Source organism: Gasterosteus aculeatus, chromosome 12 (genome assembly GCF_964276395.1).
Source record: "Gasterosteus aculeatus chromosome 12, fGasAcu3.hap1.1, whole genome shotgun sequence".
In the NCBI taxonomy this organism is placed as follows: Eukaryota; Metazoa; Chordata; class Actinopteri; order Perciformes; family Gasterosteidae; genus Gasterosteus; species Gasterosteus aculeatus.
Genome location: NC_135700.1, coordinates 6,744,364 through 7,244,787, shown reverse-complemented (window position 1 = coordinate 7,244,787; position 500,424 = coordinate 6,744,364). Strand labels below are relative to the sequence as shown.

Sequence of the window (500,424 nt, the reverse complement as noted above, 5' to 3'; positions counted from 1 at the left end):
ACCCTCGGCCATCTTCCTTCTGTTAAGGCTTTTTGCCTTGTTAAAACATCCCTTGCTTTTGTGGAAAACATTTAAATTAATTTGGAAAACATATCTATGATTGTCAGACAATATTCCTTTTCTTTACATTGATTTAGTTCAATGAAGTCCATAATAATGTTTTCTCGTATATTAAAACTTGGATTTGTGTTCTTCACAATCAATTCATGCAAAAAACATTTTTTAGTAATTTGTACAGCTAAACGCTGCTCAGCCTTTCCATCCCTCCTGTTGAGCATGTGTTAATTTAACACATAGCTCAAAATGGCCTAATCTCTATATAAGGTCTTCACCTTCTTCCGCATTATCTCAGTTGTGTTTTTGCCAAAATGTTTTCCCTTAGGAAAGTTGATCAAGTATTTTGTGGTTTCCTGTTGAAACGTTCACCACCAATTGTGTGCAGTGTATTTTACTTTATTTAGTTGTTGTAATACCAAGTATCTGTTTTTTTAAATATTTTTTTATAGATCTGTTGGTTGATGTCATCAAATTTCCTCTACAATCCACTTGTTTGTGTAAAGGTTTCGTTTTAAATCTTTACATCCCAGAAATTATGAGCTTATTCTCAATGGCCAATCCTTACGCCCTTGTATTTAAGTAAAGTGCATAATCCAATTATATCAAGATAAATATTTGCAATCCGCATTCATTTCACTTAACACTGTGTTTCTTGAATTTGCTTGAGTTACTCCAAAAGAGGAGAAATAATCTTTTTTGGGCTGCCTGTTGGCCCCCACTGTCTCCCCCGCACTCATACAGCATCTCCCCCACATCTGCCCATCGTTCAGTGACACGTCAGTTTCTCAGAACCCTTTGTTGTTTCAAAGATTTGTTTAGTCTTTTCTTGTCTTTGTTTTAGAGAATGCCTGTGCATCTCTCATCTCTGACCTTGAGTCTCTCTGTAGAAACATTTCAGTGCTTGTCACCGATTCTTGTTCTCTTAGACAGATTTAGAAGTTACTTCATGAATTTCCTTTAGCTCTTGTGTAATTGATTTATTACCTCTTATAGTTAAACCAAAATTGTAGTAACACCTTGTTGAGTTAAACTCTTTCACATCAGTCACTCATGCTTCATTCCAATAAGCTTTCATTCATTTTGACCAAACAATTCTTTGTGATACCAATCGTTTTCTCTCTCGTTTGTAAACCTGTTTTTGGATCTATGATTATTAATTGCACCAACAGATATTCTTTGTGCTGGCGTTCGTTTGTAGTCTCACCATAATAGTGACGTTTTATTAATTAATAAACACATTTATTAACTTATTTTCTTTATGCGATCATTTTGAGGTTAAAATAACAGATAAATATTGCCTCTCATCCTCGTCCATCAAAGTTAATTTATTACTTGCTACTTCTCTCCTGTTCCCCATCAGCCTATGTGTTTGTTTGCATATGACCTGTTGTCCGAAAAGGATCCTTCATCCTCCGCTTGTCCTTGGCCCACGGCTCAGAGCCCACCGATCTCACTTTTAGCCTTACTGACACGGGACCCCGGAACAACCGATTCCTGTTTTTTAGACCTGTCAAGGTTATCAGAAACAACCCCGGGCTCCAGGCCCCCGCACCAATTCGTGCCGGGCTAAAAGGTAAAAACACTATAGAAGATTCCAAGAAAACCCCCTGAAGATTGCACCACAGTATCTCTGTCCTGCGCCAACTCGCGCCAGGTTATGGGAAATTATATCACCATAGAACATTTCCAAAAGAACCCCCTGTATAGACAAAACTACTCCTCCCAAATGCCCAAAGAGAGTCCTAAAGAAAACCTTCCCCCGAAACCCAGAGACTGCCTCGAAAGCTTTACCTGTAATGAAGAAAAAACACCGTTCGCTAGTTAACGGATCTCGTCACTCCCATCCACCTCAAGTAGACCCTGGCCTCTCACCTATCCAAACCAATCCTGTAACAGACTTGGGGCGGAGGACTTATTGGAAAAGACTCCCAGACTCCCCAGTACGGTTTCAGGTCCAAACTTGAGAGGAAAAAAGAGTTGTTGAGATCTGGCTCGAAGGACCAAATATGTCAGAAATTTTTTTACTCGACACTGACGTAAAATCATCAAAACAGGTTATTTAATGTTCGCAAACAGGAGACACAGTTGACACACAAACAAGTCATGCGCCAAGCCTGCTCAAAGGTTTTCATCTTTGGAGCAGGAATATATACTGCAGGTATGGCATCAAAACACAGGGATGGTTACGTACAGAGGATTGTTTACCCTCACGGGACAGAACGTCCGTCCCGAGGCCAGCGTCCTCCTTGTGTAGTCTAGCCTTATTGATCTCATGACACACACACAATCTTTGCAGTTTTTCCAACAAGGTTATTTCATGATCAGTTTGCTGCTTTAGATGGAAAACATGTCGACATTCACATGAAGTCAATCTTCTTTCAATTTGATTACTTGTTGAAGGTCAATGAATTTTATTTTTTCTCTTGTTTTTACTGTTGCTGCCTTGGTGACATAATATTAGGCGGGTTTATGTGCAAAATGATTCTTTCTTAATGATGAGAGACCTTTCTTTGCGTCATGTGGTCAGCTACAGGCCTTGTGTGTGGCAATGAGTCCATATAAACTGTAGCGTTGATTATTTTTTACCTTTGGGTTTTTTATTCTGAAAATCTCACCAAAGGTAGCATGCGTATTATGGCTGGTGCAAAATGTGATATTTTAGTGGTCTCGCATTGGGTATAAAAATAGCTCCACGATGCCCCCTAGAGTTGATTTTAAGTCCCAAAGGCCACTCCGCTCACCCATAGGTCCTGAACCAGTTTCAACAGGACAATTGGACCAAACATGATAATGTCTCATCTCAGCGGGCACCAGCATTTCAGTAACCCCAGGACACCGTACTGAGACAAGAGCACATTCTGTCTGTGAATACGCACGTACATGTGCTTTAGCTCAGACTATACTTCCAGATAGGAAAGTTGCACTACTCTGGATACTCAGCTCCAGACTTGCAGAGCGGAGAAAACAAGCTGTAGAAGAATGTGCAGCTGTGGCCTAATGCCCTGAGCCCTTCGGCACTGCTCACGTCCCCCTTTAAATGGTTGAGGGTGAGAGGCTGTGAGGGCGTCACATGGTGTCAACATGAATGGGACAGCACTTTGCTGCAATATATCACATTACCATGACAAAGTCAACAAAGATTGTCCCTGATGAAAGGTCACTTCAAAAATGTATTCACTACTTTTTTATAAAAACAGCTTCAACAAAAAATATATATATATATATTTGATTGATGAAAGAATAAATATATATCATCCGATTTGATGTGTCCATCAGTTTTATCTTTAATCGTGATTGTTTCTGTGTAAATGTATGTTCAGCCTTCCAGCTGTGGCCCCACGTTGAACGTCCATCGCAAGGAATCGTGGGTGCTTTTGGAAAAAGTGCATCTAACTACAGTCAAAAGCAGCGCTCGGATCTCCGTCGTCACCTCAGCCGCCCTTTAGATGAGTTCATCGTAGGTCAGAGAGTTTGGAATTATTTTGAGAACTATTGGACTATTGCACCTCGAGGTAAGGTATTAACGTCTTGGGCTAGTTATTGTCTGCAATTATTGATTACATAGCTTTTATCAAACTTGCAATACTTTCTCTTTTCTCCGAGATTGAAAAGCGTGTTTTTCCCCCCGTGGGGATGAACCGTGGACCCTCCTCCTCATGCGCGTGCCAACTCCACGTAGAAGAGGATGTGTCGGACAATATAGTAGTATTAGTCGTATTCAAAACACACGTTTCAATAAGATCAAGAGGGAAAATAGTCCGCTATGGATTTCTACTCATGTGTGTATGGAATTGTGACGCATTAAACTGTATGTCTGTATTGAGGGGGAGTTTCCGTCAAAGTGCAAGAGGCGTTCACTGAATTGGTTTCATAAGGCTTCGGGGTGCGTCGTAAAGTTGAACCTTCCAGCATTGATCCCGGACTGACACGTATCTTCAGATCAACAATGATTGCATACACGCTATATAGCGCTCTAACGGGTTTGGCCATTTTACCATTTATTCTTTACCTGAGAAACCCATACTTTTTGCAAGATTTACGCTACGCGATCTCCTCCATTAAAGTAGCCCTTTGTTTGAGAAAATTTAAAAAGCGGAAACCGTTTTACAGCATCTTGGATCGTTTTCTGGACCATGCAGCGAGGCAGCCGCATAAGCCTTTCATCCTGTTCGAGGAAAGCTCTTACACGTACAGCCAGGCGGACAAGGTGAGCAACAAAGTGGCCAGAGCTCTGGCCGCGCATGCGCACCTGGAGGAGGGGGACACCGTGGCGCTCTTCCTGGGCAACGAGCCCCAGTTTGTGTGGGTCTGGCTCGCTCTGGCCAAGCTGGGATGCATCGCTTCCCTGCTGAACCACAACATCAGATCCAAATCTTTGCTGCACTGCTTCTCCTGCTGTGAAGCCAAGGTGGTGGTCGTTGGTGCTGGTAAGCGGGGCAAAGGGGACTTTTTGCGAATAGGTTTTCTACACTTTTCATTTTTATGCATATTGTCCATTTTCATTTTTTTTTAAATTGGCAGTCTCATGAGTAAATTACATGAGAGCTACACTGGGGTTTCAAGTTCTATTGTTTTCATTTATTCTGGAAACACGGGAAAACAATCTGGAACCCTGACATCTAAAAATGTACAATTTTAAAAATAACCATGGAATGGACACACTATTTCTGAATGGCATCAAACGGCCGGGGTTTGGGCTTTGCACATTTTTATTGCCGCTGCACTGACCTACGCGAGGACTTCACTTGCTCTCTTTTATCTCTCAGACCTGCGAGGGGCCGTTGAGGAAGTGTTGCCCACCTTGAGCCAGCAGGGCGTCCGCGTGTTCATCCTCAGTGAGGACTCGGACGTGGAGGGCATAGAAAGCCTCTCCGATAAAATCCGGCATGCCTCGGAGCAGCCTCTGTCCCCTCAGCTCAGGGCCAGCGTTACTATGAAGAGTCCCGCGCTGTACATCTACACCTCAGGAACCACGGGTAACGTGACCTTCGCATCTAATCTGCACTGGTGTTTACAGCATGACGGCCTTGACCTGCAGAGCCGGTGGCAGTAAAAGCTACGCTTACGCCTGTTTCCTTATAGGGCTTCCGAAGGCCGCTGTTATCAACCACGAGAAATTATGGAAGTCAAGTTTTTTACAGGCCATTGCTGGCATACGGTCAGATGATATCATCTACGTGTACCTGCCTCTTTACCACAGCGCTGGCTTTCAGGTGGGACTATGTGGAGCCATAGAGAAAGGTATCGTAATACTACAAAGGTTAAACTAACGGGTACAAGACACGTATATCGCAGTGTTTATGTTTCAAAGTGCTGACAATCCCTGGGCTCTCTGAGGGACATTTTGTGTTTCTGAAATATGCGCTTCTTCATTTCAGGTATCACTGTTGTTTTAAAGCGTAAATTCTCTGCCTCCCAGTTCTGGAATGACTGTAGAAAGTACAACGTGACTGTTTTTCAGTACATAGGAGAGATTATGCGCTACCTCTGCAACACGCCAAAGGTAAACCTCAGTGTTAAAGCTTTACCATCAATAAATGCACAGTTCTAATGAAATGCAGCATTTAGACCCACTGCTTTGAAATCAAAAGCCAAAATTCACATGACGTGATGTTTGATGTCCTTCGCTTTCCTCCAGAGAGACAATGACAGAGATCACAGGCTTCGGTTGGCTTTAGGGTTAGGGATAAGGCCCGACGTCTGGGTGGATTTCCTGCAACGTTTTGGGGACATTTTCATCTGTGAATGCTACGGAGCGACAGAAGGAAATGTCGGCTTTGTCAACTACTGCGGCAAAGTTGGAGCTGTTGGCAAAGAAAATTTTCTCCACAAAGTAAGAATTTTTTTGTGAATAAGTTGTTTTTTTTTGTACATGAACATATAACACCCTTGCAGTGTTGCCGGGACTATTTTGCCCAACCAAGACAAGTAACTTTGTTACAATTGATACTGTAGCTACTCGACGTATAACAAAACAAGATTATTTATATGAAAAACTATTATCTAAACTGTATCCTCAAACTGTGTTTCAGATGGGCGGTCGGTATGCCCTCATACGGTACGACACAGAGAAAGAGGAGCCCGTCAAAGACTCCGGGGGGTTTTGTATTAAAGTCCCCAGAGGTGAGCCCACCTCCTCCCACAGTGAAACCACCTCTCGCCCCTCCAGCTCTTCCTAACACACATGTCACGTGCTCACGGCTTTTACCCGCAGGAGAGACCGGTTTGTTGGTGGCAAAAATTGGAGAAAGGGCACCGTTCAGCGGCTACGCCAGGAACAATCAGCAGACAGAGAAAAAGAAGTTGAAGGATGTGTTTGTTAAGGGAGACCTCTACTTTAACAGTGGGGACCTTCTGAAGATAGACAGCGAGGGATTTGTCTTCTTTCAGGACCGCATTGGAGACACTTTCAGGTGAGTGGATGAAACACAGTCAGTTAATTGCAAAATCCCAGGTGTAGTAGCACACAACTTTATTGAATGCCTTTAAATTACCATTTTGAAATATTCCTTTAGCTATTATTTTAGCATTTTCTGCAAATAAAAACAAGGTTTTGCCTGACTGTTTAGTTGTACATTTAAAGGCACTGTTCCCAAATTTCCAAGGCTTGAAATTTAAAAGCTTGCAGCTCAGTTGGGCCTGTCTTTTTTTTGTCATCCAATACAAGGTGGAAAGGAGAAAATGTGGCAACCACGGAGGTGGCTGATCATCTACTTACGGTGGACTGGGTTGAGGAGGCAAACGTCTACGGTGTGAAGGTCCCAGGTAATGGTTACATAGTTGGCAACAATAAAAGATACACAAAAGATGTACTCATTAAATAGTATCTGAAAAAGTGTAAAAACGAAATGAAGAAATAACTTTGTGAGAACCCTTTGGTAAAAGCCTCTCATTGGACCACTGTAATTGTTGGAGACTTTCTCCTACCCATTAATAAAACGCACATAAACGTCTGTATATACACGCATCGTGAAATAAGTCGTCTTTGTACTTTAACCACGGCGGATTAGGTCACGAGGGAAGAATCGGAATGGCCGCACTGAAGCTCAAAGAAGGCATGGACTTTGAAGGCAAAGTTCTGTATCAGCATGTGAAGAACTTCCTCCCGAGCTACGCACGGCCACGCTTCATTCGCATACAGGTGAACAAATCACACCCAATAACATTTAACCGGAAATATCATATAATGATTTAACCACTTATCTTGCTCCTCCAGGAAGAACTGGCAGTAACTGGGACCTTTAAGCAAATGAAGGTGAAGCTTGCAGAGGAGGGCTTCAACCCCGGCAACATCAGGGACCATCTGTTCTACCTGGAGGACGGCAAGGGCTACGTACCCATGACTCAGGAGATATTCAGCTCCATCGCAGAGGGGACAATCAGACTTTGAATGAGTTCGGTGTTTATTATTGGATTGCCACTTTCCAAATGGTACATTTGATTTAAATGAGAGAGGCTGCAAAATGAATATATTACCTGCAGAATGAGCATTTATGTATAGCACGCTTCACAAACTACTAATATAAGCTACGGAATATTGTGTACTGAAATATTTCACAGGATAAAAAACATGATTGTAAATCAGTTAAGCGATCCCAAGTCACGGACACAGAATGATCAGAACATTTCCAAGAGGCCCGGCACCAACACAGCTGTTGAAGTAAATTATCGTACTGTGCGAGTATCAACTACTCTTCACTGCTTCAAGGTCATTCCTGAAGCTTTGGGGCAGAGGCAGTTTCCAGTGGAGTAGGAGAGGGAGCTGCGGAACACATGCAGTTTGTTCGTCTGCAGGTGGAGGACGAGTGTTTTTGAGTGGCCTGTGAAACCTTCGCAGGGCAGCAGGGCTGGTGCCGGGCACACTGCACCCACTGGTTGCAGAAACTAGGAACGCTGTAGAACTTTGTCAGCTTTTTCAGGTCCTGTTTAACAAGACGATTTGAAGGCATCTCCCTGATCTTATACACGGGACCGGATCCGGCCGTTGACGATCCATTTGGGGGTCCGCCTGTTGCATCTTTCAGACTAGGCCTCCTTTCAAAGTCATAGCCGGACAGCGGACCGAGGCAAGTGTAAGGCAGAGGCTCGCTGCTGCAGCTGAGAGATCGCATCGGTCTCCGAGGTCGAATCCAAGCCTTGTCAATCCACAGCTCCACCTCGGCCTTGTCCAGCCTGGAGACGGCATCCTCTCTCTCCTCAGACCTGGTGCCTGAGTCACCGTGGTGGTTTTCTTGTATCACGTCATCGTTCTGCGATTTTGGTTGGTCTGCGTTGCTCACAGCCTGTGTCTCAGCTAGAAGAGCGGAAGCCGTTTTGGAGATGACGCTCCAGTCCTTGAGGATGTCCTCCGCGGTGCTGAACTGCGAGGTCACCGTGAACCGGATGATGCGCTTTGTGTGAATGTCTGCAGGGATGAGGTACATGGTGCCCGACCGGGTCAGTCTCCTCAGCAGCTCCTGGGTCAAAGCGTTTCCTGCCTGGAATAAAACAAAATATGACAATCATGATAAATGTCGCTGAGCCTCCAAAAAGTGTTTTCAGCAACTTTGAGTCTATCTTTAAGCTCTTCTCATTGATCTCTTGCTTTCCTCTGATATTTACTTACTTACTATTCAGTAATTCACCTTTGGCAATAATTAGTCAGTAAAAGATTGTGTTCCTGTGCAGTCGAGTTTGTACCTTCAGACAGAAAACCACCAAGCCGAGGTGCCTCTTAGCCGGAACCTCAAAATGTGGCTCTCTCTTTATGTGAGACTCCAAGAGCTTTGCCATCTCAATCCCCTGGAGAGACCAAATAAACATACAATTGTGAAACATAAAACGAGTCTCTGACAAATTCCTTACATTCTTTGCATGAAGGGAACTGATAGCCACTTACATGCCTGATATGAGCCTGGAGGTTTTTCAGCCCGAAAGAACGCATCACAAACCAGAGCTTGAGGGAACGGAAGCGCCGGCTGAGGGGAATTTGCCAATGCTGAACCACAGAAAAAAGCTATTTCAATGCCGTAAATGATTTACTACCACAATTCATTCTTTGATTGGTTTCAAAAGGGACATGATCATACCATGAAGTCTGTGGCTGCATGGGAGTTTTCATGTCTAAGGTAAACTGGATCAACAGTGAACGTCTGTTGGAGCTTGTATTTATCCTTGACCCTGAGAAAACCAAATAAAATCATGTTTACAACCACAAAACTTCATTGATCAAATCTGGTTCAGTCTTCTCACTCACCAGAAAGCTGTGCAGTCAAAATGGACCATCATCCACTTTGACGGGTTGAAAACAAAAGAGTCAGCGAACTCAATTCCCTCCAGGGACCAACGGAGCTCCGGACAGAAGTAGGCTGATCCAGCGTACGCGGCATCGACATGGAGCCACAGTCCCTCTTCTGCACCTGAAAACAAGTACGATAATCCTCTGAATGCATCTCAATGCAGCGACACAACGTTCCACTTTACGGCCAGTGTATTAACAGATGTTGTTGGGAGGGAATTTGAAGACGTACAGACGGGTCCCAGCTCAGGCAGGTTGTCAAAGGCACACACTCCTGTAGTTCCCAGAGTGACGCACAGCTGGACAAGGGAGAAAAGAATTACGACATGTGAGTTTTGACATTTAATTTAGGTATTTTAGTAGAGGTCAATTTCTTTAAAAAAAAAAATCCCTTTGTGCCATATTGTACAATTGAATCTTATTAATAACACTGATTATTTATATCATTATATATTCAGGCAAAATCATATTTAAATTACCACATTAAAAAAAAAACGACAAAAAAAAAAAAAAGCTACAAAAAAAAAAGAATACAACGTTCTTGTAACCAAACAATTTAGAACTTTTTCTGGCAGTTGTCTAATTTGATCTTTTCAGGGTTAAATATTAGACCCCCCAAAATAAATATATATGGTCTGTATGTTTTCCACCTAAACACGTGTCAGATACCTACCATGAAAGGGACCAGTCCCCTCCGCCTGTCTTCTTGTATGGCTTGTTTTAAAGTGTCTCCTCTCAGAGACAACTGCTCATCAGTGGGCAGAAACCTGATCTTCACCAGAGATATCAGACCCGCCTTCTCTACCGAGGAGTGAGCCTGTGTAAGCGCATCAGGTGCAATCCTCAGTTTCATTCATCCGATTGACAGGAAGTCGCTGTAGAAGAACCGTCAACACCGACCTGATCTGAAGCGTACGCCACCAGTCTTGAATTCAGGACCGAGTCGTCCACGTCCTGCTCCAGCTCAGGCCGCAGCTGCAACATTTTGTCTTTCCTGGCAGCGAGCAGAGCCACCAGCGTACTCTCACTGACCGTGCTCTAACACGAGCGCAAGCGAGAAAAGAGCAATGATCACAGACGATTACGGTTTGAGTTCTAAGACAAACAGATCGAGGATGATGCAAACCTGCAGGATGCCTCCGCCTCTGCTGTCTGGATGGTAATGCAGGAAGAAGGACGGGAGCCCCAGGGCTTTACACAACCAGTCCATCACATTCATTTCCAGTTCTGTACATGCTGGGCTGGAGGCCTGTTCAATACCAGCACAAACACATCATCTATCAGGAAACGACCTCATTGTTGTGATGTGTGTTTTTTTAGGACATGCAATAGCGAAGACGAAGTGTACCCAGGTGAATCCAACACAGTTGATGGCGTCGGCCAGCATGTCCCCGAGCATAGAGGGCCATGAAGTCAGACTGGGGTAGTAGGCGTGCATGTGAGGGCTCTGCCAGTGAACCACCTGCGGCATAACAAGAGGAAATACTTGCTTCCTCTACGTAGTTTCAAATTGTTGATGAGATAGCGGGCGACACGAGGAACTCACCCCTGGCATTATGACTCTCTCTATGTCCTTAAAGATACTCTCCCAGTCCTCCGGCTCCGTAGGCGCGGTGTCAGGGAGAAGCTCCTTCATGTAACCTGGCTTCACGTCTGGAATCACCCTCCTCTCCCTGATGGAGCCCAGGTACTGTGTGATGTAGTCCACCAGCTCCTTACCTAAAGCAGTAACAGACACAGCTGGAAAACAGCAGGCAAAATAATTCAATGCGGCAAAAGGGAAGCTACCATTACCTCTGCGATTGTATTCCTCAGCCTGCATTTTTTTTCCTTCAGATGAGAGCTCTTTGGGTAACTTTTGGCTGGAATGATGCTTTGGCTATTCTGTAGCAGAGCTCAGGACTATAAGGACCCTATTGTGAAGAACACGCCCAACATTGGTGACGCATTTCAGGCACTAAGCAAATGGCCATCACATTTTCTTTCTATCATTGGAGTCAATGACTCCACATTTCCACTAAATATTTACCCACCACTGCATGTAATGATTCATTCACATCAAAGTCACACAATGCTCTGTATAACGTGATGGACAATACCAGCAATGGTAAAATTGATTGTTAAGATAACATTTTGCAACACACATCAATCCGTCTTCACCTGGAATAAATCTTTACACCAAAAAAATGTCACAGTGTAATTATTTAAATGCTATAACAAATTCTATATAGATATAAACTTCTCGTGTATCTTAAAAAATAAATATGTATATACTGTACATATACATACATTTTACCGATTTCTTTCAGTTAATTACGATATCTTGACCATAAAAACCTGAATCAAAGACAAATGCCCAGTTATCAAGTATTTTGTAATATAGTAAAAAATCATTATGTTTTGCAAAGAAAAAGTCTCACCAATGCATCATATGCATGTATTAATTTACTGAGGTTGAGGTGGAGCTGGTTTCATACACCGTTTGGATGTTTTACAACCTGGAGTAACGGCCCCCTGCAAGATGTTAAGCGCTAAATCTTAGACTTCTCATCCTCCTTATCCCTAAAGAAGTAATACATCCATTCATAATGTGACCTCACGGGGCCTAAAACAGGTGTGTATAATAAATAGTTGGAAAAGGTCAGAAGTGATATCGGTCTAGAGCTATCAATCAAATATTTAGGGAAATACAACTACGTTGTTTTCTTTTCCTCAAGAGATTTATTGTATTTACTGTACACACAACATACATTACAACAGGGCCCTTTTCACTCATCCGCCTTGAACGCATTAGAGAAGAGTTTAAAAGCAAATCAATATTTGTATTGAGTGATGATTGTTCATGGGCAAACAGAAAGGTAAATAAGGACATTTAGCGAACGCACAAAGAAATGGACAATGAATGAACACGCAGAAAAAGAAGAGATGGGAGGATAAGAAGTCCCCCCGGTTAACGTCGTGCTGCACCTGGACTGTTCACACACTGTGCTGTTGACTGTACATTGTGGTCACATGTGGAAGCCTTCACGCGGTTCTCCACGGATTGAAAAGAGTAAAATCCTGCTGGATTCAAATGTGGATCGGGCACCTCCGTTGTCACCATCAAAATCTGTAAATACATATTGTTTAATATTTGTTTAATGTCATATGTCCATTTTTTTATTTAGCATTTCACTATTTTCACCAGACACTTTTCACCACGGAACTTTGTTTGTTCATACAGGTTGTCTGAATGACCAACGTGTTCTTTGAATATGAGAAATAGCTGCTCCACAGACTTTTGATCCGACTGAAGGCACTGAGTCCGGTAGCAGGCAATAAGAATAATTAATGCATAGTGTGTGTGTGGTGCAATCCACGCACATAAGTGATAAGGGATATAGAGCGGAACACACTGGGACCATTGTGCTCTTTATGTTCCTCCGTCTGGGAGTCTGACCCTGATGAAAGCAGGCTTAACCATAATTGCGTAATTGGTGTCATGACATCAAAGTCAAAGTGCATCCTAATGGACCATATTGTCTGTTTTTATTAAAATAGAAATAAAAACCATGGACTTGACATTTCAAACCCAAAGTCAGACACAATTCATATAGATTGGATTTGGCCACTTTGTTTGGTTTGACATTAGTAGGGGCAGAAACTACACAGGCCAATAATGAGACTTTCTGTGAATAGAGGGGAAAAAACTAAGCGTGGGTTTGAAAATATTTCTTTACAGGGACTGCAATTTTGCTGTGTTATGACTCACCTCAGGTTTCAGACTTTGTATTAAGACCAGCAGTATAAACCTGAGGGTGGATATTTACGGGGCAAACATTTGCTCGTCCCTTATTACTGAGTTGCCTTTGGCCTTTGGCCTGTGGCCGGCAGATCAGACAGGTCGTAAACCTTCTGGAAAGCTGACCTGCGGATGTGTGTGATCGTTCAATATAATAAAAAATAACCGGTTGATTTCTGCTTTAAAAAACAAATAAACAAACTCAAGCAAACAAATACCAAAACTCTGTTGGTGTATATGCAATGGACCAGGAAACATTTATGACTCTTTTTATGCTACGATGTTCCACGAACAGGACCAGAAGTGTCTTTTTTATGAACATTCACACTTGCTTGTATCCTTGCATTGATGGCCCTAAAGTATACGTCACTTCATAGTACTCCACTGTGTGGACCACATAAGACTGACCAAACAACACAAAACTCAGCTCTGACTTGTGTTGGTTAATATGTTTAACTTTGTTTTGGTCTACTCTGCAAATACCAAAGGTCATGCTTAGGCAGTGCGACTGGAGTTGCTCAATAGCACTTTAGATTGGTAATGTGGTAAAGGGAAGTGTGTGTGTAGAAGACGGGAAAGAAATCATAACTGAGCTTGGAACCGATTCAGAGGAAGCAAGAGAATACAAAAGTATACACATTCGGTTATTAGTCGGTAGAGCTCAGCTTGACTGTAGACTTTAGGTCAAAGTAAGATACGATATGATTAACACAAGGACAAAGCACACTGATCACAACACACAGACACACCAGACCGGTTTTGAGAACAATGTAAGGAATCTGAAAAATTCCTGTGACGACATTGACACACAGGGCATGTTCACTGACAAAACCACGGCTATTATACACGAATAAAAAGGATCCTGGAGATTGTGATAGTTGGAAGTACTGAGCCGGCGGTGAAGGACGAGAAAAAGTGGACAGTGAAGCAGAAGGATTCGCTCCGGGAGGTGGCAGCACGGCAACATTAAGGACACCAGCTGCCGCAGAACGACAGAGAAGAAGAAGAACGAGAAGAAGAAGAAGAAGAAGAAGAAGAAGAAGAAGAGACGAGGAGGAGGCGGAACAAGAAATCAGCTGTCAAAGAAGTTAGCCAAAGTGTAAGCAAACGAAGAGGTACTTTTAAAATGACCAGTGTCATCTATATCCAACCGTCAGCCAGAACGTCTGTATTGTCATTATTACCAGAGTGTGTCTCTTTACTGCCCAATGTGGTTGTAGCTGTGGCTGCCTGCGTTGCCGACGTTAGCTTCTTTCTTAGCCGACAACTTTAGCTGAGCTAACTGCGCGAGCTGTGAGCGCAGCTCGCTAACTGACGTCACCGCTAGCTAACGTTAGCTGACTTTAGCGCGGAGGGCAACAAAGCTAGGACTACGTTTAACTAGCGAGCTAACTTGTGTGTATATAAAAGCAATGGTTGACGTTGGATCTACGTAAACAACAGCATTAGTGGTTTCCGTCGGCTGACCAACAGGCATCCGGTGTTGTTATTGTTGTTGTTGTTGTCGTCGTCAATGTTGACACATCACGTGCCGCCACAAGAAGTCAGCTAATGCGAACAGTGAGAGCTATAACATGGGAGAGCTGGTGTAAAGGATCGGCAACAACTCGTCTTTCCGACCTGACTAATTGTGGCCATTTTTAAATGCTTCATGACAGATAAACGACAACAACAAGTGAGCACTCCGTGTGTTTACCCGACTGCAACCCCGCTCATATTATTGCAATGAAACGGCAATTGTGATACTAAATCCACGCTTTCTATTCTCCGTATTGAAAAAAAAAAAACACTTTTGGGAAGAGACGAGCTCGTTGGGTGTTGCGACGACCGCGTGTGTTTAATGTGTGTCCCGTTTGTGTCCCGCAGGGATGTCCGCGTCGTGTCTGCAGCGCTGACCGAGCACCGCCGCAGAGATGCCCGCCGTGTCCACCGGGGTCAAAGAGCTCTACCTGTCCTCGTCTCTGAGTGAACTCAACAGAAAGGCTGAGATCAAGCCGGACAAGACCAACACCAGAAGGTGACGTCACGTGTGTGTTTGTTTACTGCCCTAAACCCAATAAGTCATACAGTGAAACCACACAGACTGTCCTTAGGTGAAGGAGAAGAGATGCTGTCAGCATACCAAAAAAAGCCCCCCAGGTCAAATTAAGGGTTTTACAATAATAGCAATGAAATTGTTAATTGTTTTTTTTTATTGCTGTTGCAGCTATGTTCAGAGTTCCTGCAAAATCTTCAAGGCGGCAGAGGAGTGTCGTCTGGACAGAGATGAGGAGAAAGCTTATGTGCTGTACATGAAGTATTTAACAGTTTATGAAATTATCAAGGAAAGACCAGACTTCAAGCAACAACTGGTATACCCGATAGTTATCAAATTGTGTATTTCTTCTGTATTCTTTCTGTAGCGTCTTGCTGTGGAAATGTATTAAGAATTGTTTAATGCTATATGATTCTTCTCTATTCCTTTTTATCAAAGGAGTATTACATGACCATACTTGGGCCAAACAGCTTTAAGAAAGCCATTGAAGAAGCCGAGAGGCTCTCTAAAAGCCTTAAACTCAGGTTGGATTCGTCTTACATCGTTGCAATGTTAATAACCCATAAGCAGTAAGGTGGGAGTTCTTTCTAACTTAGTGTTTATGTTTACATTTGAACAGGTATGAGGAAGTTGAGGTTAGAAAAAAACTCGAGGAAATGGAGAGACAAGAGGAGAAGAAAAGGAGGGAGCAAATAACAGAGAAAGATGGTGGTCGAAGCTCTCCCAAAGTGTCCTCAGTAAGCAAGAAGGACAGCAAGAAGGTAGTGATGGTTTCTGCGTTTTCAAACAAACTCACTCATACACTGCCTGAATTCACAGTTTTCTAACCTAAGTTCACGTTATAACAGCAACACTACTATACAAGACCTATATAAGTGTAATTGTAAGTAATCATGTTTTATAATTGGCTTATTTTATATTAGAAACAAATTAACATTTTAACAACATAATTTTGGTGTGTGTATTTCAGGTGAAAGGACAACAAAATGAACTCAAGAATGCACCTTCAAAAGGTAAGTAGAATAACACAAAGAACTGTGATGACCCTATGAAGTTCCGAGGGTAAAATCATTCAAGGAACTACGAAATTCTATAGTTTTGTGTGATGATTGCATGACTTTATCTGGTAGCTGCAGTGCCAGCTGGCGGGATTTCAGCTGAGCGGCTTTTCCACATGATGAAGGACCAGACGATCACAATAATCGTCATGGATGCCCGCAGCCACAAGGACTTTGAGGAGTCTCACATTCAGGTCCCAGGGCAGACCTGTTTCAGCGTGCCTGAGGAGGCCATCAGCCCAGGGTGAGAGGAAATTACATGTGTAATCTGGTTTTAGAGGGATAATATGATCTATTATCTTGTTGTCAAGTTCATATTTCATTAACTCTTATTTCTTTTGTCTTTAACCGTCAAACAATGAGGTAACAAAAGTCAAATTTCTTGCCCTTTTAGAATAATTGTGAATCAGATTGAGGCGAAGCTGCCTGAAGTGTCAAAAGAGCATTGGAAGAGGCGGGCGTTCATGGATTACGTAGTCCTTCTGGACTGGTTCAGTTCTGTCACTGACCTCACACTTGGCACCACCTTGCAGAGCCTCAAAGATGCCCTCTACAAGGTAACTGAAGTGTGTGTACGTTTCAGTTGTTGTGGCAATCTTTTGTACATGCTTTATGTGGGACTCCGGAAGAACTTTCCTGTGAAGCACAACATTGTTTTTGCCCAGTGGGACAACATCACCATCCTGCGTAGTGAGCCGCTGGTGCTGGAGGGAGGCTACGAGAACTGGCTGTTGTTTTACCCAATGTACACAACCAACGCTAAAGTCCGGCCCCCCAGACAGAATGTCATCAGCTCCATCCCTCATTGTGAGTATTACCAGCACAGCATGTTGTTTTATAAACGCGGCTTATTTTTTACGAAACGATAACAGCAAGTTAGGTTAGTAAGAAGAAATGGTAAATAATTTTGTTTAGAACTTGTCTCTCGTCATAGTGAAGACTGAGGTCATGTTCACCGCAAAGTCTGTTTCTGAGCCTTGTGTTCCACACTGTGCTTGGTGTTTCTTGATGAACAGTGAACTTTAGCTACCCATCCCTTGAGGAACCAAAGCCACCAGCTCCACCTCAACCAGAGCCTGAGGTGATACTCAAGCCACAAGAACCCTCAGCTCCTGCGCCGGTGAACGGAGTTCAACCAGCAGAATCCCCCACATCGTACACCTCCACGGTTACCGACAGGCTGCCAGATGCTGTGGACTCCACCGTGCCAGGCGCCATACATCCTGGGCAAGATCTCAGTCAGAAGGGCACCGCAGCAGGCACGTCCACTCAATCACCTGCCACGTCCAAGGCCTTCCCCCAGGTACTTTATTCACCCCGATCACTCACACTCAGGACTCCGGTGTGCTGAACATCACTCATGATTTGTTTCATCCTCTTATTCTCTTGTCCCAGTTTGACCGCACCAAGAAACCCTCTGTCCTCGTGTCGAACGATCCCAAACCCTGCCAGAACGGGTCGGCAAAGGACTCCTCGCCGAACGGCCCGCTGGCCCCCGACCGCTCGGTGAAACCATCGCTCATCCCAAACGCTTCTCTGTCTAAAGAAGAACAAAGCCAGATACACTCCGAGGCGGTGGCAGTGATGGAGAAGGCGAAGCAGGAGCAGGAGAAACGCAAGCAGGAGCGCCGCGTAGAGGAAGAGCGACGGGAGAAGGAAAGGCTGGAAAGGGAGCAAAGTGAAAAGAGGAGGAAGGAAGATGAGGAGACAGGACCTCAGGAGAAAAAGAAACTGGAAAGGCAGAAGGCCGAAGAAGAGGAAGATAAAGAGAACAGGGTGTGGGACGGGAAAGAGAGGAGGGGCAAGGAGCAGAACTCAGACACTCCCTCCAAGAGTATGTCCCTGGACTGTCCTCCTCCCAACCACATTGTTAATGACATTAAGGTGAGTTTTCTTTAAAGGATTTTTTTTTTTAATTGAAATGTTTTTTTGTAACTCAGACTGGACATTGGGACACTAAGTGTTTGGTTGCTCAAAATGACAATTGCAGTTAAGTTTCTCTCTCTGAGGCTCACCCATTGGCTCGTGCTGTCCCCCTCTTTCCAATCAGACGGGCCGCCGTCGTTTCGCTGTCTGTCTGAGCTTAGTTCATGACGTCATGAACAATTTTATATTCGGTAGATGAAAACAACAAATGGGCAATTGGGTCTGCTGAGGACTGCTGTACACAAATGGGCAATTGGGTCTGCTGAGGACTGCTGTACACACAAGTTACTGGTGGCGATGTTTGAAAACTTGTTTTGTTTCAAATGTTTTTTTTCGTTCGGTGATGATGATGATGTGTTTATGTGTCCATCCCACAGAGGGAGCCTCTGACCCGAGCAAGGAGCGAGGAGATGGGCAGGAGCGTACCAGGCCTTCCAGTCGGTTGGATGAAGGTACCAGATGTTTAACTCTGTAATATTTAGAGCTATTTGGAGTAGTTTGAGATGAGTTAAATACAATGTTTTTAAAGTGTATGTTTGAAGTGAGAAATACTCATTTCTGCATGCCTTCTCCCTAAAAGACTCTTCTTTCTTTTCATGTCCACCCCTCCATTTTGGGTTAGTTCCTTGACACGGTGACCGGGACCTACCGGTACTACCATTCCCCAACCAACCGCGTCCACCTGTACCCTCCTGAGGTCACTGTTCCCCAGACGCCGCCCTCCACGCCACCCACAGTCAAACAAAGACCGACGCGACCGGCTGAGCCGGACACCAGCCAAGAACAAGAGCGGGAACAGTCTAAGCTGAAACGATCCTACTCCTCCCCTGATATCAGCCAGGACTTGAGAGAAGAGGCCCAGATGAAGGCTGCCACGCCGACCACTGCCGCTGTCATACCCACCATCAACAGGGAGACTAAGTGAGGCACACGGATGTTTAACTTCAGTCCCCGCAACCGTGATACATGGACAATGTCCTGCATCTAGGATCTGTTCTCATAATCAAAGTTCAGTGTGTCCTGTTGGACTCACTGTGAAATGCATTTCCTTTAGTCTGGTATGTTCTCATTGTGCCCCTTTGCCTTTCAGACCGCCTAATAAAGTCTACTCTAAAGTGGAGATTGTGCGGCCATCAGCTGCTAAAATTCGCAACCTGAATCCTTCATTTGGAGGTCTTGGTGCATCACTGACTGGCCTTCGTAACTTGGGCAACACCTGCTACATGAACTCCATCCTGCAGAGTCTATGCAACACTCCGGGCATGGCTGAGTACTTCAACAACAATTACTACCTGGAGGACATCAACAGGTCAGTGTCGGGATATGAAATGACTCACCATAAAGATTCCTGCAAAAGCAGACGTTTGACATCTGTACCTTTGCTCTGTTCCTCTGCCAGACACAACATCCTGGGCCATAAAGGGGAGGTGGCGGAGGAGTTTGGGGTGATCATGAAGGCCCTGTGGGCTGGCCTGTACAAGTGCATCAGTCCGCGGGACTTTAAGATCACCATAGGCAAGATCAACGACCAGTTTGCTGGTTGTGACCAGCAAGACTCCCAGGAGCTGCTGCTGTTCCTTATGGATGGGCTCCACGAGGACCTCAACAAGGTAGCACACACGCATCAGTGTGGCATCGTCGCATGAATCAAATATAGAGTGAATAATTAATATATTCCTTTTAACCGTGGCTTTGTATGGCTTGTCTTTACAATCCTTGTATGTTGCTGCCTGCTAACAATTAAATTGTAGTATTTTGTCATTTTCCTTCTTTTCGTTTATTTTCTTTTTGTTTAATTTTGAGAGCAGATTAGAGATACCTTTTCCCATGCTGTTTGAGGTGGTTCTTAGAAAAACGGGCAGCTTTGAGATACTTTGACAACTGTCTCCACCTGGGGTTGAATTCAAGTAACGCATTCACCGCAGTTTAATATTGAGATATTCACTATTCACAATTTTGTTGTCATTCAGGTTGTGAAGGCCGACTTAACAAAAACACACTGCGTTTCATTGGATTTCATCAACTTAGTGTGACGTTCAGACCGCTCAGCCCCGTCTTTGTCCACTGTTTCTCTCCAAACTAGATGATGGATCAGTCAATCTAACTAATGATATTTATTAGAAAGGGTTTACCTGCCTGTCATATCTTCATACATGTCATAATTTCTATTTGGGCTGAAATGCAAGCTAAGATGAAAAAGATCAGATAGATGTTGAATATGAAGTTTTTATCATTTTGAGATTTAGTCTGCGGTTCTTAATGCTAACTGCAATATTGTAATCATCACAAGTATGTTTATGCATCTGCCATGAGTCCTAAAGCAGCGTCCGTTCTTGTGTACCAACATTTCTCCCTCTGTGGTGTCAGGCGGATAACAGGAAGCGGTACAAGGAGGAGGAAAACGACCACCTGGATGATCAGACAGCAGCCGACCTGGCCTGGAGCAAACACAAGCTGCTGAACGAGTCCATCATCGTTGCCCTGTTCCAGGGGCAGTTCAAATCCACCGTGCAGTGTCTGACCTGCCACCGCAAGTCTCGGACATTTGAGACCTTTATGTACCTGTCGCTGCCGCTGGCCTCCACCAGCAAGTGTTCCCTGCAGGTCGGTCAGACATGAAACGTGGGCATCAAAGCCAGTTTTTCACCAGTTTATAATAAAGTCTAAGCGTGTCCTTTTAATTGAGGCAGGTAGCCACTCCAAGTAAAACAAATTTCGTTAACTGGTTTAAGGCTGTACTGAGTTTTTCTTGAAAAACACATAATGTTCCTGGGTATGAATCCTAAAAAGTAGCTACGCTGTAGTTGACTGATTTGTTCTGTTTCTTGGCAGGATTGTCTGAGGCTGTTCTCCAAAGAAGAGAAGCTGACCGACAACAACAAGGTGTTCTGCAGACACTGCAAAGCCCACAGAGATTCCACCAAGAAACTGGAGATCTGGAAGGTTCCACCCATTGTCCTGGTGCACTTAAAACGGTCTGTACTCGTGTTGGAGGAAGAGAAATGTTGTCTCTGCCTACTGATGAGCAGACGACTTCTAGCTTTTTTACTCGCTGCAGCTAAATACACACTTTCAATGTTTAGAAAATCAGTTTAGCATTTTTCTTACTGCGTGCTGACACTTTTTTTAATGAGCGTCATTTCTGCAGGTTTTCCTACGAGGGCAGATGGAAGCAGAAGCTGCAGACCCACGTGGACTTCCCTCTAGACACCCTGGACCTGGGCCAGTACGTCATTGGACCAAAGCAGACCCTGAAGAAATACTGCCTCTATGGAGTGTCTGTAAGTAAAAACTAAATTGGTTCTGAAGTATAATTCTAGAAAGAAATTTTAAAAAATGTATTTGTTTTATTTATATGGATGTATCCAAAAAAAATGAAAATGATAAATGAATACATTGTGTGTGTGGCTTTGACACAATTTGTCAGCATTTCATTTATCGGTTAATATCAGGGTGTCAAGAGGATTTTCACAGAGAAAGGATGAAATCCTTGTAATGATGTTCTGTTCAGACGAGCTTAACGCTCCTCTCTTCCCCTCCCAGAACCACTACGGGGGTCTAGACGGGGGCCACTACACCGCCTTCTGTAAGAATGCCCTCAAACAGCGCTGGTACAAGTTCGATGACCACGAGGTGACCGAGATCTCCACCCCCACCGTCAAGTCCTCCGCTGCCTACATCCTGTTTTACTCGGCGCTGTGACGGAGCCGTCGGACACCAAGAGAGAATGACACACCAGAGCAGTGACACAAGCCTCGAGGTTGATTCCCTTTTTCTCTCCGTAAAATCACAGCTGAGGACCCGCTGCAGGTAGTTGCAGGTCGACCAGTCGCGTACGAGGGCGCGTCACATCGGCGAGATGTGCGGACGCACAATGCTTCAGCTACTAGAGGACCTTATACCTGTTTAAAACATGCCGCCTGCTCATATTACTGATCATCTAGTGACTAAACAGATGCGCCAGTTACTCCGATTCTCGACGGTGTAGTTGTAGGGCTGACAGGCGGCTGGTGCTGTTGCACTGGACGTGGACGGCTGTGTCGCAGAACTGATCCGCTGTGTCTGCGCCGGGGTTAACAGTTAGACGCCATTTTCATACTTACCAATGCTGATGTTGCACATTCAAAAATGTAAATACTGGAGGGTGAGGTGTTAATCTGTTGAGTGACCAAATTAGGTCGTTTCTTTTTCTTCATAGTAGCATCCGCCACAGCATCACGTATTCTTAATGACAAACTGTTTTAGGGGTTTAACTCTATAGCCTTTTGATGTTTAACTTGATCTGAAAGGGGAGAGGAGCCTTCTGCATTATTCCTTAAGAGAGGAGGGACTTTGTTGCGTGTTCATATTAGCCATATTGTTGCACTTACACATTATGCAATCAGTTTATGTCGTCTATGCGGAACACTTATTTGGCAGCAGACATTAATACTCGCTTTAAAACACCGATGCCGAGTCGGTTTTTCGCTTAGTTCAGGCAGTGTGGGAAAAACCTCTGCTTCTATAAACTGTTGTAGAATGTGTTCTTTGTTAAACATACGTAACTTTTTACATTATTATATTCAAAAACAAACATTTAGAGGACAAATTACTGTGATAACACCCTTCTTAGCTGACAGGTTCTGAAAGTTTCCGGGCTGCTGTCATTTAGATTCATCTGATTTCTTTCTTCAGTTCTCACCTGGTAGAATATGAAGACTTGACCTTAATCACTTCCACAAAGGCGTTAGCGGCTGCATTTGCTGTCTGACTTCTGAATGGACCTGAGATCTGAGGCGACCGGTTTGACTGCCGGAGAAGTAGAAGTTTTATAGCCAAGCATGAGATCATATCCTGTTTTCTTTTTACTTGTGCGTGTTGATTTTATTTCTTTATGCTCTAAAACAACTTCAGATATAACAATTATATAACCTCAAACAACTCGTGAATATTTATTAAAACTGCTTCAAATGACTGTGCCTGAGTGACTTTCTTCTGTAAAGGCTGTAAAACAATACCGTCTATGAACATTGCAACGACAAAACCAAAAACCTTTGATAAAACCAGATCAAAGACGTTGAACCCGAGTCCCCTGATGGATCCGTCTGTGGCTGCAGAGCTCAGAGTCCGTGGATCTTTGGCTTTTGGAACGGCGTGCGGCTGTAGAGCAGCACGTAGGCATTGGGGGATTGGACGAGGCTGTCCCGTACCTCTCTGACCGCCGAGTCATCAAAACAGTGCCAGCATCTAGTGCAGGCGTTGTGACACAGAGCTGTGTAGTGGCCCATGTTCAGATGGCCTGTGTGGTTCTAGAAAAGGACGAATAACAATAGTTTTTGGTTTTAAAGAGAAATTGTGGAGAAAGTCATTGGCCCATAAAGGATCATTTCACACAAATATGCTGATTACTTCATCATTTTAGCAAGTGCTTCACGCAGTTGGAATTTTTCTTTCATCAAATGAATCTAAACACCACCATCCTCATCACTCTGCAAACCGTTGCCGTCCTGTGACAAACCATCTTAAAAGATAGATGAAACTAAGGGAATGAACTCCATAACGTCCTGTTCTAAAGGAATGCAGTAACCTTCAAGCCAAACGGCAGATTTGTGCATATTACATAAAGTCTTTAAAGTTATATTATGTTAAATTGAGCTTCGGTACTTAAAGAATCACTTCTTATTGTAGCACAATGTATATCACATGTATGTTTACTTACCACGACAGCGTACAGGCGGTATGAAGAATAAACGGTGCTCTGCACTGAGCTGGATAGAAACGGGGAGAGATTGAGTCTGGAGGAGAAGAACACATTAGTCCTCAGTTTCACCTGGTTCCTCCCCTTACAACTAAACCTGCAGGAGAGAAGAAGATCACATTGATTTAAGAAGATCATGTTGTGCCAAATGAACTTCCAGGGTATTAAAAGATAGTTTAATTAAATGCACTTCACTTATTCACTGAATGAAAATTACATGAGAAAGTGTCATCAAAGCTCACGAATAAAAGTCGAAACTGAACTTGGACGAAAAGTCCTTAAACATTTGCTTACGAAGATCCTTCAGACCTTTAAGGTCATTTTTATCAGTGATTATTTATGTTTCAATTCTCACGCGTTTGCTCCCAACAACTGAAGATGAATGTTATCAACCGGCTTCTCATGACGTGTTTCCTTTTAACAAACTGCTTCGGTGTCGACCCACCGTTTCAGGTGCAGCATGAGGATTTCCGGCGGTTTGTCCAGAGAAGTGTGGACCGCTGTTTCTCTCTTCAGGCCGCACGCCGAACACAGCACCTGCTCTGCCGCGGTCAGGACGGTCTGCCCGAAGAACAGCGACAGGCAGTCCTGCACAACCCAGTGAGGAAGCACACGGCAATAAATCCCCCCCAGAAAGGTGACGTGCGCACAGTGCAGAGGTGCGGAGCGGCGTTGGCGTACCTGGATGGAGCACTTGATGGTGTCTTTGGGGATCGGCAGTGACAGCACGGTGAAGCTCTGCGTGCTGCGCGTCTGGTGCTCGCAGTGCGTGCACAGGGTCGTGTAGCCCAGCTGGCCCTCGAACAAACGTGACACCATGGTGGTGGACTCCGTCGCCGCGGCCCCACAGCTCCGGTCTCGGCCTCGTCTCGTCCGCCGCGCCGAGGAGAGCACCTGGCGCCTGGCGACCTTGTGGACAGACACACACACGCAGACGGGTCCACTCACTCTGTGCCAGCGAGAGGCGGATGCGCGTCGCGTTTCGTGCTGCCGCACCTTTTTCAGCTCGTCGTTGAGTGCGTTGAGCAGAAAGAGCATCAGTTCCTGTGCGTCTTGCTGGGAGTAGTTGTCGAACTGGGGGAGCACGGAGCACATGACGGACCGAGCCTCCACGGGGGCACAGCTGGTGCCGCTTCCCAGCCACATCTCCTCCAGCAGGCGGACAAACATCTGGGCCACTTGGCACTGGGACCTGCTCCGACAAAGAGGTTAAGCAGCTGGGGAAGCACTTCAGTTAACAAGGGCCAGAAAAGGTGTGTGTGGGGGGGGGGGGGGGGCGGGGCGGGGGGGGTTACCTTCCCAGCTCCTTGCGAGTGTCCCGATGAAGGAGGTGCTCCACGAGGGGCACAGTGGAACACAAGCACTGTAACACGGCGTTTAAGTAGCACGAGTTGCCCGAGTTGTCCAACCCGCACACTCCTGCTCTGCCCCAGCCGAGCGCTGCAGAGCTGCAGCCCGGCTGCTCCGTTTCCACCGCCTGACCGGGACTGATGGTGCTGGTTCTGCAAGACCAGGGATCAGAAAGTGAACCCTTGTTCTTAATGTTGCACATTGCATCGCAATTAAATGGAGCAGCAATAGCTGTGAATTGAGTATATTTTCATTTTGGATGGAATTGAATCATAATTTAAAAAGTTTTTTGAAAGACAAAAACAATAACCAGCATATAAATTATAAAAGTCACAGAGTCACAGACCTTCTGTAACAATGATGATAATTATCACTACATCTTACACACAACTGTGCAAGATAATTACATCAACTGTGACTTAAGTAACAGACCCAAATCGTGCTTTTGTCCTAGGAAAATCTATTTTTGCGTCTGTTAATGCCACATTGAGTCACTCCAAAATGGTTTCAGCTGAACTCAATTGAATTGAATCCACAGTTGGCTTTGATGCAAATATATTTTTTGACATCAAACTCTTTCAAAAATAGAAGTTATCACTATCTAATACTGTGCCGGCCACCAACAGCTTGAATAGAAACACTAACAGAATAGAGAGAACAAACCTTTGCTTGGAATGATTTGCGAAACCCGTCTCTTGGCACGAGCGGCTGTTTAGTTGCGGCAGGACGGGCACTGTGACGCTGCTGTCCTCGGCCAGCCTGCAGGCCAGAGTTCTGGTGAACTCGGTCAACTGGACCTGGTTGGCTGAGCCCCCCCTCTGCAGAGAGTGCAGCGTGAACGTGTTGATGCAGATGACGTGTAGCGTCACCCAGAGGCCTGGCAGAAACACGTCCGCCGCTGACCCCTTCGGGTCTGAAGAGGGAAACAGAGCAGGTCCGGTCCAGCCCTGCAGGTGGGCCTCTCCTGGAGACGGCGAGTCCTCCGCTGGGCATGGGAGCAGATGGTCCACGCCTGGTGGGGACGAAGGTGTTCTTTCAGCAGTTGGGGCGAAATGAATATCCGCCCCTAAGCCAGAGAAGACGCCTGTGAGCCCCGACGCAGAGGCGTCCAGCTGAACCCGGTGCCTGTGGCCGCAGAACGGTCTCAGCAGGTATCCCACCACCTGCTCCACTACGGTTGTCCTCGTCTGCCTCTGGAGTCGCTGCGGGCAATACAGATACATGTTACAGATGAACCCGGAGCTCGTGTCGCAGAGGAGGGCGAGGTGCAGAGCGCAGGGATCCTGCTGGTAGGAGAGCCTGTACTTCTTCACCACCAGGTCGTGACCGGGCGTGTACAAGGCCCGGTAGCGCCCGGTCAAGTGGCTGCAGAACGCAGAGAGGGCGTCCAGCTTGTCTCCGTCCTCCAGTCTGGTCAGGGACAGGAGGTCGTTCTGGAAGCTGTTTCTCTTCAGGACCCCCTGCCACCCGTCCAGTTTCAGGGTCAGCTCGGAGCCGCAGCCACGGCCCCCCCCCACGGACAGGCCGCCCTGGAGCACTATAGAGAACCAGGTCAGCGCCTCGGCGTACTCCCCCTCGGAGAGGTCCGCGCTCTGCTCCCTGCTGCTGCTGCTGCTGCTGTGGTGGGACGGACGGCTCGGCCCTCTCCTCCGGACCAGCTGCCGGACGGCTCCTCGGTCCAGAGCTTCCAGCAGCAGCTCTCTGGCCGTGTGGTACACCTGGTAGGTGGGGCCGGTCCGACTGCTCGCCAGCGGCTTCACTTTTTTGGACCTGAATATGTTCGGTAGACAGAAGCTGTCCTTCGGGGGGTCTCCGTGCAGCTCAGCGACTGGGCGGCACTCCTCCGACGTCCAGGTGCACTCCGTCACTGACAGAGCCTTGACCTTCATCTTCTCGCCTCGCCGCTTGGCCTAAGGGAAAGACATCCGAAAGCATGAAGACCACAAAAAAAGCTTGTCGTGGTGGTGCGGCTCCTAACCTGATGAGATCGATGATGGAACGAGAAGATATCCAGTGGTGCTCTAGTCCCACTGGCTGCGGGATTCTGTGCGAGCTATACGTGTGCTGTATGTGCGTCTGTGTGGATCTGCTCTCGGGTGAAAAACACTGCTGTCGAGTTGAATCTCCAGAGATCCACTGTAGCCAGACAACAGTGTCGTGGCCAACTATAAACACAACACTTGAAGCACAGTGGGTCTTTTATTCTTTTACGTGTTTGTCTGGACGAAGAGAAACCGACCAAGACGTTCATTGAAAGTGGTGTTTTTTTTATCAGTTAGCTTCATAATGTAACTAATCATTTTAAGTCTTACCAAACTTTCAGACACTCCTTCAGATGGCACTTAGAATATTTAGTTTTAGTGTAAGAAATGCAGCAGCTTGTCTCCCAGATCCCGCCCCACTCCACGCAGCAGCCAATAGGATACGAAGTACCCGCAGGTATCAGGGGCTTCCTGTGGCTCTGCAATGGAGTCATTGAGTTCCAGCCCTCACATGCATTTTTATTTTGCAGGTGCGCTGAATTGGCCGTTTCTTTGCTGGAATGTTTTGCTGTTTGAGTGACCTGCCACTTTTATCCGTTAACTCTTTTTGATCTACATCTAAATAGAAATTGGAGCATTAAAGCAAATTGTATTTTAAACAATAGGTCAGTACCCTTGTTGTGAATTTGTTCGCTTTTAACTGTCTTAAAACTGCTGTTAAATCACATAATCATGTTGTGGTTAGTGTTTTGTTCTCCCTCTCTCCATGCAATCCCTTGCTGGCTCGACCACCAGTCTCTCCTGTGACGGTCTTCATTGGACGCCATCTTCCTGTCACAGCAGCCCATCAATCTTACGTGTTTGTTTACGCATTGCTCCGTTTCACCCGGCACGCATTGAAGTTTTGTATTATTAGCCATGTACAATAATCTTTATTTGGGAGCTGGTAGTTAATCTTCCTCCCCCTCCTTCTCTCCCTTTCTCGCTCGCTTGTTGAGCCCAGAAAAAGGGGCGAACTATAAAAGCTAAACAAGGCTACAAGTATACCTTCCAATAAAACATGACAAAAAAAAACAACCGAATCTTGTTGCTTTTAGCCAGTGCTGTCATACAGGGAGGCCTTTCTTTCTCGACTGCCCATAACATCTCTACACATTGTGGCCTTGGGACCGGCCAGTACGACGCATGGAGACCAGTGTCGGGTTTGATGGTTTGATGCAATCTGCCGGTTTCCCACCAGATATCAATGTAAATCACACAGTGCTCCTTTTAAATGTAATAAATCAATCCTCAAACAGCAGCTAGAGAAAGGAAAGCATTGCTCATTTTGACATGAGTGTAACATTTTTAGAAGCCATCACTAAGCCTCAATGCTGATGGCAGACACCAGAATGTCCACCGTTATAAAATAATTTTAAAATGATCCTGCGCATCAATTTTTACCTGGAAGATAATGACAATACATAACATTAACACGGTTTGAATGTATTGTGCAGCACTGGGGCGTCGTGACTGTCAGCGGGGGTAGAAGAATCACGCCATTACTACAAAGGTTCCGTAAGCTCTTTTGCATAAATCGGATCCACTTCTCAAAATATGTTAATCCATCAATATGAAAGGACATCTTCTTTCCTTCAGTGCAACCCTTGAGCTTCACTGCCTTCTAATTTAAGACCCATTCATTTACTGTGCCGTGTTCTTATCGCCCACACATTGGATAAGAAAACACACGGGAGGATTTTATTTCATGTAGGAGTCTCGAGAAATAAATATCTGGGCAATATTTTGCAGTGAAACACCACTCAGATAATCTTGTGGAAAACAAGAATTCCAGCACCGGACTCACTGTTTCTTGCGGTTTCCCTTCCAGCTCTTTAGCGCTGCGCGTCCCTCTGATTCACGTCCAATGAGCTGGGTGGGCGCGAATGTTCAGGGAACATTACTGCGAAAGCCAAGCGACATATTCATTGAAAAACTATATTTTACACAAAATCGGTAAAAGGTAGAGACCAAATAGATTTTAAACATACACACATTCTTTTGCAAAGGTAATGAATCTAGAATCATTTAGTACAGAGCCAAAGACATTGTAGGATAAGCTGAACTTTTTAAAAAGTCATTATATAGTATCATATGTTGATCAAGTCAAAGAAAAAATGAGAAAAAACGTCATAGTAAAAAAAGTTATAGTATGTCCAAAAACGTATAGTATAGTTAATCCGTTTAAGTGAATGATATTAGTAAAATAAAAGTCTAGTATAGCAAGTTTGCACAGAAAGTAATTTCATTGTAGGACTTAGTAAAGTGGAAATGTATCTCTCTCCGTTTGGAGGTTGCATCATGCGTTCTGTTGCACTAAATTAAAAACAACACCCTATTACATGCAGGTCTTGAATACTTGAACAAGCCTTCAGAATGACGCGTCTGTGAGGCCACTAGTTCACTCATCTTAACGTGTCATGTGTGCACTGAAGGATCGGTCTGTGACTGGATCACATTTAATTTGTCCTTCAACTGCCATAACCTATTTGACCATTTGAGGGCAGTGCAAACAAGTTAGAAAAAAACTGAATTGGTAAATCATCATGTTGTTTAGCAGAACATAACCTCATTGACTTGCCCAGCAGTCATGAAGCAACATTATTATTCATCTCTTTTGGTTTCCATCAACTCCCGAGGGACTTATCCATCATCTTCATGCTCAACTGTTTGTCCCGAGCACAGAAGAATCTAATGAGGCCAAAGAAATCGAATGCCAAAAACTGCATGAGCCTATAAAATACCACGTTGATGGCCTGGACTGTCTGTGACTTCGGCGCTAAACAAAGCTTTGAAAGTGCGTCTATTTATAAAAAGGTACTTTGCGTTCTAACTGCAGTACACAGCTCTGGATATGGACACACATCCTGACGCACAATGAGCAGCCTCAGGTTGCAGCAGATAAACGTTGGAGGTTTTACTCTACGCATGAATGTCAACCTGCCCGACGGACGCCAAGTGGCTCAACGCCACCACAGGTCGCTTCAGTCCTCCATTATGTAGCAGCTCCATCAGTCCCAACATCGGCTTTTAATTGGCCTACCGGGAGAAGGGAAATCCGGCGGCAAGGGGCGGCGCACCTTGCATCAGAGCGGGAGGATGGAGCGGCCTGTCGGAGGGGAGGATGAAGCCTGCGTAACGGTGATGCCAGTGTCGACATATGAGCAGAACAGCCGACAATTACATCAGAAGCATCGCAGCATTCTGTGGGAGAGCGAAGTTTAAAGGAGGACACGGGCGGCGGCGGCGGGAGTGAAACTAGCACGCGGCGCTGTGATGTTGACCTACATTTAGTCCTGAGACGCTCCTTTGATTCCGTCACTTGGCACAAATCGAGCACCTCGGCTTCCTTCGGGGTTTAATCTCGTCACAGGATTCCATTGTTAAGAGGAAAGCAGAGAACAATATAACATTCCTCCGAGCAGGGAGAAAAAGCCGAGACTCGCTGTGGATGATTACGGTCCGACCTTCCCCCTCGTTGGCTGCTGAACGGTCACATGTTGAGGCCTCAATAGCAACATTTCAATATGCTCTTCATAAAGATGGTTTTGCTCAATACCTAGTTTAGATTGAAGCATATTTGACTTCTACTTGAGAATGTTAACTGCTTAGAATGAGTTATTGCGCTTGGTTGGTTTTGGTCCGATCGGCATCTGCTCCAGTTCCCTCTCAGGCTCGTAGCGCTTTACGTTCCCAGTGAGGGAACATTTAGTGGCGTCACACCGGGTTACATATTCTGTTGACAATGAAAGGACCCGTTGCCATGTAATCCTGCTGGTTTCTCTACATTTAGCTGCGGACTCAGTTTGTGTAATTTAGTCGGCCTACTTTGACACTAAAAGTCGAGTCGGGCGGCGTCAGCGTTACCTCGCCACGAACAAAATTAACTTAAGCGGGTGCGGGAGGTCAGACATTCGTCCCTGACCGGAGACAAAGGAGACACACAAGCTAATCTCTTTGCCAGTCATTTTATTTTGAGATATTTTGTAGAACAGGGGAACCAATGATTACAAAAGAAGTCCGTAAGTGTTCTACATGCTACACCGTAAACCTAATTTATCATGCCTGCCTGGAAAAGTACATAGAAATAGAACAAAAAAAAAGTACAATTAAAACTGACATACTTTATACTCACCATTAACTTTAAATGTACCTTTCTCTTGCCTCCATGCACGCACTTCTTTTTTTAAACATTAAGATAAAAAATTAAGACTTTTAGGCGCTTCTTTAAACCATAAAGCAGTTTTTCCGTTGAAGACAGAACGCACCTATAAATAAAAAATAAAAATGAACAAAAAGAATGATATCCATCTGGATAATATTGGTGGAAAATGGAAAGCCTCAACTTCGTTTAGAACATAACCGATGAAATGTGCATCCTACCGTAGAACAAAAGAACACTTGATGAAACGCCCATATAGTGCCGAAATGAAAATGGAAGTCTGTCCAACTCAATCTTCAATAATCACATTGAAAGAACACATTTTGATAAAATAAATATCGCACATCTGCTGGAAATAAATAATGATTACTGAAACACCTGACTATGTTAAATGCTAAAGTGAGACAGAGTTCATCTACGCGACCCGGCGGTCATGTGTGTAAAGCACTAGTGCGGCTTCGAGTGTCTCTCGCGGCTGTTACCTTGAGGTAGATAACACATTTACATTAACGCCTTCGATAATGGTTGCTGCTGGCATCATGTGTCAGATTTACAGTATGATAGGGTTATTTTGGAAGCTTTCTTCAGGGAAACAAAAAAGAAAGAAAGTTCAAAGTCAAATGAGAAATGTAAAAACAAAAACACATCCAATCCCCTTTTCTTCGTTTGTATCCCTCCCCAGGAAAGGCAATGTTAGTGTGGAGCCTCTTTCCTTCTGTCAGACCCTGACAACGCCTCTCCTAACGTCCACCCTTATTCTGGTTCCTTCTCCTCTGCTTTCCGTTCTTCTACAGTACGTAAGTGTGCAAGTGACATGCCAGTTAAGCAATGAGGACGTGGACATTGACCCATGAAGGCCCGGTGACCAAGGCTCAGAGTGATGACCAAAGCTCTTTAAATATAATAAATCAACCCCCTCAATTCTTAAAAATAAAATAGAAAACCATAATAAAAAAAGGTATGAAATGATTCAAGTTCAATAATATACCGTATAATTAAAAATAAAAAAAAGAAACTGCCTCGATTTTGCACTGTGTCTGAGGATATATACATTTCTTTAATTAAGATGCTTGAAGATGCTTGACGATGCCCACGTTTTGTGGGCAACCTGCGGGGAGCATTTGACGGCGCAGGGGGTGAAAGACGCCTGGATGGATTTCAGAGGCAAGTCGTCGGTGCTGTCAAAGACGGGCAGGGCCAGAGAGTCCAGCTGAACGTTAAGGACAATCTCTGAGGTCCTGCCAAGGAAGCTCTCGTCCAGCTCTCTCACCTCCGAGGGCTCCGTCTCGGCGCCGGCCACGGTGTCTGCGGCGCCTTCTTCCTTCCTGCTGAACAGGTGGTCCAGGTAGCTGGTGTACGTGCTCTCCTTCTGGAGCTGGTCCTCTTTGCGAATGTCCCAACATGCCTCGTCGATCAAGCAGCCGTTCTCGCCGACTCGCTCCCCGGAGCCGAAGCTCTCCCAGGGGCAAGCGGGCCAGGCCCCGTCCCCGACGCTGCAGCCCAACCCGCCTCCGCCCAACTGGGCGAGGTTCACCAGGCACTTCTCCTCCTTCTCCTGACTTATGGACTTGGACATGGACAACGAGCATGAGCGGGCGGCTTCCAGCTGGGAAACGGAAGAGTTGAGTTCGTTGAGGAAGCCCACCTCGTGCAGGAGCACCACCTCCTGACAGGGCTCGGGCTGCAGGCTGAGTTTGATGGTGCTGGCGATGAAGGAGTCAAAGTCAAAGCCTTGGCTCTGCTGGCCTTGGGGCTTCTCCGTCAGGTGTTTCTCCTGCTCGCGGTCCTTCTCCACCGGGCTCTGGGTCTTCTCGGCCCCCTGCATGGCGATCTGGGCCTTCACCAGCCCGTTCTTCTCGCACTTGCTCTTGGCCTTGCCCTTCTCCTTGCTCTGCTGCTCCTTCCAGTTGGAGAGGTCGATGATGAGCTTGGGTTCGTAGTAGTGGTTGACTTCACTCTCCCTCCAGACGAGGTTGTCCAGGTAGGAGGGAGACACGGCCTTGTAGTTACAGGTGTGGCTACACTGTAAGTCACAGTATTTGTTTTCATGGTGGTCTTCCTGCCAGGATTGCTCTGGCTCGAACAGGGTGGAGTAGTCAAAGGACGGCTCGTCCAAGAACTTCTCCCGATCTCCATCAGCATATTTACGAGGATCCACCTGGAAACAGAAACAATTGCATACAACCATTAACTAGAGCATCTAGTATTTAGTAGTAGGTCTGCATATAAACAAACGTATAAAATGCCAATCAACAGAAGAGTGTGGCGATTCAAACACACCTGAACCTCCTCCTCGTCCGTCACATCAGAGAGAGCCCTCGGGTCAACCTGAACTTCATCTGGGTCGTGGGTGCTGTGCAGGTGCCAGTCTGCCTCTGACAGTTGGCTCTCATGATACCTGATACGAGTATAAAAGAGACTTCAGTAAACAGACCCAGACCGCATTTGGGAGTGCGGTCACAAAGCGCATACCTGTCCCAGGTGTGGCTGTGGCTCTGGTCCATGAGCACGATATCATCTACTTCGTCCTCAATGTGGAAGGGGTGCAGAGAGACAGGTTCATCGAGGGGGAAGGAGTAGTCAGCCATATAGGGGTGGGCCAAGGCTTCCTCCGCAGTCAGACGATCCATGGGGTTAAAGGTCAGGATCTTTTCCATGAAATCCAGGGCTGAACAGAGGGAGGCCATCGAGATTATCCAGCGAGAAATGATAACCATCCTCTGGTCCGTGTTCATGGCGGTGTGTTGATCATGTGATCAACTTAAAATCAATGAGGAAGTGGTGCTTACCCTGGGGACTGACGTCAGGCAGCAGCTTGGCCAGCGGTGTGTGAGGCTTGGACATGTCCTTGCGGCTGAAGACGGGGATGACGCTGTGGAGCTCCTGTCGGTCTTCCTCGCGCAGTACGGGGATGGACTCCAGGATGAGCTGCATCTGCTCCAATTCGTGGGCTCCTGAAAACACCGGACAGACAAACAAGAGTGACTGTCGTTGCAAGGGTTACTCAACATTTAACGCCATGACGGAGTTTATTTTGGATGAGGCTGAGCGCAGCACATCATGACAAACAGGGACGTTGTTCGTCTTGTGTTCCTCTCAAGGCAATTTCAACAGAGCAGTCACACGCACAGCTCCAGCTGTATATGCAAATGGGAGCAATAGGGATATTTGACGCAGACACACTTTGGGCCGAGCTCTGAGCAGAGATATTTAACTAGCAGGATGAACATATGACTCAGACCTGTGCGCCATATTTACCGACTGAGTCACCCAGTCTGGTTCAGAAGACGTACGTTTGTATGAGGTGTCACAGTGAGTCAGACAAGAAACCAAGTCAACATTTACCTGCAAAGAGGGTTTTCCCTGTGAGCATCTCCGCAAAGATGCAGCCTGCGGCCCACATGTCGATGGCTTTGGTGTAGTTGTTAGGAGACAGCAGCAGGCGAGGAGACCTGTACCACTTTGTGACCAGACCTTCAGAGAGATGGCCCTGTGTTTAGAAGGGGACATGGCCTATTTAGTTGGACTCCCTTTTTTTCCATTTTTAGTTACAAAGCATAACGGACATCTTTTTAAATCCAGTGGTTCGCTAAAGGCTATCAGTCTCTGAAACTAATTTCCCTCAGTAGTGGATAAAATGATCAGGACTTCCCTGTGCATCCGTGTGCCACATAGCACTGCTGCCAACTCAAGTTCAGAGAAGCACCCGCGCCTGCTGCTCCGCGCCAAACTTATTAACCTCTTCTGCAGTTTAAGGCGGACCTGCTCGGTGCTTTTCACGCACGCAACACAGCGTGCAGACAAAGAACCCGGAGAGAAGAGATGGATGAAAGGGAGGGAGGAGGGGAGGGGGGGTCAGACACACGTGCAGGACCTGTCAGCAGTCTGAGAGCAGCATAATCCCCCCTGCCACACTCTCCACAGACCAGTGACACCAATCTGCACTGCACTCAAACAGAGCCTGACTACTCAGATAGCAGGTCACAACACACACACACACACACACACACACACACACACACACACACACACACACACACACACACACACAGTGGAAACTGACCTGCACACGTACACGGATATTGGGGAATGGGTAGGAGGTAAAACAACACCCGCTCTGCCCTCTCTCTCTCTCCCCCCCACACGCAGCGGTAGTCCGCCGTGAGACCAAAAAGGTCGGCTCACCAACAAGCTAGGCTTTAGTTTCTGCCCCAAGTTAGCTGCAAATACTTCACACTATCCTTGTGTATCACTACGGTGCACACTCCGGTGCCATAAATGACTCGCCGTGTAGGCAGCATATGAGACTTCTTCTTTTGAGTAACTCAGTATGAGCAGTGGCTTTAACAATAAAGCTAATCAGGAGAGACAGGAATTACAGAGCAGGTCACATCACGGACTGAAACTCACTAAGCAGTTCAGCATTCATTCTGAGAAACAGCCATACGCTTCTAGACATGCTTGATTGTTCTCACAGTGGAACATATATAGTGGAAAACTAGTTTAACAGAATTGCAACATATTCAGATTAGGTTGAAAGGGTGCCGGGTCATGGCATGAAGACAATTCTGTGTCGGATGGACTCTGACCTACTAAAAGGAGCAGATTAGTTAGCCTGCCAGCTGAGGGCATTAAAGTGCATTAGCTGAACAATCCGGGTCGCCGCTTACTTTTACGGATCTCTGAGGGAGCCACGAACCACAACAGAGAAGCAGGAATTAAGCCACAAGTCGTCTCAATACCTCCGGCAACAGGTGAATAGCTTCGGCTGATCTAGATCAAGCAGAGCAGACATTTAGTGGTTTATCACAGTGACCTTTACCACGGCAGGCCAAATGTCAGCAAAGTGGCAGTGAGATCATCGCCGACACAGCCTCCAATGTCAGGGTGAAGCCGCGCCGCGTCGCAGAGGCAAGTGACTGAGGACGCGTGATAGCCTTGACCCGTGCAGCGACACACGTGAAGAATTTCAAACGCGAAAACACTATAAATAGCAGGCGATGGCGCTTCACAGCAGCGTCACCACACATAGGAAGACATTGTTCATCAATTAACCCAGTCACTAGAATTCCTGCGATGTTTGCGTCAATGATAACTTCCCCCATTAGTTGCAAGAGACTGAAAGTATTCTTACGCCTGCGTAAATAAGTGAAACCACGTCTCTGAAATTCATTACGCCGTTAGTCGACTCCCCAGCCCGTTTCCAGTTAGATCACGACATGTCTGGTGCCGGGAAGGCCCGGTGCTGGCTGAATATTTATGTTGTGTGGAGAGTTTGTGTGGAATAAAAAGACCTCTGTGAACCTTCCACCCGCTTCTTCTTAAAACATTACAGAGTGCACGCGCGTTATCGTCGCTTTGCAATGGATCGAATTGAGACATTCTGGTGTAACCTGTAAAAAACAGAACTAATTCCCGCTCGAAAACACATAGCAAAGACAATTTTACTAAGACGCATGTTAAATAGGTTACACCATCCTGGAGTAGTTAAAGGCCTGAGTTAACCTGGTTAAGACCAAACTACCGTGCCTGAATACAACCGATACCAATCCTAAGTGGGTGGGTACTCCCTTTCTCTTGTTAAAAAGCTTCAAATGAAGCCTCCCACAATAAGAAAAGGCGCTGGGTGGGAAACAGGGAACCGGGGTTGGAAAGTTGGATGAGGGCACGTGAATTCTTGCCATTCTTGATTCTGGGCCACCACGAGGCCCGGCCTCAAGGTTCACATAGACCTGCTTGCTCAAAACAATGGCCATGTACAGTGTACAGTGTGCTTGAAACAATCGTTTGGGATTAATAAAATCTGTTTTTGAATAAACCCAAAATGAGTGAGAAAAAGGCAGAACAAATGTGCCTAAAACACTGGTGCTTAAATCCAGACAACGCATTACAAATACCAGCGCACACAGTGAGGTCCACTGGCAAAGAGCCCTTCTTTATTTAGAAACAACCTTATTCAAATAACATGCACTGGGCCACCCAGCTGCCTCAACTCACCCCTTCTACTAGAAGGAGAGGGGGGGGGGGGGGGCTGTGAAAGCAAATTTGCTCCCCCTGATTTTGCTGTGATGTCTGGCCAACGCTGAAACCATCGCCTGCGCACTCCACTGTGCACCAGTGTCATTTAGGAGAGATAGTTTAGGCCTGAAACACCAGACGTACGTACAGTCAACCACATGAATACAGGCGCCCTGAAAAGGTGTCCGGGACACCGGGGTCAAAGCCTATCAAAGTCAGTCTGACTACAGCAGTTTTATTCTTGACAAAAACGGAGCAGCAGTAGTGTGACGCAGTGCTACAGTACACAATAGCCAAACGCAGCAGCGCTGACCCCTGCGAAGCAGCTTTTCAATACCCACTTGCCTGCATGTATTGCATCAGGAAAAACTGCCTATGCAGAGGGAAAACAGCCCACATGGCAAGCGCCGCTGAAAGGGAGGAGTGCAGCAATGACGGGCGGTTGGGTTTTGTGACTTAACTGTGACAAACTCACTTCTTCCCGGCAGCTACAAGGCCTCGCCTTCTTCTTTCTATTGCAGAGATAGTCTCAGGAAAAACATGTGACTCATGTGGAAATATAAAGCGCTGCGCTTGAAATGTGACGCCACAGAAACGTTTGGTGGTGTGCTGGAAATCAGCAGTTTTGGTATAGGTGTGTGTAGGTTTGTCTCAGAGCGAACCCAGGCAGTGTGCGGGAGCAGAACGAGGCTTAGCTGGCCCCAGGGATTGGATCATGTGACCCCCCCTTATGAACTCTCCAATGACTAATCTGAGACATAGATAAGTATCTCACTGTCTTTGTGCTCCAAAAGAGATCCAGCAGTTTAAAAAAAAGAGACCCTTCACAATCTACATCACACAACATGGCCGTCGACTAGAATTTCCCGATCTCTTTATAAGGGGACAGAAACACGAGAGGGAAAGATGCGCCTTCCACCAGGCTCCAATTAAGACAGGACCATCCATACTCCTCTCACCCTAAAGACAAACGTAACCTCACTTTACTGCTACGATTACACAGCACGACAAAATACATTATGGGTTTAGGGAGCGCGTTCAAATATTTACATCGGGTGTGTCAGCAGCTGGCTTTTAATGCACTCATTGGCCGAGTTTGCATCATGTTAGCATCTGATGAGACATAGAAATGGTCTGTAACACAAATAAAACAGCCCAACACCAAATATGCTTCAATCTCACAGGCGTGAAAATTAAGCCAGCCACACACACACACACACACACACACACACACACACACACACACACACACACACACACACACACACACACACACACACACACACACACACACACACACACACACACACACACACACACACGAAAGTTCACGGCTGAACCTGCCGGTTTTGCAAAGTTCTACATTTGAATATTTTCAACAAGGATTATCTTAATCTTTGTTAACTAAAATATCATGAACTCACTCGTGTGTATATTTAGACTTGTAATGGAGCCCCTTTTCAGTTCAAACTTTATTCCACCCAAAAAGTTCCCACGGCTGTTCTTTCTTCAGCCTCACTTCTCCTGACAAAGGAAATACAGGCGGTAACCTCGAGCAACACTTCCCGTCTTGTTCACTTCCTGCTGTGCAACTGTCTGGTTGGTGGGAACCACGTCACTGGGCAGAAACCAACAGCATGCTTCAAAGCAACAAAGCACTCGACTTTGGGAAGAAAATGTGCAAACATTTGCTCCATCTGCTCTTAAAGCTTTTGTCTGAACAGTATTCCAAATCCAAAGTCTTGAGAAAACTCCCTAAAACAAATAAATTGCATTCTCAAACAACACTGAGACAGCCATCCAGGCACTGGCCTACCTTATGAGAATAGTGTGGATCCATAATGCGGGCCAGACCAAAGTCCCCGATCTTCAGGACCAGGTCCTCCGTGTTGACAAACAGGTTGGCAGGCTTGAGATCGCGGTGCAGCACGTTGGCAGAGTGGATGTACTTGAGGCCCCTGAGGAACTGGTACATGAACAGCCTGGCATGGTCCTCAGACAGAAGGCCCCTCTCCAGCAGCTGACACAGGTCTGTCTCCATGTACTCCTGCACAATGTAGACCGAGTTGACCTCTGTCAGAGACACCACATCCTCCGTCAGCCTCCGTCCGTTGGGGCCCAACGTCTCAAACACCTGGAGAGACAAGTGGTTTCAGTGTCACGGCAGTTTATCCCAAAATTGGAAATACACTTTTTTTACCTGACTCCAGAATCTCAATATAAAGGATCTCCTCCCTCTGGGTCTTACCTTCACGATGTTGTCGTGGTCGAGGCGTCTAATGATCTTGATTTCGCGCAGGGCATGCTTCACACTCTGGGGGTCCGTCAAGACAATTTTCTTCACAGCGACACGCTTGTCACAGTCCGTGTCGACCGCGGAGAACACCAGGCCGTTCCCCCCGTAGCCCAGAGGCTTCAAGTCCATGTAGCGAGAACCCAGGTCAAAGCCGTGGATGTTCATCAGCGACTCAAACTTCTCCGCCATGGCGACTGCTTCCGGCTATCACACCAAGATTGTGCAAACTCTGAAGGGTTGGTCTTTGGCCCCTTTCTAGTTCAAGATTAACACCGACGGGGTAATTAACATGTAAATCCCTCCACTGCTTCAGCGGCTGAGCTATCTGACCCCTGTATGGATGACTACTGAGTCCCCCTCCCTACCTGTCACTGTCGGATTTGGGGGAAAGATGTGTGGGCAAACTTTTGTTCCATCTTGAGTAATGGGAGAAAAATAATAATAATAATAATAATAATAATAATAATAATACAAAACTAGTTTGGGTATCTTAAACAGAATGGTTTCAATAAACAAATGAGCATATACTGCAATGGAATGATTTTTAAGGCCAATTAAAAAGCACTCAGACTATAGTAAACTATAAAAGCATGTAGTTGCATCCTTACAGTGCCGGTGCATTCAGTGTTTGACTGGCCCTGAGCAGCTACATGCGTTTGTTGTTGATTATAATTATGTATCTGTCTGTAATTCAAACGTAAGTCAAGTCACCTGTAAAACTGAAAAGGATTCTGGCCTGTGAGTCTTCAAAGTAATGTTTCCCCCTCAATGATCAGGTGGCTCAAGCTCGCCACAGTCGCAATCAAAACCGTCCTCCATTTTACCAGGGTACAACCTAAGAGACGAGAGACACAAACAAAACAAATCAGGGGAGCGACTCTGCGTGGTGACACAACGGAAGGGTAGTTGTCCAACATCGCTTACTGAATATGTCGGGGATTTCACAGGATCACAAACACTCACACTCATCCACCGGCTTTGGGTTAAACGTGGTGTCATTAACGGAACCAAACTCTCCCTCGCCCGGTTCAGACGCCTGCTAATCAGCTTTAAGGGTATCGATAAAATAACAATACGATATGACAGACTTAGTTCAGGTCAACAGTGAGCAGGCTGCTTATAACATCACACGTTGAAGGAAAAACCCGCTTCTCCTCAGAGCTTTCAGACGGAGTCCGGAACGGAAACATCGCGGCGAACTGACAAGCTAGCTGCCGAGAGACAGTCCGTCTATTCGGCGTTATATCACAGAACATGTCCCGCTGCTAGCGCACACACCAGCCTCAATACGGGGGAACTGTGATTCCAACAAACCCTGTTCGTTTCATTCGCTTTTAAACGCGAGGTTAAACAGAAACCACGCGATAAGGCGAACAAAGGAGCCGTTGTTGGCGGAGGCTTCTGAATACGTGGAGCAGATCTCCTCGCGCTACGCGGCACAAAGCCGACCTCGGTTAAATCGTTAAAAACGACCCCGGCCCTACGGGGAAATTACAGTTCGTGTAACGTACAGGGACGGAAAACGACATACATTACACTACTTACAGTTCGTATTCGTAGCATTAGATTGGCTGTGTGCTTAATCAAACCCGGACGAGGTTTGACCGAGCTCCGCAGTCTAGCTCCGCGGATCTGCAGCGACCGCCATTGAGGCTGGGCGAAGCTAAGAGAGGAAGCCTGACGTCACGGCGCTGCCTTCGTGACAGTCGGATATAACTCCACTATTGTGAGAATTTTCTCGTTATGCTAATAAAAGTGGTATTGTGCTGCAATGTTAAATCATTTTAGTATATGTGAAATGCAGGGCTATATAAGATACTATGGACCTTAGTAAGGAGCAGTGCATATCTGTGGAAGTAATCGATTATGTAATATTAGATGGTATTCGCTTTTTCAGTAACATAGTGCGTTTTTACATTACACGTTGAAGTTATGAGCAGTACTTGAATGCAGCAGCAGTCATTAACAACATTTGTTCGTGTGAGATCACGTGACAGCGGCGGATTCAAAATCCAACTCAGTATTTACAGGTTTGTGAATGACATGATAACAGCATAGATAACAATAATACTTTACAGTAAACAAGACTGCCATGAAACCTATAATCACAGTATACTGAAAACAAAGTTCAGCCCAGCCACAAAAACATATAGGCCTATCATTATCCTGTTTATAATAGGATTCCAGTAGAAACAAACATATAAAGAAAGACAGAAATATGCTTGCCTGGACTCATGCGTACTCATTAAAATATGTCGAATATTTGGGGCTGACAATAAAAAAATATATTTCTGTAACCGTTTTTGCTAGCTACAAAGAGAGATTAAAACATCCCAAAACAGAGGATGCTCGCAACCCATACAGACTGCGGGCTTTGTTTCTGTTTATGGTTTCACATAATAATCACGAATTGCAAACCAATTCATATATAGACCTGGCCTAGTTTAGAGAACATTCTCTTCAGAAATAAACTCTGGTCGTTGTAATCCCTACGTGTTTACCGCAGTTTAAATCCATGAAAAAATGGTGCTGTTTTCGAGATTGATCCACCGATGTTTTTCCTCCTTGTTTTTGCCTCTGGTGGGTATTAACGCTGTTTTCGGATTACGGCGCGTATTGCATTAATGTTGTTAGTGAGAAAAACCAACGGCTCACTCACTGCGGTTTGCGGCTTTAAAAAGTCCATCTGGCACGGAGTGTTCCCTCGGTTCCCTCGCAACTGATCTCCACGAGCTTCACGCATCTCGAGCGCAAAAGCGTGACGAGATCCAGCTAATGTTCTCGCTTCGATCCCTCATTTACGCTGCGGTTGGTGTCCGGTCTTCTCTCGCTGTGGATGGTGCGAATGGCTGACGGTGTATAAGGGTGGGCGTGCGGCATCACAGCCGCAGCATCAGCATCCGCAGGCAGACCATGTGGGGAGCCATGTGCCTCCTCACGGGCCGGGATGGGCTCTGCGATGCGGAACATGCGCGCACCGAGCGGGATGCGACAGACTCGGGCAGCGGCTGCTCGCAGCAGGACACGTTGAGACAAGACGCGAGATCGTGGTTTATAAAGATGCGTTGTCGCAGATATCAATTATTCGGTTAGATATATAGATATATATTTGTGTCCGTCTGTCTGATAGGCAACCCTGACTGCTCTAAAGCACAGAGCACAGAGGTCAAAGTTCAGCTGTATCCCACTCTTCTGTTGGGGTGAAAAGATAATTCAATCTTCTTGATTGTTTGAGCGAAAACTGAATCAAAAACGAATCTTCCACTTTTGTTATGTGGGTTGTAGTCAGTGCAAAGTCCACTGCAGGACTCCCGTCCCATGAGACAAACAGTTGACATCAAGTCCTTGACTGTGTACGTGTGTTGGGATGAAGTTACTGCTGGTGCCGCGAAAACACACACTGTTGCAAAGCTGTTTGTTTGAGTATCGCTGGCGTGACGTACAAAGTTGTTGTCTAGGTTAATCTGATGGTGGTATGACTCTTACTCCCTCACACAGAAACACACTTTCACCAGCGTCTGAATGTGTCTACGCCCAACTGCCGCATAACTAGGTCACTTTAACACAGCATCCGCTTTTTGTCCCGCCTGTTCTCTTTGTCAGATAGTTTTGGCCTAGAATCCCCATCACTAAATTATACTTTTATGTGTGTACACGTTTAGTTTGTAAATCTTCAAGCCACTTACCAGAGCTGACATTCTCCTGAGACCACCGGAGCAACATGGCACAGAAGTTAGTAGTCCATCCAGGGGAGTTTACACTGTATATCCAACGCTGCTGGCTCGAGCAGCAGACAGGTGCAGAGTGCCGTCCAGTGCCTCCCTGTGTGTGTGTGTGTGTGTGTGTGTGTGTGTGTGTGTGTGTGTGTGTGTGACGTTTTTGTCAGAGCTTTGCCGATGTGTTATCCTACTCCACGGGCCTTTGGTTGTGAGGTGGAACTCCATGGAGAGTTAATATAGGCCGGGCCGGAGAGGGGAGGAGACTGCTCTGTGTATGGCTTGGCCTGTCAGTGTGTCAGATTCACCAACGTGAGAGTCTGTTGCCACCACCTCTCTCTGGTTTGTTCCTGCTACTTTATTGCTCTTCTCTCTTCTCTCTTTCCTTTTTTTATTTTTCAGATCTGCTCCTGAATTTCAGATCTTCATGTTCTGGTCCACTCTAAGCAGAAAGCCACATAGTCTTTTGTGGCCTGCACTGAAATTATTCCTCTTTCTGGGTGTGACTTTGCTAATCCAGTTTTGGCAATTCGTGATTTCTATCTGTCAGCTTAAATCAAAGGATTACACGCGGTGAGTTGATAATGTTCTGCATTTCTTTGAATTAGGAAAAAGCCTCAAAAATACATTTGAATGAAATGGAAACATGACGGAGCCTGCGATATACAGTATGTCTGCACCAGAAGGCTCTTTCATTTTCACGTGTTTTTCTTGCACTTTTTACTCACAACATCACACGGCGTCTGCCACTCTCCATCTGTGGAACTGGTCCTGCCGGCGAGCTCTCCCTCCTTCCGTCTGGATCTGCATGTCATATGGCTGCGTGTGTCTCAGCAAACTGGCAATGTTTGGACTGTGGAAGGAAATGTGTGTATGTGTTTGGTATTTAAACCAGACTGCTGCGGGGTCTGGACCAGCTCTGTGTGTGTTATCAAAATATCAGAATAGACGTGTGAGGAAATGAAGGCGACGCTGCGCTTTTGGCAGTTTGCATATATTTACCCATTCATGTCTTTCACTTCTAACAGTCTAATTCACAATCTGGGACGCCTGAAGCATAAACCTGTGTTTTGTGTGAATCTACTGTAACACAAAGACTCAATGAGGTTGTTAATTAATCACAACGAATCACTGATTACCCTGAATGAGTTTAGGTAGATACCATTACACAACACAGTCTACAGAAGCACCATTTCCCGCTCCCTAAGACACAAGCTCCCAGAATGATTGATGACCATCAACGCTGTTGTCCATGCGGCGGCCGTCTGCGGTTGCATAAGCGGCTGGCTCACTACACCTGAAGCGAAGGTGCAGAACAGATCACTAGTGGCCACGAGTTTTTGCACCCAGGGTAACTCGAATGGCCGTCTGACCCTCACGGGAGATTGTTATCCACACACACACGCCGCTCATGTCAGCTATCGTGCCACTCGGGTATTTCACAGCGCTGTGAAAGAGGCCTACACAGAGTAAGCGCTGGTGCACATTCCCCGCTGTGATCGGGTCTCCGGTGTTATTGGCAACGTTTCGGGGGTTTTGTGTCAACGTTAAATGCTCATACACTTATTTTTCCCTATACTCGTGTACGATTGCTTCATTTCAGAAACTCCCCGGTGTATTTTGCAGAAAGCTTCCTCCTTGTACCCATTAAGTCGGAGAGAACTGGTTGTTCCATCTGTCCGTTCTTTGTTCAGGACTTTTCTCTCTTCCTGCGTCAGCATCAAGGGCGTCCACACAAGGTAAGTACAAAGAATCTACACACACACACACCTGCACGACAATAACGTCCCCGGTAGAATTTCACTATGTTGTGTGGATGATTTACTCTGCGCGTGGAGGGTCAAAGGAATATTTTTATGTAACACCGGGATTGGCCTTTTTTCCTTCTTTACAGGGGGACACGACAGACTTGATCTCAGTTCTGAACTGAATTAAATGTTGACAGTAGAGGAGAGGATCCTCAGACATACAGGGCTCTGTTGATGTACGTGTTTGTGTTTTTGGACGTGTGCTGGGTGTACGAACCAGCGCCTCTATGATGTGATTTAAGTGGTTTTGCTCGTTTCTCGCCCACAGACAAATGATAAAACCCACCATCAATTTCCGGGATATTCTGGAATGATTTGGCAATCTGGCAGGGACAATTTGTGTGTTGTGTGTGTGGTGAGTTTCATGTGATTTAATTCGTTTGTATGGGGTCAGAGATAAAACTGGGTGTTTGGTGGTGATGTAAGAGGATCAAAGGCTTTGGATCTGGCGGCTTCTCAACAGGCCTCATACAGAAACCTTTCACCTGCAGGGCCTCATGCGCGTGAAACAGGTTCAGATATCAAATATGTTATCAAAGTCACCGCCCGTGTCTCGATTGCAGAGCCCCTGATCGACCTGGTAGAAATCCAGATGTAGCCCCAATTAGGTGTAGGTGCTTCTGTAGCACCACTCTTTAAATGCAACACTGTTATGCATCATCTCCATGGCAGGTATTACCAAGACAAAATAACAAACTTTATTGTTTTGAGCAGGAGTTCAAAAGTAATTGAAATACAACCTGGCAATAAAACCATAAAACAAGGTTAAAGTCAGAAGTTGCCTTGAGTGATTTCTTCGGAAGTAGTTACGGAAAAATCCCAGAAAAGATCAATGCCTGGAAGAGACCATAAACTGATGAATGCAGAGAGAACAAGCTGTCCAAAGCATCAGAACGCAGCGAGAAAGGTAGACAGATAACAGCAGCTATTTAAAATGCTGTGTATAAAGTCTACCATAGATGTGTGGTTGATGTGATTGCAGCACCTCTGCCCTCTCATGTCTTCATACCGTCCACAAGGTCTGATTACTCATAATATTTGGGTTTCAAATAAGATCAAGGATCTGTGTCATCATTATCAGCGCTCAGCTGTCTGAACATATTTTGCAACTTCTGGTGCATGCTGCTGCAGCAATGATGTGTTGTGTCAGTGTCAGATGTGTTTGGCTGCAGATGTGCTGTTTTTTAAAATAGAGTTCTTACATCTGTATGGGCCCGTGTTTATGCATATTCAAGTCGAGGCCATGACGCTGTTAAACATCTAGCCGACCTGTGACTGGATTTTCAACAGTTGCATAACCTTCCTGTTATCTCTCCCCGCAGACAAATTTCCATTTGACTCTCCAGCAGTCCTCCCTCCCTCCCTCCCTCCCTCCCTCCCGTCTCCAAAGGCCGCTCGTCCCACGTCGGGGGCACGCCAGCGGTAGGTATGGGATTGATTAGCCTCGTCTCTCAGTGTGTGTCACAGGCCCTCAAACAGCGGAGCCTGATATGATCAGCGTCTCGGCCTCCGTCTCTCTTCAGTTTCCCTTCAGCTAAACTCAGGAGTTTACACGGTTGTTGGTGCATTGATGCGTAGCGACGAGGAGACACAGGCAGCCCGCGGCATTAAGGTTACCGGCACGGCTGTCAGGCCTGTCTTTTAAATGTGGCAGCAGTCAGTGAATAGTGCGGCGGCTGCCTCCTCGGCCTCCCCCGCGTTGCCTCTGTGTGTCTGGATCAATGCAGCACTAGAGCGGCCACAAAGCACACAACGTTCAGTTGTGTCTACAGAGTGGCAGGTCTAATGGGGGGAGCCCGTCTGGCCCATCTCGCCCTGACCCCGAGCTGTCACTGCGTTCTGCCCACCCCTGCGCTCAAATCACAGGACAGGAGGGATTCACAATGCTCTGCTTGGATCGGCTATGCACACATTTCTGGGCTGATATCACTGGCCACCTGCCGAGACAAATCCTTGAAAGACACGCCAGGTTTTGAAAGTCAATATGGCTTCCTCTCCAGGGACCATATGACACATGTCTTGGAATGGGATTTTTCCAGTCACGAGACAAGCAGGCCTGCGTCGGACTATTGATCGACCTGTCCAAAGCATCAATCATTAACCTGTGCTACTATGGTATGGTGTGATGGTGTGGTGTGATAGGACTCAAGTGGAAAAACACATTGCTGTTATTGCAGGTTGGCTGCACTGCATCCGTCCTCACACTGAACTCGGGTTTGTTTTGCAACAACATGTAATCCTGTACCACGGAACGCTACAGCCATCGGACCAACTGAGGAGTGTGTTCATTGGGTCATCTGGAGAAGTGTGTGTGTGTGTGTGTGTGTGCTAATGTGCGTATGTGTTTTCCCAGCTGCACTAGATGCTCCGGAGTACACCCTAGTGTGGGATGATGATTTCATGGATGGGTCACTGCAGTTCAGTTTATCTCTGCTCCTCTGCACTCATGAGGAATGTTTTGCATAATAATGCTTTGCATGATTTAGGAAACAAAATGCAAATAGAATTGGGTTTCTCCTTCGCAACTGTTGGCAAGACTTCTTTGGCGCCCGCCTCTTATTGTGAAGGATTAGATGGAGGTGGAGCAGAGTTCACCCAAATATGTCATTAAAAATGCACCACAATTTAGGACGGAGGGATTGCGTCCTACGCCCATCATTTGATGACAGAGGAGCATCAACCTCTGCTCGGCCCTCCACTTCCCACTGAACCAGATCTCGTTTTGCCTGAATGAACACGCCTCCTGTGATCTCGTAGCCTAAATGCTCCAGTCACTAATTATATATAATAATAAATGGATGGGCGTGTGTTTTTTGATAAATCCAATGCTACAGACAGGTCAAGGGAAAACAAGCCAGGATTGATTTTCGGACACCTTTGTTAAATCCCCACTCAGACACTCAGGAATGTCATGAAAGATCTCATCTAAGTTAAAAAGAAGGCAAATATTTGGCCTCTTCTTCAGTTAAGGATTTGTCTTTTTGATCAAAGCTCCATTAACTCTGTTGAGCAAAGCTATAGTGCTCAGCTGAGGTGATTTAAAGAGAATTAGATATCACTGTTCTTCTCATACGAGGTTGGATCCAGAAGCACGTCAGGTTAGCTTTGCATACACATAGAAACCAGAGCAGAAAGCTAGCTGTGTCCAAACAAATCCCAACTACATCCTCTGTGGCAGACTAACTGTTGAACTGGCACAGGGACTTTTGGGATTTCAGTCCTCAGCAGAGAATACAGATTTCTTGTGTTGATGAAAAACCATAATCCACCTGGCATTATGTTTCCATCAAAGTGTATTTACAGTTGCAAATTAGCACTACATAAACTTAATTTTCAGGATAAATACAATTGTAATTTGAAAGAGAGTTGATTAACTAATCGCAATCCAATTAAAGAAGATAATGGCGAAATAATGTCTGGTTTTGTTAAATGCACAACTGGTCTTGGTCATGATTGCGCAGCTGAATTCAGTGCTCCTCTTCAACTTCAGAGGGGAGCACACGCAGGCGTTGGGTGATGAGTGGCTGTTTAATGTACAAGTAAGAGTAAGATGATATTCAAAGTCTCAGATGAAGATTACTTGCCACACTTTGAGGTGGGGATGCAAATAGCATAAGATGATGCCTTGAGATGCAGTGTTTCATCACCGTCTCTCTCTCTCTGTCTTCTCGTTTCTATTTGTTTCTGAGACCGATGATGTCTCAAGATAACAGGTACATATTCTCTTAATATAATTATGCCATCAAGTTTAAAGGCAGCAATAACTCCCTTTGTGTCTGTTTCAGGCTCGGAGGCTTCGTCGGCAGGCCTGTACTGCTCCTGTGCGCCTTCACTGTTCTCACTGACTGCGCATGAGCAAAGATTACCTCGCTCTAATCCCTTTTGTGAGGGAACATTCAATGAACCGGACAGGCTCATTCATGGGTGCAGCTTTCAGGCAGTAATGTGTCCCATACAAACACATACAATTTGGGGGGCACTCTATTTCATATTGATCTATGCCCATTGAACTGATGTTTCCGTGGCATATTGTGAACAGGAGCCTCGAGAACATCGATGGCCCGAGGGCCCTGAAGTCATACGTGTGCAAAGGCAATCGTTAGCTGACATATTTGCCTTACCAGCTCGAATAAAAAAGCTTGGAAGACACATCTCAATATGCTCCTCATCCGTGACAACACATTTGCAAAAGAAGTGTTTACTTGCACAAAAGTTAAAGCTATTAGTTAATGTTACAGTGTCTTAACCTCACCTTAACGCCATGTGTCTGTGTATGACGCTGGCGCTTTAACCATTTATAATAAAATGTACATATGAATATAACACAAATACGGAGTAAGCAATGTTACAACATGGATCAACGTGCATTAATGTGTGGTCTCCTGATCGTGTGCGTTGTGTAATGAGGCCTCAAGGGCCCAACGGACGAAACGCTGCGAGACAACAGAGACCGAGATGAGCACAGAGGGTCCAAGAGCTCCGCTTTTCCTTCTCCTTCTTCCTCCCTCTAGGTGTGTTGATTTGCTTTCCTCTGGGGGGCTTTACCCGTAGACACACCAGGAGCACCCAGCAGGTCTGTCTGTGCAACCAGGCAGAGCATCTCGCCCATGTAGAGACGGAACAGCCTCCACAATGCTCTCCGGTAGGTCAGCAGCATCTTACTGCATAACACAGGCACACTTCCCAGGCCCTGGTGTGCCAACTATCCCACATGTACAGTGTAGATATGGAGATATGGCTTGATGAGTTTAAAAACTGAACTTAATGCAAGGAAGCTGTTGATGTTGGCGTTTTCAGCAGCCGTAACCGCCATAAAAAAGAATATTACGCACCGGCAGCCGTGAGCTGACAGGTGGAGCAGCATTGCATGCGTCAGCACGCACTGAAAGCATACGGTGCCGCAGGCGCTGTGTCAGAAAATCAAGGAGAAGCTAATTCATACTTAAATCTCACCGACTTACTGACTTAACTCGAGCCAGCCAACCTCTTTTTGTGTGGCGTGTGGACGCGGGGATGGAAGCGGCCGTGGGCGATCACACCCATGCACGTAGTACCTGTGACTTCACCCGTAGGTGTGCTGGCCGTCTCCACCTCGGCCTGCCTGGCTTCTGGCCAGTCTCAATATGGGCACGGGAGGATGGTGGATGGAGCGGATGCAGGGTCAGGTGACGCAGCAGAAGAGGAAACTAGCGGCCTAAACATGTGTGCTTCTGCTGTAAAATTAGGCATTTATAACATTTGAACATGGGGGTCTGTGGAATACTTCGGTTTTGGAACAAGCTTCAATTGTCCACGTTACAAAGTTACGACTCGGTTAAAACAAAGTGACATTTACAACCGGAATGTGAATTTCAAAGGGGAACATACTGGATGTGGTGTTGAATTTAGCGTGGTTCCTTTATCTCTGCTGACATTTCTAAGAATCATTTTATGATCAAATGCAGGAAACTAATGACTCACTGTCTTATTTTTAGAACAAGATTGAATCTCTTTTCGACCGTATTTGCACTGTAGTAACAAAACATTTCTAAGAATCGTCAACGTCATTGACTTCCACAAAAAGAGTTTCCATTTTGACAGGAAGAATTATTGTTTTATTGGTATAACAACACATTGTACGTCCTGTGATCTTGTTGAATTGAGCAAAACAACAGATATGGTGACTTGGAGCGAGGCACATTTTAAAATTGGCTCATCTGATGTTTTGCATCGAGGAGCCTACAGGTATATGAAAGTATACTGAAATCAATATAAAGGAGAAACACAAATCATTTAGAACAGCGCCAATGAGTGTTTTTTTCATTTCCTGATTTCACTTCATTTGATTTCTTAAACTCCAAGGCAGACAATTTGCTTTCAGTGGTTATTACAGTTTGGTTTGGATGTTGATCCTGTTTAAAGAAGTTATAAACCAAAAATACGTCTCCAGAACTTTATTCTATTGTATATTATAGAATTAAATAAAAGGCTGAAATGAACAAACCACAGAACCTGGTAGAATCTAAATGACAACATTTAACATTGTGATGTTAGATTACAGTTACAGATTAATTTCACACATAGTTTTACATAAATGAGGGCATGTTTTATGCTTTTCATAAACTCAACAATTAAGGTCTGCTTCATGAATTTAGAAAAATCCCTTTTCTTTAAATGATCTAAAACGTCATGGCGGTTTCCCTCACCTAATGAAAGCGTAACCGTTTGGAGATACGTGTTTGTCACGGGACACAGACAACCACAAACACAGGACGTTCACCATGTGTCCAACAGACACTGTCCTTGACATGTGGTAACCTGTATATGTTTTACTGGAGACCTGCTGTAATTCTCCCAGCTTCATCAGACCAACAATAAAAGAACGAGACAAGTGTGACACTGGCCATGAAATATAGAGTAAATCTTTGAGAGTAATTTGCTTTTGGTCGATGCTTACACAGCACGCACTTCCAGCCCCTTTCTCCAACAGCTCCTACGGAGTCCACCACTGCTTTACTTGACTCTGTGCATGAGAACCTTACACCAAATACCATAGAGATTAATTGTGGCAGAATTAATTCCTGCTTGGAAGACCGATCCTCTTATGTAAACATAAGAAATACAGATAGTGAGGTGGGGACAAGATGGAGAGAGAGGCTTGGGGAAACTAATGAGGGGTTTTCTTGGGAGAGAAGCCAAGGGGACACGTGATCTGATTCATCGGGTAACGGGACCAGGAGAGGAGGGGTTGGGTTTCAAGGTTTGCTAGTTGCAAACTCAGGGTGACGTGAATAATAATAATACAACATAAATATACTTCCAAGAGGTGAGCGAGAATCTGTCACGCAGAGGAGCAGATGATAGATGGGAAAAGAAAAAAGAAAAAGAAAAACTCTATGTTGGGCGCAGCTGTGTATTTCATAGCATCTCTTCTAGGAAGAAGGAGCCGCCTGCTTTTAACGCCTTTGTATCACACTGGGAGGGGAGGGGTCACGTGGTGCATTATCATAAAGAGGAAATATAGAATCTTGCATCTTCCTAAAAGCTTTAAAGGGACGTTAAAGTGAACCCACTAATACTAAATCCTAATACCAGACAGCAGAGAGCTGGTGTGTAAAGCTGTCAGATAACCGACGTAGAGTGAAGTCAAATTCCGGTAATGAGAAAAAGAAAATAAGAAAGCAATAAATAAAGCAAGCCTTCAGTTTAGGCCTGAAGAAAGAAATATTCAATCTTAACAAATGAAAAGTTATACTAGCAACAAAGTGCATCCAAACAATATTATAGCAACATTTTATTCATTTTTGTTTGTTTTTTTGACATCAACAGGAAACCAAACCATGTCCATTTCAATCAATTTGTCTCAAATTGTCCTCGTCATATTCCCAATTTAGAAACTAGGAGAAGTGGTTTTTATTGTTGAAAGTCTTTGTCTGTTGTCCAATTCTTGCATGTTGCTGATTTGCACTGAAGATTCATCTTCGTTAAGTCTTTTCGGGAATCAGGAACATTTATTACCAAAATATGTCAAACATACAAGGAATTTGACTTAGTGCGGTTGGTGCTAACTTAATATCTAGAAGGGGATTTCTCCTTTCTTATGTGCCACATATATATTTCTTCCCAGTGGAATGTCTGCACTTTAGCCTGTGTGTGTGTGTGTGTGTGTGTGTGTGTGTGTGTGTGTGTGTGTGTGTGTGTGTGTGTGTGTGTGTGTGTGTGTGTGTGCGTGCGCACTGAGCTGCGCTTGCTAATATGATGTTGAAAGAGAAAATCCCTGCACTAAGGTATGTAACCTCACAGATCAATCCTCTTAGCTGAGCTTTAGTCTTACCAGAGCTGCCCTCACAGGTCAGCTGCCTGTCGTTATGGAACAAGCTGGGGTTCAACCCTGATTAGGGCCGTTTCGCCTGATGCTATCAATAGCATGTCAATGCTAGCAAACATAACCCTTAACCCTTAACACATTAAGCTCCATCCGAACAGTAGATTGGTTTGAGCACATCACAAATAAAACTGATTCTTGTATCGTTTCCCACAAATTGTACTTAAGTCTTGGACGAATTTGGACGCCTTATTCATCCAAATGCTCTCCTCAGAAAAGAGGCTCACCAGAAAGCTGGAACGGTGTCCCCTCACTCCAGGTATGAAGTGTTTGTCTGTGTGTGCTTTGGGCCTCTCCCTAATGGCTGGCTGTCCTCGTTCACAAGATGCTCTATTTGTGGAAGTATCCATGGTGATAATGATTTGCAGTCATGGGAAAGAGGCGGATGGACGAGTGCATGCGTCTTTTTGGCACACATGGGTTTGTTTACCTATTCAAACAGGAGTCGGGCTGTGGGGGTGGGTTAAACAGTGACAAGGGCCAGAGGGGAAGCATGGGTGAAAAAACACAGAAAACGAAGGAAGGACTGAAGGAAGCGAGAGGCGCGGGGAAGGGGCCGACACAGAGCTCTAACGAGGGCCGAGGGGCAATTCATATTTGCACTGAGAGATGTTGCACGTCCCCCAACGTGACTAATGCTGCTGCTTCCTGTCGGACAGGCCGTTACACACCCAGCTGACAGCTGCAGCAACCAGGCTGTTTATGACTCATTAACCGTGAAGAAAACAGTACCTGCTCACGATAGACACACAGGCGAGGGGGTGTAACGTATAGAAAGGGTCTGCACTGGTCTGATGGATGTGCACTGCGGCAGCAGACACACGGGGACTTCTGAAAGTGAGGGCGGGAGGGAGAGGTGGTGACGGGGGGGAAATGAAAAAATGAACTGAAAGCAGCTGCTGGAGAGCACAGAAAGCAATCAGCAGAGGTGGGGGACACATGCAGACACACTTTAAAACTAGAAAGGCGTTAGCTTCAGCAGGAACTAGCCCCCCGGGCTCTCTGCAGCAGCAGCGCTCTCCGCTGCAGGGTGATTTCATAACCAGAGACAACAGACACCCCAGCAATCATCAACCCATCAAAGCCGCCATCTAGATGAAAGAGCGCCAAAAGGGATTAGCATGTTACCTCAGTGCTGCCGCGTGACCAGAGACGGGGAATAAAAATCAGACGTCATTGTTTGCTATGCTGCTCCGGTGTTGCAGATTTTGTTCAGGGCGACATTGGGCCAGCGTGGCGTCAAACGCTGCATCGAATCCACGCTGTCACATGAAATGCAACCAACGTCTTGCCTTGTGTGTGTAACAGAGTGACTCTTTGATAGGTCTTCCAATTTGTGTGAGTCTTTCTGTGACATCAGTTATGAGTTGTAGTGGGACACCAGGTCAGATTAATCAAACCTTCCGTTTGCCTGCCTGACGTGCATCGTCTGTTATCCTCATCTGAGTGCGTGGGGGGGAGGGGAGGGGGGGGGGACCAGGTTGTAGATGTCAGAGAATTAAGATGTAAGAGAGAGAGAAAGGATTGGTTTTGGTGCTGGCAGGCCGGTTAGATAACTGAAGGTCAGGAGGGTGTAATGTACTGCGAGTCGCACCGGGCTCTGAAATATCACATGCACGAGGAGGCTGGCCGAGGCTCTCGGCCCACACCTACCCTCAGCGCCTCCACCCCATCCTCCATTTCCCACCACAGCGCTCTTCTCTTTGCATTTCATAACCCGATTACTTCTCCCCTTTCTCGCTTTACCGTGGTAGAGAGACTTCAACAGATTCAACTTATGCACGTACGAGACACCTATAATATTCCCACTTCATGGAACAGAGCAGCGCTAATGAGGAACTTTCTGACCTACACTCGGGGGAAATGCTGTCAACACGACTGTCCCACGTGGGGCCCGAGATGTCCTCCATGTCAAGCTGTTGACACAAGAAGCGGGCGCAGCCCCGGGCCTCCATGTCTGTGGGAACTCACACGGCCCGGGTGAACCCTCTGTGGACGTACTCAGAGCTGGTTCTGTCATTGTAAATCAAATTATTATATTGTTATAACGGACTGACTTTATTCAATAGTTATGGTTGGGCTCATTTAAGTTTCTTGGCCCTTATGAGGTTTATCTCGAGATGGAACTTCTGAGGTAAAGGAGTAACACCAAAACGCTTTGGAGTTTAATCTTTGACAAAGTGTTTACAAAGTGATCTGTGTTAGTTTAAATTAAATTGGCTTTCCATGTCGTGTGCGTGGGTGAACTGGAACTGGATCCGTTGAACAAAGGCCAAACCTTTTAAAAGGAAACCAAACCTGTAATCAGCATCCTTTACCATCCTTTGCAATAGAAGGATATCAGATGGGTAGATAAATAAATGCAGCCAATAATGATGCAGTTATTAATGATGCATTTGAGGAACAAATTACTTCTCGTGTGATTATTGAGGTGGACAAGCTGTACCACAGAGGGTCACCTTCCTTGTTTTTTTGTTTTTTTGTGTCTATATTGAACAAAGCTTGAGTGTAATCTGTGTGCAGCGCAGCTCACGGCTGAAGGTAACCCGTTGTTTACAGATTAAGCCCGTTCCTACGGAAGAACAAGCTGACCCAAATTGTTAAGGTCAGGGGAAGAAAAAAAACACATCATACTGAATTGTCGCATTCATGTTTATGTGGATGTGCGTGTGAATAATGCACACCTGCTTGTGTGTGAGGGGAAAGGCTCCTGCTGAGGCCCTCGCTGCAGTCATGTGTGCGTGTTGGAAGAGCCTGCGGAGAGAGTAAAGTATTGTGTTTCTATTTTATTTATTAGACTTTTATATAAGCAGCAGCGGGGGGGGAGGGACCCACTGAGACAGGGTAAAGGGCGCCGAGCGATGAAATACGGTAAGAGTGCACGGGGCTGGACCGGTAAGTTAAGGGAACAAAAGAGATTTAACAGAGAGAAAAAATCTGTGAATAAAAATGGAACCACACATATGCACCTGAAGAAGAAATATATATATATCTGGAATTGTAGTGAAAGAATATGCAATTTGAAAACAAAGTATCTAACATGCATTTGAGACTGGACAAACTAGAAAGAAAGATTCCACGAATCTTCCTCACCTTTTGACTAAAAAAGCAACGTTTAACAGCTGATAAATCCCCAGATGGAGGATATCGTTCCCTGAGGATCTAATCCCAGCAGGTATTTACACGTGTGGTGTGTGAGTGTAACAGTGCATGCAAACAGAAAGGGACACTGAGACCCTTCACTTTGTCAAGCACCCGGCCTGAAGACGAGCCAGCTCGTCTCCCCCCGGGCATAATTGGCAGAACACTGTGGCCGAGCGAACAACACCAGAGTCCATCCAAGGGCCTCAGCTGCGTCTCGGGCCGCGTGGTTCTAGGAATAGAAAACGTAAGAGCTCTGCTTTGCTTCCTTCGCAGAAAACGTGATGCCGCTGGACTGTCGGGAGAGAAAAAAAGTGAGAAAGCCTCCATGAAGGGGCAGGAGAAAGCAAAAAGAAAAAGGGGGTGAAATACTGCAGCCCTCCCCAGTCAGTCAGTGCTGACGGTGTGTAGCGGCGCCTCCCTCCCCCTCTCCTTGCTGCGTGGGGTTGGGTTTACATAACCCACTGCAGCACACCCGTCTCCTCTCCCAGGCAGCAGAGACACGGCAACACTTGCATTAAGGTTTACAGTATGCGCTTCATGTAGTTTACAGTGCGCTGGGCTCCTCTCACGGCTGCATGCATGCATGCATGCATGTACGAGCATGTGCACGCACACACCTGTCCCGGGGACATCGGTGCAACGCCCGTCCTGAGCTCAGGTCGCACAGCGGCCTCCTCCGGGACAAGCAGCTTCATCATGACTTTTCTCTCACTGCGCTGCCCTAACAGAAGCTGCTTCATAAGCAGCATCTACTGCGTCCCACAGTATCGAGGGAGGCCTCCATTTTCTCCACTGTACTCACAGCGGTCTTTGTCAAGAGAGAGAATTGATGTGCTTTATAACTCTTAATCACTAACTCAGTGTTTTATGTCCTGGGCAGCTACAGCTAGCTCAGTCTGCACGGGGCTGAGAGAGAGAGAGAGAAAGGTCGGGCACTAGGGTTGTTAAAGTGATCCGCTGTGTGTGTGTGTGTGTGTTTCTGTGCGTGTGTGGGTGAGAGACATTGTGTGCGTCATTCTGGTTGATGAACGTGAATCAGTAACCTGTTGTTCTCCACATTCCCCTTTCACTGTGTGACTGAAACGGGATCAAGTCTCAATACCTCACCTGACCTCGCTAGACTGGAACACCGACACACCTAGACATTTCTCCAACTTTCACATACTTCAAATCACACATGATGTTTTACATTATTACATTCTTTTTTTTTTAGAAGCAAGTTTAGGCTGAAAGGCAAAACGGCCACAATGGCAGCATTTATTTCTTAAATATGATTTTTGTAAATAATTAATAAAGTAGAAAAAGTGCACGTCACTCAGTAGAGCTACTGTTGTATTGTGTGTTGAATGGACACAACCCAGAATAAGCTACGCACCCGCATAAACACCAATGAGATATAAAGCTTTGCAGAACCCACTTCATTCAAAGTCAAAAACGATGCATCAGTTATGTGTGTACAATCTTACCCAAACCAAAATGAACACCCTTTCTGGACTACCGGTCCTATTCGCTCTTAGCTAAACACCTGCAAACTCTACATCATCGGAGTGATGACACAACCGTCCACACTGATACTTCTGGTCCCCAAACAACCACAAAGTGCTGATGAGCTCAATAGCTGAACCAAGAAAGTGAACATAGTGAACATTATACCTGCTTAACCTCAACAACGTCAGCGTGCTAACATCAGCACCACAGGGCCTGTAAAGATCCTCTGCGGGGATTTTGTTTCAGTTCCTTTTGCATTTCACGTACAGACTTAATGTCACGAACACGCAATCAGTGCTGCGTCAATTCTACAGGAATTGACGATGCAGAATGTAAAAATGTCCTAAAATATTTCTAGTTATTTTGAATTGCGGCTGTTGGAAAGCCATCAAATAAAGGATCTTTGTGACAACTGACCAGTAATATCAGCTATGTCTTCTAGTTGAGGCTATTTGTAGAGACAGGGTGATGAGTTCGGAGAGGAGTTAAAGAATGGCGCGGACACCAACGCCAAGTTGTATTTATAATACCCATAACGCCTTGCTCGGCCTCTCCTTCTGTGCCCTGCCTGGCCTGGAGGACGGTCGCCTCTCAGCATTACTGCCTCAGATCTCCGCTTCTCCCGTCGAGTCAGTTTAGCTTAACGGAGGAGATTTGGTTCCACTCTGCATTGGTTTCCAATTCTCATCCCCATCAACTGCAGAACTGGCAAAGGGTCAAATGCCAGTTAAGGGTTTTGTTATGCAAGTAAACAATTGGTTGACATTTGGTCCCAATTTGTTTTCAGGAACAACTCTGCACTTATTCTATTAACCTCCGTTTTGTGTGTAAATTGGACTAAGCAGTATAGTTCATGGACAGCAGCGTGAGTCATGCACATGAATCACGCTGCTGGCAAACATATTAACAAAAGGCGCCGCAGGAAACTTTCATTACATAAGACAATCGATTTTTTATTTCTCACCTTTTCTGTACACAACATAAACAAGCAAATACACGATCACACTCACCCGGGTCTTAAGAAAATATACAAAACTAAATATGGCTTGTTTATATGCCATGTGGGCTGAGCACTGATAATAAAGTTGAATGAAAAGGTAACAAAAAGTTTATTATTCATCATCATCATCATCATCTTCCACCTCCTCCCCTTCCCCTTCCTCCTTTCCGCCCTCCTCCTCCTCCACCTCTTCCTCCTCCTCTTCTTCGTCACTGATGACATATTTCTTGGCCTTCTTGGTGGCTACTTCCTGCTCCTCCTCGTCGTCGTCATCCTCTGCCTTTCTCTTGCTTGATCCTTCGCCCTCCTGCACAGAACAGAACAGAACACAACAGACGGCGCTCAGTTGCAGACGTTCTGTACAGCTTTTCACTACGTTCCTTTCATCTAGAGTTACGGATACATTGTGTTTTCTGCCAGGGCAGGATTAAGTGCATGCTCATTAAAAAGTACTAGTAATTCTTGTCCTGTTCACACGAACAAGGTTACATATCTAGTATTTCAGCTCCTCGATGAACTGCGTCACACTGCCCCCTGTGTGGTCAACAGCTTACTGCACCCACCTCATCGCTGTCTAGCTTCTTGGCCTTCATCAGCCTCTGGGCCTTGTCATCATCGGAGCCTTCATCACTGTCGGACGAGTAGATCCTTGCTCGCTCCTCTGTGTGAGGGGGGGATGCTCATTAGAGATCATTGACTTCACAAAAACCCTCGGGAGAAATAAGATAAGAGAGAATGTGAGCATCCATTCCTCCTCACCTCTCAGGCCTCCTCCCCCCTTGTATTTGCTCTTGATGGCCGCCAGGCTGACTGCTTCCTCGCCATCCTCCTCGTCATCGTAGCGGTCGGGCTCCAGGTAACCGCTGCTCAGGCCTCTCTGGTGCTGCTTCTCCCTCATCCTCCTCTGCTGGGACTCTCTGCGGATGGAAGCTCGCAGCCGCTCCTCCTCTTTCTGCCAGCATAGACACCCGACAGGGTTTATGTGTTAATGGTTATATGATGTTAATGTGAGGAGGTTTTCAGCCACAGTTGAAATATCAGTTTCAGGTATTTTTCACTTAATTATGAACCTATGTTAGCTACATACTCTGCAGCATCATTGTACATCCAGAATATATTTTAAATGTACCTCCATGAGTACCCATGTATCTTACAAGGAAGGAAAACGTATGGGGGGGGGGTTACAATTAACGGTGCTGCTACACTGAAACTGTGCAACCTGCTCTGAAAATACAACACAAATATCTCAGCAAAATGCACGAGAAGAGAACACTTTGTGTCGTAGTTGTGTTTTTAAAGTTAAAACCATACTGCTACCTGACAGTAAATACATAACCAGCCGCCCCCCTGATTCACTGACACTTTCTATTTCAGGGACCACAGAGTAACCCCATTATGGAAGCACATCACATTATGTCTTCTTCACCTTGAAATTTCCCCCACTGTGCGAGTAATGAAGGATTGCGGATGCACTGCGCTCGCTACCTTGATCATTTCATTGCGATGCGACTCCGGGTCTCGTCCCGCCATGGGAAGGATTCGGATCTTCTGTGTCTTGGAGCAGCGGTCGGCCAGAGATAGGGTCATCTTCCTGTGGGTGGCGCTGTCTGTGGAGTGCGGCCTAGAAATACAGAGGAAACATAATGTCACATCTCAGGTGTATATTTCCCGGTGTCTTAAAAGAAATTCCAAAATAGCATTAAAGAAATTGGTGAAACTGCACTCATTTTTAAACAGTGGATGGCAGTTAATGCGCCAACTTCTACGAGCAGGAAAAGGTGACAAATAAGAAGAGTGCTAGCAAGTAAACATGGATGTGACCAATGTAGGTTCATTAGTAAGAACTTTCAGCACATTTCTTCGCGGAATGATAAAACATTGTGCTGGGAAATACTGAAATGAAACCCAAACTGTTCCAGCACCTCTTCACATCGTACACGTCAGGCTCAATTGCACCCAAGAAGAAAGAACCCAAAACCTAAATGTTCAGCTCTTATGTCACATTAGAGAGATAAAGTCTGTTAATTGGCGATATTTTTTGCTTCAAGATCCACAGGTCCATCTTTGGCACATCAAGCTCATTAGTTAACTAGCTGTAAAATAAAATATCAACCCACACTGCATCAATCCTGCTAAAATAAAACAATTGGTACCACAAGCAGCTTTGGCTCTATTCAAAATCAAAGCTCCGATGATATTACACAAGCAGAACAAATGTTAATATCCTGTCTGGCAGCGTGGAGGCTTGTTGTGAATGAAAGCAGCTTTGGCCTGTGTCCTATTTGTCCCATGTGGTCTGAGGAGACAGAACGTCCAGGTGGACCTGGGGGCCACTAAGAGGCTTACACACTTCTTATTGGGAGAAACCTGGGCAGCCTGCGCGAGGTGACCCGGGACTTACAGCATGAAGTGCATGACTGAATGAAACAACTCTGCTATTGTTGTTGTTGTTTGCAATCATGGGGCCCGTTTGGCGCATGCCAGGGATCCAGGCCGAGGAGAGTCCCGAGCAACCAGCGTTTGCCTCGAGTGATAACGCGCGTGTCCTAGTAGCGGCTGTCACCGACAACAACAAGGGCTCGTCACTGCGTTACCTGAAGGTGAGCTTGGTTTTGAACACAGCCTGTCCCTGCAGTCCGGTGCCCTGTCGGATGAACAGGTGGTTGTGGTCTCCCTGGAGAGGAGCTTTGTAAACATCAAACACCTCATTCCCTAGGTGGAGGGACATGCTGTGGGGCGAAAAAAACAAACAATTAAAACCACCGATTGTGTAACCAGAGCACCCCCCCTACACACACATCAACATGAATACACACCTGCCGTCGGACCATTTGACGATGCGTGCATTGCTTTCCCGTGATTCGTTTCCCTCCTCGTCTCTCTTGGCTCGCCAACGAATAGTATTCTCGACCTGTGAGGGACATAGAGGACACACTGGTCCCTCTCTTGATCACAGCATCGATCCATAGATACGACAACAAACCTGTGTGTACACACACACACACACACACACACACAAAGCAGACTACACACCTTCAGCTTGAGCCTGGTCCGTCCCTCTTCGTCCAGCATCTCTTCATCCTCAAATTCGTCCTCATAGTACTGAGGATCAAAGGGCCTGTAAAAGGGTGAAGAACATCTAAATGAGTATAAATGAGTTACACGTGGGATTTAACGCTCATTTAGGACTTAACGGCCTACTTCAAAATAAACTATTTTATTTTAAACTACTAAGTATAAAGATTGGCAGCCAAAACGTGCCGATCTGCATCCCTTCGTTCTTTCTTTCTATGTGCTTGTATTGCATTTGTTGAACAGGCCCCAGTTCTGACCTGGGCTCCACAGACAAGAAGTTTGGCAGCTTGACAAAATAAAGGTCAGATCCCAAGTCCGTGCTGACTTTCGGGATCTCGACTTCGATTCGGGTTTCAGGGGCGTGCTCCTCTTCTGCATGATCGCCCTCCATCCCATCCTCTGCATCCTGGACACAGACGCACGACAGAGAGAACATTGTGATATTCAATAACCCGGGATCGTGGGGATCAGCTCAGAGAGGCTTAGCAAGAGGCTCTGAGGAAAAAGAGATTTGGGAACTCGTATGATATAATAATGAAAAGGTTTTAAAAAAGGATTGGGCACAATTAAAGAGGCTTGATGATCAGTACAGGGGGACGGACAGTACCAGGGGCTGTCCCGGGGTGGGAGGCTTCTCCGCGTCGCTGTCTGAGGAGATGTCGTCGGCCTCTCCAAACAGGTCGTCTGCCGCCGTCTTCTTTACTGTGAACAGAAGGACTGCTTGAAAGAACACGGGCAGTAAAACAGCAGATTTAAATTGCAGACCAGAGAACCAAAACGTTCAGGTTGGCCGTAAAAAAGAAAAATCCAAACCGTTTCTTACCTTTCTTTGACCCGACATCGCTGTCTGAATCTGAATCGTATGCGGCTTTCGTTTTAGTTTTCTGTCTTAAGAAATCATCTTCACTATCGCTGCCCTTTGCCGATTCTGAAATGAGAAATCACAACAGTCGATGAAGCAGTGCAATTTTTACACGGCCAAATGCTACAAACTAAAACAAGGCAGAGGACACATGCGCACTTCTTCCACAAAATCCAACGTCTGAGGATTTTCATTGATGATCCGGTTTGAGGCCGATCCCTCCACCGTTTACACAGAAACCACAGTAGTACCTGACTTCCTGTTCCTCGGCCCCTCGTCGTCAGAGTTCTCTCTTTCTTCGTCGGAGTAACGGCGTTTCTCCTCCTCATCCTCCGACTGGTCGCTCTTGGCCCCTCCTTCCCACTTCTCATCATCAGACTGGTTCTCCCTGCCGGAGGCCTCTCCGTCGGACAGAGGGGTGGCGGCCCCCGACTGCGGCGTCCCGGGCTCACTGTGCACGCTGGATTCAAACAAACGCATCCAAGGAAACAAAGAATAGAAATCTGGTCAATAAAAGGTAAGTGCCCCATTGTGATATTACAAGTTACAACATCTGTCTCATGTCAAAGTAACGACTGAAGCGCATCGTCTTTCTGTTGTTCGGTTTAACAATGCCGGCGTACCTTCTTTCCGAACGCGCGCTGCCCATCTCGGAGTGAGGGCTCCCCTCTGCCGACATCCCGCTGCCGGCCGGGCTTCCTGCACCCGACCGGCGCGCCTCGTCCTCTTCATCCTCGTCTTCGTCCCGGCGGCCGCGCTCCGAGCCGCTGTGCTGCTCGCCGTCGGAGTGGTCGCGGTCCGCCGGCTCCGAGTGCATGCTGGCCTCAGACTGGTTCGCCGACCTTTCCGACTGGTTGTCGCTGCCACTGTGTTGACTGTGTTGCTCGTCCTCACTGTCGTCTCCAAACAGCTCCTGTTGGGTGGGAGGAAAGGGGAGTAAGTGTGGGAGGGGAGTGGGGCGTGACCCATGGGCCGCGTTTTGGGGATTTAGGAGAACATGGCAAAATTTACTAGTTTCATGTCATTTGAATTTTCTCTTAAAACTATTTAGGGGCGGCCCAGACTCGTCTCAGGAGGCTGGTGCTGTTATCCATGCCTTCATTATTTATATCGCTTTACTTTTAAGCAATCGAGTTTAAAAAAAACTTTCAATTTTAGTAATGTGGACATTATCTTGAATGTGATTTTAACGATAGCTTTTTCATACAGTCTAACAACATCACCAATCCTTTAGATTTACTATAGATGCTATTATAAACAGTTGAATCATAAATAACAACTCAAATGGCAAAATGATCAATTATTTGGTCCTTTCTTGTTGTGGTCAAAGATCACTCTGCTACAGCAGAACGTTTTTCAAATGGAACCTTTTCTTCTTTATTCCCGGGACGGTACGACGCGGCATTAACCACACTCCTTAAGTCTTTCCCCATTCCATGCATTCTTTGGGCTGGTGACAGTTATCGATCTCCAAATGCAGGACTTCGGTATAGGTCACATGTAGGAGGACACGTAGCCGTAAATGAAAATACGGTGGCGTATTCATAGTAACCATGAACACACGCTCGTTGAGGCACAAGTAACATTCATCACGTTTATGTTGGTTGACATTCACCTGGAGTTGGAAGCGTTTCCTGAATGAGACGTGACACACTTGTTGGAACCCATCGTACAAAAGACGTACGAGAAAGTTAAGTTCAAATGGAAGGGACATACCAAACTTTGATTTCTTTTAAAGAAAGAAAAAAATAAGACAAAGATTATAAATTGTATTTGTGGATTCGCGCATATCCAATCGGATCAGAATCAGATAAAATCTCTGTTTGTCTGCTGTTAAAACCTTTTCCAGTTTTTCCTAGATTTCCCTAATGGTTTTGCAATATATTGCAACATGTAAAAAGATGTATAAACTAATAGTTCCTCACGTACACACTGTACAGAGTGAAATCTAAGCTCAGAATGATGCTTTTTCTTCTTGGGGGAAGTTCAGTCAAACACACCTTATTGATGCTGGGTTTTCCTTCCTCCTGGCCTTCCTCTTCTTCCTCATCATTCTGTTCCCGCTCGCTGTCGCTGCCGCTCCCCGAGGCGTTGCTGGCAGATCGGGGTCTCTCCTGCTCAGAGTCTGAGCCGGAGCCAGAACCGGACTCTAAACAAAGAAAAGCACACGGTTTCATCCAGCGAGAAACACAGTTCATCGTCTTGCAGAGGGCCGGATTGCTCTGTGACGCAGTTCAGAGCATTTCAGACGTGTGTAGTTCTACATTATGTCTGTGTTCTGCATGACATATTGTAAATGGATGGGTCATTTAATTCATACATGAAGCAGGATTTTAATGGGTAGGAAGATGTTGTTGGTTCTGATTTTATTTGTTGACCTGGACTGCGTTATATTGACAACATCACTTCAAAGCACAAGCTTAACCGGAAACACGAAATTTAAGTCAATTCAAACGTAAAAGTTAAGTTAAAAGGTTACATTATTAAAATGTATAATCTGGGAAATGAGAACATCTTAACGTCCCTGATATTACACTCGTCGTTAAGTGAAGCGACTTCTAGCTCCACTAACAGATAGCTAGCCATGTAACGCTACGTTAGTTAACGTTAGCTATTTAACACTAGTTAGCACACGTTAGTTAACGCTAGTTGGGAAACACAAAGGTCGACCTATCGTTGAATGGATACTCGTGCACCTGTTTATAACAAAGCCGTTTTCTTATATTGGGTGGTAACGTTAATGATAAATATCGGTGTGGCGTTCAGGTTACACTTCTTTCAATGATTTGTGCATCAGAGCTAACGTTAGTTTCTGCTTTAGCAACTGGAGAAACACTTGAGAACTGCTGTAACTTCATCTACAACTAATTTCCACGGTCGAGCGACGTCTTTACCTCGCTGCTCATTGTCGCTGTCCCCATCACTCCCGAACAACTCGTCCATGTCCGCCATTTCTTCCGAACTGTGTAGTGGAAATGTGACCTGCAGGAAATGATCACCGGACTCAGGTTGTGCTTCCGGGTTCAGACGGACGGCGGTTCCGGTGTAGTGATCGTCCGCGGCCACAAGGCGGCAGTAGAGACCCGAGTTAATTATCAATGTCAGCCGTTTAAAAAAATAACAATGCATAAAATACTTTTTTATACTCTTTTAGAATTTAAATATATATCTTGTATGCATTGTAAAAAAAAAAGCACGCAAGAAAATACTAATATAAACATGTTTGTGTTGTATTGTGTTGATTGAGTATGAATTAATTTATTATCAATCTGTATTTAAAAGTACATAATGAAGTGCATCTCAAAATGTTGCATTGTGCCCAGATTAATTGTATTGCTCATTTGTTTTTTATTGTAATCAACTCTTGATTAGTTTGCCACTCTACAAAGTGATTGCACCTGAAGTTTCACGCAGAATGCGTTGATGCTAAGGGGCTGAGATAACTAAACCTATTTTTAACACAAAAGGAAGGATATCTAATTTTGGAACTTTAGTTTGTCTGCAATGCTTGGCTCAGTGTACACCTTCAAATTCACCGTCACCTTTTATTCAGAGACATGTCTGCTTTCCCTAATAATTAGACTCATTTGGCCAAACAGCTGCAAATGTTCAGGATTAGAAGAATTGGATCAAACACACGCTCACAGATGTTGCTTACTTCTTCTCCAGGTTTTTTCAGTAACTGCGTTGTGTATGAGGACACCGTCACCACCACCTCATCACACAGCGGGTCAGGTCAGCTGTCACCTCGAGGGACTGAAATCAGATCGCAGATGGAGTATTTTCTCTAAAATGAGTCCAGTTTGCTTCCCGTTCAAAATAAACGTATCTCCAGTGGTGCAGCGGTTAAAGCTATTGACTCTCACCTTGACTCCCACACAATGCGAGGGGCCGTCCCGTTCCCTCGTAGCCTCTAATGTGTGAGTGCAAACCCTTATGGGACAAAGACAAATCCAGATTCATACCTGGATTTGTACAGCGTCTGCAAGTCGCCTCTGGAGTGGGAGTCAGTCCAGTGAAGTTTAATCCTCGTCAGCATCACTGCCCGGGCCTCACCTAATCCACCCTCCTGACCAGCAGCTGCCATAATGTCACATCTCGGCAGACCGCCCGCGGCAAAGTGCCGAGGAGAATACCGTCAACTTCACACTCACTTAGGGACACTTGACAGTTTGTTTCATCATGAGCTGGTGCTCCGTTGTTTGAGGATTAACACAACTATCGAGCTTGGTTTTAGGGGGTCGTCGATGCCCCCGTAAAGGCTTCATCCCCGTGGACGGCCACAGATGGCACTCTTTCACTTTAGACTCAACATGGCCTCCTTTTTCATGGCAGTTCTCTTTGGACAGCAACCTCCAATGGGGCAATGGAGTAGAAGCTCTCTCCCCCACAAAAGTCTCTTTTTTCCAAATGCGGAGGAGCAGTGCTTATTATTAGTTGTGGTCTGAGGGAACAGTTGTACTGTAGTTACATAAGCACTAACTGTATATTTCACTGTGAGAGGTTTTTTTTTCTCCCTTCTGGTGTGATTAACAGACCCGACATAAACCTGCTGTTCCTCGTCCTCCTCTATGCACAGAGTGGAAACACTGGAGTCGTTCCCTCCGGCCACGGCTCAGCGTTTCTCCCTCACAGCAGCTCACAGGCACAGGAAACCCGGAGAGGGATGGAGTCATACGCATGACATCATCTCTGAGGTATGTGCAAACAATCGGAAAAACTGGATCTGATTAAAGGGTGCAGCCCCACACCACCAAGAGTCCCTCCCAAACTAAGAGAGAGCCTTCTGAATGTGCAGTGGTTACACTACTAGAAAGAACGGCAGATTTTTTAGTAACATTCAGAGGCCTTGATGAATGAATGAATGGAGTCCACACAAGAACTAAGCATCTCCATGACAACTGAGTAGACGCCATGAAATCCATGGACATTTTCCAAAGATGGACTGTGTGGCAATATTTATTTTTTAACATAATAATTTATCTTAACTATAGGTCATAAGACATTTGTACCACTTTAAACAAGATTATATATATAATATATATATATATATATTATATATATATAATTATATATATATGAGTCAAGAAATGCAAAAAGGGCACATAGAGCATGTAAAAACATTTATTGTTGAGCATATCTTATATTCACCAGTGCGTTTTACCAGTCCTGTGGTTTTATAACAGCACAAATTCCTTATGTTGAGTCTAGACCTGGGTTTTTATTTAAGGTGGAAAAAAATGTGTTTGTCTCTGTGTGTTCACTTTGAGATGACATTTTATAATCAATATACATATTATGAATCAAAGAATACTTGTGTTGAGCCCAGGCAAAGAAGCACTTTTACACTTTAGCTGACTGTCCACCGGCAAAGCAGTAATGTGAAAACAAGACGAAATACTAGCAGATATGACCATGCACCGAGTACACAGATGTATATAAAAAAAAAAAACACATATTGAACTCAGCAGTATAACTCTTGTCCACGGGATGTGATCCTGTTAATATGAAATAACGTTTTTGGTCGATAGAAACACGATGTTCACAGGTGATGATCATGCCAGCATATTGTTCCTATTACACATAAAACCGTGTGTATATACAAGTTTCAAGTAATCCTGAATTAGTCCTGTTAAAGCCATCGCAAGCAGCGCAGTGTATCTCAGGAGGTTCGGTTAGAGGCACGCATAGCATGTTGTCATCGGTTACATATTGAACGACAGGCTCCTGCTGAGATGCTGCTGTGAGGGAATGAGTGGACAGAGGCAGAGAAAGGAGAAATTTAAGCCGATTGTCTATCGGGGGGGGGAAACATTTTACAAGTTGTTCGGGGAAGAAAAACAGAAAAGCTTTGCAAGTAGTAAACGTCTACTTGCTGAACAACATACTTTATAACAAATGACCCCGAAGAACGGGAATAAGACAAAATGTAATGGCATAATGTGATCTAAAAATTGCTGTTGATTGCGGTTGGTGTGAATACTGCCAGGAAATGACTGAAGCTGACGAAGCCAGAACCTGAACCGATAACCACATGGTTACACACTAGCGTGTGTTTGGCGTGGTCAAGCAGCAGAGAAACCCTGCGTGTTGTATGGACATTTAACAACAGGCTTCCTCTGCTCTACAGCTAATATCCGGTTACTTTAAAAGCATAGTCCCAATTTTACTTCATCCAAAATATACACACCTAGTTATGGTTTCCTGTTAAAGGGACAAAAGCCATCAGAATAACCGGCCCAGGAATTTGAAAAAGACCTTAAGTTAGAATAAAAGTTTCATTATATAAAACCGTATGTGCCGATGCGTACGGTGTTAAAAGTCAGTAACTGATTAGAGGCCAACACACACAGACGTAACTGTTAGATACACCAGTCAAGCTGGCTTTACAAGGCAACAACAATAAATGGTGATCTGATCACGTGGTTATTTATGTCGCCTAATGACTGCCTGCATTCTGCCAGTGAGCTGTGGTTTTAACAGACTGGTGGGACTTTGCTTCACGTCACTCCCTGGTGCTGAAGTCAACTGCGTCTCTAATGTTCTAATGTCCAATTCTGCTGGTTGAACAGAGGAACTCCACTGGGAGCGAAGGCCTCACACTAGCACTGCGTACACGGCTGAATCGATGTTAGTTATCGTTTATACTGAGCAGTTGTTGTTACTTGGTAATGTGCATGTTTATTCCACACGATTACAGTTTAATAGAAAAGGAAAACAAAAAGAGAAAAGTCCGGACAGATTACATAAAGGCGCCAAAAAAACATGACTAAAAGCTAATCCGATTTACACCGTCAATAACAATAAACATAAGCATGGACATATAAATGGGGGAGGGCAATTCCAGTTATTTCCCTTCTTCTCAGATGTATGTTCTGGTTGAGCGCGCCTTGCCCCACAGTTTGGCACAAGACTTAAGTTTCCACACAGTGAGATGAGACCAGGGCATCGACTGAAATTATTCCACGTGGTGAGATGAAACGAGAGGATTGGCTGGGAGGCGGCGTGGGCTCCGTCCCTACTGGTCCGCTTCCACTCGCCTCTTGCGTACTGAAGAGGAAAAGTAGAATTAAAAAAATGGCGAAAATGGCATGATTTGTTTTTATTTTTCCCCTGAAGTCAATAGCTTTAAGTAAAAAACTGCAAACATGCTGGACAACCTACAGAGGGCCTGTTAGTTAGTCAGGAAAGTACCAAGTGAGTCCTAATGAGCTAAGCGATCATGGTTTTAGATCCATTTCAACAGCGTGCGTCAGCAGTGTGCGGAAAAACAGGTGTGGGATGTGGTCACTCTCAAAGCTGTGAGATCACACCGTGTCCATCTCCGTAATGTTAATTCATTCAAACACTTCAATGCACTGGCACACTTGGGAGTCACACCCATGCATCAGACCTTTGCTACCTCGACTCTGACAGGATGGGGAACTAAAAGAGAGCAAAGGTCTTCACTGACGACCGACGTCTTGTGGAAAACACAACGATGTAGAAACAGATAAAACGCAGAGACGATGGAATGACTCATTCATCCAGGTAAAAGGTAATTTAATCGCAACCAGTCACCCAGTTTTTGCGTGTTTAAACGAATCTGGAACGATGTGTGTGTGTTTGCGTGCGTATCGTACCCAGGTCGTTGTTCTTGGTGATAGCTTGCCCAGCTCTGGAGCGAGGTCCTTGTTGGGTAAAATGGTAGCCAAACTTCACGATGCTGTTGTTCTCTTCCAACATTTTAGCAATCTCCATCTCTACAGTAGTACCCAGCTGCTGCCTCTGAAAGAAACACACACACATCAGAACCTCACTCTGGGTTAAACACTATGAAAGTTAGTCAGAGGTTAGACTGAATAATAAACTCATGGAGGAGGTTGGACTATTGTGATGAATTCTGCAATGAGACTTAAAAATAGGAACTTACTTTACGTTTATGTTTCTTTTGAACCAGTCTGACCATAAAGCACCAAAAGTAGCCCACAAAACCTTTTATGTTCTGTTTTGAAGAACTTATATATTATGTGTATTTGGTTTTCGATGCATGTTGTTTATAATACCAAGCTGCATGTTACTAATGAAAAGTTCTAATGTCTGAGACTTGACCACGGGGAAGTAGTAGAACTTCTTCTCTACTCGTGGAAACTCTTGACCCGTGTTTTTTTCCGGAAGTGGTTTGTGCATTTGTACTACATTGGACTCTGTGAAACCACTTCATTCAAAAGAGTTTTCCCTGTGATCAGCTACACTGACCCTTGATGAAACATAAATAAATACAAAAGACACCGTATCATAATCCTTCATTTCACAGGAATTCAGTAAACTTCATGAATATCTTCATAAGTGCAACTGGTACCTGGTTGTCTATCTTGATCTCTGTGAGGGTGTCGTTGTCTCGCAATGCATCCACCAAAGCCTGCACCCCCGCCCCGGTGATAAAGTTGGTCTCCAGGTTCAAACTCTGCAACGTCTTGTTCTCTCGTAGCATGTCGCCGAACACCTGAGAGGAGGAAATGAAGCCGTAAGACGTAAACATGGAGTTGGCACGTGTCAGCGAAGCCAAACGAAGCCCGCAGGCCACTCCCTCTCACCACAGCGATCGGGTCGTTACTCCGTGTTGCTGCCAGGCTGAACTTTTTGACGTGCGTGTTTTTTTCCAAGGCTTTAGCGAAGTCCTTCAGCGTGGGGATTGGAATGTTCTGGAATACAAATGACAAAGACACACTGCCATCAGCCCAGGGAAAGACAAGCAGGTTCACCCGCAGCTGCTCTGAAGCTTGTGTTTGTGTTCCTGCGTACCTTGATGTTGTTCAGGTTGACCTCCGTTAGGGAGCTGTCGTTGTTTTTTATCCGCTGCAGAGTCTCTTCCACATTGGTGGGATTGGGGGGCTCGTCAAACACCGGGGTCATCTTCTCCCCTTTGATCACATCTAGGAAAGACAGGCAGAGAAATTGATCCTCATCCGAATCCAGAGTGATTGTACTTCCTCCGCTCATGTCAGAGAGTCCATGGATGTGGACGATTGATGGAGGATTTGGTTAATTTCACCTAAATTGTATACTTTGAAGTCAATTATCTACTAGTTAGCCAACATAGCTACACAGCAACAGAAAAGGCCAGGTTGGTGGCCAGCGGCAGCTCACCACCCAGCGGCCCGGCTCTGGAGCGAAGTCTTATTTACACGGAGCGGACGTATTTAGTCACCAGCACAAAAAAACCCAACAATTGTGATTTTTGGTACTGGTCGAATGAACAGGGGGGAACAGGTGAAGGTTCTATTTCAGTTATATGGTTGACTTGTAGGATTGTACTTACTGTTGTAACCGTCTTTCGATGCATCGTATGACTGGCTACTGGTGACCAGCGTGTGAACACCGAGGATCGCTGCAAAAAGAAGCAAACCATAGACTCAGCAGCTGTAGTGAGGAGTCGGTGTGAGCGCAGGTGTTATTAAGGGATCAGTGAATAAAAGGTAACCAAATCTAGACGCCTTAGCTGACAGGCTAGTTTGCTCAGTAAGCCCTTTTATCCCCCCGTCAGCCCCGCGAGGCACAGTGAAAGGAGCTTGCGGTGGCGTGTCCCATTAGACCAGGCAAAAGCAGACAACAACATCCTCCTCTGCACAGGAGTCTTCACACAGAGTAATGTTTTGCAGGCCTTTTAAACATGACTTCTTAGCTTTCTCAAAGCGGACCTACCTGCTAGGTCACACAGTTCTGTGTCTGTGGCGCTGGATAGGGCTTCCTCCAATTCCGGATCAAGGGTTGTGATTTCTTCCTGGCGTGTTTCTATTGGTTTCTGCTTTGGAACAAACGCTTTACCTTCGGAGAAATGAGAAACGAAACATTTTTTGTAGCCGAAGAAGAAATATGGACAGGCAACAAATCACTTGACTGTTAGCACAGGAAGATTTTATGAGACGTTACACAACCTCCAATTCCAATAAAATCACCACCGATTCAGTTCTATGTATTATATTATATATATATATATATATATATATATATATATATATATATATATATATGTAGTATTATATATACATGCATACGTTCACTGTGCTATACTATCTGTTAGTAAATATTACAAAATATACAAATAAAATGATATATATTACATGTATATCAGGCCAAATTGTAATACTTGTAATGTGTCTGAAGTCAAGTCAGAAGAATATATACTGGGTAATAAGTCCAGGCCTCCTGCTATTTTACACAGCATTTGCCAACCATCAGTCTGACAACTTTGGTATTGCCATAGTAACCAAACAGAGGGAAGAAACAGTGAGAGAATGAAGGAAGTTATGGAACAATGACTGGAGTCTAAACTAAACTGCGCCGCCGGAGCAACACACACTTGCACTCGGCGGAAAGACCAGTCCAATGGGTGCCATTCGCTTCTATGTGGCTGTCTCCTTAAACAAAAACACCCCGAGAACCGCCCCTCCCTCTTTCCCCTCCTTCCAAGTCAGTCATGCCAGTCAAATTGTTCAAACTGGTCCAGAGTGGGCGCCTTCGGCACTTCCTGAAAGCCAGTAAACAGTAAAACACACTCATCAGGCAGCATCCTGCGCCAGCCCCTCTGGAGCAACATTTTTCGGCAGAAGCTGAGCCAAAAAGGTCGACGTCCCTGAAGTCTTCTCATCTGATCTCATAAATCATGACATAAATGAGGAGATGACATAGAGGTAACAATGCCGTACAGTTAAGAAAATAGGCACATGTCAAGAACGCAGTGTCTTCATGGAGTACAAAGATTCTTTACGGTCAAGGGAGATTTTCTCATTCATGCAAAAGTTGAATAGAAAAGCAGTTTATCCATATTAGACTATTTGTACGGTAAAACTGAAACTGAGTGCATCCCCGATTGCGCAGAAAAGCTGTTCAGACTACAGCAAGAGAGATGTGTCAGTGGACCCCAAACAATGGGACAAAACTCTCCTTGTTGTTTTCTCTTTAAATCAACCGCTCGCTTCCATCTTCTCTTCCACATCAGTTTTTCAAACTCGTGGCTTCGTCAACCGCATAGAAATTATGTAAAAATGAACGTAATGTAACCGGAATGATCCTCTAAACTATTTGTACATCTTGAGCAGTACTTTTTCAGTAACAGATTTGTTGCCTTTGCTGTTACACATGACTCCCTTATGGCAACGACAACCGCATCAACAAACACAACGTTCATCAAACAGCATGGCAAGAACGCCCCGATTAGTGTGTCGAGCAATAAATACTCAACTGACCTCCAAGGAAAAATATTATTCATACATCTTCAACAACTTGAACCGCCTCTCCAGCCAGAACTTCTTAATGTGAATGATGTTCCCAAAACCTCGAAGGAAATCCAGGACAAAGAAGGAATGAACGATGGATTACAGACTAACGGGCCCATTTGACAACAGCCAAGTGGTTAAAAGGCTGCGATGGGATTCATGGAAGCTGTTCTCCCGTGAAATATGTGGGTTTTTGAAAGTGCATGCACACACACACACACACACACACACACACACACACACACACACACTGTGTGTGTGTTGTGTGTTGTGTGTTGTGTGTGTGTGTGTGTGTGTGTGTGTGTGTGTGTGTATCAGCAGGGGGCGAGTTTAACAAGAGGAAGAGAATCAGCTTCATAGAACCAACACAGTGATATGAGTTTTCCATTTGGTCATAGGGTAAAAAACACATGCACGGGCCCACATACGCACACGCACGCAGACACTAATTCCTAACAGGCCAGAGGGAGCATTTCAGCTCCAGATTTCCTCTCCAGCGAGGGAGTAACCTTCAGATCTCTCAAGACAATAATTTAGTCAGTGATGTTTCTAATTGCCTTACTTTCTTACTGGCACACTGTTAAACATTTTCCTTTTTCTCTTTTAAAGTAAGTAACAGGGCTGCACAATTAATCAAATTTTAATCGCAATCACGATTTTGTGCTCTGCTACATATCAAATCGAGCGCTTCCTCAACTCAGCCAACCACCAGGAGGAGAACGAGGGGGGAGGAGTCACGCGTGCAGCCTGCAGCCTCAGAGAAGGTTCTGCCTGCAGTGGACTCCGGTATCAGTAGAAGAGTAGAGACGGTCAACAGAAGCGACTACACGGGTGTGAAAGGTAAATCAAATGTCAGGACAGAAGGCGAGGAGCTAGTCCCGAGAAAAGGATCACATTGTCTGCAGAAGTTTTCCGGATTTAGGGCAAGAGTTAACCAAGAACCAGATATGCATAGAGTGCTTTAGAATTGGGTCTTTGCCGCACAGCCATACAAACTAACTTGTTCATCTGCCTGACAAATCTTGGAATGTAGCACAACATGGAAGTGAAAGCAGCGTTCTGTTGATTTAATGTTGGATAAAACCTGTTTCATTTATACTTTACTTCTACAAGGAGCAGTCTGATCAGGAATCAGGAAACATTTATTGCCAAGATATGTGAAACATACAAGGAATTTGTCTTGGCGGTTGGTGCGTGACAGTAGACAGTGTAACAATAGACAACAAGACAGCAGTGCACAAGTAATAAAATAAAATAAAATGAAATGCTAATGCAATGGGTTAGTAGAATAAGGCTATGGGTTAGTATGAAATGCAATGTTGCTTACTTAGACAGAAGGGAGCATAACAATGGAAGCGGAAGCAGTGTTCTTGTTCATTTTAACAAGAGTAATTTAGTAAGTAAACTATGTGATCACAAGTGCGTCTTACAACCTGTTTGAGCACAACTGCTTTCTTAGGAGAAGATCAGGCTATTTTGGTTGCAGCAACATCGACGGCAGCCGGATAAGCAGTGGGTTTATTTCCTCTTTTTTTGTTGTTGAGAAATCTACTAACGAGTTGTGACTGAAGACAGTTTCATTCCCCTCCGTGACATCGCAGATTGTCCTTTCACTACTCACTAAAAAGGGCAGCGTGTATGCGTTCCACATACAACCACACATTCAACTGCTGTTATAGAAAAGATGATGTAATTTGCATTAGAACTTCATTTTTGTAGTTCCGATCATTAGATAAAGTTCCATGCTGGACACTGTGGACTTGTGCACGCACCCCCCAGCTTTGTCCGAGCAAAACCTCAGCCCGAGCGCAAAAAAACAACAATCTGAACTGGGCTGGACTAACACCAATAAACAGATGGACTCATTCCTTTGACACTCTACCCCCAGTCCCCTGGTACAAACACACCTCCCCCACACGGCTGACTGTTGCATAAGAGCACACATGCATTAATAATACCTGCATAAGACAGCTGAGCAGTAATAACTGTAGACACACACCTTTTCTCTCCCCTGTGAAGGGCAGTATATCCTCTCTGTCCTTGTACTCCATGGCTTCCTTCTCCAGGTACTTCAGAAGGCTTTCCCGGTTAAATGACCCTGTAGCTTGCTTGCCCGTCTGGTCCTTCTGACGTAAGCCGGCTGGGAGAAGAGCGTTCTGAGGAGACGAAGAGACACGTTAGACCCGTCAATTAATGAGGTGTAAACTATAAATGTGGATAAGGTGTGTATGGGGTGGAGGTTGAGCTGTTAAAATGTTTGTATTCTTCCTCGCCTTCTATATGATGAACAAAAATATCTCTTCACCCAATTACTTCAAAGTTTCTATGCAACAATAAATACATGCCGATCAGGGACCATGTCATTATCTATTTGAAGGTACATGTACTATGACATCATCATAGCTAAATGTCTTTAAACAGGCAGCATTTTTCCTAATTACGTAGTTGGAGACCTGCAAATGTCGTTTGCTTCAATGACAGATGTAGGAGTTTGGAAGTAACGTGGGAAAAGGACATGAGTTATGAGTTCTTTGAAACAGGAAGTAAATATACGATAAACTTGTTGAACTTGATGCATGTGAACCAGAACAACAAAGCTTCAAACTCCTCCAACCATCACTGAAATGCCACTAATTGTGGACCATTTCTTGTAAGTGAGCAAACAACGAGTGTTAACAAAAAGGTGTGAACATTCTGCAACACTCGTCTAGCCAGCGTGTGTTTGATCTAATCTAAATGCCTTATTATACTCCTTCTGTTAAATTACGTGAGACTCAAAAATGATTCATTCCCCCCTTGCTGACCATTTCCTGTGGGCCCCCAGTGAGAGGATTTATCGCACTTGGTTTAGATGGAACTTAAATAAAACGCCCAAGCGCCAGGGAGGGATGTCATTATACTCTCTCCCGAGCTCGGCTCTAAAATAAACACACAAACACTTGGCAGCCTGAGGCCACTGCTGCTGCTGCTCAGACTCCCACTTTAAACTATGTTCCCAGCCGCGGAGGCTGGTGGACCAGGACGTGTTGTTGGTAGGTGTAAAGGAAAAATCCCCCCTTGATGTTCAACGCATCCCAGGAAATAAATGAATTATTATGTGGTATAATATATATTTTTGTGTAAAAAACTGGAGCATGTGGTTGATTGTGGATTGTAGTTCTGGCCTAAATGAATTATGGTTGCAAAGATTTTATTTAAGTGGAAAAAATACTTTTACTAGCATTACTATTTAATACTCTTAAATCGGTCCCAGCCAAACTCCCTCCCTCACGGAGTACTGACCTCAGGGTCCATCTCTTCCAGTGCCGTCTCCAGCTGCTTGAGCTCCTCCGCCGACAACTTGTTGAGAATTTCATCTTCGTCGAGGTCCTTGTACTTCTCCAGGTCCTTCTTGAATGACAACGCCATGGTGCCAGCTATGACTTGCTAAGCAACACTGAACAGCAGATCACAGCCGCAATGTTCCCTCTCAAGCTCACCGCTCCGGACCGGGAAGAGGCTTCCTGAGGAACAACACACACACAAGTACAACATTCACGATGATGGGGAACAGATGCATTTTAATTGACCTGCCTAAACCAATGTAATGTCAATATGTCTAAAATGAACTATATATTGTTTATGTTGTTATCTATGTGAAACAATAGTTGAGCCTAGCTGGGTTTGCTTTGTAATGATGCAACACCCATTGACACACACACACACACACAGCTGGAGTAAATAGAGAACTTTCCCAGGCTCATACAAATCCTTTGACCATACCCACGCGGACCAACTCATTTGTTAACCCTGACTTTTGTGCTACTTTGTCAAACACTTAACTTAAAAAATGTAAACAGCTCATTCTCCTTGTGATGAAAATGCACATTAGCATTTTCCTTCTATTGACTAAGAGACAGAAAATAGAGGGAAATTGTTACGGTGGCTAGAAAATACTGGAGTAAGTAGATTCACCACTCCGATAAGTGAATGAGTGAGTGTGTGCCCTGTCAAACAAAACCAAGAGCCTATGGTTCCCTCTCCCACGCCACGAATGACCACTACATGACCTCACGACTTCCAGATTCCCTGCAGGACTCTGCAGATGGCCTTTGTCCTAATCACTCACACACGCTGAAACTGTAAACACACTTAAACTTACTTGTGCTCTACTTTCCCAAATGGTTTGCTCGAGCTATTAAAAAAAAAGTTAAACAAACTTTTGTATAAATAAAAGGATTAGTTACTGGCAGGAATATTACACCGGTGTCACTAATTCATGTCGATTGTGAAATACAGCAACATCTCTAAACTCATTACAGCAGAGAGAAGAAAAAAAATTGTACAACTCTGGTTGCACCGAGGATTCTTTAAACTTTAGTGCCATTTCCCCGGAGCTGCCTCGGTGATTTCTCCACTTCAGAGGAATTCCCTCAGAGTCTGACACTCTCTGTGTCTCTCCCACTGCTCAGTTCTCCACAATCCATGTTCTGTCCTGGACTAACTCTTTCCCTCACCTCCTCCATTACACCCACTATGGCTACTCACATTTATTCCTGATTATTATTAGAGTCAGAACAGGGACATTTGCGAGCCCGAGAGCCAGGAGACGAAGCAGGGCTCAAATGTCAGCACCGACGACTTTAATAAAAGCATATGAATGTAATTGGCTATAGAAATAACAGCATCCTAATGCTCCGCTATGCATGGTTAAATCCGGACCTGTAAAACTGAGTGAGTACAGTTATAACGGCTCTTGCATGGCTACTCCGGGATTGTTTCACACTTAGAGGAGCGTGATGAGCCCTTCAAACTGCAACGAAGCTAAGCTGAAGTCGTAGTAATATAAATGGAAATTAAGATATGGCCCGCATAAAAACAATGCCAGGCTGCAGCAGGATTTCAATCGCATGACGTCTGGTTGCAGCAGGCCTTTGGCTCGGTGCTTTTAGAAAGAGGGAGTTTTGGTCGTCTTTCATAATAAACACGGAGACGTCCAGAGGCAGGAAAAACACATGGGAACCTTTACTGTGATTATGTGAAAATGAAGACTTTGATGTATTCTGCCAAAAAGCCCTCACATCGAGAGGCCGACGCCTGCCATTTACATGCACACCAGTCAAATACTTACTGAACACAGCACGTATGAAAAGATTTGTGTTGCATTATAAGGAGTATTATTATATTATTATACGTATTTTGGATGAATTGCTTAGACTGGTTATAGTAATGGCTGTGACGAGATGACATATCTGGCCAGGATCTGGAAAAATTACTGACAGCGTAAAATACATAAGCGTTAGGTAGGTCGGGCACACACGCACACACACACACACACACACTTAATGCTCTTATGACAAGATCAGCTCAGAATAACACCATTTACCATGTCACCCTTCTTCTTATTTATTTTCTCAAAAACACATTTAAAACAACAGCCACTGTTTACAGTGAGGTCCGGTATGTTTGGGTATGCGGACAGGAGAGTAGTGGAGCCTGAAGACACGGGTAATGACGGCAATGGGTGGGCTCAGGCAGAAGTAGAGACACTGAGAGGATCCATTAGTCCAATCTGATTGATTCCTTTCTCCCTCTCCTCGCTTCTAATCCTTCAAGACAACAACAGATGGCTGGGAGCCAATAATACACCTTACACTCCCTCACAATCACTAGTACATAATCATATAACGCAGGACTGCTCAAAGGACGAAGCCACAGATCTCATGATCCAAGATCACATAACTGACTTGATGTTTAGTGGTATATAGATATAAGTGATGAAAACCTGGTGGGTTTAAACAAGGCCAAAAGATGTATCGTCCCATTAAAAAGGTTCAACCAATCCCTAAAAATTTAAAAAATACTATGTATGCATAAATCCACTTTATGTGTGAAGGAAATAACAACGACCCTTCAATTTGATAATTGATCGTGTGCATAATCTTTATGTTGTATACTTGTAGTTGCTTTGTGAGTAGAGCGAACAATAACTGATGGAACAACAATGTTCCTCCTGGTTTCTTTCACGGGAAAAAAAATACTGACCACATTCTGTAAGAGATATTATAGGAGAGATAAGTCAAATGTAGAACATCTGTTTCTAATCCCGTTCATCCCCCTCAGCACCACAACACAAACTGGCATGCTTTCAAGTGAAATGCCTGCTCATGATAACGCTGAAGCTCAACTGTTAAATTCCATATCCAGGTCAATATTTTAGATCCAAGGGGGTTGATCCTGGAGGAAAAGTAACTTGCAGCTCAGAGCCGAACACAGGAAGCAGTGACTGGTTATTACATTATTAAAAGAGAACTGCCCAATAAAAGCAGAAAGACTATAGTTAGAATGACCCAGCTCGGCAACTCATGGGACGAGAGTGTGCATGTCCTCCCACATTCTCTCTACCGGCTTATTCTCTGCCCTTTTGTCCCTCCAAACTGTAGTTACTCAGTTTTCCTTTTTATCTTACGCCTCCCGAGGTGCCTGGGAGTGTCGCAAATGATAGAAAACAGATGGAAGCAATGGAGGGTCTGATCCGTCTGTCCCTCGGGTATGTTCAGTGCATTACATTAACAAGTACAAATAATACGAAGATCTGAGAGTCAGGACGACAAAAACGTTTTGTGTATGGCCGTACAATTATTGTGCAGATTTGGCAAGGGCCGTACAGGAAGTGGTGTGTTTCTCAAACAAACGCACATGATGTCTTTCCTCCCCCGTTTTCCCCACACACCTTTCAGGCACGCTGATTAAAATAGGATTTCAGATCACGTCCTGCCTTTCAACTTGCGGGGGCTGGAGTATGAATGACGCAGGAACGTGTTGTCATTGCCACGCCTTCAAAATAAATAAAAAGAGAGTAATGACAGTGGCTATTTCCTGCTGTGGCTGCATGACACCAAGGGAAACCAGAAGCCCACAGCCAAGTTTCACTGCGGATCCAACAAATCCTATCTTGTTTATCTGCAATACGCCACTGCAGAGGCCGGTACGGTCAGCGGTATCACCCAAAAATGCCATGTCAGCAGCTGCCACCATGACTGTCCACTCTGTTACCTGCCGCACACCTTCAGGACACACAGCTGCCTTCAGGCTTTGAGGGTCCCTAAGCAGACTTGGACCACACCCTTTATTCACCATTCAGCCCTGCAAGTGAAACTGGCTTAGGGAAAGCAAGCAAACACACACACACACACACACACACACACACACACACACACTTCTGTGGCCTGAGTGAAACAGGTACAATGACCTTGCACCTATCAAACAAGTAGAGCCTTTCTTTAGCTCAACGCTTCACGCTCGTGTGAGTCATCGCACTAAAGGTATGTCCTTAAACACACTGAAGCTCTTGTCTTAGTCAGACAGACAATCTCGGTGTTGTTCATTACGTGTGTCTAATGTAACAATAAATACACACGGTTAAAATATAAACTATGAAGCGAACAGATATCAGAATTACTTGCGGGTGCTCAATATTGCCATAAAATGACATATTCTAAAACTTAACACGGTAATGTTCCTTTGTGGTAATTTAGCTTCCGCTAGCATGAGTCGTCCCCATCTGGGAATAGCGGGCTGCAGACCGACGTTCACGAACTCCATCCTGACGTGTTTATGATTATTACACTGACAGTAAGCGTTGGTGATGTTGGTTATTAGTAAAAGATTAGGCACCTCGCATTGTATGACAAAAACAGCCAAACCAAGTGCTTCATGCGATACTCACTTTGGTAACTTAGCTAGCGTTACATTTGTCTGATGCAGCAACACAACGCGACAACATGTAACATTAGTGTTAACAGTTAACGTTAGCGGCTAACGGCTAACGCTAACAGTTGACTCAAGTTGCGAGCCGTTTAACGTTCCCACGCTGTTCAACACTGCGGCTACAACGTTTCCTTAGATCTCACAGTCCTAACTAACGTTATCTATTTCCTTACCTGCTAATTGGACCTAAATAAGGAGTCTCCAAATAACGCCTGTCTTTCCAGTGAATGCGATGTCTTCAGAGCTTGATGTCTCACTCAGCCCAAGGGCGGTAACACAGGAAGAGCGAGCGAGCGCATTCTCTGAGTGACGTGGGATTGAACCAATAGGGAGAGTGTCTGCCATAGATGAGCTAATGGTGTATATTGGCCCGCCTTTAATCTAGAAGAACCAATAATATGATAGATTGGAAAATAAAACTAAAATAACCAGTTTAACTACAATACAGTTTCACTGTCTTAGACAAATCCATGTGTGTAGTAAAAGCCCCTGAAAACGCTCGTAGCACATTTTTTCAAACTACTCACAATTGCACTATTGTGATCTGAGAGATCTGAGATGGGTTCTACCTGAATTATGGATACTTTTGATTCAATGATAAGTACAGTCCAGACACGTGATTTGTATAAAGTGCCATAAAGTTTATAGGTCATTCCAATCCGCACTACATAGGACACCATCTATAGACTACACACACATACACATTTCAACAGATCAATAATTTCTTTTCAGGATGGAAAAAGTTCCGGTACATGTTATACATATCGAGTAGGCAGACATAAAAGGAGATAAAACTAAAATAGCAAAAATAAGGATACATAATACATAAGAAATATAATTTTATTAATTAAGTAAATACTGTGATACAAGTATTTTGGGCTTATGACTCATGTGTTGGGAGTGAAAAGCAACTTTTAGGTGCCGGCAAAAAAACTACAGACTACAAATTATTGCAGGGACCTTGAAAGACAGACTACATGCAGTACAGACATACAAACATGTGGACCTTAATTCTTTCTATCACGCTAGAGCTGCCTGTCTCTCCTTCTCTAACACAAATACCCAGAATACTCACCCAAATCCTTACCTAGCCGTGATAGTAAAATTCAAGGTGAGCTCTTTCTATCTGCACTACATTCTGTTGCACAATAGCGGAGATAGAATTTCATGTACCTTCTGAGTTCACTCAAAGTGTGGACTGTAACAAGATGCCTTGTAGGTAACACAGAAACTCTGGGAGAAGATGTTGCTGAAATCAGATGAACGAAAATATCCTACTCGGCTAAACGGGAATGTACTGAGAGGGAGAGTTCTTCAGTGCCCTTTTAAACCTGGGGAAATGTTCATCTCTGTGAATACATATTTGCTAAAGTTAAGGACAGAGTTTATTGCCAGATGATGGAGCACCTGGCAGTGAGCATGATTTCTGTAGTGTCCGAAATTATCTTTTGATAGACAATGTTCAACCTCATTCAACCTTCCTCAGCCATTATTAAGACTCAATCTATTAATTAATTATCTAACTAATTATTATCTACTTTTTGAAATGCGGAAAGTATACATGCATATTACATGTAATAATGCATGTTCCACTTCATTTATTCGTTGTGGAGGTGGCAGGTGATTAAATGACACCATCTGGTGGTTGATCATTTGAAGTACTTGACACAGATGCAACACCAGAGTGATTCCAGTAGGGGTCAGAACATGACTGACTGATGCGTCATTGGGGTCAAATTGGACTTAAGATGTTGATTATGATTTATATAACAGGTTCTGACCAGTTGACCTCTTTCCAACTCATCATCATCTCGACAATACATTGTATTGCATTGCATCCATTGGCAGCACTTTTAAACCACCTGTGAACATTTGGAAGAAAATTGCTTCCATCTGATTCACTCGATGAACCTACTTTATTTTCCTCCAACAACTTTGGACCAAAGTAACTTGTGACCCGACAACACCATGAAAACAGAGACTAGTCCTAGAGGCTTACTCAGGTGTGGCTTATCGCGTCCACAGTGATGTGGCACTGATAGCAAAAGGGATATTGCACTGATTGCTGCAGTGCCGGTGCAGTTGGATCAGGGGGCGGCTTGACAGATTGTCTTCATGGTTACGTTGAGAAACTTCCTCTTGTAATATTACCGTTGCTTCAGTCGTTTGTTTTTCCCTCTGAGCGCAAAGAGAGTGTTGATTGGAGAGTGATCCGATTACTGTCTGCCAGGAAAATCACCTGTTGTTTTTGAGTAAATCTTACATGAGCGCAGAAATAGATTTTACTCATAAATATTGGATCCTTTTTGTTTTTTGGTCCCTGTATTTTCACAAAAACACTTCTCATCAAAGAAAAGTACAACATGAATAATGAGCTGATTTGCTGTTCAATCTGAAAAGTGGCATCTCACATGGAGAACAGCGGGCATCATGAATACATTGAGCTCCCTCCTCTGGGTCTCTCTTTGTACTCTTACATAAGCCTAGTGACCTGATTTCCATTAGAAAATGCCAGACAGCGAGATCGTCTTTATCCAGGAGGGGCTAATTAAATAAATTAATCATTTAGAAATCATGAATCCACATGTGGCTTCCCAGTATTTGTGAGTCAGCGAGTTCGATTTTACTGAGATACATCCTGTGCCTCCCAAAGTAGCATCTGCAGTCTTTGTCCCCTCATTACATCACTAATAGTAATATCTTCACAGACATTAAAATAACTTGGTTATAACAATTGAACAATCATTGCTTTTCCTTTCCAGCTGCTAGGGGGAAGTAATCCCAAGGCTCCCACTTTCTAACACAGTGATTGGAAAAAGGAGAAAACAACTCGGGGGATCTGATTAATTATTTACTAAAGTGAGAGTTAGAGACAACAGGGACGGGCAGTGAAAATCTAAGCAGCTAACATCCAGTAATGAATACTAAAGTGTTTTTCGTGTTCGCATATCAGCTGTCATATGAATTGGTTATTGAATTAAGGTTGCTCTTGTTCATTTATGGACTTTCATTTGCCATCTAATGATCAGGCACAGGTTGATATCCTGATAAAAACACACCTAAATTCTCATCTATGTTTATCTATGGAAAATTACTTTAAACATCTTGAAACACACATATAAAGATAAATATGGACTTTAATGATTCCCTTCAAACTAAAAATAAAGATGAATAAATTAAATATGATATCAATGAATACAGGAAAATTATGTTTCATGTAAGTGTTTATTTGGAAGACTTTTTGCACACTATTGTGCCAGCTTGGGAAAATCCCATTGCGATCATTTTAAAGGTTCTTCTGTGGTCTACTCCTCTATTTTTGTGCACGGTTGGTCATGGGACTATACACCAGGTTCACAGAGACCTGCTGAATGTTCCAACCCAATGTGAAAGCATCTCTCAATTCCTACTTAATTACTCTTCTCAGTCTCTTCTTGAAAGATGTTAAAAGATACCCATCTAAGGAGGGACTATTTTGCTGCTGTTTTACAAAGATAATGCTATTAACACAGAGTATAGCTTTCTGATGGAGGGGATAACCAGCATACCCCTTATGTCTATCTATCTATCTATCTATCTATCTATATATGCATTGATATATGTAAGCACCTATCATTCTATTTGTTCTTTTATCTATCTATTGCCTTTCAACAAACATCTTTAATCATCATATTGGCCGATGATATAATGCAATTATTTTCTCAGAAAATTGACCTTAATCATCAGGAATTATTTTGAAGTGTAACCGGAAGTTGTTAATTGTTCTTCCGCCCTGACGTCCACGACGTCTTTACGTCAACGTACGGATCCATGACAAAAGCTTCCCGTGAGGCGGTGGTAGCGGTTCCCCAAACATGTCTGTTATTCCCCGGGTTGACACGCCGAGTATGACCGAGGATGGGAATCTCCCCGCCGCCTGAACCAGCGATTTATCCCCCGACCACGGAGCTTTAAACCGCGCGGAGGCCTCCGGGCTCCTCGTCTGACGTTACCCGAGAGAAGATGGCGGACTTCTCGCCCGTCCTGCCGATGCGGGATGGAGGAGGACGTTTCGCGCAGCCCATCTTCCCTCGGTCCAGGTCCGGTTCCGAGTCAGAGAGCGAGCTGTCGCAGAGCCTGGCCCGGACCAAGATCCGCTCGTACGGAAGCACCGCCAGCGTCACGGCCTCCCTGGGGGAGAAGTACATAGAGCATCGGGTTACCGACAGCGACACGCTGCAGGGCATCGCTCTCAAGTACGGCGTCACGGTAAGGTTTCCACGCCATGTTCGCCTGTGTTTCACCTTGACAAGAATACGGAAAGAGTGCTGAGTGCACGCCCGATAAATGACGCCTGGATCCGTCGGTTCAATGCACACACTCTGTTATTGGAGCTTAAAAATGAATAGATCCAACACACACGTACATCTCGGTGCCCTCGTGGGTTCAGGAGTTCCCTCATCGATCTACTGTAGCCAGCGCTTTATTGAGAGTGCCCAATACATACAACAGGACATTTTAACCATGTGGACAGATGGACAGCAAAAGCTTCATCAAGTTTTCTTTCCCGTCGTTGTTAACGTTGAATGTGTGTAACCAAACTAAACAACATGCTGCTGAGATGTTTGCTGCCTGTTGGATCAGAGTCCAAAGAGGTCTTCCCCTGTTGACCGTAAACAAAGGACACTTTGAGCTGCAATGTGCACGGCGTTCCAAGCAGACTTGGAGGAGTGGTGCTGTTGTAACCGTGCCGTCTGTTTGCTGTCGCCCTGATGTGCCAGATGGAGCAGATCAAGAGAGCCAACAAGCTGTTCAGCAACGACTGCATCTTTCTGAAGAACAGCCTCAACATCCCCGTGGCGTCGGAGAAGCGCTACATATTTAACGGACTGTCTCTGGAGTCCCCCGACGGGGACGCGGCGTGCCAGGGAGCCGACCCGCCCTGCGTGGTGCTGCGTGACATCGAGGGGCCCTCGCCGGCCCCGTCCCCGCCCCCCGAGGACCCCAGACCCCCCCAGCCAGAGGAGCTGTCGGCCAAAGACTTCTTACACAGACTGGACTTGCAAATCAAACAATCGAAGCAAGCGGCACGCAGACTGAAGGATGAGCAAGTAAGGTGAGGTGTTGCAAACCCCCATCCACCCCTCCCCCTCCCCCATCCTGTGTGGTTAACTTACTGGCGCTGTCGGCCCGGCCCGGGAACGCTCGTTTCCTGCGTCTCTCTAGGGCGGTTAAAGATCAAGGTTAATTTTGTTCCCAGCTTTACATTGAAGGGCCTGTAAGAAACGCTGTGTGGGGAGTTGACAGAAATCCCGCTCGTGCAAGAAGAGAAATGGGAAAGCGCAAAGAAGGATCGAAGGGGGGAATCCGGGGTTTTGCTGACCTGCTGAACAATTGAGATGCCAAGTTCTGCAACAATGAGATGTTTGGATGGATGCCCGTGTAGACACACCGTTGTTGGCACTATCAGTTTAGTCAGTACTGAGTCACTCCTCTGCAGACGTGGAGGGGAAATAGTTTTTTTGGCCCCACATCAGGTTCTCTAAAAGTGTTTTGCTCGTACTGCAGTGGATCCTGCAACACACTTTATATCGCTATTCTATTGCCATTTATTTGGTTATTTAAAAGCGACCATGTACAGTTTGAACATAAATGTCACCGTTTGATGCACTGTACCAAATTGTAGCTTCAAGCTAGTTTGCATCTGTAACACAGTAAAAGGAAATAACAAAAAGCATAATACAAAGATATACCATATAGCAAGACCAATAGCACATCAGCAATGTAATGTTTGTCAAATCAAATCAGTCTGAGACCACGAAACACAGCTCTAACCAATTTCTGATTTCCCCTGAAAGAATCGGGAGGGTCTCACCCAGTAACATCGTTATAGTTCGCCCACACAACAATAGCAGAGGATGTCAACGTTTCCCTCTATCCCGTCCATTCTGATTTTGGTGTTCTACTATGATGTAAGATGGAGCAGTAACTGCTAGGAGCCAGAAGCTATTTACAGAGGGATTAGTCAGTTATTACGTGGTCCATTTTACTTTCTCTGCTCAGTGTTTACCCACCAGTTCTCCTGTGAGCGTTTACCTGGTTTCAGCCGAGCTTTGTGTTGAGCCTCGTCTCCACATGGATCTGCTGTGTGGCCTCGTTTCCGGAGTAAACGATGTCCGTTCGGGTTCCTCCCTCCAGTGGAACAAACCACAAACTATGATTTGAGTCAATGGATTTACATTATGAAGATTTATTATTTTAAGAGTATTGACACCTAAAATTAGATGAGTCAGAACAACTTATAGTAAAGTGTGGCTTATAATGTTATGTTGTTCTCTGTATATACACCTGTATGCATATCCCCAGAATAGCTGCAGTATAATAAATGACAGACAGATCCTTTTTAAACGGCTGAGCTCTTTTACAAAAAAATCTATATGTCCAATGAAACATTATTTTGCCATCCTACCTTATCTCCTATCTTTCCTATTGATTTTGATCATTCTATACTTCCTCCCCTAATAACTTGAATTTAATGGCACCCTCTCCGTTAAGGAGTGTGTTGAGGTATAAAAAAAGAGATTTGAACTTTAAGATTGAGGTCAAGAAATGTATGCATTGTAATGTGAGTCCAGATGAACAATTAGCCCAGACGCAGAACAATACAGCTGTTTTGTTAACCTCATCCATTATGAAAACCCAGTGCGCTCCCCCCGTCTCTCTGGCACAGGTCAGCAGAGAGAAAAAAGAAAATGTGAGATGTAAAAGGACTTTCCACTGTGAGAAACGTGCCAAAAAATGTCTCATTTTTCTCCTTCGCAGGAACGACGAGGACTACACGGCCCCCACAACATCATATCAGGAGATATGAGGGACCCGTACTGCAACCACATCGCTTTTGTTTTACTTTTCCCTTTACTGCTTTGCTTTTACCAAACCATGTTTAAGAAAAGTGTCCTGTTTGCCTTTTATTTATTGGTATGCAACTGTTGCGATATGCGTGATGGTTCTTGTTGTGTACAGCTCGGAGGAGCGCCCATGCACTCATCATGTGCTTCTGAAGCTACTGTAAGGAACACACCTGCTGCTCACACACACACACACAGCGCTAAGCAAGTCCAGAGGGATTAGCTTGTTCAAGTTGCTAACCGCTTCTGATGTGCTAAATCCCCTCCTATAATAGTATCACTGGAAAGTATATTCAGGCCTTCCTCATCAATGTTTACCCCGTACGAGCTCACCCCGAACAGGAAGCGGATGGACTCGAGCCTTTGAACACGTTCAGTTTTGCCTCATTCAAGCTTTGTTTTTTGGGGCGGGAGGAAACCGAAGGGACTGCTCTATTTTTTGAGGTGTGAATGCAATTATTTATGTGTGGAGAACTGGCTGTTCCAGCAGTTCATAATGTACCTTTTTAAAGTTCTGTTGGTTTTATTTAGAATAAATGTGTTATCAAACCAAACATGATGCTCTTGTGTGTTTGAATGAAAATGCAGGTTTGTGTTGGGACATGGATGTCGCTTACTGATGAACGGGCAACGTTTTAATTGCTTTTATATCAGGAAAAAAATCACATATTTACATTGAAAAATATTTATCTTGAGTCTCTACAGAGATGGAAATGTTGAACTCGCAGACATGCAGATTACATTGATGGTACAACGGGGCCCTCTAGTGGCCCCCAGAAGGATTACAGCAGAACATAACTGTAGTACGTCGCTCATCACTTAACATGATGCACAACAAACATATTTTTGGTAGAATAAAAAGCAAGATTACATAGGGACCTTACACGTACACTGGAAAAGGTAAATAAAATAGGCTAAAACAGGTTTTACACTGAATGAGTACACTTTGATATATTTGCATTCTGTTGCAAAAATTATATTGGAAATGGTTGACAGCTTTGACATCCTACTCTCATAACAATAATTTCCCACAGGAGTCTGGTTAGATGCCAGCGTTTAGTTGTGTGAAATGGTTACTCTGCGATCTTGGCGTGCAAATACAATCGGTTAGGTAGCTGTGAAGAATCAGTACTGTTATGTTGATAGTTTATTAAATTCTTTCTCCTGATACATTTCGGGAAGGTTAACAAGTTCCACGGAGCAGGTAGTTTTGAATACACAGTACATACGTTACCATGCCATGGGAAATTACTGTAGTCAGAGTGTTTGAGATGTTAATGTGAGATTCAGTCCTGTGTTGTAGGCCGGAGGGAGGATGGGCGATGGGGGGGTTACAGGCTGCTGTAGATCCTCTTGATGGTTTCACCCTCGTCCTTGGCCATGATGCCCTTCTGAATGTAGGCGTCAACCTGCTGGTCCATGAAGTCCTTCAGCTTGGACAGGTCATAATCTGGACACAGAAGCAGGAGTAAAGGATGGGTTGATCATCTGAGATTCAAAGAGGAAGATCACAAAGCCAGGAAAGGCTGGCAGGAAAGATCAGACATTAACGTCTTAAGACCGCACAACCAAACAAGCCATAATCTGGTACGGTGCTTCATTATCAAGGGGGATTAAGGTCGGAGTAAGCAAATTTGTCTGGCGTTGAGAAGACGGCGCACACAACAAGTAGGTCGGAAGTACCCGCGTGGACTGTGTACGTCCAACGATGAAATCATTTGTTGTTTTCCTTTCAAATTCAATGTGCTCAAACCAACTCGCTCAAATACTGAAAGAGACGTAGCTTCTCTTTGACGCACCATTTGCAATCACCTGCTCTGGATAGGTCGTCGCCATTGCACCATAAGGCCGCAGCAGGGTGGGGCTATATTTAGAGAAGAACCCCACCTACCTCTGTATGATGCATCACGGTAACAAACGAGTCTCAGAGAGCAGGCAAACCGCTGCTGCCCCACTTCTATCTGCTCTAACTGATGAGCAGAAGGTAAGAGGACGGACAGCCATGGAGTCACACAACATCCTCTTAAGGACATTCCTAACAGCAGCAGTGTCTCGCGGTGGCTCGAGTCATAGTCGCCTTCCCGATGACAAACTTGACGCGTGCGAGAGGATTAACTGTGAATGTGATTATACGGGTGCCGCTTCTCTCCATCTTGGCTGCAGGGAGCCGAGAGCCGAAGCCAGGCTGTTGACTCCGTGTCCGTCTGCTCCTCTGGCTAATCTGTGTGGTGTGTGGGCGAAAAACACACACACACACACACGATACTGATACTAGTGCGTGCTTCTGCGATAAAGTGTGCACAGTAAATGGCCCGTCGCCCACTCTGTTACTATGACACTGCTATTTGGTTGAAGCGGCTTTTGTTGTCCTCCAGCTGTCCTTTCTGCGTAGAGAGGGAGCGAGAGAATAAGGATGAGGTTCAACGCGGTGAAGCATTTTGGCTGCTGAGTGCCACCACGGAAAAACACGTAGGGGGTCTTGGGGTCCCCAGTTTCACTCCGTTTGTGTGTGTGTGTGTTCTGTGAGAGCTTGTCTGCTATGTGTCCGTCTCCTCTTCCCAGATCACTGAGGGGCAGGCGGGGACGCCGCTGTTGTCCCCGACAACCACGGCACGCAGCAGAATGCTAATGAGGTGTCCTATATAGAGCCCGGCTGGAGATGAGCACTGAACAAAACTTCCCTGCTGCTCTGCTCCGGACTCTGGCTCTATAACCTTTTTTTCCCTTCTTCTTCTGTGTGAGATGCACACAAGAATCTAGGTCAAACTTTGTTAGCATCTCTGGCTTCGGATTGTTTTTCTGGCTCACCAGTGGCTGAGTTACTTATTGATCGACTCAGATTAGGGCAGAGCACTGATTGTAGAAGAACAACTGAGGGAGAAATTAGTTTTTATTTGTCAGAAATGTCCTGAGATAATCAACAGCGTAATAATAAGTATTTCACACTTGATTTACAGAATCGAGAGCCAAACAGCAGACGAATGCACAGTTTTCACAGATCTGCAGGCCGGTAGTTTTCTGGGTCAGATGCCGCGCCTCTGTGCATGCTAACAGTTACAGGACTGGGGGGGAGGCACACGTCCCAACACTATAAATGGACATGGGCATTGATTACAAAGAGGTGGTGGTCTCTTTGGGGGTTGTTCATCATATTGCTAACCTTGAACCACGTTCATAATCTACACCTACATCTCATTTCCACACACAAACATTGAGGAACAGAAAAAAAGGGGAGAAAATGAATAGATGTTTATCTCTGAAAAATGAAGATGCATCGCATGTAATTAGGACGGACTCATCAACAAATATCCATATTCATGGCATCTGGAGTGAGGCGTCATTCCTGGTTTCCCAGTCTCATTTTACTTGCAAATTTTTGGAAAACAAAAGAGACTTCAAATTATCTGTACTTCAATGCGTCGCCTCGGACCTTTTTGTGACACAGAACAGTTTCGGGGGGGGACGAGTGTTTGCCAATCAGGAGGTTTTCTGGGTTTAATGCAGAAACTCAGCAAAGATCGGAGTGTGTGTCTCACCCTCTTTGCCCTCGTCTTTGTTGTGTTTCTTTAACCACTCGATGTTCTTCCTGATGGCCTCCAGGTAAGTCTCTGACTTGCCAGGGTGATCTGGTGGCAGACAGAGAAAAATGACGAACATGAGACGTGAAGATCTGCTCTGTCTGGTAAATAGTAAATAAGTGGCTTCCACTTCTGCAACACATTCACTCAGAAGAGGAGGAAGACAGTTTTGTCCTTGTCTATTTTCATCACGCACTTTAACGTTCACATGTCTCTAGCAATTGGAGCACATAGACAGCCAGGATTTTACTTTCATGTTAAACTAGCAGTATAGTAAGACAAATTGTTCATGACAAAGGTCCAAAAAAGACTCAAAGATTTAGATGCATATATAGCACCATCAGACTAATGCTTCAGATTTTGGTTTTATCATAAAGACTAATTTTTCCATCACATTATGCAAACTCAATCCAGCACAGACACCACAGCGTTCACATTGCGCAGGAATGATGTAATTTGCTGCTGAAACAAATGTCCTGATGCTAATCCTGCTCTAATTTACGTTTTTGATTTTCTTCTTAAGCACGTTGCATGTGTGTGTGTGTGTGTGTGTGTGTGTGTGAGAGTGTGTGTGTGTGTGTGTGGGGATTAGACTGATGAGTATGCGCAGTACGGTGGACAGGGACAGATAATAATGGCAGCTGTGACAAGCTTTCGTGTGAATGTTATTGGACTGGCCTAGTTCAGGGACTTAACTATGATTGGCCTGGACTACACAGTGCAGCGTACTTCCTGTCAGCCCTGCTGGGTCAAAACAAAAGCTCTGCAATGCTCTCGGGCCGTTACTTCATCACTGATTCGGTTCTTCACTCAGTTGATGGAGGAATCTGTTATATTTGAGAATTATGCATTTTCTTGCATGCATAGTTGACACAAAAGAAACGCTAACATCTTAATGCAAAAAGAAAGGAAAGGGTTATGCAATTTACAAAGCTCATGGTTTGTAATGTAATGTAATGTAATGTAATGTAATGACATGTAATGTAATGTAATATGTAACATTTAATGTAAAGTAATGGGTAGTGGACTGACTGGTCTCAGTTGTTGGCTGCTGCTCCTCCTTGGTTGAGTCTTTCAGGTTCTCATACTCCTTCTGCATCTTGGCAGCCTCCGCCTTGGTGTTGTCTTCCTCATCCAAATCTTTTTCTGCAGCAGACAAACCGTACATGGAGAATTAAATTGTGTTGCCCGGTTGCTGCTAGAGGTACTTATTGCAATAGTTTTTGGGACGCTGTTCCTTTGAAAGTCCCTTGAACCTCCCAAAGCCCGCTTGTGAGTATTGTCCCACATCTTGCTTGGAGAATTTGAGATGCTTAAAAGTTTTTAAAAAGTGTTTTTGCTAATTCAATTAATCTATATTATAAACCATATGTAACAAAAACAAAATGTGACTGTTTTTAGCCTCCGTAGCTTCACATTCAGACTGGAGGATCACTAGCGAGGATATTTACCGTTGGGTCCAGTGAAGTCAGGAAGCCCGAGAGCTTTGCCCAGCTTGTTCTTGGTCTGCATGGCTATCATAGCATCCAGGTTCTCTGCAGGTGGATGAAACGGGTCAAACATTTACTCAAGGTTTGATTAGCATCGTGACGTCAGTTCCCTTTACCGGCAATGAATGAAAACCTCCTATTCAACCTCTGAATGCCGTCCATGTGTGACTGAGATTATGATTAACATTAGAAAGGGGTTTGTTCAGTTATTGAAATGAAGGTTCAACAGTACGACGATAGTCATAATAGAACATCTTGTTCTCTTGAAAACCATTTTTCAATCATTTTGTATGCATTGTAGAATAAATATTGGAAAACAAAACAGAGCAATAATGTAGCCACAATTTATTCCAACGAGCACACATATTTTTGGAATCAGTTCATTTGTCGCGAGTGCGCATGGCTTAAGCTTTCCCAACAAGATTAGACAGTACAAAAGACCCTTAATTAGCCTGGGAAAAACCAAAACAGATCGTATGGCTGACAGACACTGAAGTTAAATGTCATCTGATCCTCTCTGGATTAACAAAGCGGTAAACATTGCGCTCAATAACCGAGGAAGCAGATGTTCTGGGGATATACACATCCCAGAGATCAGCTGGAAGTTCTGCTACAACACTTTTCTTTGTTTCCCCGTTTAGCATTTAGACGCACCATTCAAACACAAACAGGCTTTACCGAACAGGTAAAGAAGCAACAACGTTATGTCTCCTATAAAGACCTAGTTTGCACAAAGACAACTGTGTTCCACCATATCATCAGTCATGATCTCTGTATGCCCTAGACTCACGTGGCCCTTACATATAGATTATTGTGTGGTAAAAGTCGATTATTACATTTTTTTATATGCCAGGGCTTACGAAATGGTTAACAATGGGAAGTAAAAGTAATACAAGACCCAAGTTCCTAAAAAGCAGCTCTCCTCTTTCTGGACATTCATAAAAAGAATAGGATATTACGGATGTGGATATTACGACACAAGGACAATAAAGAGACAGGAGAGAACAGGGAGGCTTGATTTTAAGTCCCCCTCTCATCTGCCTCTTTTTTGTTCTCATTATCTAAGCATTCACTGTTTGTGCATTTGAGCCGCCTCCTCCCACCTGTAGCGCAGTGGAAGTCATTTCATTCTTTCCCTCTGCCCACACACACGCCATCCTTCTCCCTCCCCCACTCTCTCCCTATCTCTCCATCTGTCCTGAGGCCTGTTCCGCCCGATTAGCATTGATCAACAGGCCCGTGTGTATTCAGTTGTGTACCTGGGAACGTCACAGCCGGTAAGGGTAGACGTAGGGAGGAGAGCAATTACTCGTTGCTATGGCAATATTCCATCCTATTATATGCCCACAACCTATATGACATAAAACCAGAAAGGTTGCCTAGGAAACCGGTGTTTGATACCGGTGTTCAACATCAGCAGGGGTAATTTGTTCCGCTGTAAAAGACAACATGCTGCTAAGTGTTTTCTGAAAGGGTATCGATTGACCCTCATAACGTCCGGTTTAGTTGTAACAGTCGATCCTATAGTGGCCTACATACACAACGTAGACTACTTCTCATTTGGCTTAAGACGAATGATCAAACCATGAGTTAACAAATGCATTGGCCAAGAGTTTCTGATTAACTATTGAAGTCATTGATCAAAAAATAACTATTCTTTGTCTTTTAGGTTTTTCAAATATGTTTTAAATAACTGTTGATTGAAAAAGAAGCAATTTGGAGACATCTTCAAACTTCCGTTGGCAATTTTCCACAATTTCAATATCAAATGGTTGTGGACACTGAATGAGAAAACTATTGACACATGCCATTGATCTTTCTGCCCTAGATGAGTCGACGTATGCCGAGGTGATTTTAAACCTCTCCTGTGTATAATGTTTTCTTTACGTACGACTGAGAGCGTTATATTGGATCTTTGGTCTCCAGAGGCTCCCTCAGAAAGATGACAGCTGTCCCTTGCTGACCTTACCAATAGCCACTGATGTAAAGCGCAGCCATAAAAACATGCATGGTCGTAAACGGCGCCCCTGACACTAATCCGTCAGCACAGGCTTAACACTCCACGGCACCGGCTGATGAGGAACAACCCACTTGGAGGAAGAGGAAAAAGCACATGCTGTATATAAACACGCAGACTGAGAGTCGGCTAATGCAATGGACGGAACAAGGCTTAGATTTAAGATCTTTCATGTGAGCCTACACATATGGCTGCTCAACATGATTGGAATCAACGTCGCATCACAGTATATGAATGAATGTATAATGTGATACGTCAAATTACTGCAAAATACCAGGAAATCAGATTATTGAAAGTAATTAACTGAGGTCCACTGAAAAGCATTTTATAGACTGAACTTGCAAATGTAAAACTAGTTGGTATAGTTAACATTTGAATAATGAATATCCCTTTAGACAACATCATGTTGTAAAACAATATATAATGTGTTTATAACTACATACTGATAAATCAGCTTTTATGGAACTTTGTCAACGACCTTTCAACCATGTCATGACTACAAAAGGCAAATAAATTTAAATCATTTTCATCTCCAAGATCAAGAATGAACTGTCACACAAATGTTATATGCTCAACCCATTTTTGCGCTGCCCAACGTGGAAATAATATTATTTACCACGCGGGGGTCTCCAAAGATTGTTGCGTTCCGTCACTGAACGGCACCAGACTATGGATGAACAGTGGTGGTGGTGTGTCTCGTCTTACCCAGATAGGACACGCCCTCCTCCGGGGTGATGGTGCCGTACTTCACCATCATCTTCACGAAGTCAATCAGCGTCTTCATGATGGTGATCAATGTCTCCCTCTCCTGAGCGTCTTGATCTGCAACAGCAAACCACAGAACAGTGTTCCGTTGGTGCTAATTGGCTACCGCGGTGTTAATGTTACCACATGGCGTTTGACTGTGGGGGTCATGAGGACGGAATTATAAATAATTAGTCAGTTAGGAAGAGAAACAAGCATGCAGTGGTCCTTTACGAACAATATCGCCATGACAACCCGTGTCTTTGGCTGCTGTGAAAAGATGATTTCTAAACTGTCGAAGCCTTCTCGTCTTTACCTGAGTCGAGGCTCCTGAGCAGACGGTAGAAGTTGGGGAAGTACTGCAGATCCTGGAGCCCGTCTTCGGGGCTCACCTCGTTGCCGTCCTGTGTGTCTTTGTCCCAGGTTTTGGCGGCCGTGTCGCCCCCTTCTTCTTCTGCGTCCCTGTCCACCTCCTCCACCTCGTCCTCGTCTTCATCGTTGTTTTCGTCCTCGTCCTCCTCGTCCTTGATGTAGCTGCGCCTGGGCGGCTTCCAGGTGTCCTGTGGGTGACCGAAGTTTCCTTTGCTATTGTCCTTATCCTGATTGTCGTCACTGGTCATCAATAACACTTGTCACTGGGGTTTTACCTTGTCGGCGTCCGAGCCTCGATCTTCCTCTCCGTTGGTTTCTTGGCCATTACTGTCAACATCCTCAATCTCGTTGTCCCTGGCGTTTTTGGTGATGAGGTCCTGGAGCGCCTCGGCCACCTGGTACTCCAAAGTATCTGCCTGACTGTCTGTGATCTACAGGGGGGGAGAAACAAAAGAGATGGACAGAGAACATTTGTGAAATCATTTCATAAATCTCAGGGAGCGAAACTGGACAAAGCGTGAGCACACATGGCGATTTCCTGTTGAGTAAATGCCACACGACACATTGTGTTAAAACGAACAGCGCAAAAAGCCCGCAGCCTACCAGGCCCAGTTTGAGCAGTTTCAAGACGATCCTGTCGAACACCCCTCTGTCGTCCTCCTCGTAGATCTTGTTGGCGATCTTCTGGACAATGTCTTCCGCTGTCAGCGGAGTGCCGTCGATTTGGCGGAAACTTTCTGGGTCATCTGAGAGACAAGACGACAAACCCGTTGTCATTTGTTACTTTCCGATAAAAGAAAGGTTCTTGAATATCTTTCCTAGCTTTCCCCCAATGGCAGATTTCATGACGACTGCTTTCTCTCTTCTCTAATCTCTTTTGTACCCTATAAATGAACAGGAGCTGCCAGTAATAATGATTCGCCCTCTGCTCTCCCAGTATGTAACTTCTCTATATCTGCACTACTGAAAAAGAAATGTGCAATTGTTACAGCTTGACTCTTACATAACCGTCCCTGCTGCTTCCCGACGTCCACGCACAACAAAAATAAGCAGTGCCGGAATACTCTTTGCTCGTATTGGCAAGTTGAATCATGAGTGTAGGATTTTACCCATTTCTGTCTCACTACAGGAAATAAGAAATTAAATCCTGCCTTCACTTGCCAAATTTAGATGTAGCGTAACCGGACGAGCAGCCTGTTATTGCCGGGCCGTCCGCATGGATCAATGAAGTGTAGCACTCAGCACTTTGTGGCTGAGTCACCTCGCCTCTGAGACTCTCCTTTATACTGATGATTGAATCGAATTACATGCAAACACAGTGAAATGTGTGCTGATCCCATGAAATCTACAGGCCCCAGATCTATGAACGTATTGGAATATGATTGGATTTCGAGTGAACTCCCAAATGAGTTCAAAGGGAATGGTTGGTGTCTGCGTGTATACAAGAGTCCACCGTGAGGAGAAGAAGCTGGTACAGTAGCACGGCCTAAGCTTTCACCCCTGCAGTGCCTGACGGGGGGGGGGGGTCACATCTCTCTCTTACATGGACCTTTTCCGTCTTTCAAGCGTACAGGTGTGCGTACCCTGGTACTTGCCGTCGTCCATCCCGTTCTTGGTGGAGTCGTAGTCCTCAGCCAGACGGCGGCTCTTGGTTGAGTCCGATTCGTCTGGAACGTACTGGTCCTCCTTCTCGGGTGGCCCCTCAGAGGTCCCCTTTGATTTCTGGCCGTCCGCCAGCGACTTCAGCACAGTCAAGTCATGGAGGTCCTGCTCTGACTCTGTGTCCTTGGAGGCCGCAAGACGCTTGCTCTCTGAAATACAGTAGGGACGGAATGATCAGACTGTAGACATACAAGAGGTAAAGATGAACTCCTCTCACATAAGTGTTAGGCGCTGCAACATGAACCGGGTGTTAATTGATTAGTCAGTAAGGTTTCTTCTTACCCGCTGACTGTACTGCAGCCTTCACACTGTCCGCCTCAGCAATCTGGGGAAATGACGGAACATTACACAAATGATCTCTACTCAGGATATAAGCTCTGATAAATAATGTTTGCCGGGCTAATACATTGGTTGTTTGACAAGTGACCATAAAGCCCATTTGGCCGGATATTGGATGATAAAAATAGCTGTGAGACAGAAAGAGATCTTACCTGGTCTTGTAGTGGCCTTTCTTCTGTCAACTCTCTGTTGTACACAGTTTTATCTGCAACAAAAATGTAATAATGTAACACTTTTAAGCAGTCTTTGATTTCTTGGGTCAGTAATTGGAATTTCTCACACATAAATATGCTTCTAAACAAGACTCTACTATTGAGTTATTAGCTCATTATGCATACGATTAACAAAACCATTTTTTTCTTGTTGTCATTAATATACATTTGTGTCTTTTAGATTTATGTGATCGTTTATTTGGTCCAGACTCGCCATGTACCGCAGGGGCAGATCTTAATCGGATTATCAAACAAAAGATTAAACCGCGGCGAAAATAGACAAGCGGCCATAACATGCGAGCAGGCGTCATTGAACGCACCGCCGGTCACTGCTGAGCTGCAGCTGAACTTTACAGGCTCTGCTGTTTGCTATATTGCGTTAGTCAACGTGTTCATATGAACCTATAAAGCGCAACTATATTTGTATTTTCCTCTTGGATGAGAATATGTTGCTGTTGCATTACTCTTTTTTCACAGTTAAGTGAATATATGTACAACAAGACACTGATCGACATGTTTCACCGTGTTCGGATGGATCAAACGATTTTGATTTATTTGGTTGGCTCATCAATAAACAGAGTAACGTATCGTTAGTTGCGACAGTTTTACAGTAAAACTCTGTATAAAACCTCCATGTAGGAGTAATGGTAACAAAATACAAATAATACCGACAAGATAGTATCTCTTTAAAACCCGCGTACAGCACAATGTGTAAAAGGTGAACTTGACTAATTTGTTTTTTTCTGCAGATATTCCTGTATTTGTAAGACTTTCCAATGAAAGGCTCCGTACATAAGTTTAAGAAAACCACGTAGTTTTTTCTATTTTAATTTCAATTGTCCTCAAGAGTAGGGATCGTATTGCACCTCGTGGCATTTTTAAAAATCTTCGTTTGTAATCCATGACTTCCACGTGAACATTTCTTAATAGCGTATCTACACATCAACAACACATCAGCCTAATGCAACAATGCTTTACATTACGAGCGGACTAAAATGTCTCTCGCGCGGTCAGAAGCGATGGCCAACTCACCATCCGAGGAGGCTGTAGGTGTGGGGAAGGCAGATATCTCGCTCACTACGTTCAGGGATAGAAGCTGGAGAAGGACAAAAAGGCCGACGTATTTAGACGCCATCCTGAAATAAGCTGTCTCCGTGTCCCGGAGGAAGATGTACCCTGGCCGTCGGGTGCTGAATGTGTGGACAGCTCCGCTCCGCTTCGCCCGGTCGCTGGTGCTGAAACTGCCGCTGACGCTGCGCCCTGGACTCGTGTGTCGCCAGCCCTGCTTCCCCTGCGCTGAAGGACGGAGCCCGTAAGCCAATCAGAATGGGCTTTGTCCACAGCTGTAACGCGATTGGTTGTAGCCAGAATACAGGGCGGAAGCAAAGGTTGAAGTCCCGCCTTCGCCCTGTGGACTCTTGAGCTGGTTTGCAGGTAGATTCTATGCTAGTAGTATACCTGCTGAAGTGTACACCTCACCCAACACGACCCTAGAAGGCGCTGTTTCTACAGTGACGGTAACCCAAATGTGTACTCCTGCACATAATACAAGAAAGCTCACACCAACTCTCTCCTGCAACAAAACAAAACGTATGAAACATTTAAATACTTAGGACTTTATAATAATGTAAAGCAGTGGTTCTCAACTGGTCTGGCTCCGGGACACACCATCACCCCTTAATGACAAGCCGCGACCCAAATCGAGGAACATTCTCAACTTCTCAAATGTATTTAATGAAAATATGGTTCATTTTGAACCTGAGATAGTATGGAGACAGAATACGTATGCCAACACAAAAACAAGTTTAATGAAAAAACAAAACAGCCAGCTGGTAGCGATGCTTGAGAGGGAACTATTCCCCTTTACACTAAATTAGCTAAAAACCCAAAGTGTATCTTAAGGACAGAAGGTATTACAACATACATAACATTTAAGAATCTTCAGCCATTTCAAACAAACTCAACAGCTTTCATGCGCAAACAAAAAAGTCGAAAAAAGACACAAATGACCTAACTTTAACAGATCTATGACAAACACTATGGCTTGAGGAGCAGCTTTTGCACAAATTCAAAATAAATTAAATAAAATGCAATTCAAAAGGATTCAGATATACAAAATGAACGTGTGATGTGATTACCTCATCAGGAGGTAAATCCTGAAAAACATTGTGCTTTACAGAAAATTAAGCAGCACTCACTTCAACCTGAGGTGAAAACTGGCAAACTTGGAGGAATTTCTAATGGGAGAACTGGGGATGTTTTTTTTATCTTGGCAAGAGGTCATGCTCAATGTCCAGTCTATTCCTGTGTTTAGTCTTCAGCTGATCCAGAGCTGAGAAGCCCCACTCACAGAGACAGGTAGTGCTGAAGGGTTGCAGGACTTTTACTGCTCGAGTGGCGAGGGAAGGATACTCGCTGATCATGCTGCTGCACCAGAACTGGGAGAGGCTTACCTTCGCGTACGGTCACATGACAGCTCCATCAGCTGACTCTCCGTTGCTTGGCAATGTGACACTTTCTGTCGATTCCAAACAGGTCACGTATCCAGTCGTCATCCCTCTGTTTCTCGGGAAAGTAGTCATTAAACCGCTCCAGAAGATTATTCAGATGATTGTTTTCTCCATTACATTCTTGTCTGCTGTGCCAGAATGGTTTGACCCAATCTGGCACACGCTTATTAAAAAAGTCCCTTCAAAATAAAATCACAGGATGATTCTTTTTTTTAATTATTTCTAATTTTTATTTTCCCAGGCAAAGGCCCGCGACCCATTAAAAACGGACCCACTAGTGGGTCGCGACCCACCAGTTGAGAATCACTGATGTAAAGAGTGTAATAAATACGATGACAATGAATTTGACTGAGAAATGTAAGTGCATGTACAACACAGTTGAATAATTGGTTTATTAATGCAGTTTTGAATGTACGTGAAGTTTGGATGAATTATTGTTGAAGATATATTCCCTCAATAAGACCGAACTTTGAGAAAGGCTAAAAGGAGTGTTTGTTGTGTAAATTGAAGGATGATTTGGATAGGTCTCATGCTAATCTCAGGTATACTGTCACCGTGTGGTTTTATTTCCTGTCTTATTTTGTAGTTTTCTGCTTCTTGTCTCCCCGGGTAACTTCACTTCCTGCCTTGTCCTGTCATCGTCTGTGATTGTCTGATCGTTTCCACCTGTGTCCAATCACCTGCACCTCCCTAGTGTATTTAAGCCGTGTGTCTCTTGTGTCACTTGTCGCGTCATTGTCAATCGTCCTGGATGTCTCTCGTTCCTGCCTGCCTTTTTGCCCGTTGGCGTTTTGCCTTTTGCGTTTTGCTGAACGTAGTGAGCGAGATATCTGCCTTCCCCACACTTACAGCCTCCTCGAAGTCTGCGTTTGAGTCTTGCCTTCCCATTTAGTGCATTTGACCCAAAGACCAGACTCAATGATACAGTTACATTTGTCACTATAAGATATTAAATGGGTACAAAGCATACAATCTAAAGGGTCGGAAAAAATATATAAGTGAAAGCATCATATCTATGAACAGAAGTACAGATGACATCCATGCCCAATAATCTACAGTACAATATAATTAAAAATATAAAACAATTCTACATTGTATGAGAAGGTTATACAAATGTATGTTTGTAATGTAATCACATTAGGCTTTGATAATTTTATTAAGAACAGTATTAATGACCAAATCAGTATAATTTGGTCATCAAGACTTTCCGGACAACACGTCTGCGCCTCTCATTAAAAACAGGATAAATACCCTACAAATATTCCAAAGAAAGAAATCAGAAACAAGTTTTCCATTTTAACTTCTTCCCCAACTTAATTTCACATGTTTTGATGTACAAAAGACTACATTTAAAGCACTGCTCAGGTTTCAAATAGACAATTCTTCAACAAACTGCTCTACCCGGTTGGTTGTTAGATTGTCACAGGTTGCGGATCAATTTCCAAACGTGAATGTGTAGGATTTCAGAATGTGCAGTATGACTTGTTGTTGACAGGCTGCAGTTTGTTCTGCAGCTTTATATTGAACTTTTCAAGAAGAATTTGCTCTATCTCATCGTCCATTATGTTTCTAATGTCAAAGACGTCCACTCCTTCGTCGGCTTTGTAGGTGACCTCCCCGTAGGTCCAACCAATCAGGGCTCTGAATCCTGTTGGTGCTTGCAAAGAGCAGATGGACTTATTGGTGAAGAGTGACGTCTCGTTCTGAAGTTTGTGGTTTATCTCAAGGAAATGTTCGGCCTCCCGAGGCACCAAGGTGAAGCAGTAGATCCGATTGGTTTCGTTCCTCTTCACCAGACTTGATTTGGCAAACTCTGGATTGAGAACCTCCGGCTTTCTACCAGTTTTCTCCAGCACCCACATTTCCCCCTGGTCAAGGAGGCGAAAGACACCCGCTGCCTGAGGTTGGTCCATTCCAGAGACGAGCTCCAGGGGCTCCCACAATTGAAAAGACGTGCCGAAGCTGACATCTGTTATGTAAGCCTTTCCATCAATGACAACCTTGTTGATGAAATGAGAATCAAGGGGGCCAAAATCATTGAGGGAATGGTCGAAAACTCTGGAGCCCAGCGACGTGGTGTCGTACCCCATTTCTCTCAGCACCCAGCCAAACAGGAAGTTGTTCTCAAGGCACCAACCTCCACGGCCGCGCCTCACGATCTTGTTGAAAGCGGCATCGAGGTCCATGACGTTCTTTTCGCCACAGTGGATGCTGAGGTTTTCAAAAGGGAGGGACATTGATGATGAGTTCATCAAAAGATCCGTGGAAACCAATTCTTTCAAAGTATTCCTCCAAATTCATCTTGCCTGTAAAATAGAAAGACAGGAAATTACTTTCTAAAAAGCCCTTAAACCTAAATAAAACCAGTAGTTGAAGCCTGATATCTGTGCAATAGATGATGCTGACTGATTTAGAGGTCCCATCCACCAGTTACTGTTACAGAGCAAAAAATGGCACCAGTGATTCATTTTGAAAGAGTTTTATCAAACTAAATATCAACTGTAGGAAACATCTCTCAAAAATACTTTATTTAACTAATATCTGCCTAATGGCAGCAGACAAAGGTGCTAAGGCAAACAAAACCAACTCTCCAACAAAACAAACAAGTGAAGTTGACCCACAGACACAAGAGGCAGAAAGCTACAAAATAAAACAGCGCTTTTTGTTAAAATGTCACAAAACACATCTAAAATCAAGGTAAAACACAAGATGATCTGAAAATGAGTAGCACTATGGCCATTCTTACCTAAACAATCGGTGGAGGCTTTCAGTAGTTGCTGACAGGTCATTGCAGTTATTTGGAATGGCCTATCGGGACTCCACAGGACCTACCAAAATGAGATTGGTTTTTGCCGTTCTGAAAACAGAATGTTCTGTTCTGAAATTTAGTTAAAGGCAATTCACAGTCCTCTCTTCTTCCCCTGTAGCAAGTTAGCATTTAAAGGAATCAGACAGATGCATAACCTTGGGGGATAATTGATCTCATGCAGACTGTGAGTCTCTCGGGAACTCTACGACCTAAACTAGTCTGCGGTGTTCCAATGTGTTCTTTTACTGATCCAGTAAAAGAACACATGTGTGTTTTCCTTCAATACCTGATTATTCCTCCACACTGGCCTGGGAACGCTTTGGGATCCCCCAGTCAGAGGTGGCACATGTGGCCCCGGGGAAAGGGAAGTTTGGGGGCCCCTGCCGGAACTGTTGCTGCTACCCGACCCGGATAAGCAGTTGAAGATGAGATGAGATCTGTTTTCCTGCTCGTGTTTCTTTGTGCAGGGGCGTCCTTCTGATTGGACGACACAAACCTCTCTTAAACCTCTCCCACGGGAGCAGGATCCCGTGGCCCTTTTCAGCTGAATCGACTCATTGAACTCCTGTCTGTACTTATGGCTTGTGTTTGATGATTGGTGTATACCTTATGATTTTTCCCTATGTTAGTCTGTAATAAATACTTAATCACAAGCAATCTTAAGATACTTTTGATTCCTCACGAGGATATTATGCACTAATTTCCACCCCACTTAACTTTACAATGGACGTTGAGTGGTTGCTGTAAAATTATCTCACTCAAGCCATTCAACTTCATGTCTGAGCATATCTGCTGCAGACAGATGAGTGCATGAACATGAATATATCAGGAACTGAATGTTTGCAGCAAATTAAAGGATAAGGATCAAAATTGCATTGCAAAAAAACAAACCACTTAGAAAATACATTCATACATGTATAATTACTTCTCTTCTCTCCAATTTGCAATTAATTGGAAAAAGAATTAAGGAGGTCACAGGAAACTTGGTGCTACCATCCATCCATCGTCAAACCGCTTATCCTGCACACAGGGTCGCGGGGGGGCTGGAGTCCATCCCAGCCAACTTCGGGCGATAGACAGGGTACACCCTGGATTGGTCGCCAGCCAATCGCAGGGCTACACAGAGACACACAACCATTCACACTCACACATCTACAGGCAATTTAAAGTCCCCAATTAACCTGATCCCCAGAGCATGTCTTTGGACTGTGGGAGGAAGCCGGAGAACCCGGAGAGAACCCACGCAGACACGGGGAGAACATGCAGACTCCACACAGAAAGGCCACTGGGCGGAATCGAACCCAGGACCTTCTTGCTGTGAGACGACAGTGCTAACCACCACGCCACCGTGCCGCCACTTGGTGCTACTTTAGAATATATTAAAATTCATACAACATGGCGAGGGGTAACACTGAATCAACCAATTTCATGCAATATAAAAAGGAGCATGTGAGCATATTACAGACAACGAACCTCGTCTATTAGCTGTCTGAGCTCATCAGTCACACCTTTGGAGATCGCCTCCTTGTCAATTCCCCCGGCGGAGATGTAGCCATGGCAACACTCCAGGAGAAAGTTTGGTGGAGGAGCCGCTTGCGCAATCGGCCCGCCAGCCGTCCTGTAGTAAACGGTGTAATTCATGAGCAGACAATAACAAACAAATGTCACGTGGCATTACACAATTCGACATGCTTGAAATTGTCGTTCTGGTGGTCTATGAGTACTTCAAGGTTTTCCTTAGAGTTCGTCCCTCAAAGAAACACCTGCATTCATCTCTATGAGTGAAAGAAGAACAGTTCAAACCACTGTATTGTTTAAAATGTACAGCCCACATCATGTAAAACTCTTAACATACCGGTGCAGCACTCTGTCCTGAGAGCCCCATCATCAAAACAATAAAGAATCGTATTGACAAGTTAAAAAAAAACTTTCAGTTCACGGTTTACTCCACCTCAAGTGATGATCTGGAGTTTCCTAGGAACTCAAGTAGTGAAGTATTGTCTAGGTGTAAACAAAGGCTTCTCTCTAATCTCTCCTGGACATGACTAGATGCAGACTTAGATGCAGACAAGGTGACCAGTCAGGAGCTGGTGAATTTAAGGACTTGGGAGTCAACGTTTTGGAATTTCACTTCAATTATGAAACTATTGATTTTGTACTGTTGTGTTTATGAACTGTGACCTGACAGTTCATATTCATGAATGCAAGTGTATAACCCAGGCACCCGGATTTGAACTATATTTACTACTGAATGCAGACCAGCCTATAGTTCTTTATACTAAGGTCTCCATAGTGAGATACCAAATGCATTTTGCATTTATGAAATCGTACGTGTGCAATTGAGTAATACGGAAAATTACTTTTTTGTATCCACAGTCTTTTTAATAACAGGCTCCATGAAGCCAAACTCAAAAAAATGGTTCATACAAAGAACATAAAGTACAAAACTTGGTTGAGCTATTACTTAGGGAAACAGTTACATTTTTCACTTAAGATTAGTCCATTTTACAGCAGATTTATAAACACAGATGGTGAGCAGCGCACACAATTGTAGTCCAGTCTGAAAGGAATTCACTCGTCGAACTCAGGAGCCTCACTGGACTTTAAGAGTAAAAGGGAACGTCGTATAAAATCCATCGAAAGTCTCTTTATGGAGTAATTCGAATGTCTTGCCTCACTTTAAAACCTGGCAAGAAGTAGGTCAGCCACTGAGCCTGAACAGGGAGTAAGCAAAGGAAAAGAACAAGCCCCTCGGATATGTCCATGAGGGGGAAAAAAAGAAAAGAAAAAGGATCAGGACATTTTAGTGCTTGACAGTCTTCAGATATGGTGGTGGCCACGGGGGCAGTCTTTCAGTCCTCATTTGGGGACTTACAATACTAATCAGATTACACAGATTTGTGAATTTCACAAATCTACCGTTGAGGAATAAAGATACCCAATAAAGCAGTGTCCGGAAGTGGAATATGTAACATGGTTCGTTAAGGAATGACCTAAATATGATGGCTCCATTTTGCAAGATGCTTGAGCTACTACAACAGAAGTAACGTTACTAAAACTAAAGTCAGAAATAACACGTGGACATTTCTCTCGATCGATCTCGAGGAGCGCATCTTTGAAATAGAGCCAGCCAGGTGATGATCGTGAACCGGGGGGGGGGGGTTACTCGTTAGCGCTGTAGCTGTCGTAGCCCTCGCGGTAGGATCCCCCCTGGCTCCGGTTGTCGCGGTAGCTCGAGTATCCGCCGCCGCTGCCGCCGCCACCTCCGCTGCCGCCGCTACTCCTGTACTGGTTGCCGCCGGAGAACCTGCCCTCGGAACCGTAGCTTCTATCGCCGTAGCTTCTGTCTCCGTAGCTGCGGTCTCCGCCGTATCCGCCGCCACCTCTTCCACGCCCGCCGAATCCGCCCCCTCCGCGGCCTCCTCCGCCTCCTCGTGGTCCACTGAAACCTCCCCTGGCACGGCCCCCTTTTCCGGCTTCATCCACACGGATTGATCGACCCTCCAGCGTTTTGCCGTTCATGCCGTTTAGTGCGTCGAGGGCATCTTCTGCGTTGTCGAATTTTACGAAGCCAAAACCGCGGGACTTGCCCGTCTCTTTGTCTCGGATCACATCTAATTTTTCGATGGTTCCATATTTGCTGAAGGCCGCAGCCAGAGAGTCCTCGTTGGTCTCAAAGCTCAGTCCTCCGACGAACAGTTTACCTTCGTCCGACATGTTGGTCCAAACGACGACGAGTGAGAACGTGGGTCGAATAACGTCAAACGAGATGTTTAGAGAACCCGACTACTTGTCCACCGTGCTACGTAGTTGGGGAGCAATGGCGGCCGTTGTCGTCTTTTTATTTTGGGCTTCTTCTTCTTCTTCTTCTTCTTCTTCTTCTTCTTCTTCTTCTTCTTCTTCTCTTGATTTCCATGGCGGTTGGTGAACATATTTTGGGCGCACTACCGCCCCCACTCGTCTGAAGTGGGTGTCACGGTTACCGTCTCAGAACTTTTTGCTGCTTTATCTGCCTTCTGAATCCCGTAATCTCCAACACGGGATGGTTCACACTCAAAATGAATAAAATCCACATTTGATGGATTCTGAATCGTGATTGTCGTATTATATACAATAAATCCGCCCCTGGAGTCTCACGTTTTTAAACAAGATTCTGATGCTATTCCTATTTAAATTGCTATTTAAAACCTTCTTGAATTTATTTACTATTCTATCAATATGTACATTCCAGGTGAGCCTATTAAACCAGGCCATCAAAAAAATTGAACGTGTCTATTATTTTCAACTGCTTTTCAACACACAAAAAAGTATATTTTTATTCCCTCAACGGAAATGTCAAAATTCACATTCTAATGACCATTGTTTCTCTTTTAATTGATTCCTGCATCTGTTTCCCGACATATTCCACGTTCCTACCTCATCTCCACATCATCTGCGGACATAAATCTCCCTACATTTTCTTCAACATCATCACACATACATCATCAAGCCTCGTTGCGAACAACAAAGGACTAATTTCCCTTTAATTTTGCGTTCAACTGTCCACAAAATGGCTGGGGGAGTAACGCCATCAACTGTTCCCCTTCACTTTCTAAATCCATTGATTTTATGACCTAAGATGTCTTATTTACACAAAATATACCTTTCTGTGATACCATGCTCCATAATCAAGAAGAGGTGTGTGAGGTCAATGGGCTGTAGATGGATTGCTGGGCTCTTTACCTGGTTGCCTGACTGCATGTTTCCAAATTCCTGGTAATTTTCCTGCCTCCCAAACCGTGTTGTATAAATGCAAAACCACCTGTAATGCTATGCATCTGGCAGTTGGTTCAACATGTGGTAGCAAATCTGATCTTTACCTGTAGCAGTTAGTCCTGATTTACACATAGACCGTGAAGGGAGCATTAATTGCATCTTCCCTCTCTTCATCTGTTTCCAACAATTCTATATTTGCTTCACTTCTTTTGTTCGTTCTTTGCCTTCCACTTAAACCCTCGTCTGACACATTTCGAGTTATGTAACTGAACCAATGCTTTATGATAGAACTGTTTATTTGGTGTTAGTATTTTTGGGGGTTGTTTATGAGTTGGTTAAATCTGTGGTCTCCTGGTGGTTATTTATGGAAGTAGGTAGTGCAGGACCAGCATGTGCGGAGGCGGGCCTTTTGGCTTTTAGCAGTGCAAAGAGTTCCTGCATGGACAATTTACTTCTTTGCCTGCCAAAAGTACAAGCCTACGGTGGTTCAGAGGCCCTGTGATTTATGCTTTTTTATGATTTATTAAACAACTGGCCACATGAAGTAGAAATCTCTCTCTTGGACTAAAATGGCAAATCCCTCATTTAAGATGGATTTAGGATGGATGATCAGCACGGATTGTTTAATTTTGGATTCATTTTGGATTCATCATCAGGGGGCAAAGCGATGCATCAAACGCAGAAACTTCTAAGAAGAAACTGGTATGCGATTTGACTGCAGCAGGAAAATGGGAAAACAAGTGGATTTAAACATCTGTATCCACAGTGATGTATACGTGCTTCTTGAAGTTGAGAAGTCGTGGGCGTGGAGTAGCCGAATCACTGATTAACTGATTAACAACCCGACTTCAGTGTGCGTCTTTGTCTGATGAAATGTACCTCATCGGACAGGCAATACCATTGCTGTTTTTTGCAGCATATGCAAGAATTAAAATCCAATCTCATATTTGGATTTATGTGCCAGTAATTTCAGAGGAAACGTTCAAAAGGTCTGACTTTCAGGTGAATGATGTTCAGTGCCGTTGATTAACTTCTAAAGCCTCTCCCTTGCTAAGGCATTGAAGCACCTTTTGCATGTAGGAATTCAAACAGCTCTCGTCACGGCGGCCTATTGGATACTTACTTATTTTCCAAAAAGCACCATTCAACTTCAGCCAGCTTTTCTTTTTTTTGACAAAATGGGATTAAAATGACTATTTGGGAATAAATTAGTAAATCAGCAACACAAACCCGATGCAAGAACGAGTTGTACACTGTTTAATTCAAGCTTTAACCCATTGTTACTGGGCTCTTTGCAGCTGAAATGTGCAAATGATGGAATTTTCATGACATATTTGTATCTAATTTGTCATATATTTTGGCTTTGTTGCATAAATAACAGTTGACTGCTTTTCTACATTTTTTAAATTATATTTGCGTTTATTCTGAAGGCACAGAATACCAGACATTGCTCTAATGCTCCTGAGATATGACATTTAAAATAAAAGCCTATCGGCGAATGAGAGCAATGAACGTTTCAAACCCATGTGTATGAAATCATACATAACTTTTGACAATTCTACGGTTACATTTTATCATAAATGTGATAACCCTGGGTTGAATATGTAAAAAAGCATAGATGTACTATAAACACTCGTTATTGAAATATTTATGTAGGTTAGAAATGCATGAATTTGTTATCAAACACTCAAAATGAAAGATTTCAGAATCAGAATCAGCTTTATTGGCCATGAATGTTTACACATACATGCTCCCAGTCGTACATAGATGTGCAGATAAACAACAGAAATATAAAAATATGAAAAAAGACATTAAAGAAAACAAAAACTAAGCATAAACATTTACTAGCATGTACAATATAAATATGCAGTGCAAGTAGTGTTAGTGTGCTCGTTGAAGTTGTTAGAGAGATCATCCGTAGCCATATCGAGAGGAGCAGGTGACAGTATTCCACCTGGTCGGACGCCACTGGTCACCAGGAAGGGCGCAGACACATTCTTATTCCATGCATGGCTGGATGCAAATACCAAAAATGCAGAAACCTTATGATGTATGGAGGGACCACTCGCTCATGTAGTTTGATTATTTTTATACACACATTTATCGTTGGTGGTTATTACGCATTCTGGAAGCCTTTTAAACGAGCTTTTGACACCATGAACGGTGACATAGCAACTCCTGAACAAAATGCTTACAAAGGCACCATTCTGCAAAGTTGGTTAAAAGTGGCTAATTTATGAGTTTTATCAAATTTTGAAAAGTAAATCCTGGTCATATTCTCTACCTCTACCAGATGAACCGTATTTGAACCAGTCCTGAACTTAGTCTTATATTGATCCTATATTGAATCACACTTGCGCAGACCTAAAAACCACCCAAACCTAAAATATTAGCGGAGGGTTGCAGTTATTGCTGTTATTTGGAATGCATTATTGCCGCTAGAGGCACCATCGACAAACATTTTTAATCTATAAATTAATTCGCAAAAGAAAATTAATCGGGGTATTTAAGGAAGACATATTTTCAATAATATCTCAGATTTTCCTTGATCTTTACAAAGCTCGACACTTGTTTTTTATAGCCATAAGAGACTGATTTAGAGAAATGGTGATGAGATTTGGTGTCAGTTTACGCTACAACATAAAAGGCTTTGATGTTGCAGGTAGGCATTTTATATTCAGCTGACTGGCATGACAAATGTCCAAGTGAAACCTCCAAACTGCCATTTCAAAAGCTCCAGTCTGATTTGAATAAAATTATTGGCTGTGAAGGTCAATATAAAAATATGTTCTTACAATTTTCTGAAAGTGTTTGGAATATTTGATAAGTCAGCTTATTAACCCATGTTTTCTTGTCCTGTATGGAAATGTGAACCCTTTTTCTTTTTGAAGTTTTTATTTTCTCTGCAGTGAAATTGTACATGAGCAATTGAAGAAGGAGTGGATTTTTTGTTTCTGTCCACAGTCTGTTTAATAGGCTCCGTGAAGCCAAAAAGAAACTTAATCATACAAAGAACACAAAGAGTACAAAACTTCCAGGCTGAAATAATACTTTGGGGAAAACGAAGTTACATTTTTCTGTCACTTAAACACAATTAGTCCATTTCACAGCACATTTCAAACGCAGATGGTGAGCCTAGCACAAAAGAGAACCTGGACAGACTTCGCTATTCCAGTCCAAAAGGAATTCACTCTGGACAGCTGGACTAAGTTTAATAGTAAAAGGAACTTAGTATAAAATTCACCAAAAGTCTCTTTATGAGCAATTCGGATTTCTCACTTTAAAACCAGGCAAGAAGTAGGTCAGCCACTGAGAATAAGCGTAGGGAGAAACAAAAAATGACATTACAATAAAAAAGTGAAACAAAAATAACTCCGGAATCCAAATCAGGAAACTTTACGTGTTCGATAAAGTCTTCAGCGATGGTAGTGGCCACGTGGAGAGCAGTCTTTCGGTCCTCGTTGGGGGACTTACAGTACTAATCAGATTACACAAGATGCCTTTTAGTTAACAAACGACCGTTGAGGAATAAAGAGCCCAATGAAGCAAAGTAAGAGTCCGGAATTGGAATTTGTAACGTGGGTTTGTTAACTCGTGGCTAGCTACACTTTGTGAGACGCTTTTACTACAACAGAACTACAAAAAATAACTAAGGTCAGCAATAAAACGTGGACATTTTTCTCGAGGAGCGCATCTTAGAAATAGAGCCAGCCAGGTGATGATCTTGAATCGGGGTGAGGGTTACTCGTTAGCGCCATAGCTGTCGTAGCTATCGCGGTAGGAATTGCCGCGGTCGTATCCCCCCTGGCCCCGGTTATCGCGGTAGCTCGAGTATCCGCCGCCGCTGCCGCCGCCTCCGCTGCCGCCGCTACTCCTGTACTGGTTGCCGCCGGAGAACCTGCCCTCGGAACCGAAGCTCCTATCGCCGTAGCTTCTGTCTCCGTAGCTGCGGTCTCCGCCGTATCCGCCGCCGCCACCTCTTCCACGCCCGCCAAATCCGCCTCCGCCGCGGCCTCCTCCGCCTCCTCGTGGTCCACTGAAACCTCCCCTGGAGCGGCCCCCTTTTCCGGCCTCATCCACACGAATCGACCGACCATCCAGCGTTTTGCCGTTCATGCCGTTTAGTGCGTCGAGGGCGTCTTCTGCATTGTCGAATTTCACGAAGCCAAAACCGCGGGACTTGCCCGTCTCTTTGTCTCGGATCACATCTGCCTTTTCGATGGTTCCATATTTGCTGAAGGCCGCACTCAGAGAGTCCTCGTTGGTCTCAAAGCTCAGTCCTCCGACGAACAGTTTACCTTCGTCCGACATGTTGGCGCTTCAACGAACAGGAGTCCAAACGACGACGAGTGAGAACGTGGGTCGAATAAAGTCGAACGAGATGTTTGGAGAAGCCGACCACTCGCTCAAAAAGCAACGTCGTTGTGCGACAAAGCGGATGTCGTCGTCCTTCTTCTTCGTGTGCTCCTTTATCTCATTGTCTTCTTCTTCTTCTTCTTCTTTGATTTTAGTGGCGGGTGACAATTGTTTTTCGGACTTAATACTGCCCCTACCGGAGTGTGGAATATAGATACCATTTCGGATATGACAGTCAAAGTGAGAAAATAAATAATCAAATAATTAACTGAACTAACGAAAACGAAAAGTCTATATAATGTATAAAAACATACATTTTATATATAGAATATTTTTCCAATTATTTTCACTAGTTTTGTTTATCTTCCTAGTATTCCGCCAGAAGTATCCAAAATTCGCCACTGCAGCTTTTCTTTTATACGATGATTATATTTTCCCTCTCCAATTTATACATTTTTGAAAAGTGGTCTTGTTGAATCTAATGATTAGTTTTATCTGCCTTTGAGAAGTCCTGTATAAAAAATAAACCCTTTTGTCAGCGTAAACCATAAGCCTACAGTGCATTAGTGGGACTTTAAATGTATGTTTGTCATTGACAAATGTGTGTGTGTGTGTATATATATATATACATACATATATACATACATATATATATATATATGTATGTATGTATATGTATATATGTATATATATATCCATCCATCCATCTTCAACCGCTTATCCGGGGTCGGGTCGCGGGTGTATATATATATGTATGTATGTATATGTATATATATATACATACATACATACATACATATATATGTATATATATATATATATATATATATATATATATAATATAAGTTATTCTCCCTATAGTGCAGTGCTACATATATATGTATATGTATATATGTATATATATATATATATGTATGTATGTATGTATATGTATATATATACATACATACATACATATAAATGTATATATATATATATATATATATATCCACAGTCATATATATATATATATATATAATATAAGTTATTCTCCCTATAGTGCAGTGCTTCTCAACTTTTTCTGTTGGGCCCCACCTTGGAGGAAGAAAAATGTTTGGGCCCCAACAAAGATGTAACAAAATGGTCCATGCGGAATTTTTATTGAAATAACAACTTCAACCTGACTATGGTTTAAATACAAACAAGACTGAAGCCTGCGTTTTCAGAGCGACGTAGACGCAAGCCCCCCTTGCGTGTCCCTTGCGTCGCTTTTCACACCTCCTTGCGTCCTTGCGTGTGTCGAGCCATTTTTAGCGCACAAGGCTGCGATTGGTCCGTTAACTACGTCCTTTACGGAGTCTCACATTTCCGCTTTCATAGCCCGATACCCTCATTATTAAAACGAAGAATGTTGACGAGAGAGCGGATCAGATTTAAGAACTTTTGTCGGAAGAAATGCGTAAATATGACCGCTTATACACGCCGTCATTGGCGGGTTGTAGAAGCGGGTTGGATTCACGGAGGGAGATCGCCGCAAACGCCGGTTTGCCGGTCGAGAGGTGCACAAAGTTGTGGAGGAAAATACGGGACAAATGTGTCCGCGATGAAAATCAGCAGTGGCGATGCACGGGGCAATAACGTCTATGATAAATAAATAAACAAATAAATAAATAAATAGACGTGACTCTCTAGGTCGTCTTCAACAAAACACGTTACTCCACCTGTTGTTCTGGCGGTGAATTGCTCTGCAACACACGCAAGACTTTTAGAAGCATGAATTGAAACGAGTGCGTCGACGCAACGACGCAGACGCAAACGCAGAAGCATGCGCCGGCCTTAACTGTTTTTGAGCAGCAGCACACTGCTCCTTAATTACTAAGGGTGGGTAGAATGCAGAGAATAATTTCCCCATGTGGGATTAATAAATGATTATGAATAAAATAATATTAATTTAAAAAAATTTAATTTAATTTTTTTTAATTTCCATTTCTCCCAGCCCTGTAATACCTGTAGTGCCTGTAATACCTTTGCGCCCCACCAGAGGGTTGCGTCCCACAGTTTGAGAACCCCTCCTATAGTGTAAGATAATGAACTCCAATACTTCGTTTTCGCATCTTTGATTTATTTAAAACCTTAGAAGCCTTATTCTTCTTTACTCCTGCACTGTACTCATCACTCCACCGTATAATTTCCGCCTCATTCTACCAGCTTCCCATATAATTGTCTGATTGTCAACCCAAAGCATCTCTCTCATTGCGATTAAATATATGTTATCTACACTGTAACAAATTCATTCTTTGCTGGATGTGTACAATACAAGAGTTATTCATACAAACTGTAACATACAGTTAAATATTCATCCCTCTTATGTTATTTAACATTAATGCCACCATTTAACCACAACAGCAGACTACTGTGACCTGTAAGTATGATATATTTTCTGTGAAGCAATGGATATATGCTACTCTACATTACATTACATGTCATTTAGCCGACGCTTTTATCCAAAGCGACTTGCAATAAGTGCATTTCAACCACAGGGATACAAACTCACAGGAACAAGAAACAAGAAAGTGCAATTTCATGGAATAAGCCAGTTTACAATTTGCTTTAGACAAATGCCATTATAAGTTCAATTTAAGTGCTACAATTCGTTAGTCTTTTAGTCGAGGTAGAAGAAGGTCTGAAGTCTCTACAGTTCAGTAAGTCAAAATCCATCCACATCATACAGTTTATTTTACAAATGTTACAATAGTATATGTTTGTTATTCAAACTTCCATTGCCTACAAGTCATTTTTGTTTGAAATGCAGTGACAGAGTGAGGGTGACTTGAGTTCATCCTTCTGAGCTCAGTCATGTGATCAAGCAAGAAGCAGAGATAAAGTAACTTTTATCAACAAAACATTCTTCAGTATTGTTTTTTCTTTATGATTATTTAACTGCTAACATCTAAGGTAATGTTTAATGTGGTGTGTGTTATTACATCCGGTTGCTAATAGTGGAGGAAACTGTACAATGTTATCTTGCCAGAGTTCAACTATAGAACGGCACAGCAGAGACCGCAAAGGTAACGTAAATAAAGGTAATCCCCAATTACAGTAATAAATTAAATGAAATGTTAGTAACCAACTTCGTGATTACTTGTGTGATTACTGAATTTACACCATAGGCCTAACCCAAATGAAGGTATCCAACAGTGACATTATTTTGGGGTCATCTCTTTGCACATACATGTTATTATGCGTGAGGCTCGTTTTTACTGTGTTGGTTCACTCGCCACCAGAGAAGGAGGATACCAGCCAGACGCTGCCGTCCTTTTCCAAGGGGGTCTCTCGTCATTGTTTTTATTCGTGGTGAGTTCATGCAGTTTAGATCAACTATACATATGTATAGTATGTATATAGGACTCGTTAACAAGCGAGACTGTGGTGCGGTTTTCATTGTTTCGCTGTTGATACTATTTTCATTCAGTGTTGGAGATTATGCTCATGAGTTCAGTTAAGCTTGTCATCAGTGGTTTTAGGATTTTCTTTGTATGCATCTAAACATGCAGTACATTGTGAGTTTTGTGATGTAGTACAAAATAAGAATGTTATTTTTTTACGTACGTATTGAACAGATATGAAGACATGAATTCATTTTTATTCTCGTTGGTATTTGTTGGGAATTAAATGCAAAAGTATGGCAGATTGTATAACCCTTTGTAAATATAAGGTAACATTCTTATATGTACCTCAAAATTAACTCAAAACCCAGTTATCCTAGTATCAAACACCTACAATAAATCCCTACTGCCAGTAATTTACTGTTATTTTACAGGGGAAATTATTTGGAGAATCTCCTGTTTTCTATCCACATCTTTAAACCACGATTCAATAATCTTTTTTTATTCATCCAACAGCAGAGATCTATCTGTCTATCTGCTCAATCTTATGAACCCTCCCTGCTTCCACCACCTACTCCACAGAGGATGAGGTGATGATCACGTCCGACAGTAAAATGATCCCATACCTCCCACATACAAACAACCCAGGACCAAGATGCTGATCTCCGGTCCAAACTTGACTCATTATCTGAATTGCAATACACTCTTGTGCATCATTTAAACACACTAGTCCCAAGGAGTCCATTGCATCCTCTACTATCAATCGGTTTCTATCAGCCCTTTCCCCTCTGCAGAGATGGGCATTAACATTACCACCAGATGACCCTTCTTCTGTTTAATCCTTGTATTGTTTCTAATTGAAATCTTTGACATGGTTTATAGAAATTCTGCCTAACCACAATTACAATTACTCTTATATATAAGAAATGCCAAGCCTCACAGCCTCTGCATTAGCCTCTTCTCTATCCTTTTTATATCTTTGCATCACAAAATGTATTTTTGGTTTAAGTCACGTCTCTTCAAATTGATTTTCAGTTTCAGAAATCTTTTCCATTATTTTCCATTTGACAACAATCTCTTTGCAATCCACATTAGAATTGTCATGATAACTCATCCTGTGAACATGATTCTCTAAATCCCAGTCGTTCCATCAATAGATAAATACATTGCTTCAGTCTTTACTATTGTTTCAACCTTCTCAGATCTCCCGTTTGCGTGGAATGAGCAATTAACTATTACAGCCATGACATACAAATCTCTGAAGGTCAATATAAAAATATGTTCTTACAATTTTCTGAAAATGTGTTTTGAATTTTTGATAAGTCGGCTTATTAACCCACACTGTTTTCTTGTCCTGTATGGAAATGTGAACCCTTTTTCTTTTTGAAGTTTTTATTTTCTCTGCAGTTAAATTGTACATGAGAAATTGAAGAAAATAAGTGTTTTTTTTCTGTCCACAGTCTGTTTATTAGGCTCAATGAAGCAAAAAAGAAAAATGTAATCATACAAAGAACCCAAAGAGTGAACATGATTCTCTACATTCCATGATTCCATCAATAGATAAATACATTGCTTCAGTCTTTACTATTGTTTCAATCTTCTCAGGTCTCACGTTTGCGTGGAATGTGCAATTAACTATTACAGCCATGACATACAAATCTCTCTAAATTCAAATTCCATCTCCCATCTGACTCACAAGATGTTCAGTTGCCTGCTGAGATGGATGTTCCCTTCCTCATGTCTCCCAGACTCATGCTCCCCTCCACATCTTCCACAATGTAGTTGCCCTTTGAAGCCTGCAACAATATGGCCATATTTTTGGCCTCTGTAACACTCCGAAGGTGGTGGTACATACGGTGTTACAGTGCACCTCATATATATGTCACTTCATCAGGCAACACAGACAAACCATTAACCGTCTTTCCCCTTCTTCTTGCTTTCAGACGTTTAATTACAATTACTTCACCATCTTTTATAGTTAAGCTTTTTCTCCACTGGGATACCATGTACAACACTGCTCACATATGGCCTGTCTTCTTTGCTTTATCAGCCACTATTATGCACAATTATTTTGTCAACTTTATCCTTCAACCCGCGACTCAAGAGGCCCCGTCCTCTTTTCCTTTGTTTAATTTCCCATTGAATTACTTTGAAACCCTGTGAAGGCACATTTCCATTGCGACCTCCTAGTGTTTAAACAATACAATCTCTACTGCCTTGAGATAAGAATTGAAAGGTTTCAGGACTCTGCATTTTAAACTTGATGAATAAAAGTCAGACATGGGCGGGGGGCTCCTCTCAAGTTGATTAGCACATCTGTGTTGGTTGATCTGCTCATCTTTGACTACAGGAAGGAGATGAATGGGGGAGCAGATGTTTGACTATTCTATTGTTAACCAGATGTCTTAGTGACGACTCACCCAACACCTACTGGGCTCCTGCTCTTCATGAGCTAAACAGATGCTGCAGTCTGGGCTCATCCTCCCGCAGACTGCATGGCACTCTGGAAATGAGGCTCTCTGAGCAGAAAATGAGCTGGAAAATTAACCTCTTTCCTCAGGTTTCTTTGCTTCATAGGACTTTCTTTGTTATAATGCAAGCCTCATTCTGAAGGATGCTGCTCCTCATTACCCTTCCTCCCGCTCTCCCTTCCAAATAACCACCAGAAACACTACTCTGCTCCCTTGTTTCTTTTTCCGTACTTCAGTCCAGTCATTGAAATCCGTATCATCACTTTCAGCATATATATGCGCACTAGAGAAATAACCGAGTAGAACACATCAAATATAACAATGCACTATACGTATATACACGATAATAGAAATATTAAATTCAATTAACTAACTAAACAATAGTGCAAACAGCTAATCAAACCAATCAACACATCGTACTTATGGTTTCACACATTTTATTTGTTTATGTGTACCTACATTCTTGTACACAGTGTCGATATTGGTCTTCCAGTTCAGGCTTCCAGAAACTTAAACTCCTTCCCCGTGTCCTAAAACTCTCAGTGGTTGTTGAGATGTTGTCTGTCTCCTGTGGGTGACCACCATTTCTCCAGGCATAGTGCCCTGTACTCATCCTCCCTTCCATCCCACATACCACTGCACAGCCATCAGAAAACTCCTGCTGATGGCATCACTCCGAGTTGTACTGGAAGTCAGTCAAGTCCTTGTTTTCTACCCAGCATAGTTTGCCGTTTGTCGCACCAAGAAGCACCAGCTCTTTCAGTGAGAACAGATCCATCCAACGTCCATGTCGCACAAGCTCGGCGCCGACCTCAGGGAAGCAGCACCGGGCCCGAATAATCTCAGACAATGATGGCAGGTGTGATATGCCGAGACACCGGTAACATATGAAAATATTTGCGTGATCGCTGTACCCGGCAATATCACACCTCCTTCAGTTTTCAACTCCGGGGACCAGGATCGGTAATGAGCAAACAGAGACATGTTCTAAAGGGAATTGTAATTGTAGAGAAATGCTGTTCTGAAAACGGCAATGAATACATTTTTTTCCATGGCAAGTGCGGTTTGTAACTATGGCCTCAATTTGTGGTCCTAACAGACACATTTTTTTCTTTCCATATTTTTTTATACATTTTTCTTTTTTAGGTTACTCATAAAATTGGCATGCAGTTCAGTTTTTCTGCAGTCTACGGGTGCTGCTATGATTCAATGAAGGGGGGGCTTAGCCCCATTGGGAGGGCTATGTTCTAATAGGCAATTTCTTTGGGGCTCCGTTCGGCCATCCATTATTTCAGACAGTCCGTAGATTTCATAGGTTCAAACAGAAAGACTGTGGCTTTGCCCTGTAGTTTTGCTTGCATTGTGATGGTGGCCAACCTCCATCAGATGGTTTCTAACCATGGTGGTTAGAAAAGATGGTGGTTCTATCTAATGGTGGTTGTTCCTCCAGTGGTCCTGCCTTTCACCTACTCTCAACATTTAAATCATTTTTGTCATATGAATTGAACGTATTGCACGTCTTTTACGTTGTTCATTCCATACACATGGCATCTATTGTGGTCTGCCATCCTGGTGTGCTGATGTGAGGGTTCTGGGACAGAGGATGTCTCATGTGTTCAAACTGTAAACAAGTCAAATTTGTATTTTTTGATTTTGGGGTTTACAAAATAAAATTATTGAATAGAAGAAAAACACAAAACGAGCATACAGTCCCACCACTGAAAAAAATATACAAAAGTTATACTCACCGGTACTAAACTTATCGACTGTTATTATATTTTTATGTTTGTTAAATCACACTGATTTAACAAAGACCCTTCCCTAAACTATCAGTGGAGGGTTGCAATTGCAGTTACAAGTTTCTTATCTCCATTAAAAGCACCATCAACCCTTTGAAAAGTACATTTTGTTAAATGTACAATTGGCTGCATTTGAATCGTCCAAAAATGACCATATTCATATTCAAAACCAATTTTCCTTGACCCCTGTGGAAACCTTCAACGGGGAGGCGTTGTCAGCTTTTTCTAAATACTTGGAGAGGGTATACTGAATAAGCCGTGAGGTAAAGTTCATCTGTGATTCACAAACCACTTAATGTAATAATAATTTCAAGTTTTCATGAATCATCTAAAAAAAAGAATAAGTGACCAGGGACGGATGGAATCACCTGAAATCAATCTGAGTTGCTGGCACTATTCTTTTAAAATTATTTTCAGAGAGCATTGTAAGATCTACATGGTCTACGTAGCCTACTGGTTTTACGTATGTGTCATTGATCTTAATACCTCAACCAAAAAGAAATATTTGCACAATCGAGGCAAATAATGATTATCTCAATGATTTAAAATGGTTTATTACACCTGCCAAGATATTTGTTCTACACTGTTCTAAACTCAATTGTAGATGGAGATTAATATGGGTTTATGAGATAAATAATATATGATTCGTTCATCTTGATTATTCTGAACTAATCAGAGTTTTATCTTACCCTTTATTTTGTTTCATTCATTTACTTTGTTCACTTTAAGTTTGTAACTTGGAGAAGTAGCTCTGTGGAATGAAGTGATGGTCTGAGATTGTGTCTGCACTTTGTGAACTCATATCCTTGATTCCAAAATGAATTTGAAATCCATTTGGAGGAATCTTTCCTTTTGGTTCCCAACTACACAATTAAAATACCTGACCCGGTTTATAGAGTATTTTATTTTATTTCAGTATCTTGGGAGTAATGGTCAAGAAGTGATTCCCCCGTACGTTTACCAGTAAGACTAGCAGGTCTTTCAGTATTACCTTCTGCACAACTTGAATTGAGACACTGCTGCTCAGTCAAAAGACATGAGATGTTAATTACTCTGCAAACATGCAGTTCCAACTAAAACCATAGGAACAGTAATGATCTGAATAGCACGTGTTAGTTTGTGCATCTGTTCCCTTTCAGTTCTACTTGTGTGTTACTACAAACTTAAGTATTCGTTTTTTGTTAAATCAAATTGTACATGTGCAATTAGTGAATAATGACTTTTATTTTCTCAAAGAAGCAAAGGAAAATACATCCATTTTTCACAATCTGTTTAATAGGCTCCATGAAGCCAAACTGACAAAGGAAAAAAAAATCATAGAAAGAACAAAGTACAAAACTGTTCCAGGTTGAGAGATTACTTTGGGAAAACATTACATTTTTTTCGGTCACCTAAGCAAGATTAGTCCATTTTACAGATTTAAAACAGATGGAGAGAAAAGCACAAAAGAGAACTTGGACAGACATCGATTTTGTATTTCAGTCCGAAAGGAATTCACTCTGAACCGCTGGACTAAGTTTATTAGTAAAAGAAACTTAATAAAAAATCCACCAAAAGTCTCTTAGTGATTAACTCAGTTGTCGTGCCTCACTTTAAAGCGTGCCAAGTAGGTCAGCCACGGAGAGGGAATAAGCAAAGGAAAAAACAAGCCCGTTGGATATTTCAATTAAAAAAAAAAAAAAGAACAAAAAAAGAACTCAGGAATCAAAATCAGGAAACTTTACGTGCTTGACAAAGTCTTCAGCGATGGTAGTGGCCACGTGGAGAGCAGTCTTTCGGTCCTCGATTGGGGGACTTGCAGTACTAATCAGATTACACAGATGCCTTTTTAGTTAACAGACTTTGAGGAATAAAGAAGCCCAATCAAGCAAAGTAAGAGTCCAGAACTGGAATTTGTAACGTGGGTTGGTTAGCTCGTGGCTAGCAACATTTTGTAAGACGCTTGAGCTACTTAACAGATCTACAAAAAACTAAATTCAGCAATAACACGTGGAAATTTTTCTCGAGGAGCGCATCTTAGAAATGGAGCCAGCCAGGTGATGATCTTGAATCGGGGTGAGGGTTACTCGTTAGCGCTGTAGCTATCGTAGCTATCGCGGTAGGAATTGCCGCGGTCGTATCCGCCCTGGCCCCGGTTGTCGCGATAGCTCGAGTATCCGCCGCCGCTGCCGCCGCCTCCGCTGCCGCCGCTACTCCTGTACTGGTTGCCGCCGGAGAACCTGCCCTCGGAACCGTAGCTTCTATCGCCGTAGCTTCTGTCGCCGTAGCTGCGGTCTCCGCCGCCGCCTCTCCCACGCCCGCCAAATCCTCCGCCGCCTCGTGGTCCGCCGAAGCCTCCCCTGGCGCGGCCGCTCTTTCCGGCTTCATCGACGCGAATAGATCGGCCATCCAGGGTTTTGCCGTCCATGCCGCGTTGCGCTTCGGCGGCATCATCGGCGCTGTCGAATTTCACGAAGCCAAAACCGCGGGATTTGCCCGTCTCTTTGTCTCGGATCACATCTACTTTTTCGATGGTTCCATATTTGCCGAAGGCCTCAGCCAGGGAGTCCTCTTCGGTCTCGTAGCTCAGCCCTCCGATGAACAGTTTACCTTCGTCAGACATGTTGCAGCTTCAACGAACAGGAGTCCAAACGACGATGAGTGGGAATTCGAGTCGAATAAAGACAAACGTGCTCTTTTGTAGAACCCGACTACTCGTTCACGAAGCAACGTGGTTCTGATGCGACGGCGGATATAACTGACGTAGGTCTATCGTGGCGGAAATGACGCAGGCGTTTTTTGGCGGTTTGCAGACAATTAATCGACGCACTATCGCCACCAGCTGGTATGGAGGCCGAAGCACGCTGCTGACTACTATGCATGAATAGTATGAATAGAAACAAATATAACAGCCGTCTTCCGATTTATTCTTCACCCTTTGCTTCCGTGTAGTGTTGCTTGTAGTTTCTGATTTGCTGTAATTGACAGTAGCAGTGGTGGAGATGTTTTTTGTGGCCTTTTTAGTAGCTCTACCTGCAGCCTCATTCCCTTTCACTCGGATATGACTGCTAGTCCCATCATTTTCCTTTGATACAGTATTTGTTGAACTTCAATAAGGGTATCGGGTCTACTGTCGGAATAGCTGTTCTCCAAACTTGCTAATGGCCAACGAGTCTGAACTTATTGCCCTTAATGGTTTTCCTGCCATCAATTTGTCTGTGTGTACTTATATTCCATTAGTGATCTCCCTTCCCATTTGGGTATTAAAATCTGGGACAATATGTTACTCATACCTTGTTTACAAGACTCTGATGATTCTGTGAAAACCTGATCTAACTGCGGTGTCTGTCGACGTGTGCATGTGTATTGATGCCAATTTGAACAACCCCCCTATCTCCTTGTTTTTCAGTGATACTGTTAAACAGTTTAATTAATATATGTTATTTTGCTCTATATGCTTCCTGTCTCCTTCTCCCTTTCCCAGCACCTTTACTATGACCGATTAGCCCACTAACTCAATGTTAACTGTGTTTAGCTCAAGTGGCCTATCCAGCTTTTTGAGAGATGTGCTTGCTGCTGATCCATATACACCACACCAACAAAATGATCTAATATGGATCTAATTAATCCACTGTAAATGGTTTTAAGTTATGCCCCCAATTGTTTCTCAAATACTGCATTACATTTAATAGTCGAATAGTCAACATTTTCAACATGCACAGCCCATGTGGCCATCAAACCACATATCTAAAAATGTTTTACTTTTTCCAGTTCATGATTATTATGTCTTAGTTTTTCTGTACCAATTTGTTTCTTTTTAAAGAAAAGTGTTTTATCTATTAGAATTTTAAACAATGCACATGTATGTTAACTTTTATCATTTTCTGCAGTTTTTTTCACATTCTGCTGCATTTCATCCGTGTCACAGTAAAACATGGGACTCTAGTCAGAGGTTCTCAGAGGTTTCTGTTCTTTAGTATTTTAAGAAATTCCTTGCATTCAGTGAAGTTATTTAATTAATCACTATGACGTCAAAAATGTGATTTACAATCTAGTGTATTCATTCCATACTTTTGACTGATTTGAATGTCATCCAGGCTCTTTCCTCATGAAATGAAAGATCACTTAATTCAAATGTTACTTGTTTGTCAATATTGCGTCGATGATTTAATATTTTATCAAGAATTTTGTGAACATCTGATTTCATGTGGGGTTTTTTTCCCCATCTTAAATTGTATACATTTTAATAGGACAGTCTGAACACCTTTTTACATCTCCAATACGCTTTTTTTGTGTGGATAATTTACAAAATGTCTGCCAGAGAGCCTTGATTACTCCCAACCTATATTCCTTGACCTGTGTGGAAAACTAAAGATGGTTAAGAGAAATCACAGGGAGATAGAAGAAAACCAGTGTTTAGCAAATCAAACTCTCGTCACTAAGCTACGTAGTTATGACGCAACCGGAAGACACGCGTTAGTGACGTCAGTTTGCAGCGGCCAAACTACAATTTTTCAAAGAAGCATAGATTCCTTCTTAGATGCCGTCATGCGTTAGAGTGGTGAATCATGCAGACAAAAAAACAACCAGGTTCAAAGTATTACTTTATTAACAAGGGCGCAGTAGAAAATGAGTTATGCGAATGGTTAAATCACATGATCCATTTAGGTTTCTCGGTCATGGTCATTCATTCTCGTTAGGAATCCTTCCTAAACAAACTGTGACCGTATGAAACTAACCTGTGTAAGGAAAGCATATCGTCAGTGATGGTGAGAGCAGAATATTGAGTCATGTCGCAGCATACAAAACGTAATTAATCAACGACAAATCATGCCATCATACAACATACCTCTACAGGGGAGGACCAAAAGGGAGTGAGGCCGACAGCAGGTGCTTTTAAAGTGACTAATTGAAAAGTGATTGGTTGTTTGGTGGGGAGGCGCCGGGCAGAAGGCTGCTTCAGAACCCCACCACAGAAAGGCAGATCAGGGGTCCGTTTCAAGTATAGGAGGTTTAACAAACTCTGTGTAAAACCCTAAACTCTGAGTGGATTTACCCTGAGATGGGAAACTGAGTTTTAGGTTTCAGAACAGCTGTTTAGAGTTGGTTCAATCAACTCGGAGTAGGTTGGCTCAGACTTGAGCGCGTGCACCACCACAGTATGAAGGCAGCATGAATGGAGCAATGATACTACGAGTTACCATGGCAACCACCACAAATAATATATTCACCCCTATTGAGCTGGTAATATTAATGCAACCGTACGGCGAGTGTGAACCCGTAATTAGAAAGAAAAGTAACGCCGCTACTGCAGCAAAAGACAGAAAATTGCTGTAAGTTCCGAAATAGTGTTGTCAGTTAATTCATGTACACACTCATCATAATCTATACGTTTTACTAATTCCCAGCTTTTACACCAAAATGCACTACACACAGGCTTGAAATAGACACCCATGCTCATATTTAATCACAAGAACAATATTGCTGGTAAAAACTGGTACAATGTATTTTATTGAGGTGCATCCTGTGGATCTCCTCTTTAATGTCTTCACTGGTTTGTGTCCCGGGAACAAAAACGTTTAAAAGACGTTTCAGAGCGAGGCACACGTTTCTCACGGCTCTGCATACATATATATATATATATATATATGTTCTTTACTAATATTATAATGTTGTAAAGGAAACTGCCATTTGCAAAAAAAAGTAATACACTACACAAAGAATGTGCTCATACGTGAGAGCATGTCCACGATGAGTGACGTTAGTTAGGACAGATGAGGTCATGTACATATTTCGCTTCTTGAAACGGACCACTGGTGTTGATCTAACTAAAGAATCAGGAATCACAAAACATTTATTACCACAATATGTCAGACATAGAAGGAATTTGACTTGGCGGTTGGTGCTTGACAGCACAGTACTACAATGGACAACAAAACAAACATAGTGCAAGAGAATCAAATCAAATATAATAAAAATATAATGCTATGGGTTAGTAATGTGAGACTATGGGTTAGTTTAAAAATGAAGGAATACAACTTAAAAAGTAAAGTAAAAAAAATTAAAGAAATTAAAGTTTAAAAAAAAGTGCACCAGCGAACAGAAAGTGAAAAATGACGAGTGCAGTGTGAAGAAAGTGACCGGTGGAATGTCAGAGTCAGTCAGTGGGGGACCGGACAATCTTTTTAGCTCGCTTCAGGGTCCTGGAAGCGAACAAGTCCTGCAGGGACGGCAGATTGCAGAGCGGATGACGCGCTGCAGCCTGCCCTTGTCCTTGGCTGTGGCTGCAGCGTACCAGACGGTGATGGAGCAGAGGATGGACTCGATGATGGCCGTGTAGAAGTGGACCATCATCGTCTTTGGCAGGTTGAATTTCTTCAGCTGCCTCAGGAAGAACAACCTCTGCTGAGCCTTCATGGTGATTGAGCTGATGTTCAGCTCCCACTTGAGGTCCTGGGTGATGATGGAGCCCAGGAAACGGAAGGAATCCACAGTGGTGACTGGGGAAGTCACACAGGGTAATGGGGGAAGGTGGGACTCTGTTCTTTCTGAAATCCACAACCATCTCCAGGTTGTTCTGGCTGCACCACGACACCGGGTGGGTGGTGTCATCCGCAAACTTCAGGGGCTTGACGGACTGGTGACTGGAGGTGCAGCTGTTGGTGTACAGGGAGAAGAGCAGAGGGGAAAGAACGCAGCTTTGGGGGGATCCGGTGCTGATGGTCCGAGAGGCTGAGACATGTTTTCCCAGCTTCAGGCGAAGGGTATTTGTATGTGTGTATGGATAGGATTAGTTAAGAGTTATTTATTCAGTTTATTTAGATTTAGAAAGAATCGTACTAAAGACGCTAAATAAAGGACGCGGAAGCCCCCTTTCCTTGGCATTTAGACTGGATTCGAATTGTCACGCTTAGGAGGGAACTGCGTGAAATGACCCGGATGTAGTGTATGTGGCCGCCATGATAAGAGCGGTTTCCACTTTTCTGAATGCTAAGAAAAGAAGCTTCAATGCTTCCCTACTTAGCTATTTTAGCATAGGAACCACTGGGCCATCCGTTATAAAAGGAAAATAGATAATTTCGTCCCATAACTCCTTGCGGCGGCATTATTTAAATAGTGACGTAACATTCGGCCGTTCGTGAGAATTAACGGTCATGACCGAGAAACGTAAATAGATCGTGTGAGTAACCGTTAGCATAAGTCCTTTATGTTGCAAACCTTGTTGCAATACTTTGAACTTGGGTGTTTTTGTCGTCACGGCACTGTAACAACGCATAAATGAAGGCGTCTTAAGACGCCTCTTTGTAGTCGATCTTCGGAGAAGTTTTCGCCGCTGCGGACTGACGTCACTAACATGCGTCTCCCGTCGCATCATATCTACGTGGCTTAAAGCGAGTTGGTGAAAGTGGATGTCGGATTCCCTAAAGACAGTTTACATCGCTGGACGACATGCAGTCAGATGAACGACATATGGGTCTTTCTCTACAACACTACACTGTCAATGCTAAAAACTGACTCTGTGGCTGGAAATACTCTCAATACGAAAAAACACACATCCAGCATTCAAACAAAACCACAAGCTCATTTGTTTTCAAAAATATATATCCAAGTATATTGTTTAATAATAAAATAATACACATGACATCCCAGCAAATCAGTCCTAGGTATCATGAAGAACGTTTTAAAAAGTTATGTTTTTGCCAGACAACACGTACAAAAATGTGTTAAAATTTGTATTTGGTCATTAAAACTCTACTTAAGAACAACCTGTCTGCTCGTAGCATTAACAAGAGAAAAAAACTGATTACATTTTTGATGTACACACGATTAAATTTAAAGCACTGCTCATGATTCAAAATTTTTTCAACAAGCTGCTCTACCTGGTTGGTTGTTAGATTGTCACAGGTTGAGGGATCTTTCAGATCAATTTCCAAACAGCACATGTGTAGGATTTCAGAATGTGTAGTGTGACTTGTTGTTGACAGGCTGCAGTTTGTTCTGCAGCTTTATATTGAACTTTTCAAGAAGAATTTGCTCTATCTCATCGTCCATTATGTTTCTTATGTCCATGACGTCCACTCCTTCGTCGGGTTTGTAGGTGACCTCGCCGTAGGTCCAACCAATCAGGGCTCTGAATCCTGTTGGTGCTTGCAAAGAGCAGATGGACTTATTGGTGAAGAGTGACGTCTCGTTCTGGAGTTTGTGGTTTATCTCAAGGAAATGTTCGGCCTCCCGAGGCACCAAGGTAAAGCAGTAGATCTGATTGGTTTCGTTCCTCTTCACCAGACTTGATTTGGCAAACTCTGGATTGAGAACCTCCGGCTTTCTACCAGTTTTCTCCAGCACCCACATTTCCCCCTGGTCAAGGAGGCGAAAGACACCCGCTGCCTGAGGTTGGTCCATTCCAGAGACGAGCTCCAGGGGCTCCCACAATTGAAAAGACGTGCCGAAGCTGACATCTGTTATGTAAGCCTTTCCATCAATGACAACCTTGTTGATGAAATGAGAATCAAGGGGGCCAAAATCATTGAGGGGATGGTTGAAAACTCTGGAGCCCAGCGACGTGGTGTCGTACCCCATTTCTCTCAGCACCCAGCCAAACAGGAAGTTGTTCTCAAGGCACCAACCTCCACGGCCGCGCCTCACGATCTTGTTGAAAGCGGCATCGAGGTCCATGACGTTCTTTTCGCCACAGTGGATGCTGAGGTTTTCAAAAGGGACGGACATGACGTGCTGTTTGTGGATCAACTTCAGTGTTGCAAGATCCGGTTTATCAAAAGATCCGTGGAAACCAATTCTTTCAAAGTATTCCTCCAAATTCATCTTGCCTGTAAAATAGAAAAGACAATATAGAATATCACTTTCTAAAAAAACCTTGTACCTAAATGAAACCAGTAGTTGAAGCCTGATATCTGTACAATAGATGATGCTGACTGATTTAGAGGTCCCATCTTTTGGTTACAAAGTTGCACTACATTTTGCAATGTCATCTTTATTTGTTTAAAGCATTTAAAACATTGCAACAAGTCAAAACTTATTGAAGATGTCCCCAATATTTGGAAGGACTATATATGGGTAATGTGGTGAGGTTGGTGTGTGTAAAAAAGCTTTCGACACCATGGATCATGACAGAGCATCTTCTGAACAAACTTTTAACATTAGAAGCAGAACATTATGTAAACGTCATAAAAGATGTATCAAGTGTCATCTTTTTTTGAAAGAAACTAATGTGGGAAACATTTCACCACAGGTTTTGTTATGTCACCAAAATGCATCCGAGCCGAATCAGCAAATACAAACTGCAGGTCGGCAAATCGCAAAACTCAAGATGATCTGAAGACGTTAAACTGTCCGTGTGTGTTTATTGTTGGTTTGGGTATTTTCGCCAGGAGGTGAAACGCCTCGAGGAAGTGAAACCAAGAGCTGTACGACAAATGTAATAAAGCTTACAATAACCAGTACTAAACTTACCGACTATTCTTATATTGATCCTATTCAATCACAGTGTGACACAGTGTGATTGAATAGGATCACTTTTTCAAAAATCACTCTTACCTAAAGTATCGGCGCAGAGTTTCAGTAACGGTCGTTGTCGACTCGTCGTCGCGGTGATTCGGAATGACTGATCGCCGCTAGAGGCACCAACACTTTCCTGCCTGTGCCAGAATGTGTGCTGCAGTATGTTATGTGAGCACTAACGCACTCTGGCTGGGTTGTTGAAATAACGCATATCATGTTCATGATTTTTCTATATATATTTTTTTATTAGTTTTCGTTTGACAAGAAGTGTATTACATGAATACGTTTTAAAAATATCTCCAACCATGAATAGTGACACATAGTGTACAAGAGATCATTGCCAGCAGACTTCTGGTTACGTCTTTCAAGATAAAACAGTTGTTTACTTCAGAACGGACGCAAATAGAGTTCCAGAACCACGCGCATTAAATCATACATGCATTGGATACTTATGCAGTTTTCACATGTTTTATCATCATTTAGATAACTGTGGATTGAATAATACACTAAACTGCAGATCGCTACATTGTCCTACTTCCTGCTTTATTCTGACGCTTTACAAACACTTTGCCACGTTTGCCCTTTAGAGACGTTTTATGCTTAAATGACGTAACCCGCACGTCGGTGTCGCAAACTACGGAAGTGCGCGTGAGTGCGCGCCGTCGCCGGTTCCGTGTTCGAGTTCTGAGTGTTTCACAACAACGGACATCCCCGCGTTTTCTACCACGAGCACCGTCAGCGAAACGGCTTTGTGTCGTGAAATAAACGCACGTGGTGGGAGCTCGTCGGCTGGAGACCGATCCCGAACACCAACGATATCCTCTTCTTATCGAACCCTGCAATCCGTCCACCTGCAATGGAACGTGCACGCGCGGACACGTGTGTGATAACTGGTGGATGTGGTTATTTGGGCTATCGGTAAGGACAATGCCATGTTGTTTATTACTAAAGGAAACGAAGTGACGTTTCACAGTGGTCGCAGAGCGCTTCTGTGCTGTAACGCCGCCCGGATGCATCAAGGTGGCGCTGCAGCACCGGCGGTGTCAGGGAGAACGGATCTGTGACTCCCCACAGATCCAGCATCAGAAACACACGCACAGCGGTCCTTTTTCTCGTCTTGGTCTGTTAATGTGTTGGAAAGAGTTTCATGCAGAAATTGGTTGGTAATCAATAACTTGTTTTCCCGCTGCAGCCTGGCTTGTTCCCTCCACGCAACAGGAGCCAAGATCATTCTTTTTGACACAGTTCCTCCAAATGAAGAGATGCCGGAGGACTTTACCTTTGTCAAAGGGGACATACGTGAGTACACACAAGTCCAGGAGGCCGTCGCTGGCGCCGACTGTGTGTTCCACATCGCCTCCTACGGCATGTCCGGCAGAGAGCAGCTGAACCGCCGTCTGATTGAAGCGGTGAACGTCCACGGCACAGAGAACGTCCTGAGGGCTTGCGTCGAGCACGGCGTGTCCCGGCTGGTTTACACCAGCACCTTCAACGTGGTGTTTGGAGGCCAAGAGATCAAGAACGGGGATGAAAGGCTCCCATATCTACCTCTCCACCTTCATCCGGACCACTACTCCAGAACCAAGTCGCTGGCGGAGATGGCAGTGCTGAAAGCCGACGGCACGGCGCTGAAGGGCGGCGCCGGGGCGCTGAGATGCTGTGCGCTGCGTCCAGCGGGAATCTACGGTCCCGGCGAGCAGAGGCACCTGCCCAGGATAGTCGGCTACATAGAGAAGGGCATCTTCCGATTTGTTTACGGTGACCCCGGCAGCCTGGTGGAGTTCGTCCACGTGGACAACCTGGTCTCGGCACACAAGCTGGCCGCTGAGGCGCTGACCTCAGAGAAGCGGCACCGCTCCGCTGGCCAGGCCTACTTCATCTCAGACGGAAGGCCTGTCAATAATTTTGAATTCTTCCGACCTCTGGTAGAGGGCTTGGGCTATCCTTTCCCCACGCTGCGCCTCCCCGTCTCTCTCATCTACTTTGTGGCCTTTCTCACCGAGATGATCCACCACCTCATCGGGCCCTTCTATAACTTCCAGCCGCTGCTGACGCGCACAGAGGTGTATAAGACTGGCGTGACGCACTACTTCAGCATGGCGAAGGCCGCGGCGGAGCTCGGTTATGAGCCCCAGGAGTACGACCTGGATGAGGTTGTTCGATGGTTCAGAAGCAGAGGCCATGGGAGAAAGTCTCACAGCTCCGCCCTCAGTCGATGGCTTTTAGACATCCTGTTTGTTTCTGTCTTTGTTGCCGTGGCTCTCTCTTTTCTGCCATTTGTTGGAAGTTGAGAGGCAGCTGAAGCAAAAATGACAAAAAAACATTATAAAACCTACTTTAAAAAAAAAGTGTTTTTATATTGCAATACCCATAACATAGGAAAATATCAAAAAATCAAATGACCTTAATGTTTTAATTTCATATTCGTATGTGTCAAATGCTACCTCTTTTTTACAACTCTAATCCCCAAACGCATTTTTTTGGAATTGTGATATGCTGAGAAAACTGCAATGAATAAACTATTCTCCATGGCAAATGTGGTTTGTATTTCTATGACTGGATTCAAAGGTTAGTCTTGTTTATTTTAATTAATTAAGGCAAGCATGTTGGAAGCCTATGCAAAGATGTAGTGGCCTTCTCAACATTCCTACATATAAATGACATCTCTGCACTAATAATTCAACAAATAAGATTAACCAAAATGACACCAAGCCCCCATTTAAGGCGATGGTTCCATTTTTACTCATGATTAACTTTGAAAAATTTGAATTTCACGTATTCATTCAATGCACGCAATTTATGTTTTAGATACTTTGAGGTGTATTTTATATTTTTTGTATTTTTGTTGCACAGATAATATCCCTATCAGCTATGATAACTGGACATAGTCCAAATATGGATTTGAGGTTAAACTTCAACGGGGTTAGCTGAGAATGTCCTCATCTTAGCATCTCAAATAAAAGCAGGACAAACATGCGTTTTAAATGTTATTGCCCTCTAAAGTACCAGCTCGCTGCAGCTTATTCCGGGCGTTAAAGGAGTCGGACCAGGTGAGGCGTGCTTTGTGTGGTATTTCAGTCCGCCCGCGATGAATGCAGACGTCCCCTTCTCTCTAAACTATTCTCTTTTCAGAGCCGGCAGCCCCTTGCTGAGTTGGTCGCAATCATTGTTTCTCTGCAGCATTAACCACATTCCAGAGGGGCGCAGCGCATCCTGTCTACATCCCCGCATTCCTTTTACGCGAACGAGTCCCTCGTGTAAAACGGCCTTTTAATCAGAATCCCGCCCGCTTACTAAACTCACGTCGACATACGACGGGTGTTTGTGGCGTATCCGATTATTCTGCCGACTTTAACTTCCAGCACGTTGACCGCGGGCGAAACTAGAGGAAAAAACCAACACGGCGAAATTCCTCCGCGCAGCGCGCCATTGACTGTAAAGACCTTTCAACTTAACAAAAACTGAAGTTGACAAACGTATCCCTGTCGCCACAAACTGTGAGAAAGAGTTTGTTTTTTCTCGGCGAGGGAGGCCGAGGCGGGAGAAGACGATGCGGCGCGCGGCGGAAAGCCTCTGAGCGGGTTTTGTCCGTAAATGAGCGAAGGCTGCGTTCCGCCGCGTTTTGTTTTGATTTCCATGAGAAATGCAATTAGCGCTCCGCGCTGCTCGCTAGTTTTGGCTCGCCGAGCGCAGCGCGCTCTCAACTTGTCCCTCGCCTCCGGAGCGCAACATGGAGCATTACCAGGGGGATTTGGGACTCCGGGCCAGTCAAATGATGGAGGACCTCTCCTTGTACGGCGCGTTTAACGACGGGATGTACAACGCGAGGAGAGACCTGGTGATTAACCCCGATTTGGACTTTTCGGCCCCGCCAGTCGCGGAGCACAAGAGCCACCCGATGAACGGCGCGTCCGCGCTCCACCAGCAGCATCACACGGTGGAGAACTTCACCCCGGGGACCAAAGTGTACAACGCGGCTCCGGTGCGTCCCGTGAACTGCAACCGGACCGTGCCCGTGGATTTCTGCGCCCCGCAAAGAGACGCGGTTTACGCCGAGGGGGGCTGCTGCACCAAATCCGAGGTGGCTCTCCCGTGCTACACGGGCGCCTCCGAGAGGCACCGCCGGTACTCCCTGGAGGCGCAGGGCCACAGGTACAGCACCGGCTGCGCCTTCGACGGCGTGCCCCTCAACAAGCCGGCGGCGTCGGCGGCGGCGCCGCCCGGCAACAGGTGCAACAGCGTCTGCATCAGCAGCAGCAGCCACGACGGCAGGTACAGCGCCACCAGCCCCCGGTCCAGCTTAGCGTCGTCCCTGTCCCCCCAGGAGCAGGGCAAGCACGCCAGCCCGAGGTCCAGCGTCCGGTACTCGAGCCCCAGGTCCAGTTTGGCGCACTGCGAGGGCAACAGCGCGCTCAGCCCCAGGTCCAGCTATGCGAGCACCGCCAGCGACACGAGCAAGCACTCCAGCCCGCGGGCCAGCCTCAACAGCTGCGACTGCTGCAGCAAGCCCAGCAGCAACCGCACCAGCGGCATCAGCATGGGCTACGACCAGAGGCACGCGAGCCCCAGGTCGAGCACGGCGAGCCAGTACTCCTTCACCACCAGCCCGAGGTCCAGTTACTCCGATTCCCGCTACGGGCCCGTGGTCCACCACGACCTGGAGGGGGCGATTCTGCACGCAGCGCCGGCGGCGAGCCCTCGCTCGAGCGTCTGCAGCCAGGACGGGAGCGCGAGGCCGGGCGCGACGGCCAACTGCGTGGTCAGCCCGCGCTCCAGCATCTCCAGCCACAGCTCCAGGAGTTCCCGCAGCTCCAGGGGGTCTATGAGCACCTACCCGGACCTGCAGCTGCCCTCGCCGAGGTCGTCGATGCTGGGCGGCAGTTCGCAGGAGGACACGCTGCTCCAGGAGTTCGGAGATGCCAACGGGCTCCAGAATCGCGTCCACCTCCAGGGGCCGGAGCCCCAGCAGCAGTCGGCCCACACGGGGGGGACGCTGGAGATGGCCGCGGGGTTGGTCGCATCGTTTAGTTACGGGGTGTGCTCAAAAACGGCGTCTTCGAGCCAGAGGTTTAAGGTCCCTTACCAGGTGACCCCCAGCCGGGAGAGTGGACCGAGCCAGGCGGAGAGGCGGCTGGAGGCGCTGACCTTGGAGCTGGAAAAGGAGTTAGAGATGCACATGAAAAAGGAATACTTTGGTGGGTATAATTAATTGCAAACATCAGCATTTCAATTCATGTGATCTTGAAATGTGTTCTTCTCTTTCATGATATGTTCTTTGGTTTATTTGGTTCTAGCCTGGAAGTTAAGAGCATCAAAGGTGCATTTTATGTACAATGTGTTTGCACACGTGTAGGCTGCCGAGGTCTCAAATCAACCCAAGTTAATCCTGGAAGACGCATATCGAAAGTTGTCATTTGATTGACAGTGCTTGGTAGATATAGAAGGAACTCATCTGGTCCCAACAGCTCAGCCCTGAGTCTCGCCTCAGGCGCTGATGCTCCTGGCCACTCTGTCCTTGTCACACTTTAGCACAAGAAATATCCGTCAGACGGCCATAATGTAACTTTCCAAGCAAAACCTGCTGTGGGTTTTTGTTCCTGCACAGACAGACTTGAGTCTAGAATTCTCCATGGCAACCAATGAACAAATACTAGGACAAACAGCGTAAAACGTTGGCACGCGGTTAAGTGCTCACCTAAATTGGAATTCAGAGAAATTGATGAAAGATAGTTTTTTCGCTGGTCTGTGTTTTTCTTTGGGACATGGGAGGGGGGGGGGGGGGTTCTTCAAGGACCATTTGCAACCTGCTACAGATACATTACCACTAACAGCTCCCTCTGTTGCAGATAAGAGTGGCATTGCAGGGCAATACTGATTTCTGTCTTGGCAGAGCAAACATTTGCACTGCGCTGCTCCACTGAATGGAACCTTGTGTTCGGCAAGAGCAGACACCCTTCGGTCATTCGGAGCGGTGGGCTCCGGAGGGTTTGGAAATGCCTCATAATGTCCTCCGATATTAGACAAAAGACAGCTTGTGGCCAGTGATTTCTCTTTTGATCCGCTTTAACGAATTGAACATTGCGGTACATGTTTGTGAGCAACGGCACGGTGGAGCCATATATATATTTAGTCGGCCTGCAATAACACAGGCATTGAAAGCCTGCTGAGGAAGTTGCTGTCTCCCTTTGAATTAGCAGCCAGACAAATGGCTGCAGACAGAGAACAGTGGTGTGTTTTATAGCCAGTGCACTTGCTCAGAGTGAGGCTGAGACAGCTGCTGATTTGTTCCAGACAGGCAGGTGAGAGCGGGAGGAAGAAATGAGGAAGACTGCAAAGGGAGGGGGCTGGAGAGATAATGGAGAGAGACGGAAAAAGGAGGGAGATAGAGAGAAGAATGCAGTCAGACACTCCTAGCCCAATAGAGACAGCTCTGTTTCCGTAGCGACAGAGGAGAAATTGACTGCCGGGGCCTTCTTTTTATGGAATGGGGGGCCCGGGGCGGGGAGGAGGGGGCCGGCGGCGTACTTCTCCGCCGGGCCGGCCCCTCTGTGGCCTTGTGTTTGTTGTGGTGGAGAAGGAGCTGTGAATCAACAGCTGGCCCGATACAGGCCTGCAATTGAAGCAGAGGAGGGAGGCCCACCCTTCCTCTCCACCAGCGACACCACCCCGCCCAGACTCCCCCGCGAAGCCCTTCATTAACCAGCCGGTGGGGAGTCGGGCAACACCAGACACTTGGCACACGATCTTGGCAGGCGGGCCAGACATAGTTGGTGGGGGTCAAGTCTGATCACCTGCCCAGAATTATAATGGCAGTAGTCATGCACAGGCCCGACAAACAGCCCCGACAGCACACAGCCCTCTGTATTTACTGTTCAAGCACGCATGGCAGCCCACATGAGATTAGATTTGTGGTTTTTATTTTTTAAAGTCTCGCTGTACGATTTAAGGTTACATTGTTTGACCGCTGAGCTGAAATGTTGGCGTGTCTCCGTGCTGTCCCCTTCCCCTTTTCCTCCCCTTTGTTCCCTTGGTGTAAATTTGTAAATGCGGCAAGCGTTCACATTGCATATCAGTGGGAGTCCAGTAAACAGCTAACATGTCAAATCAAACACTAGCTCCAGAGTTTCTCAAGGACCAAAACAAAACCGTTTTTAATGTCTGCAACTGTGATTGTTTGCTTTCAATACACACAGTACACACACATTGTACACTTTGGGTTGGTGTTGCTGCCACATTATTGATTTATCTTACAGGATTGTGAGTGTTTTGTGCTGGTCAGACACACAAAGACGCCGTGTGCAGAAACTGAATCAGCCCAATAAGACATGCAGTGGTGTTGCGCTGTAAGACGTAAAAGTCACACTGGGCGTTCGTTAGATTTTCACGAGTCAGGCCGAGCAAACCTTATTACAACTCGCTGCACGTTCAATGTGGTTTTCAGTGATGGCAGATCGCTTTATCACTTTATTTTAATTTCATTGCAGAGTCACCGATATGTCACTATTCTATCTTTGATCCAGCACATCTCAGAAACAGCATAACATAGTCTCTCTTTGATACACATGTTTTCACTTCATCTTTAGACTCATCCAGTCTGAGTTTGATGTTAAAAAGCCTTCTCACAGGCATAATAACACAGCCACATATTGAGCAGCGGCGCCACTGAAAAGATTAGGGCCTGATCTTAACAACAGTGCTCCGTTCAAAGGTGCAGGAATGTACATGTGCATCCAGTGATGCCGTTTTATTTTTAACCCCAGTGAAGGCACAACATCCTGTCCTTGCCACATGAACATGTTATGAAATGGGCACATGGGGGCTTCGGCATCCTGTTTTTAATGAATGTGAAGAGTGTTTCGTTCCTGTACTGTCCTGTGAACCGCAGCCTCACTCGTAACAATCTCGCCAACACACGGTGCATAGATTAAGAGAACCTTCAATATAGTTGCAACTACAGGGAATAAAGTAATGTAGGTGAATCCACATGGCTTTAATAATACATTTTTTTTTAGTTGAGCTGTTGGGTTGAAAAGCAAAGCGAAAGAGCCCCCGTCTTTAAATGCGTGGCCTTAGATTCATTCTGTGGGAAATAGATGGAAATGGTCTCTCTCTCTCTGTCTGTCATGCAGGCAGATAACTGTGTGCAAGAGTAGAGACATGGTGACATGAGATAAAGGAGCAGCAACACACACACGCGCCTGCTATCTGGGTCCAGATAGATTTGTGTCGTTGTGCTCGTCCACTCGACGTGTAGTGAGCCAGTTGTTCCTGGTCGCTCTGTGCAAGTGTGTCGAGGCTGCAGTGCAACACGCGCAGTCGAGAAATATATACACAAAGAACAAAGCATCAAACAGCGCTCGCGCTGCACGCTGTAATCAGAGTTTGCCTTATTCACATAGAGGCCGTATCTCAAAACCGCCATATCGCAATCACCGGTAACATTCATAACCGGTGGAGTAGGATTACTGCAAACAGAGAAGCTGCTCCATTGAGTTCAGCGCAAATGAGCATTGAAGGAAGTCTGCTGACCCGATGCAATAACGGAGAAGGTCCAAAGGCGTGATGGGCCGGCGCCTCCTGACGTAACACTTGCACAAATGACGTAGAACCCTCGAAATGACAAAACGATCACATGCACAAATACTGTAACATTTGATTTCATTTTGTACTGAGATGAGGCAAAATGAGGTTTGTACAGTGGTCAGTTTAAGGTTAATAGAATGCCATATTTATTTATAAATATGATACTACAATAGCATATTTATAGTCTCTGCATCAGTCTGAATGGGCTGTTTCATCAACATTGGCGTGAGCGCGTGGTACGAGTGGATGTTTTAAATGAAACAGATCATTTTGAGAGGAATGTAATCGACCGGGAGCAAATGTTCTGCGTATGAATGATTTCCTGGTAAAACAGCTAAAAGAGGGAGTTTTTACTTCCAGTCAAGTTCTCTTTGAGTCTATACAATGTTTCCTGTTCACAAAGTGGCCTTATGTCCCGCCGCAGTGACGGATGAGAAGCCTTCGCTGAACCAGCGACAGCCAGGAGGCGAATCAGGAGTGACAGAATTTCAAATAAAGGATGTGCAACAGTAAACGCTATTCATTATCAACGACTGGGGGAGCCGGCTTGCTGCTCCGCCGGCAGATTGGGAGAATGCTTCTGCTTCAACCGCCTTTGGCCGCGGGTGGATAAATCCGATGTGTTGGTCAGGAGGAATGCTTACTTTTACTGCCTGTGAGATTTCCCCGAAGTGGTCTCGTCTTTGAATAAGGAATCCATGGAGGTAAAAATAGAAATGTTTTCTTCTTCTTCCCATCGAGGACTTTCATGCTGGAGAAATGACGCACTCCAGGTTTACTCGTTTGTTCTTGTCGTTGCTTGTGAGGTGATGAGTTCAGGTTCCACCAGGAAGTGCCAATATTTGACTTTGATTAAGATGAATTTATTTGTGCAAACGCTTTGTTGTGAGGTTCAAAGGGACGGAAGGCATGTAACATTTGCTTGTCCTTTTTTTGTTCACTATAATGCCACTGTTGCTGTTACGAGGGGGAAATAATTGCGTCAGATAGCCGGGAAATTCTACGATTTGCGTCCCCCAAAGCGTGTCCTTGCTCCGAATCCTTCCTGAGTTCTGTATTTATTTCAAAAGATAAAGGGGGGAGTGGGAAGGGGGGGGGTTCAGCTCCCTGTTGGGATCTTGTGTCCTGTAGGCCCTGTGACCCTGGACTCACCCCACCCAGGCTTTGACCCTGCCCTCCCTGAGGAATGTGACCCCGGTGGAGGTTGTCTTGTGCGCGAGAGTTTGGAGATCGTTAGTCTGCTGCGTCCAAATGGTTTAATGCGTCTTTTTTGTAATGCCCCTCATTTCATTTCTCCACTAAAGGTAATAACACTCTTTGTGTTCAGGTTTAATGTGTAGTAGTTGTGTACCCGTGGGCTAGTTGGGCATTTCCTCCAAGAGTTGGTCATTGGTCAAACTGGCCGTTTGTACAGCATAGTTATTCACTTTGTAAAGGTCCTTCTTTTGTCCTACAGAGAGGGGGACGTCCCCTTCCAATCACATTTAGTAACATTTGAATCAAAGTCTGATTTCAGCCGGTGGGCTTTCTTGTATCAGCACTTCCTGTCAAATCTCATCAAACAAACCCTGACGGAGCTGGTGAGATTTTAATTCATAATGACTTATAAATAATAACGCTATTTTTAGATATTTAAAGACAATTTCTGGAAAGTGTCTGACAGTGAGGACGTTTAGACTCAAGTCTTTCTAAAATCCTGTTAACGACCTAAAATACAGTAGAGGAGTCAGTGGGGAGACGACACCGTCCTCATACGTAAAGCATCTCAAACAGAATCCAGTTGTGCACGTTCAGTGTTCATTTATAGACAGCAAAGTGTTTCACACCATGTTCAAAAGCTGTGGCCTCTCCGCAATGACCGCTATACTTAAAAAATCCACTCAGAGCTGTTTTTAGTTTCTTCAGCAGTCACTGACCTCTTGGCAAAGTAGAAAAGCACAATCCTGTTTCTGGTGCGCCCTTCCTGACCTCACATCCTCTCTAACACAACCGCCAGCTCCTCTGAAGTGGTGTTTCTATGTAGTGTACATAGAAATGACACCGGGAAATGAATCATTTTGAGAAATGTTACTTGGGAGTTGATTATCCCCACCCGGAAACCGATGAGCACCGGTTTAATGTTTGGTTTTGGCAGCGTGGTGTCGTAGGCTAGCAGACTAGAGGAGGACCTACAGTAGCTGTGCCATCTGTAGCATGTTTATCCTTTTCCTGCATTATTACTTTAATGCATGCATTATTTGGCAGCAGCACTTTGTTTTATCAGCTTTGCAGCAAAGCTCCAGCAAAGCTGTCACCAATGTTTGGAAACGGTTTGTTTCCAGTGATGCTACAGCAGCAGACAGTGTGCTGAATGGACAGTACAAGCGAGTACAAAATCCCCTCAGTTTCAAAATGTTTAGCATCACATTAGCCATTAAGCCGTTGATATTAAAATCTCATGACGGCAAAGTGCTTTTGAATAATTCACCAGGAGACTTTCTTTCATCTCGGAAGCTCCCTCACAAAGTACTCAGCTCAGGATTATCATCGGCTAACTGCCCGCTTGTCTCTTAACAGGTATCTGTGTCAAATGTGGGAAAGGTGTGTACGGAGCCAGCCAAGCCTGCCAGGCCATGGGGAACCTGTACCACACAAACTGCTTCACCTGCTGCTCCTGTGGTGAGTAATACATACCAGCTGAAGCTGGTGCATCGTGGGGCCCGCGGTTAAAATGTTGATGAGGCATGTGCTATGGAATGCTATTGTGGCCGTGGAGTGTGTTATCCTGACGGCCGACCCCTTCAGCCTCTTTCCTCCTTCTAGCGTGCATCAGTTTACGTTGAAAATGGGTGCCATTATAAGTATGCATCGAATGCATGAAATGATGCGCGATGAGGTTTGACTGTGATATGAAGCGGAGAAAGAGGTGTGGGGAGTTTTGTTGTGCAAAACAAGCCGCCAAGTAGCTTAATTGCTTCAATGCGCTTTTGTGGCGTGGCAGCTGCAGCAACTTCTGCGAAAGCGGGTGCATTTTGGGACAAACTACAATAATTAGCTTGTTGCATCTCCCTCCCTGCTTTCATCCCCTCAATATCCTTGACTCACATCTCTCCCTCCGTACAACCCCCCCATGCAACACTCCTGCTGCAACAAAGTGCAAAAAAAGTGCATAAATATGAGGATTGAAGAGTTGTTCTTTCTTGTGAAAAGCACGCACAGCTTCCTGGGTAGTTCAGTCTGTCTCATCGCACCCGTTTGCAACGCTTCTTCTGGCGCTGTCCCAGGAAAATGTCCACATCCTTAATTTCCCCTACAGAGCTGATGATTTCCAGATGATTTCTGCATATTTGAATCAGAGATGCGGACGCTGACTTTGAGGTCTGACTGCCTGACTGAGGGATGATGCCAAAGAAACATCCCACATCCTACAGGCAACAACAGGTTTCAGTAACCACAGACAACAGGTTCGGCTTCGGCTTCACGGATCCCCAACTTTTCTCTCCCTCGCAGCTAATAATGCTGCAAAGTAATAAAAAGCCGACATTATTTGGTCTTTAACTCTGTAATTAAATCTCTTGTCGCGCTCACAGTATAGATTATGTGTGTGTGTGTGTCTTTGGACGCCCCTGACACCTGACTCCAGCCCTCCTCTCCTGTTTCCCGGGGAAACAAGAGGAAGATGTTGGGAGAAAGCTTTTTAGCCAGGTTGCTTCCATTCACATGTGTACTATACGTGGACACTGATCCTCTGCCCCACCCCCTGCGGCTCTGGAAGAACTGCCTATAATTTACATGTAACCAAAGCCACATACTTTCCGATTTATTGTGTGTCGAAAGAAAGAGGGGCCAGATGCCAAGTGTCCAGTTGCTGAAGTTGTGCGCTTTTGCTGCGGAAGAGTGGCCTCCGAGCTCGATGACTTCTGTCCTGATTGTGTGTTTTAAAGGATTCTTTTAGGATTTCTGGTAGCTGCTGTCCGTGATCTAATGAAACAAAGACACGGGTCTTTCAACCCAACATATTTGTGAGATAACCAGATGTTTCCGTGTGCCTAAGCCTAAAAATGGTCTCAGAGGATGACTGGAGAACCTTAGAGGGGGTGATTGCTTTGTAAAATATGTTTGTGGGACTTTACCAGGGAGATCACGTCCAGGGTGAGATAAGTCGTTGTTTTGTGCGCTCGGCACAGGTCGTCCCTGGTGGCTCCGCCGCCCGCCCCGCCTCTGGAGACGGTTCATCGGCAAACGCAAACTCTGTGGCAATTGTCTTCTTTCAAGCAATGTTGTGAAGGTCTCTGACAAGTTTAGTTCCAAAGTGCCTGCACATAACACAAGCCCGTGATTTAACTGGAGCTGCATTCTTACGTCCCTGTTTGTTTTTTGGTTTCCTTTTGTTGCTTTTTTTTCTCCTTCTTGAGTAGGATCCTCATGCAGCCCGGAGCTCCAGAGTGAGGCCGGGTTTGCTGAGACATTGCTCGCTGGTAGCCTTGGGCTTTGTTTAACCATGCATAATTGAGCCCTCCTCTTGGCTTACTCCCATGGTTGCACCCTTTTTTCATGAAATGGCCAAGAATGCAAACTACCCCCCTCCACTTCAGCCGGCCTTCCCTGGAGGACCTCAGACAGTCACAAAGTGTACCAGACCTGCTTATCAGAGGGCGCAGGCCCGCTCAAGTTAAACTGCACATGCACGGAGAAGCGCGTGCACACACGTGCAGACAAGTGGATGTGTTTGAGGGTTCTAGGGTCAATTCAGTTTGGGATTTTCTCCCTTAAGAATGACATTAAATCAGTGTTTTTTTTCTTTTGTGCACTTGTACTTGCACATGGTCACCAAAAAAGGGCACCTGGCACTCTGTATGCATAATGTTCTCAATGTTATTAATGTGCCATCTAAACAGGCATTTTGTAGCAGGACGAGTTGCCCTCCCCAATTTGCCACTGAATATATTTCCCCACAGAAATACAAATACATTTTCTTCAAGCAGCGTGTCATCTCCCGATACAACGGGGGGGGGCTGGATGAGCAGACTGTCGGCCGCGGGGCTGGTGACTCATCCCTGTGGTACAGTAATCCAACCGGCCTCTGAAAGAACAGGCAGGAGAAGAGAGAAGAGAGGGTTTGGATTTCTTAAAAACATTCACCGCCCCTAGTTGCACCTGCCGGGCAGCGGAAATCAGAAAGCAGAAGAAGAAATGAGGAAGCGACTATTTCTTTTGTCGTTCATTCCATGATTAATACGGCGTGTTTGTACACTTGTCAAAGTGTGTGTGTATATATTTACATCAGAGACTCTGAGGTTATGTGTACATGTATTTTGATGTATGATATAGCAGATTATCGTTGAAGTCAGCTTGTTACTTTCGATGTGTATCACCAGCTTGTTAGATAACAACAGGCGTTCTCATTAGCAGGAGGCTGGTGAGGCGACAGCTAACAGGCCTGCAGCTGCATTTCAATTGTAACGCCCCCGATTTAACCTTTGTGCTCGCGTTGGACTCGTGGCAGCATTTGAATGAATATCAGGCAAACTGGAGGCTGCGAGACACAAGTCATAACATGTTAAAATATGGCCCTGGATTTTAGCTGCAGTCCCACATTTTCCCTAAACGTAAAATATTTATTTTAATATCCATCTCTTAAAAGAGGCGGAAAAAAATAAATAAAAGTGTTGTTGTGCGTTGCCATAGATGCGTGGGCCGTGTCAGCAGCAGGGCCCTCAGGTTTGGTAATTTAACACACAGTTCGCTCTGTGTTTACCTCGTTGTGTTCGATTCTGTAAAATCTGCCACTGTCATTACATCGTTCAGCATCATGTGGACGTTACTGTGCATAAAGGGTTTACAAAAGGAGTTTAAAGTTTAAAACGCACAAAGAGTAAGTGATTTGACAGCTGAATTTGCTTCCAAATCCCAAAAGCACTTGTGATGAGAATATAATAGGCTAGAGGGGTTATTATTGTTTGTCCAGTTGAGCCACACACACACACACACACACCTCTTCTCCGCATCTCTTCTCCATTCGCCACAGTTGTAGACATGTCTGCAGTTTGCACAAGCTTTTCCTCGACAGCTGTATTTTCCAGAGACGCTTTGGTCAACTCTGAGAAGAGGTGACGCTTACCTCGAGTATCAAACAGAGTTGAAAATGTCGTCATGTGTTGAAATTGTATCTGTGAAAGCTTCCTTTACCAAACGTTTGGTACGGACCAAGAAGCCACAGCGCACGTGTTTCCTCTCTGCTGGAGCCAATTGGACATTACTATTCCTGTAATCAGAGCCTGACGTAAGGCGGTGATGCAGTGCTTTTCGGTTCCAGCATTACCTCGCGTGGCTCAAGGGGTGCGGCAGCAGGTCCCTGGTCATACGTCTTGATTCTGGTGGAGAGCTGTATCATTTCGACTTGCCTTCAACGACTCTGTTATCAGCTAAAATAGTTGCACATCTTGTTGAGGTTGCAGGCGTGCAGAGGCTCGCCGCGTCATGGTCCGCAAAGACCAATTCAGTTTGAGGCTCCGTTTGAGAGCAAATCCCCATTTGTATTGTACCCCTAGAACGAGCAGGGCACTAGTTTCTCTGCCCGAGACAGAGAACAGAGAGACTGAGTGATGCATGCCGCCAACTAGAGCAGGAGAAACTCCTCGTTAGGATTGTTGTAGGTGACAAAGTGACGCAGGCATGGATGGCCTATTTCGCCATTGGAGCGGCCACGTCCTCGTGCTATGAGCTCTTTCAGCGCGAACGCACTCAGCGGCCGGCTGTTAAACATTCTGACTAATAGATCGGATTGAAGAGACCAAAACTCCACTAACCACTTGTTGTCCAGTCCAAGTGATTTCGCTGGCAAAAATCAGGCAGTGAACCCTTGAAAAAAATAAAAGCCTACCATGCATTTCACATAGAGGAACAGTTCCGTCATGTTGAAACACAACGACGGCCAGATGACCAAGAGGAAGTTGCCACATACTTCTACACAGAACGGGACCGGATACGCCGTACTTTGTGCAGCAGCATTTGCACATTTTTATGTTTCAAAAGAAACAGCTGCTCTATTAGAACTCCGTCTGAAGGCCGCGGGGGCTTCGTTGGCGTCTGTAAGTTATTTTGGTTGCACTCGGGTGGCACACCATCTCTTAGGTCACCAGCCTACAGGTCCTGCTAGGACCATAACCATTTCTACGTTGCATGAAACACTCAACTGAGAGAAGTTGTTGGTGGCAGTTTGAGACAAAGTGGTGCAGTGGGGCCTGTTGGTCCGGGCATCCCGTATCTAGGGGGGGGGGCACATTCCCCAGTCCAAACAAGACCTGAGGGGGATAAAAGAAAACAACTTACAACTCTCTGTGGACGCCCGCAAATGTTGCTGTAGATAACATTTAGTAGACCTCCTTCACCAGACCACCGCTGTTTTCCATGGCAACTCCATTAATCATAATGGGTGCATTAACAAAATGAGCTCTCATTACAAGCAACTGCTTCAAGGAGCGCAGAGGTCATAATTATGTCATTATTAATCGTTTATGGGCTTAATTTGTTTTTCCACATTGTTTCTCCGCAGCTCATTTAACTTCTATTAGCTGCTAAATGGGAACGTGTGTCTTTACAACATGTTGAAGTAGTACGACTATAATAACGCTTTATATTCATCAGAATAATTCCTTCTTTTGTGTTTTCTTTTAACCATTTATAATTCAAAAATATGCATTATCTTGATGAGGCCATGATGTAATGTCCCTCGGGGTCACATTTTGACCTCACATTGTGCAGTTATGCTTGTAATGCATCCATTTGCATTTAATGTCCAAGAGCTCTTAGATCAAGTAGTAACTTCATTTGTAGCGCTGCGAGGAGGCTCTGCTGTCTGGTGACAAAAGGCCGGAGAGGGGGAGAGAGGCATGGAGCCCTCCCCCCCCTCCTCTTCTCACCGGCAAGGGGAGCGGGCAGAGAGCGGGTGTTGGAGAGGTGTGGGGGGTTGAATGGGACCAGCTAGTGACCTCAGTCAGAAAGAATGTCCCCGTTTGCTCAGTCGGCCCGCTCTCCCCTCGCAGCGCTCCACACAGCCATCAGCGCCGGGGCCCTTTGTGTGTCCACCTTCCAGACCCCAGAGCAGAGGCCACGGACGAGCACACAGCAACGTCTCACCCCCCCCCCCCCCCCCCCCCCCTCCACCTCGCTGCAGCCGCGGTCGCCATAATCTCATACCGCTCCTGCAGGTTTAGCCTCTCCGACGTCTCTGCTTTGAAGAAAGCGTCTCTCAAGAGTTGCTTCACACAGGAGTTCTTCCTCAGTCCCGCTTCTCTCTTTGCCTCCATGCTAGCAAAATGCTAATTGCTCCTCCGTCTCAAAGTCTTAAAAGTCTCACCTATTGTGTGGACGGCATTCCTCGGCCGCTGCAGCCGTTTATGTGGGTGTTAATGTATTGCCGTCTCCCAGCGTTTGTGACACGGGGTTTGTGTGTGAAATATATTTCCAATGTTAAAAAAGAGACTGCTGGGACACCCATAAAACCAGTAGTGGCTCGGGACGACAATTAAATCTTGACTAATCCAGCAGATTTATGAGATCCATGCGCTGCGTCTGCCCGGCCCGGGTGAAGTCATCATGCTGCCAGAGAGACACCGCTGCTGTTAAATGAATTTGAATGGACGAGCTGTGAGGGGTGCGTGGGGGGGGGGGGGGGGGGGCTGCAGCACCACAGCAGAATTCCTTTTTAGATTGGATTCCAACTCGGATTCTGGTGAATGAAGACTCACACTCCGAGCTGGGCCGCGTTTCCCTGCTGGTGTTTGCGAGATGTAGGACTGCAACTTTTGGCGGGATTGATGATAAGTTTCATCAGCCTTAACATGCCGCCAAGCCAGAAGTGGCAGCTTCAACAGTTTGGGGTTGTATCTCGATGAATGTTGAAATTGATCAATTAAAAAAACAAAAAACGTTCGCTTAATCGCGTCGGCTCGATGCGTCTGTCAACGTTGGGCACATCCTCCCTCCGGCCTGCTATGGTTGATCTGTCTGTGAACGGTGCACAATGGGGGGTTGGAAGCAGTCTGCTGTATTGATTGTGCATGGATTGTGAATGGGATCCCTTTTGTGATCAATGCTCAAAGTAATGAAACGGAGGCACGATGTTGATGACCCCCAGGCCGGCCATCTGCTCCACACCCACGTTCTTTTGAGGTTGTAAAGTGCAGAGATGAAGGCACACCGGCCAATGATTGCATCGCATTAGATGAATATCATTTGGAAAGCTGTGTCGGCCATAATGTTTTCATCCGGTGAGTTTTCCTTTTTAACATGCAGCCAAACCAGAAGCTCACTCTCTCCTGGGACTGCTTTCCGCAACACCTTTGGGACCTGGCTTGCAGCATTGTTTTTTGGCCTTGTCACTGCAGAACGTGGTTCAGCAAAATGAATCTGCATGTTATTTATAACTGCAAAATATTTGGGGTGAGAGACTTGGTGTTTTAGCGGCTGTACTTTTGTTTACTCCTGTCAGGGCGTTCAACGAATCATTTCGTTCAGTTAAAGGTTGTTGGAGAAAGCTGAGGTAAAGCTATGATCAATAAAGCTGGTTAGCTTAGCCCGGTTGTTATCAGACAATATTTTCCCTTTGACTTGTCGTGGAACTTTGGTTGCAACACACCTCATTCAGCTACCACATCTTTTTCTCAACCCCAAGTGATCCAAAGGCCTCTCCGCACACGAGTCACACATCTACGGCAGCACATTTCATGCTGTTTTTCTTTGTTTTCAGGACGGCGGCTGCGAGGGAAAGCCTTCTACAACGTCAACGGGAAGGTCTACTGCGAGGAGGACTTCCTGGTGAGTCACCTGTGTGTTGGCGATCAGTGATGTGCTTCTGTGATGGTCAGCTGGCAGCGGCGTGCCGAGTGGCCTCGCGCTGGACAGGCGGCTGGGCGGAGAGTGAGTGGATTAAGATCTCAGGCTACATTTCTACAGATCTCCAGAGGAGAAAGATCTGGCCGCTGTAATTAGGAGTTCAGCACCGCCCCTCCGATTCACACTAATTTCCCCCCTATTTCCCCAAGGAGCTCAATTACCCCACGGGCTGCTCCTCAGCGCCTACAATTAAGCGAGGAGGACGACAGCTGTAGCTCTCCGGCCCCTGGTCCATCTGCTTCAGGTTAACTGTCACACACGTGGCCTCTTTCGAGGAAACGTAATTATAAGTTTAATGTTGGCGGACGGATGAAATCTCTGGTTGTTTTAATAACTGTATGCAAGACCAAGCTCTGTGTTTGCCGACAGGAAGGAGCTTGCGAAAGGTTCCTGTAACACAAACCGTTTTTTCATAACACAGTCGTACTTCCTGTTTATAGGCAGCTTCCCCTCAGAGTCCAACCTGCTTATCTGTCGGGGAAATGCTAAAATTCCTGTTTTGCATGTGACAGTCACCGCCCGTCCGCGATAAACTGATGCTGGTGGTCAGATGACTGGATGAGACTAATCTTCTTTTGCCGCAACCCCCCCCCCTCCCGCACCCCACCGCTACAGCTAAGACTTTACTGGTCTGGCTCGCCACGCCGGGTGTGGGGGGTTGTGGGGGGGGGTGGTCTCGGGGGTGGGAGGGGGGTGGTAGCAGATGGCAGATCTGGAGTGGAGATGTCAGGGCAGGGGGCAGCCTGCCCCTTACCACCTCCCACCTTCACCTGGTAGCCTCATCTCCCCACACCCACACGAGTCAACAGGTCACCACCCCGGGGCGGTTGTGGGATGCAGATGGTCTCCGTAATGATCCGCTTCTGATCCGGGTTTAAGGGAAAGGAGCTGCCGATGTGGCGCTGGGTGTTACACACAGGAGGCCCTTCAAACGCACGTAGTCCAGTGGAGATGCTCTCTGGCCGATAAACACGTGGCGCTTTCCAAAATGTGGATGGATTCAACAGTAGCAATTTAGTGGAGGGCCTTGAGCAAAAACCAAAGCCAGCTACGGAGAGGTAGAGAACAAACATCTGGTGAGACGCCGCCGGTCACAGCTTCAGCTGGGAGACAAAAGGATTGTGGAAGAAAGCCTTTTGATGTTCTCTTAAAGAGAGCAGCAGCTCCCTCTATAGCCGGGCTGGGCTGCAGGACGCTCGTGCATCAGGGGTGAAGCCGTCCGACTGAGTGCACGGCAAAAGAAGATCCCCTAAAGTGTACTGCTGAAGCTGATGAGCCCGTTGTCTTGTCTTCCAGTACTCTGGTTTCCAGCAGACGGCAGAGAAGTGTTTCGTGTGTGGTCACCTCATCATGGAGATGGTAGGAGCTTCATCCAACAGAGCATAATATTTTAAATGTACTGTGATATGTGGGATTTATAAAATCTCAGCAAAATCTCACCCCTGGCCTCCCAAAGTCTTACCGTTATCTCCCCTGTGTGTATTTTGTGTGTGTGTGTTTCTGTGGGCGTCTAGATCCTCCAGGCTCTGGGCAAGTCCTACCATCCCGGCTGTTTCCGCTGCGTGGTGTGTAAGGAGGGTCTAGATGGAGTCCCTTTCACCGTGGACGTTGAGAACAACATCTACTGCGTCAAAGACTATCACACGTGAGCTCCCTCCTCTGCACGCTGATAATAAATAACTCATGGATGTGAACGGTGAAGCAAACCCTGGCACACTGCGGGTGGTCGGCCCCGGTTTAGTCCAGGGGCCCCCATCCATCCCGGCACGGGCAGCAAACACCAAGTCCACGGCTTGTTGTTGTGCTGTAAAGCTGTGAGCCGAAACCTGAAGGTTCCCACTTCGCTCAGATTGTGGGTCATCAAAGGGGAACACTGAGTCTGTTAGGAGAAAATTAGAACTGTGCTAGTTTTCCTTTTGTGAAATAATTATAGTTGCATGAAGTGCAATTGGGATGTCAACTGATTTGCACTTTCACGTTGGTAATGTTCTCTTTTGTTGACAGGGTGTTTGCTCCCAAGTGTGCCTCCTGCAACCAGCCGATCCTCCCAGCCCAGGTAACACAAATCGTAAATATCTGTTGGGTTTCTCGTCTCGTAGTGACCGACCAAACACACAACGGCGTCTGTGGTGCTTTAATGAGTCTGACCGTGTGCTTGTCCATGCAGGGCTCTGAGGAAACCATCCGGGTGGTTTCGATGGACAAGGACTACCATGTGGAGTGTTACCACTGTGAGGTGAGATGCTCCTCCAGCCTGCACTCCTCTCTCTCACACACACACACACACACACACACACACACACACATACACACAGACACACTGGACCTGGGTAACAGCTGCAAATCCTGGGACTGTATATAAACTGTAGCCCCTCCTTTAATTCTATAATCCTAAATGCAGATAGGCTTATAATTCTGACTCTTCACCCCAAATACTCTTAGTCAAACGTCAGCACTTTAGCCTTCTCTAAAAATACGGTGTAGACCCGAGAATGAAACGCACAGACTGGTTTGCTGCCGGCGAGCATGAGTCACCGCTGCAGTCGTTGTGAATGAATGAGACACACACACACACACACACACAGAAAAACACACAGACGGATACCGACCCAAGGTTACGGCTCACCGTTGTCACTCATTGACGAAGCACATTCCAGCGCTGAGCCCTGAACTCAGCTGGGGACATGTTGCTCAAGCCTGACTTGTGAAATCCCAGTCATCCCAGTCTGAACTCTTTGTTCAAGTGTGACAGAATGGTTTAGTGGATCAAACAAATACTTGAATGCTCCACCGCGCAGTGATTCAGTATTTCTCTCGTTAGCTGTTGATACCGTATTTATAAGGACGGAAAAGGCCGACGTCGGCGACTGGCTTGACATCCCGCTTCAATCGAATCGTTGTGTAAGCGGCGGGTAATAATTGGACAGTTGTGGAGAGGGAGACTCGTGGACACAGGAAGGGCAAAGTCCACAGCCGAAGCATCCTGATAGTAAATTTATTACATATCGGAAAGAAAAGTCTCACTGGAGGTGCCGGGAACTATTGAGTTTGCCAGCAATTTATTTGGCCTAGAGTTTTAAAGGAGACGCGGCAGTACTGATCCACACACTCATTTAAACTCATTTATAATACATGTATTTTCAGCTGTTTATCCAGAGGCTGGAAAGCAGCAGAGAGAGTGAGGGCAGGATTATGTAATTCTCTCCTGCATGCTCAGGAGCAAACACTCATTTATTTCTGATGTGTGCAGAATTGAGGTGTATGTGCTCCTAAAACGTATGGAATCTGCTCTGCTTCTAAACATGTGTGTCAGCAAAGACATTAAAGGGAGACGGGAGCCCGTATGGGAGGAGCACTACACCGAATCAGAATATGAATACGAGCTGACGGGAGCTGCCTCTCATGCTACGGTCCAGTAGAACAGCTCTCTGACCGACGTCACGACGGCGATGCGTCACTGCGTCACTGCGTCCCCGCACCGCATTAGATCCTCACGACAGCAATTGAACAGACGTTTTGGTGCGAATGTTAATTTACTCTCTCTGGCGGGAGAGCTCAGGACTGGAAAGGGAGAGAGAGCGACGGCGACCCATCTCGCCTCGCTAGAAGCGTATTTTTCAGAAAGCAAACGTATTCCATGAAGTTTTTGCACACGTTCAGCTACCGACGGTCTTCTCCCTGTTGACGGTGTTTCTCCGGCTCTCTTTAGGACTGCGGCCTCCAGCTGAACGACGAAGAGGGCCACCGCTGTTACCCACTGGAGAGCCACCTGCTGTGCCATGGCTGCCACATCCACCGGCTGCAGTCGCAGGGCCCCGCCCACCTGCCCCCCAGCTACCCTCTCCATGTCACCGAGCTGTGAAGGGGGAGATGGGGGGGGGGGGGGGGGGGGGCATCCGTAGCCCCGCCTCCCAGGTGATCTGAGACATCCAGCAGTGAGGAATGAATGGTCCGTACCCCCCCAACGCCCCCCTTCTGCAGCAGCTCCAGGGACGTGTCTCCCCCCCCCCCCCCCCCCCCCCCCCCCAGGGTGTGTGCGGCTCCCACTACCAGCGCTGCTGTCACATGATGGAGTTATGGAGCCCAAGAGTTGGGGGGGGGGGGGGGTCCCTCTCCTCCACCTACTCCATCAGCGGTCCTTTCCTCTCCCTTTCCCATGGGTGCCCTAACCCTGAAGACCAACCCAGAGGCCCCCGCTGACGTCACACACCCTGACCCCTACGCATTCATCAAAGCGGGGGGGGGGGGGGCGGTGGGGTTTGGGCCAGGAGGACACAGACTCATCCATCGCTGGGCTTTTCTCTCTCTCCTCCTCTCCTTGTTTTTCATTCCTGCGCTCTGACTGACGCAGGTCACCGCCGCGAATCCAGCAGCGCTGACACGAGCCAGGACCCGGGGGGGGGGGGGGCAACTGACTACATTCCTAGTGCTAGCTGGACGGGACAGGAGGGGCAGGGTGTCTCTGTGCAGCTTCTAACACTGAATTGGAGTCCTGCTAAAGGCTACGCAAAGGACTCTGCAAACCCCCCTTGACTCCCACCGAAATACCAGATGCACCGTAGCACCACCAGAGAGACCCGACTGACATTCCACTGGGGAGTCTTAAACGAGACCTCGAGAGATTCACGAGCAGTGTCTTAATCAATGATTATGTTATGACGGAAAAAGACAATTTTAGATGCACATAGAATGTCTTTTTATATATGAAAATATATTTTGCAACGGTTTTCCACATAAGATCATAGATGTAGAATCTCTTCTTTTCAGAGAGGGTCTGAAGTCTGAAGCCTCTCTGTTGTCTCATTTCTGCTCGATGACACGGAGCCGCTTCGTGTCCGTCGCTGGGTCACAGATCCACTCGCTTTGGAAGATCAAACAGTATTCACTTTCAATTATTTATTTCGACTTTGAGTACCAAATGTGTGGTTCCTCTATCAGGTTTTTTGGCAACAGAAGTATTTGTTTAGAACGTTGCCTCTTTCGACTGACTGTAGAGAGCTGTGGCACAATGAGACGTTTGTGCAAATTCCACCGACTTTAGTTATACATCAGGTCAAACAGTGAATTTATTGTGAGTATCTGGCCAAACATCTGTATGTTCAAAATATAATACAGAGAGTTGTATGGCTTTAGGACAAATAGAAAACACCTTGTGTTAACCAAGCACCTATTTAACTTATTTTCAAATTGATCTGACAACCGACACCGTCTGCATGCGGGCCATCTGGTACTCAAAGAGGAATAAAACTAATTGAACAGTTTATTTGAGAATTCCTTTTGCTCGACACTGTTACCCTGAAAGCTTTACAGATGCTGTTTATTGTCCTGCGAGCACTGAGAGCACCGCTCCTTAAGACGGAACGGGCATGTTTGTGTGTCTCGCTCCGGTTCGCCGTACGTCTGCTGCTCTGTCGTGGGAGGACGTCCCTGAAAACCCGGAGCTGCAGGTCCCGCCCGCATTTTTAGGGAGTCCGCCCCATGTTTCCCTTGGTGTGTGCGTGCGTGTGTGTGTTGATGGCAGGGCCACGGGCACATGCACGTCACTGTGTTTGCAGGGCAGCGCAGCAACCAACAGAAATACCTGCTCTATTCTGTTAGTGATGACCACCTCCCTCCAGATGTTTGCGTCTAGTTCTTGGTGTTTGTTTCAACATCTGCCCAGCATCATGGCGGCGGCGTGTTCCAGTTGATGATGTGTCATCCTTTGCACCCATAAAGGTGTTCACACGGGAATAAAGCAAACACCAAGTATTGTATGCAAAACCCTTGTTGTGCATCATACTGCATTACTGTTCAAGCAGTTCTGAATAAATACTACTGAATGTGTCAAAAGCAGAGACGGAAGGGGGGTCACCACAAGCAGGAAGTGCTTTTAAATGAAACCTGATGTAATGAGATTCATTCCATGTGATAATGATTAGTGTTGTATATTTGTAAAAGCAGAAACAAAAGGACTGAGTATTTGAGACATTCCCCGTTTCGTTTGAATAACCTCAATTCCGTATGAGGGTTCTCATCAAGTAATGTGTGCTGTACTTGAAGAATTAGGTTTTTATTTTTATTTTGACTTGTCTGCACATTATCAAACTCCAAGAAAAACTTAACAAGATCAGAGTGTATCCCCTTTTAAATATAATTAATTCACCCTGTTAAAATGTACTACTTGAGTTTCTTTTGCATAGCACACAGCTAGTTACCCTGTACATAAAGAGGCTGGTTTTGTATTTTATTTTTCTGTCAAATGTCACTTGGAAAGAGAAGACTTCTTCTCCTACTGGTAGTTCCAACACGCACATCTGTCACACATCTTTTGTATCTCTAAGTGTTTTGATTACCTAGATGGTTCATAAAAAAGGAAACTAGATCTATTTATCTAAACATGAAAAAGTCTAAAGTTATTTAATGTATTAAAAATTGGGACGTATCATTTAACTGTAGATGACCTAATCTGCTTTTTCAATAAAGTGGTTTTGTAGCTAACTGCAAAAAATGTTTGTTTTTATCACCTTTATTTTGCTGTTAGTAGTTTTGTTGTTTTGTCTAGTTTTTCTTATTCAGTACGAAATCCGTCACTGCAAAATCACACCCAGCTATAAAATACTGCTGTCAAGATAAATCCTTTATGACCGGTTTCATACTTGACATATTTGAGGTGTGCAGCGGTAGTAAAGGGTTTAGGAGCGCTGCAGTTATTCAGTGATCTGTGCAGTAGCAGCAATAAGCAAAAGACAAAGCGATGGTAGAGTCCCGGGGTGCAGCAGGGACAACATGTGGACATGAGTCAACCACGGTTTGACCACATGTACTGCGGGTGGTTTTCCCACGGCCGGCTGGTTTTTATGTCTTGTTGTTAAAGTCACATCCCATCTCCTCTACTCACTCTAATATTTCTCTGCAGCTCCTAACGTCTTCACGCGGGTCACTAATATGATCCTCCGGGGGTCACTGGGTTGTGGTTGGATCACTGTGGCCGCCCTCACGCTCATCCCTTAATGTGCCTCCAATTCTAATTAGACCAGGCGAGTCAAATGTGTTTATAAAGCGCTTAATGTCTCAAAAGGCTTCACAACACCCACATTACCAAACAATAAGACCATCGGAAACCTCTTTATCATAGAAAGTTTAGAGATCGCAAATACCGAGTGAATCACTTTTTTTGTACCCATTTAGTAAATTGTTTCAGCATATAAACATTCCTGTTAATACCACACATGAAAAGCTGATGTCTGTGTGTCTAGTTACAAAAGCACAAAACAAGCCCAGATTTTAACCATGAAATATACTTTATAAGTTACTGATCACAGGAAATGTCAAATATGACAGTGACGAGTCCAAAAGTCGTTGTCATTAGCTCCGCTTTAAGTCTCCACTAACTCCCACCAAGCCTCCCTACATGTAGCTGCATGCAGAGTGCTGTTGTCTGCCGTCAGTTAAATACTGCTGCATGTTGACATGCACTCAGCCTGCGATGTGGTGGGAACTCTCCCTCCCGCCTGACACGGATGGTTGCATATTAATAATAGCATCTTCTAAAGTTATAAACGGTGCCCGTCCTGCAGGTGAGTGGATCGGGTTCAAGAAGAAAGAAGAAAGTCCTGATTTTACTGCTCGCTTGCCAAATTACCGCTGCCTGGCTCAATTTCTAAATATCCCGAAATTGAGTCATCCTCTCCTTTCATTTCTAGGAAATACTTTGAGACAGGCTCACAGACGACTGCAGGCAATGTCTTTAAAAGTGAAGGGGAGATGAGGGAAGGAGAGATGAGGCGAGGGAACCTTCCCGCACTGAGGAGAAAACTTGAAAAAGAATTCAAAAATACATCCCCCCCCCTCCCCTCCTCCCTTCACCCTTTGAATGTGACTTTTCCATTTCAGTTTAGAAGCCACTGATACACAGATAGCTGGAGATGCCGCACATAGGAGCGGTCTGTCCTCTGACTGGGCTCCTGTTAGCTAAACACTGGCGTTCAGTGTGAGGGGCTCGCTGGTGTTGGTTGTCAGCTCCATGAGTTGGGGCACAAAGCGCCCTTTATGTGTGTGAGGGTTCGCCCCTGTGACTCAGGGAGGTGTGTGTGTGTGTGTGTGTGTGTGTGCAGAGGTAGCAGAGCCCCAGGGGAGCCGCTGTGAGGTGAGCTCTGTTACCACGGCACAAAAGAACACCTTCCCTCTGGAGCACGCGGGTCCCTCTGCTGCCAGGAAGTGGAGGGAAAAAATGCTCGCCGCAGGATTACCGCATACACTCCACCATCTTCGGTTACTGACATTTTGTCCCCTTTCCTGTAACCAAAAAAATCGAGCCTCCGGTTTTCCACCCCGGTCTGTTTCATCGCTCATTAAAAGGAGCGAAGTTATTTCAATTGAAAGTTTGCGCTCATGCATAGAAATATGTACGTAGTAAGTGTGACATCACACAGAATCACACTTAAGGCCCTGAACATGTTCTGCTAGCCAGAGCATAACATACTGAAAACAATCGCTTATTTTTAAATATTGTGTTTAAGATGCATACTTCAGTCAATTAAAATGGAGCAGCTCAACTCTGCAAATGATTTCACTTCACCCCACTAAATATGAGTCAAACGAGTGTGAGTGTAGGCTGCTCGCAAACACGTGAAAACACACACGTGATGTAATCAGTGTGGTTCCTGGTGATGTCGTCCGGTTTCGTTTGCAGACCTTTCACATTGGTTCATCAGAAACTTTAACATTATTGGGGATGTGCAGTTTGAAAGGCATTTACCAGCAGTTGAGGGCCTAACAAAGTATGCTATTGAGTTTAAATGTAGGATCAATCATTTTTCAAAAACCTTTTTACCGAATGCATTTTGATTGCATCATGCCAGCTCACTCTCACGGGAGCACTTGAAAGGAACAGAGCCAGTGTGATTGATAAGTCATCAAGTCTGTTTGAAAGAAAGGCCTTATAGAGCTTATGTTTGGATAAACATGGTACCTTTTTATCTAAAGCAACAGTGCATATGTGATTCAGAAGACTGAATAATGTGTTCTATCTTTCATTTTGGATGTGCTGAATCACTTCTACAAAACAGCCCTGCAGACACAAATACTCATGCTTGCGTGGCAAAAAATGTGTCATTTTAACCGAAAACAGCCTTGATCGAAAAAATGTGAGATACCAACTGCCACTTTGAACATATCGTATCAAACTAGCAGCAGCCGAAATCAGCGTGGGAGTATTTGTATTTTTATCTTTCACATTGCGAAGCCAAATAAGAGCCAGATGTTGGACTGTATATCTGTATTTCTGAGGATTCGGGAGAGGCAGTGAAGACAAAAACTCTTACAAGGAGTGCACAGTATTCCAGGAGGATAACTGATCTAGAGGCGTCTCATGAGGATGAACTCGCCCAGCTGTCTGGTAGTTTGGCAGAGATGAATTGCTGAAATAAACGTCTGACTGTTCCTTGAGGTCAGAGAAATCTCAATGGAATTATTCAGATATGGAGCATGCAAATATTTTCATGTGATATTTTTTACCAAAACATTAATTCAATATAGTTTTTGTTGCTTAAGAATATTTTTCAAGCCATTTCACAGGGAGGTGAGGGATGCACGGCTTCATTTTTCTCTTCATCAGATGGTTTATTGTATTTCTCACTGTAAGGGAAATCAACGTATCATGTTTGCAAGGTGGACCTCAACAGCAATGCATTGGAAGATGGATGCAGCTAAAAGGAGATCTTAAAAAAATGTGTTGCTGGAGGAGTTGGGGAATTTGAGGGGGGGCATGAAGCCAGAGCAACAAGGGGTCAGCTGGAGCCCCCTGCAGCCACATGGGACTGCTACAGGCTTCTTATGCTGCAGCACTACGAGCCCTGCCCACGTACTTCAGTTAATCTTTATATAACTCCAGTGGTCGTGGGAAAAATGAAGCTGGCCTTCTTTTTCTTCTCTTTTTTTTGCAGAGCTTTCAATGACAGCCTTAAACTACTCGGACTGGGGACTAGATGGGGACCATCTGCATCATGCACTGGGTTTATGTGGTCTCCAAAGGTCCCTCGGTGGGGGCGGACGGCCGTGCACATTAAGTTGAGGCGAGCAATAAGACTAGCTATACGGACCTGCAGGCTGCTCTTCTGTACTGAAGCTGAGCTTCCGAACTTGTTCACATGCAAGGATGCTGACCCTGAAACGGCTTCCAGTGCTCTGGCACTTGATGAATGCAAATTATCTGAATGCCTCTCGGAGCGAGCTGGAAAAGCTCCCTGGTATAGTCAGTCCGTTGAGAAGAATCTCTAACTCTGCTCCTACCCTTCGTCAGACAGCACCATGAACTTGGGGCGGCACAACCACAGTACTGAGGAGGGTTGGGACCCTGCCAGGGGGAGTGGGGGGGGGGCGGCAGCTCTTAAACGGGCTGGAGAGAAAAAAAATGACTGACAGGGCCAACCAATAAAGCATGAAGAGGAATGTGAGAGTGTGCAGGGCCATTGTTGAACAAACATCTCAGGAACGCGCACACAACCCTTTTCATGCTTTCATGCTCTCTGATGAACTAAGCTTGGGCCTGGTGCCTTATTTCCTCATGTTGCCTTGCTTGTTTATTTTAACCTACTGCACCTGACTTGATTAACCTGGAGGAAAGTTTAAGTTTAAGAAAGTCAGCTGTGGGTTGAAGTTAATGTATGCATGTTTCAGATGACCGTTTCAATTAGTTATGTGACACTAATTGTTTTGTGGTACCTGAGACTGAATAACATTACACTAAAAAAGCTCTGTGTCCTCAGTCAAACTCACTTCTTCTGTATCCTGTTTCAGAGCCAGAGATTTAAAAAAAGTAGATTTGAAGTATTGTTGCCTGGCAACAGCATAGAAGTGTCTGACGGTCTAGGATTTTTTTCTTTTTTTAACTTTCTGTTTGTCTTCATAGCGCAAACACTGTGAGTGTGAGTAGAACAAAACATAGTGGAGTGTATTTCCTCTTAGAGCCTCGTCTTTGGTAGCCTCTCACGATGTATTGTGAACCGTGAATTGTATGTTTGTAATTTTATGTTTTTTAGAGACATTTACTGACAAATATTGAGCAAATGAAGTTGATGGACCGTCTTTTAGTCACATGCTGTTTGTTTTTCTCTCTAAATGGATGCTGTAGTGTCTGGGGATTTGTGGGATTGAACTCTTGTTCCACTGAATAAATGGTGGATTACTGGGTGGCAGATTTGGTCCCGGCGATATAATCCGGCACTCTAATGCCATCTAGTGGCGTTTTTCACACACACAGTGATGGGGTTGAGAGAATACATGCGTTTCCTTTTTTTGCAGCACATTATAACAGTGCAGATACATTTATTCCAGAAACTACATTTTGTGTGACAAAGCGACAGTGAAAGCATGTATCACAACTTAAATACTAAAAGATTTTTGCCCTTCACGTTTGTGAACGAACTAACGTAGAAAAATCGGACCGTAGAAACCGTCTCCACAATAAGAGTAAAAACATACAGAATGCTTCAGCTCGACTGCGTGGGAGTGACCAGCGGCCTCGAGAGCCGATTTGCCGGATAATGATGTGGAGGTTGGCGGCTGGGGGGCCTCAACTCAGGCAAAGTTATTCTTGAGGAAGTTGATGAGTCCGTTGGTGGAGGAGTCGTGGGAGTGGACCTCTGCGGTGTCCTGGAGATCGGCCTCAATCTTCTTGGCGAGCTGTTTGCCCAGTTCGACCCTAATAATACGGCGGGGAAGGAGAGAGGCGACGGGTTCAGGGATCAAACACAAACAACTCCCTGATACACAGTCACTCATTTACTCATGATTATCCATGTTACTCCTGCTACAACTGTAAAGTGAGCATGTTGTCACGTCTCATATATATATATATATTATATTATTATATGCATATTCTGTTTGAACTCGACATTGGTCTCACCCCCACTGGTCAAAGCTGTTGATCTCCCACATGACACCCTGAATGAAGATCTTGTGCTCATACATTGCTGCAAAACAAGACAGAATAATCATAACCACATGAACAAAAAATGACTGCAGACATAATGCAATGGGATTATAAAAGAAGAAAATAGTATCATTAATGAGGATGAATAGTAAGCCTAACAGTGGCTGTCAATGAACATTGTCTGGTTATTTTCAGTATGTGTTAGCCTCATGCCTGTGACCTGTGATTTGATTCATGGTTTCCTAATGTTATCATCAGTGTCTCTCAGTCACCAGAAACATTGTTTGCTCTCACCTATAAGAGCTCCAAGCGTGTACGGGCTCAGTTTCTTGAAGATAATTGAGTTGGTTGGCCTGTTTCCTTGGAACACCTTTATTAAACAAGGACAGAAATGACAACAAATGTCCTTAATTTGTGTTTCGGTAGCTGTTTTCACTCATGCTCACTGGGGGGGGGGGGGGGGGGGGGGCACTACCTCCTCTGTCTCCTCACTCTGCTGGCACTTCCCAACCAGTGGGATTTCTTGGGTTTGAGTAAATGATTTTCAAACGTAGGCCTACGTTTGTTGCCGTTGGTCTCACTTGTCGGTGCGTTTCCTTTCTTGATGTGACTCACTTTGTGTGGCAGTATTTTCTCCAGGGCGTCTCCACTCAGGCCGCCGGCCTCCAGCTCCTTCTTGGCCTCCTCTGTGGTCTTACCCTTCATCAGAGCTTCTGTCTGGGCCAGGAAGTTAGCCAGCAGGATCTACAGCCGCACATCACACCCGTTCAGACACAGTGCAGTGCAGTCAGCGTATGTTCACATGGTGCCTCTCAGAGCTGTAACAAATTGATTGCTACAATACTGGCGATTAACACAGCTGCACACCACTGGACCGCAGACATATACTCCTGAGCACACTACCGCTCTCTACCTTGTTGCTTTAGATGAAAAAGTCTTCAAACACAGGGGGTACCTTATGGTGCAGGTTGTCTCTGATGGGATGCTGTGACTGAGCTGGGATCAGGAAGTCACAAGGCACCATGCGTGTTCCTGAGACACAACACAGTTGGACTGCATTGGTGACACATGACATGAGGCTAACCAACTAGCGTTATCGCCAGCAACAGACACAACACCTGGTCTGTGAAACTTCTGACTGAAACCTCGAAGCGGATCTTTGGGGACGTTACCTTGATGGATGAGCTGGTAGAAGGCATGCTGTCCATTGGTTCCTGGTTCTCCCCAGACTATCGGCCCAGTGTGGTAGTTCACACGTGCTCCATCTTTAGTGATGTACTTTCCGTTTGACTCCATGTCACCCTACAGATAACCGATATCCATCAAAACGGTAACACGTCCTAAACTCACATGGCGTTGTCCTGTCGGCCTGTGCTGACATCGGCAAGTAGTTTCACCTTTTGGAAAACGTATTTAGCATTGTGAAATAGTACTTGAGCTTCCTGCGGCATTGTGGGTGCGGACCTGTTGGAAGTAGGCGGTGAAGCGGTGCATGTACTGGTCGTAGGGCAGCATGGCGTGGGTCTCAGCGTGGAAGAAGTTGATGTACCAGATGCCCAGCAGAGCCAGCAGGACGGGAGCGTTCTTCTCCAGAGGAGCGGTGCGGAAGTGGTTGTCCTGCAGGAGAGGAAGGGAGGCGAATGCACATCTGTGTGTTCTTCATGTTTCTGCTCCAGGAAAGCTGGTGTGGATTGTTTTTCTACACTCGGGAGTCCGACTGAAGGTGTTGGAGAAGCACTTACCATCCAATGAGCTCCTGAAAGAAGCTTTTCATAGTTGTCGTAGCCTGATAAGGAGAAGAGACGTGACAGAATTGTTCACCAAATGCACAATCAATTCAACAGTTGGGCTTAAAATATCACAAGAGCAATTAGAGGGCGATCTTTGTCTCCCCCATAATCCAACTCGGAGGTGCCAAAGTCAGACAACTTTTATGATGTAACAAAACACAAAAATAATAGTTTTCCCTGTTCATACCGATGTGCAGGGCGATGGCCATTCCAATTGCAGACCACAAGGAGAAACGACCACCAACCCACTGAAAGAAAAAAGAAAAATCTGAATAGACTTCGTATGAAATAGCTTGTTTGGCTTTTTAATGAAAGAGAAGCCAGCGTTGCACACAACAGAAGGAACTGGTAACATCAATGGAATTATTCAAAAGCTACCCGTTTTTGTTAATACGCACTGACATGAGCAGCACAGTTCACGATGCACTTCATCAGGTTGCCTTTGATCATCTGCTAAAATCCTGTGGCTAGTTCTCTTTGTCTCTCCTAGGGACAGATCACTCACACTTTCTAAATTCTAAAAAACGTGCAGCTATTTTGTCTGCTGTATTGTAGCTGGAACAAAATGCAGCCCTCTGACCTTTGGTACAACTCAGCCTTTACAGTGACCTCTGCAAGAGAAAAGGTCGCTACCAATAATAACTGCGTCTGAAGAGAGGGGCTTCTGATTACCCAGCAGCTGCCGGACAGAGCGTCCGCCCGCCTACTTCACAGGTCAAAATCTATTTATAGCTGCGGCCCTGGTCCCGGCCTGTGGATAAAGGGGCACTCACATCCCAGAACTCAAACATGTTCTCAGTGTCGATGCCGAAGTCCTTGACTTTGGGCTGAGGGGGAGACACAGATATAGCAGGACAGTTAGGGTTCAATGTCTGGACAGAGACAGAAGGTTTCATCTGTTTTAATGATGTTTTGTGACTTACTCCGTTTGTTGAAAGGGCCACAAAGTGCTTGGCAACGGCAGATTTCTGTCAAAACACAGAGATTGATTGAGGGATATCAGTGGGCCAACTAACAAAAGGCTGCTGCAGTCCGAGGCCGCTGCACACTCACATCTTTGGCTTGCTCAAGGAACCATGCTTTCGCTGACTCGGCGTTGGTTATGGTCTCTTGTGTGGTGAAAGTCTATGAATGCAGAATTAGATTGACAAAACACAAAGAAAATCATGCATTACTATATAATGGTACTGAACTAACGGCACAGATCTGCTTGAGGAACTTTTTCATCTGCTGCAATCTGTGTAAACCGGATACCTTGGATGCGACGATGAAGAGGGTTGTCTCAGCGTTCAGCTGTGCCAGGGTTTTGGCAATGTGCGTTCCATCAATATTTGACACAAACCACATACGAGGGCCACCCTTCGAGTAAGGTTTCAGGGCCTCAGTCACCATCAGGGGGCCCTGCAAGCCAAACCAATTCAAGTACAAATTCAGGTCAGGTAGGACTGCGGCTGCACAGGGAAGCTCAGATGAGACAACGCATGGGACCGGAAAAGCGTGAAGTGGTAAAAGCTGTCGATCGCGATATGGCTCATAGATGTTTTCATCAAAATGCATTAATATCTCTCCAGAAGTAGCACTCACAAGGTCAGATCCTCCGATGCCGACATTGACTACATCTGTGATGGCCTTTCCGGTGAAGCCCTTCCACTCACCGCTGCGAACTCTCTGCAACGGAACAATCGCAGTGGGCAAGCTGTAAACTCCAGTGCATCAAAGCTGCTGCAGAGCGTGACGTTGCATTTCCCTCACATGACAGAAGCCCTTCATCTTCTCAAGGACTCTGTTGACGTCTGGCATCACGTCCTTGCCGTCCACCACAACGGGAGTGTTGGAGCGGTTCCTCAGGGCCACGTGGAGCACGGAGCGGCCCTTCACACCCACAGCACCCGGACAAAAGACGCACACAGACACACATAGCACTCAGTACTGATAAAGTAGTTAAAGTATAACAAGCTGCTGCATTCGTTGTAATCGGTTGTTCATCCTTCAATGAGTTAAAAAAAACACAACGAAGGAGTTAATCTGTCACGTCAAACGTCAAGAGGTGAACACTGCTTTGAGTCAAGTCACAGCTGACATGAATGACGACAACGTGCACCTCAGTGAAGTTGATCTTCTCTCCAGCGAACATCTTCTCTCTGGCAGCTTCAATGCCTCGGGACTTGGCCTGAAAAAGACAATAAATGTCAGACAAGTGTCCAAAATGTAATGAAATAGTTGGAATTGGGAGTAAGATTCAAATGAATGATCACATCTTTAGTCAATGCATTCAATATTGCACATATAAAGACACATTTTGTCTATTACGATTTAAATCCTAATAGGATTTGACTCCTCAAAGCTGCCCGGATCAGCTATTGAGACATTTGGCATTTCTAAAGCAGCAGGTGAGAAAGATGGATTTACCAGATCAAACAACATCTTCATGACTTCATCGGTGATGAGATTCTTGGAGTAATCCAGAAGAACGTCTCCATCCTCAGTTTTCATGCGGAGGCTGTCCAAACACAGAGACATGTGCAAAAAATGTTTTCTGACAAATACAATCCAAACAAAGTCATTTGTGAAGCTGCACAGTTGCAGAGCAAGAAGAGTGGGCCACAACATTATCATGTGAACCTGACTACCAACAGACAACAGACTAATAACAAAGCTCATTGACGTACCAAAGGAAATATCTACTTCCTGCAGTGATGCGGTGCATTCTGCATTTCACGGAATAAAACACAATAAGATACTTTGCATACCTGAGCTTGTTGAATCTCTCCTTGTCAGCCTCAAACATGTGCCTGATGTTGAGGTTCAGCGCGTGAGCTGTGTACCAGTCCTGCAGCTTTTGGAAGTTGGGGTCCTGTGTGAGTCCCATTATGTCCAGAGAGGCTTCGTGCAGTGCGCCGTGTCCGACTGGCCTGGCTGAGTGGGGCCGAGCAGGTCACAGGGAGAGCTTTTTCAAGGGCGTCCAGGCCCCATCTACTCATGCTCCTCCTACAAGAGACACACCATATGCGGGGCTTGTGCAGGTCACACCTCCACACTGCGCTGCACGGTTACAGTGTTGATAGGGGAGCGTCATTGGTGCAGCAGCTCAGTGGCACGTAGTTCAGCAGACGCTGCAGACGGTGCTACTGTTCATTCTACAATTTCGCTCATTTTAAATCCCTGTGAAATACACACAGTAGCTGTACAAATTGAAGGCAGCAATGGGACAGGACACTCACTGCAGTTCAGATGACATGAATGTGAATAAAGGTCAACTCTAATACCCCAAAGGGGAGGTCTTCAACGTTTTTCAAGCCAAGGTCCCCCAAACTGATTGCGAGGTGGAGCAGGGACCCCCTACGGAGTTTGGTCCGCCATCTTTTATTTTTGAGCTTCACGCTCTTTAGACGTGAGCATAAACGCGATCTGATTGGCTGGTGCCTGCGCTGTCGTATTTGCATGAAAGGAGCAGTGAGTGAATCGGTGCCCAGCTTGAGAGCTGCTGAGTGTAGCTGAATGTGTGTAGCTGAATGTGTGCGTTGCGCACTGACAGATAACGTCTTCTCCATCAATTTATCCGTTCGCTTCAATATGTTGGATTCATGTTAATGTGTATTTAAATACCATAAATAAAATTCTGATTCTGAAGACATTTACATTTGTGGGGGAAAAAAATGTTTTAAAAAATTGTCTTATCAACCAAAAATGTCGCGACCCCCCGCAGTACCTTCGCGGACCCCTTGGGGGTCGCGGACCCCCTGTTGAAGACCTCTGCCCTAAAGATTAAGGTGCAAGAGTGAACAAGCAGTAATAAATCATTGCATATTAAATACACATACTCTTCAAATGTATTTTTATTTATTTTCTGGCACTTCTTGAAGTAAAAAACTAACCAACATTGGTACGTTTGCAGTAATCTATTGATTATAGTTACATATTGATGACACAAGGGAAATTAAGTTGAAGCTTTTCATTCATCTATTTAAATCATATTTATTTATTATGTGAGCATACATTTCTTTATTATTTATTAGGTTGCACTTTTTAAATTGTAATGATCTACCATTTAGTTGTTGTCATGACAGCCAACACATAAATGGAAGGAAGAAAAATATGCATTAGATATCCACATCAGCCTACATAAGCTTTTATACCATAGAAATGAACCCCAGACAAGAATAATTATTGTATGCAATTTGCGGATCTCAACGCCTCCAAGCGACCGTTTAATAAAAACACGGGGTCAGGGTGTAATGCTCTTCATCTAACATTGGAGGGCGGGAAAAGCTGTCTAACAAGAACCAATCATTCTGTTTTAGGCTTATCCACAGGGGTTAATAAACAAAATAAAAACCGCAAATAGTTTAAGTGATTTCACCAGAGGAAGAAAATAAGAAAATATATATATATATATATTTTTTTTTAAGCTATGTTGATAATGTATGTGTCTGATGTATTTCAAAACAGAACGAGAAATATAATTACAATTTTAAATTAGGCTAAATGTAGCAGTTAGAGAAAACTTATCGGTTGGCAGACGACCAGTTGGGTGACCAATGACCCAATACGACTTTATGCAACTAAAGCCTTTCATGTTATTATGTGAGTCACTGCGTCATAGCTCAAAAATGACGAATAATGACTAAATTATTGTTAAAGACTAAAATGATGTACAGAGAAACATTGAAGGCATTGTTTAGCTGTTTAGCATCCTGCTTTTCTAGATGGCTACAGCTGCTTGTGTACCAAATAACAAAATAAAGAATATTATTATTAAATAAATAAATGAAATAAAATACCACGTTTGATATACATATAGTATCATTTCCCGTATCGCGTGTTGTCCTATCATGTAAATCCGGATACAAAGCTTTCCTTATGTTATAGCTGAAAGGGACAGCCACCTATAACAATCTTTTCATTTATTACGAGCCTATCCAATTGTTAATTATTTGAAATGGTATAGAACATGATATTTTGAAAGTATATTAGTCAATATACAAGTGAATTTAAACCAAGTTCCCAATCCAACCAAATTTAGACTGGGAAATAGAGACATAGCTGTCGGTTTTATTGCGAAGGTTTCGCCGGAAGTTTGAGTTTTTATCGACGCCGTCTTGACGCTGTTCACACAGGCAGGGGATTCGCTGTCAAGAGGGTGGATGCCCAGAGATGGTAAGCGATGTGGGGATTAACTTAACGTGTATTGACATTTCTTTCGTGTTTTGCGGGAGCTTTTTGGTTTTGTTTTGGTTGCGGCGGTGTTGACTGCCGTTGACCTTTATGATTTGTACCATTTGGCCGCTTACGTTGGCTGTTGCCTTCCACCAGCGCTCACAATCGTGTCGCAGAGAGCTAGCAGGTTAGCTAACCTTAGCTCGCTTAGCTTTGTGGCTAGCCTGCGAATAACCGAGGAAACCGATGCATCCTTTATCGGACTTACCTCACTTACACACAATTCAATGTTCATTTCTGTTTTAAATCCCACCCCCCTTAAAGAGTGCAATATATGTTTTGACCGAGGGCTGCAAATACATGTGACGTTTTGTTATTCCGCATCTAACGTTACATACATGTATTTTGGTAAATCTAATTCCATGTCTGCTAATGAAGCGCATCCGCCTCGGCTAGCGAAGGAGGAGCGATTGGCGGAGTCGGTTGTTTTCTGTTTTCATTGCCACTCGATCGCATCCGTCGGCGATGCTGCAGCTTTGATTCCCGTCTCGACCAGGGGTCACCGCGGCGATGCAGGTGAGGCTGGTCGAGCCGGTCAACGAGCCTCGGCGCCAGCGGCGACCCGGTTTAATCAAGCGGCGTGTCCGATAACGGACTCGCGCGTCCTCTGCTGCAACCGCATACCGCACAATGAGGAATGCAGGTTAACGTCAGACAAGCGGACGACAAGGGCGTGATTTGCAGCTCGTATGGCGACGTAGCGTGTGTGTGTGTGTGTGTGTGTGTGGTGGCCGTGGCTCCAGGAGAAGTGACCTAGCTTGCTAGCCAACGAGCGTCCATACGCTTCTATGTGGCCGGTGGGCGAGTGTCAAAGCCGCGGGTGCAGCAGAACCGGGCTGCCGCCTACCGGGGGGTCGCCCGTCTTTGTGCGTTGCGACGGTTTTCGTGTCAGTCGCTTTACCGACCGTGTGTTGTGTTGACGCACGGGAGCCTTTTCCGGCGACCGGGCATTTAGGGCGTTGAGAAAGAGGCCGTATTTACAGCTGCGACATAGTGTTCCCACGACACGGGCCGTGCCGGCCGGAGAGTTTCGGCGAAACCGGCAAAGTGCGCTCGCGGGGATTCCGCCGCACCTTCCTGCTAAATAGTGATCGGGGGTTTAAAGCGTCCCCCCCCCCCTGCGGGAGCAGCCGACCTGTCTGCAAAGCCGGTGCGCCGTAAAGTAACGGAGGTGTGCGTCAACGTGTCGTTGTCCCACGTCTGTGGAGGTCTCCTACCTGTAAAGGTTCCGGGGTTTGGGGGGACGGAGGGAGGTCGAGGGAGACATCTAGCTGTTTCTGCAGCTTCGCTCCTGATCACCGTCAGTATTTAAGCGTTTCCCCCTCTTGGATGTCCGAAGGAAACATTATCCATGTTTTATAATCAACAAATCTCTTTGCGATTGAAATTGGAATCTGAAATCCAGCTTCTGTTGTCATCAAATCAACCGTATTTACTTGGGAATATATGAACATAAATGGGGGTTTCAGTTTTGGGAATTGCCTGATGGCCCTAATATTTGTTTTCCAACGTGGTTTTAGTGATGTATTTGTTTATTCCACCCTGCACAGCACATTTTTAACACTGATGATAAATATGACAATCTGAACCATGACTCATTTAAAGTGTTTTGAGTTGTTTTCAGATTTATGATCCTATCGAGGTCAATGATGATGAAAAGAATTTGACTGACATTAGCCTCTTCAAAAAATGTGTAATTTCAGACTTTGACAAAGGCAATCATGTTACCTTCCCTTTTGAGTTTTGCGGCTGGTGCAGTTTTTATGGAAGCAACCTTGAATCAAGGTGCTGATTCTATGTCACCATAGATCGACGTGCTTCGCTCTGCAGAGTCCCCCTGTGCGTGTTTTCAACTCTTTCAGTAGCTCATTCAGACGGCGTGACTGAACGATAGGTCAGTTTGTGAACCGCTACAAAGGTTCCACTTATTTTTTTAAATCTTTTTTTCTTGACATCACTTGTCAACGTGCGATTGTGTGCCGGGGTGAGAAGAGCCACCTTTTGCTTCTTCCAAGCCGGATGCATGTGTGAGGAAGTCAACATACAGTCACAAGATCACTGTTTGCGCTTCGCCTCGGGTGGAGCACAGTCCTCGCTTGTGCTCTTCTGACACCGTCTCCACAGAGCTGAATGCTGTTTCCTTCAACAAAGGAGCTTTCTGACGTTTCTCTTGCTGCACAGTTTCAGTTACGGGTGAGTGGTACGGAGGAGTTTCTGCTGGGGCGATGGGTGAGGTGACCCATACTGGCGTCAGGGCGGAATAATGACTTTTCTGTTTCTGTTCTATTTCATGTGTTCGTCTCCGGTCGCTTGTGGTTTTTAATCTGAGTTTAGATATCTTGATGGAGCGTCCTCCCTTAAGACGATATCAAAGGAGCAACAGGTGTAAAGCGCAGGAAGCTAAATGTTACCTCTGGTGGATAGCTTCCACTAAGCTCCCCCATACAGGAATATTCATAGTTATTTATGGCTTGGTTATACTTACATAAGCATATGTCAGGAATATTTCAACATCTTGGTTCACTTTAGTGACTCGGAGAACAAGTCCTTTTATATCGTACCATAAACGGGTTATACTTCTATGGAATGTTTCAATGCTTTGACGGGGCGGTTTTTATTTTATTGGAGTGATCGTAAGGCCTCGCCGTCGTCCCCCCGTGGCCATAGAGTTGAAAGCAGCGGCAGGTTTATGCCAGGTTCCCTCGTCGCGTCCCATCGTCGAGAGCGACGGCTTGTTTGAGTTTGTATTGTGTGACAGGATTTCCATTTGGATGCACAAAGCTAACAGCGCTATTTGCACTGGTGGGCGTCGGGGCGGCGGAGGTCCGTTTCTTCTGGCACAGGGGACGTTTGAGCGCTGCGTCTATTCTCGCCCGCTGCCGCTTCATCTGCTGCTTGCTCAGCCCAGCTCTTTTTTTTTTCTCGCACACTTGAACCAACGAGTCCATTTCCGTGGATTACTTGAAGGCGATGTTAGTCCTCGAGCAAAGCGCAGCAGCTAGTGGATTGTCGAATCGGCGGACACACTTTTAGCATGGGCACCCCCTCGTCCCCATGGAAACCAATTTTTGACTTATTCTGTGGTCAGCTATTTGCCCCTCAGGCAAATGTTCCCAGTGAGATGCATGATCGCTCCCGCAAGGTGATGAGAAAATAAAACAAGAATCTGGGCTCTCCAGTAATGTGATACAGGTCTTTATTAATCCCTGTTGGACATATTTTTCTAGTGGTTTTCCACGATGACGTTGGAAACCAAACCGTGAGTAATAGAACGGATAGAGATGCGATGTGTTGTTCAAGGGCACCTCAGCAGTGGCCTAAACCAGCGTCCCCCGTTCAAATGGTTTAATCTATTAAATTCTCTTTGTAGTCATGGATACCTTTTTGTGCCCGAGCGTTGCTTGTTTTGGCTTTTTGTGTGAGCCAGGCCTGACTTTCAGGCTTCTGTGGCACCTCCATATCCCGTCTCATTGTGCCTAAATTGGAAGAGTGTTTTCTCACTCTTGTCCTGGCTAAAAATACGGCGCCCTGGTGGCTGGCATGCTGCACAAGCTGCAACCTCAGTATGTAGCCGACTCGATATAGGCTGAGGGCAGCGTTTTCATCCCCACAGGTTGCCCCCAGTCTCTCGTGAATGGAGCGCAGCCTTTCATCGCAGGTCTCGCTCGTTGAGACCCAGCGATGGGCTCGCTGAACGCACGCTATTGTACGCCGCTATTCTGAAAGCAAATTATTTTAGCCGTGAGTCAAAACAGTGAAAGGGATGCATTCTTTGTGTAAAACGCTCTGGTTAGGTTAAACGTTGGCTCTCTCAGGCCCGTGTTGGGGTGTATGCTTGCTATGCGACGGGCCTGTTGGCCCCTCAAGTATGTTCTTTGGTAGACGGGTTCGTCTGCTTTTGTTATTGGCGCCATAAGCTGCTTATGACCGTACAGGTGAGCCCTACATCATGCAGCTGTACCAGCCTCCTGGCTGATACGAGTATCGGGTTTTGTCCCAAGTTACTCAACAGTGGTTTTCTGCGGTTTCACTACCGCTTTACAAAGTTCACCTAAAAGTTCAATGTAACTGTTTGCTCTTTCACAGGAAACTGTATATAACTTGTCAGGATATTTGAGTATTAAAGAAAAATGTATCTTTAGTTCCGAAGCCTCAGAACAAAATTAGCCCCAACATGGGATCAACACCAAACTTTACCCTCAAACCACAGAAAACCTTCGGCTGCCTACAAAATAATTCCAGGAGACACTGATGGCTCAAAATCTATTCCTGCAGTTAATATTAAGCCACAGCCATGGCCTTTTTTTATTTTTCTCTCACAAAGTGCAGATGCAGCTGCACGTGCAAGTGTGTGTGTGTGTGTGTGTGTGTGTGTCTTTTCTCTGCGTGCTGGTATGAGGAGACCACGGCCTGCTACAATACTCCCCTTGTGTTCTGCGGGCAAGAGGAGCCTCGCTCGGCTCCTGTCACACAGTTGCTCACAGCACTTGTCCCGTCATTCGGACCGACCCCCGGGAACCGTCTGCTGATCAGCTCTCGGGTTCCGCTGTAGCTTATCTGCTCCGTGGAAAGTCCTCAAGTCAAGCTTCCTTTTCACATCGCTCCAAACTCAATTTGTTCCTTTTTTGAAATATATTTTTTCGTACACACCAAACACAATATTCTAAAGGGGCTGCTTAGAAATGTGGCTTTGCTTTTTGCCTGACCTGCTTCTTTGTGTTCGTTTGAACCCTCATTAAGAGCGTTCTTGGGGAAATGCATTCCTCTGCCTCATTGGCAACAGATGTAGGGGAGAGCATATTTTCTTCTTCTCCCAGCCAAACCTTTTGGAGTTTCTAAAAACAGTGCGGAGTGGACCGTAGGGCAGCTGTTTGGCCCGTGCAGGCTGAAATAGACCCCTTGAGAGTTGATGTCGGGCCTGCGGCCCGAGCGTCAGAGGGCCCGCTTTTGCCTCACGGTGGAAGATGGATAAGTAGCTGTCAGTGTGTTTAACAGCTGCCCCAAACTATTAAAGTACCTACTTGGGATTTGAACATTTGCAGCAATATGGCTGAAGTTTCAAAAGTTATTGCAAGGAAGGTGCCTTTGAGCACCGGCCACTTCTACCTGTGTGCGGCTGCTCGGGGGCCAAGAGCCGACAGTTGTTGATTTAGAGTTCCTGAAATAAAAACAAGATAAAACATCTTTGGTCTTGCGGCCACTGAAAATGCCCTCTTTACATTTTTGCCCGGGGAGCAATTAGGGGTTAGGTGTCTTGCTCAGGGACACTTCGACTTGAGACATGGGGCAGCCGGGACTCGAACCACCAACCTTGCGGTTACAACGCGCCCCCCACCGAGCAGTGTGTTTAATTTGACGTTCCTGTCCCTGGCGTCAGGGCGCTCGCTCCAGGAAACCTTAACCCCCGTCCTGCTGAAGCAGAGCAGCTGACATGTACAGTGAGTGGAAGTAGAGCTAACATTAGCAGCCGCCGCTGGAGGAGGGACGTTAAAGCGTGCTGGTACTACTCCAGTAGCATCCGGGGGGGGCGGGGGGGGGGCTCTCCTATCACATGTGTTTGTTTGGGTGCAACTTTGATACAGCGCGCCCTGCAACAGGAAGCTGGCAGCCCACCGAGGCGCAGCGAGAAGCCAGCGGGCCTGATTAATATTGATCCCGTGTCCGCCGCGCCTCTTGGGACGACCTCCACGTCCAAGATAATGTTGTGGCTAAGAAGGAAGTGCCGACCACTAACACACTCTACTAACATATCCTGTATCTGCCTGGAGCAACCACCAACAAAGCAAATACCCCCCCCCCGAAAAAAAAAAGAATCTGGCTTCGTTGTAATCTGGCTCTGTTGTTCAGGCTGAATGGATCGTGACTCACTGCACTTAATCAGTTCCTGCTTTTGTGTGTGGAGCAGAAATCTACATCAAACCAAAAGTTTTCCCTCTGAGAAAAGTCAAAATCCACAAGACCATTTGAAGCCATGAGATGGTTTGAATCCAGCGACGTCAAATTGTGTCTTTATAATTTCCCCGCTAACCAAAACACAAAAGCTACTTACTCAACCTTTTGGTCTTGCTGATTTCAATTAGTTTGAATTGTTTCAGGCTGTGAGTCTGTTCAATATATTTGTCAATGCATTAAACTGCATATTCTAAAATAGGTGGTTTAATAAATGTGCAAAAATGACACAGACACAATATGATATCCCATGAATTAAACGCACTGAATGCAAGTTTGGATCCCTGTGGTTGGCTCTGCAGTCTTCTTCCAAACAACTTGACTGGCATTGTTTTGGTCCCACAGTCTTTCTGTGCTCTTCCTTGTTAATTGTCCCGGCAGTATGAAAGTGTGAGAAGTAGAGTGGCGTTCCTCAGGCCAGCTCCACTCAGGTTTCCTGTTTACCTCGCAGGAGCACATATCCTATTATCTGTGTCAACCAGCAGACAGTGTGGGGCACCGGGCAGGTTCTCGCTGTGCCTGTAATCCCTGGGATTTAGAGGACTGCACCGTTGCACTAGTTCAGCTGCCCTCCCAAACGGCCACCGATTACCCAGTAGGCACAGCAGCAGACCTCGAGGGTAAAATGGGCACAGTGACGAGCGCAGCGTCGCACCCAAAGACGAACATTGATCAACTGTCGGAAAACGCTAAATATGCCAAACGTGCAGCTCTGGGAGCAGAATAGATCTGGTCCGATGGATGCATTCTTAGCAAATATTTTAAAGCGTACCAATATAAGCAGACAGCAGTGTACGAATGCAACCTGTTAACAGCTCCTACTGACACTCCGGGGCTCCCTGTCGTGCCCTGGAATGTGTAAAAAAAATTTACTTGCAGAAAAAGAATTGCGGCAGTGCCCATGAGCCTCAGAGCGACTGATACGGCCCGAGCGTGTAACGTAAGGGTTAAATAAAACGGGAAGCACATCCCTGCTGTCCCTACACTAGTAGGTCACTAGTTTCCATCGGCGCCGTCTCTGCACAGTCAGGGGCAGATAAGGGCGGTTCTAGCGTCGGGCGCCCCCCTCTCTGTTGGTGAAAGGAAGTGAGGTTCGGCGGTCGGTGCCGCGTCGTGGGAGCCGCGGGTGTTGGGCCACAAGGGTCAGGCGGGGATGAGGATTTCTCCCTCACTCAGCCGCTGGCGCGGCATGGCGCTCCCTGATAACGGTCTGCTGCGTAGGGAGGAGCTTTGCACCGCGCAGATTAGTCCGCCGTGTTGATGTTTGGTGTCTCATCGGCAGCGCGTCTGGTAGCCAACTGCCACAGGAACCGGTTCAGTGCTTCTATCTTTTCTTTGGAAAATACACCTACTGGCCCACAGTGAACGCCGAATCTTCATATATTTCCTGTGGCCGAATAGAAAATGAATGAAAAATTGACAAATATATTTGAGGCTTTTATAGGTAGTTTTTTAAATTTTTTTAAATCAAGTTTCTGTCAGCTGTGTTGACAAAAGTTTTTTTTACTGTTTACTTTGCATGCTACAGGAGTTTTTTCTGACATTATGCTGCCTTTGACTGAGAGAACTCGTAGGAAGAGACGTGAGCAGATTATAATGAAGCGAAAAGGCCGAATGGCAAAATGCACTTGACATAATTGAATGAGAGTATTGTGATTCCTACTAAGCTCCACAGGCCCCGCAGTGTCTTCTGACAATGGCTTCTAGCATGAATCTCTCTCTGCAGCTGTGATCTGCCTAACCAGACACTGCCACCGATTCTTTTCAGAGACGCTCTCCGAGGACCAGCGTTAGTAATCGTCTAGAAATGTCCAACTTTAAACCACAGCTCTTTACAAAACAGTGATATAATATTACCACCAAGTTTCAAGACTGAATGTCATCCGTTTCCAACCGAAGCAGGAAAGCGACTGTTTGAGTTAATACTTCCCAAAAATACAATGAACGTCGTCATCATTACTCTGGGTTCAATGTCATCAGTGTCTTGATCTTAAACTGAACACAACTACCACAAACTGTCATTGTGTAGCTCATTTTACAACTTCAGTTTGATCAGGTAATTTTTTTATACTACAATATTCATTTATTACTTTTTAGTGTAGCTCTGTGTCTTGTGGGTCAAGTTGTGAGTAGTAAATGGCATCCACCTGGTTTTTGGGTGTAACAATAACACAGTTGGAATGGAGCTCATCCTTCCTCTTTGACGTCACATTAACCCTTCCTTCTGTGTCTCTCTGCCCTTTCCTTCCTTAGGAAATGACCTAGAGGCCTTACAGATACATTTGTGCTTTTGTCGCTCTGATCTGCATCCGCGGAGAGCAGCGAGATCTGGAAGCACACTTGTTTCCCCGGTGAGTAATATCTACCTCAGCCAGTGTTGTTGGGTTGGGGGGAAGGAAGCTGCTGGAGACTTCAGACGGAGCTGTCAGCAGACCCCTCGCTCGCCGCCCGCAGAGTCCTGCTTAGCGAAGAGGCTGTGAGACGGACTGGATCAGTGTACAAGAAGCCACATCCTCCCATTCCAGCATTTACTTGTTATTGAAAAAACATTATTATTATTAGTTATTTTCCCACATGCTGTTGACCAGTGTCTGAATTTCCTAACCATCAGTGCAGGGCGATAAAAGTTTATATATGTATGCATGCATATGTGTATATACTCTATATACTGTATAAAGAAGGATTTTATTTACCACATCATGTGGAAGGAAAGTTGAAAAATTGACTGCAGTGTCCCTATAAGTAAATTACGCACTGTTTTTGACTTTTCCGCCCTCTTTGTGATCCTTTAGTCTGAAGCTGGAAACGGAGACTCTGAAGGTGTGACTGTGCTGCGTCTGAGCTGGACCTGACGTATCTGCAGCAGGGCTGCATGTAGGCATTTCACTTAGCCTGCCAGTCTTTTTGACGCCTTCCCATCTCTGACCTCGCCCAATTCTGTGCTGCCTCTCTGCAAGGCGCACTGAGATGAGCCTCTGGCAGGTGGAGGCGGAGTAACTTTGAACAGTTTCAGGTCCTCGTTTTTGTAAAAGAGGACACTTTTGCGGGTTGGAAACAAAAAAAACCGTAAAAACAGCGGCTCCCGGTGCTGTTGCACCACATATGTATTGTTGTAGTGCGCTGGAAAGTAAAATGGACTACAAGCGTCGCTTTTTGCTCGGCGGGTCCAAGCAGAAAGTGCAACAGCACCAGCAGTACCAGATGCCTGAGTTGAGCCGGACCCTGAGCGCCTCCCTGGCCTCCTCTTGCTCGGCCTCTGTGCCCATGGGCACCGGGGTGGGCATGCCCGGCAGCTGCCACGCACCACCCTCCGGCGCCGCCACCACCGCCGTCGCAGACATCCAGCAAGGCATCTCCAAGTATTTGGACGCCCTCAACGTGTTCTGCCGGGCCAGCGCCTTCCTCACAGACCTGTTCAGCAGTGTGTTCAGGAACTCTCACTATTCCAAAGCAGCTATGCAACTGAAGGACGTGCAGGAACACGTCATGGAGGCGGCCAGCAGGCTGACTGCAGCAATAAAGCCTGAAATCGCCAAGATGCTGATGGAGCTGAGCGCCGGGGCCGCCAACTTCAAAGACCAGAACGACTTCAGCCTGCAGGATGTCGAGGTGGGTGATCACACTGGACCTCGTTGATGTCATTCTAAGTGACATCAACGATCGTTGACTTAAGTAAAGTGACTCTGTTCAATGGTTCAAGTCCATTGTCTCCGCCGCCGGAGTGAATTAATTAAGCGGCACAACCGTAGCCCGTGCAAGTTGAGCAGCAAATACGTTTTCATATTCCATTATCCGTGAGTGGTCGTCCAGCGGTGGTGCTCAGGTGTCAGGAGGCCCTGTGAATCAGTGTTTCCTGGCTCAAATAAGCTTGTCATACCCAGTGTTAAGCCTGTGTCAGCATCTGAAGGTGAAGTGTGAAAATCACTGAGGATGTGAGAAGAAAAGTCCTCGTTTGTCACAGCGAACTCCCCGCCGCCTTTCCACAGCACTGAATCTGCTGACGTGGAGAAGGTGAGACGTCGTAGCTGAGGTGTTATTTATTTAATTTTGTGAGGATATGGAGACAGATGCACTGAATAACCAAAAGGCTCAGCTGTGATCTGGATATATATTTCTTTTCCTGCCTCAAATTCCGTTTCTCTCCCTTTTCTCTGTCAGTTTGTTTTTGTTTAATTTGCCTTTTGTGGCAACTGATTAATCAAGAGTGTTTTATCTTTCTCACACACACACACACACACACACACACCTCTGTCCCCCCGTTAATTACAGACTAATCTGCTCTTGTTGCCGTTTACACATGATCTGGGTCTGTATCTGCTCTGTTACATCTTGCATAAATACATTTGCTCAACTGAGTTAATCTTGATCATTATTAAGGAGAGCAGACCTTTATCGCCGAGGGAACTAGAAGGCCTTAACGATAATGGCAGGGTAGTAATCCTTCAGTTGCTACAGAATTCCTGCCTAAATCTAGGCATGTGTCAAACGCACTTTAAACCCCGGTCAGGAGACTCATGAGGCCAGGTTGGAAGATTCGGGTTGATGAAGTCAGAAGTCTTGACATTGGTTCATTTCAGGTCACGCCATCAGTCTGAAATCTGCACCTGCAAAAGATTCTGACAGAATGATTTAAAAAAAAAAAAAAAAAAGAGAAGACATGCTGTTTTACGGCGGTTGCTTTTGAGAAAGCATTATCGCGAATTAATGAGACAATCTCTCATGTGGCTCCATCAGTATCAAGTAGCTGTATTTTCAGCTGTACGCCACACCCCAGCCTGAACGCCATCCGTCCTCATGATCTGCATCATGCATCTGCTCATTTATCTTCCTTTTAATGAACCGGTGTGAGCCCGCGCAGCTCGCCCCTCATCCTCAACCGTTTACTTTTAGCAGCAGAGACGTTTCCAACCAATCGAGTGGCATCACAATGTGACTTGAGTTTCCGGGATAATCTAATTAATTAATGACTAATAGGAGAGAGTCTCAAAAGCACAGATACAAATTCACAGATGACAACTAGGCCTCTTTGCTGCATATTATACATAAAACTATTTCACTCCACAGGAGATTTGTTCAATAAGTATTACCATTTACATGTGTCACCTGAACCAAGGCTACACACACATTTTAACATCAAACTTCTCCTTCTTTGGCATGAAATCTTAACCATAATCTCACCTCAAAGTTGCTTGATTGCTTCTATTCAGACCTCTCGATTTCACTCACCTCGTGACATTCCAAATAGTTTTCCACAAGCATTTTTTTTATTCCTTTCACATGTTGATCTTTGCATTTCCCACTTGAGTTGTAAAAGCAATTTAAGACTCAAGACAAAGAACAAATCCCGCAGGATATCTGATCCGGTGTCACCTGTGACGACGCGTCAACGTTCTGCAACGGGAGTTATGTGTGTTTCCGTAATCTGCGTCAGCAGGAGGCGGGTTCATGGCCGTGACCAGCGGAGGGGCTGCAGGAGCTCAGTGGATGTGACTGAGCCCAAAACAGGAAACCCCTTTTCCACCGCAGTCAGTAAACCTGTCTCTCTGTGGTCTCGGTCAAGCACAAATGAATATTAGAGGAAGCCCAAGTCTGTAAAAGTTTAAACCTCACGGATTGGCCGCCACACCGGCCGTCCTGCCCCGGGCATGAAGGGTACGTTTGTTAAAGCAGAGAAGGAAACGTTTTCAAACTTTCCAGTGGGCTTCTTGAGTTGGTTGGTTGTGTTAACCTCTGAGAAAACACGGCAGGTACACAATAATATCATAGTGAAATTGGATGAGCCATGTGAACAACAATGAGGTTAAATCGCACAGTGTTTGCGTTCGGCTGCGTCTACAGTTTTTGACAAGTGAAGAGTAAAATAAGGTGGCGGAGGAATCAAAAATAGAATTTGGAAAACTGTTGGTTGAAGCTATGAAACTTGTGTTCACGCTCACCTGTGGTTGCATCCGACACTGAATCTGAATCTCCGCGGTTTGTTTGAGCTTATGGCTAAATATCGGCACTATTCGCTTTTGTTCTGGTAGAGGTTATTCATGTGTACGTACAGATTAAACTGCTCACCTATCTTATCAGAATATGTGCAGCGTCTTCATCCAGTTCTTCACAATGTGGCGCATCTGTGCCTGTAAACGGGCTTTTCTTTTGTCTGCGTGAGTCGAGGAATGCTGTTTGGCAGCTGGACGTATTATGAGGTCTTCAGAAAGGGCCAAATGCGTTTCGGTGTTCGGGGAGTTGTGGTATGCGACCCCCCCCCCCTCCAGCTCACATCTCCATCTCCTCTTTCTTTCTTTTACCCCCCCATCCCCCCTCCCTTTTTTTTCCTTTTTAACAAAGAGCCCCCAAAAGTTAAGGTCAGTGCAGACTGCAAAACAGACCGCCTCTTTTTTTTCCCCCCAAATCCGGCTCGGAGTGACTCCACTGCCAAATGTGCAGGAAAATGTCACGGTTTGTTTGGAGGCCGCTTGCCGCGCTTGTAAGTTGAAACCACAGAGCGAAGACCAGAGGCAGACAGCGAGGTCCCCACAGCCAGAGACACCTTCCAGCCAACCGCAGTGAACGCTGGGAAAACAAGGCCCTGCGCCGCAGCTGTTAAGAAGCGCTTTGCAGGATTACGTACATCTTGTGTGTTGTTCAAACACAAAGCTAGAGAGGAAAGGACTCAAAGCGTCAGCCAACACCAGTTATATTTTAACTTCTCGACGTGTCAACTAAAGACCGACGACACAAACGCCTGTTTCAAAAATTGCACATGTTGCTTTTTAAAGTGACTTCTCACGTGTGAACTTTAAATGAAATGTAGCCGCTGCTCACAGGTTGGTTCAACAATACAATACTTACCGACCGGGTTTGAAAGAACTAACCTCAGCAAAACTAGCTGAGGTTAAATCTAGAAATACTTTGAAGCACACATTGGAGAGAACCATTATATGGAAGTGATTAGCTGTAAGACATTCAGAGGTCATGACATTGTGACCTTTCCTCTGGATCTTTCCTTTTACACAAAGATTACCATTGCCATCAATCAACGAAGGTATGCTCCTTGTTTATTTCCACGTATCAGTGGAACAGCTTGACCATCTGGTTATTATAACAACATCCCACTCCCTTTCTCTCAGAGGTCTAGGTCTCAGGAACACCACGCTCCTGCATTCACTGCATTTTTATCGAACGTCTTCTCAGAAAATAGAAGTGTAAATGTTGATTGATTCACGATTCGCCTTGTTTGGGCCTAAAAGGGGCCCAACGTCTGCTTGGCTCGGCTCTACAGTTTCTTCTCATATTTTCCATGACTGTGTGCAGCGTAGCCGATCGCATGTGTTCTCCATTATCTCGTGCTGCAGCCATGGCCTTTATTTCTTTCCCCTCGCTTGTTGTTGACGACCTTTTAACGGTCATTGATCTCAATGTAAGCTTGGGCTCTGATCCGTAGGAAACTCTGCAGACGATAGAAGTTTGCTTTATTTGGCTCTATGTGTTGTGTCCCTGCATCATTATCATGCTGTGTGTCCGCGGTTGTTTGTCCGCTTGGCGTGCACACCAAATCCCCGTTGAGTTGTGATTCGTCGCGTCGGCGTCAACAGCGGGGGGCAGGAATTTCCCATCTTGTGCCCCCTGGATCTGAGCCTGTGTTTATCAGGCCTCCCAGGGTCCCCGCCGTGAGGGCGAAGCATCACATGGTCCTGACTCTACACACGCTACCGTGGGCCTGAGCTTCAGGGACAAAGACTTGCAGTTTACAAACGTTGTTTTCATTGCTTAGCAGCTCATCGCTAGTTGCGTCCATGTGGTTGGTGTCAGTTCCCCTCTGTGGTCCCGTCTAAAATCTCTCAAACTATTACCTGGTTTGCAATTTTGTACCGACATCCATTGTCTCTAGAGGACGGATCCTGCTGACATTGTGATCCACTTACGCTTGGTGTGCACAACCAGCAAGGTGACTCTTTTTTTTTTTTTTTAAATGTGTCTTACCGTATCTTACTTGTGGATTGATGGAAGTGTCATTTGGTCCGGACATTGGTGGTCTCAGGAGGACCTCTTAAAACGTAACCCCTTGGCCCCGTCTTTAGCGCAACGTTTATCTTTGTCCAATATGTGGTTTATTTAATATGTGTAAATTACATTAAGCAGCCTCAGCATCACGCTGTTATTTCAGTATTCCATTGTTTTGCCAAACCCCTTGTTTGCTAAAACAGTGAATAGACCGAACAGCCACATAATTCCATGAGTACAGCAACGTTGGTGATGATGATACACAACAAGTGGACAATAATGCACCTGTTTTGGGCCCGTTTCTGGTGTTTTGGATCCCTCAGAGTGCATTGTTCTAATGATACAATGACAATTAAACCAAATAAATAAGACAAGGGAGAGCGTTGGAAACAGTTGAGCATGTTATCCGAATAACCTCCTATAATAAGGCCACTGACTCCACAGCTCCGAGGACTGGTTATCTTATTCCAAAAAGGACGATGAATTCTTTTCTTTTGAAAACAATTGTTTAGCTTTTCAGGCATTTAAGCAGTTAAGTTTTGGTTTCTGTGCAGGAGAACGAGAGCGTCCTGTTGATCCTGTCTGCCAGCAGCATATTTCTGTCTTTACAACTCAGCCTCCCCCTTGAGATATTTTCAGCCGGTACCTGAAAAAGGAAACGCTGTGACCGCTGAGGACCGCGCGGTGTCCCGTTTCTCTTATTTTGTGAGCTGAACAACAAACCGCCTCTAAGCTTGAGATATTCTCTCCCCAAACAAAGGCACGCACACGTCGTGTGGAGTGATGTATGACGCCCTGAAACATGTGATGTTACTAAACGGGAGTAGACCTTTGCTTTCAGATGCAGACACATTGCACCGGCCAGATGTTTGGTGTCTGTTTTTAGCATACTCATCGTTGCCTGAAAGCTGCCCTGGCAAGAAGTTTTATTTAGGAAGGTGTTGTGGTAGCTGTGGTAAAGAGCATGGTGGACAAATGTTCTAGGACTAGGATTAGGTGGAGGCATCCCCCAGTCAGAGCTGGTACATGTGGGAGGGGGAAAAGGGACGTTTGGGGTCCCCTGCTGGCCCCCGCAACCCGACCCGGATAGGAGGTTGAAGATGAGACGAGATGCTGTTGGATAAACTAACATTTTGCGTTGATTGCCACAATCTTATTTTGAAAATGTGTTTTGTCATCGTTTTAAGGAGTAGCCTGAAGACGAGCTGCTGATATCGTTCATGTGATCTGGTGGTAAACACAAAATGTCAAACCTTTTAGTTTTATGAAAATGTACTGTTGTAAAAAGTAGTAATATGCTGCGCATGACTCCAAGGGAAAGGCCAAACTTAAACCACATTGTGTTAACATAAAGCAGTCTTTAATGTTTGTTCTTACACGTGTGCAGAACTAAGCATAAACGGCTGCACTTTTCCTGCCAAGCTCAATGTCCTCTGCTCGCAAGGCGTGGAAATAATAACAAGCTCCAAGTAGGGTTGGAGTGTTGTCTTCTTCTTGGTTTCGTAGACCGTGAGTCCCTTTGGTGGTTCTGCAAAGATACAGAATGTCGTAGCCGCGGGTTAATTGGCTGGTGAGGCAGCCAGTCATTATTTTGAGGAATTAGGACGCCGTATTGTGTTGGTGTTAACTAACCACACCGGTATGTAGACTCACACGTCAGTTTCTGAGCCTGCAGGCATTCTTCAACATTCTGACTTGGTTACGCCAGCATGTTAATGATGGATGCTGTGACCTTAAATCTCCCTCGTCCGTTTGCAGGTGCTGGGTCGGTGCTTCCTCACGGTGATGCAGGTCCATTTCCAGTTTCTGTCGCAGGCTCTGCAGAAGGTCCAGCCCGTGGCCCAGTCCTGCCTGGCCGAGGCTCTTGCCCAGGCCCAGGAGCGCTGCGCCAACGCCCGCTCCCAGAGCTCTGACCTCGGCTGCCTCACTGAGCTGGAGGAAGCCTCCCGCTCATGGAAAGGTGCAGCTCAGGTATGCAGCCACAGGGCGCCTCTTCGTTGGGGCCTTGGAGATACGGGGTTTGTCTTTTTGTGAGGTGAAACATTCCTGAGAAATGCGAGCCGTTAATGATTTCCAGGCTAAATTTACTTGATTTACAGTTTGTCTGTGACCCTGCTATGTTATGTTCTGAACCCTTCCACACAACCCAACCCATGTGAGAAAGGCTATTTTGTAACAGGACCCAACTAATCCTCAGCCTAATCACTCCCTCTGGCCCATTTTGAGCTTTGTTGTATAAAGTGAGGCAGAGAGGAGAATAGTGCGTTGATTGATCTGTTAAGCCCTGGCGTGCAGATTGTAAGCCCTGGAGGGGGCCGGGCCCGGATAGTCCCGAGTAGAATGTGCTGGTTGGGCGTTTCGGCAGAGAAGGGTGGCTGGGGCTCTTTTTCAGAAGCTGCACACATGCTTTTTATCATCCAGAAATGGGTAGCTCAATTATTTATGCGAGAAATTCCCAAAACATGTACCTTTTTCATTGTTCTTTCAAAAATGCTGGCCACCAGACTTTCGCAGCGCATCATCGTCAAGTACGTCTTGCATTTCTCTGTGAAATGGTGCTGCATTAGTGTACCGGCTTCCATTCTGCTCTCTGCTGTGCCCTCAGGCCATGGCGAGGCTGAGAGAGAGGGGCCGGGACGGCTGCCTGGCAGGCATCCAGGTTCAGCAGCTCTTCTGCTCCAACAACCCCACCATCCCTGACCACCAGCTGAAGGAGCTCAACATGAAGATAGACAATTCTTTACAGGTGCGTATGGGCCCAGAGACCAGAGCGGGAACGGCCGTTACTGTTGTTCTAGTGGTTTGTAGATTGATATTTTAAGAATAAAGTAGACATACGCTTCTGCTTTTATTTATTGTTTATGTATCTGGTGAAAGTATCATTTTGATTTAATAAACAGGGTGAAACTACATGGATTCATTAATAAAAAAGTGCATTAACATTACATTATTTGTATTATATATTCAATAGTGTTTTCTCTTAATCTCTAGGCATACAAAGCAGCACTAGAGAGCCTCGGCCACAGTGAGTACGCACTGAAGGCCGGCTTTCATCTTAACCCCAAAGCTGTGGAGGCCGCCTTGCAGGTGGGTTCACTCTCAGAAAGTCAGCAAAAATGCTGTTTGGAATTAGGGAAGGATACTTAAATTATGCAATGTAACATTTATTGCTTCTTAAAAATGTGACATCTGTGTGTGTGTAGAGCTGCTGCAGTGAGGCGGAGGCCCAGCAGGCGGGCAGGATGCAGACCACCTCCCAGCCCATCCAGTGCGAGCTGCCCACCATCCCTGTCCAGATCGGCTCACATTTCCTCAAAGGAGTGTCCTTCAACGAGTCAGCGGCTGAAAACCTCAAACTGAAAACGGTAAAGTTTCCATAGCAGTTAAAAAAAGAAGTCTTCCTTGCTCCCAAAAGCATTACTGTGATTAAAGAAATTACCTCAGCAGATTTGTGATGTAGCCCCCCCCTTTTTTTTTTTTTTTTTTTTTAGTAACATCATTACACAGTGATGGCGTACTGCTTTGCTGATGGCCCAGTGTGTTTTGTCTCCTCAGCACACCATGCTGCAGCTCATTAAGGAGGCGCTGGGCCAGAACGGAGTGACCCCCAGAGACGATTCTCCCGTCACTGAGGTCCTCAACCAAGTCTGCCCGTCCAGCTGGAGAGGAGCCTGCAAGACCGCGGTCCAGCTGCTGTTTGCCCAGGCTGGTCTGGTGAGTAGAGATGGAAAACAACTCTGGTCACCTTAATTGTTCCTTAATTATTCCGTAAATGGATCCCAACACCTTGTAAAGTAGCAGTGGGCAAACAGTAATTGTCTTTTCATCTTCTCGTCTCGCAAAAGAGCAGTTTTGTGTTGAAGTAAGTCGTACTTAAATAACCATCTGTGAAGAAAGATCCCTATTGGATCCTCACTTAGTATTTTGCTCGATCACAAGAGTGTAGCTGTTACTATACGGTGACTCAAACAGGCCTGTTGTACTTGGTGCGTCCGCGGGTTTTGGCCGCCTGCATCTCATTGTTTGTCGGAGTGGTAATGGAGATGAGGAGACCTGTCTGCTTGCTCGGAGGCAGCAGCGAAGTGTAAACAAACACCAGAGACACACAAAGAGAAGAAACATTCCTGCAGCATCTGGGTGAATCTGGATGGGCTCCCCCGGGCCGGTTTGCAAACTGAGTCCTCCCCCTCCTGAAGGAAAGGCGTGTCCCGGGGAGGGAGGGTCAGTAGCAGGACTCCCCTCCGAGTAACACCCGTGTGTTTATGCTGCGGTATTTATTTCCTCTGTGTGGTCTGCCCTGTTTTCGTGTGCCGGGCTGAGGGAGTGGCCCATCCAGCCCCGTCAGCCCCGTGCTAACTGGAAAACAAACCCCGCGTGGTGGATGAGGGTTTTGCATTATTTCTTTATCTGATCCTGCAGCCACTAAGCACAAAGTAGTTCACACAGCACCGTAAAAGGACACACCCGCTCGCACATAGGCCCCTTTTCCCATTTCAAGACGGACCGCTGCACCGTTTGTTCCACTTTGCCGTTCTGTATGAAAGGTGACCGAGATGCAGCACAGAGCTGAGTCAACTGTGTGAAGGGCACAGCCGGCCAAAGTGTAACGGGTGTGGCGTTTTGATGAGCTATGCTGCTGACCTTCGGCCCTGTGAATGGCAGCGAGTTGAGGCGGGGACCGGGAGCAGAAGCACCTCAGCGCCGCTCCCCCAGCATTCCTGCTTGGGATGCAAGTTGCTGGCGAGCAGCATCTCGCTGTCCATGCACATTCTCGTCGTAGTCATACCTCCCCACACTTGGTCTTTCTCCTCCGTGTTTTCTCCTTTTACAGTCACAGTAATAATAAGAATGACCGTATATATCTGCTGTTGTTTCTGGCAGCTTTATTCACTAGCGACTCCCTTTTTCCTACTAGTCATTGAGCCAAACGCAGTAGCTGACCTCCTCTGTTTGTCTGCATGCTTCCTCCTCCCTCTTGCCCCCAATGACCGTGTCATTTTGTGTTGGGCATGGCTGACACACTGTTTGTGTGTGTCTGTGTGTGTGTGTGTGTACACTCGGCCCTCTCACTCGGCCGGGGTTTCCAAGGATACACCTGCTTTTTTTCAAAACAGAAGGTTGACTTCCTGCAATACAGGAAATGGACCCCTCCCTCTTTGCGACCCAGCTTAGTAGCTATCGAGGAGCCACTTTGTCGTTACTGGGAGACTAAAGACATGGGCCCTGTTCCTCGTACGTGGTTCAACTAAGTTGATCAAATGTCCGATTATCCAGCTCAAATTACCGAGATGATTGACATCCGGTGATCTCGGTTCCTTGAAGGTGGATCGGCGCTCAAATAGTCTCGTTAGTTTGAACCAGATGTCAATCATCAGGATAATCGTCTTACGTCAGAAGGCGGAAGAGTCGATCGCCGAAACCAGGATTTTTTAACAGCCGTATAATTGCAAATAAACTTTTGAGCGGCTTTTTTCTCCGCTGACGAGCAGGAGGTGATCATGAACACACCCTCTCATGTGTACAGACTGTAAAGACCATTGAGGCGAATTTGCGATATAAAATTAAATTAATCATATAATTAATTAATATAATTAATAATGATCTCAACTCTTTCAGAGTATGTATATGAAAACAAGCCCAAAGAATCTAATTGATACAAATGAATAGGATTTATGTACTGTATCAGGTTATGTACCCTAAAAAATGTGGAACATTCAGAAGTTTATTAAGCGACAAATAAACCAACAGAACTTTACCAAGAGCACGACATGCAGCGGCTTTCCAGATGTTCTCTGCATCGCAACACCGTACAGACAGGGAGTCCGTGGGACAGTATGTAAGACAGTCTGCGGGACAGTGGAGGTTCGGCTGCAGCGTTTGGTGTTCATCATGCAACGTAAAGTGAAAATCTTGTAAATAAATGATTCCTTGTCCTCAGCATCTCGCGCTCGTACAGGACGTCGTCGCGGCTAAACAGGTCTTTGTGATCTCTGAGTCTCTCCCTATTCAACGTTAATCTAACTGATATCGCTCCTTCATCAATGAGGAGGTGAGCTGCCTTTTTTTTCCCGGGGGAGTGATGAACTAATCCAGCAGCTCAAATGAACATGCGCCGGAGCAGGTTCAAGTTTTTCGATGTGTTGCTATGGTGATTTAGACAAACCTGCTTCGTGGAACCAAAAAGCCTGATCTACGTCCTCTCATCCTGAAAATTATCCGGCTAACTCAGTTAGCCACGTACGCGGAACAGGGCCCAGATCTGTCCCTCTGCTTGGTGGAAAATGTGTGATGCTCCAATAGTTTTAGTTGTTTTTATTATTAGTCGGCACACAGTATTGCTTGCACAAGCAGGACTCACAACAAGGTTACAGATGCCAATGAATAAAGCTTTTCTATCAGGAGATGCTGATGCTGGTGCGTTTTGTGTGTGTGTGTGTGTGTATGTGCCAACAGGTTGTTGTTGATACTGCTCAGATTGAGAACAAGGAGGCCTATGCTCCCCAGATCACTCTTGACGGTTCCAAAGTGGTGGTGCAGGTTCCCTCTACATGGTAAGTTCATTAAACCACTTACTGTGAAACTCCTTTGTGTGGACCTTTCTTCCAAATAATCAGCTCATTCTAAATGTATGAACACAAATTGTGTTTTGATGCAGGTACAGTTGCATCACGAGGTAGTTGATGAGACGTAGCAAAGTGAACTGACAAGTTACATATGTAAAGCATATGCATGCAGACAGAGATGGGAGGTGAGCGCGAACACTGCCAAGATCTACAGAGGAATGGAGAATGTTTGATAAGCTGGACTTAATACGCAGAGTACACAACCCTTTTTGTAATACCTGTGTCAACACATTGGGATTAACCCTACTTCAGCAGTATATCATTAGGCTGCTGTACTGTGGAATTGTCCCGTCTTTAAGCAGAAGATTTGAATGTGGACTCCTTGGTTCACTGGCCAGCATGAATACAATAAACCAGTCTGCAAGCTGAAAGAGGCTCTTTTCTTGTTTATGAATGTCAAGTTTTCATCTTTTTAGCAAATGCACCTGGGCTTTTGTATGACATCGTGTGGATTTTTAGTTCCTGTCTCATCATGTTGTGTGTGTGTGTGTGTGTGTGTGTGTGTGTGTGTGTGTGTACACACATGTTCAGGTGTCTGAAGGAGGACCCAGCCACTATGTCCTTGCTCCAGCGGAGCTTAGATCCGGAGAAGACACTCGGCCTGGTGGACGTGCTGTACACTGCAGTGTTTGACATCAACAAGTGGAAGGAGAGAAAGTGAGTCAACGTTAGGTGCTGTAATTACAAATGACCTGTTCGATTACCAACGTGTAGCTTTACCATGTGGATTTCTGTTCAAGTGAAATCTCAACAGATGATACGGATTAGGGGGATTCCCCTCTTAACCTGTTTGGTTCAGTTAAAAGGAGACCTGGTGCCCGGTTGCATATCTCATATTACTGTAGTGCTTTTAATACTGAATAACAAAGTACTTGTTTTTCCTCTTCCCTCCAAAAGAGAACAAGCCCTGCCCACGATTCAGATGCAGCTGCAGCGGGAAATCCCTGATTATGGCGGCCGGGCCGACCTGCCTCCAGGCGCCGGCTCAAAGACCTCCAGCGGTTTGCCCAAAACAATATCCAAGCTGACTTCCAAGTTCGCAAAGAAGGTCTCATCCAGCTCCAATAGCGGGGGCAGCTACTCCATCCCGAGCACCCCGTCTCGCAGCAGGCTGTCAACCGGTAGCTCCGAGGAGAAGACCAAGAGCCTGGGCCACAGTGACGGGAGGCTACAGAGCCTCCTGCAGATGAGCAGCCTGTCCGACTCCTCCCCGCAAAGCCAGCTGGCCAACGGTTTAGTGTCCGACGACCAGGGGATGAACTTGCCAACTGACCAGGAGATGCAGGACGTCATCGACTTTCTCTCAGGATTCAACATGGGGAAATCCCAGCAGGCCTCGCCTCTGGTCAAAAGGAGGAACTCTGTGGCGTCTGCGAACCCCGCTGAGCTGAAGCCGCCGAGTGGGCCGCCGCCAACTTCCCAATCTGTCTCACACAGCGCCCTGCAGCCCCAAGCTCAGACCCTGTCCCAGCCTCCGTCATCAGTGCAGAAACAGCAGCCTCAACCACAGCCACCTCCGCAGCAGCAGCAACAACAACAACAACAGCAGCAGCAGCCTGCTCCTCCACCTCAACAGCCCTCCCCCCAGGCCCTGCAGTACTACCAGCACCTCCTGCAGCCCATCAGTCAGCAGCAGCCTCCTCCTCAACTTCCTCCTCAGCAGACCCCACCGCAGGTCCTGTCACAGCAAAGAGTGGCAAGCAAGTGGCTTGTCAGCTCCGGGCAACAGTCCGCACCGCAAGGTCCCCCAGCAGGGCTGTCCCCCCTGGGCCCAATCGGTCAGTGGGGCTCTCCTGGACTGCCGGATCTGAGCTCAGATCTGTACAGTCTGGGCCTGGTCAGCACCTACATGGACAGTGTCATGTCAGAGATGCTGGGTCAGAAGCCACAGGGGCCCCGTAACAACACTTGGCCCAACAGGGACCAGAGTGAAGGAGGTTTTGGAGTCCTGGGAGACACGCTGCCCTTTGACCCTGCAGGTGAGGTCCCTTTTTCTATGCCAATCTACCTTTTCAGGCCCAAATCGGAGTGTTTATTTGTATCTATTTCAACTGCTGGATGAAGAAGAAGCAAAAATCAGGAAAGCAGAAAGATGAAATCATTAAAAGTCAGTTTTAATAACTATGTTATTGTGTGTATTTCTCAGTGAAAGGTGCAGAAAACTTAAACATAGTCAGTAAATTAAGAAATATTTAAAGCCTTCCAGCACTATATTATAACATTTTGGCCCGTCACCTCTCTGCAAATAGAAGTGTTGGTCTCAACCTTCCATGCTTCTCATGTCAGCAGTGTGAGGGGAGGCAGCTGACAAAGTATCTTCATTATTTAAAAATAAATAACCAGAGAAGCAGCGCAGCAATGTCCTTTATGGCTTATTTACTTATTTCTGCAGTAATCCAAGAGACTACGGTTCACAACGCGGTCTGATGCGTTACCCCGAGTGTCCAGACTATCTAGTTGAAACCGTTAAGATCGCTGAAGTTTTGTATGCATATCAATTCAAAATGCATTTGTCTGCAGGCAACAGATGACTACAGATTATTATCGTAGACAAAAAGCAAAATAATTCTATTAAGGGAAAGCAGTGAAATGAAGACGACATTGAGGGGAAATAATCAATTTACACAAGTTTGTCAAGTCCAGGCCGTGTGGAAATACCGTTTGTTTATTTTGGCTTCATTCAGTGCACTAAGTACGGCAGACATCTTGTAAAAAGGTATGTTCACTCACTACGCAGCAACTGTCATGTGGCAAATGAGAAGTAATATATTTGATTCTATTTAAATAGTATCTTGTAACAATTCCCCAGATCACAGACCACGTTGGACCCTGATTTGAGTAACATAATCAATGTTGGTCAGATAGTGTGAGCAGCTGTTTTCCACTACAAGTTGACCATTAACGCGGAGTTTAGCCCGTGTCAGTTGCTATTTCTTACAGTGCAGCAGACTCTTTTGACTGCCACCGAGGCCCATTGTGCACAGTTGACTTACGGCTATTGTGATTTTCTGCTACGGTCGACAGTCTGGCTAATCGGAATGAGCTCCGGGCAGCGAAAAAGGAAAGCCTCATAGCTGTGTTTATCCTTTCCATACGCAGTCGGCTCCGACCCGGAGTTTGCGCGCTACGTCGCCGGCGTCAGCCAGGCCATGCAGCAGAAACGGCAGGTGCAGCACATCCGTCGCCCTAGCAACACACGCAGCAACTGGCCAATGCCTGAAGAGCAGCACAGGACCTGGTCCCACCCAGAGTACTACAGTGAGGGGTAGGTATCCGCACTCGTCTAATCACTGATTCAATGCTTTACAGAGCAACAACAACAAATGTTCAGTGTAGATTTAAAGCCAGATCGGATTTAGTCAAAGTGACTTTGCCCAAAGACGCCGATGAGAATGTTTAACTGGACCGCCGACGCGATTCGGCAACTACTGTTTCGGTGGGGTCTGGCTTCGAAATGGTTAAGCTGATCAATTTAAAGGCAAGACCTTTGATGACCCAAAGACTTGGTCTATATGACTCCTCCCCTTGCGTGCTATACCCAGACGCCACGTCTCGCCTTTGACTAACAGAGGTAAACGTGTCGGACAGAATTCTCCTGTTGGATGCTAAATGTGTGAAAGGGCAACGTGGGAGCAGTCTGAACATTGTCCGGAGGTCATGTCAGTAAATAGCATCAGACATAGCAGTGCCCAGTGGGGGATGTGTGCAGCAATCTTACTTTTACAAATCTGACGTCAAAATACGATAAACAAGCGGGACACGGAGACTTGAACCGATGTTTACACATTTGTTTTTGGCTGCAGTGTTAGTTATTTAAAGCGTAGTTTCATCAAGTGCACAAAGGTCTTGAGCAATGTCCTGATTAAAGTATTGATGTGGCAGACATCATCACTATGTGAGGCATTTACCATGTTGCGGTGTTAGCAGCAGCCTGATTAGATATTCATCTCAGTAAGTAGGAAGATTTAATCAGGGAGCCAATACTGCAGTGGCATCCTGCTCGTCAACCCAATGCATGAGTGATGCAGTTATGAAAATGATTTCCACTTCAATACAGTGAGGAACGAGAGCTGCTGTAGAACCTGCTTTATGATATGTAGCGACGGGGTGATGTCTCCCAACCCTACAAATCACCAAGATGCAAAGACGTCCCAATTTCTGTCTAATCGAGGAGTGAAGACATCGAGAAATACATCTGAACTGTTGCATGCCTTCTGATAGCACATTGTTGGCGGTAACACCTCGCCTGGTTTTGTCCTCAGTGAGGCCGTGAACAGCAGCTGGACAGCGAATCAGGGGGACTCGGCCAGCTCCAGCGATGAGACGTCTTCAGCCAACGGTGACAGCCTGTTCTCCATGTTTTCGGGTCCGGATCTTGTAGCAGCGGTTAAACAAAGGAGGTAAATCCCCAACTCATCATCATCATCATCATCCCCGGAATTAGTTCTGTCTTGTCAGTTTTGATAAATATGACACAATGGGGTGAACTGAATTTTCTTGGGTTGATATTTCACTTCTATAAAAAAAAAAAATTAAATGACTTGCAGCTCCAACAAATACTGTGTAGCACGTGAGGCTCAGTCTGAATGTCTGTTCTCAGAAAACACAGCTGTGGCGAGCCGGAGGTGTGCACCCTGCCCTCACCACCACTCCATCACATCATCGATGATAACCAGGTAAAGTGTGAGCCCCCCCCCCCAATGTGTGTGGAGCGCCAGTGGTCCAGTTTGCAAACTACTCACAGGAAAACGCATTTTTTAATATATGTTTTTCTGTAGAGGGAACATCAGAAATAGTTGTACATTCGAAAGCACCAGTGAGACAGCAAATGTGGATAACTGTTTTAACAAACTCCGATGGATTGATAAAACCTTGTTGATTGCTTGTGATCAGTAATCAACCTTCTGATCTTTGCTGATTGCCGTGTGCTGCAATCAACAGGACAGCAAGACTAAAACCTGGCCTCCCAAAGCGCCGTGGCAGCACTCCACCCACCACAACACCATGCCCAATCCCAGCTCTTCCTTGTACCAGATGAACATCCCTCCATCCTCTCAGTGGAGCGACTCCATGCAGATGCTGCAGTCTCCCGTGTGGTCCACTGCCAGCGACTGCTCCCCCTCTGCCGGCATCTCCTCTGGTTTTCCTTTCACCCAGCAGCAGCAACAACAACAACAACAACAACAACAGCAGCAGCAGCAACACAAACCCATGACCAAGGGCTTTAAATCGTTCCCCCTTAAACATGAGCACAGGCCCTCCTACCTTCACCAGTACTGATGAGTCTAGTCTACCGAGTCGGCGGCGAAGTGCCACCGAGGGGCGTGTAGCTGTCAGATCAGCCACTGAGTGGGCCAAGCTGCAGCCATTTACAGTCCACACCCAGTGAATTGGAAGATTTCAAAGCCTTAGAGGCAAGTATACACACTGGCGCAACATTTTTGTATCTATATTTTTCCATGTCAAACATCCCCATTTGGAAGAAAAAAAAGCAGACGTATTTTGAAGTTTTTCAAACTGCCGTGTTTTAACTGCGACAGGTGCATGCGTCACGCTGGCAGCAGTTAGTCTAGTGGTCGTCTCCTCAGACGAGAACCGGGGACGCGCACGGCCGCCTCCCACTTGCTTCTGCAGCTAAACGCGTGTGTGTGAGTGTGAGTGAGTGGAGTACAAGGGCGAAATGCTCTCATTGTGCCCATAATAAACATACTGTGTCTACATAGCTGTGACTGCCAAATCTCACCCAGGATGAATCAGAGTACAGCTACCATCTACTGTTTCATAGCTTGTAAAATACTGAAGTTGAAATATAAATATTTAGTTCTTTTTATTAAGAGGCTTTGAGCAGGCTCAGCATAAATATAGTAAGTCACTGCAAAGGTGTAATTTGAGAGAAATACACTACTTTTTCAACAACTGACCAGAGTTCTGAATTATAGCAGTAACTATGTGCCATGTTGGTATCGATAGCACTTGCAGAATATTCCCACCAAAGCGTTGTTCAGAAGATGAATGGTGCAGAAGAGATAAGAGGTCATGTGAGACTATTGATAGACGGTGAAGTTACACACCCCATTGAAAGAATTCGGGAACGTCTTCACATCCAGAAGCGCAATCATTTCCTCCTCTCTGATTGGCAGTTGTTTGCTCCAGATTGACACTAACTCCCGTAAACCTTTTTTTGTTTTGTTTAATAATACAATATTTTTCTTGTACAATTGACAGTATTAATCTTATTTTTGTATTTTCTTACATGTTATACCATTACTGTATGTTAGTATTCTACTAGGCATATTACATAAAACATTATTTTCCACCTCCCAATATGTGAAAAAGCACATTTCTTTCCTACAGAGCCGAACGACACCATCTAAAGGTTACCAAATATGCCATGCTAAACACTAAAACATTGTGTGATCAGGGTGTTTTCGAGCCCTTGTTTCTTCGGTTTCTATGGCAATGGGCTGTATTTAAAAGCTCAGAATGTTATCTTTTTGTGATGTTTGCGGATGCCAATGTTGCCTGTATTTATGAAATGACACCACGTTTTCAGAAAACTAACATACTTAACATGTTTACAGAGAATTGTTTGCTGTATATACATATAAATATATATCTTTTTATAGTTAATGTGCTTTGCACAATCAAGGTATAGGGTTTGTTGCTTTTTGTCTGTGTTATCTCCCTAACTGTTGCAGCCTTTTTTAAAGACATCATTACAGACCGTGGACTGTAACTGTTTCTTCTCGGCTGTGTCAAATGGTTTACTAGTGGCTTCTTTAAAATAAAAAAATAACACGTTGCCCTGATAGAAGATATGAAGGGGGACTGCTTGGCTTATGTTGCTTATTGTTCTCTTGAGCTGGCAACTGAAACTTTCCAAGTGTACCAGCAATGCAAAAAACGAATAAAAATAACTAGCAATTTGAAATGCTGTTGTATTTTTGGGGGGGAGTTTGATTGAGTTGCTACTGACTGATTTCAGAAACGCACACCAGGCACAAAACAGAACACGTGTTTAATGTAAACGTTCGATTTTGAATTCAGACATGTGCGTTATATAAATAGTACAGATATGATGCGGCATTGAACTGGGACACCAGTAATACTTATGATACATTTTGCGCGACGTGAACACGGGCGGACGCTGCGGTCACGTGGCTGCCGGCGCGCTCGCGGCTGTTGGAGCGGAGGTCTCGTGTGATGCGGCCTGGAAACAGAAACATAACACGTGATCATTAGGAACGAGCCGGTGAGTCGGCGGAGGACTTCCAGTCCCATGCCTGCCGCAGTGTTCATCCGCGCGGCTGGTCCTTACGTCCGTGGCGGGGGCCCCGCTGTCCGGGCTGGCGTCCGCTATGGTGGCCAAATACACGATGTTCCGGTGCAGGATCTGCTGGTATCTGATGGAGGGCAGAGAGCGCACAGAGGCTCGGCTTATACCGCGGTACAAAATAACTAATAACTAGTTACACATTAGCGGTGACTCACTGGACGCACTCCACTGCTCGTCCTTTCTGCATGTATTCAGTGATGCACCGAACTAACTGGTCGTTTTCATCGAGCAACTGGGACAGACAGAAGAACAGCGACGAGTTAATGCACAGCAGTTAACCTTAAGATAACTTATTGTGTGGATTCTAAAGTTGGCTAATTACGCTCTGAAGACACAAACAGTGACTGAGGTCAACACCAACAATCTTCACAAAGAACAGCCCCAAACTCAGTGTAAACAAACACGTAATAAATATAAATTAACCTTAGAGGAGTAGCTAACAGTAGCTAGCGGCTAACTACCACAGCTGGCATCATAGTTCAATGTACGGGGAGAATAAGCTAACAGCTAACTGCTAGTTAGCCGTTTCTTTAAACACTCTAGCGGCGTCTTACCCTCTGTATTGTTTCTTGGTTAATTTTCGCCTTTCCTCGCAGTTTCTTTGGCACAAAGACAATCGACATATTTGTTAAGCCCAAGTTGTGTTGCGCTTGTTTATGTTTGCAAATCGAAGCTTCTTCTTCTCTGTTTCCCTCTACGAGTCTTCTTCCCCCTCTTCATTCTTGTTACGCTACCGCCATCTCCTGGACATCTCATGGACATCTCCTGGACATCTTATGGACTTCTCCTGGACATCTCCTGGACATCTCCTGGACATCTCCTGGAGTTCTCCTGGACGTCTAACAGGCCTGTCTGGTGACGTAATACAAAAATTAGTTTGAGCTATATTTTGAATATTTAGCACACATGTATCTCCTTTCCTCATAGTGGGAGATTGTAGAGAGAGAGATGAATGTAAAATGAGAATAATGGGGGTTGGAAAGGTAATGGGGATCAGTTGGTGGTCTCAGGCAGAGTTGACATTATCTTGTCCTATTAGATGAGGTGAACTATGATCTATGGGTGAAACCCGCTGGATGGATGCAAAACAAATATGGCAGGTGTTCAGGCAGCACTCTGTCCTTATCAATAAGTTACCAACCTAAACTAACGTTAACTAACTTTATTTGGATGATTCACTTCATAAAAACATGTTTTGGTCAATATTTGAGTGAGCTCTCCAGTGAGTAAAGGGCCTCATATTTATCAGTGGTTGTCAAAATGGCGGCTCACCTGTGAGAGAAGTTGATGTCAGTTAAATCATGTTTATCTTACCGTTTCCCTCAGACAACCGAGTGATGTATCTATTTTTAGTGTGTGTGTGTGTGCAGTAAAGTAGAGCGATATGTTGCAACGTCAACACGGGATGAGTTGGAAAGAAGAACGGATTGATGACTTGGATCAATGTTGGCAAACTAAAGTACCTCATTGAAGAAGCCCTGGCGTGTCACAGTTCAACAATGGCCATGGTGAACTTGATTGTATTGTACTCTAAATGTACTGAGTTGGGTGAGTTCTACGGATCACATCCTCTGCATGGCTGAAGGACACAAGAGTATCCACAAGACAAAATGTACGTCTGATGCCCTCAGGCGGCTCTTTACAGCTTCACTGGGTCATTATCTGCTCCATTAGCAGCTTGTTTTCTGTAGGCCCCTTGGGCCGTCCATCACTCGGCCTAATGGGACTCGTTTGGTATCCTTGAACCCAGAGGCATGTCAAATAATACACAAAGGAAGTTCCGTTCTTTCTTTTTACTCCAGCCATGGGGACGATTGTTCTGTACACTTGTAAACGATATCTACAGAGAGAGCGGAGCATTCAAAGGTCATTCTTTTTTGCATAAACATTTGGTACTATATATTGAATTTACTCCCCTGTGGTGTTACGACACCACTGGGCAGGTTTCCCTTTAAAAGTTTGGCTAGCAAGTACACATCAGTAACTGAACTTCCATAAGAGAAAAGGTGTTGATAATGGAACAGTCTTTTGTAAAGAAGCCTTATGCAGCTAGTTAGATTTCTATTCAGTATTAGTTTTCGTACTCAAAGACGTCAGTTTGCTGTAGCCCTCTTTGCAGCACTTCAGGCCTGTTAGGGTCCACAAAATGTTACTGCATCTTGAATTGATCATCTCCTAGATTTTACTAATTATTTCGGCCTATTGGACAGATGATGTCCATGCTGGTGAACCTGCGGCCCTCCTTCATCCTCGTGTAGTGGACTACCTTCTGACAGACGGCCCGGAAGGCCTCACGATAGGGCTTCAAAACCAATTTTTAAATAATACATTTTAATGCATCTTTTTCATCCTTATGTTTCCATCGTTCACCTTTAGATTTGTTTTCAATGCATTTACCAACATTTGTTCGGTTTTATTTTTGTTGTGTCTAGAATTTTTTAAAATTCAAATTAAATCATGGTGTATTTTCATTGCAAAGCAGAGTCAAATGCACCCGTGTAATGTTTTAATGTTCCTATTCGGTCACAGGAGGGCAGTGTAGTTCCCTTGTGCTTGGGTGGTGTTTTGACAAAACAATCTTATCAACATTTGTTTAGAATGAAAATTCTGACTTTTTGAAGTCGGCATTTTTCGATCAAGCGTATGACAAATAGGAACTACTAACTTCTACATTTTTTACTTTTAAGGTTAGATGATTTAATAGATTTTTTTTCTTTTAGTAAATTAACCAATACCACACATTTTTAAAATAAACGTTCAATTTATTGATAAATGAGCATTTGATGTGATCATTCCATAAACTCAGGAAGGAATAAAGGCTTTTTACATACTTGCTGTTAAATCCACTCAAAGGGAGTTAATTACATTGATTTTGCTTCTTAACGGGCAATGGTGAAGTGTGAAATACAACCCCACCTCCCAAAGCGCCTTAAGTGCCTTAAGCGCCTGACAATTTCTTTCTGTCCAGGTTTTGTCTGTCAAAAAGCAGCCTGAGGATTTTTACCGGAACGTTTTAATTTGTCACAATCACACTAGAATATTCTGGAATCCAGATATCGTTGTGACTGACAGAATAGAAGAGCAGAACCCAGCGGGCACATCAGGGAGGAGCTCAGTCAGAGATCGTCTCCGTATCATGTGTTCAGACAGGAGACGCAGACGCACGTTACTCTTCAAGGGCTCGGAAGTTGCAAGAACTAGACTCAACAACATGTCGCTTAGAGACAAACAGGTGAGAGAGAGACACGAAGAGTCGGGATCCTACTGTGAACGTTGAAATGTGTCACGTCTACTCTTCGGCTCCTTTTTTTTGTGATGAAGTTCACGCAGTTTTTGGCTAAGCAAGCTTTTGTTCAGCAAACTGTAACCTAGAAACAGCAGAGTCAACAGTACTGAATAAGTATAAATAAGTACTGATTCGTTTGCTCTAATAAACGCCAGGAAAGCTGTAAGATCAGACAGAGGAAGATAAAGAAACAGAGTCAGCTGAAGGGCCTCCACGTTCCTGTGAGAGCGTACCGGCGCTCAACTGGAGGCCTTGTGAGCGAGCTGGTTTGATCAATAACTCAATTGGTTTCAGACACTCGAAATGCTGAAATAAACTTGATCTTAACCAAAAAGGTACCGTTGTGTGGGAGCAACAGACCTGGAACAATGAGTATATAAAATACTCAAGTATCAGTAATGTACTTGGAGATCATTGGTTGCAGAATTTTTCTTATCGTTTTCATGCCTCATTTAAATGATCTGGAAATCTTGATACCCGTCCAAAAGTTTTCTTTCACATTCTGTGCGTTTCTCCTACACACGTCCGAGATCGTTGCACCGCGTAGTTCGGTTCTGCACAGTCAGCTCAGGGACCTGCAGAACGTCACCGGCACCTTCAGCAAAGTCGGCAAATGCAAAGCCGTCGCCACCAAAGACCTCGTGCGTTAAGATCTTGAAGAAGATGGCCGCCGGTTCCCGTGGGCCCAACGGAGAGGTACGTCGTTGAATATCATTTACTAAACTGAATCAACCGCCTGTTTTCGGGTATTTTCTCTCCAGCTGGCCATGCTGAAAAAGATCCGTGGTCTCAATCCATCAAATGGATCCTTTGTTTTCTCTTCCAAGTGGCGCAAACAGGCTTCCACATTGTGAGACAGCCGTCCATCCACCCGAAAGGAGAGAATGGTCACATCTGCACAGGACGAGGGGGCTTTGGCCGCCTGTCCCTGCACCAGCGTAACAACCAAGACCACTTTGCCTTTTAACAGGCGGCCTGCGGAGCGTCCGTATGATCCCACATTCCGGCCGTCTGGCACGTCTTAAACCCAGATAACTGCAAGGGATTATGCGCCCAGATTACGGCCTCAGCTGTCCTGCTGTATTTTAGCACGAGACGTTACAGAGATGCATACCGAGTCATTGTTTATCTTCAAAGAGAAATGTGTGGTGGCGGAAAAAAAGAAAGAAAGAACTGCTTTCCCACATTTGCACTTACTTTACCCATCAACATAACATTTCAATCCAAGTCTTATTGCCCTTGCTAGAGGCCAAAGCAAACTTCGCTTTTCTTCTCCATCCATTCCATTGAAGGATTTAGATCCCAAAATCAAATCAAATCGGTGCTGATTTAATTTCCATATTCCTGGCAGAGAACATGGGAGGCCTTTGAGGCCCCTGATCTTTGTGTCCCTCCTTGTTGCTCTTTTCTGCCAAACAGCTGGGCTTCTTGCCAATTCTCACCTGTTTTTTTTCCCCAATTGTCCAGACAAACCCTCACCTAGCGCCCTTTAGTCAGAGAACCACTCCGCCATGTGAGGCTATTGATTATGGGCAAAACAAAGAAAGGGTTATTTCTGTAAGGAGTCATCCATTCATCGACGACAGTAGAACTGTAGCTGCATCGTGGCAAACAGAATGCAGGCTTCTGAGCATTTCTGCTATTGTTTGAAGAATTGGGAAATTGACATATCTAATTGTAGATTGTCGTCCATTTTACAAAATGATCCAATTCAACCCCCATTGAGCCCCATTAAAGGGGCAAAGTATTTAAAACTTGTAGTTTTGCATTCATCCGGGGATGGAGGACAATTGAGCAAAAACAAATGATTTCCTAAATTGAAGCAGCAATATGTGCTGGCTGTGGTTAAAGGCTTATTCAAACCCATTAAAAAGAATAATTTATTCTACATCAACAAAGGACAGTTAATTATCAACAAATATTGGCTACGAAAGTAGATTTCAAACATGATAACTGCCCTTTTGTCGTAGCCATAGCAACTAGAAGCTGCATTGTCCTCACAGTTTCATCTTTTTGACAACGTCTATATTATCCATGTAGCAATTGTTAATGCCTCTCATTGAAACAAAACTATATAAAGGATGCAGGTTCACAAGGAACCGCTTAGCTCGTAATCCAGCTTCTGCTGGAGGTCCAAGCCGTATTGCTCGGGGGGGGGGCAGGAGAACAAAGAGGATGCACAAATTAGGGCTTTCTAAAGGGGACTCGTGAGTGGAAACTACCACCAAAATGAACACATATTAATTTTCTCAGTAGCTTGAACTTCTAAACCTTTCTTTCTTGCTGAAGAAGACTTATTTCAGCAACACAGGCCAGATCTCACTGGCATGCACGTTGGTTTGAATGCATTGGGAGTGAGGCAGAGCTCATTTATCGTCTCATCGGAGTCTCAACCCCCCCCCTGCCAGTCAGCTAGTCAGTGTTGCAGACAGCACACGCAGCCTCAGCGGTGACATGCAGATTGATAAGGGGGTCCGGGCAACATAAGTGGGTGTAACTGGTAGGATCTGATTTCGATGCCAACACACCACTCATGGCCGTAGTCACGCTCCATTTCTGCTGCTTTTTCGGTCAAGGAAGAAGATTTCTTTGCTTCATGTCAAGCAATTATATGCCTGTATTCTATATTCTCAGGGGAGATGTTCCAGAGGAAGATGCATAAGCCACATAATGCTTTTGCACATTCACAAACAACATTTATAGCAGAGATTGTAAATAGTTTCCAGGATAACTTTATTCTTTGAAACGACAGTATTGAATTAAAAATACACACAAACACAGTGAGAAGGTAGGTGGTGATGCTATTTAGAGACGGCACGCTTTAAAATAAGAAATCTAATATCATTTCTGCCTAAAGATGACAGCAGTGTTTCAAAAGACATTCACTACAGGGTCCTCAGTCTCAGGACTACAGATGAGCACCAGTCATAGTCACGCAGAGCCCAGTTGTATAAAATAAACTCCTTTTAGCATTCAGAGAAACCGTCACGATGTTTATGGCAAACAGTACCTGTGGTCATGCTGCAGACTCTGCATGCATAGAGCTAAGAAGACACAGTGATCCAAAAGGAAACTCAACATTACACCGGTAATTCACTAGAAAATCTAAATACCACTATGGTTCTCAAAACGTATGATGCCAAAGATTGTGTAGAGGAGGGCAATCATTTGAACATTTATGCATTCTTGATGATAGCTCTTGTGTGGAATAATGCCAGAGTTCTTTTTACGAGCCGTGGGAGCCAAATGCCTAATTCATTTGAGAACCAAACCTCTCAATATACGACGGGACCTTTTAGTGTGTAACTGCTGAAAGTTATTGCTGGAGAGGTGTTAATTATGGCATTAAATACCTTATGATCAAAATACAAAATAATTTCAGAGCAAAACCAAAAATAGAAGAAATAGTTGGTCACTTCCGAAAATATGCAAATAAATTTCATTACAGAGAATGGGAGGAGGTTGATCTCGTGTTCTGTGGCTAAATATGTATCTTTCAGTTTTAATGCTAAGCTACAACAGAATATTTCCTTCATTTAGTTTTATTTTGATGGTTTTAGCAAAAGTAACTTATTGGAAAAATGGTAAAAGTAACAGGTAACCGTAGACCGGTGGGTATGTGCCCTTTTGACATAAATAGCGAGCCACTTGTTGTCATCTAAAACACTATTAAAATCTTCATTTGAATCCATAAAACAGCTGGGCGACTGAGTTCCAGCAACAAATAGAAGCGTTACGGTTAAGCAGCAGCCTGGGTGCTACTGATCACAGCTGTTGAACAAAGTGCAGATATACTAACCTACGGCATCCAGGTAAAGGGTAAGAACAGCGAGGGAGTTGGAGTTGGCAGTTTCTCCCCAAGTATCAACCTTTGTTTTGATGGTATTCTGGACCGTTGGATGTGTGTTACCCGCTGGAGCAAACTGCAGACGTGCAAACTGATGCCAGCCGAGGCTTCCGCCGTCAGCTTTTATTGCTGTTGAGGAAAAAGTCCACGAAAGATGTAGCATGCAGGAGAGGACAGGGGAGGATAGCAGAGGTTAGAGGTCATCCCCTATTGACACGACACCGTCTGATGGTCGAAGCATCGTGGATCTAGCTAACAGAGCACGGGTCGTCCTTGCAGGGCTTGAAATCCCCTTGTAGCAACAGGATCATAACTGCCTTGGTCAGGTAGCTGGAGGTGCCTCTCTTTCCCACCGCTGGTGTGTTGTAAAAGTCCTCCATGTCACTCTGATGGGGGCAAAGAGGAAACGTGCTTTCAACAAAGTACTCATGAAAGTTATTTATTTAATGACATGCTTTGAGTAAAGAAAGAACTTCCTGACAGGATCATCACAAATAAAAAAATAACACTATTTAATCAATCTATGACTTATCTGCGCCAAGGTGGTGAGATGACTCGTGCTTGACAAGCCGGTCTCATTAAAGTGAGAAGATCAGTTGGCCACTACCTGCTTCTCTGTGCCTTCCAAGCTTCCACGGTCCTTCTGGAAATCCTTAAAGGCTGCCTTCATCAGGCCGTCCAGATCCACCTCGTCATCGAACTCCAGCTCCGGGTTTCTCTCCAACACTACGGACACCACCATCAGCAACTGCTCACACAGTGGAAACAGGACACGTGAGAAACGGAGTTTCCCTTTTGTAACGGCTGTTGGAATAAAGGTCTAGACCTCAAATCGTAATCACAAAGAATTTACCTCTACTATGATTTGTCTGTACTCGGGCAGGACGATGTTCTTCAGCGTGTCCTCCACCAGCAGGGAGAAGTTCATCTCATACATGGTCATGTCCGACAGCGTCGGTTGCTGCAAAGAGAGACGGCTTGGACGCTGTAACTGCTGCTGATTGTGGATACACTGTGTGTGTTTATGAGCAGGTCACCGTCACCACACCGCTGTTTTAAGTAATCTCTTTAATCGTTTTGTCCAGATCAAAGCGTCACAGTAAACTATTTGACGCCCATCGCTGCCTGAGAGAGAACATTATGACATGCCATAGGATCACCATCAGCATCTGGTCCATATTTGTCCATTGCAGTCATTTCTGCAGACGCTGTCACCAGTACTTAAACCAACCAATACATGTGAGCAGGAACAGAAATGGTTTTATGTTCTTTAAAAGACACCAAAACATAGAGATCGATGACTGTGAGCTTTACACCTGCCTGTTAACACATCGCGGCAGGTACCTGTGGGAGGTGAGTCCCAGCCACCATGAAGCCGTTGGGGGTCCTCTCCAGGATCTGCCACACGCGATCGTAAAAGCCCAGCGGGGTCCTGTTCAGAGAGCCGTCTATCTGACGCTTGTTCAGCCAAGACCTGCGATCAAAGCAGGGGGGGGGTGTTGAACCGGATTATAGAGGCTCAGGAAGTATAATGTCCAAAGCTGTTGTTCTAGAGGAAATTGTTTTAGATTAGATTCAATGAGATAAAGATGTAATAATTCCATTTGGAAATTGGGTTGCCGTAGCAGCAGATAGTAAGATGTGAATGTAGACAAGACGGGAGATTACAAAATGCAACCTGAAAAGATTAAATAAGGGAATGCATTAAGATCACAACGTTGGCCCTCCGAAGGCGGTTTTGTGAGTAGGACGGAATGAGAGAGCGTAGGCTGCGTGGGGAGGGGGGGGTATGACCAGTACCTGCCGGTGTGTTGTGGCTGCAGGACGTCCAGCAGGAGCTGCTTGATGTCGCTGGGGGACAGCTGGTAGATGTCCTGGGCTGGCATGTCTCCTCCCCTGATCTTCAGCTCGTGTTTCATGGCCTGAACAATCCATCTGCAAGATGAACGATGAAGAAGAGCTCGGTGACCGACGCTGGCATGACGAGGCAGATGGAACAGAGCCCACATGGCTTTGGAGTATCTTTTGGACCACACATGTATTGACACAGATATTTTAAAGCAAGGCGTTCCTGATGTTTCGCTAATAACTTATTCTGCTGAATTTGTCCTACCCGACTCTGATCTTGAGCATGCCGCTGAACAGCTCTGGGTTGTTGGAGATAATCCATCCGATGTGAATGACCAACTCCTGCTGCAGCACGGCCTCCCGCTCTCCACCTCGAGGGGCGCACCTGCTGTAGATGATGCCCTGGATCACCCCGGGCGACAGCGGGTTGGAGATCACCTCTTCCTCTTGCCCGAATAAGCCGAGGGTCACCTAGCAGTCATCGGCGATAACACACGCGCGCGCACAACCAGGGAAGAGGAGCAAACACCGAAAAACCACAGTTAGGAGGTTCTGTGCATTGGCGAAGAACTGCTGTGTGCAAAATATTGCACGATTGTGTGTTCATGCGTAGAACATCATGAGCACCCACAGCACTCGCACAGGCAGTACTTCCTCCAAGGTGCATTTCCCACTATTATCTCTGCTGCATCTCGCTCAAATTGGCCTCCTCTCCGAGAGCCACAGAAAAATGTGTGTGGGGAAAAAAAAAAGATTACTCTTCTGCTTTTTGTTTCGTCTGAGGCGTTTCATGAAAATTACACCTAACCACCATCCGGATGGGAGGAAACACTTTTATCCTTCCCTGTAGCTGATGAAGCCCAGCGCTTTGAAGCGGTACCGTTCAAAGAATGGCCTGGAAATGACGTTTCGAAATGACCAGGGGGAAATACATCTGTTTAATTTGACTATTGACAAGAAATAGTCAGAACAGACCTCGATGGGATGCTGCCTCTTATTTCTTACAAAGGAGCTGTTATTGTAACCAGAGGAACACAGCCGTCTCAAATCTTAAATCAGCTTTTCCAATCATGTTGAGAGGAGCGATCCCTCCGGTAAGCAATCTATATGCAGATTCACACCGCCAGCTACTTCAGTATAATGAAATGCTTAAAACTGTTCGGAAGGGTAAAAAAGAGATAACAGACTCTCTGGAGAGGAGACTAATCTCTGAGTAACACTTGACAGGAATGCACTGAGCCTCAACCAGAGCGAGGGAGTGGCACCAGACACGTCTGAAGGGTCACAGTACATCAGTCGGCACATGGCGTACGTCTAGACCAGCGGACTCGGTCAGATTAGGGCTCTACGCCGGTCACACTGGACGCACACACAGAGGAGGCGAGCTGTGATGGGGAGTGTGAGCATGCATCTGGCCCACTACCACAGGATTACAGCAGGAGAAGCTCGTGGTCACGTATTACCAATTTATTTTAATCAGTGAACATTAAAATCATTGTCCAGACATGCCATTTTCGCCAAATCATTTGTACAGAAGGGATAGTTACGGTAAACTATAGAGGCCTGCGATCTGTGTGTCCACTTACCTGCTTGCCATGCACTAAAACACTAGTAATACTGGGGGCAAGGCTGTCCACTAGCTTAGTTAAGAGACTGGCAGCAAGACGGACAACAGACCTAGTGGGTGAAAAGACACAAGAACATTCTTGAGATCATGAACAATATCTAACATGGACACTTTAGAAGACGTGTTTAGAATGCGGATTTCTATTCATTTTTACAAAGCTGAGGAGAACATATTCTCTCTGTATAGTTTGTGAATTTCAACATTGGGCATAATCAAAAATACGTATTTCACTAACGAGATGAAAAGGGATCTTGTCCCCCGGTGCTGGATGCTTCATGTTTTTTATTATAATGGTAAAATGCCCCCAATTTGAAATCCAAATCGGATTACTATCAAAACTACAGCAATTAAAATGAATAAATCTTAAATATGGCACCAAAATGTTCTTATTTAAAACGGACTGAGGCCTGGTATGTATAATTAATGTAAAAATCCCCCGCCCTATTAATAAATGAGTATTTTTTATAAATATTTTAATGTTCACTAATTTCACAGTTTTTTAATGGCAAGAGTCGCCACAGCCTTCAAACTGCCCCCCTTTGCCTGCGGAATCCTATGAGGGGAAAAGGCAACACAGACAGACAGACAGACAGACACACACAGTTGAAGCCATTCTCACAGAAGCAATGATGAAATTAAATTATTTCATTAAGGAAGTCTTGAATACAAATCGACAATATTATTATATTATATTTTAATCTCCTACACAACTGTTTTCGGTGTGTGTTTATGGAGTTATTTAGTTGCTGCACCTCTGCAGCACGATGAATAAAAATGCAACAAAGCCTTGATGTTTAGACAGCATGATGTGATGTCGATTCTCCGACGCTTTGTTGGGGAACCTATTTCAAGCTTCGCTTCCTGGCCCATGTTAGGTAAATGAGAAAGTAAATTAAACTCATTATTGATTGAATTTGCCGGCAAGTTGGAATCCAGCCCTCAGGCTTTTCTTTTTGGATGTACGGCATAATCCAATTTCTCTATGCTAACTTCCTATTCATTCATAAAGCAGCAACTAATGAAAGCTGTTGCTGTCGGTCAGGTTGAATACACTTATCGTAAGTTCCTTTGGATAAAAGCCTCAGCTAAATCAACGTGAGGCAGTGGAATGTTACCGTGGCACAAATTCAAATCAAACCACGGACACAGAAATAACTGACGCACATTAGAAGTATGTGGTCAGTTCTAGGTGAGGTCGGGACAGTCTTGTAAACACAAATTCACAAATATACCGTCTTTAAGCAACCTTAATATACACGCTGGCTAAATCCAAGAGTATGTGGTTTAGTCAAAGCATCACTGCGGTCTGTGTAGGAACACTTTTACCAGCCAGCGAAACCTTTGCCTCCATGAATGTGTGAGAGGTTTTTGAGCTCCTCCATCTAGCATGGATGCCCATAGTGAGAGAAGTGTAGGGGCATTCACAGGGCCATAACAAATGGGCTAACTCTTTTCCATTTGACGTATGCAGCAAGCCGCATGAAGCGTATGAGGCCGCCGGAGAACAAACGAGGGCTCGGCCTCTGTGGCGGTTAATGGAAAGGAAGCAAACACCAACGACAAGATCCTCAACTCGTCGCGGTCAACGTGCCGGCTAGCTCGGCCAAACTCACTACTGTGTGAAGCCACCGTATCATGCTAAATATATTTTTATTGTTTAATTCAGTCCTGCAAGGAAAAGTAAGTTATACGCCCAAAGCAGCTTACCCCAAAATTTGTGCTGATTTACATAATAAAAGAGGGGAAATGGAAGACTTTGTGAAATATGTCAAAAATCCACATCTTGACGTTTGGAAGTCCTTCTTCGCGTCTTACTAAAGTGCTGTTATTTGTTAATTTAGGATTAGCTGACCATCACACAGCTCTCAAGTTGGGCAGCTAGCCAGCCTGCTGACTGGGAGAAAACATGCCGAGTCGTCAGTCCATCTCCGCCTGGACAGTACCTGTTTCCCATGCACCAGTATTGTGGTGATATGAGGAGCTATAGAGCTGGCAAACTTCTTGATAATGGCAGCAGCATGACGTACTGCCAGCCTACAGTTCAGCCAGATTAAATGTGTTAACATGAGACAAGATTGTGTGGGTGCCACCCGTGTATGTGTGTGGGAATATCAGACCAAAGCTTTCTGCTGCCGGCTCTTCTGTAGATTCTCTCCAGTTCATCCATCAGGTTCTCTGTAATTACAAATATGTTTGGACATTTGGCCATAAAGACGTACAGTCAAATCCTCCATTCTTTGCATATTAGAACAGATGTTACCACACAATAAACAGCACCATTAAGACAAGTAGGATGATTACATGCTGTTAAATAACTAGGTTTATTGAAAATAATAAGAAAACATAACCCAGTTCACAGGAAGAAGCTTATGGATAGAACCATCTCAAGCATTTAGCACAGGCTGTTTGTAGAAGGAAGCATAACAACTTTGTGTATGCTAATAGATTCAAAAACACTTCGGTGCACAGGTATCTCTTCACACTGGGGAGCAAATATTCATCATTATATGAACGGAATTAATATAATTCCTTTAAGAGGAGAGTGCTGAATAACTAGGTATTGTGAAGAAAACTTAACATGGTTCCCATGGTTCTATCTAGCCTCATCTCCAAGAGATGAAATCGAGCATTAGACCTATTTATCTGCAGAAATGGAGTATAAGACATTGTTTCAGTACGTGGCATATCACAAATGAAGAAAAAAATATGAAAAGTGTATAATGGGATTTTGTGAAGCAGCATCATTTTGTATTGTTGCCTTTTTTCTACAAAATGAAAACACCTCTGAGCGCCTCCCTTGTGACTGCAGCCAGAGACCCCATCCAGAAGACCCTCCCGAGGTAAACACGTCACTCTGGGGGGGTGACGGGGCCTCACCGCACTCCCCGGGTAGACATGGAGACTCACACGCTCGCATACATGTCACCGTGAAATCCACAGTAATAGAGAAACCGGCCGGAGGCGTCTATAGGGGAGGCGAGAGGCCGACCATTCGGACGGGGCGCGACAGACACGCGACGAAGTACAAAAAGAGGCTTTACAAGAATAAAATAAACAGACTTCTGAATCAATTGCCTTTATGGAGGAAAATGTTCTGTTGCAGCACGACGTGTGACCAGTTCTTTAAGATGCCCACCAAGTCAGTGTGCGTATGTGTGTCTTACCATCTTTAGCGAGGAAGTCTGGTCCTTCTCTCCTCAGCAGGATGACTGCAAGTTGAGCCTGACTGGCCAAGCAGTTGCAGTCCTGGGTAATGACACACACACACACACACACACACACACACACACACACACACACACACACACACACACACACACACACACACACACACACACAGAAGCAACAGGGTAGATGAGGCTCGTTACGCACACAAACACAACCGATCTAAAGCAGCTTCGGGGCCTTTATGACACACGGTTGCAATATTCTCTGCTTTCGCCAACAAGCCATTTTTTTACTTTTATTGATAGTTCAAATTATGCAATCGTGGTAATGATGAGTTGGTTTTCTATACACTGCCTCATTTAAATTTGAAAGCAGCCTTAACATGCCAAAAATATGGAAGCGAGAGGAGGAATATTTTTGGCTAGCTGGACATACTAAGTGGTTATCAGATTTAGTGGCTTTAACGTGGCCACATGTTGAAATGAAGTAATGAGCGAATTTGGTTTTTGGACTTTCGTTGCGTCGTCTATCATGAATTCCCCACAGACAAGACATGTGACAATTGCAGAAGGGCGTGGGCTGAAGTCTGTATGAAACATTTAAGTCCAGAGGCAGATTGACAAGCTGTTAATAGTGAGCAGACTTGAACCGATGGTATAAAGAACACGGCTGTGAGGAGGTTCTAACACATTTAACAAGTGACATGTGTGGTGCGTCAACAGGGGTAAAATAACAGGTTGTTTTCCACACTGATGGATAACCAGCTTTGAAGACGAATGGATGGATAAAAGTATTTTCCTCCATTGCCGATAATGGAGATTGTTCTAACCACATCAGCTCCCACTGTTCACCTGGTGATGTATGATCACTTTTCTCCTTCATTTACTCAAAAAAAAGGAAACAATAAAACAACTTTAGGAAATAAACCAGGACCGCCATCTTAAGGTCGCCACTCACGAATACTCTAGTTCCTGGTCACTCACGTGGAACTTGTGGATGATCTCGTGGGTGGGCTTCAGCTGCCACTCGTCCACGTCGATCTCTGGCTGCTGCTCAAGGTCGGAGACGTTGGGCGTGCTCATCTGTCTCTTCACCTTGGAGTGCTTCGGCAGCTCCAGCTCTTCAAAGCTCTTAAACTCTGGGATCCTATGCACACGCACACACACGACAATTGTTTGTGCAAGGTGGATCCACAGGTAGATGCTTTGAATTTGATTTGAAACATTTCACAATTAATTCAACAACGAAAACGCCGCTGGCATCATTCCTTTGGCACGTTGTGAATTATACACTTAACTGATTCCTTGATCCTGAAAAACATTTTAAATCAAGTCCACATGTCTACACTCTGAACAAGTAATCCTCACACTGTATGCGTGTCAGATTTGAATTGTATTTGTCATGGAAAGCCTGAATGAGCTTTTTCAACCGACCTCTGACTGATGAAGTATTGAAAGACTAGAGGGAACTCTTACTCTTCCTCGTTGACACGCAGGAAGTCCAGCTGCTCCACCACGGCTCCAGATATCAGAGTCTGACAGGTCGATGAGGAAAGAAATGACACCTCTATGATTTGCAAAATGAGTATTCTATTTATATACAAGCCTTAGCACATTTACACAGGACATCGTAGTCCTGAACGCACAAATTCAGGTTTGTCGGAGGACTCGGTATACGAAACAGCTGTTTGAGCAATGCACTTCATAACAAACAGCACACGGAGTGGCAAGTTGGAAACTTAGTTCAATCTTTCAAATGTTACCAATGTGTGTGGGAGCGGTAACAAGTTTGAAAGCAAAGCAGTGTGAGAGCAGCGAGCGTAGCTCAACGCGACCCGCCCCTGTGGTATAAATGTGGTGTTAGCCATTCCAACTGATGTCAGCTCCAAAACAAAAATAAGAAGCAAAGCAATCCCCAGAACAATGAAAGGATGAAGAGGGGAAGCGCTTCAAAGTTTGCTGTAAAGTGAATAGCAAATAGGCAGGAGGAGGAAGAACTAAAATCAGATCATAAGAGGAAGTCTCGGCTGAACACCGCAGACACACTCAGACAGCGTTGGAAAGGTTTCTTTAATATAATCCTGGAGCTACCACAGCCTTATTTCTTTATTCTGTGATAGTGTTCCGCATCCTGCATCATGGACCAATAGCATCTGCCATGAGAAATAAGGACTAGCTGGAGTCAAATGTTTACGGCTGATTGAAATGAATGCCGCAAACATTTCACCGAGTTAAATCAAATTGTGTATTTAAGTACAATATATGCTCACTAACAATACGTGTGTGAAAGTTTTACTTCGATTAAGCCCGAACTAACAGATTTAATGCTTCTCGCTGAACACTGTGCTGATGGAAATAAGGCTAAAAGAGGCATAAATACTTCAGCAAGGAGATAACTATCAGTGGTTTGAGCGCAATAAACCTTTCGCATTACATGAAGTCATGTGATCCATTGTCATATCAAAGTGTGTCTTCATAGCGTCTGTGGCACATTCGCCCTGTGATGTAGATTCATTTCTCTACATTCAGGTTTCTCTTCTCTCTGAAATAAATACTGAGGATCAACCTCCAATCTGTCGACTCACCATTTCATTTCATTCTGCCTCCCTAAGGTCATTCCATTTTATTCCCTGCCAGCCACAAAAGCTTCACCCCTTAAACCGTCCGAGCTCAATTCCATTTCTCTTGTCTCACCCTCCCAGAATGAAGGTCCCGTCACGGATAAACATAGGTAATGCTATTGAAAGAAGAAGGGACTTTAGATTAAATGCTGGGACGCCCTGTATCAGCAATGTCAAGCCATTGTGTATTTGAGAGGATGCAGTGATATTGGTGGTACAGGTTGGGTGGATAATCATTTCTTTAAAAAGTGCTGTAAAATTGTAATGATTAAAATCCAATTCACTGGTCGGCCAAACATATTTACTGAGCTTTTAAGGTTAAATGACCACAATAATTGGTCCTCCCGAGTCCATGTTTGAATAATAAACCTTCTAACTGGTTGTTTCGAGTTCCATGGCAACAAAAAAATAAAATCAGTCAAATTGAAGTTTGTTTTGAGAACATTGTAACCTTCAAACGCGCATCACCGAGACAAAGAGTGATGACCGAATGAAATAATCAATACCGTAATAAACAAGTCTACTTCAAACCTGAAGCCTGTCAACGTGAACTTTGACCCCTCCGATGTTGCCCTTCTTGAACGAGGCCAGCATGTCGAGGACCGGGTTGAAGCGGCTCCCCCTGGTGACACAGAGGTTGGAAGGATGAAGTGTGGCTTTTTCTACAGCGGACAGCAGCGTGAATCTGTGTCACTCGAAGCCTAAACGTCCGTGTTAACCAGTGGATCACAAACAGAACACGCGTGTTAAACATCTCCGTATTCACACCAGACCTTCACTGCTTTATCCAGTGTGCGTTTACCCTCCATACGGGTCCTCATCCCAATCAATAGCAAACTAATGACTATTGACTTTCTTCTTTGAGAACCCACTGAATCCTTTTCAGATACTGCAGTGTGGCTGTTTAAACGCTCCTAGCTAATTTTAAATACACAGCTTTCTGGAAAATTGTCAATACCGCTTCAATCAACCCACCAGTCACCCTACAGTGATACAAATGAGAAACATTATCACCCAATCAGCAAGCAAATTCAGTTGCACCTTGCCGCTATGAAGATAAATAGCAGTGCATGTGGGAGGGAAGAGAGCTAAAGTGGGAGGGAGGGAGATATGAGTGATTTAAAAAAGGAACCAAACCGCATTGTGCCTGTCGCAGAATTTTGTGGCGACCTCGATCAATTATCAGAGAGAAAAAGAGAGATAGAGTGTGATGACGGGGCCGATAAGTGGAGGAAGAGTGCTGTAAGAAAGCCATCGGAGGACAGGAGGACATTAAAAGGGGGATAAAAGAGCCAACGTGGAGTGTGTTTATTACTTGATGTTATCCTCCCGGATGAGAACCAGGAAGAGCGGCCGTCCCTGCATCTTCCAGCACTGTTTGATGAACTGCAGGGCGTTCTGCACACACACACACACAATCAGATTTTCACTGGCATGAGCAGAAACTGAATCAGTGGCAAGTTCAACCTCATCATCCATCACCATCTGATCAAAGTTATTGATAAGGAAGATTAATTGAAGTACCAAATATACTAGAGTTTAGTAGGTGTTCCCATGCAGTCGTAAGAGGTAAACATCACATATACGTCAGTGGCAACACTCAACATACACTATTTTTCTACAGTTGTGTTCAATTCTGTGTTTAGTTTCGGTTTCCCCTTCGTATTCTATTCGTAAAAGGCCCGTGGCAGGATTTGAATGGGAAGTCAGAGGATTACATGGCCCCCAACACAACTAGGTCACCAGGCTCAGCAAGTTTAAGTTTAAGTTTTTAGAACAATAAGCCGGCCAGCCACCATCTACACACTGTTTCACTGCTCTATGGCAACAATTAAAAGAGATTTAGTCAAACTCAATAAGCTTAAATAAGGCCAGTGTCCAGGAGAATATTGCCTGCTACGACGCTTAGCAGGTGCTCTTTTCTGTTGCGTTGCGCCAAACGAGCATGCGACCCAAACCAGCTGATTCGTTGTCTAGAAAGTCCTTTGAGCGCGTAACAAGTCGTCGGCTGTGGAGCCGTAACAGCGTCAGTGAGCTCAAAGACTGTGACCCCGACTTACCTTAATGTCATCGATCAGCAGCATAACATCCTGGGACAAGTAGAAGTCACTCAGATCAAACACTATCGGGTGGCACACCACCGTCTTGCCAAGGATCCGATAAATCTGGAGGGAGGTGAACACACACATACACACAACGTTGCATAAGAAGACGGATGGCTCCCAAGTAGTCACATATACCTTATTCTGGGCCGCGTATAAAACACGCCATCAATCCTAAGACGGGGGGGGGGGGGGGGGGGGGGGGGCAAACAGAAGCAACACACACACTCCAGACAACACAATCACACACAAGTAATATAAAGCCCCCCCTCTGTCACATACAGATTGCCACAGGGGCTCACCCATACACACACTCCCTTATAGACACACACTGGTGATGGTAATGCCCTCTGGCAGTCTGCCATCTCCCCTATAAATGTCCCATTATAACTCGGCCTTAGCAATTCATTGGAAGCCATGATTCATTTGTTGGGTAATGCCTTTGTTTGACCAAGCTGCTCTGCCTCTACTTATTTGATGACCTTGACTTGGAAGAAGCTGTAAACAACATCCTGCACGCACACACACACACACGCACACACACACACACACACACACACACACGCGCATGCCCGACAGCTTAGCATATGCAAAGAACCTATTCTGCATTCACTGATGCATACTGTACATTTGGCAGGGGGAAATACTCGGATCTCAATATTTTGTCTCAGAGCTCTGGGGGCCGTATGCAGATCAACACGTGGGAGGCGTGTTAGTGGTCCCCCATGAGTCCCATCTGTCCCGGTATGCGATCCATATACCTTGCAGGTCCCAATGCAGCCCACTGGCCTCTCTGGACGGCCACTCAGCCCCAGCTTCTTGTTTGCGGCGAGGAAACGGTACGCCTGCAGAAGCAAACACATGTAAAACCCACTGCTAACCTCTCTGATCTCAGAGAGATACGGAGTCTACAAATGATTTTTCCCGTACATTTCCCAGTGAGATATTTACTACTTGTCACGATTAAATGTCATGCCGTGCAGCGCCAGTCCTTATCGCATTGAAAGTGCGTTGCCATTATCCGTCAGTTCAGTGGAGATACCTCTATTGTTGCAACCCGAAAGCTGAAATTACCACCATGTGGCAGAACCACCTTCTGATATTTAGCTCCGTGTGAAGTTATGAGACGTGGCGATAGCAAACTGTCCCTGTGATGCAACAGGCAGCGTGCTTAGTGGAGCCGGCGCTGCAGACAGTTCGCAGCCAGAGAGGAAACGGAGTCCTGGCTGAAGCCTCATTAGAATAAATAAAAGGCTGTGTGCTGTTTGATTCCACTTGAGCCACTTATGCACAGCTAAACATGCCAAATCCGTCTTAAATAATGTAATATTACTCATATTATAATAATGCACGAGGCATCAACCCTGTTAGCTCTCATACTTTCCATTCTGGATCCGCACATGTGCAGTTTGTAGTGAAAACGGTGGTAGATTTAACACTCAACTTTTACATTTTTGATACTATAGGTCTCAAATTCCACATTGAGTTCTGAATAAAGAAATACGACTGTTTTTTTTTACTTATGGAAAGACGGGCTGACAGGTTCGGTTTGTGCTTCATTGTTTTTGTTCTGCTTGAGGATGAGGGGGATGAAGAGTTTGGGAACCGCAATGTCGTCGGATGTAAATTTCCCACACCAAATAGAGTTGCTATGGTTACTCTAACCTCTGATGCATTAGCGTGATATCCATGCAGAGGATGTGCCAGTCACAACAAGTATTTTTGTCGTCTGGTCTCTTTGCTCTGCTGCAATAAATCACTAGAGCCCCTTTTGACAGGTTAAAATATCTCCCAGCTCACAGACTTTTTTAGCATATAACCTTGTTTCTGGACAAAACCCCCCCTTTCGAAACCTCAAAAACATCTCAAATTTACGTTCGATTCCTTTTTTCAAATTTCAGGTAACGCACCCCTCTTATTAAAACACTTATCCCACTTTCGGCACGAGGGTTTCAGACGTACTGTAATTTAATAAAGTCAGAAGTCACGTCTCAGTCGAGTCAGCTCCCAAATATAAAGCCAACTTTATGGGCTGAGAAGAGTTCACGTGGGCACAGGCCAAGACCGAGCGTGACATTAACGCTCAACTCCAGCAGGGCTTGGATGAGGTCGATGGGCTCCGAGAAGCTGAGGTCAAGTTTCACTCCTAATTAGTGGACTGAAAAGTACAGCCGGAGAAACGGTGGAAAACCCCCACGGGATCAATTTAGATTTAGGAAGCCTGAATCAGTTCAAACCTGTAACACCCGTATTTACATTTTGCTGGGGTAGTGGTACCCCGGGTACAGTTACCAGGGAATAAAGAGCAAGATGAATAGAAATCCTTCACGCACTTGTTTCATCAGCGCAGAGGAAAAGGTGAAATGTGTTTAGACATGGCAGCAGGGAGGACACACGAGCCGCAGTATCAGCTCTTCCACAGCTTTTCTTTGGTGTTTCGGATAAAAGCGTCTCTCCGTTGTGACGCCTGCTGTGAAATGCACTGATTCGAAGACGCAGAAAGAGAAAGAGGATGGACATTGATTCCTCGTCTCGGCTTGCTCGGCGCGCAGTGGTGTGACACGCTCGCCACCAGTTACAGATTAAGTGTGTGTGTGTGAGAGAGAGCCGGGGTTGTGTACGTGTGTGAATCACAATCGTGCGTCTGGCTGAATTGTTCTCTTTTTGACATCCTACGAATGCTAAATTGAAATGCCTCCCAATCTTGGCTGTCGACAAGTTGCATTGCAGGGAAATCGCCCCTGAGTGCCGCATTCTCTCCGCCTGAAACCGGCTGCAGTTTGGGACGTCGGCCAAAAGGTGGTGCTCTGCTACTCCAGAGTGCCGCCGCGCCGGCTTGAGCTGAGGAGGCGAGAATTGGGCAAATTGGAAGAAATCACTCTTAAAGATGCAAAAGTCTGGCGTTTATATAAAAGAAAGAGATAGTTAATTGAGGATTACGTGGCATTGCAAATCAGTGCTTTAACAGGAACAGGGCGAGACCTGGAGGAGAAAAGCCACGGGAGGTTGGAGGAACCTCTGCACCCAACACTTCCTGCGTGCAGAATACCAATGAAGAAAGACAACACACAGGAAGCCTTTCAAAGCATCCTTTCATTCCCTCAGATTCCCACTGAGCCCGGCACAAGCAGAACGCCCGACAGGTGGGAGATATAATGAAAGGCTGCATCTGAAAGCCGCGTTTTACACTTCGGCAGTGGCCACTGTGAGAATGCGTGACTATTTACAGACAAACTCTGTAAAGCTCAGACACACAGGAGCAGGTTCCTGCACATGTTTATCGCTGTTGGGTTGGTGCCCCGAATAGAGGAGGATGTACTGTTGGTGTCACAGAATGTGCATTACAGATTTACTTCTCCAGCAGGTTCTGTCATCCTGAGGGACTCGGTGTGCAGGCGGGGGTTCAGCAGCTCGCCACACGACTTAAAGTGATACAGCAGGTGCCTCGAATCTGGGATTAAACCGTCGGCTTCTGAACGGGTTTCTTGAACCACAGACGGACCCACAACATTTCCTTAAAGGACAGGGACGTATTTTCACATGTTTCTCCTAAAACATGAATCTAATTCTCATATGTACATTAACAGTACTGTTGGTCACTACAACTGTTCTCGCTTTGAAGTGATCCCTTACTGGAGAGACCTCTTCAAAGGCAACAGGGTCCAAAATCCACAGCCGAATCAAATGACTTCTGGAAGTCCCTACGAGTCAAATAAAAATGTATAGCTTAGTTAGAATATTTTCAGTAGAAAGGTCCAGTGGATATACTTTCCTTGCCGAGCTGTGGTGGAGCAGTTGTGCTAACGGGACTGTACCTGCAACTAAGTACGAGCTCATGTGGAACAAGGGCCGCAGATCGTCACCCTGATCTTTGCACTCACATTGAGGAGCGTTCTCCTCCCAGCAGGGATGAAGAGGAGAAACTGTAAACGTATTTGGGGAATGCAAGAACAGCAGCCATTACAATGTAGAGGGAGGTCACAACTACGGGAATGAGTTCACTATTGGGAGTGTGATGTTCGGCCCGGGGTCATGGGACTACTTACGTTTTTTGTGATCTGCTGCCTCACATTTTCCTAATCTCTCGTTGTAATTATTATCAATAGTCTGACGGACAGAACTATTAGAACGAGTACCAGGTGGAAAAATAACACCATTTCCTTTTAAATTCCTCCTCAGGGCTTTATTGACGTAACTCCAGCTGTTGTTTGCAATAGTCGTCCACAAAGATGTCCACACTCCCCATCAGATATGAAACCGGGAGACATCTGCTATTCAGTGTGGACATTTTGTCTGTTGAAGACGCTATTACCAAAAGGGAGGCTATTCTTGGGGTAAAAGCAGGGTCTTGCTGGGGAACACGCTTCAGGTTGTACGTGTGGCAATAACACGTTGTAATTGCCACTTTGCCACCGTCGGGCAGCTGTTGTCAACACAATGAAAGGGCTGCGAGGGACGAGGTGAGCTGAGCAGCACTGGGGACGGTGGAGAATCACAGATAAACAGATTCTGTCGAGGTAGAAGCTTCGGTCTGGGCTCGGGATTTAAAATTCCGCACAGCGCTTGCAGTGACTCACAGCTCCGCATCCAGTGGAGAGGCTGAGCACCGCGCAGAAGAAAAGAGACAGAGGCGAGAGGAGGGGAAAAATACCAGGTATGGCCGTTCAAAGGGAGCGGACGCACCTGCAGGGAGCGCCGCTCGGAGGACCGGACATAATTGGGGGCGGGACAGGATGCGGGGCTTGGAGGGGAGAGCGGGGTTGGGGAAGCGGATGGGACGCATATAACAGGAGAGGGTAGAAGGTAGAAAGGGCCTGGTGGAAAGAACACAGATCGGGGGAGATGACAGGAAAGCAGGAACTGTTTGTTCGGAGACAGTAAGGTGGAGAATAGATGCTGCATAACAGACATGACAGATGAGGGACAGAGACGAGGCAGGACACAAGGGTGAGAGTGACAGGTACGACAGAGGAGAGACAGAAGATGGGCAGATACTTGTAGACTTCAAGCAGCACACATGCAGACGAGGGACAGAATCAGGGGGGGAAGGAGGGGGTGAGTGATGGGTGGGATGGGGGCTGAAGCAGAAGCAGTGGGTGGTGTCACCGATATGACAATACAAATGGTGTAATCTGCTGTGGATGAGAGGAGCAGAGCGGGCAGGATGGAAGTAGCCGCTGGAGAGATCTTCGAGTTTGCTGCTTGACAAAGGACGCGCGTACTGGAACCACTCCTTCCGTTCAGAACTTTCACAATAAAAGCACGAGACATTTAATATTTATATTATTTGCCCCTTATTCATCGCGCCCATGTGGTGTAAAGGCCTTGAAAGTGGCGTGCATACTCGTTGGTGGATTCAGTTTTGATTAAATTCTATTTAATCCCATTTCTTTTGTTCAGAACACTGCATTAAAAAGGAACTGTCATGAGGGATTGCTATGAATCATGGGTTCGGGGTAGTGAAGCTCTGTTTCATAACGCTACTGTGCTGCTTTTTGTTCCATTTCTCACAAACAGAAATAGTCTGAAACATTTCACTGCAGCAGAATATAACTCGACACGGCGCTGATGTTTGTAGTTTACGTAAGAAAGCCACAAGGTGAATTGGACAAAAGATTAAAGCTTAAATGACTGACATGCATCAAGGAGATAAAAAATCTGGTAAGAACTATTTGTTGAAGTATAATGATAGTTGTTTTTCTTTCATAGGTTGAGTAACCCAGTGACAAAGACTCCTACTAGGCTCATTCATATAGCAAGAAAAGGCTGTTTTGAATTCCATTCTCTTCAGAAGCCCTTCATTTCACGTCTCTTCTTGTTTTTACTCTGGGTTTACAAATGGAAGACCCGTTAACAGCAATGGAAACAATGGAAGTGATTCAGATGAACCGTTCGTCTCTCACAGCCTTGTGATGACAAATAAGCAAACCTCTCATCTCCTTGCGGCTCCACTTTTTGCACAATGACAGCTCCACCATTGTGCTGATCAATCAATATGAAACAATCCCGCCTCATCTGATCCATCACATCAGCCAACCCGTGGCCTTGCTGCACACTCAAGAGGCAAACTGATGGAAGGAAATCTTGGACTAACAAGCAGATGCACCGACAGTTCTGCTGTGATATTGACCACTAAATGCTGAATGTAATCCGGCAGACTGGAAGATAGATTTGTGTAGTTGTGTTTTTGAATTGTTCACAGTGAACAAAAATCAATTCAAAATTGATTAGTTTTTTTTACTTTAGTTTCATTGCACGCTGTGCTTGCTCTGCAGGTTTATAGTTTATGTACAGTACGGTCACTGTAAAAGTTTATTTATCACATCTGTTTTTGGTAAAAACGTAAGCGGGGATTAATAACGCTATTTATTGTGTAAACCTTTTCATCTGTAAAGTAATTGTGCTTATGCTTCAGAAATGCCATAGTAACAACCAATAATATCACAACATAAATCCATCAATCTGCAACTTTAAGCCACATGGGAGGTGTATCCATCACCCTCCGCTACGTTTTGTACCGCCGCACCGCTCAAATATTCGATTTCACTGTGAAACACCTCACATTATATCACAGGAAACTCGACAGCAGGAGTAATGTGTGAACAACACGCGTTACCTTGACCAGTTCCTTCTGAGGCCAGATCTGGATGGGCTCCACCTGCTGGGGCGTCTGGGTCTGAATGCCGTAGGTGTTCAGAAACACCTGAAGTCTACACACACACACACACACACACACACACGCACACACACACACACACACACACACACACACACACACAAAATCACATAGAATAATTTAGTTGTTGGCCTTTCTCAGTACTGGATCCCTGGAGCTTATATGCAATGCAAATATCATTGTTTCTTATGTATGCATGTAAAAGAAATGCTACAATGAATTATTAATCCTCCTGTAACTCTTTTCTCTGTGCTAGAGCAGCTTCCGACCTTTCAAATATCTCTCTCCACAAGTCCTTTAACTACAGCCGTGTCAGCAGCAGGTTGATTAATCTATTGGTCTCCTGTTGTCATCATCAAACGCATGTAAACTGGGTCTGTAGTAAACCTTTAATCATTAGGAACCTTTGCTGCTGAACCACCACCCTGTGTAATAGAGAGCGTTAGAATGCATAAGTGGATTGCAATGAGAAAGATGATTCATGAGTCCTCCTTATGGAGATTCTCCAGGCGCTGTAATTGAAGCTACAGGTTAACAAGCTTCACAGAGTCCTTTAACCTTGCATGACACACACACACACACACACACACACACACACACACACACACACACACACACACACACACACACACACACACACACACACACACACACACACACACACGCTCACAGTTGTAACCAAGCGTGCACCCCCCCACACACACACACACACACACACATGCACGTACGTACGCACGCACGCACGCACGTTCACAGGAAATCAAACGTGCACAACAAGAAGAGGGATGCATGATGGCAGAGGTCAGACTGGGGTCAAACTTTATGAGCTCACCATGATTATGGCACTGATAGACCTGGCCTTCAACGTGTTTCAAGACCCCCCCACACACACACACACACACACACATATATATATATATATACATATATATATATATATATATATATATATACATTAATACGAATACTTTACCTCTGGCTCTCTGCTATCAGGGCCACGTGAATCACCACATCGTTCTCTATGGGACCCTGTGGAAGAGACAGAGGTTAACATGTGGACTAAAGCTCTGCTACATCTCGCATCATATGGTACATTACAAAGTATGTGATGCTTTCGTGAGAACATTTCTCCTCCGTCAACACTGCAAATGTACACTGCTACAAATGTGAACCGGCTGAATCTGTACAGTAGGGTTACAAACGTTTACACCCTGGTGCCCGTTCTGTTATTTCTTAATCCAATGAATTTGTTTAGCGGGTTGAAGGTTCATATTCTTGCATTAATAATAAATAAATCAAGCACTTGGCCTTGGAAATGTGGATCCGACACATTTGCCAATAATGCAAACTAGAAAATAATTGATTTGAATGAGAAAGTCACTCTTGTGTAAAATAACAGTATCCTGTGTTATTGCCAACTCCTTTCTCACACAAGTGAAATGAAAGGAAAACTTGATGAGAGATGTAGAAGCGCTCAGCTGGGAAATAAGGACGAGAAAATGAAGGGAGAGGAAGATGAGAATGGTACACTGAAGTTCTCCCCCTTGATGCCCATTCAATGAGCCGAATACAGACACACGAGATGGAAAAGTTTGACATTTCTTATTAACTTTTTCTGGATTCGTTGAATATGAGGATTTCCAATTTTCACATTATACTGGCCGACGAGAAGCGACTGTGACCAGTACTCAGAAATCTGAATAAGTCACTGGGCAATGGTAAATTGTGACGGGCATTTGGCCCTCATTCTGGCATGGTACAGATTAAACTATTAATAGAATTATCAATAAAAATAATGAGCCATCATCAGATTTCCACACCGCCGAGCAGTCAAGGTTTCGTGTCTCAGGGAAATCCAAACTTCCCAACTAAAGAGCGGCTGCCTGCTGTTGCCGGCCAACAGCAGAAAAAGAAATTCAGCGCTGGGACTTGATGGCGAGGCCTTTACGCCAGCGCCTGTCAGCCGCAAGCCAAAGCTTATTTTTTGGCAGTAATTTTAACACTTTTATGGTTGAAGCTTTTCTTTTTCTTAGTTCTTTTATTAAACCCTTTGTTTTGTTTGCCTTGAAAATATGTAACAAGAAGCAATATGTTACTTTTGGATATAGTAATTTTACCTGTAATTCAAAATTCCAGCTGTTTAGGAAATTGTATTGGCTTTCTATGTGTATATGTAGCTATACAACTGCAAAAAACATGAAATTTTCTGTGCTCCTGTGATAAATAATGCTTTCTAGCAAGCTATGCCTCCTCAAAACAAGGTACCGTCAGGGGAGACGCAGCCAAAGACATAGAAACACGTGGTTTTTCATTGCTTTCATAACTGCGGCCTCAGAGGGAGCCTGTCAATGCAGCACAACAACAGCATACAGACACTATTTACCAGAATGAAGCAACACATCACTCATGTCGCCTGCAGTGAGAATCCAGGGTGTGAAACAACAAAAAAGAAAGGGAGGAAATACAGAGAAGAGACAAAAGTGGCAACAAGCAGTCATTCCAGAGGTTCTCTTCTTGGACCTTTTAGGCGTGTGGACAATCAGGGAAAACACGTAAACAAGAGACATTGCAGTTGTTTGTCTTGTGGTGCAGCACCTGGACACAGAATAAATCCCATCCAGAAGAAGCAAACCAATTTTTCTTATTTCTCTTACAGAAATCTGTACCCGATCAGTCATATCAGCAAGGAAATAGACCTTTATTTAAATACATTCAAATCCATGTGTCTTATCACAACTGGTTTTATTTATAGGTCAGGATATGAAAGATATGTTTTCTAATAAGGCTGCATTTATATCTTTCTCTTCATTTGTACCTCTTTCCTTTTCATGAGTTGTGTTTATTGTTTTATTTATGCGCATGTAAACCTCTCTCTGTAGCAATAGTGCCTTTCATCTTCCCATGCTTTATTTGTAGATGGACCATTTATATGTGTAATTTGTATCTCGGTGTGTTTGTGTGTGAATGAATTGTAAACAGAGACTGGGACACACACACACACACACACACACACACACACACACACACACACACACACACACACACACACACACACACACACACACACACACACACACACACACACACACACACACACACACACACACACACACACACACACACACACACACACACACACACACACACACACACACAGAGAAATCTGGGGAGCCATTTTGTTTGTGGATAAGAGCCAGTTTTAGCCAACAACCTCGTTATCATCAATCAGAGAGTAGAGAGAGAGCGGAGAAAAAAACCCAACAGGGCTCAACACAAATCTCTCCTGATGAATGGGGACGGCTTCTAAAATGCTGCAATGCAACTCCCTCATTAGCGCTTGGTCCCAGAGCAGACAAAGCACTCATTTGGCGAAGGAGAAAATATGGAAATGCATAACGGGGACACGGGAGAAATGTCCTCCCTCTCACTCTCGTCTTCTCCTCCGTGCAACGCAGTCGAACCTCAGCGACACTGAGGAAAACGAGATGAAATGTTTCTTTTAACTTAAGTCTTTTCAGCAGCTCCTTGAACACATCAACGCAGCGTGACTGAAACCGCGTGAAGGTGGGGAAATGACAGACGTGACGCCTCCCCAACGGAGCCTAAGGGTAGAAAGCAAATCATAGTGGGCCTTTGGATCATAGTGGGCCTCTGGTGCGTCTGCTGTTTGAGGAAACGAGGAGCAACTGAACACAGGTCATTTAAGTTATGAAACTTCTGCACTACTGCCTCAAAATACGTGGAACAAAGGCCCAACGAGCTGATAAGGGGGATGCTGTCACAATAGTGAAGCCCATCTGATAGAAACCGACATGTTGTTATGACCCTGCCTTACCATTCACGTTGCTCTCGGAGCGCAGGAACATGTGAATAGAAAAAACACTCTATCCGGGTCTCCGCCTACACATTCAACCTACACGCTGACCTTCGAACACAACAGTTCAATTCAGCTTGTCCTCAGGGATTCCCCTAGAAACGGCTAACTGCAGTACAGGGAGAGCAAGCAGTGGATCACTTCAACATGAAATAACCACCGGGATGCACTGAACATCACAGGGTTGATGTTCTCCAACAGAGTACAATGTGTATCCAAGAGGGAACTCGGCTTTTTGCCGGGGTTGCAGGCCGAAGGTCAGCATATCATTAATCTGACGGAGGAGATCCATTTGCTGTGAGACGGTCAACCGCAAGAACACTGAACATACGCTCCACAGAGCCGCAATTAATTTGCTTTAGGCTCGAGTAAATAGTCAAAAATATTTGGGGACTTCTTTGCTTTTCAGTACAGAGTTTGAAGAAAAGATTTATATATATAAAAAAAAAGTCCCTACATAAAACCACCCAATTGTGTGTCGTGCCTCGTTGATTTTGTTACACTTGCACAAAGCCAGGCTAACCGCTAAGATGAGCTTTTGACTCCTACCACTCTCATCAGGACCGTTTGAGATGCAAATCTCAGTATATGCTATTGCCAGCTGCCTGAGCAGACAACAGGTTGGTCGGTGGAGTTCACTATATTTGTTGCAACAAACTTCAATTAAGAATGAATCCTAAAGCTGCTCTTTAAGTGCTGGATGCGTGAAAAAGCTTTTCTTTAACAACCTCACTACATCCACTTATAAGGTGATGAAATTCTTGTGTTAACAGCTTTTTCCACTGCTCTGCGTCGAAATAAAAAAGTAACAGTTTTCAAGACTTGTTTTACGGATCAGCAGGACCTGCACCTACGCTCAGAGCCGTAGTGCAAAATATGTTTTTGCCTGCAGTTTCGAGTGCTCCCCTCAACCATTCTTGCAAATATGCAGAATATTAAAGATGTGTGTGCTAGTGGGAAACCCAGCACAGAATATTGAATATCCAAGCCGTGTACACAAGAGGGCACGGGCAGAGAGGAGAGACGTCCAGGCCGAGCTTGTGCCCTGTTAGCCGGAGGTTGAGGGGGGAAGTAGAGAAAAAGATCACATCATCAGCGCAGGCGACTCGCTACCAGCCGGTTCATTAATTAAATTACTCAATACAGTTTTACTTTCACGCTTCTCTGCTGACTCGCTATGGAAATAAGATGCATTTATCCATGAATTAAGCATAACAAAGCTTAAGCAAAGGAAGTATGCTTTATTGAGTTGAGAACCTTCGAAGGAGAAGCGTTTGAAGTAGCACACGCAGCTCGGACCCTCGGTGAAGGAAGCGGAGTTGGCAGGTGGCCGGACGAACGATCATCGAAAACAATTCACACTCAGCCAGATATGTATGAAAGGATGTATGTATGTATGTGTGAAAGGATGTAACGCAGAGACGGGCTTAATCACAACTCGGCTACCTGCATGCTCCTTTGCCAAAAGGCATATAAGGAATATATTTGTGCAGGCAACAGGAAGAGCGGCAGCAGCAAAAGGACATTTGTCTGCACCGGGAAAACAACAACTCAGCACTGCTGCAGTTCCAGCACGGTGCTGAGCCAAGCTTGTCCGGACTAGTCTGAAAAATGTTGATTATCAGAGGATAAATCTATGTGGTCACCTACCATAGGCTAAGGACGAGGGCTGTGAGATAGTAGATACTTACAGATCTGACTGCTAAAACGTCATTTACTCAAGATGACATTAAGTCCTGCGTAGAAAGTAACCACAGCTTGTAATTTACCATCGATCTCTCCTCTCGTGACCGCCTGTCAATGAAGCTGACTGCACGCGGCCCACTGGTAAGCACCCACAGTTTTACACTTTACGCTTTGTACGGAGTAAATAAATAAAGAATGGCGTGTTCATTATTGAAATTAGAAGTTCTGCAATATGCATTTTCATAACCTTTGAACGGAGGGAGAGGGAACTTTTCCAGATGTTCCCAGTATTTATGCTATGCTATGCTATGCTAACCATTTCCTATATCAATCAGGTATTGATCTTCTCGTCTAAGTCTCAACAAGAAAGCAAACAAAAACGGTTCACTGTCCCCATAAATGTCTCAATGCACAGGCGTTCAATGGCAAATAGTGTTACATTGAAACACTGATTAGAAAGGTGGATGCTTGTGTGTGAGCGGGGGGAATTCTGTGTGTGTGCGTGTGTGTGTGTGTGTGAGAGAGGAAGGGGGAGACACTCGAAATGATGATGAAAACGACTTGCAGAGGGCAGAGACGGGGGCAGGGAGCGGTGTTATTATTGCTTTCGTCTAATATTGCTGTTGTCTTCAGCGTGTGGATGCATGTGCGCATCAAGCACAGTCACTTCTCTGTGACAGTGAGAACAAACTCAAAAAGGTTTACCTACGTGTGCATGAACAAATACGCGGATTGACTAATGACGAGGGCGCATTGACAAATGGAGACGGATGGCACACATCTGTCTGCCAAACAAATGAGAATAAATAACACCTTGACTTCATCTCTGCCCGAGGAGATGAAGTATTTCAATCAAAATTAACTTGACGACAGCTGTTGCCTTTGTTGTTTTAGAAGAACTTTGTATTGTTCCAGAGAGTAAATATTAAAAGCTCCTCCATCGGTGCTACAAAGTCAAATGCTACATTGTAAATAAGTGTTCCAGATCACATCATTGGAACACGTGGTGGGGGGTGTTATGTAAAAGCACAACAATTAAAAAAAAAAAAGCAGGAAACCCCCATCAACACAGACAAGAAGGTAGAGGAAGGGACATAAAGGGGTAGTGTTGAAATGGGACGAAATAAGACACGCTGTTGACAAGTGAGTCCAGCGGCAGGACAGCTGGGGGGGGGGGGGGGGGGGGCAGGCGGGCCAGCCATCAACCAGCCGCCCCTCAGAGAAACGCCCCCGCTTCATTTGAAAAAGTGGTAAAAGCATTTGCCGGGAAACGTTTCTGCAGAACAGAAATGAATTTCAGCTCCGCCTCATTTGACTTTCTCCCCCAAATTAAAAGCACTGAGTTGTGACACAAGATAAGAAGTGTCTTTCAATCCACATTTAAACTCTTTCCTTTCTTCCTCTTGTCCCTTATTTCCATCTATGCTTCTTCATTTTTTTTCTCTTCATCTTTTTATGTAATTTCTTCCATCCTTAAGTCAACCCTCCCTTCTTTCCCATCCCTGCATCCTGTGATCCTTATTTTTGTTCTTTCTACCCCACCTTCTTTTTTACATGTCCTTCCCTCCTCCCCTGTTCTTCTCTTTCCCCCTCCCTGATTCCTTCTTTGCTTCATCTTTGGTTTCCATGCAGCACCGTCCTGTCTTAGTTTTCCTGTATTTACTTCGTACCCTCCGATCCTTCCTTGTTTCCACCGTGTCACTGCCGGTCTTCATTCACTCTCAGTCTCACATCCACGTGCGTTTCACAGGTCAGAAGTTAATCGCCTTAAAAACATCATTTCTCACAGTAAAATCTCGGACTTTTCTGTCAAAACAACTCCGCCAGAAATACAATCAGAATTCCACAGCCTGGCTGGAGGGCCGTGAACCAGCAGGAGATTGATGTGCACACCTGTGAGTCAGCAAATCGGAGAGCCGACAAAGCCCCATAATGTTATGTATGAAATAGAGACTTTGAGAATGGATTTTCCTCAGCAAATAAATAACTTTTCAGGAGTTTCTTTCCTTCTTACGGATTTTGTGTTAGTTATGAGGGTTTATTCACGACTTAACTCAATTTAATAACTCAATACAAATATAAATACACATATTTAAAGGGAAATGGGGGAAATGTTGCTCCGGATGAGCAGCAGAGATACACTCAACTTTTTCTCTTCTAACTAAATTCACGACCATATAAATCAAACTTTGGTAAAAAAACAACTTCAGCTCAACTGAATGAGACTCAATTTGAAGGTCAGATCCCTCCCAGTGTGTCGGCTGGCGAAGCGCGGCACAAGGGAGGCAGCCTCCAGCAAGCATCCCAGCACAACAGAATAAAACACTCAAAAGACTTTACCAAAGTTAGGAAGCAAGTGAGGGAATTTACCCACCAACCAAAAAAAACTACTTGAATGAAACATAATCCCTTCTTTTCATGCCCCTACGCAGACGAATGACTGCGGGCGCTGCCTCGCTGCCTGTGCAGCTCAGAGATTCGTATTTTGATGAGGGTATTTCAAAGTGTCAGGGGTTTAACAGGAAAACGTTGAGAGGGGGGCCGAAAAAAACATGAAAGAGATGCTAAGTCATTTTCAATCTGGGGCTGAGGGAGCGGAGAATGTCTCCTGTGTACATCTTTAAAGCCGGATCTTTTCTAAAGGTCATCCGGTGGTGATAACCACGAGGCCGTGAAAAGAACCCGTCGCACTTATGAGTTAAGCACAATTGGAAGAGGGTGGGAGGGGGAGGACGGGAGGGGGGGGGTGATGAGGCGTGAGTCTGATTTAAGGAAAACGACCACATGGAGGCGAAAAGGAACCCGTTGGAGCTGCAGCCGGATAAAACCAGCGGCGGGACATGCAGACAGATGGATGGGGGAGGACGGGGGAATCACCTCGGCAGAGACCAGTGAAGAATCGGATCGCACGCTGCTGACCGGCGTGAAGTCGCCCTGACTGAGAAAGCGACTCAGATTCAGGAAATATTATCCTCCAAAAAAAACCAACAACCCCAAACCAATAAAATGAAGTGATATTAAAGGGAAGCGGCGGTGTGAGGCACAGGAGCGCCAGGAAGGCGGGCTGAAGATAAGTGGCCCGAGTGTCACGTGGTGTCGGCACAATGATCCAAGAGAAAGATACCAGCAGCCACGTATAAAAAAAAATTTAGTTGCAAAAAAAAAAAAAAAGTTGCACACGCGATGTGTCCGTGCGCGGTTTGAGCGCTTGTAATTCTGGCCAAAGCCATTTGAAGGCCACAAACGCCTCCTGGCAACTTGCGTCAAGCGTCAACTGTGTGCGTGAGAGTTACTGAACACGAGCAGCCTGAAGCAGGAGCGTCTCTCTGCCAGGCTCCAGTCACACGCACCCAGACGTACACAAAAGACACAACACCACTACACACGTAATTAAAAACTTTGAGAACAGATGGGCATTATGGATCAAATGGGATCAGCCTCCACACACACACACACACACACACACACACACACACACACACACACACACACACACACACACACACACACACACACACACACACACACACACACACACACACACACACACACACACACACACACACACACACACACACACAAACGCTCGACAAATAAACAGACTGCACCGTCGCTGCCGGAGGAAGAGTTGTGAACCGGTCCCCACACTTCCCTTCAGACGTGCAGCACACACGCTGAGAGCAAAGGTGCACTCGGCTGTGTGTTTTTAAAAAGGTTAAAAACAAAGCTCAGTTTTTATTACACGGCGTGTTCTCACTCTCGATGCGAGCCTGGTCGGCGCCCCACGGCGTCCGACGCCTTTAGCTTGTGTAGCGGTCGCACCACGTTTTCGGCTGACTGCAATGTAAACCCCTCCAATGGCAGATAGGTGGGTCAAGCAAACACGCTCACCTGCCGTGAGATTGACCTCTTTTTCTGTTTTTTTGGGACTGTTCTTTATTACTTGGCGTGACATTTCATAGTACTTCCTGCAGTAAGTTGGCAGGAGGAGAAACATTTCTTTGTCCCACACAAGCCTCCTCTTGGCAGACACTTTACTCCCTTTTGCGAGAGCGGCGTATTTGGATATTACTGGATGATGGGGTCTCTAAAAGGGCCAGAATTGCATACATTTTGTATGGGAATGGGAAACGAAGATGTTTGGATCAAATCAGCCCAGAATTAAATCGTGTTAGTCCCAATGAGACCATTTTGTCAAACTAGATAACTGTACAACCTGATATCCGGAGACCCTGAGCATTCCGATGACGTATAACCTTCCTAGGTACAGTATACTGACAACAAGGGGCTTTCAAATACCCATGGCAGAACACACTGGAAGTAAACACCGTACAATAAACAAAGAACACATTTCAAACTGACTCAACACTTGGCCTCTATATTTGTTTGTAAGAAGCAAACAACTCAGCTCCCCCGTCTATTGACAAGTCGGTCTTGTACACTGTCAGCACTCACCGAGAACAAGCAGCTAGTAGGAGCCTCCTGTCGGCCCACCTGGCTCCAAACACAAATCCCACACTCATCCGACGCTCCGAACACAAACATTTGATCAAATAGCAAAGAACATGAGGGGCGAGACCCATCATACCCCGTTAGATGGGGCCCCTGGCACGCAAAACAGCTCCTAATAGAGAAGAAGAAGAAGAAGAAGTGTATCCCAAGTGCGCACGCACACAAACACACACAACTCCTAAAAGCCCAGAAAAGCAGCGTGTGTGTGTGTGTGTGACTGGTCATGGGTTAATGCAGGCAAAGTGTGAGTGTGTCTGCTGAGTGATGTCCATTTCCCTGCAGGTTAAGGTCAGGAACCATCTCTCCAAGGCTTTTACTGTCACAGGCCGCTGGGCTCCTCACTTCCTGCGCGACACCAGGCCATTTGGCAAACAGCAGGGTTTAGCACGCTCTCAATCTGTGTGTCAGTGTGTGTGTGTGTGTGTGTGTGTATGTGACGCAAAGGATACAGGGGGGAGAGACACTGCGGGCTGGTGTGAATATGTGTTTGGGTCGTAGGGTTTGTGGAGGACGCTGCTTGTACGTTCTTTGCTCCGCAGTGAGGGACGGTCTGAAGAAAAGTCATTGGCTTTTTCGGCAATGACCTCTAATCTTTGCTCTGCCGGACAATCCAGAGTGGCGTTAACATCTAACCGATCATTACATCTGTCTGTGCCGTATGATCTCGCCACACGGCTGCTTGACGTGGCTTCTGCTGCAATACGTGTATCATCCATTATTGACACAGAACAGAGATTCACAGTGGAAACGTACGTCGCTCTGCATTAACAACTGGCCGGACATGTCGCTCAATAAACACATCAGCTTTAAAGCAAAGCGACTAGAAAACACCTCAGCCAGGTTCCCTCTCCATCCCCGGCTGATAATCGACCAATAACCATCCAGAGAGCAAACCAGACCATCAATGATACATACATCAAGATGTATTGTGTGCGCTCATTTTTGACATTTAATCCTCTACTAATTAGAATATGTAATTATTCAGCTGATAGACATCTAAGAGAACTATTCTCATCTATGTTTCATATAAAATATAAAAAAGGGTGTCTAATAAGAATTTCAGTGCTTTATATTTCTAGTAAATTTGTTGTAAAAATAACTGTGTCAAAAAAGATTTCCACCTACAGAGTCTTTCTATTTTCAATAATCTGTGTGTCAGTCTAAACATTTGTTCATCTTTAACCAGGCAGTTGTGTAAAATTATTCTTTGCAAAAAAATTGCATAGAAAATGAGATTAGATTCTATAAATGTATACACTTAAGATATAGGAGAGAAAAGTACCCAACGGCGTCAACCACTAATTCACTATAAATTACCACCAGAGACCAGGCGGGTGACTGAAAACAAGATTGTTCTTGAACAATTGGAGTTCAATTATTTTCTGTATTCTAATACATATATTACATACTCTATTAAAAGAAATGTCATACTTGATAAAAAGTGGCAAAACATCAAATGCAATGTTTCAGAAAAACCTCCTCGTCCATCGCTCTCCTCCCTCCTGTATACCTCGGCCTTACATACCTCGCTGATGTTCTCCTCTTTACCCTTCCATCCCTGAATGTTTGTTCCCCCTCTTGACCCGCACCTTATCTGATCTATGAATGACGCCTGCAGCAGTGTGGACCCGACGCAACTTTTCCATTAACCTTCAACATAGAGCGAGATGCTTGTGAATGAAAAAGAAATCTGACCGAAGCCAAGTGTTCCTTCGGAGTTGAGCGATACGTGTTTTCCTTCTTGTGTGCTGCGTCGCTGCATGTGTGTTGCTGAATTCACACACAAGTAGAAAGCAAATGGGGAAGAAAGAGGAGACAGACCGCGAGAACGGGGCCCTGCGAGCATGGCTCAACAGCACGCACAGTAGATTAAGGGTATATTACTAAAATAAAGTGTGTGACAAATGCAACATAAGCAACTAATTCACTATCACAGCCGTTCATGACTCCTCTGATCCCCCGCTTGCTGCGCCCGCTGCGTATTATTGCATGTTTGTCAGTGGGATCTCACGCCGCGCTCCCCGGGGTGCATTTGATCTGACACACTCTCACAGCACCGGGTCTCTCATGCAGACCAAAAAAAGATAGTCGACCACTTAATATCATCAAAAGCTGCGCTTATCCACAGGGTCAAGCTCCAAAAAACATTTATCCCTATTATAAGAGCACAGCAGCACTGTGGAAACACACTTTTTCTGATTTTTCACAGTTTGCCACATGGCTTCCATGCATATTTAATTGTATAGCTTCATAATATATTTAACAGGCTTGCAGTTCATTACTTGTAGTAAAAGCTTCCTGAACATCAAGCTCAAAGACGCATTAAAGTTGCATTAACGCCCCATTCACCAACCAAATCCCACCTCTCCCATCCTCCAAATGATGTTTCAGGCAAGACTACATTCCCTTCCCGCTGAGATGCACACATGATGCACATTTAATTCCTGGTGCCCTACCAATGTACTATATATATGCGCTATGAAAAAAAAAAGAAAAAGAGACTGCGCCGTGCACATCTTTAATACATGCTTCTCAGGCTAGTGCAAGAAATGTGTTGCCAGGTGAGCTGAACACATCGGAGGCCCTTTATCCGCAGGGCGTTGGAGCCACAGGCTGAATGGGGGACTGGGATCAAGATGCAAGCAGTGCTAGTCAGGAAATAAAAGGGGTGATTTGTATTCACAAACATGTCCTTCTCTTTGCAGCTTCCACTCAATTCTTAATGTAGTGGCGAAACTGCTGATTGAAAAGGAATCTGTTGAAACGGAGTATTATAGATATTGTCAAACATCCTGCAATAACTATTTATCATCTCCGAGCTGAATGACAGCGCTGAGGTCAAAGTACCCAGAAATGACCTCACATAAGCCTACAGGTGGAAGAAGACAGCACAATAATTCAAGCTGTTCATGGGTTTAATATTGGAGAGCATTTCTTTGTCTCCAGCTGTATGAATTGATGCCTGGACACCAAGTTGTAGCATAAAAATAACGTCAACTTCAGAAAGCCAAACCTGCATCTTCAACACATAAAGACAGAGAGTTACAAGCCAAGATGGCAAGCAGGCTCATAACAACACATACCTTTTTCATGTTTTTCTCATTTGGATCCACAAAAAGCAAGTAAGCAAATTATACACTCGTGCAAAGGAGGAAAGGGGAGCGCACAAATCAAGCCTTAACTACATGTGAAGGCCCAGCGTGGCCGTGTGCCTTTCCTGCCCGCAGACCAAACACTGGACGTCAATGATGCAGAGGCAACAAGACAGCTGGTGTACACACACACACACACACACACTCACGCACACGCAACAACATCTACAAAGCATTCATTCACAGTAAACTAAAGCGAACACAAATCCTCCTCTTTCACTTTCCTTTCTTCCAGCCAATCTCAAGTACGGAAAAGGGATAAGAAGAGAAAAGACAAAAACACAAAGAGAAATGGTGGTGCATAAAAAAAAGGAGAAATAATAATAACGGGGTGGAGGAGGTGAAAGAAACAGCACAGGATAGCAAGAATTAAGAATTGCATTTGCAATTTATGTGACTGTTTGACCCTGTAGGGCACTCAGCTTGGCAACAGCCACATAAATAAGTTCTGCTGGGGTCACGCTACACGTACGCTCTGAGACTGAAAGTCTGTTTGTTCACAGCATTCACGTGTTGTGGGGGAAAAAATCATGCCCCACTTCAGCATTCAGGCTCTACTGCTTAAAAACCCAAAGGTGATTTTTCAAATTGTCAGATTTTTCTCTCAAACACGGCCCACCTGTGTTTGACACAAAGCCTTTCTTTCTAATCATGGTGCCCGTGAATGACTTCCATCTCAACTCGTTTCCTCATCATGTCTTTAAAAGGGTCATGCACAGCACTCCAGCACTACAAATCTGTATTTTCTCCGTGGTTATCACACGCAATTCTTGGCTGTAATTGATACATTCTTATATCAACAGCACGCAGCTGTTTTCAGCTAAACTAAAAGCCCGGTGTACAAACTGCAGATGGATAAACACTAAGTAACATCATAGAGGATGATGGTTTTGTTCACAACTTATTTTCACAGTGTTTAGGCAATACTAGTGTTTGATAGTCGTCATTGACTAATCACCATGCTCCTTATGGCTTAGTTTTGACTTGATCGGGCGGATTCAGCAGCAGAAGTGAGCTGCAGTCGACTGTTACATCGCTGCCTCGACCGAATGGCACCTACACATCCACCTAATGTCGCTGCATTAGCACAAAGCATTCATCCTTCCCTTTTTTATTATTTAAATCCTGCCCAGGGCAGGAATCTGTGTGGAATATCACATTTAGATTTGAATTTACATTTTTTCTGGCACAACCCAGAGATTTTATTTTCCAAATTTGGTGATAATTTGTAAAAATATCTAATTACGCTGAAAAAATTTATTGCTTTCCTCGTGGGTTCTGGACATGCAGGAAATGAAACCATTTCTTTTGGACTATTTTACAATAAGTCAGCACAGCAAAAGCCAGGATGAAAATGTCTTTGCACAAAGGATAAATGTCAAAACACTGAAGTGAAAAAACCCACTACTCTAGCCTTGTACAGAGTTGTGTGACCTTCCTGTATTAAAGAATGTTAGTATACCCGACCTTAGAGAGTTAAATAATGACAATCGTACCTCTTTTAGACAAATCGCTGACATGCTCTGTTCCATCTCTGGCTGGTTATGTTTGTTTCTCTCTGTCTTTGTTCTTTCATGCTGCTCCGTCTTGCTGTAACCTATTTGATTCAGTCTGGCATTGGTAATACCTCCCTGGACCTCCCGTCCCTTATTGGCCTTGTTCTAGCACTGAGAACTAAATTCCACATACGGGGGCCGATTGGGACTTATCAATCCTCACTGTATCTCTACCCTTTGTCTGTGGCATCCGCTGAGCTGCCGGCGGTCTCAGCATTGGGAGACACCTCAGACATGATCGCCACGCAGAGAGGCAGCTCAGAGCACACAAACCGGCTCCATCGCTGTCTGCAAGACTGACCCCTGGCAAGGTAAAAAAAAGGAGTGTTTCTGCTGTTTAGGATGAATTATTGAAATAAAGGAACGATAAAGGGGGTTCTATTGGAAGAAATGCAATATGGTATTAAAAAGAATGAATTGAAGTCGTCGCGTATTCAGTAACCTTACAAAGGAGAAGAGAAGGTATCTTGATATGATTTGTGTAGCGTCACACTACACGCAGTCACAGTGGGGAATCACACTGAAGCAAGAGTGAGATATTTCATACATATTATTTTATCGATTTTCATTGAGGTTTAGTTTTCTGGAGACAAACTAGAATGTTTGTATTCCCGGAGGAATCACCACTCACTCACGTATCGAACGTGTATGAAAGTGAGCTCGTTGCATTGTTCTCATCCGCCTTCATCCACCTTCTATAACCTGGAGTCGATCCCGGTAAATTCAGAACAACAAACAGACATCTGCATCACAGGTGCAGGAATTAAGGAACATCTGGCAGCAGATTGGAATCATGACAGAGAACTCGGCGATACACATTAGGAGAGGCTGATTGTGTTCAGATTGTTAAAGCAATCAGTGATATTTCTCTTTGTGAGAGTGAAGTACAAGTGAAAAAAAGATGGAGTTGGATTAAAGAAAAAACTCTCAACTCAGACTTCACAACTTATCATATATGTTATTATCCCTGCAAGTTGTCTTCCTCGGATAGACCGTTTAAATGACATAGAATGTTTTTCACACTGTGAGTGGGCAGTCTGCCCACTCAACCTGAAGCACTAAGTGCTACTTGACTTCTAAAATTGATCAAACTCGCAAGTTGATTTTTTTTTATTTTTTTAATGAGTGTATTTCATTGTTATTGTACGCTGGAAGCGCTTAACTTCCCCTATAAGTCACATCGACAAGAAAGAGTGCAGCAACAACGAGCAGTTTCCCTATAAATGACTGTCCACGATGAAAAATGGTGAAGTAAGTGTTAAGCGAGTGACAATCAGAGTCACATCCCAGCTTACCTGGTTGGAGTATCGCATGGTGACGTTGCGCTGGTCCTGGCGGGGGACGTAGCGGTGGATGGGGTCGATATCTTTAGGGCTGATCAGCTCATCCACTGCACAAACCCACACACCAAGGCAGACACATTAGTACACACACCTACATAGACGCAGGGGTGAAAAAAGGACAAAAAATATAAAGAAATATATTTTCCTTAATTTACACTCACAATGTAGTCAAACTGCATCTTTGGAACAATGTCAGTAAAGATTCAAGCAACACATAAAAACATCAGGCAATCGATAATAATGGTTAAATAGTTAATACATCTCATCAAATATGGCTTGATGTGTTAGTATTTCTGGACCGGTTGACCGATATTGGAATGAACAGAATCGGCACGCGTGTCATGTGAGCGTCGTACCCAGCAGCTTGGCGATGTTGTAGAGCGCCTGACCACACAGGAAGACCATCCCATCGCGGCCAGAGTTGCTAGGGAAACGCTTCTGGCTTCCATGCTTGTTCTGCTCTGCCTCCACAAAGTCAGCCGGTACGTAGTAGTATTTGGGGATCACAGCATGGCCTGGCATGGGAGAGGAGGACTGTGAGCGCTTATGTGCGCTTTCTCCGGACGAGTGTTGCGTGAGTGTTTGAATGAAATACGATCAGCACAATAATAATGCATTGTATTTATTTGTAACTCAATTTTCAACTGATGAGGAACCCGTTCACGTGCTGCGCGCAAACACTCTCACACACACACACACACACACACACACGAGTAAACCACTTGGCGCTCTGTTCAATAGAGGCTTTTATGCCTCCAATCTTCTTTTATTTTCTGAGTTTTTTAATTTAAACTTAAACGGGCTATTTAACCCGGGGCGGCACGGTGGCGTGGTGGTGAGCACTGTCGCCTCACAGCAAGAAGGTCCTGGGTTCGATTCCGCCCAGTGGCCTTTCTGTGTGGAGTCTGCATGTTCTCCCCGTGTCTGCGTGGGTTCTCTCCGGGTTCTCCGGCTTTCTCCCTCAGTCCAAAGACATGCTCTGGGGATCAGGTTAACTGGGGACTCTAAATTGCCGGTAGGTGTGTGAATGGTTGTGTGTCTCTGTGTAGCCCTGCGATTGGCTGGCGAGCAGTCCAGGATGTACCCAGTCTCTCAGCTGGGATAGACTCCAGCCTCCCCTGTGTTCAGGATAAGCGGTTTGCCGACAGATGGACGGACGGGCTATTAAACCAGCTCTGATTTTCATTATTTACCTACTACATAAAAATAATCCACACAGAGGTAGAAGAACAGTGTGTGTAACATATATGTACCTAATGTGCGTTTTCACAGGTGTGTAATGGGGCCAGCTGCTGAACAACTGGAGCGGAACAAAGGCGAACCTGATTGCTTGGAATAAAACAAATGTGCCATTCAACAGCATTCACTTGCCCACCACTGCAGAGACACAGGTTCAACATTGTGGCCAACGCACCCGGCAGGGAGGGTGGAAAGCCAATGAGGGATTATGTCCTAGTTGGTCCGTGTACATCGTCTCCATCTTCTACAACGCTGCTCTTAATGGTTTATGTGAAGCACTTTGAATTGCCTTGTTGTTGAAATGCGCCCGACAAATAAACTTGCCTTTCAACGTGCACAGAGCACAGAGAAAAGTTATCAACCACGAGGACTGCAGGAAGCGGGGGTCGTTCTTTGGACGAACAGGAAAAACTAAACAAAAATGTGCCAATTATTTAATCCAACTGATGGGAATGTATCTGTTCTTTGGACACACTATATCATTTGTTCTTGATGGTGGCACAAGAAAAGAGGAATTATAATTATCCCCATGTTAGGCTGAATAATGAAGTAAAATGTAGTGAAAGTTCCACCTGAGAAATCCTGAAGTACATTTAGTTTCTTCAAGTCTATAATCATACACCTGAGGGTACAAGCAGTAAGTGCAGCAACATGCTAAATGTACAGAACCTAAGCTGCTCTTTGTCCTCCAAAACATATGTGTGGCCGATATGAATCCAAACCACTTCAGAGAAATCAAGTCAAAGGACGGCACAACTGGTGCAAATGCTGCCCGATTGCCGCAGTGCAGCGGCAGGTCTCCCAGAGCTGCACACGTCTGTGCATCATTGGAACCATGGGAGACCGTGACTGCCGGGAGGTCCAGCGTACTGACAGCAGAGCACAACGGCAGCTTCTGACAGCCGCGGGTGCATTTTGTGGGTTTAGACTTCTTAATGGTGGAGGAGGAAAATAAAGGACCCTCGTGTTATCCATTAAAATCCAGCCAATTAACTAGAGGAGTTCTGTTAACCCATAAATAACCAGCACAAAGGCTCTGTGGAGATGTCCGCTGCAACATAAGTCTGCTCTGTCTCACATCATTATCCTTTTTGTCCAATTATTCCTTTGCTATTAACAACGGACCAATGGAGACTCTTGAGATCACTATTATTCGACTGTCTCCCACAAAACAGTGGGACAAGTGAATATAAAAGCCCCTGTGAGCCTCGTTCATGGTATCTGGGATTTGAAGATGGACGATGTGATTTAATTTTAAAAGAAAATTCTTCACTGCAGGAGGGAGAGAGCAGAAGCTCGAAAACAAACCACATAGATGTGGAAAAACACTTGTGTCTGTGGGTTTGAGCATTCTTAGTTCACCATGATCCATCGCTCGCTGCATTTCTGTATGTGCGTCTGTTAATGTGACGGCTCACCCTCATAAGACTGGAAGATGATGGGTTGAAGGAGGTCTTGGTATTCTTTGACCTGAGCACTATTTCCTCTGAACACCCCTGCAAGACAAACAAATACACAAAGGCACACAAAATGATAGTAATTGAAAATGTATTATTACACTTTTTGTATTGTCTGGATACGTCAGATAAGACAGTACACTGAAAGATGCTAAATAAATCTGAATGTAAAATGTATCTGAGATCTGTCCTACAGACGTCAGTGGAGACTAAACCGACAGGAGGGTTGTTTAATAATGACAAAATGCACATTACTGGGAGAAAATCTACTTAATTTCTGACCATTCCCTTTGGTTTATTGACAGATTTAACAAATCACATATTTCTTTTAAGTGTTTCGAAGTCCTCTAAAAGTCGGCAAACACCAAAAATATTTCCTGTCATATGCTTCTGTCTTCCATCGTCCCAATGACCCACTCCAGGCATCATAACATCGCCTATGGATAGAACAAGGCTTACCGTCAATCATCATGTAGATGAAAAATATGGGAAACTCGCACTCGATCCCATCAAAGAGCTGGAGGGAGACAGAGAGCGGGAATCGTTACTTTTCCACATCGGAAAGAGGAGACGGGCACAGCGACTTTAAAGCAGCGGATGGCTCAACTTTAGTAGCGCCGAGTGTGGAACAGAAGGGAAAATAAACACTCACACAACACAAATAATCTAGCTTCCCACCACGGCCCTTTTATTTCATTTGAAGCCGTGAACGTTTTTTTTTAGGGTGTTAGGAAAGTTCATAATACTGTGACAAAGAGCACTGAGAGAAGAGCTTGATCTGGAGGTTTATAGGTAACAGGTTTAATTATTAATTAGGGTTAGGATTAATTAATTAATTAATCAAGACTGCAACTGGTCCAATCTTTTCATAAAGAATTAGTAGAAACAGGAGAGGAACATTGGAATTGTGTAGTTAGACACAACTCCCCATAACAGTACAGAAAATGTAATACTTTGTTATTTAAATAAACACATTTCGCATTTTTTTTAGGTTGTGCAAAATGCTCCCAAATCTCCAAATGAGCACTTGGGCGGCGCTGAATACAAAGACTTCAGTTTACGACTTGCATCGTTTCGATAGTCACCAAACCATTCGCCGTGTAGACATGTGTATTTGTTACGTCTCCCCATTCATTCATTCAGGCTTTTAATTTGATGAAAACCTCTGACTAATAAACTCTGCAAGTCCCGGCTGACCGATTGATTGACTGCCTGATCGATATGGGCGAGTGTTAGCCTGACTGGGCGACCGTCGGGATGTTTTTAGTCAACAGAACAAAGCGAAGTAAAAGCCAGCGTGCGGCAGCAGCTAAAGGAAATCTTCCGGAACAAACACTTGGATTAACGCGAAGCACATCATTAGTTGGTTCATTCTCGGGAATCTCACTCCCTAATCCCGTTGTGCACCTCACATGACTTGTGTGTGTAGTGTCACTCAATTACACAAAAACCAGCACCGGGTAACGACACACGTGCAGCCGAAACATTTAAGTGAACTGCAGCCTCATTGGTTGCAATAAGGCTGCGGTTCACCAATGGGGTCCTGCTACGTGTGGGCTTAGAACGTGCTTCTTTAATGTCTGCACCCGCTGATGATGCAGGAATGTGGGGCTTCGAACTGTGTATTTGTCAAGAGATGAGACGCAATTAAAAGCTATCGGTGTCTGAGAGCGATGAGGAAAAGAAAAGAAGGTGCATGAAGAGAAACAGGAGCAGAGGAGGCTTCGTTCGGAGGGAGGGGGAGAGCCAAGGCAGTCGCCCAGAGAGGCCTGTGCTTTTCGGCCCGTTGAGGCTGTAAACAAGCAGGGATCCCTGGGGTTTTGTGCTTGAGCAGCTCGACTGATTGTCGAAACTGTCTATCACACAGGCTGCTGCTCTCCGTCAATGGTAAACAGACAGGGAGCGCAGACGCCTGCCCTGCTGTGAATTCCCTCTTAAACACCAACAACAACAACAACAACACCTTCACTCCGTGTCCTCTGCTGGTCTACCTGTGAGCCACAGAGCGCACACACCGGCTTCATGTCATGAATCTGTGGGTTTATACTCATCATTCAGAGGAGGTCCCGTGTGTCCCATTGTGTTTCTAATGTCGATACACCTCTTGAACTGATAAGTGCGCGTGAAGGGACGTAGGAGGTTTGCCTCATTGTTTGTCACTGTGAAAATGGTAATCTGCGTCGTGTAATCTCACCGCCGGGCACGCTTCCTCTCATGCAACTTTATTAGTAATACCTGCACTGTCTGCTGATGTGGCGGAAAATAAATGACAGCAGGAGCGATGAGGAGTTTATAATACGTAACTCAACTGGCATTATCTGCCACAGTAAATGTGCAGCGTGCCTGCTGGAAGAACTGCGGGCAGCAACAAGCCTGAAGGAACCAAGGCATAAATACGGTTTGAACATCCTCAGCCAGGCAACCTGAGGGGTTAAAAGTAAACATGCAGGGTGACCAAGTGAAAAGAAGTCCCAGAAATGACTTTTCACTTGGTTTATTTCCTCAGTAGACATTGTAAACAAGAGTTTGTGATCTCAATCACAGGTTTCAATTCTTGTTCAACAAAGCATGGTGTTTGTTTTTTTTGTAAATTCTAGATTTAGAGTGAAACTGAATATAAAGCAGCACATGTTTCAGTACTTTGTGATCAAAAGGTTGCTAATAGGGAATTATCTGTGTTTTTGTCTCAAAACTTGAACCCGTTCACGATGTGAACAGCCAAAAGTAATGTAATTTTCCACAGAGCAGAAGAGCAGCTGCGAGAGCCACGAGCAGCAATCTGGTGTCCCGCAGTACATCACGAGCCACAAGGCCGAAGATCACGGCTGAACTGGGATTCATGTGTAAAGCTACTTTGTAAACGATTTACCAGCCTTTTTCTTTGTCATGGAAACAATAACATGTTACCTGAAAGGTAACACGTTATTGTTTCAACACGTTCTCGCTGGACTTATTCTGTAACTCTCTCGCTGGATTTATTCACTCTGGGAGGTTCGTTCTGCAGCCAGTGCCCTTAGCTGCTGATTCACTCATTGTACACGGCGCTGATTCTAAAGTGAATCGGCCACCATTTCGACGGGGATCACGGGGGAGTCAGAGGAGCACAATGAACTCACTGTCGCTCACATACATATATATATGCATGAGCACAGCCACGGTCACCCGCACCCACATGCACAAACACACCGAGAATGGGGGTTGAAACACCTGGAGGATTAAAACACTCGAAACGGTAGCGGCTGAGTCACAGGCAGATTTCTGAGCGTTAGCAGAAAAGGGTAAAACCTTTAGAGGCTTAAACACTTCAAAAACTTTTCAAATGTCACACTCGGCCGCTTTCAAGTTGAACTTTTTCAGTCGTCAGGCGCTGGAAGCCATTCGCACTCTGCCTTTCTGGCTGCATTAACGTCTGGTTGGCTGAAATGACCTCACTTAAACATTATATTGCTCATTATCTGGTTGACAAACCCTGGAATATCAGTTTGCTTGCAATGTTTCTGAAGTCAAGCTTTTGTTGTAGTGAACAACAGAATATTAATTTCAACTGCTATGCTGATGACAGTCAGCTGTACGTGGAGCTAGAAGAGAGTGAATAATATTTGTGTCTTTTTTGATATGATACGATAAAATGTTGGACGTGTAAGAATTGCTTCTCAACAATCCAGGTCTGGCAGGCAAAGTATCTAAAATTAAAAATTGGAGGAATTTGCAAGGAAATATGGAAAAATCTGTGAAATTAAAAAAACATGGATAAACAAATAATTTCGCACCACCACCACGGACCTTCATCTCAGCAGGTTTGTAGAAGCGCCGGTCCTTGTCTTCGTTGGCGGTGCGGTAGCCATCGCGGAGGAAACGCTTGAAGCCGTATTTGCCCCGCAGTTTGCGAACAATCTTGTCCAGTGTCTGACTGTAGAGGGCATCGTCATCTACTGCAAAGGCAGGATAGCTGATGGTTGGAAGCAAGGCTGCATCGGTGTTCTGCCAGGGTTAGAAGATTTACCACAACACCTTCAATATACGTTTTTATTTATATTTCCAGGGAGAATTACAAGAAAATTGTTTCCATATGTCAAATGTCATTTACCATTATCTACATTTTAATTATAGACACCAGTCATAACATCTATTTATTTTTTTAATTGGCCATTAGAATTAAATCCTATCAGCAAATACTATTTAACCAGCACGTTTTGTGTCCTATACTAGAAAGCTGTATATGTCATTTACCAGGTCAGGAGACAATTGTCCGAGTTATGAATAAACTCCACTGCAGGCTTGTTTTCCATCAAGGACCGTCTAGACTACAACAATTATTATGGATGAATATTGTTATTAGGCTTCGCAAACCATGATTACTGGTTATCTAACTTCAATTTTGTTTTTGCTTGGTTTACTCTATTTTTCTGTAAAAATGAAAGCTATTAGACTTCAGCCTTGCATGCAAACCGCTAGGAATATTTTAGGTTCATTAATAGATCAAAGAGCTTCCAGAAGTAAAAGATTTGTTTTCTACATTCTGTGCATACTCAACCAGCTCCGTGAATAGATTAAAGTACAAAATGTAGTCGACTGTTTGATGTCCATGTTACGTTTTGCGTTGTAATTCTCTCTCTCTTTACCTCTCCGACTTCTTGTTAAAACTCCAGTTTACACGTTGACATCCTCAGCAGCTGCAGCTGAAATGCGGGCATCAGCTTGCAGAGCACAGTGCAGGTATTGAATTTTATATCGAATTCCAATCTTTTTCCATAGTGCACGCTGTACTCATATGATATTTATAGTTTGGTTAGCTTGACATTATCCTCTCGGTCTCTCGCTTTTTACTGCACTCCGTCTTTCTCTACTCAACGTTAATCCCATGCAGCTAAAAGGCCTCTCGTTGTCTAATTGCACTCATTAACTCGCGAGCTGACTGACGGCACAGTGTCGCGCGCGACACATTCAGCACACAAAGGGAGAGATGTGATCATGTAAGTGTCTGCAAGCAGTGGAGTGTAGAGAAGGAAATGGCTTTGCTCTTCCTCTTTTCTCTATTTACCTCCCCTTGCTTTTTCAACTGTACCTCCCTCGAGCTCTGCAGCCACCTTTACCTTTACCAATCTCTTATCAAGATTGAACCATCAATAGCACATTTAGAGTCAGCGTAATGACTGCACCAAGAGGGGAACTAGAAGAGTATGTGAGCAGAGTACAGCTCCACCTCTGAGACAAAAGAGGAGGACAAAGAAGTAACAGGTGGCGACAATACGCGCAACTGTGCAGGTCAACTAAGTAAATTCACACGTTTTTTTTTAACCTTGTCATATGCTTGTGTTTTCAGTCGTTTGTTAAGTAGTTGCATAAACGGACTCACATGTGAGCGAGACTCTCGGGGCAGTAAGGAGGAGAGGGTCTGCCGGTTCCTGTTGTGGGCGTCCAGATCCACAAATATCACCGACCACGAGCAGCCCTGCAGAGCAAAAGTTATCGGCAGAGAGCGTCACAGCTATTCAACCATAAAGCGGGGCACCAACGGGACACTTACCAATACGGAAACATAGATAACAAGCCCTCTACCGTTTACCCCCCCCCCAAAAAAGGCTGCAATAACCGAAGGGGCCCCCCTCAATCGCACCTACGCACATAAAAACACACTCTTTTGCTGTAGAACCAGGCGGATATATTTGGGTTGTACATGCTTTTTGAAGTGCGGTGTGGGAGTGCTTGAACAACAGTGAGTCAAGAGTTACCCTATCACTTCAAAAGTACCAGAGTACCAAACAGAAGTGCTGCTACTCCAATGCAGTCTGTCCAGGCGGTGCACTTAAACACCTCTGGGCTGGAGAGGACGGTCCGTTTGTATGTTTTTACTTAAGGAAGGAAAGCGATCAAACCGTACTGGTTCTAAAAAGGGCCGGTCCAGTTCACTTCATCCATCCATCAGCAGCGCTTACGTAAAACAACCTCAGCCACTCTCGCAACCTGCTAAGCAGTTTCTAATGCAAGTCAAATGCATTATGTATGAATATTGCCAGTCTACTTTTCATTCCTCTAAAAAAAAAATAAAAAAAAAACAGATCCAGAAAAGCCTTTTAGTCAAATCAGCAAGCTTTCCTGTCAAAATTTGCATCGTGCAGTGGATTGCTGGCCACCGATGTAGGCAGCTGTGTGACACGTTTGGTGGAATGTAACCTCGTCTGGCGATGAAGCAGCTGAGTGTATAAGAAAACCATGCGTGAGAGATGACTGATTTTGCCTTTGACAGGGAAACGTACAGACCCAAGAGGATATTCTCATTTGCTGGGCTAACACATTTACTTTTTAATAAAACTGAGCAGTTTAAAGCGCCACATATAAGAAAAAAATCATATATATTCATATAAATATATGTGATTTGTTTCACTTTGGGCGTTACAGCAGACAACAAAATACATTTTTCCACAGAGTTATTAAATAATCAGCCTTGACCAAATGATTGACATAAATGTGGTACACATGAAACGGACCATTTAAAGAGAATAAAAAATGTGTATATGAAATATAAAAGGCAATGGTGTTTTTCTTCAAACCTTTGCAGACTAATAATCACATAATAAGTGAGTACTTCTTGTTTACTTCAAGAAGTACTCACTTACTGGACACTTAGCCCCAAACCCACAGCGATGAGATAAGAGGTCAATGTCCACAGCTGTTAGTGAATGGTTTTGAATGATTATTACATGTATCAGCGCCTCACATCTATAATAAATTGCCTTAAAAATATACCTTGGATTAAGAGGAAATATCTAACACTAATAAACGGATAAAATCTTGCGAAAAAAACAAACCAATTTTATTCAATATTCTACTTTTATTCCTATAACATGCCACAATTCCTCTTAAATTCTGGAACTTCTCTGTGTAATTAACCAACATTCCTCTATAATAGAAAAAACTGACTGCAAAATACAAGTTGATTAAAGGCCAGTTCAAGCAAAACCATCCAAGTCGCTGCTATAAGCACCGGTTACAAATAAATGTAGTATGTAGTTTTTATAATAACCCTTTCAAAGGCCATGATTTGACTTGACTTTCTATGCATTGATGTACGTGATTTAAGTTCCAAGATGTATGTCAGCAGAGAAAAAAAAGCTCTCTCCCAGATACGAAGAGAGAAACCCCCCCGAAAGAAAGGACGGCTGGATTGATTTAGGTGTGTGTTCCCTCCATCACATTCTGCTCTTGACTGGGTGTGAATTAGGTGACAATCCCAAGATAGAAAGTGGAAGCGGTTAGGATTTGATTGTCCAGCCTGTACACAGCGCTGTGGATTAGATGACTGGCTTTAAAGAGAAAGGATCCTGCTCTTGGCGAGAGTTCCATCCGTCAGACCGAGGGAGAAGCTGCTATCTTTGCATCAGTTTGTGTAACTCGGGGGGGGGGAGGCGTTAAAAAAGGAGAGAAAGAAAGAAAAGAACAGTAGGCTAAATGCGACACACAAACACTAGAGTCTGCAGCCGGTGTAAAATGTGGTAGCGGCGTCCAGGCCGTACCGGATGTTCCGGTTAACGGGGTCGGGGGGAGTTACATCTGGCTGGACGGATTAGAGCCAGCTGGGAAATCAAGATCGATAGAGATCATTAATAAGCAACTAGCTGGCTTGTAGCACTTTCATTCCCATAGAGGGTCAACAGACTGGATGATACACTTACAAAGGCACCACACAGCACGGGCCATCCATCAGCTACCTCTATAAAATGTTTTTTTTTTTTTTCAAAAGGCCGAGCTTGATGACAAAATCAATTTCCAGGCACAATTAACCCCCTTCATTTTGTTGCTGATCAGAAGAGAAAAACTGATGTATTGATGAGAAGAATAGTCCAATGCAGTGGACGGCTGGAGAATCCGCCTATGGCTTCGTAGGATGCAAACATCTAGCATTTCTCACAGAGGACCTTCAGAGAATACACTGTCCATCTATAATGCCATCTTGTGCCAAGGGACACGGTGAGCAAAGACTCAAATACATGTCTCTTCAAATACCTGGTTTCCAAACAGGTTGAATCCATTGATGGCCTCCAGAGCCGCTTTAGCCAAACCCACGGAGCTGCAGAGAAAAGAAACACAGCAAATCACTTGACATGATGAGCTAGTTTCACTGACATTGATTTACTATTTCGTCTTCTATTCCGGCAACGATATTCATCACTACATTGCACTTTTTCTGATAATCCAATAATCAAATTGTCTAAATAAAATAAGCACATGGTTTTGTGTGGATTATACTCAGGTATTCCCAAACGTTTTAAATTATAGATATGGGTTACAATTATCCCTTTTGAGGACATCATTGTGAATGATTCTCATATTGATACGATTCCAGTGACATGTGATCATTTATCGCTCGGCAAACAGTAGTTCCCTTTTCTTTTTTTAATCATAGTGACAAAAAATGCAGTTCTGTAATAGGAACCATAAGTGTCCTTCAATCATCAAAAGGCCAAAAGAAAGCATTCAGAATTGTACTTAAACCTCAAACTGCTATCTGTTAGGGCTCAATAGAGCTTAAGGGTCCGGAGATTATGGTCCACTGTAATAAAACCTTGTCCTGTATTTCACACTGCCGGGCTGCTGTGATTGCGATGCAGACTAAACGTGAATCAATTTCGCTGTCGTTCCGTTCCGTTCCCTTTCTGCCCTGCCAAGGTTTCCCTAGAACAGAGGAGGAGGAGGGAAAGAATTGCAACGCGAACTGGCCGACAACTGGCGGTGGCTCTGCTGACGTGACAAAACACGTTGGTGAGGTGGAGGTGCTAGTATTCGTTTCGGGTGGAGGAACATTGAAGGACCAACCCCAATGGGTCGTACCTTCTTTGTTTGGATTTAATTGTACATACATGTTGCCTCACCGTTTCACTTTTTGTTTTTTTCAATAGTGTTATAACGCTGTTATTACACATCTGTCCATGCTGGCATAACACAATCTCATTCATCTCTAATCACTTTCTCTTTTTTGCGGCTACTCGTCCATTGACAGAATCACGTCATTTCCGCTTGACTTATTTTTCTTTAAAACCTGTTTGCGATTGTATTTGTTATGGTTTTATTATATAGTGTGTGTGTGTGTGTGTGTGTGTGATCCTGTGTGTCTATCGGTTGGTGCGCCCCCCCCCTTCTATTACAGCCCCCGGAATGGGAACAAACAAAAATAAAGGTGTTTACACACGGCAGCTCAGACCTCAGTGGAGGTCACATGGGGTTAATTGGTTCAGTCAGTGGTCAGCCACTCACATCAATATAAGACCACAGAGTTAAACTCGTAGGTCACGTGACCACTGACTCATCGTCATGACAACTGAACTCCAGCAAATAACAAGCATCAGAAGAAAAAGCTAGTGAAAGGATTTTGTAGTTGTGGTTTTCTAATCCATTCGTCAAACATAATTAATTCAATCTGCATGAATTGTACCAGTTGACGGTTGGCACAACAAACAGATACAAAGATTTTTGCTGGTGTTAAAGGCAGCCTGCCTTCTTTTCGCAGCTTCCTTAAAATACTGTTATCGTGGAGGAATGCGAGAAAAGTGTTCTTCAAGAATTCAAGGTAGCGCAGCGTATTTAGTTTTAATACAAATGCTAATTTTGTCACAATTTTCTGAAACAAGGCCCCCTTAAAAGACAAGGCCAAAATATCTCTAATGCAGTAATAGCTGAATATCTGAATCCATGCTTAAGCTGTTCAAACCAGTCAGCATTGACCATTGGAGCCCCTTGACATCTGTATAATAACATTCAGAATTGCACCATATAGATGAGTCAAATGCATTCATGGAAAAAGTCACTATCCCAAACGATAAATAATGATTAAACATTTGTGAACTCCTGAGAACAGTCCTGTCCGTTTTATACATCTAATAAAATGACATTTTAACTCATCAGAAGTGGAGAGGTTGCAAAAACCCAGCTGCTTCCAATATTAGACACGCCACTTTAAATAAAACACTCGGGCCGTTTGACTGGCTGTGATGTTAAACACGCGGCGGAGGCAATCATTTGATTTGATGTGGACAAACGAACACATCCTTTCCTCTTCTCTGCCCACGGGCACCGCGGGACGAGGAACGACTGCTCAATTTGATCGTTTACACAGATCTTGTTTACGCGGAAGCATTTTGAATCTGCCCCTGCATACGGCTCACGCATGCGGCTCGGTAATTGGTGTCGCGCGACTACATGTATTACAGCCGGCTCGCTAATTGTGGAAATCCCAAGCATGACCTGGAGGGGAGGAGACGCAAGAAGCGCGAGACACGGCGCTTCTTCGCTCCATCGGACTTGTTATGTTTCCTTGGCTGCTGCCGGTAGACATGTTACAGACAGTAGACAACCAAAAACAAGAGACTTCTCAGTGATACGATGGCAGAATTTGTGGGAGACTGCAGGGAGGTGGGTATGCTTCAAGACTCAAACACTGACCCCAAACGCCCCGCGTCAGATGACGTGGGCTTTTAACTCCTTTTTTTAAAGAAATTTCCCATAAATTGTGGTGTAAAGAGGCTGTTTTAACCCCCTACCTGTCAGTCTGTGGAGGTTGAGGAAGAAGGATATATTCTTCTTTTCTTAACAGTTAACTCAGGTTAAACGTGAACACAGCCTGCTGAATTTCCCTAAATTGGCCCCAAAAATCCTATTTGCCATTATGTTAAAGATTTAGATTTCCACTTTAACTGTAAACGTTTGTTTGTTAAAATCGGATTCCTAACTTTCTGTATACTTTGCTCCATCCCTTGTTTAGTAGAATTAAATGTATCTTTATAACTCGGATCGAGAAGATGTGTTTTGCTCCAGCAGTAGATACTGTGTAGTAATAATAATAATAATACCAAAATAATTCTAATGATTCTGTTCATTCCTTCATAATTCTATCTCACAATTCCTTTGTTTCCCGCCCGGCGTTTCATTACGTCCTTCTTCCTACTCTCCCTCTTTGTTGAAGGCACTACAATATCATTTCACTGGCAACAGCATTCACACACACACAGAAAGACCCGCGCGCCCCCCCCCACCGCCCTCAGAATTCAACAAACACCTTATCGCATCACAGAGACTCGGGGCACAGTGTAATCTATTCTGGGAATCCATTTCTCAAAGGTAATGGGGAGGAAATAAAACCGTGGGTCACTTAAACACCTTTTGATATTTACTTTGACGTCAGTTTACATTGATCTCAAACTCTGCCCATGCTTACGGCCCAAAATAGGACCAAAGAACGTTCTGTAAAAACCCAGTAGTGTCTCACTTTGTAACACGCTCACAGTGGAACACTACTAAGTGCGTTTGTTGCGCGTGTTCTTGTTGTGTTGTCCGGCCTCCGACTGACCTGGAATGCAGCTCAGTGCTGCCGTTGTTGTATTTGCTGCCTCTCTCCCACATGCCGAAGTCAGGCACCCTGTAAGCTCTTTCCACACAGAACACCAGGTTCTGGATGAAGGAGACCTGGACACGCAAAACACATCAAACAGAGGAAGACACGGGTTGAAATGCATCTTACACATACAGACACACCCGCTAGGACAGGATCCACGGCAGCAGAAAGAAGAGACACGTGTCCATGTTGAGAGACGCAATAGTTTCAGCTCCAGCTACACATGCACTAACATCCTATCTCACACCTCTGTACACATTCACTAGTAATGGCCGACCTTCGGTATTGATCTGGGGAAAGGTGAGAATCTCTCCCGCTTAGTTTAAGTGTTAGAAAAGTGGACAAGAAAGCCGATTCCTCACTGACGTTTCAAAGTGAAAGTGTCCCCGTGACTGAAGACGAGGTGCACTGCGAGCGTGGAAGGTCACGGCTTCACCGGCTCTTCTCCCGCCCGTGACGCAACATTGAAATGGACACATATAAATTTATAGCTCAATTTGAATTATTGGCGCATCGCCCTTTCAGGCAGGCTCTAAAAACTCATTCTGCAGCGCCCTTGATTCAATCACAGACACAAAACGGTGGCCTCGCGGTTTTAAAGACGTGATCAGGAGCGCCGCGTGTTTGGAAGGACCTGGTGTCCACGAGGGACATGTCAAAATCAATGGGCAAGTCTACAAATAACCTAAAAGGGAGAGACATGCAACGTGCAATGACTTAAAGGCACTGAATCGTTAAAAAGAGTGCACGTGCATGTGTGTGTATGTGTGTGTATGTCTGTGTGTGTGTGTGCTTGACTGAAGGGAGATTTAATCTAAGAGGACAAATTTGGGGGAGGGAGGGGGGAGCATGCAAGAGAGAGAGAGAGAGAGAAGAGAGAGAGAGAGAGAGAGAGAGAGAGAGAGAGGGGAGGAGACACAACCTGTGTAGGACTTAACTAGGCCAGTCTGTGAAGGAGGCCAGGGAACAAGGGAGCAAAGCAGACAAGGAGAGAGAGGAGGGTTTGCTGCTTCTCTTCTCGGCCGTTCATGAGCGGAGTGATTAACGAGGGGGACTTTTCCGTATCTTAATGGTATCTTAATGAATGTTACTGCCCGCCGGCTAAACAAGCCTCTCCCGTCTCTCTAATGCAGAAGCACACTACTTGTGCTGCTGCTGCTTTTGCCCGCTGAACTCCCACAGTGGGGAACAAAATAATGCATGCACCTGTATTATGGGGGGGGGGGCATAATACAGACTGGGGTGCACAGTAGGCTAGTGAGACACTCCATTTCATTCTGCACCGAAAAAGGCTGGTGGAAGGTGAGAAGGTGAGAAGATGGAGCATCTTCTCGGAGGACGAGCAGCAGCCTTTTCTCTACCACCTACATCGAGGAAGTTAAATAAAATACTGCAATGCAGCTTCCAGCTCAGTCCGGTAAACGCCGCTGGACTTCACAAGTTGTGCCAGCAAACAACAAGCTGATAAACAACGCCGCAACGGTTCGGTTAGTCCACAGGGAAACCTTTTTCAAACAGCGTTGACAACACAAGGTCCTTTTGCTCACTCCATCTAATGTCGGATAATAAAAGGGAGGCGGGGTGCAGTCTAACTCAGTTTAAATTATTCAACCTAATAAGCCGTGTTCAAACATGCACATTGAGAGATAGTACTCTTAATAAGAGTAGCATTGCAATTAGCAGTGAGACACGGGCAAAGAAGGAAGAGTATTTCTGTAAACAAAGTGAAGAATGCCCGCACTAATTGCTCAGTGGAAACATAGTTACCATGTCCTTACTTCCTCAAGATAAACCCAATTTAGTAAACAAACGGATTCCTTTACCGGTGGCAAAACATTTCCCCGCTCTGTGGCGGTAAGTAAAAGCTGCAAATGAGCAGACTATAAGAACTAACAGAATTAATGAAGTTCCAACCGGTCCTCGGGGCCGCACAAAGAAACAGCCCGGCGTGTAAACGTAACGACCACGTCACCCTACTGTTTTATTAAGAGTCAAACATAAAGAAGACAAAAAACTGCCACCGGAACAGATACATCAAACTCCATTCAGCGCTTTCCAGTAATAGCCGGGATTGGTGCGCAGCCAAAGAGGACGCTACCGGTTCGATTCCCAGGGGGGCGTTTAAGCCTCCACGCTGAAACCATGTAAACGTTTCCCTGCTGAAAGTCAATTGAGCGGCTCAGCAGAAAACATAAATGTGAGCGGAGCTATAAAAGTGAGATACTGTCCCCTGATCCTGCATTTGCGCCGGCTGCAGGATATCGTGGGGATTCAGGGTACATCGAGCTGCTTTCAGAAATCCCTTGCACTAACTTTAAAGCAGCAAGGGAAGCATCACACAATGTAATACTCATAAACCTTATTAGGTCCCAGAATTTATGTTAGAGGGCATTTTTGTGTGAACCTGTAAGAATTTCATCACCAAAATGCAAATGAATGGTTCTCCCAAAACAAAACTCCCAAAAATGAAGTAATGTAAATGTTAAATTGTAAAACAATGTTAGTGGTTATTTTATGTGCAGTTTAACCTGTTTTGCATAAAATAATGAAAGACTCAAAGTTAATATCAGCAGAAGCTCTCTGCCCAATGCGGGATTGTCGCGAGAAGAAGAGAAGTTAACTATTTGGCACTCAAGATGAACACTGATGGCTGCTGGCGGAGTGGCCAGGGAACGTCAAAGCGATGGCCAGGACTGGGCGTAAAGCCACAGGGTCCAGCATTGATTTCCTCACCAGTCCTTTTTAGCTCCTTGTTTACCTCATCGGTGTTGAAAATGATTTGCAGACCGGAGCAGATCATCTCCACCAGGTACAGCAGAAACAGCGACACAGCATCGATCTGCAGCAACGACAGAGAGGAGGACAGAGTGGATGACTATTAAAAAAGAATCACTGTCATTTGTGTGCTGTCTAATATTTCGGGACTTATCAATACAGGTGTCGTGAGTTTCCTATGCAGCGTAGTCTGAGGCGTGAGCTTCATAATAGCCATTAAGCCTTTGGCGTTATGCCGTTATCATCAATCACGCAATTTACTTCAGTGCAAAGTTTTTGGACAATAAATCACAACCCAGGACGAAATATGTATACAGGGAGCGTTAAACAAATATGCAGCTTTGTTTGTTTAGGTAGATTACCTTGTCCCTACATCCTATTTCAGATTCTCAATTGAGCTCACTTGATGTAGGAGCCGCCCCTCCACGAGGCAGGAAGGCTCCATGCAAATCTTACATCAATTAGACCTCGCTCAATACCATGGACAGAAGAATAAGCTGTTTTAGTGCCCATTTAATCCCCTTCCTCCTCTGAGGACAGCAGAATATACGGCTGAGTCTGAAATATCCCATCTGGACATGTCGTTGAATTGGACAGACAGTCCGGCATGAATCCCGAACGTACATAATGTGCACATGCATATTGTGCAAAAAAACAAAACAACATTTCAATTTCAGCCTTTCAACGGCGGGTTCGACTCATCCCTGCATCTGCGTGCTCGCTGGCTGACCTGCAGGTGGTGGTAGTCGCTGTAGGAGTGCACCTCGTCACCGGTGACCACGTGGAACACTGAGTGCAGGCACTTGGAGGGGCTGGGATCCTGTTTGAACTGCTCCACCTGGTAGAGAGACGCACAGGCGGCAGAGGGGAGGTAAGAGAGGGCTGCAGCGCACCACAATAGCAGCCTGGTGCACGTTCAAAAACACGGAATTAGGAAGCAGGCGCGTGGAGTTAATGCATGGTAATGGACGGTCATGCTAATGTCTTGTGCGCCTCAATGAGTGTTTTGTTCATTTATTTAATACCGAGTCGAGCTCCTCAACCACGTTTTTACCACTATTACGCCTCAATTGGCAATTTAACTCCTTTCAACAGACTTCCTCAGTCATTTACTGACAATGGATTCATCATGTATTTCTTCTTATCTTAAATAGGAGACTAGCAGTAGAGAGTGCATGAGGAGCTATTCCGTATTGCGGTTGGCAGTCAGTGTTTTTAATGGTATGTTTACAAATGACAACCAACAATAGCACTACATGCAGAGCTTTTAATGCCAATGTGACATTGCAGTGTGTGCAGTGACACATACAGTGTGTAAAATAAACAGTCAATACATATTATATATATATGTATATATAAAGTCTTAAAAAACAGAACCAGGTGTTGTCTGTGCTTTGTATTCAGGGAATACTTTCAGGCTCCGTGTGTTTGTTGCATCTACGCGACCGGCCCCTGAAATTACAGCGGCGCCACCGTTTGTTGCGCAGCTATATTTATCACCCCCCAGCTGTCTCCATTTCTTTCTTTCCACCTCCGTTCCACCTGTCTCCTCCCAGCATTTTCTTTTGCTTACTCTCCTTTTTTCTTAGTTGCCCCTCTTGTTCTCTGTGTATCTTTTCTCGCCGCTGGCCACCTCTTTCTCTCTCTCACGTCGTGCGGTCAGAGCGGAGACCCTCCGTCCCACTTTTGCTGGTGATAGTGAGGTGATAGTGAGGGAGGAGCTACCTGTGTGAGCTAATGCAAAACAAAAAACTTGCATCTCATCAAACCAATGACCAGGCATCTCAGGATGCAACATTTGTCCCTAAACAACACCCACGATGCCACAGCCGGGCAGCCGGGCCCAGCTGCTGCTCTGCCGTGTGGTATTTGCCCAGCAGTGGCCCCTGTGTCACGCCTCCATTAAAGTGCCATGTTCTTGGTAAGTGTTGGAGACGGGGCCGCAACGAACGCTGTGTAATTAACCGTGTAAACACAGCTTTGTAATTAAGACAGTAGAAAGCTCTCTCCTAAATTAGGTCGTCAAGGTCGAGGCGGGGTGAAGCGTGTACACGCGTGTACAGCGGCACGGCCAGCTGCTCGGTTACAAAATGTTGTTGGTGAAGAAAAGAAAACCGCATTGGTTCCCTAAAAAGGCCGTTTCCTATTGACAGACAGCGGCGTGCCAGGAAGTTCCCCAAAAACGTCTTTGGTGATCAACAGGACGCCGGTTATTGAGCCCACAGGAGAAAAAGCAACCGGCTCCAGTTGTCATTTGCTATGACATGAAAGAGGAACCGGATGCTGAATACCAGCTCAGAAATGCACCTCTGGACGCTGTGTAATTGCGGTGTGCTTTCACGCAAACGACTCAGCCTAAAAGCAGGAGCTGAGTGTGTGTGGGGGGGGGGGGCTCAGCGCTCACCTTATCAGCCTGTCTCATGTAGCAGTAGAGGATCCCTCTCATGCACTTGACAGCGGAATGCTCCAGTTCATGCGTTCGCCCCATATCGTCGTCGATGCGTCTGCATAGCGGGGAGAACACACATGAGGGGCACAGGGAGAAAACACATTCTGCTTCATTCAGCTTCTCTGGTGTTATTGATGCTGTTCAACTTTATATTTTAGTCACCGATGTAATCACTGGGATTTGGCGACATTACATCACCGGCTCAACAAAGTCAGACGGGGCAAAAAAAAAACGCAAGAAATCCCACGATTACTCTTTTCATGTCCATCATTATTCATGACATTCAAGCTCCAGTGGAAGTCTCAAATAATAATACTGTATTTTTTTCATTAGAGGATAAACAAAGGAGCAATGCGGCGCTGTGATGATGTATGACGGTTGCCAGAACGAGCTGTCGTTGGATGTCGACTCGTCTTATTCATTTAAAAAAAGTAGTTGTGGGCTCATATCAGAAGAGCACCACAAAGCAATCATTTACTACAAGTGTAAAAGCAACCCTGGTGACTGTCAAAAGGAAACGAACTAGCAACTCTTTTGTTACAACGTGGCCTGAACAGTTCATCCGGAGCATTGACCAGTTGGTTAAAATTCAATGTGCTTTTTGGTTTTGTTTTTCCTCGCACGAGTATCATCCTAAATTGTGAGCATGGTCGCTCTAAATAAATGTGCTTTCCAGACAGTAATATTGCCCGGATGCCGCCCAGAGGTCAAATCGATTGTGGTTGCGGCGAGCACAGCGCCAGTCAGCATATTCTTAGTGGGGCGGGCAGATCGCCGATGCACATTGCAAAGGTCATGGTAACATTGACTTTGAGCATCGACAGAGAGACTTACAGTGGTAAGCGCAGCGTTAATCACATGTGTCTTTTAGATGTGACCCCCCCCCCCCCCCCACAACTCAAAAGTGATAGCAAAGGATACAGCGGGCAGCTTTGTTACCGGACTAGAAGTATCCAACGTTGTGATGAGCATGAGGTGACCCAACACTTGCTCAGGCGTTACAGTAGCACACCCAGCTCTTCAAACTTAATTAAGATTAATCAGGAATGCACGGCAGGTCAGAAAGGTCACAAGAAAATATTATCACCCACTCAATCACCCCCAATAAAGGGGCGCAGCTACGGGTGAATAGGAAAAAAATGTCAACTAACAAATATCACCGTGGAACTTCCACAGGGGATTACTACACATTTACCAGAAAAGCATGTTTAAATACGCAAATAAGGCTTTATCTCAGGACATTTTCAGGACAGAAAACTGAACATTGGATAAAGTTAAATTCCTTATTTAATTTTGTTGAAATTTTCAGGATTTTACAACAAAGAATTTACAACAAAAATATCCGTAATAAACTTATTCATCATGGTTTAAGTAGATTAACATTATGTTTTTTTCAATCAGCCAATGAGTAATGCCTGGACCAACTGCTGTAAAAACATTCAGAATATAGATGTAGCAATAGCAATAGCAATGTAACTGGAAAGGTTGGTGGATGTAAGCGCTTCTGAAATGAGGATTTGTACTTCAGACAAGATACTAAGCCATAAAACCTCCCTAGTGCATACTTACATTAAGTCTATTTTTTGCTCTGTGAATAAATACCTAAACGTTTAGAATGTTTTATTTCCACACATCTGAAAGAAGACGATATGGAAGCAAAATAGTCCAAAATGTAAAATTGATCAGTCAAGAATTATTAAATATTATTATTGAACATTACATAAAAAAAATGGTTACATAAAATGTAACAAAATCAAAAAGTAATAATTCTTCAAAACACAATAAAAATGTGACTGTGCAAGGTAGTGGTGGCAACTTATCATGATTAATTAGAGTAGGAGTTTCTGACAAATTTAGGTGCCACACACACACACACACACACACACACACACACACACACACACACACACACACACACACACACACACACACACACACACACAGCAGCTGGGCGTGAAGTAAGTAATGGCACTAGCCAAGCCTGTCAGATGAGAATCATCTTAATTAAATCTCAGTGACAATTCTAATAGGAGGGAGCCATGACTGATGACTGAGATCTGCCGCTGGTCCCATCACTGCAGTACTCTCTATTTTTACCCCTCTCCCTCTGTCTTCACCTCCATCTCATCACTTCTCTCTCTCTCGCTCTCTCTCGCTCCTTCTCCCCCCTCTCTCTCTGCTCGTTCCCCCACTAATCAAGGATGAAATGCACACATAGAGTGCATGTGCGGTTAATAAAGGAGTTTGTGTTCTTCTTGAACAAACAATTTCAAAAGTGTTTAAAGAGCAAAGCCTTCAAATGGCAGAGGCAGATTAGAGATCAGGGTCAATGAGCAGAGGAGACAGAAGGAGAAGCAAACCATGTAACTAAGGACTCTGCTCTAGAAAAACACCAGAAGTGATCTATCAATCCATTATAATGTCACTTTTACACAATGTATACATCCATATATATATATTTATATATATATATATATATATACACATATATATATATATATATATATATAATATATGCAATATATATATATATATATATATATATATACACACATATACACACACAGACATATATATATACACATATATATCTATATATACACACACATACGTATACATATCTATATATAGATCTATTTTTTTCGGGTCTTTTCAGCCTTACACTTTTAATAATTTGGTCAACATTTGAAAGTGTGATCACTTGGTTTTTTTGTACTTCTTGTAGGATATTATGTGTACCAATTAGTGCATGGCTTCAAAGACCTAGAGACCAGTAAGGCAGTCCAAAATCCCTAATCCCAAATCGTTAACGCAGATTGGTTTGGCGATGCAGCTTGATTTGCTGTACATTCAACTCTGCCCAATCGCCATGGATGATATGTGAGAGTGTAAATTGTGCTTTGTGTACTAACCGGTAAGCCATAGACAGCGCCCAGGCACTGGCAGCACAGTACAGGGAGTCCCGGACCTTGGCCTCCTTGCAGGTGGAGCATGTTTTGACCGGAAAAAGTCCGGTGGTTGGACTCTGGTAGTTGAGAATGGTCGTCTTGACTGGATAGAAAGAGACAAAGAGGAAGAAAAAGAAGACGTGTTGGTGAGGCGATAACTCTTGCAACGCTAGTATTATCCAATCACACCCACACACAGTGAAGGAAACACGCCTAACGCGCAACATGCTAGCTACAACTGCTCCACTCGCCCACACATTGGGTAAGACCCTGGTTTGTTTTGCCTCCTATACCCTCTGTAGCAGCATCACTCCCATCAAACACACGCAAACCTCTACTTTGGATCCAGGTTTAAGATGATCATGTGTCAGAGCAGACGTGTGCTTTGCTGCATGAGTCGGACCAGAAGTCGTCCCAGGCAGTGGATGACATGCGTCTATGTATTCTACTTACGGGAGAGTGTGTGTTTGTGGAGGGCGGAAATAGAATTATTATCCAGCTCCTCCAGGAGGGTCACAGCTTATTCCCGACCTGCGACCTTCCTCAGGCGGTGCAGCTGTTGCCTCTACTTCAACCTCCTCTCTGAATACATTCTGTCCATATTGAAGCTCGAATCAATCTAACTATGTTCAGGTCGGGCCACGATGGTTGGCAGACAATTTATCTTCTTCGATATGGGAAAACAAACGTTCAAGGATGTTGGGAAACAAACGTGAAGCCACTTAGAGAGGAGCTTTGTTTGTCTTATTTTGTCATATACGAGTGTGATAACAGATGGATGCCTAGTCAAGTCCACCAAGTGTGAACGGGGAAATGGAAAGTGTGAACCTCTGTGGGCGTGAAGAAAAGTAACAATTCCTGTAGTATATTCACTTGGTCTCGGGGTGCCATTGTTACTTAGATTGTGCAGCTGAGAGGAATAAGGAATCAGGAAACATTTATTGCCATAATATGTCAGACATACAAGGAATTTGACTTGGCGGTTGGAGCGTAACAGCAGACAGTACGACAATAAAACATGCATGAGGAATAAAATACAATATAATGCTATGGGTTAGTAGTATGAGTTTGTTTAAAATAAAAGAATAAAAGTTAAAAAATAAAAAAATAAAGTGCACCAGCGAACAGGAAGTGACGAGTGAAAAGTGACAAGTTAAAGTGACGTGTGCAGTATGAGGGGGAGTGACCGGAGGAGTGTTATAGTCAGTCAGTGGGGGACCGGCTCTGTTCATGAGCCCGACTGCCGACGGGAAGAAACTGTTGTGTGGCGGGAGGTCTTAGTCCTGATGGACCTCAGCCTCCTGCCAGATGGAAGGGAAACAAACAGGTTTTGTCCGGGGTGAAAGGGGTCGGCTACCATCTTTTTAGCTCGCTTCAGGGACCTGGAAGCGAACAAGTCCAGGAGGGACGGCAGATTGCAGAGCGGATGACACGCTGCAGCCTGCCCTTGTCCTTGGCTGTGGCTGCAGCGTACCAGACGGTGATGGAGGAGCAGAGGATGGACTCGATGATGGCCATGTAGAAGTGGACCATCATCGTCTTTGGCAGGTTGAGTTTCTTCAGCTGCCTCAGGAAGAACAACCTCTGCTGAGCCTTCTTTGTGATGGAGCCGATGCTCAGCTCCCACTTGAGGTCCTGGGTGATGATGGAGCCCAGGAAACGGAAGGAGTCCACAATAGTGATGGGGGAGTCACACAGGGTGATGGGGGAGGGTGGGGCTCCGTTCCTCCGGAAATCCACAACCATCTCCACTGTCTTCAGAGTGTTGAGCTCCAGGTTGTTCTGACTGCACCACGACACCAAATGGTCAGACTCCCACATGTAGGCGGACTTGTCCCCACCAGAGATTAGTCCACTGAGGGTGGTGTCATCCGCAAACTTCAGGGGCTTGACGGACTGGTGGCTGGAGGTGCAGCTGTTGGTGTACAGGGGGAAGAGCAGAGGGGAGAGAACGCGGCCTTGAGGGGAACCGGTGCTGATGGTCCGTGAGGCTGAGACATGTTTCCCCAGCTTCACGTGCTGCTTCCTGTCGGACAGGAAGTCTGTGATCCACTTGTCTGCAGGGGGAGTCGGGCACGTGCAGACGAGTGACTTTAAGACATGGAGTTGTTTAAGCTCCCTTGCTTTGTGGCGTGTGATCAGGAGATACAGGCCTCTTTTTCATTTGGGTATCAACTAGGATTAGCGTTAGCATGTTAATGTAACTTTGGACAAAACCCTGCATTCTCTCCAGTTCTTATCGGGGCTGACCTCGACCTCTGATCGCTCTCTGGCAAACTATTCGTACTAAAATTCAAAAAGTGGTTGGAATGACACGAGGCGCTATTGAAACATAGATGGTCGGTGTCAATCCTCATATACTTGCATCCTGGTCCTGTTCCTTTCAGACAGATATCCAACAAAGACATCATCTTGTTAGACATCTCCCGGTGCCATTCAATGAGCTGCGACAACGAGAGCTCGAGCAACACAGCGACAACGAAGCCTGGAAGTTTTGACGCTTTGTCACTCGTGCGGTGAACATAGCGGCGCTTTGAGCTGGAGGCTGATGCCATTGTGATAACAGGCTCGCCGTGGCGACGCAACAGCAGCAGAAATTATTATAATTCACCAGTCAATACTTCTTTGTTTATTTGTATGGTGAATTGCCCTTACGAACAATTGGCCATAGAGATTCTGAGAAATGACCCGGTGAACGTTTGTGGTTTTCATGGAGGAACGATGTTCGAGCGAAAATGGTTCCTGAATGAAGCCGCTCTGTTGAGTTTTTTTAATGCATCAGTAAGGTGACACAACACAACACAAATACAGATGGCACCACTGAGAAAAAATACATATTTTGTATTATGGTTCGAAATGTCCTTTTAAATGTCACATGATTCAACTACTACCTTGTTTTTCAATTACAGACTGCAACACCAACTGTGGTTTAAAAGCAGGCTGCCGCAGACGTCTAAGGCCTGAAAACCAGACAGCACCATGCGTTGGAAACCCCGTTGTACAGGGCAGCAATCTGAATCTAGTCATTATTTTACAGTTACCATGATGACTGGGAAGCTCGGCAGTTGGTGACGACCAAGGTCGTTTCTTCAGAGACAAATTTCAACGGGGGGGGTTTTGACTGTATTAAATGTTAAAGATGAACCAAGACGGTTTCGAGTTCAACAGAGTTCAGGCTCAGCGTTAGATACCGAGGTCAGAACAACGGATGAGAGCTCCGAATACGAACAGATTAGCACTTTCCAATAATATATGCTGAAATATTACAACAGAAAGCCCGCTGGGAAAGTCATTTATCCGTTTCAAAACCACACACACACACACACACACACACACACACACACACACACACACACACACACACACACACACACACACACACACACACACACAGTTACATACTCCTCTCCTGCAGAGGTCCCCTCACTGATGACTAATCTGTCTGGAAGGATCACTTCATTTTTCATCAGAACATTGTGGCGGTGCACATGACGGGGACATCCATTCTGCTCCGTCGATGGTTACGCAGCGAACGAGAGACAGGGAGGAGGAGACTGACAGAGAGAGAGACGGAGGGGGACAGGAGTGACGGAAAGACAGATACACACACACACACACTCTCTATGAGTGAAAAAAGGATAACGGAGACGGGCACTGGGAGAGAGACGGGGGCGTCAATTGTCGGCCTGTATCGGCGCATTCACTTGTGTGTGTGTGTGTGTGTTGGATATCGGTCAATTGAAGACAACGGCCCCTTCGGCAGTGAGATTTAGAGGTTGATGAGGTGAATCAGGCAGATAATTAATAAACCTCTCAGGGACTTCAGCTTCTCACATTAACTAATTTCACATGTGAAAAGGCCCACGCACATATACACACACACACACACACACACACATACACAAAAACTAGGCGCTGTTGTTTTGCACGTCATGTCAGCACGAGTGAGTCTGTGATTTGCTACAAGTCGGTTCACATGGAAGTTAGATGGATGAGTTAGATCCGTTTAAATGGTTGCAAAGGCAACGCTAAACTTACATATGGCCCCAACTCAGACCGATTTAAATGGGAACAGCTGTTCTACTCCTATTCTAGATCTACGGTGTCAGCATGGCAGAGCAATGATGTGCGAACACACACACACACACACACACACACACACACACACACACACACACACACACACACACACACATTAGAGGCATCTGGATTGTTAACTAGTAAAAGGACAGTGCCTTTGGGTACAGATCCATTCTGCATTGGTCTTCACGCTCTACAAAGACACGTCACACATTAGTTTCTCGAAAAATGCTATCCTTTTTTTAACCAAAAAAAACACAAACTTGTGGCAAGTAAATGAATTATTCATCATCATATTAACTAAGATTGATGTGATTTGTGCCCGTGTGTGTGTGTGAGCAGTCAAGCACCCTGGCCATTGGCTCAGGCTTAACTGACCACATGCAAACACATGACGCGCAATATGCCCTAAGAAAAGTAATGTCTAAATGTCAAATAAGTATGTAAAAACATTGATGCTGTTCAAAGTTAAAAAAAAAGAGAAAATTAATAGAAAGGAAAAATAAAAGGAAATGTAAATTCAGTTAACTTATTTGATGCTTTGTCGAAGAATTTGTGAAATGCAACTGAATAATCAGCAGTTCCATTCAGTTACTGTATAAATTAAGCATTTAAAAATCAACTACAGCCTGGAGGAAAGATTCATAATTATCATATTTTTTCACTCCTCAGAAATCGGAGAAATGTCTCATTTGCAGTAACTCGAGTCAGATAAAATAATTATATTTGCTTTTAAGGCTTAAAAGTCCTCATATGTTTTTATGTCAAACGTGTTTCACAAAATAAGCCCAGCATTCAGCGTGAAGGACTCAAAGGTTTCATCTTCTGCAGAACAGTGCTGCTGCTGTGCTGCGTCCCCATTAGACGCAGCACACGAGCGACGGCGTTGTTCAGCTTCACACTGCCAAGTTTCCCCCGGATGCAAATCAACTGTTGTTGGGAGTTTTTTGCCGAGCCATCCATCAAGCTAATGTCCCACTAAATCAGCAGCTAATGTCTCAGACGCACACAGCCTGCTCCGTTACAATGGGGCCATTGCACTGCACCGACAGGGTGGAGAAAATGAGAGAAGATGATGAGAAATAATACGAAGAAAAAAAACTACTACTGAGCGATGTATTAAAAAGGAAAAAGATGAACAAAGAGATGAAAGATGGACACGGGGAGATGGTTTCAATGCAGTGGCAACAGCAGATGCTACAGGGGAAAAAGGGAAATACACAAACTGTGATGTTCCCCCTCGCAATGATAACTTTGGTTTCTGCTTCTGCTGACGTCGTCTAATATTTTCTGCAACATGACATCTGCGACAGGAGGTACTATTGATGACATGAGATGTTATTTGCACTTGTTTGCAGAGAAATTAAGTTATTGTTTTTCAAGTAATTGTATTGCTATTTTATTTACAGTAAATAAATGATAAGTGTAAAAGTGTGGATGTGTTCTTATTTTAGAAGGAAACACTAATATTTTATATTCCTGAGACTTAATATATTGTAGATCAACATTCAATTTCCAAAATGGATTGTGTTGAAAAGTGTATTTTAAAATGTCAAGTAAAAATACGATCCGCAGAGTTGCACAGTATTTACAAGACGTTTTGTCTCTTACCGTAAGCAGTATGAGATTGTAACATTGTTTGATTTGAAATATACTGCTTTGGTCTTTTACTCCGGTGTTGCTCCTTTTGCCGTTTACCATGGTGCTACTGTGGATTGTTATTTTTTTCTAAAATGTCTCTGAAATGAAAACATAGCTACTCAAATGCACACATCAGGACAATGAGGTGATATGCATATTTAGATTAATATTTGTTACCGAAACCGATTTGTTTCAGCCTTCACCGGCTAAACGCTGCAAAAGTTGGATCATCTGAAGTAGGAATAGAATTACAATTTGACCCCCCCCCCCCCAAAATAAAGGCAGATGGAAAGAAAGAACACCAAAATGAAAAACAAGGAGCTCATAATGGCTCTATGATACGGAGAAAAACAACAACGTGTTTCCTCTTTCCCTTAATCGGTGCAGCCAGACGGCAGAGCGATGGGGCCTTCTGCCTCCAGTATTATCAGGAAGGAGCCAATGGAGTGTGACCAAATTGCCACACAAGCAGGGGGATCCGTGGAGGGGCGAGGGAACAAAAGAGCACGAACGAGCGAGAGACGGGGTGAACTTTCCTCCTATCGCAACAGCATCATGTGCTTCATTTGGCTGAGGAGCGACTTTGCCACAACAAAAGCAGGAGGAAGGAGGAAGAATGCAAGGGGTTCGATCGGTAATTGTCACCCCCATCCTCACCCCTCTCCAGCTCCTTTCCTCCCTGGAAGGGAAAGAAAGCAGGTGTATTGGCAGGCAGGTCTGGGTGCCGGCGATAACAATGTTGGCTTTGTTCCCCGCTGGAATTGGACAAGAGAGCTTTTCCCGCCGCCCAACACAACAATTAAACGAGCCCGGTGTTCAGCGCTGCGTGTTTCCCCGCATCCTGCGATCTGACCGAGGCTTTCCTCCCGCCGCAGCTATGGGTTTTTCCGACGCGGCCGATGCCTGGAGGCCGCGCTTGCGCTCGCTGATGCGCTCGAATCCGGTTCCAAACTGAGGGCCACACCTGTTGCACACTAAGCGCTGCTCATTGTGTTCTGTCTTTTTTGGTAAGAACACAAACACACGCAGCCTAATGAGCACCAAGCAACCACACACACACACACACACACGGCCTCCCTCTCCTCGCCGGGGCCGACCAACAAAGCGGCAGAAGTGTGGTTGTGTGAGAAAAGTAGTGCGTCGCATGAACAGGCCTTCAATCCACATCTGGGTTTGAGGAAGTCAGCTTCCGCTTTACTGTTTACTGCAAAAGCAAAGCTGAGGTTCCTCGTGTGGTTTGTGTCAGTAAATGCCGTTTTTTCTACCCCAATCTCTTTTTTTTTAGTTGCCTCTAACATTCCTGCCATACAGTTCTCACTCGCTGACACCTCGGGAAAACACAACGTGATCGATCTGAATCCCACAGATCCTGAAGCGTCCCGTCTGCGGATCCAGCACTGGTTACTAGAGGATGCTCTACCGTGGCTGTAAAACGCTGCAGGGCCTTCATGTCTTGTTCTGAAGGTACTTTCAGCTGCACTTCTAGCAAATTCCAGGTGGAAATATGCCAATTAGGTACATTTTTAACATGTCTGAGTTCAAAGTCACTGCGAGGAAAAGTCCATTCATTATGCATATTCAGCATTCCCTTAAATGTTAGACAGAGAAGCACTAGAGAGCTCCAAGGCTGATCTTTCTTCTACTACTGAATACAGTTAGTCACCATAAATGAAGGTACTTTTATCCGATATCTTCAACTACACACACACAACTGTGGACAAAAATGTATGATCACACTGCCTTTCTCTTGAAAATGAACACAAATAGAAGGTTTTTTTTTTTAAAGAGCACCTCCTGAGGTTTTCTTTTTGGGTCACGCCCGCGTTGGAGAAATCAGCGCTGATCCTTGGGAGCAGCGTCCTGAGCTGTGTTACCGGAATCTAACAGCCACGCTGAGCCGGAGGGAGCGCGCGACGCTGCCTTCTGCACGCTGAGCCAAACTCTGCCTTCTGCACGCTAACTTGTGCATCCGATCCTTCCTTTGTGTCGATGTCCACAACTGTTAAATTCTGTCAAGACGTAAATGGTTTTGTTTCACTGTGTCTTCCGGTTCAACGGCTCTCTCCGATTCCCCAATTTTTGAAACAGATTCCCGTTTAAAGTGGAGTGGAAATGGCCGCAACATCTTATACAACCTTCGGGTTTCTTTTTAAAAGAATCTTGGAGCTGGTGTCTTGGTCAGGTCCTGAAGCGAGGATGCTGAATGTTTAGCCGAGTGGCAGTCAGGCATGACTTCCCTTTGGGTCCTGGGGGGGTGCGGGGGGGGGGGGGGGGGCACTGGCTGGCACAGCGCTGCAGTCACAGCTGCAGGTAATTGAGTCATCAGCACTAATGTATATTTATATCTCCTGTGGTGCGGCTGGAGACTCTTCCGCTGATTACACATGCTGGGATCATCACCTGGAGCAGCTATTCGTCAGGCCATCGACATCCATCTTTAGATCCAACACACCACTCACCTCGCTCCCCTAAAGACGCAGGCTTTTCTGAATGAGGAAGGCATGACTTTGATAGCAAAATATGCATGTGGGAATTCATAAAATAATTAAGAATGAGCTCACCAACCCGAGGCTATTTGGTCATGTCTAATCATTTTAGAAAAACGGTTTGATGTTTTGTTACATTACTATGAAACCGCCTCATGCTGTTAGTGATCGTTGATACGCTGTTACTGACAACAACACATGTGTAAATATTCATTAATAAGTCATCTCTACATGCTAGTTTTGTGTACATAGTTCAGGGATGTGTAATCATCTTCTTTGTAAATGCTCACATTATAACTAGCGTGTGTGTGAATGTGCTTTTTTGCACGTGTGTTCGATGAGCAAATGTAATTTCTTTTAAACCAAACCACTTAAAAAGCAGCGTCACAGAAATATTCTGTAATATCAAGTGAACCAACTCACACTAACAAACACTCCAGGCGGAGTGGAATTAAATTCTTTGCCGGGTGAATGTTTTTGTTCCTTTGACGCCAGCGAACCCTCAACACCGTTTTTTATCTTGCCAGCTGAACAGCGGTTACTTACCAGCATTGTAGTAGCGATCCAGCTTCTCCCACAGGGGCTCGTCGTCGCGCTGGAGGTTCGACAGCTTAAGAGGTTCATAGATGGAACCTGTGGAGGGACAAATCTTTTACAAACAAACTTTTAAAAAGTTTTCCAGTAACAAATACTGACCTGCAGCCTATTTTGTATAAAAAGAATGCCATTGTTGTTTCATCGAAACATTAAAAGTCACCTTTGTTAACATTATGCGTTCGCGACTAAACTGTAACGGGGTTAAATAAATAAGAAATTTTCATCTTAGAGTTACTCAGTGATATGTTTTTTTAATCTTGAGACAATAGTTATTTCATATATTTGAATGTGTAGATTGAAAAAAAGGTCTGCAAGCAGCAGTCTTACTCACAATTAATTCATTAAGAAAATAGGAAGCAACACAATAGACACAAGCCATTAATAAACTCTGTTTCTCACTGCAAAGCATCACATTAAAAAGGGCTCAGCACACAAAACAATACCAAGGCCACAAGCTAAAGATTGAAAGGTTGTCGTTTAAGGAAAACCCCCATCTGTTAGACTCCAGTGAGATTTGCATTTTAATAGGTTCGACCTTGGGTCAATACCACAGGTACTGAGAAATTCAAATTCTGGATGAAATTAGCATAATTTCCATCAGCTTAAAAATTGCAGGGGACAAAGACAATCCATCTCTTTTTAAAGATAACACCCTCAGAGTATAAAGGAGGTCTAATATTCCTATTTTAATTTCTAACATGGGATCAGACAACTGTTGGTATTCGGCTGGTTTTGAACAGTCCCATGATTAACTTTGGAGATGCCGCCCTCTGACACTATTATGGATGCAGAATGTCGTATGACATGATTAATGCTGTACATTTATTTGGTGTCCCTTCTGGGTCTGCATGTTTACTGGGGAGGAACACAGAGATTATTCTTACGGCTAAACCAATATAAGACTATTAGACAATATTATCTTTTGGTTGCTTGTGATCACAAAACAATTAAGCAGTGCTATTTACGTAGACGTCTGCCACCTAATCAAGATGTACGGTACAATAACCTTCTAAAGTTTGGATATGAAATATATTTCTGCGTGTTCTGTACGCTGGCCGACTACATTGTTTTCTTCGGTTGTGCCGCAACTACTCACCAACTCTGTGCACTTTCCGATGAGGCCGGGCACTCGCGGCCACTGAAGCGGCCATTCTCAAAAGGTGAAATTAAGGCCAACCGTCTCTCTCAGCTAAATCACAAATCTACAGCAATTCACAGGAAGGAGTTAGTAGCACAGAAGTTAGATTTTGTTTTAAACATGCATGAACTCAACAATGAATTACACCCTGCTGGATGAAGATCGGGAACAGCAAGCAAGGAATTACAATGCATTGTATTTGCTTAGCCAACTATTTTGACCCTTATGCAGAGGCAAGAAGAAGTGCTGTATGAGGCAATGTAATTATGAGAAGAACTTCAGCAAAGCTCACTCGGACACATACAGAATACCCAAACGACAGCAGTTATTATGACAATGCAAGATGATTTATGGAGATAGCTTGTTTGTTTTAGCACACCAAAACAGAATTATGATAGCCGAGAAGGTAGACACAGACTAAGTGAGCACACCATCAGTGTTGTGGTACCGTGTCTATGAGTGAGTTTGGAAAGCCTTCATAATGTCATTTTGTCAGCTATTCTACAGTTGTTCTGGAGGTTTTTATATTTATCAGTTATTCTTTTGGTACCCCTCGCATTGATAACCTCCGTTAAGTTTTCTCACGTGGTAACTTTTCCTCATGCTGAATACCAGCTTCCACCACAGGCCCCAGCACTCACAACCTGCACCCCGCGTCGGGGGGACATGGGACAGCCCGGGGAGACCTGGCCAAAGGCTCTTAAAATAGTCCACGGCTGCTGCCCATTTGCACCTCTGACCTTTCACGCTTCTACCGTCACTGTTGTGGTGGACAAGTGAAATGGTCAAATCGGGCCGCTGTTGTTCCCGTGCACAGTGTGATAGCAGACGGACAGTTTCGCTCAAGCACCGGCGCGGCGGAAACGATCGGGCGCGTTACGCCGCACGGTGTCATGCGAAGTGCGGATTCTGACCTGATCGTTTTGATCGGGCTTTGAATTCCAAGAGCTTCCAGCCGACGTCTGCAATGCTCGCCATGTTTACAAAGTGTCCAATTTGCCAGAATGTTAAACGATTTCCGCTGTCATCCTTCGGAATAAAATGAAGGCAGCAAGGCTCCGGAAGTAAACAAATTCAAAGTGGCCTTTGAATATATACATTTATGACAGTAAAACAAATGAATGTCATGCCAATTATCATGATATTAATTTGTTTAAATGTGTTCACGTTACTTTCTTGTGAGCTTGATATTTGTAATTATTATGAAGTTCTTTTTCCACTTCCGGCTGCGCTCTTGTTAACCTTTTCTAGCTTGATGCCGTTTTCAACTTTCGAACTACGCGTCGAACGACACTGTCGTAAACGAGGAAACCCTCACATCGCATCGTGTAACGCGACCCTTACTCGGCGCATTACATCCACCCCTTTCCAAAACAACACATGCCGCCAAACGGACAGAAACATGTTAAACGAGCATTTAACCGATAGCGTTATTTAACGTTAATCGAGCGAAGCTTGGATTTCGCCGTGCCGTAAAGCGGCGTGCCGTAACGCAGCCATTGTTGTTGTGAGGAACTGTACCTGCACGAGAAGAAGGATGTGGATGTTCAAACTCAATATTTGGGCATTTTTGTGGCTTTTTGTGGGACAGTACGGCGCGTTTGCTCTTCAAGATGTAACGGCCGACCTTTTCGGTGCCGAAAATTACGGGACTGTGGCGGCGTTTGGAGACTTTTACGCGGATAAGCAGACGGACATCTTCATTATCAGAGGGCGTACGTTCACTGACGTTACTGTGCCTTCTGTCCTCTATGCTACTTAACCACTCGCACATGTTACCTATAGTGTTGTATGTTTAGGATATTTGCAGCTGTACTACTGTATATGTCTTCATAATCTGTCTTGGCATCCCTGCGTGCTAACAAGTCCTTCGCTAAGTTGTATTTCTTTGACGTGACGTTGGTATTTAAGCGTAAATGAGCTCTGACCGGAAGGACCTGCTTATTCTGACTCTACTGTTTCAGAGTCTGAGCTGGTGATATTCTTGGCTGACTCGAAAATTCCTTACTTCAAGCCCAAAGTTAACATCACGAAGGACATCTTCCCCAGGTACGTGTCACATACGGGTCCGTTTCTGTTTGCACCACGTCACACGTCCTGATTCCCCCCCCTGTCAGCACCGAGGAGGTGACTCACGTCTCGGGGGGGGGGCAATGTTGACTCTCTATGAGGGAACAGCCCCACCCTGTCGACATCTCTCCCTTTAAACGCCATTCTCCCTGTTGCAGGGACGCCGTCATCACCAGCGTGGTTCCTGGGGACTACGATGGAGACTCCCAGATGGATGTTCTCCTCACCACAACGATCCAGAACTCCAAGATGACCAATGTGTTCATCTTCTGGGGCAACAACCAGACATTAGGTAGAGCTTCAGCGGTGCAGGGTGCTGAGGGCGGGCGGGTGAAGGGTTTAACAGTTAGGGAAATAAACTGTGGTCTTATTAAGCAAACATATCAATTACAAAGTTTAAATAGTAAGTACATTTCATTATTTTTTAGTGGCACTTATAGCCTTCATTTTCCTGCTGACTAATAGCGTTATTAAGAAAAAAACTGTACCAAGACTAAACAGTATATAAAGATGCTGCCTAAAAGTCACGGTTTTATATGAAATGTTTGATCAAATTTGTACCTTCCTGATGGGCCCCTTTTGCCAGAAGACGTGCTCTAAAAACGAAAAAGAAATCATTTCTTAAAATAAGATTTCATCATGTGCCCAAATCAATAAATTCATCTTAAATTTTATTAAAATGATCTGTTGACATTCAAACCAAGTCAAAACGGTTTAGCCTGTTTTGACCTGCGCACTGATGTTCTACACTGTTTGGGTTTGTTGAAACTTTTCTTCTTGCAGATCTGAGTGGGAAGCTCATGCTGAACAAGAACTTTACGGATCAACCTCTTGTTATGGAGTAAGTGTCAGCCTGAGTGCCGCTTAGTTCATTCTAATGTGGACATTTTGCTCATGATTCCGCATGCAGAAAAAGTCACGTGTCTTATGTTTTGATTTGAATGTTCAATCAAGTTCTAAAATACTGTTGCATGTCAATGCATATGTTTTATTCATCTTTTATTATTATATATCCAGTCTCTGATGAACGTGCCATTCTTACCAGTTCGTTAGATACTCATGTCCAATCAAATAAAACTGTACACAACTGTATTTTAAATTATGCCGTCGCAAAATCAATGCAAATGAATGTGGGAAAGATATTTGGAATACTTTAAATGATGCAATAGATTATAACACCAAAGAAATGGATCTACGCCAGTCAGACAGTGTCAACAAGTTTATTCATCGTGAACGTGAAAGGCTGTTGCCTCAAGTTTTAAAATAGTGGAACTCTTCCCACAGTTTCAACGGGGACATGATCCCGGACATCTTCGGAGTCACCGATTCCGTACCGCCCCTATTCACCGAAGTGTGCTACCTCACCAAAAGGTAATGTAATCATTCCCAATCTCACTTTGAGTTGCCAATGTCTAACTGAAATGTGCAGCTTTAAATCCTGTTGTCGCCTTGTGGGATTTCCTCCCCTTCAGGGTTCAGCGGTGGGAGAAAGCGCTGCGCTCATCTGTCGACATGCGCAGCCCTCACTCCAACGCCTTCATTGACCTCAACAGGGACTTCACCGCTGGTGAGTCAAGTGATGTTTGAGCGTTGTGTATGAGATGAGTGAGAAAGTGAGAAATGTAAAATGCATACTCTCCGGTGAAGCAAACCTCCTGATTTTATTAACAGATGATTTTAGGATGATTAAGGGAAGAGACAGTAAGCATCCTATCGAGAATTTATTCAAACCACTAGGGAGTCATTACAAAGTCAACCACGTATAATTGTCTGGGATTAAACATTCAGCACATGTTTTATGTTTTCTATAAAGCTATTTCACAACACTGAGTTTATAAATGACCACTGCTAGCAAACCAACTATATTCACCTCTGCTAAACCCCTCTGTGTTGACGGCGCATTGTGCCACGATAGAACTACAACTTAAATCCCTTCAGCGTTGTTGTAATTTGTTCAGTGTTTCTCTTGATGAATCAATACGTGCCATTAATGTGAACACAAGAAACTGTCTGGATTGAGACCTTGAAACGGGGAGTAATTGTGCACGTTGTAGCCGATCGATATGATCCCGTTGTGCCGTGGTGGAAACTCATCCAGTACATTTAATTGCAGAAATTTTAAGAAACTTGAGCTTTACTAAACTTTATTTTTGGCTACCTTTTTAGAAAAATCCAGACGTCCCAAATCTTCTACGGCTTGTCACCCCTTACAAAATAGTGGCGTCCAGTTTGTGCCTCTCGTTATCTTTGACATGTCTGTGAGTTGTTATTTTTTCCCCAACTGTCTTCTTTCCTCTGCCCCGAATCAATTCACAAACAGATTTGTTTGTGATTTGTGACCTTTTGGAGGGGGTCAACAACTTCTACACCAAACTACGTACAGTAAAGTGCTACTTACTCGTTGTCACTTTAGTATTTTAGGTGCTCTATTAGCAGTCAACACATCGTTTTACACAGTGCAGTTCCAAACAGGATGGTTTAATCACAAAGGCAGATCCCTCCTAGAAAGAGGACTCCATTCAGGGCCTCCAAAAAGGCTCAGAATTATACTTCTGTGTGTGTGTTTCTTCCCAGTTTCCTTTTCCTCACACATTCAAAGAGTCCATGTCACATGAAAACCCTCCTTAGATTGGCAGACGTCAGTGTCTTGTTGCTTGTTGTGAGTCGCCGGGGACGTGCTATCCACGGGATCCCTTTGTTAGAAGATATGCTGAATGTAGAAGGGTAGTAATACATTTTCAGATGCTGCCTGGTTGACGGCTTCTCTCCAGACCGATGCCTTCTTCTATTCTCGTTTGGGACATTTCTTAAAAAACGAATAAGCTGTAGAGATTGTTCAGTTGGGAACTCACAGACATTGTCTTCCACGCGTTTTTCCTCTGGGGGAAACTCCAGGAACCAGGCAAGGGACCAAAACATCCGTTCACAGCCACCAATTTTCAAGTTAGTCATTTTCTTCACCAGTGACGGGAGAAATCCCTCCTCCTTGTTTTACAGCATCTGCCTCCTGTCCTTCAGGCCACCAAGTGCAGCGCTGTCACTTAGACTTATGGGGGGGATTTCTTTTTTTTTTTCCTCTGCAAACTAATCCTCGTGTTTAAGGTAATCAGAGAGGATTTAGTCGTGTCATACTCGCAGCAGGTATCTTCTTGTGCTGTGTGGTTTCATTCCCAGGGCTGTCACAGTTTAACCGGAGCAGATAATAATTAATATTTAATCTGCTGAGGTATTAGGAAATAGTCAATGGATTTTTTTTGTGAAGGACTTAAATATATTCTGGTAGCAATATTTTGTTTACCTGAAAACCCATTCTGTTGTCGTCCTCAGTCTGCGTGTCAACACGTCTTTCACTCTTTGTTTTGCACAGAAGTGATGGCAGTGATCTTTAAATGCTTGTGACTTCCCAAGTGTGTTCAGTTGGGTTCAGATCCAGCGTCCTCCTTGCGTGGCTCAGCTCACAGTCTGCAGGGAGAGAGTGACTTCAGGGTAACATTCAGGACATTAACAGGGGGGCGAACAGCCCATTTGCCAGGAAGATGTAGTGGAGAGAAGTAGCTCTCTCCCTGTGTGCTTCCGTCCGCATAGCCAGACCGAAGCGTGCCCTTCTAAGCCTGTTTGTGCACGTGAGCGCGTTTCAGCTGAATTTAATGTTATTGTTGTAATGCCCCTTAATAAGCTACTGCCACAAGCCAAAGCCTGAAAAAGACCATGTAGACCGTCAAAAGACGATGAGGTTTGTAAAGGTTCTATGGGGCAACGTCTCTCCTCCAGCGTAGGTCCTGACGATCTAAACGTTCAATCATTGCTTTTAAAAGGGAAGAAAAGAAGAGTATAAGCAGGCAAACACAGAACATCACTACCTGTGGGAACTTCTGTGAGCCGGTAAACATACAGTGTGTTTTATTGGATTAATTCCACTGGCGCAGAGTGATTAGATATGCCTTCAAATAGTTTAATATTTATGAATATAAAATGAATGAATAAATACACGTTAATCTTAAACATATTAATTAAGACAACTACAGTGGAGTTACTGTGAAAAATAAGTGCAAATTGCACAAACGAGAAAATGATAGAAATGAATAAATCTTATTTGAATTGAGCGGAGGCATCATAAAGGGCCCGGCAGATACTGGAGGGGCGTTATCAGGATTTTTTCAAATGAGTGTAGAGCAACGGGACTAAATAGGTCTACTAAACATTCAATCGCCGAACTAAGACTGCTAATGAATCTTAATGATGAGACACCGTGCCTCATTTTGAACGAGGTTTCCCTTTTGGGGAAGTTCCCCGTCTCTCACCTCACCGGTACAGTAATACAGGGAGCTACTTTGTCAGCGGCGTCCGAGGAGGCTGAGGGCTGTGTCACGGACCTTGTCCCCACTCTAATTTCAGTCCAATGTCATCGCTGTAAACATACCCATGGTAGTGTATTGGCTGGCCTCCCTCCATCAGCACTGCCAGAGAGGGAAAAAGAGTCTGGAATTATTTCCTGGCCGGTGTCAAGGCCTCATTTAGCCCGCTCATTGTACTCTCCAGCCAGCCGACCTGGCGACGGCGAGGCGCACAGGGCTCATAATCTCTTTTTTTATTATCGCACCCCTGCAGCCGGCGTCTTTAACTGTGACACATTCACAGCAGCTTTGCGTTAGGGCTGTTTTGCCATTTGTTTTGTCTCCCTACTCGCACATTGAGGGATTTCAGGTCTCCTCAAGGAAGTTGGATTGCGCCCCCTTAGCTCCTTCGATGAATGTTGCTCGTCGATAATACGTACACAATCTGGAGTGTAAGCAAAGACGGGACAACAGGGTGGATAAAACATAAGGTGAGAGAATTGGCTGTGGCTTTGCACATATCCACCGGGAGCGTAAACCACGTCTTCAACATTTCGCTGGTCTAATTGTTAGCACCTACGGTGTAAATAAAGTTTTTACAGTAGACTGCTTTCTTTACTTTGCACCATGCAGGCAAAGACATCATTAAGCATCGAGCCGGCTTTATAGACAAAGTCGTCCTGTTGTGGGTACTCCTCACCGCCGGGACAACTAATTAGCAGGAAAAGCGCTTCAGCAGGACCGCCAGTAGGTTGAGATCTCAGCGATACACTGATGTGAGCGGCCGCTTCCACGGCCCTCAAAGCGGCCGCGAGCATCAGAGGCCAACGACAACGGGAGGTGTGCTTATCGTTCCTCCGGTGCCGTATTCACCCACAGTGCATCTATCTGCAGTTCAGGCTCACGGTTGGCCCACGGGGGGCCCCTTCACAACACGTGACGTAAGAAAGAGCCCCCGCGAGGCAGGAAGCTGTCTGCTGCAAGACGCAAACTCCTTTTTTAGGGGGAAAAAGGCAGTAATTGCAAAGTAATTATAGATGCCATTTCGCGAGAAGAAAAAAAAAAACACGCAGAAAGACGGCGATACTGGCAACACGGGTTCCATTGCTAGGCAACGGGCATGATAATGCTCTGTGCAGCATCCAATTAAATCTGCTCTGTGTCGAAGTGGCTTGTTGATTCTCTCACTAATAATGTGGTGTTGGGGGTAAGAGAACAGATTTGCCACCTAACAAGGGGCAGACAAGGAGACGAATTGATTATACAGGGATTCAGTCGGATGGCAGAGTCTGGCACTTTTAATAAGCGTTTGGTAATCAGGGTGCTGTCACAGACAGAGAGACACTCAACCGGAAGTAGAAATATCGCACACGCGGCGGTTAATAGAACGGCCAATTCCTTTATCTATCAATGATAATGATAATAATGTATCATTGCTTCCCAACTGTTTGTCTTTCTGTCTGGGGTGGCAAAGCCGTTTCCCTCAGGCCAGCTGTGGCCAGCTGCCAATTGTTAAATGGCCTAAAAGCTTTTATTTACAAGCCTAGTTCAATGCCATCAAATTAAGTACCACCCAAATAATGTATGGGTGGAAGCGCCTGATCAAATAACTCTGTTACATAATGGTGCAGCTGTCTTACAAAATGAATAAAGATTGATGATCTTGTCTTCTTCTGTGATTTAAATATATTGATCCAAAATAAAAGATTGCAGAGGAAATCTTTATCCGATGAACAGTAGGACCATCGGATTGGCAGAAGTGCTCGAGCAACTAACCGTAACGGCCAGGTGTTTCTCCAGTATTTAAGTTTCCACATCTTCTATTAAACCACCATAAGTGAGCAGTTACTAAGCTGTGTTTGCGCCCTGTGGATAAAAAGCCAAAACAAAACACAATTCATTTGGCTGTATTCAAAAATCTAAACCGTCTACGCAAAGCGGAGATAAATCAGCCACATGAAGCCGAGGTCTTCATCGAGGCGTCACGTGCATCCGCTGATGTTCCTCGCGTGGTCATTTCTCCACATCATCGTGGACTGGAGCGCGCTCACGGCCGTGTTCGGGCCGCCTGCTGCAACGCGCCGGTCCCCTTGAGGTGGCTCGTTTGTGGCATTTCTGCCTCCATGAACGCTGGCAAAAGTGACGCTGCGTTTTTCTTTTGGTGAACATGATATTTTCTTTTGCGGAAAGCATGAATAGCAGGAGCGAATGAGGCAGAACATGGTGAGCACTGGCACGGCTGCCTGACGTCATACTCTCTACGCATGTCAAGTAGTGAAAACTATATGAATTCCAATAAAAAAAAAAATCATGTACTGATTCAGATTTATAGCAATCTGTGTAGAACTGAAACACACTTTGTTCCAGTCAAATGAGCTTTACTATGCTTGTTATTGTAGTTTGGTGATGAGTTTCTATTTACACACACGCACATGCATGTGTGGCATAAAGAAAATGAGCAAAATAGGGTTGAAAGTGTGTGTGTGTGTGTGTTTGTTGGTACATATGTGTATGAGAGGGTTTGGCCATAATCCTCCCCGTAGCTACTGCACCTACGTTGTTCCCTGTAATGGTTTTAGGGGATTATTTCCTCCGGGAATAGCATTGCTCCATTCTACGCCGGCGTGTTTTTGCTATGTTTGTGAATGAGCTGTTTTGATAGATCGGGGGGGGGGTCGCTCAGTGTGGAGTTACAGCTGCGTATTGGCTTAGAGACGGATTTATTCCGCAGAGCTTTCCACTTTGTTCCTGGCCTGGATTCTGCATTGTATCTGAGTGTGTGCGTGTGTGTGTGTGTGTGTCTGCGTGTGCGTGCGGTGGTTTTGTGAGGGGGGGGCAGTGATTACTGTAAAGTGCGGCGCATGTGCACCGTGTGTGTCGCTGTGGTATTGACTTATATTCATATAACTCAGAGTGGTTGCCATGACGCTGAAGGACATCAGTCAGTCTTTCTTTAGATGTTGTGACAAATTTAGTCTGCTACGTTTTAACCTTTTAAAAAAAACTAATCTGTGACTGAGAACGCCATTGGAAGAGAATCTCTGAGCCCCTCTGCGTGACGTGTTAACGGAGGGGGAGAAATTGACTGCCATATCTCGCTGCATTAACAAGTGAAGTGTGCATGTCTGTGACGGGACGGCTCACCCGGACGGTTCTCGCTCAGTGGACAAGCCAGCAGTGCAAATCTGAAGGTTCTCTCTTGCTCCTTCTTTCGACGCTCAAGGAAATCGTCTTCGTGGCCGATGGGCAACTTTGGAAAAGCTTGTTTCACAGTCCGATGGTGCCTTGCAGGTTCTCATATCGACGGAGGGGGTCCGGGAAGATTTTAGGCTGCATCCGCACTCTGTTCCTTCTGGTATACGTTAAACAAAGTCCCGTCTGACATTGTCTATTTTGGTGCTTTGTCTACTTTGTCTATTTAAGACGACCACACTGGAATACGAATAGCACCCGTTTAAGGATCCCGTCATCGTTTCATTATTTGACATGTAAGATATTAATCTGGACACCAATGGGCAGTTCTTGTATGAAGGTTAAAGACGAGCAGGCGTTGTCGTGCATCACGACCAACGAGGCTGGATAGCAAGTGTCCCTTAAACTGTTCGTCTTCCTTGTTGGTATTATCCAAGTTTTGCACAAGGCAGACTAAAAGCCTGCCGGAGGGCCGACATCATGTGACCCGCTGGGATTCTAACTGCAGCAGCAGGTCAAGTGTGACTGTAGGCAGGACATGAGGACAACAGCTGGTGTCAGAGACAAAAACTCAGTAGACTAAATCCTGCATAAGTGGCTTTTCTTTCTTGTGTGAGCACTTTTTCTTCTGTCCCTTCATTGAACAGAGGCAGCAGGTAGCGATGCGCGGGACTTTTCCTGGTCTGTCTAGTTTCAGAATAACCTTTTTGCCTCCCGTCTGACTCTCAGCGTGAGAGGAGCATTGCCTCCCGACATCTGTCGCAGGCAGGGTGTGGGTGACGGGGCTGTGACATTTGCTTCAGAATACTGTTCCGCCCGTCCCGCTGAGGCCCGGATCAGTCCGAGGACGGAAGACGGCGGGGAACAGAATCGATGCACACAGGACATGCATAGAGGGCTTGACTTGGCCTATGGCAGGACGGTGGACAAACGTACGTGGGACACACAAACACATAGAGATCCACCGGCAGGCGCACGCTGTGCTTTCCCCTCATATCGCAACATGCAAACTGGATCACACACACACACACGCACACTCTGTAGATGTTGAAGCAATGACTTCAGCAAGCACAGTGTCCCTTCTTGAGCCCATCTCCCCATGAACCACCCGGGAATGTACATGGGCACAACTGTGTGTGTGTGTGTGTGTGTGTGTGTGTGTGTGTGTGTGTGTGTGTGTCCCTTTGCCAGCCAGCCAGGCGGGGACAAGAGTCACAGCTTGTTGACTGAGTAACAGGCTAACAAATGACCTGCTCGGGGGCATCAGGGACACAACAAAGCGAGAGGGTCTGCGATGCTCTTGCGCGTCTCCCCTCCGTTCCCCTTTAAAAAAAAAATATATATTTATATCGCTCTGCCCGCACCCTCTCGCCTTCTCCTCCCAAATTTCAACTTTCCGTTGCCCTGCCAGCGGGCGCGTGCAGCCCTAATGGCCCGCACCGTGGTCGTGAGCGAGGTGACGGCACGCTCGCACAAACACACACGGCATATCAGCCGCTAATGCAGCGCCTGTCACATCCACTCTGCTGCGAGGCCTTTTACAGGTACAAGGAGGGGGGTGTAATACCGCCACCGCTGCTGTTGTTGCCGTCCTTGGATTGCCTCGGCATTCCAAGCGCAAGAAAGGTTTCAGGGAAGAGAAGGAGAGAGGGGACGAAGAGAAGGACACCAGAGAAGCAAAGGAGACAGCTTCAGTTGTGAAAGGAGTCGTGCAGTCATCAGATCATAATATATAACCCCGGCCCCGCCCACCACAGTGGGATCAATAACGTCTCTCCACTCACGGGCTAACGCTTCAGGGGGGATAAGGCAGGTGTATTTCATCTTGTATTGTTAATAATCTTAAATAATCTTTCACCATTATATTATACTCAAATCTACCTTGCTGATTGTTTTTTAAACTACTAAAATACAACAAATTACTCTGTTTCCAACATTCTTTCATTGAACAAATTGAGTTGAATCACAAAAGGCTGCAATAAAAACCAGAATGACTCATTACACTTTACAGCACAGCTTTGCACTGAAACGCTCTTTCAGAGAAATCACTCAATAAATCCCCCGAGTTCAGTACGTCGGCCTTTTTACGACGTGCTCACGGCACGAAGGACGATAAAGGAAATGATACATTGTGCAGGGGATGTACATCGGTGTCTCCCCACCCTAATACTGGAGGAGGGCAGAGAGTGCGCGTAGGAGTCTTGACGCCCCCCCCCCTTCCTCCTCACCCCCGATGATAACCTACGGGAGACGCTGTACAGGCCGTAAGCCTTCAGCGACTCTGTGTCGTGACTTGTGTTGTGAGTCCGTACGGAGGCCCAGCTGGGACCCGACACCTCTGACCGCCACAGCCAGGGAAATGTCACGTCGCTTTCAGAGTCGTTCATCCATTTAATTTGTTTGAGGGTTAACAGGAAAAAATGACATTTTCAGCAGTACGTTGAAGTATTTTGTTCCGTAAGGGGTTTCCGCTCCGGAAAGCCCCCCCCCCTCTCCTCCGTGGTGACAATTTTCACCAAAGTAAACGTCTAATACGAGTCGTGTCTTGCGCCTTCCACCGCTGCCCTTTCGTTTACATTTGATGCAACAAATTCCGGCGTCGATGTGCTTTGTTGCAAGCTGCAGACCTGTGGCCAACTCCCCGTGCTCACCTCCTGGCCCGCGGCGGATGGCGCTTCTGTTCTGCGCGCCCGGGCAGAGAGGAGCCGATGAGGAAAAGGAAGCCGATGGCGAGACAAAGCAGGGCGATAGCGCGAGGCCCCCGCCCGCCGCTCTCTGCTCTCCTCAATGTCAGAGTCCTCCCTCTGCCGAGGCACGGCACCCGTCTAGCACCACCCGATCTGTTTATGCCCAGGCTAATAGGAGGCCTGCTTTTTATCCCCATACTCCGGCTCAACATAATGGAATAGAGAGACATAATGCTGCTGTAGTCAAACAGTCAGTGGGGGCCGTTAAATTGCTTCCAATCCCCTTAACAAATCTGATGGAGAGGCTATGAATAACTCAAGGACCGCTCATCTCCCCCCTCGCTCTGCATCTCTCCTCAATTCAAACCCGAGTATCAACTCGGATTAACTCACTTTACCGCACCTTTTAATCGGAGGTTGAACTATTGCGAGACTCCAAACAGACATTGCAGTGGTTTGTCCATAGACTCTGTGAAAAGTTTCCCCAGGAATTTAAATTTTCTCCCCGAATGGACACAGAGAACAAAGAATTGGCTCCAGTCTGAGATGACTTGTTGAAATAACTGCAGTCTGAAGAGGAGCGCCCTTCAAGCGTCATTTCCTCCTCCTTTCTCGAGGGAAGTGTGCTTTCTATCATTCTCGCCATTGGGTCATCTAAAGTATCTCTTATATCTTTAAATGATTTGCCGACAATCTATTGAAATAAAGTTGTGGCAAATGTCGACGTCTGACTTTAGCTTCAGATGAGGAGCCCTCGGTGCAAAGAGCAGAAAGAAATATTGATCCAGTCTGCACATGTGGAAAGATCGCATGGATTGGGGTTCTGGTAGATTGTTGTAGGAGTGAGACTGTGACAGCATGTTTGTAGCTCATTGCATCATCTATGTTTAACTTTAAATGTCAATTAGCAGCAGTTATCACAAGTAAAACCCGGCCAGCTAATGTTAAAGTTGAACTTAACATTCAAGACCTAACTCGAGTCAGTCGGGACTCTCCCACTTCAACCAGCATGAAATGGCTGTTTTTCCCATCAGAGCAAATAGTCCACCAGCTACCAGTGGCTTGTTACATCCATATATTTACATTGAGGCTGCTGTAGAGTTGATTACTGCTCAATAGACTTACCGTCTATTTAGAGAAAGAAACTTCTTTACTGGAGGAAGAAAAGTCTCAAACTCCCCACGCATGTGTGACCTGATAATGAGCCGTGCATCTGAAAGAATATACAACGGTGGAATTATTTTCAAAGGTGATTACAAGATCTGTGGACTTGAAGAATATGTGCATAAAATATTCAGTCAGAATGAAGTTATAACGGTTTTAAACGCGCTTGGCATCTCTGACGACGGGAACACGCAGAAATCACTTGTCCATGTTTGTAAATATTTATTCCATCATTAAGAATATGAAGTACCCTCTTTGTGACCTGTTTTTCTTTTTATTTCACCCGGCACAATTACTCTCACCGGGTTGCCTTTGTTTTAATTTAAGCATTCCGTCTCGTGGAGCCAACATGCGTCCAACGCGGCAGCACACGCCTGCCCTTATCGGTTCTCGTCAATCTCATTTGTGTGGTCCTGTAGTAGAAACAGCATTCAGCCAATCAGACCTGCGTGCAGCACGCTGATGTGTGTCCCGACAGAAACCGCTACGGGGCCCGCGGGGCCTCTGCGGCTCTGCAGCATGCTGCCGAGCCGCTTGCTTCGCCGCTGCTGGGCTCTGACATTTGTTGCTCATAACATCCTTCAATACGCAACAGACACACGCGCAATTATTCTGTTAGTGTGAAAGGACTCGCTGATTGGAGACGATTGGCTGTATCGCAACCCGATGACAAAGAAAATCTATAAATATATTCACACGCAGATGCACGCACGGATATGGAAATCGTGTGCAGAAAGTCAGGCTGTGAATAAATACGCTTCCTGCTTGCCGGGCGATCGTTCACGCGTGCAGTTTTAGAAATGTCATTTGTACAGAAGAGAAAATTTAAAATAAAACAAATATGTGAGGGAGAATGTGCGGAAGAGGAGGGACGCAGAATAAATAATCAAGCGATTATTGACTGATCTCTCAGCGGATTAGCGAGCCTCCGTTTTTCGTGCGTGATTTTCCTCGTCAGCTCGTTTCCGCTGGAATTCGGAGAAACGCCGGAACCCGGATGGTCTCAGCATCTGGTTTCAGGCTTTCACCTCCATCCCAGTCGGTGTTCTTTGACGCTCAGCTCCAGCCAGTTAGCAGCCCTTTAATTATGCGGCGACACGACAAACCACTTGGAGCTCAGAGTCCCTGTTTCTGTTACGCAACCCCCACCCCCTCACACGCAATTACATTTATATACCTCAATTATGTATGCATCTTTCCCAAGTGGTGGAGTGTGACAGCTCTCTGTGAGTCTGTGCTGTGGATGTGCGTATGTGCTCACGGTGCACAGTGTCACACATGATGTCTGTTTACTTCTTGTTAGGCCTGATAAAACTCAACGTGCGACACGCCGTTCAGAGCGAATGCGGTCGCTCTGTAAAGTGTAACGCGCTCAGGCATTTGATTATATGGGCTTTTAAAAGCGATGCTCTTTTGTGAGGAATATCTCTCCAAACAAATCGCAACGGCATCGCTAACGTCTGTTTGCCACAGAGTTTATTTCCCACAGTATTTTGAAATCTAATTGAAAAATCCCGGCGGTTTAGTTGTTGATGGAGTGCGATTTTAAACTCTGGGCTTGAAATGTACAAAGTAGATAAAGAAGCAAAGCATGAAAACAAATTCACTCAGAGCAAATCATGAAAATGTACAGAATATGGAAAATGGAAGAAACACGGTGGAATGAAGATTTCCAGACAGTTCTAATCCCTCCTTAAGGGTTCAGTCCGGTTTGAGACTCAAACCTTGTTCACAGTGGTGGCCAGAATAAAGGCTCAAACTGAGCAACCGTAGCAGACTTTCAGTAATTGCTCTCAAGAGGCTGGTCGCGGGATTTTGGTCTAATGGTAGAGTGGATGTAATCCTAAAATCATGCCAATTAAATGATATCAAAGGAATATATTGGAAGGAATCATCAAGGCTATAAGGCTTATGTGCACAGCCCCGGCCGGCTGCCCACAACAGCACGGCAGCGCTCCCGCTCCTCCTTGTTTTCCGACGGAGCCCCGGTTGGACGGGATTAGCGGGCTTTGATGGTCGTGTTGGTCACTTTTAATCATACAGGTCCAACAGGATTACTTGTAGCCCGTCATGACACGGGGACAGCCAGCCCTGTCGGTGTCCTCCTCCGCTGACGCCAGTTCTCGTCACTGGCGGGAGTACGCGTGGGACGAGCGGGCCTCTTTTTGGGTCACTGGGCGAACTTGGTTTGACACACACAGTATGATTTATATCATGAACGCTGTATCCTGAATTTGCTTTGTAGTAGGTCATCGGTTAGTTTTCCGGAGAGATTCTCTAACGGCTCGCGGAGGAAAAATCTACGGTGGCCCTGAAGTGCAAAACACAGCGGCAAATAGGAACGCACGACGCAAATAGGAAAACTACAACGACATTAACTCCTTACGGAAAGGGTACGGCCTTATAGCAGAGGACAGACCCTTCGGATTGGACAGACGGACTGTCTGTCCTTTAACAGGAAATGACACGCACTCCCGCCACACATCCAATTCCTCACGCCAAGGAATCGGACTCCGGTCCCCGAGCCATGCCGGCCATAGCGTCCCGCGGCACCCCCACACCTTTTTTTAACTTTTATTTACAACACCTAAATATAATTGAACAAGAAAACCGCGGTAAAACAATGGTAGGACACTTTTAAGACACTCGTAAAACGTCGCCATCTCTCCGTGACTTTCTGCTGCGGCTCTCCTGCTGCATCACTTCCCCTCCTCATCACAGGCTCTCAGTCCCGCCACTGACTTATTGATTGACAGAATATCTTGATTGACAGAATATCTAGAATGCAGCATTTCTCAGATTTCAAAATAGTTAAGGAGTCACGGTAATTTGAATCCTCCATGTCACTTTCCGTCGCTGGCGAAAGGCTTCGGGAGAGTCCACCTGTCCAATCAGAAGGGTCCGTCCTCTGCTTCCTGCAATAAGGCCCGACCCTTTCCGTAAGAAGTTAATGTCGTTGTGTTTTCCTATTTGCCGTTGGGTTTTGCACTTTAGGGCCACCGTAAAAATCTGACCACGCGCTGAAATAATCCGAAGCTAAACAACAACTACTACAAAACAAACGCGTAGGGTTGGGGGCTGCGTCAGACAGCTCCCTCTGGAGCTGCGACAAGCGTTACACAGCATGTGTCGGAAGTACTCCCCCAAGGCCCATTTCAATGTTCGGTTCCCCCTCCTGTTCGGGCACAAGCTGCCTGCAATGGCAGCGGTTTGAACCCCCAATCACAGCCACGCCCCCTGTGGTGCCAGCAGGCTCCTCCCCTAATCCCACAGTGGCGGCCCCCAAAGAGAATGCTTTGTGGAAAACCTGACAATGCTTTACAGCAGCTTTTACACCTGCTAACTGTCCTGTTTGGACGTATGTTTAGGGTGATGAAGCCTTCTGAATTTGTGAAAAATCGTATTTGCACCTTTTAAGTGGTGGCTTCTAGCTGCGACTCGGGGATATTGTAGAGGTCAGAGCCAACAAAAATTGATGTTGTCAGAAATAAAACATCTTCTTAAATAGGTTTGGAAAAATAGCAATATTTCAAGGTCTAAGACATATTGGTTGTTTGAAAAAGCGCCTGGTAAAAACCTGGAATTGAAAAAGAGATCTAAATGTGGGTCTTAAAGTGTGCTGAGGCGAGCACACACATTCAAACAAAGTCTTAGTAAATCCGGGGGAAAGCTGGGTGAAACAAGCCAATTACTCTCTCCCTCTGTTTCTGTTCCCTTTGTTTCCTCCCTGCTCAGTTTTGTTCCGTTACCCTTCATGATGTCTCAAACAAGTCCTTAAAAGGCCCTTGGCGGCCGAGTTAAAGTCCCCCGGAACAGTAAAACTGTATTAAAGTGAGTGATGGTGGCTGTGTGTAGAACAGCGGAGAGCGCAGGAAGGACAATCCGCTGAAGAGCATAATGTCTCCAGGATCCCATTAAGATCACCTCATTGCTCGGTTTACCCAAAAGGAGTTGGCTTTTCTGCGTGTGCATGTTCCCCCTCGACACACGCCCCAAAAAGCTTCCCCACTCGGGACGGAGACACAGTGTCCGAGGAGAAAGCCTGTTGTGTTTGGGTGTCCCTCGCGAGGGGGCTTTCTTATTTCCGTTTACATCCCTCAGTACACTGACTGACTGACTGAAAATTAAAGTTTCATGTTGGCATTTAGACGAGAGGAGGAAAAAGGATCCAAAAAAAAGAGTTCAGCAGAAGTGGGGGAAAAAGTACGAGAAGAAAGAAAGAAATGCAAGTGGTGAAGATGAGAGAGCGGCGCACCCACAGCGAGAACGTGAAGTGTTTACAGGACGAAGATCTCTGTGCTCCTCCGGCTACCCCATGCCTCGCTCGCCGACACACCGCCATCGCAGCTAATCAGCCAATCAGGCCTCTTAGACAGAATCCAGCCGTGGTTGGCTGATTAACCGAGCTCATCAACACGCCACCCGATGCGACTTCAAACGCAAAGGCACAGTGTGCAAATTACTGAGTTTATCCTGTAGTGTGTGTGTGTGCACATATGCATAATATATGCATGCATTTGTCATCTTCTTTGCATTTGTGAGTCTGTGTGGGCAAAGTTTCACATATTAAAAGTTCCACCACTGTAAAAAGAAGTTATGTTGTGTTTGTGTGTAATCACCATCTGAGCACAAAGCCAAACGTTATGAATATCCCATACAATTAAATCACACCTGTATGTCCAATGCTGTTGGTAAAGGGTTATATTCTTTATCGTAGAGAGCACATGTTTTTAATTTTTTTCACAACATAAAATAAATGGATTGAAATGTTGCTTGCATAGGAAGCACAGGAAGCCTAAAACTTACAGCTGATTCTGAGCTCAAGAGGTGGCACGATGTTCCTGGAGAATAGAGCTCTCCTTTAGAAAAAAAGCTCTTTCCCTCATTGCGTTTTCTCTCCCCTCGGTCCCGGGGATGACTGCGGCCGAATCCCGGGATAACATTTCAGAGCACATCCGTGAAAGTATAAGATTAGTATGCTGAAAGGGGAATACTTTTCACTCAAAACAGTGCTGCATACAACTGAACTGAGGAGTCACCCTGCAGCTTCTCTCGCTATTGGCTGCAGTGGCTGCTGCGGCACTTCCACTCACAGGATTTTCCACAGTTGCCTCTATCTATTACGCGCATCTCCTTCCTGTCTTCCCTTCATTCATCCCCCTCTCCATTATCGCTGGGAGTTTCCCACGTAGCAGGGCCCGAAGGATATTTATTTCATGTCTAATTAGCTTGGAAGAAGCGCAGTCCGGAGATGCCGTGGCGATGAAAGCTAACGTCCTCTCACAGCAGAGAGGCCAAAGAGGCGCCGCCCGAGCTGCGAGAGCGAGGAGCACGTAACAGAAGCGCAGGTTATTTGATTCAAGTGGAGCGAGCCACGGGCCCTTTCTCATGGCGCCTCCAGAAAGCTGAGTGAGGTTTGGTCGTATTCCCCATCGGTGAAGGCGAAACACGTCCGAAAATTTTCATTTCATCGTTGTATTTTCAAGCGCTTTACCAAAGGCAGCCATCAGGACTTAATAATACACAAACTCTTTTAAGCCTCGATTATGACTCGGATTGCCTCTGCAGTGTGAATGAGGCAATCTAAGCAATTACAGGCTTTTTTATTGATCTGTTGTTCTTTCTTCATGATCAATTCATCAAGTCCGCAAAGGTACAAAGGTTCACAGCTACAGGCCGTGTTCATTTTCATTGCTGTCATTTCCAATAATCTAAAACATTTTCTTCATTATGGATCAATAGTCCCCGCTCCGTGTTTGATTATGATTGCCAGATGAACTAATGTGTCACTTAACAGGGGGAATGTGGGGTCTATATAGAGTACCGTCTACGCGTGTGTTGCGTAATAAGATGATGATTTGACACTTATATGATGAAATTGAATTGAATGAATGACTCGCTCATCCCTTCTGCTTCTGTGTCGTCCCCTCCAGATTTGTTCCTGACAACTGAGGGGCCTAAGTTTGAGACCTGGATCAGCAAGGTAATTGACTATTTCAGACCTGTTTTTGCCTCGTTTTCTTTTCACGAGTGCGGTGGGGGCCGAGCAGCCGTGGCTGAGTCACTGCAGCCGAGCAGTAGGAGGCGTGACCCCCGTGGGTTTGCCGCTGTGCAAAGTCAAGTCATTGTTTTCATGTCTCTTAGTCATCATACTCTCTCTTTTGTAATAAAACATCACATTGCTGTATTTTTCATTGCAGGGCTCTTGGGTAAAGTTCATGATGTTGCTGAAATATTTCTGCCACAGTGTACGGACAAAGTTACCACGTCCCCTAATGGTGTTTAAAATGGCTCGTTTGTTAAACCAACAGTCCAAATCCCCCAAAATGTAATCGGAACATAAGCTATAAAGGAACATGCTCTTTTAGATTTTTTATATGACCAGCAACTATTTGATTTCATTGAGTTCATTAAATAACTCTGAAGCATAAAAGGTTCATTGAAAACATTTGCTGCAAAAGTTTTTATGAGCGACTTTTATGAAATAAATGGAACAGGCTGTAAAGTTGGCTTTCTCCAGATAATCAGTGATGCAACAAATTCTTTACTTTTACAACGAATCCTACACTGGAGTTAAAGAAACCCAACACACATGAGGAATTTTGTTATTTTTTAAAGAAATAGTGGGAACCAAAGTAAATAGCTTCTAGCTGAACATGGAGTATTAAATCCCCTTTAGCCTGAAATATGCGCGTTACGTTTCCGTTCTTTGCATGTTTACAATCACTTTATCTCAGCCATCGTTCATCCATTGAGTCCATTCAGTTGGACCCACAATATGGTCCATGAAAGACATGTTGAAATCAGTGTGTTATGTGTGCACGTACTACCAAACGCATCTCCCAAGGACCACCGCAGCCCGCCGTCCATTCCCTCGGTGCAACAAACAGCTCAGCAGGGCGTTGGGGGGTTCGTGGGGTGCAGGAACGTTAGCCTTGCCCCAGGATTAGTTAATATTCTGGGAGGGCAGAGAGAGAGGAGACCGCGGCTCTGGGTTTTTGTCAAAGAGGTCTACTTGAAATTCAGCAGTTCGAGGCACAAGCTGAACAGTAGTCTATCTTATCACAGAGGGGGACGGGGGGACGGGGGGACCGAGAGGGACTGAAGCATTTGGCGGAGGCAGTGTGTGTATTAGGGTGGGCCGAGACCAAGACATGGTATAGACCTGCCTGACTCCACTGGCCTCCTTACTTTAACTCTCGCACCTCCATGAGGCACATGAGACCATTTATTAGAATGTTTCAATGCTTATCTGATGGTACAGGCGTTCATCTTCCCCAGAGGATGAATTGTTTCTGCGTGCCTTTCACGCCTCCTTGCGTCCTTGCGTGTGTCGACCCATTTTTCTAAGCTACGCAAGCCTCCCGCAGCGCACCAGGCTGTGATTGGTCCGCCAACCACGTCCTTTACGGAGTCTCACATTTCCGCTTTCATAGCCCGATACCCTCATTATTAAAACGAAGAATGTTTACGAGAGAACGGATCAGATTTAACAAACATGAATTAAAACGAGTGCGTCGACGCAACGACGCAAACGCATGCGCCAGCCTTAAGTCTCTGTAAGGCAACCGGTTATCTCCTTAATCTAAACTTGTGATCATATATTTTTGAAGAATTCGTGTTTGGCTTTGTGCCATCCATTCCTCCTAATTCATTCTTCATCTTGTATTATTGTACTCGTGGGATGGGTCAATATGTAATTTAATTGATTGCTAACGCTTCAATGTCTGGTTTAAGTGTTCCATTTTTTAATCCTCCGTATTTTTCCTCTCCCCCTTTCCTTTAACGCAGACGCAAAGGCTCACAGACATTCGATCTGGAATAAATTCCAAAACATTGTTCCTCCAAACACACCTGACATGCACACGCACAAACTCATAAATACATATGCACAAACAGGCATTATCCCAGCACCCCGTGTGCATCAGACCCCTTTTTAATCCGCCGCTGGCATTCGGTTGAACGCGGCTTCATCTATCGGTCACAGGCCTGTGCTGCTCGTTCTCACACTCTGTTTTAATTACTTTTCTATGTTTTCTCCAACCCGCCCGTTCCTCTGCTTTCCTGCGATTATAGAAGGTAGTCACAGTGGGGAGGTGGGGAGGTGCGAGAGACAACAAGCTGCAGTGATGAGTGAGTAAAGAAGTGCCTCCATCGGCCTTTGAGTAGAGCCACGGTGTTTAAAGCTCCGATACAAGTGTTTGAATTATTTGTGAGGGAGATATGGGACATGGTCGCATGCACAGATAGTACGCAGCGGTAAAGCAACGCGGCGGCTTCTCTCTTCGGCCATCCACTTTCAGCACACGAGCAGGCTTAGAGGGATACGGATGTTAGTGTGAACATGCATAATTCTATGCAAACTATTTCACAGTGTAATTTTAAAACACTTTTTTTTTTTTTCATTCCAAAGGAAAACAATGACATGTCCTCCTGCAAAATCGCTAATTTCATGCTAATTTGATGTTGCGCTAACGGTTACAAATGTTCCCTCTGGCCTCTAAAGCATAATATGCACATAATAGAACGTTTTTACGAGCTTAAATTAGCCCTTACTTTATATAGGGCAGTAAAATACCTCAACCGTATGGAAGCTTATTTAAATAGATGGATACACGTGTAGATATACTTTTGTCTCTGTGATGGCGTCATGTGATTTTTGGCATAGAGTTGACGTTACTCGACAGCATAATATATGTTTTGTTCACAAGCTACTGTGGGAAGTTTATCCTAGCTACTGTAGCATATACATGAAATAATTATACACTAATCAGGGATCCAACCCGTAGTCCCATTGTGCCAACCCCCAGTTTATCCCGCACATTTGACGTTTGTACCCAGTACTAGAACAACCGCACCACGTTTACTCTGTAGCCCCCCTGCTCCTTCTGCTGTGCATACCAGTGTGTCACTCCACTGAAGTGTGTGACTGTGGGCGTGGATGTTGGTGTGTGTGTGTTTTGGGTGTGATGTGAACAGATGCAAAGAATAATAGCGAGACATGTAATCCTTTCATCTTCACACATCAATCAGCTGCTCTCAAGCTGTCACACACGTCATAGTTTTAATCATGACATCCAACAATCAGGCAGCCAGCAGCAGTCAATCGCACACAGATCTCGACCCTCAGTGCGCACAGTTAGCACCCCGTTGCCACATCTGTATGAGTGTGTGTGCGTTTGGAAGCTGGTGATCTAATTAACATGAGTTGATACTGCACAATTTTGAGTGTTTTAAAAAGTTGTCCTTTGAATGCTACATTGTCCGTCAGCATGTGGGGACTTAACTTAATTTGAGTGCTCTGAGGAATTTAGCATCCATTCAATTTAGTTTGAATGAAAACTTAAATTCTGTCTTTCATTAACACTGATTTGGAAGTAAGAAATAATGTAATAAGTGACCTATTTCTTTTTACAGTTTCTCTGAGGTGGATTTAATTCATGCCAATGTGAAGATTGGTTTTAGTGTTTTTTCTTTTTTTTTAAAGTTACTGGGAGCTATTTGGAATTGAAAAATTCATTCAATTTGAGGTTTGGTGTGATGTTTTGTTCCTTTGGCTATTTTTTGTAAGAGAGAGAAATAAGTTTAATTATACCTTTTGAGTCCTCAAATAATCTTACAAACCGATATCAATTTGTAACGTCATTGTGTTTAGTGGTTTTTGCCTCGGAAAAGAAGCTCATATCACCACCCGTGTGTGTATATGTGTGTGTGTGTGTCATTCAGTACACAGTATTTAAGGAACCAATTATTCTTCACAAACAGAAGTAAATAGATTTGTGCTACTAATAAATGTATCCGCCGCCATCCTCAATCTTCGTTTCGGGGACTTAGCCCAATTATACTGCCAAAATAAATGGCTCTACATTTCTGCCTCATCAGCATTCAAAGCATCAAACAAGAATCAAATGATTAACTTCGAAAAGCACGATATGTTTTGCCTTAAATGCCTTGAATGATTTAAATGAAGCGTGTTTTCACAGGAAATGATGTGACTAAGTGTTCAGTTTGAAGGCTTTCTAACCCGTTGGTAGACTACAGGTTTGTGTTTGTAGAACTAGTTACTAAAGCATATTAATGGACATTTAATAATACAAAATGTGTGGCCACTTTACTTGAACCAATCTTCTGCAAATTACCTCGATTGTTCTGGTTTCTCTCACAGTCAGCACTATTTAGGCAGTGCATGATTAGCAGATACTAAAAAAAAGAAAGAAACAAAAGGACATTCAGAAATAATCTTTCTCTCTCTCTCTCACTCACTCACACAAACCCAATCCCTAACCCTCAAAACCAGATGTTCTACTCTGTATGATGAGGATTTGATCTATTTAAAGAAAAGTAATTTCCTCCCCATCAAAACATAAAACACATCAAAATCTTCCAGGATGCAGATTAGAACATTCCCAATATTCATGTTCCTGCTCCCTGGTGAGCAGTCTTGCAGTGGCCCGATTCATAAGTTAAAACATTGATGTTCAAGCTGACCTGAAGGGAATGCCGTCATAAATCTACTGGAGCATCACACTGGCAGCACTATTCATTAGTCGGCTAATCTAAATGTCTCAGCGGGGACTTGGAGGCCGTGTGTGTGAGGCGGCCGTTTAGATGATCACGGGTTCAGTTTCTTTGGCAGTTGTCTGGAGAAATTGGACCCACAACACCTCCAGCGAGGCTAGACAACCACCCTCTCAAAAATCACTCGTGGAGGATTTTTGAGGACCAAGTATAGGCTGTAAAACGTTGGATGAACGTTCTTTGAGTCACTTGTCCTAACTAAAAGCTTTTATTTGGGGTAAGACCGCGGGTCTCTGCAGGGCTCCAGAGCATGTCCCTCAGTAGAAGAACCCCCCCCTTCCTCTCTGTGGGGCGGAGGTGATGGTCCCTGGCTTTTGATAAATTGTCCGTGCGACCGCCACATGCTGTTCCTCGGCTCGCGGTCTGATCCGTGCAGATCACAGAGGTTGGAAAGCGGCGTAACGAGCTCCGTGGGGACCGAGCCATCGTTAGTGTTATGAGCCACACCGGCGCTTTTCCTTCTTTCCAAAGACCAAGACTCTTCAGGAGCTGATAGTGTTGTTTCACTCGGCGGACAAACTGAAAAGGCTTCGGTCTACAACAGCATGTGACGTTTCTGTCCTCGAATAAAATCGCTTTGAGGCGGCACGGCGAGTGATGCTCAGGCACCAACCACTGTGTGTCATTTGGCCTTCCTGTAGACTGCAATGACATTTATTGAGTGGATCGTTTTGGAGTGACAATTCAACACACACGCATTCAAAGCGACATTCGCATTTTGAAAGAAAGTGTTTTCAACCAGAGCAGTAACAGTTAGCATGTCAGAACGAGGTTTTGAGGTATCTGAATACGTTTGGTGTGGTAAAGAAATTACGATATTCATGTCACATGTATTAATGGGAAGCCGGCCTGCGGTGCTTTGTCGTTCTTCTTTCAGCAAAGAATGGGTCATGATGATCGGGGCTAAATAAACACAGATTTGTCCTCTCGCCCGTGTGTCCTCCTCCACACATCGGCCCGGTCAACATGAGAGAGCAGTTCATACTCTGACTGTATCCAGTGCAGAACGATCGATGTGTGATACAGAACACATAGTAATATTGATAGAAAAATAAAACAAAGACAATGAGGTTATTTTCTTAGCTAATGTACTGCCTTAAGTACCTTATTGCTTTTATAATCAGCGACATTATGAATAGTATGTAAATAGCTGCCTTTCAGTACAAAATGGTATTAACCACCAAACGCTGTGTATCGCATTCCAGTAGTCTAAAGAAACATAGTCCTCATACGTGCATGTAAACAGCATCGGGTCTCCTTGAAGATCTCGCACCATCTCATTCATTCACATCAGCTATGACGTCCACCTTAATTGTCCGGTTTGAGAAAGCTCGCGATACCCGGAACCAATTATGTGCGGTGTCTCCGGTCTTTTTTCGGCGATAAAAGCTGAAATGTCAACTAACAGTCGCGCAAAATCTAACCAGATACTTTGAGTGCGCGGTCATTTTGAACGCCCGGGTCGATGTGAACAGGTGGGCCGCGCCGGACCCCCCCGGCGGGCCTTGAGTTTGACACCTGTGTGTTACATTATTAGACGATACCTCCTGCCTTATTGCTTAAATACAGTACACCCTGTGACTAATATAGAATAATATAATTAATATATATAACGTATATGTTTCTCCCCTTGTCCCTCGCTCGCTCTGTCTCTGCCCCCCTCTTTCTCATGAATAATGTTGCTACCAGCAGGCAACGGTGTCCCACTGAACAGAGTCGCATCTGATCTCACACATGCACCCCCCCCCCCACCGCCCCTCCTCTCCCACCCCTCCCCCACCGGCCCCCTTCAAATGAGCTTATCTCCTCGTCTTTCCCCCATGCCCTCTGTAAAGGGCACCGCACACACTGATGGCATTTATTGTGCGTATGAACTCCCACACCGGTGGTTTCCGATGTAGGCTCGTATATTGGTATCTTAAAGGCCGGTTAAACCTGGAATGTCTTAATGTGCAGCCCGACTACTATATGTATCTAAAGGAATGACACTAGTTTACTCAATCGCTCTCTGATGACATGTAATGTACATATATGTATTTTCAGGGGCAGTGTTTTCTCTCACATACACTCCGACAGAAAACAAACGTTGCCTGCAAATGAATGTACCTGTCATGCTTGTGCACAAACATAGATGCACTCCAAAGCTTTCCTTCACGTCTGCTTACCTACGGTCCACTTAAGGTCCCACCGAGGGAGTACGGAACCATTATGTTTACCGTTATACCTGTTCTCTATGTTTATGTCCCACTCACTGCTCTCTCTCTCTCTTTTTGTCCACCTAATTGTTTCTCTCTCAGGACGGGAACTTCACCAAAGAAGAAGTCACGCTGGCAGAGCCGCCAGTCAAGATCATCGGACAGTCCTCCTTCGTGGACTTTGGTGAGCACACCAGAGAAGAGATCATTGGCTGTAACAGATGCTTTTTTAAACCTGAAGTGAAGATTTAGGCTTCAAAATGTAAGAGGGAAAAAAAAACCCAACCTCTAAAGCACGGGAAGCCAAAAGTGTCTTGGCCCCAAAGTATCTTGTACCGCTGTGTGTGTGTGTGTGTGTGTGTGTGTGTGTGTGTGTGTGTGTGTGTGTGTGTGTGTGTGTGTGTGTGTGTGTGTGTGTGTGTGTGTGTGTGTGTGTGTGTGTGTGTGTGTGTGTGTGTGTGTGTGTGCGCGCGTGTGAGTGGCAGATCTATTCCTTTCCTAAGTCCCTTAAGCTTCTACTGCATTTGAAGCCGTGTTGCTTCAAAGGCTTTCGAATAGGAAGGTCTGGTCTTCTTGGCTTTGACATTTTCACCACAGCTATCTCGCTGCACAACTTTCTTCTCCTACACACACACACACACACACACACACACACACACAAAATGCTCACCCCTTGACCAAACAGGCTAATCTCACGCGTGCACACAGTGTTGCAAGCGCATGACCGCACACAACGCACTCTGGTACACACTCTCAATCCCACATAGAGCCAGATTTTTTCATTTTGTGAACATTTTATCCCCTTCAACAATCTTGGCCCGTAGTATTCATTGTTCAGCTCAGCTTTACGTTCATCCTCTGCAAATCTCCGCTGGCTCTCTAATCTCCAAGCTGCAGCTCGTTTTGCCAAAAGTGGCCCCTGGTCCCTCCTGTCGCAGCTAACACCCCGTCCAGGGGACGGAGAAGACTTGTGGTGGCGTCCTGTGCTTGTTTAAGAAGCTAAATAGTATTTGGATTAACAGGGCCGATGGCAAGGACACGTTAAAGTCCCATGGGCCCCTGGAGCGACAACTTTTTGAGGGGGTTTTAATGCTCAAAATGCTTAATGCACCCCCACACACACGCAGAGGTGGACAGTGAGTCTGTGTTAGCAGTGTTGATGGAGAGGCTCTTCTGGAGCCGCCTGTTGCACACCCGGCAGCGCAATACAATTCTTCCTGTTTATGGTTTTCCTCCGAGCATCGTTGGCCCTTTTTATGCCGCCGGAATAGAACAACTGTTTTTTGCTGAATGTCTCCCGGTGCAAATGTGACTACCTGTGAGTTATTCTCCAGGTCAGTTGGCCGAGCTGGAGAATAACTACTTTCCAGAGTCTAAAACCAAAAGCTACTCTGAGCTTTAGAAGGAAACTTTGTGACGTTTGATGACCAGAGCCCTCAGTTATCTCATTCTGGGATGATTGCCTCCCTTTCATTGAAATGTTTCTCGGAGACGCGTTGATTCACATTGCAGATACGGTCGGGCAGTAGAGAGGAGACATGAAGACAGCAAACTAATATCACAGAAGCAACACAATAACAGGAATCCAAAGTCTGCAAACATTAGCAGCTAATGGTCATACCAGAGCAAGCAAAGGCCCCAACAGAAAGCTGCACAGTAAAAAATAATTTCCTATGAACTAGAGGATTTTCCAACGGGAGACCAGACGATGGAAACTACATCACGTGGCGATACAGACTGTAAGCTCTTTTTGTTTGTTGGAAAATAGCATTACTCTCATTACGTCTTAAAAGCATGATGCAAAGCAGATTCGATATCCTAACAAGCTTACAGTGTGTTACGGTTTGTTTAAGTTGTTTTTCTCCTGTAACATTGAGACCCATTCTGCCACCGTGACGGATCATTCAGGTCGATATGTGCTGCCGTTAGCTGTGTGACGTTTGATGCATTTTTAATTAGCATCCGGGCTCCTGTGGCACTCGTGCACATAAGCTCACACACACACACACACACACACATGTGTGTGCACACTTGCTTCCCACTGATAAACACTTCCTTATTGGCAAGATTAATCTGTTAATCTCATTGTAGCTAGGGGTGTCCATCAAATATTTAGTGAACAAACTTCCCCTTCCCAAATTGGCAATAATGTATGAGCCAGAGGGGAAATGACCTATATCTACCGTGTGTGTGAGTGTGTGTGTCACTAGGGGACCTCACGGCGTGTGTTTGTGTAATTGCTGGAGATTTTGTGTGTGTGCGTGCATTTAATTAACCTCTCTGGGGGCAGCAAACCTCTTTTTTGTTCAAATCTCAAGCTTATCTCCACCGACAACTTTTTCATTTTGTTAATCTCTTCCTTTTTTTTTTCCCTCCTTCCTTCAGCTGTGAAATGTCACTTGAAGACGTTGCCTTTGTTTGCCGGCAATAGAAACTCTTGAGGTCACGCGTCTAATAATCTGCCAAATACTCAGAGAAATGCCACTTTATTTTTGTCCCGTTTTGTCCTTCAATCAGCTCCTCCTCCGCTGTCACTCTCTATCTTTATTTCTCTTGATCAACTGTGTAGCTGCTATCTATGGCTCGTTCGCTTTTCACTCCCGTTTCCCTTCTCCTCCCTCGTTTCCCGATGGAAACAGCTTTGGGCGTCTCTTGGATCTTGTTGTTGGATGAAGACTCTTTAGTGGCCGAGCATCACTTCCTCTAAGCTCGTAAATCCCTTTATTTTTCCATTATGCACGAAAGCTTCTCTAGGCACTTCGCTTAGGAGATGGAGAGATTAGTATTTTACAACGATAACAATTCAGTGAAGGATTTCAAATGTTGTGTGAAAAGCAATATTTATGTAGGCGATTACAGATTACATCACAACATGCTATACAATAGTGTTACAGGATCAGTCATTACTCCACCTGCATCTGGTTGTCCCTTTAACTTTTATGTTGTCAGGCAGAGACAAAAAAAAACGAGGCTGCGTGCCGACCAGAGCTGATTCAGTGTTTGTCATCACATCAGTGGGGCGGAATGGGAGGCCGGGGGTAACTGATCACATCGGCTCCGACAGGAACCGCACACAAGACTCAAAGAGAACCTGCACCCTCATGTATTTATAATAACACAAGTCCAAAGTAGATGTGTTTCAGTTCACGTCACATCCGTAGTTTCCATTGTAGTTGTAAGAAAAATGCAAAGGTGCATCTCCAATTTAATATAAGAATATAGAAGTGATAAAAGAGGCTTTTTACTGGGTGTGTTCAAGGTGTCATGTTCATATGAAATTAATTGAAAAGCATTTAATTGTATATGTTCTTGTTTTGGTGCTTTTTCAAATGTTTTCACCACCATTTATTCATAATCTACTTATGCTTAAATACTTCAACTGTCCACCAGCTATATCATATAGTATATAAATCATATCACATCATATATTGAACGAGTGATCGCAGAGAGGCCCGGGAACGAGACCTACAGAGTCGCAAATGAAGGAGAAGATTGTCACACTTCAAAAACCACAGTGGGATAGAGAAGATAATGGGAAACTAGAATAAAAATGTGCCGAGGTGGATGATTGAGAAGGAGGAGGAGGAGCTGGCAGAAAGGGTGACGAGCGAATGGAGGGAAAGCCGAGAGCGGCATCGCATCCCCGTGTGATCTTAAGTGGGAATTATTCCCATCGCAGTCAGTTCTCTCTCCACTCTGCTCCGTCTAATCCTCCGTCTCCCACTACTGCTCTCGACGTCTTCACCTGCGTCGGCCTTCCTCTGCATCTTTCTCTATAAGTCCCAGTCTCTTGAACGTGTTTGTCTTCCTGTACCTTGGATAATATACAACGACATCGGTAATGTGGGAACGCAACCTGCTCTCTCCTACAGAAATGTAAAGTTAAGCTTCACCTAAGAACCCATCCCGGGAAACTCACCTGGTGAGCTGCAGCAACCTCAGATATACGTACACGTGGATCCACATAGTTATCATAGGAAATACAGCTTTTAGAACGGTTATAAACGTTGTGTCGTGTTATTGAGGTGTTTGCTTCTGCTGAAAGGTGGTCTACCGTGATCGGAGTTATGTTTTCTCTTTCATCTTTTGGATATCTGGATGTGACTTACCCAAGTGGATTGAATTAATTCCATGTTTACAGTTGATTACACATGTATGTACGTATTGTATCAGCGATGAAAAAGTTCAGTTGGTACAGTTCAGTTTTTGTTCTTGGGCTGACTTTTTAAAATCATTTATCAGAAAGAAGCTGTTCCAAAGTCGCTCCTATTTGCTGATATAAGTCTCTTGTGATATGACTGAACCTGGCTAACACTGCGTTTATTGCTATGTGTGTTTAATGTGTTTACCAAATCTACCATACAGTTATTTATCGCTATGGATCAATTAGATAGAAAAATCAGGGTTGCCACGTTGCCAATGGCAACCTCTCTAAGATAATGGCAAGTGTATCTGTGGTGGGAATAAGCACTTGAGTCCACAAAGCCTCCATTTACAGTGACTTACTGGAGTCATTTTTACTGGTATTTTATTTACCAGTCAAGTATCAGATTAAAAAAAACACACCAAGAATGTTCATTACATATTGCAATGAATCTTATATTGTTTAAACCCGCTGAAATTGGACAGTTAAGTATTTTAATTTCTCAAAATATAATTTGACTAAAAATCATACTTTTTAGTTTTGTCAACAAAAAGCTGATGCCCGGTCGCCATTGTGGCGATTTCAAAGCCAGTGTTGAGCTCTCCGTGTCTGTAGATTGAAATTGAAATTGAATCTTTTTGCCTCAGTGACATTTTAAACAGAAGACCGACCTCTCCACAAAACATGCCCTGCATGAGACCTGCTGGAACAGGACCAGGTATTATGAATAATAATGTAATGTGTCCCAGCATCTTCCACAGGCTGAACGCATTTGACTAAACCTGAGGCACGTGTGCACGTTGCGCCTGTGTGTGTGTGTGTTCATGGATGCATCGTGGGAATCCGTCCACCCGCCCGTGTTTGTGCGGCAGTGGTTCGGTTTCCAGAGCTAGACTCCTAATGAATGCACAGCATATGCCAGACAAAACAGGCCATCTGCCTTATCACTGAGGTAATTGCATTTTTCAAAGTGACAGCGGCCGATGCATAATTCATCATTAGGTAAAGCACAACGATGTCCCACAACCAAGTGTGTCAGCTCCCGTCCCTGCAGGTAGGATGAAGGGGGGCCGCGGCGCGCCGCAGCCAGCAGCTCACCGCAATAGGGAGATTCTCTTCAGACGACGAGACGGGAAACGTGTTTGGAGGTGATATTTAAAGTAGGAAAGGCTGTCGTGCTGCCCAGGAGAGAGAGGGAGGGAGGGAGGGAGGGAGAGAGTGTGTGTGGGTGGATGTGTGTGTGTGTGTGTGTGTGTGTGTGTGCGCGTGCATGCAGGTAAGTCAGCATGTTAACAGGACAGCCTATTTCTCTCTGCTCTCCCCCCCGGCATTCTTTCTCCACTCATCTTATTATTATATTATTTTGTGCAACCTCTTCTCCTCTCCCTCTTTCTGTCTGCTTCATTCTCCACTCAACACTCTGCATACATTTTGCACTGTTTTTTTTTTCTTCTTCTTTTTCAACCTTCATTTCCCCTTGGTGTGTGTTTTCTTTCCTTCTTTTTTCACAGGCTGTTTTGTCTTGTTTCCGACCAGCCTGCTGAGCTTTCTGACTCACTCTGCTCTTTTGAGCTAACATCCTTCATCACTTTCTCTCTGCGTCTCAGACTCCTGCACACCTGCAGGTATCGGGATGCTGCTCGGCTAGTTGAGATCAGCGTTTTTTGGAGGTAGAATCACTTAATAGCTTGTATCTGCGTTGTGACAGAGATCCCTCCAGATCATATTAATGAGGTAAAAATACGGCAGATCTCCACAAACAAGCAGCCTTTGTTTTGGTTTTTATCCCTGGTATTAAGAAATATCCTAATCCATATGCAAATGGTGGAGTCTCCTGGGTTCATAGTTTCAAAAGATCCAATATCAATTTGCATATTTCAATATGCAATTGAATGGAAATCCCAAGTACATCTGACATTAAAGTTCCCTTCATTGAAGGTAAAACCTGCGTCTTATTTTCCCAGTACATGCTATGCAGTCTAGATGCATAAGTAGTGCTCTCAATTATAAGCACCCACCCACAGTGCTTCGAACTAATTAGCACTATATTTTTTTGGAATACATTTAAATGCTACCAAATGTTTTCAAACTCTGATTTATATTCAGCTGTGAGTGAGTGTGGGGGGTGCACTGCATGAGGTGAGAGGGGCGAGTGCACGCCAGTCTCTTCTAATACCAACATGAAGTTAGTCATTGTTAATAGTTTGGGTCGCTGATCTGATCGTCTGTGGCACCCGGCACCCCCCGAACATGCATGGTCCACCCGTGTTTACTAGGTTATTGCGTTCTGAGGTTTTCTTCGGTGTCAAAGTACTGATTACTGTATCAGTGATGATTGTCTGCACGGACGTGGATTCATTGCTAGCTGGAACTGTTACGGGTACTTTGAATTGGGGTAAATTGGCCAAAATGTGTGAACGATTACAAATATGGATTATTAAATAGTAGTCCCTAAATGGACGGAAACAGGGCTGTTGGTGAGGCACAATTGACATAATTTGTCTGAGGGCGACCTCAGTGTCAGACTTTGTAAAAGATCACATGCTTTCACATTCGTAATTGGGTTTTTGCACTACCACAAACTAGAACATCGCTTTAAACAATGGCGGGTAAATGAAATCCAACCGTAACATTTTTTGATCTATGGTGATTTGTAGGACCGTATGTGTGAAAGTGCCGGAGATGCACTCCTCTACCCTTTGACCAGTGTAAATAGGTTCCAGGCTACAGAGATATGGAGAGAGATATTTTACAGACAAGGAGCCCTTGCTTTAAAATGACACTCTCGAAGGAGGAGACCTACGTCAAATCCCACATGTCCCCTCCCAATATTACACCTTTAACACACAAATACACTATTGCATAAAGCACACAGTTCTCTGTCGGATTTTGGGGGTCTGTAATGAGTCGCAGGCCATCGGCAGCATCCCACCATGTGTGTTGTCACTATTGCATATTGTGATTTGCATAGTTATTGGGGAAGTGTATGAATGCTAATGTGTCGTAATGCAAATCTGCACTGTCTCTCTCTCTCTCTCGCTCTCCATTCCTGGGCCCCGTCTCCCCTCTTCTCAGCGCATGAACCCACACCTGCAGTGTCCTCTCTCTGAGCATCTCGCAGCCAATCTCCGTCACGCCGCGCACTGTCAGCGGGTTCGAAAGATGAAAAGAGGGAGGCGGGCAGGCAGGGAAGGAGGGAGAGGATGATGGTGAATAAAGTGGAGGAGAGATGGACAGAGAAACCGATGCATTAAGACTTGAGGAGGGAGTAATAAGGGGAGTGAGTTACTGACAGAGAAGTGAGTCGGAGAGGAGCAGGGGAGAGGGAGGGAGGGGAGGAGAGCATGACGGGGAATAAAAGAGAGACAGATGAAAAGATGGATGAAAGATGGTGTATGGAGGTAAGGACATGTGGCACCAAGGGAAGAAGAGCGTGTGTGTGTGTGTGTGTGTGTGTGTGTGTGTGTGTGTGTGTGTGTGTGTGTGTGTGTGTGTGTGTGTGTGTGTGTGTGTGTGTGTGTGTGTGTGTGTGTGTGTGTGTGTGTGTGTGTGTGCGCGTGCAGCAGAGCTGACAGCAAACACCAGAGACCGAATGGGGAGTGACAACCTCTGCAGGACCTGATTAGCACTCATTCTGTCCCCCTCCCCATCTCTTCCCATGTCTTTTTGTTTTCTCTCCTCCCAGTAGCTCGCCGGCTACACACCATCCCACACTGCAGAGCACGGGCGTGCACTCGGTGTGCACTCGGTGTGCACTCGGTGTGCACTCGGTGTGCACCCGGTGTGCACCCGGTGTGCACCCTTGCAGTTATTACACAATTTTCTGTTAACAATATACGAGCCCCGGCCATCACCAGGGTTCTTTTGTCAGACTGGAGACGAACCCACGGATGACTTTGTACCAAAGTTCTTTGAGCTGAGTAGTACTCCAAATGGCGGCTAAAATGATCTTTTAAGTGTTAAAGTGGTAAGTCAATAGACATATAATTAAGTGATGGCTTTCGTAATCCAATATTGGTTTATTTAGAAAAGCACTGAAGATTAAGTGGTCACAGCTTTCCGAGCAGGAGTGTCTGCTGGCTTCCATTCATTTCATACATAGTAAATTCAACGTGGTGACTTTTTTTCCCTGTCAGACAGCATAAGCATTCTTAAGACATCACTTCAGGCCAAGAAATTTGAAATGGTAATTTGTTATTATTCTAATTTTCTAAAAGATGTGTGGATAAAATGCATAACAAGTGCATCATTTCATGTTTAGTCCTCATTTTCATTCATTATTACAGTGTTCTGCAATTAAAATTTGAACGAACCGCAGTTTACGTTATGAAGAGATTTCCTGATATTCTATCCCACAAATAGCTCTTCTCTGTATTTATGTCTGTTATGTCGGCATGTATTGTGATATTTCTATCCAGATTTGGCAGCTTGGAGAATATAACTTCATTTTCAATGAGGCTCGTTGTCAACCACAGACATTTTGACATGTTTTCTTATGATTTTTATAATGCAACAGTACAAGAAGAACCTGTTCACTTATTATCTTGAGCAGCACATCTGCTCGTCCGTCACACTTGGTCCCTCCACCACGCGGCTCGGTGGTGGAGGGACGGCCACTGTCCTCCTCGCCGGCTTTTTGTACCGTCATTCATCATCAGTGTCACTCGCTTTTCCATTTCACGTGGCGCAACATCTGTTCGCGGGCGCTGCTCTCGCCCCGTTGAAAAAACGACTCGGCGACTCAGAGACGCGGTGCGGCGAGAGAGAAGCCCAGAAGCAGTTTGCTCCCTCTGCGTCTGGTGTCAATCAATAAAAATGACTTGACTATTTTGTGTAACAATCGGAACTGCAACTAACCGTGATTTTCACCGTTTGTTTCGATGACTCGTTTGATCCGAAGACAAATACCCAAACAATGCCGCTCGCCCACGTGGGTTCTGTTCTCAGGAAAGGTCGGTTAGGTTCATGCACGAATGAGACAATTCAAGTCATTCAGTGCACATGTACACACATCCGATCACCAATCTATTAGAACAACAGCCGACGTTACCACATAATATGCTGCAAAACCAAAGTGCGTCCATCATCCCTGTAACACACAGTGTTCCTTCCGCGCTTCCTGCCCGGCGACGTCGTGGACGTACCAACGGCGGCGCTCTGCAGCCCGGGCGCGTTGCGTGACTAATCTGCAGGCCTTAAGTGAACACGAGCAGCCTCTGCTTTGCTTCAGCATCCTCACAATGTGTAGTCACAGGATTTACCGAGTTGAAGACCCCGAAGAAAGGAAACCAACAAGTAGATCACACGTCTGTCCGCAGATGTAAACGTGGTGAAAGAAATATTTCATCATTCAGTTGACAACCCTTAATGAACGGTTGTTGTGTGTCTGTGTGTGTGTTTGGTAATCTGAAACTAGACTGCACACTGAGGCGCTCGCGCTTGGAAGAGTTGCGGTTTTGATTTTGGGAGGCGCTACACCCGCGTTCGTGCATTAGATGGAGCCTGTGCGGAATTCTGATAATGATTAATAGCGCTGAGAATCAGTGGAAAAAATGATTCTTAAAGTCAGCCGCTGTTGTTGAAAAGGATCAAAGAGCCGAGCGCCGCTCAGATGTGTGTGTTTTTTTTGTTGCTCGGAGGAAACAAGCAGGTGTTCTTGTGATCCGGCTCGCGCGTGGAGCAGGAGCGCTTACTTTGTTGCCAGAGAAGCGTGCGGCGTTGTGACGGAGGGAGATGATTAAAATAGGCCGTTTTCAGAAAACAAAAGATCCGTCCTCCCTCTGGTTTAGTCCAACATTGTTGCTACTCGGCCTAATTCTCTCTGTCTGTTTCCGGCAGATGGTGACGGCTACCAGGACCACCTCCTCCCCGTGTGTCTGGATGCCACCTGCCAGCGCGGCGCCATCTACATGGTCAAGTCGGGCTCAGCGGAGGTACATGGCGCACACGAGTCCTTCTAGTGGACTCGCCTGGTTCTTTTACTCAGCAAACCACTTGAACATGTATCACTCGTCTATGAGTTGGACTTTGAAGTGCGATTCTATTCAACCGATCATAACGCCTTTCTGTACTTGGATCTGTCAGACACCGCCTTGTTCTTTCCTCCACCTCACTGATTCTTCTAGTTCTTATTACATTCAGAGGAGGCGTAGAAACCAGAGTTGCCGAGGTTTTTAACCAAGGTTAGGAGATTTTTTTGAAGTGACTTTTGTAACCAGATGTGCTGGATCGGAACGTGGCTGTGCACGCATACGTGGGCCCACAGTTGATACTGTTGAAACGTCAGTGATTAGCGAACATTCCCGTCAATTCTTAACAATTAAAACCCTCTTATGTCATTTGAAAGCTTTTTGTTTTGAAGCAGCATGCGTTCGTTTCTCCCTCTTGTTTATTTCAGGACGGCATTGAACGCGCGGCTTACTGCTGTATAAACCTCGGGGGGCCGAGCCGGCTGGTGTCACTCTGTTTGCAGAGCCGTGTGAGATGGCAGTAACAGATACACGCGCGCGCTTCAATCCCATCTGAATAATACACACGTGCACGGATAAGCTCGCGCACAGCTGCTCTCAGAAGGACTCTCTCTCTTACACACACACACGCACGCCCACACACCACCTACGTAGCATCTTGTGTGATTCTTTTCAGTTGCATCCCACCAGTTGGCAGGAGACCCCACTCGCTCCGCTTCCTTCCTCTGCCACCAGAGAGGAAGCTTTTCTTTTTTCCCCAATCCAAAATAGAAATATTACACGCTTATCTGCATGTCCTTCCCTACTCACACACACACACACACAGACACACACAGCTGCTCACTCCATGTGGACGCTTTTTTTTGCCTGTCAGCAAAAGAAAAACAAAGAGGAGGAGTTATCTGCACTGATGGATGAAGTGATGAAGAGGAGCTCTTTGGTTATCTGCATAGCCATGTTGATGTCAGTTGTGCATCATTATTTGTGGTGCAAACACTGATATGAGCCAATAATATTGCCTGATCCTACACCACTGTGGGGGCGTGGCTCCGTGACAGCAGACGTCTCCCCATGAGGAGAGATCATTTTGTAGAAAGATGAGGGGTAAGAGAGGGAGGGAGGACAAAACAAAGCAAAAGAAAAGAGGTTATTAAATGAAAGGAGGGAGATGGAAAAAGAGACCGTGGGAGGGAGAAATAGGCGGCGGAGAAGTAATGGCGGTTAGTCGTCCCCTCATTGACACTTTTAGAGCAACCTCTCATCAGAGGGCGGAAAAGAGGGATGGAGAGTGAACTCCCGGTATGTGTGAGACATATGCGGCGACGTGGTGAGATGCTATCGGGCGATGCGCGGACGTCCCGCTGAGTAGAAACTAGTGTGTGTCTGTGGTCCAATCTCCACACGGCAATTTGCTGCTTCCCTCCGTGGCGCCTGCCTGTATTTGCGCAGGAGCTGCGGGCCTTTGCTTCACCGTATTAAATGAAACCACTCAGGAGGCATCCAGCAATCTGCTCGCTCCCTCCGCCGTCGTTACGGACACACTGATCACATTTATTGTGCTTTGCACCTCTTATTTCTATCTGCGCTCAAATTGTGCCGGTGGGTGTTTAGGCAGAGGAAGGCAAACCAACCTGACCTGTATGTCTTTTCATTAGCTGGAAGGAAACATCTGCTACACATCAGAATACATTCTGTGTGTGCCTCAAAGACCAGTTTCAGCACACAAATGCAGTGTGTTGGTCATCCTATATGCTACATGATATATATATATCATGCTGCGATTCCTAATTGGCGGCGTTTGCCGGAGCACCGGGCCGTTGGGTCTGCGTCTGAAATAGTCCCACACTTAGATGGTCACGGGCGAGGTCGCTTCTAATTGACACGCCGTTGCTCGGAATGCAAAACAATATATATTCTGGACATATTTTACCGTGACGAATGGCATCAACCCTACCGGGTGATACTGTATATGCTGTGAGTGATATAGTGACATCGCCTGTGTGGACGAATGACAGAGAGCCCTCTATACGCAGGAGCTGTTACAGTTTCTGACTAGACGCCCGTCCATCGCATTGCTTCTCTTGCTTCACCAGCACGCAAGGTGGCCTAGAGTCTGGAGGGGTTGGGTGGGGTGACGCTTGGTCGTCTCGTTGATCTTTTGTAGAAACAAAACGTTTAGAAGTGGGATTTTCCCCTGATTTAATATCGTAGTACAAAGCAAAGGAATTTCTACAGCTTTTGTGAACCACACATCTCATTTCAGGCATCAAACCTTAAGCCAGTGAGACGCTCCATCCAGATCAAGCGGTAATAGCCGGTGTTAATGTGACCATCTATAGTGACTGAAACCAGAAGGGGTGGAATGAAGCTTTCTCATACACATTCCTTAAAGAGTGAGCGACCCTGACTCTTTGCACTCCCCAATGTTGACTCTATATTGCCTGAAGAAATTAAATCCTAGCTAAGTTAACAATGCTGCCCTTCTGACGTTTACAATTTGGTGTCGTGATCATTTTGTCTCTTGTCCTTCAGTGGGGACAAAGTCACCTCGCTCTAAGCCTTGCTCAATGTCAATGTAAGAAGCTTTTTTTTCTTCTTCTTTTTGTGGTCCATTGGTAACGCTCCCAATTTACACACACGCACCAGTGCCAAGCGCACACACCGCCCCCGTGAAGACCGAGCCAGCTGCCCACGCCGTGTACGGGGCTGCCAGTTTGAGCGAGACGGCCTCCTCCCCGTCCTCCCAGTCGCTGGTCAGAGAGGTGACACTGGCGGGCAGGTAGCAGTGTCCCCTCCCTGCCTTATAGCAGGTAGACCGACATATGGTCTCACTCCGTCTCTCGCGCAAACTGCCTCTCACCAGAGAGAAACTATGATCTCATCTGCACCAGTTGATTAACAGCAATCTGTGTACTGGCAGTGGTCGGGGCAGTGATGTGTGTCTGTTAATGCAAATCACCACGGACACCAGCCGCTAACACCTCGCATCTACTCCACCAGAAATTAATTAAGGATTTTCTTTTTTTTAATTGCACGGAATCTTTTCACGCCTTTGTCTGATGGCCATGAAGTCGACTCTTGTGACCTTCACCAAAAGTATAAATTAAGTGTAATATACAGTGTTCATGTTGGTAGCGATCAGGCTGCCACTCGTTGGAGTAGATCTAGACAAGTTCAGTTTACCTCATTAAACCCTCTCATTATCTTTGTCTGGGTTTAAGAGGGAGAACATGGCGCAGGAGAGGAGAGGGTACTGCAGCAGTAACCCCTTTACGTCGCGGCGTGCCACGTAGTGTAGCAGAGTAGCTCTGCTCGGGCCCCATGCCGTCCTTCAGTGCCAGCTCTAATGTGATAAGCATTGCAGTCATTATACCGGCGGCATCATAAAAGCTATTGCTTCATTACACACCTGTTTTTTTTCCGCTTGTTGTTTTTGAGCATTTTATTGCCTCAGACGGCCTCGTTGTCTGTCGCCTCCCCGCATCACCTCATAAACTCCACCTCCGCCGCAGGCCTCCCACGTTTTAATTTCTTGGCCTAATGAAGCGGGAGCGCCCTCCGCCAAGTCGAATCAGTGGGAATCTAAAAGCGTGCTGTTGCCTTTTTTTCACTTTAGTCATCAGCGAAGCCGGGAGAGCGATTTCATGTCGGGGGTCTGTGTTTGTTCCCCAGCTTGTTTTTTTATGTGCATTTCAATAGGCGTGCTTCCGTGCTCTACGTGTGTGTGCATGTGTGCGTGCGCAGAACCCCACAATGCGCTGTCTGCACGCGGCTGCGATTCCCGACTGCTTGATAAAAAGCAATTTGTATGCGGGAGCCGTCCCCTCGCTGCCATTAAAGGTATCAGGTTACCTCGCGAGTACAAATCCCATCATCGTCTTCATCTCCATTACCTCGGTCATTTGGATGCGCGCACTCAACCACGCACACGCACAAGGCCACACACGGACCCAATTCGGCGTTAATACGTTGACATTTGAACCAGCGAATAGGGAGTTGTTTAGACCGCGGGACGCTCTGTGTGACTGCGACGTCAGGAGGGCCGATAATTCCATAAAGACACACACTTGACATTATTCAAATACTCTGTTATATTTAGTGATTAAATGTCAAAACTTTCACAGCCACAGGAGGAAGGAGTTACTGCCTCATGATTTATTTAAGGAGCACCTTTGTCGGGCTGGCTATCCGTTCTCAGATGAAGAAAGATTTCATTAGATTACAACCGTTAATATCCTCACGGAGGTCCTTATGATTTCCTCCCAATTCCCTGCACAATGCTGCGGAGCAATAAAAACAAACAGGGGTTTGGGGCAGGAGGGGGGGGGGGGGGGGCTGCTGTCTTGTGTTGCAGATGAAAAATGGCTTACAGGGTGCGTACTCCATTCTGCAACCCTTGATCGCATGACTTCCGCTTTCGCTGTCGGCCTTTTTGATAGCGTCTGCCAATTTACCTCAATTGCTTCAAGTGTTGTGTCATGCGCCTTTGCTCCTCCATACGTCCGCACAGTGTTATCATCCAATATCCGTCATTGGGTGTATGTTTGAGAGGCAATCAAGCTTTCTGCCCGGAAACAATATAACGTTTAATTTACAGCGAGACAGCCACGATGATGCCGCTCTTGCATTAATTAATTAAGAATATGGCAGGCTTAATTTGGACTAATGAATAGCGCTTGATTAAGTATCTATATCATGTTTCAAGGGTTCTGTGTATGAAAACATGCCTCGCTTATGTATTTTTTTTAGTCTCTTCATTCCAGCGTCTGTATTTTCTGTTGGCCGTTTATCTGCATTGGACTTTCTTTTTCCCGTCAGCCTTTTTCCATCCTCCTCTGCTCTGCCTTCAGACTGCCTGTAGCTAAATGACATTTGTTTGTGTATCAGCATCTCTCCTCCAGTTCAATCAGCAGCACCACAGAGTCCGCGTATGACCCGACGCGCGACAGCCATTCCAACATATTTTTTTCCCGCCACGTTGATGAGGTGCTGTTGGTATTCTTCACGCTCTTCCTCTCCCGCCCTCCAATCAGCGCTAGAAGAGAAGCGGCAGACATTGCACGGATTGCCTCGGGGGCCGACGCCAGCACAGGGGTCTGGCGATAAGGCCGGCGAGGGCCTCGGAGGGACCGATGGAGTCCAACGTGAAGATAACTCAGCAGGGAATTCATTTGCCCTGTGGACCAACCCCCCCCCCCCCCCCCCCTCCCCCCCAACAAAAAAAGATTGAGGACGTGGTGGCTTTTAAAAAAATGGTCCACCTTTCTCTCATTTTAGTTATTTTTATCACTTCCTTCATCTCTCCTCCATCACTGCCCTACTTTCAGAATCAGCAGATGGCTTAACCTGCTTACCTGCATGTGTTTAATACTGGTTCCACCTCTTTGAATGTTCCCAGTATGTGCGCGTCTCTCTCTCTCTCTCTCCATTTTTTAGATTAGATTCAACTTTATTGTCATTGCACATGGTACAAGTACTGAGGCAACGAAATGCAGTCCAATCCATATCTCTGCCTGCCACCAACGCAGTGGTCATTTCCAGCACTCCCATCCACTCCGGCCGGCAAAGATCATCAAGGCCTCGCGCCCGTGCGGTGGGCAGGCGGCCTCGCAAAGTGTATCGCAACACCACTCAGCGGCCATTCAATGAGAGCTTGACTGGGCCTCTTCTCCTGTGAAAAATGGCTTTGTCACTCCCCTGCTTTTCGGACGCCATCTGCACGGCACGTAGGGGAGCATAATTAGTATCGTCCTCCACTCACTTCTGCCCAGTAGAGTCGGTCGGTCCAAGTGACAAAACATACAGGCCTTGAAGGTTAATGCAATGTTGAAAAGTTTCTCCCTTCAAAATAAAAGTCATGTGCCTGTTTACGACTAAACTAGGTAATTCATTGCATGAATTGAATGAACAACAACAAACACAAAAACATCAATTGAATTGAAGCTCACATTGAATTCTTTCTCCAGTTATACCGGTACAACTAAATACACACTTTATGCTTTCTATTCGCATGCAATGCAAATCAACCATCATTTCAAAATCCATAATAGAACTATAGGAATTATGGCGGCTGATACTAGATTTTTGAAGACAATGCTGACGCATGACCATAAGTTTGTTACTCTATAAACAAATCTAAGTAACAGCCAAAAGTTTTAACATTAACAGATAACAAGTCCCTTGGATTTGGTTCTTGAGCCAAGATAAGTGAGTAATTTCACGGTTGAATGGATCGATCCGGGCGTTGTCTTTCTCTTGGGCCGAAAAAATATATTGGTGGCTCTTTATTCAAGCGATGCCGACCGTAGATTGGCATTTCTCAATTGTAAGCTTTATTTGCAATTCACTGACTGGTATTCCATTTATTTTGTCCACCCCATTTAGGTCAATAAAAGTAGACTGAAGCGCCTCTTTGCAATACAAACTAATTGCAGCCTCACTAGTTATAGTTTTAATTATTCGCTTTATATAAAAGAGCATTTCATTGATTCAATCTCCATCTGAAACATTTCAGATAGGTGAGCATTAAAACAGACGCAAAGGAACAATTTAGAACAGTGTAGTTATTAGTGTAGCTAATCAACCTCTTACGAAGTGACAAGACTTGTAACAAGACTGTATCAGTCTAATGAAGACCACAATTATAGATTAGATTAGTTACTCTAAACCGAACGTCCGGTACTGAATGGCGATGCACGCCACTCCTCGTGGATCTTTGTTGTGTCCTAATGGAGCTTGGGAGGGAGGGTTCGGGACGATAATTCAGTGACCAGCACTTAGTGAAAGAGAATACGTCACAACTTAAATACCTCAAACCAGCGTGTGCCGACGCGGCCGCGAAGTGAAGTGGCTTTGATATTAAGCGAGAGCTGGTATGGATCTCCACGGCGTTCGCTGAAAGCACTCCGTGATCTCCCGCATGCTTTGATTCTTACCTTCCGGATACGTCAGTCGCTTGCGGTATTACAGCCGGGCCCTTGGGGGCCGGCCTTGGCATTTGAATTGTGAAGATGAGGGAAAGACGCCTCGTTAGAAAGGTGGGAGAGCTCGTTCCGTCCTCGGTTGTGACGTGGGATGGCGGCATTTAAGAGTGTGGGTGGGTTGGGTGAATGATGACGTGTTAAAGCGCTGTGAGGGGTCGGAAGACCAGAAAAGGCGCTTTAGAAGTACAGCCCATTTACCATTTACCACTGCAGGCTGTGAGCAGGCACAAAGCCGCTGATTCACTGCAGTCTATTACGAGGCCAAAGGAGCGTTTATAGAGAAAGTACAATTATTTTATCGGGATCAATCCCATTCAGACGGGTTCCTTTGATTATATTCCGCCTGGTTCAGATTGGTTCAGTCACAACTCGGGTCCTGTGCTGCTTTTTCTATCAGGCTTTGTTTTTGTTTTTGTTTGTGGAGTTGCTAAATTGAGGATTTACACGTCTAAGGGAGCAAATAATGTGTTTTGCTTTGTGCTCTCGACAAAATGCTTTTCTCCAAGTTTTGCTTTAGCCTGAGTTTGCACTTGCACAACGCTAGAGATTGCAATAGGCTGGGCAATCTAGGAATGGACTTCAATCATATTGTTATGTGGCTTCAATGTTAAGTGTTTCACAGTCATATTTGAGTTTGTTTTTCACCGTTAAAGTGCTCCTGAAACTCTCGCCAGAGGTGTGTTATTGGAGTGCTCTTACTGCAGCGCCATGGATTTGTGTCGTTAATGTCCTTCCCCCGCACCATCGCTCTCATCCACTGGAACGAGCCTTTCTGAGTGGTTTAAAAATTGTCCTTTTGGGGGAGGGGGAGCGGGGGTGGTCGTAACACACGGCGAATGGGAACGTATTTGGTTCCCATCACCTTTTTATAAAACCCGGGTCATGCCTTGCGCTGCTTGGATGTGGGTCTGTGATGTAAGCAGCTTTGTCCATGTGAAAGAAACGGCATGGGGAGACCTGGCTAACATGTTGCTTGTCTTAGTTGCCCAAACTGCACGTCGTGGTGGAAAATATTGCCGATAACAAGTCCATAATATGCTGAGATGAAAACATGTCACACAACCCGTCTTACAGCGTGCAGGCAGTCTGCATGTCAAAGAACAGAACTAGAAAACTGTTCTGTTGTCTAATACAACGTATACAGAAACAGCTACACAGTTCACACAAAGGTCTAGGTCTTAAATATGGGATTATTTCTTCCTCTTCTTCCCTTGTTATCCTTTGTATTTTGGCGTATTTGTGTCCACCTTCCAAGAAATGCCTGATGGAAAAGCATCGCCGAGACCTGCATTACAATGCCAGTGTGAAAACCAGGTATCGCATATTATGGTCAAGTGCAGAGATTACAATTTAATGGTCTTCACGTCAAACGGACTTAGTTTGCTTTGGAATTTTTTTCCTCACACTGAATAATTTACCGCTGGAAGAGTGTGAACTGGAGGCAAAACACAAACCATCCAGGTAGAAAAGAGAAGAATAGAGAAGAAAAGAATAGAAGCCCTTTGATGCTGCTCCGGTGTTAATTGATTCTAAAAGTACTGCATGGGTAACGTTTTATTCATATTATTATTCAGTGGGTTTTATTCTCCATCTTATGTTGTGCCTTCATGTGTTCTATCTAATTCAATCTGGGCGACGGTGGCGAATGCCGTTGACAGGGTGCGCCGGAAACCGCAGGGTTGTGTGTCCCTGAGCAAGACACCGGACCCCTAATGGCTCCCCGGACAAAATGTAAAAAAAACATTAAACATGCAATGCAAGTGGCTTTGGATAAAGGAGTCGGCTAAACGACATGTAATGTAATCCTATACGATTCACAAGTAAGAACGGGCCTGAATGTCTGCTGTTTGTGTTTTACTACATTGAGTACTGCTGTTCTCTACATTTACTCCTCACGATTGAGTCCAGCGTGGCCTCCCTTAGTTCCCGGGGTTGATGTGTGATTTTGTTTTTTGTTGCAGTGGGTGCCGGTGCTGCTGGATTTCCAGCGCAGGGAAACGATTTGGAGCTTCGTGCCGGGGAAACCCAGCCAGCCCTTGGCGCTGCACTTTGGGGACTACAACCTGGACGGCTTCCCCGACGCCCTGGTGGTCCTCCGCAACACCAGCGGCAGGTAGGACAGATGTTAAGAACTCGTTAAGACGGGCGTGCGAGGTCTTTTTGTCGGATCATTTTGGATGGGACACACGCGCACACGGAAGGTAGAGTCAACTTCGGTTCCTCTGGGGCCTCATTTAAAGTGACATCTAGTAAATTAATGAGATATTTCTGAAACTCAGCTAATCCTTGCTTGGCAGCGGGGGGGCCTTGGAATCCTGTCAAGTAGGTCCCTGAACCCCACTCCAGCTAATCGTCTCAGTGTGCTCGACTTCATCGGGGCAGAGGCAGGCGGCCTCAGCATGTCCAGGGACGCCACGCAGTCACATACGGACGCTGCTTGCTTTGTCATCACACAGAACGGGATTATAGAAGAATATCCTCACTAACGCTTCCTTCAATTTGTCACCCACATTCCAACGTGTGGTGTAACATTCCCCGTTTTGATGAGATTACACTAACTATGGTATTCCAACAGAACACAAAGTGAAATTGTTTGGAACCTAATAACTCGTACGCGTATTTAAATGGATTATGTAAATCTGTTCTGCCTTCTAAAGTAAATTTTATTTAATTTATTCCCCACTACAACAATTTGGAATATACATTTTGATGCTGATTCACATACGTAAAACTATGTGTACAAAAGTAGATTGATTAAATATTCTGTCATTAATAAACCCTGAGATATCAGCTGAAGTATAATCGTTGGCATAGATGAAGGTGATTGTTGCCTCTTTGACCTCCATGCAAAACAGTCCTTGACTGCAGGATACGGATATCATGTGTGTGACATTGTGGAATAATGAAGAAGTGATTAACATCCGGTTCATTCGAGCAAGGAGCGGGACAGGACACCGCCACGGCGAGGCTGTTCTTCAGCGTTCGGACACGGCGGCTGATAAGCCGGCCGTTTTTAAAAGTCACCACGGCATGCGCCGGGACGCGAGCACCACACGGGTGTGTGCGTGTTGACGGACCTATTCACGGATTATCTGGCCAAGGAGATGAAGATAAGATAGCCAAAGGGGTCATGGCTGTGATTGTCGATGCATACTGATTGTTTTCTGTGTGTGTGTGTGTGTTTTAATGCTGGTGTTGTGTCAGGAATAGTAAGATGTTGGGAAATAGCTCCAAAAGATTCACAGACACTCGCACATGTACTGGTGAATTCTACTTTCCTTGTCTAGGCTCTATGTAATCAGCAGTAAGTCCTATCGGGATTAACTCTTTGCAGTCGCCCTCATCTAGAAATGACTTCGGCTGTAATCACAAAAGCTATAGCTTGGCACCCCCTCCACACACACACACACGCCCTCTTCCCTTCCATTTACTTTTCTCAGTTTAAGCCGCAGCATTGTAATCCCACACTGGGCCCGCGGATATTATTAGTGCTCCCCGATACAGTCTGACCCTTTAGAGCCACCATCATCATCAGGAAGGCAGAGAGGAAGGATGAGGAGACGATAAGAGGTCAGGGTTATAGGTCAGCACGTTAGAGTGTGTGGGTATGTTATATCAACGCCCCAGAGCAAGGCAGCGTCGGCCTATTGCTGCCCCACCAGTCAGCGCGTTGGTCCTTCGGGTGAAGACGCGCGCCTCGACAGGTCGTCTTTCAGCTTCTTTCTGTTTTTCCGTCCAGACGTTTTTCTTGAAATGCGCGCCGTCGACTCGCCCCGCTATCAGCAGCACACTGCTCAAAGCGAATGCCCTCTGCTTACCAAATATGTGCACAGCCCACATCTGATCTATTTTAACTCTCCAGCCCTCTCCCTGTTTCTCTCCCTCGTCTCCCGAGCCGCTCTCACTCCCGCTTCCTTCCGAGCGGTTATTTTTAGCGGCTTTTCAGATAAAAGTCCTGCCAGTCGGTGTCACTCCTCCTCCCGGCGAAATGAATGCCGATTTTTCAAATGATGAAAATGGGAAGAGTGAGTGAGGGGGAGAGATGAGCGTAATCGGGTTGAATCAGCGGAACGACGAGCAGGAGGAATAAATAGAGTCAGTAACGGACGCGTGAGGTCATTCCGTGATGTCGCTGAAGTTTGTGAAGCTTAGCTCTGACAAAACCTCCGGGGATATGTTTTCGTTACCTCAGAAGGAAATATTAATCTTTTTCACCGTTTATTGCCCAATTAATAAAACCCTGAAACACACCACAACGTACTTCAGGCCAAGCATCCATCCGAGAGTCCTCCTGCGCAGCCACAACCTCCAGCTCTTCATTGGGGTCGTCAAATCCTCCAAGGGCCAAATGGGATACCAAATCTCCTCCGCACGCTCCTCTTCGGCTGGGAGGGGGGGGGGGGGCGGCCTTCAGTAGACATTATAATCAGATGCTCGGCCTTTCCCCGAGGGTCACCCCGACACCCTTCAAACGCATTGCAGCGCGGTGATGTTGTTCTTTCAGTCCCCACTCAGATCTTACAGCCTCCAGGTGAACAACTAGAAATAAGTACACTTCGCCCTTTCCCGCCTGTCACTGCCTCGTCCACTTCTCTGAAGACCATATTTGCCATTTGTTCAGTCAATCCTGAATGAAAAGCGTCAAGTGCACCTCGCTCTCCGCGTCGGAGAAATAATGCTTGTGTCAGTTTATCATTTTGGCCTGTGTACTTAAAGCATTTGCAGTTCGAATGAATGTCACGCTCACACTAACTAACAAGCTTTTCTGTTTATTGAATAACACCTGTTGATGATGTCAGAAGCATCCATCACATTGTTTACTTTATCAGTCAGCACATACATACACGTTTTCCTTATTACATTTCATTGTGGATCATCTGGTTGACATCAACTGCTTAGCTTTTACCCCGTCCTTGGACACATGTCGGAACTCCAGATGATCCATTTGCAGACTGTATGGAGACGTAGCCATCAGGAGCTGCAGGCTTCTGGGTGCCCGCACATGTCCCTGTGTGTTTATGTTTTCATGTCTGTGCAGTGTGTCATTTTCCATCGGTAGCTCCTAATGTCGCACTCCTCGGGGTGCGCGTTATATCCGGGTCGAAGGACAGACTGAGCCTCCAGAATCTCTCGCTCTGTCATCCGCACGCGCGCACACGCGGACTCACACTGTCAGATCTCAACGCAGGGTGCAGGGCTCTCGCTCACTGCAGAAAGGAGTTCCTGTAGGTGTTTCAGTGCTATGCAGTATGCCAGCTTTGAGGAGACAGGAGGCGACACAATGAAAGAGACCGAGATAAGCTCTTTGAAAAAGAAACGGCGGAGTGAAAAAAATGAAGTCTTTTTCTTGTTTTTTTGTCTCTCCTTTTTGTTATCTTATCTCAGTGTGAGAAACTTTCTTCAGGAAAGCCTGGTGGTAAAGTGTAGTTCTTTCAGGTGCAGATGACAAAGCGCAGCGCTGCTCCACACACTCGCTTATGATCCAGATTCTTCTCTCTCTCTCTCTCCAGGCTTGGACTGCAGGGCCGTCCGACTATTCATCTACTTTATTTCTTTATTTTTCCCTTCACTCTTCTTTTGCTAAGCAGACTAGTTTGAAATATAATTGTACATCTGTAAAATCATGCTCGGCGGGTGCCTTTCAAGCGCTTTCTACAAAGTCAGAGGTGTCAAATGCATAATAGACGCCATGTTTTAACCAGAGATCATCAGATTAGCGTCGCTGCTTTTGCAGTCAGACAGTCGTTGTAAAATGATAATGACGTGTCTTTGTCCTCCCCGTCTGCACTGGCTGACGAGCAAGTGATAGTCATAGAGCAGAACACGGTGGTGTCAATGTTAACGTATCACAACCAGCAGTGATGTGCAGAAACGTAGTGACAGTGGACATTTGTATATCTGAAGTAGACTAATAAATGTAATCTGTCTTTTTTTATCACTCCTAATATATAAAATTGGTGTCATTTAGAAATTATAGAAGAAGAAAGAAGTTTTAAGATCTAAAATAATGACATTGTAAATAAAGATCACATTTCTGTATCAAAGGGGGGGCTGACAATCATATCTGTGATGATGTGTTCTTCATTCTTACTCACATCAAGACATTGTTGTAGATTCAGATGGTAATCTTTGTTGCTTTTAAAAACTAGCTTTTTGTGGGTCTGAGTGAGCACCACAGTAAATATGTAATGTGCGCGCATAGCACCCCTGTAGATTTTCATTTAATTCACCTTTCAGGCAGCAGTTAAGAGATGCGTATCAGCTGTGATGATGTGATATATCATCTATTTCTTAAATGTTGCTGCACAGCGTCTCTTACAACAGCACGCAGAGGGAGGCTGGATTTCTTCAGTCATACGTGCAAGTCCTTCCTTTTTTTCCAGGTACCTCTCCAGCATGCGACCCAATAACGCGACGCCTGATGGTATAGGCTTGTACGGTGATGGTGTTGGTCATTTCATCACATCCATGCGGTTATTAAATGGCACAGAGGTCAATGTGGTATCTGCCCGTGACGACTTGGATGCAATTACGTGCGCGCATCTATCTAACGTGCACATCAGAATGTGTTTCCCCGAGCAATCGAGAGCGGTTGCTTGCCTGTCAGCCGGATCAGTGGCACCACAGAGCTGAGGCTTTCTCAAAGTCGTCATCATCCACGGTGGCTTCTAACCTTACCAGATGGCCACCGGCCAGATGAGGCCGGCAGATTACAAAGAGCCATCGATATGTTGCTGCCCACTCGGGCACATGTGCATCATCCCCTCCATGCTGGGACACCACGAAAGTCCCCAATAAAACCAGAAAACGTCGCAGGATTTTTCGCTAGTCGCTTTCGACTGAAAAAGTCGTCAATAAGTCGCTGTACCAAATAATGAAGGCGCATCTTTTAACTCATAATTTCAACTTTTTCTCTCATTATTTTCTAGGCCAATTAGCGCTTCTCCCTCCGCAGCGACTACTACGTCCGTTGGACGGTTATTTTGCTGCGTTTATCAAAATATTGTCTAACATGAAACCGATCCGTGAGGCAAAAAAGGTTGTGGACCACTGAGGTAAAGGGGATTAACCAGACTCAACATAATGCATAACATTTTAGATATTTTAATGGGGAAATATTACTTTTAGCATGAATGATGTTAACTCCCTATAAAAAGGTGCATTTTTTGCTTTAGTTACAACAAGAGGCACCTTCCACCGTCACTATTACTACCATAGGAAACCTTCAAACTGACAATTTTCCAAGCGTGCGAGTCAGTGAGCATCAACACCGCATGGCAATGACCCGCTCCTGCCCTCCTTCAAAGGCATCACGGTCATCTCACTGCGGAGGGAACTGATTCAGTCGAGCATCTTGAGATTAGTGCGTGTTGTGTCCTTATGGCTGTGAATCGTGCAGGAAGAACACATTCCTCCTTTCTTTCAGAATATTTGGACCTTGAGGTTGTTTGATAATGTGGGCAGAAAAACTTCCCTTTCCTTTTTGTGCACAAGCATTAGGGATGACTTCTCCCGTCTGTTATTGAATGAAACTAACAGACCTGAGATCGAGGTGCGTTTGGGACACTTTGCCTCGCATGTATCAAACAGATGGAACACTCATTTTTTCACACCTGATTGGACGCTGTCATACGTTCTAAATGGTTCAGTGCATCCATAGATTTAAAGGAACTGGGTTTGTTGAATGTATTGCCTTTCCGCCATCACTTCCTGGTGGCACTAAATACTAATATGTTAACTAAGGTATCCTTGAACGGAGGTGGTGAAGCCTGCACGGCTGTCCTCCACGTCTTTTGTTTGCCTGCGTCAATATCCGATGCGTAGCGGTGTGGACGTGTTTACACCAGCCGGCTGCGTTTTGTTGTTTGTGTTGCTGCCGCGTTGAAGTGCAAAAGTCTCCACTGATAATGAGGTGTGTGGAGTGTTTTTGTTTGTTGTTTCTATTAAAGTGAGGAGTGTGGCGTGGGCAGAAGTTAGCGGCGCTGCCTCCCTCTTGCTCTTTTAGCTCCAACCAGCTGATGTCGGATCAAAAATAATGATCTATTCTCTTGGATGTTACAGCTAAATGCTACCTATCACACACACACACACACACACACACACACAGAGGATGGAGCTTGACATTTGTTGGAGCCACACGCATTAAGGAATACACAGTGGAGTTTCTAGTTTGAGCTAAAGGGAATTTGTTTGTCTCTTGTGGATTTCTCCACGCGAGATCTGTGCGTCATCATCGAGGTATGAAGCAGCTCGATTGTGACACAAGTTGACTTGAAGTGGTGCAGGAAAACGATTTCCCCCGAATAATGCGCTATTTGTGAGAATTAGAGGTAACAAAAGGGGGACAAAACATGCAAATTGTTGAGATTTGCTCTCTAAATTATCTAAATTAAACAGCTTGAACAAATGTGCTGTTATATTTTGCGTGTCACAGTGGCAAAAAGTCTTTGAGCAAAATATTTCCACCCCCGGGTGTCCCGTCGTTGTGGGGAATCGGCATGCGCACCTTTCCTTTCTCTCGCCCTCATTTTGTACATCAAAGATGTAATTTCTTGGCCGAATGCCACCATAGATGCTTTCTCCACGAGAACACGCCATTCAGCCTCTACATAATGGGCCCTCCTTTGCACAACAATTTGAGTTATTATTTTCAAAGCAATCTCTCTTGTTATGGTTTTTATGGCCGACTGACGTATACGTGGTATATGAGCGTTAACGTCTGTGCAGGGAGCGAAGTGCAGTTATTCTGTTTTAAGGGGGACCTCAGAATGCATCTGTGGCTACTTACTCTTACCTCAGTCAGCATGACGAGTAATTATTGACTTCAAAATCCCCTAAAAGTCACCAAAATCTCCCATATATTAGGATAATAGGGCTGTGGTGCTTTTTTCCACAATCTCTTTCTTCTTTTCTTTCCACTTTTTGAGTGTACGGCCGCACAATAGGGAATCGTACCCGACGGAACAAGAAATTCTATGATGTCAAGCAGTTCTTCGATATTTGAAGTTAAAGTGGTAAAGACGTGTGGGCGTTCTGGCTGACCGTTAATGAAGAGCAAACATGAGACGTTCTGCGGGCTTTCACCTCTGCTGCTTCTCTGTTTGAAGTAGGAAAGGTACAATTATCCTCTTTGTAAAGCTCCGTACATTCTTCTCTTCCATACTAAACACACGTTGTGTTAATTGGGACGGGACACTGACACTGCTCAGAGCAAACCAACCAGGGTGGAAGTGATCCGGCTTTGGGAGCAACTTTATCTCTAAGGCGTCAGAGCATGGAGGCATGTTAGCGATAGATACTTATAACATGCCGTTATGTTATGCAAAAAATATATGTATATTGTAGCAAGTGAGTCATATTTAAAAGGATCAAGAAACAAATGAAAGCTCAGATTCTTCCAGCTTTATACTCAACATAGTCTTGTAGTGTAAGACCTGCTGTGACACTACTATGTTCATGTTGTGCCTGCACAGGAGAACGGATGAATATGTGAGTGTTTCCTAAAGCAATTTGATTTGTGTACCATACCACACCAACGGTCTTTTCTCAAAAGTGTGTTAACTCTGGAAAAACTCCCACTCAATAGTTTCAATGCTGGTAATAAAATGCCAAGAAACAAATTGTGATGTAGTTTATTGAGAATAACCATAAAACTAAAGCATATTTCTGCAAATGCATCTCAAATATACCCAACAGAGATGATCCTGGTCCAAAGTTCAGAAGACGCTTGGCAATGTGTCTCAATTATCCTGTGTTTATATTTTCAATTGAGAGTAAATAAAGTCAAGGTTTTTACGCCGGAGGAGACTGTAATGTTTACAAGGCAGTGACACACCGACGAGCAGCAGCTCGGCCTCTGTTTGTACTATGAAACACATGTGATCATCTTGTTTTTCCACCATTAGTAGTCATTTTAGTCAGAATGGAGCCACTATAGCAGAATTATGGGGTTCGGGAGTGTAGCGCGGACGAGCTACGGCACGCAGCTAACGCAGCTAGTCATTAGGTAAACAAATCACTTGATTTCCACATTGGCACAAATTGTGGTCTTGGCAGCGCATTCTTTTTTCCCCCCCAAGGAAAAGCGACTTCTTGCTTCCCCGTCCTCGTTTCATTTGGTTAGTAGAGCAAGGATGTAGATGGAGAACTCTGCTCCCGCTGGTTCCTTGCAGCCTTCCGCCGGGATGACGGTGAGAAAAGTGGCGGTTCCTGCCCAAATGTGCAGATGTGGCTTCTAATACCGGACTATTTTTTTCTGGCAATGCAGCTTTCTGTCGGAGCCGCCGGCAGCCCAGCCATTCTTTTTACTGAGGTGGAAAACACACACACACACTCCACTCAGCGACTGAGTGTTTGATGTCGAAATGGTCCACCCCATCTTCCTGCGAGCCCCCTATTGCAGCAGAAATGGACTAAATGTCACACTCCACCTGGCCGCTCCGCCCGCCCGCCCCCATGTGTGCCGGCGCGAGTGTTCGTGTACCATGCAGCCATGCATGTAGCAGTAGGTTCTGAAATGGAGCCTTTTCTAGGAATACAAAATGGGGTCACAGATGGAAACGGCTGAACTGCGGTGATTTCTGAGACGGCTGCATGGCGGCGCACGACGAGGCCCTGACCACGGCCCGCGCTGCTGGTGATTGCAGAATCAGCGACCGGACCAGTTGCTCCCCATGGAAACGTCCGATGTCACAGGGGTCTTTGGAGAGGGGTGCGAACCAACGAGACAGGAATAGCCAGAGGAAGATGTGGCACTTGTGCACAACACACACACACACGCACACACTGGTTTTAAACAAAGCACATACACACATCCATGTGCAAAACTGTCCAGGCTATAGGTCAGTTAGTGTTTGACAGTGACATAATATTGTAGTTCACCTCTACCTGAAAGTTGTTGCAAAATCATAGCAAACCTCTCTGTCCTTGTCTCCTCCGTCCGTCTCGTGCCCTTCGATGGACGTGTGGCAGAAAAAAAGTTTAAAGTATCATATCAGGTTTAATATTTTCAATGTAAAAATATGTATATGTAAAATATATAAGTACCAGTCAAAATGTTGGGGACGCGTTGTGACCACATCACAACTGTGTGTTACCGAGACTTCACTGAAGTAGTTTCTGTGTAGGGTAGACGCGCCTCCATGTCACGTTTGAGGCTACGGTGGAAACCTTGAGGCTGGTGGGGTTTTTTTGTCCGGCTGCTTGCAGGAGTGTGATTCAGCCCGCAGAGTCTTCCTCTCAGCCCACTTAAAGGAAGCTAGAGACTAAATGCATTCTGATTCAATCATATCCAAATACGTCGCATACAAAGCATCTTTCAATGCAACGTCTCAAGCTAAATTATAAAAACCATTACCATATAAAACTAGTCATAAACAGTTGTAAGAAACATCCTTTGAATTACATGAGTGTTTGCACTGATCTAAGTGGTGGCCTGCTTCAATAAGCAGAACACGGAGTACATAATAAATCCTCAGTCCCATACGGCAGCGGAGAGCCAAAGCAGGGCGATATTGTGACGTCCACGTTGAGATAAAATGTGATGAAGTTACGGTTTAGACAACGGCTCATTCTGTGCCCACCCATGTGCAGCAGAGCAACAATGAATGTTTCCCGGTTATGTAAAGCGCGCTGCTCTTTACCTTTTTTGGATGCCTGGATGAGTTGCGCCACATTAAGTTTAGGTTTGCTCTTGCGTGTGTGTATGTGTGTGTCTGTTTGTGCGTGTTTGTCTGCGTGTCTCCATTCATCAGTATGCAAGCCGACCGAGCAGCTGCCAAGAGCTTAGCAGGCTGTTGCTAGGCAATGCCGTTTAGAACACATCTTTCCCTGTGTGTTGGGATGCAGGGTAGCGGGGTTTGTCTCCCGGTTTCATTCTGAATTGTGGGGTTGGAAACTGGAGTGTTTGCCTTGTTAGTCCCGCACTACATTTCCCCCTCCGAAGCGAGGCTTCGTCGGTGGGCGGCCGGTTTGTCCTCAGATGACTTTCTAAACAAATAGAATTGAGTGGCCATCCAGGGAGCTTTTCAGTCATAAACGTGTGGCTTTTCCATCAGATGATTACTTTTAAAATAATGCCAGTATGCCACATCTCAGTGTGCGACGCTGCAATGCTTCGTACAACTAAAGGGTGCAGAGGGGCCTGTATGCGTGCTTCATTTAACAACATGCACATGTTTTTCTTTGAAGTGATAATCTCCAGTGTGGGAACACAAATACATCTCTGCTGTCCTCTGTCACGGGTTGATCCAAGACAGCAGCTGTTCAATCGATACCCGGGTTCTGCAGTGTCTTTCGTTATCTACTCTTAGCACACCAGGTCTGATAAGTGTTGGAATTAAGTCTGCGCCCTCCATTGTGCCAGTCGCTATTATTTTTCCTTCTTGTATGGAAATCATTTAACCTGCCAGAACAGCAAATCAAAGGAAAGGGGCTCAGTGAAAAGCTTGATTGATGGGTGATGTGAGGAGTAAGATGCAACGAGGCGGCACTTCCTGTCCTGTGAGGAGGGACAGCTGCGCCCTTTTTCACAGGTATATCTTATTATTAACAAAAGCAATGTAAAGAAAATCATTTAAGTTGAAGCTTTTGCTGAAATTAGCCCACGGATGTCCATGAAAGTCTGTCCAACAGTGGGACGTGTCAGAGTCGGTCTGGTATCACCAAGTTTCTACAGTGGACCTCGGTGACCAAATGTGCGATGGCCTTTGATTCCTTAAATGAAGGGCTGATCCAGGGAAAAGCTGGATTATCCAACATAATCCAACAAAACATTTCTTCCTTTTTGTTTATTCCCTTGGTAGTGCCCATGCGGTCTGTTGGTGTCGGGAGCTTAGTCAGTCATTATGGAACTGGATTCCTGTGAAAACATTAGCAGAGCCAGTGTCGAGGCCTCTGGCGCGGCTGTACGGCACTGACAGATGGGCTTTTCAAACCCGCTGCCCAAAATCACACCCAGATTTAAGCATTGATCCTTCTCGCGCTGCCACCTCAGCGACTCTTGCACCTAGAGATAATGCAAGATTGTATCGTTGCCCAGTCGGGGTTTATTGGCAGGCTAATGGCACTAATCTAACCTCAATCTGAATTGCGATACATGTGGATTTGCAGCTGGTGGTAGTTCTTGAGATCAGCGATGGAAGGCCAGCGGATGCAATGCTGCAATGTGATAGTTTTACACACACGCTGTTCATCGCCACGGTGTCAACTGCACAGCGTCCTCACTTTTGCTCAGTATGGAGAATAGATATTCTCTGAAGTACGTATTGAACACCTTACACATTACAAATCATTTTAAACCAGCCTCACTGAAACAAGCTGTTATCAAACTATCTTCTAAGACTATTCATAGCTAATTGTCTTTAGGCGGGATATCCTCGCACCAAAACACAGCAACTGAAGTTTGACTTGATTTTCAGTTGGATGATGTGAATATGAGGATTCAATGAACAAAGTAAACAGCAGAAAAGTGGGGAAAAAAGACATTTTTTAATTGGGGAACCAGATTAAAGTGAAAGTGCACGACCAAAGCAGCCCAACCTGAGTCCATCAGGAGACGGGAGGGTTAGTGAAGTGGTGTAGGAGGATGGAGGAGAGCGTTGGGAGGGTGACGGCAGGTCATTCTGTCATGGAGTGAATGGAGTTTGCTTCCATCGTTAAAACTCAAAAGAGCATTTTTGAAATACACCCTCATCGCACGCTGCGGAAATAAAGCGCTGGTAGAAGGAGTCCCTGTTGTCGGCGTTGGGAGGCAGAAAGGCAACAAAAAAAACCTGGATGGAATCAGAGGGGGGGTAGTAGATAAGTGGATGAGAGGAAATAAGAATAAAGAAGGAAAAGGAAAGGAAAGGAAAGAACATCAACAAGGAGGCGGCGTGTAGGTCCAGCCTCCCGCTGGAGGGAGACGAGTAGAGAGATGGAGGCATGAGTGCATGGGTAGATGCAGGTGAAGGAGGACAGGTAGCGGGGAGCTGTGTGGGAGGCGCAGGGAGAGAGGGGTCATCGCTGTGATTAGTGGTCAGCCTCCTAGCAGCTTCTGGAGGCCAATTAGAAGGGAGGTGGGAGGAGGTGGGAGGAGGTGGGTACGGTGGAGGAGTCCCCGCGGGCGCTCGCACCAATTCACTCATCGCCGCTGACACAGGGTTCACACAATAATCAAAGCCCCAGACCCTCAAACACGCACGCACACACACACACACAAACACACACACACACACACACACACACACACACACACAGGTGCATTCTTAGTCTGGTGGCCCCATTTTAATCAAATGTGTTACTTGAATTATTAATAATAATATATATCTTTTTAAGCTGACATCCACGGTACATCAAAGAAAGTGAACTGATGTTGCTCACCGTTGCTTGTTCAGTCGAAGCAACTTCTCTCAAAATAAAATGACAACATTTTGTTGGGATAAAAAGTTTATTTGGATATTTTGATTAGAAGACCGCTCTATTAGACGTTGAGAACACATGTTTTAATTTGCATATTTTAGCAATTTGATTGTTTGATTTATTTCTCATTTAGCTAGGTAAGTTATTTATGTCACAATCTGAATCCTTTGACAATTGCGTATCCAATAACACAGTAACACACAATAACAAGTCTCGTCCAATAATTATTTAGACTTGACACAGCTTCCCAGTGCACAATACGGCTACTTAATTACCATTTAGATATCTGTCACTCACGGTGGGCGGTTGTGGGTGAGTGGGGGACCACGGTCGTCCTCCAATCAGAGGGTTGTCGGTTCGATCCCAGGCCCGGCTGACCCGCATGTCGTTGTGTCCTTGAGCAAGACACTTAACCCAACATTGCTCCTGTAGCTGCGACTACAGTGTGTGGATGTTAGTTACTGATGGGCAGGTGTCACTGTGTGTGGTTCTCCTGTCATCAGTGTGTGAATGGGTGTGAATGGGTGAATGATGTCATGTAGTGTTAAAGCGCTTTGAGTAGTCAGAAGACTAGAAAAGCGCTGTACAAGTACAGGCCATTTACCATTTACCATTTACTTGTGTTGCTTTTGAATTCTTGAAGAAAAACTATATTCAGCTTTCTTGCATGCCTCCACGGTGAATTAAGAATCACTAATGATTCGGACAATTCATTAACGAATTGTTGAGCTTCGGAGTTCAACTAATTAGTACAGCTATGCTACACTTTTCCCTCACATGTGCAAGTGAAATGCTGACAGTGTCCGGCTGCCGGAGAGCCACAGAGTGCCGAGTTTGACAAACCCGCACTAGAGAAGAAAAGAAAAGCGTCAGCTCTCAGGTTGTTTTTAGCCGATAAGGTTCATTAAAATGTGTCCAGATGGGCCCAGTACTGATCTTTAGGACCCTCTGGAGACATCGCGCCCTAATGATGATTGGATATAGATCAATATAGACTTGTGTACATGGAAATGCATTCAAAAATATTACTGCCGCAGTTATTACAAAACTAAGGGGTAAGTCTTTTTCTTTCTGTGTGTGTACATTATATGTGTGTGTGTGTGTGTGTGTGTGTGTGTGTGATCCACATCATGACCTTGAGTTCATCACCACCCCTGCAGTGCTGGAAAAGTTCCTTTTGAAGTGCAAACATCTCAGAAAGGGGACACACACCCACAAACACACACATACACACACACACTGGTGAATAACAATCAGATGCCTCCATGAGTTCAGCCTGAACCTTTGAAACGGCTACATTTTTATCTGCAATTACGTTTTCCTGACTTTGAGGAAGTTGGCATTGACATCCGTTCATTTCTTGGAGACTTACCATAACCGCTACTCGCCTGATCGTGACCCTTAAGGTTTAAGGGTAAAATGTAATGAGATACGTTACGGGGGAATAGCAATAACAAAGTCAAGTGCCCACAATGTGGCCGTGTAATCTGATTTACAGTATCTGCCCAGAAAACGGGTAGGACACACACACACATTAGCTCTCCCTGGAAAATTGCGACAATTTCCTGCAACTGGAGACCTGATTATCTGCCGGTGAGCCAATCGGGGCTCACCAATGTCTTGACCAATAGGTGCTGCAGTGCTGCGTTGCGTCTAAGGAGAAGGGAACAAGGAGCCAGTGCATATGCTGTAATGGATTTTGATCATAATGTAATGGATCAGACAGAATTACCTTTAAACCACAAGCTAGTATATATATATATATATATATATATATATATATATATATATATATATATAAAAAAAATCACAGCCCGTCTCTTAATCCTGCCCCCTCCCGTCCTCCCGTCCTCCCAGCACACAGAAAGACGCAGCCATCCTGAAACACCAGCATGTCAGAGAGAGTTGTCATCTGAACTGAGGCTCTTCTTAATCTGTGTGCTCGAGGCATTATGTGTGCGCTTCAGATTTAATTCCATTCTTGCACTTTCCAGAACTGCGCAGTGTTTAAAATACAGATGCTTGACATGAATCTTGACCTTACCCATCAGCACGATAAGCAGAATATTCACTCCTTTAGTTGCGATGCCAGCTACTGATTCCGGCCCAGGCAACAACATTAAAGGGGCCGTTGAAATCTTGCCGCAAAATAAAAAGTGAATTTGTGTCCCTCAGTCACATGCAATAAATTGAATGTGGCTCGAGCCTTGATGAAATGCCTTTTCTAATTGATCTCGTAATCGTCATTTAGGGTGCTTTGTAAAGATACACATTAAGATCGGCCGCCCACTACACTCTAACTCAACTATTTAAGTACTTAGCCAACAGCTGCCTACGCAGTAAAGAATATTATTTAGAAATAGTCATAATATCAGCAAAGCGTTTCAGAGATGGAAATAAAAGGGTGCTAATAGTTTAGCTTCTGTCAACCACGCAGCCAAAGGATCACAGCTGCTGCCGAAGTTAGCTGAGCGCTAAACTTTGAGCCCTCCATCTGTGAGGCGCTTTGCCGGTGTCGCATTTTACCAATTGAAAGTCTGAGCCATGCTCCTTCGCTCTAGGCCGCCATGAACACAGCGAGGAGACGTTTTTTTTGATGTTTTACTTCAGCCTACCACTCTCGGGCGGCTGGTGTTTGCCTCCAGCCTCTGCTTTGTTTCGCCTCCGGCTATAACAGCGTGACGTCAGCAGGTGTGGCACAGTGGCAAGATTCAACTTTGGTAATATCCGGCTTATTTCCCTGTGTGAATACACTGTATTTTTGTGGGTGATATTTGCAAAGTTATTCCCTGAACTTTGCCCTTTTTGCATGCCATGCATCATAATTTCAATAACTAGTGATTTTTTTTTAAATATGGGAACACAGCGCTCATGCAGGTTGATCCTACAAGGTCTTTACATCAGAAGAACCGTGCCTGCTGCTGATGACCAGAGCGCGTGTGCAAGGGCAATCAAAGCGGCCATTAGATACTTTGGGAGAACACTACAATGAGACAATAAAACGGCAACAAATCTAGTTAACTGGTACTCTGTGGCTGCGACACCTCTTGAACCATTTTAAAACGTTGGAGAGGCACACAGAGCACGTTTCAACCACCAATTTGACCACTTAGATTGCAAGTGTGACGTCGGCCCGTGTTTTAATATAACTGAATTGTCTATGCCTCCATTTGTGGAGGTCATAACATTAAAGAAAATATTGGTGCTGTCACGTAATAGAGACACAGGAAGACAAGAATCCCTTCAGTTTAAATGCTCCACCAATGTGCACTTTGCTGAAGCGAAGGCAACCCACTCTGGTGTTGGCTGACAGTATCGCATTAATGACAGTAATCGGTCAGCATGTCATAAACCGTCACACTCTTTGCATTTCCTTTTTCCAACATTGTGAGGGAGGAGTATTTTATGCTGCAAGTACAACATGTTTGATGTTTTTCCAACGACGCCTCGCACTCTTTCAAGTGTTTAAAAGCATCCTAGATGACAGATGTCCCACCAGGCTGAGCTCATTCAGCGCCGCTCCTTAGACACATGCGTTGGGATGGAGTGGGGAGACGTCTGAAATCCTGCGAGTGGGGGGGACTTTTTATTTTATTTTGCTTAGTCTATATTTAGACCAGAGCCTTTTTTCCCCTTTGCCACTCCGATGGAGATCTAAGAACAGGTACGTAGAGCCATCATCAAAGACAGAGAGGCGCGTAGACGGAGCAAGTTCAGGATTCAAACCCCCCTCTCTCGAGAGTCGAAGGGAGATGTTGACTGATACTGAACGCAGAAGTACAGGAAGAGGGATGGAGAAGAGAAAGTAAAGAGAGGCTGTGTATTATTCCAGCTCTAGTAAATGAATCCTATTAAAGCCTTTTCCGAATACAATGAAAAGTTCGCCACAATGAAAAGTTTGTATTCTAATCAAGCAGAGACAGACACATGCAATATTTGAAGTTGTGCTATAAGTGCAGAATGCGCTTTCTTTTTTTATCCGCAATTATGGGTCAACACGTGCGCAGCAAGAGAGCAGCGCCGGCAGATCTTTCGCTATGAACACCGCCACTCTTATTTTGGAAAGAGTAAATCCTCCTGAAACGTAATGTCCCAGAATGCGAATGTGTGGCCATACTGACTCCACAGAGAGTCACTGTAGCAATGGTTTGTCAGAGTGTGTTGAGCACGGCTGTTTAGTGACGCCTTGTGCACTAAAGCCAATTGACTAATGTTATTTCTGTGATAAACAGTGTAGTGGTGAACCGACCGGTTTTTAACAAGCTCCCTGTGCAAAGGAAACCATAGATCGGAGATGATGGATAGTTGAAGAGGGTGGAGCGTCTATAAAAAATTGTTTTGCAATTGCACACTCGAGAGGATAAATCCACCTGACATCTGTTATTCAGGTGTTGTCAAGCTGATCTCAACTCATTCGGAATAAATACAAGTTATACAAGCTAACAAATTCCCAAAGGTCTCCATTTAAGGGTCAGTCGGAGACATTGGCATAAAAACGGGGATTGTGGACTATTTTCATGTGTGGTTCAGAGGAAGTTGGGGCTGGTGGGGGACGTTTGCAGGGACCAGGCTCAGCATCAGAAATGAAATGTGAGGAGCTTATTCTCCAATTATAACTTCCACCACGCCGGGAGTTTAAATGTGACTGTGGATTTTTAGAGATTTTTTTTTGTAATGAATCCCTTCTCATGCGTATCCCTCTCATTCTCCCCCCTCGCCTCCCAGTGGTCAGCAGGCCTTTCTGTTGGAGAACGTGCCCTGTAACAACGCCAGCTGCCATGGCGTTGGGAGGATGTTCCAGATCCTCTGGGACCAGTCGGATTTGGGAGCCATCCAAAATGCCGTCATGGCAACGTTCTTTGACATCTATGAGGACGTGAGTGGTTTGTGTTGAGTTGATGTTCAAAGACGTAAAGCACCGCCTTTCCTCTCCTCCCTCCGTCTCTTCACACCTCTTACTCTCCTCTAAATTTCCCACAGTTTTTGTCCGTCGATGCTGTGGCTTTGACAACGTCTCCAGTATTAAATAGGTTGATGCCAAAGTGAGAAGAAAATGAATAAATCTCAAAGAGTACACAAGAATATTTGCAGAAAAGTGGATTATGTGTAAATCTTTGTCGTGAACAAAATGATTTAAGTTTATTCCTTTAATGCTCAGAAGTAATATTCCAGACTCAGACAGATTTGTTTCTAATCAGTAATGTGGTCTAAAGCCCATTCTTCAGCTCTTTTGCGAGGATACTTTACTCCATCATTTCCAGCTTTGCGTTTAAGACAAAGCACCATCATTTAGCCTATTTTTCACCTTTTTCAAGTGTGTTTTCCAACTGTGTGTCCATGGTAACAATGGTGATGCCTTTTCTTTTTTAAACGATGCACCGGTTAGAATGCAAAACACACTTTGTCTTAAAAAAATATAGATTGATGTAATTGAGGGGGCAAACTAATAAATATTTAGTAGGATTAGCAAGGCATAGCTTTACTTAATCTGGTTTACTACAGCAATATGAAAACAAAATAAATTGCTATCGCTCTGTTTTAATTGCAGTAAATGAATCAATGGAAATTGGCAATGCTACAATTACTAGAGAACATGATGCCGATCTGTAAGAGATCTGCTGTCAGGTCTGCCCACAAGACATCAAACAAACAAGTTTTAGAAACTCGAGATCAGTCAAGAATGTGCTTTGCTAACGCCGTAGCTGCTCCATCCACTGTCAAAATAACGCCATGCGAGCACAAGTACGGCAGTCACGCACATTCATACCCATCCGATGCGACGGTCTCTGGACAATCAGCGGTTACAGTGATATTCATATTTTACCTCCTTCTCTGGTTCAGCGACGTCCATAGAATCCCACCGCTGACAGACTTTCCCACAACGCAGCCAGATTTCTCAAGCCAGTGGATCAATTTCAACACGCGTCCATTGGCCTCACGTGCATTATAAGGAATTCTCCGTTGTGAACACACCATTACACGCGGTTACACACAGAATGCGCGAGATGCTGCAATAACAGCCTGCCGCGCCTGCCCCTTCTTATCGGAATTAATTATTACTGCTAATGCGGCCTGTCTGTTAAGACTCAGCCCGCTCGCTCTGTTTGTGAGGGAATGTACAAATGGGAGAGAGAGAGAGACACAAAGTGATGAGAAGGAAGAAGGGGATGAATAAAGAGATGATGAGATAATTTCCTAATCAGTGTGTTAGAGGAGTAAAGATGTACATCACACACACACACACACACACACACACCAGGCTTCTATTGTCCCTCATCTGGGTGCCTGTCTTCATTTTCAGGGTATATTAGACATGCTGGTTCTAAGCCAAGCAGAGGACAAACACGACTTGATCATCCACGCTTTGAAGAACAATTACGAGGCGGATGCCTACTTCGTGAAAGTGATGGGTGAGTGACTGAGTCGCCGAGTTCCTTTCTCCTCTCTCCACGCGCCTAAACCAGCTCGCTGGACGGGCCCACAGAGAAAGAGCCCCCTCGCCTCCTCCTGTCTTCTTCTTCACAAATCACATTGATGGAAATACAACTGAAGTTTCAATATTATTATGGTTTAGTGTATTCCTCTTTTTGTTTTAGCATGGCCGTTCCCCTCAGACCAATTAGAATCACTGAACACAAGCAGCTCTTTTCCCAGGCCCAGAAAACCAGATGGCCGCAACTATTATCCGTCATGTTTTTTTCCATTCCTAGCCTCGAGCTGCTCAGTCGGAGGACAACGGGGGGTCTCGTCTGAGCTTTTGGTTCTATTTCAACCTGCATTAATACCGTCAATCCTCCTTCCCGGGGTCTCCACTTTAAGTCCGTATATTACTCTCAACTGTAAATGGAGCGCGGCACACGGCTCACAGTCTACCTGCGCAGGAGTGGGAGCAGAATAATGGTCGGTAAAATTGAAATTGATTATGTTTTACTTGCTGGAAACGTGCACAAAATAAAAGTCGCACATATTGTTCTGGAAGTGCAAACCCCGTTGCTTCTGCAGTCTGACTGCCTTGTTTGTGCCAGTCTCGCTTTTGTTTATTTTTATAGATTATGTGTGCCTTTCTTATGTTATAATGTTGTACTACTGTTTCACTCTGTGTAGCTATAAATCCTGGATGTGGAGTCAGACAGGCACCTTTGCTGCATGTCAGGCTCCTCCCTCTCTCCACATGTAACCCGTCACTTTCCACTTTTGACTGCCTGATGAAGGTGTCAGAAATGCCAGAAAAATACCCTGAAATGTTCACTGATTCAGGGGAGATAGCGCACACCGCTGGTGCAATATACTGCATTCCCCTCGCACTTTAAAGCCCGTATGCACAAAGTGCGTCTGGCTTTAAGCAACCGTAGCTTCAATATCTGTGTGCGATTTTGTTTTCTATTTTTGTCTCGCTGCTTTTTTGTCTCAGTTAATAGAAGCATTTTCTCGCCTTCCTTATTGGCACAGTGTTTGAGTGAAATTGAAGGCGCTGTCTTTTGAAGTTAAAATGTTGGCACAGCGTTAGTACCTAGTGACATTTGAGGAAAGCAAAAATAGTCCCGCTCAAGGGTGGGCCTCTGCACAGTTTAATCTGTCACTCTCCTCTGCTCATTAGTAGCAAAAGCAGCATTGTTCATCCCTTTCTGTTGCGGAGCAGTTTGCACACATTGGAGAGGGGGGGGCTACTTAAATCATCACCATGCCTTGTGAAGCACACTTACAGTATGTAATCATTATTAGCATTACATATACACATTTGCACTAATACGCTCTGAGATAAATGTGTAACACAACAGTATCTCTGATATAATGCAGACGCCACACTGTTAAGCTGCAAACTGAGAATGAAGAAAATCAAAAGCCGCCTGAGAAAAAGCAGCAGAGGCAAATACTTGGCTTCACAATAATTCATTAATTCAATTGAATTGATTACAATACACAATGAGACTGTGACTGTGACCGTTTTACTTTGATGGGTGATGCTACACAACTTAGGTCTGCAACGGTCAGGTGAGCTCCAGTCTGCAGCTAGCATTGGATGAGCACAGCTGTCTGCAGTGTGGAGCTCATTGGTCAGACAGAAGGGCTCTCAGTGAAGTTGTAAGCAGCTCGTCACCGTTAGCAGATGTACCAGTTAGCACATATTTCTCATTTGGCTGAAACAAGCTGGTGTTGTGATGATGCTCAGTAGGGACTCATTGAGTTTAAAGGCCATTCCTTCTCCTGCAGGTTTTCTTAGTGGCTCATTAGATCTCGCTCAGGTTGAAGAGGAGCAGTGATGCAGGGTTCAGATCATATCCTTTGTCCATATATTCCAAATGCTTCCCGTCTTGTGTTCTTATGTGGACTAACTCGTGGCTTTGGGCCCCGCAGCAGGCTCATTGTACACCAGATCCAGGAGAAGTGGACCCAACAGGAGCAAGCCAAAAATCATCAACAATGAATGGTTCCGTGTGAACAGTATGTCTAGCCGCCCCCAATAGAATCAATTCCTCTTGTGCCGCCTCCCTGAGCCCCGCTGTTGTTTTCCGTTATCCACGTCTTGACTCGGTGCAGCACATCAACGAAAACACACGGATACTCCCACACCAAAGCCTCCCCTCCTCCTTTATACGACATCAGTCATTTCACGTTCGGCGGTGTATTTTTCATACGTGTTCGGTGTTGCGTTTGCTAAATCTAGCCGAGTGCAGACTAACGAAATGAAAATGTATCCGTCAAGTGTTACACCGTGTCAACTTTTCATTCCCCTCCCCTGTGAACGCGAGCTCAGATGCATCTCAATAGCCTCGTACATCGCGTGACTGCCTCCCTCCCCACCCCCCCTCCGAGGGGAAGAATAGTTTACGTTCTGTTCTTTTGGGGCGTCTCTGATAGCGTTACACCGTGATAAGTGCGTCTGAGTGGGTGAACTCCATGTTCAGAGTGACGCGTTCTGTCAGCCAGCAGTGGGTCTTTGCAGGCGGCCCGATCCAGACGGAGTCTCAAGATGACGCCGCTCAAGCCTCCCCAGGGCATTGTTGAACAACACTCGCAGAAGGATCGACTCTGTGTCCGACCCTCTGTGTGTGTGTGTGTGTGAGTGACAGCTAAGGTCCCAGGATGCAGGCGGGCTTCCCGAGGTTAATCCCTCTCAGGTCGGCCGCGGGGAGCAGCTTCGCCTTCTCGGTCTGTCAGACGACCTCGACGTGTTTTTTTTAGATGACCTGATCCAGCACCGGTCTCACATCCTACCATGCGCCCGACATGCAGCAGTTCACAGGCTCGCTCGTTCCATCAAGGCCTGTGCGTCTTTTGCCATAGGTGCATATTTTATTTCAGAGCAGATTAGAGGGGTTTTGCTGCACAGCCGACGCTGTCGGGTGTAAAAATGTGCTAATCATCGTCATTTACCTAATTTGACTAAATATGCATTCCACATTAGATACATTCTATTTATGAGATACATTCTATAATGCCTTCGGAGCAACGCTGATGCTTTTTTGCTTTTATTTTGACCACACGTATGTTTGGTTGTAGGGAGGTCAGTGGGCTGGTCCACCACTTCGGTTCAGACTGACGTATCTCATCAACGTGATTCTTTGCATTTTATTGAATCTGAAATCCACATCGTAGAGGAGACATAGACATACCTCTTAACATACGCAACTCATACATTCATTGTTTTCGTGTTTTTAAGGAACCTAGAAAGGACACGGATCCCCGCCAAGTCTTACACAAAGCTAAGTGGTGCCACTTTGAGCTGAAAGAGGCGATGAGGTTTGCAGGGTGGACAGATGGATGGATGATTACTGCTGAAGAGACGGGAGAAATCATAAACTCCATCTCCAAATGGAGATTGGGAGGGGGTATCTGCATGAGTGTGTGTGCGTGTGTGTGTGTGTGTTTAGAGAGGAGGAGAGAGAGTGACAGGCAGAACTGGATGGGTTGATTAGTTTCCTGCTCATTTATTAGGATGCAGATTAGCTGCATTGAGAAACATCTGGGAGCCTTTCTCAGACCCAAATGCCCCCACGCCCGCCTCCTCCACCAAATCCAGCTCATCCGCTTCCCTCTCCTCTCTTGTTCGCCCATCGTCTCCTCGTTCATGGCCTCGTTTGTATCTCTCCCCCCCCTCTAACCCGCTTCATTGTTGTTTTTTTCACTCACCCCTCGTCCTGCCCTCACCCCTCTCTCCGGCAACTTGTCTTGTTTCCTGTCCCTCTCTCCGCCTCTCTCGGCCTGTCAGTCAGCAGCGCTGCCTTTTATTCCCTCCTTTCATGTCATTCAAACGCCAACGAGGGGATTTTCGCGATGTCTCTCAGCGCGCCGCCGCCGTCCGGAGGAAGATTTGCCCGCAGGCTGTGTGCTCAGTGCGGCGTGAACACTCTTTTCAGCGTCTGCTGCGGCGGCGCACAAAGGCGGCTGAGTAGGAGCACCTGCTCGCGTGTTTGTCAAAATAGCACCGGCTCACGTTGACAATTGAAGCCTGCAAATATGACGGCTGCACGGCAAAGCCTACGACATCTCGCTGACATTTCCTTCATTGCCTACTAGGGGCAGTAGTTGAGATTTTTATTGTCTTATGATCCCTCTCCTAGAAGATGTGTTATGGTCACACCTCTTGGGAATCCATGGAGCCAGGCACCTGTTTTGCCATCATATCAGCCTTTGCACATCCTGATCAAAAGTGAGAATACCAGCAGCAGTGGTGAGATCATTGTGAAAGCAATCAGTTCAAAAGGAGACCTATAACCTTTTCCACTCATTTGGGGTCTTTGGAGGGCCAACCAACCCTCAATCTGTGAGACAACACAGTGTTTGTCACTACAAGCCATTCTGATTAGAATATCCTTCCTATGTCACATGCAGGCTGGTGAGAAATTACACTGTTATTATTCATGCTATTATACACTAGTATTTATATGTAGCATTTGTCTCTGTCGTTTGAATTCTGTTACACATCATTCTGGTTCATTTTTCGAAGACATTACATGTCAATTGCTTGCAATTTTCCAGTTGCAAGTTTCTGAACAGCACATTTGATCACACCATGTAATGTGCTGCCAACCAAAGTACCTCCACACAGTTGGCCTCTCTGAGCATGGTTCGCTTTTCTTATTGATAGTATTGATATGGCTAATTAACTTGGCGGTCACATTGCATTTGTGGTGTTCCTCCAGAAGTGGAACCATGTAGAAGCCACTGCCAGCTGTTCGGGGACACTGAGCTGCAACAACACTATAATGATGTTACCCAAAGTGAGCAGGCGGCGGCGGCGGGGGGGGGCTCCCTCCGGGATCTCAAACCTCCCGGCAGGACACTGCTTTGTCTTACTTACATTTCGACCAGACAAGACCACAACCAAGTATGTCTAATGTGGGCAAATGGGGACATTTTCTCTCAGGCACACATGAGGAAACCAGTTTCACTTGAGTCATTTTATAGGAAAAAGTTTTTAATACCCAAATGTTCAGTGCTATTTGCCAGACAGTTAAGCATGGGGGGAGGTATGTGTGTTGTGCCCGTGCGTGTCCCTGCAGCTACAGAAGCAGCCTGAGGACAATGAGAAGTGATGAGCATCTCAGAGCAAGCGGCGCTCAGCTGTCAGACTGTTGTGTGCCGCTTGGCTCTCGCTGACTTGCACTTGTAGCCACTAGCGCTGACACGGCACGTCATGTTCCCCCGTCAAGGTCTGCTCATCGCATTTTGCTCTTCATGCATGTGTGTGTGTGTGTGTGTGGGGGCGGGCGTCTGTGTGTGTGACGTCAGCTGACCGGGCGGCTCAGGGTTGTGACGTGTGCGTTAGGTTACCATGACTCCCTCTAGGTTCTTTTTATAGAGTGCCAATGAGGACACAACTCCAGGTGGGCTCCAAAGCAGAGAAAGGTAACCTCTCTGTCCCACACATTAAATAGTCGGGTATCGAAGATATATTATAGGTATATAGATATATATATACTGCTACTATTACATGAAGAGAAACTTTTTGGAGTGGAATGGCACTGGAAGATCATGACTGAACTATAACGGCTCCATGTTTGTATCATGCATAAGAGATACTGGAGATGTTCAATTCAAAACAATTCAATTTGTTGTGCAGGATGCATTCACAAATACAAAATGTATATCGTTACAAAAAGAAAGCAGAGCTTGAAAAAGGGGTCCGGTCCAAGCAAGGGCACCAGCAGTGTGGGGCAGGAGCAGTTGGCTTTAGATTTGTCCTGACATATGTGGTTATCATGTATTCTTTTTTGACTCTTGATGAGGCACAACACTTAATTCCGGTTTCAATTATTGGCAAGATGTCAAGCGTTTGCCTAAAAATGATCACAAAGTCAAATGAAATGGTTGCTTGTGCATGTGCTTAAAATAACACCTGGCACCTCATTTATATTTCATGTAAACACATCAGCCCCTGACAACACCTCAAACGTCTGAAATGCATTCACCCAAACCTGGCTGGCTGCACCGGCTCGCAGTGTTGTACAGAATGTAAGAAATAGATTCTCCGCATTTAATATAAGACCCACCATCTGAGGGGTCTGGGTTTTAACAGGTACATTTACAACAAACTCCTAATGTAACCTTTATTCAACACGTCTGGCGCGGAGTAGCAGGAGTAGCACTGAAGCGGTCTACTGCGATGACTCCGTGGTGAGAAATGACCTGGTTCCTTGTGTCCCGGGTCACAAACTGGCAGCACAGATTAACAGCAGCGCCCTCGATAGTTGCAGGCTTCTCTCAACAACAACTCGTTCTACCCAGGAACTAAATCTAAATCATTACTCACCACTTCAAATGTGAAAACCTTGAACCACATGAGTAAATAAAAGCCCTAAACACGAATGTAAATCTAGCTCCTGGATGCTTCCACCTCCAACATTGTGTGTGTGTGTGTGTGTGTGTGTGTGTGTGATTTATTTACTTAAAACGCGCAACCGCCTTCTTTCCCCCGACTCACAACCGCCATTCAGGAAACGCCGCTCACTCTCAATGTGATGAAAACACAGACACACACTGAGGGCTCACAGTTCGCCCTTCACTCGATTGGGTTTGTCCTGTGAAGGAGCTGCCATCAGTCTTAATATCAAGGTAGAAAATTGGCTGTTTGTGTTGTGCGTGTGCGTGCATGCGCATTCACGCATGTGGGCTTGTCCTGGCCATGGAAGCGCTGTTACGTTGTTACATGTGAGCCAGAGATTGAATTACGGACCCTCGTGGAAGCTCACATTTTGTGTAGTTACAGACACGCGCACACGCACTCAACTCACAACTTCTACCGTCTGGAGCGGCAGCGAGCTCAGTGACTTATGAAAACGTCTGCATCCACGCAGTGGATGTCGGCCTTTGTCCCTTTTTGTCTGTGTGCGTCAGTGACGTTCTGTTGTGAAATTGTTATTGTTGCACGCGTCTGTTTCCCACCTCGCGGGCGTGTTTGGTGGCGTCGTCTCCACTGAGTGCCATGATTTAGCTTCATCACATCCAGGCTGGTGATTTAAGCATCACTAAAATGGGGAGTTTTGTTTCTCATCACATAAACACTGATCGCCACCCGCGTGAATTCCTCTCTAACTTGACAGTAAACACACCTCACGTCACCGGTTTCCCAAGTGCGATCTCTTTGAGGATGCGTTTCACGTCCGCGTACCTCGGCGTGTGTATTTAAGGTCGCTGCAAGCAAATGAACGCTGTCAATGACGCGAGCTGGCGGTTGGTGTTGCTGCAGGGACTCTGGGAAGTGCAGTTTTACTCACTTCTGGTTCCATGACAGACGTGCTGCCACCAGTGAAGCTGGTACGGCCTTGTGTCCCATGTCCTCTGTCCCTGTAATCCCAAATGCGACTGACTTCCAACAAATGACGGGCAAATCCTTTTACGTTGTCATTGATCTACAGCGGCGCAGACGGTCATGCCTCCAGCATGACCCCAAGACAGCATGTAATTCAAACAAGCAGCGAATGATCCGATCGATCAGTAGTGATCATCGGCCTTCTTCGCAGAGGACTTTGGTCCAAAGCCTGTGATGTGTTAATGTGGTGTTTGACGGGCAGTATAAATACGCACAGTGGTTTTGGCGAACCCAAAGTCTTGGATCTTTTATTTAGATGATGCAATAACCTAATGATTTTTATTTTTGCTTTGCTAAGCTTTATAACTGGAAACCGCCGCAGGCCCTTTGGCACTAATAGCAGTCACTGTAGATTTCTCTCCCATTCCACACTGAGTAAATGGTTAGAGCCATTATTGAAGTTTTTACAGGTTCATTAGAATATGAAAAGTTTGTGGTCACTGTGGGTCTATTTCGATATGCTTGACTTAAAGAAAACTTTTTATTGACCCGTTGGCAGTTTTCATTTTTCTACAATACTTTCGTGATTGCTAAACGTGCTTTAAAGCGACAACAAAGGGCTCAATAACAAACCACCGATTTTTGTTCACAGATTTAAGCTGAAACCTGTTTATCGAGGACGTTAAGTAGCAGCACATACGTGGTGTGGTCGGTTAGGGTCAAGGAACAAATGTTTGCCTTTGATGGGAGCTCCATCTGAATTCCCCCTCAGGCACACAATTAATACGCTTTTGAACTTCAAAAGGGGCAAATTTGCCCTTGCCAGATATTCCTTTCAATCAAAGCTTTGAAAGTAAAGGAAAATCTTGTGTATTTACAGATTTAATGGAAGAAGGCAGGGATGGAATGAGGATTTCTAAAATGGCCGTACACATTTTCAGTCAGATCTGCCAGCCACCAACAAAAGCACAGTCTCCCCGACTCCCGAAACACTCTCTACAATATCTACTTCATCACAGAATGGCACATTGGCTTCCGGGCTCCGCCGCAGTCCGTCCACTGCAGATGCACTTTCCTAATTGAGGATAAGCAATTTAGATATTATAGCATTAAATAAAAAGTAGCATATTAACATTTGATCACAGAGACATTTTGGCCCCCATGATGGGGGAAGACAGAAAGTCTTCAAGGAGTTATTTCCATTCGTCCTCAAGTGAATGCAGTGAATTTCATGGCAATCCAACAACAACTAGAAAGATAGAAGCTCAACGCCGTATTAAAGCCTTTCCTACCACTCGCCATGATGGCGCGCACATATTCCAAACAGTGCAGAAGAATGAATAGAGTAATCAGTGGACATGGAAGGGTGGAGGAAAACACAACGAGCGAGCCACTGACAGTGACTGTGACGAGGGACCTGGTGTACATCGGAGCGGCGCCGGGGTCACCTGTCGGCGCCGCGCATCAGAAAACCCATTTCAAAGAGCCTTTACATCCCTTAAAACCCAGTACGACATAATTACGGCTCCCCCTTTATAGTAAATGTTTGTGATTAATGTTTGTGTGTTGTTTGTGGCCAATTAGGACCGAACAATCCGGCAGCGAGGCCTCATCCTCCCACGAGTGAGTCGGGGTCGCTGCGATGTCGCCTTTGAATAGGTGCATTGAGTTTGGCTGCTATTCAGCGCAGCGCCGGGGGGGCGACCTTATTAACGGCGTTCTGGGCTTCGGCGTGACTCCATCAGGCAAATCAAGGGAACCTAGACCCAGGACCCCATTAGTATGCTAATAAAGTCACTTCTCTAATGGCTGATTAGCAATTCAGCGGATTTGTCCTCGCTCCGCTCGTACACACAGATCGGGGGACGGTCCTCCTAGCACGCGCACACGCGCCGCTATTAGCGCGCACATTTATTCTTTAAATGCTTCTCATCGCCGCCAATTTATTTATGACCCTCCCTCCTTTCTGCGGTTGTCCATCTTGTCAACACTTACCTAGTGCATATACAATAGGATTCCATGGAGGGAAATGTGGTGTGTGGAATATGAATCTGTTTCTCTTTGTCCCGCCTGTGGAGCTCGAGTCCCTGCTTGTCTGTGCCAGTTTGACCTGCGTCGCACCCGTTGAAACAGCGGCTCCATCACAGGGTTGGAGGCGTAAGAGGTGCTGACACGGCTTGTCTAACTCTTGCTTCTCTGTCCTCCTCAGTGCTCAGCGGCCTCTGCTTCAATGACTGTCCAGAAGATGTCAAGGTATGGAATCTGTCTCTCTAGCTGTCCCCGTAGTCTCCGTTGTCCTTATCTTCCCATGCACACGTCTTTATGTTCCCTCCAGTTTTTAATCCACCTTTTGCAGCAGGAACAGAAAGACATGGGCTGGAATATCCTGTCTGCTGGCCAAACGTCTTGTTTATAGGGAGGATGAACTGAAATTAGGGAAGGGGGGTTTGACTTGGTGATTCGTTTTTGAGCTCTGAGGCCGAATGAGTGCCTGTCCTGAAGTGCAGCTGGGAACAAAATGAAAAGCTTGATTGTCTTGACCTGTCTTTTTTTTTTCAAATGAAGATAAACAACAGACCTTCCAAATACAAGTCAGTGGCACGAGCTTACTGTATTGAATCTTTTGCACTGACCTATCGCCTTTTCCCAATAACATAGGATTCTTGTTTTTAACAAGGGCAAAATAATTTTTTCCAGCTCCTGTCCTTCACAAATACATTTTTGACGTTAGCTGCGTGTTGTCTCTCAAGGACACTTTGACTGCAGGAAAAAGGGATCGATTGCAGGTGTCGTCTGACTGAAGATCACACTCGGTACTTCTGCACATCCGTTGATACCGTATAAGGGTTTGAGAAAAGATACCCAGCCCTACCGAAGCTGGGCTGCATCTAACGTGCATCTGTGACTGCAGGCCGTGGTGGGTGGGCGGTTGCATTACATTGTTGGACCCCCCCCTGACAGACAACCTGCGTCCGCCTAAAGGGGGGTGTAAGGTTTTGGTCCGTGATGCAGTTGGAGTTAAATGTAACCATCGATTTGTGGAGCAGTTGAGCTTCCAGCCCTTTTGCATTCATCCCACAGAGCCGGTGTCATGACGATCGCGTGTAGGTGCGCAGAGAGATCGGACACAAATGCTGCAGCCAGTACCCCCTCTCCTCATGTAACCAGTGGGAAGCCCTTTGCAAAACACGTTGCCTGTTGACGGCAACAAGAGGCTGCTGGTATCGGCGTTGTTTTTGCTTTTCTGTCCGTCTGCTCTTCCACCTGCTTGTTGTCTAACTGAAAGGTACGATGAATGCATTAGACGAGCGGCGCTGGCGGCTGTTTCTCTTCCCCTCCTCTCCCGTCCATCACCCCACCTCTATGATTTTTTCCTTTCACTCTCCCGCTCCTCTTCTCCTCAGTTGCAGCCCTCGTCGTCTTTCTTTGAGTCCACCGATCTGCTCCGCTGTGGCTTTTCACATCACTCTCACTCTGTTTTTTCCTCATTCCCCTTCTTCCCTTCCTCACCTGACTGCCGAGTGTCGCAGCATCGCGGTCCGGGTCTCTCTCTCGTGGCGGGTATGTTCAGGCGTGATGAGCCCAGGTAAACAGAGGGAGGGCTCGGCACAAATCTCGACATTCGCCAAGTCGCCCTGGTGAAAATAAAAGTGAAGAACGGCTAGGGTCACCGTGGTAACAAGGAGCCTTTCCGCCCACTCTTTCTGTATTTCTCCTTCACTCCTCCTTCCTCGTTTCTCCTGTCTCCTTCTGCTGAGACTGACAGACGGTTGATGTGAAAAGATACTTGCCAAGTGTCACGTTCTGTGTGTTTCATGTTTTCGCAGCCGTTTGGTGTTAACCAGCCCGGCCCCTATGTCATGTACACCACTACGGACTCCAACGGCAACCTGAAGAACGCCTCGGGTAAGGACTTGATATTCATCATAACAAGGTACAGCTCCATAGCGCCCTCTACGCGGCGCCTGGTCGGCCCACGACGATGTCTCCGCCCTTTGGTTTTTGCCTGCGTTGGCTGCTGAAATTTGCCATGGAGGTTAAATGTGGGCTTGAAGCTGTTTGTTTGTGTTCATGCCAATCTGCAGAGAAGGGCTGCGGCTGTCACGGCTTTCTTTAGCAGGGCAGCAGCCTTCAGTTCTCTACGTGAAGCCTGTGCTGAAGCTTCTGAAACCTGCATTCTCTCTGTCTGTATAATAGTCTATGGGGAAACCACTCTACTTCTTACTTCATTCATTGACATAGTAATGTACAGACTCGTGCCGCGCGCGGGAAATGATGTTCATTTAGTAAATGATGGCCCCATTTAGAGTGGAATGCACCATAGAGCTGAGGATGCTTTAGGGCGCCGCTACCTTGTGATTGACGAGTCGCCACCGCTTCCAGAGACGTATGCGGCGGCGCTACGTCACAGTCCAAATACTGTCACTACACCTGTTGCAGTGTTTTCCTGAGTGATACTTAAGCCACGGAGATTTTCGTGACTATCCACAGAGAAATTCCAGAGACTTTTATTTATCTAAACCTTTCACTGCCTGAGCCCATACGTCCACGTCAGATTTATTAATATCTGACTCACTCATCGATGACAGCTTTACTCAGTCTAGCTGAACACTGTTTTCAAGGCTTTTCATCAAACAGAGAATGAGAAGAAGAGGGACATATTGATTTTACTTGCCTGTTGTCTTTTTTTTATCATTATGAGAAAATCGGCCCGAAGCCTCAAAGGCTGAAGCAATAAGGGCCGCTAAAGAAAAGACTGTTGTAACTGAAGAAGAGTGAATGAGTGTTGTAGCAGTAGTTCACTCCACCTCTGTATAAATGCCGTTCTCACCCACGTTTGTACTTTGTAAAAGGCTGTAACACGTATCGTTAAAGGAAAATAACTCCATACAACTTTTGATCAGTCAGACTCGTTTTTGAAAGATGAGGCCAAGTTCTCCAGCACTGTCAGTCCGATATTTATACCGGAACGAATGCGGCCGCACTCTTTCTGGGTTACAGTATTCTCAAAATGTCTGCATGACTCTGGAAGAAAAATAGTGTGAAGACTACAAAAAGCTGTCAGCCTTTACTCCCAAATTCCTCCAACAGCGAAGCAACATCGACCATCTGTTCTCCTTTTTATGAAGGTCCGCGGTATATGTACACTCGATGTTTATTTCTTTGAACAAAGATCTGTAGGCAAGCAGGATCATCCCGAATGGAATTAGTTAGGAGACGCCGATCGAGAGTGTTGGAAGAGTATTTCTATTGACATCTGCGTGTTTTTTTCATTTATTTTCAATGTCAAACCGCTCCTTCACATATTCTCGAAGGGCTACTCCCCTCTGTTAATGTGAGCAGGCCTGTCAACATCTGGCTGTGTTCTGTGCTGGTATACACAAGGCACCACGCCAGGGTTTTGTTCACAAATCCCCACCCTTTACATGAATAATGACAAGCATTTCCTTAATGTCAGGGTTCCCAGCCGTATTGATTGCGGCGCCGTAATTCGTAGCGTCACGCGGTCTCCATAGGAGGACAGATTCCTGCAATCCTGGAGCTGATGATCACTGCGCTACTCAGTGTGCATCAGACTAACAAGGGCAGAGAGCGATGCATAAACAGAGAGAGGAATAGATGCGTGGAAAGATGAGACGAGACATTGAGGACAGGGATGTTGTGCCGAATTAACCAAAGTGAAGCTAATTGACGCTACATTGTGTGCAGAGCTGGATGAGGACAAGATGCACTGACAGCCCGGGGTCAGGGATATGTATAAAGTGTGTGTGTGTGTGCAGCATAATCCCACTTTGTCAGAATTCACTCTTTCATTTATCTATTGGCACAACTGGCGTCCATACGTTTCCAAAGAGCGTCGACAGATCACAGTCCAGCTTCACTGTCATTCCACCGCCATTAAACGACTGTCGGCTCACGGCGACAAAAACACTGTTGAAATGAATCTTCTAATCGGCGCAGACTTTTCTGCTCTGGCTGCGCGCCCAAAAGCGGATAAAATATTAACACGAGCCGACCTGTATGTAGTTGTCTCGCAGCGTATCGAGGCACACAGCTTCATCACACACACACTCTGCTGGTTTAAAGTATGCTGCCAAATGGGCGTAGAGAGAAGGAGTGGAGAGGCGGGGGGTGCACTTTGGGGGGAGCTTTCACCACCTGCACCCACGCCCACTGCAGAGAAGATGGAGAGTCATGCAGAACCACACTGGATGCGGAGGCGATTTTTGGAATCCTAGTAAAGTGAGATGCTGAAAAAGATCCGGTGATATTTGGGTGTTTTGAGTGTTTTCTTTGGGATCAACAAGACGAATTTATAATAAGCTGAAACTTTGCCACTTTTAGAAAGGAAGTTAACACTTGTTTTGCAGCCCACCATGATCAAAAGTATGTGGACACTTTTTTGGTAATACACAAGATTTGAGCAAATCCTATCTGAGGTTTTCCTTGCAGTCTTGTAGCCAGCGTTCTAACCTCCTTCCATATGTGTGGCATGTCTGAGGTCAGGGCCCGTTCAGGCCAGTCGAGGATTTTCCTCTCGGTTCCCTGTAGATCATCGTAAGTGTATCGTAACATAAGATGTAGTAACTTGCCTGTACAGTTGGAAACTCCTCTGCTACAGACTGCTGTGAAACTTATTGGGGTTAAAAAAGAGCAGCAACATAGAATCGTGTCCGAGCCGACTCGGAGGTCAAAGGTCTGCGTCTAAAGGCCTTTATTGACCAGGAGTGTGATGAGTAAACACCAGAATAATGCGAGCATGAGAGCACTCGTTCACTGAGAGAGCAGCGTTGAAGGAGAACGCTTGTATGAGACAATGATTTTTGTATCATTGTCTGGAATTCAGAAAGGTAAAAACGAAGCTCTGGCACCCGCTGCCTTTGTCATGTTTTCAAATGTGACTTATTGGTTGGCGAGCACTGATATCTCCTGAAATATTCTGTTGTGGTTTCAGCCCCATGTGAAGAACTTGTGTTTATGTTTTCAATATCGCCGTTCCACACAACGTAACCGGTTAATGCGAAAGCTAAACAAACAAAAAAACAAAAAAATGACTGTGTAAAAGTACTGAGTACAAATTCAATAGTTTTGAAAATTATACCGAGCTGCAAGTGAACAAGGAGAACAAAAGAATGTTTTTTCCCCCGGGGAGGATTCAGGCTCCCCCAGAACAGGCTGAACTGCTGTAAACATTCACTCCTTCCATTTGTTCATTAAGATCTTAACTCTAGCAGGTCGGGTAGGATCTTGTCAGAAGGAGTCCAGCTCTTCGTACCGGGACAATTCAAATGTCTCATCTATCCGATAGCAGTGAATCAAATGCTAAAAACAACAGCAATATGACGGTGTGAACGTGCTGGCTGACGAAGCTACAAAGAATGAAACAGACTGTGGATGTGAAACTCTAGGAAAACAAATTACTGGCAACGACATAGTCGAATTCTTCAGGTGAGACTGGTTCGACTCTCCTCATTCCACTTTGGAGCAGGTCATTCCTGTTCAATGTAACTCAAAGACGCCACACACAAAGATTTTTAATTAAAGTATTCTATTTTTTCTACAGATGTTCTTGACATTTTTTCCGCTCAGGTTGTACATCTCCCAGCGTCTGCCTCTGCAGACAGTTCCTTTATGTTCCCGGTGTTCAGAAAGCAGAATCCTATTTATTTAACCATAGAATATCTCGGCTTACTCCAAGTTGCCCAGCACAACTTTGGCTTATGTGATCCACTCTGTGTTTGACTGGAGTGCACAGAGCGAGGAGGTGTAGCCACGAGCTTCGCCGGCAACGCTCCCCAGACCCCTCATTTAACAGCAGCAAAGTGCTACGGGGGCCGCCTGCGCGCACGCGCGTGTCTGCACCGCGCTGTGATTTAAAGTGTATTTATTCTGTAGCTCGGGGAACAGCCAGCGAGGCTGCCAGAGATGAGCAATGATGGCAGTACGTACGCACACACAATGTCTGGGCCTCTCCACTGGGGCCCGACGATCTTCACTTACCCTTCACCCTCCTGAAAGGGAGAGCGCGCAGAGAGAAGAGGAGACAGAGATTATGATATGCTGAGAGATGGAGACCAGGGGCCCGAGAAGCCACAGCATCATGGATGAAATAACTGCAGAACAAGAGGAAGGGAAGAAGGATGGAAGTGGGTCAGAGGGACGTCAGAGTCTGCAGAGAGGAGACGGGACAGAAGTAGAGCATTCTTAGTCCGGTGAGATACCTGAGAAGACCATGCCAGCGCGTGCGCACACACACACACACACACACACACACACACACACACACACACACACACACGTGCCTATAGTTCATGCTGTATAAATGTCCCGCATGCTGTGATAATACCACCCTCTCATCTGGAAAGGTGAATAGCGGCGCTGGCGAGATTTCATTCTACCCACTTTTCTGTGGGCGAAGGTTACCCGTACTATATGCACGCACTGTGTGCGTCCATGTGGTTCTCAGGCTGGCACGTAATCTTCAATCAGTAGCCATATGCGGGTGTCTGCACGTGGGTGCGCGTGCATTCCCTGACATCTGTTTTTTTTTACCTTGTGAACGCGTGCGCGGCTGTGGACCCGGCAGGCAGCGGTGTGCCGTGCCCCTCACTAAGCAGGCTGGATGGATGAGTATTGGCTGTGACTCTGACAACGGCACACCTCATTATCAAGTACCTCCTGCTGAGAAGGGGGGGGGGGGGGGGGGGCATGTGTGGTGGGGATGAATAGTTGTTCATTAACAACCTTTTTATCTTCTGCCCGTGGACACTGAACAGGTAAAAAACAAAAACCTGTGCGGCGTCGGCCTCAGGGTTCCACGTCGCACCGTGTTTCATTAGTCGAGAGGGGGGGTGCTGCACCATTCAGGGTGTGTTGTGTGATTGAATCACAGTAGGCGAGCCGTCGATGTGGACCGTGTGGGAGCAAGTGATGTCTTAATGTTCATATTAATGCAACGTACAATAACAAAAATACACATGACATTAGCTTATGATATGTACAGTGTCACTTATGACCAAATAGCAAAAATAAAAGATGTTTTACACAATCCCAATTGGGAAGCATATTTCGCTGTATCACAACCGCAAGCTGCATCCTGCACAGTTTCTCTGGGCTCTTGTGAATCACTCGATGTATTGAAATCCACTGTTTGATTGTTCTGAGGTTGCCCGGTGTGCTTGTGCTTCATATCTTTTTCTTTTTGTCGATTTGATACATAAACATGCTACAGCCATTGTCATTGGCACCAGCCCGCCATTACCATGGCGTCTTTTAACCGCTGCATTTGGCTGTTAGTGCCACCAAACACAAAACATCCGCCGGCATGAAGAGGAAATTTCAACCAGTCCGGAGTAGTTGTTTCTATGGCGGCAAGGATCAGGGGACGAGGAGAGTAAGAGAACGTTTGACATAGAAAGGCTGAAACAGAAAAGAGGAGAACCACATCAGGCCCGGATCAATGAGGAGCTCTCTGCAGGCTGTGCAATTAGGCTAATGAGTTCACGGGATTAGCAAAGGCTCCCTCACACACTTTCACACACGCGATCATTGTAAGTGCTCGACCTTTAAAAAAAAAAAAAAACACATGTTCACCTGCTGCAACTCAATCCTTTGTACCTTAACCTTTAAGACGTTCACCAGTTCCAACACTCAGATTCAAATATGCGTGCTGCACGCTGCGTTGTGTCCACTAGAACATTCACTCACGAGGCATTTGTGTTGTTTTCTTTGGAAACTGCCTCAAGCAGCGCCGTGAGAGCCGACTTATTGAGCTCCGACCTCCTGCCGGGCCCTCGGCCGCGGGACACCTCTAGTTCCTCCGAGGAGTTCGCCACTGAGCGCTACCTCATCCTCAGACCACTTTTATTAGCACAGTATATGGAGGATGGAGCTGGCGAGCGTGTGGACCGGCGAGGTGAAAAAGGGTCAGGAGGAAAAAAAAGGGGGAGAAAGTAAGAGGGAGCTCGCTGCAGGGAGAGAGAGGGAAAAGGGAGAGCGGGGCAAATTCAGGGCAGGACGCCAAGTAGGAAAATAGGAGATGTGAGGAGAAGAGCCCAGAGTAGGAGGAATGTTGGTGTGGAAGGGAAGAAATTGAGTGGAAAGGTAACCCTCCACGGAGACATGGGGAATTACTATTGATCGGCCTTAGCATGCTTTTTCTCATTCCTGCCTTTCGCTGATTTGCCTCCCTCCTGCGTCCTTCTTCCCTCACCTTTTTTCCTCCCCTCCAGCGCTTTCATCGCTTTTCCTCTGCTCAGCTTCTAGCCTCTCCCTCCCTCCCTCCCTTTTTCTCCCTGCATAGATTGTAAAGAGATTGTTAAACCTCTAATTAGGTCTCCCATGCTGTCTGCCAATCGGTTGATCAATCGATCTCCAAGGAGCCTCCAGTTCTAATGAAATGCACGTGCGCGTCTCAGTGCATCTTGTAGCTCGTCACAGACGCTTCGTTCTGGCTTGCTGTGCGCTCACGTTCCAGCGTGTACATGTGTACCTGCACGCTGTCTTGACGGTGGATCTGAAAATAAAAGGCTTTCCCGGATGCTTTCAACAATCCCCCCCCACTAGTTACTTCAAGTCCACCGCGTCCACAGAAGTTCAGCAACCTTGAGTGCCGCTGAAGCGAATGTTTTGCAGCACCGGCTGAGAGCTCATTCATTCTGGCACACTGTCAGCTTTCTGCGGCCGCCGCTGCACTCGCAGAGCACCGGCGTCCCTCCGAATGACACCGGCTCAAACTCCCACGCAGCGCCGGGAGAAACACACATGCTCTTGGCCCCGTTTGGCGGTGAGTCTTGACTCCACGCGTTCCCCTGAATGGAGGCGTTTCTAAATCACTCTGAGATGCTCAGTGACACGGTCATCTCACCTCCAAATGAAACCGGGGAATTTATATTGCGTTTGTTTGTTTTGTTTTTTTCTCTGTTTGATTTTCTTTATCTGAAGCAGAGCTGAAAGGGGCTGCAGGATATCGCGCCGTGGACCGAGGCGCAATTCTTTAGAAAACAACTTGTGTCTTTTTCATTTTTAAGGCAAATTAGACTGATGGGGGCATCTGGTGTCTGTCCTCTGCTTTCTCCCCCCTGGTTTCTCCCCCCCCTCCTCCCCTCCTCCACTGACACATTTCGGCCTTTGTCTGGCCGCAGATGTCTACGTGCTTCTGAGCTGCTGATAAGGACAGAGCAGCTATGAAGCCCTGCAGGCATGCGCACTCACTCACACACACACACACACGTGTACTTGTACACGCGCTCACACGCCGTATCCGTGTCCAGAGCTTGACACCATTGTACGGGCGCTGAAGGGGGCTCTCAGGGCGAGGCGCAGCTCGTGCCCGTGGTCTTTACCTCGTGGCTCCACCCACGTTATTATCTCTGCGATTTGCTCCTTTTTTTGCCATCAGGGGAGCGAATGGTTTCTATAGCGACAGGCTCTAGGAATTTCTCTGAAAACATTATTTCTTTTGGTTCTGAAGCCCTGGGGAGGAGACGGGAAGCCAAATATGACTCTGACCCTTTTCTTCCTTTGTGGCATCAGGCTGTCAGGGTCCGCACATGGTTACATTTTACATACGTTTTGTGTCATGTTTGAATTCCTCGACAAACTAATCCAAATTATCCTCGGTGCCCAGTTCCAGACTGGAGCTAGATGTCACATAATCTGCCCCAGAGGTGTTAAAACCTCTAGACAGCACAAGGTTTTTCCTGACGATATGTCCTCGATATGTCCTCAACAGATGGACACACACACACACACACACACACACACACACACACATAAAAGTGTGCTAGCTCCCTCAGAGGCGTCCATGTCCTCTCTTTCTCTCGCTCCAATATTGCTCTCATTGTTGCAGAGTTTTTTCATTCATTCTGCCGTACTACTCCCCCCAAGGAAGTTTCACAGAGAGAGTTTTGTCGTCGTCGGTCTCTCGGTATTCTGCTGAGAGAGAAACGGGGGGCGAGAGTTAGAGGAAAATCAAAATGCGTCTCGTCGATTCCGGATTCCACCTCTGTGCTAAATGTAAAGTCCTTTAATGTGCATTATCGCCCTGCGCTCAATGACTGGCTTATAGGTGTGAGGCATCATTTGACGGCGCCGCGTCATACGGATGAGATGACGCGCCGTCTGTCCATTTCACAAGTGAACTCCAACCTCAAACCTCCGCGAACGCTGCGTTGCTTTTATGTTCGGTTGAAAGCAGACGGCGGCGCCGTGACGGGTTTGTTGTGGCAACGTGAACGAATCTTTACAAGTTTGTTCCACTAAGAAGGATTTTTGGTTTTATTAGTTGAAAGGCTTTTGCCAGAGCAACCACTTTACACATAACTGACATTGACAATATGCAGCAGAGGCCAATTAATGTATCCAGGCTTCATTCTGACCCTGAAGCCTAAAAACGCTCACAAACCGGCCGCAACCCTTTCAAAAGCGCGCGTTTGTGTTTGTGTTGTGTGCCCGTCCGTTTGTGTGGTCCTAAGTGTTCGCTTGCCAGCCTCATCCCCTTGTTCGGGTTATCTGTTGGGCTTTGGATCACTCATCTAATGCGATGTGTATCTTGCCCACGTGTGTGTGTGTGTGTGTGTGTGTGTCTGTGTGTGCATTTAGAACTGTTATTAAAATGGGAAAGCGCACACAGACACATGAATGTAGACGCCAAGGCCGGCCGCTCGTGCTGCTTTGAATGTGCTTTGCGTTCCTCGAGGTGGCTGGTAGGCTGTCCGTCATGTGGACCGGGTGGAGTCCTCCGCCAAAGCCTCCGCCGGCGGTGCCACAGGGAGATGTGAGAGAAACACTCGGACACACACCGCTCTGCACAGCGCTCGTTGCCAGCCTCCCCTTGTTGTCAAATGGCTTTGCTCCAGCCACGGCAGCATTTCCTAGCCAGTCTACTTTCTCTTACACTCACACACACACAGCATTTGGCAGGCGTTGAGTAAAGCTCCCTGCCTGCAATGTAACCCTCCTTGATCCTCCGTCAGACACACACACACACACACAACCACACCTTGCCGAGCGGCCGAGTGCAAGCCACCCCCGTCTTGTGTACCGACAGTCTGTCTAAAAACATCATACCCAGACTGGCTTAAAGGTCCAATCCTGCTCCGTCCGGCCCGGCTGACGGGGGTTCAGTGCATTGGGCCGATTTAAAGCGGCTTCCCCTGCGGATTCGCCTATGAGTGACACTCGGTAGGTGGATATCAACTACAAGAAATGGCTTCCCCGGAAGGCTACTTGAAGGTCCGTGATGAAAGCATCAGTAGGTGAAGGGGATTAGGGGATGTTGCAGGCGACGGGTGCGGCCTGCGGAGTTACTCAGGATGAGCAGCGCGACTGAAACCTCAAGACACATGTTACTTTTCTTTTGATTTTTCTTTAGGATTTCTCACATTGTCTCATGGTTTCCTTTAGGGTCTAAGGTGACTTGTAGTATGTAGACATCATGAAAGTAATGCACTATTTGCTTTGTTCAATGCTTTTATGACTGACGGTGAGGATGGTCGATCCCGCGTTGTTCAATGGAAAGTTCTCGAAGGCATTTATGAAGGTAACAACGTTTTCAGCTCGACAGTTTACACGTTTCTCCTCCGGGGTTCACTTGGGTCTGACTGCTCCCTGCGTGTGTTTGCTCCTCGGTAATGAAACGTTTCAAACAAAACAGCATTTTGTTTTGTCACAAGCAGACATGCATGCAAACCTTTCTAATACATGTTTTGACACATTTGTGAGGAGAACTTTATTGTTCCTTTGCTTCCTGTTTTACTCTCCTTTTCTATTTCAGTGAATCCACCAAATTGATTTTAAAAGCAATGTGTTACTGTCGGTAACGGTATTTGACACACTCGCTCGTAAAAACACAGATACAGGACTCGTGTGAAATGTCTGTCTGAAGCCACGGCTTTGTGAACTAGTCAATGTCCATTGACTTACTGCAGACAGGCAGTGTTCCTCTGCGTCTCCTTCGCTCATCCGAGGTGGGCAATTAAAGCAATTATGCTGCCTCTTCGCTTCGCCCAGCGACAGAGCACCAAAAAAGCCGAGGCAGAGGGAAATACGTAGGGCGATTTCAAGCGGGAGAATTATAGCGAGATAAAGAGAAGGCTGATGAAAAGCTTTGCCAGGTAGAAGGCGGCAAACGTCGATGGAGCATTGAGGACAAATATTCCACTAAAATACAATAAATGGAATAGCCACTGCTCCTTTTATCTAAAATGACTTTCATCCGCTCGGTTGTGAATATGTAACCTCATATGTGATGATCCCAACGTGGAATGCGTTACTTGTACACTATGAAAGACTATAAAAGTAGCGGCATGTTGAGCTGCAGCGAGCTGCACTGAACTGACCCGGGTTCAGCTGAGGTGACCAAAAACGACTCGGACAAATCTCTTTTTTTTTTTTTTGTCTTTAACTGAACTGAGGTTTGACGAACAGAGAAGCGAAGCTGTGGCGCTCCCCTCGGCCCGCAGCACGCAGTCCATCCACATTAGTTCTGATCACTTCCTGCCTCCCGGCCCTCTCTCTCTCTCTCTCTCTCTTTCTCTCTCTCCTTCCCCCGCTTTGTTTACCACGTAGAGGTTGATTTATGTCGGCTGCACTTTGCAGAGTTGGGTGGCGTGGGCGAGATACAGCTGCTGAAGGGGGGGGAGAGAGAGAGAGAGAGACGAGAAGGAGGGGTAAGCGAAAGCGAGTGAGGCCAAGTCGGAGTGGCGAGTCAAGGGAGAGGGGAGAGGGAGGTGAGCCGAGAGGAGAAGCAGGAGACTACGGGCTGGATGAGAATAGCAAGCGGGGAGCGAGATTACCGGGCGGAGCAGAGGGAGGCTGTGCGAGGAGCGAAGGAGGAGCGAAGGAGGACCGGCCTCTGGTGTCTCATTTAGGATGCGGGTTATGTCGGAACACAAGGCCTCCTGCCGCCCCCCCTCTGGCCCGGCGGCTCCTCTCCGCTGTTCCTTCCTCATCCGCATCATCGCGTTCAAGCCTGCCAGTCCTGACGGCCATGATGGAGCTGATTGGACAGACTAATGCTTTAATGGCTCCGGTGGGAAAGCAGGAGTTGCAGCCACAGATCCCCGGAGCAGGTTATGTGGTGAGGGGAGGGGGGGGGCGGGTCTCTCACGTTTACATGCACAGCTGGCAAGTGGATCAGTTGTAATGAGCAGAGTCATCGTCAGACTGTGTTCACAGAATGTTTCAGAGGGAAGCAATGCATTAAATATTAATGAGACAGACAGGAGTTAGAAAGATTCATTTAAAAAAAGGCTCCGGGCTACAATTTCTGCAATGCCCATTGTGTCGCACCGTAGAGAAGTACAAATGGCCGATTATTAAGTGTCTTGGTCGTGGTGCGTTCTAACGAAGCCAGCGCTTTAATGCCGATGTCCACTCCGTTCCCTATCTCAATGTAGCAGGTTAGAAATGGCAATTATTTTAGCTGGGTTTTATTCATTTTACAAAAATAAATGATAGGCGGTTGAGTTAGATGAAATCATTAAGGGGTAATTAAAGGAATTACATTTCATTCAAGTTTCATTCATGGCGGCCCATCCAACGCAAAAAAACACTTGAATGTTAACTTTGTTGTGGAGCGGGAGGAAATGTCAGGGGATCAGCGATGTAATAAGGATGCATTCTCTGCACACCAGACATTTCTCTACAAACGGTCTGGCAATCCGTTTAGGTTCGTCCTCGGGGAGAACCATTTAAGCAAGAAATGAAAGCAAAGCGCAGGGGAGAGATGTTTTTTTAGATTTGGGTTATTATTACATTAAATACGTTCTCTCTCTCTCTCTTTCTGCAGCCGGTCAGTTGAGCCAGTCGGCTCACTTCTCCCTGCAGCTGCCCTACACTGTGCTGGGCCTCGGCCGGAGCGCCAACTTTCTGGATCACCTGTTCGTCGGCATCCCCCGGCAGCCCGGAGAGACGGTGAGGAAATAGTTACCTGGACAGTAGGAACGCCAGCTGTACGGCCTCATACATTATTTAAAAAATAAGTATTGAGAAATATCCTCTGGGAAATGAGGCCATTCCAAAAAAAAAAAGAAAATCAGATGATGAACTTATTAATTAGAAGCACAATTCCATCATGTTAAAAGTCATAAGCAGAGAACTCATTAACAATGAGCTGGATGTTACACATTTCCTCTGAGGAGTGTGAGACTGGTTTGAAGGTAATTTGCAAAGATTCAGGGAAAGGAATTTCCCTCCTGGTATTTTCTCTTCTTATTAATAGTCATGCTGAACAGAATTCTCCCAAAAATGCTGCAAAAGCATTTAATGAGCGCTTGAGGTTGTTTTCATTTTGTTCTTCGAGCAGCAGTTCATCCAGTAAATATATGATAAGCAGGGTTTGTATCAATTCAGATCCAAATGATCGTCGTCCAGATGTTTGGAAATGAGTTGAGCACAGGATTTATAGGAGAAACCTGTAGGCCACAAACATGCTTTTCTTTTGTTACTGTAATTTGTGAAATGATTGATATAAAATATAATATCCATCCATCGCTGGATGGATGGTTTGGATTCCACCCACAAGCAAATAGATGTGTATTCTTATTGCATATTTCTTTCAGTTTGTATTTTGCAGCCCATAAAAATACAGGATGAACATAAGCAGGATAAATGTGGCGAGACTGGGCGCTAAAACGGCAGCGAGGAAAAAGCTCTTTCCCCATCAAGAGTAATTGAACTTACTATGAGGAACTTTGAATTGCTCGGGAAACTGTTACGGTTTAATAGTGACTCCATCAGATTGACATCGGTGCCACCGGGTCAGACTCCGGCAAAACCCAAGCAAATTTAGACCGTAGGTTCACCCGAAGCTCCTGCAGGACCCACCAAAATGGACGCGGCTCCTCCTTCGGCTCCCGCCGGGAGTTGACACTGCGTATAGCAGGAGGCTCAGGCCATATTGTTGGACGGGAGTCACAGGGGAACCCTAAGCAGGACCTCTAATGGGACTCCACAACGTAAAACTCCTCGTTTCTTTTTGGCAAATAGACTCCAAATCCCACATGGGACGACCTACGACCTCACTCAGGGGTGCGTGAAGGTGTGGCAGGAATATATCGACACCCCTCTCATGCCACACTACAAGCCAGCATTATATTCATATAGTAAATAATTGATCGTATTTGTGTTTTAATGTATTCCTCAGCACACATTTCTACACTTCGTCTCCTTTCCTCTCCTTCTCTCACGTTGCACTCGTCACACCTAATTTTAGGCCCGTACCACACGCGTCCCTCGTGGTACCAAGATCTTCGTCAAGCGGCTGATTAGAATTGCAGATGGGCCGGTCCGCAGTGCACACGAGAACACTCGTCCCAAACGAGCTGCTTTGTCTTTGTCCCCTTTTCCGCGCACTCCTTCTCCCTTATGCAAAGATATGTGACCTTTTTTTCCCCCCCTCCATTCCTTCCCATCCCATTCCTTCTACAAACCTAATTAACGAATGCCTAAAGATGCAGCCTCTTGTGCCGAGCAGGGGGAGTGGGGGGCTCACCCAAAGGGACCAGGGAGTGGAGTAACGCCATCAGGTCTATGTGTAATGAGGAGCAGAGGCTTTAGGAAAGAGGAGACATCCTGACCTCAGTCGGCAGGTTGTGATCAGACTCTCTCCATCCGTCTCTCATTTCTGTTTTCTCCCCCCTCGGCGTGTCCTGCTTCCATTATCTCGCCTCCCCCCCAAGCTGTGCCCTTTACGATGCTCTCCTCCAACAATGAAGAGTTTCCGCCTGCTGTAAACTCTGCTTGGATCTCCTCCGTCCGATCGCTCCTCTCTTTTATTCCCCGTCGCTCTGCGAGTCTCTCCCCTCCTGTTCACTCATCCTCCCCCCGGGGGACCCCCTCTGCTCCTCAAAGTGGTTGACTTCCCTAATCAGTCCCCTACTTGTCACTCTCGCTCCGTCTCCCTCCCTCAGCCTCCATCTATGCGCCTCCTCTGCCTGCTCCTGGTGTGCCAGATTCCCTGGCTTTGAACCAGAGTGCCGCTCTCTGAAGACTTGGGAACACTTTTCTCTTCCAAACAGCCAACTCGGATCCGCTCGCAGGCAGCGGAGGCCGACGCGTCTCCAGCTCTGCTCCCGCGCCGACGCCAGCGCTTTCCAAGAGCCAAGCGACGACGGCTGGCGGGAGCGAGAATGCGCTCGTTATGTAGCAAAGCTGCGCCGCGCGTATTCAAAATAGCTGCGAGGCGCGGCTCCTCTCTACCACTACTAGAGCGGAGAGAGCCACAACTAAAGAGCAGCGGAGCTTTCCAGATTCTGCCAAACGGAGGACTGGAAATTCCTCAAAGCTCCAAGCGTGATTGTGCTTTTAATTAATTAGCATGACGCCCGCGCTCCCCTTTGTTATCAGGCAAAGTAGGGCTCAGCAGACAGTGGAAAGGGGGGTCAACAAAGTGCTGATTCTCCTGGTGTTTTCCTGTCTCGGGTCAAATACAGTCTCTGTCGGTCTGATGTCCGACGAGCCGTGAGAGGTTTTCCCGGCTCAACTCGACTCGAGTCCCGGCGGTTAACCCCTCGTCCCGGACAGCGTGCGCTCGCCCAGCCCGACGCCCGAGTGTCCTCTCGCGATCCGTGCCTGGATCAACTAAAAAAAGACAGACGGGTGGGATGCGGCCCTGAGAGCGGAGTCCCTGGATGGGGAAAGGCACATTTGATGTCGACGGACGCCGGGCGGGGGGCTCGTTGTTCTGCCGATGGCCTGATTCTCTGGCAGCACACCTGGCGACAGACACACTCAATCACGCATGCTAACGCGACACAGACGTGCAAACGTCCGTGGGGAGAAACTTCTTTGTCCTCTCTTATATGTATCGTTTTTTTGTGTCGCTAACGCGCTGCTGAAAATAGCCCACAGCGGCCAATGAGAACCTGTCATTCTGCCCCAGAGGACTTAACACTCATATGGAGAGTCTGTGGCTGCGAGTCTATCGGGAAACCTGCGTTGGGATGCCGATATCTACCTAGATGTTTAGGTAGCACACTTCCATTTAATCGCACAACATGTGCATCGTTTGAACAGTAGATGTTGGCTTAAAGTTGTCTGTCTACCACTATTTCTCCATTTCTCTATATTCTGTTTAAAGAGAAGACACATTTACGTTTTAGTTTTCTGTTTTCATTGTGATCTCTCGGTGGGCTTTTTTTTATACTTAATCTTCAGATTAACGCAGACAATTTAAAATATTTCAGTGGTAATTGGAGACCGTTGCCGTGTCAGAGTTTTAAGCTATTTAATTAGTCTGAATTAAATTGAAGAGCATCAGAAATAGGAAGTGTTTTTGTATTGTGCTGCCGGGGCAAACTGTATTTTGATAGAAGGCGTATTTTCTATGGCACATGGGTCTCGCAGTGTCCCTGGTTGAGTGAGTATTTGTTGTCTTTTGTCCAGTGGCTCCTTCAGTTTCCTTCCTCTGGCTGACGCGGCGGTCATGTATGTGCTCCCCCACTTCATGTGCTTTTCTTCCCCGCTCTCTTCTCAGGAGATAAGGAAGAAGGAGTGGACGGCCATCATTCCCAACTCTCAGCTCATCGTCATCCCCTTCCCACACAACCAACCCCGCAGGTACGCCAGCGCTCGCAGATCTCGTTCGGGTCACACTTTAAATCCTCTTCTGCTTGTTCACGCCAGTGTAATTTGCTGGAAGCCCCGTTGACGCTTGTTGCTAAGGATACCATTCAACGGTTTAAGCGCCTCATCTTGAAGGCACTAAACGGCATATTCAAGTTAATGTAACGCGACACGGTTAGTGTCTTTGTGGGGCTGCCTTTACAAAATAATCTGTACTCACACACACACACACACTCACAACACGCAGCATGTGTTGCAGTGTTTTCATGACGTTGTTCACATGTAGCTCAAACCCCCGGGAGGAGCTCCAGATGGCTTTTCAGCACACACACATATGAGCACCCTACATGTTCCAACGCTGTGTACTCGCCAGCACGGACACACACCTACAGAGCAGTGTAGCTGGGAGAAGACGGCGCCCCGGCATTCTTCTCACAAGCAGCCTTACGCTTACAGATTGGGTGATTCTAAATGTGACGTATTAAAGTGGTCGGATTTGCTGGAAAAATACTTAAAAGTCCTGGAGGAGAGCAGCAGCCCTTCATTGTGTTCAGCCACGACGAGAAAGTGAACAAGATGTTAATTTATTTATGTTAGCGTTCCCTGCAGATGTGTGCCTTTTGGTAATCGAATCAAATTTTCTTCTGCTAAAAAGTGTTTTGTCTCTCTCCTCCCACTCAAGTTGGAGTGCCAAGTTGTACCTGACTCCTAGCAACAGCGTGCTGCTGACGGCCATCGCGCTGATCGGGGTGTGCGTCTTCATCCTCGTCATTATTGGCATCCTGCACTGGCAAGAGAAGGTCAGGACACACACACACACACACACACACACGTATAACGGTTTTCTATTTTAGAGAGAGAGAGAGAGAGAGAGAGAGAGAGAGAGAGAGAGAGAGAGAGAGAGAGAGAGAGAGAGAGAGAGAGAGAGAGAGAGAGAGAGAGAGAGAGAGAGAGAGAGAGAGAGAGAGAGAGAGAGAGAGAGAGAGAGAGAGAGAGAGAGAGCAGATTGGTCAATGGGCAGCAGATGGGTCTCTCTGTCCCTGTCCTGTAGTCCTCTAGCCTCCCACTGAGACACAAACACGGCTTCTCTCTTTTTCTTCTCTCGGCCCGTCGTCGCCGCTCTGACTCGCCCTGAACCCGGAAGGACGCTCGGCTGTAATTGGCTGCTTGTGTTCTTGCAGCGTGGCAGATCTGCTGGTCATTATTACCATAAAAACGCCCTCAATGGGGTCAATGCTCCCTTTCATGTGCATTTTGTGCTTCCTGTTGTTCCCATTGTTGTTTTACACACGTGCACACACACACACACACACACATCTTCTCCAAGCCATCTGCTGTGTGTGTGTGTGTGTAATGTGCCTGCCTGCCTGTGTTTATATGTGCATGGTCACACACAGACACGCTCTAATTGCTCCCTTTTTTGGGATACGTGGGGCCGAGCTTCAGCCTCATCGGAGCCGGAGCTACATCTTAAAAGAAAGAAAACATGGCTGGTGCCTGAACGGAGCGACTGTGCGCACACACACACACACACACACACACACAGACACTTACACAAACACACACGTGTGTGTTTCTTCCTCAAGAGAGTGGGAGGAAGAAAGAGGGGAAAATGCTAACTTTAAAGGGAAAAACACTCCTTGCAGTGTACTTCATGGAATCAAATGTTCACGCAGGCAGGACGGTGGGTTTGAAGCCTCAAAGAAGCAACGCGCGTGGCTTTGATCGCCGTAATGTGCTCAGGCTGACCAGAAATAATGAAAAGATACCTGCGTTCTTCCCTCCCACGCCAACACGGATAATGCGAGCTGGCTCTGGGAGTGTTCAGGGAACACGGGAGTTCTGTTGGTGCTTTATTGTTGCTGTTGATTTATCTTAAGGCCACATGTTGTTTTAACTGATTTGGTACAATGATACGGCTCTGTTACAGAAGCCGGTGGGACGCGTCAGTCAGCTGAGGCCAATTCAGAAAAGTATTGTTGCTGAACATTCAACATCGACTTCAAACTGCGGGATGGATTTTTGGTTTCTACCAAACATCTCCAGCATCTGTTCCTGTTTGCGGCTCACGCAGCAGATTCTGATGCTGCGCTCGGATGTTTCACACTTAGAATTCCCTCTTCACATTTTAGCTGCCCAGGCTTTTTATAGAAGAGTGACGGATTGTAACAAACTTCCTCATGTTTTTCATCATGCACCATCGCCAAGTCGTGGAGGTTTACTAGCTTCAACATGTTACTTTCTGGACCTTTGGCTCCCCCCAAAAACATCCTGCCCCACATAAAACTGTAAAAAGACAAAAAAGTAAAAAGACAAAATATAACCAATCATATCTATCCATCTAGATAGATAGATAGATAGATAGACAGATCATCTCGTGTCAACGAGGAAACAAAGTGCTTTACATACTCATTGGAAGGGAATGGAAGACATTACGGCTCAGAAAACAGGACCATCAATGAGATGCATTAAAATCACATAAATAAAGGATTTGTGTATTTCATTTAGTAGCAAAAGAGATGAACACTTAATGATGAACACTCTTTATGCCTAAAGAAAACCACGATGACTTCTGTGATCCGCTCTGGATGTGAGGTTTCCCTGATGCAAATTCTCCCACTTTATCATAATGACAATAACTTTTGTTTAGCTTGTCATGGACTCCATAATGCTGCATTTTAGCGGTACAGACTTGTGATGTCGTGGCCCCCCTTTAACCGAAACGCAACAGCCACCCATCAAAAACATGTTGTACGGCCCACGTCCTCCCTGAGATCGCCTCTTCTCCCACAGATTTCTTTTACCGCGGGCCCACCGATAAGGTCAGGGCGAGCCCGTTGATCGACGCTTGGCATTTGTGCTCGTTTGCGCCGCCGCCTCTGGTATTTAATCGTCTAATAACAAAGTCGGGCAGAGGGCAGAGGCACCGGGGCAAAGAGGGGCCGTCCCGCCAAACACGCTTGCCAGGCTACACAGCTTCGACATCAGCCGGGGAGGTGCGATCAAGAGGTGGAGAGGACGGGATTGTGGGGCGGGTGGGGGGGGGGGTGGACGTACCCATTCATCGTCTTCATGCAGGACACGCAGGCCCGACTTAATTAGTTGACATTAGAGCCCGGAGAGACCTCGCAGTGGCTTCCCACCTGCTTTCAGACACGGACGGGGCTCCATTAAAGCCCTGAGATGGACGCAGATCAATGCTCTCCTGCCTCGTGACGAGTTGTGCCTCGGGGCGACAGTTTGCCGGAGTATTCCCTTGATTGTCAATTAGACCGGGCGACGGCAGCAGCAGCGCCCGGTGGTTAACCCAAAGGAGAGGACATCAATCCATCTGCTTGGCCTAAACGGGGGAAAAGCACAACATCAATCAATATGAGGCGCTGGTATCTTGGAAGATAGATGAAGGCTTCATTACAAATCAAAACTGACGGGATGAAGAAGACAAAAAAGCGGGAAATTAATCAACATCAGGGGAAGGATCGGCCGTCCTTTAAATGAAAAAGTTCTTCACTAATGTGTCGAGATATTTTCTCCACTGCGACAGTAAATGCTGAGAGAATACATTTCTTTAACCGAGATTGTTCCTCTCTGTCACTTTTATGCCCCTTTTCTCCCCATCATCAGTTCTTCCCTGGTATCAAATAGCAGACGTGATGAATCATTGACTACACCGTCCTCGCTCCACATGAGATCTGTGTTGTTCTGCGGCGCTCAGCGGCCGCCAAAAGGCCAAGCGGCTCGATGGCGCGCTTAGCGGCTTCGGTCCTGGGCCGCCTCGCGTCCCACTACAAAGAACTGCCGGAGGAAACTAAATGTGAGGGACTTCCCTCAGTGTGGTAGACTGTACGGAATACTTTTGACGGCAATGGTTAAAAGTTACTCTGCGTTATATTTATACTTTGATCCTAAAAGACGTCATCATCTATAGAACACGATGCATTGTACTGCATCTACTGCGGGTTCAAAGTAGGTGAAGTTCGCTCCATCCATCGCACTTGCTCCCGTCTGTCTTCAAACAATCGTCACGTGCCCTGATTTAAAAAAGGCCGGCACTGGCTGTGAATAGATCCTCTATTTTAATTATAACATAAGAGATGGAGGAGAAAATGTCCCTCTTTCTGTGGAGATAACGCAAGGCTCAGCAAAAGCTAATGTGAGTCCTCAGCAGTCTGAGTTAGTGGAGTCGAGTTCACCATTCTCCAGTTCTTGCTCCCTCCCAGAAGAGTTTTCTTCCTTTTTGTTACACAAGCGAAGGGGACACTCCACTAATCCACCAGTGGGTGCATTAGTTGCGCTACGCGGCCATGTTTAATCAGGGAGCATGTGACAGTCCGGCAGATCGCTGCTGGCTTCAGCTCTGTTCGCTTTATACCTGCCTGATGGAAGACACGCCTCCTCCAGACTAAGGTGATCGATCCCTGTGTGCTTCCTTCTGTTTTTTGTGTGTTCAGAAAGCGGACGACAGGGAGAAGAGGCAGGAAGCCCACCGTTTCCACTTCGATGCCATGTGAAGGAGGAGAAGTGCATCATGGGAGAACGTCGTCGCCTCATCTCCTCCCCCCCCCCTTCCCCCCCCCGTCACACACGCACGCCTCCTTTCAAGGGCCAATAAACGGATCTTCGTTTGCTCCAAAAAACGTTTCTTTTCAATATTTCTCAGTCCCTTAGTCAGGTGTGAAATATTTATGTTCCATTTGATGTATTCATCCCGGTGGTCGATGTACAGCAGCTCCAACACGGCCATGGAGACACGGGGAAATCCTAAAGGAGATGAAGCAGGGATTTATTTGGACCGGATGTGGTCAACAGCATGATGATCAGTCGGGTTTTGTTAGGGGATCATTTTGAAAGAAATGATACCAATTTACGTTGAAACAGAAAATTGACTCGAATATTAAAAAACTGTTTGTTTAATCACTGGAAAGGAAGCACCTTTGGCGCAGAGTGTTCTAAATGTGTCATGTTACTTGAAATCTATGTGTGTGTTACTGTCCGTTGTCTTTTTTTTTTATTAAGTTACGGAATTCTTCTGATTTTATAACCTGTGAAATTAAAATGAACTGTATTCTGTGATATCAATCTGGGCCTCAGGCAACACAATGTGGACACACGCAACATCGATCTCAACAATCTCTTCGGGGTCTGCTGAGTGCAAATTCGTCTCCTCAGCGGATCGGATCAGAGTGCCAAAAATAAGAAAATGAAGTTTCTAATGCTTCTGCATCGAGGGTCGAATCGTCTCCAAGAAGCGTTTGCATGTTGGACCGTTGAATAAGGCACAGGTTTGTTTACTCGAGATGTGGTTCTAATTTCAGTCAAGCGCTTTGGTGCGTTTGCTATGTTTATTTCACTAGAATGAGCTAATGTTTCCGAGCGGTTTGCACTTTTAACCAATGATTAATAGCAGGCGTATGTCATTTATTTAATTTTTGCTATTAAATGTTCAAGCTATTAAATGTGTTTACTCACTGAGGTTGAGAATAAAAGGTTTGTCCTGCTTAAATCAACTTGATGTTGTTTTCTTTGTATATTATTAGACGTAATGTATTTTTCATTCCTGTTGCAATCTCCTTAAGGCTGCTATGGGAATATGAGATTATGTCGCAAACAAATAATTGCCTCTCGCCCACGCAAACTCCTTTCTGGGAATATATTTTGCCGGGATGCTCTGGGGACACTGTGGATCATTTTTATGTGCGCGCGTTATCCTTCAAGCAGCAGGGAAATTAAGATGCCTTTCATTTTCATTTGGTAAATGTTGGAGCATCCTTTGGTGCCCCACTGGACATTGAGGCAGATCCCAACCGGAAGCGAGATAGTTGAGCTTCCAACAATAAAAGCAAGGCAACAACTTGCGTCTTTAAGAGTATTTCCATTAAATTACACCTTCATATCTGAAGCTCTAAAACCCTACAGAGTGATTTTATTAATTATAACATAACAGCCTGTAGATATTTCATATGTTTCATACATGAACCACAAAGAGAAAGTATTGATTACATTTTACCTCCAGCCAACCTGTTCGCTTCTTACAGTGGATTCACCAAATATGTCATGTACTGTTTTTAGTTTTATTGGAATAAAAGCCGAATCGTACCGCGTTTTCCTGCACGCTTTACGCGCACGTCTTCCCGTACAACCCGTGCGTTCTCCAGTCTGTTAACTTTAACACTACGTCCGTTGTTATATGTCTCTGCGCGCTTGCGTTTCCTCTTTGGGTTCACTACTTTGAAAGAAACAACCGGAAGCCGAATGTCTTCACTGCGTGCGCGGTGCCTGCATGCTCGTGACACGCCGCTCATTGATGTAAGCAGCGCGCGCGGGTTAGATGAGCCTCCTTCAGGAGCGTTTCTTAGTTCAGACACGGACAGAGAGCAGACGGAGACGGACTCTCCTCCTCCTCTTCCTCCTCCTCCTCCTCCCCCTCCATCTCTCTCTCTCTCTCCGCGCACCATCCATCCACACGCGTCTTTTGGATACCTACGTCTCCTAGAGCGCGTCGGCTCAGTCCGTCCTCCAACCTGCCATCTCCGCCGGAGTCCCGCTGGAAGAAGCCGGCCGCGCGGGGATGAAGCCCGGCTGAGCGGCTCGCAGCAAGCGTTCATCCTCCAGCTGGTGCCGCTTCCCTCCCTCCCTCCTTGGAGCGCGGCTCTGCGCAATGGATTTACGGCTGTCTGACAAAAGTTGGATTTCGTAAGGAGCCGCGTGGACCTTAAAATGCACAGAAAAGGACGGAGTTTTTAGTTTTAAAAAAAGAAAGAAAAAGAAGCCGTTGTTGGGTCGGAAGCACACCGTGAGAGGAGATGCACAGAGGTGAGTTGGACACGAGCCGCGGTGTGCGTCGGGGTCCGGTGCGCTGGGCGGAAAGCTCCGGTCTTTACCTTTTTTGAAATTATAAAAATGCTCCCCGTGGATCAGCTTTAAAACGCATCATTTGTTGTGCATTTCTTCGAAAAGGAGAACGCTAATTAATGAGTGAATAAATGCAAACAGACCAATCCTGCATGAATGACATCGCCATTAACCGCCGAAAGCCCAAATCAAGTGCCAGCATATTTTGGTCCGCTCCCAGTTTTCTAAGACCTCACACCGGACCATCATTCATGGTCTGGTGTGAGGGTAAAAAAAAAGGGGACCAGGACCAGATGTTTGTCAGTTTGGCCCCTGTGAGGTGTTTCTCTCGCCGAACTGGGGACCATCTGATTATTGGTGATTCATGATGTAAAACGGACAGCAAAGGTCAAATACTATTTGGAGTCCACTGGGAACCATTAAGTGTTTCCAGTTTTTGCCGTCTCCATTCACCTCACTGACTAAAGCGTGGCGTCCCTGCCAATAGGTGCAGCTTTTTGGTTGCAAATAGCTGAATATAACATTTTTATTCTATTATTAATCAAATTAACAGCGGTTCATTTCCAACTACGCTCAAATGCACGCTGTCCGGCTCCTGCCGACACCTCTGGGTGCATCCAGTGAGGCGTCAGGGTGCCTGCTGTGGACAGTTTAGTGCACCAGCTATAGTGAGTTAAATCTGATCATTTGCAAAGTGTGTGTTTGTGGGTCTTTGTGTCTTATGACTTCGGCCAACGTGCCTCGTGCCACAAAGGCAGGATGTCTCATTTCAGCTGTGACTCCCAAAGAAAATAAGAAAATAAATCTTTCTATGGACTGCAAAGATGTATCAGTATCTTTACCATTGTAATGTTGGACCTATTCTGTGATTGTCTCATTAAGTGGTTGGTTTATAGTGCACTAAACTATATGGTAGCCAGCGTTAACTTAATTTAGCTTCCTATTCATTTCAAGCAGATAAGATAAAGCAAAAGCCCCCATTATCAGCTCTAATGTCCTTCCCAACCCCTCTTTAAACCTGTGTGACAGAAGGCTGTGCTCTTTCTTGTACGAGGGAAAAAATATATTACGGCCTGAATTTGGCTCGTAAGAGGAAGTGAGAAGTGATGTAAAAATGAAAGGACGTGACCTAGAATCGTGGGGTTGAACCCGGGGCAGTGTTTCCCCCCTCCTTCTGTAAAATGACCACAGGTCAGATGAAGCTGCTCTCAGTAGGATGTGACAAAGCATTTAAATGTCGGGAGAATTTCTTTGAAGGAATCCAACATGCACATGAACGACCCCACAGTACATGTAGTATGTCGACACAGGCAGGGCCACATATATATATATATATATATATATATATATATACATATATATATATACATATATATGTATATATATATTCATACATCATCTGCTTTTATAAACATTCACAAGCTGTTATCCTATTTAGCTTGTGATTTATTTATATTACAAAAGATGATACAAATGCTGACATAAATGATGCAGCTTTTGCCTATTAAGTGGATTAAACATTGATATGCGGTACACATTTCTTCTACGGCAGCTCACGGCAGCTCTTACTCGGCTTATAACTCTTACAGGTAAAAGAAGCCTCGCTTGTCTCTTGTTGAAGCGTTTGCAGGGATGACGAGATCCCGAGCTTTGCTTATGAAGTCAAGCCACAATCAGCAGGGGCGCCTGCAGCACCTATTTGGTGTTGAGTTGGTTTGGGTGGTCTGTTCTCTGAATGTGAAGTTCATCGCTCCACGCAGGAGATACTTGTGCGATAATGGAGAGGCGAGTAATGAGGAACCCGGAGCCTGGGGGGCCGTGTGCGTGTGCATTCCAAAAACGAGCCTTTGCCAACATGCCTGCTCATTGGTGCGGTTGTGCTCACTGCTTATGTTAACCATGCATTGTTCTTCATTAGACCCCCCCACACCTCTCTCTCTCCTTCCTCCTCCATCTCCTTCCTGCTCTCTCTCTCTCTCCATCTCTTCCTCTTTCATCCCTCCTTCCTGGGTGCCATTATGCAACGTGCCGGGCTCGCTCTCTAATTCGATGTGAGCGGGCCAACCTATTATGAAGTCAGAGGGGACGGGGGTCTACAGTGGCTTATCAGAGCGAGACAGTGTCAGGGAGCCGTGCCGGGACACACCGTTGGAATAAAACATATTTCACCTACTGTCTGTAGCCATGCGTGCTCTGCCCAAATGACCGTCTCCTCGTCGGTGCTGTGAGCTTCGGAGCCTGTAATCCTGTTTTTTCTGCTAATGCGTCCTGTTACCGGTGCCTGGAGACTGCAGATTAGCAGGTGGGGGGTCCTGTGGTTTTGATGAGAGGTGATGGTTTTAAAACTGGTCTTTAATCAGAATCAGAATTGGCTTTACTGGTCACGTACGCGTACACGCACACTTGGAATTTGACTCCGGTTTCCACTTTGTTCTCCGCACCAATAAACAAGAAAAACAAAAAGTAGAACGGATGTAAGTATACACATTTACCGACTATCCAATATAACTATACACATAGATCCCTAATATATATATATATATATATACATTAGGGATGTACTTGCGTAGATATATATATTACCACTATTTAATGAACTACTCTTTGCCACTCTGCTACTATTACTGTTATTACGGAGAGCCAATTCCCTCTGCACAGCTGCTGGTCTATTACATTTAACGCTTTGACTACTCCTAATAATCCTGCTATATCTACTAGCAGAAGCAGTAGTACTATTTCTGTATTCGCTCACACTGAAAGCTGTTACTATTTCAAGTGTCCCTGTAGTTTCCCAGCAGCTACACGTAAGACTGTATGACATTAAAAGACTGTATGAATTATCGTCAATCCTATTTAACCTTTGGGGTGACAATGACATTATTAATCAAGTCTACACTAGTATTACAAAGACATGCGTGCTGTATTATTATTATACCTCATCGTCTGAGCAATACCATGTTTCACTCCTAAATGTTATAGATGTATACGCTCCTTGCAGCCGGTGGCACACGTACCTTTTGGCTGTCTAATGGATTCCCAGCGCTTTGATTTCCCGAACGCAACGATACGAATGCAGAACGTCACATGTGACTAATGTGTTGCACCTCTGTTTTGCAGCGTGGATATTCTTCTTTGTGATGGAAGAGGCTTTTGCTCTGGCACAGAGAACCAAAGGTCAGCCACAGCTCAAACGCTCTTCCATTCCATTAGTGTTGTCCCACCCGGGGCATTATCTCCACTTGAATCACACGACTTAATTCTCTCTTTATTCCCCGCCTGCTTCTTCCCTTTCTCTCTCTCTGTCGTGCCCGCCAACCCCCTCCCCGCTCTTCCTACCAAACGTTCTCTCATTGATCCCTCGGCTCAATAACCCATCTGTCCGTTTGTTCTCTGCCCTTTTGCTTCAAGACTCCCCGGGCGAACATGGCGGCCAGAGCCCCAGCCAGAACGACTGTGGCACGTGGGTCCGCAACATCAACGGTGGGGTGTTCACTTCGCCGAACTACCCCACCACCTACCCGCCCAACAAGGAGTGTGTTTATATCCTGGAAGGTAACGCATTGCTCCACTTCGTCTTCTGCTCAACAGCCGTTTTCCTCCGAACAAGCTGACACAGTTTCCCGCCTTTCTGCTTATTGCCTCCTTCACTGAGCGTCATTAGTCTGAGTGACATTGTTTTAGATAACCTCGCCCCTCTCTGATTTTCTGTTCCTTTCGCTGGCGAGCGATCAGCTTGACATTTTTTTTTCCAATGAGCCACGCTGATTTTGTTTGCCCCTACAGATATAACCCTTTGAAAATGATGAAAAGTGGCGCATTGTGGGTGGCTCCTGACTTTTGACCTAATCACTGCAGTGCTGCATTCATTTCCATTGGCAGGCTGTGCAAGCAGCCCCAGCTATTGAATGAAACATGAAGCAGATGAACATCTGCTGCAAAGCAGCGCTTCGGTTGCGTGTCGCTGAATTGTCGGCGTCCTTGTCAGCTGTCAGCGCTTTAGTGTTTAGGAGACACAATGCATGTTGCATCATTTGCAGCTACATGACATGAGGTCTGGGATATTGGTTTGATTGGTTTTCACACCAAAGTGACGAACTGTCCGTGAAGTTAAAGTACACCTGCTCATGAGATGTGTGTACTTGTACTGGCTTACTGGTGTTGAGGAGAGATTTCACACGTGGCTCAAGGGCTCCCCCTGTGGACAAATCAATCCCAGACGTGTCGCTGATGGATAAGCTGGGACTCCGATTCCAGGTCTGCAAGGCGACAGAAGGAACCTATCATTTGCCATTATGTGTTCTGAATCGCATATCCGAGCTTCAGCCTCTCATGTTTCATACACACAGAGAGATGCTCACGTTTTGGCACAAGCGCTAATCAAATAGCTCTTTAATCATAATTAGCGGTTAGTGAAACTCATCGGTCGTTTCACGTGCACCGGCTCATCAGCTCAATAGATTCAGTGATTGACGGTTCTGCTCATTCGGTATCAAGCGGTGTCATGTGTGTGAGTGTGTGTGTGTGTTGTATGTGTGTGTGTGTAAGGGAGATAGAAAGTTATCTGCAGAATGAGACTCAGTGCACCAGGGAATGAGCACACTGATAGCAGGAAGTGCAGACGTACGAGCCGCTCGCTCAAGCAGAAAGGTAAAACACTCGGGCTCGAATTCAAAGACAAGAACAGGGAAAGAAATCCAGCGGCACACTGAAGCGTACACATGTGCTGCCCTGTTTCTTTTCTCCATCGGGGTATGTTCCGTTTCTCCATGCCAGAGATGATTCAGAGCCCCGCTCCCTCAGCATCTTTATTAAGTAGCATTCGTCCCCTAAGGCAGGCATGAATTGCCCTGGTTAAATACCTCCTCTGTGCGTGGGGCAGATGTTATTCATGCAGTGCATGAAAACAGGCGAACTTGTGAACTGCTGTTCCTGCATTGTTCTCACTCACTCAGAGATAGTAGTACTGACATGTCAGACGGTGTCTTGTGTACATGTGGGTGCATACATACTTCTGTATGCATCTATGCATCTATGCATGATGTGTACCGTTGTGTTGGTAATAAATGTAAAGAAGATGATAGTGTTTCTCTTGTTCTCTGCTCTCATGTGTTATGCATGCAAAATGAATAGATGAATAGATGTGCTGATCATGCTGTCAAAACGCATTTGTAAACCAAAAGTATAGACAAAGTCCCGGTGATCTAATTAGGGTAAACATCTGCATCTACTGGGGGCTTCTTACAAATCTTACCTGGCAGTTATCCAACACGCTGAACATGTGAAGTGGGTCAAGTGTCCCCGGTGCTCAAATGGTCATTAGTCATTTCAATGGCAAGAAGCATTGATGCAGGACAAACGCCCTCCTTCCTGTGTGGTAATAATTATTAGCTCAGTATTGTTCTTCAGCTGAACAGAATAAGATCAGCAATGTTGAATTTCATGTTAGAAAAGAGCTTTGCTTACCTGCAATGCAGGTAAAAGTTTTTCTTTCCACACCGCGAGCAGAAGGTAACAATCCCAGCTGCTCAACTTCAAAATCCAGATTAACTCATATCTGACTTACTTTATGCACTCAGAAACCATCCAGATTTTTCTTTGTCCCGCAGAAGCCAGATTTAATTTTATTCCTGTCGTGGATTTAGCCCTTTTGTTTCCTTTCTCTCTCCACTCTCTTGTCCTCCAAAGCTCTGCCTAGACAAAGGATTCAGCTGGCGTTTGATAAGAATTACTACATCGAGCCATCATTCGAGTGCCGCTTCGACCACATCGAAATCCGCGACGGGCCATTTGGGTTCTCGCCGCTCATTGACCGCTTCTGTGGGGGAAAGAACCCGGGCCTGGTTACATCGACGGGGCGCTTCATGTGGATCAAGTTCACCAGCGACGAGGAGCTCGAAGGCCTTGGCTTCCGCATCAAGTACACCTTCATTGCAGGTAGGGACACCCACATTGCTTCATGGCAGTTTACATACTCTAATTCCACAGCGCAATCCTAAATTCTTTAATTGTATTTCAGGGTTAAATGTGTAAATAACGGAATCTGGTTCATATCTTTTTTGAAAATCCCTCCAAATATAGTGGAGAATCCGCTTACCTCCAGAAATATCCTGTACTTGTCGTGCTCTGCAGCAGACATCAGAACCTCCTCAATCTAAGCCCAATATGCCGAGACAAAAAATCGGTGTCTGGCATCAGGCGACAGATATTAGCTTCAGAGAGACCCCTCTCTGCTTCATCTGGCCGGGCTTAATGGGATCTTATCTTGTGTTCCCTGCTTATCCATTTCTACCGCGTGGATCGAGAGTAATGTGCCTCCCAAATCTTATCATTTCAGACCCTGATTTCCATCTGCACGTGGGCGGACTGCTGAATCCCATCCCAGGTAAGCTCTTCTGCATTTGGCCGATTTGTGTTCGATCCTTTTTGAAGAGCCCCTCTTGGCACAGAAGCTTACCGGAGGCGATCGCTGCCTCCGACGTGAATGCTGAACCTGCAAATGTAGCTCGACAAGCACACAATGTACATGAAGTGAGAGGAGGTACACACACACACACATGCAGAGACTGAAACACCTGAAGGAACACACACCTCCTTCATCCCGATCTTCCCTCCCGGTCGTTCTGCCTCTTCTGTCCTCTTATTGTCCTTTGTCCTAATCCGCTGTGCTAACTTCTATTCCACCTTAAATCCTGTTCTTCTTTAAATAAAGTCCTTTGTCTATCTCATGTACTTCCTTGTGACATCTTTCTCACCCTGCCTATTCTTCACCTCTCTCTCTTTTTCTCCTCCTCTTTTCTTCTCTCCACGTTTCCTCCATCTATGTGCAGACTGTCAGTTTGAAATCGGGGGATCGGATGGGATTATTCGCTCCAGCCAGGTGGAGGAGGAGGAGAAAGTGAAGCCTGGTGATGCTCTGGACTGTATCTGGACCATCAGGGCTCCTCCTCATTCCAAGGTCAGTGCAAAGGACAATATTAGTCGTCAGGAATAATGTGTCCCATCCTTCAACCCGTGTTTGGAAATGATCCCTTTGGATTGTTAGGATGACTTCCATTCAAAATAGTTGACAAATGCACGTCTTAACATACTTAAAGCAGTTATGATATTACATATTAAAACACTCTGAGAACTCACAATAAATTATTCATCTCATCTTCGTGGATATTTGTTGTCGACGCCGCTGAAAGACTGAATCATCAGCGACGTGTTTCCTACAAAGCTGAGCATTCCAAAGCTCAGTGTTTATTTTGGTCGAATTGCTGTTGTTGTTGCTGATTATTATTATAATCAACGATTACAATAATAATGGTGGAGAAATGCATGGAGTGGCTTTTTGTTCAGCTCTAAGCTGGGTCACATTTCAAGTGACACAAAATATGTCATCTCGCTGGCGACGCACGCACTCTATCTCGCGTATGAATATTCATCCAAAATAAGAATTCTGAGGAGGAATAATTACATTGGTGGAGCCTTGCAGTGTGAATTGGGGAGATGCTCTAAAGAAGAGCTAAGGATTGTCTGAACGATTGAGCGATGCAGCACTTTGTGAGCACCTTGACAGTGTTCTCCATGTTGACCATCATTCCTTTCATTTGGCAGCGCATGTTTCAACTGAGAATTCATATTCTTATTATAACATATTCTGTAAAAATGCGTAGCGCATACAGTTATGTTCTCAAGTCACAGAGAACAAAGCATACCGGTGGCCATGTCTGTATTGTAATTGTAATTTATTACACAATAGGAACGAACAGTGCAAATATACAGAGGCATCGTGGAAAAAAAGCAGGCAGATTGAATTGAGAAATCGTTGCCCTGGAGTTCCATAAGCACATATTTAAGCCAAGAGTGAAAGCCCAGTTATTTGTTCTAATAAGTTCAAATATGTATGAGTCGTTCATTGAAATTACAACCATAACCTGCCTGGCTTTGATTCACTGCTGCTCTGCTTCCCCCTCACACTCCTATACTGCTCCCTCGCCACAACACCAAACCACCACGCTGCCACAAGCAGATCCATCCACATCTAATGAAACCAGACGTCCCCACACAGTCTCCAATTAACCAATACACCGTCCCCTACGTTACTGTGAGCAATGATGTATTTATTCACGCCGTACACCCATGTGTTACGCATGTCAACGCCGATGCATGAGTCACCCACACACACGCTCTGCCCGACGCCGCTCTCACGCACGCTCACCGGTCGGTCTCCACCGTCGTTCCACCGGTGCTGCGTGCGCCGTGTGAGGCAGCAGTGAGGAGCATCTGAATTTAGCAGCAGCAGCAGCAGCGAGCAGCCAATCCGGGCATTAGCTCAACGAAGCAGAAGGAGCCGAGCAGCACGCTCAGCAACGGCGTTGGAGCAGCTCCTTAACGGCTGCGTGGGTACAGGAGCCCGTGTGCTAAATGTGCTGACGTTTCATCTGAGCCCCCCCGGGGCCAAGATCTTATCGCACAATTACTGCTGACTTATTCAGACAATTTAGAGACATTATTTTCTAATTACTTTTGCAGGTTGAAGTGTAACGCCGCAATGGGTTCAGGCTCACTAACAGCAGGCAGGTGTCTGGACAAACCACAGGCGCTGGGGACGGCCTTATTAAGCCCGTCGGACGCGCCTCGTGTCATAAAGCACATTTGTAATCAACATTAACAACACATTTCGTTCAGCCGAGCCAGTCCCCTTTTGACAGGCTCGCTTACTGGAATGGCTTATCGTTAACTTCATTAGCAGCCCCCCTGACACGCCGGTGTGCTGTAGTCAGTTGGTTGATATTCTCATCCAATCGTAAGCAAGTGGACTATCACATTAGAAAGCAGTTCTGCCTTCATGACGATGGTTTTACAGACTGCGTAATGTTCTGAGCAGCTGCAGGTTCAGCTCAGTCGCCTCAGTCCCGCAGGCATTCTATGAATTGAGACACATCTCAGAGAAGAGAGGAGGCCGAGAGACGACTTCCATGGATTTTCCAAGTTGTTAGACCATGAATGGTGTGTGCTTCCATCACAGCTTGGATTAGATTGATTTGATTCTATTGTCCATAAATGCATCTTCTAAGACGTTCGCCCGTACCAACGTCCGTGCTTTGGTACTAAATCATCATCTGTGTCTGAATGATTGCTTCACTGATTTACTGTAATGTCATATTTCCATATGATCGCCTTCATAAAGAGTCCGGCGGCTGGCCGTGGTCAGACCGCTAACGGGCACCACATTGGTTTGCATCTCCTGTCTCCCTGCAGATCTACCTGCGCTTCATGGAGTACCAGATGGAACACTCTAACGAGTGCCAGAAGAACTTTGTGGCCGTGTACGATGGCAGCAGCTCCATCGAGAACCTCAAGGCCAAGTTCTGTAGCACCGTGGCCAATGACGTGATGCTGAACAGCGGCGTGGGCGTCGTGCGAATGTGGGCTGACGAGAAGAGCCGCCTGGGCCGGTTCCGCATGCTCTTCACCTCCTTTGTTGACCGTGAGTGCCGCTCTTCTGGACCGCGCGGCTCAGCCGGGACCCTGCTGTCCCATCTTCTTCCACCATGTTGAATTGTGTCATTGTCACGTCTTCCCCTTATGTCGTGTTCATTCAGCACGCGTCACTTTCTTAATTTAATACGACAACAGAAAGAGCCACATATACGTTCTGTATCTCATTTGAAATATGACATTGTAACAAAGCAAGCTGAGGCAGCAGGTGATTGAGGTGGATCCGATTATATCTCCTCGTTGCAGTTTTGTCTGTGTTGTGCTTAGAATAATGGAGATCACCAGTAGAAGAAGCTCATCATCACACCACTGTATCCATCCACGCAAAAAAAACAGACCCAAGAAGCTCACTTAAGAGGTCCTGCATTCCGTCCGCGTCAGTTGTCACTAACAGACACGGTGTGTCGAGTGTGTTTTCAGCGTGGAGAGTTAATTACGGTGGGCCACGTTTAGAGCGTAGATATGAGAAAACCAATTATTTACTCCAGAATTTTTAAATTACCAAAAGCATCAAATCATTTTCGACATGCAGGTCGGAGCATGATACTGTGCTTATTATCGACCCCGTGCGAGAGGAAAATGGGAATATATCTATTTGGGTGAAAAGCAAATAGAAGGGTTAATGGATCTACTGAAAGTAATTATACATTACGCTCCATAATTTGTGGACAAGAAACTTCCTGGCAGATGCTGGTAAAGGTTTCACATATTAAGTGGCAGGAATTGCCGTGTAGGAGAGCGTTTTTCTGTTAGCACACCGTAATGTATATTTCATTAAATGCCTGAATAGTCTGAGATATTAATGGTCACATTCTCCTGCCCACTTGCCAAACCCTGGACGAATGCTAATGTTGTTTTCATCACCCAACCCATAACCGTCCGTCACAGTTGAGCAGCCTTCTATGTTCAGCACCGGTTGGGTTTTCACTCCTTGAGTCCTTTAGACCATTTGGATCCCTTATTTACTTCTAATCACACGGTTCATCTCTGGGGAGTCTGAAGTCTCCTGAGTAACTCACAAACTTTATTTGGTCCCAGTCAGCGACTGGCTGAAAGGGGACCCGGAGGTCAGAGGGAACCATTAGTCTTTGTCGCTCAGAGAACGAGCGGAGTTTCTCTTCCTGCACTCCATCAACCTTAATGTGCTATAATCTCCAGACTGAGCCCCCTCTGACACGCCGAGCAGACGCATCCAGACTTTATTGAATTCTTGCTCACACCCACTGTGTGCATATGTTCAGATGGGAGGTGTGTTGGGGGGGGGCGGGGGGGGGGGCAGGGGTGAGTGGGAGAAGTGTTGTTGACACCCTGTGAGACGCTACATTTTGAAGGCGGGACACGTATAATAGATTTGGAAGCGAGCCCAGTGTCGGGGGAGCGGCCCAATCTTCAGGCTCCGTCTGAGATAGATGAGGTGGACTCTCCGTCACAACACACACACTATATTACGCACACCCTTCCACGCATATACACTGTACGTGTCCCCTTTGTCAAAATGATTTAACCCTGAGACCGAGGAGTTATGGAGGGAAGGGGAGCCTCAGAGGCCTCGGAGCCAAGATCGGGACTAATATTTCAGTCGAAAGGAGCTTGTGGAGGACAGTTTGGAGGAGTAAACAAGCCATAAGAGACGCGTGTAATATGATGTACAGATGTTGTGCTTGTTTGACACTGATCGCCACATCTGTGGTACCGTGGAGGTTGCGTGTCTCTCCACAGCTAATGAACAGTGCCGACGGCATGTTATCCCACAGCTTTTGAACCGACATCCACACCCCCATTCCAGCCCCGCTTTGTCTTTACCGAAGCCCAGACATTTGCATCTCCCCTGCGCCCTGCGGCGCTTCCTTCTGACTGGCAGTGCATCGATCTCCGGAGCCCGGCAGCCCGCATCAATTACCAGTCGTCTCTGTCTCTGCCATCGCAGCCTTCACACACCAACAGTCACTTTAATGTGCGATGTCTCACGGCACGAAGCCGGACCGCTTACACCACATGCAGCCGTTTCCACCACCAACCCCACCACCTGCCATTCTTTTCATCTTCTCCTCGCTGCCAACTCCCAGTTTTGGAGCCCCCCCCCCCTCCTCCTAATCTGCCGTTTCTCAACGTCCCTCGTCGTGAAGGCTGCAGTGCAGTGAAGCTGCCATCTCCTCCCTCCATTGCCCCCTCGATGTGGTGTCTGCAGGAAATGATGATGTATGGCCTTGTATGGATCGTCTTCATTAGACATATATAGTCTCTCCTTCAACAGATTTCTACTTCAAATCTATCAATCTATCTCTTATTGTTATTTCCTTTCTATTGGTACTATCGTCTTTTTATGCTGTTGTTATACTTTTGTTTCTTTCTGAATAACGTAATCTCTACGTTTTATATTTTTCCTGCAGCTCCCTGTTCAGGCAATTCCTTCTTCTGCCACAGCAACATGTGCATAAACAACTCCCTGGTGTGCAACGGAGTTCAGAACTGTGTCTACCCGTGGGATGAAAACCACTGCAAAGGTGATCACAGTCTGTCAACTTTGTGTAAATTATGATTTCGGGGTTTGTTATTGTAGTTCTATTCTCTACCTGATCATTTTTGTTCTCAGTTATATATTTTGTTTTTCTGTATTCTTTCCTCTCCGTTTTTCACCCCGTCCCACTCCAGAGAAGCGATCCGAGGGGCTTTTTCATCAGATCACTAAGACCCACGGCACCGTCATTGGAGTCTCATCAGGAATAGTTCTGATTCTTCTCATCATCTCGATCCTGGTGCAGATGAAGCAGCCGAGGAAAAAGGTAGCTCATCCTTTGTGGTTGACCTTTTGTTGAGCAGGAGAAAAGAGACACATCACTGAAAGCGGCAGTGGATTTCTAGACGAGGGGACGGGGAAAAAGGGAAGAAATCACACCATATCATATGAGATGATGACTTTAAAAGGGATTTTATGTTTTGGTTCAACCAAACAGAACCAAAGAACTTTCTTTTAACTCGCCTCGATTATTCGTATTCATTGCGGATCTTTTGAGACTTCTCTGGAAATAAATGAATGTTCCACTGTAATGGATTCCTCCATTTATGACTGCTGAATACTCTGTAAAATGATGTATCAAAAAAGCACCTCGGGGTTTTTGACACAGAGCAGCTGATGTTTTAGAACAATGTGCAGTTAAGTGTTGTGTATTTCAAACAAAGAAAGGACTTTCAACGAGGAGCCCCGTATTTGTGTTGCAAAGTGTTGTTGCATTATTTCTAAGTTACTTCACGGATGTTCCTGACATGCATTTCGTGCTCACGTTACGTTGCTTACGAGGTATTTTAAGCCCTGCCTCAATATTTCCTCAAAACTAAGTGGTTTTGCTGCTTAAACACAGCAGGTCTGAACTGATTTTCTTCCTTTCAAGGTTGTGGTTCGCCGGCCCGGTGGTTTCAACAAGGCGGGCTTCCAGGAGGTCTTCGATCCGCCCCACTACGAGCTCTTCTCCCTGCGTGACAAGGAGATGTCGTCAGATTTAGCCGACCTGTCCGAGGAGCTGGACAGCTACCACAAGCTGCGGCGCTCCTCCACCATGTCCCGCTGCGTCCACGAGCACCACTGCGGCTCGCAGGCCTCTGTGGCCACGGGCGGCGGCAGCATGAAGCACAGCCGCACCACCCTGAGCTCCATGGAGCTGTCCTACCACAACGACTTCTCCAAGCCGCCACCCATGAAGACTTTCAACTCCACCTCCAGCTACAAGAAGAGCTGCTACGGCTACAAGCAGCACGCACAGACTCACGACTGCGACCAGCAGGTCATCGAGGACCGCGTCACCGAGGAGATCCCGTGCGAAATCTACGGCCGCGGCGGAGGAGGGATGGGAGGAGGCGCCATGGGTGGAGCAATGGGAGGAGGAGGGGCATCAGGGATTGCAGGAGGAGGGATCGGCGGAGGGGTGGGGATCACGGGAGGCGTGGCCATGGCGGGCGGGATGGGTATGGTGGGGGGAGGGGGCATGGCGGGCGGAATGGGTATGGTGGGAGGAGGGGCCATGGCGGGGCCGAGTGGCATCACCGGAGGAATCGGCGGCGGGATGGCAGGAGCCTGCGGAACCCTGGGCGTCCGTGGCAACAGCACGCGCAACAGTACCATCATAGTTGACCCACAGCAGCGCTCCATGTCCATGGACTTCTAGATGGCGACCAGAGAAGGGGAAACAGAAGGAGCTCATACTTCACTCGTGGAAAGATAGGAGCGTCCCAGTCATCTCAACCTGATCACTCCGCTTTCCTTCTTCTGCCTTTGCTAAAAGTATTGCACCCAAAGTCTGGTCCGATAACTTGGAAAATTGACGTATACAAACCAGGGATCACAAAGGCCATTTGGTTTTGTTCTTCAGGACACTGGACGACGGAGGGCGAAGGGAGGAAGGCGACATCTCGTCTCTCTTACATTCTTCTAATATCTTCTTTTCATATGACACATACAAGAAGAAAGTTCTCGCATGCAGACCCTTGCTTCTCTCTTCTTGGGAGGCTTAGAAGACCGGGTAACCACTCAGAACCAAGCAGAAGAAAAGCCTGACTTTCTACATTTATTCACTGGACATGCACAGATATATGATACAAAGTGCGTCTTCTAATAATTTGAGTCTTTATTTTTGTCAGTGTACTGTACTGTTCAAATCAGTATATATCCTAATGATGATGCTGGGCTTTTAACTCTTTTTGCTCAGACGATTTTATGAAGATGACATATGGTAACGGTCACGAGGTTGCTGTTGTTGATGATGATCAGATATATGACGACGATGTTAAAGATGTGATATTACTATAATAATTCTGTAATTTCTATGGTTACCTCCCAAGTACACAGGGTGACCTTGAGTATCTCCTCAGGAAGAGCACATGAAGAGACCTAGGGTCTTATTTTGGTAAGCAGTAGAGAAGAAAAAGTCTATTCCTGCTCTTTGAGCTTTACAGCATGTGGACATTCAAGCTATGAGTGATTGTTTATGGAACAGGAAGTGTTTGCTTGTGAAACCTTGACTGAAACAAAATAGAAACCATCCCACTTCCAAACCCCACCCTTACCAGGAGAACATGTATCTCCTTCATTTCCCCATGAACTCCGTGTGTAAAGACAAGCACAACCTGTTACCCTGACGAGACGGACGTGTAGCCTATAGGGGACTCATTTATGGTTTTAACCCACTGGTTGTATGTTTTCATTCTGTTGAATTAAATGAGAGTTTACTCACCTCCCTGTTTGAGCTTTTCTGTTCACTATAACCAAGGAATGTGAAAATGGCACCACCCGTAGGCGTGTCAGTAAGGTAAGATACTCAGTGACACGCAGATAGAAAACAAGTAGCCTATTGACGTGCTTCAAGTAGGATTTATTTGGTGAATGGTGTAAACCTTGATTGTACGTTAAGGTTGGATTTTTACAATGTAAGGAAGATCCAATCCAGCTGTTGCAATATAAGCAGTTCTTCTTCAAGGATTATTGAACCAAATACCTAAACATTATGCAGATCCTCTTGACTGCCCACCATGAAAATAGGTTAGTATTATTATTCTATGCATTTTGTTCGAGGTTCTAGAGATCAAGATATGTGACCTTCAGAAGCTACACCAGGCTCTGGTGATGTGTTCCTTTGCGACACAGATGCATACCGTCTATATATATAACAAACAATTAGATGCAAGGATGATAGTTATCTGCAGACAAACCATTCTCCATGTTTCTATTTGCTGGTGAAAACTTACAGGAAGAGTTTCAGAACAGTGAAACCCTTTTTTCTTTAATATATCAAGATTAACATCATTTGAATAAATCATATAGATATTTAATAATACCCTAACTTTACATACTATATATATACTTTTTAATTAATCTGGTCAATAAACAAAAGTCTCACCGCAGTTCATAATAAAGCAGAAAATAAAGAAAGAATGGGAAGCAACAATACAAAACAAAAGCATTACATCATTTCCCCAACAGCTTAGCACAATCAGACAATCAGAAAGACGTGTGCGATGCAGACCTGAGGCATGTCGGAGCCTGAGGCAACGTAGCAGCTGTCTTAGGGCCCCACATGCACAAAACCAGTCCATTAAAAGCATCACAGGCATCCAACTCTCAGCTAAATGTTCCACAGCCAAGCAGGCACATGTATTGTTGTTACACACCAGCGTTGTGTGGTGTGAAGGTAGTGTCTGATTAATAAAGATGTTTCCCTCCAAGGTTCCAAAAAATGTACCGTGACAGTTTCTCATATATACTTGGTAGTGTGAGGATTAACTTGCCCCTGCATATTTAAAAACACAATGTGACCAAATATCCTGTAATAAAGATAGTTTTTCCAGCTTGTTGATGTTGCTTTCTATAAGTGTCTTTCTTTTTATGCATTTTTTGTAATCCAAATAGACTCTGGGATAACTCCATCTATGCTACAGAACAGGACATATTGAAATATACTGATTAAAACATTTACAATTCAGAAATATGGAAATTGTATTAATAATTGTGTAATGTAATATTTTCTCCTTTAAAGATCAACCACGGGCTAAAACATATTATTATCCAGTGACTACCTTTATTAATCAAATACAATTTATTCCATAATCGGTTTCTCGCAGCGATGTGTGAATCATTCTTCTCACCTGCAGCCGGGAGGCAGCAGCGTTCACTCGCGGTGTCTAACTTTCCGGAAACAGACAACGAGGCGAGTGAAACATTCCGCACCGGCTCCTTCTCTTTGTCCATCCAGCTCCCCGCTGAACAACATCCACAGCAGCACCATGGCGACTGTCGTAGATACCAAACTATACGACATTCTCGGGGTTTCTCCATCCGCAACTGAAAACGAGCTGAAGAAGGTAGTCACACGCGAAAGACCGAACGGGATACGAGACCACATTACGTTTCTGTGTCGAGTTTCGAAATTGTGAAAAAATGCTACAATCAGGAAATGCGTTGCTATGCGCAGCTAGCTGCGGCTTGGGCTCGCTAACAAGCTAACAAGCTAACCGGCCTGGATGTTCATGCGACGATGAATTGCTATAAAGTCAACGGATGTGGGTTCGGTAAAAGCGCGGCTTTTGTTTTGTTTCATCTTAACGAGAGGCGACACCCTTTAATGTATGGTCTTTCTTAAACATGAACCGTGTCGTGTCGAACAATATCCAAAAGCAAGGTTGAGCTAACATAACGCTTTCTAGCTAATTAGCTAACGTTGTGGCGTTAGCATTGACCTCACGTTAGCTTTAGCTCCGATGCTTGTCCTGTTAGTTAACCTAGCGTTAGCTAGCCAACATTAAATCTGTCGAGGCTCCAGGAATGAAGCAGCGTTATTTTGTTCATCTGTTGGCTCGCTGACAGAAATGCGCCAGTGGAGGGAGTGTGAGAACATTATCAGTAGCTTCAACTTAAGTTTAGCCGACTCGATTAGCGCCGGCTATCTAGCGTCTATTCGGTCGTACAGTAACGTGACTGTACACCGCTAACGTTGGTTGATACGGGTCACATTTTACTAGCACCACTAAATGGGGCCTGGATAGTTTTCACCTTTAGTCGCTCTACTTAATATAACGCTCTTGATCAAGCGATGTTGACGAATATTCAACCCCCGCGACCATGATCCGGCGCTTTAACGTTACATGCGTGTCATTGTAACCTCGTTGCAGCCAGCGGTTAATTAAGTATTTACTTCAAGGCCCTTGATCAACAATATTGACGTCAGACAAAAGGATAAACGCTTATCCCTTACCGTAACTAGCTGAGAGGTTAGTTAGCAAGGTATACTAATTACCACACGCACTTTTACATTAACGTTATTTTTATGGTTATTGGTTATTTTTTTTAGAGGGAAAGGAGGGGCGACGACGAGAAAATGTTAATTAACGGTTTGTCCGGGTCGTGATCTAAGTGATTAACAGAAATAACTAACGCAGTAATGCAGGTGTTATGCCGGCTGGAACATCTGGTTTGTTCAGGGAGGCACGTGCGATTGCGTGTGTCATGTTGCTGTGTGTGATTCCAGGTAACAAGGCATGTCGTCAATGATGATGGCTTTAGCCAATAAGGCTCCCTCTTTTTTGTCCTCCTAGTCATACCGGAAGCTGGCAAAAGAATACCACCCGGACAAGAACCCAAATGCTGGTGACAAGGTGAGACATTTGGGACTCCCCCCTCAGTTTTGAAGCCGTCATCGTGAGTGTGTTTTACCAGTGAAACAACGTGGGGAGCACACTGGAATATTTGAGTGCTGTTTTATGTAATTGCTGCTTGCCACAACAATTTCTTGAAGGAGAGAGGCCCTGTTGGTGATTGGAACCTTCTGCTTGTGGTCTTCTTTTAACCATGTGTTGAAATTCGAAATTGTATGTGAGGGGTTTTTAAACGACCCAAGTTTAAAAAATATATTTTTAGTTCTTCCAACGGGGCTTACAAACATTTTTCTTGTCCCCATAACTTTCTTTTCTATTACTGGTGGTATGTTGTGTCACTGTGTTTAGTTAATCGGGAATTAAGGATCACATTTCCATCCTTTCCAATAGGACAATGTCCTCGGCACAACTATTTGTAACTGGGGAAAACCCCTTTGAAACACTGATGTCCAGCTGGTGGTGTCCAGTGCTCTGCAGTGACCTTATTGATCAGAGGAATCCTGTTGAATTGCTTTGATCCGATTTTTCATTTTTTAGACTTGCGTAATGCAAATTCGATCTTTACATTTGAAACTGGAATTGTTCAAAAACTGACTAGTTAAAATTAGCTGGAGTTATATGTACAACTTGTACTTGGGTTAACGATCTTAAAACCACTCTGAGCCCTCTTCGGGGGTTTGGAGTGTTGAGCAAGGGTGCATGTGATTAGTGTAAGAGGTGTGGAATGGCCCTTATGTAACGTTTGCAACCTGATGCATGCTTCCCTTGTGAATGACGTCACTATTGTTCCCACATGAGTTGAGATAAAAGATAAACAGGATGTCTTTTTCGCGTCCTGACCTGGGGTTAATTTTCTGTTGAAGTCCAACAACGTCACTGCTTTTACAGTAGGGATGTTGATAAATTAACGGACCGCTTAAAAAAATATCTCAACCATTTAATACTGTCTGTTAAAATGAGGTTATTTTTGTTATTTAGCTTAAGTCAGGATTGTCCTTTCATTTAAACGTCAGCCCTCTTTAATTGAACCTGGGCTGCTGCACACAGCCTTCACTTTAATCAGCTGGTACCACCAGAGAGTTGTAGCATGAAATTACCAACGGATAATCTGTAAAGTTGAACACACTGTATTAATGTTCACAGCTCTGTGGCTATTGGTAACTTCATACTCCCTTTCGCACATACTCCCTCTTACTGGGAAATTGGCTGCGTGTGTCCACAACAACGGACACAACGTCCTGGCAGGTGAAGTGGGGACTTGGTGGCCTGTTTTCTGCGCACACAGCAGCTGGTGGTAAATGATTGACGTCACCAGATGTGTGCATTGTTGCAGCTGTGCGTGTTGTTGGGAACGTTCTGATTTATAGATGATGATCAGCTAAAGACAGCCCACTATCACCTGAAAAAGGTCTTTCAGTTCAAATTAGAAATCAAAGTTTCATTACAATTTTCTCTCCCTCGTCTGTTTTCTTAAAACACAGTTCAAAGAAATTAGTTTTGCCTATGAGGTGTTGACCAACCCTGAAAAGAAGGAACTTTATGACCGCTATGGAGAACAAGGCTTGCGGGAAGGAGGCGGGGGCGGCCCGGGGATGGACGACATCTTCTCCCACATCTTTGGAGGAGGACTTTTTGGATTCATGGGAGGACAGGGCAGTCGCTCAAGGAATGGAGGTCGGCGGAGAGGAGAGGACATGGTCCACCCACTCAAGTAAGACTCTGCTTGCCTGTTCTTGTGCAGGCTAATTGAGTTCAATGGTTATGTGCAGCAATATTTTAAGTTAATTTAGTTTAAAGGTCCCGTTTTCATTACAAGCCAATGTTTTACATCATCTGTTGTCACTTGACACTTCTAAAATTGCACTTTTTCTACAGGGTGTCACTAGAGGATGTTTACAATGGGAAGACAACTAAACTTCAACTCAGCAAGAATGTACTCTGTAGCACTTGTAGCGGGTAAGTTGCATAACCAACATGGTGCTAGAGCTCCTGTTGATGTCTGCTTGGTCAATAACTATTCCACTGTTTACTTGTTATGTTTCTTCTAACTATAAGTTTGCCTCCTTATGTGTGCGCAGGCAAGGAGGCAAGACAGGCGCTGTTCAAAAGTGTACCACGTGTAGGGGGCGTGGCATGCGCATCATGATCAGACAGCTGGCCCCGGGAATGGTCCAACAGATGCAGTCTGTGTGTACCGACTGTAACGGAGAAGGTAAGGGGCGCAGCCATCAAGCACTTACTGTGTTGTTGTGGTTCGACCTGCATACACTCCCTCACCCTGTCTCATTATCCAACTCCAGGTGAAGTTATCAGCGAGAAAGACCGCTGTAAAAAATGCGAGGGCAAGAAAGTTGTGAAGGAGGTGAAGATTCTGGAGGTGCACGTGGACAAGGGCATGAAGCACGGGCAGAAAATCACCTTTGGAGGGGAGGCTGACCAGGCACCCGGCGTCGAGCCTGGGGACATTGTCCTAGTCCTGCAGGAAAAGGAGAACGAGGTAGGACGTCTTCAGATATTGGAGTCACACTCTGCTTAAAATGCCCCCCTTCCTAGCATTCAAGCGTTGACGTTCCTGTAAGGTTGGTATTTTCCATGTTAGTTGTGTAAAACATTACAACCGGGTAACATTATTTTCATATGCTGCTTCACAATAAAAGCCAAACCCAATAGCTGTTTGCTATTCTTGTTCTTGAGCTTTGCTTTGTCCCTTTGACGTTTAGAGCTTTTGTCTTGTTTTTATTTTATTTCTCACTCCCGCTTTAGCAATGAATAAAATAAAGTGTCATTCACTACCTAATACTTTTAGATTTAGGGTGACAAAGAATTCTTCTGCCATAGCACATACTTTAGCTGCTGTTTTGGAAGTATTTGGTATTTTGTGTGACAGACTGCAAAATGTAAAAGCCAAATGGGCTACTTGACTGCACACAGGGTTTCCTCTGGATGGAATAATACAGATAATAAAGATTTACATGAGGGACAGTAGGTTCGTCCTGGAGAATAATATATGGCATTGGGAAGAGTTGGAGGACCACTGTGAGGAGCGAGCTCAAGACCACACAGCAGATAGGGGACATGTGCACCTGCCGAGTTATGGTACGTTCACACCAAAAGCAAAGCGAAGCAAATTTTCGCCCCGCGTGACTAAAGCGTGTTATTCCGCTTTGTTCGCGCCTGGAAGGGGGCGTGGCTTGTCTCCAGTTGACGAGTGGTGATGACGAGCAGAGCATCTCAACGCTGATTGGTTTCGCAAGACAGCGTCGGGCGCAAAAGCGATTTCGCTTCGCTTTTTTGCATCCCACGTCTTTCATGCCGCCTGTTTAAAATTTGCCTCATTTGCGACCAGGCGCGTTTGTGCATTGGCATGGAATAATTTGCTTCGCTTTTGGTGTGAACGTACCATTACTGTGTTCTAGTGCATGTGGTGTATTTTTAGTTTCACCTTTTTCATTGAGGTAGTTTAACTACTACTACTACTTAACTCAGGTTTTTCTTGTGCAGTCCGCAAAATATGAGTGATGTATAATTCCTGGGTTACAGTGAGCAGTTTGTCACTGCGGTCGGGTCCAGTTGGAGGTGTTTCATTGCGGTCCAAAGTGCTAACAACCCAGATTGTCTTGACTTCGGCCGGCTGTCAGCGCTGTATGTTGAACAAATTTAGTGCGTGGAATAAGTGGATACCCGCCATGATGAATGTTGGCCAACCTGTAAAAACACAGCCCCTTAATTCTGAGTGTAACATGCATTCAGATACGTTTTTTTCTTCCTAGCTGTTAGTTGTTCAGACATCCTTTTTTTGTGTAGTGTGTGTGTGTTTGCCTCAAGTTGCCCAAAACAGCAGATTGGTGAAATACGCAGCTGCTGAGGCCTGGTCTACCAAAACATCTGTACGGAGCCGTCTGGCAGCTCAGCCTTCGGTGGTGGGGGCGCCTTTGCCAATTAACACAGCCAGCGTAGTTCAGACGTGCTATCGATGAGCGGTGTGCAGTTCTTGACTTCTGATTGAGATAAGCGCCTCAAACACGTCTTTCTACGAGTTGAAGGAAGAACGTGCTGATACCAGGGCTGTAACCTCAGAAACCATCAGGAAATACACTTTAAATCCTGCCAAAGTAAATGCTTGGTTGGCAAATAACAATGCAACATCTTTTCTTCAATACACTTATTTTAATTATTAAAATTGTTGTATGGCATCAATTTTTAAAAGAGAAACTTGCATGTGGGTTTCACACAGCCTGCCGAGTGTCTTGCGTGCCTTTCGCCAGCAGATGGGGGCATTTTGACTCCAGATTGTGTGAACACTGGTTGGTTATTGAATTCCTTAGTCTTAGAATGGTGGCGTGCAAAAGTTCCTCAACTTGCAGTTTTAACAATCTCGTGCCCTCTATTTCCAGACATTCAGGCGAGATGGCAACGACCTGTTCATGAACCACAAGCTGGGGCTGGTGGAGGCGCTGTGCGGCTTCCAGTTTATGCTGAAACACTTGGATGAGAGGCAGCTTGTTGTGAAGTATCCTCCTGGCAAAGTCATTGAACCAGGTAATCACTCTTCATACTTGTACTTGTACACGTGGTGTGCTAATGATGTTAATAATCTCTGGAGACGCGGAGTGTGTTACAATAACAATGCACTCGCACCAAAGCATACCGAAACTCATTTTATTGCTGTAAAGGTTTGTGCGGAGAATTCTGTCTCCTTGTATGACTGTTACAAAGTGGTGGGGGGTGAGATTCTACTTGCGCCGGGCAGGTTTTATGGTAAAAGTGATGACACACTGGGTTCCTGCTGAGAGCTTAATACAAGGAGGCACGTTTTAGACGGCGCTAAGCCGCTCCAGGGTGGTTTGACTTTGGTGCCTTGACTCAAGGACTCATCAGCGGAACTTGATAAATGAGGGGAGGCTTTTAGGAGTCAACTTTTAGAAGTTACAAGTCCAATAAGTAGGTTGTTCACCTCCTGAAGCGATGGAGGTTGACAAATGCTGTACCCTTGAGGCAAAACCATTTTGTTGTATGAAAGTCGTCTGTATGAATAGATTTGACCTGAGTATCTACACCCACAGGCTTCTTTTGTTGGATTCCATGCCTGTAAACACAGGACTATACATCTGGGGAAGTGTTGGAATCAGCTGTAATATAGTTTGCTGCGTGAATAACTTTGGACCGGTAGAATCTGACACTTCGTATCAGCCCGCTGTGAGTAAACCTTTAACACGCTGCGTTTTTTTCCAGGCTCGGTCAGGGTGGTGCGGGGAGAGGGCATGCCACAGTACCGAAACCCCTTTGAGAAGGGAGATCTGTACATCAAGTTTGATGTCCAGTTCCCCGACAACAACTGGATCAGCCCTGAGAAGCTTGTGGTATGTATACCATCATCTTCCCTCTGGTTCATTGTAGTGAATACACAAACACCCAGAACAGCTGCAGCTAAGAGTCAGATTAAGAATTTAGAGCTTTCAATTCCAGTGATATAGTACAATAAAATCAAGAGAAAATGTGAGATTTCCGGCTTCTCTCTTTCTATATGGGAGTGGACAAAGCGCAATCATAGATATTTAGCAACTGCCTCAATGACAGAAACGAGGAGCCTTTACGGGACAAATGGATATAAAACATAAGTTGAGCTGAGACTATTACCGTAGTTAACTATTCTATTGGTTTCAATTTTTATTAATGTCTTTGCGATTTAGTTTTTTATGGACAAAGGCGTTAATAAAATGCATGTATTGGTGCTGCAATGCGAATCCGCTGGAGTAAGCTCATGTTCTCCATAGACTTCACCCCTTCACAAGTAAGAATTTGCATATGTTCGCCCGTACATTAACACGCTGCTTTCGCCCCCTGAGAAGTCTGTGCACTCTTTTGCTCCTCAGCGAATTCCCTTTGATTTGCCCTGCACCCTTGTCCCTCAAACGGTTTCCCTCTCCTCTGTGGTAAGACTTAGCATCCCGTTGATGATTGTGTTGGTGTGTGTGTGTAGGAGCTGGAGGACATGCTGCCCTCGCGGTCGGAGCCGCCCATCATCACCGCAGACACGGAGGAGGTGGACTTGCAGGACTACGACGTCAGCCAGAGCTCGTCATCGGGCGGCCGCAGAGAGGCCTACAACGACAGCTCCGACGAGGAGGGCGGCCACCACGGGCCGGGCGTACAGTGTGCCCACCAGTAGAAGTCGCATCATGTATTTAAGATGAATCCAAACAAACGGCCCCTGGGAACGCGCTGTAGGACTATGATCTGGTGTTCTAGGTGAAGCCCCTCCACCCTTCCTTCACCCCCAATATAATTACATTCCCCCCGTAGGTGGAAGCTCCAGATAAAAGAAAGAAATGTTTCTTGTTTGCTGAGTGACTTTTTTTTTTTTTTTTTCCCCATAGGATTTACGAAAAATTATTTAAAATTAACCAATGTGCATACATAGACCAAACAGCTGGGCAATGCGACCTCGGACTCGTGCATTCATGGGTTAATTTATTCGGCGCCATTCGTAGGACATGTTTCTGATTTTTTTACAGCTTTATTTTCTTTGTTTTAATAAAACAGAAAATTGGTTATTGTGTGTATCATTGGACTGGTTGTTGGTAAGCTTCATCAGCTGCTGTGTTCAAGGCTGTGATTTTTTTTTTTTTTTTTAAATGACAAGTGAAAATATGACAAATGTAGAGCTTGTATCTGTGCAGAGACCATGTGCATGTAAACAAGCTTTGGTTCCTGCACTTATGAAACAAATAAAGCAGCACACTTCTTAAGAAAATGTCTATGAAGTTGTTGAATAAATGGTTGAAATAGCAATGCACTGTCACTTGCTTTATTCCCCCTCCTTCATTTCCACAATCACAAAACTCAAAACCGCATTAATTGGACCTGTGTTTGCAAATTCTGGGAATATTCAAAAGTATAAACATTTCCATGGAAATTAATGGGATACATTTAAACCTTTGTGGTAATTTAACTATTTACTTTGTCATATAACATTTAGTTTCGCCTTAAGATATGCATGCAAAATGTTGTAATATAATTTAGTATGTGCTGTATTCCATACATCTTTGAAATATAGTTTTGAATTGTGTTGTTGTACAGCCCTTTATTTGCAGTTACTGTATAAGTTGCTGTGCTTTTTGATTGACCCTGACAGCTGTGAATAGTCACACGTATGTAGTATTATGTGGACAAACATCCATCCTACTCTCACTGCTGTAAAAAGAGAGAAATACATTTGGTATGTTCATGGCTTCAGTTTACCAGGGAATCAATATGCTGGGTAATGACCGATGTTCAAAAACAATTCATATATCGTTTCCCAGAGCCTCAAAGCATTACACTGGAAAATCAACTGTTACTAGACATAATCCAGTTACCGTCATTACCACACAACCCTCAATGTGGTTTCACCGGTGTCTCTGGGTTGAAGATGACCTCATCCAAGCTAAAATGGTGATGTCTCGAATGTGACACTGGTTCTCTGAAAAAGCACTGACCTCTAGTGCGCTACGGAATGTTTAACAATCCATTTTGAGTCCATGTATACCACTGAGTTGGCTGCTAACTAGCTAAAGCTGTTGCGTTGACTAGTATAAAATAATTGTTTTGCTATTACTATTTTATTATACTTTTTTCTTCTGTTATTTGTATATAATTGCATTTTTCGCGAGATGCGTGTACCGGCGCCGTGGCTTAGATGGTTAAAGCGCCTGTCTAGTAAACAGGAGATCCTGGGTTCGAATCCCAGCGGTGCCTTTTGTTAAAGTCCTCTACGCGTGCCAGTTACCTGAAATTCATTAATGGACAGTGCTACAGCCGTCTAACAAACCTGCAATTTTATTTACTCCAGAAACACGCTCCGTGGAATGTGTGAAACTGCCGAAATCGAAATGAATGTGGTGTATATTCACTTGCCAGAGGGGGTGTAAGTATATCCTCTCGCCACATGTGGGCGGCAGTGACCCGGCTAATAAACCAAGAATCCGTCAGACTGCACCGAGGGATTGGGTGAAGACAACCATGAAGCAACCGTGTTTTAGATGTAACGTTACTCTTCATTTCCACAAGTAAACACCGTCCGTGGTCTAATCTCTACTTTAGGAATACGTCTACATGTTCTTTCCCACTGTTCGTTACGTCAAACCCGTGAGTGCTGAGGGGAGAAAACATATAAACAAAGAATAATGTGGACCACTTTGTTCTGTTAGATGCGGCAAGCTGAACATGGAGGGGCACGCAATCAGAGCGGAAGTTACGTAGTTGTGTCTTCAAAACAAGAGCGATAAAACATAATTTCCAACCAACATCAACGCGATGCTACGTCGACGATGAAGAGCGGCTCTTGTTCTGAAAGCGTTGCCCGGAAATCGCGTAGTTCACGCTGGCGTCTTGGCCACCGCTGCATAGGACCCAATTGCCTGTACGCCGCGCCGCTGGAGCACCGTCTGGTGTGTGTCTGAGCTAAAAACAGATGCGGGGGCTTCGCCGGAGGACACACATGTCGAGCGAACCGCGGACATCGTGTCCGGCATGAAAGCGGCGGGTCCCCGCCGGACCATGGGGCCGACGGGGCTGCTGCTCGGGCTGCTGTGGTTCCGCGCCGCTCTGCTCGCTGCAGGTGAGGAAACAACAATGCGTCCGAGGTGCCGTGGTGTTTTGAATGGAGTCCCGTGCGCGTAGCGCTAACCCCGCCGACAATACGCGGCCGTGTGCCGGATGTGACCGACGGAACCCGGTGAGCGGGTTCAGCGTGTGTCGGCGATGCCCGGCGAGGCTCTTTGTGGTCTCTAAAGCTTCTAACATCCATCACGTCACTCCTCGCTGCCCGCTCCACAGCAGAACCCTCTCATAAACCCGAGGGGGGGTCACTCTGCTAAAGTGATGTGATAAACCAGGACCACAGGGTTTCATTGTTGTGATCGAACCGGGGGGCTGGGGGGGTATCACTGTCCGCGGAAACCCCCGCAGCCATCGATCTGTGGTCGGTAAACGATCGGGCTTAGCGTGGAAACATGGATGCTCTTTCAGCATTACATCACTGCTTCTCTGCAGACGCCCCCCCCCCCTCCCCTGTTATCATATCCTCTACTTTGTTTGGCATGAAGATCCAGGAGATGTCTGTGTCTGTGTGTGTGTGTGTGTGTGTGTGTGTGTGTGAGTGAGGGGGGACAGGTATCACACACCATCCCAACGTGTTAGTACTTGTAGCACATTTCACACAGAGGAGGCCCACTTCACTTTGACTCACACACACACACACCTCACAGACGTAGTGTTTTTGCCACAGGGCAGAAACATTGAAGGGATTAATGCTGCACATGAAATCTGAACACGAAAATGAATCCACCGCCTCTCCCACGTGCTCTGTACAGGTGCCGATGGTGGAATGTAAACTCCACTGCTACAACTATTCTGAGGTTCTTGTACATTACTTTTCATTACACTACTACTCAACAACACGTCAAATGGTTAAAAGTTTTGCTTTTACCCCACTATTTATGTGAAACTGCTGTATTTAAATACTGGCCTTTGAGTCTGAGATTGACCCCAAATCACACAATACAATTAATGCACAAGTATCATTCACGTGTTGTTGTGATGTAGTTAAGTCTTGTTGGCGCCTGTGTATATTATGTTTTCCGTTGAACATTCAAAGGAGCCACTACTGCCGTCTCGTTGAGGCCCTTGAGGGCCACTATCAGGAGAGACACTTCTATTTCTTCAACTGCTGCTGTGATCTGATGTGAATTATAAATTCTACGTGCATGTTTGGCAGAAACTATAAATGCAGTATCCCAAAGCCACTAAAATGAAGAAGAAGATAGTTTGAACTTGCAAGCAGGTAGAAGCTGTGGTAGCTCGCAGATTGGTCATTACGTTTATTGTTGATCATAGAAAATTACATTTAGAGCATCTAACAGCGGAAAAAAACACCAACATTGTGGAGCTCAACTTTCCAAACTTTGTCCACTTTACTGTGCGTGTGTGTCTTTGTATTTGCGTGTGTGCTCAGGTAGCTGTGTCCGGATAGTGGAGTAATCACTGATCCTAACCCCCCACCCCCCTATTCCCCCCTTTGTTTCCCTCTGCTGACTTATCTTATTCATCCAGAAAGCCTGAGAGACACACACACACGCACACACACACAGCAGAACTGGGCAGACTCTGCAGTGTGTGGACGTTGGATAGTCTTCATTGAAGCTAATGTTCTGCCTCTGTGGTGGTTGTTAATTAACAGACTCGTTGCGCGGCTCCATCTTGCACGCGTGTCATTCCCGCGGTGGCAATAAGCAATGATGAGACGATTTCGAACCGGCTGAGATTTCTCCCACTCATTTGACATTGACGTCCCGGTTCTCCTTTTAACAACGGATCCTTCTCCTTTGACGCTCTGCAGAACCTAGAGGACTCCGAAGAGGAGGGAGCCTTATTCCCAGAGCCCCTCTTGTGCCTCCTCACACCTCACTGCTTGTTCCCTGGTGCGATGGCAGCCGCCGACGCTGTCGCCACGGCTACCGGTCTGACTGCTGCTGCATTCTGTTGTAGGCCCCCACAGAGCCACTGAGGTCATCTGTCTATTTGAGGAATTGTTGAATTTACAGCTTTGATTTGAGACAAAACACGGGGACAAAATCTGAACTTAAGCGTTTTAGTAGAATGCAACAGCAATGCGGTGGAAGCATTGCAGCTACTATCTTAAGGTCATGAGTTGAAAGGAAGGAACTAATGTGCGTATTTCTGCAGCCGCAGGGTGGATCCCGCTGAGCGTGCAGAGTCCCTAGTTCTTCATGAATAAAGGAATAGACCATATCTCTCCTGTGATAGGTGGAGTAGTTTAGCTCGTACGGGTCCAAGATGGGTAAAAGGTCACAAGATTTAATGATACAATATGTATGAAAAGTGTGGTGATGCTGCAGAGTCCTCTTAGTGTCAACACATCCCTTTGAAAGGACTGACACATTGCCAGTGTTGATCTTTCCGTGGCTTTGTACTGTATGAGTACATGTCACATGACTCATACAGACCTAACGCTGACACAACAACACTGGCCCTCGACGTCATTAATGTACGCGTGTTCCCATCCTCCTCCGTATCTTTGCCCCCCCCCCCCCCCCCCCAGCAGGCTGCAGCGAGCGAGCGGAGGTCCACACCGAGCGGAGGGGTGTGATCTACAGCCCCTCGTGGCCTTTGAACTACCCCGCCAGGGTCAACTGCAGCTGGCACATCCAGGGAGGCCAGGGAGAGGTGATCACCATCAGGTAGAGGCCGTCACACGTGCAGCGTGCGCACAGCACTTGTTGGGGAGGAAGCACCTGACATCATCCGTCCTCTGCCTTAGTTTCCGTAACTTTGACGTGGCGGAGTCTGCGAGTTGTTCGGGGGACTTTCTCCTGCTGACGCCCACGAGGAACGGGGAGTCCAGGCTGTGCGGCTCCACGCTGCCGCCGCCCTTTATCTCCACCAGGGGGCGCGTTTGGCTGTATTTCCACTCCCGGGCCAACAGCTCCGGGCAGGCGCAGGGCTTCCGTCTCTCCTACATCAGAGGTACACTGGATAAATGTCACAAGTTCAAATATTACTGAGGAAATCAGCTGTGCGCGCGAAAGGTTTCAGTGTGATGGAGGTGAGGGCTTAAAATGCCGTGTTTCATTCCTGCATGCGGCCGTTTATCATCGTAACTGAACTGCAGTGTCCTCTCATCATAGCCGTGGCAATGCTATTAACCTGTCCCGCCCTCACGCCACAGGAAAACACTCAAATCTGCCTTTTTGTCATTGTTTGGAGTTACAATATCAAATCATGTAAAGGGTCTGCTGCAGAGTGTCTCTCTGTGTGGCCCTGCACATTACAACTGAGTAATCATACCGAGAGTATTGACAGGAGTAAACCAAACCGTAGGCAGTGAGAATACATACTACCCGTCGACGTGCCCTCTCTGCAGGTCACCTGGGTCAGAGCAGCTGTCAGTCGGACGAATTCCTGTGTGGGAACGGCAAGTGTCTTCCTCGCTCCTGGAAGTGCAACAGCCAGGACGAGTGCGGCGACGGCACGGACGAACGCGGATGCTCCCCCCCTCCCACCGAGGCCCGTCCCGGCCTTTGCCCCCTGGGCTCCCTGCCGTGCACCGAGGCCCAGTCCACCCGCTGCCTGCCGGCCGCCCTGCGCTGCAACGGCGCCCGCGACTGTGCCGACGGCACCGACGAGCTGGGCTGCCCCGACACCGCCTGCGGCAGGCGCCTGGGCAACTTCTACGGCTCCTTTGCTTCCCCGGATTTCTTTCGAGCCAACAGGAGCGCTGCGGCGGAGCTGAGGTGCTCGTGGTCGCTGGACACCCAGGACCCCAAGCCCATCGTCCTGCAGCTGGACCTGCAGCTGGGCCCCGGAGACTCGCTGCGTGTCTACGACGGGCTGCAGCAGCGAGCGGAGCACCTCCTGCAGGTGCTGTCGTACCATAACAACAGGCGCCCGGCGCTGCTCGAGTCCAGCCGCGGGCAGATGAGCGTGTTGTACACGGCCCAGCCTCGCAGCCCGGGGCACGGCTTCAACGCCACGTACCAGGTACTGCCAACAGGATCCGTTCATCTCCATCTGACTCTCACAATTCGACAGTTCAAACCTCCTCCTTTATGCTCGCTTATATGTTTCAAACATCTTCCTTTGGGTCTCTTGTGTTGCTGCTCAGACCAGTCAATCAAAAAGTGTTTGTCTTTGACACATTTCTCCCCCACGCTCCCAGGTCAAAGGTTACTGTTTCCCCGGCGAGCGCCCCTGTGGCAGCGATCAGGGCTGCTACTCGGAACGCCAGCGCTGCGACGGCTACTGGCACTGCCCGTCCGGCCGCGACGAGGAGGCCTGCCCGGCCTGCCCGGACGGGGAGTTCCCCTGCGAGGGCGGCGCCGGCGCGTGCTACCCGGCCTCCGAGCGCTGCAACAACCAGAAGAGGTGCCCGGATGGCTCGGACGAGAAGAACTGCTACGACTGCCAACCCGGCAACTTCCACTGCGGGACCAACCTGTGCATCTTTGAGACGTGGCGCTGCGACGGCCAGGAGGACTGCCTGGACGGCAGCGACGAGAGGGACTGCTTGGCGGCGGTGCCCAGGAAGGTGATCACGGCCGCCCTGATCGGCAGCCTGGTCTGCAGCCTCCTGCTGGTCATCGCCCTCGGCTGTGCCCTCAAGCTCCACTCCCTCAGAAGCAGAGAGTACAGGTGGGGAATCGGCAGCGTCCCAGTCCAGCCCAGACACATCATGTCCTTACTTTATTTCCTCCTTTTGATTTAGGCTTTGATTCTAAATAAATGTCGTGACTGTATCCCCTCCTGCGACGGGGCGCAGAAGTGTCTTTTATCGCACTTAATGGTGCAGATGCTACAAACTCTACAAGGTGCTTCACCTTCCTTCCCCCCTTTTGCTTTGCAGAGCTTTTGAGACTCAGATGACTCGCATGGAGGCCGAGTTTGTCCAGAGGGAAGCCCCCCCTTCGTATGGTCAGTTAATCGCCCAGGGTCTAATCCCTCCGGTGGATGATTTCCCGGTGTACAATCCGACTCAGGTAGAGCATTTACACACAGTGATGCGCCCCATTTACCTGAATTGTCGAGCGTACTGGTGAACTGACACGGACCATAGCATTCAAGATCTCTCTCTCTCTCTCTCTCTGAATTACATTTCTGTTTCAACAGTCACTGAAATCGTGTCCCAGAATTCATAAAATGTTTTGTATGTAAAACGTTATTATTATATAATACAATTGACAGCTTGGCTTAAACACCAGCTAATAAGGAAACGAGAGCCACATAACCATCTGAAATGGTTATTGAAGAAGTTATCATCTTGCTTCCTCTCCTCCAGGCCTCCGTGTTACAGAACCTGCGGCTGGCGATGCGCCGGCAGATCAGACGTCACTCCACACGGCGCTCCACCTCCTCCACTTCCTCCTCGTCCTCCTCCTCCTCTCGCCGCCGCCTCGGGCATCTGTGGAGCCGCCTGCTCCACGGGGCGGCGCGGGCCAGGGGTCAAGTCCCTCTGCTCGACTCCCCCGGACCCGCGCAGATCGCCCTGGGGCTCCACAGCTACCGAACCGTGGGTGCTCGGGGGCCCCCGGCGGGGGCGAGGTCCGGAGCTGTGCTCGGGGAGGAGGGCTACGTAGCGGGGAGGCGGGGCTTGTGCTTCTCAGCCACCGCAGACCTGCAGTCCTGCACGTCAGAAAGCCCCGCCTCCCCGCTCTCCTCGCTGTCAGCGGACAGCCCAGAGGGGGCGGGGCTGCCGCGCGTCAGCAGGCCGACGCAGTCTGAGCCCGCCACCCCGGTTCAGAGTGACTTTTCGGAACGTAGCGCACCCCGTCCCACTCCCCAGGAAGCCCTCGTACCCCCGTGCCCCACGAGGACATCGAGGAAACTGGTCCTGGAGCTCGCCGTTAACCTAAACGGGGTTTCCTTGAGACGTTACTCCTCCTTGGGGCCGCTGTCACCCATCTCACCCCCGGTGTTTGCCAGCAGCTCCCAGACCCCCACAACCCTACCGCACTACCTGGGGCGTGAGGTGACTTCGCCCTCTGAGCCCTCGAAAGCAGAGGTCAGCAACGGCCACTTCGCCGTGGAAGGACCGAGCAGGGCGATGAGACGCAGGGAAGAGCGGAGGAGTGAAGGCAAGAAGAGGCTCTCCAGGTTCACCCTCAGTGACGAGGGAGGAGATTCAGGGAGGGAGACAACGCCATGCTGAAGAGTTTAGGAAGATACTCTGCTGAGATCAGCAATATTTGCTCTGCTGAAGTGTCCTTGAAATGCGTCCCCATCAGGTCCAGAGGTGAGAGCCGTCCCTCCACACGGAGCAGTAGAATATAAAAGTAGCTCATTTCCGTTCAAGAGGAAGGAAACCAGCGTAGGTTGTGCTTATTGTCTCCGTTATACAGCAAATCTCCTCCCACAGTGAAACCTGCACAGGCCGGTTTGAAGGTAAACCCGCGAGGAGCCTTCACAGGTAATCAAACGCAATTCTGGCCACTAGTACCAATGTAACATTGGCAACGTGTTCTTAAAACGCCAAAGCAGCCTTTGTGTTGTTACCCAGAGCCATTACGCACCGCTCAATACTGTGAACCATAAAAGCCTGCTAAGTGATCGCAAATGAATTCCCCTGATAATGATTATCTAGTCTCATTCCCACTTTATTGAATGAGGTGGTGTTATTATCACTATCTGACAATTTTAGAAGGTCATGTTTGGCTGTCACATCAAAGGATAAAACTGGTGATATTTTATATTCATGTTATTGTCGATGAATTATATTATAAGGCCCAAAACAACAAGAGTACGTCCACCTCCAAATACATTTGTCTTCAGCAGCCAGATTATATGCTTTTCCATTTAAAAGGCAAAAAACCCGGACCTTTTAATAAAATAACATTGAAAAAGGACTACAGTACATTTGTCGGACACTATTTGTCCGAGTCAAAATAAACCACAGCATGGTTTTTGAGCAACCTGTCACCCAGTGAAACGATGAGGCTCATTGACATATTTTGAACCCTTTTTGAATAACAATGGCGCTTTATGGCACAGGGAGGAGAAGGACACGTCAGACTACACAGACACAATACGTAAGATTATTTTTGGGGGTCATTTTTGACAGTCACGCTGTCACCAAGCCACTCCAGACACTACTTGTTAGTAGGGACACAATGTTGTTGGTTTTGTTCTTTTCATGGGGCTTGTTGACGGTTAGAAGAATATAAACACTAGTCTTACGTTTCAAACACAACTTTGAACCACAAACATTGGATTTTTTGTGAAATACACCTATTTGCTTTCTGGGCGAGATATCATTACTACTTTCATATCTGTCTAAAACAGTGATACACTAAGTTTAGGCACAAAAGCTGTAAAAGAGTGAACCCGCGAGTCTGAAGGCAGTAAATAAGCTTCGGTGCTGATAAGGTGCTGTTGTTCAACATGTAACCTTCAGGCGGATTTGGGGTACCTGTTTCCACCTGGCTTCACTTTGTGCTGAGCTGAGCTTTTTTTAAGGATTCGGGTGAGTTATCCCATCTAACTCAAATCAAAAGTTCCCCAAACATGTTCATACCAAACATATATCGGTATTTGTTCAACATATACTGAGCGTGTCCTCTGGTTTTGAGGTGTACTTCCCTTTCACACAACATTTTCTTTATTTTTCCAAGACGTATCCAATTGATATTTAAAATCTTCATTTTAACTTGGTTATCTTTAGATGTAGAAAGCCGATAACCGGTGTAGTGAATCCGTGTATGCGGCGTGTAACTCTGCTCAGCCCCCCCCCCCCTCCCCATCCCCTTCAAGTCAAACCCCCACCGTCCAGCCCAGGACGCCTTGAATGAACTCGACTGCGTCTGCTCTCATTTCCATTTGGTGCATAGTGGAGATTTTATATGAATGTTGAAGTGTCGGCAAGAGAGGCTTCACTCTATAATAAGGATGTGTTTTTTTCGAGTCCTCTTCCTCCCAGCGGTACCTCTGCATTGCTGCTGACTGACTGAACGCTGGTCGCTGCAGACGCCCCCCTGACCGCTGGTTTATTCCACTGGAAATTCATATCTACTCTGCGGGATTTTCTATTACAGGATGTTAAAACAAAGGCCTCTATTTTTCAGTCTTCAGTGGAGACGGCTGTACCAGTCCTACTTCATATTTATGTCTCTGTCTTGACGAACAGTGAACTGGATTCAACCTGATTGCCTGTGTTTCTAGTTTTCCTCTGAAGCGCATCTCTGACGTGACCGCCCTAAAAACTATTTACTAATTACTGCTGGACTTCTAAAGAATGTGTCACTTATACTTTTCTTGAAACCACCCAAGCTACAAACAGCCACGCTGGGATTTATTTGTTAATTATTTCCTTATCTCGAGGTAACAACGCTTGTTTTCTTGTGATAATGGGTAATTCATCTTTCAGATTTTCTGTAAACCAAAAGGCAGATCTCTGCAGTAAAAATGATGAGTAGCTCAATCAGGCGTCGTAGTCTAGGATGGAGAGGGAAAGGAAAACAAGCTGCTGCTGCATGGGAACAGTAGTCGAATCAGCACCAGAGGCCCGGACAGCTCCGCCCAGGCTTACCAGGGTTAAATAATGTCAAAGCGTGTTAAATACTGCAAGCTTTATACAATTTAAGGATAACTCATCTGCAGTTAGCCTTAAAAGACTGATCTGAATGTAATCTCCAATAGAAAGACACAATGCTTTATTCTGCCTGTGTTGGAACTTGTGTGAAGTCTGTTTTAAATAATGATCGCCACTATTGAACTGAAAAATTCAGCTAAAATCAGCTGCTAGAGTTTTGGCATGAGTGCAAACTGCCATTGGTAATCCTGATCTCTGATGAACATTTTAAGTGACTTGTTTTCTCCTGATAACCGGTTGATTATCTCATTACCTCAAATTATGAAAGCTTGTTGTTGTTGAGATAACAAAATAGGCTACTTGTGATCACGAGCTAGCGGCCGTCCTCGCCCGACACCAATGGATGTCTCCGTCTGTCCCTGCAGGATGTTGATACTGATCAGAAGTCAGATACGCGTGCAAGTAGTACTGCTGGTTTTAAGCTGCAGGGTCAGGTTTCTGTATAAATACGTGGTTTCTCCTGCTGATTTTCCCTTTAAGTGAGCTGAACGCTTCATGTTACACTCGTGTGCTTTCTTCTTATAGAAGTTTTGTCATGCCTGGCTGCTACGTGTCATGTGCCATTAGAGATGTCTCCACAAGTATTTCCTGCCTAATGATCTGCTTTTATTTCATTTCAAACAGTTTACTCATTTCTTGCTTTACGTATTTTGTGATATTTTCCTTGTTATCTGGTTCAAAGCTTGTACGTCCTTATTTAACTTAAATATAATTACACATCTGCAGAATGTATGTGCTTACTTGCTTTGTGGTGTGTTAAAAATGCCCTTTTCCTTGCTGTTGTAAATATCATGGACAGTTTAGTGGTCCATAGTTGTGGTTTACCTGTTGGAAGAGATTAGATTTGTCTGTCTGGATACAGCTTTGCGATATGACATGTGATTGGTAGACCCGCCTGCTCTGGAGTTAAATATACTACTGCATCAGGAATCTCTGGGATTATTATGGCAGAGGAGTAAGGGAAGATATTCAATAAGCTAATTCCAGTGTATTGATCTGGTTTTTGAAACGGTAATCTATAAAGCGCTGAATTCTTTGCTTCAAACTGCTGCTGGCCAAATATACAGAATATACGGTAATGTTTTGTATGTAAAGACCGATCTTCTATGGATAATATTTTATTATATCTGTCAGCCAAGATGAAGTGTTTCTACCTTGTGTTCTACAGCGTTGTTAATGTAGTGATACACTGCTTGTAGAAGCCAAGTCAGGATCTTTATTTCCTCTGTGGCATTTACTCACCATAATAGACATTGTCCATTAAGCCCAATCACTGTATTTTTCAATGATATACACGGGAAAATGCGCTGGATTGAGACCACTAAAAAGTGAAGTACTTCTGAACCAGGTTGTCTGTCTCTCCTTGCTGTTATTTTTTAAAGCTTCTTCTGGGTGAAAGGCTAAAGTTATTGTGTATTTGTTTTTCTTTTTGTTTGAAAGCATTCCTCTTATTTTAAGAAATATATTTGTATATTTTGTCCTGAAAGACCTTGTGGGGGTTGCTTATCAAAAACCCCATTCAGCCTCGAGCTGATTATTCATTGTTTTCCTGTACCTGCAAATAATAAATGTCAAGCTCTTTATCATTTACTTAATTATTCCCAAACAAAAACAATGTAATATTGTTTACTTTTTTAACCCTCTACTAGTACTGCCACTAACAAAATACTGTGAATAATAGGCCATTTATTTCCAATATGTATTTACATTTGTCTGAACCTGTTAGCAAGTCGACATTAGCAGTTAGCTAGAGCGGTAGCATATTTGGCTAATTAGCACAAAACAAAGTATAGCTACGTAGCCATTTTTGATCTGGTGATGATGCTTGATGAAGAGTCAGGAGAACAACCTGCTTGCATTATATATATAAAAAAAATACATCTTAGAAGTTGCTTAATTTAATAAGTAATTACATTGTTATTCTTCACACTAACAAAACACGTAGGCCTACCCAACAATGAGTTAGGAAAATGGACTTTGTAGGAGTCCTTGACACATTTGTAACAGTTCGTTTCATTCTTTACACAGTATTTACAGATCACAACTGAGTAACAGCGACAGGACGATGCTGCTGTTTGAAGCTTCTCACTGGATTTGATGCAGAGGGAAATTTCCCAGCATCTTCTGGCCTGGAAAAGCACCCGAAGCTTTTATTCAAGTTTAATGCTGCTGGTTCACATTGTTTCAAAAAAGGGTCACTGGCCCGAACCCTTATATGCTTTGCTGTATCCACAACATGGTCTGCTGACAGACAAGTAGTCTGTCAGAGAGGTTACTGAAACGCATTCATTCATTTCCCAGAGCCATTCGTCCAGCTGACGGCCACAAACCTCCCGTCGTTCTCCCGTGCCCCCTGTGCTCTAAATATTACTGGGAATGATGAGTGTGAAGTGGTAATCTAATAATAACATCAAAGCCCCCACAGCATCTCTCAGGAGAATGTAGTGTTGCAGTATTTTTTTAAAAGCCACAACGGGGTCTAAAGTAAAGAATACAGAGAGAAGAAATATACATCCACAGTTAACAAACGGTAAACATCATGTGAATAATTAGTGAAAGATCTGAAGGTAGCAGCAGTAATAGAGACGTATTGCTAAGTGCAGACACTGCTTGCATATAGACCTCAGAAAAAGATATTAAACTATCCCACACAAACCAATCCACTCTACCAACACATGCGTTTCATAAGGCACATTAGCTCAAGGATTTAGTTAAAATCATAAAATATCTTGGCAATGAGGCATATGAGAGATGGGGGTTGTTTTGAGTGAGAAGGGAGAAGATGAGAAACGGATCTCTCCGCCTACACGCCACAAGAATGGAGGAACAGAATCAACCAACAAGCAAAAAGACACATATTTCTGCGCGTTAGGGTTTAGCATGCTAGTTTACTAATTCTAACCCTCCGCAGGCTCCACCTGTGCAAGAACATTGACGAAATCCTTTTTCTTCACCATCCACAAGCCGACCAATGTGAAATAACAAATAAATTCTAAAGAAATTGGAAGGACGAGGTGTTGATGTAAAAAGATAATTCATGGTTGAGTGCATTGCTCAGTCAGTGGCTTTGGAGGAAGTGAGGGGTTCAGTCTCTGAAAGGTCTTCCTGAGGAAACACCACATAACAAACCTTCTGGCCAATGTATGTGACACGTTCTGCAATGCAAAAGACAACAAGGGGAGTGTTATTACCAGGGGCTGTCTGCCAACATATCTGTAAATATTCAAATGTCACAGCCCAACTCACCAACTAGCCTGTAGACACATTTGGGTTTGTCCTTCCAATGAACCCCCACAAAGTACACAGGGACTCCAGTCAGCATGATGACCATTCCCAGGCCACAAACCACTGGTTCCGAGTACAGACTGAAGCCGAGCAGCACGGCCCAGAATACCAAGTAGGCGATGGGGACCAGCATGCTTACCTGCACGGGACAGACATTTTTATATATATATATTTATTTATATATATATATATATATATATATATATATATATATATATATATATATTAGTGAGCCACTATTGAGCAATTGCTGCATTTTCTTCATTTGGGTTGCTACAGTATTTCCCTCTGAAACAAACCTATAGACAGTATACTGTAAGTATAGAGCTTGGACCATTAAAAAATATATATTATTGATAATCTGATATATCACACGTATCGTATGATATACCTATCTGACACAAGGGGGCGACACAGTACTGTATATGTGAATGACCGACCCGAATGAGAACCCGCAGGTACCACGGGATCTAAAGCTGATCCTACCAACGGGTTGCCTAGGTAACGTTATGGGGCAAGCTGCTGGTTAACTACGGCGATGAGCTTAACGTGTTACATGTGCTGGGTGGATGAAATCTAAAAGAATATGTATTAATGTCTTTCTTTTTGACCTTCTGGCTTACCAACGCAGCACAGTGACAACACGTGTGTGTGTCTTTGAACAGCAACTCAACGTTGGTAACCTTAGGAGTGCCATAACTTTAACAACATTAACGGTAGCTAACGTGAACTGTGTGAGCCAGACTTAGCCAGAGAGGCTAATTTCCATCTGCTGTCCCCCAGACAGATGTTTTTAAATAAAAAATATTGACCCTTTATGTAATTAGTAGTGATGGGAAGTTCGGATCTTTTTACCGACTCGGTTCTTTGGGGGGGTGTAAGATATAACCGACCGTTCAGTAAAATGAACAAATCTTTTTTTTGAGAGGACCCGTTACTCTCGAGTCCTTGTAAGGATTAGTTGAAAATGAACGAATCGTTCACGAACGACACATCACTAGTAATTAGACCTACTCTCTGTGAGGATGAAGGAGAAGTATTGTTCATGTGAAGGGAAGCTCCATCCTGTATTTTCGTTGTCTGTAGTAATAGTAATCTGTAGATTTATATTAGAATTGTATCATTGAATAAGTGTGTTAATGTCGGTATATTGGAAGCCACTAGACAAACATTTTGTCCCTTTAATTTGTTTGTGTGACCGAGTTTGTTATCAATAACAATAACTAAGAGGTAATTTGTACTTCTTAGCTATGTAATTAATATATCACTAACAGAACCCAGACGGCTCGCAAAACATTCAAAAACAATTTTCCAGTTACGACTGATTGGGAGAAAAGTGGATATTTGAGCAGCACCATAATAGTTTGTCTCGGGGGGCCCTGGTGGTCAATTTGAAGTAAACCGACAGCTATGACGTGATAGTTACAACATTCTGTGCTGTTTTCAACAAGGACACGTGATAAAACTACCCAAGTTCAATTTAGTTCCTGCAGTGAGTGCATGTTTTTTACCTTGATGGGTCTGACCAGGTTGGGTCTTTTCTTGCGGAGGTAGAGGAGGCCAGCAATGGTCACGCCGTAGGACAAATAGTTGATAAAGGACACATAGTTGATCAGGTTGTGTGTCTCTCCGATGCACAGGATGACTATGGTGGCAAAGCACTGTGGGAGGGGAAGGTGAGGTCAAGGGTCAAATACGTGTTAAACTATTTCAAAATGATGCTAACAAGTTCCATATTCATTTTAAAACACAAGGCGAGTCAAAGTAGGATAAACTGTGAGTGCAGCACTCACGCAGACCAGCAGGGCGGGGATAGGAGTGCAGTTCTTTAGGTGGATCATAGCCAGCAGATAAGGCAAGTGACCCTCTCTGGCTCCCGAGAAACACAATCTACAGACGGACACACAGTGCGCAAGTGTGTGTTCAGGTTTGCTCTACTTAGCCTATCGTAAAAGGAAATCCGTGAATGTCGGTTTGGCGTGTGTGTTCTACCTGGAGGAGGTGAACAGATATCCGTTGATCCCTCCAAAGGTGGACAGCGCCACCGAGATCGGCATCACCCAGGAAAACATCCCCAGCAGCTTTTCCCCAAATGTCTGGAACCACACAATCGCTGATAGGTCAGATATTTGAAAGACATTAGCCAACAAAGGCTTATTGATTCAGGCATTCACTATCTGCCAGTAATGCGTTCCTTTAATAATTTCACTGAAAGATCCCAGGACCCTGCTTGTAATTCAAGTCTGTGAAAGGAAAGTAGTCACACACCGAACTCGTGACTGTTTCCCAGTCTTCCCTCTGGTATCGTGAGAAAAACCCTTTGCCTGTAAACTTTAATCTTATTGACTAATTAACGGTTGCGGTCAGTCTCGTGCTACGAGACTCCGCCTCAGCAGACATCCAGTTTCCAGACAGCTGAGGCTCTTGTTAAACAGTGTACGAAGTGATGTGAGAGATGGAGAGCTGCTCACCACTGCCACCGCATTGGAGGCAAGCAGCTCCTCAGGGCTCATGGAGGAGAAGTAGGCAATGTTGGTCATGGTGTAGACAAGGGTCACCAGTGGGATGGAAATGTAGATGGCACGGGGCAGATTCCTGATGGAAATATTAATGTAAGTTTTGGCGGTAATTCCAAGGTTGGGGTCGCTGTGCAGCGATTTAATAAGCCTGAATTTTGATCAAGTACGTAGCCCTGAATTAAGAGGCTGAGCCGTACATCATATTCCACTGTGTAGGTGCAAGTTTGACAATTTAGACCTTTTATATGAAAACCCGTAGTGATGTGAAATACTGTGCAGTGCGTGTACCGTACTTGCGCGGCTCCACGACCTCCTCCGTGACGTAGTTGAGGAAGTTCCAGCCGCTGTAGGCGAAGGAGGCCTGAAGGAAGGCCAGCGCTATCTGTCCCACGGAGGGGTCCTGACGGAATTCAAAGGCCTCGCTGGGCCGAAGGGCGTCATAGTGACCTGGAGACGTCGAGGGAGGATGAAACAGTAAAAAGATTCTGTAATATCACCTATAAGGTTATTACTCTCCACCACATTTTCTGAAATAATGCAAAATAAGGAATTTCATTTCTCGTTACCGCCTTACTTTTTTTTAACTTTAAGGTAGTTGATACATATATTTTTCTCATTAGCTACTATGTTTTTTTTCCTTGAGAACTTTACATTTCTACATTTTTTACATTACACTCTACATTTTGTCAATGAATTACATTGTATGTCTCTGTCAGGGATGGGTGGAGGAGGCAGGACTCAAACGCAGACTTTTTAGAAAATAAAAGACTTTAATAGTCTAAAAGGCAAAAGCAAAAGGCTAACAGGCAAAAACGCACACGAACCAGGGGAAAACCGGCAGACAGGAACTACAAACATCCACAACGAAAGACAATGACGCAACAAGTGACACAAGAGACACACTGCTTAAATACACTAGGGAGGTGCAGGTGATTGGACACAGGTGGAAACAATCAGACAATCACAGACGATGACAGGACAAGGCAGGAAGTGAAGTTACCCAGGGAGACAAAAAGCAGAAAACTACAAAATAAGACAGGAAATAAACCACACCGTGACAGTCTCAGTGAGTTCTGCTACATGATGTTAACGCTGAACGTTGTCATTATTCTGTTCAGTTGTTGAAAATGTAGGTATTCTTTACATCGCTTGTTCTTGCTTTGAGGTATTTCTTAATTCAACAATTTTCTTAATGGAGATAATTAAAATATAACCAGTGATCAAAAGATAAACTACGATTTCTGGATATATCGACTGAAAAGAGCGTGTGCGTTTACCTCTACAAATCTGGATGAGTCCCACCACTATGATGAGTACCAGAGCGAGGAGTTTTCCTACAGTGAAAACATCCTGGATCCTTGTGGCCCAGCGCACACTGGAGCAGTTCACCCAGGTCAGGAATACTGCAGACAAACACACACTCAACGTCACTTCAAACAGTAAATTCATTTCTGTATGAGTGTATGTCCACTAGAACAATAACCTTCACTGCTAAACTAAAAACCTAAATGTGCTTTTCATGAAACAAAATCATAGCTTTTAAGTAAAGTTGAGGTAATCAGCAGCAGTATGCATGGACTGCATGTGTTCTGTGGCCTCTTTCTTATTTATGTGAAATGTTTTACGGGCTGTGCATTTTTTTACAGCACACAAAATTCCATCCGTGTCAGCACAAAGAAAGACATTCCTGACAAAAAAGACAGAAGTCTATGGATTCAACACTTCCTACATCCTGTTTCCTACTTGCATAGTGTGTGTGTGTACATATTTTCCACCACAAGTAACGCTGGCTGTAGCCTTTGAACTCGTTACGAGCTTAAGTGAGGCAAGCCCAGTAGGAGTTGTTGTATCGAGCTACCAGTGCTGAGACAGAAAGAGATTTACACTTTTGTGCCACTTTTGATTCTTTACTTTAAAGGCGTGACGTTCAGTCATCATGCCGCACATTTCAGTCTGAACAACAATGTGCTGCAACTGCAATGCTGTCAGCGCGCTCACATGGAACGTTATGTGAATGTACGACATGTAGAGTATTATTGACACGGGGTTTGGCTCAGCGTTGGGTGCGGTTCGCCATGTTAGGTACGTGTTGCATTTAGGTTAGTATGTCATGTGTGTAGATGAGTACACAAAGGGGCTGTCTGATCTGCCCACTTCATATTTGCTGCTTCAGGTTGAGGCAGATTTTGCGACATTCACCTCCTTACATAAATGTAACGGACATTTTTTTATCAAAAACACTGTGGCATGAGTGTAAGTGTGTAGCACAAACCAGATTAAACAGACAATGACAGGTTTTACATAGTGTTTTGTCCTGTTAACAACACTTTTTATACGCAAAGGGAATCAACACAATAAACCAGGAAATACTGTGCAGAGGAGATTCCGCTCTGTCTACCAAAATGTTTTTTCGATCAGTGTTTGGTTAAGTGCCAACGGCTGTGCAACATTAACCAAACACATGGCTTTCTAAATTTAGCATAATTCAATCGGGAACTACCTTAAAAGGTTAAGGAAATCCTGTGTGCGTGCCTGTCTGTGGTCGTGAGAGGGGGAGCGTCACGTGAAAGTGACACACGCCAATCCACTATTTTCTTGTCTTCTTAATGACGTATCATATCAACAGGAAATTGAATTCAATTTATGGTGTACAGCCCAAAACACAAATCCCCAATTTGCCTCAGGGCTTTACAATCTGTCACTGTACTATTCAATCTCAATTATTCATTATCATTATTATCATAAATGATCATTGATTTTCACTACTACTTGCACACAGGCACGCTCATAGAGGTGTGTGTGTGTGTGTGTGTGCGTGAGTGGGTGGACGGTGCTATCCACCATGTCATCCATCATTGGGGCAACGTTTCCCTCCCACCACAGAAGCTGCTTCCGCTGGCGCGGACACACACACACACACACACACACACACACATGTGCATTTTTGGCAGGAGGTATCGGTGGCACCGGGCAGAGCTTTCTCTTCCATACAACACCACGGTGTTTTATAGCCAGTCCCCCTCGGGGTGTTGCATGCATTTCCGTTCCTGTGTTCCCGTGAAGCCCCCCCCCCCCCCCCCCCTCCCACCACCACCTCCTCCCCCCACTTCCCTCTATGTCAACCCTGACAGGAAGGAGGTGCCAGCGGGCTTTGGAAGTGACAGTGCAGGTAAATCTGTGTCCTGCCATCACAGCTCCCATTGAAGGTGCCTCAGCACCAGAATACTAAACTAATTACTGCTTTTATTCCGGATTCCTCAGGAACGCCTCCTCTCGTTTCAGGATCTGCTCACAGGAGTCACTCAAGTGGCAATAAAGCCCCCCGGCCCCCCAATCCTGTCCGTCACCCACAAGGTAACTGACTCCAGAATCCCCGCGGACTACAGTTAATCTACCGGATTAGGTCCGGGTCAAAGACATGCAGACAACTAACAGAGCGCAGTCAGAGATGCTGCGTATAAAGGAAGGCCGCACCAAGCCACCACTGTCAATCGGTCTTCATATAGCTGCTGTTTAGATATGAAGGTTCATGTGAGATTAGGAGCAACTGGATTGCCGGTTTTCTGTAATCATGCACAGACTAAAAAGCTTGCGTGGGCTGTATCGACAAAGCGCGGAGAGGCTGAGATAACAACATACAGAGTAACTTCCTTCTCTGCTCAGGTAGATTGATATATTTCCACTATATATTTCCATAGCTAGTAGTAGTTTGCTGCCATAGTCCTGTTCAATTCAGCTCATTTCAACTGTCTTCTGAGACCCAGCCAGTAAGTCTATTACTGACAGATGGGCCAGCACATGATTATAAATGTTAACCTTTTATGTTACGATTGGCCCCACTTTTCTGGGTTTTCCTTTTATTTCCTAACTTTTAAATTCTCATTGATTTTGGTTTGTAATGCAATACAGACTTGAATGAAAAAACAAATAACCTCAATCACGTTTTTTTAAATTGAGCTAGTGTGCTCACTTGTGGTTCTGTGTAGTTTCCCCTCAGATATTATTGGGAAAACAATAATGTTTTGTCAATCTTCCGTAGACGACTCAAGTAGAAAACCCTTTATTATTTATTAAAAGTCCTGTTTAAGGATTTTACACCGGTGTCATGTGAGAATGTTTCTAACAGATATGAACTTAAACCATCGCTGCAACAGTCAAAAAATAAGCACAGCATAACTGTTGGTACACCGTTGGCCCTAAACTTAAATGACGCCGACGGAATCCTGTTGACCAAGTGTCCGCATGTGCTGAGTAGAGGATGAGCAGGACTAAACACTTTATTCACCGGTCTCCTTTTTGTTTAGATGTAGCTGCTAGTCTCCTCGTCCACGACTCCTCAATCAAATACAAAGGAGTTGGTGCAGCGTTCGATATAACCCAGTACAACATGTACTGGGAGTCTGTGGAAGTCACGCTGTCCCTGTATTTGTATTGTTCTGACTATGTGGGGGTCTGAAATAGTACACGTGGTGCCTGTTAGAGGCGTTTTGCTTCTGGCATTTCAGTTCTGGACACATCGAAGGTCGAAGCCTATTATATCTTTTTATTTGTTAGGAACGCAGTGAGGGAAGTTTTTCATAGAAAGGAATTCATCAGACGGTGACCTCACGTTTCACTATTCTCTTTCTAATTTGGCAGAATTCACCCCTTTCTCTCAACATAAGAATGAATTTGTGATCAAAGGTCACCGTGACCTCACAAAACATGTTTTTGGTCACAACTCAAGCCTTCTCATGCTAATTATTACAATCTCACACAATGTAGGATAAAATGATAAAAAGGGGGACACTCAGATGGTGTCATGTCTAGTTGTTCTCTGGAATATGTCAATGTCCATCCATCAAAACCAGTGGGCAAGATTCAACATCTGTCAACATCTGATTTGCTGCAATACAACACCCACCGCTGTTTCTCCTCAGCTGAAGGAAACAATCGGGTTCCAGCTTTGAAAAGGAGAACATGATCACATTCTGGGGTATTGTTAGGTCAGATGTTACATATATTAAATATACTCTATGGTAAAGACTGGAAAAAGTAATCCATGCAGATTGGTAATTTATACCTAGTTAAAGGGAATAAACTGCCGTAATAGAGTGAATCTCCTGAAGTGGGAGTGCCAGGCGCATGACCGTGCTCCTATTATTAGAATAACACAAATCACAACTGGACCTGTCTGGTTTTCTGACACACACACACACACACACACACACACACACACACACACACACACACACACACACACACACACACACACACACACACACACACACACACATATTACACCGTGCAGAAGAGAAGGGAGGACTGACTAGGCTGCCTTACATTCATAAACCACCCAGAAAAGTCCAGTGGACATGACACTGGCCTTAATAGGACTCGGCAGTGCAGAACAACATTTAATCCGGTTAATCTCCTTGAGTGTTTCAAACAAACAACTAGACTTGACAAAACTTTAACTTTATCCCAGTGAGCCATGATACTTTCACTTTTTCTGTAGTCAAGCTGTCCTGCAAATTCCCTTTGGGCAGAATGTGAGCAACCAGACTGTTTTCTGCTTCCGCTGTAGGATTTATGGTCCTTGATGAGTCTAGAGCACTGCAGAATGACGCACACTGGAGTAAGCCAAAAGAATCAGTGACATTTTGTCACTAACTGACCAAAACGGTGTTTTCACCAGCAGTTTTAGAGGAAGAACATGTCTGCTGTTGGTGTTTGTGGATAATGGAATTATACTTCAAGGACTTATCATTAACTTTTGTGGGTTCAGAGAAAAATCTTCTCCATCTGTTATCAGGACATTTGTGGATATTTGTGGACATTTCCCACGGTAATAAAGTTTCACTTGGACGGATTGAAGCTTACATAACGGCTGACCGCAGCTACAACCCCACTATAGGTCTGAAATGTAATGCTGTGGACCAGAGAGGAGGACGGAGGCGGAACCAAGCAGCCAATAGGGGCAACACTCACCCAACCCGAATGTCAGCTGGCCAATGGGATTCCCCATCATCAATGTGCAAGGTGCCCATTTCCTGTTTCCATGGTGCTTGGTGACAGGAGCGTCACGGTAACCACTGGGAGACAATGCACAATGGCGTAGACACGCCCTCTCATTAGCGGCATCCCCAAAGGCTGGCACCATTACATAGTCTGACACTGATACTGACACACACACACACACACACTCGTCCCACGCGCTAGAGAAAACATAAAAAACAGCACACAGAAAAGTGGGCCGCGGGCCTGACTACACAGTGGTTGTAACATTCTGTTGCCAAAAATAGTGGCGGCCCACCTGCGTGTCCTGTAAATGCAATCCCCAGACACATGCACACGCTTTCAGGCACCGATCCCCAACCCTCCGCGATGCATCCCCCCTTTCTGCATCCAGTTCAGACAAGAGCAAACTGGCTGGCTGGCCACTAGATACACACACAGCGTGCTTACGCCCCGGGCTATTTAAATACAGATTGCTATAACATTTCAAGGCGCTAGCTTGAGTAGAGGCTGGAAATAGACCCCAGCGTTTCATGAGGAATCATTAAATGACGATGACAGCACACTGTGAACCATCAAAGTATCATAATATCTTCAGGACTGCACTTGTTGTGGTCTACCGTCATTCATTGCTCAATCAATATTACTCGAAATCAATTTCTCAGCATGCTCTGACTTTTTAACCTAAGATAAGTAGGGAGTCACTCTGGTTCATCCAGTCCTGAATATCTACAGATATCCAACAGAAGGCATGAAGTGTGATAATTGGAACCAGGACGTCATTGTGACAGTGGCAGAGACCGAGATTGGCAGCAAGCGTCCAACCGGAATGCAAACCATCCTCCGTGGGGAGATTACCTTACCAGGTAAGGATGCCCAAACCAATCCTTCTTGACCGTAGGTGAGGAATATAGATCGACCGGTAGATCGAGGGCTTTGCTTTCCGCGCGGTAAAGTGAGTGTAATACCGCCCCCGCCGCTCCGATTCTCCGGCCAAACTCACACTCCATCTTCCCCTCCCTCGCAAACAAGACCCCGCAGTCACTTGAGGTTAAGGACACATTCTCTCCCACAGTAGGCGATCAATTGTTTTCCTGCTGAATATCTTTCCTGGAGTAAAAAAAAAAGTCTCAACAAATTCATTGATTTGACACTTAAAAGTGTGCCTTAAATCATTGAAAAAACAAACATATTTCACATATTTTTGTCAAATATTGCCAGTCTCTATGCTTGGGCAGGCTAACAATCGTCTGGATGGAAAGTTGAGATTCATGGGAAGTCAGAATGTGATTTTTCCCAAAAGCATTAGCGCCTCACTAGTCTTTGTTAGGTTGTGTAAAATAATCCCTAACCTGTTTGTTGGGCCTTTCCCCTTCACAGACATTACACAAGAGCATCTGATCGACACTGGATACTTACTGAAAGCTTGTATATTACTGTTTTATGGCTGCATTCCTTAAGTAAAAGGGCATTCCCAGCTTCTATTGCACTTTATTTATTACAGTGGCACAGTTTGCAAATATAAAGAGATGCAGAGTTTAAAACGTAATTGTGTTTTGAAGAATATAACACGTCATGTGTTGCATGTGGTTTATAATGATGGAGGAAAAAGACCTGCACTGATTGGCAAATGATCTCTGGGAAGTACAGTTTGATATCTTGAATAGTGAAAGTTAAACAGACTAAACAGAAGAGCTTGTGAATTATAACAAAAACAATTGAGACTTTCAGTGTTTTTTCTGTGTTTGTGACTCACAGACACAGATGGTGGCGAGGAGTCTGGTGGCGATGTACGGTGGCAGGCAGTCCGGGAAGGCCGGCTGCAGGACGTAATTGGAGAAGGTGAGCGCGATGACAGCCAGCGTGGTCGGATACATGATGAGGACGGCGCTCCATAACAACAGGAAGCTACGGGATGGAGAGACAAAACACACAGGATTTTTTTGACTGTTGTTTTTGGAGGGGAGGGGGGAGGGAGGAGCTCTCGTTGCTCTCTTTCAGTTCCTTCCTGACTTCACATTCACACTTCTACCTAAATGAGCTGCGTGGCACAATCACAGTTTCCGGCTGTTGGTCTCTGCGGAGCTGCACTGCAGCGGTTGTGTCTGAGTAACTCGCTCAGGGGCGTTCTGGCATCAGTTGTGAGAGACCAGTGCCCAGACACGAGGAGAGGCACTACGCGCCGGACGGAAACTGTTGCTGAGCATCTCATCTTACTGTGACCTTCATTTTTTAAATATTATATCCTCGTCCTTTCTTTTCCTTGCGCCTTTTTGCATGTGCAAATGCGCCACACGGGACTAAACTAGTGTGTCCACAGGCCTTCACAGTGCCAAGCACGTTTGACCTTCTGAGTCTTACAGTGCCGATCTATGATCAGCTGACATGTCACATGATCAAACAAGTCACAAGACCTTCAGGGCTGCTTTGTGCCAGACAGGCAGCTCTCTTGTGTACAGGCTGTTGCAGTTTAATCCTTACTAAGTTACTAGAATTGCTACAGTCTGACACTCTAAAGTGCACATTTCTACAACAACAACAACTGCTGTATTGTGTGACTGAATGAATACGACCCACAATTGGCAAACCTTCCGTTACCAGAACTCAAGAACGAGCGGCGACGCACACGGGCAACGGAGGTCGTTCATACAATCTTTCCAAACCCAAACTTGAACTCGGCAGGCTGCCTGGTCACTTAGCAGCGGCTGAGTTATGGCTGGATGCTGCAGCTGTGTGTGTTCTGGTAGTTCCGTTAAATATTAGCTAAACACACCACAAACTGTTTTCCCTCCCCGGTGGGCGCAGAGTAGTCATAGGGGGCGCAGGGACGGAGGGGGGGGGGTGTTGGAGATGCACTCAGCTGTGTTATCACGCTACCGACAGAGTGCCGGCTAAAAGGGACGGGTGAGGAGTCAGTGGCGGTCATCTCAACAACGACAGGTCCTTTAGCACCCAAAATATGATGTTTGCTGCTGCTGAATGTGAGAATAGCTGAGATAACAGAGGCACACGCTCACTCACGCTTCATTACACGTGAAGGATGCTCCTGGGTGGAGATAGACAACGGGTAACTGGACCAAACAACAGTACTCACCCAACTAGCCCTCCAAAGATTTCTGTCACATATGAGTAGTCTCCTCCAGATTTTGGGATGGTGACACCAAGTTCAGCATAGCATAAGGAACCGAGGGCACAGATCCCGCCTCCACAGACCCAGACGATGAGTGACAGCCCCACTGAGCCTGCATGCTCCAACACCCCTTTAGGTGAGATGAATATCCCGGAGCCAATGATGTTACCTTTAGAGAAAAAACAAAGATAAATGCTTTGTTTACACTTCCCTATGAATACAGTCACGGAGCATAAACTTGTACCTATGACACAAACAGCAACATGAACCTTTTTATGCTTCCTTTCTTCTTCTTTCTTCTTTGATTTTTGCATTAATAGGATATTAATACATTATTGGTGGAAAGAAAAGGGGGAGACAGAGATGAGGCCATGTTGCCGGGGCCACAGGCTGGATTTGAGTATCGTCTATTAAATTTGATTTTTGTATAAAATATTTGTTAGGGCACCAATGAGGCTTGGACAGAGAAAAAGAAAACAGCCACCATGAGGTTTATTAAACCCTCCCAACCATTCAAGAAAAATGCTCTGGGGAGTCAAGCGACTTTATTTTAACTGAATGACTCTCTAAAGAACTCCGCTCATAAACAGTAGGTCTGTCTTATGTAAAACGCTTTTCGGGCCGATCTGGGGATTGGACTAGTACCTTTTCTTATATCAACCAAGAGACAGGGAGACGTCACATTCAGTTATCTAGAGTGACATTCAGTATTTCCTTCTCTTCTAAACTGCTAGCAGTCGATTTGGCACTACCCGTGACACTGCAGGCCGCTTGTATTGATGAATATGTGAATCTCACCAAAAGAAAGAAATTATAGCAGAGAAGAGCTGTGACACAGGTTTTAATTAGTCTTTGAGAGTTGATCTAGCAGGGCATTTTTTATATTTTTTTTAATATTAGTACAATTGGGCGAAACCCAAGTAAGAGTATTTTTATTTAATGTATTTAAACTTTTCATTCAACACAAGTCTTTACTTGTATAAACAGTTGTTAAGTGTTATTGGCTCGGAAATAAAATGGTGAAAAGACTTCGGGCTGGTTGGCGGCTACTAAGCTGAAATGAAGCTCAATGTTATTAAGCAACCGTGTTGTGAGTTCAAATCCAGCCTGGCACTCACGTGTTATCCGCCCAACACAAAGAAAAACTAACAAGCACGAGAAAGAAACCAAACAGCAGCTGTCAAAGCAACACGTGATTTGCGCTGTCGTCCGTGTTCTTCGACCCTTTGGAGAACTTCAGGACAGGAGGAGTTTTGGGTAACAAATTATGACGCTGTTCACTGTAAACATTTTCTCTGGGAGGCCACCGAGTGAGGCACGCCATCGCAGCTTCCCCCGCTGGAGCAGCACTCAATGCCCCCTAATGATGCAGAGGGGGAGAGGAGGTCCGAGCCGTCTATTTATCACTGTCACATTTGATTGTGGAGGTCGTGGTGAGATGCAGAGTCGTTGCGTAACGCCTGCGTTGTGTTTGTTATGTCATAAAGTCTGGCATCGTGGCTTAGAGCATAAATCTCAGTCGTACACGCCCTCTCAACATTTTATTCAAATTGCGGAGATGAGTAAAGAAATACACCCCCTTGCTCTTCTGCCAACCCCTAGGCTTGTTTGAAAAAAAAAGTATAGACAATGGGTTTCGTTTTTTGCCATGAAACCGACTTTCATGTAATTAAGCATGACTCACATCTGAGGGGAAACGTTGTTTGCTGGCATGGGCGTGGGAATACCAGTAATTAGATACTTTCGGTGTGCTGTCCTGCCCCTTGCCGAAGCAGTAGTATTTGCCTGGAGAGAGCCAGTAGACCACCTTACATTAGAAGGGGGCGGTGGATATGCGAGTAGGCTTGATGTGGTGGGTAGTAGCATGACTCAAGTTGTATGTGCGTGAAAGCTGCAGTCTCCACTCCATCTGTGCACCACAGAAAAGACTCCTAAACTGGTCAGTGCCGGCCTGAGCCATTTGAGGAGTAATTTCACACTAGAAACACTAAAGTGGACCAAGACCATAACAATCTACGCTGACTGTAAAGAAGTGCGTTCCAAACCTTTTCTCCGGCGACACGATTCCCTGAAGGCATGATGCTAGTCTTAAAAGTCACAAGAAGAAAGAACTTGTAACCTATTATTACAAGAAAATGTCCTCGGACCGGTTCTTTGGGGATAATATTTGAAAGCATATTCAGCGCTCTGGGTGTACTTTGAACGTTTAGCAGGGGATTTGCTTGCCAAATGAAGAAAAACCAGGGCAGGGTAAAGAACAAATCCTAACCGTATCGGCCGTATCTGCCTTTATCAAAGCACAATATAAGTGGCGTTGCTTATGAAGATATGCTATTCAAATGATAACATTACTATTGAAAGTGCCCGACTGTAGCACTCCCTTTGAAAAACGTTTTGAATATCACATTAATATGTATTTATCCTCATTCTGAGATCTGCTATTTTATCATTTAAAGAATTGTCAATGTTTTTGTTTTTCTGGTAGGTTTGGGTCCGCCTGCACAGTGAAACACTTTTCCATGTTTCAGTTGGTCCGTTGCAACATCCCTTTTACCGGGAGGGGGCCGCCTATGCTCTACTTGGTGTAGGACCTTGCCGTTTGGAGAGCAGACCTACATATGTAGTTATGGAATATGATGGCAGTACTGTAAGTTTTCCCAGAAACATTCCCAATCATCCCCCACCACATGTCGCTTCACTCTCTCATTCATCCAGACCTCCACATGTTTTAGCAACGTGTCACAATCATTGAGTCCGCTCCTTTCATGCTGCATGCCCTCTGTTCATCTGACTATCTGGTGAGCCTATGCATATCTAGAGCCACCAGTCAGAACGTAGTGCACCCAAAATATGTGAGTTAGTGTACTCATCTCTATTAAGCTAAATCCAAGACCAGAAGGTCTCGCACTGAGGTAACAACAATAACCACACTCATATTGTGTCTTTAGGTCAATAGTTTCGTCCCTCCTCTGCCTCCCTGAATATGGGGATCAGCTGAGCCTCGGGGTCCGTCACATCATCAACACTCACACTGCACAACCTGTAGAGTTACTGCTGCAGATGAGGTCGCTTATACTGTACACTATATAACACCATATTCCTGTTCAGCAGCTCACATACTTTAGGAAACCGTTTGCATCAACGCAACACCTCGTTTTAAAACACACCTAGAATCTCCATAGGCTGTTTTCCTAATGCATGCGCTGGTGCATCTCACGCTATAGGGACATCCTCGATGCGTCTCTGTCCCGCGGTAATGTATTGCATATACACGCGCGGGCGCTTTGCTTTGTTTGCATGCCTTTCAAGTTCGACACGAGGAGGTCCAGCCACGTAAGCACGTCCACGCTCAGATCATCACGACTGATGCAACAGTTTCCAGGCAAAACCCAAATAGACCGAGCCATCATAGGTGAACCATCCGCGCGTAAAGGTGACTCTTTCTGTGCGTCCTGCTAGAATCCGACAGCTAAGCCACATATGAAGGTTTAGGCGTCCCCTCTTCCCCACAGTGTACTTGCTGTAGGTTTATTTACTTAGTCGTTCAGGAAGAACGGACCCCGTGCGCGCTACTGTCTCCTATTGTGCGCCGTCATATTGTGCTTCTATCATGGAAGCAACAGCGGCACGCCGGTCACGATACGGACGTTATTCGGCTCGAGGTTCTCCCTGCAGCCGAATTCACCTTATAGACCCGCTGTCCATAAAACACGATTTAAGACAAAAGCCGCTCCACTCACCGATGATAATAGCGCAAGCGCTCAAAAGTCCGATTTCTTTTTTCAAAGTGACTCTGTCGCTCTTGGAGGACTTTTTATCCCTCTTCTTTTTCTCTTTGTCCATCTCCTCCGCCTCGCAAGTGTGCTTCCTGGCCGCCTCGGTCCGGTCCAGATACTGTAGACTGAACCAAGCTCCGCTCCCTGGGCAGCCCTTATAATTTACTACTGATGAGCTGAGGACACGCGCATGCGCACGGCTCGCCGCTGAAGTCACCACCTTGTCTCAGGTATAGCCTGAAAGGTGTGATCCCGAGATGATGATACAAATGATGTATGGACGCATACATCATTTGGCGGTATCCGGGAGTTGTAAACTTCAAATAAGATGAATGATTATTCAAAATAGTTATCTATTTTAAATTATATTACATTAAATTCAATGTTGCTTTTGGGAGAGCACAGATTGCCCAACCTTTTAAATATGCAGAAAAGGACAGGAGGTCCTCAGAATTATTTTTTAAAAGCATGTATCATTTGCAGTGCACGTATCTTGGAAACTGCCCAACCTTACAAACAAACAGAAAGCGGTTGTGTGGCCAGATAGGACTCAGGTGGGCTGTTGTCCCAATGGGCCGCTGTAATATGAGCCTTTGAGGGTCAACAGTACTGTACTGTTCTATCACCTGTAGGCCTGGATCAGATACTCTTGACTTATTTACTATTTCCTCGCAGGACTAATATCAAAGAAATGGCCGTATATCAATGGATTTAATAAGTAAAGTAAACAGGAGAATATCACCACTAATGATACAGTTGTAGTTCAACGGTCAACTTCAAATTGTCTTAGATTGTCTTCTTTTTTTTTCATGAAAATGTTTACAAGAAGGACAGGTTGTCCCTCCTTGAAAGAGATTCAGGTGAGTCTGTTCTCCCTCTGCCGTGCTGAAACTTGAGCCTCCGCTTATTCTCTTAAAGTGAAAGAGGTCAACACAACAGTATGTTCCACACTCTGCTTCCAATCGGGGCCAGACTAAAGATTAATATAGTGCATGTGAAAACACGCCCATTCCAACAAGTTAGGCTGTGTAATAATGCAGAGGTCTTCAACAGGGGGTCCGCGGAGGTACTGTAGGCGGGTCGTGAAATCTTTGGTTGATAAGACAATTTTTTTTTTCAACCTTTTTTTTTCCCACAAATTTAAATGTCTTCAGAATCAGAATTGTATTTATGGTCTTTAAATACACATTAACATGAATCCAACATGTTGTAGCGAATGGATGAATTGATGGAGAAGACGTTATCTGTCAGTGCGCAACGCATACATTCAGCTACACACAGCGGCTCTCAAGCTGCACACCGGTTTACTCACTGCTCCTTTCATACAAATACGACAGCGCAGGCACCAGCCAATCAGATCGCCTTTATGCTCACGTCTAAAGAGCGCGAAGCTCAAAAATAAAAGCTGGCAGACCAAACTGCGTAGAATAGGAGGTCCCTGCTCCATCTCGCCATCAGTTTGGGGGCCCCTGTAATAACGTATAAACAATTATTATTATTATTTATAGGATATAAATAGAAAACCTTACTATGGTGACAGGAACCTGCTTTGTGAGAGGTTCAAAATCTCACGGTGCCTTGGGTATAATGTTTATAATTAATCCACAGCATTATTGACAACTGACCTTATGTGACACATGCATCGAACTATTAAACTTTTCCAATGTACTCCTCAAGAGGGAAGCATAAATGATCCTCCGGTAGTTCCGCATTGCGATAAATGTGGCAGACATCTGAGGACATGCATAACATTTAAAACACAACTGTAGCCTGTGGGGATGTGGCTTTTCTTGCAAATAGCTAGTACCCTGCCTGAAACGTCATTAGCATGTAGCTATTACGGCTACAGCTCGCAACCAAGCAAAAGTGGCTTTTTCTTAATCCACGGATTATATGTTTGCATGTCACAGGTGTAAATAAATTAAATAATGATGGTGGAATTCTGCTGCTTCAGTTTCAGGATCCATGGATTGTGCAAGATGTCTCACTGTCTCGCATTCAGGACTTAAGGACTCAAACAAATCTGTTGTCCTCGTGGTTACTTACACCTCTGCTTTTGAATGTCTCCTGGCTAAAAGGTTTGTAGAAGATGTATCCCAACAAGAGTTCACAACAGGAAGTGATTGGACTCACGCCTATAATGATGTTTTCACTCACTGTGTCAGATTTCTTACAGTTGGATGTGAGTGCACTGCGCGTCCCTCACTGTCTGTCAGCCTGGCTGTTATTTCCTTTTTAATTAATAGAAGGAGTCTTGTGACCTCACCCAGTAGGGAGGTGTTCATACAGGCCAATTGCAAAAGCTCACTGGCCCGCTAGCTATAAAAGGAACTGGATCATCATGTATGTTAACTGCAACTATTTCTCTCCGGCTGTGACATGTCGGCTTAAAAAACAGTTCACACCTTCACAGTGTAAAAATGAGTGTACGCTAAGATGCTGTGTTGTGTCTTGTTAAAGTGATTGAGTGAGTAAGTAAATAACAGGCATTACCTTTAGTTCAATCCTTGGACGGTTAGTGCTTCTGGATTCACAGCGCATGACTTTGGGGTCGTCCGGTGTCCTCAGAAGGACCTCTGTAAACCTCACACTCATACTAATTAGATAAAGCATAAATGTGCCAGACAGAGAGAGTGAAAAATGACCCCGGAATGATTCATTTCCCCTGCAGTGTATTTATCAATGAAAACTTCCTGGTGTTCAATAGAGCCACTTTCTATTGTTACATGTCAGAGCACACGCACACACACACACACACACACACACATGGCAGATGACGGTTAGGGTAACTTTGAAGATGTCAAAAGAACAAAATCATCATGGAACTGATATCTTCAGTGATTGCTAAATCCCACTCACCACGCCAGTGCAGCGACCAAAAGCAAAAGGCCAGAAGAGAAATACAACAAATGTATGCATGTAATCTGTAGAACAAATGTAATGTCTATCAAAATAAACATTTAAAGGAGTACAGTTCATCCAGGTACCACTGGAAAAGGCTGCAGCGAAGCAATAGCTGGAGAGGATGCTCTTAAAGGAACAGAGTGTGAGATCTAGTGACATCTAGTGGTGAGGTGGCAGATTGCAAGCAACAACTTGATCGGAGAGGGATAGGTATCTTTATGTGATTATTTTTACTAAAAGGAGCTACTTCTATCAACATTTAGTTGTTTCATGACAAAATAATTGCTTAAGAAATATATATAATTGTATAATTGTGAAAATAATCATTAGTTATGTAGGTTTGGGATATTTTGTTATCAGTGAATAAAATGAATGTATTAATGTAAACAGTAAAGTTACTAAGTCCCAAAATGCTCAACTCTAAAATGTCAATAAAAGAACTAATATTACTTCATGAAGTTTAAAATTACATCTGACTCCTCCTCCAGCGACTCCATTAGGTTTATGAAATCATGTGTCAATTCTGTCTCCTGTTTGCAAACATTAAATATCCTGTTTTGATGATTTTACACCGGTGTCGAACAGTCAGCTTTCCTCCAATGAACACTTTAAGTTTTATGACACTGTGTGACCAAATACCTGCAAAATATTGACGATGCCTGTCAGTCTCACCTGTAATTAGCAGATATTAGCAAGCTAACATGCTAAACATTATGTTTCCTATGCAATTGACTGAAGGCTTGCTTCTTTTACTAAACACTGCTGGCACAGCTCATATCCCTGAGGAATCTGCCTGTTAGAGCTTGTTCCCTCAACAGAAAATGTTATTTGTTATTTGATATTGTTGCAAGTGTTTCTGTTGCATTTAGCCTTAACCAGAAAAAAGCACATAAAACACACACACACACACCACTTCATGTATAGTTTAAGGAGTTAAGTTGTTAAGTTGCGGCGGGTGAATGCTAACGAATGCACAATTAACTTGGAGCACAGCCTCCCTCTCCAAAAAGAGGCCCCAACAAAGAGGGGAGATGCCTTGTTGGCGACAGGCAGGCAAGCCGAAAACACTGGCTTCAGTGTGATTACTGGAGGTGAAGAGGAAGAAGGAGGAGATGGAGGGGGAAAACCCCAAATACTGTGATGACATCAGGGGAGGAGTTGTGCTGTAAACAAATACATCACAGCATCCTAGTGCAGAGGCAGGAGGAGCAAGAGGAGTATACAGGAGAGGAGAATGGAAGAGGAGGACAGACGCAAGAGGAATAGAAGAAATATGGGGAACATAATGGGAGAAAAGAGGAAGAAGAAGTGGTGGGAGCTGCAGTGTGCAGTGGAGTAGAAGCTTAAGGATTTGTGTGGGGAACAGAAGCTTCCTCCGTCCTCGCAAAAAAAGAGATTCGTGATGACAACAAGTGAAAACCCACACAACTTATGAGGCTGCATCCTACTAAGTCTACATAACAGGCTGAGAAGCTCGTACCATTTTAAAGATGAGTAAATGCAGCCGAGAAATAATAACTTGCATTATCTGCACCCATCAGTTAATTGTGGTGATTTCAGGTATTAAAGACCCTTGGTGGGTTCATCAAAAGTAGAAGAAAACACCTAAACACACCTATGAGGAGCTGGGGGAGGGAGATCCATACAAATGATTCATACAAAATCTGTTATTTTTGATATTTTTTACAACTTAGCATGTACCTTTAGGATTAACCTACCAAGGTTAATTTGGGGAGATTTATCAACAATTTTTACCTTTGAAAGGTTATGATTTTTTCTCTCATGATGAGTTGGGGTACAATGATGTTGGGAGAAATGTGGATGGATTGGGAGATTTATTTTTGCCCTGTTGAAAGTCAGACACACTTGTTGGTTCATTGGTAAACCAAATCCATGCCACATTAGCTGTTAGCCAGCAATTTGAATACCTGCTCATCAGCAAATAGGGTTTCTTAAAAGGATATTGGGAGGATTGTCTTAGAATTACACCTTCATCACTCCAAGTGGGCTGGATTATGAAATTCCCTTGCAATGTTCCAATGGTTGATGAGTACATTTATAAGTATGGAAAGGTCTCTTGTTGCCATGCCGACATTAGCTTTTAGTTCATGGCACAGAAACAAAATAAATGCTCTGAGCCCCAAAAAGGTGCCAGCAGGATGAAAAATCCTGTTTTCTTTAAACAGCCAAAACAACACCGTTTATCTCAGCCAGAGCAGCCAGAAGCTGAAAACGGTATCGTCAGGTTTGCATCTTTCCGACAGGCATGAATAATTCATGTAATGAAAATATTGTGTTGTACAAGTGTCAATTTAAATCCCCTTTTGAAGGAGCTAGATCCTGTAGTCCTAACACATCACACTCCCGCAAGCTGTGAATGGCTCGCCTGAGACCAGCAGTCATGTGTCAAAAACTCTGTGAAACTTGAGGAGCTCAGTGAGGAGAGGAGATTCTGTAACAGCGGCTGTGAACATGTGAGTAGCTCAGTGAATGTAGCACGCAAAACATTTTTGGCAACTTTGAAAGAAGTCGTATGTAAAGATTCCATTGTTTGTCAATTTTATCAAAGAAATGCAATTAGCATTTTTTCTTTCTTGTGATTCGCGGCATTGTAATTGTTAATACTGTACAATAAACCTTTTTGAGTTATCTACCCCCAGCCATGGTTTTGCAAGGCCACAGAGGAAAACACCTTGAAACTTATTGTTTTGCGTTAGTTGTCCACTTTGTCCGTTTCTCTTTGTTTTGGCCTACATTATGCAGCGGACACCTCGACCCCTCTACAATAACTTAACACTACTAACATCTGTGCACGAGATGAATCATTTCAGGAAAGAAAACATAATGATAATCGGCAGCAAGTAAGCAAAGGAAGCACGGAGCGAGCCGCCAAGGGAGGCAGAGATGGAGAAAGGAAAGGTGGGACAGAGACGGCCAGAGACGGAGAGGTGAGGGGAACCAAAAAAAGGGAGGAATGAAGCCACAAACAAAGAGAAAGGAAGGAGAAGAGGCCTTGAACCCAACACCACTTTGCAGCCAAGCATAAAGTATCACTCTGTTTCATGCGCCCTTGATCTTTTCTTACTGTAGAGCTTCTGGAGTGCCTTTGCTCTCCTGCCCGCATCGCACATCATTTGTTAACAGGGAGCCCAGAGTTCTTGCGGCCGGTGAGCAGAGCTGCATAGCAACCCAACAGCACTTCCTGTTGGGCCAGGGGTCGAACGCCGGTGCCCGTTGTTCACCGCAGTGCCCCCTCGGCCTTTAGAAAGACGGCCGGGAAGCAGTTCGCTTACAATCGGCTTTGTGCTTCGTTGTGAGGAGAAGAGAAATGAGCGGAAAGGCAAAGCACCCTCAGTTCAGCGCACCCTTTAACAGGCGGGGGGCCTCCATACGGCTTTGCTAATGTGGGTCCCCGAGGGCCTACCGGCGCCATTTTTGGAACAATAAAAGCTGAGCAGTCAGCATTCAGTACCTTTTTAATTAAGTCTGTTTCCATTAACGACTTTAGTATTTCTCCTTCAATCAAAATCAATATCCTTTCATCCAGGATTTTCGTTTTCCAGGAAAGGTCCTGATCGTGTAGAGGAAGTGTGGCCGTCTTTTATGTGAAATGGGTTGTAAATAGAAAACTGTTTTTTTACCACCCAGCCATGATCTGTAATTGTAGATAAAATATGGTTTTACAGCCATAACTTCAAGGGCCGTCTGGGTTTAGTCATATAAGCTTAAGTACGGGCAGACTTGATATGACCTTCTGACATTAGGGGGAACGTCGGTGGGAACTCACCTCCATGCTCATGTGTGTGCAAACGCTCCGACAACTTTAGACAATGTAGTAGACTCACATTGAACAGGACAAGTATACCATCAAAGTAGTGTAGACTTTAAACTCAGACAGGAAGCAAACGTAAGCAGAAAACATGTAAACACGACTTGCTCCAGGAACTAAATGAGGTAAAAAAAATGCAATATGTCTGTAACTATGTCCGTAGTAAGATGCATCTTTCTTTACAGGCGACGTGGGAAAGTTATGGACTAGCATGCAGTATTTTCTCCGATATTGTTCCCGACATATGAGACGGGTCCAGAAAATGTTGCTTATACTGTAATGTATAATAAGAGGAAACAGTTCAACACAAACAGAACAGGGTCTGACCAGTAAAGTCGAATTGTGTTGTATTATTCGAGATAATAAACTAAAGGAAGAAAGCATGATCATGCAATAAATGGGCACGTCATTGCTTGGATGTTGACCTCTACCCCCACCCAGTGGTCCTTGTTGTTTAGTACACCACTGGTGATGTGACACATCCTCACGTTTCACGAGTTCATTTTCCGTTCATCCAATTGTATCATAACTACTGCCGCTAGTCTCCTGAAGTGGCTGAACATCTTCCTAATCACAGACGTAGATGCCCTCTGCACTCTTTTGCTTTGTCACTTTGTGTCCAGTTTTTGTGACCGTCATGTGAGGGAGACTTTTAATTCAAGTCAAAGAGCAAAACAATCTTGTTTTGACGGTCCTTTTTTTCTGACTGTTGATGTGCTTATTAAAAAACATTTCCTGTACAAAGCAAAAAAAAGCCTGACTGATACTTGGTCACCAACATAACCAGCTTGACCAGTTTGCACAATGCGACATTGTCCTTCTGAAGCACAACACCTAAGACAAGTGAATGGTCCATTACAACTTAGACTACCATTCTGTGTTATCTTCCTCTGTGAAACGTTTGAATCTGAATGTCAATGTGAACAATTGTCAATGTGTCTACGGACCTCTAAACAACAGCAATTCGCATGGTGCTTTTCTGACACACTGGCTGGCCTACTGTCATTCTCTGACATTCGGAATTCAATTGGAAAGACTGATTGATTCAGCCACAACTGCTAAATGAAGCTAGTAATACAAGTTTAATACATCTTAGTTTTACAAGCTAATGTCTGGCTTTAATTATACACTCCTTCTTCTGTCTTCAACTCTGTGTAGTTATTTTGAATAGTCGTTTCCTGGCAGTAATTACCACCTCTTAACATGCTTTCTAACTGGCAAAACCAGTCCAACGCAAGGCGACAGCTCCTCTTGTCTCGCCTCAGAAACAAACATGCCGATGGGCTAAACACACGACCGCTTAATGGACCGTCCCATATTTACAGAAGCCACCGACAAAGACAGAATGGTTTAGAGGAGTATCCTACTTTTAATACCTGGAGGTCGCGTTTCCTTGTTGCAGTATGACCTTCAAAATCAGACTGAAATGTATTTCTGGAGAAATGATCTCATTTGTGGATTTAAAAACGGCTAATAATGACTTCATTGTTGTTCATTTAGTCAGTTATTTGGTGTCCCCTACATTAGTTTCAGATAAACACATTCATTCTCTACTAAAACTAGAATGTTATCTCAGCATGGAATGAACAAACCGTCTTACCTCTGCATCTTTACCTTTCAGCATTGTTTGAATGTTTTAAAAAGAAAACATTTTTTTTTAAACATCAGAGATTTCTCCCCACAGGCCATGAACTTTTATATATATATATGAACTAAGGGTGCTTTTCCTATATATATACAAATAGTGAAACCAAATGTTGTGTTTTGTTATATATATATATATAACATTTATATATTCATATCTTGATACCTTTCCCCAGTTTTACTTATTTGTGTTCACCTTGTTTGTTTGTTTTTCTCCTGTATTTGTATAACGAACTGTATGTTCAGTATGTGGAGAACAAAGGAAAACCCGTAGTCAAATTCCACGTATGCGTCAGCATACACGGCCAATATCTGTGATTCGGACGCGGATTCTGGTCGTCTCGGTGAAGAACAAGGTGCGGGCTCGACGGTGCGCCGCACAGGTTAAACGCGCGCGCCCGTCTCGAGCTCCCGTGTGGGCGGAGCTTCGTCGCCAGAAGTCGCGGTCGGAGAGCAGCGAAGAGCAGACGCGTTGTTCGGAGGAGAGAGACCCACCTGTTGAACGGCAGCGGGCAGCTTTTAACACCTTTAACCTTTTCTTTTTGTTTTTAATTCACTTGTTTTTTATATTTTATCCTCTGAGAGTCTCAGAGTCCCAGCCTTCGGGATGACGGACGCTCTTTTACCAAACGGCGTCAAAGAAGGCGGAGAAGACAGCGGCCGTTTCCGAAAGGTGAGTTCTTTCCCCCCCGATCCGCGTCTCCGGGGTAACGCTCCCGAGCCCGCGACGTCCGTCACGCTACGCTACGCTAACCGCGTAGAGTTAGCCTGCTGCTAGCGCGCTGCTTGGCGCCGTGTTTTCCAGCTTCTACGTGAGTTGTGTACTTCGGTGACCGTGTCGGTGCGTCGCCAGCGTGCTGAAGGCGTCTTCACGAAGCGGTCTTCGCCGGAAGCAGCCTCACGGCGGCGTGTTTGTAGCCGTTAACTAGAGGCTGTTTAGCCGCTTCAAGCCGCGGACGACTCGATTCACTGACGTCAACGGACGACTTACGGTTTCCTTCATTTACTCCATGCAATAAATCACAAAGGTAATCGGAGGCGTGTGTAGATCCCCACGCGGGGAAAACCTACACTTTTACACCAATGTGTTCTCATAATCAGTTTGGTCCCGAATTCAGCACAGCAACAGGTGCTGTCAGCTTCAGCTGTGTGTGTCCGCGGGGATAAGGATGTGTGTTTTACTCCCAGAATAGCTGCATCTCCTGCAGTCACTGATAGTGGCTGACTGGGAGGCCAGTAACCAAACTTCCCTTCGTAATCTGCAGCATCAGTTCCCTGCTGGAGGTGTGATGGCGACTGGCATTGAATAAGGAGTGTTGTTTGTTTGTGGTGTGTGTGTGTGTGTGTGTGTGTGTGTGTGTGTGTGTGTGTGTGTGTGTGTGTGCGCGCGCGCTGGGGGGGGCTCCACAGCTTTGATGAAAATTAAATTCTTGGTGAACCGAGGTCAGACTCGCCTGCAGCCCTTACAGGTCATCAATGTTTAAGGGACCATTGTACAGCCTCTAAAGCTCTGATCTTTGACCTTTTGTTAAAGCTAAGTGTGCAGGTTATCTAAATTGGTAAATCAGATAAGAGAGCAGTTTTCCCTTCCAGCATTCGTCTTTAAAGTTGACGCCTTTTTTAATCATGTGAAGACATTTTCCGGAGAGCTGTCATTGTGTAGTAATTAACACGCTCCGGGAATGTAAACCTCACCAACCTGCTCTTGGTTTCATGGAGCTGCGACTGTGACATTTTCATGGGCTTGGAGTTTGTCTAGTTTGAGGCTATGAGAAAAGCTCCTGGTAGTGGTTGAGTGATTATCCAATGTGTTTTTACCGAGTTCCCGGTCTCCCATGCGGCAGAGTGTTTTCATAGAAGAGCTGGTTCGGATGGGCATCTCAACAGGGCCTTTGTATTTTCTGCTGCCCCCGAATCCCCCTCTGAACGCTGTCTGGATTTGGACTCTGTGCTGCACTTCCTGCGTCTGTATAAAAAAAAAGAAAAAAAAAAGCCTGGCTTTTAGAAATGATGAGAGCGCGGAGAGCCTGACACCTCAAGCACAAACTGGTTCCTTTATCACTGTAACATCTCCTGTGTCCTCTGTGCTCTCCAAGTGTTAAACTCTTCTTTGCCCTCATTGCAGAAACCTTTCTCAGTAACAAATAAAAAGAGCCTTGCACATTAGTTCGAACCCCAGAGTTCTGCGTTCCCATTCTGTCATGTTGAAGGGATTCACTTTTTGGAAACCTTTTTTGGTCCAAATTTAACCAAGCGGTGCCAGTGCGATCTTTGCTTCCCTTTTTTTCTGTGGACCCGGCTTCTCCTGGCTGAAAATGATTGTAATGATTTACAAGGCCTCACTGGGTCCAGCTGACGCTCTGGGGAGCTGTTGCGGTTCAGGGCTGCCGTCCACTGTTTCACCTCACCGGCTGGCCGAGGTCCGACTGGACGGATGCTGGGTGGAAAGATGGCGGACCGAAAAAAGCAGAATCTGCATGATTCTCGAGAGCATTGACGTAGCATCTGGCCCAGAGGCCGTCCTTCAGCCAGACCACAGACACAAATTGACAACATGTGTCCTAGTTCAGAAACCAGACAAGCTCCCTCAGCTTGGAAACACATTTATAATTCCCTTAGCAGGGTTTGTATTGGAAAACGACGAATGAGAGATTCATCTGTGATTGAATATTTACTAAATAATGTACTAATGTCTTCACCCGGATTGAATGAAGCCCACCGCCTTTTGAGCAACCAGTCAAAGCGTCCCCTCAGTAATTGGAGTAAATTTAATGTCAATTAGTGACCGTCCATGAATTCCGCTTGATGGCGATGAGGCGTGAATATTGAGATACTGAGCACACTCTCTAATTATAAGTCCATCTGGCCAACCGTCCCGTGAACCACGATGCTCTACTTTCTCCCCGTGAAGCCTCGGTTATACAACAGCCCAGTGATTGGCTGTTTGATGGCTACGATAACGGACAGGACTGTCTTTGTGTTTGGCTGTAACAGAGTATTTTGTGCGCTGCTGGAGAACTGTCGCACTGTTTTGAGTTTGCCAGTTGGCAGGAGTAGGTTCAATTCCCTGAGGGCTCCAGTGCGTTCGGTAGAGCAGTAGCAGAGCCACAGTTAAGACCTCTTCCATGTGCCTCGTAATTTAATGTGGAGTTGCTGCAGTTGAAGGCACACAGCTTAGCTGGATGTCGTGAGGCTTGTAAAGCAGTTTCCTACACAATCCAGTGTGTCTCACAGACCGGTGTGGCATCTGACCATCAGTTTTATGGAGTGACTCCACTTGATGATGAGACATGATGTAATGGTCTGATCGGCTGATCGGATTCGGGTTTCTATGTGAGGATCATGCACATCGCTTTGGAATGCCAGCACGGGATTTCGTCCCCAATCTTGAAAATGGAAACACTCCCTTGTTATGTAACGCGGACGTACGCCGCAGTTTTGGTGTAATAACCGACGTGACAACATACTGGCGCATGTCGCCTCCCTCTGCAGCCGCAGGCCTACGGCCTCGCCCTTCTGTCGTTCTAAGCATAGCCGCCAATACGTGCAGCCGGGCTACGCCGCCCGGCAGCGTCGCCGGGGCTCCATTGTGTATTTTACGTAAGCACTCATTTGTGTAAATGGTTAATCATTACGTGCTCAGGTCACCAAAGTGTTTGTACAGCAACACCCAGGTGACTAAAGTGGAGCGGTTATAGAGATACCGGGATGTCAAAGGTGACCCACCCGAGGCTGACGTGGTGTAATTAGTATTTGGGATGCACACAGTCCCAGCCTACTCATTCCTACGGACGTCCCTTAAATGACGGCTTCGGCAACGTGAGTCAGATGTAAGCGTAACGATGTGACAGGCGAAACAAGGGCGGAAAGCACAACCGCGTCGACTTCGAGTTGAATGAATAAGAACAATCCCTCTGAGCAGCACCACATCGCCAGTTGTACTTTATCCTTTGGAATGGTCATTTTGGGGTATTTTCGTCTTCATTAGAAAGGAGAGTTTTGAGGTAGACAGGAAATGAGAAGAGAGACCGCGGGATTAATGCAGTTGTTCCTACAGCTGGACTGTAGGACGTTGCAGTTATGTGACATGTAAATCCATGTGTTCAGTTTTGTAGGTATTCTTCAGTCGATTTAAAATGATAGTAAAGTAGGGTCAGGATATGTTTTCCACACTTGCTGTCCGTATCAGCGTCTATAAATAGCCACTGCAGACTCGCCCCGCATCATGGGACAAGAAGGGCGGGGCGATTTGGCAACACGCTCCATATGAACTCATGTCTCGTGTATGAAACTAAAGCATGTTTTCTGGCAGATCAATAAATAAAGTTCGTATCAACCTATTTTTGTATACTCCTAATTAAATACTGGTGAGATGAACTGAGTATTCAATTAGGAACTCAAGTGCAAAATGAATATTTGAGGGAAGCAGGTGAGGGATTCTAATCTATCTGTGTGAGCCTCTTGTGTGGTTTGCACTTTAGGTGAGTAGCATTCGAAACGGCAAATTACATGGTGTGACAGGCATGAAAATTGTATTTATCTTCTAGACCCCTAAGTTTTGTGACTCAATTCTTGGATTTCATCCACGATCAACAGAACTTCTCAGCAATTATTTCTCAAACTTCTCTTCATTTATTCATATACTGAAAATATAAATTGGAAATTAGAGTGAGCCACGCTAAGCGACAAGTCGATGCACCTTCCCTGCGTCTGATGTGTATTACCAAAGGAGAACTTGACACTGAGTTTTCTCTTTTGCCTCCGAGTCATTTGAATATTTACTGTATACTTTCTTGCTGAGACATCTTGACTTTTTTTCCCTACTGTCACAACTAAAGCTCATTTTGCTTTGCAAATTCTGTGTAACGTTTGAGGACTGTGAGCTAACAGGTTTGACTGAGTCGACTGGTTTCTGAGCCTTGCCATTCGAAGTGAAGCGATGGACCACACCTCTGCTGTGAGTCAGTCGGTGTGAATGTCCACAGCCCGTAGATCTGCGCCGCTGTGAGTGGCAGCCTGTTGACTCAGTGAGGCTGGGACACTTGTGGTTGTGATAGGGACAAGGACACACAGTTCAGCCACATGCTATGTGTGGTATACACAGAGCGGCAGAGCGTGCGTTTGAGCTGGGCTCAATGTAACCGGGTGCAGCGCCCTTCCACATCCTAATTTTTAACATTACCTCGGGGAATAAAGAAAAAGTAAACGGCAATGATTCTTAATAAAGCAAAAATGTTGACGTCAGGCAAACTTTTAGAGAAACCGCTGTCTAGTCATTTTCTGATTTCCCCGACTGATATTAGGATATTTACTGATTTAGCAAACTGACCTGATACGAAATAGATAGAGGTTAAAGTAAAACATAATTAAAAATGACTTGAAGGAAATTAAGGATCTATTATAAAGTGGTTTGAGAGTGTAATTTGGGAAAATCCTTTTACTGATTTGAGGTGTGCACGTTCTTGACACTAATGCGTTTTATTTTCCCACCAATGACACAAGATATCCTCATCAGCTGACGTGTTTGTTTCCTCCATATCCTTTTACTCAGGGTTGCAACCCGCTGGCGCGGACCGGACGAAGCAAACTGCAGAATCAGCGAGCCACTCTGAACCAGCAGATCATCAAACAGATGAGGATGAGGGCTGGAGCGGAGAACCTGCTGAAGTAAGGACTAAACATGTATGCTGTACACTTGGTGTCCGCTTAAAGGGTCGATTCCCCACAATGTGGAATCTTTGAGTGGGAAGGCCGGGACTCCCAGTTGGGCGTTATTTGCATGAGGGAGAGCCAGCTGTTGTAAGTTTACCTCTCCGCTGGCTGGTGCTCCAGCCATTGGCCCATGTGTCATTCATCTGTATTTATATGGTCAGTTATGTGCTTCATGTGACTTCTGATAAACTCCAGTCTGTTGATGTTTAGACGGACCGGCTTCGTCGCCTTCGTTGTTCCGTCGTGGTGAATTCTCCTTAAGAACGTAACAGCAACTGCCTTCAGGGGGAGCAGAGGACAAAACGGCTATTGTCATATGGGGTTTAGAAGAAACCTCCAAATAATATTTTAACCGTTTTGCGTAGGATGATTTGTCTGATAGGAATACTTTGTTTTTTTATGACTAGGAGAAGTTTTGGTATCTGTTGTATGTTGTCGAGCTCCTTGCACTAAAGGAAAACTAAAAGGTGAACCGAGTGTGGAGAAATATGTGACTCAATCAATGGCACGCAGATTCTATGTGTGTCTCCATTTGAAAAATAAATGTTTTTTTTACTGAAACACGGGGCCTTATTTGAGATCAGAGTCCTCAGCAGGTACGGTGCAGCAGAGAGAAAGAAAGCCGAGTTCACTGACCTCTGGAATACCATTCGACCTCAGGCCGTTTGTTCAGTCTGGCTTCTACTTACAAGACGCTGGTTTTCAGAATCGTCTGTTCTTTTCAGGAATCCATCATGGTTTCACGTGTAGACATACATCTAGCTCTATTTTCTGACATTTCCTGTTACGGGAGCTCGAGGAAAGGCCGAAGCTCTGCTCCGCTGGTCGGGAAGTGTTTACACAGTTTCTGCTGTATGTTTAAGGGCCTTCCATTGCACTTGACCAGCTGTCCTGCACCGGTGTGCACAAGAGTTTAACCCGTCCTCTTTTATGTTTGTTATTCTCTCATGCGACCTTCATGGCAAGTGCTTCCGACGGGCTAAAGAACATTGGTGACTTTAGAAATACTTTTTTCCTGTCTTGTAGTTACTGTCGTCATTTGGCTTTTTTTTTTGTAGTTCTTAAATGTTAGGCCATCAATATTGGGTGATCAAGATTTGTTTTTATATACTAAATTGTGGTGGATGAAAAATAAGAATAATGCATGGAATATAAAAAAATCCTTAAAAGTAGTGTTTATTATTGCAGGCTCACTGAATTGCATTGCAGTAAGATATACAGGTACAGTTATTTTTATTACTGTGTCCACCTTCTGGTCTGTGTGGCCTTTGGCAGAAGGATAATGTTCCCCACAGCAAAGCTCAGTGAACTGTAAAGTGAACTATCATTAAAGGGGTCCTGGGGTTTCCTGAGTCTGGAGACATAAGAAGGTACAGCGATGCTCAACCTCCCCTACTGGGCTTCTCAAATCAACTCTTTTCCGTTCGTCTGGCGAGGGTATTGCTCTGTGCGTTTGTGTCCATTAGGTCTGTCTAAGCCTCGGAGGCCTCCACATTCCTGTAGTGCTTCATGCTGTCTGCCCCGCCAGGGGAAGAGTGCGTGTGCGTGTGCGTGTGAGTGTGAGTGTGTGTGCGCGCGTGCGCTACCCAAGCCGCAGCACAGTGTCTGTATGTTTTGAGGTGTGCTCTGCAATTTATTGTTTTATGGTCCTATGCAGTCCGACTGTACCTGTGGTCTTACACCAGTGTGTGGATAATACGGTTGCCATCGCTCCTACTTCTTTAGACCATCTACCTGGTTTGTCATGTCAAAAGCATAGGTAAAAAAACAAAACATTCCAGGGCATGGCAGACGCCTATTTTTTATTTTTTCCTTTTCCTTAAGAGAATAAATATTACAACAAAACAGCATAAACATCTCCTAAGAGTTTAGTTTGAGTCATTGTGACCTATAAAGAATGTACGTGCTTGTTTTCCTTTAGTACACAGTGTGTGTTTAAATGTGTGTGTGTGTGTGTGTGTGTCCTTTTTTTTCTCATTTGGTACTGTCAATCTTACCCGTTTCACCTTTTTTCTTTTTGTTCTGCATTCCTCTCTCGATCAACAACAGGTGAAGTCATACTAGTCAGACTAGTTCTCTCACCTTAACCCTGATAAGGAATGAAGCGGTTATCTTTGCTTGGGTTTGACAGATCTTTTAGCTTTCTTTAAGACTGTAGCTAGGGCTGGGTGGTATTCCGGTTCAAACGGTACACCGGTAAAAGATTTCCATACGGTATGAATTTCTCACGTACCGTTCATAGCAAAGAAGTTAATACAGGAGTAATATAATCCTGTTTCTTAGTTCTTGTTAATACACGTGCTGCAGCTGCTTACAAGAGCAGCCTGATAACTACAAATTACAGTAATCCAGTCTAAATGTAACAAACGCATGAACTCATTTTTCACTTTGAAACAGGAAGTTCCTGATTTTCGATATATTACGTAGATGAAAAAAGAATATGGATTTTTGGCCATACGCACAGCCCTAATTATACCCACCTCCTCATGATGACTAGATTGATGTGTCATAGCAGTGGACTGACCTTGTATATATTGATATGCACTAGATACTAATTATTTCTGTCAACTCCAATCATTATCAGGACAGGATATCCCTCTTGCGGCTGCGAGGAAAAATACCACATACTGTGAATCTGGCAAAAATGTAATAAAACAGCTCTACCAAGAAAGCGGTCCGGGGGACTTCAGTGAAACCTCACCTGCTGGTTTCCAGGCTCGTTCCCACGCTCCGCGGGATGATATTAGATATTAATAACAGCCTCCGGGCTGGCGAGCTGGCATCTTTTTTGCTTAACAAAACCACAGCACCTCCGCCCTGATGGCTTCCCCAGGCCTGATCTCCCGCGACTCCCTTCAGCAGGCCAAAAGGAAGTGATGCTAAGCAGAGCTTGCCCATCCTATGTTGTGTTTTATGGAGAGGAAGACTGCACTCAGTAATTGATTCCCTAGAACGTTTTTGAAACATGCTCACGTCAACTTATCGTCAAGATATAACAATACTTACGAGGAAACAAAGTCGGTCATTTTTATACAATGTTTCTGGCATAAAATATCCCCCAAAGAGCGTCTTTGTAGCCGTAGCAGGTTACAGCCGGTCATGCTGCCTTTTACAGTCTGTATTTGAAAGCGTGAAAGGCAAAAATGCCAAAATAAAGACAACCGGAGAAAAAGATCAGCCATTAAAGGTGTAATGTTGGTAGACCTCTAGTTTGTCTCTTTAACCTTTTAGATTAAATTATGTTAATTAATTCCTGCCAGTGCTCCTTCACAGCTCACCGTTCTCGTTAAAAACCACAATTGGCTGAGGGTCAGAGAGAGAGAGACACACACACACACACGCCAGGTGAAAGATCTCTGGCACAAGTTTGCGGTTGGGGAGTGTCCATGTGGATGTCTGCCATTATTTATGACTTGTTTTAAGATCCACTGTAGAACAAAGATAAGGAGAAAGTGAGATCACCAGTGTGTCTGTGTGTATGTGTGTTCATCACAAATTCCACATTACAAAGGATTCGACGTGTGTGTGTGTGTGTGTGTGTGTGTGTGTGTGTGTGTGTGTGTGTGTGTGTGTGTGTGTGTGTGTGTGTGTGTGTGTGTGTGTGTGTGTGTGTGTGTGTGTGTGTGTGTGTGTGTGTGTGTGCGCCTACACATACACACGCACATTGTTACGACCTTATCTCTGCTGTGCGGTGAGCCGTAACCCCTTAACACGCTAATCTTTACCCACCTCAGCACAAACGACGTACAGAACAAAAATGTTCAACAATGACATTGCAGTTGTACCACGCATGCTTCGCAATGGTGATTCTTAGATCTTGGTAAAGCTGCGTGTGCTTGAGAGTAAATCGAGTGCACAGTGACGCATGTCCGTGGTCCCGAGCTGTGGGGGAGGCACGTTTGTTTTAACGATCCGCTGCAGGAACATTTGGCTTCCGTTACACTGGATAATAACAAGGCTGATATTTCTTTCCTCTCCTCTATTTTATGACACTTTTTTTTTGGTCCTCTCCCATCTCTCCTGTGTGCAGGGCTACGTCCAACAACAAGGTGAAAGAGATGGTTCTGTTGGAGTTGAGCTACGTTAACTCCAACCTGCAGCTGCTGATGGGAGAGCTGGAGGGACTCAACAGCTCAGTGGAAGTCTACCAGAACACCCAGTAAGTCTGATTATAATAAGTGAAAAATATCTGGTTACAGCACAAAGATGCCTACATCTTCCATACTGTATTGTTCAAGGCATTAGTGAAATTAAGATGAAATAAAACCAGATAATACAATTTTATTTTGTGTTTTGTCAGTCACACAGCTATTTTTGCCATCTTTTTTTATGGGTGATGTCATGACCCATAAAAAAATGACAAGCGCTAATGTTTCCGCAGTAACAATACATCCGTAGGCAATATAATCACTTGCATAGCAAAGATTAATTGGCTGCCTGTGATGAGGCTATTAAATAGATTGTAGGTTACAAGGCTTGCAATGCAGCCAGAGCTCTTCAGTGTTGAAACACACCAAGGCTCTCTTCACATTAGGTTGTCATTGACCAAACCACATCAAACCTTAAACTTGTGATTTCAAAGAGGTGAGGACTTGACAAACTAATCCCTGCATGCAAATAGTCTGTAGCTCCGAATCGCACATGAAAGACACTCGATGACAGAGGAGTAGAGAAAATTGGTGTGCGGCGGAAGAGCGAGGCATGTTGGAAAAACACGAAGACCGTGTGCATGAGTTTGTTGTTGTTGTTGAACTGGACCAGCAGGTTTTTGGGATACAAAGCAACAAGGAAACGCTGAGCTGAGCTTGCATGCAAACGTGCATCATTCACATTCACAGCGTCGCTCAGTCGGTCTGATCACAGAGAGGGTGTGTGTGTGTGACACAGTGACAGCTTCTGGTGTTTAATTAATTCATGGCTAGTCAAATTCATGGGCTATTGATGAAAATGTTGTATGTATGTCTCAAGGATCCGTGCAATATAGTGTGTCTGTCTGCATCAATGTATATATCAATATATTCTACTCTCAGAAATCTGCACAGCCAAATATTTTTCTTTTGAAAGTATTTCGTGTTCCACTCCGCGATATTTAGCTGATGTTGTGAAAGAAACCAATAATGTCCTGTAAGAGTTGTCCTGTCACGCTCAAGAAAACGCAAGACAACCAGCTCTTTATTACAGACCGGCCATTTAGTTCACTAATTACATGGATGTGGACAAAACTCCACAGCAGAGAGTCCTCTGTCACATGGGATCAGACGGACTTGAGTGTGGGAACGTTTAGCCTCTCAACAGCCTCCTTGTTGAGCTCTTAGAGAAGCACCTGCTGCACCCAAAGACAAAAGGCATCCTGGGAAAGTACCATCAGCGAGCTACCATTGTCTGTTTGCCCCCCCCCCCCCCCTCCAAAGAAGACTAAACTCGTGCACGGTCCAAGGTGGTTATATGATCTCAGTCACACAAACGTGTAGCTTGCACATGGCAATATTTGATATGTTGAGACGGTCTGAGCAGGTGTGCCAGTGGGATGACTCTCTGCAGGCACAACAGAGCGTTTGCTTCCTCTGCAGCAAAATGTCTGTTCTCCTCCTCCGTGTACTGGACAACAAGCTGAAGTCCCCGACTGACTTTCTGAATCCGCACAGCCAACCTGCTGACGGATGAAAAGATGTCAGCACTACACAACGCTTCAATGACTTTGCTGAGATAGACGAAAAATCATTCAGGTTCATTTATGTTAGAGAAATGAGCTTTTGCAACGTTGCAATATATGATCACAATTTTTGGGCAATTTTTTCCACATTCATCCCATTTTTTTCTTGCTCTCCTTTTGTTTCATTTTCAGAGAATAGGTTTTCATGTTACAATGGGCAAAGAAGCAAATACGCGTCCAGCTTTTCTTATTTACACAAGCCCCCCAGAAGCCCCCCTTTGACTCCGAGGAGTTGGGGCGGGGGCCTAGGTTCCAGAAACATATCGTACAACTGTGTAACAACGAGTTTTGATGTTTAGTAAAGCGTTTAAGGGCCGTAGCTATAAACAGCGCTTCGCTCTGCCATTTTAGCGATGGTCGTCTGTTTCTCTCACACACACACACACACACACTCTGTGTGGAAGGGGAGTGAGCCTCTGAGAGGCTTTTAACATTTCAGATTCCCTGCAGAACAGATATCCCACCGCTCCCCTCTGCCAAACCAGAGAAAAGACTGCTAATGGATTACAGTGCAGCCGGTTACTGATGAATGAGGTTTTCTGTGATTCACGCAGCCTGTATGCCAGAGGAATGCTGCCTTATCGTCAAGTGATGAATGAGGACAGAAGGTGTTGTTTCTCCAAACCCTTTGGTTGGGACGTCCTGCCCGCCGGTCAAAAGGCTGTACCAAATCTCTGAACCCTCAGAGAAGGAGAGTCCTGATTTCAAATAGGTTTGGGATAACAACACCATGGAGACGTGGTCATGTTGGAACTAAAGTTTGGGGCTTGCTGTTGCCCTCAGTGGAAGTTTAAATAATAAAATGCAGCCACCTGAGCTTGTTTGCCAATTTATTTAGCAAACCCCACTCTCCTCCACCCGTTTCTCTAATGAACTCTGTCTGATCGTCAACAGGTATCTGTCAGGCTGTATTTCCTCCGCTCCGATAAGGAGCTGAACCTGCTTTCCATCCGTCAGCAGCAAGGACCTCCAGGTTCATACAGCCAGGGAAAAAACCTTCTGCACCATTTTAACTACAGTTGAGATCCGAAAAGAAAACTGCCGTCTTTATGGCAGCGTCTGTTTAGTTTTTGGTCTGTAAAAATAATATAACCTCAAGAACCTGCTTGTTAGCACTACAGAAGCAAGGCTGCAATTCTGGAATGATTTATCAACAGCGAGATGTGAGGCTTTACAACAAGAGGAGACACAAGGGCCCCATTCACCTTTTAAATCCTGACTCCTACAGTGTGCTTACAGCACCATCTGTCTAATCCTGACTTCCCCCCCCGATGAAGCTACACTAAAGATTTGATGAAAATGTAAACTTTCACAAGTCGTCGCTGGTGTGATGATAACGCTATACGTATTGTTATGATCTGACTGTTATCATCCCTACCGATTCTGGGTCTGTTGTCGAAGGGAGTTCCTTGTTGCTTGATATCTTGCACCACACCTTGGAGCTGCTTTTGTCCAGCTTTAACCTATTGACGCATCTGTCTGCACATGCACTCCTTGAGATAATCACGGCATTGTGCTTTTGTATGTAAGGTCCTGCTGTATTGTGTGTTGTCCTATCTTTTATGTCCTGGTTGCAAACCTCATGAATGTTTTCGGTTTTATGTGTACTACATTGAGCATGTGATGACTGACCAACGTATGTTTTGTTCCGTCCGTCTGTTTTGCTCACAGGGAAACTGCAAACATCCCCCTCATTGCTCTGGGTCTGAAGGAGACAAAAGACGTTGATTTCTCCACCATATTCAAGGTATAAGAGCAACAATTACAGCTTCACCATGCAAACCTTTTATCTTAGCAAGTGTTTGAGTATTTGACATTCTGAATCTTCCATTTGATGTAATGCATTTTTAAGTAAATGGTTACAAATACTGATGACAAATATCACACACATTTCTAAACAAAGACATTGTTCCTTGAAAGTGTTTGTGCCGTGTTGCCTGCACCGTGCACTGCAGCAGCAAAACTACATCTGCTATTTATTGGTTCCGGAACAATAAATCCTCCGACCATAAAACTCCTTCCTGTTCTGGTTTGTGTGCATGTTGATGCCGCTCTACTCACTGACCGTAGTTGTAATGAGTGGCCCGCTCTGACAGAATGGCAGCACCCCATGGCACTGCTCATGTTGGACTCCAGCATGCAGCTAAGGATGATGTGACGCAGTGGATTAGCTGTGCGAGTGGCCGCCCCGTAAGCAAAGGGTCACGGGGTGGAGCCCTAGAGCGCTGCCCACAACTACAAGCCAGCAGCATGTTGTATTGAGTTGTCTGTTTCTGACAGGACTTCATCTTGGAGCACTACAGTGAAGACGGGAACAGTTTTGAAGACTCCATCGCCGACCTGATGGACCTACGACAGGTAGTGTACACGCAAAGACTTTATAATGTCATGTTAGTCCTTTCGGATACGGATTTGAAAACACTGATCATTTAAACAACAACACAGCTGTACGTTTAACAATCATTGCAGAGTTTATCAGATCGCTTTATTTCTATGTTCCTAGGCTTGCAGGACGCCGAGTCGAGACGAGGCCGGGGTGGAACTCCTGGCAAAATACTCGAGCCATCTCCCTCTGATGGAAAGCCGATTCTTTCCCCCAACCCGCCAGACTGGAATATTCTTTACCTGGTACACGCCAACAATGACTAATCCGCACCACAAGAAGTGTTTTAGATGGAGCCCCTTATAGGATATTGGTTTAGTATACAAATATCAACAGGACCGTAACCTCCTAAGCCTTACTGGGAAGGCAACGGGTGAGGTTATGTGAGAAGTGATAAAACGGGATTAAGCCAGGAAAATTATGAAGAAAGCTGTTCTGCGCTTTAATCTAGCTGCCTTGAGCCTCGACACCGGGGCTCTCCAAAGCCTTTGAGCTTAAACCAAATGCTCAGTCATTTTACATCCTTAAATCCACGGATCAACGGGCATATCTTTGCCAGAAGACGCCAGGCTGGGCTTTGTCTCCTAAGATGGATACATTTTAAAGGACTCTTATTAGTTGGAACTTTTATTTTGGTTGTTCCTTCCTGCAGCATTTTTGAAGCTGTTAAAAGCAGATTCTAGACAACAAAAATCTAATGTAGAATTGTTTTGAATTATTTTAGTATGTAGTTCCTAACTTGCTTCATGCTAAATGTACTTTATTCATACAGCCAGACAAGGAACACACATGCTGCTTTACTTAATTATATAGTGACAACTTATTTCCTCTGTCAGGTACGACTCCTTCACAGGAGTGCCGGTGTGCCAACAGAACCTGTCCCTGGAGAAGGCCAGCATCCTCTTCAACATGGCCGCCCTCTACTCTCAGATCGGTACACGTAGTAACCGACAGACAATAGAAGGCCTGGAGCAGGCCATCTCCTCCTTCCAGAAAAGTGCAGGTAAGAGGAAATGGGATTCATAAACTGGTTTAAACTCATTCTACAGATAAAACATTGTTCTTTATTTTCTTAAGACCAGGTGTATCTGTGATCTGTTTTCAGTTGTTCAAACGAGGGAGGTAATAGGAGAAAATAAGCCCATGAAATGGTTCAGTTACAAGAAATAATTGGTTGTAGAAGAAAGGAGGACAGGAGAATGCTCAATGAAGCCTATACCTTAATTGTTAATCATCCCTTTAGTATTGCCCCAAAACAGCCCAAAATGATCTCCCCTTGCAGATACGTCCTACTGACCTTGCCATTAAAAAGGCACACACCGTTCAGAAAAAGAGCACTAGGATGAACACAGCCATATTTTCATAACATGTGCCAGCCACCACCCTCTGACCTTTGCGCCATGACCAAGAATGAATGCCATTGATGTCTCTCTGGCTTGTTGTCGTGTGGCTGGGCTCCAGAGGAGCACCCGTCATATGAACTGGTTTCCCAAACCTCTGAGGTTCCAGGAAGCTTTGGACAAGTCTTGATAGAATTATGACTTGGCAGTATGAGTAGTGTTGCAGTATAATTACAGCTCTGAAGAGGCCAGGGCTCTTGGGATGTTGCTTTAATGGCTATAATTTAAGCTTCTACTAAGTAAAACAATTATGTTGTTTGAGGAACATTGTCACCAGTGTGCAGGTCCAGCACTAAACTAAGCTGGAAGATGATGGGCAGCAATGCTGCCCGTGCAAGGGCTGCCGCAGTGCCCTTTAGCCGGGGGCACAGAGGAGGCTTAGAGGACGCGAGGAGCCAGCCAACAATGGCAGAAACCTAGATGGGAAGAGCGAGGCAGTGCTCTGTTATTAAGCTGTCTACATCTGTGCTGCGAGGTTATTAATTTGTAAAATAAGAGGGGAGGCGTTCTCAGTTGGAATGCACATCGGTCTTGTTGCCTGCATCGAACATGAAAAACCATTTAAGAAGGTTTGTGTGTTGGCTCAACATTGAAAGAGGCACGCAGACGTCGGGGCCACGCTAGCTCTAGATGCTGTAGTGAAGACCGCATGCCAGAGGAAAGAAAGAAGTACATCCTCTGACGACCTGGATTACTTCCCTGTCTGTGTGGAACCTTTTAAGTCATTTGCATGTCCGTAATTACGTTAATGTAGCAGCATACTGAACTCATTCTATGGACGAGTTAACTATGTCCATGAATATTCACTATCACCCAAACCCTTAACTCCACAGTTAGTGCTGCTGCTGGTTGTACAACCAACTACCGCTTTTGGAGTAACTTGTTAAGGGGCTACGTTTCATAATAAAGAGCCAGACAGAATGCATGAAAGCAATCTGAAATGAAGGTTAAATTGTCGTTTGTAAATGAAATATTCTGCAGAGATTACATGAAGGGGCCTTTTGTTATTTACGGACACGTTTGAAATTCTTTGCCAGCGCAGTCCCATTAAGCAAATGACCTCTCGACCTCCCCCAGGAATGCTGAACCACCTGAAGGAGACATTCACCCACACTCCCAGCTACGACATGAGCCCAGCCATGCTCAGTATGTTGATCCGGATGATGCTCGCTCAGGCTCAGGAGTGCCTGTTTGAGAAGACTGCACTTCCTGGTATCCGAAACGAGTTCCATTCACTCATGAAAATGGCCCAGGAGGCCGCTAAGGTAAAAGACAGCAAAGACACACACACACAGCACTCACACCATTTAGGTGGAGCTTTGTAAAGGGAATTTAAAGTAATAATGCCACTGCAGTCTGATTCCTTACTTCTCATTGGTGCTTTTAAAGTCCTCTCAGTAACTCTACCCACCGTCTCCTGCCAGGTCTCTGAAATCTACGACCAAGTGCACCAGTCCATGATCCAGACGCCAATCAAAGACAATGTTCCGTTCTTCTGGTCCACCATGTCGCAAGTCAAAACCAACCACTACCGCTCCATGGCTCACTACTTTGTGGCCTCAGCGCTCATGGACCACCAGTGTAAGAAAACCTGAGATATGTTCATGTCACCATGCATTCAATGTTTGCTAGTAATTCTGCATTGCAAGATTTTATTATTTCTGATGTCGTCTTAGGACTGTCTCCATCTGCATTGCAAAGAATCTGTCTTTGCAATGAGGATAGAGCCAGGTCTGCTCTGCACAGACGTACTGTAACACAAAAGTGTTAGAAAATGCAATAGCTACTAACTAAAAGTTGGCCCGAATGAAAACTTTGCCTTCATCTCGGTTGACAACGACACAGGTGGAGTTTATATCCAGTTTATATCCACTAATATGCTCTGTCTGCACATCCACTGAACAAGTCTGAAACTACCAGTTCTTTTGTATTAGCCTGGCTGTCGACTGCCGAGGTGTAGGACAACTGGATTGGTGTGATAAGACTTTAAAACACAGTGGAAAACCTGATCCTTCTCCTAAAGTGCAGTGGGCTGGTCACGTCAGATGACTGGACTGAACCACAGCCCGCCACAATGCTATTACATAAGAGCTATTTAGAGACGTGCGCACACAAACGCGCACGCAAGCACACACACACACGCACACACGCACACGGTAAAAGGAGGCCAAGTTTCCAGGAACGCGGTGGCAGGATGGGCAGAGAGGGTGAATGAGGGGAAAAAGAGCGATGGTTTGTGTGAGTTAAAATGGAGTGGCTGTACTGTAGCACGCTGGAGGATTACAGCTATGTAGCCTCGTAATGCTGTGTGTAATTAAGTGGAGAGCGGGCCAGCCACTGAGTGAGGGACAAGGTGAAGGATGTTTTTGTAAGGGAATAAGAAACCCTCCCTTTGCTGTTGCTAATTTAGTGTCATATGGCCTTACTTCTTGAAGGCATGCCATTATTTTTTTTTAGTTTCTCATTTTACTTCCTTACCAAATTTACCAAATGCACTATATTCAACTGAAAACCAAATGAAACGAAATAGAGCAGATTATGTCAAGTTTGCAGTGGACGGTCATAGTTTTAGCCAGTGCTATGAATGCAGCAGCAGTGAATGGAGGAACAACGGAGCGGAGCGCCTTTTCAGTTTTGCAGCTCATTAACAGATTCCTGTGCAAATGAGGAGAATAGAGCAATTAACCGTTGGAGACGGGACTCGGCCCACGAGCGGGACAGAGTGTAATAAGATTTCTGTAGTGAACAGATTAACTGCAAAGCAGTCCTGCATTGCATTGTGCCATTCAAGAGTGTCGGCCATTTGTTTTCAGGCCATCGCGGTGGTAGAGAGCGCTTCAGTAAGTTTTCTAGTCGTGTTGACATTGATTCTGTCTCTCTGCGTTCAGTGGGTCTCAGTGACGATGAGGATCAGCAGGAGAAGACGTTGTCCCAGGTCTATGATCGCCTTCCTGAGGGACGCTCTCCTCTTGAAATCCTCAAAAAGAAAGATGAGCGCGAACGCATCGGTAAGAGCGAGCACAGATGAAAATAAATAGGATTGCAAATAACCTCCAATTACACCAGAACTGACATTCCCCCTTTTCATCTCTGACCTTCTTCTTTTCCTCCTCCTATTCTCATTTCCTCTTCCTTATCCACTTCTCCTCATACCCTGCAGGTAAAGCACACATCCGTCGTGCCATACTGGGTCACGAGGAGGCTCTAAGGATCTACAGTTTGTGCCATCACTTGAACAAGCTGGAGATCCTGCAGGACATTTTGACAGCCAGTCACCAGCGCTCGGTCAACAAGTGCAGCGAGAACGAGGACGAGGAGGAGTTCACTGACTACACGGAGGCTCCGGACATCATCTGTGAGTCTTGGATGTTTTCAAATGAGGAGAATTGGAACAATTGTAGAGTTTATTTCAGTCTCCGAGGTGACCATGGTTGACATGGAAACCAACTAACCTCAGTGTCACCACAACAAACAAACGCCAATGTCAAGCAGGCCCAATGTGTTCATTTGAGAGGTCCGTCTCTCAGGAAACGCAAAAAAAAGGCTGCAGTGTTTTGTACCACACCTGCTGCAATCAGCCGAGATAAGTGTCATTTCTTTCACAGGTGATGTAATGTTTACACTGCTAACTCCCCGCCCGCCTCTCTCTACGTGGCGCCAGGTGAAATGTGGTTGCGACAGTAAACAGTGTAGAATGACAGCTGTGGTTTTTTTTCTCCCTTCGTTTTGCAGCTAAAACAGAACACAAAGCGGAGATGGAGGTTCCTGCAACCACAAAGGTGAAAGTCACAGACTTCTTCCAGAGGCTGGTATGTGGGTTACTAATAATCTTCCACTGACATTACGGTTTTTCACGTCGGTTTATTTCTTAAGTGACATGAAATGGCTCTGGATTTGTGTTTTTAGATGTTGGAAGTACTTGTGTTAATTCTTTTAACACCCAGAGTGTTTTTTTGGTGTCATTTCTGAACACAACCAACCCCGGGTGAGCCTCCTGGAAGCTTTGGCACATTTCAGAAGGAGCAAATCCAAAGTGTGATCAAAGCCTCCTGGACTTTCATCCATAGCAACAAATGCAAAACTAACACTAACTATGGACTGAGGGGCTCGGGCCCTTGCTTTATTCTCATGGTGGTGGCTGCGAGAGGTCACTATGACTGCAATCTGCGGGTTTGTGTCCTCTGAAAAGGGCATTTTCTATTTATTTTTTTTGTAGTGCAGTAACAATTACTACTACAAAAAAGCAGGCTTTAATTTCAAGATAGGAAAACCGTGGATGCAAATGATGAGTAAGAAGGTCAATGGTAAGAGGTGACGTTCCCAGAAAAGTGATGTATGGAGTCTATTAAAAAGTATCTCCGGGTACTGTTGTAAAATCCAACCTGGTGAAGACCTATGCTGGATTTTAGTGAATGTGAAATAAAAAAACACAATAAATGAAATGTTGGAGGGTACTTTTATGTGTATATGTTAATGATAAGTAGCAGCACTGGTTTGGATGCATTGTATCATATACTGGAAATTATGGTTTGAATTGGTTTCTATGGGGAAGTTCTTGGCCTTTTGGGATCTGAGTGTCTTGTTTAAGTGACTGCTTACTTTATAGGAGCCACGCTAAATTATAAAGACTAAGACCTTATTAATGGCAGCAGGTAGATTATTTAATGTATATGTGTCAATACAAAATACGTTTTTACACAAAACATTGAATGGAATGAATTAATAATTACAACCATAGTCCTGTCGTTTAGCCATAACTGTAAAGAAGGAAAGGTACTACTCATAAGTTGAAAGAAGCAACACGGCTTAAAATGTTGTACGCACCCTTTACGGAGATGACGCGGAGTGAAGGATTGCATTTTCTGAGATAAGCACAACATTCCATCAGATGTGTTCATGAGCCAGCTATGGCCTCTCCGGGTCAGAGACACTTCCTGTGTGGACTCTTAAATACAGTCTTAAGATGTTTAAACAGTCCATTATAGACTCCTATGTCATTAGTTTAGACATTGGTGACAAACAAGTGTTTGTTTCTACGTCCGGCTGTCGCTTTAACTTTTTTGCAGCGTATGTGGGAGAATCATGTCATGAACAGACGTAAAACAGTACGTCAACAAACTGTTGTTATCATAATGTGTTGTTATTGACTCCAGCATCTCCACGCTGTCTCCATTCAGGGCCCGCTTTCAGTTTTCTCAGCCAAACAGCGGTGGACGCCCCCACGGACAATAAAAATTCTCCCAAAAGACCCAGAACTGGGCTTCAACCTGAAAGGAGAATCCCCAGTCCAGGTGGTTTCGTTGGACCCCCTCTGCCCCGCTGCTGTAAGTCTGCCTTGATTCCTTGACTTCGGATGAAAAGCAAAAAAAAAAGATGAATAAAAAACTATATTTCAAGGGCCATCTTCATGACTGATCTAAAATGCTGTCAAGTAGAATTTTAAAGAAGCGCCCCAGTGGATCAATATTAACTCCCTGCAACAGGATTAACTAGCGCGAAGTGACTTTGTTTGAGGTGGGGGAACTAAATGTTCCTGCTGGCGCCCTGAATATTCTAGTTCAAATTAAAAAATGTCTGATCTGCTCTGAGAACCTTGGCTTGATTTAACGTTGTTCTGAGAACCCCCCCCCCCCCCCCTTAAACAGTCACTCTGGCTTCTAATTTAATTAAGATTCAGAGAGTGATTAGTGCCAGCAATCCTTTTTAGTGCGACGGCTCATTGAGAGGTGTTGACAAAGAGCAGACTATTATGAGGCCCTGCAGGCTGTGCAGAGAATCCGATTAGTACTATTACATAAGTCTCTCTAGGACAAACTTTTTATAACTTTTAATACTGAATTCACCAAAATCTATTTTGGAACAGACTTCTGGATCTGCCTCTAGAGGTCACAGATCACGTTATCAGACAGAAATAGTTGAGCTCATGCAGATCAGACGGATTTCCCACAGTTATGAAATAAAGTGCTGTAGTAACACACACACACACACTACCAAGTGTTGGTCCTGCTATAAAAAGCACTTGTAAGCGAGTGAACCTGTTTTCTCTACTGATACCGGCTTGCTCCGGTGATGGAAAGTAGGTGAAGTTGACCGAGCAAACGCTGTAAACGTCTCCTCCCTTCCTCCTGTGCTTCCTCGTCTTTCCAGACTGACGGTTTGAAAGAGGGTGACTACATTGTTGCTGTGGGCGACATCGATTGCAAGTGGATGAGTGTGAGCGATGTTATGCGGCTACTGAAGGATGTGAACGAGGAGGTGATTGAGATCCAGGTTGTCAGCATTATGGACAGCAATCCTCAGATGGTAAGCCACTCCCGTTTCCCTTCCCGTCGGCTCGGACAAACCGTCATCTCTTCGGTTCTCATGATTGACAGCAAATTTGGTTTTCGTGTCAACTGACTAAACGCCGCACTTGGAATGTCATATTGCCTCTTTGAGGGAGCGTACAATTTCATTTATTGTATTTATTTATTTATTGAGTATTCTTTCATTCCTATGTTTTGATCAAGGCTGTACAGGAGTCTAACCCTTCCACTCCCAATCTCTTGCTCTCCAGCCAACCAAGAGTGCCACCTTCTGCGGAAACCTGCCTAAGACCTACTCCATGATTTGTCTGGCCTATAATGATGACGACAAGAAGTCCCGCAAAGTAACCAAGAAGTCATCCTTCCTCAGCTTTGGCCTGAAGAACCGGCTTAAGAGCGCCAGCACCCTCAGCCTCCCCACATCGGACCAATCCGGGACCCTCCCCTGGAATAAACCGTGTCCCTCGTTCCCCAGCACCAGCGCCTACAACAACGACAGTGGACTTTACTGAACTGGCTGCGGACTCTACAGTCTGCAAGCATCGTGTAGTATGCGTATTAGGCCCAGTATGGCCTTTTGTACAGTGCTGTGTTGTACCTGTTGCGATACGGTAGCAGTTCCCTTTAGTGTTTCCACTGGAATACTGAGCAGTAGTCTATGTAGCTTGTACGTCACCAGGGCAAATTACATTTCTGCCAGCTACCCTGGAAAGTGGCCCTGCCGAATACTGTACATAGGTGCCTTTGCTGGTACATGGGAACCTTCCTAGACTGCAGTTCAGTAGCTGAAGTACACTGGGCTGCACACCAAACGTGATGGGAAACCCTTCTGTAAAACACCATTATGCGTACAGCACAGTACAACTGCACTGTGAGAAAAGTGTTCGTTATCATTCCAGTCTATGTATATATATCTATATATAAACACACACACACACACAGCGCACTAAGTTAAACTGTCATCCCAGTGGCTTTTTTCTTGGAAGAAAAGCTCCAGATGAATTGAGGGAGGCAAAAACAAAGTTGTACAAACACACCTGGCGTTGGTTTCAAGGGGGTCATTTTTTTGTGGTTGAAGCGGCGCCTTGTTAGTTCCATTGCGTACTGACGTAGCTGTGCACCGTGCAGTTAAATTCTCTGTGTATCCTCCATAAAAGGTTGTGTTTCTTACGGTATATGTGAAGGATTAGGTCACTGCAATGATATTTGCATAATCTGTGGATACTGATCGGTGTTGGGGCTTGCCATGAATACATTTACAAAATAGATATATAGATAGTTGAACCATGGTGGGGAATATTGGTCCCTTGAGGAGAAAAAACAATTGTGCTGTGCAGTTGTTTTTTTGTCTAGGGAGAGTTGATGAATGCAAAGTTCGATAAGCTGCTAAAAACAGAAAACAATCTTTTCATACCTTGTAATATTGTCACTTTTGCATTGTCTCTGCTAAGTGCTATGCCTGGGACGCAATATAACTGGAATCATTGGTGTTTTTAGGTTTGCTTGATGTACCAGTTATGCCACAGACCAAAATGCCTCCACATCTGTAACGTGCCAGGGTGTGTGTGCCCTTTGCCATCCTCACCCCTCGTACCTGGTTCTGACCCTCTTCAAAAAGTACAGTTTGTCCTTTCATAAGAGGAGCTGCGTGTCTCCGTGTTTAATGTGAATCTTGATGTAGTTTAAAGGTTATTACATCTCCAGAAGGGAGGAATGTGGGCAGACCAATGACATTCCTGCATCGTGCCTTGATAGCCGGTCACCCAACAGCAGCTTCGATCAAAGCCCACATTCAGGTTTCTGCTAATTGCCTCTATTCTCTTAAACATAGTCATGTCCCACGTTTGACACTTTGCAGTGTTGGATTATCTCTTTATCTACAAAGTAGATTCTTACACACATTTGATAATCAAATTATTTATGTAATAAAAAAAATACACACAAAAAATATTTTATATATATAATTTTACGTTGTAGGTTTCAGAAGTAGTTTGAATGGTCAAGTTGTGAATTTTTGCACGTTGGATTTCTTGGTTGGTTTCTTGGTTGGTTTCTTGGAGGAATGTATCTTACTAGCCTTGCATAATCCTTGGGTGAACTATATATACTGGTACATTTTGTCTATGGTAAGATATTTTAAAATGTAAATATTTTTTAACAGTAACACTGTTTTTGTCCAGCTAAAGTGGTGTCTAAAGTGCCCTTACGCTTACTCATGAAGGAAAATGTCACAATAAAGTGCTGTAATTTCATTGATAATAATAAGCGCTTACAGCGGATTTCTTGTACATATGGATCCTAAATGCCTTGTTCTATGCAGAGGGTCATGCTACCTGTTCTTCTTTCAGGTTGCCTTTGCTTCTCTCCCTGAACTTTGTACTGCATAGAAACTGTGGTGTGAATGCTATGTCTAAGTCTTTGTCATATATATGAACTCAAATCTCAATAAAAGAAGGTGACAGAACAAATTTTCCTGTTTTTTTTTTTTTTTTAAATGTACCGGTACATTTGTGGTTCTTTTTATCGGAGTTAAAGTTACCAGGCAGTTGGGGAATGACTGGAATGAAAGTTGAACGCCGCCCCAGCGAGCCACCCTAAATCAACACTCATGGGTTTGTAACCGATGGGAGTCTGGCCTGGGGTCACGTGACCTCCTAATCGGCCTTCATGGAAACAGAAGAAAAACACAATGTGATTAACTTTTACCCATCACGTCTGTATTCACCCATACCAGTCATTTGTTTTGGGGCAATGGCCTGGCACATATCTGTGTGTGTGGTAGGGATTAGTCAGAAAAGAAAGAGCTGATTGCTTTGAACTTTGAAAATAAGTTTGCTGTATTAACATTTGTTTTAACAATAAGAGGTCAGCACTCAACTACTGATTTATTGTCAAAAGGCTGACATGTTTGCTTGAAGTTTGTTTTGGAGTAGCATTCCATATAATATAAATATATATATATATATATTTAACTAAAAGGACTGTCTGGAAGTCAAACTTTGTCATATGAGGTAACGCACTTTATTAATCGCTTCGGTAGAAACATTCGTTTTAGAGTATTCTGTATATTGTATTAATTACACACGTCTTTCTGTGAAGCCCGGAGGCGGCAGTTGATTATTACATGGAACGACATCGCCCCCTGTCGCCCTAGCTGCTGGTCGGGAAGGACCTCGTTGCTACGTGAATCATAATAACCACTGATTGGCTCCGCTCCTTACTTTCAACCAGTCAGCACTCACTTTGTAGGAGGGTGCGTCTCCAGGCGAAGCGTCTCGATACGAGAAATCTTCTGCAAACATCCAGCCTGTTGAACACGGCTAGCTTGCTCGTTTTTCAACATCGTTTTAGTGGAAAAGAGGATAGATAATTAGTAACACAATGACATAAAACCTTTTGTTATGCTATTTGACTCGAATAATGTTGTAAAATAGCGGTTCTCTAAAACTGAAACGTAACTTTAGCTAACGTCACTGAAGAAAGGGTCCCGCAAGTATTTGCACTATGTTCAAATTCAATTTCAGGAGGGAGAAAGACAACGATTTTGTAAGTTTCACGTCTTTTATGAAACCGATTCCCCGTGTTAAATGTCTTGCTAGCTAGCTAAACGTCTAATCTAAATGCCTTTTTGTATTTGGTTAAATTAACACTCAATTGGCGTTAATTTAACATTAGCTAACGTTACCTGTTTGTGTAACTTCGGTTATCCAGTTAACATTAGCAGAAGTTGTTCAGCATTGATAACGCTTTGTAACCTCAAAGTGATGCAACACTAATTGTATTCATATTGTTGACCGACATTAATACAGCGAGTAAAATGAAGGGTTTATTTGGAAAGGCAGCCATTGTACGATGACTGCTACATACTGGACACAGCGTGTCCAATGCAACAGGCTGTTTGAATACTTCAGTGTCTCGTATTCGGGACCATTCGGTAATTCTACTTTCCACCCGCTTAACGTCAGTCTCTTTGTTTTGCGTCATCGTGGACGTGATTTCATGCTGCGTTACACACCGAAACCCTCCTCAAACATCGTCATAGCAACCGCGATGCGTGTGTGTTAACATCCGTCCGTGTGACCCCCAACGCTCTCCCTGACCCTTCCTTGTGCGTGGCGTGTAGAAGCATATCGCCCATGGTTTGGTCCCCGCTGCCTCCGTTGCCCCCAAGGCTGCTGTGCCTCGCACCCCGCCCCCGCGCAGCCCCCACCCCTCCCCCGAGAGGCCCAGGTACCCAACAACCTCCATCCTTTCATTTCCTTCAAATGTAAATCACGTCATCTCGTGATTCATCACAGATCCTTTTCCCTACTTTGAGATGAAACTAAAATCAAATTGTACTTGTGTTTGATGCATCTGTGTCGATCTTGCTTTGCAAACATGTGCATGTGTGCACCAGCAGCCTGTGCACAATTTTGTGCTGTTCTTAAACATTACCGTATTATTGAAATGTGTTAAAATAGTTTGGTCAGCTTCCTTCCACTGATGTTGTCACCGCAACTCAGAAGTGTTCCCTTATCAATCTATTCACCACTAAGCTTCATCACCCACATTTACATAACAATGTATCCATTATACATAATAAAGCATAACTGTATATTTTTATGTTTATTAGCAGCATTGTTAACGCGCTTAACGTTATATTACACAAAGTATCCGTTTCTCCTCCTGTGAACGATGTATTTCCATCCACAGATCGGCCTTAGCAGCAGCCATCTTGACTTCATCGCTCACTGGACAGACATGGGCCCTCCCCCCCTTACGGCCCAGGTCCTACTCGCAGAGTGGCCGATCAGAGTCCTTCATATCTGAACCAAACGTCAGCCCAGAACTTTTCAACAGGTAAACTCCCTCCGGCACATACATCAGTATTAGCTTTGTGACCCATTATTCTAATTACAAGAGGTGACCCTCTAAGTTTCAACCGTATCTGGGGCTGTATTCATCAGGTGTGTCACAGAAAAAAATAGGACAAAGTGGTACGAAATTTAGCCTACTTTAAGGAATAGCAGTAGATGACTTAAGCTTCCACAAATATGGAATTTTAGAGAAATTGAGCAAAATATATGTCTGTAAAATGGGACCTTTAAAATGAAAGAGTTTTTAGAATACGGGTAGTTAATTTCCATCTCAAGAAGCCATCTATAACTGTAGTGACTTAATTATTATAATTCTCTATTTTTGTTTTTCAAAAGAAAACATTTACATACACCACAGTCTGGTAAGCTTAACTAACTTCTACAATTATTGATAGCTGAATTCCATAGTTTTGTCTCCAGATAGTGATATTGCTTCTAATCCTTCCTCAGAGACAGATGGTCAGAGGATCTGAGCAGCCGACCGCGCCTGTCCTCCCCTGACCACTCAGAGGAGGAGTTGGAAGACAACGAAGAGGAGGAGGAGAGTGAAAAAGAAAGGGAGGAACATCTTTACCAAACTGTTGCTAGAGAGGAGAATTGTTCAATCACAGATCCCATCTATTCTGTGCCTCTAAAACCAAAGGTGAGACTCTACAGTACAAACCCATTCAAAGGAAGCAAACCAACTGAGGACAACCTTCTTCTCACCATAAATAACTGATTTAAGAAAATGGGTTATCCTCCAGCAGTGTCCAGCAGAGGGCTAGCTAGACCCTTCATGGTCTGTACGGATAACGGCTGCATGATTAGCTTGCAATGCCATTTTTAAATGGCGGCCTTGAAAGGAGCCCGTAGACTAATTTTATGTCAAGCTGCGTTACAAATTGTATATTATTTCTGTGTACTTTTACTACACACTGCAGCTGCCTTCATGAAGTGCATACTGTTGTATGCATTTGATTGAGACCTATTACGTCCTCATAACACTGCACCTTTCCTGCAATGACAAGTGCCAATTTCTGTGTTTTAATATTTGCATTAGGAGAAGATAATGATCCCTTTCCAAATACTTTTATACTTCAGGTTTTGTGGGTATTGTGTTACAAGTGTTATCCACTGAGAGGCACCGTTTTACACATAATAAAGGGAACATCGTCTATTGAGGATTTGGAAAGTTTATTTCCCCAGGTTTTTGACTCTCCTCACTGATGATTTTTAGCACTCCAGAGATTCTCTAGATATCCTTTCAATGTACCTTATTCACTTATGGCTATTTTTCTTCTGTAAAGCTCTTTTGTTGTGCCATTGCAGGTCTCCTACCTTTGGTTGGTTTTTATTCATTTGCTGATACTTCTTCCTGACCCCTGAACACTTAACCCGGCAACTTACACTAAAAACTGACTAATTATTGTCATTTATGGTAACTTACAAGATGTACAAACCTAAAAATTATCGCTTTACCTGCTCATAACTCTTTTCCCGGCAGATTTCTTGCCCATCTTCCCATGGTTATATCCCAAGAGTCTGCTCTCACAGTGTATATTTCTTTTCTATTCACGTCACATTGGCTTGCTAAACTATAATGGTCCCACTGGGCTCTGTTTCCCATAGTTAGTTTCCTGCTTTGTTATTTATTAAACCTCATACTACAGAGGATGTTTCTTTCCCATGCTGTAATCTCAGATGAGGACCCGGACTAACTGGGGATTCTATTATTATTATTATTATTCCATTTGTATCAAGGAAGGTAACGTCATCGCATCCCTGTAATGTGACCGTACAGTGGAATCTGAATCATTTTTCTAAACATAGCTTTAATATTGCACTACTGTTGTAATGAATGTAATTGGGGTCCTTACCCCAAGTGAAGGAGTTCAAGTACCTCGGGGTCTTGTTCACGAGTGAGGGGATGCTGGAGTGTGAGTTTGTCTCGGAGTAGCGGGGGCGGTATTGCACTCGCTTTACCGCACCTTCGTTTTTGCGTTGAAAGGAGCCAGTTGAGGTGGTTTGGGCATCTGGTGAGGATGCCCCCTGGGCGCCGCCCTAGGGAGGCGTTCCAGGCACGGCCAGCTGGGACGAGGCCCCCGGGGAAGACCCAGGACTAGGTGGAGAGATTATATCTCTGCACTGGCCTGGGAACGCCTCGGGATGCCCCAGTCAGAGCTGGTAGATATGGCCCGGGAAAGGGAAGTTTTCCAGTTTTTCAGATTTACTTAATAAAACAGCCAACTTAGTGTATATGCATCTAGCTTTTTTCTTAATTATTTGGGTATTGTGCTTTGAGCGAATCAGCAGATTACATCGTTCCCTCTGCCACATTCGGATTTCTTTCTTTCTTTCTTTCTCTGCATCCTTCTGGCTCTTCTGTTTCAGCTGTCACTCTCCTCCACACAAGGCTCACTGCTATGACTCATTCACGCGACCTTACTGTGTCTCTTTGAGAAGACTTACTGTCTCTCTCTACTGGTCTTTTAGTTTGACTCGTCTGTCTCTCAGGCCTGTGCACCCCAGCTCATTCAGATGTCGAGCAGAAGAGCGCCTTCTCCAGGTAATTACTCATAATTTGTCAGATGAGCTATAATAAGAACTAATGATGAGTATAGTTTAATTAGGCAATCCAATGTACCGACATTCTCCCTGGCTTTAACCTTACAGGACAATGAAACAACGTCAGATGTCAATGTCTACATACTGTAGATTTCCAATCAGTTGGTTTGGAACAGATGACACATTTTTGTGCATCTGACAAATAGATCTTGGCATATTTATTGGTCAATAAACAGAGTAGTTGGAATGCAAACTCCAATTATGTAGCAAATGAAGCAGGAACCTTATACAAGCAATTCATGTAATACAGTAATGTAATATAATGTGTACAGATTTATAAATCTGAAATTGGATTTCAGAATTTTCTCCCATACAAAGAAAAAGAAAAGTGGTTACCCGCCTTCCCTTCATCCGACTCCTCGTCAGGCTTTACAGGACGACCAAGATAAAATCCTTACTCAACCAGAATGTTGTTTCACAGCCGACATGACGCACCTTACATAATTGAAAGCAGAATGGAATGCCTCATTATACAGTTATTGTTACCAAAGCTGGCCTTAGGCTTCTCTCTGTGCTAAATTAAAATCTGCCTAAAATGCTCCTACTTTTACCAACTAAATTGTCGATGCTATACACAGGCTGGCTGTGTTCTAAAGTAACACATTAAAGTAATGTGGAAAGTCACTTTTACAGAGCAATATGCATTTTATTGGGTTATATAGTTAAGCACACAGGAATCTGTGTTCTATGTTCACTTCTTCTGGCATCGCATGCATTTAACAGTGGCATTATTTTTGTTATCTAGCAGTGATTCACCATGAAATATCCCCTTGTTTCAGACTTCTCAGATCTTCCCGAGGAAACCGGTGTCCATTGTCCCGGAGAAAGCTGCGAGTCTGCAGAAAACAAAGCCTCTGCCAGGAAGAGCCCTGCAAGGCGCGGAGATGTGCCATGTGGGTGAAAGTCACACTCAGTTTTTGATTTGCAGAACATTCTAAACATCTTTGATTTTTTTTAGCATGTCATGTTACAGCACGACCTCTGTTGGTTCGGTTATTACGAATGTTTATGGTGTCTTTTTATACAGTTAGTATATAGTTACAGTCACTGAAGTGACTGTCGGATTACTTAAATATAAAACAGTTGAAGAAATCTTCTGCCTCATACCAGCATTTCTTTGTCGATGTTAGACACACTTAATTTTTATTTTATTCCATTGAGAATATGTTTGTGTACTACCTGTCTAAGTATTGACCCTCCATATAACAGCCGAGCCGCCCATCGTAACACCCGACCAACCTCGCCTGGCCAAAAGCCCAAAACACCCGAACCAGCCGTCTCCAAAGCTCAGCAAGGCATGCGAGGAGGTGCAGAGGGAGGCGGCGTGGGGCGTACCAGTGAGGGACACAAGGATGCTAGATGACCAAAAGCAGCTGGAAGAGAGGCTGCATCGGCTGGAACAGGAGATCAGTCAGAGCCGAGCCTCCTCTAACCCGAGGTCATCTGCAGGTAGAGTGGACGAGCTGCCGAAGACGTACAGAGGGACGGAAAGAGGAGGACGTGGTGAGGGAGGAGGAGAATCAATAGAGTGGAATAGGGAGTAACGGGGAGGGGAAAGGGAGGAAGGGAAAGGGAGTCAAGCAGTGAATTGCAACAGGGAGGAGGGAGACTGGAAGTAGATCTGACCACTTGAGCTCCTCAGAATGATGAGAAGAAGAGTGCGAGGGAGTACAGACACAAAAAAACATAAATAGTTCAGACGAGGATGGAGAATTAGAAGTTTGAATGGAGAGGTGGTTAGAGAGTCCGACCTCCCTGTTTACAGAAAGATGAACCTTGGAAAAGTACTATTCCTCCTCTGCGAGCGAAGTATTCATTATTTTCTCTTTATCATTCCCTGAGGGGGGTTCAGGGTCAGTCAGCAGAGTCACATCCATATGGACGAAAGACCAAAACTTGCAAATCACCCGATAATTGTCTTGAGCTCTCTCGCCCTCTTTTTCCTTCTTCCTGAAACTACACTTGTATACGTCTTAAAAATGTGTTGAGGCGGCTCTGCTGTGCTTACAGGCGGCCAGGCGGAGCTAATGAATCTGAGGCGACAGGCTCAGGAGCTGGTGGATGAAAATGACGCCCTCAAAATGACAGTTCACCGTCTGAATGTGGAGCTCAGCCGCTACCAAACCCTCTTCAGACCACTGTCCAAACAGGAGGTATCACTGCACCACTTCTGCTGTTCTGCAACCTTAATGTTGGCCTTGTGAACTAGGTCTGGGCTCAAGCCTGGCACCAGCGACTCGTGGTAGAAGGTTAATGCAGCCATTAAAAAGCTTACATGTAGAACGGCTCCTAATCACACCGAGGCCCTTCCTGTCATCAATCAGCTTCCATCACTCCAGCTTCCATTGCCAGAATTAAATAAAACCAGGGGTATCTGTTCTAGTGTACTCTTCTGCTCTCTTCACCGCCGTGTAGTCTGTTTTGTTCTGTAACACAATCCTCTCCCCTCACTGTAATTTAATCAGCGTTTATACCAAATCCATGACCGGTACCTCCTTATATTTTCCCAGCAAGCCTTCATGATAGAAATCTGCCTTTGATCTAAATCCCGCTGAGCTAAATATGTCTTATTTTTGTCTGTCCGTCTATCTGATTTGTTGCACTAAACGAGTGACCTGTTCCCGTCCATCCTGAAATGATTGTGTCTGTGGCTTTAATCATGGCTCCCTCATGCTGTCTCTTCACAACAAGAGTTCTCTGCTCACAGCACCACCAGTTTGCTTCTCTGCTAACCCTCATTACAGCTGGTGAAAGGAAGAGATAAAGGAAAACATTAGGAAGTAGTTTGGTAGCAGAATAATAATAAGAGACACCTCTATAGATCCCATTAACATTTGATGATTATTCCCTTTTTTAAACTATAATGTTCTTTTCTATAGAATGCATTGGTTTGGCTCCCATGGTAAATTCCCCGAGCACCTGTCCGTATGTAGCAGCAGACTTTAATTCTCCATCACTATTTAAGCAAACTACGCAATGTGTGGGAAGCACAACATTTAAAAAGTTGCCACCTCCACCAGAGTTCTGGTGGTATGGTGACTAACTTTCTTACTGCGTTTCATCCAGAGCTCAAGAATCAGCGGCTTACCAAAGACGGGGTCTCCCCCTCCCTGGCTGGTGAGTATCTTTACATAGCTGTGCAGTGCATTACTTATATATGGCAGGCAGGGCTGGTTAGTAGTCCAAATGAGCTAAAGTCCAGTGGTTCCCAAACGGGGGGGCCGCGGCGGGCCGATAGAGGAGTTCATCACCACGACCCCCCAGAGCGGCTCAGGTTACAAGCGGACAAGCGCAGCAAAGAGACAGAAAGGGAGAGAAAGAGAGAGAAGGAGAGAGAGAAGAAAAGGGAGAGGGAGATAGCAGCATCAAAAGCTAAAAAGACACAGAAAAAAATGTTTAAAAACGTCCTGTTAAATGTGGAAATGCAGGTTTTTGCACTGTTCTCAGCTTCAATTTTAATATTTAAAGTAAATCTACCTGAAAATATGTTTGCAAAATGTAATAGAACTGGTGGAAAAGTTAAAGTGACATGTACTTATCTTATAAATAAAAACACATTTTCATAGAGTTTATATATTATAATACGATTAATTAAAAACCAAGAAGGTCATATCCTCAAAGGGGGCCCTGACAGAGAAAGTTTGGGAACCACTGAACTAATCAATCCCTTTCTGATAGCTTGCTAGTTATTTTTTCATTTCTAACTCTGAATGATTTGACTTGGATTCAACATGTGTGGGCCTGATTGGTCAGTTGCTCAGCATCACTAAAAAGATGCAGAAGGAAGAGAGGGTTTTTTTGCCTCTCAAATGGCCAAAGCAGAAAGCCAACCTTGTCACTGCGCGTCCACAGCTACTTGAGTCCTGCTGCGTAAAATAATGTAAAGCCACTTGCACCTTGTGTGGTTCAGATTTACCAAACACTGGGACTGCTGGGCTGGGAAATGATTTCCCTTCTTTTAATAAGACCCATACAGATCCATAGTATGGATGTTGTGGCTGGTTGGGTCATTTCTCTGTGCTTATTCTTTCTTTTTTTAGCTTGACATGAAGTATTTATCTCCTTTGGTGCTGGCCTATGAAGACAGGATAAACGAGAAGGATGCACTTCTGCAAACCACAGAGGTAAAGTGTACGTGAGGGAAACTGAACGTGTGTTTCTTATTGTTGTCATCTGATCTTTAGCAGCAAACAGTTAATGTGCTGCATTGGATATTGTATGTAATCCATGGGATGAAAACATGCAAATCACATATGTACCTGACTGAAATGCTTTTATTTACTTTTATAACCAGCGAGGCCTCCTGATAGCTGTGTGGAATGTTTGCATAGTAAAAAAACATCAGAGGGTATAAGTTTGCATGTCCATTGTCAATTATTAATTAACAATGATCATTTTGCAAAAAGTACTTCCCAGTCAGCTGATTGTTCAGAAGAACCAATCCAATAATGAAGCCTTTTAGATGTGTGTTTTTGAGTTAGCATCTTTCTTCTTTATTCGTCGCTCAAAGGCCCTTTTATGGTGTAATTCATTCGTTGTAACGTGTTTTCTGTTTGTTGTGCACCGTAGAATCTAGTCTATTGTTTTTTGTTGGAGTTCTACTACTGGGGATTTATGAAGTTTTCTAATCTAATCTAAAAGACACCTGGCTTAAAGGCTTATCTCTCTTTATGGCTCATGACCCCGGACAACTGGTGCACCCAGCTGTAGTTGCTATAAAGGCTTTTGTCTTGGAAGAAAGAAGGATTTTCTTTTTCGATGTTTGTTTTGGCTCAGAGATCCATATGTGTCTTTGTCTGCTTGCCACAGGAGGAGGTGAAGAGGTTGCGGGTTCATGTAGAGGATGTAATCAAAGAAAATGAAAAACTCCATGTTGAAATTGCAAAGATCGAAGGGGTCAGCAAGAAGAACTGGTAAGAGGAAATACGATCTCTGTGCATGTGTATGATTTTGAAAAATGATGTAGTGCATAGTTGTCCGCGTCAATGAATTAATGCGTATGTTTTAAGACAATATTACATATAATGGCATCTACGTGCTATGGACATACTATTTCTCTCCTTCTCTCTCTATCTCGCTTCCCTTCAGTCATCAGCTACAAGAACAGGCCCTCCTGGTATTGCAAGAGAACCAGGTTCTGATTGATCAGCTCGAGGCTCAGCACGTTAAAGCCAAGGCCAGCCACAGCAGACACCATTCTGAAGGTATAACGACTACCTCAAAGCCGTACTTCCTTGCCAATTGCGTGGGTGTCTCCGAGCGGACGCGCTGCAAAGTGCCACAAACCTGCATCCCGCGGCTGATGTTGTGTGCGTTTCAACAGTTATTACAAAAAATGGTTTGGTGAAGAAGTAACTGATCTGATTTCAGAAATAATTCTTCAGTGTTTTCTTTTCTTATAATGTTTATTTTATATCTTAGAAAGCTTCAAATTGCAATTAGAACGTACTTAGTACTTTAGAACATAAACTGCTCATATAGCTATTTTAATGGGGAAAAGGAGGCCATCCAGCGTATGATTCATGTGGTCAGTGTGGCGTATAAACACAGTCCTGCTTCTTGTCCCCCTCACTGTAGTTACCAAGGTGTCTAAGCAGCTGATGCTGTTGGAGGCAGAAAGGCAGCGTTTGCAGGAGGACCTGGAAGAGAGCAGGAGAGAGTTACAGAAGCACGTAAGGGAAGTACAAGTGCTGCAGAGCCGCCTCAAGGACGCCGTCACCTGGGACGAGCACTGCAGCATGGACAGCAAACTTAGACGGTACGGCTGCAATGTCTCATTTTATCGCTGGAAAAACAAACGGCGCTGCTTCTTAACAGTTCTTTTCATTTTCAGTAGTTTTTTGTTAGTGACGCACATTGCAACATGTGTTAATGAAGAATGTACACAGCCCTCCATGTTGGCCTGAAGGCCAAAGGCCAGAGCTGTGTCTTCTTCCCAAAAGGTTTAATTATCTACTTTGTTTAAAATAGTTTTGTAGAATACACAGGACCAACAAACGAGTAGCACCCGAAGCATTGCATGGGTAATTGCTGCAGACAGGGGCTTTGGGATGTGACAAACGTCCTACAGAATCCTTTCTGTAATTACTTCTGTTATATTGATAGAGGTTCAAAAATAAGCCTGATTTTCACAAGTCAATCAAGACACGTAGGACTGAAAAAAGGGAATTTAAAAGTGATGTAAAATGATGGTCACCAAGAATGCTGTACAATCTGCTCTTGGCTCTCAGACAGTTGGAGCAGCAGGAGATTAGAAATAGGAGTGAGACGGACGATTTACATCTCAGATTGTCCAGCCTGCAAGAGGAGAACAGGCGTCTGGCTCTGGACAAGGCCAACCTGAGTGCTGACAAAATGAGATTGGAGGCTGAGCAGGACCTCACCAAACAAGCCAACAGGTACTAAATATACTTCTACCCGCACAAATATAGACACGTTCTTTTTACGCTGTGTGCTGCTACTGCCCCTGTTAATATTGCTATACTAATACTGCTGATGAGACTAACGTTTGCCCTCAATACTCGTGTAGCTAATATCATTGGCATTGAAAATCATGAAAAGTCTTATAACGCCGATAAACTGTTCATAAGCCGTTCATATTTTAGTGTACATGTGATTATTTAAAGCCCCTTCACAGCCATTATCCACCCACACAGGTGTTTTTTCTCATTTCGCTAGATTGAGGCTTCAGAGTTTACATGGTTGCATCTATTAGAAAGCAAAGCTTACACCTCAATTATTCTAATTAGTGCCTGTAGCTTAGTGACCTCACATCCGACTGCCCGACTTCCTCGACAAAGGTGCAGTCAGCGTGAATAAAATACGGGCCTATAATGATGATATTACTTTCTTGAATAATAATTGTGTCAAGGGTCTAAACCAGAGAGTTTAATTGAACTAACAAAAGACAAAAACCAACAACATGAAGTTCTCCTTAAATCTAATCACCAATTAGCTCACCCAGTTAATACTGAAGTGATATTTGTGCTGGTAGCTTGATTTCTTGTTGTTGGAAAGGTCAGCGATGTGATCCATAGAAGAATGATCAGAGACTGTTTTTTGCCATGTTTGAAAAAAAAAAATGTCATCATCCAAAAAGAAGAATCAAGCGCGAGATAGTTATTTAACAATCCGTGCAGACATAAAAGGAAGTTACCAGAGTGACTTTTCAACAGTATTTCACATCTTACCATAGTGCGGATCAGGTTATTCTCAGTACAAAATGTATTTGGGGATTATTTTCAGGGGATTACAGCTGTTTTAAAATGTGTTCTGGTCTGCCATCCTCCTGTGCTCCCCGGGGACCTGATCTGAGATTACGGTGGACTTTCTCATTCGGAAGTGAGAAGATTGTCAGGAGGTGTTTGATTAGCCAACAGGATCCTCAGCCCGCTCGCATCATGTCAGCAGGGTCTCAAGACAGCATCCAGTTAGCTCTCTCTATTCCTTCTCCAACTGTTTTATCTCCCCCTTCTCTCCCCCATAACCTCCGAGCCACTCTCCTACATTCGGTTTGAAATATCTTCCCTTCTCCATTTTATTAGTCCTCCTATTTTTACCAAACTCATTTTCCTTTCTGTCTCATTGCTTTTCTCTCCCCCATCTATTTTCTTTAATTGTGTCTCATTATGCTCTTCTCCTTTGTCTCTTCGTCATGCAGGAAAGCTGAAAGGAGGGTGAGTGTCTTGAAGAGAGAGAAGGAAGAGTGCGTGTTGAAAGAGGAAAAGACCCGGCATTACATGGGAGCTGTCCTTTCTGTGGCCGGCCACATTTCCCTACAGAGGGACCAACTATTGCAAATGGTACTTCCAATGCGACTGGTAGTGATGAAAGCTTTTGTATGTCACATGGTACACATGCATCACGTAGAGTAGCAGTACTACTGACACACTAGTGCACATATGTCAAACTCGCGGCCCGCGGGCTAAATCCGGTCCAGCATTTAACTCAAAATTGCAAGGCAAGCCGTGTACATACAGTACCCAGTGTTGTACTTAAAGTAATGTGCAGCAGTGCAGTACTGTCTCAGGGGAAATGACATAGTGGTGTGAGGACGCTAAGTCAGCAAAATATATTATGCAAGAGTGATATGATATCATTAACTGTGTGCTCCAGAATAGTACGTAAAATGATTAAGTAATGATACTTAGGCTTTGTCTGTATTAATTATGAATATAATACCTTAAATAATGTATGTAATGTAGTATGGGATATAGAACATAATGGTAAGTGTAGGCATTTCCCTTAATGCTTTAGATCCCATTATATACTCTACGATTTTATACCAAGTTATGTTATTATACGTATGGAATACTTTCAGTATGTGTTGCAGTATTTCATATGAACATATAGTAAAATAACAACTAAAGCTTTATTGCTCCATATCCGCAGCAGCCCTGCAGTACGTTCCCAGCAGAGGCAGAAAAGCCAAAGGGCAGATTTCGGGAACCTTTGGTTTTTGGTGCAAGGAGTCTTTTATTTGCTGCATTTGTCATTTATCAAACAGGGTCATTTATCAATCAGGGCAGTTTGCTTACCACCTCAGGCGCCCTCTCCATGTCTGCACAGCTGCGAGATGTGGGGGTGATGCTGCTAAAATAACGCCGGGGAATATGATGTGTGTGACTGATTAAACATTCCACTGAATTAACTCACGGTACTTGGAATGGACCCTTCCTGCAGGCAAGCATTTTGACGTGTCATAGCTGGAGACGATCGGGTTTAATTGATGACCGTTTAGGGGAGCTGGGTGCAGGGTCCAACAGCGATGAGAAATGACGTCCTGTGTCTTTTATTAACCGCTTTCCCTTGACCTTGATCACAAAAAGGTCACAATGTCAAGTAAAGATGTGAAGGAGAATTCAGCCCAGTGGTTCTTAACCTGGGTTCAACCGAACTGCACTTTTCTAGTTAGTGGATTGTTCTGTTTCTCAGCTGGAAATGATCAAGCATGAAGTTCAGAAAGAACGTGTAATTCTCTCACTGTCGGAGGAATAACAACAAGACTCTTTCAGAGCTTTGATACTTTTTATAGATTTAGATTTTTTGAAATAGATTTTTATTTTGAAATAAAACATCATAGAATATATGTTGAGAGCCATATAAAACCCCCCAAAATAAAGCTAATCCAACAAAAAGAACGTTGCTCAGTTGGCTGAGTGTGTGAAAGGTTCAGGGACCCGCCTTTCAGAGAAATAGTCAGAGATCATCATGCGTGGGAGGTCAGACTAAACACATTTCAGAAGTAGCGGGTTTTAAACTAACAAGAACCAATTTGTATTAGTACAGTAGAATGTCTTTGGTTATTGGCTGCGTGGGGGCAGGAACACATCAGAGCTGTTTCTAGGAGCAGATTTAACGAAGACTGCCTCAGCTTTTACTTGCATTAATGTCTCCATGTGACCCTCAAGATGACTCCATTTATGTTAATATCAAAGACATTATCTAAGTCTAGGCACACTAAATTTTGGGTTTTTGATCAAGGAAGTCTTTAAAAAATATGTTTTGGATGAATTTGTCCAAGATGGGAAACTTGGTTATTGAAAAAAAAATAAATAATACAAAATAATAATAATGTATTAAAAAATAATACATTTAGAGCAGTTCAGCACTTTGATTGTTATATAAAACTAAAAAAGATATTTTGTCTCAGTGTTTTCACACTGGTCTACTGTAATCAGGCAACAGTTTCACCCATCTGTCGTTCATTTCCTGTATCACCTCTCTCGTCATCCCTTACTTCCTTGTTCAAATTGTGTGTTCCACCTCCCCCCTTACATCAGTAACCCCCTGTCCTTCTCCTCCTCCCCAGACTTCAGTTCTTCAGCAGGAAAAGCAGGGATTCGTCAGCAGAATCCTGAATGGCACGATACGATTTGGAAAACTACAGGAAGAAGTCAAAGTAAGTCCCTTTTCCAATTAAATGCCACTTTCACAATAAAGTTGTTGCCACTGACCCATGCCCAAAAAATGCCCTTCAACGTGGCAGCCGGGCTATCTGACGTTAACCCCTGATGCCAAGGTAGCATGTGAGGCTACAACTTTGGCTCAGCCGGTGCGTCAACAGTCCATCCTTATTTTAAGTCCGTTTTGTCCGAGATAACGCTCCAATCTGTTTCCTATTGATCAGCTGGCTCGAGTAAACCTGATAATCCATCCGCTATCGGCCTCCGCCACTCAAAATGCATAAATTGAGGAGCACTGGCTCAAGCCGAGCTCATTGCCTTTCTAGCTCTTCATTTATTTACCTATTTTTAATAGCGTATATCTCTGTTTCACTGCTCCTGCTGGCCACTGTGCTGCTTACTCGCTTATAACGTTACCGCAACGTTACCGCTGCTGCTCATTACTGCCTGCTGCCGATACCAATGTCGCAGTAAGATGAAGGTCACGGTCTCGTCTCGGAACTGGTCTTAATCTGTCTTGTGTTATTCTCAGACAAAGAGACTCCGGATTGGATGCTGGAATTGCGATCCATTACTTATTGGATTACCGGATTTTTTATTGAAATGTTCTACTTTTTGGCTGTTGCCACTTTGTTTAGACCTATACTTTTGTTTACACTTTGTTCATAGCTATGATACAAAAATGTTTTTTGTCTGTTAAATATCACCCTATAATTTATGATTTCAAAAAGGACAAATTTCTGATGTTTGCTGTCAAACTCTTGCTTGTTAGGTATAGGAGGCTGTAATACACATTAGTTTGGTCATCATGACCAGTTGTGAACAGGAAGAAAGAAATTTGTTTTTCTGCATATCCATTCTAGGACAAAAACTGCATAGATTCCATTTCTTTCCAGAAGGGTAAAAAAACATTGTGCAATTTTCCAGCAAATCACCATGGCAACCGTTTCTACATCTGCTTAAATACCATCTTAGTTGGAGTCTTACTGCTGTGATGACGGTTGGTACAGCCTGTCATTGTTGTTTTGTTTGTCATTGTGAACGGGAGCATTGCATTAGTCTGGCAGCATTAGTGCCTTGCTCTAGTGGTTGCTCTGGTCAGTGCTTTGTGCTCCAGCTGTCAGCATCTGTTTTCATTCAAGCCACATCAGGGAGAAACATCTCAGTGGGTCTGACAGTTTTATTTGTGTCTCTATGGCAACGGCCCAGAGAGAAAGAGATGTGTTTGTGGGTTTGAATGTGATTTCCATTGGCTGTAATTAGACCATTGAAAGAGAAGAGCTGTAAATGTTAGATGTGTAGAAGAAACCTTCCTCATTTTACATTCGATGTTTCCTAGAGGATTTTGTGAGACGCTTGGGGTTGGACTTCGGACCGTCAAGGGGGAGTCCTGGTTCATGCATTTGTTTTGATCTTCAGATAGCGTTAATGTCCTGCAAACAATGGTTTGCCCCAAAAGTGTTGAAATGCAACGAAGCGCATTGAGGCTACTCAACTAGTGAAGGACAATAAAACCGTCATTTTTATGTATATTGTTTAAAACAAAAGATTTTGCTTTGGTTTTAAGCGCCAGATGCAACATCTTTCACCATATTCATGACCTCACATAAACCGAACTTTGATGGGTTGATGGACTGTCTCAATGACAATAATAGTCCACATGACGATGGCACATTTTCACAAACGTTCCATTTTAAGGCTGAATGATTATATTACTTACCTAATTGCCTCCTTCATTCATATTTTCCACCGCACTCTCCCATTTGCAGATCATTGCATCTTTCTCACAGTGATTCATTCAGAGGAAAGGCTCTCACATTTCATACCAACCTGAAATGTTTCCAAACCCAGCAGCTTTCTTTTCAAGTGTCCAGCTACAAAACCATAAACACCAACTCCCACTCACATTAGATTCTTATCGGTTGCAGTGCATGTTGTCACCTCATGAATTCAAAAGAGAAGGATCTTGTGTTGAGTGTGTGCTATAAAGAGAAAAAACAGACTACATGACTACATTATTCATGTGTAATTAAAATTCATGTGCCTCCCATCTGCTTGAGACACCTGAAATTGCTGAATATTTCAGTGAATGCGTATATAAATATAGCCAGGTCACAGGTTGATGCTAGCAGGGACTTTTCTTCCCAATCAGAATCCTCTGCTCTAAACAAGCATTTCTTTTCAAAAATAACCTGAATATAACATTAACCACCTTTAATCACAGTCAAGGGGTTGTGACCTCTGACCCTTGACCTTCTCATTTTTTGTATTTGCCTTTAAACAAAGACATAAAGGATTCTTACAGTTGCCTCCCTTTGTTTAATTAATTGTGTCGGTTAGTTAGAAAAGTGTTTTATAGGTGCTATTGGTAAAAATGTTCACAGGAACTATTTCTGGCTTCTTTTTAAAGGCTAAAAACCAGGAAATGTATTAAAATACTGATTTTCACAACTACATTTCAACTGCACACATTGTGTAATTTGAAGGAAGAAAGGCTCCACATGCAAACAGATGGCAGTTGGGTGAGTGTCTCTCACTCTTATTCTTTGTCTCTGAACCGGTCGTACTGTAGGAACCAGATTCGGCACTTTGTTGTTTTATTATTTTTGACTCATTGTGACAAAAATATGGAAAAGAGGCTGATCGATCTCTTTTGAGTTAGAAATACTCTCATGCTCGGTTACCATCATTTTATATGGAATAAATAGTTTAGTTTTTGTTCTTTTGGTGCACTAGAAGAGTCATCTTTCTTGTGCAGCCAGATGTCATCACGGTTTGAAGAATAGTAAGAGAAAAAAACCAAAAGGATTAAGAGACATTACGCATCCAGTTTTTTTCTCTTTCCAGATAAGCCACTACCTTTGGGATTTTGTTGGTTTCGTTGAGGGGGGTGAGACACACTTTGCAAGATTGACCTTCGATGACAGTACTGATGACGGCAACCGGCAGGAAAAAAGATCACAAGCAACATATTGAAAATAATTCTCCATTTATTTCATTGTCTAGTAGCTTCTGAAACCAGACGTGTAGCACTAGTCTGAGAGTTGCTGCTGTCGATCAAAGGAGAAACACAGGCAGAGTGGGTACAGAGACAGTGACAGGAAGCAGCCGACAAAGGAAAGTAAATGTAGAGCCTCACGAGAGAGAATGAACGGGACTAACCAGACGTTTTAGAGGTTTAGCACAAAAAAAACATTTCCTTTTTTTAATGAGAAAAATAATTATCTGAAGTTTGTTGTTTCTATCAGAATGTTTTCAGCCCAGGGTCCTCAGTTATCAACATTGCACAGAAACGGTTGACTCCTACAAGTAAAATAAAATTCCTTGTGCATAACTGCTCCAAGCGCACACCAAAAGCAGTGAGAATGTGTGAAGCCATCAAGTTCTAAACCGCCATGCTCAGGAACACCAAGTCCCACTGACACAATGAAACACTTCATTTAGAGCCATAACCTTTTTTCTTCTTTTCTACGTCGTGCTGGAAGTGTCACCTGTTGTTGGGTACGGCTGCAGCGACTCAACATGTCTCCAAATATTCTAACACACTGAAATGTACTTTTTGGTCTCAACTACTTTTCCTTAACCACAAAGCTTCAGCAGACTAAATCAAGACGACAGGGAACTGAACGGGAGGGTTGTTGCTTAACATCAAAAGACTATCAAAAAACCTGAGATATGAGTCTGGTCTCTGCCTCACATGTGCTAAATCCAGTCAACATAATGATGCAGTGGGAGAAATAGGAGCAGGGCACATTTAGAAAAGCAAAGCTCACAACCTTACGTATGAGCAAAGATGCCGAAGCTCGCTGTGAATGTCGAATAGCTCAAATATTATCTTATTCACAATTGCTATGGTCAATAGCTATTTGTATTTATTCCTCGCCGCGTTGCATACAAACATTACAAACATTCAAGCCATTTCCGGTGATTTTCCTTGCATTGTTTAACAAAGCATTGCAATTGGAAAAGCTCCACTTACGCAGTTTCTAATTCATGAGCTGTGGGACGTTTGGATGAGTCGTGTTTCAGCAAGGATTCAACCCATCTTTTGGAACTGATGGCAAAACCACTATCACAATTACAGCAGGTTCAACTTGCACTGAGGGGAGATATTTAGGTAACACGTGGTACCATCAGTGCTGGCTTGTGGACCTGAAGAACACTCGCTGTAAAATGAAGTAATCAACCTTTTTAATTTCAAGTGGTGTCCAAAGTCGGATACAACTTCTCCCTCCTTTTTTTTCATCGGGGTAAAGCAGTAATCCATAAAGGCATTTGTTAATTAACTGAAGAGCATCCTGGGAGTATAAAGTTAATACTCATCGCAGGTTTCTGGCGGCACACAGTCTTGAATAAACGATGTCACAGTAGGTCACACACACGGCACAGAGCGAATGTTAGGGACAGAAACATGTTACAGAAATGTAGTTATGGGCGCCGCTCCAACCAACGCATCCTGCTGGGGCTCTGAGTCCATTAGTAGTTAGTTAAGTGTCGGGGATCTGTGTTGGCATCATGGGTACAGACGGGTAAAAACACACCAAAATGCCTGTTCTCTGCAGCCGACTTTGTCCCGCCCCGTCAGCCCCGGGAGTAACAGTCACACATGCCCTGGCACAGGCACTGGCAGAACCCGTACACCAGGCAAACTGTCAGGCTCGACGGCACCAAGCTAACGCAAGCAATGCCCAGTGTCACTCTCTGGATCACCAGCAGGTAGATTCCCAGAGGCAGCGAGCCAAAGTATAAGAAGCCCAGCAGCCACACCAGGATGCGCGGCACGTGATTGCAGAACTTGGACAGGGCGTCCTGATCCGCCAGCCCGTTGGAGCCCATCGACACCGAGTCCAGGCTCTGCTCGGCGAAGACGTCGGAGCTGCCGTCTCGGGTCGGGGAGCGCTGCGAGTCCCCCTGCACTTCCATTATGGTGATGACCAGGCAGTTGGAGGAGTCGCGAGACGGGCTGGAGGAGGAGAAACTCGTTGGGGTCAGGAGCACCTCCCTGTTCTTGTCGGAGCTCCAGGATTTGTCCCGCATCGCCAAACGGGACATTATGATGGCGTCGTCGGGGAGGGCCGACACCTCGTACTCTGAGACCTCAGTCTGGTGTCTGCAGAAGGGGCAGGAGATGAAGTCCGTCCCGTCAGCGATGTCCAGGATCTTGATGAGGCAGCGGACGCAGACCCGGTGCAGGCAGTCCAGGACCTTGGGCCGGCGGTGGTGGGCATTGTAGCGTTGGTAACAGATTTTACACTCCAGCTCCTCGGGTGGAGGAGAGTCCTTCTCTTCTATCTCAGCCTGAGCGCCGCTCATCTTCGAGTCATGTTCTAAGGGGGGACAAGACAGAGATACATTGAGAAGGAAAACGGTGTGTATGGAAAAGGTTGAATATAGTGCAGCATTTGCATATCAACGTCATTCCTGCGTACATCAGTTTCTGTACGCAGACTAAAACCTTCTGCACAAACAACAACAAGAAGCCCTGGCTCACTGCAGAACTCAATGCCCCCTCGTCAGCGTGAAGAGGCCCCCGTGAAGTACTCACAAACTACAGGAGAAACTCACCCCCCGCCCCCCACTGCCCCGCCATCCTCAAACAGTCACTCACGCCCCCTGCCTCCTTATCACCTCTCCCAATCGACCCCCCACCGGCCCTGAAGAGCTGCAAAGAGGATGTAAGCCGGCTCTTCCACAGACTGAAGATGAGGGAAGGCGCTCTTCATTCTGGATGTGTGTGGCCCTTTTTACTTGTTTATTTGTGTGTTTGCAGAGAACAAAGTGCAAACCGGAGTCAAATGACATGCATGCATAAGCATACGTGGCCATTAAAGCTCATTCTGGTTCCGATTCTGATTTAATGTGACTTTAAGTAGGACACAAATTGCATTGGATCGGGTAGATGTTTGAGGGAAAGGTCAGGGTCTGCCTGATTCTCTGGCTGCTGGTGCTCTCGGTACGTGCTGGTGATGAATGATTTACGGTTTGGGAGTTGGATCAGGGTGTGAGCCCACAGCTCTTTGTGACATGGACTGCTATTGATCTTTGGGGGGAGCTGGAAGGAGTATCTGCTCCTTCAACGTTTCCTGTTGGCTCCTGATGTTGTGTTAAATGTAAAGTTGTTGCAGATCTCATTAAAACAACCAGCCTCTGAATTGACGCCTTTTGTGGCTGTTACTTTTTTTACTTGTTTATTAGATCGTCTAGGATACGCAATGAAATATCTTTATTAAAAATCTATCGCTTATCTTTTGTAAATACATTTTTTTTATTCAGATAAAAGCCCATTATTACAGAACTATTGCAAGAAAACCACCCAGACAATCTGTGGAAATTGTCAAAAAAAAAGACTACAACTCATTGGCCCATTTATTTTCCTGAGATGACTCGGTGATGTCATCCCGTCCTATAGCAACCAATTTTACAAATAGATAAGATACGATTAGATTAGATAGATAAGTTCTACAGGGTAAAACACGTAATACATATGAATACACAATGTGGAATATTGAGGCATTATTATTGATCACATACTACAGATTGGAGCATGGCACTCCTGAGTTGCATAATTAATGGGTGACACAAATTAACTGCAGCTTCCTCGATGGAGAAACGGAGCACTCACGACTGTCAGTCATGATTAAAAGGTTAAATAGCTGTGAGCATGAATGCATAGACACCGAGCAGGAAAAGGAATGAGGTTAAGGAGCCCCCACCCTCTGCACTCCTCCTCCACAGACCTTTACTGTGGCATTGATGAGCTGTCATCTTCAATTACATAAAAACGCCTTCATACAATGAAAATACAAAACGTTTTAAAAATGAATACAATGACTACAAATTAATGATTTGTTCTTTTTAATTAGCTGGATTCATTTTTATATCTTTTGAAGCTTTTGAGTGTGAAAGAAAAGATGTGACAACGTGTTGTCGGGTCATTTGTAAACGTAACCTTCGGGGAACATGTAGTTTCAATAATTGAACTTCATGTTTTTATGCAGCGTTCACCTGCTGATGTGGTGCTAAATGTTTGTTGGTGACATCTGAGCCGTGTTGCTGTGACCGGAATGAAAGTAACGTGTTGATGAGGTTCAGTGTTGCTATGGTGGTAATCTTATGACTAATAACAATAATACGTTGGTAAGTTGATACTATGTTAATAACTTACTGCCACCACTCTCATTCCTCTCCGTCACTGATAACCCTGCTACGTGGATACCGGTATTGAGCAGTAACACAATTGCTGATTCTTGCTTGCTCTACGATATGTAGATTTAAAATGAACCCCCACGTGAAGCTTACAAGTATCCTTGATGTACCCTTACATCGCCTGATGGGAGAGCATGTGACGTAACAAGAGCTCCTGAAAGCAACTCGTCCATCATTAGTCTAAAACAACGCAGTTAGCAATGATATAGAAATGACAAGATACTTACTCAGGATGCAAAAGCCAAGCTATAATTCTCAAGCTAAAAACCCAAACCATCTCTCACATCACTGAACTTGAGAGACCATACATACAAAACGCAATAACTGATAACCAATCAAACATTCGGTGGTGATTCAGTAGATCCATTTCCACCAACGCATTTTAGATTTGCTGACATTTCACTATACATCCGAGGTATGGTGAGCTCTCAGATAAGGCCTAAACATCTGATGTTTCTTATCGTGCCCTGAGGGCGCTGTGGAGACGGTGGCATCACACAAGAGGGACGGGAAGCAGCAAATCTGTGATTTTCAAATCCACATTACATATCCCCAAGTCAACTTGTAAAATGTGGATAAGACGACTGAATGAGAGACGCTCTGCACGCCGCCACCAGACATAAATCTGCAGTGTTACACAGTCGATTCAATTTAAGATTTTTAAAAACTATATCAATTCTCATCTCAACCCAGTTAGAACATCGCTCTTCTTTTTTTTAACATAAGAACAATATTATACCATTTTGAAACCTCGTATTGCTACACATAATATTGTTGTTAGAGCCATCATTTTTGTTTTAATTACAATTCATATTCTCTGAAATATCTGATACATGTGTGATTTCAATAATGGGTGTTGAATTCCTGCTTTGAATAATTCCTTTGTTTGGCAGGTATTCTTACTGGTTGACGAAGGGGATGAGCGTTGGCAGTTTCTGACTTTTTGTGAAAAAAAAGGTTTGACTCCAAACAAAAAGTGCTTCATACCTCATACCTTACTTTACTTCGTCATTAGAAGGGCCCCCTCCCATTAAGCACATGCTATATAAAGAAAAGCCAGGCTTTCATCCATTCATGACCATTAAATATAGATTAAATTGGTGGTTGTTGCACTTGCAGTTGGCCAGCATGCCTCTCTGTGACTCGCTTCACTGTAGACTGGAGGAGGAACAGCAGAGGAGGAGGTCTCCTGAAGCTGACATCGAACAGTTGACGGAGTCCTTGGTGCTTCAAAACTAGAAATTGTCTTATCGATCTCCAGAGTAATTATAGAGGAGAAGTAAGTGAGCCTGGGCTGAAGTTTCAGGGTTAAACCCCTTCACCTTAATCAGCAGGTAGTAAGCGAGACATTGGCACTTGTCTCGGGTCTTGAAGGAGGAAAGAAAGAAACGTTTATATTTTATGAGTAGAGGTGGAATTTGGCACCCCAGCATTGACAATTTTACCTTTTTAATGCAGACTGAAAGCACCTGTGAAAATAGATTGTAGTAGTACATAAAAGCTACATCTCATGTGTCTCTACCTTACCTGGAACACAGTGAATGAACAGGCACAGTGTGTTCTTACCAGCTGATCACACCATTACAAATAATAATATATCCTTTGTGCAGCCAGAAAATAGTTCGTAGCCTCCAATTGGGCATCCTCATTGCAACTACTCAGGGATCCGCCAGTTGCGTCATTTCCCTCTAAAAATCGGGGACCAGTTGCCATGTCCGTCTCCCTCCCCGTGGTGGCACTACAGCTACTACTAATTATTTGTTTCCACATTAAATGAAACGCAGATTACACGCGCTTAGTAAGAATGAGACGTGCATTCAGAGAAGAACTGCAGCATCAGTCATTTCAGCGAGTTCCCAATGTGGACGACAGAGGTCCAGCAACCAAAACACCATATTTCCCTGAACTTGAATCCCTGGTTATTTTTTGGTCACATGGTAAAAGAGATTTGTGACTGTTTTAATGAGCATTGACAAATAATGCTGTCCTGGCATTCGGGGCATAATAATAAACGACACATTTAGTCGTATGAACCTCTGGCTTTTGAATCCCTACCAGCTCCATTTGTGCTGTTTTGCAGTCAACCCTGCCCTCTACAAGGAGGCTGAACCAAAGGAGAATTTACCCATGAGGGAATCAATAATTACCACCTTGACTTATGCTACGTACCACGATCGACAACAAGTCAATATTTGTAGAGAGCAAAAAGTGCTTTGATCAACAAATTTTTCCGCATAACGGAAAAGTGTTTGATCACCAAGATGAAAGCTAAGCCTGAGCCGGGTGCGGAAGTCGAGTACAACATGGCGCTCTGTCTCATCGGCACCTTTTTACAGCATGGATCTTGGCGAGGGAAATTTGAAGAAACACTGTGTATACTGCGTTTATGGCAAATGACAGCCAAAATCTGCATAATAGAACACCAAGAAGCCCCTAATGCACCCAACATTTCTAAGCTCCTAGGTGGCTGCACATTTGTGTGCGTGTTTGTGTGTGTGGCTGGCAGTTTGGGCATATGTTGACACCTTTCAGCATGGGTTGTTGTTGATAGCTTTGACCTTTGCTGTCTGAATATCTGCTTGTTTGAGGCTCCTCTTAATCACACGATTGATCCAGAGCAGTATGTCCATGCAGCCGTTGTGGCATATCAGCCTTTTGGCAGACTTCCCTCATTAAACACAGACGTTAAATCAAAACATTAAAAAAAACACTGTTTAGGGACACTGTTCATAGTTTCGTACATATTCGATTGCAAGTAAGTTTAGAAAATACCCCCACTTCAAATGTTTGACAGATATAATGAAATGTAACGTGTAGATAATTTGCTGTAATACTCTGAATCATTTTAAATCCAGGGGACCCGCTTTGTTTTAATAACCTGACATGGGGGGTTTTCCTAGAAATTCCCAAAAGTAGATTTGGAAGTTGGATGCAGCTGGAACGATTCCTTTGTGATGGTAATAACACGATACTGTATGAGTAACAACACAGAAGGGAATTGATCCAAATAAAGATAACAAAAAGTAAGCCAGTTGGGATTTTCAAAGCTATTCTTTTAAGATGAGGTGGATTGAATTGGCCGATTTATAATTCCACAGAGCAATGCTGCACTGCGTTCAGGATCTCATCCCAGCCAGTTATATTTACGTATTTCTTTTACAATGCATATAGTTAGCATGTATTTGCCCTCTTGGTTCATGACTACTCCGGATTTGCAGTAATTCCCTTTCCCTTCAAACATGAAATTGCTCATATTTACTGGATTCTAGTTTGCATGTGGAACCCTTACACACCAGCCTGATCTCCAAAACGTGTTCGTAAAAATGTATACGAAAATCTTGAACATACAAATTCGTAGTGATACATACAAAATAAATCGTCACCCTATTCAAAGTGAATGGGGACCTACACCCCGTAAACACACTTTGTGAAGTCTAACGATGTAAAATAAACGTGTTATGATTGCATTTTTAACGAGAAATCAATGTTAAATTGTAAAAATACAATACTAACCATAACCCCCTCAAAAAATCCAACATGGCGGAGAGACGTTCACTCAAGAATCCGACATGGTCCGCCATGTCGTTCACTCAAGGGGCGTGGTTAACCCCCGCCAGTTCTTATGTATTGTTACGAATTTGTATGTTCAACATTTTCGTATACACTTTTACGAACAGGTTTTGGAGATCACGTTGTACACACAGAAACCAGAACAAAAACATGATTTAATCTGCAGAATTACACAGACGAGTGCTAAAAGATTTTCTTTGTAGTTCTAACTTAACTGCATTATTACATTAAGCTTATATTGCTCTACACCTCAACAAGATGTTTAGAGTAAGTATCAAAATCACGCCATCGAACTACACACACGTTTTGCATTTTGCTTTTGCTAATCCTCCTCCCTTTATGACCATGTGATTCGGACATTGACTGTTTGTGTGTGTGTGTTGGGAAATGCTGCTTCAACATCCTCATGCTCTGAAACTTTTAAAACCCGGCAGACAGCGAGGCTCACTAATCTTACTTACGTTACACCGCCCCATTGCTATAGTTATCTTTTTCCATTGCGAGCCAACGTCGTCACTCCGGCGGACTGCCCCATGCTACGAGAGCTTCACTCAGCAAAGGTCAGCGATTTTTAACCAAAAGGGCATGACAGCAGAGCATTGTGAGAGGTGGCAAATCAGATCTTCCTTGACGTTAAGACATTTAATGCTGTACAGCAGTAGGTCGGCAGGAGAAACGTTGTTACTTCTACCCTTTACTCAGAAGATTGCTGACCTACCTGCTTCACAGACTTACATATTCATATTATAGCTGCACAGAAACACACAGGTTTTTCCTGTTGCTCACAGGACGCACAGTATAATTTTAGTATTAGTCACTGGTTAGCCACTGGGAGCCAACCAATACACCCACAGCACTTTTCTGTTGGACTGGCAATGTCTACCACTGGAATCCGTCCAGTAAAGAGACAGCTGAGGAGAAGACTGTCGCCTCTTTTCCACTGCATGATTCGGCAGGGCACAAGATCATGTTTGTACGAGTTCCCTTTGTCTATTTAGAGTCTCATTGATAATGGCGCCACCTCATTGTACGCAGGATCCTCAGCTGAGTTGTTTTTAAATCTGGGTAGAGTGAACTATAAAATGTAAAGTGACGTTAGATTGGCTTTTATATACTTGTATTCTTAAATGCAATTCAATATGTTCTGCTCTGGTATTTTACTGTATTGTGTATATATTGTGCATTTTTAATTCCATGCATACATTTACTATGTAACCTGCTGCTGATACACACAAATTTCACCCCTGGGGATGAATAAAGTATAAATGGATCAATCTATCTTAAAACAGGGGCGACATGACACATTCCGTGCAGAATGTGTCATGTTGCTCGTGATGACTCTCCCACCAATCAGTGACCAATTAGACTGCATTGTTTTTACTCCAACTAGTTCAGGGTCAGTTTGCTTGGAACCCAAAATCCGCAGTGACTATCCACAAGTAAAACTCCAAACCAGCGAGTCAAGTTGAGCAGAGCAACAGCAACTCTTTCCCCGACGACAACTTTTGTTTTCTCTCTCACTATGCACCCATCCATTTTCCCACTTTTATTAGACGCAGTAAGATCAGGTGTAGAGTGCAGTCTCATGTAGTTGATATCTTCCTGCCCTATTAAACTCCTTCATTACCTAATAACACAAGACAGCCAATTTCAGCAGAAAAGGTCAGTTTGTTTACTCCTGCCATGATGCTTTGTAGCGGATAGAATGGAGGCATTGCCGTAGGGAGTTTGAAACTTTTGAGTTGGGTGTTAATGAATGTTATTATAGGGTACGGTGTGGTTGTGAGGTGTTAATTTGAATGATGGCATGTTGACAGATGAAAGGAGATTGTATATACATTCAGACTGTTACTGTAGCAGCAGTTGTTAGCTGCAGCACAGATAGTTTTTCAGCGTGAGGCAGGACATATGGCGGCGCTGATGCATTGTGGGTTTCAAACAGGTGGTTGGACCCAAAGGATCAACTGGAGATTGCATTTCCTGAAAACAAACAAAGAAACCGGAGGACTGGTCATTTTAGTAAATAGAGTGAAGCCTGGGAGCAGGTTCAAGCAGAGAACAGCTTCACTGCAACGCGCAGTGCATCAAACGCTCCATCAGCATCCATCAGGGGGCTCTGGGCTTCAGCAGGGGAAGTTATTATTGTCAGGTCTGAGTCTGGATGCCATATACATGATAATCTATTCTCACATAAAAATCCATGAAACGTGAGTCGACTGACTGAAATGTGCTTTCAACGAGTTTGAGAGTCGGAGCTCGGGTGCACAGGGAGCACAAAACCTGCACATGGAAAGCTGATGCACCTACACGAGATAAAACCAGGAACAATAGCTTTTTCCAGACTGATATCAAATCTCAGTCCCTACTGACAAAACACTACTGAGCAGTTCTCAGGTCTGTGTGCGTGTGTGTGTGTGCGTACCGGTTTGTGCCTAATTAAGCTCCAGTGGACAATTGTTACAAATAAATGTATAAATCAAAATGAAAAACATATTCGTATACAACACCAAACGTCCTGAATTGTAGTATCAAAAATACTGTTCATGCCATGAATTTTTTACCGTGTGGAGAAGGTCAGCCAGCCTCTGGGCTGCAGCAGGAGGGGGGGGGGGGGGGGGGGGGGGGGCGACGGTGGGGGGGTTGTATTGGTTTGGCTTTGCTCAGCTCAACTTGTTATGAGGGCTAAATGTCACCGCTTCAGCTGGGCTCATGCTGTTGCCGCGCTGCCCCCCCCCCCCCCCACCCCCCACCCCTCCCAGGGGGGTTGATGGAGATTCAGGGCAAGCTTTGGAGGCTTTCCAGGTTAAAGTTCTCCAACAGAAAATACCAATTTCATTCATTACAGAGCACAACTGGGAATTTGCATTCTGGTCAGGGAGAGAGCCACCGGGCGAGGTGTCGTTATTTGATGGGGACACAACCAGATGGGTTTCAAAGGAATATTTATAAGGCATGACAGCCGGATCTTGTTGCAACTTCAGACATAGAAATTGAGTATACAGTTTTTCTCAGTCGCTTTGGGACATTTCTCAGAGCAGAATTGAAATTGTTCTGGTCAATCGTCACATCATTGTGTCACTTCACATCAAAAATGCAGTTTCTCATTTTCTTGAGTAATTTGCAAATGCTCCATCCATGCAAATGATTGTGTACAATTCTCTGCGTTTTCCTACATCATCAATTGCTTATGTTGATCAAACTGTATTATAATGGGTCTCTGTAGAATAGTCTCACTGCCCAATGGTTGAACAAGTTGTTCTGAATCTATCCTAAATTGGCAAAGTGGTCCAAGGTGAATCTTGATCTTCTATAACAAAGGCGCATTTCATGAACCATCAACTGGCAAGTGTATAAATCTCTACAGGGGTCTCCTGAACAAGGGAAGGGTCAGATTGGAGATGAATTGACAAAGTACGTGATAGTTTGGGACAATGTCAGTTTCCATGGTTCCAACATCATTAGGCAATGGTTTGCGACCCACAACAGGAGGCTGATGGAGTTCCTCTCACTCTGCTCCCCGTTCCTAAACGCCATTGAGGAAGTTTTCTCAGCATGGAAATGGAAAGTGTAAGATCGCCCGCCACATACACAGATGACCCTTCTGGCTGCCACGAATGCAGCGTGTGTTGACATCACAGCAGAGGCTGGATAAGACACTAAAAGATTCTTTCCATGCAAGAGAAGATGTTTGTTGTGAGGTGGATGAGAATCTGTGGCCCAACAGACAGGATTGTCAGGAGGTGTAGGAAGACGGCACTGTAATTCATACAGCACTGCATGAGCAGTTTCCCCTACGGAGATTGTCCTATGTTCACATTTCTACTTCGTTTTTTCCTCTTTTACCTTTGTGCTATGCAGAGCTGTCTTTTCCTTTCTGTATTTCACTGACATGGTCTGTCGACAAATTGCAGTAGTGACCGTCTCGTCCGTACACAATGACACAACACCTTCTCATTCTGATGGCACTGACATGTTCATTGACACAGATATTTACTTTTGAGAGATGAACTACTGAGCAAGAGACTGGCTTTTGCCGGTAATCCATGTTGTTAGAGAAATGCACGTGCTCTTTTGCAAATGTCGAGGATGATTCGAGAAATGTACCAAAGCAACTGAGAAAAACTGTAATTAGCCATTGAAACGTTGAGCGTTAAACATTGAAACAATGTTATTGCACCAACAAATAATTAGCACTTTAATTTCTAGCTACACCCCATAGGTCAACATGTTGGTTATGTTTACCTTAAATCCATCTCGGTTTGATTCATTATATGAGAAAATGGAAAATAGCCTGTCACCACTGCTGCCCACAAAGTACGTCAGACTGCAGCATGGTGGTGGCTGATGACATGCTGCCACCTAATAACCACCGGGATCTTCTTGTGAGGAGAACCAGCCACCGGGAGAAGAGAGACCAGTACGTCACCTCTGCAGGATTAAGCGGGCAAGCCCATCTTTCCTGTACTGCTCTTCAGAAGGTGAAGCTTTAAATGGCCACTTTTGGCTGGCTTGACAAAGAGTGCGGGGCGGTATTTCTGTATAATGTACCCATTTGTATTATATTAAATCTTTGGGTTATGCATAAATAAGGGTTTGTCAGCTTTGAGTGACTGATGCAGATAAGTGTCACCCCAGCAAATTTGAGACACATGATTTAAACCACTCCACAATGTTTGTGGTGTGGTGTCTTTTGGATTCATTTTTTATTCAAATGTCAACCAAACAATAACTCGCCTTGCTGTGTATTCTGCTGGTTGTGATTTACGACCCCACAAGTCATGTAATCACAGACACACACACACACGCACACACACACTAGCCTGCTCTCCACAGCGGCAATATATCATTCAATAAGAGGTGGTTCAGATGTCTAATCAATCACATTACTTGCAACACCATTTTCAGGCTGTGACGTAATACAAAGAGTATCAAAGTCCCACGGATGTATGAACCGGATTCAGCTTTTGAGGGTGAGGTACCGTTCATTCCTGGGGAAGTGGCTCATGAATGGCCAAAAGGTTTGACTGCTTGGTTTTAAATGACTTCTTCTGAGCTCTATGGAGCAAACCGTAAGCACTGCATCACAGCGGCTCACCCACCATTACGCTTTAAGAAATAACTCTGGATTCGGTTATTAGGGAATTTTACAACATGTAAACCTAATGACTTAATGATTAAATTAAGGGAGTTTTAACTGTTTGTACTGGAAAGAATAATGGAAATATATCTACTGATTCGCAGACGTCTCTTTTCAATAGAAGTCTATAAGGGAGGACTCATGGTCGATGGACGGGTCAAACAAACACAGGACTTCTATTCAATGGAAACATTTTTCAAAGTCACTGTTGACGCCTAACATAAATTATGCATCTAATACGAGGTCGTGGTGCAGGGGTTAGAGAAGGTGTGCTGGGAAGCACAAGGTTGGTGGTTTGAGTCCAGGCTGCCCCATGTTCCATGTCGATGTGTCCCTGAGCAAGACACCTAACCCCTAATTGCTCCCTGGGCAAAAATGTCAAAAAGCCATGGGTTTAAAGTGTAAAGTGTAAGTGACTTTGGATAAAAGCGTCTGCTAAAATGACCTGTAATGTAATATCTACTAGTTGGCGTCGTAGGGCGCTTGTCTTAAAAAGAGGAATACAAAGAAACCGTGTTTTTCCTCACGTAAGGCAGAGTGTCCGTGTTAAAAACATGAGCTTTTGGGGGAATATGGAATCTTTCATCTCCAAGAGACAGTGCGGTTGTATATCTCAGCCTGTCACAGATGATTTAACGGGGGAGACAGGTACCAGATGAAATGACAGTGTTATAAATCATGTGCTCTGGGGAAAGGTCAACGCCTGTATGTGTAATTCACATGTGCCCAATCGATGTCAAGATACATCAGTAGTAGATTCACCGTGTCCCGTAGTCACAAAATAACACCAATAATCTCCGGTGCAGATGTATGAACATCATTCATACATTTATTCAACAGCAAGCATTTTAGAATTTGCTTACTGCTTAACAAGCGTTTCCACTGTGTCTATCCTCCCATACTGGGTGTGTCTATGCTCTGACGTCTGTATGTGGGATACGGTGGAAAGCTACATTATGTATTTCGTGGTTAATTCCACCATTGTGTGGACTCTAATGTAAGATGTCGATTATTCTTTATGAAACTGGACGAAATGATGATGATGATGGTCTGATTTGCTTCTGTATGGACTATTGGGTTTATTTAAAGTGATCTTTTTTTAATGAAAGAGGTGCCATCCCATTTCTGCAACAGTTTCTAGCCATGTGGAAGAGGCATTGAGCTGTTGAGCTATGGGGGATAGAGAGACTGCAACTGTCAAACTTAATTGGACCCAAAGTCCCTTTTACCCGGAGCAAAACTCATGACGTCTTCTTAGCTCTCAAATCCGTCCCAGGAAATTCCGTATTTTTCTTTCATGCTTCTACCCTTTTCTTTGAGAGAAAACACTTTCTAAAGCGATGCCAAACATTCATACCAAATGTGTGGAATTGACCAAACCACAGCCACACACAATGTTCACATGATTGTAAACCACCACCCTAGACTGACGGATACGAAATGTGAAACATTAATGCTCCAAAGTCCTTGAGGGAATAATGGGGAATCTTCAAGCAATTCCAAAGAGCATTGGACAAGTAGTTCACACACACAGCAGTGATAGGAGAACAGTTGTTGAGGGGAGACAAGCAATCTCACTTGTTTTAATAAGCATCATGAGGACTGATTGTATGTGATCCCTCTGTTCATTACTATCAGCGATCTCCCCACATGAACTCAAGCCGTGTCTCTGTCGGGAGAGACAGGATTGTCTCCTCGGTTGGGATTGGTTGTCCCGGGAAAAGCATTTAAAACTTGTTGGCACTTTTCTGAAAAAGGATTCACCTCTGCGGAGAAAAGGCCGGAGCAGTAAAATAGGCTTTGTGCGAACACATCGTGTTCAGATAATTACAACCCAGCAGCCCTCTGATCGTACCACAGGTACTACATTGGAAGACAGGATAAAGATTGTTTTGCAAATACAGCCAAAGATTAAAATCAGTATGAAATATAGCACTAATTCAGTATATCAGTATAGAAACACCTTTTCCATAACGACTATAACAACGAAAAATCCAGATAAGCCAGCAACATTATAATCCATAATCATTAAGAGGGAAAGGGTAGCAACACAAATTGTTGAGTTGCACTTTATCTAGCAAACAGGGTGATAAACTCCAATGCAACACATAAATAGAGGACAAACACACGTTGTGTGTCCTTGTTTTTCTTCTCACTAAATATCCATCTGCAGGGCACAAAGCAGCGACCCGCTGAACCTCCTCTGCTTCTTTATGTGCATTTGCATTTCCCTCTGGCTCTCTAGCTCCCTTCTCGCTTTACTTCACCTGCTGCTGTTTTGCTTTTCTGCCATGACTGTTATTCTAGTCAAAACAGCAACAAACATGCATGCCACTTGTGAGAGTGTGTGCGTGTGTCTGTGTATGTGTGTATGTGTGTGTGCGCTGCACCACCTGCAGTGCTTCCCAACTGTCCACAGTTTAACAGCCGTTGATCGGCAGTTACAACAACTTACATTTGTTTTCTGAAACACACATTCAAACGATGAACTGTAAATACAGTAGAAGTACACACAAGCCTCTCCACAGAAGGTTAGTGTGTGTGTGTGTGTGTGTGTGTGTGTGTGTGTGTGTGTGTGTGTGTGTGTGTGGTTCCTCACCTTGTCCCGATGTGTGTGAGTCCCCCTCCTCCACCACAGTTGTCCCTGGTGCGCTGTCCTTCATGTAGATCCGCCTCCTTCATAGCAACACTCCACATCTCATTCCTCTGTGGGTGTGCGTGTGTGTGTGTGTGTGTGTGTGTGTGCGCGCGCGTGTGTGTGTGTGTGTGTGCGTGCGCGTGTGTGTGTGCGTGCGCGTGTGAGCAGGTGTACCGGAGCCAGGCGACCACCAGACTGGCGGGGTTGGAGGAGGCAGCGGAGGGGAGGACAGCTTCTTACCAGAGGGAGATCCTTCACCTGCAGAGGCTGCTGACAGAAAGACAGGAGGCTGAGGAGAGACTGCTGCAGTCCAAACGGTATGAGGGGAGGGAGGAGGTAGGAGAGAGAGAGAGTGTGTGGGGGGGAGAGGGAGAGAAAGAGAGAGAGAGGGGAAGGAGAGAGTGGAGGAGAAACAGTCGGAGGCATGCGGGCGGGCGGAAAGGGGGAGGAGGGTAGAGAGAGAATGTGTGAATGAAGGGAGGAGGAGGAAGAGAGAGAGGAGACAGTGTGTGTGTGTGTGCGTGCAGAGACATGGGGCGGCAGCCGTAAGGTGCACGAAGGCAGAGCCAGTCTCATAAACAGGACAATTACTGCAGGCAACAAGCAGATGGAGATGTCTAGACCAACAGATCGGTGTCAGACTTTTTATTAATCATCCGTCCTTTTCTGACATTGCTTCACTCCAAAAGGCCACTTATCATCCGGTTCAGCACATCGTTGATTTAACAATTACAGGGGCAGTACGGTACGCCACATTTTCAATGCATAGTTCTGCCAACAGAGAACGCCGACTCAAATGCCTTTTGCATTGATGTAGGATACTTTTATGTTTTCTCCGTTGACAAAAAAAACCATTGTGTTTAGAAGCACCAGAGTCCCTTGGAAAACCTCTCGGTTTATTGCAGCAGGGTGACAATCTGCTCCTCTCAGTCCCGGTTCTGGTTTTCCAGTGACTTCCCCCCCCACGGTGAGCCTAGCAGCACGGCCTGGGCCTCCTGCAGTGTGATGTCAGTCTTGACTCCCAGGGAGGCAAAGCACTGCTTCTAGCCGCAGCAATGAGATTCTGGTAAAACTGCGTATGTCATTTCCTCTGATTTTGTTATGGAATCAGATCCGAAGACCAGCGTTAAGAATAACTACACAGAAATAGCTTATGTTCTTACTTGCATCTTGTTTGCCTGCTTATTGAGGTCATAAGCATCAGTATCAAATTAAAGGTGCACCGTTTAATCAGCCAATTAAAATCTGCTGCTACCAACATACGTAACAAAAATATTACATTACAGGTCATTTAGCTTTTATCAAAAGAGACTTACATTGCATTTTTAACCCATGGCTTTTTACATTTTTGCCTGGGGAGCATTTAGGGGTTAGGTGTCTTGCTCAGGGACACTTCAACATGGACATGGAGCAGCCGGGGCTCGAACTGCCAACCTTGCGGTTCCCGGCGCCACTACGACCTCAAATATGAATAGAAATCATGCAATGAAGCATAAAAAAAAGCTTTGTGTATCATCCATTTTGTCGAACACAAAGTGAATAATAATATTTTCGCATTTTGCCGCATCCACTGCACATGGTGATAATACGTCAATCATTTGATTACATCTCGTTCCGCTGTAATAACCAAAATAACAGGCAAAGTCGAAGGGGTATATGAAGGAAACTACAAATGCCATCTGCTGAGTTGACATTGTTCAACAATATTTTTACTGCTACAGTGTGACGGCCATGACAAACTTCACTGGTCGTCTGTTGCTCCTGAAACAATCTCCCACTTCCCCTTCACTCCCTCGTTGGTGGGTCTGTTTTTAGCTCTGTCCCTGGGCCTGCTGCCCGCTGCTATCAAATGAAAGCTAGCTAATCAGATTGTGAGAAGATCCTGTCCTGCTCGGCCCTGAGGGCATCGTAATGACAAATCACACACACACACACACACACGCGCGCGCGCTGACGCTACCAAGCACATCACTCACAGCACTTGCAATGGCTTCACGTCACCACAGACCTCGGTCCTGCTGGCCTTGAGTAACTGCGCAGACCACCTCTTCACCAAACACGCGCTCTACTCTGGATGCTGTGAGTCACTGGGACGCGTGTGAAGCCCCGACTGACCGCCTAATAACAGAGCAGGATCCTTTACCAGCCAACAGGCAGAACTATCCATGTACTTGGCGGTGAGTTCTTGTCCTACTCGTGCTTTTGTGAAAGCGGGTGTCCCCCGGTCTCAGCTAGGACGTCAGGGTCTCAGCCGCGTAGCGGTCCACTCCGTTGATGTCACACGTCTCACCTCCACACAAGCAAACGCTGCCTCTCTCCTCTGCGGAGCACCGTTTTGTATTCTTCCTGTGCTGTAGCAGCAGTTTCTGCTAGGATGGGATCATACCGCATCACTGCAGAGAGAGAGAGGCGAGATAATGTGGAGAGATAATGTTTTTTGTGTCATTCGTTTCCAGGGTGCAGGCCTGGAGTATTAAATGTAGGGTCAACTCGTTGTTACTTAGATATTGTTGTTGAAGCTTAGTGATACACTCAGTCTTCATCCGTAGAAGCCTGTTGGTGCTTGTGGCTGCTGCAGTCTTTATTATCCTGTTTTCACTGACTTTTTACGTTAATGGCACACAAGCTTTGAACCTCATGCATCATTAATGCAAAAGCCCGTGGATGCAGATAAACACATTTAAGTAGTGTTCATTATCCCTTGGTTTCTTATCAGTTCAGGAGGGATTTTGTGTCTCTTCGATGCAGCAGAGAGGACCAAAGGAACCGTTTCTCAATTTGACTGAAATAACCCACGTTGCTTATATTTTTACGATGTATATATAAATATGTATCGTGAAATTAATTCACAGTTTTTTCTTCCTTCAACAGAAGCGGTATTTGAATATAGCATAAGGAGATCCAACAAATGCAGAAAACATTGATCACCCAAAACATGCCAGACGGCAAATTGAAAACTCTCCTGAGTTATGGATCTCAGAGTATTCAATTTAGAAAAGCCGGTGACATTGACTTTCACTCAGCCATTGGTAAAACTGGTTGTCGGGCTATTAGGTCATGAATGTATTCGCGAAGGAACGCACTACTTTTCAGTTAGCGAACAGAAGGACAAAGACTTTCTTGAATTGTTATTTAAGGACGGATTGTCTCATGCCAGTGCGACTCCCATCCAGACTTAGAAACCCTGCTGCTCTGATAACATTTAATAATGTTAGTGTCTGGCTGGGGCGAGGGTCTAGAGGGGGAAGATCTCTTGAAGAGCAATTGACCGAATCCTAAGATGGCTGCAGCTTACTGAAACAATAATCGTAATGGAGACTTATTGGGGTAGAAGAGCTGCTGCTGAGCCTGTGGGTGAGAATGCAGCTGTGGGACCAACTGGTCACAACCTTCCCACCAAAAACACACATACACACGCACCTATTTTATTTTCCACCTACTATAAGAGGAAAGTTTATTCTTTGTATTTTGTCTGAGCAGCTTGTGGTTGCCATGGGTAACACATATGTGCACTGCTGTTTGGGCTGGAGGTAATTAGCAGAAGATGGAGTCTGTGGGGGTCTTTACTCCAGAAAGTGTTTTTGGTACGTCACTCTGTGAAACAGCCTGGGGTGGCTGGTCAATAGACGGCCGTGGGGCTTGACCCCCCCATTCCCCCTTTGAGCACCCGTTCTGGAGCCACAAAATCCCCCAATAATAATAATATATATATATTTTTTTTCCATATGTGTTTTTTTTAAGTAAGGAACATGCAGAGTAATGTTTGTAAAATATTATAGCCGCGGCAAATATATGCTTTTCCTGCACGTCCTCCTTGCCTGTCGGCATGTCTCAGCAGCGCTAGGGCCACGGAGAAATGGCCCACAAGGGGCGGGTCTATGAAGCCGTTTGGCAAATTGAATAGGAGAGAAGCTTCTAGAGGCTGCTAGACCAGGAAGGATCGGCTAGCTGGACCCGCTCATGCTGAATTTTGTGGGCATGACGAGAATGTGTCATCGGAACGGATTGCTGGGTGTGGTTGCCTCCACAGACGGGGTGCTGGATGAGCAAAGGAACACAGCCAGTGTGATTGAAGGCCTCCAAGACGAGCTGCTGGACTGCATGCTGAAAGCTGTAACACAACAAAATGTGAAAAAAGTGAAGCGCTGTGAATACTTTCCGGATCCACTGTATATGTATATGATAGCGAATATTATTATGTAATATATATTGCACTGAATATTAATATGTGATATATAACGTATATTAGGGGGACAAAGAAAAGTTGGAATAAATGTCAAATATTTTTAATATTATAATAATAGTAATGTTTTTCCACCATTAATTGTTTTCTTTGTTTTTTTAATTGTGCATTTAATCATTCTGGGGTGCTTGCTGAAATTGATTGGATTGTCCTAGAAAACTGTTCATCCGCCGCCACTGGAAACATCATTAGGTAATCTTCACTTTGATGAGCGTGAAAAGGGACCCGGGGGACCGACGACAGCGTTCCTCCAACAAGCAGCGCCCGCTCGAAAATGACGGCGCACAACCCCCGTCGACCGGACCACCCAAATACATCTCATGGTGTTTATCCAGAAAAATTTGATATAAATTTGGCACGTTTACAATCTTAGCGTCTCCACATTGGACATTTTCTAATTAGCACCAAACACAAGCTGCAGCTGAGGCTCGGTGACCAGGAGCCTTGAGAATTCAGGAACAGTCCTTACTTACAAGCAGCCGTCCCAAAGCCTGTTTGTACTGAACATTTTGGATCAGATGAGTTTGGATCAGATGAGTTTGGATCAGATGAGTTTGGATCAGATGTAGCCCGCCAAAATATGTCCTACTGATTGTTCTGAAATACTGTTTCGGTGTTGCTCACGGACCAACATTGGTCAATTTGATGGTGGCGGCAGGATGAAAAGTTCCCCAGAATGATTACAATGGAAGAAAAGGCTCCAGCCAATGCCCTGCAATGCTGCCGTTAGCGGTGTTCTTAGCGGGCCGTGTGAGGGAGATCCTGTGCTGTGAGCAGACCAGCCGCTCAACGAGATTACTCAGAGCAGCGTGAAATGAATCACATTTGGAGGTGCAGCATGTCATGCTGTCCAAACCAGCGGTCTGCACACAGTTTAATCCGCAGGTTTCTTTGAAGACGACGCTCTGAAGTCTTAATAGTTGTGTGCAATGTTTGAGTTGTACAGTTGTGCTGACGTTGCCTCCGCTGTGACACGCGCATGACCGAGTCCACGCGTGCCAACGTCATGTGACGGAAGAGCTTTAATCCGTCTGCCATTACGGCAGTAAGAGCTCACGCAGGTGATTACCGGGCTCTTATTGTTCTTCTCTGTTATCCCTCATAGAGTAACGGACAAAAGAGGTACAACAACTGTCATGAAACCAAAAGATGATTGAGTCAAGTGAAGTGTTTCTTTTTGGAAGGCCATTGTTAGCACTTAAACAAACTTTCTATTGGGTACAGTAACTTTATTTCAACTTTGGATCAAGTTGTGTAATCGTATTAAAAAAGGGTCCTCTTAACAAAGGCTCAAACACACGTTAATGGGAAGAGAACAGAGCTTTTTTTCCCCTCGCCACAGGCAGACCACATTTTGAGACATTATGCTCACTTTATAACCACGATGAGACAGACTTAAATGTCATCACGGCTCTCGCGGTGCTGATTATGCGGATATAACCTCATCCTGCGTAGTACAAGGAAGCTGATGGGAAAAAAAACATCAGTTGACTTGAATGTGTGCCGCTTCCAAGTTACAGCCTTTAACAATTGCACCACTCAGACACTTATTCCCATATGATGTGAATGCAGTGAAACGCCCTCGCAGACCCCCAAAGATTGCTTCTGTATATAGAAACACTTCCCTGCATCGTGCCAGTTGATCTGAATCAGCTTAAAGGTCCTGACCAAGGTTTGAATGTAAAACCAGTGCTTGATGTTTTAATCTATGTATTCTAACTGTACTTAGTATATCTGTTTTTGTGTGGTGAGAAAGGCATGAGGGTCAATACAATCCTAATAGCTGTTTAGGTTTCAAAAGCTCAAGTGATCAGTGAAGATTATCAGCTAAATCAAGTGATTTAGTTGAGCCAAGTGTGGTTCATTCAGCACATTTCATCGTAATCTGGTCACAATTTGTTGATGTTATATCCCTGACAGCAACAAACGGATAGACTTAGATAAAAGAAGAGCATCTCCTTCCGACTCCTGAAGCTGGTGTTTGAACTGCTCGACAGCAAGCTGCTGTCACTGCAGCATCCTGCGTTTGCAGGTGGAGGGCCTTCAATACGCCTGAACACCACTGCGAAATATAACCAAAGCAACGAGAACCATGATAGTGCTCTATGATGCCTGTTGCCGATGTGAGCCTTGCTCTCTCTCACTTAGAAAACACAAAGCTTCAGGCACTACTTAGGAAATAATTGGGAGAGAGACAGCGTTCCCGGGAGCACAGAGTTTTTGGATGAGCAGCGAGGACCAGACAGTCCTGCAGGCGCAGTAATGGATCAGAGATGCAGTTCAGCTGTTGTTAAACCTCAGAGCACTCTTCATTTGGGTTCAGTTACACATTAGTATTATTTTCCTTTTCCTTTGTGACTTGAAATGTCACCCTATCAGCTCGCACTTCACTAACTGACCTCCTCGTTTCCCCCTCCTCTCTCCGCTCCTCCAGGGAGGTGGAGGAAGACTTGGAAGTGTTGTGGCAGGCAGCAACCAGGGAGAACCAACAGATGAGAGGCACTCTCACTGCGGACCTCCACGGCCGCGTCTCCCCGGACCGGCCTCCTCAGGCTGCAGAGGCTCCGACAATCAGCGCCGGGCCCCTCGTCTTCACCTCTCATCAGAGCCCTGGGCTCCTGAGGAGGTCCGGCTCTAAATGTGACTCAGACCACCAGGATAATTCCTTGGAAGAGAGACACAAGCATGGACTGGATTTCTATTGCTAGGTGTTTGCTCATGAAGGCAAGATGGGCCGTGTGGTTGACTAAATTAGTTTCCGTAGTGAGCATGTCAGCGTACCAGCATTTGCCAGATCAACTTTGTTTTGCCAATAAAACCGGAAAACTTGCAACATCCTCTGTACCAAACTAGTATAAACTAGGTTAACTTCTCTGGTAGAATCCAGCCTTTAGAAGTGAAGCATATCAGTCTTTTTGACTTTTTGGACAACAGGATTGCAGTGAAACACATTGGGAAAAAAGCATAATGAAGCAGCTCAGGTTTTAACAGGTTAGTTTCGAGAGCACGGCCAAATGTAGACTTCCAAGATTTATAAGCTTATATATTTGCATCTGTTTGAATTTTTTAAATTGTTCTCAGGGTTTTATAGACCAACTATGCAGCTAGTATAGTAGATTGACAAGTACAACCAACATAGGAGAAAGTTGCATTATTTATTTTAATTAAGGCTCGTGTATCTTAATGAATTTAGGCAATGCTGCCACCTGCTGGGCATATGCCATAATGGCATTACCGTGCTCACGGTGTCATGTTACACGGTACAGAACGGGCAGACATGAGAGCACTGTGCGGAAAGAAGAATGTTGAACATGATCTAAATTGAGCCTTTTTTCCTGAAGAGGATACTGTTTTTTTGTATTTTAAGGCAAAACCTGAAATGGTGTTAATATAAAACACGTGTTTGTGCATAAAGAAACGCACATGTAATTACACATGCTTGGCTCTATTTTCACATAATTATAACTATTACTACCTTTTTAAAATGCTCAGAATATATTATGTGGCATGGCTGGCGTCTCTGAATTTGTAAGTGTCATTCTGACTTGTTATTAAATCTGGATCAGACACAGTGGAAGTGACTCAAAGTGATATTTCTTAGGGCAGTTTGTTTCAGAATAATTGTTTTTCCAATACAAAACAGTCGTAAAACTTCCATCGTTGAGAGGAATGCCCATCAAATACAAATGCTGTCATGATGTGACTGAGACACAATGACATCACCTCTTCGCCAGACTGACACCACAAGGCAGAGTGCTGTCTGAATAGAGATGTACCACTAACCCCTGCTGACCGTCTTAGACCAGCATGACGACGGCGCCGCGGCTCAGACTCGTACGCTAGCTGCAGAGTGATGCGGGACCCCAGTCATCACCGGGTGTGACGGTAGAAGGCCGCCAGCAAATCCAACCGGCATTGTGCCTCTCAGTCAGCGGTAGTCAGCAACAGACATCCTCAATGTGCTTCAATGAACATTATGATTCATAACAATTATATAAGAGTACCGTGACTGCTGACGCAGATGCATCAGAAGTAGGTACGGTATTAAGAGTATGTACTCTGCCCCTCTGACCTTCTCTGTCCATATTGCTGATAGAAACGAGCCCTGTATTAATCCAGTGCGTGCTCTGCACATGCATTGCTGCATTTGGACCGACCACCAAACAACAGAGATGCAGAGTAAACAGCCCTGTTCACGACTGCAGAGAAAGTCATTGGCGCCCGCCTGCCCTCTCTTCATGACTACACCCCCAGCCAGGGAGTGGGCAGGAAGCGCCACTCGCGACCCCTCAGGTCTCAACCTGTTTCTGCTTCTCCCCTGTGGGAGGCGCCACAGAACACTGCACGCCAAACCAGCCAGACTCCAGATCAATTCCTTCCTTGCAGGCCGTCACTCTGATGAACAGTCATAGAGTCATAAACTCAACGTCCCTTTTCCAAACATATACTGTAGATTTGATTTTTACAGTTTGGATTCAGAACACACAGCTGTGTGTGTGTTTTTTTATTGTGGATAATTGGTGCGTTTATTTACATTTATGAAAATGCTGGAGGTGATATATCACCTGACTTGAAAATGCCTCTGGATCCCCCCAGAAGAAGCCTCATAATTCAATTCAATTTTCAATTCAATTCATTTTATTTTGTATAGCCCAAAATCGCAAATTACAAATTTGCCTCAGAGGGCTTTACAGTCTGTATACATACGACATCCTCTGTCCCGAAACCCACCATCGGCACAGGAAAAACTCCCCAAAAAATGAAAAAACCCTTCCAAGAGGGAAAAAAAGGGAAGAAACCTTAGGGAGAACGTCAGAGGAGGGATCCCACACCCAGGATGGACAGACTACAATGGATGTCGTGTGTACAGAATGAACAATGTATAATACATGCAATTCCTATGACAGAAACTATTCAAGTAATTGTGAGTAGTAAGCCAGGCGCACAGCAGGACCACTGCAGGGGCAACCACCATCAGATAGAACCACCATCTACAGAAGCCTGTGGGGAGGGAGAGCACTGAGACTTTAGGAGAGGGTAATGTTGGTTTATGAGTACAGTAATATGATTAATATTTAAAATAATAATGATTATGATGATGATGATGGCAGCAGCAGGCGTCAGCAGGGCCACGGCAGGTGTCCGGACCAGGGTCCAGAAGGAACTGCGATCTACGGAGACCTGCTAGGGGAGAAAGCACAAAAAACTCCTAGAAAGAAGCTGAATTAGTCATGTGCATTAATAAAACGTGAATTATTGTAGAACGAGAGCGTGAGAGAGGAGCTCGGTGTGTCCTAAGAAGTCCCCCAGCAGTCTAAACCTATAGCAGCTTAACTAAGGGCTGGTCCGGGCTAACCTGAGCCAACTATAGGGAGAATCAAAGAGGAAAGTTTTAAGTTTTACTTTAAAAGAGCTGACCGAATCTGCCCCCCGGACTGAAAGTGGTACCTGGTTCTACAAAAGAGGAGCTTGATAACTGAAGGCTCTGGCCCCCAGCCTACTTTTTAAAACCATAGGAACAACAAGTAACCCAGCATCTATGGAGCGCAGCTACCTTGTAGGGCAATACGGTGTTACAAGCTCTTGAAGATACAACGGTGCCTCACCAGCAAGTGCCTTGTAGGTGAGGAGAAGTACCTTAAAATCTATTCTTGATTTAACAGGGAGCCAGTGCAGAGAAGTTAATACAGGAGTGATATGATCCCTTTTCTTAATTCTTGTTAATACACGTTTTACGTTTTACACAAAGAATTACAGTAATCCAGTCTGGAAGTGACAAACGCATGAACTAATTTTTCTGCATCACTTTGAGACAGGAAGTTCCTGATTTTTGATATGTTACGTAGATTAAAATAGGCAGTCCTTGAAGTCTTCTTTATATGCGAGTTGAAGGTCATATCCTGGTCGAAGAGAACTCCCAGATTCCTGACGGTGCTGCTGGGTACCAGAGCAATTCTATCCATAAAAACTGTATCACGTGACAGCTGGCTTCGAAGGCGCTCTGGGCCTATCAGGATAACTTCCGTTTTTTCTGAGCATCAGGAAGTTGCCGGTCATCCAAGTTTTGATGTCTCCAAGACATTCTTGAAGTCTAACTAGCTGGTCCGTCTCTTCTGGCTTGATCGACAGATACAGTTGAGTATCGTCTGCGTAACAATGGAAGTTTATGCGGTGTTTTCTGATAAGATCGCCCAAAGGAAGCATATAGAGGGTAAATAAAATCGGTCCAAGTACAGAACCTTGTGGGACTCCGTGACCAACATTGGTGGTCTTTGAGGATTCACCGTTTACAAGCACAAACTGGGATCGGTCCGATAAGTAGTTGCTTGGGAAAGGAGCGTCTGCCCCCCCCGGCCCCCTACCCCTTTCCCACCAGTGTCGCACCGCGGTGAGATCTAGTTTGGGTTTTCTCGTCTCCGTGCCTTGTCTTGTCATTTCCTGTCTTATTTTGAAAGATTAACCCCTGTCTCGTTTCAGGTCACTTGCCCCTCATGTGACACCAGTCGAATAGTCTCCCCTGATTCCTGATTGTGTCCACCTGTTTCCCATTACCCTCATGTGTCTTATAGTCTGCGTCTCCCTTTCCCTGGTGCACCGATCATTCTCCAACCTGAGCCCGTCGCCTTAGACTCGGTGTTCCACTGCCTGCCTGGTTTGGTCTTGCTTTTCCCCATTCTAGAAGAATTTCTGTTTATGGATTCAGTTCCTCGAACCTGTTTGTACCTTTTTGTGTTTTCCTCCTAATGGAGCGATTTTGAGTTTTGTGATCTTTGAGCCAAATAAAGACAGCCTTTTTATGTTCATTCTGCTCTTGAGTCCTTTCTTAAAACGTGGGCCTGACAGAACACTCTGGCCAGTATGGACTCAGCAGAGGCAGAACAGATGGCCACGGCCCTGGAAGACCAAGACGCCCACTTCACCCGCCAGGAGGAATTCCAGACATCCTTGGCTTCCCACAACAGCCAACTTACCTCACAAGTTCAAGCTTTGCACGCCCATCTCCTCCGGAACGGCACAGCCCCCGAGGCGCCGGCCGCTCCGGCTCCGACGACCGGCATCGTGGGGGTTGCAGGAAGGTTGGCCCCCCCCCAGAGAATTTTACGGGGGAACAGGAAAGCCTTTCACTTTGACTGTTCCATCCATTTCGAACTAACTTCTAATGCTTTCCCCACGGAAAGGTCCAAGATTGCATTCATGATGACCCACCTGACCGGGAGAGCCAAGGCATGGGCCTCGGCGGAGTGGGCTCGTGACTCCCCACTCTGCTTCTCCTCCACAGACTTTATATCCGCCTTGCAGAGGGTCTTTGACCCAGTGTCAATGGACCGCGAAAAGGCTCAGGAGCTGAGTGGGTTGAGGCAAGGTGGAGGCTCTGTTTGTGACTACGTCATCCGGTTTCGCACCCTGGCTGCGGAGAGCGGGTGGATCTACCTGCAGATTTAGACTCTCTCATCACGCTCGCTAGCCGGACGGATAACCGGCTCCGCCAAATCTGGCGACAGCGGAGCAGCAGCTCCACGACAACTCCAGAGCGAACCCCACGCACCCCAGCACCAGGCGGGCCGGCTCCCCACTGTTCTCCGCCTAAACCCCGCTGGTCTCCTGCCACGGAAGACGAGGAAGACCCCATGCAGCTAGGAAGGGCCCGGCTAGAGCGGAGGCGACAAGAAGGCCGTTGCTTCTATTGCAGGGACCCTGGTCACCGCATCGCGGCCTGCCCAGCCAAGAGGCCCATAGGGGCCAGGCAGTCCGCTGCTCCCAGCTCCACTACACAAACTCTCACGGCAGTCAAGGTAATGCACCACGCCACCACCGAGCACAACGCACTCTTAAGGCTTGCGCATGCTTCTGCATCGTTGCGTCAATGCACTCGTTTCAATTCATGGTTCTGCGTGTGTCGCAGAGCAATTTACCGCCAGAACAAAAGGCGGAGTAATGTGTTTTTGTTTAAGACGACCTAGAGAGTCACGTCTATTTATGTATTTGTTTATGTATCATAGACTTTATTGCCTCGTGCATCGCCACTGCTGCTTTTCATCGCGGACACATTTGTCCCGTATTTTCCTCCACAACTTTGTGCAGCTCTCGACCGGCAAACCGGCGTTTGCGGAGATCTCCCTCGGTGAATCCAACCCGCTTTTACAACCCGCAAATGACTGCTTGTATAAGCGGTCAGATTTACGCATTTCTTCCGACAAAAGTTCTTAAATCTGATCCGTTGAGGTGTTCCGTAAACATTCTTCGTTTTAATAATGGCAGTATCGGGCTATGAAAGCGGAAATGTGAGACTCCGTAAAGGATGTAGTTAGCAGACCAATCACAGCCTTGTGCGCTGCGGGAGCGCGGTCGTGTTCGACGCAAGCCTAGAAAAATGGCTCTACACACGCAAGGACACAAGGAGGTGTGAAAAGCAAGGGACACGCAAGGGGGGCTTGCATCTGCGTCGCTCTGAAAACGTAGAAGCATAAACCAGGCTTTAGACTCCGGGGCTGATGAGAGCCTGATGGACTGGGGATTAGCAGAGAAGCTGGGCATTAAATCAGAACACTAAAGCCTGTCCAGGCCATTGCCCTAAACTGGGTAGAACTGTTCACCATCTCTCACATCACTGAACCCCTCAAGCTAATCATAAACGATCATAAAGAAACCATCTGTTTTTATTTATTCAAGTCACCGTCTCAGGCTCTGGCCCATGGCTGTTTCGCCACAATCTCCACGTAAACTGGAGAACGGGAGAGATTATAGGATTGGGGGAGGACTGTGTTGGGGACTGTCTTGACCTCTCGATTCCAGGAAAACGAGGGGCTGTGTTTAACCTTGCCTCCGTTAGGGCCACCGCGGACCCCGAGTACCCGGACCTGAACACAGTGCCCTCCTGTTATCACCATCTTCGGGAGGCTTTTAGCAAGACCAAGGCCATGTCCCTACCCCCACATTGACCATACGACTGCTCCATAGAGCTGTTACCAGGCTCCAGTATTCCCAAGGGGCGCCTATACTCGTCGTCGTGGCGCAGGGGTTAGAGAAGGTGTGCTGGGAAGCACGAGGTTGGTGGTTCGAGTCCAGGCTGCCCCATGTTCCATGTCGAAATGTCCCTGAGCAAGACACCTAACCCCTAATTGCTCCCCGGGCAAAAATGTGAAAAAGCCACGGGTTTAAAGTGTAATGTAAGTCGCTTTGGATAAAAGCGTCTGCTAAATGACCTGTAATGTAATGTATACTCAGTTTCTGGGCCAGAGAAGGAGGCCATGTGGGAATACATTCACACCTCTCTGGAAGCAGGGTAGATCCGCCCCTCGTCGTCTCCAGCAGGCACCGGCTTTTTCTTCGTGGGCAAGAAGGACGGGTCCCTAAGACCATGCATAGACTACAGCCCACTTAACGACATCACGATAAAGAACAGTTACCCTCTACCTCTCATGTTCTGTGTTTGATCAGCTCCAGCAGGCCAAGGTTTTCACTAAGCTAGACCTCCGTAATGCCTATCATTTGGAAGACGGGGTTCAATACCCCAAGTGCACATTACGAGTATCTGGTCATGCCTTTTCGGCTGACAAACGCGCCGGCAGTTTTCCAGGCCATGATTAATGATGTCATAAGGGACTTTTTTTAGACCACTTTGTACGTGTATTTGGATGATATCCTCATCTACTCCCCTGACCTCGACACACATAGAGGTCACGTGTCT

General features: G+C 45.1%; 26 protein-coding genes, 1 long non-coding RNA gene, 1 other non-coding gene and 2 pseudogenes across 59 annotated transcripts; 14 read left to right on the top strand and 16 right to left on the bottom strand.

The window, feature by feature from the left end:
* Positions 1-3,797: 3,797 nt before the first annotated feature.
* Positions 3,798-8,878, top strand: LOC120811236 (long-chain fatty acid transport protein 2). The gene is made up of 10 exons (XM_040166504.2): positions 3,798-4,484; positions 4,824-5,033; positions 5,140-5,298; positions 5,436-5,560; positions 5,696-5,890; positions 6,090-6,180; positions 6,272-6,470; positions 6,725-6,822; positions 7,068-7,198; positions 7,274-8,878. Exons 1-10 carry the CDS (start codon positions 4,004-4,006, stop codon positions 7,445-7,447), a joined length of 1,863 nt encoding a protein of 620 aa, XP_040022438.2. The 5' UTR covers positions 3,798-4,003; the 3' UTR covers positions 7,448-8,878.
* On the bottom strand, positions 7,300-11,282 carry hdc (histidine decarboxylase). Its single transcript, XM_078084923.1, has 12 exons — positions 11,129-11,282; positions 10,881-11,053; positions 10,683-10,796; positions 10,461-10,583; positions 10,235-10,372; positions 10,008-10,151; positions 9,567-9,633; positions 9,293-9,455; positions 9,126-9,216; positions 8,936-9,034; positions 8,737-8,838; positions 7,300-8,534 (listed from the first exon to the last, which is right to left on the bottom strand). Exons 1-12 carry the CDS (start codon positions 11,154-11,156, stop codon positions 7,767-7,769), a joined length of 2,010 nt encoding a protein of 669 aa, XP_077941049.1. The 5' UTR covers positions 11,157-11,282; the 3' UTR covers positions 7,300-7,766.
* A 2,654-nt stretch (positions 11,283-13,936) lies between these two features.
* usp8 (ubiquitin specific peptidase 8) lies at positions 13,937-23,088 on the top strand. Of its 2 annotated transcripts, none has more exons than XM_040166410.2 (19): positions 13,937-14,214; positions 14,982-15,132; positions 15,322-15,466; positions 15,589-15,674; positions 15,770-15,911; positions 16,121-16,163; positions 16,281-16,452; positions 16,603-16,765; positions 16,874-17,015; positions 17,225-17,511; positions 17,604-18,092; positions 18,512-18,586; positions 18,757-19,055; positions 19,225-19,443; positions 19,534-19,744; positions 20,502-20,738; positions 20,967-21,109; positions 21,283-21,415; positions 21,678-23,088. In XM_040166410.2, the coding sequence occupies exons 2-19, from the start codon at positions 15,029-15,031 to the stop codon at positions 21,834-21,836; spliced, it is 3,249 nt and encodes a 1,082-aa protein (XP_040022344.1). In that variant the 5' UTR covers positions 13,937-14,214; positions 14,982-15,028; the 3' UTR covers positions 21,837-23,088. The 2 variants fall into 2 exon arrangements, with proteins under 2 accessions (XP_040022344.1, XP_040022360.1); XM_040166426.2 differs by having other exon boundaries at positions 13,940-14,230.
* Positions 22,971-30,435, bottom strand: LOC120811202 (uncharacterized). 8 transcript variants are annotated; one of them, XM_040166454.2, is made up of 8 exons: positions 29,050-30,435; positions 25,885-27,131; positions 25,167-25,373; positions 24,868-25,063; positions 24,553-24,780; positions 24,317-24,459; positions 23,833-23,968; positions 22,971-23,422 (listed from the first exon to the last, which is right to left on the bottom strand). In XM_040166454.2, exons 2-8 carry the CDS (start codon positions 27,108-27,110, stop codon positions 23,234-23,236), a joined length of 2,325 nt encoding a protein of 774 aa, XP_040022388.2. In that variant the 5' UTR covers positions 27,111-27,131; positions 29,050-30,435; the 3' UTR covers positions 22,971-23,233. The 8 variants fall into 8 exon arrangements, with proteins under 8 accessions (XP_040022388.2, XP_077941048.1, XP_077941047.1 ...); XM_078084922.1 differs by having other exon boundaries at positions 23,833-23,908; XM_078084921.1 differs by having other exon boundaries at positions 24,553-25,063.
* Positions 30,436-31,194: 759 nt separating this feature from the next.
* mapk6 (mitogen-activated protein kinase 6) lies at positions 31,195-43,648 on the bottom strand. 3 transcript variants are annotated; one of them, XM_040166491.2, is made up of 8 exons: positions 43,405-43,648; positions 39,671-40,553; positions 39,239-39,556; positions 34,750-34,894; positions 34,194-34,358; positions 33,877-34,072; positions 33,685-33,802; positions 31,195-33,562 (listed from the first exon to the last, which is right to left on the bottom strand). In XM_040166491.2, the coding sequence occupies exons 2-8, from the start codon at positions 39,905-39,907 to the stop codon at positions 32,462-32,464; spliced, it is 2,280 nt and encodes a 759-aa protein (XP_040022425.2). In that variant the 5' UTR covers positions 39,908-40,553; positions 43,405-43,648; the 3' UTR covers positions 31,195-32,461. The 3 variants fall into 3 exon arrangements, with proteins under 3 accessions (XP_040022425.2, XP_040022419.2, XP_040022409.2); XM_040166485.2 differs by lacking the exon at positions 43,405-43,648 and adding an exon at positions 42,378-42,530; XM_040166475.2 differs by lacking the exon at positions 43,405-43,648 and adding an exon at positions 41,264-41,456.
* Positions 43,649-45,052: 1,404 nt separating this feature from the next.
* On the top strand, positions 45,053-46,614 carry LOC120811298 (uncharacterized). Its single transcript, XR_013451496.1, has 3 exons — positions 45,053-45,173; positions 45,511-45,597; positions 46,565-46,614. It is a non-coding gene; the product is annotated as an uncharacterized LOC120811298 (long non-coding RNA).
* Positions 46,615-58,670: 12,056 nt separating this feature from the next.
* leo1 (LEO1 homolog, Paf1/RNA polymerase II complex component) lies at positions 58,671-66,737 on the bottom strand. Of its 2 annotated transcripts, XM_078084913.1 has the most exons (16): positions 66,641-66,737; positions 66,334-66,431; positions 65,570-65,657; positions 64,676-64,824; positions 63,299-63,588; positions 62,927-63,135; positions 62,637-62,741; positions 62,421-62,515; positions 62,071-62,219; positions 61,772-61,856; positions 61,555-61,649; positions 61,333-61,467; positions 60,224-60,359; positions 59,498-59,690; positions 59,302-59,399; positions 58,671-59,045 (listed from the first exon to the last, which is right to left on the bottom strand). In XM_078084913.1, exons 3-16 carry the CDS (start codon positions 65,625-65,627, stop codon positions 58,851-58,853), a joined length of 1,992 nt encoding a protein of 663 aa, XP_077941039.1. In that variant the 5' UTR covers positions 65,628-65,657; positions 66,334-66,431; positions 66,641-66,737; the 3' UTR covers positions 58,671-58,850. The 2 variants fall into 2 exon arrangements, with proteins under 2 accessions (XP_077941039.1, XP_040055982.1); XM_040200048.2 differs by lacking the exons at positions 66,334-66,431; positions 66,641-66,737 and having other exon boundaries at positions 65,570-65,676.
* Positions 66,738-67,785: 1,048 nt separating this feature from the next.
* Positions 67,786-82,019, bottom strand: tmod2 (tropomodulin 2). Of its 3 annotated transcripts, XM_078084914.1 has the most exons (11): positions 81,856-82,001; positions 77,216-77,436; positions 75,933-76,089; positions 72,360-72,482; positions 71,977-72,045; positions 71,460-71,590; positions 71,252-71,359; positions 71,017-71,160; positions 70,298-70,442; positions 70,069-70,100; positions 67,786-69,725 (listed from the first exon to the last, which is right to left on the bottom strand). In XM_078084914.1, exons 2-11 carry the CDS (start codon positions 77,339-77,341, stop codon positions 69,462-69,464), a joined length of 1,299 nt encoding a protein of 432 aa, XP_077941040.1. In that variant the 5' UTR covers positions 77,342-77,436; positions 81,856-82,001; the 3' UTR covers positions 67,786-69,461. The 3 variants fall into 3 exon arrangements, with proteins under 3 accessions (XP_077941040.1, XP_040056000.1, XP_040055993.1); XM_040200066.2 differs by lacking the exon at positions 70,069-70,100 and having other exon boundaries at positions 81,856-82,019; XM_040200059.2 differs by lacking the exon at positions 67,786-69,725 and having other exon boundaries at positions 70,063-70,100.
* Positions 82,020-85,406: 3,387 nt separating this feature from the next.
* lysmd2 (LysM, putative peptidoglycan-binding, domain containing 2) lies at positions 85,407-89,123 on the top strand. Its single transcript, XM_040203774.2, has 3 exons — positions 85,407-85,930; positions 86,443-86,777; positions 88,484-89,123. Exons 1-3 carry the CDS (start codon positions 85,685-85,687, stop codon positions 88,530-88,532), a joined length of 630 nt encoding a protein of 209 aa, XP_040059708.1. The 5' UTR covers positions 85,407-85,684; the 3' UTR covers positions 88,533-89,123.
* Positions 89,124-89,189: 66 nt separating this feature from the next.
* Positions 89,190-100,274, bottom strand: scg3 (secretogranin III). Of its 2 annotated transcripts, none has more exons than XM_040203744.2 (12): positions 100,016-100,274; positions 98,924-98,976; positions 98,715-98,757; positions 98,354-98,581; positions 97,374-97,516; positions 97,046-97,201; positions 96,715-96,958; positions 96,360-96,476; positions 93,599-93,682; positions 93,180-93,293; positions 92,106-92,195; positions 89,190-90,019 (listed from the first exon to the last, which is right to left on the bottom strand). In XM_040203744.2, the coding sequence occupies exons 1-12, from the start codon at positions 100,116-100,118 to the stop codon at positions 89,901-89,903; spliced, it is 1,494 nt and encodes a 497-aa protein (XP_040059678.2). In that variant the 5' UTR covers positions 100,119-100,274; the 3' UTR covers positions 89,190-89,900. The 2 variants fall into 2 exon arrangements, with proteins under 2 accessions (XP_040059678.2, XP_040059687.2); XM_040203753.2 differs by having other exon boundaries at positions 98,366-98,581; positions 100,016-100,273.
* A 2,478-nt stretch (positions 100,275-102,752) lies between these two features.
* On the bottom strand, positions 102,753-104,385 carry LOC120812918 (arylamine N-acetyltransferase, pineal gland isozyme NAT-10). The gene is given in 3 exon segments (XM_040169106.2): positions 102,753-103,728; positions 103,730-103,799; positions 104,240-104,385. Coding segments are annotated over 3 exon segments (885 nt in total). The 5' UTR covers positions 104,283-104,385; the 3' UTR covers positions 102,753-102,956.
* Positions 104,386-106,662: 2,277 nt separating this feature from the next.
* LOC120813450 (cold-inducible RNA-binding protein) lies at positions 106,663-108,705 on the bottom strand. Its single transcript, XM_040169352.2, has one exon. It carries the CDS (start codon positions 108,017-108,019, stop codon positions 107,465-107,467), a length of 555 nt encoding a protein of 184 aa, XP_040025286.1. The 5' UTR covers positions 108,020-108,705; the 3' UTR covers positions 106,663-107,464.
* Positions 108,706-112,001: 3,296 nt separating this feature from the next.
* LOC120813434 (cold-inducible RNA-binding protein pseudogene) lies at positions 112,002-113,569 on the bottom strand (annotated as a pseudogene). The gene has a single exon (XR_013451495.1). The product of XR_013451495.1 is annotated as a cold-inducible RNA-binding protein pseudogene (transcript).
* An 8,684-nt stretch (positions 113,570-122,253) lies between these two features.
* Positions 122,254-123,896, bottom strand: LOC120813466 (cold-inducible RNA-binding protein pseudogene; annotated as a pseudogene). The gene has a single exon (XR_013451494.1). The product of XR_013451494.1 is annotated as a cold-inducible RNA-binding protein pseudogene (transcript).
* Positions 123,897-128,611: 4,715 nt separating this feature from the next.
* LOC120834089 (arylamine N-acetyltransferase, pineal gland isozyme NAT-10) lies at positions 128,612-130,711 on the bottom strand. Its single transcript, XM_040201879.2, has 2 exons — positions 130,583-130,711; positions 128,612-129,855 (listed from the first exon to the last, which is right to left on the bottom strand). The coding sequence occupies exon 2, from the start codon at positions 129,848-129,850 to the stop codon at positions 128,981-128,983; it is 870 nt and encodes a 289-aa protein (XP_040057813.2). The 5' UTR covers positions 129,851-129,855; positions 130,583-130,711; the 3' UTR covers positions 128,612-128,980.
* Positions 130,712-131,027: 316 nt separating this feature from the next.
* On the top strand, positions 131,028-133,083 carry sdr42e1 (short chain dehydrogenase/reductase family 42E, member 1). Its single transcript, XM_040201864.2, has 2 exons — positions 131,028-131,464; positions 131,739-133,083. The coding sequence occupies exons 1-2, from the start codon at positions 131,403-131,405 to the stop codon at positions 132,835-132,837; spliced, it is 1,161 nt and encodes a 386-aa protein (XP_040057798.1). The 5' UTR covers positions 131,028-131,402; the 3' UTR covers positions 132,838-133,083.
* A 593-nt stretch (positions 133,084-133,676) lies between these two features.
* Positions 133,677-155,495, top strand: wtip (WT1 interacting protein). The gene is made up of 8 exons (XM_040201840.2): positions 133,677-135,741; positions 141,686-141,787; positions 148,860-148,927; positions 150,302-150,364; positions 150,520-150,650; positions 151,010-151,061; positions 151,173-151,241; positions 152,715-155,495. The coding sequence occupies exons 1-8, from the start codon at positions 134,277-134,279 to the stop codon at positions 152,865-152,867; spliced, it is 2,103 nt and encodes a 700-aa protein (XP_040057774.1). The 5' UTR covers positions 133,677-134,276; the 3' UTR covers positions 152,868-155,495.
* Positions 155,496-160,272: 4,777 nt separating this feature from the next.
* gpib (glucose-6-phosphate isomerase b) lies at positions 160,273-165,694 on the bottom strand. Of its 2 annotated transcripts, none has more exons than XR_013451493.1 (18): positions 165,460-165,692; positions 165,119-165,209; positions 164,811-164,879; positions 164,462-164,581; positions 164,294-164,377; positions 163,964-164,110; positions 163,763-163,834; positions 163,633-163,677; positions 163,483-163,536; positions 162,897-162,957; positions 162,662-162,705; positions 162,384-162,536; positions 162,092-162,221; positions 161,875-161,951; positions 161,395-161,663; positions 161,214-161,289; positions 160,893-160,959; positions 160,273-160,688 (listed from the first exon to the last, which is right to left on the bottom strand). XR_013451493.1 is itself a non-coding variant. In XM_040166164.2 (18 exons), the coding sequence occupies exons 1-18, from the start codon at positions 165,576-165,578 to the stop codon at positions 160,565-160,567; spliced, it is 1,662 nt and encodes a 553-aa protein (XP_040022098.2). In that variant the 5' UTR covers positions 165,579-165,694; the 3' UTR covers positions 160,273-160,564. The 2 variants fall into 2 exon arrangements, 1 of the variants encoding a protein (XP_040022098.2); XM_040166164.2 differs by having other exon boundaries at positions 161,535-161,663; positions 165,460-165,694.
* Positions 165,695-167,716: 2,022 nt separating this feature from the next.
* On the top strand, positions 167,717-195,421 carry garre1 (granule associated Rac and RHOG effector 1). Of its 5 annotated transcripts, none has more exons than XR_013451492.1 (15): positions 167,717-167,866; positions 176,129-176,226; positions 176,668-177,484; positions 183,626-183,838; positions 184,473-184,613; positions 184,859-184,954; positions 185,071-185,232; positions 185,423-185,581; positions 188,321-188,418; positions 189,022-189,147; positions 189,388-190,469; positions 191,590-191,759; positions 192,757-192,890; positions 193,091-193,166; positions 193,432-195,421. XR_013451492.1 is itself a non-coding variant. In XM_040168012.2 (15 exons), exons 3-15 carry the CDS (start codon positions 176,978-176,980, stop codon positions 193,768-193,770), a joined length of 3,303 nt encoding a protein of 1,100 aa, XP_040023946.2. In that variant the 5' UTR covers positions 167,717-167,866; positions 176,129-176,226; positions 176,668-176,977; the 3' UTR covers positions 193,771-195,421. The 5 variants fall into 5 exon arrangements, 4 of the variants coding, with proteins under 4 accessions (XP_040023946.2, XP_077941036.1, XP_077941035.1 ...); XM_040168012.2 differs by having other exon boundaries at positions 191,590-191,755; positions 192,753-192,890; XM_078084910.1 differs by lacking the exon at positions 167,717-167,866 and adding an exon at positions 168,321-168,442 and having other exon boundaries at positions 191,590-191,755; positions 192,753-192,890.
* Positions 195,422-195,489: 68 nt separating this feature from the next.
* On the bottom strand, positions 195,490-198,384 carry ss18l2 (ss18, like 2). The gene is made up of 4 exons (XM_040168051.2): positions 196,381-198,384; positions 195,982-196,058; positions 195,809-195,893; positions 195,490-195,700 (listed from the first exon to the last, which is right to left on the bottom strand). Exons 1-4 carry the CDS (start codon positions 196,447-196,449, stop codon positions 195,644-195,646), a joined length of 288 nt encoding a protein of 95 aa, XP_040023985.1. The 5' UTR covers positions 196,450-198,384; the 3' UTR covers positions 195,490-195,643.
* A 3,444-nt stretch (positions 198,385-201,828) lies between these two features.
* On the bottom strand, positions 201,829-270,420 carry phkb (phosphorylase kinase, beta). Of its 4 annotated transcripts, none has more exons than XM_040168041.2 (32): positions 270,234-270,420; positions 269,278-269,383; positions 268,131-268,217; positions 259,342-259,480; positions 256,385-256,484; positions 254,711-254,818; positions 253,964-254,044; positions 251,161-251,276; positions 247,824-247,887; positions 245,176-245,271; positions 243,603-243,800; positions 240,279-240,336; positions 239,781-239,858; positions 237,480-237,638; positions 237,076-237,170; positions 221,974-222,029; positions 220,941-221,034; positions 215,086-215,169; positions 214,283-214,387; positions 213,538-213,620; positions 212,754-212,844; positions 211,078-211,136; positions 210,586-210,748; positions 209,599-209,680; positions 208,552-208,609; positions 206,394-206,484; positions 205,073-205,278; positions 204,760-204,894; positions 204,304-204,433; positions 203,813-203,920; positions 203,567-203,707; positions 201,829-203,345 (listed from the first exon to the last, which is right to left on the bottom strand). In XM_040168041.2, exons 2-32 carry the CDS (start codon positions 269,330-269,332, stop codon positions 203,208-203,210), a joined length of 3,258 nt encoding a protein of 1,085 aa, XP_040023975.2. In that variant the 5' UTR covers positions 269,333-269,383; positions 270,234-270,420; the 3' UTR covers positions 201,829-203,207. The 4 variants fall into 4 exon arrangements, with proteins under 4 accessions (XP_040023975.2, XP_077941038.1, XP_040023965.2 ...); XM_078084912.1 differs by lacking the exon at positions 206,394-206,484 and adding an exon at positions 208,378-208,468 and having other exon boundaries at positions 270,234-270,341; XM_040168031.2 differs by lacking the exons at positions 206,394-206,484; positions 269,278-269,383 and adding an exon at positions 208,378-208,468 and having other exon boundaries at positions 270,234-270,334.
* Positions 270,421-270,572: 152 nt separating this feature from the next.
* On the top strand, positions 270,573-365,864 carry itfg1 (integrin alpha FG-GAP repeat containing 1). The gene is made up of 18 exons (XM_040169035.2): positions 270,573-271,034; positions 271,284-271,368; positions 271,548-271,681; positions 272,173-272,230; positions 272,674-272,760; positions 272,862-272,956; positions 288,700-288,749; positions 295,642-295,723; positions 305,522-305,616; positions 314,597-314,748; positions 331,761-331,911; positions 333,337-333,445; positions 342,998-343,041; positions 344,616-344,694; positions 356,582-356,706; positions 360,269-360,351; positions 361,040-361,157; positions 364,809-365,864. Exons 1-18 carry the CDS (start codon positions 270,857-270,859, stop codon positions 364,866-364,868), a joined length of 1,785 nt encoding a protein of 594 aa, XP_040024969.2. The 5' UTR covers positions 270,573-270,856; the 3' UTR covers positions 364,869-365,864.
* Positions 365,865-366,676: 812 nt separating this feature from the next.
* Positions 366,677-381,920, top strand: neto2a (neuropilin (NRP) and tolloid (TLL)-like 2a). Its single transcript, XM_040169026.2, has 10 exons — positions 366,677-367,170; positions 370,327-370,383; positions 370,618-370,761; positions 372,895-373,143; positions 373,544-373,591; positions 374,037-374,164; positions 376,456-376,684; positions 379,086-379,199; positions 379,348-379,478; positions 380,085-381,920. Exons 1-10 carry the CDS (start codon positions 367,161-367,163, stop codon positions 380,853-380,855), a joined length of 1,881 nt encoding a protein of 626 aa, XP_040024960.2. The 5' UTR covers positions 366,677-367,160; the 3' UTR covers positions 380,856-381,920.
* Positions 381,921-383,294: 1,374 nt separating this feature from the next.
* Positions 383,295-391,626, top strand: dnaja2a (DnaJ heat shock protein family (Hsp40) member A2a). Its single transcript, XM_040169041.2, has 9 exons — positions 383,295-383,544; positions 384,775-384,834; positions 386,316-386,545; positions 386,710-386,790; positions 386,913-387,046; positions 387,135-387,331; positions 389,229-389,373; positions 390,067-390,194; positions 390,815-391,626. Exons 1-9 carry the CDS (start codon positions 383,467-383,469, stop codon positions 391,001-391,003), a joined length of 1,242 nt encoding a protein of 413 aa, XP_040024975.1. The 5' UTR covers positions 383,295-383,466; the 3' UTR covers positions 391,004-391,626.
* An 871-nt stretch (positions 391,627-392,497) lies between these two features.
* trnat-agu (transfer RNA threonine (anticodon AGU)) lies at positions 392,498-392,571 on the top strand. The gene has a single exon. It is a non-coding gene; the product is annotated as a tRNA-Thr (tRNA).
* Positions 392,572-393,114: 543 nt separating this feature from the next.
* On the top strand, positions 393,115-401,437 carry lrp3 (low density lipoprotein receptor-related protein 3). 2 transcript variants are annotated; one of them, XR_013451491.1, is made up of 8 exons: positions 393,194-393,433; positions 395,936-396,074; positions 396,155-396,360; positions 396,758-397,374; positions 397,553-398,025; positions 398,237-398,369; positions 398,669-399,622; positions 401,303-401,437. XR_013451491.1 is itself a non-coding variant. In XM_078084908.1 (7 exons), exons 1-7 carry the CDS (start codon positions 393,346-393,348, stop codon positions 399,536-399,538), a joined length of 2,523 nt encoding a protein of 840 aa, XP_077941034.1. In that variant the 5' UTR covers positions 393,115-393,345; the 3' UTR covers positions 399,539-400,162. The 2 variants fall into 2 exon arrangements, 1 of the variants encoding a protein (XP_077941034.1); XM_078084908.1 differs by lacking the exon at positions 401,303-401,437 and having other exon boundaries at positions 393,115-393,433; positions 395,939-396,074; positions 398,669-400,162.
* A 2,419-nt stretch (positions 401,438-403,856) lies between these two features.
* Positions 403,857-420,848, bottom strand: slc7a10a (solute carrier family 7 member 10a). The gene is made up of 11 exons (XM_040196911.2): positions 420,646-420,848; positions 416,870-417,074; positions 415,532-415,683; positions 409,056-409,181; positions 408,072-408,225; positions 407,731-407,854; positions 407,252-407,355; positions 407,053-407,149; positions 406,771-406,920; positions 405,221-405,398; positions 403,857-405,129 (listed from the first exon to the last, which is right to left on the bottom strand). The coding sequence occupies exons 1-11, from the start codon at positions 420,746-420,748 to the stop codon at positions 405,029-405,031; spliced, it is 1,494 nt and encodes a 497-aa protein (XP_040052845.1). The 5' UTR covers positions 420,749-420,848; the 3' UTR covers positions 403,857-405,028.
* An 8,548-nt stretch (positions 420,849-429,396) lies between these two features.
* rhpn2 (rhophilin, Rho GTPase binding protein 2) lies at positions 429,397-453,039 on the top strand. 2 transcript variants are annotated; one of them, XM_040196883.2, is made up of 15 exons: positions 429,397-429,731; positions 434,610-434,725; positions 438,801-438,929; positions 442,155-442,230; positions 442,764-442,841; positions 442,987-443,111; positions 443,703-443,869; positions 445,344-445,531; positions 445,691-445,847; positions 447,155-447,274; positions 447,427-447,621; positions 447,999-448,075; positions 449,444-449,590; positions 450,414-450,569; positions 450,823-453,039. In XM_040196883.2, exons 1-15 carry the CDS (start codon positions 429,666-429,668, stop codon positions 451,081-451,083), a joined length of 2,058 nt encoding a protein of 685 aa, XP_040052817.1. In that variant the 5' UTR covers positions 429,397-429,665; the 3' UTR covers positions 451,084-453,039. The 2 variants fall into 2 exon arrangements, with proteins under 2 accessions (XP_040052817.1, XP_040052827.1); XM_040196893.2 differs by having other exon boundaries at positions 429,421-429,731; positions 447,999-448,045.
* Positions 453,040-453,790: 751 nt separating this feature from the next.
* Positions 453,791-494,310, top strand: cep89 (centrosomal protein 89). 6 transcript variants are annotated; one of them, XM_040164188.2, is made up of 18 exons: positions 453,791-454,117; positions 454,695-454,801; positions 455,267-455,413; positions 455,881-456,073; positions 457,927-457,978; positions 458,817-458,930; positions 459,247-459,486; positions 460,048-460,190; positions 461,104-461,154; positions 462,078-462,161; positions 462,847-462,950; positions 463,126-463,241; positions 463,615-463,795; positions 464,268-464,435; positions 465,698-465,839; positions 467,849-467,938; positions 486,662-486,810; positions 493,171-494,310. In XM_040164188.2, exons 1-18 carry the CDS (start codon positions 454,076-454,078, stop codon positions 493,442-493,444), a joined length of 2,397 nt encoding a protein of 798 aa, XP_040020122.2. In that variant the 5' UTR covers positions 453,791-454,075; the 3' UTR covers positions 493,445-494,310. The 6 variants fall into 6 exon arrangements, with proteins under 6 accessions (XP_040020122.2, XP_040020130.2, XP_040020116.2 ...); XM_040164196.2 differs by having other exon boundaries at positions 453,801-454,117; positions 457,906-457,978; positions 465,698-465,713; XM_040164182.2 differs by having other exon boundaries at positions 453,801-454,117; positions 457,906-457,978.
* On the bottom strand, positions 470,915-486,805 carry LOC120810016 (E3 ubiquitin-protein ligase RNF182). Its single transcript, XM_040164216.2, has 2 exons — positions 486,455-486,805; positions 470,915-473,269 (listed from the first exon to the last, which is right to left on the bottom strand). The coding sequence occupies exons 1-2, from the start codon at positions 486,516-486,518 to the stop codon at positions 472,524-472,526; spliced, it is 810 nt and encodes a 269-aa protein (XP_040020150.1). The 5' UTR covers positions 486,519-486,805; the 3' UTR covers positions 470,915-472,523.
* Positions 494,311-500,424: the final 6,114 nt, after the last annotated feature.

Coding starts and splice junctions, on each gene's coding strand:
- LOC120811236 (XM_040166504.2), top strand. CDS start 4,004: ATGATTGCATACACGCTATATAGCGCTCTAACGGGTTTGGCCATTTTA. Junction 5,299..5,435: donor ATGTGGAGCCATAGAGAAAG/GTATCGTAATAC, acceptor TCTTCATTTCAG/GTATCACTGTTGTTTTAAAG. Junction 6,823..7,067: donor CTACGGTGTGAAGGTCCCAG/GTAATGGTTACA, acceptor ACGGCGGATTAG/GTCACGAGGGAAGAATCGGA.
- hdc (XM_078084923.1), bottom strand. CDS start 11,156: ATGCAGGCTGAGGAATACAATCGCAGAG. Junction 9,634..10,007: donor GGGGACTGGTCCCTTTCATG/GTAGGTATCTGA, acceptor TCCCTTGTCCAG/CTGTGCGTCACTCTGGGAAC. Junction 8,839..8,935: donor TCCAGGCTCATATCAGGCAT/GTAAGTGGCTAT, acceptor TGGTCTCTCCAG/GGGATTGAGATGGCAAAGCT.
- usp8 (XM_040166410.2), top strand. CDS start 15,029: ATGCCCGCCGTGTCCACCGGGGTCAAAGAGCTCTACCTGTCCTCGTCT. Junction 16,453..16,602: donor GAGGAGGCCATCAGCCCAGG/GTGAGAGGAAAT, acceptor TTGCCCTTTTAG/AATAATTGTGAATCAGATTG. Junction 20,739..20,966: donor CCAGCAAGTGTTCCCTGCAG/GTCGGTCAGACA, acceptor GTTTCTTGGCAG/GATTGTCTGAGGCTGTTCTC.
- LOC120811202 (XM_078084916.1), bottom strand. CDS start 27,110: ATGAAGGTCAAGGCTCTGTCAGTGACGGAGTGCACCTGGACGTCGGAG. Junction 25,374..25,884: donor GCAAATCATTCCAAGCAAAG/GTTTGTTCTCTC, acceptor CTGGTCTTGCAG/AACCAGCACCATCAGTCCCG. Junction 25,064..25,166: donor ACTCGCAAGGAGCTGGGAAG/GTAACCCCCCCC, acceptor TTGTCGGAGCAG/GTCCCAGTGCCAAGTGGCCC.
- mapk6 (XM_040166491.2), bottom strand. CDS start 39,907: ATGGCGGAGAAGTTTGAGTCGCTGATGAACATCCACGGCTTTGACCTG. Junction 34,359..34,749: donor AGGGAAAACCCTCTTTGCAG/GTAAATGTTGAC, acceptor CGGTGTTTTCAG/GAGCCCACGAATTGGAGCAG. Junction 34,073..34,193: donor GCCTGACGTCAGTCCCCAGG/GTAAGCACCACT, acceptor CCCTCTGTTCAG/CCCTGGATTTCATGGAAAAG.
- leo1 (XM_078084913.1), bottom strand. CDS start 65,627: ATGGCGGACATGGACGAGTTGTTCGGGAGTGATGGGGACAGCGACAAT. Junction 63,136..63,298: donor AGCGCGCGTTCGGAAAGAAG/GTACGCCGGCAT, acceptor GTTTGAATCCAG/CGTGCACAGTGAGCCCGGGA. Junction 59,400..59,497: donor GGGGGGAGGAGGCCTGAGAG/GTGAGGAGGAAT, acceptor CCCCTCACACAG/AGGAGCGAGCAAGGATCTAC.
- tmod2 (XM_078084914.1), bottom strand. CDS start 77,341: ATGGCGTTGTCATTCAAGAAGGACCTGGAGAAGTACAAGGACCTCGAC. Junction 71,161..71,251: donor GTAACGACCCGATCGCTGTG/GTGAGAGGGAGT, acceptor TCCTCCTCTCAG/GTGTTCGGCGACATGCTACG. Junction 70,443..71,016: donor AGATCAAGATAGACAACCAG/GTACCAGTTGCA, acceptor TGTTTCTTTCAG/AGGCAGCAGCTGGGTACTAC.
- lysmd2 (XM_040203774.2), top strand. CDS start 85,685: ATGGCGGACTTCTCGCCCGTCCTGCCGATGCGGGATGGAGGAGGACGT. Junction 85,931..86,442: donor CTCTCAAGTACGGCGTCACG/GTAAGGTTTCCA, acceptor CTGATGTGCCAG/ATGGAGCAGATCAAGAGAGC. Junction 86,778..88,483: donor CTGAAGGATGAGCAAGTAAG/GTGAGGTGTTGC, acceptor TCTCCTTCGCAG/GAACGACGAGGACTACACGG.
- scg3 (XM_040203744.2), bottom strand. CDS start 100,118: ATGGCGTCTAAATACGTCGGCCTTTTTGTCCTTCTCCAGCTTCTATCC. Junction 93,683..96,359: donor GGAGGGCGTGTCCTATCTGG/GTAAGACGAGAC, acceptor ATCCACCTGCAG/AGAACCTGGATGCTATGATA. Junction 93,294..93,598: donor TGACTTCACTGGACCCAACG/GTAAATATCCTC, acceptor TGTCTGCTGCAG/AAAAAGATTTGGATGAGGAA.
- LOC120813450 (XM_040169352.2), bottom strand. CDS start 108,019: ATGTCGGACGAAGGTAAACTGTTCGTCGGAGGACTGAGCTTTGAGACC.
- LOC120834089 (XM_040201879.2), bottom strand. CDS start 129,850: ATGAATTTGGAGGAATACTTTGAAAGAATTGGTTTCCACGGATCTTTT.
- sdr42e1 (XM_040201864.2), top strand. CDS start 131,403: ATGGAACGTGCACGCGCGGACACGTGTGTGATAACTGGTGGATGTGGT. Junction 131,465..131,738: donor TGTGGTTATTTGGGCTATCG/GTAAGGACAATG, acceptor TTCCCGCTGCAG/CCTGGCTTGTTCCCTCCACG.
- wtip (XM_040201840.2), top strand. CDS start 134,277: ATGGAGCATTACCAGGGGGATTTGGGACTCCGGGCCAGTCAAATGATG. Junction 150,365..150,519: donor GTCACCTCATCATGGAGATG/GTAGGAGCTTCA, acceptor GTGGGCGTCTAG/ATCCTCCAGGCTCTGGGCAA. Junction 150,651..151,009: donor TGCGTCAAAGACTATCACAC/GTGAGCTCCCTC, acceptor TTTTGTTGACAG/GGTGTTTGCTCCCAAGTGTG.
- gpib (XM_040166164.2), bottom strand. CDS start 165,578: ATGGGACTCACACAGGACCCCAACTTCCAAAAGCTGCAGGACTGGTAC. Junction 162,706..162,896: donor GGCCATCGCCCTGCACATCG/GTATGAACAGGG, acceptor TCTCCTTATCAG/GCTACGACAACTATGAAAAG. Junction 160,689..160,892: donor AACAGCTTTGACCAGTGGGG/GTGAGACCAATG, acceptor CCGTATTATTAG/GGTCGAACTGGGCAAACAGC.
- garre1 (XM_040168012.2), top strand. CDS start 176,978: ATGTATTGTTGTAGTGCGCTGGAAAGTAAAATGGACTACAAGCGTCGC. Junction 184,614..184,858: donor AGATAGACAATTCTTTACAG/GTGCGTATGGGC, acceptor CTTAATCTCTAG/GCATACAAAGCAGCACTAGA. Junction 185,233..185,422: donor AAAACCTCAAACTGAAAACG/GTAAAGTTTCCA, acceptor TTGTCTCCTCAG/CACACCATGCTGCAGCTCAT.
- ss18l2 (XM_040168051.2), bottom strand. CDS start 196,449: ATGTCGATTGTCTTTGTGCCAAAGAAACTGCGAGGAAAGGCGAAAATT. Junction 195,894..195,981: donor CGAGCAGTGGAGTGCGTCCA/GTGAGTCACCGC, acceptor GCCCTCCATCAG/ATACCAGCAGATCCTGCACC. Junction 195,701..195,808: donor GCGGGGCCCCCGCCACGGAC/GTAAGGACCAGC, acceptor TTCTGTTTCCAG/GCCGCATCACACGAGACCTC.
- phkb (XM_040168031.2), bottom strand. CDS start 270,297: ATGGCGAGCATTGCAGACGTCGGCTGGAAGCTCTTGGAATTCAAAGCC. Junction 251,277..253,963: donor TCATTTTCAACACCGATGAG/GTAAACAAGGAG, acceptor TTGCGTGTCCAG/GTCTCCTTCATCCAGAACCT. Junction 214,388..215,085: donor GCTGCATTGGGACCTGCAAG/GTATATGGATCG, acceptor ACCTCCCTCCAG/ATTTATCGGATCCTTGGCAA.
- itfg1 (XM_040169035.2), top strand. CDS start 270,857: ATGTGGATGTTCAAACTCAATATTTGGGCATTTTTGTGGCTTTTTGTG. Junction 271,682..272,172: donor GGGCAACAACCAGACATTAG/GTAGAGCTTCAG, acceptor TTCTTCTTGCAG/ATCTGAGTGGGAAGCTCATG. Junction 331,912..333,336: donor TCTTTGACATCTATGAGGAC/GTGAGTGGTTTG, acceptor CTTCATTTTCAG/GGTATATTAGACATGCTGGT.
- neto2a (XM_040169026.2), top strand. Junction 374,165..376,455: donor GGGCTCCTCCTCATTCCAAG/GTCAGTGCAAAG, acceptor GTCTCCCTGCAG/ATCTACCTGCGCTTCATGGA. Junction 379,200..379,347: donor GGATGAAAACCACTGCAAAG/GTGATCACAGTC, acceptor GTCCCACTCCAG/AGAAGCGATCCGAGGGGCTT.
- dnaja2a (XM_040169041.2), top strand. CDS start 383,467: ATGGCGACTGTCGTAGATACCAAACTATACGACATTCTCGGGGTTTCT. Junction 386,546..386,709: donor GACATGGTCCACCCACTCAA/GTAAGACTCTGC, acceptor CTTTTTCTACAG/GGTGTCACTAGAGGATGTTT. Junction 387,047..387,134: donor TACCGACTGTAACGGAGAAG/GTAAGGGGCGCA, acceptor ATCCAACTCCAG/GTGAAGTTATCAGCGAGAAA.
- lrp3 (XM_078084908.1), top strand. CDS start 393,346: ATGAAAGCGGCGGGTCCCCGCCGGACCATGGGGCCGACGGGGCTGCTG. Junction 393,434..395,938: donor CGCCGCTCTGCTCGCTGCAG/GTGAGGAAACAA, acceptor CCCCCCCAGCAG/GCTGCAGCGAGCGAGCGGAG. Junction 398,026..398,236: donor CTCAGAAGCAGAGAGTACAG/GTGGGGAATCGG, acceptor TTTGCTTTGCAG/AGCTTTTGAGACTCAGATGA.
- slc7a10a (XM_040196911.2), bottom strand. CDS start 420,748: ATGGACAAAGAGAAAAAGAAGAGGGATAAAAAGTCCTCCAAGAGCGAC. Junction 409,182..415,531: donor CCTCGCCACCATCTGTGTCT/GTGAGTCACAAA, acceptor GTTTGTCTGCAG/TATTCCTGACCTGGGTGAAC. Junction 407,356..407,730: donor CCTCCAATGCGGTGGCAGTG/GTGAGCAGCTCT, acceptor GTGTGGTTCCAG/ACATTTGGGGAAAAGCTGCT.
- rhpn2 (XM_040196883.2), top strand. CDS start 429,666: ATGACGGACGCTCTTTTACCAAACGGCGTCAAAGAAGGCGGAGAAGAC. Junction 442,842..442,986: donor ACCTGATGGACCTACGACAG/GTAGTGTACACG, acceptor CTATGTTCCTAG/GCTTGCAGGACGCCGAGTCG. Junction 448,076..449,443: donor CAGACTTCTTCCAGAGGCTG/GTATGTGGGTTA, acceptor GTCTCCATTCAG/GGCCCGCTTTCAGTTTTCTC.
- cep89 (XM_040164182.2), top strand. CDS start 454,076: ATGTTCAAATTCAATTTCAGGAGGGAGAAAGACAACGATTTT. Junction 463,796..464,267: donor ATGGACAGCAAACTTAGACG/GTACGGCTGCAA, acceptor CTTGGCTCTCAG/ACAGTTGGAGCAGCAGGAGA. Junction 464,436..465,697: donor CTCACCAAACAAGCCAACAG/GTACTAAATATA, acceptor TTCGTCATGCAG/GAAAGCTGAAAGGAGGGTGA.
- LOC120810016 (XM_040164216.2), bottom strand. CDS start 486,518: ATGAAGGACAGCGCACCAGGGACAACTGTGGTGGAGGAGGGGGACTCA. Junction 473,270..486,454: donor CTCACACACATCGGGACAAG/GTGAGGAACCAC, acceptor GTCCCCCCTTAG/AACATGACTCGAAGATGAGC.